This window comes from Delphinapterus leucas, chromosome 2 (assembly GCF_059928025.1).
Source record: "Delphinapterus leucas isolate spDelLeu-1000000601 "Yukka" chromosome 2, BTC_Dleu_Yukka2, whole genome shotgun sequence".
Lineage (NCBI taxonomy): Eukaryota > Metazoa > Chordata > Mammalia > Artiodactyla > Monodontidae > Delphinapterus > Delphinapterus leucas.
The window spans coordinates 39,279,112-39,802,867 of NC_143130.1; the positions used below are offsets into that span (position 1 = coordinate 39,279,112).

Sequence of the window (523,756 nt, forward strand, 5' to 3'; positions counted from 1 at the left end):
GTGAGATCGTCTCAGGGGAGAGGCAGGAGGCAGGAGAGCGAGCTGTAAGCAGGGAGAGTCCGAGTCAGCAGCTGGTTGGGAGGAGCCCAGCTGGGAAGGCTGGGACTGCGGAAACAGGCAGAAGTAGCAATCTTCAACCCAGGATGGGGAAGGGACCCCATTGTCTTCTAGGGAATGGTCTGTGGGGAGAAAACCTCAGTCAGAGGGGAAGGGAGAGTAGCTGCCCCCACCTCAGCCCAGCCCAGCCCATATCTTCCTGGACTCTAGGTCCATGGCCGAACCTTCCACAGCCCTGCCATGTCGGCATCCCCGAGTGAGTCTCTGCAGGGATAAGACAGGGCCTGCCCGGGACACACTGGTGGAAACAGATCAGACATACAGGACCTGAGGGGGACCCCACTTCTCTCCAGAACATTCTTCTTTCCAACCCATATCATAGCCTCTATTTTCTCACTGATCCAAGTCTCTGCCACTGTGGTCACAGGCCTCCTGGATCTTAATGTGTCCCATGAGAAGCACTGAGGGGCAACCATGGAGCTGTGGGATTCATGTGGGGCCCAGGACCTCAGAGCAGACTAGGAAGGGCTCTTAGGGCTCTGCTGGTGCACAGGGGGGTTCGGGGGAGGGGGCCAGAAATGGACAGAAGCACGGGGACTGGCACTGAGGCAGAATGTGCCCCCGGCGAGGGTCAGGTAGAGCATTAGTGAGGACCCAGGAGGTCCAAGTGTGGTCTGAGCTTGACCACAGGCCTTGACAGGTCAGAGGACAATGAACACAGCGAGGGGCTGAGAACAGGAGCCCAGTCCAGGATGGCTTCCAGGTGGTGCTCCGGCAAGTGGCTAAAACGAATGGCTTCAGTTTTTGGCCAGGTTGCTGTAGCTAGCTGGCTGCAATGACTGGGGAACAGATCCATCTAAGGATACTAAGGAAGCCACTACAAGGACCCCGAGCGGGGGGCATTAGCTGTGCCCGTGCCTGAACCCCCCAGCCTGTCAGCCCCAGGGCAAGCCCCTGGGCTAGTTCAGTACCTTCTGCTGGGCATCTTGAAGGTCACCTCTCAGCATAGCCTGCAGATCAAAGGGGTGGGTGTTGGGTATGTAACTCGCTGTGACAGGATTTTCCCCAGCCTTACTGGGCAAAGAAGGAAAAATAGGAAAGTGCTGGACCCTCCCCCTGCCCCCCCTCCACCGAGGCCTGGCTCCTGGACAGCCAGGATCCTCACCACCAATTTCTTCCCTGCCTCCTCAGCACATTCACGTCCCTCTCGGTCACTCTAATTCCTACCATGGCTCCACATGCTGGGGGTAGGGGTGGGGAAAGGCCTGCCTTAGGCCCCTCCTTCCTCATCAAGCATTTGAACAGCCAACAAGTGCTGGGCACTGTGGTGGCAAAGAAGCTATGGGCTGATGACCAGCCAGGACTGGGGTGTGAACCGTGGAGGGACTGCTCAGCCCAGTAGGTCCCGTCTTATTCCACCAGCCTGCAACTGGCTGCAGAGCCTGCTGGATTGGGAAAGCCCCAGCTCAGGGGTGGTGGGGCAGGAGAGCGGCTGAGGGAGGGTGTGCATGGACCTGGGTCCTCAAGGAGGTGAGCTGGGTCTTCCTTCTCTGATGGCCTGATCACTGTTGTCTCCCAGGGTCAAGAGAAAGATGGTGAACCAGTGCCTAAAAGGGTGAAGCCCAGGATGGGGTTTGGAGAACAGGGGGTAAAGTGGGGCACATCCAAAGGAAAAGCAGTGAGCACCTTCTTGGGTCTTCTACTTGATGGTGCTGCCTGATCCCGTCGTCTCCTACCCCACTGTCTCTCCCCCATCCCACTGACCTGTCCACTAAGAAAAAGCACTTAGGGCTGCACTGTTTGACCCTGACCGTGAGGAAGCCCGCCCGCATCCTGATTGCCATTACAGCTGAGGATGCTTTGGGGTCACCGAGGCTTGGAATAGTGCTGAGAAAGGCAAGCAATGCTGGGGATTACTTCTTATCTGAATGCCACTTGCACCCTGAACGTTACTTCTTATCTTGCTGCCAAGGACCCTCTAACTTTAGCCCCTTTTCAGATCTTCCACCCATGAGTCCACCTGAGTGGAGCTTCCCAGTGGTGCCTGGAGAATAAAGGTTGCCAACAGCTCAGAAAAATTCTTCTCTCTGGGATCTTCCCAGACACATATGTCCCTGTCTTTGGGACTGTTTTTTTTTAAAAAAAACTTTCAAGTGTACTATTCATACAGTAAATTGTGCAAATCACAAGCGTGCAATCTGATGAGTTTTCATAGCCTGAACAACAACAGCATCCAGGTCAAGAAACAGAGAGCAATAGCCCACCTCCCTCCCTCGTACCCCCTTCCCGTCTGGGGCCGTGTTGTATTTCACTCAAAGATTGATCACAGAGCTCTGAAATGGTTCCACAGCAGTCTGCAAATGGCAATGGGATCCCAGAAGGCCAACACAGACTTGTGTCTGGCAATGCCAACACGGTGGCATATGCTGCTCTCTGGGGCTACTGGGGATGTGTTACCAACAACCCCTGTGGCAGGGGCAGGGTGTGTGGAAATAAGTGGGGTTGTTTTCTTGTTTTGACTGAAGGAAAAATGTGAGGAAACAGCTCTGGGGAAGAAAGAACTCTTGAGGGCTTGGGCAAGGTGACCTTGATCGAAGTCTTGATGTGCCAGACCCCAGCATCTGCACCTGCAGAGGAAAGGCAGGAGGCTGGGAGAGGGTGAGGCTGGGAGAGGGTGAGGCTGGGTGAGGGTGAGGCTGGGAGAGGGTGAGGCTGGGAGAGGGTGAGGCTGGGTGAGGGTGAGGCTGGGAGAGGGTGAGGCTGGGAGAGGGTGAGGCTGGGTGAGGGTGAGGCTGGGTGAGGGTGAGGCGCGGTCCTTCTCACTCGGACCAAGGCAAGACTGAGACCCTGGGCTCCTGACTAGAGTGGCTGCATGCTCTCCAGTAAATCCCTAAACTTCAGCTTCGTCAGCTGCAAAACAAAGGGGGAGGGACACTCAGGCTCCCACGTCCCTCCTTGCGCTGAGACCCTAGGCATCCTGTAACCCCTTTACAAGCATTTCAGGACAACCGGCACTCACCTTCAACTGCGATCAGTGAGGTAGCCGACCTCCAATGATCACTGCTTCCTGGCATTCACACCCTGGTGTCATCCCCTCCTACATCTTATCAGGGCTGGTGTGTGTAAACAATAGGATACTGTAGACACGAGAGTATGTCATTTCTGAGATTAGCTTATGAAAGTCAATGCACCTCCATCTCAGTCTCTGTCTCTCTGGTCATTTGCTCTGGAGAAAGCCAGCAGCCCTCTGGAGAGGTCGGTGTGACAAGGAACTGAGTGAGCTCGAGGTGGAGCTAGGAGGCAGATCCAGGTGCAGGCAAAGCTTCAGATGACTGCGGTTCTGGCTGAGAGCTTGACTGCAACCTCAGGAGAAAGCCTGAGCCAGAACTGCCCAGCTAAGTCAGTCTTGGAGTCCTGACTCTCAGAAATTGTGTGAGAGAATAAATATTTGTCGTTTTAGCCTGCTTAGTTTTGGGGTAACTTAACAGCATAAATTAATACAATCCAGCCCTCGACCCATGTCCTAGGGTATTGAAAAAGTCCTCAGAGGGAGCCTGGGCCCCCAGCTCTGGCCTCCCACATTCAGTGTCAGTGGCGTGCTGGAGCTGGCTCATGCTGGCTCATGAGCGTCGACTGGTATCATACTGATGGTGTGAAATCAGCCACGGCAGAAGTATTTATGCCACAGAAATAGGTGACTACTGTAAATGACTCCTCTCTTGCAGCCAATTGTCAAACGTTTATCAGCACACCACTGCCCTTGTCTCCATCCCTGTATCTCTTTAAACAATTATGATATATTTCAAGTTTAAAGAATAAAATAACCTCTTGTGTACTGATCACCCATTTTAAGAACTAAAGCACTCATCAATTCAGCAGACACCCCCTGTATCCCTAGTTTCACAAGCTCTTCCCTCCCCACGTGAAGTAAATCACTATTCTGAATTTTATGTTTATCAAGGCCATGCATTTTTTGGTACTTTTACTACATACAGATGTGTTCCTAAACAATATATTGTCCTTTATGGTAGTAATGTACTGCATGTTTTAAAATTTTATATAAATGGCATTGTAGAGTATGTGTTCTCTGACATCCTACTTCTTTCACTCAATGTTGTTTATGAGTCATCCATGTTGATATGATTAGCTTTATTTCATTTACTTTTACTTATATACAGTATATTCCATTGTATGACTAGACCACAATTTATCAATCCACTCTCCTGTCGGTAGGCATTTAAGGTATTTTATTGGCTTGGCCAAAAAGTTCGTTCAGGTTTTTCCGTAAGGTATTACGGAAAAACCCGAAAGAACCTTTTGGCCAACACAATATTTTATTTTTGCAATTAAAAAAATTATTTTTTAATTTTTGCAATTCTGAATAACACATCTATCGGCATTTTAAACTCCTGCCTCTTTTAACACGTGCGAAAGTTTCTCTAACACATTTCCCTGGGAGTGGCATCCCTGGGTCATAGAGTATACATACCTGCAACTTAACAACATTGCCAAATTGCTCACCAGAGTAGCTGTACTTCAAGTCAAGAATGTTCACAGCACCTTCATTCATAATAGTCCAATTCACATTGCCAATCACTAGGAGAATGGGGAAACAAATATGGTATATCCATACAATGGAATACTACTTAGCAATAAAAAGGACTTAACTACTGCTACCTGCAGCAACATGGATGAATCTCACAGATGCTATGTTGAATGAAAGAACCCAAAAGTTTATATGAAGTCCTAAAACAGGCAGAACGAATCTGTGAGGAAAGCAGTTAGAATATTAGTTGTCTCAAGGAGAGGTGGATGAAGTGGGAAGAGGTATGATGGAACCCTTTGGGCTTCTGGAAGGATTCCATGCCTTGACGTGGGTGGTGGTTACCTGGGTATGTATGTAGGTAAAATACATCAAGCTGTATACCTAAGATTGTGCACTCTGTGTACTCTCTGTATGTGGGTTGTTACCCCTCAATTTAAAAAATGTAGAAAACAAAAGCCACAACCAAGGTGGCTGAACCAGTTTACACCCTCACTGGCAGTGAGCCTGCTACTAGGATAGTGAGACTTTTCATTTTGCCTATCTAGGAGGTGTGAAATGGTATCCTACTATGTTTCCCTGGTTATTGGTGAGCCATTCCCATCTTTTGCCCATTTTTCTATTCGCCTCATTGTAAAGTTCTTATATATTTTGGAAATGAGTCCTTTGTAGATCATGTATTGCAAATATACCTTCTACCAGTGTATGACTTGTCTTTTCAAGTTTTAAACATCTTTTGATAAACCAAAGGTTTAAATTCCAATGTGATCAAATTGATCAATTTTCCTTTATACTCTGTGCTTGTTGTTCCATATTTACAGAATTTGCCTGCACTATGAGGTAATAAAAATATTCTCCTAATACTGTTTTCTAAAAAAATTTCCAAGTAATGCTGTATACATTTGTATTTTTAACCCACTTAAAATTTACATTTGTGTACGATGAAAGGTGGCGCTGATCTACTTTCTTTTATCCCACTTAAATGAGCAGGAAAAAGAACAACATGGTTTCTTCTGCACAGAGCTTGGCAAAAGCCGAGTAGACACTGTGTGCTCACTTTACCTTGTGGTCTTGCGTTCCTAAATGAATCTTCCTTCTGATCTTTTCCAACCAGGAAAACTATTTTCTCCCTGCAGTCTCTTTTCTTCTTTTAGCTCTCTGCCTGCTGTGGAGGCACTGAACACCTGAGAATATAAAAGAATACAGGGTCCCCCCTAGTACATGCATTTAAAACTTAGTCCAGCCAATTACAGTTACACTTAAAACCTGTATTGTAAATCTGGGGCTTGACTGCAGAGATGGTGCCAGGCATAGCTGGGCTCAAAGGGTATTTGTTGACTGGGAGAATGGATAATGCTGCCTGTTTGTTCCTGCTACTTCTGCCAGTGACCAGCTGTGGGGACCTGACCAAGTCATTTAATGCCTCCACCTCTGCCCCTTTCCACACCCCTCCCTGTGGATCATGGACATCTTCTAGTCAGGGGTACTGTTCTTCCTGTATAACCTGCAAGTCTGGCCAAGTCAGGGCAGGGAGACAGGACTGACCAAACACATGACTATATGTGCACTCAGCCACCCCTTCCTTCACTGTCTGGTGAGGGCTGGGGTCAGTCAGAAAGAAGTGCACACATCAGGGTGCTGGACATTTTGTACTTAACTGGTTAAGGCTTCAGGCACTGAAGCCAGAAGACTGCCTGGGTTTGAGTCCTCACTCTTCCACTTCTAGCTGGGAATTCTTGAGCTAGTTACTTAACTTCTCTGAGCTTTAGTTTCCTTGTCTGCCAATGGGTTAACAGGTAAAACACTTAGAACTGTGCCAAGCACATAGTAAGTGCTCAGTGAAGATCAGCTATTACTATTACCTGCAACAGAAAGTTTAGGAAGAGGGATTTTATGCAGCAGAAATTTCTGTTCCACGTCACCTGAAAGATCACTTCATTTTCTTCTGGCTGGGAGTTTTAAAATATGAAAGAGCTCCCAGATACTGTTCCCTTGGGCACTATTCCAGGTTTCGGATTCTTATCTTCCTCAGCTTTGGGTCAGGGAAGAGACAGGGATGGAAAGGATGAGCTGCATGAGGCCCCTGGACATGCTGGGCTTGACTCTTTGAATTAATGACCAAATTTAAAATTAGGAAGATTTCACATTAAAAAACAAAACAAAACTGCATTTCCAGCTTGTCTTGAAAGATCTGGCTGGGCTGGGACATCATTCCTGCACGGTATCCAACAGATAACTGCCTTTTTAGATGTGCCTTGGGCCTTCTTGGTGCTGTCATCCACCCTCACTTGGCTCCTGGGCTGTAGGTATTTGGGTGTGGCACCCCCTGAGAGGACAAGCAAGATACACTACCTCTGATGAGCTGTCCTATGCTGTTTGTGGGCCAGGGTGAGACTTGTGGGCGGGCTGCTCCTAGAGAAGGAAGAGCCCCAGGTAGGGCCTGTAGTGGGAGGGTTCCAGGGAAGCTAAACCAGAAGGTGTGGTTTCCTGGGCAGCTGAAATGGGCCATCTTGAGGAGGGAGGGCAAATGGGTAGGGGGTGCCGGGGCCCCGTCTTGCTCTGCCCCTGCAGCCATCACCTTTCTGCCCATGACCTCAGCAACCCAAGGAAGCTCCTGAATGGGGATATTCTATGGATGGAGATTGGCCAACTCTCATTGTAACACTGGGTCCTTCTGTGGACTTCTACTCCAGCATCTGTTTTTTTATTTTTTTTTTTGCGGTACGCGGGCCTCTCACTGTTGTGGCCTCTCCTGTTGCGGAGCACAGGCTCTGGACGCGCAGGCTCAGCGGCCATGGCTCACGGGCCTAGCCGCTCCGCGGCATGTGGGATCTTCCCGGGCCGGGGCACGAACCCGTGTCCCTTGCATCGGCAGGCGGACTCTCAACCACTGTGCCACCAGGGAAGCCCTCCAGCATCTGTTCTTACCCTCACCTTCTCCCATTACTGTAATACTCCTGCAATCGTAGGCTAGACCTTGCCTTCCTCTCCTTCCATTGCCTCTGCACTCCCTCCCCTTAGCCATTAGATCCAGGCCAGCCTCACCAGCCTGCCAGGAAGGCAGCAGACTTGTCCTCTCAACTGCCAGGAAGAACCTTAAGCATAGTAAGTGCTTTATAAAATAGTACTATGATGATGAGGTAACACATGTACAACCCTTGGTAATGCTCAACAAACGCTGATTCCTTTCCTCCCCACCCCAATCCCTTGTTTCCCCCTTTTTTTCTGTCAAACCTCTACTAAGTCTCTAGTAACATCTCAAAATTTTGAGACCTGATATTGCCATTCCCCTGTTTACAATTCTTAATAGTTCCCTGCTATCTGCAAAATAAAGGCCTTTCACAAAGTGGGCCCAAGCTTCCCTCCTGCGGTATCAGCACGCATTATCCTCCATCCTGGGCAGATTGAGCCACTCTGTTCAGTCCTCCTTCTCAGTCTTTGCTTGATCTCCCTGCCTGGAACGCCACCTCCGCCTCTGTGCCTGACTGGGGCTTCCGGTCCGCTCCCGCCCCGGCTACCCCAGGACGCCTTTCCTGACAACAGCCCAACCCACGGTGGTCTCTCTCGCCCCGTGACCCCCGCTGTCTCTTGTCCCCTCTCCGAGAAGTTTCCTATTGCAGGCTGGAAAGAGCGTCGGAAGCGGTTTCGTCAGGTAACTGTGGTGCAGAGAGGACCCCTGGTGTCTTTGGAACTTTCCGGAATCCCCAGACGCCCGCGCACCCAACTCCCCACCCCAACCCCGTTCCAGCACACGGAGCAGCCAATCTAGAGTGAGTGTGCCTGCTGGAGCCTGGGAGTGAAGGCTCGGACATGGGCGCGTAGGGTGGGCTCTTGCCCTGGAGGGGTCCTTGGGATAAAAGGAGCGTGGACGCTGTAAAGACGGCTTTACTGACAAAGCACATGGCCGCCCCGTCGCAGGGGCTTGTGAATCGCGTCCTATTTCCTAAGGGTTAAACTGAGGCCCCAAAGAGGTAAATGACTTGACCAAGGTCACTAGGTGAGTGGCATGCCCCACTTGGGCCCCTGGCCGCGTGTGTGTGTGTGTGTGTGTGTAAGCCGTGGCCCGCAACGGCTGCAGCCGCCGGGCCCGCCTCCGTTCGGGAGCCTGGCTCCGGGTGGGCGGTGGAGCCCTCCGCCCGGCCTGCTGGAAGGGGCGGGGCCCCGGGCGGGGCCGACACAGGTGCTCCGCATACGGCCGGCGGGGGTGGGGGGGAAAGGGGCGGCTCCGCGGGGCTTTATAAGCGGCCCCGGGTGCACGGCTGTGCGCGGCTCGCTGCAAAAATAGTGCCCACGTGTCTGCACGTCCCTCGCCGCGCCGGCCAGACGCCTGCCGGCCGGTCCGTCCGTCCCGCTGGACCACGCCAGCCCCATGGCGTTCCCGCTGGTAAGAGCTGCTCGCCGCCCGCCCGGGCGGGGCTGGGCGGGGCCGCGGTCCGTGCCGCGGCAGCTAACGGTCCGCGCGCAACCTCGGCCGGTCCGCGCGCAACCTCAGCCGGTCCGCGGTACCCTCCTTTCCCGCCCCCACCCGTGCGCGCAAGTCCCGGGCGGGGCGCGGGTCACGTGCCCGCGAGCGTGGGGCCTCGTGGAGGGGGGTGTGGCGAACGGGGGGGGGGTAGGGAGCCTCCTCGTGACTCAGGGCCTTTGGGCTTAAAGGCGCCGCGGCCCTCTGGGGGCGGCCGGTGGGGCCTCCGAGCTGCGTTGCAGACGCCCGTTGGCCTCGAGTGTCTGTCCAGACGGGAGCAGACCGGACGGAAGGGCGCCCCCGCGCCCGGAACATTTCCTTCTCCCGCAGCCGTCGCACGTGAGAGTCTAAGGCACAGGCGCTCCTGGGAGCTCACGCGCCTCGCAGCGACCCCCGCGAATCTCGTTCGTACCCAGTGGGCAGCGGGGAAGGGCGGCCGGGGCGGGGCGGGGCTGCTGGCGGCGTAGACCCTTGCGCTGGGCCTCGGGTCAAGGGAGAGCGCCACGACGGCAGTGGGCGCGTCTCCTTTAAGGCGGAGGGATTAGGCCCCTCGTGCCGTCCGCGCGCGCTTCTTTGGCCCGTGAGGTCACGTGGCTTCACACGTTCGTTAGGCGCAGGAGCCGGAGTTCTGGGGTGGGGTTGGCTAGGTAGGGTCGGGCGCTGGAGGGTGGCCGGCACGTGCAAAGCGGCTTTGCGCTGGGGAGCCCCGCGGCACAGAGGTAGGTCCTGGGGGCATGGGCGGGGGTCCTGTAGGCCGCGGAGGTGCCCCAGGCGTGGAGCTGACCTAAGCCGCGCCAGCTTCGGTTTTCCCCACCCCGAGTTCTCTGACCGCGGAGAAGCGTGTGTGTGGCCTTGGCTTTGTCATTCTCTCAGCCCAAGACCAGACCAGGTTCCCAGACTCGGGTGGGTGTTGGCGCGGGCCCAGCGCTGGTCTCGGGTTTGGCGGAGCAGTGGCTAGGGGCACAGCCTGGTTGCTTCGCTTGGCCAGCACGCAGGTTAGAAAGGCCTGTGCCTGCACTGAGCCCCCGGGGCGGGGAGGGGGGGTACTCAGACCAAGAAAAGGTTACTCACCTTTGGTTGTCCCACTTGGCGTCATTCCCCGTTTTTTTCTTCGCGTGAGTGTTGTCTGCAGTCAAGTCGACCCTGACTTTCTTGCGTCATTCCCAGAGGACCCGGGCAGGCCAGGGTCCTTTTAAGTGGCCCAGCGCCGCCCACAGGACTGAGAAAGCCCGAGCGGATACTTGCGCTCTGGAGCACGTCCTCGCGTGCACGGGTTATTTTTTGGTGGCATTTTGCACAGTGCAAGCGGTCCTGCGCTATGATTGCGCTCGCGAAGCAAGTGGGAAGCACGGAGACTCCACGACAGCGCTCAGAGCCGGGGGTGCCGGCTGTGACCCCCTCCCCCACCCCACCCCGCAAGCCCGGCTCTGCTTAGCGCTGCATTTCGTTGGCAGCTGCCTCCTTTGGTCTCCCTGGCTACCGATCTGCTGCCTTGCTCTCTCGCTGGCACCTGAGTAAACTGCTGGGCGAGGGGCGAGGGGGTTCGCTGGTACCAACAGGTGTACCGCCTGCCTCTGGTCTACCCCTCAGGTGACGGTGCTGACATGTGCCAGCTGGAAGTGTGTGTCTCCTGAGAATAGTTTGCACCCTTAGGCTCAGGTTCTGTTTGAGCTTAGGGACACAGGCTGGGTTAAAAACAAAAATAAATCGCAACAGGCGGAAGGAAACCTTGGAAACTTCAGGCTGGTTGTGGTTTTCCTGGTTGGTTGATTGGTTTTTATCGTAGGTAGAAGGGAAGTGGCAGGAAGTTCTGCTTCTGGAGCTCCGTGGAGCTCAGCGCTGTCGGAGCCCCTCAGGAGAGTAGAGTTCAGGGCTGACCGCGGGCCTTGGAGCGTCCTCGTTGAGCTCGCTTTGAGCTGCACTGTATTCCCGGAGCCCGTTGCTGCAGAGTTTGGCTTTTGCCACAGTGATGTAATTTAAACTTGAGTGGTTTGGCAGTACGTGCTCGGTTTATAGAACTAGGATTAGGAAGTTGACTACCCTATAAAGTCAGTCTTTATAGTATAGAAATACTTGCCATCCCGCCTCCGGAGGGTTGTCTTATAAACATCCCGCTGGCCCAGGCTCCCCTGTGGGGAAAGGGAACTGTGCCGGCCTGTACAGCCGGCAGGAGGTTGGAGAGCGAATGCGCGTGTCGAGTGACCATGGAAACATGAGCAGTTTGGATTGAGCCTTAGGCACTTGGTGCAGGAATGTTTCTGTGGTCTTGTCTTTCTTTCCTGTGGTACCAGTACCAGTGTCTGTGAGTCAGTAAGTGGAGGAAGGTGATAAAAGTAGTGCGACTCCATGCTCAACACCCAACTTGTTAAGAGGTTAATGATAATAGCTGTGTTTGTAAGTTTTTTCAGGGGTGACCAAGCTATTTATTTTGTTTTTAATCCTTAAAGTGGGTTACAAACCCAAATCCCTATAGGGGCCTGAGGTAACATAAATGAGTAAATGGAAAGAAAGTAGAGTAGTGCCTGCTGAACTCCAGAATTTGCTTAAAGGAGAGCCAGTAGCTGGTTCTTGGCCATGCAGAAGTGTGGGCCCAGAGTTCATGGATCTTTGACTTCTTTCCTAGTTAAGCTGCCAATCTCTGTTTTTTTACAGGTAGCAATTAAAAAATTGAGAACACTGGATGGTTCAGAGTCTCTGAAGACTGGATTCAGCCTGAGGGCTAGTCTGGGGTCTTTGTCTTACAACGTCCCGTTTAGATTTCCTCCCTATTTTTCAGATGATGAAACAGGCTTAGAAATCAAGTCAGGAGGCTGTCAAGTGGTAAAACCAGTGTGTGAACCTAGGCCTTTCTGGTGCCATAGCTGAACCGGTGGTATTACGTGTATTTCCGTATGTCAGAGGGGTCAAGGGGTTATTGGTGGTGTGCATTGTATAGAAATGCAATGGTCTATGGGCTGGTCACATTCATAGGCAAAGTGAGCCTTAACTGCATTGGAGGGAATCTCTGGTTGCTGTGGAAGTCAGTGTGGGTCTTCTGAGCGTTAGCACAGCAGTGTTGATGTCAGGAGGAATGTGCTGTGTCTATCATTCCCTAATGTGTGTCAGAGCAGTTAGCTGATTCTGAGAGAGCCAGAGGTCTGGAGAAGTCAGGCTCCTCCCACTGTGGGGGTGACCCTCCCAAACCTCTACACAAAAGACTGTCCTCTTTCGGGACAGTTAAATTTCAGCAACATTTCCCTTCTGAGACTAGGCATATTTGAAATTATGGTTTTGTAAGACCTGTGAAAGTAGAATGGGGCTTATTAAATCTCACCTTTTTTCTCTTAGCTAAAATTTCCATAATTCTGTCTTTTAGATTTCCAGGCAGAGTTAATAAGGGTTTTAGCAGTATGTGGTAAAATCTGGGATAAGCTCCCAGGGCATAAAAGAGCCCCGCACCAGGACTAAGGAGCTGGGGTTTCATTCTGGGCAACACTTAGAATCTTAGTGTATAATCCACGCTAGCAGATGTAAAGAGATGTGTACCTTTATTTCTGTATCTTATTCCCAAAGGATTTAAAGCATAAGGAAGTGAAGAGCATATTCTGAGATGTTGTCAAAGGAATATTTCAGTGAGAATGCAGACTCACATACACACCAGAAAACTTTTTTTTACCTGTGGTCTGGGAGGTTTTTGGAAAGATGGAAACTTTAAAATGTTACTTGTCTCCAGCTGCTGCTTTAGCTACCTTTACAGGCCAGGGTCTCAGCTGCGAGTTCAGTGTTTGTGAATTTGGTGAAGGGGAATTGTGAGATGACTAAAGTAGCTCTCTGCTCGTATTTTAGTGTTTATATGCTAGGTAATATCTGTGCAAAGTTTTTCATTCATTGTTTTCAGCTAAATGTTCCCTATAATTGTTAGGTGTTTGTTTAAAGGGCAGATTAATTAGTGGGTAGTACTTCTGGCTTGAAGTTTGGGATAGAAATGCATACCAAACCTAGATATTAGTGTTTAGGCTGCTGTCTTCAGTAGCTAGTGGTGGAGGCCGTAAAAGAATCATGGGCTCAAATAGCAAATTGTTTTCTCTCATATGGAAGAGCTCTACTAATCCCATCCTGTTCTGCAAATCTGCTTTTCCTAGGCAGTATCTAAGCAGTACTGACTCTGGGGAGAACTTGCCAGAAAGCCTGGGGGTAGGGGATGAGGGATAGGAAGAGGGTTGGACTTAAGAGGTTGGAGTGGAGGAAGTTACATAAAGAATTTTTGCTTCTCTCTGTTGTTTGAGTTAAAACCAAGATGCATTGCTTGCACCCTTTGAGTACTTGGACACTGCTGACCCCGCCTCCTTTGCCCCACATACTGCAGCTTTGAAAATGCCCTTTTTCTTTCCTGCCATTGTTGGAGCCTGATTTTAGTTATACCTGTGTATGAGAGCTTGTCATCTTCTGGAAGCACACAGATTCCAGGTGTTGAAAGTTTTTATGTTCAAGATAGGACCCCCCAAAACAAGGCATTTTTCAGTTACAGTAAACTGGCTGAAAAGATTGAACTAAAAAATACATAATATGTATAATATTTCCTATTTTTCATAGGGAAATTACCTGACTTTGCATAAGAAGTCAGTATCCAAATTTGAGAGTGTTAAATTTACATTGTAGACAAAATTTTCAGAGTTCTGTTACTGGGATTTAAAAAGACTCCTGTTAGGAACTATTTTGTCTACTCAGTATATAATGTGTTTTTAAGTAACACAGGTGTGGGGGAAATATTCCTGATTAAATAGGGTTGAGCTTTGCTTTCAGCGGTGCAGAAGAACACTTAGGCATGGATAGCTTTTGAATTCTACTTCACTTTTCAATATTCCTGTATGGTTAGAGTACCCTTTTGATTTTTAAGGCATTTTGTGATGACTTTCCTTGAGGTAATTGGAGAATTCCCAGAGGGCAGGTCTAAAGATTGATTTGTGTGCTAAAAATGGGTCACAGTTGCGTGTAGCTGCTGATTCTGGGAGTAACTTGACTATAATAGTGTGACTGGTTTCTTTATTCTTGGCCAGCATAATATGCTGACAAACTACCATCCTGACAGGTTTAGCGCCGTGGCCTGAAGTTTTCTTTGATAAAGGTGTGGGAGTAGCTCTCCTCTTGTTGAAGGAAAGCATTTACCTTGAAGGGCAGGTTGGGTTTCTTTGTGTCTTTTGACAGAACACTTAATCTCTTACTACTTAACACCTGTGCTCTCTGCATTCTGGCTTTGTGCTCCTGGCTTCTGGCTCTGACACCATCTGTCTCCTGAGTCTGCCCTTTCTCCTGAGACTTTTTTAAGCTGTACGTTTGGAATTGTTTTGAAGCTCAGGAGGTGTTGGAGACCTGTCTGCCTCCCAGGTATAACTTGGAGTTGTGGATTATAGTGTCTCAGTATGTTCACGGATGAGGAGAATTAAGCTTAGCACGAAAAATGGTTATTTATACAGTGAGAGGATGATAGAGCCAAAACTGGAACCCAGGTCTCTTTATTTCCAGACTAGTGTTGTTTCTGGAATTCACGCACCTTGCTCTTTGTTATATTGATCTTTCATTGTCTTTCATTTTACTTAAAATTTCCACTTGGTTCATAAGACTCTGGTTTCCTAGTTTTTCTTCTTTTCTCTGGTCTTTTCTTGTCCTGGCACTCACAGGCTTCCTCCTCCTCCCCGTGGATGCCACATTCCTCGTGGCTCGTTCTGTTGGCTCATTTTTGTTCTCTTTTACAGAGGGCCTGTGTGTTCCTATAGCACCAGGTCAGGTTTTAGGTTGAGCTCTTTTTGCCCTGATTGTTCTCAAGAACCATAGGTCTGATTAGCTTACTGAATGAATGTGTCTATCTGAGGCATATTAAACCTAGAAGGTCTCAAAACTACCCATTTCTTCCTTTTCCTCATCTTCTGGGGCTAATCTAATTATATCCCTTCCACCCAATTACTAGTCAGTTTTTTTCTGACTAGGGTCTAGTGCCCTCTTGGGGGAAAGAACTGTGTTTGGGTGTTTTTTTGTTTTAATTTTTTTTTAACCCTGAAGGCCCCAGTACAGATGGATGCTAGGTAAATACGTACTTGTAGCTCTCGTTCGGAAACCTCCCCCCAGTTTCTGTAACGATAAAGCCTTGATGTTATCTAACTCTTGTCTCCCTTAACCCCTGTGTATCCTTTTATCCGTTCTCCATTCCCATTGCTACCACTAGTTCAGGTCTCCCTTGGATGAATATTTTCAGTCTGCTTTTCCTACCTTCCTCCTTAGTTATGCCTGCCTATTCAACACCTACCGCTTTGTGTGGGGCTGTGTCATAGTAATGTAATGGTCTTATTGTTCCCAGACACGTTCCTCAGACCCGCGGTCCTTGGGTCTTTTTTATTTTTGGCTGTGTTGGGTCTTTGTTGCTGCGCATGGGCTTTCTGTAGTTGTGGCAAGTGGGGGCTATTCTTCGTTGCGGTGTGCGGGCTTCTCATTGCGGTGGCTTCTCGTTGCGGAGCACGGGCTCTAGGTTCGTGGGCTCTAGAGCGCAGGCTCAGTAGTTGTGGTTCACGGGCTCAGTTACTCCGCGGCATGTGGGATCTTCCCGGACCAGGGCTCAACCCTTGTCCCCTGCATTGGCAGGCGGATTCTTAACCACTGCACCACCAGGGAAGTCCCCTGTGTCAGAGAATATTAAAGGCATGTACTCAAGGGTTGAGATTTAATAAAATTTTTACTGTTTACCCAAGGACATGGTAAATCTGGCTTTTTCTGGGAGTTCATACCATAAGGAATACAATAACTTTTGCTACAGTTTATTGGCATTGCCTTGATTTCTGCTAAGGTGCCAGATTTACCTACTTCTATTGCTTTTGTATCATCAGTGCAGATGTCAAGACAGTGAAAAAATAAACTGATATCTTAGAATTATGAAAATAGTTTTGACTTCATGGACCTCTGAAAGGGTGGGTACCCAGACCCTGCTTTGAGAACTACTGCCACAGCATAAGGTCAATTTCCTTAGTTAGTGTATAAAGTCTCTCATGGTCTGACTTCAGCTTAGTGGCCACGTTTGAGCCCTTACTGGTCTATTCCTTGAACTTTTAAAAAATTGGGTAGTAACATACATGCAGTAAAAGGCACTAGTGTTAGTGTATAGCTTGATCAATTTTTACATGTTTATATAGTTTTATGTATTTTTACTTATTTATGTTTATTATTTTTATATATCACAAATCAAGATGCAGAACATTTCCAACACTCTGTAAGGTTCCCTTGTGCCTTTTTTTTTTTTTTTTTTTTTTTTTTTTGCGGTACGCGGGCCTCTCACTGTTGTGGCCTCTCCCGTTGCAGAGCACAGGCTCCAGACGTGCAGGCCCAGCGGCCATGCCTCACGGGCCCAGCCGCTCTGCGGTATGTGGGATCTTCCCGGACCGGGGCACGAACCCGCGTCTGCTGCGTCGGCAGGCGGACTCTCAACCACTGCGCCACCAGGGAAGCCCTCCTTTGTGCCTTTTATCCCTTCCCCTCTCCACACACACACACACACACACACACACACACACACACACACACAGTTAAATACTGTTCTGATTTCTGTTGTCATCAGTTGGCTTTGCCTGTTTTTGAACTTCTTATAAATGAAATCATGTAGCATGTACTCTTGAGTTTGGCCTTTTTTCCCCCCCCACAATTTAGTTTCTGTGAGGTTTCTGTAAGTTGAAGTGTAGTACAGAAGTTTTGTTTTTGCTGTATAGTACTACATTAGAGATGTGAATAATTATCCATCTTACACGTTACAGATGTGAACAATTTAGACATACTTATATGCTTATGGGTGTGCAGAAAAGAGTTAACATAGCAGATCTCACTGCTGTCCTTTGGCTGGTGTCTGGGAACTTGGATTTTGAGTTGCCACCATTCCCAGAACTGGTAAGAATGATTTACTCTACATAAACTATATTAGGTATAGTAAATCATTGGCTTTAAGTATAGTAATATGGTTTAGGTATAGTAATATGCCTGTTTGGCAAAACCTTTTAACCTTTTTACCTACCTACTATCCTTTCTAATTTCTATGTATGTTTATTATTAGGCTTATGATATAGCATATAACTTACTTGTTTATGTGCTTGTGTTCCCATTAGACTAATTCCTTGGGAGCTGGGGCTGTCTTATTTATCCTTTCTCCCCAGAATAGCTCCTGGTGTATGGTGAGAATGTAATCAGTAAATATAATTGTAATCTTTGGGTCCCCAAGCATGAGGTCATATTGTTCATAGGTTCCTTGTTTTTTGTTCATGTGGAGTTGTCTCTGCTCCAAACTTAAAATCCCAAATCCTGAAATGACTTTGAGTGGCCAAGAGCTTTGACAGTGAAAAGAGATAGAATTGATGAGTGAATATTGGTTTTGTTCTTGTCTTAATAATTAAGAAAGGAGTCACTACAATTTATGGAGGTTGTGATGGAGGTGGTAAAAATACCTATGAAATGAATATAATATGGGTCTGCTTTTCCTGTGGTATCTGTATTGAGTGCCTGCAAATTTAGCAGATATTATGTTGGGTGCTACTTCGATAAAGGCCTTGAACGATCTTACAGTTTATCAAATGCAGAGCTAACTATGCATACAGCAAACAGTTTGACAGGTAAGTGTGACAAGAGCTACAGTTACAATGACCATGTGTTTTACGTATTCTTGAGCAGTTTTGGTATTAAATATTCCCTTAATGTTCTCATAAACCTGTCCTGGAAATTGTAGTATTTCTTTTTCCAGACTGAGTTTATAGAGCAAGAAGAATATTGGGCATTAAATGCATTCTGTAGAAACTGAAGAATAACCAGAAAAGTAAAGGGAGAGCCAGGAGAAAGTGGTTCCTGGATTAAATGAGTGGAGAGTAGCCAAGGATCAGATACCCAAAGATGTCAATCAAGTAAGATAGATTTGAAGTATCGGTTGGGTTTGGCAACTCAGGTCATTAATGTAGTTTCTTTTGGGGGGAGAAGGACTTGCTGGCAGGATATTATGGGTTGAGAGGAAGGATGAACAGGAGGTTCAGAAGTAAATATGGCATATTTTCTAAAAGATTGGTGGTAGAGCAAAAGGAAGAAGGCAGTGGCTTAGCAGAATGTTTTAAATCAAGGAAGATGTGTTTTTTTTTTAAGATGAGAGAGCCTTGAGCATACTTACTTATGGGAAGGAACCAGTGGAGAAGAGAGAGGGAAGTCAGATCATGAATGAAGAGGAGGTGGTATCTTGAGTCTTGTATCTGGTCTCTTTCTGCAGATAAGGACCTGCAGCCTTATCTCCTTTATTCCTGGTGAGCCTCCCTGCCCAGTCTTGTTCCTGCACTCCCTTTCCTTGAATTTACTGTGTTCTGTATCCACTCTGTGCTTGTTCTTTGTCTATTATGTTCTTCTTCAGACTTGCTTATTGAAATTCTGCTTTTTCGTTAATCCCTAGCTTAAAAGTCTGAATTGTTAAACCATCCTAGGTACCTTAAATATACTCATCTCTTCTGTAGTATTTTGTACTTACCTTGATCTCCACTTACCTAGCTGGTTGTCTTTCTCCCACTTAGCTCGTTCTCCCTAGGGCATGGATTATGTTTTACACATTTCAGTAATCTCAACATCTGACCTAGCATATTTTTAGTATTTGTGAAATATTAGACTATGTGACACTGTCATTTTGTTGGTAGAAAAGGTAGGATATTGACAACTTCATATGGATCAACCTAATAAATTTTTATTCCTTACATTCTTGCACAGAAGGCTTGAGGTGGAAGTTTAAGAATGGACAAGCAAGGACCAAGGAGAAAGAGAAGCATTTCTTAACAGCTGTAGAGTCATTGAAATTCAAACAGAAACTGGCTTTGAGTGACCAGGAGACTAAAGCAAACATGGAAACTTGGCTAGATTTACATTTTCCCATAATGTAAGGAAAACATCAATTCCTTAGGGGAAACTGTAACATTTCCTTATCTTGGTCTGAATGACATTTTTCTGAGTGGGTAGTCATACAAGTGCTGTTCAAAATTGTGGTAAACAGTATCCTCAAAATCCTGAGTGTACATGCTAAAGAGGTTTTATTCAGCTTTATTATTACTTACTAAAAAATTGAGACCAAATTGCCAAAGTACGTCTCAGAACCACTTTTTTTGGGATATCTAAGTATATTACTTTCTTTTGCTGTACAATAGGTAAAAAACCCCCAAAATGTTCAAGACCAGTGCTATTAACTAAAAATATCTGATTAATTAGAAAACTTTATTCTCAGAAAAATTTTTAGCCTGAACGGTTTTGCAAAGGGAGTCAGGGGATTCCAATCCATGGAACCCCAGGCTTAAAAGTCAATCAGGAGGAGTAGATAAACTGTGTCCCATTCAGACAGTCTTCCATAAATCTTTCAGGGGGCTTTTGAGGAATCAGGTAATAGTCTTGAAGTGGTCTGCAGTGTAGATATTTTGTTGTTGATTAAAGGCAAACTTAATGAAAACAAACCCAGAAGGTGGTAGAGTTGGCATTCATTTATGACAAATATCCACAAACCAGGATTTTGACCTAAAGGAATGGCCATTTCATCACCATGTTGATCCCGGGTTATACGGTATTTGAAGACAAGGCCAGGGTTTCCAAAATAGGGCAAATCTAGATTTGTTCTGGCATACAAATAGGTATAACATTTTAGGATCTTATTCCTGAACTAGCAAACATAGCTGCATGGTGTGGGTTCAGATTTTAAAGAATTATGAGTGGTAGCTTCAAACCATTAAGGCAAAAGACCCTCTAGTTATGCGCTGTAAGCTTCTCTGTGAACTTGATTAGGATAAGTTGAAAGTATACTTACGAGTAACAGTGATGGAGTTGGGAGACATTTGTCCCTAATAAGTTATTGAGCGTATCCAGGCACTTTAATTTCTCATTACCACAAAGTCTGCAAAGTAGGTGGGTACTCCATTTTCTACCTAAGGCAACCAAGGCTCAAAGAAGATACTTAAGTGGTAAACTTAGTATTTGTACTCCAAAGCATATAGACCTTCCTTCCAGTCTGCTCTCTTCTCCCATACCTAACACTGCACCATGCTGGACCACTTTTGATAATGCTGCTCTGTTCTCTGTGTTCTTCAGACCTTCGTCTTACCCTCACTTCCAGGCACATTCTCTTCCTCTGAGTCCCCTCGGCTCAGAGGACAGTGTATGTTTACAGCACATTGTAGCTTGTGTTGTGATTGTTCACGACATAATCAGGTCTTAGTTCCCTTTCTAGACTTCAAAAATTTTTTTTGACTGAGTCTCTGTCTAACCTGCCTACCCTTAGAAGGCTGCTGTAGATAGCAGGCAATTGGTTAATGGTTATTAGGCAGGGGATGAATGAAGCATGTAGCCTTAAGATCTGCAGGTTGATTATAAGTGCTTATTATCTTAGCCCTTGTGAAGTTGCTTTAATGAAGTTGAAAATCATCTTAGAAATCTACAGTTGTGAAAAGGGCCTTGTGTCAGTGGATTCAACCATTCTCGGTGGGACCTCTCTGGAGGGCTTGGGAAAACAACCTTGCAGGACTCTTTCAAGAGCTTGAAAATGATATGGAACTCAAGTTTGTCCCTTTAAGGCCATCCTGCAGAGTTTATAAAATTGTAAATGTTTCTGGTCATTCTTATGCTTATACCTGGATTTTAATAGGTTAAACAAAATAACACCAGGCTTTTTAAATTTTGTTTTGAAGTTATCACCTACAAGATCTTAGGTGCTAGTTTCCTTACTTGGTCTGTTTCCCGCCCCCCCCCCCCCAAGGTCTTAGTTCCCTTGGGGGGAACTAAGGAATGATGTAACTGATGAGTCAGGCTCCCCTTAGAAGATTCAGTCTGTCAGCCAGTATCTCATTGCTTAAATGTCAGGCATGGGATGTGGTGAGGGAGGGAGATTGAAAAGTGAAGAATGGTACCTAGATTTCTGTCTAGGGCACCTGGAGGATGGTGGTGTTATTTGCTGAGACAGAGAATACCAAAAGAATCACTTGGGTGGGGGTTCAGTTCATGTTTATGTATCTGGGAGTGCTTTTCTCATTCAGTAATGTCTTACCTGAGTTGTAAGTACTTTTAATGACCATGTGGAATTGTATAACTTATTTAAACAATTCCCTTTGGGTGGTATTTGTACCACTCTTGGTCCTGACCGTGTCTTTTCCTGTGATTATATCTTCAGATGTAAAATTGGTAGCTACCATATGCCAACACCATCCTAAGTGCTGTAAACATCTCATCAGAAGGTTGGTAGGTACTCTTCTCCCATTTCACAAATGGGGAAACTGTGGCACAGAGATTAATAACTGCCAATAAATGGCAGAACCAAACTTTTTAAACAACTGTATTGAGATATAATTTGCATAACCGTAAAGTTCACCTTTCAACTGTAAAGTAGGTGGTACTCCATTTTGTATCTAAGGCAACCAAGGCTCAAAGAAGATACTTAAGTGGTAAACTTAGTATTTGTACTCCAAAGCATATACACCATCTTTCCATACATATATTTACAGTTTTGTGACCATCACCGTAGTCTAATTTTAGAATATTTTCATAATCTCAAAAAGAAATTTTGTACCTATTAGACACAACCCTCTAACCTGCTCCCCACATCCCCAGTTGAAGGCAGCTAATCAACTTTATTTTTTTTTTTATAAACTTATTTTATTTTTGGCTGTGTTGGGTCTTTGTTGCTGCGTGCAGGCTTTCTCCAGTTGTGGCGAGTGGGGGCTACTCTTCGTTGCGGTGCACAGGCTTCTCATTGTGGTGGCTTCTCTTGCTGTGGAGCACGGGCTCTAGGTGCACAGGCTTCAGTAGTTGCAGCACGCAGGCTCAGTGGTTGTGGCTTGTGGGCTTTAGAGCGCAGCCTCAGTAGTTGTGGCACACGGGCTTAGTTGCTCCGCAGCACGTGGGATCTTCCTGGACCAGGACTGGAACCCGTGTCCCCTGCATTGGCAGGCGATTCTTAACCATTGCACCACCAGGGAAGTCCCAACTAATCTACTTTAGATTTGCATATTCTGGATGTTTCATGTAATTGGGCTCATATAATCTGTGGTCCTGTGTGACTGGCTTCTTTCACTTAATGTTTTTGAGGTTTACTTGTGTTGTAGTTTGTATCAGTACTTCATTCTTTTTTATTGCCAAATAATCTGTTGTGTAGATAAATTCAAGATTTGAACCAGGTGTGTCTGGCTCTTAAAGCTCATGTTGCTGCTACCATGCCATTCTACTTCCTATACATGTCCCATTATGTTAGAAGGTTCTTGAGGCAGCATCTTACATTTCAGTGTTTCTCCCTCTTATGTTTCTCTCAGGGTGCCTTGCTCAGAGTGAAGTATTTTAATATATAGGCAAGAAACCCAAGTCCTTGTTAACTTTAACTTGTGGTGTTGGATTAGAAGAAAGGAAGTGTGAAGTCTCTATTAAAAGGGAGAGTAGAGGGCTTCCCTGGTGGCGCAGTGGTTGAGAGTCCGCCTGCCGATGCATGCGACACGGGTTCGTGCCCCGGTCCGGGAAGATCCCACATGCTGCGGAGCGGCTGGGCCCATGAGCCATGGCCGCTGAGCCTGCGCGTCCAGAGCCTGTGCTCCGCAACGGGAGAGGCCACAACAGTGAGAGGCCCGCGTACCGCAAAAAAAAAAAAAAGAAAGAAAAAGGGAGAGTAGAAAATCTAAACATCTTTTTTCTGCGTCTAGGAGGAAGACGCAGGAAGGATAAAAGATTGCTGGGACAATCAGGAAGCACCTGCGCTCTCCACGTGTAGCAATGCCAACATCTTTCGAAGGATAAATGCCATATTGGATAATTCTCTGGATTTCAGTAGAGTCTGCACTACACCTGTAAATCGAGGAATCCATGATCATTTGCCAGGTGACTTAGATTTGAAAACTTGAATGTGCTAGGCATGTATACACAGCTGTTTCTAGGCAGCTTCCTGGTGACACCTATGAAGAATGACCTTGAATCTCTGACAGCACTTGCCCCTTTTGTAGTTTGCCTTGTGGATTGGGTCCCCTTTGGGGTGAAGACTTCCTTCAATTATAATACAGAAATCTTTTTTATGAATCACAAGAAGATTAGGTGAAAAACGATAGGTCAAAGTGACAGGGCTATTTATATATACAATTACAGTAGAGTCACATATGTTGAGATAGATTTTCTAATAGCTGCATTAGGAAAGTTCAAAAAAGTGTAATACTTGATCTAACCCAGCGTAGTCAAAATATCGTGTCAACATGTAATCAACATAGAAAACTTTTAATGAGATACTCTTTCGTTAGTACTAAGACTTCAAAATCCAGTGTATATTTTACATTTACAGCACAGCTCAATTTGAATTAGCTTCATTTCAAGCGCTCAGTAGCCACATGTGACTAGTGGCTACTGTATGGGATGGTGTAGCTCTTCAGTGTTTTAATTTCTTTCAAAATGAGTGCAAGTCAACAAGCACTTGATTTTTATGATATTTAGTATATTCCACTGAATAGTGGGGGAGAGGGGAGCATCTCCTGAAGATGATTCTTCACAAGGAGGCTTGGGTGTCCTAACAGTGTTTCATTATCTTTTTGTGGGAGTTGCAACATATTATAGGAATGTTGATGGAATATTTTTTGTTTGAATTATTTTAGATGAAAGTGAACGTGTTTTTAATTTTTTAAACGGACCTTGAAAATATTTGGTAAAACACAGATTCTCAGAACAAGGACTGGTAATTGCTGTTTTTTAGTTACAAATTCTTTGATTTATTTTTAACTTGACCTTGGAAATAATTCCCACAAAGATGTAGGAGCATGTGAACATAAAGTAGCTAAATGTTTAAGGGAGAAGTCCATTAGGAAGGAGATGGCCCCATGGAATATTATTTATTAAATTGTGCTGGAAGGGAAGTGAGAGAAGAGCATGGGGGCTGGGAAACACCGGTGGGTCTTGTCTCTTCTAACTTCCGAAAGAGTATACATGTAATGTTTTCTGTTATTTGGAGTCAGCTGTGAGCTAACCCTTATTCTTTAGCTTATGCTGAGTTAAAAATTCAGAGAAGCTGCTTGCTATGTAAGCGTTGTTTTTTCCTTTTCAGAAAGTTGCATGAATTATATTCCAATAAGAATGACACTCAACAGTGACTTAAATTTCACTGGGTTGCTTCAGACATGCTGGAACTTTTATGGTTTATAGCAAAGTATTTTTCAGCGAATGCTAGGTTGTTGACTTGTGTGAGGGGAAGGCTCCTGGTCAGTGAGACAGGAGCTTTGAGGAGTGTACGTTTGCAGTTGGCCAGGGCGCCCGGTGGCCTCGCTGGCAAGATGCCAGGCGCTGGTGAAAGTGTTACCATCCCACTCTGCCCAGGTCACTGACTGGCCAGACTACAAGGTACAGACTTCTTGGCCTCTTCAGGGTCTTCTCAGGGCACGGGTTCAAGAAGAGTACCTTGAAGAAATAGGGAAACCTGGCTTGTAAGGTTGCCCTTGGGCAGTGAGATAAAGTAGATAGTTTTTCCAGCTGTAGGGCAGAATGGTACCTCCCCAAATGCCTCACAGAGTCCTCCTGGGGGGCTCAATAAGGAAAGCAGTACTGCAGTTTGAAGGGACCTCAAGGGATTGTAGGAGAGGTTCTGGTCAAGGTGTTCTGGGCTGTCCTTTGCACATACCTAGCCCCCACGGTATGGTCAGCTCTCTCCTTGTCCCCACCTGAGATGTTGGTGCAGGGCTGTGGGCTCTTGGTCTTGAGTGGTGAGGCAGGGCTGCCTGGCCTAGAGCAGAGAGCAGCTTTCCCAGGTTTCCCCAGCAGGAAAACCCACCTTGTGGTTAATGAGCAAGTAAACTTGGGCATGTATTTTCCATGAGGAACTTCAACGTGAATTTGCAGCTTCTGGTCAGAAGTAATTCTGTTACCTAAGGAGATAATCAGAATGATAAAAACCTAAGAACAAGGGCTTCCCTTGTGGCGCAGTGGGTGAGAGTCTGCCTGCCGATGCAGGGGACGCGGGTTCGTGTCCCGGGCCGGGAGGATCCCGCATGCCGCGGAGCGGCTGGGCCTGTGAGCCATGGCCCCTCCCTGAGCCTGCGTGTTCGGAGCCTGTGCTCCGCAACGGGAGCGGCCACAACAGGGAGAGGCCTGCGTACTGCAACAAACAAACAAACAAAAAACAAACCTAAGAACAAGATTGGTTATCACAGTATTATAACTAGGGACAATTTGATGACAACAAAAGCTGAAGTAACCATGCAGTGGAATGCTCTGCAGTTATTGATATTGATGTTTGTAGAAGACTACTTAATGATATAGATAATCACAGTACCTGAAGTGAAAAAGCAAAGTGCAAAACAGTATGGTCTCAGGTATGTATATATGTATAGAAAAAGACTGGAATGACAAGACATAAATGTAGCAGTGAAGGTGTAATGGTTAATTTGTTTTCTGTGTGCTTTCCCCTACTGGTTCTTCTGTGACAAACATGGGTTTTTAAAAAATAAATAAATTAATTAATTTATATTTTTTGGTTGCATTGGGTCCTTGTTGCTGCACGTGGGCTTTCTCTCTAGTCGTGGCAAGCGGGGGCTACTCTTCATTGTGGTGCGTGGCCTTCTCATTGCGGTGGCTTCTGTTGTTGCGGAGCACAGGTTGTAGGTGCGTGGGCTTCAGTAGTTGTGGCTCATGGGCTTAGTTGCTCCACGGCATGTGGGATCTTCCCGGACCAGGGCTCAAATCCGTGTCCCCTGCATTGGCAGGCAGATTCTTAACCACTGTGCCACCAGGGCAGTCCCCAAACATGTTTTATAATAAAAACAACTTGTTAAAAATGGTGTATCTTGGCACAGTGTTTCACATTGCTGTTTGAATTTTGCATAGGCGAATTTAATTGCACACCTTGTTTCGTATAGGTATACCTAACTTTGCAATAGTTATGTACCATTTATTTTTTTCATTTGAGCAAATGTTTGCATTGTCATTTGCAAGGCTGTGTGTTAGCTGTGACAAAATTTCGTTACATATAGTATGCAGTGAGAGTAGTATCAGAACTACACGCTCAGTTGATAAGGTATTATTGGGAAAGTGCTGTGGCAGGGTCAAAGGAAGGAGAGACTGTACTGGTTAGGGAACTAGGAAACACTTTTGGATGAAGCAGCATTTGAAACATGCCTTGAAGAAGAGAAAGCCATTTCATTGTAACTGGATGTTGAGTAGATTTTTTTTTTTTTTTTTTACTGTCGCTTCAGAATTAGCATTGGGGTCCAAAGCTGAAATTGAAGAGGTGTTGTTAAATGACCTGTGGTACAATGACAGTCCCCAAGAGTTGGAGCCAGGTACACCTCACTGGCTTCACAGATACGAAGAGGTCACAGACCTGTCCCTACTACCACAAACATCATCTCAGCCTTTCCCTGGTCTGTGTAAGAAGACTGCTTAGGGAGGGCAGCATTTGAAGTGATTCCCTCCCCTCTTAGTGGAGCACAGTGGGGCGCAATGCTGCTTCTGCTGTCAAGCCAAGCGACTTTGGAAGTGTCTTCCAAGAGAAGCATTTGTATAGGTTGAGGGGGCTTCCAAGAAGGAAGGCAAGGTGGAGCCCGTTGTTAGGCAGCAGACTTGCTCTCTGTCCTTGACTGAGTAGAGATGAAAGAGAAATTGAGAGAAGATGTGGGGCAGGGAGGGAGGAGGGTGGAGGGTGGCTGGAGCTGTCTGATTCCCACCAGTTGACACACGGGGAAGTTGTGACTTTCTGTGGTTCAGGAGAAGTTGCAGAAGGCCTGAGCTTTTGGGCTAGCATCCCACCAAGATGGCCCTTGTTGTTTTGTATGGGGTGGTAGGAGTTGGGATGGGGCTGGAAGGGTAGGCTAGAGCCGGATCCCTTACACAAGCAACTCCTCATGAGAGGGGTGTCTGCTACCTAGAGGGCCCTTTCCCCACTCCCTGGTCCCTTAAACCATAATCTATCAATATTAAACTCTGAGGAAGGAGGGAAATGGGCTGTAAATGGACGTGATTAAAGCATAAATGAACTGAGTATTTATTTAGTGTCTGTAAAGTGTGAAAATTGGTAAGATGAGATTAAGGGACATCTTAACTACTGGATGGGCTGGAGGCAGTGACTGGAGGAAAAAGTTTCATGTTAACTCCCTGAGAAAAGGGAAAGATTAGTCAAAGTAGTTCACAGTAAGGTGTGGGACTGAAACACTGATTAAGATTTTTTTATTTAAGTGTAATACACATACAGAAAAGTACATATCATAAGTGAAGAGCTCACACCGTCTCCAACTGAACACAAGCATGTAACTGGCACCCAGATCTAGATGAACTGCTGACTTCCAATTTAGGACCAAAGAAGTGTATAATTGTACAGATGTATTGAATTTCTGACTGAGATGGTTTCCTTTTTTATTCTGGAGTATCATCAGTAAATTGTCTGAAAAGCTATTCTGAAATAAATTTTACTGTATTCAGGGACTTCCCTGGTGGCACAGTGGTTGGGAATCTGCTGCCGGTGCGGGGGACGCGGGTTCGAGCCCTGGTCCAGGAGGATCCCACATGCCGCAGCGCGACTGAGCCCGTGTGCCACAACTACTGAGCCTGAGCTCTAGAACCTGCGCGCCACAACTGCTGAAGCCCGCACGCCTGGAGCCTGCGCTCCGCAACGGGAGAGGCCGCTGTGGTGAGGGGCCCGCGCGCCGCAGCGAAGAGTGGCCCCCGCTTGCCGCAAGTAGGGAAAGCCTGTGTGCAGCGACAAAGACCCAATGCAGCCAAAAAACAAATAATAATAATTTTACTATATTCAGCCCCAGCTAACAGGCGACAGTTGAAACTACTCTGGGGAAGTCTTGTTTCCCACAAAATAAATTTTTTGTAGAGCCTTAATATATGGCTTTAGCAGTTAAAAATTTAACTTTTAATCCAAGTATAACATACATACAGAAAAGTATGTATGATACTTTTACTATGGTAAATATGCAAATTCAATGAATTTTCACATACCAAACACATCTTGTATATATCCAGTCATATATAGAGGCAATAGACCAGAAACCCCCAGAAACCCTGCAGTCTCTTAACTAGTGAAGGGTAAACCACCATGCTGACTTTTAGATGCATACATTAGTTCTGCCTGGTTTTGAACTTACATAAATAGAATCATAAATATGTACTCTTCAGCTGTGAAATTCATCCATATCACAGCCAGTAGTTGTGGATCATTTGTTCCCATTGCTATACTGTATTCTGTTGTATGAATATTCATTCTGGCTTATTCATTCTACTGTTAATAGACATTTGGGGCCATTATGAATAGTGCTGCTATGAGCATGTCTTTTGGTGAACTTATTTCTTTTGGGTGTACTCCTAGGAGAGTGTTGGCTTATAGGGTATGTGTGATTTCAGCATTAATAGATGCTGGCAGTTTTTCACAGCAAGTGCACCGGTTTACACTTGTGACAATGTCAGATGGTTTGGGTTAGTTCCACATCCTCACTAACAATTGGTATTGTCTTTTTCACTTTGGTCATTTTGGTGAGTATGTAATGGCATCTCTATTGCGGTTTTAATTTTCATTTCCCTGATGACTCATGAAGTTGAACACCTTTTCATATGTCTGTTGACCTTTGGATATCCTCTTTCCTGAAGTGCCTTTTCAGGTCTTACCCTAATATTTCTTTATGGTTACCTGCCTTTTTCCTGTTTACTTGTTGCTCTTTCCTGTTTACTGTTTATATATTCTGCATATGAGTTCTTTGATATATAGAATAAAAATGTTTTCTCCCAACCTGTAGCTTGTCTTTATACTTTTTTTTTTTTTTTTGCGGTATGCGGGCCTCTCACTGTTGTGGCCTCTCCCGTTGCAGAGCACAGGCTCCGAACGCACAGGCTCAGCGGCCATGGCTCACGGGCCCAGCCGCTCCGCGGCATGTGGGATCCTCCCGGACCAGGGCACGAACCCGTGTCCCCTGCATCGGCAGGCGGACTCTCAACCACTGTGCCACCAGGGAAGCCCTCTTTATGCTTTTAATTGGTATATTTTGAATAACATGATTTAAGTTTTAATGATGTCCAGTTTATCGACTTTTCAAATATGGTTAATGCTTTGTGCCCTGTTTAAGAAATGTTTCCCTATTCCAAAGTCATGAAGATATTTTGTGTCTCGTTTTAAAAACTTATTGTTTTACCTTTCACTCTTAGATTTCCAACCCATCTGGGATTAATTTTGTACATGGTGGAAGGTCAAGATTCATTTTTTTCTGTATAGATAGCCAGTTGACCCAGTACTATGTTGAAAAAAAAGAAATCCCTTTTCATTGCACTGCTGTCACCTTTCTCATAAATCAAGTATATATGTTGTATGTGCATATCGGTTTTCTTCCATTGAGCTGTTTATCTGTCCTTGTCTTAGTTACTACAACTTTATAGTAGATTTTGATATTTGGTAGTGAAGTCCTCTGGCTTTGTCCTTCATGATTCTTGGTTCCTCTTGGATTTTTGCATTTCCACATGGTCATAGATTTAGCTTGTCAGTATCACGTTGTTCCACCCCCCCCAACCCCCACTCCCAAACTCTGCTGGAATTTTGATTGAGATTTCATTGAATCTATGAATCAATTTGTAGAAAATTGGTATGTTGATGACAAATCTTTGAATTCATAAAGCTGGTGTATCCTTTCATTTATCAGGTCTTTAATTTTTCTCAATGTTTTATAGACATCTTGGACATCCTTTTTTAGGTTTATCTCTAGGTCTGGGTAGGTGTCTGTCTAATGCTACTGTAAATGATTTTTGTGTGTGTCGTTTTCTGTTTAGTTGCTGCTGCCTGATGGTCTTTTCTAATGTGGGCTCCAGAGCTGGATATACATACTGTTGAGTTTTGGAAATTTGAGTCCCCCTTACATGCAAATTTAAGTTTATGGTATTCTGTTTTCTAAATGTTCTGTAGTTTCAGTCTGCGAGTGTTTTTATTCACTTTTGTTGATCCATGTGGTTTTTGGAGGATATATGGAGAGATTTGGATTTAGGCAGCTGCCCATTTTCCAATAGGAACCAGGAAATCTGATCGTGCTGATCTTGTTTGAAAAAAATATGCATGTGCGTGTACACACATATCTTGGCAAAATGTACACCAAAATTTTTTATATTAAAATATTAATGATGTACACACCTTTTAGAATGTCTGAAATTAAGAAGACTGACCATGCCAAGAATGACATGAATGTGGAAGATCTGGAACTTTCATAAACTGCTGGGGGGAATGCAAAATGGTACAGCTGTTTGGAAAACAGTTTGGTAGATTCCTAAAAAGTTAAACACTTACCTACCATATGACCCAGCAGTTCTACTCATAGATTTTTTAAAGAAAATTTTGTTTTAGAATAGTTTTTGATTTATAGAAAAATTACAAAAGAAGTGCAAAGAGTTCTTGTATATATTCCCATCCAGTTTCCCCTGTTGTTAACATCTGACATTAGTATGGTGAATTTCTGTCACATTTGTCACAACTAATGAAACGGTATTGACACTGTAGTGCATATTTAATTTTGATTTTCTTATTTTTTGCCTAATGTCCTTTTTCTGTACCAAGATCCCATATTATATTTAGTCCCATGTCTGTTTAGGCTCTTCTAGACTGTGACAGTTTCTCACTTGCCTTGTTTATGATGACCTTGACAGTTTTAGGCAGTACTAGTCACACTCAACAGAAATGAAAGCATATATCCATAGACAGACTTGTACACAAACGTTCATAACCTTTTTATTTGTGATAGCCAACAAAGTGGACACAACCCCAATGTCCATCAGTTGGGAAATGGATAAACAAATGGTGGCATGTCCATACAAAAGAATATTATTTATCATTGTGTGCCACAGCATAGATGAATCTCAGGATAATTATACTCAGTGAAAGAAGCCTGACAAAAAAAGAGAATATACTTAAAATTCCATTTACATAGAATTCTAGAAAATACAAACTAGTCTGTAGTGACAGAAAGCAGATCCGTAGTTTGCTGGGGAAAGGGGCACAGGGACGGGGAAGGGGAGGGATTACAAAGGGGCATGAGGAAACTTGGGGATGATGGATATATTCATTATCTTGATTGTGGTGGTGGTTCCATGGAAGTAACATACTGAAACATCAAAATTTGCACTTTAAATATGTGCAGTTTATTAAGTCAATTATACCTCAGTAGAGCTGTCAACATTTTTAAAACAGCAGTTATCTCTGAATGGTGGGATTTAAATGTACTTGTTTTGCTTTTGTAAAGAATTTTTTTACTATTAAATATTTCAAAATAGAGAAACGAGTAGAAAATCAATTATCTCTGTGTATCTACCACCCATCTTTAACAAATGTTAAGATTTTGGCATGTTTGAAACTTTTTGATGCAACATGAAACATCAAATAAAACTTTGCGTTTGTTGTGTTTGTTTCCCCTAGTCTCCTTGAGGCCAGCGCCATCTTTTTAAAAAAATATTTATTTATTTATTTGGCTGAGTCGGGTCTTTAGTTGCAACATGTGGGATCTTTTGTTGCAGTGCAAGGGCTCTTTGTTGCGGTGTGCATGCTTCTCTCTAGTTGTGGCATGTAGGCTCCGGAGTGTGTGGGCTCAGTAGTTGCAGCATGCAGGCTCTCTAGTTGGGGCATGCGGGCTCTAGAGTTCACGGGCCTAGTTGCCCCGTGGCATGTGGGATCCTGGTTCCCCGAACAGGGATCCAACCCCCGTCCCCTGCTTTGGAAGACCGGTGCTTAACTGCTGGACCACCAGGGAAGTCCCCCTACTCTCTCTTCTAGAGATAACAACTCTCCTAAAGTTGGTGTATTTCCTTTATACTTTTACATATTTGTCCATAAACATTGCTTTGTGTGTTTTAATTTTTTATGTAAATAGAACATACATTCAGGAAAGTACACAAGTAAGTATACAATGGGGTGAATTATCACAAAGAAATACACCCATGTAACCGTAGCTCAAATTAAGAAACAGAATGTTACCAGCACCTAAGAAGACCCCTTATACCTCTTCCTAAATGTTGTGCTTTAAAGCAGCGGTCTCCAACCTTTTTGGCACCAGGGACCAGTTTTGTGGAAGACAGTTTTTCCTCGGATGGGGTCAGGGGAGGTGGTTCAGGCGGTAATGCGAGGGATGGGGAGCGGCAGCTCGCTCGCCTGCCTGCTGCTCATCTCCTGCTGTGTGGCCCGGTTCCTAACAGGCCGCAGACTGGTACTGGTCTGAGGCCTGGGGGTTGGGGACCCCTGCTTTAAAGGTTTACATAAATAGTATAACATATATTGTCTTTCTGGTATATGCTACCCTCCCCCAGTGTATCATTACATTTACACTGTGTCCATATCGATATTTAAGTCAAACCAGTGCATTTGAATTGCTGTGTATTAGTATTTTACATAAATATATACATTATTTACCTGATCCTCTGCTGGTAGATGTTTAGGTCTCTTCCAATTTTCTGCTGTTGTAAACAGTATTTTGGTGAACATCCTTGTTTATATCTCCTTGTGTGCATGTAACAAGAATTTCTTTAGCATATGTGCCTAGATGTGAATTGCAGTGTAATTAGGTATACTATCTTTAAACTTTTAAGTTGCTGACTTCTTTTTCAAAGTGAATTTATCAATTTACAATCCAGTCAGGATTTCATGAGAGCTTTTCTCCATATCTTTGCAGACCTTAAGTATTGTCACACTTCAAAATTTCAGTCAGTCAGGGTATAAAGCTAACTTAATTTTGTTTTTGTTCATATTATAAAATATTTTCTTCAGTTAAAAGAATACATGTAGCATATATGATCTGCTGTCAACCCAGAAAAGGTCTCTAGAACTGTGCCCCAGGGTTCTTTTCCTTTATACCGTCTGGTGCGTTTCTTGAGATTCTTTTATATATTAGTATATAATTAAAATCATTGAGTTAGGCGAAATCATGGAGGGAATGCTATTCTGGTACATAGAAGAATTGTTAAGCAGAATACTTAATTGAGTATTCTCTACCTAGAAAAAAAATCCTACCCTTTTTCAAGATTGGCTTGGTTATCACCTCTGAAAACTTTTTCACATTCTTCTGCCTAACGTGTTCCATTGTCTGTTTGATCTTGCTCCATCTAATAGAGCCATTCTTGGTTCTTCCAGATTGTTTGTTAACCCACTATATGGTGGTATAAATGTAAACACGTATTCTGAAGTGGGGAGGTTAAAGGATAGTTTTGAAAAAGCATATTAAATTTGCCCATTTCATAATAAACCTACACAAAGTAAAGTGTGGGCTCTGGATGCAGGTTACTTGAGAACAAATGGTGGCTGTGTTACTGATTTGCTCTAACCATAGAGATTAACTTTCTGTAACACAGGCATAGTAATAGTACCCATTTATAGGATTTTCGTGAAGCTTAAGATACATGTATCGAGTACCTAGAATAATGCCTATAACTGCACTTACTAAAATGGTGGCAGTGATTATGGTGGTGTGTGTATATGAAGAATGCAGTCATGAGAGCATTGCTGGGGTCATGTTTTTTTTTCTTTTTAATTAATTTATTATTTGTTTTTGGTCGCATTGGGTCTTTGTTGCTGTGCGCGGGCTTTCTCTAGTTGCGGCGAGTGGGGGCTACTCTTCGTTGTGGTGCACGGGCTTCTCATTGCGGTGGCTTCTCGTTGTGGAGCATGGGCTCTAGGTGCACGGACTTAAGTAGTTGCAGCACATGGGCTCAGTAGTTGTGGCTCACGGGCTCTAGAGTGCAGGTTCAGTAGTTGTGGTGCACGGGCTTAGTTGCTCCGCAGCATGTGAGATCTTCCCGGACCAGGGCATGAACCCGTGTCTCCTGCATTGGCAGGCAGGTTCTTAACCACTGTGCCACCAGGGAAGCCTTGGGGTCATGTATTTTTAAAAGTTGAACTACTGGGACTTCCCTGGTGGTCCAGCGGTTAAGACTCTGCGCTTCCACTGCAGGGGGTGTGGGTTCAATCCCTGGTTGGGGAACTAAGATCCCTGCCTGCTGTGTGGTGCGGCCAAAAATAAAAATTTCAAAGTCTGCTCCCACATTCAGTATTGATAACATCTAAGCGTTTTTTCTTTTTTATTGTGGCAAAATAAAATTTACCATCCTCACCATTGTTAAGTGTACAGTTCAGTGGTATTAGATACATTCACATGGTTGTGCAAAAGTCACCACCATCCATCTGCCTAACTCTCTTCATCTTGTAAAAAGGAAACTGCGTACGTATTAAGCAATAACTCCCCATTCTTCCCTCCCCCCAGTCCTTGGCAACCCCCATTATATTTTCTGTTTTTATGGTTTTGACTACCTCATGTGAGTGGAATCATACAGTGTTTGTTTTTTGTGACTTACTTCACTCAGGATAATGTCCTCAAGGTTTATCCATGTTCTAGCATTTAGCAGAATTACTTCCTTTTTCAGGCTGAATAATGTACTCCATTGTACATATGTACCACATTTTGCTTATTCATTCATTTATCGATGGATACTTGGGTTGCTTCCACATTTTATCTATTGTGAACAACGCTGCTGTGAATGAACATGGATGTACAAATATTTTTTTGAGATCCTGCTTTCAACTCTTTTGGGTATATACCAAGAGGTGTTATTGCTGGATCACATGGTAATTCTATTTTTAATTTTTTGAGGAATTGCCATGCTGTTTTCCACAGAGGCTATACTGTTTTACATCCCTACCAGTAGTGCACAAGGGTTGCAGTTTCTCCACACCCTCACCAACACTTGTTTGCTTTTTTTTTTAATGTGGCCATCCTAATGGGTATGAGGTGTTATCTTTTTGTTGTTGTGTTGTTGTTGTTGTTTTTTGCGGTACGCGGGCCTCTCACTGTTGTGGCCTCTCCCATTGCGGAGCACAGGCTCCGGACGCGCAGGCTCAACGGCCATGGCTCACGGGCCCAGCCGCTCTGCGGCACGTGGGATCTTCCCGGACGGGGGCACGAACCCGTGTCCCCTGCATCGGCAGGCAGACTCTCAGACACTGCGCCACCAGGGAAGCCCTTTGTCCACTTTTAAATTGGGTGGTTTGGTTTCTTGTTGAGTTTTAGGAGTTCTCTATATATTCTGGATATTAATTCCTTATTAGATGTATGATTTGCAAATATTTTCTCCAGTTCTGTGGGTTGACTTGTTACTCTGTGTCTCTTGATGTACAAAGTTTTTACATTTTCATGAAATCTGATGGTTTTTTCTTTTGTTATTTGTGCCTGTGGAGTCATATTCAAGAAATCATTGCTAAACCCAGTGTCATGAAGGTTTTGTCCTGTGTTTTCCTCCAAGAGTTTTATTGTTTTAGGTTTTATATTTTGGTCGTTGATCCACTTAGAGTAAAATGGTGTTGGGTGAGGGTCTAACTTCATTCTTTTGAGGGTGGATATCCAGTTCTCCAAGCACCATTTGTTGAAAAGACTGTACTTTCCCCCATTGAATAATCTTGGCATTCCTGTTAAAAATCATTTGACCATATATGCAAGGGTTTATTTCCTATTCCATTGGTTTATATGTCTGTCTTTATGCTAATACTATACTGTTTTGATTAGTGTAGCTTTGTAGTAAGTTTTAAAACCAGGAAACGTGAGTCCTTGTGTTTTGTTGTTCTTCGTCAAGATTGTTTTGGCTATTCGGGTCACTTGAGATTCCATATGAATTTTAGGATGGATTTTTCTGTTTCTGCAAAAGAATGTTATTGGGGTTTTGATAGGGATTGCACTGAATCTTTAGATCACTTTGGGTAGTATTGACAATTTAACGATATTGAGTCTTCCAGTTCATGAACATGGGATGTGTTTACATTTACTTATGTCATCTTTAATTTGTTACAGCAGTGTTTTGTAGTTTTCATTGTACAAGTCTTTTATCTTCTTGGCTAAGTTAATTCCTAAGTATTTTACTCTTTTTGAAGCTATTATAAATGGAATTGTTTTTGTAATTTCCTTTTCAGATTGTTTGTTATTTGTGTATATAATTGCAGCTGGTTTTTGTGTGTTGGCTTCTTATCTGTTGCTTTGCTGAATTCATTTATTAGTTCTAACAGTATTTTTGTGGAGTCGAGGATTTTCTGCATGTAAGAGTGTATTCTCCTCAGAGATAATTTTACTTCTTCCTTTCCAACTTGGATGCCATTTATTTATTTTTCTTGCCTAATTAATTGCTCTGGGTGGAACTTCCAGTACTATGTTGAAAGAAATGTGAAAGCAGGCATCTTTGCCTTGTTCCTGATCTTAGAGAAAAAGCTTTCAGTCTTTCACCATTGAATATGATGTTTTCTGTGGGTTTTACATATATGGCATTTATTATGTGGAGGTAATTTCCTTCTATTCCTATTTTGTTGAGTGATCATGAAAAAGTGTTGAATTTTGACAAATGCTTTTCTGCATCAGCTGAGTTGATCATGTGGTTTTTTTCCCTTCATTTTGTTGATGTGGTGTATTACACTGGCTTTTTGTTTTGTCTTTTTTGTGTGTGTGTTTTTATTTTTGTATGTTGAACCATCCTTGGCTCTCCAGGAACAAATCCAACTTGGTCATGGTGTATAATTCTTTTAGTGTGCTGTTGAATTCTGTTTGCTAGTATTTTGTTGGGGATTTTTACATCAGTGTTCATAAAGGGTATTGGTCTGTAGTTTTCTAGTAGTGTCTTTTTATGGTATCAGGATTATGCTGGTTTCATAGAATGAATTGGGAAGTGTTCCCTCCTCTTCAGATTTTTGGAAAAGTTTGAGAAGAGTTGGTATTAATTACTGTTTAAATGTTTGGTAGAATTCATCAGTGAAACCATCAGGTCCAGAAGTTTTCTTTGCTGGGAGAGTCTTGATTACTGATTCAATCTCCTTACTAGTAATACATAGATTCAGATTGTCTATTTGTTTGTGATTTAGTCTTTGTTAAGTTATGTTTCTAGGAGTTTGTCCGCTGCATCTAGGTTATCAAATTTTGGGGTATATAGTTGTTCACAGTACTCTTTTAATTCTTTTATTTCTGTGGAATAGATAGTAACGTCCCCACCTTCATTATTGATTTAGAAATTTGAGTCTTCTCTCCAGGTTTTCTTAGTCCGTCTAGATAAAGTTTCGTTTCTGTTGATCTTTTCAAAAAACCAACTTATGATTTTATTGACTTTTCTGTGTTGTTGTTCTGTTTTCTATGTTGTTTATTTCTGCTCTAATCTTTATTATTTTCTTCCTTCTCCTAGCTTTGGTTTAGTTCTTTTTTTTAGTTCCTTAAGTTGTAAAGTTAGGTTGTTAATTTGAGTTTTTTCTTGTTTTTAATATGATCTTTTATAGATATAAATTTCCTTCACTTTTGCTGCATCCCTTAAGTTTTTGTATGTTGTGTTTTTGTTCTCATTTGTCTCTAAATGTTTTCTAATTTCCGTTCTCATTTCTTCTTTGATCCATTGGTGGTTTAAAAGTGTGTTATTCAGTTTCCACAGTTTTGTGAATTTTTCAGTTTTACTTTCGTTATTATTTCTAACTCCATCCTGTTGTCAGAGAAGATACTTTGTATGATATCTTTTAAAATCTATTGAGACTTAATTTGTGGCCTAACATATGGAAAATGTCCCATATGCACTTGGGAATGTGTATTTGTTGTTGGGTAGAATGTTCCATATAGGTTTCTTAGATCTAGTTGGTTTATTTTGTTGCTGAGGTCTTGTATTTGCTTATTTAAATGTCTTCTGTCTGGTTGTTCTATTCATTATTGTGAGTGGGATATTTAAATCTCCAGCTATTAGTATAGAACCATCTATTTCTCCCTTCAATTCTTAGTTTTTGCTTCATATGTTTTGATGGTCTGTCATTAGGTGCATAAATGTTTATAAGTAGTATATATATAATCTAGCTATATTGAGTCTTTTATTAACATATAATGTCCTTTTTTGTCTGTTTTAACCTTTTTTGACTTAGTCTGTTTCATCTGACATTAGTATAGCCACCACTGCTCTCTTTTGGTTACTGTTTGCATGCAATATCTTTTTATGTCCTTTCACTTTCATTCTGTTTGTCTCTTTGGATCTTGAATCTCTTGTAGACAGGACATATATGGGTCATACGTTTTTATCCATTCTGCATATCTGTCTTTTGATTGGAGAGTTTAATCCAGTGGTCCCCAACCTTTTTGGCACCAGGGACTGGTTTTGTGGAAGACGATTTTTCCACGGACGGGGCGGGGATGGTTTCGGGATGATTCAAGTGCATTACATTTATTGTGAACTTTATTTCTATTATTATTACATTGTAACATATAATTAAATAATTGTATGACTCACCATAAAGCAGAATCAGTGGCTGTAAATACAGATGAAGCTTCGCTTGCTTGCCCCCCCGCTCACCTCCTGCTCTGTGGCCCAGTTCCTAACAGGCCATGGACTGGTACTGGTCTGTAGCCCGGGGGTTGGGGATCCCTGGTTTAATCCATTTACATCATTTAATTGCTGATAAGGAGAAGATTGACATTTGTCGTTGTGTTGTTTTTTTCCTATATGCCTTATAGCCTGAATCATGTAGAAAAAGGACACAGCTACACACCATGTTACAATCAAACTAGCTTTTATAATTGCCTGTGTATTTACCTCTATTGAGATCTTTTTTCCTCCATGCAGCTTCAGGTTCCTGTCCAGTGTCTTTTCATTTCACCTTTCAAGACTCCCTTGAGTATTTCTTGCAGGACAGGTTGGTGGTCCTGAGCTCCCTCAGCTTTTGTTTCTGGAGCTGTCTTGATTTTTCCTTCACTTTTGAAGGACAGTTATGCTGGATACAGGATTCTCAGTTAACAGTTTTTTTCTTTTAGCAGTTTGAATATATCAGCCCTCAGTTTTCTGGCATCAAAACCTTTCGATAAGAAATCTGTTGATAATCTTACTGAGGATCCTTGTAAGTGATGATTTGCTTCTCTCTGCTCCTTTCAAGGTTCTCTTTGTCTTTGTCTCTTAAAAATTTGATTATAATGCGTCTTTTTTTAATTTTTTGCGAAGCGCGGGCCTCTCACTGTCGTGGCCTCTCCCGTTGCGGAGCAGCAGGCTCTGGACGTGCAGGCTCAGTGGCCATGGCTCACGGGCACAGCCGCTCCGCGGCATGTGGGATCTTCCTGGACCAGGGCACGAACCCATGTCCCCTGCATCGGCAGGCGGACTCTCAACCACCGCGCCACCAGGGAAGCCCATATAATGCGTCTTGATGTGAGTCTCTGAGTTCACCTCACTTGGAGTATTTTGACCTTCAGTATTTAGATTCATTTAAATCAAATCTCAGAAGTTTCCAACCATTATTTCTATAAATATTCTCTCCACTTCCCTCCCCACCACCCCCCTCCTTCTCTTGGGCTTCCCATGATGCATTTGTTAGTCTACGTATGGTGTCCCACAGGTCCCTGAGGTTCTGTTCACATATCTTAAATCTTTTTTCTTTCTGATCCTCAGCCTTTATAATTTTCATTGTCCCATCTTCAGGATCACTAATTCTTCTGCCTGCTCAAATATTCTTTTGAATCCCTTTAGTGAAATTTTCATTTCAGTTACTGCATTTTTCAGCTTCAGAATTTCTTTTTTTGGCTGCACTGTGTAGCTTGTGAGATCTTAGTTCCCTGACCAGGGATTGAACCTGGGCCATTGGCAGTGAAAGGGTGGAGTCCTAACCACTGTACTGCCAGGGAATTCCCTAGGTTTTCTGTTTCTTTACTGACATTTCCATTGTTCCATTTCACACATTGTCGTCTTGACTTTACATCTTCCTTTAGTTCTTTGAGTATCTTTAAGACCATTGTTTTAAATTCTTTGTCTAGCATATCTGCCATTAGGTCTTTTTCAGGGACAATTTTATTGATTTTAACTTTTTTTTTTTTTTTTTTGTGGTATGCGGGCCTCTCACTGTTGTGGCCTCTCCCGTTGTGGAGCACAGGCTCCGGAAGCGCAGGCTCAGCGGCCATGGCTCACGGGCTTAGCCGCTCCGCGGCATGTGGGATCTTCCCAGACTGGGGCACAAACCCGTGTCCCCTGCATTGGCAGGCGGACTCTCAACCACTGCGCCACCAGGGAAGCCCTCTGTTTTTCCTTTGAATGGGCCATTCTATCTTATTTCTTTGTATGCCTTGTGATTTTTTCATTGAACACTGGATGTTTGAGTCTAATAATATGGTAGCTCTGGAAAATAATTCTCCTCCTTCCCTGTGGTTTGCTGTTTTTTTGTTAGGGTTTTGCTTTTTTGTATTTGATTATTGTAGGTTGCCTCTGTCGAGGATCAGCCTGAGATATAAACTGAGGTGTCTTCTCAGGTGTTTACTGAGCCCTTCCCTGGGCACAGGCAGTCACATTCTAATTTTCCCCATATATGCAGTTGTTTTAGAATGTCCTAGTCTTTAATATCTGGCTCCCATGAGGAGAAAAAGTGAAAAATAAAGGATGAAAGTGGGAGGAAAAGCCAGGGGAATGGCACCAATCCTTTAAATCTCTGGAAGCCACTTCAACTGGAGGGGGAGGGGCTTGCAAGAATTGGGTTGTGCAAAAACGAGGTGCAAGAATGGCTGCCCACCTCTGTCTGCACCTTTGTGATCAGAAGGAGCAGTCAGTGATCAGAGCACAGGTCCCCAGTATTTGGAGGACAAAGTACTTTTGCCCACCCTGACTCTCACAAACTACGTGCAAACTGCTACAGGAACATGTGGAGAGCTGGTGGCTGCAGGTGGGAGATAAATGGCTGTTACTATGCTGAGAGCTGAGCTGAAATTGACCGAAATTAACAGTAATTTACCTCCCCTCTTCCCCTGGAAGTTGCAATCCTTCAACAGACTCCAGAGTTCTGAAATAGTTATATCATACAGATTCTGTTAGTACAATACAGTTGTTGTCTAGCTGGGGAGACAGATTCCTGGTGCTCTTCCATCTTCCCAGAATCTTCCTAACATCTAGGATTTTAGTTGCAGTTTTGATGTGTGTGTGTATATGCATACCTCACATAGACTTTAGAACTTTCACTGGTTTCTTAGATTATCCTTTTTTGTTTGATTCATTTTTAGACTGGTTTGCTTGATTTTTCTAAATCAAGTGTAGCATATTTATCTAGGAAATTGCTGAAATCATTGTACACTAATAAATTATACAGTAAACACCCACATAACTACTGCCTACATTACTGGTACCCCCAAAGTTCCCCATGTTTTCCCTAATGATAACATCTCCTTTTCTCCAGATATAACCATTATCTTTCTGTGCTTTTCTTGATATATTTCATCGCCACGCATATATCCCTAAGAAGTATTTAAAATTTGAACTTTCTTCCATATTGTATGCTTTTATGGCTGGCTTGTTATGAGACTCATCCGTGTTGCATGCAGCTGTAGGTTGTTAACACTGATGGCTGTATACAGTGTCTTGAAATACCTAACAGTTTATCAGTTTTGATGTTCAACGTTTGGGTTGTTTCTAGTTTGGGGCTGTTAAACAGTGGTGTAGTGAATATTATTGTGCATGAATCCTGGCACACAAGTTCTCTAAGTTTGAGATTCTTCAAAGAGGTTGTACTATTTTACTTTCCCACCAGCAGGGTATGTTAGTGCCAGCTGCTTTATACCACAGTCAAGTACTGGAATTATAACTCTTTTTCTGTTCTTGTGGATGGAGTGGTGTATCGCATTATGGTTTAGATTTGTATCTTGCTAATGTCTACTGAGGTTTTTAGCATTTTCATGTTTTTGTTCGCCATCTCAAATACTGTTCTGCAGTGTAAGCAAGGTCCTTGATGCTGTTTTCAATTGGGTGAATCAGATTTGTAGGCATTATTTATTTATTCTGGAGCAGAGACCTTTGTTGGATATATGCATTGCTAATATTGACCACTTTTGGGGCTTTTCTTTCTTAGTCTTCTGATGTTGTCTTTTGATGAAGATAAATTCTTCATTTTAAGATTGTTCCAATTAATTGATTTTTTTAACAGAATTTTCATGCCATATTTCAGAAATCTTTGTCTTTTTTGAGAAAATGAGGATATTTCTTGTGTTGTCTTTGTGAAGCTTTCTTGATTTTTTTTTTTTGGATAATGTAAATGGAATTATTTAAAAATTTTTATGTCCTAATTGTTTGCTACTACATAGAAAATCTTTTTATATATTGCTTTCAGTGATTTTGCTAAATTTACTTATAAATACTAAGAGTTTACTTATAGATTCTTAGGGATTTTCTATATACACAAACATGTTGTCTGCAAATTTTGAATATTTTGTTCTTCTTTTCCAACCCTTCTACTTTTTCCCCCATTACTTATTTCACTGGCTTAGGTTATGCAGTAGAGTGTTGAATAGAAGTGATAATAACAAGCATCTGTGTCTTGTTTCTAGTCTTGGGGAAGGGTTTACAGGAATGGAAGTCTTCAGCATTACCAGTGTTATTAGCTGAAGTTTTTTAGATATTCTTTATTTGATTAAGGAAATTAATTTCTTTTTAGAGTTTGCTGAGAAGGTTTTCTTTAAATGATGATTGGGTGTTAAATGATTTCATGCTTTTCTGCATCTGTTCATTTGACTTCTCATTTATTCTAAAAAAATGTGGGGATAACATTCAGAAAAGAAGACCAAAGTAAAACCAACTTGGCATTCCTGGCATAAACCCAACTTGGTCATTAAATATTTTATTTAGCGTATTGCTGGAATTGATTTGCAAATGCTGTCTTTAGGAGTTTTGTATTGATGCATATAAGAGATTAGCTTGTAATTTTCCTTCCTTAAAATATACTTGGTGTCAAGGTTATACTAGCCTCTTGAAACAAATGGGGAAGTTCCTTTTTTTCCTTTCTTTGGAAGAATTTGTGTAAAATTTACAGTGCTCTTCCTTAAATTTTGGTAGTATTTACTGGGGAAGCAAACTGGGCCTGGAATATTTTTGTTTTGTGTTTTTGAGGGAATGGTTTAAATTATGGGTTCAATTTTCTTAATAGATATAAAATTATTTATAGTCTTTGTTTCTTTTAAGTTTTGGTAAGTTTAGTTTTTCTAGGAATTTATCCATTTCATTTCAGATTTCAGGTTCACTGGCACAAATTTATATATAATTGCCTCTTAACGTTTTAGAGTTACCAATATTTGTTTTTTGCTTTTACTTGTTGAGGCATAATTGACATATACAATGTTAGAGTCAGGTGTATAACATAATATTTGATATTTGTATACATTGTGAAATGATCACCACAGTAAGGCTAATTAACATGTCACCTACATAGTTACAGATTTTTTTCTTGTGATGACAACTTTTAAGATTTATTTTTTTTAGCAACTTTCAAATATGCAGTACAGTATTTTTTTTTTTTTTTTTTTTTTTTTGCAGTACACGGGCCTCTCTCTGTTGTGGCCTCTCCCGTTGCGGAGCACAGGCTCCGGACACGCAGGCCCAGCGGCCATGGCTCATGGGCCCAGCAGCTCTGTGGCATGCGGGATCCTTCTGGACCAGGGCACGAACCCACGTCCCCTGCATCGGCAGGCGGACTCTCAACCACTGCGCCACCAGGGAAGCCCAGTATATATATATATTTTTAACAATGAATTTTAAAAAATATTTATTTTATTTATCTTTGGCTGTGTTGGGTCTTCGTTGCTGCACATGGGCTTTCTCCAGTTGTGGAGAGCGGGGGCTACTCTTTGTTGTCATGCGCGGGCTTCTCATTGCAGTGGCCTCTCTTGCTGTGGAGCACCAGCTCCAGGTGCACCTCAGCAGTTGCAGCACGTGGGCTCAGTAGTTGTGGCTCACGGGCTCCAGAGCACAGTCTCAGTAGTTGTGGCGCACAGGCTTAGTTGCTCCGCACCATGTGGGATCTTCCCGGACCAGGACTCCAACCTGAGTCCCTTGCATTGGCAGGCGGATTCTCAACCACTGTATCACCAGGGAAGCCCGCAGTACAGTACTATTAACTGTAGTCACCATGCTGTACATTACATCCCTTTGACTTATTTATTTTATAACTGGAAGTTTATACCTTTTGAGTTTCTTCACTCACTCCCCACTTCCCCCCACCCCACCTCTGATGACCACCAATCTATCTCTGTATCTGCGAGCTTGGTGGTAACTTTTTTTTTTTCATTTTTAGATTCCACATGTAAGTGAGATCATATAGTATTTGTCTTTCTTTGACTTATCTCACTTAGCATAATGCCCTCCGTACATGCTGTCACAAATGGCAAGATTCACTTTTCTTTTACAGCTGAATAATATTCCTTGTATACACACACACCCCACATTTTATTTACCCATTCATCTGTCAGTGAACACACGTAGGTTGTTTACATTTCTTGGCTCTTGTAAATAATGCCGCTGTGAACATGGGGGTGCATATATCTTTTCAAGTTAGTGTTTTCGTTTTCTTCAGATAAATACCCAGAAGTAGAATTGCTGGATCATATGATAATTGTAGATTTAATTTGTTGAGGAACCTCCATACTGTTTCCTGTAGTGGCTACACCAATTTAAATTCTCACCAACAGTGCACAAGAGTTCCCTTTTCTCCACGTCCTCACCAACACTCATTACTTTTTGTCTTTTTGATAATAACCATTCTAACAAGTGTAAGGTGATAATCTCATTGTGGTGTTGATTTGCATATCCCTGATGATTAGTGGCATGTAGAGCATCTTTTTATATACTGCTTGGCCGTCTGTATATCTTCTTTGGAAGATGTGTATTCAGATCCTCTGCTTATTTTTTCATTTAATTATTATTATTTTTTTGCTATTGGGTTGTATAAATTTCTATATATTTTGAATATTAACCTCTTATCACATATGTGACTTGCAGATATTTTCTTCCATTCAGTAGATTGCTGTTTTTGTTGGTGGTAGAATTACTGATATGCTTGACATTGGTAATTTGTGCTTTTTTTTCTCTGTCAGGTTTATTAATTGTTTTAAAGATGAACTTTTGGCTTTGAATTTCTTACCCCACTCTCATACTTTTATATGGCATTAGTTTTTTTCTTTTTATCCTATTGCTTTCTTTGGGTTTTATTTACTGTTCTTTTTCTGACTTCCTGAAGTGGAGGTGCTTAGAGTATGACATTTTAGATAAAATTCATGTATAATATGTCCACCATTTTAAAATGCACAATTCAGTGGTTTTAGTGTGCTCACAAAATTCTGAAGCCATCACCACTACCTAGTTCCAGAACATTTTCATCACACCAGAAAGAAAACCCCTACCCATTAAACATCACTCCCATCTGCAGTTCCCCCATTGCCTAGCAACCACTAATTTACTTTTGGTCTCTGTGGATTTGCCTACCCTGTATATTTCATGTATGGAATGATGTAATATGTGGTCTTTCAACTTTGTGGCTTCTTTCACTTAGCATAGTATTTTCAAGATCCATCCATGTTGTACCGTGAATCAGTACATCATTCCTTTTTCTGGCTGAATAATATTCCATTATATGGACATGTTACATTTTCTTTATCCATTAAGATGATGGGTATTTGGGTTGTTTCTACTTTTGACTATTATGAATAACAAACACTGTTAAGAACATTCATATAGAAGTTTTTGTATGGAAATATGTTTTCAGTTTTCTTAGGTATATGCCTAGAGTGAGTTTGTGGATCATGTGTAGTATCTCAGTGTTTAACTTTTTGAGAAGCTGCCAAACTGTTTTCCAAAGCAGCTGCACCATTTTACATTCCCACCAGCAATGTATGAGGGTTTGAGTTTTTCCATATCCTCATCAGTACTTTTTATTATCTTTTTGATCTTTGTTGTGGTGCTCGGGCTTCTCACTGCAGTGGCTTCTCTTTGTTGCAGAGCACGGGCCCTAGAGTGCGTGGGCTTCAGTAGTTGTGGCTCATGGGCTCTAGAGCGCAGGCTCAGTAGTTATGGCACATGGGCTTAGTTGCTCCAAGGTATGTGGGATCTTCCCGGACCAGGGCTTGAACCCGTGTCACCTGCATTGGCAGGCGAATTCTTAACCACTGTGCCACCAGTGGAGTCCCCCATTGTTTTTTTGATTTCTCTAATGATGTTGAGCTTATTGGCTCTTTTATATTTTCTTTGGACAAATATCTCTTTAAATCCTTAGCTCATTTTATAATGAGGTGTTTTTATTTAACTGTTGAGCTATGAGTTCTTTATACATTCTAGATGTTAGACCCTGATGGGATGTATGATTTGCAAATATTTTCTTCATTCCGTGGGTTGTCTCTTTGCTTTCTTGATAGTGTCCTCCTTTGTAGCACAAAAGTTTTTAATTTTAACGAAGCTTTATTCATCTATTTTTGCCCCGCTTTAGTTGCTAGTATTTTTGGCGTCATATCTGAGACACCATTGCCTGATCCAGTGTTGCAAAGATTTATCCCTTTGTTTTCTTCTAAAAGTTTTCTAGTTATCACGCTTAGTTTTATGATCCATTTTTTGTTAATTTCTGTATATGGTGTAAGGTAGGCATCCAACTTCATTCTTTTGCATGTAGATACTCAGTTGTCCAAGAACTGTTTGTTGAAAAGAATATTCTTTCCCCATTGAATGATCTTGGCATCCTTGTAGAAAATCAGTTGACCATAAATACAAGGATTTATTTCTGAACTCGCAGTTCTATCCCATTGATAAAGCCAGTACCACACAGTCTTTATTACTGTAGCTTGGTGGTAAGTTTTGAAATTGGGAAATACGATTCTTCCAACACTGAGATGGTTTTGGGTATTCATGGTTACTTGCATTTCCATATGAATTTTAAGATCAGCTTGTTAATTTCTGTCGAAAAGGCAGTTGCGACTTTGATCTGTAGATCGATTTGGAGACTGTTGCTATTTTAATAGTAAGTCTTTCAACGCATAAACATGAGGTAGCTTTAAGTTTAATTTCTTTCAACAGTGTTTTATAGGTTTCAGTGTGTAAGTCTTGCACTCTGTAAGTCTTTTTATTCTTTTCGATGCTGTCGTAAATGAAATTTTTTTTCTTAATTTTCAGATTATTCATTGCTAGTGTATAGAAATAGAATTGATTTTTGTATATTGATGTTGTACCCTGCCACTTTGCTGAACTCATTTATTAGCTCTAATTGGTTTTTTTTGTAGGACCTTCTATATCCAAGATCATGTCTTCTGTGAGTAGAGTTTTACTTTTTCCTTTCCAATCTAGATGTCTTTTATTTGTTTTTCCTGCCTAATTGCCTTGACTAGAACCTTCAGTACAATTTTGAATAAAAATTACAAGAGTAGGCATTCTTGTCTTGTTCCAGTCATAGGGGAAAACTTTCAGTCTTTGACCATTAAATATAATGTTAGATATGGGGTTTTGGTAGAAGCACTTTATAAGGATGAGATTGTTCCCTTCTGTCCCTAGTTTATTGAATTTCTTAAATCAGGAAAGAATGTTCTGTTTTGTCAAATATAATACTTTTTATGGGTCGGTTGAGATGATTGTGTAATTTTTGTCCTGGTATGGTATATTTTACTGGTTGGTTAACATGTTGAATCAGCCTTGCATTCTTGGGAAAAGTCTCATTTGGTCATGGTGTATAATCCTTTTTATGTGCTACTACATTTGCTTTGTTAGTATTTTGTGAAGGATTTTTGTGTTTATATTCATAAGGGATATAGGTCTGAGTTTTCTGGTGATGTCTTTATCTACTTTTGGTATCAGGATATACTGACCTCATGACTGAGTTGTAAAGTGTTCGCTCTTCCCTTTTTTGGGGGGGAAGATTTTATGAAGAATTGGTGTAATTTCTTTTTAAGCCTTGAAGAATTCACCAGTAAGGCCATTTGGTCCTGGACTTTTCTTTGTGGGAAGCTGTTGTTCAGGCTCTTCGCTTATCATAGGTGTATTCAAATTGCCTGTTTCTTCTTGTGTCAGTTTTGGTAGTTTGTGTCTTTGTAGAAATTTATTTCACATCGGTTTTCTAATTTGACTTACAGTTATACAATTTTACAAGAGATAGTAATCTCTTTTAGTTTCTGTAGTCCCTTTTTATTTCTGTAAGGTTGGTAGTAATGTCCCCACTTTCATTTCTGATTTTAGTAATTTGAGTCTTTGATCTTTTTTCATGATCAGTCTAGCTTAAGGTCTGTCAGTTTTGCAGATGTTTCAAAGAACTAACTTTTGGTTTTGTTGATTTTTCTCTATATTTTTCTGGTCTTTATTTTATTTCTGCTTTAACCTTTGTTACTTCTTTTCTTCTGCTTGCTTTGTTTTGTTTCGTTGCTGTTTTTCTAGTTCCTTAAGGCATGTTGGGTTATTCAAGATCTTTTTTAATATAGGCACTTACAACTATAACTTTCCTTGCAAGTACTGCCTTCACTATATGCCATAAATTTTAGTATTTTGTTTTTTATTCAATTCATTCATTTTGCTTTTTCCCATGTGATTTCTTTCAGCCACTGATTGTTTAATTTCTGTATATTCATTAATTTTCCATTTTTCCTTCTGTTATAGATTTCTAACTGCATTGTGTTCAGAGAACATTCTTTGTGTGATTTGAGGCCTTTCAAATTTGTTGAGACTTGTTTTATGGAGTTACATATGATCTGTCTTGGAGAATATTCAGTATCAACTTAAAAATATGTATTCTGCTGTTGTTGGATGGAGTGTTTTATAGGTGTCTGTTCTAGTTGGTTTATAGTGTTCAAATCTTGTGTCCTTGGTGATCTTCTGTCTTCTTGTTCTGTTCATTGTTGAAATTGTGGTATTGATGTTTCCAACTATTATTGTTGAAATATCTATTTATCCTATCAATTCTGTCAGTTTTTACTTCATATATTTTGGTGCTTTGTTCTTAGATTCACCTGTGTTTATAATTGTTATATCTTCTTGATGGATTGCCCCTTTTATCATTAGAAAAAGTCCTTATTTGTCTTTAATAACAATTTTTGTCTTAAGGTTTATTTTGTCTGATATTAGTATAGCCCCTCCAGTGGTCTTTTGATTACTCTTTGCAGGATATATATATTTCCATCTTTTTACTTTTAACTTATTTGTGTCTTTGAGTCTAAAGTTTGTCTCTTCTGTACAACATATATTTAGATCATGGTTTTCTAAAATCCATTTAAAAAAATCTGACTTATTTATTTATTTTTGGCTGCGTGGGGTCTTCATTGCCGTGCGTGGGCTTTCTCTAGTTGTGGCGAGCGGGGGCTGCTCTTTGTTGCAGTGCGCGGGATTCTCATTGTGGTGGCTTCTTTTGTTGCGGAGCACGGGCTCTAGGTGCATGGGCTCCAATAGTTGTGGCATGTGGGCTCAGTAGTTGTGACTCGTGGGCTCTAGAACACAGGCTCAGCAGTTGTGGCGCACAGCCTTATTAGTTGCTCTGAGCCATGTGGGATCTTCCCGGACCAGGGATTGAACCCATGTTCCCTGCATCGGCAGGCGGATTCTTAACCACTGCGCCACTAGGGAAGTCCCTAAAAATCTGACTTCTTAATTGGACAGTTTAGTCTACCTACATTTAATGTAATTAATGGCAAGGTAGGATATACATCTATCATTTTGCTGTTTGTTTTCCATTTATCGTATGTTTTTTCTTTCTCTATTCCTCATTAACTCTTTTATGTAGATATTTTCTAGTGTACCATTTTAATTTCCTTGTCTTGTCTTTTAGAATATTTTTAGTTATTTTCTTAATGGCTGCCCTGGAGATTACAACTAGCATCTTAATTCATAACAGTCTCGTTCAGATTAATACCAATTTAATTTCAGTAGTACAGTTGACCCTGAATGTGGGTTTGAACTGCATGGAACCACTTATATGCAGATATTTTTCAGTAGTATATACTGCGGTATTACACAGTCTGTGGTTGGTTGAATTCTGTCAGTGTGGAGGAACCATGGATATGGAGGGCCGAGTATAAGTTATATAAGGTTAACCTCCGCATTGTTCAAGGGTCAACTGTATGTAAAAACTTTGCTCCAGTATTGCTACATTCCCTCTCTCTTTTGTGCTGTTAATGTCATATGAATTACATTACGTGCATTGTGTGCCCTTCAACACAGATTTATAATTACTGCTGTATTCATTTATCTTTTAATAAGATAGAAAAATTACGAACAGATACATTTATGCTGTCTTTAATATTTACCTGTGTAGTTGGCTTTTCTGGTGTCTTTGTTACTTTGTGTGGATTAAAGTAACTTTCTAGTTTACCTTTTCATTTTAACCTGAAGGACTACCTTTAGTATTTTTGTAGGGCAAGTTTGCTAGCAGCAAACTCTCTCAGGTTTTATTTGGGAATATCTTAATTTATTCATTTCCAAAGGAATGTTTTATTGGCCATAGAATTCTGGGTTGAGTTTGTTCTTTCGACACCGTGAATGTGTCATCTTACTGCCTTCTGGCCTCCATGGTTTCTGATGAGAAATCAGTTGTTAATCTTCCTGAGGATATATGATGGGTTGCTTTTCTTTTGCACATTTCAAGATTCTCCTTGTCTCTGGCTTTCAACAGTTTGAGTATGATGTGTCTCATTGTGGCTCTCCTTGAATTTATCCTACTTGAAGTTCATTTAATTTCTTGGATGTATAGATTGATGGTTTTCATCAAATTTGGGATATTTTCTGTCATTTTTTTCTTCACATATTCTTCTTTCCCCTGTTTTCTCTGTCCTCTCCTTTTGGGACTTCTAGATTGTATCCCAGAGGTATCCTAGATTGCTCATTTTTCTTCATTACTTTTTCTTTCTCTTTCTCAGACTGGATAATCTCAGTGGACTTATCTCCAGGTTCACTGATTCTGTCTTCTGCCTGTTTAAATCCTGAGACCCTGTAGTGAATTTTTCATTTCAGTTACTGTACTTTGCAGTGCCACAATTTCTAACTGGTTCTTTTTTATAATTTCTCTTTCTTCATTGATATTGTTTGGCATGTCTACCACGAAAAACAGAAGGCTACAAATCAGAGTTTACTTGGAGTCTTAGTAATTGCAATTCAGGAGACACAGATTTGGGTAAAACTGAAAGAGTGTTCAGGGAAGAGCAGCAGTCAGGGGATTATAATGGCAAAAGCCACAAGGGCTACAAGATTGTCAAAATAGTCTGGCAAGAGTTATGATTGGGGCTTCCCTGGTGGCGCAGTGGTTGAGAGTCCGCCTGCCGATAAAGGGGACACGGGTTCGTGCCCCGGTCCCGGAAGATCCCACATGCCGTGGAGTGGCTGGGCCCGTGAGCCATGGCCGCTGAGCCTGCGCGTCCAGAGCCTGTGCTCCGCGACGGGAGAGGCCACAGCAGTGAGAGGTCCGCGTACCGGAGGGGGAAAAAAAAAAAAAAGAGTTATGATTGGCTCTGATACAAGAAAGGAGATGGTTTGCCCTTAAGGGATAGGCTGTAATGAGTTATTTTAGGGTAAGCGTTCAGTAAGGATCTTGAGTTCTTGGAACACTGAGCAGATGTTCTGGATGCCCATGTTAAGACAATAAGTGGTCAAAAGGCCAGGTTCCATCCAGGCTGAGGCATGCATAAGTCACACTTCTCAGTGGCCTCCTGGCTCCATTTTAGAGAGCTCCCTTAGTAATACTGACTCGATTTTGATTTTCCTTTCACAGGTGAGACATTGTTCCTATGCATCCCTTTAGTCTTTTAGACATTTTTTCCTTTGGCTCCTCAAACGTAGTTAAAATAACTGATTGAAGTCTTGGTCTAGTACTTGAAATGCTTAATCTAAGGTCATTTCTTTTGATTGATTGATTGATTTTTTTCCCCCTGTGAATGGGTCATATTTTCTTGGTTTTTTTTTCCTTGCATATTTTGTAAATACTTTGTTGAAAAGGGGACACTAAATAGTTTAATATGACAAGTCTGGAAATCAGATTACCCCTTTTCCCCAGAGTTTGTTCTTTCTGTTTGTTGTTGTTTAGTGACTTTTCTCAACTAATTCTGTAAAGTTTTTCTTTTTACTTCTTAAAAAAATTTTTATTTCGGTATAGGTGCTTTAGAGTGTTGTGTTGGTTTCTACTGTACAGCAACGCGAATCAGTTATACATATACATATATCCCCTCTTTTTTGGATTTCCTTCCCATTTAAGTCACCACAGAGCATTGAGTAGAGTTCCCTGTGCCATACAGTAGACTCTCATTAGTTGTTTATTTTATAATATCATCAACAGTGTATAATCTCTCTTTGGTTATCTTAGTGGTCAGCTAACGATTGGACAGAGGTTTCCTTACATGCCTGGAACCAGTAAGTCTTCTGTCCTTTGCCAAGGGGTCCAGCATGCCTTCCATGCTGATCCATACAGCTTATTGAGCAGCCTTCACTTCCCTGCTTGTGCAGAGGCTCATGGTTAATCAGAAGTGAGAACTTAGGGCCTTCCAGTTTCACAGGGATATGTTGAACTTTTTAAAGCCCTCTGTGTGTATCTCATTCCTCAGCTTTTCCTTTTAAGCTTTTTTGGTAGTCTGTTGTTTGCCTAAACTGTTACTTACTACCTGAGGCACCAGATGTTTAATGCTTGCCTTTGATTGTTTAACAGACTTCCCCTAGAGAAAGGCTGTTCATACTGGGTGAGCTCCAAGGCAGGACAAAGACAGCCTAGAAAAATGGAAGCTTCCATGGAACCACTGCAAAAATCAAGTAATGACAGTCTTTGGGGATGGGACTTGACCTCCAACCCTGTTCTGCCCCTTCTGGTGGCTTCCAGGATGCTAATTTTCACTGTGATTGTGGGCTCTTGGTTTTTAAGGTTACTGCAGAGCTAGAGAGGAGATGGGAGTAGTGCAAGTTAAAAGGCCTGAAAGGGTACTGTTTTTAACCAGGATTCAGCTACTTTCTGATTTAAATATTCCTGATTACTGCAAGCCTTTGTTTAATTTTCAGAGTTCTGAAAAAGTTCAGTCTGACAGTTTTTGCTGGTGTTCTCACTTCTTTTATGGAGGAGAGAGGTCCTTGCTCTGCCATTCCACTGACATCATCCTGATCATTGATTTGTAATCTTTCGAATACATGCACCACAGGCTGTACGTTTCCTTCTAAGCATGGATTTAAGTGCATTCTGTGACCTGTGATGTGTTTTTACTTATCATTCAGTTAAAAATATTTTCTTAATTCCATTGGATGTCTTGTTGATCACTGAAGAAGTGTGTGGTTTAACTTCAAAACATTTGGGACTTTTTGTTGTCTTTTTATAAATAGAGTTTTACCTTAATTGTACTATATTCATAGAAAATCTTCCGTGTGGTTTTAGTCTTCAGAATTTGTTGAGACTTCTTTATGCCCTGCTTTGTTAAAGGTTGTATGTACGCTTGTGGAGAAAGTGTGTTGACCACATGTTCAATGCAGTGTTGTGTTTGTGTCAGTTAGGTCAGGTTTGTTAATTTTATGTTTGATCTTCCATATTCTTATTTGTGGTTATCTTATTCTATCAGTTACCAAGAGAAATGTGTTAAAATCACTAGCTTTTATTGTAGTCTTGACTATTTCTCATTTGAGGTTTGTTGATTATTTTTTCTGTTACAGATTTTTATAGACTGTTGAGTTTTAGAATTATCCCTCTAGTGGATTGGTCCCTTTATACTCATGAAATGCCCTTCTTTATCTCTTACGTTTTTGCCTTAACATTATTTTGTTTGACATTTGTTTAGTTACACCAGCTTTCTTTGGTTAGTTTTGGCATGGCGTATCTTTTCTCATATTTTTCAACCTATCAGTAACCTTCTGTTTTTAAGACACGACTTTGGAAAGCAGCATATAGTTGAAATTTTGATTTTTAACTAATTCTACCAATATGTGTCTTAATTGCAGTTTGGTTTTTTTTTTTAAAAAACACGTAGTTGAACTATTAATATACTTATAATATTAAGTATATCACCTTTATTGGGTCTTTGTCCTTCATGTTCTGTGTGGCCTTCTTTTGGATTAATCAAGTGTTCCTTATTCATACTTAGCCTTCCTGTGGTATGATTTTTTTTTTTTTACATCTTTATTGGAGTATAATTGCTTTACAGTGGTATGTTAGTTTCAGCTTCACAACAAAATGAATCAGTTATATATATATACATATGTTCCCATATCTCTTCCGGCTTGCGTCTCCCTCCCTCCCACCCTCCCTATCCCACCCCTCCAGGCGGTCACAAAGCACCGAGCTGATCTCCCTGTGCTATGCGGCTGCTTCCCATTAGCTATCTACCTTACGTTTGGTAGTGTATATATGTCCATGCCTCTCTCTCGCTTTGTCACAGTTTACCCTTCCCCCTCCCCATAGCCTCAAGTCCATTCTCTAGTAAGTCTGTGTCTTTATTCCTGTTTCACTCCTAGGTTTTTCATGACATTTTTTTTTCTTAAATTCCATATATATGTGTTAGCATACGGTATCTGTCTCTCTCTTTCTGACTTACTTCACTCTGTGTGACAGACTCTAGGTCTATCCACCTCATTACAAATAGCTCAATTTCGTTTCTTTTTATGGCTGAGTAATATTCCGTTGTATATATATGCCACATCTTCTTTATCCATTCGTCTGATGATGGACACTTAGGTTGTTTCCATCTCTGGGCTATTGTAAATACAGCTGCAATGAACATTTTGGTACATGACTCTTTTTGAATTATGGTTTTCTCAGGGTATATGCCCAGTAGTGGGATTGCTGGGTCATATGGTAGTTCTATTTGTAGTTTTTTAAGGAACCTCCATACTGTTCTCCACAGTGGCTGTATCAATTTACATTCCCACCAACAGTGTAAGAGGGTTCCCTTTTCTCCACACCCTCTCCAGCATTTATTGTTTCTAGATTTTTTGATGATGGCCATTCTGACTGGTGTGAGATGATATCTCATTGTAGTTTGATTTGCATTTCTCTAATGATTAGTGATGTTGAGCATTCTTTCATGTGTTTGTTGGCAGTCTGTATGTCTTCTTTGGAGAAATGTCTATTTAGGTCTTCTGCGCAGTTTTGGATTGGGTTGTTTTTTTTTTGTTATTAAGCTGCATGAGCTGCTTATAAATTTTGGAGATTAATCCTTTGTCGGTTGCTTCATTTGCAAATATTTTCTCCCATTCTGAGGGTTGTCTTTTGGTCTTGTTTATGGTTTCCTTTTCTGTGCAAAAGCTTTTAAGTTTGATTAGGTCTCATTTGTTTATTTTTGTTTTTATTTCCATTTCTCTAGGAGGTGGGTCAAAAAGGACCTTGCTGTGATTTATGTCATAGAGTGTCCTGGCTATGTTTTCCTCTAAGAGTTTGATAGTTTCTGGACTTACATTTAGGTCTTTAATCCATTTTGAGCTTATTTTTGTGTGTGGTGTTAGGGAGTGTTCTAATTTCATACTTTTACATGTAGCTTTCCAGTTTTCCCAGCACCACTTATTGAAGAGGCTGTCCTTTCTCCACTGTACATTCCTGCCTCCTTTATCAATGATAAGGTGACCATATGTGCGTGGGTTTATCTCTGGGCTTTCTATCCTGTTCCATTGATCTTTCTTTCTGTTTTTGTGCCAGTACCATACTGTCTTGATTACTGTAGCTTTGTAGTATAGTCTGAAGTCAGGGAGCCTGATTCCTCCAGCTCCGTTTTTCGTTCTCAAGATTGCTTTGGCTATTCGGGGTCTTTTGTGTTTCCATACAAATTGTGAAATTTTTTGTTCTAGTTCTGTGAAAAATGCCAGTGGTAGTTTGATAGGGATTGCATTGACTCTGTAGGTTGCTTTGGGTAGTAGAGTCATTTTCACAATGTTGATTCTTCCAATCCAAGAACATGGTATATCTCTCCATCTATTTGTATCATCTTTAATTTCTTTCATCAGTGTCTTATAATTTTCTGCATACAGGTCTTTTGCCTCCTTAGGTAGGTTTATTCCTAGGTATTTTATTCTTCTTGTTGCAATGGTAAATGGGAGTGTTTTCTTGATTTCACTTTCAGATTTTTCATACTTAGTGTATAGGAATGCCAGAGATTTCTGTGCATTAATTTTGTATCCTGCTACTTTACCAAATTCATTGATTAGCTCTAGTAGTTTTCTGGTAGCATCTTTAGGATTCTCTATGTATAGTATCATGTCATCTGCAAAGAGTGACAGCTTTACTTCTTCTTTTCCAATTTGGATTCCTTTTCTTCTCTGATTGCTGTGGCTAAAACTTCCAAAACTATGTTGAATAAGAGTGGTGACAGTGGGCAACCTTGTCTTGTTCCTGATCTTAGTGGAAATGCTTTCGGTTTTTCACCATTGAGGACGATGTTGGCTGTGGGTTTGTCATATATGGCCTTTATTACGTTGAGGAAAGTTCCCTCTATGCCGACTTTCTGCAGGGTTTTTATCATAAATGGGTGTTGAATTTTGTCAAAAGCTTTCTCTGCATCTATTGAGATGATCATATGGTTTTTCTCCTTCAGTTTGTTAATATGGTGTACAACGTTGATTGATTTGCGTATATTGAAGAATCCTTGCATTCCTGGAATAAACCCCACTTGATCATGGTGTATGAACCGTTTAATGTGCTGTTGGATTCTGTTTACTAGTATTTTGTTGAGGAGTTTTGCATCTATGTTCATCAGTGATATTGGCCTGTAGTTTTCTTTCTTTGTGACATCCTTGTCTGGTTTTGGTATCAGGGTGATGGTGGCCTCGTAGAATAAGTTGGGGAGTGTTCCTCCCTCTGCTATATTTTGGAAGAGTTTGAGAAGGATAGGTGATAGCTCTTCTCTAAATGTTTGATAGAATTCGCCTGTGAAGCCATCTGGTCCTGGGCTTCTGCTTGTTGGAAGATTTTTAATGACAGTTTCAATTTCACTGCTTGTGATTGGTGTGTTCATATTTTCTATTTCTTCCTGATTCAGTCTTGGCAGGTTGTGCATTTCTAAGAATTAGCCCGTTTCTTCCAGGTTGTCCATTTTATTGGCATAGAGTTGCTCGTAGTAATCTCTCATGATCTTTTGTATTTCTGCAGTGTCAGTTGTTACTTCTTTTTCATTTCTAATTCTGTTGATTTGAGTCTTCTCCCTTTTTTCTTGATGAGTCTGGCTAATGGTTTGTCAATTTTATTTATCCTTTCAAAGAACCAGGTTTTAGTTTTATTGATCTTTGCTATCGTTTCCTTCATTTCTTTTTCATTTATTTCTGATCTGATTTTTATGATTTGTTTCCTCCTGCTACCTTTGGGGTATTTTTGTTCTTCTTTCTCTAATTGCTTTAGGTGCAAGGTTAGGTTGTTTATTCGAGATGTTTCCTGTTTCTTAAGGTAGGATTGTATTGCTATAAACTTCCCTCTTAGAACTGCTTTTGCTGCATCCCATAGATTTTGAGTCCTCGTGTCTCCATTGTCATTTGTTTCTAGGTATTTTTTGATTTCCTCTTTGATTTCTTCAGTGATCACTTCGTTATTAAGTAGTGTATTGTTTAGCCTCCATGTGTTTGTATTTTTTACAGATCTTTTCCTGTAATTGATATCTAGTCTCATAGCATTGTGGTCGGAAAAGATACTTGATACAATTTCAATTTTCTTAAATTTACCAAGGTTTGATTTGTGACCCAAGATATGATCTATCCTGGAAAATGTTCCATGAGCACTTGAGAAAAATGTGTATTCTGTTGTTTTTGGATGGAATGTCCTATGAATATCAATTAAGTCCATCTTGTTTAATGTATCATTTAAAGCTTGTGTTTCCTTATTTATTTTCATTTTGGATTATCTGTCCATTGGTGAAAGTGGGGTGTTAAAGTCCCCTACTATGAATGTGTTACCGTCGATTTCCCCTTTTATGGCTGTTAGTATTTGCCTTATGTATTGAGGTGCTCCTATGTTGGGTGCATAAATATTTACAATTGTTATATCTTCTTCTTGGATCCATCCCTTGATCATTATGTAGTGTTCTTCTTTGTCTCTTCTAACAGTCTTTATTTTAAAGTCTATTTTGTCTGATATGAGAATTGCTACTCCAGCTTTCTTTTGGTTTCCATTTGCATGAAATACCTTTTTCCATCCCCTTACTTTCAGTCTGTATGTGTCTCTAGGTCTGAAGTGGGTCTCTTGTAGACAGCAAATATATGTGTCTTGTTTTTGTATCCATTCAGCCAATCTGTGTCTTTTGGTGGGAGCATTTAGTCCATTTACATTTAAGGTAATTATCGATATGTATGTTTCCATTTCCATTTTCTTAATTGTTTTGGGTTCGTTATTGTAGGTCTTTTCTTTTCGTGTTTCTTGCCTAGAGAAGTTCCTTTAGCAGTTTTTGTAGAGCTGGTTTGGTGGTGCTGAACTCTCTCAGCTTTTGCTTGTCTGTAAAGGTTTTAATTTCTCCATCAAATCTGAATGAGATCCTTGCTGGGTAGAGTAATCTTGGTTGCAGGTTTTTCTCCTTCATCACTTTCAATATGTCCTGCCACTCCCTTCTGGCTTGCAGAGTTTCTGCTGAAAGATCAGCTCTTAACCTTATGGGGATTCCCTTGTGTGTTATTTGTTGTTTTTCCCTTGCTGCTTTTAATATGCTTTCTTTGTATTTAATTTTTGACAGTTTGATTAATATGTGTCTTGGCGTATTTCTCCTTGGATTTATCCTGTATGGGACTCTCTGTGCTTCCTGGACTTGATAACCTATTTCCTTTACCATATTAGGGAAGTTTTCAACTATAATCTCTTCAAATATTTTCTCAGTCCCTTTCTTTTTCTCTTCTTCTTCTGGAACCCCTATAATTCGAATGTTGGTGCGTTTAATGTTGTCCCAGAGGTCTCTGAGACTGTCCTCAGTTCTTTTCATTCTTTTTTCTTTATTCTGCTCTGCATTAGTTATTTCCTCTATTTTATCTTCCAGGTCACTTAGCCGTTCTTCTGCCTCAGTTATTCTGCTATTGATCCCATCTAGAGTATTTTTCATTTCATTTATTGTGTTGTTCATCATTGTTTGTTTCACCTTTAGTTCTTCTAGGTCCTTGTTAAATGTTTCTTGCATTTTGTCTATTCTATTTCCAAGATTTTGGATCATCTTTACTATCATTATTCTGAATTCTTTTTCAGGTTGACTGCCTATTTCCTCTTCATTTGTTAGGTCTGGTGGGTTTTTATCTTACTCCTTCATCTGCTGTGTGTTTTTCTGTCTTCTCATTTTGCTTATCTTACTGTGTTTGGGGTCTCCTTTTTGCAGGCTGAAGGTTCGTAGTTCCTGTTGTTTTTAGTGTCTGTCCCCAGTGGCTAAGGTTGGTTCAGTGGGTTGTGTAGGCTTCCTGGTGGAGGGTACTAGTGCCTGTGTTCTGGTGGATGAGGCTGGATCTTGTCTTTCTGATGGGCAGGTCCACGTCTGGTGGTGTGTTTTGGGGTGTCTGTAGACTTATTATGATTTTGGGCAGCCTCTCTGCTAATGGGTGGGGTTGTGTTCCTGTCTTGCTAGTTGTTTGGCATAGGATGTCCAGCACTGTAGCTTGCTGGTCGTTGAGTGAAGCTGGGTGCTGGCGTTGAGATGGAGATCTCTGGGAGATTTTCGCCGTTTGCTATTATGTGCAGCTGGGAGGCCTCTTGTGGACCAGTGTCCTGAAGTTGGCTCTCCCACCTCAGAGGCACAGCACTAACTCCTGGCTGCAGCACCAAGAGCCTTTCATCCACACGGCTCCTTAATTTGGGATGATTCGTTGTCTATTCATGTATTCCACAGATGCAGGGTTCATCAAGTTGATTGTGGAGCTTTAATCCGCTGCTTCTGAGGCTGCTGGGAGAGATTTCCTTTTCTCTTTTTTGTTCTCACAGCTCCCAGGGGCTCAGCTTTGGATTTGGCCCCGCCTGTGCGCGTAGGTCGCCGGAGGGCGTCTGTTCTTTGCTCAGACAGGACGGGGTTAAAGGAGCCGCTGATTCGGTGGCTCTGGCTCACTCAGGCTGGGGGTAGGGAGGGTCACGGAGTGCGGGGCGGGCCTGCGGCGGCAGAGGCCGGCATGACGTTGCACCAGCCTGAGGCGCGACGTGCGTTCTCCCGGGGAAGTAGTCCCTGGATCCCGGGACCCTGGCAGTGGCGGGCTGCACAGGCTCCCCGGAAGGGGGGGTGTGGATAGTGACCTGTGTTCGCACGCAGTCTTCTTGGTGGCGGCGGCAGCGGCCTTAGCGTTTCATGTCTGTCTCTGGGGTCCGCACTTTTAGCCGCGGCTCGCGCCCGTCTCTGGAGCTCCTTTAAGCAGCGTTCTTAATCCCCTCTCCTCGCGCACCAGGAAATAAAGAGGGAAGAAAAAGTCTCTTGCCTCTTCGGCAGGTCCAGATTTTTCCCCGGACTCCCTCCCGGCTAGCCGTGGCGCACTAACCCCTTCAGGCTGTGTTCACGCCGCCAACCTCAGTCCTCTCCCGGCTTTCCGACTGAAGCCGGAGCCTCAGCTCCCAGCCCCGCCCGCCCCGGCGGGTTAACAGACAAGCCTCTCGGCTGGTGAGTGCCGCGTCGGCCCTGATCCTCTGTGCTGGAATCTCTCCGCTTTGCCCTCCGCATCCCTGTTGCTGTGCTCTCCTCCGCGGCTCCGAAGCTCCCCCACTCCGCCACCCGCAGATTCCGCCCGCGAAGGGGCTTCCTAGTGTGTGGACACTTTTCCTCCTTCACAGCTCCCCCCCCCGCTGGTGCAGGACCCGTCCCTATCCTTTTGTCTCTGTTTATTTTTTTCTTTTGCCCTACCCAGGTACGTGGGGGGTTTCTTGCCTTTTGGGAGGCCTGAGGTCTTCTGCCAGCGTTCAGTAGGTGTTCTGTAGGAGTTGTTCCATGTGTAGATGTATTTCTGGTGTATCTGTGGGGAGGAAGGTGATCTCCGCGTCTTACTCTTCCACCATCTTCCCGGAAGTCTCCCACAGGTAGGAGACAGCTAAATATGCAAGTATCTCAATGGCTTCTTAAGTGATGGGGAAGATGTGATGCATGAAGGACACCAACTCAAGTCTGACGGCTTAGTTCTGTGATCTTGGACCAGGCAGTTAACTTCTCTGTGCCTCAGATTTCCTTTCGTGCAGCACCTCCTCGCCGCAGAGCCCCAGTCAGGTGCGAGGGAAAGACTGTTGCTTTCATGCCGCGCACAGAAGAAGCCTGCGAGGCTGGCGCAGGACGCTCACGCATGACCCCTGTTGTATGATTAAACATTCTTTTATTGTGCTTTTTGTGGGTGCCCTAGGGATTACAGCACACATCTTTGACTTATTAGTATCTCACAAATTAGTGCTTTCATCACCTCTGGAAAATGTGAAGACCTTATAGAACTCCAGTTACCCTGTCCCCACAGTTTTTATGTTGTTGTTATTAGGCATTTTAATTGTGTGTGTGTGTATATATATATATATATATATATATATATATATATATATATATAGTGGTACGCGCGCCTCTCACTGTTGTGGCCTCTCCCGTTGCGGAGCACAGGCTCCGGACGCTCAGGCTCAGCAGCCATGGCTCACGGGCCTAGCCGCTCCGCGGCATGTGGGATCTTCCCGGACCAGGGCACGAACCCGTGTCCCCTGCATCGGCAGGCGGACTCTCAACCACTGCACCACCAGGGAAGCCCTGTATATATATATTTTAAATCCCAGAAGGAGTTATTTTATATAATCGTTATTTACTTAGTCTTGCTCACATATTTCCTATTTTCATTGTTCTTTTTTTCTGAATCTCTGTGCTTTCATGCGGGTTCATTCTCCTTCTGGCTGAGGAACATCTTTAGTGTGAGTGTACTGGTAATGAATTCTTTTTTATTTTCCCTGAAAATGTCTTTATTTCATCTTCCTTTCTTAGGCTATATTTGCTGGTTGTAGAATTCTGGCTTGGCATTTATCATTCAGTCTGTATTTGTTGTTTATCTTCAGGCTTTCAAGGTTTTGTTGACAAATCAATCTTTTTTTGAAATCTCTTGTCTTTGTCTCTTGTTCTGTTTGTTTTAATTTTCCCTGTGTTTTTTCTGCTATTTCACTCTTAGTCTACATGTGATACCTTTTTTTTTTTTTTTTTTTTTTGCTTATGAGTTCTTGGTCTTCTTTTATGGATTGGTATCTTCGGTGCTCAGTTTACAGCCATTATCTCTTCATATATTTCCTCTGTTTCATTTTGCTGTTTTCTTTTGCTATGACTCTAATTAAACATTTATTCTACTTTCATTTATTCTACTTTCTCATTCTCTCCTTCTCGCATCCTCTCTTTGGTATTTTCTTTTTTTTGTTGTTTCTCCCCTTCATTTTGAATATTTTGGTGCTATGTTCTAGTTCACTTCGTTTCCCAAACTGTGCCTCATTTGCTGCCAAACTCCACCTTTGAGATTTAAATTTCCAGTATCTTGGCAGAGGTTTTGGGCCTTGATTTCATTCTGGTTCATTTTTACCTTGAGGTATCTTGGGGATCTCAGCTCAATAGATACAGTGTCCTATTAGACTCCCTGCTGGGGCATGCTTTGAATCTTCTCTCCCTTTGCCTCTCCAGGCCTTAGAACCAAAACCCAACTTTGCTGAATGGGCAGATACATTCATAGGATCAGTGATTTTGGTGCTCTGGTAATTTGCTTTCTCTTCTGGATTTTGGCTTTTCTTTTTTCCCCAGAATTAGACTGGTTTTCCACTATCTTCTAAGATCTAAGATGTCTTTTTTATTAATTCAGGATTTTCTATTTTTAGGAAGAAGATTAATCTGAATAACCTTGTCATTACTGCAGATGAAACTGGAATGGTTTAAATTTTTTTTAACTCTTATTTTAATTGTCCTCTGGTACTAGTACCTATTGTGAACAGTTGCTATAAAGGGAAGTGAGATAGTACATGTAAAGAGCTTAGGAAGTGTCCAGTTGAATGGTAGTTTTGCAGTTTTCTTTCATTTTTCAACATATATTGTCCTCCTGCTTAATGTAATTCTGGGAAAACTGCTTTGTCTTTCCACCTTACTATTAAGTTTTCAGGCTCTATCTTTTCTATCAGTCAGACCACATATTGACTTTACTTACATAAGCACATTTTAACTTTCAGTGTCTCCAGTGGATCTTCTAGGATCTTTCTGGGAATACAATATTTATTTTAAAGTCTTGTTCTTGGCTTTATTTTCCTTTATTTCGTCAAGTATAGGTTTTATGTTAAGATTGCTGCCTCATTGAATCTGTTGGTTTTCTGAAAATATTTGGTCAGTACCGGTTGTAATTTGTATTTTACAATAGGTTTTGTATTTGAGATTGCCTGAAGGCGTGTTTGCATGCACTGTATAAGTTTACTCCAGCCTGCCCTCAGAATGGAAAGAATACTTCATAGGTGATATTGGGTACTTCTGTGAATTGATCTTAGCAGCTATTGATCATTACTACCTAGTTGCATTAATTTATTAGGGGTTGCCAAATAGCAGTTTTCTAATTCTCATGCCTTCATTTATTAGCTGGTATACTTTTACAGAAGTAAACTTACTTTCATCAGCTGTTTGGTTAACCTGAAAAATAGGACACTTAGAAAAGGCAGATAAACGCTTGATGATTATTCTCTATTTTCTTTCATAATATTGACCTGATTTTCCAGAGTTCTTCAAAGCTGACCAGTAAATTGTTTTTCAGTATCACTGTGGACTCATGGATTTAGTATGTTTGATGTGTCTTGATCCATTGCAGTCATCCTTTGTTGCGCAGATTATCTAGTCTTTGAACAGTTGAGCTTCTTCACGTCCAGTAGGATGGCTGTAAGAAAAAAAAAAAAAAAGATAATAACCGTTATTGAAAAACTAGTACTCTCATACATTGCTAATGTGAAACATTATAGCCGCTTTGGAAAACAGTTTGACAGTTACTCCAAAGGTTAAACACAGAGTTACTGTATGACCCAGAAATTTGTTCCTGGGAGTATACTTAAGAGAAATGAAAGCATGTGTCCATGCAAGACTTGTACATGAATGTTTACAATATTTTTCATAGTACCCAAAACATGGAGACAATTCAGGTGTCAGTTGATGAGTGGTATAACAAAATGTGGTATATCCATACAGTGGAATAGTTGGCAGTAAAAAGGAATGAAGACCTGATTCATACTAAAGCATGGATGAACCTTAAACAATATGCTAAAGTGAGAAAAGCTAGTTAAGAAGGATCACATATTATATCGTTCCACCTATATGAGTTGCCCAGAATAGGCAAATACAGAGATTAATGGGTTGCTTAGGGCTGGGAGAGGTAGGAGGGAATTGAAGTGACTGCTGAAAGGGTATGCGTTTCTTTGTGGGGTGATGGAATGATCTAAATTTAATTGTGATCATTGCACAACTCTGTGGAAATGTTAAAAACCATTGAATTGTATGCTTTTAATGGGTGAATATGTGATCAAGGAGAAAAGATATTTGTACTACATAACAGAGGATTAACTTTCTTAAATTAAGAGTATTCTTATGAATTTAATGAGACTGACAACCCTGTAAAAAGTTAAAACACACACGAAGAGACAGTTCTTTTAGTCAGCGTATAATAAACTGCTCTAGATGCTGTGAATACAGTTGTGAACAGACATGCTCCTATGAAAGAGGTGTGAACTATATGTAACTACAGAAGTATGGTGGGGAATAGGAACAAATAATATTTCAGGTTACGCTAAGTAATAGGAAAGAAACTAAACAAGGGGACGTGATAAGGAATGACTGGGGTAGGGGATTAGTGGTTACATAAATTATTTCTCCACACATTATTGAGGGAAGGCCTCTGTCTGAGGAGGTGACATTTAAGCTGAAGACCTGCACGATGAGCCAGCCATGTAGAGAAACTGGTTTAATACCAGGATAAAACTGTTACAAGCAGAGGGAACAGGAAGGCCTTGGAGTGGGTGGATGGGCCTGAATTTGGTATATTTAAGGGGCGGCAAGGCTTTTGAGGGTGTGGGAGGTGATAAAGCAGAGAGAAGCGTTAGGAGACTGCTGCAGTAGTCCAGGTGAAAAGTGTGTTTGGCTTGGACTAGTATGGTAATAATGGAGACAAGGTAAGTGGACAGACAGATTTAGTATGAATTTCAGAAGTAGGTTTAATAAGACTTGCCAATTGTGGGGGGTGAAGGAGAGCAGAATCAAATTTTGTCTGGCAAACTTAAGTGGATCCATTTTCTGAAATGGGAACTATTGGGGGAAATGGGAACAAATAACAAATGAAATAATGCTGAATTTTGTAAAAGTAAGTTAAGGAGATATGGTAGACCCTTGTCATTCAGTCTCAGAATCTTATCACAAATTTAAACAATGGGATTTTATTTTTTTACCTGTCAGATTCATAAAAAGTAAAGTTTGGCAAGGGTGTGGAGAAATAGTCCTTAGTAGTTGGAAAAAATTTTTTAGTTCATTTATTTTTTGGCTGTGTTGGGTCTTCGTTGCTGCACGCGGGCTTTCTCTAATTGCGGCAAGTGGGGGCTACTCTGTTTTGGTGCGTGGGCTTCTCATTGTGGTGGCTTCCCTTGTTGTGGAGCATGGGCTCTAGGCATGGGTTTCAGTAGTTGTGGTACACAGGCTCAGTAGTTGTGGCGCGTGGGCTTAGTTGCTCTGCGGCATTTGGGATCTTACAAGGCCAGGGCTCGAACCTGTGTCCCCTGCAATGGCAGGCAGATTCTTAACCACTGCACCACCAGGGAAGTCCCTGTAGTTGGAAATGTAAACTGGTATGACTCTTGGGGCAGTTTTGGCCAATGTCTTAAACCTATTGGATCATGAGGTATTTGCACTTATCAAGCGTGTTTGCCTGAGAAAGTCAAAAATAAATAGATGTTTATTGCCCTATTTTTATTTATTTACTTAGGTTTTTGAAGAACATGACCAAAGTCATATGATTTATTTGATTTGGAGTGGCAATAACATGATACCAAAATTTGATTTTTCCCAACAAATAGATTTGAGAAATTGGAGTACCATTATTATAAATTCTAATCCCACCTTTGATACATTGAAAATACTCCAGGTGATACCTCATTATGCAATTATTTTATGACTTATAATAATTAAATAACTTGCTTCTGTGAGCAAATGGGTTTTACCATACACCTAATCATATTACCAATTTAGTTAATGCAGAAGTCCTGCCCTTAGGGTCTAGTATTTTAAAAGACTGTAAATGGAATTTACAGTGTTTCAGGTAGACCAACATGGAAGTAACAAAAGAAACAATTTCCTATATCATCTTGGGTTATCTGCTAACCTCCTGAAGCATGAGATCTTATTACTCCTATAATTATTTTTTGCCCTATTATTTTAGAAGAAGAAATAACTACTGGGAACAACCTGAATGTTCATCAATAGAGAAATAGTTGAATATATTTATTATGTTCATAAAATGGACTACTTGTCACAAAAGAAGAAAGTTGATCTCTATGTACACATCTGGAAAGATATCCAAAATACATCATTTGAAAAAATTGTGAAATAGTATATTTGACTTTTGGTGTATATTTTTAAATTTTTATTTTTTATACTTCTTTTAGCATTTATTTTCCTTATTCTTTTAGCTGTATTGGGTCTTAGTTGCAGCACACAGTATCTTCGTTGAGGCGTGTGGGATCTTTCGTTATGACACACAGTCTCTGCGGCGCACAGGCTTTTCTCTAGCTGTGGCGTGCAGGTTTTCTCTCTAGTTGTGGTGCATGGGCTCCAGGGCCTGTGGGCTCTGTAGTTGTGGCACATGGGCTCCAGAGGGTATTGGCTCTGTAGTTTGTGACATGTGGGCTCTCTCGTTGAGGCACGTGAGCTCAGTAGTTGTGGCACTTGGGCTTAGTTGCCCCATGGCCTGTGGGATCTCAGTTTCCCGACCAGGAATCAAACCTGCGTCTCCTGCATTGGAAGGCAGGTTCTTTACCACTGGACCACCAGGGAAGTCCTGGGTTTTTTTTTTTGTTTCTTTGTTTTTTTTAAAGAAACTGTGCATTTACATGTTTGTGTGCATGAAAGAATCTTCAAAAGGCACCTTGGGGCTGGGGAATTTGAGGAAGGAGATGATTCTCACTTAAGAAAGGAAAATATGAAGTTGTGCATGCTATTATCAGTAACTTTTAATGTGGCAGTGAACTTCGCTGTAAGTCTTTGTATCTCATTCTCCTAATAGAATCCTAGAAGTACTAGACTACTAACATTTGTTCTGGATATAAACATAAAGAGATGAAGAGCGTCCCAAAAGTTTTACCAAATTCTTTTTTTTAAAGAAGACGGTTTGTTTTTATTTAAATGTTCTGTGTGTGGTTTTTGTTTTTTGGTTTTTTTTTTTACCATATTGTGAGTTCCTTTGTCAGAGAGCCATACCCAGATTTTAAATTCTTAAAACCATTTTCTGAATTCTTTTTTGTAATTTATATTTGCTATAGACAATAGCAAATAGACTATTTGCTATAGACAATTTGGAAAATTCAAGTACAGATATATCCTACTACCTATAGTCTACTTCAGTTGTTTAGATGCTGTTAGAGTGTCTTTCTACATATTTCTGGATATTTTCATGCAGTTGTGATCTCTTTCCCCAACACTTGAGCATTCTTCTTTATCATGTACTGAGATATGAATTTTAATGTATAAGTTCCTATACTCCATTATGAGAGAAATAGTTTTTCACCATTAATAGCTTTGTGACAGATATCTTTGTAGGTAGATATTTCTCTGCATTTATGAGTATTTAATTAGAGATTTTTAGCAGTAAAGTTACTAGGTTGAACAGTTAATATTTTTAACGTTTTTGATGATTTATGGAAATGCTCTCTTTCTATGATCCCTCTAGGAGGTTAGAATGCTTATCTTACCATATATGCAGAGAAGGAAATTATCAAAATGACTGAGCACCGTTGAATATTATACCTTTAATTTTCCTAGTTTGGTAACCAGAATTCTTATTTTAATTTCCATTTCTTTTCTTTTTTTTTTTTTTTTTTGTGCGGTACGCGGGCTTCTCACCGTTGTGGCCTCTCCCGTTGCGGAGCACAGGCTCCGGACGCGCAGGCTCAGCGGCCATGGCTCACGGGCCCAGGCGCTCCGCGACATGTGGGATCTTCCCAGACCAGGGCACGAACCCGTGTCCCCTGCATCAGCAGGCGGACTCTCAACCACTGCGCCACCAGGGAAGCCCATCCATTTCTTATAAAGTGGAATAAAATTTTTTTAGAAAAACACTACAAGTCCTGTATCTTTTTCCTTGTTGAATTTCCTGCTGACATTTTTTTTTTTTTTTTTTATGGCCGTGCCATGTGGCTTGCAGGGATTCAGGGATCGAACCCGCGCCCCTTGCAGGGGATGCAGGGAGTCTTAACCACTGCACTGCCAGGGAAGCCCCCAGACCTTTTTTTTTTTTTTTTTTTTCTTTCTGTTGGGGTGGAAACTCCACAGGCAATCTGAAAAATCAGACTACCTTAAAGACAGTTGTGATTCCTTCCTTTGTAGTGAAGTTAAAAGAAGATATGTAGCTTTTTAATTCATTGTTATATAATTTCTAATGAATAAAATCCCAGGGGGAAATGCTTTAAAATGGGTTTAGACTGGCAAATATTCCTTACAGGCAGCTTTAACTCTGAAATGTTAATGATGGCTAGGAATAGTAATAATCATCTTAAATTCACACCTGTGTAGTTCTGTATCTCTGTGTACAAAGGTGTGTGTACAGGGGAGAATCCAAATTTAGAATAGCTGTGAAACCAGTTTGAGCATATGTCCTTAGATTCTTTCCCCATAAACACAAAAGTACAAACTAACTTATAAGTGGTACTATTTATTCTTATGTGCATCAGTTTGGTTATTACTAGCAATCTGGCTATCCTAGACAAAATGTAACTTAATTAACTTTTTGTTCTGACCGAAACCCAGAGAGGGAGAGGTCAAATTTATTTAATGTGCCCGTTTTTTTTTTAAAGGGAGGTTACATTTTTTTTAAATTAATTAATTTATTTTTGGCTGTGTTGGGTCTTCGTTTCTGTGCGAGGGCTTTCTCTACTTGCGGCGAGCGGGCCTCTCGCTGTCGCGGCCTCTCCCGTTGCGGAGCACAGGCTCCAGACGCGCAGGCTCAGTAGCTGTGGCGCACGGGCTTAGTGGCTCCGCGGCGTGTGGGATCTTCCCAGACCAGGGCTCGAACCCGTGTCCCCTGCATTGGCAGGGGGACTCTCAACCACTGCGCCACCAGGGAATCCCAAAGGGAGGTAATATTTAAAACCAGAGACCTCTACAGACAGTGCCATAGTTTTAAAGTGCTTTAAGTCTTACCAAGTGCTTAGAAAAATGTAGTCATAATATTTTTAGAATATTCTTCTTCTTTTTTTTTTTTATTTTAATCCTTAACAGAGCACAATAATACCAGCTTGCTAATGTAGAGGAAAGGCCACTGGATAAGAACTCATCCTCAAAGAAAAGAGGGCAGAGGAAATGAAATTGATAGCTACTGGCTGTTTTTTTTTCTTCTGTTTGGAAGAAAATGCTTCAACTGTCTAATAATCAGATGTTGTAAATTAGATTAACAAGATATTTGAAAAGCATACTTAAGGAAATCTTAACCAACATTCCCCCATTAGGCCAGGAACCCCCTTAATACTTTAATATCATCATATCTCTTTCCTTCCTAGCTCTTCACTCACATTATAGTTTATCACTTGTATGATTATTTAGATTGTCTTTGCCACTAGATTGTCAGCCCATACAGGCAAGAGCTGTAGCTGGTTTTCCTTACTTATCATATTCCTGTTGCCTAGCTAGTGCCTGACACATGAGACTCTCATTTAATAGGTAAATGTTTTTTTTAACCTATTATTTTGGCAGAGCTTAAACGTTGGATATTATCAGTGTTGATAAAGGTGTTCACAAATGCATAGAAAATGGTATGAGAGGAATATATATTAAACTGTTAATTCAGAGGAGACTGTAAGATTGAGGATGGAGGAGTGCTGCAAGAATGTGAAAATGATCTTTTCCTTTTTACTTTGTGTGTTGTCTTGATTTTTACCTTTTTTATTCTTTTTTAACACATAAAGTGTATGTCTACACTGAGTGCTAGCTGTGTCATCTTGCTCACATTGCTTTACTTCTTTTGAGCCTTGGTATCAATACTTGTAAAATGGACGTAGTGCCTTCTCCATATGGTATTTTAAAATTTTAATAGTATATTTTATTATATTCATCAATTTATTATTTTTTTTTAGATTTCACGTAAAGGTGATATCACACGGTATTTATCTTTCTCTGTCGGACTTACTTCACTTGACACAATACCCTCCACGTCCATCTATGTTGTTGCAAGTGGCAAAATTTCATTCTTTTTTATGGCTGAGGAGTATTCCGTTGTTTATATCTACCCATCTTCTTTATCCATTCATCTGTTGATGGACACTTAGGTTGCTAATAAAAAAGAAACAGGCTCACAGATACAGAGAGCAAACTAGTGGTTACCAGCGCAGGGGGTGGGGGAGGGAAGGGACAAGGTAGGGGTAGGGAATTAAGAGGTACAGACTATTATGTATAAAATAATCTACAAGGATGTACAACATGGAATATAGCCATATTTTATAATAACTATAAATGGAATATAACCTTTAAAAATTGTAAATTACTGTTTGTATACCTATAACTTATATAATATTGTACATCAACTGTACTTCAATTGAAAAATATATTTTTTATTTAGTATAAAATATTTTAAAATGTGATTTATATAAAAAATTATTGAGGTATTTTATGATTTGATTTTTTATACTAAGTCTTCAAAATGCAGAAATTAAAAAATTTTGAGATTATAATGGATGTACAATATTGTATTAGTTTTAGGTGTACAACATAGTGATTGTATACATGTTTATTGTGAAATGATATACAGCTTATTTTCCTGATATGCGTTATATTTTATACTCACAGCTCATCTTGATTTGAACTATAAATTTTCATCTGAAGTAGTTGATATGTATTTAGGTGTCATAATGTTGAAAATGTAGATTCACGTATTCAGGTTGTTCTGAACCATACTTAAAAGTTTTCCAGTAACAGACTAGAATTACCAGATTTTTAATTTAAATTTCAATCAGTTAAAATTTAAAATTCATTTCCCACTTGTAACAGCTACTTTTTAAGTGCTCAGTGGCTTCCTGTTGCTAGTGGGTTCCGAATTGGACATGACAATTCCAGAGGAATATGCATTAGATTGACAGGACAGTGAGTGGTGTCCTTTTGTTCTCACTAGGGCTCTTCAATCCAGGTTTGCTCTTGTCCTTGGCTCTCTAAGAGAAATTCCCAGCTACCATATTTACTGTAGGGATGACTTCCATTGCGCCAATGTCCCGACAGACGTTGATCAGGAAGCAGAACCACAATGAGTGTTGTGGACTAAGGGATTTATTATAGGACTTAACTCATTACACAGTTGACGGAGGAGTGGGGTTTGGAAGATCAGGGAAGCTGCACTAACCAGCCTTCCTGAAGCACTGGCATAGGTGGACAGTTGGGGCCCACAGGGCCCTCCAGAAAGCCAGGCCCATCTAGCTGCTAGAGTCAGGCCTGAAGGGTTGCTGGTGGAGAGTCTGTAGAAGGCCGTTGCACCTGGTGGTGGGCCTGGGCTTGCTTTTGTCTTCAGGGCCTGTTGTAGGGTGGAGGAATTGGATGTGGAGTGGAGGAGAACAAGCAGAGCTGGAAACTGCCAGGGTCTCAGTGTCTGTTCCTCACTGTGTCAGCGCTGCCGACCTGATGTTCTTTTACTTTCTCAGCCAATTCCAGGCACAGTCACCTGTGGAGAGCGGGACAGAACAATACTTGGACTTGAGGAGTACAAGTGTGAAAGAGCTGCAGTGGAAAGTGGAGGGGGGTGTGTGTGTGTGCAACCTTAAGACTCCAATCCGTGAAAATAAATAAACCTTGTGCGATTGTTCTAGAGCCTTTCCACAGACTCTCCTCTTTTTCTCACTTTTTGAAGTAGGGAATGTGATGTTTAATTTCCGATATCCTTGGTCTGCATAGTACCATCCCCATCTGTTGCAATGTCGGGGCTTTGCCACAAAAAGCCTAAGGCTTGATTATGTCTTGATCACGAGTAAGATTACTCCCACTTTAGTGTGTGCATTCTCGTTTCTGAATGTAGATGTTTTACATCTTTTTGACTGAAAAAGAAATGAGTACAATTAATGGGGGAAGAGGGAAACGTCAAGGATTAAGGCTTCTGGAATCAATCCAAGAGAGGGTGTTTCTGCTGTGAGTTGAGGGGCTTAGACTAAGTAGACTCCAAAGTCTCTTCTATTTTTAATATTCTGTGGTTTATTTTACTTTAATTGAATTTTAATCCTAATTTTATATTGTCATTGAACTCCTAACGTCAAATTTAAAATCTCTCTACATGAACTTTTCTTTGTAGAAATTTTTAATTTTTCAAATTTATTTAGGGGATGTTAAGTCTGAGTTACCCTTCTTAATAACATGTATTGTTTTCTTATTATCATAATATGTTCATTTTAAAAATTTTGAAGAGAACAGATACGTTAGAAGGGAAAAAATCATAGGTAATCCCACTACCCAGATACAACTACTGTTAACATTTCAGTGTATCTCTCCAGTATTTTTCTTATATTTACTAAAGAGAACGCTTTCTGAACATACTATGTAGTAATTGGCCTCTTTCTCTTCTTTTATCTTTTTGTGTCACTAACTTCCCATGTCTTTTTCAACGTTACATGGCATTTTACTTTGTAAGACTGACGCATTATGGGATTTTTAACCTGAGTCTGTGGATAGAATTCGGGGAGTGGAGTATCTTGGGCAGGGAAAAACTTAGATATTTATTTTCACCAGCGTTTAACTGAAATGTAGCATTTCCTTCTAAATGTGGACAAAAAGTCGAAATAATATTAGCAGGACCTAATTCTTTGGCAATAATAATAACCATCAGGATGATTAGACATTTCTTGTCTGATTGCTTTATAGTCATTGCACATATCTTGAGGTGTTTACATTCATCACTACAAAATTATGATCACTATTTTACATATTTAACATTATTTTTAGAAGGTATCCATTCATAGGCTTTAGCACATTGCCAAATGGTTCATGGAACGAAGAGTTAAGAATTTCAAACTGTTGGAGATAGTTTGCTTAAATAGGTGTCTATTTTAAACACTAGTAGAAGTACCTGAAGTTAAACTTTTGCTTATATCTGTGATTATTTGGACATAGGATAAATCTCTAAAAGCAAATTTTTTTCATCAGATAAGTACTTTTAAAGCATTTAGTTAGATTGGCTTCCAGAAATGTTGCATTAGTTTACTCTCTTACTATACTATCTGAAAGCACCCAGTTCTTTCTAAATCATTAGCTTTTATATTCTCTAGATCTGTTATGATTGGCACTGTAATGGGTCTTCAGTTTGGTGTAATGTTCAAGGAACTTCTGCAGATCCCAAAATTTGAACCAGTATAGCATCAGGCATAGTAACATTTTGTTGTGTTTAGATTATGCTAGTTTTATTTACAACTTGGGGACGTCCACCACCTGGACAGCATGTTGTATTCCAGGACTCTGTACCAGAGTCTTCAAAACATTCTGCTTCAGGAACTCCCACACCAGAGCCATAGATGAAGTGGAGCTAGACTTAAATCTGCAGTTTTCGTTTTTGTTCTCCATGAGGAAGAAATTGTCACCTTCAAAAACTATGTATGTACATGGCAGTGGAATCTTGGAAACACCAGAATGTGAAATTGACATTTTACTGAATAAGTGGGTGTTTAGGGGAAGGATGATAAGAAGGGGGAGGAGCTAGTATTGAGAGTTGAACTCCTGGTAGGATGGGATAGGTTTAGAACAGAGCTCCATAGGGACCTAGCTGGAGAAAACGGAATCCATTAATAATTTACTGATAAAGCAAGTCTGATTTGGGGTAGTATGAGTGTAGACCTGGACCTGAGAAAGTGCCCTGGAGCAGGGGAGAGGCAGGAAAGCAGGTTGGTCCCTGGATTTGGATCCCACTTCTACCACTTAGTAGCTTTCTTGCTTTGGCCCTATCTGATCCTTGTTTGCTCACTAGTTTAAAAAAAAAAAAAAAAAAAGAAGAAGAAGAAGATGATTTAACCAGGTGGTCTTTTTAGCTCCTTTCTTGCTTTCCTTTCTTGCTGACTCTCTCATCTGGTGCTGGCATCAGGGGCTTTTGTCCAGAGATGCTCATCCTGCCTGTAGTAATTACTTGTTTGGTCAGTCCTTGCTGAAGGGCTTGAATTCCACAGAACACTCTTATTTGCGAATGATCAAACACCTAATTAGAATTAACTTTAGCAAAACGTGGGATGTGTTGGAAGGCTGTTGGTATATAGCTCACAGAACAGGAAGAAATTCTGTTGAGGTTGTATCTCTTTGCTGCCTCTCTTCCAGTGTGAGTTTCATTTTCTCCTTTTGCATAATTTTCTGTTATCTAAGGAAGGGGCTGTGTTCACATCCTCTGGCATCATGAAGTCAGGAAATGATTCTTTCTTTCCAATACCCAGTTAGAAAAATCTTAGGGAAGAAGTCTCAATTAGCTTGGCTTGAGTTATGCCCATACCAGGACTGGTCTCTGTTAGTCATAGGGATGAGTTATTATGACCCAGGTTGGGTCAGATGCCCATCTATGGACCGTCACTGTAATCAGTGATGCAGAATCCAGCAAGAAGATGGCATTTGCCATTAGGACCACTTGGATGGTATAGAAAGAAAAACAGTTCAACAAAAACCGGGGGTGTTGGAAATTTTTAAAAACATGATCTTGGGGTTTCGTGGACTAAGCAGCAGCAGTCTTCAAACATTTGTATCTATATCCAATTTTTAAAAAGCAATGTACCCCACAGTGAGATCCAGTTCACACGCATTAGGATGGTCATTGTCCCCCCCCCCCCCCGCAAAAAAAAAAAAGCCCAAACAAACCAGAAAATAACAAGTGTTGGCAAGGATGTAGAGAAATTGAAACACTTATGCTTTGCAGAATGCAAAATGATATATAGACGCTGTGGTAAATAATACAGTGGTTCCTAAAAAAAATATTAAACATAGAATTACTGTATGATCCAGCAGTTCCACTTCTAAGTATATATATGGTAAAAGAAGTGAACTCAGGACGGGAACACATATTTGTACACTGATACTCATAGCAGTACTATTCATTCACAGTAGCCAAAAGGTGGAAAGAAATGGCCCAAATGTCCATGGACAGATAAATGGATAAACAAAATGTGGTACATACATCCAGTGGAATATTATTCATCCTTAAAAAGGAAGGAAAATTTGATACATGCTACAGTATGGATAAACCTTGAAGATATTCTGCTAAGCGAAATACGCCAGACGCAATAGACAAATATTGCATGACTTCACTTCTTGGAGGTACCTGAAATAATGGAATTCAGAGGCAGAAAATGGCTACCAGGGACTGGGGAAAGAGTTAGTGAGGAGTTAGTATTTAATGGGTACAGAGTTTTAATTTGAGATGAAAAAGGTGTGGCAATGGTTAGTGGTAATAGGTGCACAAAAATGTGAATGTACTTAATGCCTCTAAATTGAACACTTTAAAATGGTTATAATGGTAAAATTTTATGTTAGATATATTTTACCACAATAAAAAAACATTTTAAAAAATACAGTGTACTCCTTGCACATTTAACTTGGTATCTAAAATTTCATCGAAAAATGTATCCAGTGGAATCAAAATTTGTAGAGATTTTTATCCCTATTATCTGTTTAAAAAACTGTAAATTAGCTCTTTAATTAAAGTTAAACCTCTTTAACTAATTAAAGTGGGAAATTTCTCATTATTCCTTTTCTCCTTTACTTGTATTTCTAGTCTACTTCTCCCACAGAACATTATACTAATGAAATGTTTTACAGTTTAGTCTTCTGTTGATCACGTGTTACACTTCTCTGCAACAAAAACTACATAAATTGAAAATTTAAATTATTTCCTGTGACTAAAAGGCTGTAAGTGTTTTGGATTGCTGTGGCCATTGATTGCTAGGACAATTGATTAAGACTTTATTGTTTATTGGAAATGCTTTTTAATGAGAGAAATGAGGCGTTTTTATAACTCATGTAATTTTGGATGACTCACTTATTGCCAGAATGACTCAGCATTTTCAACACCGAATACACTCCTCTTTTCTGTTTTTATAGATCTGTGCCCTACTGAGTAAACTTGTTCACATAAATAAGTAGATGGGAAATGAAGGTATTGTCATAGAGCAGTGTCATTCAGTTGTTTGAACTCCTTGACTTGTATGCAAAAAATCAGTCATCTATCATTATTTTTAGTCATTTACTTGCCAGCAGTTCCATTCACTCCTTCATATTTGTTGAAAAGAAGGAACTGGAAACCATCTAAGTTGTGAAAAGATTTGTTACCTGAGGCATCAGTCATTGAATTTCTCAGTTTTTGGCAGTATACCAAGAATGCTTATGGAGATTTCAGATGACTTATGTTTTTCTTTCACTTAGAGACCTGTTTAACTCATTACCTGAAGGATTGAGAAAATTAAAATGCTGTTAAGTTAAAAAATATGCCCTTACGAATACAGTGTTTTTAAATGCTTTTTTTTTGGCTGTGCCGTGTGGCTTGCGGGATCTTAGTTCCCCGACCAGGGATTGAACCCAGGCCCTCGGCAGTGAAAGTGTGGAGTCCTGACCACTGGACCGCCAGGGAATTCCCTTAAAATACTTTTTATCTTATCACTTGCTTTATGTTTTGTCAAAAACCTTGGGTCTGTAGATCTTAACTCGTTCTGTTTATGGAAAATGTCAACCATAAAATCTAATTTAATGAAGTTGGTAGTTGGTTTTTATCATCAAACCAATTACTGCTTTTAGTCAGAAAAAGTCTAACTTCATTTTCCCCCAACATTTTACTTTGAACATTTTCAAGCATACAGAAAACATGAATGAATTATAAAGTGAACACCCATAATACCCATCACCTAGACTCTGCAGTCAACATTTTGTCATATTTATTTCGCTCAGAGTAATTGAGATTCATCCATGTTGGTGTATGTATCAATAGTCTATTCTTTTTTATTGCTGAGTAATTTCTAGTATATGTATGTATACACCACATTTTATTCTTCTGTTAATGGTCACTTGGATTCATTCCAGGTTTGGGTGATTATGCATAAAGTTGCTATCACCATTGACGTACAGGTCTTTTTGTAGACATACACTTGCATTCCTCTTAGTTCAATACCTAGGAGTAGAATTTCTGGGTCATAGGATAGTATATGTGTAATTGTATAAGAAATTGGCAGAGCTTTTTCAAAAGTGATTGTACCATCATAAAATAATATATGGAAGTTCTGATCGGCAACACCAAATGTTGGCAAACTGTGGAGCAGTCTTTTTAATTTTAGCCATCTGGTGGGTATGTAGTAGTTTCTCATTGTGGTTTAATTTGCATTTCTTTGATGACTAATGATACTGAGCATTTTTTCTAGTGCTTACTGTCCAGTTCTGTATTTTTGTGTGAAATGCCTTTTGAAGATTTGTCTGCCCTTTTAAAAATTGTTTTTTTCTTTTACTTTTGAGTTGTTAATATTTCTTACACACTCCACATACTAGCCATTTGTCAGGTATGGTTGCAGATACTTTCTACCATTTTGTAGGTTACTTAATTATTTTCTTAATGGTGTCTTGACGAGCAGACGTTTTTAATTTTGATAAGTCCAGCGTATCAAAACTTTCTGTAATGATCGTTGCTCTCTGTGTCCTCTGTAAGAAACATTGCTATGCATCCCCCTGGCCCCCCCACCCCAGGTCAGAAAGATAGTCTGTATTTTCTTAGAGAAGCTTTAAAAAGTTAAAACTTTTACTTTTAGGTCTCTCTGATTAATATTAAATTAATGTTTGTAAATGGTGTGAGGTAGGGGGTCAAGGTTCATTTCCGCGCCCCCCCCCCCCCCCCCCCCCGCATATGGGTATTTGGCTGTTCCAGCACCATTTGTTAGAAATGTCCTCACTGAATTGCTTGAAGGCGTGTATATTACTGGGGTTGCATTGAGTATGTGGATCAATTTGGTGGGAAATGACTTTTTAATAATATTGAGGGCTTCCCTGGTGGCGCAGTGGTTGAGAGTCTGCCTGCCAATGCAGGGGACACAGGTTCGTGCCCCGGTCCGGGAAGATCCCACGTGCCATGCAGCGGCTGGGCCCGTGAGCCATGGCCGCTGAGCCTGCGCGTCCGGAGCCTGTGCTCCGCAACGGGAGAGGCCACAACAGTGAGAGGCCCACGTACCACCAAAAAAAAAAAAAAAAATTGAATTTTCCAGTATGTAAACATGGTATATGCCATTTTAAAATCTAAACATTGTTAATATTTATTTTCAGAAACGTTATAGAAATGGCTTTGAAATAAATTACAGAATTCATTTGAAGATCATTAATGTGGTTGAGACTAAAATGAGCCAATGATCATATTTTTATGGTGGGAGGTACAAAGTAAACCTAATATTCTCTCATACCTTAATCTGTAATGTGGTTAAAGTATAGCTGAAATTATAAGGAAGCTTTCTTTGAACATCCTAGGCATCGTGCATTCCCTCTCTTCTGAACTACTGTTACTAACACACAGGTTAACAGTACATGGTTCTCTTAGAGTGTGAACTTCCAGGGAGTTGTGATTGACTCAAGTTCAGCCTTTAAAGTTTGATGAATAGTGTGAGAGAAAGTTAGTAAGCCTGGAGATTGGCTTTGATCTGAGAGGCTACAGGGAGCCGTTGAAGGCACTTGTTTAGGAGAATGAACACCATGAAGAGGGGGTGTTGTGTAAGAATGGGATGAATTACCTGGAAGAGAGAGTCTGGAGTAGGAAGACCATTTTGAACTCTTAATGCTCAGAGTGTGCTCAGCAAACCAGTAGTGTAGGATATCACTTGGGAGTAGGTTAAGAATGCAGATTCTGGGACCTGACCCACACCCACTGAGTTAGAGTCAGTGTTGTAAAGATTCCCAAGTCATTCCTATGCCCATGAAAGTCTGAGAAGTACTGCTTTAGGGAAACGTTCAGTCCCCCTGGTGTGAGTGGTTAAGGGCCCCAGTGCACACAACAGTTGACATGATCGTGGCAGATGTCTGACTTCTTGCATGTTGGCTCTTTCTCTTTAGATTGTCAAAATGGATTTTTAGAATCATTTCTGTTTTCTTGAGTTGGTGGTGTGGGGGCAGGGGAATAGTCCTTCAAACAGTCTTTTTAGAAATACATTCTTAGAAATGCTACTTTATGGGCTTTTTAAAACTTCAGGAACCATATATCGTTGATTTAAGTAGCCTCAACAGACTGTAAGGTCAGTTATTTAAAAGAAATTTAATGGGGACAAGTGATTCAGTGTCCTTTGCTATTCCCAGGGACTGGAATTTGGGGATGAAGTTGAGATTTTGTAAAAGATTTCAAGTGTGGTTGCTGTACAAATTGTAAATAGTGCGCTTGTTGAACGTCTAAAGAGAAAGAAAGGAGAAGACAGCTTTCGTTGTACAGTTTGTGCAATAACTAAAGGACAATAAATCCACTAGCAGCCTGCTACCCTCACACATAAACTGTTTGTATTTTTCTGTATTCCTTTACCAGCATCATCTGTCAACATACAAGATTTTCACACAGTTACGTAATCATGATATAGATGCAACTTTGTAGTCTGCTTTATGTCATTTAACATGTTACCCTGCTCCCCGGCTCCTCCTCTTCCCTCCTTATCCAGCTGTTCTGCCGTCTTCTTCCTTCTCTTTCCTCTCATCCCTTACCTCCCTGGCTGGCCTCCCTAGCTTGGATCTCTGGTTCATCTTGGGCCCTCTACCACATTATTTCTTGTTTAAGAGTGTACAGAGATTTTTCACTGCATGCCTGAGCATCAGTTTGATATTCCAGACTCAGTTCTTCCTGGCTTGGCTAGCCCAAACACACGCTGCTTATTACCTTCTCCCCTATTACCTCCTCCGAACCAGATCCCTTTCTGCCGAGGATCCGCTCTTGATGCATCTGCTGTGTGAAGCCATCTCTGGTTTCCCAGGGGCCTCAACAGACTTCTTGCAGTCACCATCTACCTTTATACAGTGGAACCTGACTTAATGGTTTCATAAATGGGGGCTCACTGCTCTTTTCTTGTTTCACTTCCCTACTTGGCAGATGCTCAAGAATGGTAGCTGCAGAGAACCCTGAGCAGCTTTGTGCTAAGTTTTGTTGGCAGAGGAGCCATCAGAGGACAGACATGTTCTTATTGCTGAGGATGGAAATGATTCGAGTTGAGGCTATACTACTCTGAGCCCTAGAGCCAGAGCCCCTGGGTCACCTCTGCATTTTGAGTCTGCCAGGGGTTACTGTATTTTAGGCTGTGGCAGACTTTGGACTTTGGGTCAGTTTACTTGTTTCCATGAGCTGTCCAGTTGCTAAGAAGTTTGAGAGATTAACTATAAAGAAGATAACTGATATTTTCAAAGGGAGATGCTTTTAAATTTTTGAATCAAATTAAGAAACTTAAATCGGAAATGTTGTGTAGGTACTGATAGAGAAACTTGTAGGGCTAGGGCTAGGGTTGATGTAGAAAGCATTTAAGCTGAGACATTATTCAAATAGATAGCCTTAGAAGGAGAAGTCTCACTTCATCATGTCCTCGTTCCCAGTTTTTAGTATCTTCGGAGTGTCTAGTGTGTGCTTGGCTAAAGGTTATAAAGAATATCCTCCAATAAAAAGGGTCAAGTTCCTGTCCAGCATCAGGTGTGAGTTTGAGAAGCAAAGATGGGCTTTACTTAGTAAAATCAGGCTTTGTGTTTCAGACCTTTCAACTTACTGAATGTTATCCTGTGTTGACAGTTAACTTCTTAGACTTTCTGTCAATGTAGATTGAAGAGGTAGAACAGAACGGGCATGTTTGGAGAGCTGGGATCAGGAAGCCATTAGAAAAGAGGCTTTTTGGGGTAAAATGTCTTTGAACACAAATGGCCGCAGATAAGAGTGATCATGCCCACCCGTTCACCTAGGACTGTCTCTGTTCAAGCTTGCTGTCCTGGTATGATGATCAATATTTGCCCCCTTTCTCTCTCAAAAGTGCCTTCGTTTGGATGATAACTTACATGGTCACCTACTAAAAGCAACATAACTGATAAAATACTTTGTGCCAGACACTGTACCAAATGCTTTATGTAATCCTTGCAAAACACCTGAAAGGTGGCTGCTGTGGCCGCTTTACAGATGAAAAGATGCTCAGAAAGGTTTAGTAACTTGACCGAGATCACACGGTGGCAGACCTGGTGAGTAAAGCAAGCTCTATCAGACTTTCAAAGCGACTTAATTTTTCCCAGCCTGCCACACCAAGGGGTTAACAGGGTCTTCTATTAATTTGAGGAACTAGTGAAAGAATCCTACAATGGTAGTGCAAGCCTTTACCTAAAAGAAACAGTGGAATGGAGAATGTCTGGATAAAGATAAAAAGGTGATGCCTTAGTGGGAATGCTGGGATGAAAGGGAGAGAGTTACACTGTATTTAGATGTCCAGGCTCCTAGATGCTTATAGCCATTTGTTTCTAAATGGACTTAAACTGATGTGCTGCTCAGGCCTGGGGTCTTTCTGCTTGGGTTTGGAAGTTCATGGTAGTTGTATAGATCAGTGCTACTCAAACTTTTATGTGCATCTAATATCAACTGGGAGTCTTGTTAAAATGTAGATCAATTCCATGGGTCTCAAGTGGAGTCTGAGATTCTGTGTTTATAACAAGCACCTAGTGATGCTGATATTGCTGGTCTGCCACACTGTAGTTCGGGTAGCAAGAGTGCAGTTGATTAGATTCTCTCTGCCTGGGGCATGAGGGTGCCCATATCCACAAATGCCCTGATTTTAGATGGGGAAGGGAGGGCCGATTGCTTCTAGTTGTAGGTGCGCTCACATTGTGATGGAAGGGACTACGTAGATAGCTGGTGTAGGTGGGGAATAGGTACTTAAATATGGATTTTCTAAAGGAAGCATTGTGTTTTTATAATTAATACATACGGATTATTTTTAAAGTATATCCTTAGCTTAGGGGAAGGGTGGACAGAGAAGCAGGAGGGAGTGGTCTGGGGTGGGGGCAACACCAGCATGGGTGAGTTCTTGCTCAGCCTGTGCAGTGGTGAAGAAGGCTTTGATAGACACAGACAGGGAGCAAGCCAGAGTATCTACAGCCAGACAGGAATAATGTGGATGGATGACACAGCAGCAAAGCTCTTAAAAAAAAAAAAAAAAAAAAACCAAGGGGAGGAGTCCCTCCCACAGACTGGCCATTTTCCCCCTCTAGGCTATGCCTGAGTGCCTGTGGACAGAAGGGTATACTCAGGAGGCTCTGGCCAGCTGTTCCTGTGGATAACAGCATTATCCTCCACTCTGCCCACTTCGTAACCCTGTCCTGGGCGGTCCCAGGTGGGCATGCTTCCCGTATCTGGTTACTTCTTCTTGTAACATGGGAAAACAAGCAGGGTGGAGTGCTGCCTACCTGGTCTAGGTGCGAGCAGCCTGCTTGCTGAAGCTGGGACCTTCACTTTACCCTCCTTTCTGAGGAAGAAGCCTTGTGACCGGAGGGCATGTTGGAAAAGGACTGATGCAGGAGAGTATGTTGGCAGACAGGAAATGGCAGTTTCCAGAAGCTCTGGGCAGAGCTGGACTTGGTGCTGGAGCTGTGAGTGGTCACTGAAATAGGGCTTTGGTCCTGGGCAGCACCCCTGAGAGGGGGCCTGGGCAGCCAGAGGCATCAGTGATCCTTACAGCTGGCCAGTGTATCCTGAGTGCTTCTGGAAAAGCAAGAGAAACAGTACTGACAGAGCCAGGTGATGTGAACTCCTGCACATGGGGTTTCTGATAAGGCATAATCCTGCTTCTGAGACTGTTTCTCTTATTTTGGTCTGTCAGACACTGTTTTGGGAGTGTTTCCTCAGTCTGTACCTACACTTGCAGGAGGGAGGAGCTGGTCCTGCTGTATCTGCTCGTGATTGATGCCCATCCTTTTTGGGGTGAGGGAACTTGGGAACAGGGAGTATCCTAGTCAGGACAGATCTTACTCTGGCATGTGGGTTGCCCAGTGACTCCCCCTCCCCCTGCCGAAGCTGACCCCCTTTCTCTGATCAGCTGCTCCTGACAAGCCTGGAGCACCAAGTGTTGTTCCCCAGGGTCCGAGCGTACAGTGTTTTTCTGAAGGTTGTCCCATCCTCAGTGGTAAACACTGCTGTGTCAGGGTACTGCTCAGGGGCCACTTGGAGCACATAGATTTTTGCCAGCAGAATTGTGAAGCTTTGCATCGGGCTGCAAAACCAGGGCTTGAGCAAGCAGCTGGAGAGAGTCCAGGACTAGAGTGTTTTTGGGTTTGGGGGGTGGAGAGCAGAGGGAGGGAAAGGGAGGGGCAGGAGGGCAGAGCTACACAAGCAGGCAGTCTGCTGCTTTGGCTTTGCTGCCGGCAGAGAGGACTTCAGTTGTGCCTGAGGGCCGCTTGGCCACTATTGCTGTAGACCGGAGGGCGCTGCCTCGCAACCCTGACTTACCGGCACTGCACCCGGACTGTTCCAAGTGGCTGTTGTGCTGTCTTTTCCCTGGGAGGCAAGTCTCCTCCCTGTCGTCCCCTCCTGCTCCTCCCCCGTTCTGTGAGGGATGATGCCGCTCTCTGTTGCACGGCTCAGCCGGCTGATGTCACTGGCAGCGGGAAGCATCAGCAGCCTGATCACATGCTGGCCCAGTCTGTAATGCAGACGGGATAGGGGTGTGTATGTGGGGAGGGGGGCTGTATGGCAACTGCTCTTGCTCTAATACCCCCAAAAGTGCAGAGGCAGCGGCTGCAGCATCCAGCCAGCTTGGATGTCTGGTCCTTGAGCCTAAGGAAACTATTATTAATATTATTTATTGTTGATAATACTGGGGAAAACAGCCCTTAACTCTGGGGTTCTGCTGTCCTCCTGTCCAAAGCAGACTTCCAGGACTCTGAAGAAACAGTTACAAGCAGGATGCTTTTCCCCACCTCTGCGCAAGATTCTTCCCGTGGCCTCCCAGATGCAAATGACTTGTGCCTTGGCCTGCAGTCCCTCAGTCTCACAGGCTGGGACCGACCCTGGAGCACCCAGGACTCAGATTCTTCAGCCCAGAGCGGCACACACTCAGGTGAGTGCCAGAAAATGAGTTGGCTTGGGGGTGGTGGTGGTGGTGGTGTATGTGGGGTAGTGAGTGAAGATATCCACAGCAACAGTTGTTCTGTTCACCTTTGCATCTCCCCCCCTCCCCATACAACATGGAGCTGTTTTGCAAAAGATGGAAATGCTGGCTGTGAGTGTGGCAGGACAGATGGTTGCTTGTAAAAGCAGGCATGGCTTTTCCACTTACCCTGATAAATTCCCTGGAGTTGTTAGTCTGTACCTGAGGTGGCCCCGAGAAGGGTCCACAAGGTGACAGTCTTATGCAGAAAAGATCCAGCTAACCCCCTAGTGCCCAGGCCTGTCTTGGAGATGATGAAGCAAAACACTTTTAAGGTGGGGGAGGGGACTTAAGGGGCTGATTACTGGATGTCCAGATTCTGTTTCTCAGTGGCTTTTAAAACTAGGGAGCTATGTGTGAAGGATGGGTGGTCCCTGAATCATGGCAAGGGAGGAATTTTAACCGTAAGTGAGGCTGGGTAATGCTGGGATATTGGAATTGGCTTCACCTAAGGTTTAGAGCATTGATCCTGGAAAGGGGTAAGTGGGGTGGAGTAACTCTCAGCTGCGGAGGCTTTTTTTTTTTTTTTTTCTTTCTTTGTGTTAAGGGTGACCAAGTAGATGAAGGAAGAACCACTCCTCTTTAGGATCCCCTGTCATCTTGGAAGGATTCGATGGGGTCAAGTTGAAGGGGCTTCTTGGCAACCCCTTGAACTGCTTCTGCTCAGACCTTCCCATTGCCCGTTTATTTCCCTCCTGTGGTTCAAGGGGGAGGGTTGGCCAGATGCAAGGCTTGGAGTGTTCAGGAAGAAATGTGAACTTAAGAAATACTGTAACTATACATAAAAATCTATGTATTGCGCTTTATGTAAATTACACCTTAATAAAAGGAATATGGGCAGCAGGTACTTTAAAAAGATGGAAAGGGGGGGTGGGGGCGGCCATTTGCTGTTGGTGCTGACAGTGGGGTTCACAGAGCCTGCCATCCTTCCTTGCCTCCTATCTCCAGAAGCTGGCAGTCATGGCAGCAAGGTGCTGTCTTGTTGATTTCTCTGGCCTCCACCCTGTTTGGCGCAGGTCTTTTTTTAGAATGCTTTGCAGAGCCTGGGACTGTTGTGTCTGTTGGCATTTTAATGCCCGGTTTTTTGGTAAATCCCATCTGATTGGGGGTAGAGGGTGGATTTTTTTTATTTGGCTGCAGGTGGGGAAGAGCTTCACCTTAAGTAACTACCTCTGAGTTGAGGTAGAATTTCTTGAAGTACCAGCCTTTAGCTGACTCAGGTTTTTCCCTGGGCTGGGAAGTGTGGTGTCACTGTTTGGTATCCTGTGCCCGGAGATCTTGGCTTGGAGGTAGTGGTAGTTTCTTTTATGTGGTATTCCGAAGCCAGCCGGGGGGGGGGGGGGGGGGGGCTGTGAAGCTGACCTTGTCCCCACCCTCACTGCTGTATCTGAGCAAAAGACAGGGGAGCCCACCCAGGAGGCAGGCACGTGTCTGTGGTGATCAGTGTTTGACCAAGACAGTGTCTCTCACTGGTATCACGTTGGGTGTGGCCCTTCTTTGGCTCTGGTTTCTCTTAGCTGCAGGGGTCCTTCTGAAATGTATTATAACAAATAGAAATGCAGGAGGGGCCAACTTGGGGCTTGGAGAGGGCCTTGAAAGTCATTCTGAAATTAGGCTGTTAAAAAAAAAAAAAAAAAAAAAAGCTTGGGCCCAGCCATAATTCCCTCAGTTTCCCCACCACCTGAAAGGCCTGTGTGTAGTTATTTGTCTCTGAAGTGGGGATGGATTTACTTCTCCATGTTCTGTCTCAAGCACTTAGGTAATAAATACTACATGATTTTTTGGATCAGGGAGGGCCTGTAATCTGTGGCCCTGGCATTCATGGGAACCCAGAGAGTTGCCCCAGAGGTGTGACTTAGCCAAGGGCAGGGTTAGTGTGTGTATGTCTTCCTTTCCGAGGGTTGAGGACCCAGCCATCCCTGATCCCCCACGTTATCCTTGGGAGCTGTGGTGATGGCCATCTCTCTCCTTTCTCTGAGCTCTGGGCCTTCTTGGAAAGCCCACATGAGGGTGCCGCCTCCTGGAGTAGGACGCAGCCCTCCCACCAGCCAGCTGCACCCTTGCCAGCAATGCAGGAACATGCAGCCCACATTCCAGTGCCTACACTGCCTCCCCATCTGAAGACCAACTAGCTCAGTTTCTTCAGGGAGGGAGGAGGTATTTCAACAGCTCTGGACGGTCTGGGAGTCATCATTGCAGACAGCCTGGTAGCTTGCTGTCTCTGCATGGAGCACCTGGTGCAAGCTTCCTCCTTGGCCCTGCTGGGGGATATATTGCCCCATGTGGCTATGGGTTTACATCTGACCATTTTCCACAAAACTCTTTTAAGTTTTCAGCAGTGTGTAGGGGGCAAGGTTGGAGGTAGCAGGGCTCTTGCCTGAAAAATCTTGGCTAAATTCATTCAACAAATACTTGAGCACTGGCTGTGTGCCAGGCACTGAAGATACATCAACGAATAAAATTATTGCCTTTAAAAATCCCCTTAACTATCAAGGGGAAATAGATGAGAACGAATACCAAATGCAGCATGATAGTTGCTGTGCTTGGGGGCTTTCATTTTCTCCCTGAAGGATTTTTTTGGCATTGGGGCAACATTTCATTGGATTCTCAGCATGAGACTGGTACATGGAGACCTGTCTCCAGGGGCTAAGGTCCTTCTGCCACATGGATTTCATTGGCCTGGGAGGCCTGCAGGAAGACCCTGGGGTGTAATCTGTTTTCGAGAGTTGTGCCTGTAAGGCCAGCATTGGTTTGGGTGTGGTACTCTGTGAGGTCCCTCCCTTCTAGACTCTGCCTACCCCTAAGGCCTCATCTCACGCTGGGAAAGGAGGCCTTCCTTCCCATCAGGGCAAGATGAATGTTAGAGGTGACCCCAGTGACATGTGTCTGGGGCTACCTTTGTCTTACTTGCAGTGTCCTAAGTCTTGTAATGGAACAGGAGGGCTATGAAAGCTATCCTCAATGTCCTGGGATGGGGGAGAGAGTGACTAATCACCATTTATCGACTGCTTCCTATGTGAAGTATATCACATGATTTAATGCTTTCACAGTCCTGTGAAATGGGTACTATTATTGTTCCTATCTGAAAGATGAGGAAATAATGCTCACAGAGCTCGTGAAGTGCCAAAAGTGAAACAACGACCAGAATTCGAGCCTGGGTTTCTTTGATTCCAAGCCTCTTAGGCTTCCTATCACACCTGTGTTCCTGTGGGCAGAACCCTAACATGCTGAGCAAGAACACTTCCGGGACGGTATCTCTGTATATACAACTCCAGGGCTGTTCAGCCATGATGTTTTCCTTTGCCGAGGGTCCCTCAAGGCTAGGGCACGAGACAGTTCTGACTCCCTCTTCACCCTGAGTCTCAGCTCATCAGCTGTGCCCCCCCCCCCCCGATGCATTTGTGTTCCTGCCTTCCCCCGGTGACTCTTTTGCATGCAGCATTACTCAGCAGGAAGTGGGGTGACTGAGAGCCTACTTTAGGGGACCTGGAAACAAGGACTCCTAATGAAGGCCTTGTGCAGAAGCCCAGTGGGCAGACCAGACGCTCAGTCTAAGGATGCCAGAGGACATGTCCTGTTTCCTCCCACTCTCCTTAGAAGTCCCTTGGAGATTAACCTGTTCACCCTCTTTGATTTCTGCCCTAACCAGTGAAGAGTATGTTCCTTGTGCTTTGTCACTTACAGGCTCCCCATTGGTCTGCAGGCTGAATCAGCCTGGGATGAGAGGGGAGTCTTCAGCATTTTGCTTCTGCTGCTGCTCTACTTCCAAATAACCTTTCCGAGGCAACGTTCAAAGTAGGGTTGGGTTCCTTCTCTGTGGAACATGGACTTCTGGGCCCAAACAAGTTCTCCTGCAAATCTACCTCAGCTGTCCAAGTCTTCGCTGCTTATATTCCCAGTATGTAGCACAGAGCCTGGCTCCTGTCTTTTTAGTAAGTAGTTACTGAGTGAATGATGAGTGCTGAGTTAATTCCGGGTAAGTTTGAACTACAGAGTTCAGACAAAGTCTCTTTCTCTTCTGCTTCCTACTTGTGTTGATCATCTGGACGGACAGATGGTTCAGTGATCAGTATCTCTGAGCCCTCATAGCTTTTAGGGCATGATGATGCATTTGCAGAAAGTATTTTTCATACACCGGAGCATGAATTCTGTCATGGAGTCAGGTAGTCTACTGAGGAGAGTAGCTTTTAGTGCAGAGAGGAGGGAGGGCCTGAGGAGCAGTGTGACAACGTGGTACCTCCTAGGTGAGAAAGAAGTTGAGGTGGTTGGGTCCAGGGACCGAGTATTGCTGACCTTACATGGGACTTGAGCATGTCATTTCTTCAGGTTAATGAAACTTGTCCAGTTGATCAAGATCGGGGAGAAAGGCTATGTCGGGTACCACCTTGGACCTGTGGGATCCAGAGTTGGTGGAGGGAGTTCAGACTCGCAGGATCACCGCCTGAGTTGGGGTGTGTTGTAGAGTTGCAGGGTTGGGGTCATAGGCAGAGAGCATCGTTATACCTGCAATGAGTGCTCCTCTTATGCCTTTAGGTAGATTTTGAGCAGGCAACCCAGGACCAAGGGTTGGGATAGGGAAGAAGGGTTCCAGATGCAGCCTTGTGTCTCGGGCTGGAAATAATGGCTCCTGGTCTGGGTTTTTCCCGTGATTACTCCTGTTAGACAGACTGTGATGTCTCAGGCCTGGGCTCTCCCTGAGCTGAGCTCAAGCTCAGTGTCTTGCAGTGCAGGCATCCGGTGCCTGGCTCCTGCTGCCATTGCTGCTGCCGCCATCACTCTTGGGTGCCTTTGTACTCTTGGGGAAGGCTTCAGAAAATTCCAGCAGTGACTCAGCTGTAAAACCCACAGGAGCTGGCACAGAAGGGTGAAAGTGGAGAAAGTTAACAATCGGTCTAAAAATATTACTGCTGATTTGGTCTCTTGTACCCTCTGAGGCAGCATTAATGAGCTGGAACCCTCTGCCAGGTCCTCTTCTCCCCGTGACTTCCGTTAGAACTGTCTGTAGCTGATGCGGATTCCTGCCGGCCTGTGAGTGGGGATGGGTGCCTGTGCTCCAGGGAGAGCATACTGTTTTTCTTAGTCACTTTTGGAAGATAAGGATTTGCCGTACACTTGGCCACCAGGGCTGGAGGCACCTGGTAAAACCTCAGACTTCCTTTGATCCCTGAGTTGTAGAGGTCAAGATAGGAGCAGAGCAAAGAGGTCAGGGCCTTGGCCACCATTGAAAGGGACTATGGGACTTCTCTCCCACACTCTCCCCCCGCTTAGTCCGTCTAGGTTAATACTCGACATCTGACTTTGATGAAGTTCTGTGCCGCATGATGGGGAGTGTAGTTTGAGATAGGTCACTGGCCTACAGCATAAGGAACCTGTCACTTCCACTGGATTTTGGGTTATATGGCTTGAAGAGTGTGTCTTCCCAGGAGGTATACTTTATACTTCAAGTTAGGAAGAAGTGATTGCTCCTTCCCTCCTGATTCCCAGCTGGTGGGAATCAATGCTCCTTACTCAGCAGCCTTATATAGGGGAATACAGTCTCATGGGCTGAGCTGGGAGCAAGACAGGCTCTGTCTCTTGAAACGAGGTCCCACCCTCCCAAGAAGCCCACTGTCTCTGCTGCTTTCCTCCCTTTGATCTGTAGATACTCAAAGAACTACATAGCCAGGTCCTTTGTGAGGTTGGGCTATATAGAGGGACAGTCAGGTCACTGTAGGGCATCTGACCATGAGTGACAGTTTCCAGAACTTGGCTCCTTCTGTGGGTTGTTGAAGAAACTATCAAACCACCTAGAAAATCCTTGGCCTCTTGATACAGGTTTTCGTGTCTTCCCTGTATCTTCTAGTCAAACTCCTGTATTCTTGGCCTCTTCCAATTTAATATTTGCAGGAAACTGATGTGGAGGTGCTGATGTGACCCAGGTGTGTTAATTCTGGTACACTCTGATGTTTCATGTTTGTCTCACAGCACTGCCCCTTTCCAGTTCTCCTGTGTGGTTGGAATTAGTGTTCAGTGGATACTCTTCCCTGCTCCTTGTATTTGAATGTAGAAGTATATTTCAGTGGTTGTGAGGATCCCAGGGAGAGTGGCTCTCTTCAGCCTGTATCTATATATGTTTAGTTCTCTTTGAAGAAAGTATTTGAAACTAGTGGAAGGAATATTGTCACAAATTTGGTATGGGAAGTAACAGTACTTGCCTTTCAACCTTTGTTTTGGTGATGGGCTGGGCTGGGATGAACTAAGGTTTTTTCCCTCTAATTCTGAATTGCATCTCAGCCAGCACTGTGTCCTTAAATTGAATAACCTTGATAGAAGGGGAGTAGCCTCAGTGAGCATACTGGCTCCTAGGGATATGATACTCCCTTTCTTTCAGTACTATTCATATCCAGCAAGCGTTGATCACCTGCTTTCTGCCAGGTGTTGAGCTAATTACCGCTGGAGTTGGGTGGTAAGGATGGCCCTTGGTGTGCTTGGTTGAGAAGGCAGAACTTTGTACCTATGTGTGTCTGCAAATATCTATGCAAGTGTTTCTGATGCTTTAAAAAGCTTGTTTAAAAGAAGATGATTTCTCTTATAGGTAGAGACTCCAAAGGTACTCAGTTACCAGTTTTTCCCCTGGGATTCTAGTCCCTATTGGTTGTGCTTGAATTCTGTTTTCTGGTCGGATCAGTTGCCTTGAAAAAGGTGAAGAAAGTCAAATGGGCATTGACTGGTTTTCCTTCGGTCATAAAAAAATTTTTTTGTTTGGAAATTTCAAATTTACAGAAGTCACAAATACAAAATAAAAATTATACAAAGGTTACTTGTATTTCATTTATCCAGATTCTCCTGTTGTTGACATTTACCTCATTTGGTTTATCATTTGCAATTCTCTCTCTATATGTATATCTCTCTCTATAATTTCTTTCTGTACCATAAAGAATAATGTTCTAACGTACATTCATGTACAGCAAAAGCTATGAACTTCAGTCAACTTAAAATTGATATAATACTCTCATTAAACTGTTGTTCATATTCCAGTTTTCTCTGGTGACCCAATAGTGTCCTTAATAGCACTTTTCTCTCCTTTGTCTCTTAGCAGTTGTCTGCCTCAGGCAGTAGGCCCACGCTCTCTTTGTATTTGCTTGATATAAGCTTACAGAGTTCTTGTCTTGAATGTTTTTCACAATGTTCAGCTTCTTTCTGGCTGTCACTTTTCCTGAAATTATTATCACAGTCCATGCCAATTTTTTAAATATTAATTATTTGTTCCTGGTTAGGTCTCTTTCCCTCTCTCCTCTCCTCCAGCACCCCCTCCCCACGCCGGTGGGGGTCAGGGGGGTTGGGGGGCATGTTTCAGAGATCAGACTCTTTGGGAAATGTCCTACATAGCCACCTTGCGTTCTTTTTTCCTCCTGTGTATTAGTTGCCATCGTGCTGTAAGAGCTGTATTTGAATAACCTACAGTTTTTTAAGTCAAGGAAATAATTGCATACGAAAGGTTCTGGGGTGTGGTAAGGGGACTGATTAGAAGCTTGAAGTAGCAAGCCTCAGATTTTTCTAGATTAGTGCCTCTCAGACTTTAATGCGCACACAAATCTCCTGGGGATCTTGTTAAAATGCAGGTTCTGATTCAGTAGGTCTGGAGTGGGGCCCAAGATACATTTTTAGTGAGTTCCTGGAGCAGCAAGGTCCTAGAGAAGTTTTAAGACCTGGATGATTTAGATCCCAAGGTATTGACCTCTGGAACCCGAGATGGCTTGTCTGTAGTTGATGGTCTTACAGGAATTTGAGCAAAAGAGTGGTGTCAAGAACATGAAGACAAGAAGATGTAAAGTCCTGAGTATTTAAAAAAAAAAAAAAAGTAGGGAATGGTGTGTTACCAAGGATAAAGCAAGGAATCAGAAAGAATTGGGTCCCACTCTGTCATTAATTAGCTGACAAACTCACTACAAACACTTGCCCTTGAAGCCTTGGTTTCCTTTTGTTAAGATGGGGTAATAATACCCACTTCTTAGGATGCAGGGAAGATTATTTACCTAAAGTGCTTCTGACACAGTATCTGGCATATACTAGATGTGCAGCATGTGGAAGCTGCTATTAGTGAATGGTCGGAGCTTGACTGCACCTGTCCAGACTGGAGAACAGATGCTTGACCATGAACTCTGAGCACTTAAGGAAGTGGAGTTCATTAGTGGCCATTGTGGGTTGTCATGCCGTTTTCTTTTTAGACAGGCTTATTATCAGATTAGAGGAGTGTTACAGACATAATCGCTAGCTTTGACACAGGAATTTGACAAAGCCTCAGGATACCTTTGTGGGCATGTCAAAAAAAAAATTGTAGGTTAGTTGAGGTAGGTGGATTTGTGGGTGTTAGAACAGATGTATCAACACAGTCATGAATACAGGTTGTTGTAAATGAGAAAGGTGGTCTACACTGGCACCCATATTGCTTTTTGACTCTTTCAAATACACTATTTTAAAATCTTGGGTAAAGACGTAGTTACTGTGGCCCATATTTATCCTCCTTGATGCCCCCTGACACAAGTCCTTTGGGCCAGCCATCTCCTTGAGCGTTTTTCTGCATCCTGCTTAATGCTGTGTTTCCCTGACAACTCTTGGAGCTCTGCTGTGCCACCCTTCCTAGGATTAACAAACTGCCCTTTATCTTGTTTGTCTCTGGCGAACGCTCCTGCCAACTTCTGCCTCCGCTGAAGGTTTTTTCCTTCAGGATGTCACTTTCTCAAGTGGAGGCTGCATGTTCTCCCAGCCTTATCTACCTCAGGGTCATTCTTTTTGTTCTTCTTACCAATTCCCCAGTCCTTTCCCTTTTCTGAAGATCTCAATATGTGTTTTTTGTTTGTTTTAACCCCAGGCCCACTTGTCACTGTGGGTCCCTTTAACGTCCACATGAATGACCTATCCAGTATTTTAGCTTCCACGCAGTCCACCTCAACCACCTGTGGTCGCACACCCTGGACCGCACCGTCCTCAGGACTTCGGACTTCACTGTTCCCCTCTTCCTGTTTCTCCTGTCTGCCCCTCCCCTCCTCTGGTAGCTGTCAGCACATGGCCATTGCTGCTTCTCCATTTGCTTCCAGCATCTTGACTCTCTCCTGTCTTTCACCTGTAATGCATGACCCCTTCTTCATCTCTGTTGCTGGTACCATCAACCCTGTTGTCTCATTTCCTCCTTCACACCCTCTTTGGGAAAGACCCTCAGCCCTGTATGGGTGCAGTATCCACCCAGGTTCCCGACGCTGCTGGAGAGAGTCACCCAAGTCTGATTTAATACTCAGTCCCAGCCGGGCACTGGGTACCGGCACTGTCCTCCCCAGTGTCCCTGCTCAGCCTCCTTGGCTGTCCCCATGGCAGCTCCCCAGTATCTCCCACTTACCTTCAGGATAAAATCTAAACACCCTAATTTGGTTTTCGAAGCTCTCTATGATGTGATTGTTACCTCATCATTCACCGCCCTAACCTTGTTTCTGTAAAATGTGAAGAAAGATGAGGCCCTCCTAGGGCAATGGTACCACTTTTAAGACCAATACATGTGATATGTTAGTTTTCACAGTGCTTTTTTTTTTTTTGACACATCTTGCAGCACCAAGTAGGAGCCTGGAATAAATCTTCACATCTCCTGCCCTCTCAGGGCGTGAATTCCAGGGGCTTGGGCTCGGTGTTTCATTGAGGTAGGGGTTTGTCAGGAGTATTTGAGAAATTTGACAAAAGTATTTCTGATGGGTGTCAGAATCTAAGCGTTAAGGGACACTTAGTTTCAACATACCTGTGCATATTCAGTGCCTGTGCTTGGGAAACTGCTTTGAAAGTCCTAGTTTTAAAAGAATGTTTCCTTAAGAAAGGAAGTCATAAACTAAGTAATAAACTCCTTGCTGAAGATGGTAAAGCTCCCCCCTCCCCAGCACACATACATGTTAGACTGGCTAGATTTAAAAAACCAACCCTACTGAGTGTTGGCCAGCGTGTGGAGGGACTGAAATTCATCAATGCTGGTGGGAGGGTAAAATGGTACATCTACTTTGGAGAACAGTAGGACAGTTTCTTTAAAAATCAAGGCTAAATAAACACAATAAAATAAACACATCCACACTATTCCCTGCATTCAAAAAAAAAAAAAAAAAAAAAAGTTGATACACCTACCTTATTTTGAGCTGAGAGGGAAGTGGTTGGCCAACGGAGAGCAGGTTGGTCTGATCTTGCACATACCCTCTGTCATGAATACCCTGAAAGAACGCTTTCACTTTGATTCCATGCTTAGAGAGGTTTATTCCTGCCTCCGGAGGCTCACCACAGCCCCAGCCAGACATTCAGGCTGACTTTCAGGCTGACTTGGACCCTGAAAGAAAACCAGCTTTGGTGACCTGTGTCTCTCTCAGGTACTGGTGAGTAATTGTGAGGTAGAGCCAGTCACAGCCACCATTTATTGATATTGAGTACTTTCATATGTAAACGCATTATTTTGGTTTCACCTCACAGCCTTTTTGAGGGGGATGTTTTCCCCTTTCTCCAGATGAAAAAACAAAATCAGATTAATATGGCTTCTTTCTTACCTAGCTTTGGTGCCACCATAGCTCCATGGCCAAAGCCCTCTTCCACCCCCTCCTCATGGATAAAAGGGTGTTTTGCTTTGCTTTGGATTCCTTATTTCCCCAAGGCCAAGTGTGGGAAAATGCTGCTCTCCCTTGCTGTCCACTTTACCTCCCTTATCTTTCCTGGCCTCTGCTTCACTCTTTTCTGATGTTTAATATTTAAATATTGTGCGCTGGGTACTGCTGTGCTGAGCACTTTCCATCTGCTGTCTTAATTATTGAACCCTCCTGACAATGTTATGAAATGGTTGGTATTCCACCCAAGATGCCATGAGAAAATGGAGACTCAAGAGAGCTTCCCAGAGCACGCAGCCATATAAAGGTGCGTCAGACCCAGGGTTTCACCCCAAGATTGTCGTAAGCCAGAGCCGGCTTAACCACAGCATCACTCTGCTTCCATCCTAAATGTGTGAAGTCCAAGGGTGCATAGAAGAGAATCTGCATATGCTAGAATTTTGCATAAAGGAATCTCTTAGATGGTATGCTTATGCTCTACCAGACTTCTGGGGTGTGCCATGAAGTTCTGTATTTTAGCTGTGTAGTGTTAGAAAGGTGGGAGTTCCTCTAATAAACACAGTAAGGAAGGAGTATGGTTTGGGCTTCCTAATTGTGCTGAAGGCATCTCCTATGGCAACACGGGCATGTGTGTCCAGACATTAATAGCAGTTGTGACCAGGGTCCCCAGTGGTACAGGTTCCCAGATGCTGGCCCTGACCCGCAAGCCTGGGTGGCAGAGAGCAGGAGTTTTGCTGCTTCTGTTGCAGCAGGAACTTGGGTCTTCAGAATGCCATCCTGTCCCTTCTGCTCATGGACCCCGGGTGTCTGTCTGCTCGTTACACTCTTAACTGCGGCTCTGTCATGCTTTCGGTGGTCGTGGCTTGGTCCATCTTGCTGGGTGGCTGTGGGAGGGAAAGGCAAGGGCTCTTGGCTGGAAAGCAAACTAAGAGGTCATGAGACTTCCTTTTTATTTCCTCCCTTTTTTTTCTCCCTAGTATTGAGCATGCTCCACAATCCATTGGGCAGTGTCCTGGGGAAACCCCCCTTGAGCTTCCTGCCTCTGGACCCCCTTGGATCTGACTTGGTGGACAAGTTTCCAGCACCCTCCGTTAGAGGATCCCGCCTGGACACCCGGCCCATCCTGGACTCCCGTTCTAGCAGCCCCTCTGACTCAGACACCAGTGGCTTCAGCTCTGGATCAGATCATCTCTCAGATTTGATTGTATGTAACTTGCTGCAGAGTGGCTTGGGGAGAGCACGTGAGCTGGAGGTGGGATGCATGTCCACTAGAATGCAGGCTGCGAGGTGGCATGATGGGAGGTGTGGAGACATGTATAGAACTTTCCATCCTCGACAGAATAGAGGGTGCCTCGTATACCCATTATACGCACTGAGCAGTACATTCCAGGACCTGACCTGAGGACTCTACAGGTTACTCCAAGAGCCGTTGGGAAAGTTAGTTTCAAAAATAAATATGGGAGTCCTGGCAGTGTTCTGTTTCTTGACCTCCATTGGTGTTTTCTTAGCCTTTAAACAATATCATTTATGTACCTTTATGGATGATACCTCAAATATTTTAACCGATGATTTTAAGAATCACAAGTTAGTAATCAGTGGGGCTAGGGTTTTAATCCAGATCTGACTCCAGCTCTTTTTCAGAGGCCATGACGAATCCGTGAAATAATGTCTCAGAGTTAATCTTTGCGTCTCCTGCTCTGCATATACAGCCACGTGTGACATGTGTGGCATTCGTGCTAAAGGGAGTTGGAAAGTGGATTACGATAGATGAGGAATAGGGGATATTAGAAGTAAATATATAGGAATGGCAGGGAGAAATCATCCTAAAGTAAAATTCAATTTAAGGTGTCTTCTGAGCCTGCTTCTCTACTACCAAAGCCACTGAGCTGACTGTTCAGTGAATATAATGGCTATTTTCCTTCCCCCTTCTCTTCCGTATCCAAGACTGGGCCAACGCTGGTTGTTGCCACGTCCCATTCATAGCATGACCTCTTAGGGCCCACCTTGCCTCCCGCCAGTCTGTCCTAGGATATGAAAGCTGGCATTGGTGTCCCCACTACTCCCTGGTTTTATCTGTTCAGGATGTGTTTCCAGAAAGGTAACTACAAGCAGGGCTCCTTCGATTCTCTGGGCTGCAGTTTTTATTCCCCTATAAAATGGGATTCGACGGGATGCTTATATATATATATATATATATATATATATATATATATTTTTTTTTTTTATAATTCTTTTCATTACTTTATATGGGCCTCAGTCTTGGAAATTTGCCTCATAACCAGCTTTAATATTTTGGGATTTTGTTTAAAGGACTTTTCTCTGATTCCCACCCCAAAGGTTAATTGATGAAGGGGTATGAACAGACAAGTCACAGAAGAGGAAATAGAGGCAGTATTTGAACTTACAGGAAATATTCTATTGAGTGATTATTTTAGTTTATTTTTTGATAATGTGGTATCATTTCTACCCACTTAAATTAGTAGAATATAGAGCCTTGACACAAGCTTGTTGTTTTTAGAAACCTGTGTTCTCATACATTTCTAATAGAACACAGAACCTTCATAGAAAGCATTTTGGCATTCTACGTCTAGGAATCTGACCAGAGAACACACAAAATATGAAGAAGCTACATTTTATTTAAATGTTTTTTAAATAAAGTTTAAAGCTTTTATTTATAATCCTGAAAACTTGCAAAGTATCTAACTGTTTAACAGTAGGGGGAATAGGTCAGTGAAGTGTAGCTTGTTCCCTAAATAGAATATCATAAATTAATTAAAAATGGTTATGAAGACTGGCAATGTGGAGAAAAAGACTGAACTGGGGAGAAAAGAATTTGTTTAAATTATGGTATAAGGACAGCTAATCTTAAGAACGCATAGGAAGAAAGTCTAAACGAAAATATATCAAATATTGGTATTTTTCATAATTTCTATAGTGTGATTATTACTTTTGTAACAACTGTCCTTTAATTAAAAACCTACATCTTCCTTTTTTCTTCCCTAGTCAAGCCTCCGAATTTCTCCTCCCCTGCCCTTCCTGTCTCTGACGGGGGGTGGTCCCAGAGACCCTTTAAAGATGGGGGTTGGGTCCCGGCTGGACCAAGAGCAAGCTGCTCTGGCTGCAGTCACGCCCTCCCCAACCAGCGCATCAAAGAGATGGCCAGGAGCTTCTGTGTGGCCGTCCTGGGACCTCCTTGAAGCCCCCAAAGACCCCTTCAGCATAGAGAGAGAGGCCAGGCTACACAGGCAAGCTGCAGGTGAGTGTGGCTGTGGGCCTGCTGGGGGGGCCTGGGGCCTCGTTCTCGGGCAGTGAGTAAAAGTGACTGGGGAACTGTCCACAAGAGGACTTGACTGCATGGTGAAGTCGGCTTCTGCACAGAGTGGTCTATTCTGAGGAGTGAGTGCTAATGCGGACACACTCGGCAACTTTTTTGAGGCTGAGCAGAGAGGAACAATAGATAATCTGGCACACTGGGTTGTGCCTATTAGGGGTTGGATCCATCTCTGACTTTTGCTCTTCTGTGGAGATTGTGCACTGCTCTCGCGTTTGATTCTTTTCACAGGTGCATGTGTTCAAGAGAAACCCTGGAAATGGTGCCTAGAATTTTGTCTCCCTCCCCCTTTCTAATTCAAAGACATGTCACGCACAACCCACGCTGGAGCTTTCTTCCCCAGGGCTTTCTGATTGGTATACACAGGGATGCACTGGGGGGGGGGGGAGGGGGTGGTCCATTTGTCAACCTCCAAGGTAAGGGATGTCCCCAGGTGTACTGGTCTCTCAGGGACCCTTAGATTCTGTCGTTTAAGTTACCTTAAATCCATTATTAAATCTGTTCATCTTATACCAGTACTTGGAAGCAAATGAGCTGTATATGTCATTGTTTACTAGTGCTTCAGGGAGATGCTCACTGACCACTATTGTAAGGTTCTGGAATTGATTAAATGAATGTTCAGTTTCTCCATTCCCTTTGTTTCCATAGGTTTCAATACGTCTGTCTTTCTACTCACAGAGCTAGCTAGACCTGATCTCATTCTCCCTAGCAGTGCTCCTGCCCTATTTTAATGGTTTCGGCAATCTGTGTTTGTACTTTCTCTGTTGCCATTGTTTTCCTGTGAAATGACTTTACTGTGCTTTTGGATGAGGCCATTATATCGACTTCTGTTTTTGTTTGCAAAATATTGCTGATGGTGTCTAATTTCTTGCTGTAGCAACACTTTGGGCCTGTGCCTTTTAGAGAATGACCTTCCATGTTATTGTCCTGAATGAAAATGGTGGTTCATTTCATTAGCTGTCTGCTGCAGTGCTGGAGGAGGAGAGTAAAATAGGCGAGGACTAGCCAGTTCCCACTAAGGTCAGTCTCTGATCTGGAAGGGCACGGACTGAGTGGGGACAGGATTAAAGACTGATACGATAGAAGGCCCGGTGGTGTCTCTTTAGGTACCATAACGATAGCTTTGGAAATGACGGGGAATTACTCTGACATGGAACAGTTGTGACATTCTTACCTTGGGTTGCTGGTGCTGGTTTTTATTGGCAGTGTCCTAACTTCTGGGAGTGATGAGTTCAGGGAAACAGTATAACGTTCCTTATTTGAACATTTGGGGAGAAGGTCCATTTGGACCAGTAAGCATTTAGGATGTTGTATGAAAAATTGTCCTGTTTACTTTCAAGTACAGGCATACCTTGTTTTATTGAGCTTCACTTTATTGCACTTCACAAATACTGCATTTTAAAAAAAATTTTTATTTTATTTTGGAGCGTGGTTGATTTACAATGTTGTATTAAGTTTCAGGTGTACAGCAAAGTGATTCCATTATACATGCACATGTATCTATTCTTTTTCAAATTCTTTTCCCATTTAGGTTATTACAGAATATTGAGCAGAGTCCCCTGTGCTATACAGTAGGTCCTTGTTGGTTATCTGTTTTAAATATAGCAATGTGTACATGTCAATCCCAAACTCCCAATCTATCGATACTGCATTTTGGTTTTTTTATATACACATTGGAGGTTTGTGGCAACCCCGTGTTGTCAGATGATGGTTAGCGTTTTTTAGCCATAAAGTATTTTTAAATTAAGGTAGGTACATTGTTTTTTTAGACGTAATGCTATTGCACACTTAATAGACTACAGTATAGTGTAAATGTAAGTTTTATATGCACTGGAAAACCAGAAGATTTGTGTGACTAGCTTTATTGCAATATTCATTTTATTGTGGTGATTTGGAACAAAACCCTGCAGTATCTCTGAGGTGTGCCTATAATTACAAATTTAAATTAATTAGTATTGTAAGCAATGACTAGATAAAACTGCTTTCTGGTTATATGTTATATGTATGAAAATAGCTTGAGTTGTGATCATTTTTACCCTACACATCTGGTTTGCTATTCCTCTCAGTTTTAGTGGAGGCAGAACTAGTGAATTAGGGTTATCATACTGGGCTGACTGGTTTGGTGAGGTGTAAGTTTTCTTGCTTTTCAGAGTAGTCATGGATGTTCTCCCAGGCAGCCAGACTAGGACTGTGGCCTCTCTCCTCCTTCCTGGATAAAAGTTCACCACAGAGAAGGGCAGTGACTTTGTTAATTCTTTGACTCCTGTTTCTCTTTGTCTTCTGCCAAAGCTGTGAATGAAGCCACCTGTACCTGGAGTGGCCAGCTTCCTCCCCGGAACTACAAGAACCCCATCTACTCTTGCAAGGTGTTCCTAGGAGGTGTCCCTTGGGATATTACGGAAGGTGAGCTCTGAGACCTTCTGCTTCAAGTGTTGAAGGTGGGGCATGTCTTTCAGGAACAAGAAACTTGGACTTGAGGCCAAGAACTGAACCTCTGCCTGGGCACAGGGTATTACAGGAGCAACTGTGAATGGGAAAGGTGCACTTCATAGACTCCTACAGTGCTTCTGTGTCTGTTGCATACAGTTGTCACCTGAGACCAAAGGTCAATTCTCAGTTGTCTGTCAAGGAGGATGAGCCCAAGAGAATACCAGTGGCCCTGTGCCTTCCTCGGGAGGATGGTGTCTCAGTTTCTGTCATTCTTTTCATCTCTTTGCAGCTGGATTGGTTAACACCTTCCGTGTTTTTGGCTCTTTGAGTGTGGAGTGGCCTGGTAAGGATGGCAAGCACCCCCGGTGTCCTCCCAAAGGTAATATGCCTAAAGGTAATAAAGACATGGTAGGAGCTTTTTTTCCCTCCCTAGTATGTAATTGCACTGAGGGACGCTGGGGTGTCACAGCTGCATGATGATAACGAGGTTTGGGCACTCCACAGCACAGAACTTTCAGCTCTCGGCACTCCTTCTCAACCTCACACATCCTTCTGTTTCTTCTGAGCCAATGTTCCATCTGTCCAAACTCACACTGCAGTTGGAGCTCCCTGTGAAACGGCCTTGTGCACTTCCCTCCAAACCTGAACCCCAGCCGTTCCTGACCTCTCAAAATGAGGCGTTTGAAAAGCTTTCCTTTACTTGCCTTTCCTTCCCAGTTACGTTGTTGCCTGACCTAATTCTGAGCTCCCTTTGGAGTTAGCAGGAATGAGGACCAAGCATCTGATTTCTCACTGGTCTGAAATGAGATCCCTTCCCTGTAGAAAGGAGCAAGTGCTATTTTCACTCTGCCCCATCTTCACTGAAAGTGTTCCGATGAACTGAACCAGTGGTCTAACTAGGCTTTTAAAGGAATACCTCCATCCCCTGGCCCCAGACCTGTCATCGCTCCTGCCCCCAGGAAAGCCAGGCTTGCTGACCTGAACATGCTTTGTGTTGTGGGATAAAGATCTATGTGGTAACGATGGGATCCTCTGTCCTACGTTGCCAGTCCCTTCCCTTACTAGGGTGGGAGATGGTGTGCTTCTCCCTCCGTTGGCCTGGTTGTCCAGCATAGCAAATGCTTCCATTCAACAAGACTTTCAGGAGTAGGACAAAAACGTGTCTCACCCATAAGGCATCTTTCTCAGAAGAAACTCCCTGCCGCAAAACCAAGGCTGAGGAGTAGCCACCTGAGGGATGTTAATGCAGTTTCTCCTTCCATTGGATATAGGGTATGTATATCTGGTCTTCGAACTAGAGAAGTCTGTCCGGGCCTTGCTTCAGGCTTGCTCTCATGACCCGCTGAGCCCAGATGGCCTGAGTGAATATTACTTCAAGATGTCCAGCCGGAGGATGCGCTGCAAGGAGGTGAGTTGGCACAGCGTCCTTTCTGGATCGGGTGATTGGCATATGAGGCAGTGGATTTCATGGGGTGGGTGGATACACAGGCTGCAGACAAGTATCCCTACTGAGGCAAGAGGGCTGCTCTTCTTGCCCCACGTTGAATACAACAGAACACTCTCAGCTGCATTAACCCCCCACCCCGCACCTTTGGGCCATAATGGTATGTATGTGCTTCTGCCCATGGAAATCAAACTGTCTCCCAGATCTCCTTCTATTCTAGCCAGTGCTTCTGTCCCAAACCCCTTGTCTTAGAAATGAAATTGAAATTAGCAGCTTTCTCTGCTTGGACGTAACTGAAAATCTACAGTTGTTTCTCCCTAGTCCTGCTCTCAGGATGTGCCTTCTCACCTCCTAATCTGTGGTGGGTAGACCCCTCTTTAGCCCACATCTATCCATGGATGACTTCTTCACTGCCATTCAGGGCTTTATTACTATCTAGTTTCCTCCATCTGGTTCTCTCTCCTTAGGCCGTCTCTGGTATCAACCTCAGCATCGTGAGTCTCTAGCATAGAGCCATCCTGCCTGGGAGCCTCACTGCATATTCTTGGACCCTATCTCAGGCTTATTACTAAGTCAGTTTGGGTGGAGTTTTAAGAATCTCCACTTTAGGACTTCCCTGGTGGCGCAGTGGTTGAGAATCCGCCTGCCGATGCAGGGGGACGCATTGGGGTTCGTGCCCCGGTCCGGGAAGATCCCACATGCCGCGGAGTGGCTGGGCCCGTGAGCCATGGCTGCTGAGCCTGTGTGTCCGGAGCCTGTGCGTCCGGAGCCTGTGCTCCACAACGAGAGAGGCCACAACAGTGAGAGGCCCGCATACCGCAAAAAAAAAAAAAAAAAAAAAAAGAATCTCCACTTTAACCAAGTTCCCCAGTGGTGCTAGTGGGTGGTGTTTGAGAACCACTTGTCAAAGGAACTTTTGAACTCAGGAATCAGTGTTATTTTTTAAAATTTGGTTCCAGAGTACATTACTTTTGTGATATTGGATGAGATATTTAATATCATGAAACTTCATTTCCTCATCTATAAAATGGAAAATTGAAATGCCTCTTTTAGTAAAAAGCTTAGCAGTTGCCAGGGGTTATGAGGGTAGAGGGGATGAACAGGCGAAGCACAGAGGATTTTGAGGATGGTGAAGATACTCTCTGTGATACTGTAATGGTAGATACATGCCATTATACATTTGCCAAAAACCCATAGAGTTACAGTGGTAAAACAAACCCCAAGCGTGAACCCTAATGTAAACCATGGATTTTGGACAATACTGACGTGTCAGGGTAGGTTTCCTGATTGCAGCAGGTGTGCCAGTCCTGTGAGGGGTGTTGAGAGTGGGGGAGGCTGTTCGTGTATGGATGCGGGGGGGGGGGGGCGGTTATATAGGAACCCCACATTTTCAGCTCAGTTTTGCTGTGAACTGGAAGCTGCTCTAGAAAGTGAAGTCTACTAAAATCTGTAGGGTAATGGAGAAAATGCCTGTTTTATTGAGATAGTCACATTGGATTTAAAATAAATGATGCATGTGACAAAGCTGGCTCTTTGTTTTACGATGTTTCCTGGTGTTAGTTCACATTTTGTCCTCTGGCTGCGCACGGTGCCCCACAGTTTCCCTGCCTTCTTTCTTGCTGTGTGGAGCTCATGTAGTTATCACAACTTATGATGCTCTGGGACTTAACAACATGCTCCTTCTTCCCTATCCCCTGCTTTCACAGTGAGAGGCTGCCATTGCAGCACCACAGGCCCTCACCCTCCTCAGTGCCCTGCAGACACCTTCCTGCTCCTAGTCCCTTGTCACCGCATCGCACAGTGTTCGAATAGCTTCCTTTGATGCATGGGCTGTAGGCAGCTCTGGTTCTCATATCTCTCTGACCCTCTATTTCCTTTGTGTTTCCCCCTCCACACCAGAGTAGTAGGTATTTGATTCCCCCCTCTCTTCTTCCCCATGTCAGACAGGTTACTCACTTGTGTGGCTCTGCTCTTACCTTTAGACCAGACTCACCTCTCTAGTCTCATGTCCTACTTGAGCCCCACCTTCCTGTGGGGCCTTTCTTTGGCATGGCCTATAATTATAAATTCTTACTTTTAAGAAAGCTTGGAAAGCGTGGTGGCTGTTGGGATGTGAACCAAGATTGTGATACTTTCTCATGGTAATGGAGAAAGCAAGATGGGCTTTTGCATCTCCCAATGAAATTGGCTCCCCCTGGTAACTTCTCCCAGGCTCTCTCATCTCAAGCTTATCTAGGTCTAGAACCCATCAGACCTGATTCTTGTTTTCCCACCATGCCCAGGCAGTCTGAATTCTGCAGATTCTCCTGTTGAAGAATCTTCTTGATCTTGGCCTGTTCTTTGCCCAGTACCACCAGCCTTCTCCAGGTCTTCATCAGCTGTCCTGTGAACTACTGTTCTGCCTCCTTGCTGGTTTATGCCTCAGATCTCTTCCTGCTTTGAGACCTTTTTTTTTTTTTTTTTTTTTTTTTAAAAAAAAGATCTTCACAGATTAATCTTCCAAAAACACGTACTGATCATCTGTCAGCTCACTTCATTCTGGAGCCTTCTGTCTGCTATGCCAGATTTTGTTCTAGGCTCAGGATTTGGAAGCAGAGGACATGGTCAGTTCCTGCCCTAGTGTCACTCTGCTCTGCAGAACCTCAGTGTCCTCCTGTGTGTGACTTCTCACACTACCTCTCTCCAGTTACTCCCACTGCTCCTGTCACAAGCCCTCTAGTGAGTACATGGGGCCAGTAACCATCTCATACAGATACCTTCAGCATCCCCACCCTCTGTCCTTCAAGCTCCTATCCTGTCATTCTCTGTGAATCCTTCCTGTCCCAAGGACCCTAGACCATGCTGTCTGTTCATCAGTGTCCATGGTCCTTTGTTGGAACCACATGGTTGAAGGTTGTAACAGTGCTAGGTTCCTGGGTATGACAGTTTGGGACTACTTTGCTTACTCTTCAGAATGGGTAGACTACTACTCATCCATTTTTTTAAAAAACCATCTTGGACTCATGGACTCAGTAAAATTCAAGTTTAGTTGTGTTGGGGTGAGGGTGGCTTGCTGAGTACCTGTGTGCCTGGGACTGTATGGGGCTCAGCTTAGCATCTCCAGAGCATGTGCCTCTCCATACGAGAGCCTTTTTCTGGCTCCCTACCAGGACTGATATACCTTTGGGTGGTTTTTAGGTACAAGTGATCCCCTGGGTCTTGGCCGACAGCAACTTTGTTCAGAGCCCATCTCAGAGACTTGACCCCAGCAGGACGGTATTTGTTGGTGCTCTGCACGGGATGCTCAATGCCGAGGCCCTGGCAGCCATTCTGAACGACCTATTTGGTGGTGTGGTGTATGCTGGGATTGACACAGATAAGCACAAGTATCCCATTGGTAAGTGTCCCACTTCTGTGTGGGAAAGCTGGGTGGCCCCTGGGATGTAGACCAAGATTGTGATACTTCCCTATGGGAGTGGAGGGGGAGACCTGACTCAGACCTGCAGATCAGCATATACCAGCAGTATAGCATCTTTTTCTAGATAAGCCACCAGTACTGACCCCTCTGTACCCATCCCTCTCCCACCACTTCCCTTGAAGGGGAGAAAAATTGTTAGGAGGTGAAAATGAAACAGGAACTTTGGTTGGAAGCTCAGAGTTCACAGCCAAACCACTCTGAGACAGACAACAGGTAATATTTCATTAAAAGGCCAGGACTTTCCTGAACTTGCTTGGTTTCCTTTGTTAAGAGGCCTTGAAAAGCGGCCTTGTCTAGGGTCAGAGACCACGTGAGGCTGAAGGAAGACTCTGGGTGACTCAGCCAACAGAGTATGGTCATGGCCTATGCTGTCCTAGTGTAGGGGAGTCGGGGGGCCTAACCACTGGGTTTTGGTCAGCCCCACTGGGAAAGGAGGGCAGTTTCCCAGTCGTGGTAGAATAATCTTAGTGGTGGGGTTTGGAGGTGGAGCAGAGCCTCAGCTTCCTGATCAACACGTGGCTAATCCACCTTCCCACATGCTTCGTCTGCCCACCCACGCAGAATCTGGTCAGGAAGGAGCATCTTGTGCCTTTCAGTGCCGCACCGCAGATTGAGAACAGGGACTTCAGAGGCTGCAGGGGCAGAGGCGGCACTTGGCAGGATGAGGCTGCTTCCGGCTCCCCTGCTAGGCTCTGGAGTACCTCCAGGCCAGGAGGGCCTTGACTGCTGGGCCTGCCTTCAGAGAGGTGTTCTATCTGCATCTTGCTTTCCACTCTGAACCCTTGTAACCGTGCCTGTGCATCTGCTTACACGGAGGAGTCTCTTCCCTCCCCCTTGTGGTCAGCAAGTCCTCCCCCCATTCCTGAGGGGGCTGTGCCATCATGGTCTACAGCTACACCGTCTGATACAGTGCCACCAGCTAAATGTGACTCTTGAGTGCTTGAAGTGAGCCTAATGCCACATGTTGAGATGATAATATTTTGGATATATTGGGGTAAAGAAAATAAATTAAAATTAATTCCACTACATTTTTCTTCTTCATTCCACTACATTCATTAAATGCGGCTACTAGAAAACTTAAAATTACATAAGTAGCCCACATTATATTTCTATTGGACAGCACAGCACTGATCTAGGAACAGGGTTCCCTGAGCGTTGACAAGTGGCGTTTGGGAGAATTTGGCTGGAAGGTAAGTTTTCCTGTTTTTCCTAGGGTCTGGTCGCGTGACTTTCAATAACCAACGTAGTTACCTGAAAGCAGTCAGTGCTGCTTTTGTGGAGATCAAAACCACCAAGTTCACCAAGAAGGTGAGTGGGCTGGTCTGTACCCTCACTCTGGGCCATCCGAGAGGGGTTTGGGCCAGCCACTGCCCAGGGCAGGCCTGAGACGGAAGCTGTCCCTGTGCTGGATATGCTTTGGGGAATGAGCCAAGCTTCTGAGGACACACTTGAGGTGAGGTTTGGGTTTGGGAGGGGCTTGGTCTTGGTCGACTCGGGGGGATGGGAGCTTGGGACTGTTGAGCCTCCTCAACATGTGGGGTGCCTTCCTGTGCTGTGTTATTTGGCCAGCTTTGTAAGGCAGCCTGACTTCTATTCTCCAGCCTGACCTGCATTTTCTGATTGCTTACTTGTTGCTCGATGATAGAGTGCCATGGTCCGGTTTGCCGAGAAGACCAGGCAGTAGCGTGTGCGGTTGCGCACACTTTGTAGAGCCAGCCTGGCAGCTTCTGCAGTTTGGGCACCTGCCATCAAGGATCTCTGTGCTCTCTGCCTATAGTTCTCTCTGGGCCCCCCTTAAAACAGGAAACCCCCTGTATTCACGTGGATGGCCCATGACATGCCCTTCTCTTCTGGCCCATTTGGCCTCCTGGTGAGAAGCAGCCACTTCATTATCCTGTTTTGCTTTGTGCAGGTTCAGATTGACCCCTACTTAGAAGATTCTCTGTGTCATATCTGCAGTTCTCAGCCTGGTCCTTTTTTCTGTCGAGATCAGGTGAGTCCCCTGGGCACTTGAGATGTTTATAAAATCCCCGCCTTCAGTTAAAGATTGTCATGTCTCATTTGTCACGTGGAATGCTGGAGTCCTCAGGTGCCTCGCGGTTGTCTTAAGAGCATAGAAGAGGCAGCAGTAATGTTTGCTGATGATCAGACCAGAGACACACTTGACCCAAAACTGTTGGGAAAGCTCGTTGAGTCTTGATACTTTGGCCTTCTCCTTGCCTGGGATGTTGGTTTTCAGTGTGGCACTATTGGTAATGGTGACTTTTGAGGATGATAGGAACCTGCTGGGCGTGGCCAGCAGTACCTATGAGCCAGGCACTGTTGTTCTGAGTCTAAGGCCTTCTGGATTGATTTTCCCCTATGCATGGAAGCTTGCTTTTTTTACTTCTGAACCTCTGGACTGTTTTGATATTTGTACCTGGTTTGTACCCAGTTGTCAGAAGCAGGCAGAAAGCAGCATGGCAGTTTTTGTTGAGTGTTTCTGGGTGGTGGAGCACAGATCTGGATGTACTTGGGCAGGGCTTCTCATAGTCTAACGTATATACGCATCACCTAAGGATCTTGTGTAAATGCAGATTCTGATTCAGTAGGTTTGGAGTGTGGCCTGAGATGCCTTGTTTCTGACAAGTTTCCAAGTAGTGCCAGTGTTGCTGGCAACAAGACAAGTTTGGGACGTGTTCGAATACTAGCAGTGCATCCATACTTAGTTATTTTTGCAGTGGTGCTGTCACTCAGGTTTGGAGTCTCTGGGTAGACAGTAGTTAAACTGAGGCTGCAAAATGAGGATATGAAGTAAGTTTGGGTTGCTGGGTAAAGCCGGAGAATAAGTGTATCTCTGAGTAGCCTCTTCTAGCAGGCTTTTGTGTGTGTGTATCTTCCACAGATGATCCCCATTTTTAGATAATGGCTCAGAAGTTTAGTGGCTTGCCCGGGCTTACACAGCCAGCGGGAGTGTGGGCCTGGGACTGAGGTAGTGCCCAGTGACCTCTCCTCACTTAGTGTGACGAGGGAGCCGTGCTGCCCGGCATTAGGGTCTGGAGTCACTGTCTTTAAATGTTCTCCCATGTTAGCAGGCGTGTGCTACAGCTGCTCCATAGGAGGTGGGAAGGGCAGGGGACTGGAAGAGCAGCTGTGGTGCTAAGAGGAGATGAGGGAAGCTGGCACAGTCTCTACACAGTAGGAGCCCAGCATCCTGGATTAAGTCTGGGCACCCATAGAAACAGGCAGTGGGTTTGCCATGGTTTGGTCAGGCCTCTGTTGGGGATGAGAGGGATCCCCAGGACCATCTCTTCTAACCCCACAGAGGCCATCAGGAATCCCCCACTTGCTCTTGGGCAGAGCAGGCAGCTCATGCAGCTGCCCCCCTGGCTGGTGCTGACACAGGCCTGGCTTCTCTCTGTTTTTCTCCGCTCCACCCAGGTGTGCTTCAAGTACTTCTGCCGGAGCTGCTGGCACTGGCGGCACAGCATGGAGGGCCTGCGCCATCACAGCCCCCTGATGCGGAACCAGAAGAACCGAGATTCCAGCTAGAGGAGCTGGCCTTGCCCAGTGGCCTGTGGCGCCTGAGGCTGGCAGGTCAGGCAGTAGCCTGCACCACCCTGCTGCCACTGGCCACCGGGGAGCTGGCTTCCCGAGGACAAGGGAAAATCGTAGTCACCTTTGCACTTGCTGAATCTGTCTTTGTTTCTGCACTAATTAATGCACAATGAGTTTTGTCGGATTTTGTTTTCAGGGGGTGTACCAGGGCAAGGACCCTTAGGCTCACCCTCCAAGCGACTCTGTAGTTTTCCCAGATTTTAGTTTCTCATTTTGCCGATGAAAAAGCAAAAAAGAACTACGTGTCCGGAAGGTATTGACACGATGCCTACATCTAGGTTTATTTATTAAAAGCGCTTTTTTACATTCCTTGCAATACTGATGGTGATGATGTGCAGGTCTCATTGGTTTCATTCTTGCAGTTGCCATACAGTGCCTTTCCATTTATTTAACCCCCACCTGAACGGCATAAACTGAGTGTTCAGCTGGTGTTTTTTACTGTAAACAACAAGGAGACTTTGCTCTTCATTTAAACCAAAATCATATTTCATATTTTACGCTCGAGGGTTTTTACCGGTTCCTTTTTACACTCCTTAAAACAGTTTTTAAGTCGTTTGGAACAAGAGATTTTTTTTTCTTTCCTGGCAGCTTTTAACATTATAGCAAATTTGTGTCTGGGGACTGCTGGTCACTGTTTCTCACAGTTGCAAATCAAGGCATTTGCAACCAAGAAAAAAAAATTTTTTTGGATTTGAAACTGGACCGGATAAACGGTGTTTGAGTGGCTGCTGTATATAGTTTTAAATGGTTTATTGCACCTTCTTAAGTTGCACTTACTTGGGGGGGGAGGGTTGATAGAAGTTTTTAATCACAAAGTCACAGGACTTTTTTCTTTTGTAACTGAGCTAAAAAGGGCTGCTTTTTGGTGGGGGCAGATGAAGGCTCACAGGAGCCCTTTCTCTCAGAGGGGACAAGTACCCTTCCCTTATTTCTTTCATTTGAGAAATGTATGAAGCAACAGTTGCAGTTGACTGAAATGCTACTGGAATTTGAAAACTTGACTTTTTCTTTTCTTTTCTTTTTTTTTTTTTTTTTAAAAAAAAAAAAACGACTTGCCCCTCTTTGGGAAGCTGTGTGCCAAAGAACCAGTGTCATAACCCCCCCTCCTCCCTCCTGCTGAGCTGACGTTGCATTGTTGCATATCCCAGCTACTCTGTGGGTTTTGTGAAGCTGTGTGTGAAGTCTCTACCTCATTGTAGTATATGCAGGCAAGACTGCACTCTCCTACAGATGTGTGGAGTAAGCTGTGGTGTAGTTTTTTTGGCACATAATAAACACGTTGCAGCAGAGTTCTGGTTTTGTCTCTGTGTCTGAGCTGTGGGAAAAAGGGGGCAGTGGGACACCAAGATTCCAGAGTAAAAACCCACATTTCCTTGGATCTTCTGTGATGAGATTCCAGCCCAGGTTGATAGTGGGGCCATGTGGGGACTTGCCCCTGTAAGTCCTTCTTGGTCACTTCCGTGGTCAAATGCACCTCGGAGGTGCCTCTCTAGTAAGTGGGTACTTCTAGTCTAGGTATGTAAAAAGCCCTCACAAATAAACTTCTTGGGGCTCCTCTTTTCATAATCCTAGACTCAGCTTGGAGGAACTGGAGGCGCATAGCTCCCCAGAGGTCGGCACGAGCCACTTGTTCTCAGCTTCTCCTGTAAGCCTCAGAGCTGATTCTTCTTCTTGGGAGGCTTCCTATCTCTTGGAGTCAGCTGTGCTGACCCAGTTCTTTACTGAGTGGGAGTAAGTTTTTGCTGTTCTTCAGGACTGTCATCTGGACTCTTTCTCACAGGCGGGATGCCAGGATTTTTGAAAGGGTCTGCTGCTGATTGTTTCAGGTAGGTTGTTCCTGGGCCCAGCTGCTGGAGTGATCTTTGGAAGATTCCGTTTTAGTCTGCGGTGGAGGGAGCCCTGCACACTGAAGCATCCGTTCCGTGAGAGGTGCAAGAAGTCACTATCTTAGGGGGTGGGGAGTCCCTTCAGCCAAGAGTGAGAGGCCTCATCTTTCCCTTGAGGCCTGACTGGCAGCAGCATAGTTTGAAGTGTGCAGGTAAAGTAAACTGCATCTCTCTTGAAGGAGAGTCTGACTCTCCCTTTTGGTGTCCTGGTCTGTCCTGTCCTGTCCTATCCTATTCAGAGAGTCATCTCTTCTCCCCTTTGGTCCCTCTTTTGTCCAGGTGCTACTTTCAGGGCGCAAGGGCTTCCTGTCCTTCAGCCTTCCATTCTCAGTCAGTTCAGAGACTGACTGGACTGTCCAAGGTGACCAGGAGTTGAGTTGGGGGATGAAGCACAGCCTGGTGCCCCTTAACTCATCCAAACTGGGCAGCCCAGTCTTTCTTTAAGTCAGGCGGGGACTTGGAACCCACTTAAGCAAAGTTGGAGATAAGGAGCAGGGCACTCCCGAGGCTAATGAGGCCACCAGGGGTAGCCTGTGCTGGTGGCCTCAGAAGGACCTGGTTTGCGGATGGGTACAGCAGGAACAGCCTTGTGACGGTGGTGGTTGGAGAGAGTGCCTCAGCTGGGAGCGCTACAGGTGAACTGGGCCCTTCACTTAAACATTTGAGAACTTGCTTTGTGCTGGGCAGTGTTCAAGGCAAATACTGCCATGGAACTCATCCCTAGCTGAGAAAATTGAGACAAGTCACTGTGACGTGCTAAGAAATACTAGAGCAACTTTAAAAGGATAGCAATGCTAAAAAAATGATAAAAGGATAGCAGTGTTACTTTGTATAAATTGGAGGGAAAGTTCCTCTGATAAGGTGACGTTTGAGCAAAGACTCGGAAGAAGTGAGATAATTCTTTCCCAGTTGTACCTGTGTCTCCACCAGGCTAGACACGAGTCTGTGACCCATGGATTGGGTGGGGATCCTGTGCACGGCGCCATCCCCTACTTCCTCACTTTTCCGCGCTCCCGCCTTCCTGATGGCTCTTAAGCCTTCATCCCTCTCCGCATCATGTGTGGGAGAGATGCGCCGCCGCTCTTAAGTCTAGGGCACTTAATGGGCGACCTAACCACTGAAGAAGGGTCTAGAGAAACCTGCGTAAGACCACCCTAGTTGGGGCGGGGCGGGGCGGGGCGGGTCAGCCACTCGCTACGCCCACTGGATGGCGATTGGCCATACTTCCGTTCCATTCCGCCCCGCCCCTCTAGGGGTCGCTGTGCTGCGCTTACAGTCGGCTCAGCGCATTTCAGACTAGGCGGAAGCGGCTTTCTGGCCTGCGCTTTATAGGCCTCTCGTGCTTCCTGTTTCCTCTTTTACCAAGGACCCGCCGACATGGTAGGTGTTTTTGTTTCCAAGCTGGTACCCCCCCACAATCGTCCTCCATCCGCCGCTTTGCGCGGCCCCCAGCCCGCGAGGAGGGGCGCAGTACCCTGTGAGGCCGAAGCCTCCGTGGGCCGCTGGCTTCCGCGTTGACCCCGCGCTCCAGCACCGCCCGGCCGGCCTTCTCCCCATCCTGGGCTCAGACCCAACCCACGAACCCCGCTCCGGTCAGGGCGTGACGCCGTGCTGTTCCCCGGAGGGGGTTCCTGAGTCGCAAGTGACCCTGTGTTCTCCACTTGCAGGGCCGCGTTCGCACCAAAACCGTGAAGAAGGCGGCCCGGGTCATCATTGAGAAGTATTACACGCGCCTGGGTAACGACTTTCACACCAACAAGCGCGTGTGCGAGGAGATCGCCATCATTCCCAGCAAGAAGCTCCGCAACAAGATCGCAGGGTGAGTTCAGCCGGCGCTCGGCCTCCAGGGCCTGCTGGGAGACGGAGAGTCGTGGCCCCGCGGGTGGGTCGTGGGAGCTGGCTGTAGCACTAGTCTCCCGCTGCTCCGAGAAGAGCGCTGGAGGTGTACCTTTGCCGGGTTTCTTGGTGGGGTTGTCTTATGTTCGCGTTGTATTTGGCGGTTTGACTGGCGGTGGCGCTTGGACGAGGTTAGCCACAGTCGACCTCTGGAAGACTAACGTTAAGTAAGGGCGTACGTGATTTAATGCTAACTTATGTAAATTGGAATTCGAAGTAAAGAAAATGAAGGTTGGGAGGAGGAGTCGTGAAGGTTTGTTGGGAGTACTTGATAGCTTTGAAAGCGAATTTGAATAGAGAGGATGTGCGACACCAAAGGGACAGGCATGCCTAGGTAAGTGGAGCTGCGTGTGGAGGTTTTGTGTATGTAGGAGGTTCAGAGTCAGGGCCCCCAAGGTGAATCCTCTCCCTTCTCACTGCGGGAAGAGAACTAAAATACACATCCAGACGTTCTGGGTACCAGTGGGAGCCAATGTGTGTTCTTGGGCATTTGTTCTTTGTAGCTATGTCACACATCTTATGAAGCGGATTCAGAGAGGCCCAGTGAGAGGTATCTCCATCAAGCTGCAGGAGGAGGAGAGAGAGAGGAGAGATAATTACGTGCCTGAGGTAAACTTTCTGGGTCTTATTCTGGATCTCTTGTTCATCCTGAAAGATAAAGCAGGTTCCTGAGAACCGTTTCAGGTACTTGGTTTTCAAAGGGACCTCGGCTGAGTCTTCATATGCCCTTTGACCAGCTGTAGGTGCCTATAATTTACTTGCCTGTATGTTAGGTTCTGTTCTGCCCTGTTGGGATCACGTAAGTCCATTCTGTTTTATACATGAGAGCCTTTTAATGATGTTTGTTTGGTGACTTATGTCTTCTGGTTTGATTATTTGCCCTAGCATAGTATTTCTGCAGTATAAACCCAATCTTAAGGTTTTCTAAATACTGGATTCGTGGGATCCTACTGTATCCTCTCTATGCCACCCATCCCCGTCCCCCACCCCCTTTTTTTGTTCCTCATTTAAGAATCTTAAGAGAAAAGGCAGGGAAGGTGAGAGATAACTCATTGCTATTTGGGGCCTGTCTTGTTCCTTATAGGTCTCAGCCCTGGATCAGGAAATCATTGAAGTAGATCCTGACACTAAGGAAATGCTGAAGCTCTTGGTAAGTGTTTGCTCAATTCCTAAAGTAGGGCTTCCCTGGTCACCATCCATCAGTAGCTTTCTACTATGGGTAATACTTCTAGGTAACACTTAACTGAGTCTTTAAAATACATCAGGTAATCTCAATGTTTCTATATGGCGTTTCCCTTTTCCTCAGTATGTCCCATGAGGCAAATCCTGTTATTTACATTTTATAGATGATGAAATGGTAACTTCAAGGTTAGTAGGTGGCAGGGATGGGAATCCATCCACCCTTCTAACCACTAACCTAGACTGCCTCCAAAGTGGGTTTAGCTAGTTATTGAAGGTTCAGTTTGCTCTCCACACGAGGATAACTCCCAAATCCAGTGGCTGTTCTTCCAGGACTTCCAGAACACCCCTTCTCTCAGTTCCTTCTGTTCTCTTCTCGATTTTGTGGCTGGCTTCTCACATTTACCCCCTTGGTTCCATCCTTAGTTCTCTTTTCAGTCTGCCTGCTTACTTCTATATCTGTATGCTAATCACGCAAATGAGCTGTGGTCTCATTTCCAGTTGCTAACTGGGCACTACTTTGGGTAGTTCAGCTATCTTCAATACAACCTGATAAGGGTCTCTCCTGTGACGTACCTTAGTACTTTAGTAGTTTGGTGAAAGCATGAGCTTCAGAGTCCAGGAGGCAGTTGGTGATTTAGAGCAACTTTATTTTTCCTTTTTATGATCGTGAAACGTCTAAGATGTTCAGAAAGATAATGAATAGAGTGAACACCCATATACTACCACCTGGTCTCAGAAAAACATAACCAGTACAGCTAACGCCTGCTACAGATCATTTTGTCCTGAAATACTACTCTGGAATGCATCTTTTTAATTTCAACTGTAAAATTGGTTTTTGAGGATAAAATGAGGAATTAAATTCTGGTTATATGGTGGGCCCTTGGGTTCTTTTTTTTTTTTTAACATCTTTATTGGAGTATAATTGCTTTATAGTGGTGTGTTAGTTTCTGCTTTATAACAAAGTGAATCAGCTATACACATACTCTTGGGTTCTTTGCACTTAGATTGAGCCACCTTAAAGGCAGGCCCAGACCTTGTCCTACCACTGTTCTACCCAGGCCCTTCACAAATGTTGATTGCATAAGTAATGCCTCCTACCTGAGGGCTGGTCTTGGAAATGAAGTGGCACTGTATATGCCTTGGAGTAGTGATTCTCAAAGGGACAGATTTTGCACCCCACAGGGAACATTTGGTAATATCTGGACACATTTTTGGTTGTCACAACTGCGGAATACTAGCAGACATTAGTGGATAGAGTCCAGGAATGCTGTCAAACGTCTTAAAGTGCACAGGACAGCTCCTTCATGGCTGACTGTGGAGGATCCTTCAGATCGCAGTCGTAGACTCCCTACAGAGTTTATTGCTCTGGGGTGGGGAGGAGAAGGCCCTCTTGGTTTTCTGCAGGGTCCCACCAATCTGACCCCAAGGTTGTGGAGGCTGACAGAAGCATAGCCTAATGGTGGTGCCGGGGCTCTGGACACAGATCTCACCAGTACAGCCACACTAAGCCCCTTTTTATTGTTCCAGGACTTTGGCAGTCTGTCCAACCTGCAGGTCACTCAGCCTACAGTTGGGATGAATTTCAAAACACCACGTGGAGCCGTTTGAATCTTTCTGCTGTGCTGTAATATTTTCAATAAACCTCGGACAACAACCGTGCCTGTGTCATCTGTGGGGTTGGGTGCCGGTGGAGCTAAGGGCAGGAATTCTTTCTCAAGGGAGAAGTATCCTGAAGAAGAGCGGTCTGCAGTGTGACGCATCTGTAAGTGGCCTATGGGCAGCGCCCATACAGATTACGGATGTATTAGGAGGCCTGAGCTTGGACACCTGCATCACTTCTTTGGTTGCCAGCTCTACCCTTCTTGGTCCTCCCAGGCCCTGAGCACGCACTCTGGCTTCAGACAAAAGTCAGGAGATGCCTTTCCCTCCTCATCCTGTAGGCCCTGCTTCAGCCTCCTCTGAGTACATGCAGTTTGGGTTAATGAACCTGCCGGGTCTTGAAAGGGTAACGCTCCTCATGTGTGTGAGGGTTGGGCTTTCTGTGGGTGGGAGATAGGATGGGTGTGGAGGCCAGTACCTGGAGCATAGGAGATTGAATGAGTGTGAATGGATGTGTGGGGGAGGATCAGTGAAACACAAGGGGATGTGTCAGTTCAAGGGAGGCTGAGCTCACTGGGTGGATCCCAGGTGGGTGGATCTGAGCTTGGGGAGCTGCTGAGGCTGTGGGTCCAACTCTGTGTTGTGGAGAGTGCTGGGTTGGGCTGGTCCCTGCTGAGCAGTGGGAGGACAGCTTGCAGCACAGGCTCCTTTGCTTGACTGTCCTGGGCTGAGCTGGGCCTGTTTGTGTACATGGTGCTTGTCAAGATCTCTGCAAGGTAGTGGCAGGACCTAGGTCAGTCTGGCTCTCCATTGATCCTTGCACATCTGGTTCTGTGAGGCAGATACGTGCAACAAACATCCTAAAAATGTGTATTGTAGCAGTACAAAAAATTAACAATTTTGATACAATTTCAAACTTGAAAAGTTGCAAGAATATATAGCACAAAGAACTTTAAAATACTCTTACCCGACCTCAGCTCACATTTTGCCCCAATTGCTTTAATTCTGTCTCTATACACACTTTTTTTTCTGATCCATTAGGATCAAACAGTTAGAGATGGGGCCTTGTGTTCTAAATATTTTATTGTCAGTTTGCTAAGAACAAGCATAACTGCCGATCAATGATCATAATCGGGAAGCCTAACATTGATATCATACTGTTACCTAATCCATAGTCCATTGTAAAGTCTTGCCAATTTTTCCAATAATATCTTCCATAGTCTTCTTTCCTGGTTCAGAATCCAACCCAGAATTACTACATCTAGTTCTCGTGTCCTTCAGCCTTCTTTCCATGTCTGTCTTTGAAAAGTATTGGCTGATTTTGTAGAATGTCCTTCAATTTGGGTTTGATGTTGGCTCACAATTAGATTTAACTGAGCTTTTTTCTGTAGGGATACAGATGGTCCCTGACTTAAAATGGTTCGATTTAAGATTTTTTGACTTTAGGATGGTGTGAAAGTGATATTATTCAGTAGAAACTACTTCAAATACGGAATTTTGATCTTTTCCCAGGCTAGTGATACGTGGTCGGGCTCATGATTTCTGGGCGGTGGCAGTGAGCCACAGACCCTAGTCAGCTATGTGATCTCAAAGGTAAACCCAACAATACACAACTATCTTTTTGTACCCATACAAACATTGTTTCACTTTCAGTACAGCATTCAATACGTGAGATACCCAATACTTTATTATAAAATGGGCTTTGTGTTAGATGATTTTGCCTAACTGTAGGCTAATGTGTTAGAACATTAAAAGTAGCCTCAGCTAAGCTATGATGTTCAGTAGGTTGTGTATTAAATGCATTTGTGACTTAGGGTATTTTCAATCTACGATGGGTTTATTGCAACATAACCCCATCATAAGTCAAGGAAGATGTGTACCACAGAAGAGATACTGTGTACTTGATGCATCATATTGGGAGGCACAGAATACTTGGTGAGTTTGAGTGATGTTTACTTTGAGCACTTGGATTAAGGGGCATCTGTCAAGTTTCTCCACTGTAAGTTACGAGGAGGTATTTCGAGGCTAAATATCCTGTTCTTCTACTTTTCACTCACTAGTTAATAGCATCTATTAATATTTTAACTCCATTATTACCTTTATATTTATTAGTATTGTACAGTAAGGAAGAGCTTTCTCTTAAAACTTTTTCTTTCCATTTTTTGATGTGGAGTCGGGCATTCTCAGCAAATACTCTTGCCTTCTAAATACAGCTCCGTATAAAGAAGCCTTTCCTCTTGGTTTTTGGTGTCAATGATGAGGAAAGGGGTGGGCTTTCTGTATGGCGGGAGAAATTAGAGTTGGGTTAAAATTACCAATGGGTAAGAAAATTAACAAAATGCCAAACCAGCAACAAGGCCGTTTGCTGTGATGTTTGCCACACTCGCCTACTAGGAGGCAGTGTCATTGCTATTCCACATCTGCCTGGCTCCTCTACCTCTAGGCCCTGTGCTCTAGATAACTTAAGATGAGGGATGGGAAGGGTCGGGGGAGGAGGAGGGAGCCGACTTGGGCTGCACGAAGAAGCTGTTTATCCTCCATCAGTTTCGAGGAGCTTCTCTAGGCCTTAGTTCTTTCATCTGTAAAATAAGACCTGTGCTCATTAGAACTTCCTGTGGAGCTTGTTAAAAGCAGGTGGCCAGGCCCTGACCCTGATTTGGGCTGTGATTTGTGTGTTCAGGAGGTGGGTGGGGCCTGCGTGGGTGTTTTCACAGGTACTTGCTGGCAGTTCCAATCCCAGCTGGTTTGGAAACTGCCAGCCTAGCAACTAGCACTGGCTGGCCCGCGGTGCAGTCTCCCATGTTTGGGGTCAGATAATGCTTTTCGCATAAAATAGACGAGTCTTCTGCCTTCTGTGTCACAGACTCTGCTTCTTCAAGATTTGAAAGGCCCCAGGAAAGTTTTGGAGGTAATTATCTTCTTTTTTTTCTATATTGCCCTTAGTTGTGTTAAAGTATAACTTTCAACAAAGTGAAATGGCTCTCATACAGATGGATATAAAATGAACACATGTTAAGCATTTTTAAAAACTCAGAGAACTGAGATGTTACAGTCAGTTCAAAGGAGAAGTCAAGGACAAATTTGGAGTAAAAGAACGTTGAAATGAATTTATAAATGGACACGAGACTGACTTCTTCCACAGGAGGGAAGTCAGCTGAACCTCTACCCAACAGAATTTATTTATTTGCATTTGTCTATAGATAAGAATTATTTGTATTATCAGGTATCTACAACTTACAGAGTTGTAAAATAGTTCCAAGGCAGTGAAAGGTGCAGAGCCTCTCTATAGAATCCAAATCAAAACCCAGGTTGTTGCTCTTAACAGTTGAAGCACAAATTTTCCCCTCTATCTGTAAATTCATATTCTCTGTATTGCTTATGTTGTTAGTATTTTTAATTTTACTAGTATATAATTATAGTTTTCTCATAATTAGGAAAACTCCGTTATTATGTGTCATTTTAAATGTTATGTTTGTTTTCTTTTCTAAATTAAACTTGTCAGATGTTTATTTTATCCGTAGTTTCAAAGAACTAGCACTTGGAGGTGTAACTTTCTTTTTACTTTACTTTTACTTTCCTCATCAGATACTGGAAAAAAAACACGGATTCAATTGTGAGGAATGTGAGTAAAGCTCATTTTCTCTTTTTCAACTGCAGGGGTCAGCAAACTATGCGCAGCTGCCTGTTTATGAGTAAGCCATGAACTAAGAATGGTTTTTCACATTTCTAAATGCTTTAAAACAATAGCAACAGCAAGAGGAGAATACTGTGGCCTGTGGAAACTATACGAAATTCAAATCAGTGTCTACATACAGAGTTTCATTGGGGTGCAGCCACATTCATTTGTTTACAAATTGTAGATGGCTGTTTTCCTGATGCACTGGCTGAATTTAGTAGATGCCACAGAGACAGTACGAAGCAGTGTTACCACTTTGCAGTACAGACTGCAGTTATACATTTATAACTCAATAGTGTTATGAGGGCCATACCTATCACCATATCGTGACATTTAATTTTTTAAAAATTATTAGTGCATACTTAACGTTAAAGAAAAACGAGACACCCCGCCCCGTCTCGGAACGCGCAGGGCGACGGCGGCCGGGGTGGGGGTGCGCGTGTGTGCCCTGGGCCCGGGCCCCCCAGGAGCCATAATCCTGGAGGGACCCGCTCCCAGGAGTCATGTCCCTGCGCCCCGCCCCCCGGGAGACATAATCCCTGCGCCCCGGCCGGGCCCCTAGGAACCGTGTCTACAAAGTCCCGGGGGCCGGTGTGGCAGGTGCTGGGCTCACTCCGGGAGGCGGCAGGCGCCGCGAGCCCCTTCCCGCAGGGGCGCCTGTGCCGCGGACCGGCGGCCGGGGATGGCGGGGATCGCGGGGGACAGGAGCGCAGCGGACAGAGAGGCCTGGGCGCCGCCGGTTCATGTTGCTGTTTACGCTGCGGGCGCGCAGTGCCCCCTGCCTGCCCGCCAGCCCGCTGCTCCCCCGCCCGCTCCAACACGCCCTCAGTGCGCCTGCCGCTGCGCCCCCGAGCGCTAGACCGCGCGGCCGCCATGGGGAATGGGATGAACAAGATCCTGTCTGGCCTGTATATCGGCAACTTCAAAGATGCCAGAGAAAAACAAGGTGACACACATTCTGTCTCTGCACGACAGCGCCAGGCCAACATTGGAGGGGGTTAAATACCTGTGCATACCAGCAGCGGATTCACCATCTCAAAACCTGACAAGACATTTCAAAGAAAGTATTAAATTCATCCACGAGTGCCGCCTGCGAGGTGAGGGCTGCCTTGTTCACTGCCTGGCCGGCGTCTGCAGGAGCGTGACTCTGGTGGTTGCATGCATCATGACGGTCACCGACTTCGGCTGGGAAGATGCCCTGTGCACTGTGCGTGCAGGGAGGTCCTGTGCAAACCCCAACCTGGGCTTCCAGAGGCAGCTCCAGGAGTTTGAGGAGCACCAGGTCCATCACTTCCGCCAGTGGCTGAAGGAGGAGTACGGAGAGAGCCCTTTGCGGGATGCAGAAGAAGCCAGAGGCATTCTGGCCACCCCAGGGATTCTGAAGTACTGGGCCACTCTCAGAAGACTGTAATGTACCTGAAATATTGCAAAGCCAGAGTTTAGGTGCTGCCCAGAAGAATAGCAGACAGAGTTTAGGTGCTGCCCAGAAGAAAAGCAACCAGAGTTCATTTTTCAGTGTCCAGAAGTAATTTGTGAACTCGCCTGTTTTCATTTTAAACAATATATATGCAATTGTGTCATCAAAAAAAAGAAAAAGAGAAAACTGGGCTTTAAATGTTATGTTTTTAAGGTATGAGTAACCCATTCATTCGGTAGGCAAGGGAAGCTGTTTACCAATGGTGAGTTAATTTCTCTGGAAGAAACGTGTGCAGAGTAAGTAAACTTATTTAAAACTATTAGCCTTTGGGTGAGAATGGTTGCTTAAAGGGGTGAGAATGGTTGCTTAAAGGGGTGAGAATCGTTGCTTAAAGGGTTGAGAACATTGGGAGCAATATCAGCAGTCAATTCAAAACAAGGCAAATGATTTTGAATGGTTTTCCTTGGTTCTTGATGAGTCAAAGTGTTAACCAATACTGCTCAGCTGTTATGCAAGGGTCAATGCCAACCTTGAAGAGTCTAAAGAATTAGCCTCTAGAATAATCTGCATAGAACAACTACAGGTGAGAATAATTTTAAAGATGAGAAATCACTGATTCAGTATAACCTGAAGTGGGAATTGGCTGAGCTAATGTTACAGCTGATTTTGGTAGAAATACATGCAGAGCAGAAAAGGGCTTATTTGGACAGACCTCAAAACTTGCTGAAATGTAAAGTGTTTAAAACCTGTGTTATTCATTATGTTACTCATTAATACGTATTCTGTAGAAAATATCTAAATTTCAATTATTGAACCAGTACTGTTAGCAGTGAATTTTACTCACTCTCATAGAGTTAACCGTCATCAGTTCCATGAATTTTGGTAGTTGTATTTAACTGCGGTAAAGTTTTTTTTAACATATAATATTTGTTATTTTAACCAGTCATAATTGTATAATTAGAGGCAATAAATATGTTTACAGTGTTATGGTAACCATCATCACTGTGCCTAAAACTTTTTCCTCATCCCCAACAAAAACCGTGTACTCGGTAAACAATAACTCCCTATTCCCCATATCACATTTTGTTTATCCATTCATATTTTGGTAGACATTTTGGTTGCTTCTGCTTTTTGGTTGTTGTGCAGAATGCTGCTATGAACATGGGTGTACAAATATCTGTTTAAATCCCTGCTTTCAGTTATTTTGAGTATATCCAAGAACTGGAATTGCTAGTTCATGTGGTAAATCTATGTTTAATTTTTTAAGGAAATGCCGAACTATTTTCCACAGCAACTGCGCTATTTTACATTCCTACCAGCAGTGTACAAGTTTCTCCACATCCTTGCCAAAACTTGTTACTTTCTGGGGTTTTTCTTGGTTTTGATTTTGTTCTTTTGATAAGAGCCATCCTCGTGAGTGTGAAGTGGTATCTCATTGTAGTTTTGATTTGCATTTCCATAATTAGTGATATTGAGCATCTTTTTAGGTGTTTATTGGCCATATGTATATCTTCTATGAAGAAATGTCTGTTCAAGTTCTTTGTCAGTTTTTAAATTGGGTGTTACTGAGTTGTAGGAGTTCTTTGTATATTCTGGATATTAATTCTTTATCAGATATGATTTGCAAATATTTTCCCTCATTCTGTGGGTTGTCTTTTCTCTCTGTTGATAATGTCCTTTGATACACAAAAGTTTTAACTTTTGACGGAGTTCAATGTGTTATTTTTTCTTTTATTGCTTATGCTTTTGGTGTCATATCTAAGAATCCTTTGCCAAATCCACAGGCATGAAGAATTACTCCTATGTTTTCTTTCAAGAATTTTATGGTTTTAGCCCTTATATTTAATCCTTTGATACATTTTGTGTTAATTTTTATATATGGTATGAGGTAGGGGTCCAACTTCATTCTCTTGCATATGGAAGTCCTGTTGTCCCAGCATCATCTGTTAAAGAGACTATTCCTTTCCCGTTGATTGGACTTGAGACCCTTGTCAAAAATCAGTTAGCCATAAATGTATGGGTTTGTTTCTGAACTCTCAGTTCTATTCCATTGGTCTATAAGTCTGTCCTTCTGTCAGTCCACAGCGTTTTGATTACTGTAGCTTTGTAGTGAGCTACGAAGTGTGGGTCCTTCCACTTTTTTTAAGATTTTTTTTTTTTTTTTTTTTTTTTTTGTCTACCTGGGCTGTATAAGTTTGCTAATGCTGCCATACAGAATACCACAGACTTAAACAGAGATTTATTTTCTCACAGTTCTGGAGGCTAGAAGTCCAAGATCAAGATGTAAGCAGGTTTGATTTCTCCCGAGGCCTCTCTTCTTGCCTTGGAGCTGGCTGTCTTCTTGCTATGTCCTCACATGCTCTTCTCTATGCATGCACAGCCCTGGTCTCTCTGTATCCAAATTTCCTCATCTAATAAGGACACCGGTCAGATTAGACTAGGGCCCACCCTAACAGACTCACTGTAACATAATTACCTCTTTAAAGGCCCTGTCTGCAAATATAGTCACACTCTGAGGTACTGGAGGTTAAGGCTTCTGCATATGAATTTTGGGGAATACAGTTCAGCCTATTACATGGACTCCATGCACTGAATTTGAGAATCAGCTTTTCCATTTCTGCAAAAAAAGCCCACTGGAATTTTAATAGGAGTTGCTCTGAATTTTGTAGATGGCTTTGGGTAGTATTGACATCTCGACAGTATTAAGTCTTCCAGTCCATGAGCATGAGATGTCTTTCCACTTATTTAGATCTTCTTTAATTTCTTAGAGGAATATTTTGTAATTTTCAGGGAACAGGCCTTTCACTCCTTGCTTAAGTTTATTCCCAGGCATTTTATTCTTTTAGATTGTGCTATTGTGGTATAATAAGACATATATATTTGGTCTTTCTCCCCAGTTCTTGGCATAAAATCTTCTAAAACCCTTGGAATTTCCTGAGTGTTATTCATAATAAGCCCCTTTCAACCATACCTGAGTTTATGCTAATGAGGTGACTCTTGGTGGGCTGTAGATCACTTCAGGATGGGGGCTAGTTGCTAGAGGAACCAACCATGTGAATAGAGGACTGGAACTTTTTAGCCCCACCCCCTGACCTCTGTGGAGGGGAGGGGGCTGGAAATTGAGTTAATCACCAATAGCCAATGATTTAATCCATCACGTCTACATATTTGAACCTCCATAAAAACTCTTAAGTGATGGGGTTTGGAGAGCTTCCAGGTTGGTGAATGTGTGCTGGGAGGGTGGCACATCCCAAACTCCTTGGGGACAGAAAATCCTGTGCTGAGGATCCTTCCAGACCTCACCCTATGTACCTCTTGGTCTGGCTGTTCATTTGTATCCTTTATAATAAACCAGTAATAGTAAAGTTTTTCTCCAAGTTCTGTGAGCTGTTATAGCAAATTACTGAACCTGAGATGGGGCCATGGGAACCCCCAGTTTGTAGCCAAATCAGACAGAAGTATGGGTAACCTGGGGACTCAAAACTTGTGACTAGCCTCTGAAGTAGGGGGATTGAGATTTTAATCTGTGGGGTCTGTGCTAACTCTGGGTAGTGCGTGTCAGAAGTGAAATAAGTTGTAGGGCACCCAGTTGGTGTCTGCAGAGAACTGGCGAATTGCTTGGTGTGGAAAACCCACACATAGATATTATTGTAAATTGAATTGACTTCTCAGTTTTCTTTTCTAATTATTCATCATTGGTATACAGAAACAACTGATTTTTGCAATTTTGCTGAATTTGTTGATTCACTCTAGTAACTTCCTTGTACATCCCTTGGGATTTTCCATGTGTAGGATCATGTCACCTGCAGATGGTTTTACTTCTTCATTCCCAATTTGGATGCCTTTTATTTCTTTTCTTGTTTAATTGCTCTGCTAGAATTTCTAGTACAGTGTTAAACAGCAGTGGTGAAAGCAGGCATTCTTGTCTCATTCATGAAATTACAAGTAAAAAGCTTTCAGTCTCTCATCGTGAAGCATAATGTTAGCTGTGGTTTTTTTCATAAATGCCCTTTATCATGTTGAGGAATCTTCCCTCTATTCCTAGTTTTTCTGAGAGTTTTTATAGTGAAAGAGTGTTGGCTTTTGTAAATGCCTTTTCTGTATCAATTGAGATGACAGTATGTTGTTTTTTTCTTCTACTACTGTGATACATTATATTCATTTTTCTCTTATGTTGAACCCTTGCATTTCTATTATAAATTCCACTTTGTCATGGTATATAATCCTTTTAATGTGCTCAGTTTGGTTTGCTAGTATTTTGTTGAGGATCTTTGCATTGATATTCATAACGGATTGATTTGTAATTTTCTTTTTTGTGATGGTCTTAATATGGCTTTGGTATTAGGGAAATGCTGACCCCATAGAACGAGACGGAAAGTGTTCTCCTAGTTTATTTCTTTGAAAAGTTTGAGAAGGACTGGTGTTAACTGTTCTTTAAATTTTTGGTAGAATTTACCAGTGAATCCATGTGTTCCTCGACTTTTCTTTGCTGGGAAATTTTTGATTACTGATTCAATGTTTTTACTTGTTATAGGTCTAGTGAGATTTTCTGTTTCTTCAGTCGATTTAGGTAATTTGTGTGTTTCTAGGAATTTGTCCATTTCATCTAGGTTATCCAATTTTAGAACCCAAAGAAGGATTCCAGTTTTTGTTGTTGTTGTTTGTTATATTTATTTTTGGCTGCGTTGGGTCTTCGTTTCTGTGCAAGGGCTTTCTCCAGTTGCGGCGAGTGGGGGCCATTCTTCATCACGGTGCGCGGGCCTCTCACTGTCGCGGCCTCTCCTGTTGCGGAGCACAGGCTCCAGACGCGCAGGCTCAGTAGTTGTATCTCACGGGCTTAGTTGCTCTGCGGCATGTGGGATCTTCCCAGACCAGGGCTCGAACCCGTGTCCCCTGCATTGGCAGGCAGATTGTTAACCACTGCGCCACCAGGGAAGCCCTCCAGTTTTTTCTTCTGTTAAACCTTGGCTATTAGGAGCCAGGGAGTGAGAAAATGTGTATGTATGCGTGGATAGTTGAATATAAATACATAAAAATGTATTTTTATTTATAAAAGTGCAATTTGATTTAGGACTTCAACCTAACAAATTCAGCTAGCAAAGCAAGTTATTTTCCTTCTTAAAAGAAAATGAATTTTTTTTAATTTTTAAGATTGTTTTTAATTATTTGAACAGGCAGCACGTCACATGGTTCACAATTCAAAAGATAAAAATGAGCTTACAGTGAGCAATCTCCATCCAACTCATGTCCTCCAGCCTTCTAGTTCCCCCTTTGCACATGGAGCCCTGTTGTCCGTTTCTTTTGTGTCCTAGATATGTTACATGTGTATGTGATGGGTTTTAAAGTGTGTCCACACATTATTAAAGCCCCCTCCCTTCAAGAGGTGTAGGTTTCATCCCTCCTCTTGGTTATGGGCTGGACTTAGTGACTCCCTTATAACTAATAGAACATGACAGAAGTGATAGTGTGTAACATCCAAGACTAAGTCATCAGTATATTTTGTGACCTCCTCCTTGCTCTTTCTTGGATCAATTGCTCTGCGGCAAGCCAGCTGCCATGTTGCAAAGACACTGAGGAACTGAGGCCTCCCGGTAACAGCAATGTAAGAAACTCATCTTGGAAGTAGACAGACCCTCCAGCCCCAGTGAAGCTTTCAGGTGACTGCAGCCTGGATAACACCTTTTTTTTTCTTTTTAAAGAGTTCCCGGGTTTCTATTTTATTTTATTTTTTTTGGCCACGCCGTGCAGCTTGTAAGATCTTAGTTTCCCAACCAGGGATCAAACCCGTGCCCCCAGCAGTGGAAGCATGGGGTCCCAACCACTGGACCGCCAGGGAAGTCCCAACATCTTATTTTTAAAAATTGAGATATAATTCATATACCATATAATTTTCCCTTTTGAAGTATAAATATAGTGGTTTTTAGTATATTCACAAAATTGTGCAGCTCTCACTGCTGTATAACTTCAGAACATGTTCAGTACCTACAAAAGAAGCCTCATACCAATTCACTCCCCATTTCCCCACCCCCAGCCCATGGCAACCACTAATCTACTCTTAATTTCTATGGATTTGCCTGGAAGTTTCATATAAATGGAATTGTATAATATATGGCCTTTTGTGTCTGGCTTCCTTCACTTAGCATAATGTTTTCAAGGTTCATCCATGTTGTACTTCATTCCTTTGTATGGCTGGATAATATTCCAGTGTATGGATAGTACCACATTTTGTTTATATATTCATCAGTTTATGAACATTTGGGTTGTTTCCATTTTTTAGTTACTGTGAATACTGCTATGAAATGTATAAAAATTTTTGTGTGAACATGTGTTTTCATTTCACTTGAGTATATTACCTAGGAGTGCAATTGTTGGGGTCACATGGTAACTTGATGTTTAACTTTTTGAAAAATTGCAAAACTGTTTTCCAAAGTAGCTGCGCCATTTTACGTTCCAACCAGCAATGTATGGGGATTCCAGTTCCTCCACATTCTCACCAAAACTTGTTATTAACTGCCTTTTTTGATGACGCCATCCTAATATGTGTGAAGTGGTATCTTACTGTAGTTTTGTTTTGCATTTCTCTGGTGGTTAAGGATGTTGAGCATCTGCTCATGTGCTTATTGACCATTTGTATATATTCTTTGAAGAAATGTCTATTCAAATCCTTTGCTCATTTAAAAACTGGATTATTTATCTTTTATTGTTGAGTTGTAAGAATTCTTTATATATTCTGATTTCTACGACCCTATCAGATACATGATTTGCAAATACTTTCCCTCATTCTGTCGGTTGTTTTTTCACATTTCTGATAGTGTCCTGTGAAGCACAGAGTTCTAAGTTTTGATGAAATCCAATTTATCTGTTTTTTTTTCCTTTGGTTGCTTATGCTTTAAGTATCATATCTAAGAAAACATTGCCTAATCCAAGGTCACTATGATTTACACCTATGCTTTCATCTGAAAGTTTTGTAGTTTTAGCTCACATGTTTAGGGTTCTTGACCTGTTTTGTGTTAATTGTTGTATGTTGTGTGAGGTAGTGGGTCCAATTTCATTCTTTTGTGTGTAGATATACAGTTATCCCAGCCCCATTTGTTGAAGACTGTTCTTTTCCCCATTGAAAGGTCTTGGCACCCTTGTAGGAAATCAGTTAATCATAAATGTAAGGGTTTATTTCTGGACTCTGAATTCTATTCCATTAACTTCTGCCTATCCTTACGCCAGTATTACACAGTCTTGATTACTGTAGCTTTATAGAAAGTTTTAAAGTCAGGAACTGTGTGTATTCCAACTTCGTTATTCTTTTTCAAGATTGTTTTGGTTATTCAGGTCTTCAGTATTTCCATATGAATTTTTAGGATCAGCTTGTCAATTATTGCAAAAAAAAAAAAAAAAAGCAGTTGGGCCTTTAAAAGGGATTGCATTGAATCCATAAATCAATTTGTGGACTTTATTAGTTTCCTAGGGCTGCCATAGTAAAAACCACAAACTGGGTGGCTTAAAACAATAGAAATTTATTGTCTTATAGTTCTGGAGGTTAGAAGTCTGAAATCAAGGTGTCTTCAGCGCCATGCTTCCTCTGAAACCTATAGGTGAATCCTTTCTTGTCTTTTCCTGGCATCTTTTTATAAGGACACCAACCATATTGATTTAGGGGCACACCCTATTCCAGTATGACCTCATCTTAACTAATTACATTTACAAATGACCCTGTTACAAATAAGGTCACATCCTGAGGCACTAGGGTTAAGATGTGAACGTATCGTTTTGGGGAGGACACAGTTCAACCCTTAACAGGGACTACTGTGTGCCTAACAGTATTAAGTCTTCCAATGCATGAACATGGGATATTTTTCAACTTATTTATTTCAGTGATATTTTGTAGTTTTCAGTATACAAGCCTTGTACTTCTTTATTCCTAAGTAATTTTATTCTTTTTGATGCTATTATAAATGGAGTTTTCTTAATTTCATTTTTTAAAATTGAAGTATAGTTGATTTACAATATTGTGTTAGTTTCGGGCGTACAGCAAAGTGATTCGGTTGTACATATATATGTGTGTGTATATATATTCTTTTTTTCGATTCTTTCCCATTATAGTTTATTACAAGATATTGAATATAGTTCCTTAACTTCATTTTTTGATTCTATAGCAATAGACTTTACCTTTTTTCTTTTTTTCTTTTTGGCTGCACTAGGTCTTATTTGCAGCATGCGGGATCTTTTAGTTGCAGCATGTGAACTCTCAGTTGCCGCATGTGAGATATAGTTCCCTGACCAGGGATCGAACCTGGGCCCCCTGCATTGGGAGCACAGAGTCTTAGGCAGTGGACCACCAGGGAAGTCCCTACACTTGATTTTTATATTATTGAAATTGTATCTTGCAACCTTGCTACTGTTGGAGAGAAGGACATTTCCCCCCTACCCCTCTTGAGTTCTTCAGGCTGGTATAATAATTAAATTGACACAAAACAGATTAACAGGAGGAAAAAAAAAATAATTTGTACACGTGGAGGTCTCATAGAAATGGGACCCTCAAAGTGACCAAAGCAGGCTGTTTATATATCATTTTTAAACAAAGAAACAATTATTTGTGAAAATTTAAAAAAGGGTCTTGTGCTTGGGGTTGCAGAGTAATAAAGAAGTAGCAGAATTTGTTTATACAGCTTTCTTAGCCTTGAATTCTCTAGCTCTGATGATAAGGATGCTATCTATCTTCTTGGTATAGGGAGGATACTTACACATGGGAGATTCCCCCCCCGCCCCCCTTTCAGGGGGAAATAGGTCAGAGTATTTTTGACATCATTTTTTCCGCTAGCTGTTTCTTAAGTAATTTTAATTCAAAAAATCAATATGCCGTGTGACATACCTTGTGGTGGCCTGCTCTGAGCCCCAACCCTAGCTCTAATGGGTTTTTGTGTGTGTGTATTCCTTAGGATTTTCTATATACAAGATTATATTATCTGCAAATAGACATGATTTTTCCTTTCCAATCTGTAGGCCTTTTCTTTCTTTCTTTTTTCTTTTTTTGCCTATTTGTCCTAGTGAGTACCTCCAGTACATTGCCTCAGAACAGTGTTGAATAGAAGTAGTGAGAGCAGATATCTTTGATCTTAGGGAGAGAGTTTCCAGTATTTCACCATTAAGCATGATGTCAGCTGTGGGTTTTTTGTGATGCCCTTTATCAGGTTGAGGAAGTTCCCTTCTATTCCTAGTTTATTAGTGTTTTTATCATAAGAGAGAGTTGAATTTTGTCAAATGCTTTTTCTGTGCTTATTGAGACAACCATGTAGTTATTCTTTATTCTATCAATAAAATGTTTTACAATGATTTTCCTACATTGGACCAATCTTGCATTCCTGAGATAAATATCACTTTTTTGTATGTTGCTGCATTCAGTTTGCTGTTTTTTAGTAGAGGGTTTTTACATTTATATTCATAAATGATATTGGTTTATAGTTCTCTTGTGATATCTTTGTCTGGTTTCGGTATCAGGGTAATACCTCACAAAATGAGTTTGGAAGTGTTCCTTCCTCTTCTGTTTCTAGGAAGAATTTGAGAGGGATTGGTGTTAATTCTTTTTTAGGTGTTTGGTAGAATTCAGGGGTGAAGCCATCTGGTCCTGAGTTTTTCTTTGTGGGAAACTTTTTGATCACTCATTCTATCTCTGCTTATTGTAGGTCTATTCAACTTTTCTATTTTTTACTGAGTCAGTTTCATTAATTTGTGTCTTTCTAGGAATTTGTACATTTCACCTGGTTATCTAATGTGTTGTTATATAGTTATTCATAGTATTCTCTTATAAAACTTCTTATTTCTGTAAGGTTGGTAGCAGTGTTGACCACACACCCGCCCCCCGCATCTTTCATTCATGATTTTAACAGTTTACGTCTTTTCTCTTTTTTATTTGTCAGTCTAGCCTGAAGTTTTTCAATTTGTTCTTCTTTCAAAGGATCAACTTCTGGTCTTGTTGATTTTTCTCTATAGTTTTCCTATTTTTATTGCATTTACTTCTGCTATAATCTTTATTATTTCTTTCCTAATGTTTGCTTTGGTTAGTTTGCACTTCTTTTATTGGGTTGGCCAAAAAGTTCATCGGGGTTTTCCCATAACATCTGAATAAACTTTTTGGCCAACCCAAACACTAACGTATTAAGAACCTATTGATTTGAGTTGTCTTCTTTTTTATTGTATGATTTACAGCTGTAAATTTTTCTGTAAGCACTACTTTCACTCCATTCCATAAATTTTAGCCTCTTACGTTTTCATTTTCATTCATCTCAAAGTATTTTCTAATTTCTCTTGTGACTTATTCATTGATCTATTGGTGATTTAAGATTGTGTTAATTTCCACATATTTGTGAATTTCCAAATTTTCCTGTTACTGATTTCTAGTTTCATTCCATTTTGGTCAGAGAAAATACTTTGTATGAGTTCAGTTCTTTTAAACTTATTGAGACTTACATCATGGCCTATCATATGGCATATCCTGAAGAATGTTCCATGTATAATAGAGAGGAATGTGTATACTTCTGTTGTTGGATGCAGTGTTCTATAGATGCATTCTAAGTGGTTGCCTTATAGTGTTGTTCAAATCGTCTGTTTCCTTGTTGATCTTCTGTCTACTCATTTTATCCATAATTGAAAGTGGAGTATTGAAGACTCCAGCAATTATTGTTAAATTGTCTAATTCTCCCTTCAGTTCTGTCAGTTTTTGCTTCATGTATTTTGGTGTTCTGTTATTAGGTACATATGTTTATAATTGTTACATCTTCTTGAGAGATTGTCCCTTTTATCATGATAAAATGTCCTTCTTTGTCCCTAGTAACAATTTTTGTTTTAAAGTGTATTTTGTCTGATATTAGTATAGCCACTTCAGTTCTCTTTCAATTACTGTCTGAATGGTATATTGTCTTCTCTCCTTTTAGTTTCAACCTATTTGTGTCTGAATCTAGAGTGTGTCTCTTGTAGATAGCGTAAGGTTTGATTGTTTTTTAAAAATCCCTTATGACAATCTCCACCTTAATTGTAGTGTTTAATCCATTTATATTGAGTGTACTCAATGTAAAGGTGGAATTTATGCCTTCCTTTTGGCTATTTGTTTCCTGTATGTCTTAACGTCTTTTTTATTCCTCTGTTTCTCCATGACTGCCTTCTTTGTGTTAAGTACATATTCTCTAGTGCACCATTTTAATACCTTGTCATTTCTTTTATTATATAATATCTTTTGAGTTATTTTCTTAGTGGTTGTTCTGGATATCTTAATTTATAATAATCTATTCAACAGTTAAGATTAATTTTATTTCAGTAATATACAAAATTTGGCTCCTATACAGCTCTATTTCTCCCTTCCTTTGTGTTGTTATTATCATCCACATTAAATCTTTATATATTGGATGCCCATCCACATCTCACTGCCGTGTCATGTCACTGCCTTCTGGCTTCCACAGTTTATGATGAGAAATCAGCTGCTAATCTTATTGAGGATGTCTTGCACATGATATGTGCCATTTCTCTCTGGTGGCCTTTAAGATTCTCTCCTTGTCTCCAGCTTTCAATAGTTTGATTACAATGTGTCTTGGTATGGCTCTCTTTGAGTTTATCCTACTTGGAGTTCATGGAGCTTCTTGGGTCTGTAGGCAAATGTTTTTCATCAAATTTGGGAAATTTTCTGCCATTATTCCTTTAAATATTCTTTCTGGTCTTTCTTTTCTCCTTCTAGTATTCTCATTATGCATATGTTGGTACACTTGATGCTGTCCCAGAGGCTCTGAGGCTTTGTTCAGTTTTCTTTATTTTTTTTCTCCTTTCTACTCCTCAAGACTGGTAAGCCCAATTTACCTATCTTCAAGATCACTGATTCCTTCCTCCACCTGCTGAAATCTGCTGTTGAACACCTCTAGTGAATTTCTCATTTCAGTCATTATACTTCTCAACTCTAGAATTTCTATATGGTTCTTTATTTATAATTTCTATCTCTATTGATATTCTCTTTGGTAATACATTTTTTTAATACTTTCCTTTAGTTTTTCAGATGGTATTTCCTTTAGTTCTTTGAACATATTTTAAATAGCTGATTTAAAGTCTTTGGTCTGGGGAATTCCCGGGAAGTCCAGTGGTTAGGACTCCAGGCTTTCACTGCCGAGGGCCCAGGTTCAATCCCTGGTCGGGGAACTAAGATCCCTGCAAGCCATGTGGTGTGGCCAAAAAATAAATAAAGTCAGTCAGTCTTTGGTTTTCCTCAGGAACTGTTTCTTTTGATAGCTTCCCCTGCCCCATATGGATCACACTTTTTTTTTCTTTGCATGTCTTGTAACATTTTGTTGAAAACTGGACATTTAAATTGATATAATGTGGGAACTCTGGAAATCAGGTTCTTCCCTCATCCTCAAAGGTTTTTGTAGTTGCTGGGGTTGTTTGTTTAATGATTTTTCTGAACTATTTTTGTAAGGTCTGTATTCCTTTTTGTGTGTGGCCACTGAAGTCTCTGCCTAGTTAGATTAGTGGCCAGCTAATGATTGGTCAGAGATTTCCTTTAATATCTGGAACCAGTAAATCACCCAGTCATTGCCAAGGGGTTCTGTATGCTTGTTGTGGCATGCCTTCAACGCTTGGCCAGACACTTGACAACTCTGCCTTAGACTTCACTCCCTCCTTGTAAGGAGCCTCAATGTCGGCTAGAGGTGACAGCATTCTCAGTTCTCTTCTGAGCATGCACAGAATCCTACATATACCTTAACCTTATAGGTTCTGAGGAGTATGTCAGATTTTCACAGCCCTTATGGGCATCTCCTTCCCTAGATCTAACTTTTAAGCTTTTTGGGTAGCCTGTTGTTTGCCCCAATTGTTATCCACTGCCTACAGCAGCCATAAAATCAAACAATTGCATTGAAATGTTTTTACCAACACCTCCAGGGAAAAGATTTTCACATTGGGCAAGCTCCAAGTCTAATCAATAAAGACAGCCTTGCAAGTAGAGTCTTCCAGGGAGCCAACAGACAGGTCATATAATGACAATTCTATGGGAATGAAGCTTTTAAGTAGCTCCAACCCTGATTCACCTCTTCTGTTGTCTGCCAGGCTGCTATTTTTCACTTGTGACTGTTGATTTTCAAGGCTGTCATGGAGCTGGAGAGAGGGGGATGAAAATAGGACAAGTTAAATTGCCACAAAGCTCGCTGTTGTTATTGAGATTTAGATACTTTCCTTGATTAAAACTCCTCAGATTGCTGCAATCTTTTGGTTAACTTCCAGAGTTCTGAAAAATTTGTTCTGACAATTTTTGTCAGTTTTCTTATTGCCTTTATGGAGGTTATAATTTTTGAAGGTCCTTATTACTCCATTTTCACTGGTATCACTCACCAGCCAACATCTTGACTATAATCCCATGAGAGACACCTATTAAGCCACTCCCAAATTCCTGACCCACAGAAACTGAGATAATGAATGTTTGTTCTTTTAAGTTGCTAAGTGTTTGAGTAATTTATTATGTAGCAATGGATTATTAATACCATTAGCAAAAAAATACATATATTTCTCTTTTTAAATACATTTTAAAAAATAAATTTATTTATTTATTTTTGGCTGCCTTGGGTCTCTGTTGTTGCACGCGGCCTTTCTCTAGTTGCAGTGAGCAGGGGCTACTCTTTGTTATGGTGCGCGGGCTTCTCATTGCAGTGGCTTCTCTTGTTGCGGAGTATGGGCTCTGGGCACGTGGGCTTCAGTAGTTGTGGCACGCAGGCTCAGTAGTTGTGGTGCACAGGCTTAGTTGCTCTGCGGCATGTGGGATCTTCCTGGACCAGGGCTCGAACCCATGTCCCCTGCATTGGCAGGTGGATTCTTAACCACTGTGCCACCAGGGAAGTCCCCGTATTTCTTTTTATTTTTTTATTTAAAAAAATATTTATTTTTAAATTAATTATTTATTTTTGCTGCACCAAGTCTTAGTTGCAGCATGCGGGATCTTTAGTTGTGGCACGTGTGCAGGATCTAGTTCCCCCACCAGGGATCAAACCTGGGCCGCCTGCATTGGAAGCATGGAGTCTTACCCACTGGACCACTGGGGAAGTCCCTTAAATACATATTAGAGCACACTATACACAGCGCCCTACACTTTTTTCACTTAGTGAATACTGGTTTCTTTCCCATTCCTTTTTTTTTTTTTTTTTAAACATCTTTATTGGAGTATAATTGCTTTACATTGTTGTTAGTTTCTGCTGTATAACAAAGTGAATCAGCTATACGTATACATATATCCCCATATCCCCTCCCTCTTGCATCTCCCTCCCACCCTCCCTATTCCACTCCTCTAGGTGGTCACAAAGCACCGAGTTGATCTCCCTGTGCTATGCGGCTGCTTCCCACTAGCTATCTGTTTTACATTTGGTAGTGTATATACGTCCATGCCACTCTCTCACTTCGTCCCAGCCTACCCTTCCTCCTCCCTGTGTCCTCAAGTCCATTCTCTACGTCTGCATCTTTATTCCTGTCCTGCCCCTAGGTTCTTCAGAACCTGTTTTTTTTTTTTTTCTTTTTAGATTCCATATATATGTGTTAGCATACGGTATTTGTTTTTCTCTTTCTGACTTACTTCCCTCTGTATGACAGACTCTAGGTCCATCCACCTCACTACAAATAACTCAATTTCATTTTTTATGACTGAGTAATATCCCATTGTATATATGTGCCACATCTTCTTTATCCATTCATCTGTCGATGGACACTTGGGTTGCTTCCATGTCCTGACTATTGTAAATAGAGCTGCAGTGAACATTGCAGTACATGACTCTTTTTGAATTATGGTTTTCTCAGGGTATATGCCCAGTAGTGGGGTGGCTGGGTCGTATGGTAGTTCTATTTTTAGTTTTTTAAGGAACCTCCATACTGTTCTCCATAGTGGCTGTATCAAATCTACATTCCCACGAACAGTGCAAAAGGATTCCCTTTTCTCCACACTGTCTCTAGCATTTATTGTTTGTAGATTTTTTGATGATGGCCATTCTGACGGGTGTGAGGTGATACCTCACTGTAGTTTTGATTTGCATTTCTCTAATGATTAGTGATGTTGAGCATCCTCACATGTTTGTTGGCAATCTGTATATCTTCTTTGGAGAAATGTCTATTTCGGTCTTCGGCCCAGTTTTTGATTGGGTTGTTTTTTTGATATTGAGCTGCATGAGCTGCTTTGTATATTTTGGAGATTATCCCATTCCTTTTTTATGGCTCTTGGAGATTCCACTGTGCATGCATTTGACTAATGATTTATGATGGATATCTGTCTCCACTCACTTAACGATGTATTTTAAGATTATATCCAGTCTTCTGCTCTTTCAGATAATGCTGGGATGAATAGTCTTATTTATGCAAGATTTCTCTTGTGTGTCGAAAATTCCCATTTCTAATTTTGTATTTGCCCTCTAAAAATTGGGCTTTTACATTTTGTTTCCATAGAAATGAAAACCCAGAATGAATCTAGTGGAAACAAGATTCATGAACAGGAATGAACAGGATTCATTCATTCATAAGGACAGGCAATTATCTCACTGAACAGGTAGTCTAGAGTTTTGAGGGTTCCGGGAGTGGTTGATAAACACTGACCCAGGTTTCTTCCATCCTTCAGCACTGTCACTGTTGGAGGTGACTTCATCCTTGGACTGCAGTATGGCTGCAGCAGTCCCAAGTGTCACATCCAGACCCAACCCACCTAAAGAGAGAGGAGATGGTCTTTTCCTGTAGCTCTCTGGTGGGAGTGAGAACTTGATTCAGAATCATCCTTGTAGACTTCTCTTTGTGGCGTCTTGGGCAGAATAGGGTCACCTGTCCATTGCTGGAGCAGTCAGTGGTAGATAGAGGGTAATCATCTGGTGGGAGAGGTAACCCCAGTGTCGGTGAAGCAGAGATGGTGGACTTCCTGCAGGCAGTGAGTGTCAACATTAAACCTGAACTTGGAGCTTTGTTCTAAGGTCTTTTTAAAAAGTGTGTGTGTGTGTGTGTGTGTGTGTGTGTGTATTAATTAATTAATTAATTAATTAATTTTGGGGCTGTGCCAGGTCTTAGTTGTAGCATGCAGGATCTTCGTTGTGGCATTCAGGCTTCTTAGTTGCAGCATGTGAACTCTTAGTTGAGGCATGCATGCAGGATCTAGTTCCCCGACCAGAGATTGAACCTGGGCCCCTTGCAGTGGGAGCAGGGAGTCTTACCCACTGGACCACCAGGGAAAGTCCCCTGTTCTAAGGTCTTGATGTCATAGTACAAGTACAGCATTTAGTCAGAAGTACCAGAACTACCTTACAGAGTATCCCACGGGAGAAATTTTCTCAAATCTCTAAGAAAAGACTTCCAGAGTTTCCTGCTTATTGTGTTGTTATCAATTTTGAACTGATCTTGTTCTGTTGTTACTTTGGCTGCTAAGAAACTCCAAGCTAAATTTGCTGCTACGTGTAGCAATTATGAAACATTGTAGCATGTTTTATCCTCCCTTTAGCTTGTTTTAATCTTCATTTTTAATCTTGTGTGAAATTCTGGAAACTATACATTTTTGGAATGGAGCATACCAAAAAATATTATTTTTAATTTTCAATTTTTAAAAGTTAATCTTAAGGGAAACTTGAGTCTTTTTATAAAATCATTTCGAACATAAATCACTTCTTTCCTTCTGAAATCATTTTCTTTTTGAGAGTTCCACCCCGCCTACAGGCCATGGCCTTAAACCAGGTTTGTGGCCAAATTGCTAGGTACTTTGGGATAATTTGAGCTGAACAAGAGAGTGAGAAACCAGTGCCTCATGTGAGGCCAGTCTCTCTGTCTGGAAGGAAACTTATTTTTAATATCTGAAAATCCTCAGATAAGTTCTTAAACCATTATTTCTATTTTTATAGAAACACTGCCCAGTCCACCTTCCACATGTAATTTGCACTCGGGCCTCCTTTCTGTCTTAGTGACCAAAACCGCCCAGCTAAGCTGCCTTGATCCTCCCCACGCCGACTCTTGCATTGTTCTCCGTCTGCAGTGTTGTTTTTGGCCCCTAAGTTAACGCTATTGCTTCCCGATGGCCGAGTGTGTTTCCTCCTTTTCTAGATTAAATAGGATCTATTCCATGGGACAAGAATGGGGCCTTCCAGCTGGGGTTTGAGGCGCTGGTGAAGTGGGGGTGAGAGGAAGTGGGAAGGGTGGCTTTTGAAAACACCTTGTTGCAGGGTGCTTTTCATTTTGCACAGAGAGCATCTGTTAAACCACGCTTTTCAAAATCAGTGTGCTCGGGCCCGAGGGAGACAGACTGCTGAAATGCAGGCTCTGGGCAGCAGGTCTGTGGGCCCAGAGGGCTGCGTGTCCAGCCAGCGCCCACACTGCCGGTGCACTGCCCCCACTGTGAGAGGTGAGGGGCTGAGGGCTTTGTTTTCTTGCGCATAGGCCTTTGGGAAGGAGTGAAGACATTCTTGTTTCTCTCGTGATTCGAGACCGTGTCAGTGGAATGAAAGGGCGTGTAACTGTACACACGTGATGGTTCTTAACTTTCCGAAATTTCCTCTTTTTATAGCAGGATAAGACAAATTGTTCAAAGTTTATTCAGCTTCTTCCTGAGCTTGTTGTGAACTGATGGTTTTAATAATTCCTTTCCCCATTGTTTCTGATCCCAATCCTTGGGGAAAAGGTTTCCTTGTGACTCAGAAGCCAGTTCTTCCACATCAAATTATTTCTTTGAAGAACATGGGGGAGCAAAACTACTTCTTACTTTTCTTTGGCCTTTTTCTCTCCTTTATGGAAAGGCTCAGCTCAAACAAGGTGGGCACACAAACCTTCTCCCAGGTTAGTAACTTTTGCTTCACTGCTTGGCCCCTCTCTGCCCCCAAGGACATGCTAGCAGAGCCCACTCACCACTGTCCTTTCCAGCTGGGAGGCCACAGTCCTCTGTGAGGTTGCTCAGACAGGAGGTGAAAAATCTGGAACACTGTCATTGCTCTGCTCCTCTCCAGCCTTGGGAGGCCCTGGGGGTTCAGGCCTCATCTGTGGCTGCCCTGTGGACCCTGACAGCAGGGTTTACAGCTGTGCCCTTCAGCTGTTCCCTCCCCACCTTGCCCTTGACTACTTCAAGGCTTGTGTCATGTCCACAGAGCTAAACACGACACAGGCTTCACTACAGAGTCCAGGCCTCACTTCCAGCTGGCTCCTTCCTTGGGTGTCCACAGGCCATCAGAGCGGTTACGTCCAAGTCTGGACTGGCCGTCTCCCCTCTCGAGTCCTAGTTACGTGACTCACACCACCTTCTCCGTCATTCAGATTTCAAACCTTAGGGCCTTCTAACTGTAGAAATAATCACATGTATTAAGTTTGGGGAAACCTGGAAAAGCACAAGGCGGGCAATGAAGCCCCAGTAACCCCAGTCTCCAGAGGTAACAACCCTTGCAAACATGCCGGCGCATTTCCTTCTAGTCTTTTTTTTTTTTTTCCTAATCATATGTATCTTTCCCTCTTCCTCCAAAATGGGTCATTCCATATTCTTCAACGAGCTTTCACTTCATAACACCGCCTTGAGTTTGCCCCATTTCACTGAATAATTTTCTAAATCATTATTTTTTACTGGCTGCAAAGAACTCCAGTTTGGAATCATACCAAACTTTTCTTCTTAATAGTCACCTATTGCTGGGCATTTTGGTTGTTTCCAAACTTAGGAACAGCTGTAATGCACACCCATGAGATTTCTGCATGGTGCCCATGGTCGCTTGAGTTTGTGCCGTGTGCCAACTTCACCATCTCTCTCTGCCCACTGCTGGCCCTGGCCCAGGGGCAGACTGTCTTTTCTCTTAAACTCGGGTGAAATTAGCAGGGTTTCGTCGTTTTGTTTTGAAATAAACTCTGGATTTTTTTTAACATCTTTATTGGAGTATAATTGCTTTACAATGTTGTGTTAGTTTCTGCTGTATAACGAAGTGAATTAAACTCTGGATTTTATATCATGCCTTTTCCACTGTGAGATGATAGTTTCTTCACGGTTTTTTCTAATACTTCTATGTTTAATTTTCACTTCTAAAGCATTGGTGCATTAAGAATCAATTTCTCAGATAGCCACATAGTCATCCCAACACCATTTATTGAATAAATCCATCTTTCCTCCAGTGATGTGAAGCAGCACCTTTAATATTCTACTAAACTCCTGGGTGTGTTTGGTTATATTTCTGGCTCTATTCAGTTCCATTTACTCATTTGCAGGGGTCAGTGTCTCAGTGGTTTAATGATGGCAGCTTTATGATATGTTTGCATGTCTTGGGCTAGTCCTCTCTCTTTACTCTTCATTTTCAGAATTTTCCTTTCCTTCATACAATAGATGAACATTAGAATGACGGCTAGATTAAAAAGATTGTTTTAAAATTGGGAATCATTCTGAATTCACAGAATAATTTAGGGAGAAATTGACATTTTTACAAAATTGACCCGTGAAAATAGGGTTTGCGCCTTTTCATTTATTCAAACCTTTTGTATTCCTCAGGAGCACTGTTCAGAATTCACATATGGACATAGAATGAAGAGTCTTCCTCTAGGCTATGACTGCTAGTCACCAAAGGCAATCCATGTCACTTGTTTCTTGTGTGCACATCCAGAGATTTTAAGCTTATTTAGCATTTAAACAAATGCTAGCATATATGTGTATTCCGTGTTATGCTCTTTTTCCACGTATTAATATATGTTGGCAATCTCTTAATATCAGCACACGAAGAACCTTCTCATTTTTTTTTTTATTTGTTTATTTGTGGCTGCGTTGAGTCCTAGTTGCGGCACGCAGGATCTTCGTTGAGGTATGCAGGATCTTTTGTTGTGGCACAACTGCTTCTCTCTAGTTGTGCTTGTGGGTTTTCTCTAATTGTGGCACACAGGCTTCAGGGCATGTGGGCTCTGTAGTTTGTGGCATGCGGGCTCTCTAGTTGAAGTGCGTGAGCTCAGTAGCTGTGTTGTGCGGGCTTGGTCACCCCACGGCACGTGGGATCTTAGTTCCCTGACCAGGGATCGAACCCGCCTCCCTTGCATTGGAAGGCAGATTCTGGACCACCAGGGAAGTCCCCTTCTCATTGTTTTTCATACCTAAAAAGCATAGGGTTCTATTGTAGGGACATACTATCATTTATTTACGTAATTACTCTTCTTAAATGATAGACATGTTTCCAGTCTTTTACTATTACAAGCACGGCTGTCATAAATAAGTCTGTATACGTATCATTTCCCATGTGTGAGTATATCTTTGGAAGATATTTCTGGAAATGGATTTCTGGAAGTAGAGCTGCTGGGCCACAACACACATATATTTGTGATTTGGCTGGATTTGGCAACGTTGCCCTCCATGGAGGTTGTACTAATTTACACTCACCTGCCATGTATGAGCGCGCCTGTGTCCACACCTTTCTCAACACACTGTTATCAAGCTCTTTGTTCCTTACTAATCTTAAAAGTGAGAAATATCTCAAATTGGTTCTAATTTGCATTTCAATTACTATTAGATTTAGCATAAACGTTAAGAATCTTTTATACTTTTTTCTATGAACTTTCTGTTGTCATTTCTGTTCATATCATATCCTATTTCTTCCTACTATTTATGTTAAAAGTTTCCAAAAATCAGTATTGTAGGGCTTCCCTGGTGGCGCAGTGGTTGAGAGTCCGCTTGCCAATGCAGGGGAGGCGGGTTCATGCCCCGGTCCGGGAAGATCCCACGTGCTGCGGAGTGGCTGGGCCCGTGAGCCATGGCCGCTGGGCCTGCACGTCCGGAGCCTGTGCTCCGCAACGGGAGAGGCCCCAACAGTGAGAGGCCTGCGTACCACCAAAAAAAAAAAAAACAAAACCAGTATTGTAGAAGTAAGCTTTTTGTAAAATGAATTACAAACATTTCCCTTTTTTTTAAACAGAGGAGTATTTACTTATTTATTTTGGGCTGTGTTGGGTCTTTGTTTCTGTGCGAGGGCTTTCTCTAGTTGTGGCGAGCGGGGGCCACTCACTGTCGCGGCCTCTCCCGTTGCGGAGCACAGGCTCAGTAGTTGTGGCGCACGGGCTCAGCTGCTCTGCGGCATGTGGGATCCTCCTAGATCAGGGCTCGAACCCGTGTCCCCTGCATCAGCAGGCAGATTCTCAACCACTGCGCCACCAGGGAAGCCCCTCCCTGTTTCTTTTTTCTGTTTCTTTTTCTTTTTTTAAAGTTGGAAGATATTTAAATTTATTTTTACTTTCTCACATCACTAATCATGGGTATGAGTGGCTTGTATCTCCATCCGGAAAGCATAGCACTATCAAGTTACTATTATATCCAGTGGAGAACTCAGTCTTTGGCCACATCCCTGTTTCTTTTATTGTGGTTGGTATCTAGAATATGTTTATTTTATAATTGAGTTCATTATTGTTTTTTCATATGGTTTCCCTGTTTTGTATACTACTTAGACTTTGTCAAAGATAAAATATTCTCCTAGCCATCTTATCACCAGGCATGATCTCCGTATTAAAAAAAAGACTGAAATATTTCAACATTTAGAAAAGTATAGTGATATATTTTTTAAAAACTGATATACCCATCACCAGAATTACTGTTAATATTTTGCTGTGTCTGCTTTAGATTTTTTGCCTTTGAAACCAAAAGGTACAGATAGTTCCCTTTGAACGTCTCCCCAATACCAGTGCCTCCCCTGCCCCTGAGGTAACTGCCTTCGTGAAGTTGGAGTGTGTGTCCTCCTGGTCATGGTCAAGGGCCTTTATTTTGAGACCGGAGAACCCCCTCTGGCTAGTTGAAGTGGAAGGGATTTATCAGTGGAAGGGCTAAAGAAACAGACTCGTGACTTGAGTTTCCTGGAAAGTCTCCCTAAACCACACTTGAGGGCTGGGACGCCCAGGCAGCTGCTGCAGCCCCAGAGGCTCACTGCTTCTACTGCATTCAGAGCTGCTGGTGGAGAGAAAGTTCAAAACCCGATGCCTGTACGTGTGCTGTCCGCTGTTGACGCATTTCTAAATCAGAGCCTTGCATCTGACCGGGAAACCTAAATTAGATACAGAAACCTGGTGCAAGGGAGTGTGGAGGGAAATCTCGTGGTTTTCTAGTTTGTGTGTACACCAGGGGCTTAGTGTCGCACAAGCCAGTTCACAGTATTTGTAAACTCCTTGAACATTTTAATGCTCCTACTATTAATTTTTCCATGAACAATAGTGTATTGTTTTGGGTATTCAAAAAATGGATGCAAATGCTGTCATAATGCAACTTAGCCTTTTCATTCAATATTATTATTAAGCCTTTCCCAGTTGACATCTGTAGCTCTGCTTCATTCTTTTTAACTGCTGTGTATCGTATGTGTATTAGTTGTTACCCTGTAACAAATTACCGTAGTTTACTGGCATAAAATTAGCTGTTTACCCTCTCACGGTTTCTGTGGGTAGGAACCCAGGTGTGGCGGAGTTGGGTCCTCTGGCTCAGGGTCTCTCATAAGGTTGTGGTCAGTGTGTCTGCTGGAGCTGTGGCCTCATCTGAAGACCTCGCTGTGGCAGAATCTGCTTCTAACACACTCCTGTGGTTGCTGGCGTATGACTCCGTTCCATGGTGGCTGTGGGCTGGAGGCCGCCCTTGCTTCCTTGCCATGTATTAGGCCTCTCCGTGGGGCAGCTCGCAGCACAGCAGCTTGCTTCATCAGAGCAAGCAGCTAAGAACAGGAGTGTGTGCACAAGATGGCTATCACCATCTGTAATGGGCTGGATAGTGTCCCCCAAAATTCAGACATCCTGGAACCTCAGAATGTGACCCAGTTCTTGCTGTTATTTTTTCCCCCACCCAGTATATACCTGCCTAGTTTTGTCTGGATGTTTACCAGTGTCTGTTTACCACTGCTTTCTATACCCTACTTCTTCTTTCTGAACTCATGTTAAAGAAGTATATCTTCCAGCAGTTTTCTCCACAGTGTATCACTCCTTTGTCTTTTGGTTGTTGCACATGAGAAGTCTGATGGCAGTCTAAACACTAGTTCCTTTGTAAGCCATCTGTCCTCTCTCACAGCTTTTACTCTTGGAGCTCAATGCTCTGCAGTTTGTGTTGTTTATTCCTCCTACTTGGGATTTGATGTGCCCTGTAAATACACGGACTTGCATCTGTCAAGTCCTGAGGGACTCTCAGGCTTTCTCTGGATAGTGCTTCTCCCCATTTCTTCTCCCCTCTGGATCACCTAGTTTCGACACATTTTGAAGCATTTCATTCTACCCTCCATATTTTAACTTTGCTTTCACATTTTCCATTTTTAATCTCTGTGCTGCATGCTGAGTCATTTCCTTAAGTCTTCCAATTTACTAATTCTCTCTGTAGTTATGTCTGGTTTCCTGTTAAACCTGTACAGAAGTTTTCCTTTTTTTAAAAAAAAAAAACACATTTATTTATTTATTCATTTGGCTGTGCTGGTCTTAGGTGCGGCATGAGGGATCTTTTAGTTGTGGCATGCGGGACTTTAGTTGTGGCATGTGGCTCTTAGTTGCGATGTGCATGGGGGATCTAGCTCCCTGATCAGGGATGGAACCTGGGCCCCCTGCATTGGGAGAGTGGAGTCTTAGCCACTGGACCACCAGGGAAGTCCCTCCATTTGTTTTGATGACTGTATCCTTCATACCTAGAATGTCTCTTCAGTTCTTTTTCAAATCTTTTTTTCTTTCAAAACTACTTTGGTTTACCTTATGGTTTCTATTGCTTCTTGTACCTCTTCAAACATGTTAAGATACGTGAAGTCTCCTTCTGATTTTTCTGTCTCTACCTCATGATGGTTGAGTTCCTTGTGGGATCATTTCCTTTTCTTTCCTGGCACCTAGAGGAGCGGAGAGGGCTTTCTTCCCACATCAGTCCACAGTTACCAACTTAGGTCACATGTCTCCACACAGGAAAAAGGGGCCTTTGTTTCTTTAGACAAAGGGACCCATCCCTGAGAGCCCCTCCAGGGTGCATGATCTCTCTGAATGGGTACCAACTGGTGAATTAATTAAGGTATCTGAGAATTTGTCAACATATTCACCTGGCCCCTTGTGACCCTGAAAAAGTCATTTAACCATTCATCTTTTCTGTAAAATAAAGGTATCTTCTTTATTTACAGGGAGAAAAAAAAAAGTATTTTTAGTAGTATAAAACTTCACAGAAAAGGTGGCACATGTTGTCTTAAAAACAAATAGTTTAATTTCACTTTTATCTGGAACAAAACAAGTTTAAAAGGAAACAGCGAGCGCTTTGACATGTCATCATGTGTCATTTTTTATGGTACTACTTTTGTTCAAAATGTGAAGATACAGAACCTTTATAAATTTCAGGAAGCAAAATGCAGATGAAAACAGATTGGTTATAAAATGTCAATTCACTAAATACTGCATTTTCTCTGTTTTTATGGAGAATATTTCATAGAAACACTGTATAAAATAAGGCAGACTTTTGGAAATTCAATTATAAAATTTTAGGGAAAAAGTGTGAAGTCCTAGTTTCTTTCACTTTGGGGAGTCACCTGCAGAGCCCGTCAGACAACTAGAGCAGTTTCTGAGCTCTGGTTGCTGTACAGGAGCCCTTCTCGTTGAGTGCTTCTAGAATCAGACCCACCCACAAAACAGCTTTTCCCAATTAGCATCAATCAGGAAAGTTTAACATACACAAATATTTCTATAGTGCAGTAAAAATGTGTCATTTTATATTTTAAATTTGCATTATGAAAATAAGTGTACACAAAGTAATACATATTTAATGAATATGAATCATGTAAATTTGGTTATGGCATTTAAAGTTGCCTTTGGCTTTGAAGTATTTTTAAATTCATAGAAAATATTGAACTTCTAATAAAATAAATAAAACATTTTAATAATTGACATTAATAATCAACTTCAAAATTTCTTTGCATTTTCTGTTCAATTTTAAAAGAGAAGTCATTGCACCTTCTGTGATGTGAAAAAAGATCCGATTGCCATTAGCTGTTCTTACATAACAGAGAAACTGCAACAAGACACTCTCTGTCACTGGCAGGAAATCCATCACCGTCCTTCGCGGGGCCAGTCCCGAGCTCATGTTTTAACGGACGCGAAGGCAAACCACGGTTCTCACGTGACTCTCTGAAGCGCCCCCGCAGCAGGCCCAGGTGCCTTGAGTGCACTAAGTCTCACTTTACGGCAGTGGCATCAGACGGCGGCTCCAGAAGGTTGCCGACGTCCCTGTGTGCTCTTACAGGCTCTGCAGACCGGGGGACGAAAGGACCAAGGAAATCTGACAGCCCTCAGGAATCCCAAGTGACTGGAGGGACACAGCGTCAGGGCCCCAGGCAGTGCTGCCCACTATTCAGGAGGTGGGCGGAGGCTCCGCAGCTTCATTTCGTCCAGTCCCTTCCAGTATTTAAAATTGTTGTCAAGATGCTGCATTAGCTCAGGCAGGTCTACAAAGGCTAGAGAAAAAAGATGGCACTGTGATACCCTTTCACAGCCTCAGTAAATTTAGACTTGGAGGCTTTCTAAGGAGAGAGCATTTTACGGAAGAGGGGCAGACAGGAGTAGACAACTGCACAGTGCTCAGCAGACACAGCAAACCCAGCGGCCGGAATGAACTAAAGCCAAGTCCCGTGCTCAGTGCGAGCAGCTCCTCTGTAACCACCTGGTGAGCTGACAACTGGTAGGTGAAGCAGAAGGGGAGCTCATCTGCATACTCACCATTTTATCAGCACCTTTGGGGCCCAGGGTGCCAGGAGCCAGGCCCTAGGCCCTGACTGGCTCTCCTGGGTGTGTCTCCCTGCTCCTCCCCCCCCACCCTAATTTATACCACCATCTTCCACCTGCAGCACATGCCCTAGGGCATGAGTGGGGAGCAAGTCATTTTACATACGAAGAAAATGGGGCCAGGAGAGGCCATGAATCTGGACTCAAGGAGCTGCGGAGCCTGCAGTCTGGCCCCAAAGCTGCAGCTCTTTCCACCGTCTGAGTCGTCCTTCCCCCCACCTCCCAGCACCCTGAGATGGGGGTTTGTCTCCTGCCCATGGATCTGGACAGGGAGTATTAGTGGGGCCCCTTCCCTGAGAGTCCTTTACGTGACAGGCTCCTGCAGGCACCTGAGGTTAAAGAAGAGGGACGTGTACCCGTCAGAGACCAGCCTGCTCTCGGGTCGGCTACCACGTGAGGCGGGAGAAGCTGGGGGAGCAGATGGCAAAAGGGCTCCCACAGAACGACGTGGGGTTTGGAGTCAACATAAGTGTTTCTGAATCCTGGGCTCTCCACCACCGGCTGTGCAGCCCCAAGTTCAATCCTCTCATCTATGAAACCGGCACAACAACGTCTAGCCCCTGGGGCCAGGGGCAGCTGAGGAGGAAGAGTACAGACAGCACCCCGCCCTCACGGCCCTCGGTGTCAGCTCACTGCTTCTCCTCAGCCCTTCTTCAAAGTCTGAGCCCCCAAACATATTCTACAGTCAAAAACTACACTATGCACTACTTAATATGCAGTTCCCCGTTCCTGAGGGAAATATGCCCAAAGCGTTCTTACCGTCCCAAGCAGCAAACATGTCTGTGATGAAGTAGTCGATGAAAGAGATTTGGGATTTGGGGATGCTGCAGGTATTTCTGTCAAAAACTGGCATCACCACAGGCAAGTCCTGTCGCTTCTCTTCATCAGTCTGCAAAGCAGAAAACGCCAGAATTACGAGACTCCAGTATCTGGCTCCACTCCCCGTCAGCAGCAACCCCTCTGCCAAAAGCCTCTCCTGGCAGCCCAGAGTGCTCGTGGGGAGAAGCCGATCACAGCACCAGCCAACAACCCGGATCTGCCACTACATACCACGTCGTCCCCGATGGGGGCTGCTCTATGCCGGGGCACCAAGGACACCCCAACCCAACCCACATTTTCAACACCTGGAAACCTCTTGCTGAAGCTCCTGAGGTACGATTGCAAACGGTACCTGCGGTGCGTGAGCACACTAGTCAGCTCAGCCATCCTCCCACCCAGCAGGCGTTTCAAGGGCCTGACCCAGGGCGGCAATGGTGAGTGAGAAACAGCCCCCTTCACGGAGAAGGGACAAGTGGCTGCTGCTCATCTTGGGCCAAATTATTTCATTTGAAAAAGTTATGAACACGCTTGAGGTAAAAAAAGAGCTCTGGGATGAGTTTTTTATGTACTTTGATAGACGCTTCCAGAACATCTTCAGGATTCCAGAAAGATTTGTAAAAAACTGAAAATATAATTAAGATCCTGGGGGGAAAGGCAAGTATATCTTGAAAGATATAAAGGAGTTTCTTGTTCTTTTTATTCATAAGGTTGCTTTCATCAAAGGGTCCTGGAGAAAAGGATGAGGGGATGCCTGGAGGGTGACGATGAAGCAGGAGGTCTTCCTGGAACGAGGCGGGAATGAGGTGCGATTAGAATCACCGAGAGGTCCCTGCTGGAGCAGGCAACCAGGGCTGAGAGTTAAGCAGACGGTCACACGAGGGGCAGGATGAGGGGGACTGAGTGTAGGACAAGTAAGGCCGGGGCGGGCCTGGCTAGAAGGGCTGGAGCCATCCTCTGGCTCTGGAAGGCACAGCTGTCCTCAGGGGCACCTGGATCATTGTTCCTGATGGTCCGGGCAGGCTGCCCTGTTGGGCCAGGCATAGTGAGAAGATGACAGAGGGGTGGCGATCCTGGGACGAGATAAATTGTTGACCAGTCGGGGCCTGTGGAGAGCCGGTCAGTGAGAGCAAGGGCTGAGGACAGGAGGTACGTGGTGTGCTTGGCCATCTGCCAGAAGCCTGACTCTGGTGGCTGAACTCTGTGGGCCATCTGGGGCTGTGGGAGAGTGGAGGACATTTCTTGAGCAGCCAGCACTGGGACAAGAATTCAGGTTCAGCGGGACCAAAAGAAAACCTACTCTTGGGGCTGGGAGCCTGTCCGTCCAACTCTTACCCCTGGAACTGTTCTCACAGGGCAAACTGGGCCAGTCCCCCTTGTTGATCTTGACAACTGACCAGGAGCTGCCTCCCCTGTTCCGTTCCACTTCTGTTCTGCTGTCTCGGCTGAGGCCTGGCAATCACCAGCAGGGCCGCAGGGACTGGTTAGAAGTCACCTTGCCCTGCACAAAGGTGGATCCGAGGCCCGGGCGACTGGAAGAACTAGGCCTCACAGCTAATGGCAGGTGACTTTCCCTGGAAGTGACAATGACTCACTACAGCTCTCAACATGGAATCTCCACTTGGGGGCAGCAGGTAACCTTTGGGGGTTTTCCTAGGAGGGACTGTACCTAGCACTGTGCTGCAGAGATGTACTTACGCTAGGTGGGTGTTGAGGGTGCCGGGGACAGGGCTAAGAAAGAGGCCTGTGCTCCCTGTGTTCAGGTGGATGGTGCTAGACTATGGGTCAGGGCAGAAGCCAGCAGTAAGAGCCCCTGCCGCTCCAGGCCAGGGAGCCAAGTCGCACACGCTTGACTAGGATTGTACGGGCCAGGGAGCCCTGAGAGGCAGGGCAGAGACTATCTACACCAGTTGTCCGGCCAGGAGCACACTCCAGGAGGTGTGGAAGGTAGGGTGAGGGTGCTCTGGGAAGAGACTAAGCAGGGAATACTGACAAGTCTTGGCCTCTGCTGGCTGGTGAAGCCTCTGCTGTTAGGCCACAGGCTGGCAGCCCCGTCCCCCAGTGCTGTCGCAGAAAGTTGCAGGGTTAGCTCTACGTGAGTCTCTGCCCTGGTGTGTATGGGAAGGGGTGGAGGGTGCAGGAACAGCCTCAGGTTCACAGCCCACTGGCCTGTCTGGCTCAGAGAGCAGTACCACAGGGTGGGTGCTCTCCTGGCTCCCCCCCCCCCGCCCCGGTCGTGCTGGATAATGAACCAGCTCTCTTGGGAAAGCCATAGCAGAGGCTCACTGAGCTCAGCAGTTCATGGCTCCAGAGGCTTTTCTGTCAGTGCTGCACTCTAGGCCTTCCCTCCCCTCCACATGGAAGCAGCTGCCTTGTTGAAGGGCAATGAAAACGCTCATGCTTGTATTTCTTCTCTTTGGCCCAATGTGACAGGTACATGGAGCTTCTCAGGCCCTTATTTGCTTTTGAAGACCACTGTTTGCCAATGAAGTCCTCCGTGCCCATGCCCCACTCCTAGGCCACCAATGAGATCTCCATGCCTGGGAGACAGTCAAAGATTCTACAGTAACCAAGTGAACCTCCAATTAAGAAAAAGTCATTCAAAATGGTAGGAAGTGTCATGGTATTTTTACTCACCCTTGCCCCACTCCTCCCTAGCACAGTCTTGGTCCGGATGAGACAGCAGCCCAGCTCTCAACTGTTTAAATCGAACTGGAAGGAGTGTAGAGCTGACCTCATTTGCAACATTCCAACCTGTCTGGAGTTTGTCTAAAGGACTAGCCTCTATTTCACCTAATCCAGCTCTCAGGTGGAAAAGCAATGGTTACTGCCTAGGAAAGCTGCATGGAGATGACAGACACACAGATGCCTGGGGTAAGAGATTACAGGTGGAGACAAACAAATGCACCATTTAAGGCCCCAAGGAAAAGCCTCTTGGGGAAATTAAGATATTCAAAAGCAGCTGTATATAGAGGGGAAATGTCTCGGGCAAGACATGCTCAGAAAAGACCTGAAGAGACCGTAAGCTTTCACACTGGGCTAACCCCAAGACTCAGAGCATGCCCAGATAATTAGCGAAAGACTTTCCTGGCACAGAGCCAAAGTGCAAAGACTGGGAGAGGTGGCCGTTTTTTCAAATGTCCAATTTTCAACAACAAAAGAAATCACAAGCCCAAAGAAGCAGAAAAACATAACCCATTCAAAAGAAGAAATTAAATTGGCAGAAACCATCCCTAAAGAGGTACCCGCAATGATTTATTAAAGACTTCAAAACAACTATCTTAAATATGCACTAGTGCTAAAAGAAAACGTGGATTAAATGCTAAAGGAAATCAGGAAAATGATATATGAACAAAATGAGAGTATCAATAAAGAGACAGAAATTATAAAGAAGAGCCGAATAACAATTCTGGAGCTGAAAAACACAAAAAGTGAATTGAAAAATTCACTAGAGGGGTTCAACAGCAGATCTGAGCAGGCAGAAGAAAGAACCAATAAAAATTTGAAGATAGGACATTTGAAATTATCAAGTCAAGAGGAGAAAGAAAAAGAAATAAAAGTGACAAGACCCTAAGTAATTTACAGGACAACCTCAGACAAATACATGCATTATCAGAGTGTGGGAAAGAGAAAAGAAAAAAAAAAAAAAAAAAGGAGCAGAGATTATTTGAAGAAATAATAGCCCACTGGGCATATACCCAGAGAAAACCATAATTCAAAAAGACACATGCACCCAATGTTCACTGCAGCACTATTTACAATAGCCAGGTCATGGAAGCAACCTAAATGCCCATTGACAGACGAATGAATAAAGAATACATGTGGAACATGTATACAATGGAATATTACTCAGCCATAAAAAGGAACGAAACTGGGTCATTTGCAGAGACGTGGATGGACCTAGAGACTGCCATACAGAGTGAAGTAAGTCAGAAAGAGAAAAACAAATACCATATATTAACGCATATATGTGGAATCTAGAAAAATGGTAGATGAACCAGTCTGCAAGGCAGAAATAGAGACACAGATGTAGAGAACAAACGTATGGATACCAAGGGGGGAAAGCGGGGGCGTGGATAGTGTTGGTGGGATGAACTGGGAGATTGGTATTGACAATATATACACCAATATGTATAAAATAGATAACTAATGATCCTGCTTTATAAAAAAAAATAAATTCAAAAAAAACAGAAAGAAATAATAGCCGGTAACTGCTGTAACTTGAAGAAAAACACAAATCTACAAATCCAAGAAGGTAAACAACTCCAAGTAGGATAAACCCCAAAACAACCATATTGAAACACATTATAACCAAACTGTCAAAAGCCAAGACAAAGTGAGAATCTCGAAAGCAGCAAGAGGAAAGTGACTCATCACAAGAAGACAGTCTCAATAAGACGATCAGCTGATTTCTCAGCAGAAACCTTGGAGGCCAGTAGGCACTGGGATAATTACTTAAGGGGCTAAAAGAAAAAAACCTGTCAACCCAGAATTCTATATCTGGCAGAACTGTCCTTCAAAAATGAGGAAGAAATGAAGACATTCCCAGATAAACAAAAGCAGAGAAAATTTATTACCACTAGATCTAGCCTACAAGAAATGATAAAGGGGGTCTTTTCAGGTTGAAGTGAAAGGAAGCTAGATGGCAACTTAAAGTCATAAAGGTACAAAGATCTCCAGTAAAGGAAAATACATAAGCACATATGAAAAAGAGTATTATTCCAATTTTGGCTTGAAATTCCACTTTTTATTTTCTACAGGATTTAAAAGACAAGTGCATAAAAATTACAAATCTGTGTTAATAGGCACACAATATATAAACTGTGACATCAAGAACAAAGTGGGGGACTTCCTTGGTGCCGCAGTAGTTAAGAATCCACCTGCCAATGCAGGGGGCATGGGTTTGAGCCCTGGTCTGGGAAGATCCCACATGCTGCGGAGCAACTAAGCCTGTGCGCCACAACTACTGAGCCTGCACTCTAGAGCCCTTGAGCCACAACTACTGAACCCGTGTGCCACAACTACTGAAGCCCGCGCACCTAGAGCCCATGCTCTGCAACGAGAAGCCACCGCAATGAGAAGACCACGCATTGCAATGAAGAGTAGCCCCCCGCTCACCGCAACCAGAGAAAGCCTGTGCCCAGCGACGAAAACCCAATGCAGCCAAAAAATAAAGAAATGTATTAAAAAAAATAAATAAATAAAAAGAAGGTGGGGTGGAAAAACAGAGCTGTAGAGGAGGTTGTGTATACAACTGAAATATAGGCTGGTATCAACTTAAAATAAACTGCTAGAACTTCAGGATGTTATAATGTAATTTCTACGGTAACTGTAAAAAAAGTTACCCATAGAATATCTGCAAAGGAAATGAGAAGTGGATCAAACATGGTGCCACAAAAAGAATCAAACACAAAGGCGGTAATGGAAAAAATGAGGGACAAAAAAGCTATAAGACATGCATAAGACAAAGTGGCAAAAGTATGTCCTTCTCTGTCAGTAATTATTTTAAATGTAAATGGATTAAACTCCCCAATCTAAAGGCACAGCTGGCAGAATGGATAAAAACACATGGTCCAACTATATTTTGTCCACAAAAACTCACTTACATTAGATACCAGGACATAGGTTGAAAGTGAAAGGATGGAAAAAGATATTCCATGCAGATAACCAAAAGGAAGCTGAGGTGGCTTTGGTAATATCAGACAAAAAAGACTTTAAGTCAAAAATGGTTCTAAGAGACAAAGGACATTATTAATAAATGGGTCAATTCACCAAGAAGATTTAACAATTATAAGCACATATGGACCAAACAATTGGAGTTCCAAAATATATGAAGAAAACACTGACAATTGAAGGGAGAAACAGACACTTCTACAATAATAGCTGGAGACTTCAATAACACACTTTGAATAATGGATAGAACAGCCAGACCAATAAGGAATTAAGGACTTGAACAACAACTGTTAACCAACTGGACCCAATAGACATAGAGAACATTCACCCAAAAACAGAACATATTTTTCTCAAGTGCAGATGGAACATTCTCCAGGATAGAATATATGTATGTTAGGCCACAAAACAAGTCAATGAATTTTAAAAGATCAAAATCATACAAAGTACCTTTTCCAATAACAGTGGAATGAAACTGGAAATCAACAACAGAAAGTAAACTGAAAGTGCAAATTAAACAATACGCTCTCAACCAAAGGGTCAAAGAAGAAATCACAAGGGAAATTTTAAGATACCCAGAGACAAATAAAAATGAAAACACAACATATGGAAAGGTATGGAATGCAGTAAAAGCAGTGCTAAGAGGGAAATTTATAGCTGTAAATGCCTGTGTTAAAAAAGAAGAAAGCTCTTAAATCAACAACCTAACTTTAGACCTGAAGGAACTAGAAAAAGAACAAATTAAACCCAAAGCTAGCAAAAGGAAAGAACTGATAGACTAGAGCAGAGATAAGAAAAATGGAGAATAGAAAAACAAATAGAGAAAATCAACAAAACCAAAAGTTGGTTCCTTGAAAAGATCAACAAAATTGTAAAAACTTTAGCTAGATTGACTAAGAAAAAAGAAAGACTCCAATTACTGAAATCAGAAATGGAAGTAGGGACATTACTGTTGATTTTACAAAAATAAAAGGATTAGGGCTTCCCTGGTGGTGCAGTGGTTGAGAGTCCACCTGCCGATGCAGGGGACATGGGTTCATGCCCCGATCCGGGAAGATCCCACATGCTGCGGAGCGGCTAGGCCCGTGAGCCATGGCAGCTGAGCCTGCGCGTCCGGAGCCTGTGCTCTGCAACAGGAGAGGCCACAACAGTGAGAGGCCCGCGTACCGCAAAAAAAAATAAATAAATAAAATAAAAGGATTATAAGGAAGTGCCATGAGCAACTGTATGCCAACAAACTGGATAACTTAGATGATGTACAAATTCCTACCCACACAACCTACTAAGGCTGAATTATGAAGAAACAGAGAATCTGAATAGACCTATAATAGTCAGGATATTCAGTTAGTAATAAAAAACCTCCCAACAAAGAAAAGCTCAGGACCAGATGGCTTCACCTGTGAATTCTACCAAGCTCTTCAATACAATTAACACCAATCCTTCTCAAACACTTCCAAAAATTTGAAGAGAAGACTTCCTAACTCAAATCAATGAGGCCAGCATTTGCTCAGATACCAAAGCCTGACAAAGACACAAGAAAACTACAGACTGATATCCCTTATGAATACTGATACAAAAACCCTCAACAAAATACTAGCAAACAGAATTCAGTGGCATATTAAAGGATCATACACCATGACCAAGTGGGATTTTAGTCCTGCAATATAAGGATGATTCAGCATCTGAAATCAATTGATGTAATATACTACATTAAAAGAATGAAAGAAAAAAAACATGATCATCTAAAATGGTAATTCTGTTTTACCACAGTAAAACCAACAAAACCTCTGGTAAACTGCTTCCCAAAGCGACGATGATGTGACAAATCATCACTGTGTGATGAGCATTTTACACTGATGAGTAAATTTGTTGCTCCATATCTTCACAAACATTTTGTTGTCAGTCTTTGTAATTTTTAGCCATCCTAGTGGATGTGTAGTGGTGTTTCATTGTTGTTTTAATTTGCATTTCCCTGATTACTAATGATGTTCAGCACATTTTCATATATCTTTTTTTTTCTTCTTGTGGTACGCGGGCCTCCCACTGTTGTGGCCTCTCCCGTTGCGGAGCACAGGCTCCGGACACGCAGGCTCAGCGGCCATGGCTCACGGGCCCAGCCGCTCCACGGCATGTGGGATCTTCCCGGACCGAGGCACGAACCCGTGTCCCCTGCATCAGCAGGCGGACCCTCAACCACTGTGCCACCAGGGAAGCCCTTCATATATCTTTTGTGAAGCGTCTGTTAAAATATTTGGTATTTCTGGACTTCCTTGGTGGCACAGTGATTAAGAATCCACCTGCCAATGCAGGAGACACGGGTTCGAGCCCTGGTCCGGGAAGATCCCACATGCCGTGGAGCAGCTAAGCCCGTGCGCCACAACTACTGAGCCTGTGCTCTAGGGCCCACGAGCCACAACTACTGAGCCCACGTGCCACAACTAACTGAAGCCTGTGCGCCTAGAGCCCATGATTTGCAATGAGAAGCCCGCGTACCACAGTGAAGAGTAGCCCCCACTCGCCACAACTAGAGAAAGCCCATGTGCAGCAACAAAGACCCAACACAGCCATAAATAAATAAATAATCTTTTAAAAAATTGGTATTTTTAATTAGGTGGTTTGGCTTATTATTGAGTTCTTTATATATCCTGAATACAATCCTTTGTCAGATATGATCTGTGTATATTTTATTCCAGTGTGCCTTCCCTGTTCATTTTCTTAGCTGTGTTTAGATGAGAATAATTTCTGAATTTTGGTTCTCACCAAATTTTCTTTTTATGTTTGCTGTTTTCTGTACCTAAAAAACATCTATCCCATTCCAATTAATTGAGCATATTCTCCTATGTTCTCTCTAAAACTTTTGTATTTAGGTCTATGATCCATTGTGAACTGATATTTCTCCACAGAATGAGGTAGGAGTTGTGGTTCATTTTTTGTTGGATAGAGATACCCAAAATATTCCAGCACCACTTGCTGAAAAAAATTTTCCTTTCCCCACTGATGGTATAATTGTGGCCTATTTCTGGGATTTCTATTGTGTCCCATCAATGTATTTGTTATCTTTATGCCAGTATCACACCAGCTTGGTTATTGTAAGTTCTGAAGTCAAATAGTATAAATTGTCCAACTTTTTCAAGTTTGTGTTCTTTATTCATGGTCCTTCAACTTTCCATATAAATTTTAGAATCAGTTTGTCAACTTTTACCAAAAAAATCTGCTGGGATTCTGACTGGGACTGCATTGAATCTATACATTGATTTGGAAAGAACTGTATCTTAAGAACATTGAGTCTTCCAATCTGTGGACACGGTACACCTCTCCCTTTATTGAAGTGTTCTTTCTCAGCAATGTTTTGTGGTTTTCAGTGTAAAGAACTGGCCTTCTTTTGTTAAATTTATCCTAAGTCATTTTTGTTTTTTATTGCTGTTGTAAATGGGATTGGGTTTTTAGTTTCATTTTCCCATTGTTTGCATCTAGTACACCAAATAATACAACTGACTTTGTATAATGAGCTTGTATCCTATAACCTTGCTGAATAATTTCCACTTACTAATGCTAGTAATTGTTTTGTACACTCCTTAGAGTTTTCAACATTAAAGAGAATCATGTCATCTGCAAATAGAAACAAATTTATGTCTTACTTTCTGTTCTTTGTACATATTTCCCTTGCCTTGTTGCAATGGCTGGACTGCCAATAAAATGTTGGATAAAAGGAGTCCGAATGGGTACCCTTGCCTTGTTTCCAATCTTAAAGAAAATGTATTTAATACTTCCTTCTAAAGTTTATATGGAATGGTGAAGGACCCTGTATAAACAAAGCAAATTTGAAAAAGTTGAACAGTTTATACTATTTGCCTTCAGAAGTTAACAATAATCAAGTCAGTGTGGTATTGGCATAAAGATAACAAATACACTGATGGAACAGAATAGAATGGGTACCCTTCCCTTGTTTCCAATCTTAAGAAAAATGTATTTAATATTTCACCATTAAATATAATGATAGCTATTAAGTTTTTGAAGATACCCTTTTGAAAATAAGTTCTATTCCTTATTTGCTAAAATTTTTTACGATGAATGGATGCTGAGTTTTGTCAAATGCTTTTTCTCCATATACTGAAATAATCATACGGTTTTTCTCCTTTAATTAGTATGGTGAATTATAATAATTGATTTTTATGATATTAAACCAACCTTGCATCTTGGATAACTCTATTTAGTGATATATTAACCCTCTTTATATACTGTTCAATTAAGTACCTCTGCATCTGTGTTCATGAGGATTATGAACTGTAATTTTCTCCTGGTACTGTCTTTGTCAGTTTACATATCAGGATAATAATGGCTTCATAAAATGAGTTGAAAAGTGTTCTCACCTCTATTTTCTCATATAATTTGTAGGACTAGCACATTATTTCTTCCTTAAATGTTTGATAGACTTCTTCAATGAAACCATTTAGAGTTTTCTTTGTGAAAAAAATATTTAAATAGAACATTTTGACAAAGAATTTCTTTACTGTGGGGCTTCTAAGGTTATTGCTTAATCCTGTGTGTTTTGGTAAATTATAATTTTCAAGGAATTCATCCATTTCATTTGTCACATTTATTCTTGTCAATTTGACAAGAATCTGTTATTTCTTGTCACTGTCAAATGACGATACTTTCATTCCTGATACTGGTAATTTGCATTCCCTCTTTCCTCTTGATTATTCCAGCTAGGTATTCACCAATTTTGTTAATTCTGTCAAAGAATCAAACTTTTGGCTTTGTAATTTTTTATTTTTTAAACTATTAATTTAATTTTTATTTTATATTGGAATATAGTTGAATTTACAATGTTATGTTAGTTTCAGGTATATAGCAAAGTGATTCAGTTATACATATACACATATCCATTCTTTTTCAGATTCTTTTCCCATATAGGTTATTACAGAATACTGAGTAGAGTTCCCTGTATATACAGGTCCTTGTTGATTATCTATTTTATATATAGTAGTGTGTATCTGTTAATCTGAAACTCCTAATTTATCCCTCCCCACCATGTTTCCCCTTTGGTAACCGTAGGTTTCTTTTTGAAGTCTGTGAGTCTGTTTCTGCTTTGTAAATAAGTTCATTTTTATCATTTTTTTAGATTCCACATAGAAATGATATCATAATGGTATTTGTCTTTCTCTGTCTGAGTTACTTCACTTAGTATGATAACCTCTAGGTCCATCCATGTTGCTGCAAATGGCATTATTTCATTCTTTTATCGCTGAGTAATATTCCATTGTATACATGTGCCACATTTTCTTTATCCATTTATTCATCCATTCCTCAGTCGGTGGACGTTTAGATTGTTTCCATGTCTTGGCTATTGTAAATAGTACTGCAAGGAACACCGGGGTGCACGTATCTTTTCGGATTATGGTTTTCTTCAAATATATGCCCAGGAGTGGGATTTCTGGATCATATGGTAGTTCTAGCTTTAGCTTTTTAAGGAACCTCCATACTGTTCTCCATGGTGGCTGTAACAATGTACATTCCCACCAACAGTGCAGGAGGGTCCCCTTTTCTCCACACCCTCTCCAGCATTTATTGTTTGTAGACTTCTTTTTAAAATATAAATTTATTTTATTTATTTATTTTTGGCTGAGTTGGGTCTTCATTGCTGCGTGTGGGCTTCTTATTGCAGTGGCTTCTCGTTGCAGAGCATGGGCTCTAGGTACACGGGCTTCAGTAGTTGTGGCTCACAGGTTCTAGAGCACAGGCTCAGTAGCTGTGTGCACGGGCTAAGTTGCTCCACGGTATGTGGGATCTTCCTGGACCAGGGCTCAAACCCGTGTCCCCTGCATTGGCAGGCGGATTCCTAACCACTGCGCCACCAGGGAAGCCCGTGTTTGTAGACTTTTTGACGATGGCCATTCTGACTGGTGCAAGGTAGTACCGCACGGTAGTTCTGATTTTCATTTCTCTAACAACTAGTGATGATGAGCATCTTTTCATGTCCTCTTTGGCCATCTGTATGTCTTCTTTGGAGAAATGTCTATTTAGATCTGCCTATGCTTTGATTGGGTTGTTTGTTTTTTTGATATAGAGCTGCATGAGCTGTTTGTATATTTTGGAGATCAATCCCTTGTCAGTTGCTTCGTTTGCAAATATTTTCTCTGATTCTGTGGGTCGTCTTTTCGTTTTGTTTACGGATTCCTTTGCTGTGCAAAAAAAGCTTTTAAGTTTAATTAGATCCCATTTGCTTATTTTTGTTTTTATTTTCATTACTCTAGGAGGCGGGTCAAAAAAGATATTGCTGCAATTTATGTCAAAGAGCGTTCTGCATATGTTTTCCTCTAAGAGTTTTATAGTATCTGGTCTTACATTTAGGTCTTTAATCCATTTTGAGTTTATTTTTGTGTATGGGGTTGAAGAATGTTTTAATTTCATTCTTTTACATGTAGCTGTCCAGTTTTCACATGCTTTGATGACTGTAGGTTTGTAGTACAGTCTGATGTCAGGGAGCCTGATCCCTCCAGCTCCGTTTTTCCTTCTCAGGATTGCTTTGTCTGTTCAGGGTCTTTTGTGTTTCCATACAGATTTCAATATTTTTTGTTCTAGTTCTGTGAAAAATGCCACTGGTAATTTGATACAGATTACAGTGAATCTATATAGATTGCCTTGGGCAGTATAGTCATTTTGACAATATTGATTCTTCCAATCCAGGAACATGGTATATCTCTCCATCTGTTTGTGTCATCTTTGATTTCTTCCATCAGTGTCTTATAGTTTTCGGAGTACAGGTCTTTTACCCTCCCCCCTTAGGTAGGTTTATTCCTAGGTATTTTATTCTTTCTGTTGCAGTGGTGAATGGGATTGTTTCCTTAATTTCTCTTTCTGATCTTTTGTTGTTAGTGTATAGGAATGCAAGAGATTTCTGTGCGTTAATTTTGTATCCTGCCATTTTACCGAATTCATTGATGAGCTCTAGTAGTTTACTGGTAGCATCTTCAGGATTTTCTACGTATAGTAACATGTCATTTGCAAACAGTGACAGTTTTACTTCTTTTCCAATTTGGATTCTTTTCATTTCTTTTTCTTCTCTGATTTCTGTGGCTAGGACTGCCAAAACTACCTTGAATAAAAGTGGCAAGAGTGCCCATCGTTGTCTTGTTCCTGGTCTGAGAGGAAATGCTTTCAGCTTTTCACCATTCAGTATGGTGTTAGCTGTGGGTTTGTCATACATGGCCTTTATTATGTTGCAGTAGGTTCCCTCTATGCCCACTTTCTGGAGACTTATGTATCATAAATGGGTGTTGAATTTTCTCAGCAGCTTTTTTTGTTTGTTTTCGTTTTTTTTTTTTTTTTTTTTTTTTTTGCGGTACGTGGGCCTCTCACTGCTGTGGCCTCTCCCGTTGCGGAGCACAGGCTCCGGATGCGCAGGCTCAGAGGCCATGGCTCACGGGCCCAGCCACTCCGCGGCACATGGGGTCCTCCCAGACCGGGGCACGAACCCGTGTCCCCTGCATCGGCAGGCGGACTCCCAACCACTGCGCCACCAGGGAAGCCCTCTCAGCAGCTTTTACTGCCATCTATTGAGATGATCACATGGTTTTTATTCCTCAACTTGTTCATGTGGTGAATCACACTGATTGATTTGCAGATACTGAAGAATCCTTGCATCCCCAGGATAAAACCCACTTGATCATAGTGTATCATCCTTTTAATGCATTGTTGGATTCGATTTGCTAGTATTTTGTTGAGGATTTATGTTCAACAGTGATATTGGTAATTTCCTTTTTTTGTGGTATCGTTGTCTGGTGTCAGTATCAGGGTAAAGGTGGCCTCATAGAATGAGTCTGGGAGTGTTCCTTCCTCTGCAGTGTTTTGGAATAGTTTCAGAAGGATAGGTGTTAACTCTCATCTATATGTTTGATAGAATTCACCTGTGAAGCCATCTGGTCCTGGACTTTCGTTTGTTGGGAGTTTTTTAATCACAGTTTCAATTTCAGTACTTGTGATTGCTCTGTTCATATTTTCTATTTCTTCCTGGTTCTGTCTGGGAAGGTTGTACCTTTCTAAGAATTTGTCCGTTTCTTCTAGGTTGTCCAGTTTCGTGGCATATGATTGCCTGGAGTAGTCTCTTATGATCCTTTGTATTTCTGTGTTGTCAGTTGTAACTTCTTTTTCATTTCTAATTTTATCAATTTGAGCCCTCTCCCTTTTTTTCTTGATGAGTTTTATCAAGAAAAAGGTTTATCAATTTTGTTTATCTTTTCACAGAACCAGCTTTTAGTGTCATTGATTTTTTTCTGTTTTCTTCATTTCTGTTTCATTTATTTCTGCTCTGATCTTTGTGATTTCTTTCCCTCTACTAACTTTGGGTTTTGTTTGTTCTTCTTTCTCTAGTTGCTTTAGGTGTAAGCTTAGGTTGTTTACTTGAGATTTTTTTCTTGTTTCCTGAGGTAAGATTGTATACCTATAAAATTCCCTCTTAGAACTTCTTTAGCTACATCCCATAGGTTCTGGATTGTCATGCTTTCGTTTTCATTGGTCTCTAGGTATTTTTTGATTTCCTCTTTGATCTCATCAGTGATCCACTGGTTGTTTACTAACATATTGTTTGGCCTCCATGTGTTTGTGTTTTTTAGTTTTTATTTCTTGTAGTTGATTTCTAATCTTATAGCCTTGTGGTTGGAAAAGATGCTTGATATGATTTCAGTTTTCTTAAATTTACTGAGGCTTGCCCTATAGCCCAGCATGTGATCTATCCTGGAGAATTTCCATGTGCACTTGAGAAGAATGGGTATTCTGCTTTTGGATGGAATGCTCTGTAAATATCGATTAAGTCCATCTGCTCTAATGTGTCACTTAAGGCCTGTGTTTCCTTACTGATTTTCTGTCTGGATAATCTGTCCAGTGATGTAAGTGGGGTGTTAAAGTCCCTCACTATTATTGTGTTACTGTTGATTTCTCCTGTTATGGCTGTTAGCAATTTGCCTTATATCATAAAGTGCTCCTATGTTGGGTGCATATATATTTACAAGTATTATATCTTCTTCTTGGACTGATCCCTTGATCATTTTGTAGTGTCCTTCTTTGTCTCTTATAACAGTCTTTAAAGTCTATTTTGTCTGATATGAGTATTGCTACTCCAGCTTTCTTTTGATTTCCATTTGCATAGAATACCTTTTTCCATCTCCTCACTTTCAGTCTGTATGTGTCCCTAGATCTGAAGTGGGTCTCTTGTAGACAGCATATATAGGGGGTCTTGTTTTTATAATCATTCAGCCAGTCTATGTCTTTTGGTTGGAGCATTTAATCCATTTACATTTAAGGTAATTATCGATATGTATGTTAACTGTTTTAGATTTGTTTTCGTAGGTCTTTTTTCTTCCGTACCTCTTTTGTTCTCTTGTGATTTGATGGCCATCTTTAGTATTGTGTTTGGATTGCTTTTTCTTTTTTGTTTATCTGTTGTAGTTTTTTGGTTTGCGGTTACCATGACGTTTTGATATAGCCGTCTATATATATACAAGATTGTTTTAAGTTGCTGGTATCTTAGTTTCAAATGGATTTCCAATATCCTGTGTTTGTACTCTCCTCAAAACCTCTTTGCTGGTTTTGATATCATATTTGTGTGTGGATGATTCCCTACCTTTACTGTATGTTTGCCTTTACTGGTGAGCTCTCCCATTTGTAATTGTTTGTAGTTGTAAAGTTCCTTTAGCATTTGTTGTAAAGCTGGTTTGGTGGTACTGAATTCTCTTAGCTTTTGCTTGTCTGTAAAGCTTTTGATTTCTCCATCAAATCTGAATGAGAGCATTGCTGGGTAGAGTATTCTTGGTTGAAGGTTTTTCCCTTTCATCACTTTAAATATATCTTGCCCCTCTCTTCTGGCCTGCAGAATTTCTGCTGAAAAATTGGGGATTCCCTTGTATGCTATTTGTTGCTTTTCTCTGTCTTTAATTTTTGTCAATTTTATTAATATGTGTCTCAGTGCGTTCCTCCTTGGGTTTAACCTGTATGGGACTCTCTGCGTTTCCTGGACTTGAGTGTTTCCTTTCCTGTGTTAGGGAAGTTTTCGGTTATTATCTCTTCAAATATTTTCTCCGGCCCCTTCTCTCTCTCTTCTCCTTCTGGGACCCCTATAATGTGAATTTTGGTGCATTTAATGTTGTCCCAGAGGTCTCTGGGATTGTCTTCATTTCTTTTCATTGTTTCTTCTCTTTTCTGTTCCACAGCAGTGATTTCCACCAACCTGTTTTCCAGCTCCCTTATTTGTTCTAGTACTTCATTTATTCTGCTGTTGATTCCTTCTACTGTATTTTTCATTTCAGTTACTGTATTGTTCATCTCTGTTTGTTCTTTAAATCTTCTAGCTCTTTGTTAAAACACTTCTTGTATCTTCTCAGTCTGTGCCTCCATTCTTTTTCCATGATCTTGGATCATCTTTACTATTGTTATTCTGAGTTCTTTTTCAGGCAGACTGCCTATCTCCACTTCACTTAGTTGTTGTTCCAGGGTTTTATCTTGTTCCATTGTCTGGAACATATTTCTCTGCCATCTCATTTTGTCTAACTTTCTGTGTTTGTGGGCTCCGTTCCTTGGGCTGCAGGACTGTAGTTCTTCTTGCTTCTGGTGTGTGCCCCCTGGTGGGTGAGGTTGGTCCAGGGGCTTGTGCAGGTTTCTTCACGGGAGGGACTGGTGTCTGCCCACCTGTGGGTGGAGCTGGATCTTGTCCCTCTGATGGGCAGGGCCATGTCAAGGGGTGTGTCTAGAGGTGGCTGTGAGCTCAGGACAACTTCAGGCAGCCTGTCTGTTGACGGCTGGGGCTGTGTTCCCACCCTGTTGGTAGTTTGGCCTGAGGCATCCCAGCACTGGATCCTGCAGGCTGTTGGGTGGGGCCAGGTCTCAGTGCCAAAATGGCAACCTCCAGGAGAGCTCACCCCAAAGAATATCCTGTAGGGGCCTCCCTCTGCCGCCAGTGTCCTTGCCCTGGCAGTGGGCCACAGATGACCCCCATCTCCTCAGGAGACCCTCCAAGACCCACAGGTAGGTCTGGCCCAAGCTCATATGGAGTCACTGCTTTGCCCTGGGTTCCAGTGGATGTGAAACCTTGTGTGTGCCCTCCGAGAGTGGAGTCTGTTTCCCCCAGTCCTGTGGAGCTCCTGCACTCAAGCCCCACTGGCCTTCAAAGTCAAATGTTCTGGGGGCTCCTCCTCCTGATGCCAGACCCCCAGGCTGGGGAGGCCTGACGTGGGGTTTAGAACTCTCACTCCTGTTGGAGAGCCTCTATGATATATATTTTCCAGTTTGTGGGTCGCCCACCTGGTGGGTATGGGATTTGATTATATTGTGAAAGTGCCCCTCCTACCATCTCGTTGTGGCTTTTTGTCTTTGGATGTTGAATATCTTTTTTGGTAGGTTCCAGTCTTTTTTTGTTGATGGTTGTTAAGCAGTCAGTTGTGATTTTTGTGTTTTCGTAAGAGAAGATGCACTCAAGTCCTTTCTACTCCACCATCTTGTCTCCTGTAATTTTTTTCTACTGTCTGTTTTCTATTTCCTCATGTTTTGCTCTTATATTTATTATTTCTTTCTTACTTACTTTGGGTCTACTTTGTCTTCTTTTTCTAGTTTCTTAAAGAGAAATCTAAGTCATTAACTTTAGGGCTTTTTCTCTAATTATAAATGTCCCTTCTGATCACTGTTAGTTGCATCCCACAATTTAAATATATACTTTAACATTTAATTCTATATATTTTCTAATTTCCTTTATCTGACCTATGGATTATATAGGAATGTGTTGTCAATTTCTAAATATTCGGTGTTTACCTGGATACCTTACTGTTACTGATTTCTGATTTAATTCCACCACGGCTGGAGAACATATTCTGTATGATTTCAATTATTTTATCCTCTACAATGCAGTGTTATAATTTGTGCTTAAAATAGTTCTATGTATTTAGAGAAATTAAAAGGAGGAAAAAATCTTTTATAGTTACCCAGCTGTTTACCATTTTTTAAAGTGTTTTGTATTTTTATTTAGTTATAATTGACATACAACACTATATTAGTTTCAGGTGTACAACATAATGATTCAATATTTGCATATATTGCAAAATGATCACCATAATAAACCTAGTTAACATCTGTCACCATGTATAGTTACAGAATTTTCTTCTGGTAATAACAACTTTTAACATCTACTCTCTTAGCAACCTTCAAATATGCAGTACTGTATTAACTACAGTTGCCATGTTGTACATTATAACCCCATGACTTATTTACTTCATAACTAGGAGTTTGTACCCTTTTGACTCCCTTCACCAATTTTGCACCCCAACTCACTCATCTGGCAACCACCAATCTGTTCTCTGTAAGATTCCACATATAAGTAAGATCATATGGTATATGTCTTTTTCGCTTAGCATAAACCCCTTAAGGTCCATCCATGTTGTCAAAAATGGCAAGAGTTCATTCTCTTTTAACGGCTAAATACTGCGTGTGTGTGTGTGTGTGTGTGTGTGTGTGTATACACACACACATCTTCTTACCCACTGACCCATCAGTAGATGTTTAGGTTGTTTCCAACTTGGCTATTGTAAATAATGCTGCAATGAACATGGGGGTGTGTACAGCTTTTGGGGTTCGTGTTTTTGTTTTCTTTGGATAAATACCCAGAAGTAGAATCGCTGGATTATAGGGTAGTTCTATTTTTAATTTTTTGAGGAACCTCTGTACTGGCTGCACCAATTTACATTCCCACCGACAATGCATAAGGACTCTCTTTTCTCCACATCCTTGACAACACTTGTTATTTCTTATCTTTTTGATAATAGCCATTCTGACAGATACGAGGTGATATTTCATTGTGGTTTTGCTAGTTACCGTTTTTGGTGCTTTTCATTCCTTCCTAAAGATCCAAGTTTATATCTAGTATCATTTCCTTTCAGCCTTAAGAACTTCCTTTAGCATTTCTTACATTGCACATTTACTGGTGATGAATTCTGTTAGCTTTTCCTTGTCTCACAATGTGTTTCTTTTGCCTTCATTCTTGAAGGATATTTTCATTGGATACAGAATTCCAGGGTGACAGTTTTCTCCTAACAGCATTTTAAAGACGTTGTTCCACAGTGTCTTCTGGCCTTCATAGTTTCTGACATGAATTTATAAAAGATGAGAATCACTGTTCTCTTTATAAGTAATCTATCATCTTTCTCTGGGTGGTTTCAAAATTTCTTCTGTATCTTTGGCTTGTAGCTGCTTGACTGTGACGTGCCTGGGCATGGGTTAGGAGTTGTTGGGTTTCTTAAATCTGTACGTATGCATCTTTCACTAAATTTGGAAAAATTTTAGCCACTATATTTTCTAATTTTTTTTCTGCCTCACAAGAAATTTTTCCTACCCAGAGAGACTATGAAGGGCAGACAACAGTGTAATTAACATCTGTAAAGTACTATTAGGAGAAAACGTCAAATATCCAGTGAAAATATCTGGCAAGAATGAAGGCAAAATAAAATACATTTTCAGACAAGGGAAAACTAATAGAATTATAACCAGTAAGCCTGTAATACAGGCAATGTTCTTCAAGGACATAATTGCATTTAGAACTCTACTTCCTAGTTTTAAGTCCATTACTTCTTACGGTCTTTATGGTGTTTCTCTCTCTTTTACTTAAGGAATTAAGAAGCTGCATCTTACCTGAGAAAAATATTCTTCTGAGATACGTGCGGCCCACTCAATGCACTGCTCCAGGGGTCGGCAGGGATTGGACACGTCAGCACACTTAATCAGCATTCGTTTGATCAGACTGCGGTTGTCTGGAGTTCTGAGCATAGTGATTATGGCTTCTTGATTTTTATCAGTTTCCTAAAACGTGAGTGGAATTCAAAGCAATCAAAATGGGGCCCCAGGTGCCAAGCTGGTTTACTCCTGTGGTCCCACTGTGACCACACTAAGGCACTGCCCAGGATCTACAAGTTAGGATCTCACAAAACAGTGCTGAGGATACTCTGCGGATTGAGCTTGGCCCCTTACTCGACAAACGGGAAAACCAAGGCCTAGTGAGATTCCAGCAGGACCCAGAAGTAGAGGGTAGCGCTGGAGGTTGGCATGTCTGCCTTTCCTCTTCTTTTTGGCTCTTCCTCTCACTCTGTTTCTCACAGCTACCTTTTCTTTCTGTTCTATTATGTCTATCATGCTCCCTTGGTAAGCACTCAAAAGACTGGCTTTATCTTTTATTATATTCACTAAAAAACAGAGTGAACTGAAAAATAAAAGATTTCTCTGCCCTCATAACAAAGCATCTTATAGTCCACCAGGGGCTCTGCTTCTCACACGCCACTCTCCAGTCACCTAGCTCTGTGAGAGGTGTGATCTTGGGAACTAGCTGTCCATGTACCAAGGCTGTGTCAGATACAGTGATACGTCCTCAACACTGCCCTAACATTTTATGGTGTACAGAGGACTTAGTCATTCTCTTTTGGTCTGCGCTCACAAAAAGGTCCTGTGGTAGGCATGAAAATCAGTATTATTTACTATTACATTTTACAGATGAGAACCCTGGGACTCTGAGAGGTGAAGAAACTTATCCAAAGCTACCCAGCTGAGCCAGGATAAGAACCTAAGTTCTACCTTTAGTCCTGGATTCTGTCTATTCACAGTACCACATGCTATCTGATTCACAAGGAGCCCCTCTGGATATGGAATCTCAATCCAGGGTGTGAGGGACTCTCTGCTTACTGGCCCCCTGAAGCAAATTCAGATTGGAAGAGGGAGTACTGGGGCAAAGAACATGGTAAAAGGCATGAGCAAGCATCTCCTCATTCTGATCCTGTGCCCATCGGGCAACTTTCCAGAGGAGTCAGTCATGTGATTTCTGTGAGTAGTCACAGTAGTCTAAGAAGGCCTGATGATCCTATCTCAGTGGGGACAGATCTACCATCAAGATGGGTAGGAGGCATCCCGAGCCTAGGCTGCCTAGTCTCCTGGAGAGCGCCAGAGTGGACACTGGGAGTGTCCTCAGTAGTTCTCCTTGTTTCCCACTGCCAACCAGGTTTGTGCTGACCCTTCTCTCTTCAGGTGTGTGACTACACTGACTACAGTACTTGCCAGCTGGAAACTATTTTCTTTCATGATACTTTGTCCCTGCTCTGACCCGCTGGATACTGATTTCCAGTCTCTCAGAAGTAACTCCAAGTACCGACAAAAGAGATGAGAAACGTTGACTGTCAAGTGGAATGGAAGACTCAGCTAAGTCTAGGAACTTCCCAGAATAGATGGAGGAAACCCAAGTCTACGAGGTATGTGGTTTCTTTCTGTGGGAATGGGGTCAGCCAGGAGCAGTAGCCCAGGCAATAACCAGCCCTCTCCAGGATGGCAGGGCATGAGTCAGTGAGAGGCTGGTGTGGGTGCCTCTGCTCTGCAAGTCCTTGGGAAGGGAGTGAGGTCAAAGGCAGACTGACAAACTGGAGAACAGGGAAGGGTGAGGGGAGCAGAGTTCTCAACAGGTTTCCAATCAGGTGAAACAGGAACAAGGGTGAAGGGTAATAAGCTAGAAAGCCAGAGATAGTCAAAAGCCATGGCCTAACACATGAGTTGCAGAAGTAGAGTTAGAATTCAAGGAGCTGTCATCCTAGCCTGAGGATAAGTCATCCCTGTGCGTGGTGACAGGCGCTGGGGAGGAGGAATGTGGAAAAGGCTGTGAGCTGATGCCGAGATGTTCAGTGCACATGGGGTGGTAGGGCAGGCACGTGGGCCTCAAAGGAAGAGGGTTCATGAGAAGAGCATGTTCTCTAGGTGCTGCTCTCACCATGAATCTAGTATAACAGATACCATCTATTCAGTGCCTACCTTGTGCCATGCCCATCAGTCCTATGCCTTGAGACCTGTTATACCCATTCTACAGACAAGGAAGTGGTGAAGGAGAACTAGGATGAGAACTCAGACTGGGCTGCTTCCTCAGCCGTGGTCTCCTGCCTGGGGAAAGGGTTAATGTCCTCCTTGCCAGGAAGTTGTTCTGGGCTCCATGCCTCAAATCCAAAAATGAGGAGCAACGATAATATCACCCTTGTGGGCCAAATACAGAATCCTTCCCAACCCCACCCTCCTCTGACACAGACCAACAGAGGACAGCTGCTGCTACCACAGAATATGCACGGCAGGGCGTGGCTGGTGAGAGACCTCATGGGCTCCAACGGACCCCAAAATGCACAAGAAGAGGGGAAGGGGGCAACTGTTGAGAAAGGGCTCAGGAATGGCCCACCCATCTAAAGGTAGTTTATCTAAAACCTGACCCTCCCTTCAGAGTTTTCATATCTATTTTTGTATATCCTATTTTTTTTTCCTTCCAAGTTTTTGTACTTTCACTTTTTAACCAATGGAAATTAAATTCAGTGAGCCCAATGGTGGTAATGATAACACTCATGATATCCCAGGCCCATGCTTCCCCACAACACATAGGGATAAGGGCCCCAAACAGGCTCCCTCTGCAACCAGCTCGCTTACCCCATCTTCCTCTAATGCTGCCAAGGGCTTGTTGACGCTGTTGACAAATTTGTTGACGTGCTCAAAGTGCTTTGTCATTTCTGTGGCTAAGACCATGTCGATAATGCTCTGGCGCAGCATCCGGCAGTCATTCCTGTTTCAGACAACAAACGAGAGAGGCTGCTGCCGATTACTGATCCAGACCAGACAGATGTTCCTGAAAACAAGCTATTATCTAGGACACATGTCCACTGTGGCTAAAATTCTAATGCACTGGAAGTCAGTGGCAGGGCATACTTTAAAAAGAATGTGGAAGTTAAAGGTTTTACTGCCTAGATTGCTGTTAGCAAGGGGAACCTGAACAGAAGTTCAAATCAGAAGCTTATGGGTAAGACTATAGACACAATGTTCATGGTGTTGTCGTTCTGAAGTAAAAAGCACATAGTTCTTAAGATAAAAAAAGATGGAATGCAGCAGGGGTGACCAAAGCCAGCTCTCTGAATGAAGACAGCTCTCTGAATGAAGACGGAGGTCTGGGTTATGAAGAATGTACCCTACACAGAGGAACCTTGAGACCCAATAATTCTAGTGCCCAGAAACGTAGAGGGCAGACCTTCTGAAAGCTGAGAGAATCACAGGGCATACTTGATTACCTCTTCCTCCAGCCCTTGTTTTTATTTAATTGCTTTAAAATTTTTATTTTTTGAGGATGGAAATGATATAATTAAAAATTCAAAAGGTACATAAACTGCAATCTCCATTCAGCCCCAGCTGCCCTGCTCTTTTCCCTGGAGACAACCAAAGTTATCAGGGTCTTGTGAATTCTTCCAGAGGTAACTGATATATACACAGGCAACTATGAATAAAACCAACTTTAAGTCCACATATGAAATTCTAAAACATGGCAAAAGGGAGTTATTTTTTAAATCCCTTAAAAGTTTAAAAACCTTCCTTAAAAATCCAAATTGGTAAGTGTTCCTCATGACAGATCACTTCTTCCACCTAACAGTTATCAGGCCCCACGCTAGACACCTGAGGGCACAGCGAGGAAGAGAAGACATATGACACTGTGATCTTACAGCACTTAACAGTCAAACCAGAATCAGGCAGACGAAGGAACCTGGGACTGAATAATTAATGTGAGGGGTCAGGGAAGGCTTCCGCAAAGAAGTGACGTGTGAACAGAGACGACGACGAGACGTCTGCTGGGCAGAGTGGAGTCTTCCAGGCAGAGATGTAAGGTGACAGCTTCTCTGGGTCTCTCAAGGTGTCTGCCTTATACTTTGTCGTCTTGGAATGTCAAGACACAAAGGAACTGAACCTTGAAAACATCGTGCTAAGTGAAAGAAGCCAGACACAAAAGACACATATTGGGGATGCTTCCATTTATATGAAATGTGCAGAACTGGCAAATCTATGGAGAGGGAAAGGAGACCTAGAGCTGTGGGAGTTGAGGGGGGAATGGGGAGAGACTGCCAATGAGCTCGAGGTTCTTTTGCGGGGTGATGGAAATGTTCTAAATTTCGACTGTAGTGATGGTCACACAACGCTGAATAGAAGAAAAACCACTGTACACTTTAGACGGGTGAACTGTAGAGTACGTGAATTATATCTTAATAAAATTGCTTTTTAAAAAAAGAGAGAGGAAACATACTTTCCAACTCGTTGCTCTTACCTCTCCATGTTTTTAAAGATGTTGCACTTATCATCACCAGTGGTCAGCTGGAAGGCCAAGGCCGCGTGGTGTCTCTCGAGCACAGCAGTGTCGTTATACAGAATGGCCAGCTCACTCCCAGCATTGCACAGGAAGGAGTTGGTTCTCCCGGGGTGGTCCAGGTCATGGACAGTGGCTGCAATGAGGGCAGTGACCTCATCAAGTGGATCTAAAGTTTGCTGAAAACAAGAGATCATTTAAAAATTGGGGCAAGGCATTGAAAGCAAGGTAGCCTTCTGGGTAGTAGTTTTCTTTCTGCCCTATTACTTTAAGGTAAGGATATTTCTGAGAAGCATAATGTTGAGCAAACTCAGTTTTCCCATCTCCACTCAGACACAGTTTCATCTTTGCATGTTTATTAGGAAACATTATCTGATTCTCAGTCTCACACAAGTTAAGGACTTACCAAGACACAGGGTGTCCTCAACAGACAGGAGTCACCTCCTCAGAAAGTCTGTCTCTAGACCCATCACAAAAAAAGGCCTTTAGTCTGAGATATTGACTTAGACCAACATAAACTAGTATTAATAAAAGAGAGAAATAATTTTTTAAGTTATGCATCTCTTACATTAACTGGGGATTGGTCTATAGTTTTCTCCCCCCTTCTGCTGCTACCTTTGTCAGGTTGATTTCAGGGTTTTGTGACTCTGTAAAATGATCTGGACGTTTTCCATCTTTTTCAAGACTTTGAAACGGTTTATGTAACATGGAAAAATTCCTTAAAGGGCTAAAGAACTCACCTGTCCATCTGGGTCAGGAGCCAGGTTTTGAAGAAATTAGCTGATAGTTTAAAAACAACTCCCATGGTACTGACCTCTCTTGGTTTTCTACTTCCAGCATTAATTTGATTTAAAACTCTTAAGTACACAAGTGTATGGTACTTTCTTCTATTAATCTCCATTTCAAATGAGTGTATTTCTGTGTTTACTGTGTTTTTGATTAGTTTGGCTAGAACTTAATTCTCTTGGTGTTTCAAAGAATCATTCTGGATTACCACTTTGCTCTTCCCATTTTACAGGTTTTGATACATAGGCTTCTCATTTTGTTGTTTTCTACACTGTTATTTTTGGCTTTATTTCCTTGCTTATCCCTAAATTGTTTGAAATATTTTCTCATTGGTAGTGACTGACATTTTTTATTTAACTTTTAGTTATTAAATTCTAGTTTTTGTTGTGGTTAGAAAATACAGACTATGAAATTTTGAAGTTTATCAAGACAGTAGTTGTGTCCTAGTATAAGATCATTTTTGGAAATATTCTACAAACACTTGAAAACAAGGTGTATATCTAATAAATCAGTCTTGTAAAATTTATTTAAATTGAAATTCAACAGTTTTATCTTTAAATGGGTGAATTTTATGATGTGAATTATATCAGTAAATGCTATTAAAAATTAATAAGTTAGCTTTCTGAATATATATTTGTATGTTATCTATAGAGGAGTTCAAAATCAATAAATTGCAGCAAAAGTTAGGTTGTCTTTATATGCTGAACCATATTGACACAGACATCTCTCCTCTGCCATTTGTCTTCATGCTTTATAAAAACAGCCCTCTCTCTGGACTCTTATTATGCCTACAGTCTGTTGTTATTAAAACAACAACAACAACAACAAAACCCGAAAAACCAAACTAGAGGGAAAGAGAAAGAGCAAATGAGAGACCCAGCTCTGAGAAGATAGGATTTTCAGGGTGGGGAGTGACTCAACATGTCCACGTGCTGGAATCATCCCCACACGCTGCTCTCCTCCCTACAACTAACTAGTCTCAGGTACAGATGAGGTAGTGGGACCGGGATGCACTGGCCCTCACTCTGCTGACTGCCAGGGCTGGTCCTGGCCACCATGTGGCCTTCCTCAGTTGCCAGGACATCAGGCAGAGATGCCTCGCTGTCTTGCTGTCTCATTCCTCACGAGGCCCTGTTTCCTTAGGTACAAAACCAACAGTTTGATTCATCTGCTCTCAAGTATACAATACTTCTGAAAGTGAAATGGCCACGCACTAGAGCTCCCTGGACCCTCTGTGCCATTTTATGATGGATGCTGAAGGAAATAACACAAATACTTTGGCAAATCAGTGAAGGTCTAGTCGCTGCTTCGAAAATTTCCCCAATGAAATAACTGACAACATGAAAAGGCTCTCTAAGGAAGCTTGGTTTGGGAGTGGGCAGTGAGTAACATTCCCTGAATGGAACCTTTCTCCCGTGACGCCCTCCTTACTGGGGCCTACTCCCATCCCCCTATGGCCTCAAAGCTGGAGCTAAAGCTGCTACATGGCCCCCAGGCAGACCCTGGGCCAGTTGTGAATGGCCACCAGTAGGTGCCAGTGGCCACTGCACCTGATGCTAGGAGCCTCGCCCTTCCTCCCCTGCGCCGACGAGATGGAGCAGGACAGGCACTGGGCTACGAAAGGAGCCTGCCGTCCAAATGGAGTGGACGGTACAATCAGGAGGGTGCCCAGGAGGGTGTGGGGACACAGAGGAGGGTGCCCCAGGGAGGGCTTCCCAGAGGAATGAAGGCTGGTGTTGATTCCTGAAGGGCAGGGGGAGATGTGAGGGAAGCCGGCACCAGCAAAGGGAACGGCATGTCAAGGGCAGGAGCATTAGAATCTAAAGTGGTTCAGCACAGCCCAAACATGGCCTGTGTGTTGCGAGCGGTGCACACCATCTGTGGGGTTTAAAGCTTAAATCCTGTGGGAGATGGGAGGCTGCTCCTGGGACCCATATGGTCAGAGCGAGTTCCCTAGGAGGCCGGGTAGCCAGGAGTTCTTGTTTGGCACCATCTAGACGACAAATGACGGGGCCCTCACCGGGACGGTGGCAGGGGCGTTGCGAGGAGAAGACGATTCTGAGAACACTTAGGGGTTGTAGTCCGCAAGGTCAGATGACCTACCAGGTGCCGGGGGCTGGAGGAGAGGAGAGAACTGAAGATGACCCCAGGCTTCTGACATGGGTATCTGCCTGGATGATGGGACTCTGGGCCAGGCAGGTGACCCTGCGTGGGAGCAGTGCTGGGCAAAGATGATGAACTTGGTCTCAAACCCCACTGACTCTGAGGGATGCGGGGGGCCCTAAAGGGGCCATATCCAACCTTGCCTGCAGGGTCAGAGTAAGACCCCTCAGAAAAACAGCCTTCTCCTGTTCTTGCTGGCCTCCTCCCCGGAGAACGAACCCTGCTCCTTATTCTTCCAGGAATGGCTGGGGTCATGTCATGAATTCATTATCAACTCCCCAGAGCCACAGCGTGGCCTCCTGCCTGACTTCTCCTGTGGCCGCCCCTTTCCCGGGCCAGGCTGCACCCGTGCCGGGCCCTCCTGAGCAGTCACACTGCACAGCAGCCCGCCCCACTGCTCCTGCCTGTTAAGCGTGGAGCACAAACACAGCTCACCTTTATCCTCTCCTTGCAGAGAAAATAGGCAGTGGCGTGAAGCACATCGGCAGAATGTGTAGAATTGTGGTAGGGGTTAGAAGCATGATAATTGGCTTCGATAATTTGCAACCACGATCTCAGCGTTGTCTCAGAGCATTTTAAGACTTCACAGACTCCAAAGCGAGCAAATATTTTGAGACCAAGATAAATCAAAGGCCTACAGAGAAAAACATCCACAGTGTTAAAACAAAGCAAAGAAACAGGCAAAGTGTTGGATCTATTCAGATGCAACAAGCAAACCCGAGCCAGACTTCAGAGAGTGTGCAGGGCAGCAAAGTGGAGCCTGTGCAGGTGGCACGCGGGTGGTGCTCTGTTGCCCTCTCTCCTGGTAGCCAATGCCAACCTTTGGGTGGAGCCCAGCTCCAATTCTGGGAGCATTCACCTGGTGCTCCCCACTGGCTGGGGCGAGGTTTGTTCACCCTGCCCTTCCTGATGCAGACTCCTACTGACACTAGTAGAGTCTTCAAATCAACATGCTGCCAGGCTAAACCTGTTCCACCTTAAACCCTATCCTCTCCTTTGGACCTGCTGGACCTATGTCATTGGCCAGATGTCCTGTGTGGGAGAAAACAACAGTTCGTGATGACAGCCTATGAGCCAGAGGCTGTCACATGTCATGTGATGGTCTCGACAATCTGGAAGTGGGTGTTACAGTATGAGGAGGTTTCCCCAGAGAAGGTGACGCACTGGCCAGCAAATCAGGCCCTTCCTTGAGAAGTCACCTTCATCCAGCACCTGGCCTTTGCTTGGAAGATCAAGAAACTTGGCTCTGCTGAAGCAGTATCCAGAGACGGTCGGGCTCACAGGACTTGAACAGACCTGCCTTGTCCCAGGTTCACACGAATACAACGTACCAGTAATGTAAACCAGGTACCCAAAGCTCTGTTTGCCACGGGAATATTCTTTTCTACAGTCCTTGGCTGTGTGGAGTACCTGGACGCAGAATGTTTTAGAGGGTCGACTCACTGTGAGCATATGAGCCAAGGGTAGGGGCTGGCTTGGGGACCGTCACCCAGACTGGGATGAGACCTGACGAGTTATCCCACGGCCAGCAGAGCACCCCTCTCCTGCAGTGGCCTTCTGTCTTCCAGGGTCCGGACCTCACCCTCCTGAAGGTTAACGCCGGCTGACAGCAGGCCTGGACACCCTTTCCTGTGTGCCAAGCCAACCACACGCCTTTGGTTGGCTGTTCTTCTCCAGCAAGGTACAAAACTGAAGGTAAAATCCTAATCCCACCCTACTCTCGGTGACCACATTCAGATCAGGATGGCTGGAGTTTGGGGTGTCCCCATGCCTGTCACCAACACAGCAACCAAGATCTGGGGACAGCTCTTATCAATGTGTACGTTTGTGTATCTCTAATTTTTAGTTCTAGGCTCTGAGTGGGGCTCTTTGCTGCTATCTCAACATACCACTACCTACAGGAGAAATTAATAACCATATTTTACAGAAAAAGAAACCTCTGCTATTTGGAGAGGTTAAATCACTTGCTCAATTTCACGCTTGCTCTCTCTGCGGAAGTCACCGCCCGGCAGACTCCTCTTGGCTTCTCACTGATCCCCTCGTTGAGGCCTAGGCCCTGGTGACTCAGGGCACCTGCTGCCCTGCTGCGCTTTCCTGAGCCTCCTCCCTGACCAGGGACTGGCTCTGTGCAGAAACCATACTCCTGGGGTGGCTTTCTCCACACCGGCCCTTGGAATCAAGCGCTCTGTCTGCCGAGCTCCACGTGGACTCACCTTTTATGAGTGGCAGCCTCCAGTTCAAAAATATCAAAGTCCCAGGATTCCTCATTTTCCATGGCCTGAGTTATCTGTGATGGGATGTCGTGAAGGGAGGTGGGGGTGATCACACTGCTGGAAGCCTGTTGAAGGTCTGCAAAGTGATGTGATTCGGAGAACAAAATTAAGAGGCTTTACAGCATTAACTGTTCCATAGGGAGAACAGTTATGCTTCAGGGGACGGTTGCTCTGTTTCTCATTTTTGATGATACACCAAAAAACTTCTTACTGATAAAAAAAAAAATTATCTTAAAACTTTTACCTGAAAAAATTATTTTCATCACTTAAGCATGGCTATAATAGTAATAGTGGTCCAAAAAACTAAAAAGGAGAAACTTACTTTTTGTTGAAAGAACATACTCATTCCTGGATGGTCTTCGAAAAACGTCCTGATAAAAATCAAGGAAACAAGAGAAAGGGAAGTCACAGCTATTCTGTACTCCTTGAAAACCCCAGGACAGCGGGCCCCAGAGGACGCTGCGGGCAGCCCTCTCCATCAGTGCGTGCCGAGGCTTCCCTGTGGTCACCTCTGCAGCCAACCCCGAGCTCAGTCACTCACCCAGGGGCACACAGCCTGACGCTGCAAGGACCTGCTCAACTCAGGGGTAGGGGCATCACCAGGACGGCGAGCTCGGGAGACTCCCCAGAGCCCAGCGTCCTGCTGGCACTCAGGACCGGATGACGCCCCTCTGCCCTCAACCCTTTCCCCCCATTTCCTGCCACCCTCCTCAACGCTCGTGGACACCAGCCTTCCTCAGGAAAACTAGATTCTTCCCTGCTCTCTAAGCACCCTTGCTCCACCCCCGAGCCCCGGAGCGGCCCCTCTCCTCAGCCCTGCAGTGCTTTCTCCCCATGCTGCCTCTCTTCACCCCTCACCCCCGGGGCACTATCCCACCCCGCCCCTCATCCTTTCTCCCCACCCCCTCACCTACAGGCTGGAGGAGGCTCTGTCTCAAACAGACAAGACCACAACTAGACATCATCATCGCTGGGAACCCTCTACCCATCTGATTTTTGCTTAAAACCTTATTTTTATGAAATCAAGTGACTTTAGAAAGCAGGAATTAGGAGGGGGGATGAATTTTTACTTCTGAATTTTGTCACCAAGACAAAAAAGGTGACCGATGGCAATGGAATGATCTGTTTTCCACCAAGTTGTTCTTCCCCTGTAAGGCCTCTGTACTAGATGGGGTGGAGGAGGCATCTAGACCCCTCAAGAGCCCATGGTATAAAGCCTCCTTCTAATGAAATGGTTCCAAGGCCTTCTTTCCCATGAAGTCACCAAATCTGTATAGGATGCTCTAGAGGGAAACCACGCCCCATTCACTGGTGCCTTTTTTTTTTTTTTTTTTTTGGGTTGGGGGTGGTGCCATGCTGTGTGGCTTGTGGGAATCTTAGTTCCTGGACCAGGGATCGAACCCATGCCCTCTGCAACGGAAGCACGGAGTGCTAACCACTGGACCACCAGGGAAGTCCCCCTGGTGCCTCTTTAGACATATACAGTCATCCTGTTTTGTAATATGGTATGAAATATTTCATAAATTTTTCTTTTCTGCCTGTTTTCAAAATCTTAAAACTAGCTAGCTGTCTAGAATGTGCTCCTCCCTTCTCTGCTTCAAGCTGAGGTCCCCCTGGGCTGTAGGCAGCAGGTGGGTGAATGGCTCGGCCAGAGGGCAGCAATGGAGGGTTTAGGGCTTGACTGAGTCCCACACACAAAGAGCGCTGTGTAGGCCAGCACGTAAACAAATAACCTCTGAGAAAACAAATGACAACAGCAGGATCTAGCCAGCAGCCTGGTCAAATATACTTACAGACATTAAGCCCCCAACAAGGTCGATGGCATGAGGATCATCGTCCTTAGCATCGAATTGTGGGGAATATAATTCAGTGGTTCTTAGAATTTCCAGCACACGATCTAAGGCTTCTGTCACAGGCATGGGACTGCTTTCCTGGGCAGCACTGATGATATTGATTGCCTATAATACGGAAAGAAAAAGACCTGAGTTTCATAATCTTAAAGACAATGGGAAAGCAATCCAGAGAGTCAGGCTGGCAGTAGGGCTCAACGCTGACTTAAGGCTAGTTAAAGTGCTCATGTCACACATCTTCTCTCTTCAGACGAGGCAGCTCCATACAACTAGGAGAGCATCGTTATTGTTGTGGGTCCCTTGGTGGTTCTTCTTGCTGAAAACAATCAACCAGGAGAACAAGGGACTTCTATGCTCAATGGAGATGGACCACAAACTGTTTCACCTTGGTGATGGGCGCCTCGATCTTCATGGAATGTATCCGGGCCGTGGAGGAGCGTCGTCTCTGGCTGGAAACTGTGGAGAGATCACGTGATACAGAAATCAGGGTGTTCACAGCCTTGGGTACCTGTCTCCCTTCCCGCCCCAGGCCCCACCCAGCGTGCTCAGCTGCACAATGAAGGGGTAGGACCAGAACTACCTGGTCGCTGAGCTTCCTTCCCATCCTAACAAGCCTGGGATTCTGGCATCACCAACTCTGCTTCCTTCAGCTCTAGGCACTAGGATGCACGTGCGCCCACAGACTGAAGTTCTAAGGTCACAGGCCAGAGAGAAAACAGAGGAAACAATCTAGCAAGTCAGGGCCAAACAGTTAGCCTCTTTCTGTGTTTCTAACAATAAGGCTTTATAATTATTCAGCTTGCTGCTCTCCAGGAGTGAAAATGTTCTGAAAGACAATGCCACAGAGGCTCCTTGTTTCATATATGGCGGGAGCAATAAATACAACTCAATTAACTGAAATACATGAATTTCTGGTTCAATTTTTCAAGACATCCTTTGGTGCTTTCCACTGTTCTGCTCAATCTAGACGGGTTAGGTAAGTATCTTAAGTGAGGCAGGCAGCAAATCTTAGACTCTAAAGTTTGTCAATTTTTTTGTTGCTCCTGTCAAGATCCAGTTCCTTTGGGGTGGGGAGAAGCCTGGGCAGTGAACTGGCAGGAAAACATATTCACATAGTGTTCTGTGTCTCTCCCTGAAAGCCCCACTGTCAGGCCAAATGCTGTTTACCAAAGGTCTTAAAGGACCACAGACTGCTCCACAGCCTGATGCGTCAGCCTTATTTTACCAAACTGGGGCCCAAGGAGAAACAACCAAGATTAACCAACTCAGGGGCTCTCAAATGCTCTAAATTTCAGAGACCAACAAAACTCCTTAAATCTAATTTTGGTGATCAGCCCATGGTTGCCATCTTTCCATTTTACCCAACAAGTTCATTAAACCAAAAATAAAAACCACTATTCTATCACTATGTCATAAAAGACTTGTTCTCATTTAAAAATATAATGAAAGTGACATATAAAGACCAAACAATAGTGTGAATGCAATAAAGTAAGAAAAAGAAATAAAAGGTATAAAGATTGCCATGACGGTGTATGCAGAAAGTGAAAGAGTCTACAAACGCTACTCTTATAATCAATAAGCTAGTTTATCAAGGTTACTGGGTACAAGGTCAATACATAAAAAATTCAATTATATTTCTATATACTAGCAACAAACAATTGGAAACTGAAATAAATAAACACCATTATGACAGCATCATAAAAATCAATATTTAGGAATAAATCTAATGGAAAGATATGTAAGATTTATACACTGAAAATGCAAAACATTGCTGAGAAAAAATAAAAGGCAACCTAAATAAAGACAAAGAGCATGTTTACGTTTTGAAAGACTCAGTGTTACCGAGATTTCAATTTTCCCCAAATTGTTCTATAGATTTAAGACACTCCCGGATAAACTCCCAAGAAGCTGTTTGTGTGTAAACTAACAAGCTGATTCTAAATGTTATATGGAAATGCAAAGGACCTAGAATAGCCAAGATAATCTTGAAGAACTTTATACTACCAGATATCAATACTTACCATGTGACTGTAGTAATCGATCGTGTTATCAGTGCAAGCAAGGACTAACAGAACAATGAAATAGAGTCCAGAAACAGGCCATATATTTACAGTCAACTGGTTTACAATAATGATACTACTGCAAAAGATGGTTTTTCAACATGGTGATGGGCCAGCTGGGTTTCCCAGTAAGGGGGGGGGGGGATATTAATCTTTGATCTCTACCTTCACTAGATGTAAAAATTAATTTGAAATGGATCACAGACCCCAAGTGAAAGATAAAACAATAAAGCTTCTAGAAGAAAACATGGGGGAATATTCTTCATAACCTTGGGATAGAGAAAGATTTCTTAAACAGGACACAAAAAAGCACTAGCTATAACAGAAAACACTGATAAAATGAACTTTAAGATTCATTAAGAACCTCTGTTCATTAAAAGACCATTAAGAGAGTGAAAAAGCCATTCACAGACTAAGAACAGTATATTTGGAATACTTATATCCATATCTAGAACATAAAAAGAATTCCTACAAACCAACAAGAAAAAGATAAACAACCCAGTGATAAAAATGGGCAAAAGGGGCTTCCCTGGTGGCGCAGTGGTTGAGAGTCCGCCTGCCGATGCAGGGGACACGGGTTTGTGGCCCGGTCTGGGAAGATCCCACATGCCGCGGAGCGGCCGGGCCCGTGAGCCATGGCCGCTGAGCCTGCACGTCCGGAGCCTGTGCTCCGCAACGGGAGAGGCCACAACAGTGAGAGGCCCACATACCGCAAAAAAAAAAAAAAAAAGGGCAAAATATTTGAACATTCACGTCACAAAAGAGGATATCCAATGGCCAGTAAGCATATGAAAGGGCTGCTCAACCTCATTAGTCATCAGGAAAATTAAAGTTAAAACCACATCCAGTAGAATAGCTAGAGTTTAGAACACTGGTATAACCAAGTGTGGGAGGATGCAGAGAGATGGAACTCTCATAGGTTAGTGATGGTACATGGTACAACCCACACTGGAGAATTGTTTGCAGCTGCACAAAGGCCAGGCAATTCCACTCCTAGGTAGGAGATGAACACACATGTCCACACACAAAAAAAATACTTGCAGAAAAATATTCACAGCAGCCTTACTCTGAACAGCCCCAAAGTGGAACGGTGAACACAAAGGGCCATTAATAACAGAATGGATAAGCAAATTGTGGCACAGTCATACAGTGGAGTACTACCAAGCTATAAAGAAGAACGGCAGCACCTAGCAACAAGGATGAATCTCAAGAACACTAAAATGAGTGAAAGATGCCAGACACACAGACAGTGCATACTATACGACTCCATTTCCATGAAGCGCAAGAAGAGGCCAAATTAACTTATGGTGCAAGAAATCAGTGGATGCCTCTGTGTGGTGAAATATGTGCGCAAGTGCAGGCCTGCACGTGTGTATTTTCTGTATCTATTTTGGGCTGGGTGGTTACAGTCTGTACAGTTCAATGTACAGAACTGTCAAAACCTATTGAACTCAACACTTAATATGAATTGTATTATATGTAAATTATAAGTCAATTAAAAAGAACAGTGGTTAAAACCCACAAACATTAAAAGAAAAGTGTTTTAACTCTCAAAAATACAGAAATGGACAAAGTAATCCAAAGGATGAACAGAAGTCAGAGTGTGGCGGTAAAGAGAGTTTGGGGCACGAGTGACCTCGCCTCTGCTCTGCTGTGCCCGAGGGCCGTGACCATGAGGGCCACAGTGAGGACGGTGACAGCTGCTGCCACGACCCTGGCCAGGCACCACGCTCACTCATTTCATCCTTACGTGGTCCTCTGTGGACAGCATAATGATCCCCATATGATGATGAGGAAATGGAAGCACAAAGGTCTACCCCCAAGGTTGCACAGAAAGTAGATGAAGCTGGGACCTGAATCAAAGCAATGCTGAGGCCGAAGTCCATACTCTTCCCTGTAACACCACTTTGCTCCCTGCCCTTGCAGCAGGGGTGGGATCCGTTTCGTCTTTTCAGTGCAAGGGACACACGGCATATTTTCCGGTCCTCACGACCAACCCATGAGAGAAGTGAGGCACTGGATCTCCACTGTAACATCTGCAAAGTTTTCGCTGTTTATCTAGTAACAATCAGCTCCCTACTGCTTCCCAGTTCATCTCTGAGTCAAAGAAAGTACATAGCTAGCAGTAATATTTGCCTCCACACTATCTATAGATAATTTTCATTGCATTTTTAAAACTTCTAGATCACTCAGGCCACATATCTACATAACCGTTAAAAAATTATATATTCCACTTAGAACTTAAATACTATTTGCTTATGAAAAGTCTTTCACATCCCCAAATGCAGCTCACTTACGTCCCCACCAAAAGGTAAGCTTCCATGGCAAATTGCAACCCACAATGGAATATATCACTGAGAACTTCCAAATGCATTACTCATACAATTACAACAGATAAACTGACATCTGCTGTTACAGTTTAGAAAATCAACTAGAGGACTTCCCTGGTGGTGCAGTGGTTAAGAATCCGCCTGCCAATGCAGGGGACATGGGTTCGATCCCTGGTCTGGGAAGATCCCACATGCCGCAAAGCAACTAAGCCCGTGCGCCACAACTACTAAGCCTGCGCTCTACAGTCCTCGCGCCACAACTACTGAAGGCCCGGCGTGCCTAGAGCCCGTGCTCCACAACAAAAGAAGCCACTGCAATGAGAAGCCCGCACACCGCAACGAAGAGTAGCCCCCACTCGCTGCAACCAGAGAAAAGCCCATGCAGAGCAACGAAGACCCAACTCAGCCAAAAATAAATAAATAAATAAATAATTTTAAAAAAAAAAGAAAATCAACTAGAGAACAGACGGTAAAATGTATCTTTTTCTTTTTCTTTATTCCCTGACTCCATCAAAAGGGTCAGAATGGAACCCACTGGCAAAGGAGTTGGGGGTGAGGGAGAAATGGACACAGACTGCTAGAGGGTCCCCTTCCCTCTCCTGAGCTGGAGGGGGGCAGTGACCCAGACATCAGACTGGGGAGGGAGTGTCACACGTCTCCATGGGTTCAACACTCACAGGACCATGCTTTCTCCTCGTCTTTGTCACCTACCTTTGCTTGTTCGAGAGGCAGCAGTTCTGACATCTAGTGAGCTTTTCCTCCTGTCGTTATGTTTGCCTGACTGATGATCTGTGGAAACAATTAAATTATAAATTACCTCTGCAAAGGGATTTTAACAACACATTAGGAAACTTACCAATATAAAAGTTTTAAAAAACAAAATTTAAGCATTAGAATACCATTTAGGAAGCCACAAAAATCAACGGAGTGCACAGAGATGAAGGCTGTGAACAATTACGTTTTAAGGGAGGCTGACTTTCTCAAAATGTCCCACCTGGTACAGTCATAAAGTAGTGCTTTTCAGTTTCCAGATTATGTAATCGCAGAGTCCCACGATGCAAAAAGTAGCAGAAATGAACTCAAGAGAATTTCACCTATTATGTTTCTACGTAATCGAATAAAGTGGTGGGAAAATTTTGATCTCCATCCACCCTTGCCCCAAAGGAAAAAAAAAAAAATCTTTTTTTGTATTTCTTTCTACAATACAAGCTCTAAAATGTCCCCGGGAAGAATGTGCCTCTCTTTGGGAGGGCAGTACAGGAGCACTAGTCCGGGGTGTACTTCTCTGCCCCCTCTTCCCGTGGATGGCGCCACTGCATTTCGAGGCCCAAACGGGGCTTGTCTTTGACTCCTCTCTCCCTCACTCCACGCCAATCAATGACAAGGCAAAGCTGACCTTCCTTCTCGTGCCCTCCTCTGTGCACCTGCCGCGTGTCACACGTGGTGGCAAGCCTCTCCAACCCGTCCCCATTTCACAGACGAGGCAACTGGGAGCCGCTGTGCAGACGAGTGAGCACACAGCTGGCGCTCGAGCTCAGCTCTCCGCACCTGCAGCTTCTTCTGTCTTCTCTGCCTTCTCCCGGCTTCCTCATCTGGATTCCTGCTCACAAACAGGATCCAAAGGCAGGCCCTTGGTACTCCTCCCCACCATCCGGAACCTTCTCCACTTGCTATCTGCTACCTTCTCTTCCATGTGGGCACTGGCAGTGACCTTGTCAAGGTCACTGATGACCTCCCTGTTGCTATACCTGAAGGACACCGTTCAGTTCTTACCTGACTTGTGGTACTAGACACAACTGATCATGCTTCCTGGAGACTCCTGGTTTGCACAAGTCCAACGCTGGCTTTCCTTGCATCTCTTATTGTTCCTTCCTAGTTTCCATCATGATTCATTCTCTCTTCCTCAGCACCCCTGGTGTTCCCAAAGGTTCAGTCCTCTTAGCCCTCCCTCTCAGACAACGCCATCTCCTCAGGAGACCTCATCCTTTTCTACAGCTTTTCCTAATTCCTGTGTTGCTGTCTTAATCCCAGGCCTTTCTCCTGAGCTCCAGACTTACATCTTAACTGGCCACTCGTCACCTCCATCTGGACACCCTCAGGAATTTCACACGAGCTCACTACCCAAACGAACTCAGTATCTTCTCCTAAGTCACTGCTTATCCCAGGCTGCTGAACGGCATCTACCTTTTTGCTTAAGTTGGAGACAAGTCATCCATGACTCCTCCTTGTTCCTTGCCCTCAAGTGGTCAGATAAATCTATGGATTCGACCTCCTAAATACCTCTTCAATCTACCCCTGTTCTGTCCCTGTCCTGGCTCAGACACCTGTCATCCACCTCTGGATTATAATGACAGCCTCCCCTCACTGGTCCTACCGGCCCCAACTTTGCCCCCTTCGACCCCTTCTCCATAGGCAGCCAAGTGATCCTTCTGAAACAAAAATCTGATCAGATCACTCTCCCAATTAAAACATTTTAATGGTTCATCACTGTTTTTAGGATCAGATTTAAATTCCCCAGTGTGGCACCCAGAGTCCTGTGATATCTGGACCTCCTCTCTCCAGCCATCACGAACTATTTATGATGTGCTAGTTCACCTCCCAAACCTCTCTGCCTTGGTGCAAACTGCTTACCCCCGCCTAGGAACGCACCCCTCCCTTGACGCCTCCTTCACCTGGTTAACTCTCGATCCTCTTTGAAGATGCAGGTAAGATGCGGCTCAGGTATCATCACCTCTGGGAAATCCTGCCCTAATGCCTCACCCCCAACATTGCTGGTAACCACCTGCTTTACTGACTTGACTGACTTCCTCACCAGCTGTGAATGACACGAGGGCACTCAACAAACATTTACTGGGCACCTAACACGTGTCAGGCTCTAAGCCAGGCGCTAGGGGTGTGAAGATGAATATGGTAGGGTCCATGCCCTCAAAGGGGATAGTCCGGAGGGGAACAAACACGGGTGAACTAAGAGTGACAGGCGTGATGCTGGGGAGCAAAAGGAGCCCCAGGAGGAAGGGGCAGGTCTCCTCTGGGAGGGGGGCAGAGAGGAGATGAGCCATGTTTTGCAGCTGGAGGCCGGCAGAGGAGGAAGGCACTTCCTGGAGGAGGACGCTGCCTGCGCAGACGGGGCAGAGCTGGCTGGAGGGAAGCAAGGAGCAACGTGTCCCAAGGCCAGGGCTGTGGCAGGTGTGGAGGGAGGCGAAGCAGGCTTGAACTTCTAACTCAGCGTTTACGTGACTCCCCTAAGGCAAGACCAGACCTTCCTGTGACCGCCGTGTTCAGCCCGCTTCTCTTCCTCTGTCTGAGTCCCTGCAGAGCTCTGCAGCTGGTTCTTAAGGTACCTCCACCTGCTGGGCTGCTGCTCCTGCAGGGAGGGCCGAGGGGCTCACGGCAGGGTGACCTTGACCTCTCAACCAGCCCGCAGCCTGAAGGAGCCCGCGCACAGGTCTTCCTGCCTCGAGAGGGCTCCACGTCCACGACTGACCCGAGACCTGAGGCAGCCGCGCACCGCAGGAGGGACCGCTCAACAGGCCTCGGCCGCCGAGCCAGCTCGGGCTCAGCACCGCCCGCGACTTCACGTGTCTGCGCTCAGCTTCCTGTTCCAGAAAATTGCGATCCTACGCACTGCCCATCTTTTTAGGAGAGGAAGGTTAGCAGGGTTTCCTTGGCCTGCTGGGCAAATCCACGAGACCCTGGAGAAGCCGTGAGGAGCAGGAACCATCCCGCAGCCCCGCGAACGGGCAGCCTCCATCCCAACACCAACACCGTGGTTCCCCCGGGGGGAGGAAGCTGAGAACCAGGTTTCTTGCATGACTTGCCCCAAAGTCACTCTGCTGGGAACAGACTTTCAGAGAACTTTCTCAGACACTCTCAACCGTCCAAGCCTTTGCCCTGCACCGGGACACCCCCTCCCCCCCGCCTCGGGGTCTCACCGACCCCACACTGCCAAGCCTCCATCCGCTGCCCAACCGCGGGCTCCCTGCGGCGTCGCACACGGGGAGCTCCCTCCTCCTGCGCCCGAGAAAGCTCACTTTCTCCAGGTCCAGAGTAACACTCCTTTCAGGTCTGCCCAGCCCCCGCCCTGGCAGCGCACGAGGACACCTGTAAAATACGCTGAAGCCCTGCTCCGCACCACCCAACCCGGAACCTGGCACGTTGCTGGCAAGGCCCTTCCGGACCCCCTCCTCCTCCCCTGTGCTACCCATCCCCCTGCTAAGAAGCACAGAAAGCAGGCTTCGCCAAGTAGAGACAGTCACTTGGCCTGCCACGTGGTGCCCGTGCACTGTTTTGGATGAATTATGCCCTGGCCTGTTTTCTCTCCTCTACACGATGGCAATGCTGGTTTTCTCGTCCCTGGTCCCTCCTTCCATGTAATCTGTTACATACAGGCTCTAAAAGCTTAGAGCTCAGGCGTCATTATACTATTCCCTTGCTCAAAAATCCTCCAACTCCCACTGCCTACCGATGAAAATCCTGATTTCCCACCTAGCATCTAAGGATCCTTCACGATCCCAACTCCCTTCCACACTGACCTTTTTTACACCAGTCAGAATTTTAACCCTGCTCTTGCTCTTTCTAGAACACACTCTGTACTTTCCCTGTTCAGTAACGGTATGTATTTCTGGAATGCTTTTCCTCTCACACCCATCTTCTTACTCAAATCCACCTCTCCCTGTCTGGAACGTCCCCCTCCCTCTTCCTCTGCCTTTCTCACCCACTAATGATCACTTCTTATCACTTGCTATGTGTCCCTTCGTGTCAATACGTCTCTCCTCTTTTCAGATTAAAGCCTGAGTACTCTTGGGGCGCCCACAAGAACCGTTCCAGCATGTGCTTCAGAGCTTCTGGAGCTGGCCATCTGGATTTGAGTGCCAACTCTCCCACCTCCTAGATGGATATCCCTGGGCGAATTAGGTAACCTTTCAGTTTCCTTATCTGTTAAAAGGGAACTTCATCTATTAAGCGTCTACCCCTCTGGGTTATTGCAAGGCTTCAACTAAATAGACCGTAAGTTAAGCACTCAGCACAGTGCCTTGTACACAACAAACACTCAGAAAAACTTGTGGGAAACGTTCCTAGAATGAATGAGTGAACTGTGCCGGTGCTGCTGAAAGCACACCATCAACAGCTGAAGGTATGGAAGACAAAGTCTTCTCCTTGGAGGCTCTTACAGACCAGCTGGGCAACCAGAGCACTGCCTGGGCATGGCAGGGTGCTGTAAAGCGTCCACACAGGCTGGACGGAGAGCCTCTGGCATGGAGCCGGAGAGGACCTGCACCATCACAGGTAAGGGCCAGAGTAGGAAAGTGGCTTGCTGGAGCCATGATATACGCTGGAAGGAAACAGGTGATTCCGGGCCAGGGAAAAACATCTGCAGTCACGCAGACATGGGGTGAGCGGATGGTGTCCAAAGCACATCAAGTCCTCACGAGACGGATACGACGTGAGGCAGGTCTGATGGGGTCCACCTACCTCCCTGTAGGCTGGGTGAAAGCATCCCTGCCAAAGCACTGTAGTCTGAAACCAACACAGTTGCCTCTTCGAGCACAGATCATGCCAACAGACCACACTCCACTCAACACATCTTCACATAAGTTCATGCAATGGAGGTGACCAGTTCTCTCCCCACAGGCTGAGACCCACCCCAGGACACCTGTCAGATCGCCCACCTGTGCTCGGGTCCTCTGACTCATAAACCAGCCTGGGAGTCAGGGAGAGAAATGCTGCCACGGTGCTAGGAAAATACAGTCCCACCTACGCAACAGACAAGCTCGTCAGAGGCAGGGCCTGTTTTTATTTTTTTATTTTTTCAAAACCTCAGTGAACCCTAAGAATGAATATGGGGCACCATACCTGTATGAGTGTCAGACTGAACACATTCAGCTATTTTCGTAGCCTAAAAATGAATTTTAGAAGCCATTAGTTTTGAATGCCTAGTTATACAGTAAGGGAAATCTTGCTGGGTCCCTGGGGTCCCAAGGGCTCTCCTTACATACCTTATTGTTGCCATTGCACGCTCTGACAATGGACACATAGTGTCTAATTTTTCTGCAAGTAGAAAACAATGTATTATTCCTCTCCTGGCTCTCTATTCTGGTGGATATCTAGCTAATTTTTCATTATGAAAGGAGCATCTCTCTTTCACAATACATACAATGCTTGGAGGACAGCAGTTCTATTTGTGTGTGGCCAAGGCCACCAATAAACAAACAAGAGTCTACAAGCATCCTCTGGTGTCTCTGTAGAAGAGAAGTTGACTCTTCAGTAAAAACAACAAAATCCTTCTGAGTCATCACAACACACAATAAAAAATACCTAGGTTTTAAAAATGTACTACATGTTAACCAGCCCAAAGCCTCTAATTCCTTAACATGTCTTCACAGTTTCACAGCCCTTTCTATTGATGCTCTTCTTCAAGTTTCAGCAAACAATCTGCTCACAGTCATTCATGGAAACAGCCACAGGCCACACTGGGGCCGAATGTGCGAGTCTAGAACAAAGCAACCGGGGCTTATCTCAGAAGATGCTGACTCTCCTCACTTATTTTCAATTTTTCAGCTTTTCCCCTTGATAATCCAATCCCTACAGTTATCCCCCCCCGCCCCAATTTGGAAAGGCCATAAAAAGGCAGAGAATCAGAGCAGAGAGCCCACACAGAGCCGTCTCCCTGAGGCGATCGCCAGCCAGCAGCAGAGCCTGGTGACCAAGCACGTGAGCCACGCGATCAACGCAGAGGCCTGCAGCCCGGCTCCGCTGAGCGCTGGCGGCCGCACTCTGGGCCAGCCTCACCTCTCTAAGCCTCAGGCTCCTCGTCTGTCAAACAGAGACGGTCACAGTGCCGACATCACGGGGCTGTGGCCAGGACGAAATGAAGTGACACCTACCAGGCACTGAGAGCCTGCCCAGGGAGGGAAGGGCTCACGGACAGCGGCAGTTGTCACAACCATCATCGCTACACCTCCTCCTGGTCTTTTTGTCCTTCTTTCATGTTCACGACTGAGAGCGTACACTAGGTATGATTTTACATTTTGACTCTTGCATTTATCAAAAACATTTTCCCCTATAATTTAATTTTCTATGATCATCATTTCTAATGGTTGCGTATTTTATCGTTGGGTATTCTACAGTTCACGTTCATAATTTTCCACTGTTCGTATTATTTAAGATAGATTCTGAGACAAACCATATGACGTTTTCAGGCTCCTGATATACACTGCCTTCCAATCTGTGGTCACATCTGCTTCATATGCGTTTCCGTAAATGACAGTATTTAAAATACTTTTATCTAATTTGATCGTTCTGTGCAGAAATAACACATAGGCTATCAAATTAGATAAAAATCTTTTAAACACAGGGAGTCCACCAGTGAGTGTTCTTAGCACACAGCTCAGTAAAGTGGCATTCAGATTTAAATACTTTAGTCTCTTATGTGCTCACACAGCTTAAGACTGTCGGAGTATGGCGGCTCTGGGTCACCAGCTGGAGGGTCAGGCTGTGACCATGAGGAAGCCACCCTGGAAGGCCATCCTTTGATGGTACCTGACCTTGTTACAAGTCTTTCTTAAAAATTTCTGCATGCAGTTCTCAACTTACTTAAGTATTCAAAGCACATTTTGCAATAAGCCGAACATGGTATGTTGATTGAAGTTCTCGTTTTTTTTCCACTTACCCTCCCTGTCCGATGACAGGTAGTATCTTCACATTTTGTTGTACATTATCTCCGTTTTTCTCTTTGGCAGAGCAAATTCCTTGCCATTCCTATAAATGGAATGTAGGCATCATTATACATTGTGTTCAAAACATAAACCCAAGAGCATTTTCCACCTCAGGTTTCCACTCCTTTACCATGGCCACTAAAGCTATTAGGATAATAAAATCATCCCAACCCCAAAGGCAATTTTGGGTAATCCGACAATTCTTTCTTAACCTCCCAAGTCCATCTCCTCCCTAGACAGACAACAAAAGCCAGATCACCACAGTCTAAATGGCCATATGTTTTCAGTGGCTTTCTGCTGGCAAGAGAGGCCCTGGGCCCACGAATGAGGAACACTCTTCTCGTCCAGGTTCCTCCTCTCACAACTCCTACCTGCCGCAGTGGAGGGGGGAAGTGTGGCCTCTGCCCCTGCATTTGGGAGGGGGAGAGTCTCAGACTGGGGCAGAGAAGGGGCCACCCTCTGTGTTGTGTACCCTCTGCAGGTAGGGTGGGGATAATGAGGTAACAGCCAGGACTGGGCTCAGGCAGAATAACCAAGTGAGACCTTAAAAGCCAGAGCTGCCAGTTCAGAATGGAACTGCAATGGGAGAGCAGGTATGCCCAGGCTATGACCACAGTGAGCAAACAGGGGCTACAGGTGGCTCCCCTACTCTGAGGGTGGTGGAGAGAAGCGTGGGACGGAGCTGGGTTTTGCGACCACCTAAAACGTTCTGAATTTCTCCAAGAGTCACCAAGGTCCTTAAGCTAGAAAAATCCCTAAAACCCACTGTAGGACCTTGAACTCCCAGGGTGTTTCATACCCTTCTAGACCTTCCAGAGTCCCACAGGAGCTAAAGCTGACCCAGGTGGGAAGGGGAACACCATGGCAGCCTGGCTCAAGTCTCCTGTCCATACTCTTACACAAAGTCAATTCTGAAATCTATGCTTGGGGCGTGGTGACCTGCATGCAAATGCTAATGGTAAAATCTCATCTTCAGACTCCTCTAGGAAAGTGGATCCAAGAGAAACCAGGATACTGACAGAAGCAAAGGATGGTTAGTGGGGCTTCCTGACGTCCTTCTGAAAACAATGGGTGCCAAGAAAGGACTAAATTAAAAAACAGCCCAAGAGCCCAGCTAGGTGCTTACTTGCCCTGGAGCAGAAGGGAGGTGTGGGCCTTCCTCACTACAGTTCTGAGGGGAGAGTGGCCTGTGCCCGAATCGGGCAAGGACTAGACAGGGATCCCTGGGCAGGAATCTGGAGCCTGTCCTCCACGTCCACAGCCCCATGCAGCCACCAGAGAAGGCTTCAGCAGACAGGTCTAAGAGTTACTTCTGAAGCTCACTATCAAGAGAAATACGGGAAGCTGACTGAGGTGATATTTGCAAAACTCTGTGAACATACCAACCACCACTGAACTGTATACTTTAAATGGATGGAGTGGATGGCATGTGAATTATCTCTCAACAGAGCTGTTACATAAAAAGAGAGGGAAAATACGGGAGACCGATCCAGTCAATCAATCAGCACTTCAAAACACATATTCAGGATTTTCTCCTCCAATCCTTTCTGAACAGAGTGGGTGGCTGCCGGACCCCAAGTCAAGGTGTAAGAAGCCACGTCAGCCAGCGCTGGACGGTCCAGCTAATGGAGGACAACTTAGCCAATGACTTTGCTTAGATAACAGAGTTGCCTGTAAGTCTTCCAGTCAACAGTGGAAACAAAAAATATTCACTTAACACAGATCATACTTCTTATCAAAAATACATCAAAAATCGAAGTTTCAGTTCCTAAAAATAGTAAAGTCCTACCTAGAATGCTGTTATGAAGATTAAATCTGGTAACACACATAAACTCTTAGCCAAGTCCTGACACACGGCAAATGACCAGTACGTGGCCTGTCTGGTTTTGCACAGGTGTCTGTATGTCTCTCTCAGGCTGAGCTCCTCTCAGAACTACACTGAGGCGTGCACCTCCCTTCTACTCCGGGGCAAGCTCAGCACCGAGCTGGACTTCGCTGACTACTGAGACAGTTCCTTCTTGGTGTGTGCCCACCGGCTTAAGAATTAAGTCATCATCTTCCAGCTGTCCTATCCCGGGGGCTAGCACGGTGCTGGCAGGTGGTAAACAGTCAAAGAACACTTGGGGCTTTTGTTTACTAAATGGAAAAGTGAGGCCAAAGTCAGATCACAGAATCCTGGCACCCAGGATAAGGGACTTGAGCTCTACACAGAGGGAGTGACATGATCAAAGTGGTGATCTGGTGAGACAAATCTCCAGTAGCGTAGGGTGGACTGGCCAGAAGTGGAGGGTCCTGGGACAGGGAGGCCTAACTGCATTCAGCCACCGCAGTCTCAGGGTGTGGGAAGAGGGCCCTGAACACACGGTCAGGCCCAGGCAGTGGACCCTCAAAGGCAGGGGTTTAACAGACATCAAGCCCTGGTGATGGATCTGATGGAGGGGGCTAAAGGGTAGGGAGAAACCAAAACCATTCCAGGAATCAAAGTCCAGGCAACTGTGTGGACGGTCAACGAGCAGTAGACAGAAGAGGTGGAGGGGGATCGGGCTTTTTATTAATGGGGGATGAGAGAAAATCACCGTTTTACAAGGTGATAACAAAATGACAGCAGGATGTTGAAACAGATCTTGGAAAAGACACTGGGGCTAAAACTGGGAAGGTGGGAGATATCTACGCAGAGCAGGAAAGATGCTCAACAACAAAGGGAGCTTTCTGAGGAACCAGCAGGGGACAAAGAGCCCTGGTAAACCTGGGAGGAAAGAGATGGGGGAAAAGTGGGAGAAGAGGGGAGGCGGCGAGGGAGGAAGGCTCGCTCCTGGCTTCCCAGGAGCTGGGGAAGGTAAAAGGTGTGAAGAGCTAAAGGGCTCTGCGACTACACGTCATTATCAGAGGCAGCCAGCCGAGCAGCCAACGTTCCTCCAGCACCTGCAAGACAGTTTCTGAGGGGAAAAAAATGCAAAATTTCTAAAAGAGAAGAGGCAATATAAGGCTCAGGTATCTGAGAAGATAGGAGGCCAGGGGTTCTAGGGCCCTGACAGAGAAGATCTGGGGAAAAAGAAACAGGAGGAGAGCCAAGAAGGATACATAAAGGGAGGAAGGAAGCAGGAGTGTGGGACTGAAAATCAAGGTGCCTCATAGGATCAGTTTTACCTGAAAGGGGAGCCAGTGGCTGAGAACAGCAGGCAGAGGAGGTTTATAGAGTGGCGTTCGCAGTGTTCTCTGTTTGAACATCATCAGAATTTCTCCTCTGCCCCCAAGAATATCCAACTGGTTGGACACCTAGAATCTGACATTCCAAAGCCCCTCCCGGTCATCTGACCACTTCCAAAGGCTCCATCCTGGTTCCCAGCACACGTCTGAACTCTCTCCACTGACCATGGTACCATTGTTTGCCAAGGGCTGGCTGATTCTCAACAAGCCCTTCTTCTCCCGAGGGAGACTTGATTAGAAAGGCCATATATCTTTCTACTCAAAAGATTGCCCAGCTAAGTGGTCTGTCCTGCTGCGGTGTTGCCCGTGAACCAGCAGGGTACCAACAAAGGACAAACAGCAGCTTTTGCACTCTCCCCAAGAACTTGCAATCATGCAAAACAAATGCCCTGGTTCCTTTTCTTTTTTTTTTTTTTTTTTTAAACATCTTTATTGGAGTATAAATGCTTTACAAGGGTGTGTTAGTTTCTGCTGTATAACAAAGTGAATCAGCTATACATATACATATATCCCCACCTGGTTTCTTTTTGAAATAAAGCAGTACAGAGGTTGACAACGCGATAACCTTTCGTATTCTCTGCTCATAGCAAATACAGACTTTAGAGAACAGGTGTCCGGCTGTCGAGGCCCTTTGCACCTGGTGCCCAACGGCATACCTCAGGAGGCAACACGCTGCTCACAGGGATCTGGGTGAATCCCAGGGCCTACAGCTAATCCACTGGGTGCCCCCACCCCCTTCTCAACTTGCTCTCCTCACTGCAAGGGCAGCTGCCAGATCAAGGAGCATGAGAGCCACCATCTGTTTCACACCCTGCTGAACCTCACAGCAGAACTGCTGGCTGACCCAGTGGCAGCACTGGACCAAACCGCCAGGACTGGGGAGGCCATGGTAAAGCCCCTCAAAGGCTGCGGGGGTCTGGAATGGCTGCCGTTCTGGAGCTGCCTTCCGAGGACGCCCCTCTCAGCCCAGGCAGGGCACACTGGTGGGCCTGAACACCTAAGGGTCTGTCTCTTCATTCATCTCAGCCTTCATTTCTCTATCCAGAGGACCTGCCACTCTCTCTAGCAAGAAAATCATCATCCTGACAGAAAAGCTGAAGGCAAAATAGGATTCAAGCAGCGCCCATTTGTGTGATTCCCCTGAGAGTGCATTACCGGGCCCCGCCGCTGGCCTGTTCTTTCCCTGTTCTCACTGCAAAGCCATCTCGTGGGCTCAGAGCCGCGGGAAAGCAAAGGACACCAGCCCACTCACGGTGTCTTCGAGGGGCCCAAGCCAAGTGGGGGTATAAGCTTTGCATAGCCCTTCTGCCCCCTCTGGCAGACTGCCCTTGTGTGCTAAGGGATAGGCACGGGCCAAATGCCACAGAGAAAGGGCATCACTTCCACAGGGCCTCCAGATAGCCAGCAAGAGAGCAGGTCGCCAATTTTTCAAATGTTCTGAATAATCAGAGTCACAGTCCCAACTTCTAAAAGTTAAAAAGAGCCCAGCAGAAAAGCCTAAGAATGACTATGGAAAGCAGTAGCCTTTTCCTTCTCATCATATTTTAAAACGTAATATAACAGTGAGGTGCTGTCAGAAGCCACAGTTCAGAGAGAGAAATAACCTTTCAGGCTGAACCCGCCTTGCTCTGTCTACCCCTTCAGCACCAGGGTGCTGTAACTTCTCACATCACAATGCAATGATTACTTTTATCTGTCTGTTTTGCACCCTGGAATGAGTTCCCTAAGGGATTTTTGTTTTGCCCTTCTTTCTATACCAGAACCTAGCACACCTGGCATTCAAAAAATGCTGAATGAATGAATGAGGCTCAGAGAACTGATGGGCCCCAATGTGTTCTGAGAATGTGTTAACTCACTGGCAATCCTTTACCCAGACCATTTGCCAACAGCTACCACTTAGAAGATCAATTATTAGAAAGATCAACTTAACTCACTTATTACAAAAATGAAAACAATGATGTTAAGTGTCAAAGTTACTCTTATTGGCTGGTCAGGTTTTATATACTTTCTTGGCCTCAATTTCCTCATCTGCAAAATAGGCATAACAGAGATAACACTACCTACACTTCCCCAGGCTTCTGGGAAGAGTGAGACTGAGATCACCTGGCTCTAGCAGTGCTCAGTGAGCGCTAGGTCTCCCTCCTTCCCTCTTTGTTATGTGAGAGTAACAAGGGTAGTGACCTCTTACTTACCTTGCCTATCCTGATGCATGAATTTATAGTATCGAGCAAATCAGCCTTTTTTTCATTTACAGGCACTTCTGCTAAATCCTTCCCTATTAATTCACCTGACTCATAGCCCATTGTTGTTTCAAATGCTGGATTTGCATACTGGGGGGAGACAAAGGAAAAAACGTCATGTGAATTAAAAGAAATTTTGAAAAGAGGACAATCAAAGATGTTCAACGTAAACCATCATATTTTTCCCCCAGAAAGCCCAGGAGCCTGGTGCTCACTACGACGGTTCTAAAGCCACAAGAGCACAACCCCAGAAAAACCTTGGAGTCTAGAGAAGCCTCTGCTCCGATGACACCGGGCTGGGCTTGCTGCCTTGTTCTCCTGAGGCTGCAGGGAGGGCAGCAGGCCCACTCCACTTAAACACCAGCAGAGGAAAGAAGCTGCATGGAGACAGACCCAGGGCTGCTACAAAAGGGCTGTTGAGATTATGATACAGTGGAAGAAAGCACCAGACTGGGAGTCTGAAAACCCAGGGTCTACTCCCACAAGTCACTTAACCCCTCCAAGTCTCAGTCTGCACATCTGTTTAATGGGAATGAAACACTTATTTCGCCTCTCTCATATGATGCAAATGAATAATGAGTTTGGAAAGCAGGCTGTGAACTAGAAAGTGTTTACAAATGCAAGGCTTTATGGTTAAATTACAAATAGGGCTGTAAGACTAGAAGAAAATGTATGGGAAAGCTGTGCATGTGCTGACAGGAATAACAAATAATGACGATGATAAAACAATAATCATACTGTTTAAGGTTTGTTTTCCTTGCTAGGCACTGTAGTAAAAGCACTTCACACACAGTAACTCATTTAATCCTCAGAACATCCTTACAAAAGGTAAGTCGTTGTTAGCGTTAATATTATTCCCATTTGTACAAATGAGACAGCAAATTCAGACAGATTAAGTCACGTGCCCGAAGATGCCCAGCTAGGAAGGGGCCGAGGCTGATTGGAAGCCAGGCCTGACTGATACCAAGCCTGTGCCCTCAACCACCGGCCAATGTCGCCTGTCAGGGCACCATCCTAAATGCTAACATCATCAACTCTTTACCAAGAAAGTCACTAGTTCAATTAAAGTGAAGCACTGGAGTGCTCAGAACTAAAATCAAAGTGGGGCTCATTCTCAGACAAAAGGCACTCCTCTGGCACAACTCCCTCTTTTGCTGTTATATGAAAATACATGTTACCTGTCTGCTGTTATCTGAAAGCCATGTTATCTTCAGTCACTTAAATGAAGCCACCACTTTTCTAATAATGGATAATTTGTGAAGTAATTGCTAGTTTATTTTTGAAATTTTGAGTAGCTTCTAGTAAATTTCTATAGGTGTAAACTATCTTCAAAAACAGTAAGAAAGGTCAGAGCGTGCAGCCCTTATGGGCAGAGCCTCTCCTTGCTGCAACAGTCTCTCTCTACCCCACTCCGCTCCAGAAACAATCCTCTGGATAAAAGTCCCTCCTTGCTAAGTAAATAAATATGCAAAAAAGTGAGAAATAATAAATGCTAATTGCATTTACAGAATGTTTTCTAGCACATTAAGCAATTATTGGAACCTTTTTTTACCTCTAGGGAACTTATTTTAAATTATATATTTTATAGATTTTGTTCTGATAATCCTCTAAGGAAAAACTGGTCCCTTGAACTTCAAAGAGAGGGGGAAAAGAAAAAAAACATACTGAAGGGGTTCAATCTTAAAAATGCAAACAAACCAGAAATTCAGCAGGACAAGCTTCCAAAACAACAAACCTGTACAATGTGGTCTTCACTTGTAATTTCAATTGCTTCTTGACTTTTCTCTAATGCAGTGAACATTGAGTTACAAGCCCTTTATGGGTGGAAAAGAAAAAGGACTGCTTAATGTAAATATTATAAAATGTAATACAATCTTGGAATATTACATTAACTTACTTAAATGTGTTCTTTGATTATAAAGGTAACTAATGCTAACTCAAGAAAAAGTAGGGGGAAATACTAAAAAGCATAAGGAAGAAATAAGCGCTTCCTGCCACCTCAGTACTTGGGATCATGACTATGCACAATTTGGTGCCTTTCCTTCATTCTAAGGACAAGTGGACCCAGTGGAACACACCCCAGGGTCAGATCACAGCCCTTCGCTGGCTGTGGGACATGACTGAACCTCCCTGGGTCTCTGCCTTCTCACCATCTGAAGGGTCCTCGTGAGGACTCAATGAGAAAATGGAGTCAAGAAGCCCACACGAAGCCGGGTAGAAAGGAGGTGGCCCATCACCTGTAGCTATTGTCACTTTCAACAAATCCTTTGCACAAAACTGGGATCATCAGGATCATGAGCTTTGTTTTCTGCTTCCACTTAGCCTTACATTGCCAGCATTCTCCCTTGTCCTCAGTGTTTGAAAACATTTTTAAATTGCACAGGTAACTAAAGGTTTATTTTTTAAAAATTAGAAAATAATAATAAATGAGATACTACATCATACCCACTAGGATATCTACAATCAAAAATAGAGATAAAAACAAGTGTTGGTGAGGAACCCTCATACACTGCTGGTGGGAGTGTAAAATGGTGCAGCTAGCTGCTTTGGAAAACAGTCTGGCAGTTCCTCAGGCTGTTAAACATAGAGTTACCATATGGCCTAGCAATTTCACTCCTAGGTAGATACCCTACAGAAATGAAAACATACATCCACACAAAAACTTATAGCCCACAGGTGGAAACAACCCTCAAGTCCATCAACTGATGAATGGATGAATAAAATGTGGTATATCCGTACAATGGAATACTATGCAGATATAAAAAGAAATAAAGCCCTGATGCATGCCAAAATATGGATGAACCTTGAAAAACATTATGCTAAGTTAAAAGGACCACATATTGTATGATTCTATTTATATGAAACGTCCAGAAGAGGCAAATCTATGTATACAGAGAAATTAGATTAGTGGTTATCTAGGGCTGGGGGTAATGAAAATGTTCTAAAATTGTGGCAATGGTTGCACAATACATTAAAAGCCATTGAACTGTGCACTTTAAATAGGTGAATTGTATAGAATGTCAATTTTATCTCGATAAATCTGTTTAAAAATAAGTGAGATTAAATCATCTGAAATCCCAACACCTACGCATATCAACTGGTGTTCTAGGCAATGTCTTGTGTAAATGTACATGTAATACATATACTTATAAAAATAGGATCATACTCTACAGTTTTATCATTTGCTTGTACCACTGAACCATATACATTAATATCTTTCCATATCAATAATTAGTCCCTTATCATCACTCTTAATAACTATATAATATTCTATTGTAAAATTATACCATAATTTTAGTCAAACAAATTCCCCATGACTGGGGAATGCTTTCAGTTTTTTTCTTGTATATGCCTCAGAAGATGAAAAAGAGAAAGCAACTGTCTACTTGTTCATAAAGTGCAGAGATTACATTTATAAAACCAATAATTACAATGCTTTTACTTTATTCCTGGTATTACTAAACTGTCTAGCTAAATAAGACAAAACAGCTTTAGCCAATAAAAATTAGCTCTTCTTTCTTGGCATATAAAAATCAAGTGAATTACCTCAATAAACCTGTTATTTAAAAAAACAAGAACCAAAAAACAACGAGAAGTAAGTTCCCACCTCTGATATAACAAGCTTGGAGGAGATGGATCTGTGAGAAGCCCTACTGGGTTTTATCACTCTTTTTTAATTTTTGCAGATCTGGTAAATATAAAATGGTATATCATTTTCATTTCTTTGGTTACTAGTGAAGCTGAACATTTTTTTCATGTTTATTGGCCATTAATATCTCCTACAAACTGCTTGTTCACAACATGTCCTTTTAAATTTTTTCTACTGGGTGTTTCCATTTTTAACCTGATTCATCAAAGCTCTTTACGTATTCAGGATATTAACCTATCTGTCCTGTATGTTAAGAATGTATTTTTCCCAGTTTGTTATTTGTCTAAATTTTTAACATTATTTAAGGTATACTTACTGAGACAAGCTTAACATTTTTATGTTGTCTAATCTGATTCTCTTCCTTTATAAAATCTGGCTTTCACACCATGCTGAGTTTAAAAAGACTTCATTATCCACATATGCTCACTTACATTTTTAGTACTTATGTGGCCACACTTTTTAACATTATGCACACTGGAATTTATTTTGGGACTGGGTGTGAGATTGGGATATAACTTAATTTTCTTTCCAGTTAATAAGTTGTCACAATTCTATTCACTGAAAAATCCACCCTTTCCTGTGTGGATTTAAATTGCCATGTTGAACACATATACTTATGTTCCTAATTCTTAAACTCTTAAATACACGCACGTCTATTTCTAGACTTTACATTCTAGTTTACTGATCTAGCAGTAACACAAAGATGCTTGTTATAGCTTTTTAGTGCATTTTAATATCTCTCAGAACAAGTCTTTCTCTATTGCTCCCAATTCTCTAGCCCCACATTTACCCCTTCCCTTCATTATCAATATTTTCATATCTCCCTTCATAGTGGACATCTCCCTCTGGCTGTCAGCTGGCACACAGAGAACAAAGTAGAGCATGAGGAGAGACCATGAGTGCAGTTTTGAAAATGGGGGTTACAACCTAAAGGACTACCTTTGCCACGTGCTGCGTGCGAGATCTTGGATGTAAGTCAGTTAACCTCCCTGGGTCTCGGTTTTTGCATCGTGATTCGTGATTTGATGAAATAAGCTCTAACCACCTCCTGCTCCACAGTTCCGCTCTCCTCTCAGAGAGGGCAGCAGCCCAGCTCACTGTGGGAGTGCTGCAGCCAGGCTGCAGAAGACCCAGGAATGAGAAGGAGGCAGGCCCAAGGCCAACCATCCATCTCAAGTTTCCCTAAAAACTCTGGCAATAAAAAGGAGCTCTTTTGTAGACCTCACTAGCCCTGAAACATCTCTGCTCAGCAGCACTTCTTTGCTACCTCGCACTTCATTTCATTTTGTCTATGAAGTATTTTCTTCTCTGTATGTGATACCCTGGGCTGGTCCCTACCAACGTTAATACCCCAAATTCTAATCCCCTTACCTCTGCCTTGGGCACATACAAACAGAATGATTTCATTCTCTCTTTGATCCTGGTAAAGGAAATGTTAAAGAATAGTAGACCACCCAAGGAAGAGACCTAGGATGATACAGAGATACTGACATTTTTTTCACTTCTGTCAACCTCATATAATTTTACTAATTTTTCTGCTTTTCTCACTCTACAAAGAACTAGGTTTCCACTCATCAGTTTAAAAAAAAAAAACAAAAAACTGCTGAGCAAGAGCAAATTACAAAATGCTTATTGTAGAGAAGAAAACATGTCACCTACCAGGGATAATAATGTTAATGGGTTGGGTGTATGTATATATTAAAAGTAATTTTTTAATTAAAAAACAAAACAGATAATTCAGTAAACATACTTTCGCATCCTGCTTTTTCATTTGCTATTATTTTGGTGCCCCATCTTTTTCTTTCTTTTTCTGGCCACGCCATGTGGCTTCTGTTATCCTCCCCGACGAGGGATCAAACCCAGGGCCCCGGCAGTGACAGCATCAAGTTTTAACCACTGGACCGCCAGGGAAGTCCCCACTGGAGCCCCATCTTTACATGCTGAGTCTCCAATCACTAACATGACCACCTATTAGACATCCAGGCAGACTCCGAAAGCATTTTGTGAGGAGAGATGCCTTCCCACCACCCCATCCCATTTTAGCAGGAGGTCAGTTACAGCCAAAATATAGCCGCCCACAACCGAAGTCCTCACTTGCAACAATGCTCTGTGTGGTATAGTCGGCTTACCAGAAGCAGCAGAATTACCTGAGTTTCAGCTGTGGGCGCACCAATCCAAACTCCATCTGGAGCAGTTCATTGTAACAGGCCATGGCGCTGGGGTTTTCTACATACCTCTACAAACAGAAAGGGGATTTTGTGGATAAACAAATGTGCACCTTTAAATGATTAAATACATATATAAAAAATAATTCTTTCCAACAGGCTTCTCAACTTGGTACCTGAAATCTAAAAAATAATTTATCTTTCATGATGAACAGGAAATGAGAGATGAAAACTTATGGGTACCAAATTAGCTTTTAAAAAACAGTACTTGCACATATGTGAGAATATATTAAGAAACCACTGAGTTGTACACTTTAAGTGGCTGAATCGATCAACTATACCTCAATAAAGAGAAAAAAAGGCAGAAAGAAAGGAAGGGGGGAGGGAGAGAGGGAGGAAGGAAGGAAGGGAAAGAAGGGCAGAAAGGGCAAGGTATTTGCTGGAAAGAGAAAAAAATAATTTTTAAAATAAATTAATTAAAAAAACTATAGTATACTATAGTATAACCATTTAATGGAACAGCATGCAGCTATTACATGCACTTATATGGAATGATGTACAAGACACACTGTCAAGTAAAATGAGGAAATGGAAAATTGCATTATAATTATTTTACATTTTTATAAAAATATTATATCAAGTTTAAAATAAATAGCTGAATTACATGGTATATGAATAGTATCTCAATAAAGTAGTAAATAAATGGAATTAGAAAAAGATAGGCCTCCATTCCTGGGCATATATCCAGGGAAAACTATAATTCAAAAAGATACATGCACCCCAACGTTCATAGCAGTACTATTTACAATAGCCAAGACATGGAAGCAACCTCCTAATAGTCCATCGACAGAGGAATGCATAAAGAAGATGTGGTGTGTGTGTGTGTGTGTGTGTGTGTGTGTTTATATATGTACAGTATGTACGATGGAATATTACTCAGCCATAAAAAAGAATGAAATAATGCCATTTGCAGCAACATGAATGGATCTAGAGATTATCATACCAAGTGAAGTAAGTCAGACAGAGAAAGGCAAATATCATATGATATCACCTATATGTGGGAATCTAAAAAAAAAATACAAATGAACTTATTTACAAAACAGAAATAGACTGACAGACATAGAAAACACACTTATGGTTACCAAAGGGGAAAGGATGGGGAGAGGGATAAATTAGGAGTTTGGGATTAACAGATATACACCACTGTATGTAAAACAGGTAAACAACAAGGTCCTACTGTATATCACAGGAAACTATATTCAATATCTTGTAATAACCTTAATTGGAAAAGAATCTGAAAAAGTATAAATATGTATATATATATACATATGTATATTTGTATATATATATGACTGAATCACTTTGCTGTACACCTGAAACTAACACAATATTTAATTCCACTAAAAAAAAAGTTCAAGGAAAAAAAAGAGCACTTAAGAATGCTTTTCTTTCACTGCCTTGAAGTAAGAGGATTTTTGATGTCTACATGTTACTAGCAGAGCCTAGAATATACAGGAGGAGGAAATTTATTAACTAAAGTCCTATCTATATTAACTTTCAGAGTCTATTCACTTATTCAAGAGCAATATGTTGTCCTCTTTCGAGTTGTACAAGCTCATAGTAAGCAAAAATATGCTTGCACATCTCTTTGCAGCTGAGTTTCACAGAGGTAACTCGCACTGAGGCAACATTCTCCTACAGTCACTTCAAACAGCAGCTCAACTAAGCTGACAAAGGATTACCCTCCACGGCAGAGGTACTGGCAGAGCCATGGCTTTGCCCAGTCTCTCTTACTGCTGTGGACAGTAACTGTTTTGTATAATAACCTTTACATAATGGAAACATCTCAACAAAGCAAATTTACATGGGAATGGGAAGCCTGAGCACCACCAAATTATGTATATCATGAAGACATCTTACAGGTCGCTACGTTCTGTCACGTAGTTACATTCAGATGTAAAAAAATATTTGTGAACATTTACTCACCCCTATTTCTGTGAACAGCTCTTGCTTTCACCCGCTCAATACACGGATAATACTCTATCTGACCGAGGAGGAAGCTGAGGCTAAGAGGCAGGGCATCTGCAGGCCACTATCAACAAGCCAAAGCCGGACCAATCTAGGGGACAGGGTCCCTTGTGGAGCTCCTTCTACTGCCAGTGAAGGCAGAGATCCCTGTTTGAACAGTGCTCAGGGTCTTTTCTTTGTGTCAAGAAACCTAAAAATCCAGCCCTAAGTTCATGCCTTAAAAGCTGTATGATTCTCCATGAGGCCCTTAACCTTCCTGAGCCTGCTTCCTCACCTGCAAGACAAGACACCCTGCTCCACCACAGACCACCATGAGGAAGCACTCTAACTGTAAACTGTTGCACAAACATAAAGCACAGTGACTGCCGTCCCCTGGGAGGGAAGGCAAGGCCTGCTGGCCATGGGCATGATGGTTCCCGGGCCTGCAGGCCAAACACAGCCCTTCTTACCCACAGAAGTCTGAGAGAGGTGACATGCCTACCAGCTCCCCGCTGCTGAGAGGGGAGGAGAGTGCTGGCCCTGCCGCTCCCTCCTCAGTCAGCCATGACCCCTCAGGCACATCCAGGAACACTGCCCACCTGCAGAGGCGCCCACTGCGGACCAGGCAGGAATAGGGAGGAGAGATTTCCGGGTAGAGTGCTTGTGCCACTCCAGTAGACAAGGGGTGGGGGACTTGAGATGGACAGGTGTCTCCAGCTGTTCACGCACTTGCCTGGCTTCACCTGCTCTGCAGGCGACATCTTGGGACACGGAGCCATGTGTATTATGTGTCATGGCCTCCCATGCATGCAACCAGAGTTTTCACTGGGTGTGAATGTACATATCCAAACTTTTTTACCCCAAAGGTGGACATCATGGCTAAAAAACAAGCACATGTGACTACAAGTACAGCATCTTGCTCCTGCTATCTGCCCCTCCCCCTCACTACCTCTGCTTTGTTCTGTGTATCTAAATATCCTGTCTTTCCTGCCCTTCTCCACCTTTCATTCATGTCCCAAGGATTCCACAGGGCATGGAGGGTGGAGAAGGGCAGCAGGTCCAGGGATCTTCAGGCATCAGGCTGCTATTCCCTCTGCTTGAACAGCAGCTGGTCTCCCCTCCCCAACCCATCCCACAAGAGGGGCCGGGGCCACAAGTCCTGCAGACTCCTGAGACAACTCGGCCTTGCTTTCTCCAGAGCATACCACACCCACCTTGCTGGGCCCCACCCAGTGGTTCTCAACCCTTGGCTGCATATTAGAATTCCCTGCAATCTTAAAAAATAATACCAACGTGCAGGCTCCTCCCCACACCAACTGAAACAGGGTCTCCGGGGAAGCCTTTCAGGGGGTTCTAACGCACAACCAGTGTTGAGAGATACCAAACCCTAACCTTTGAGATTTTAGTCAGCAAAAGCTCAGCTGCCAAGTCCAACTGAGGAGGCAAGTAGGTCTCCATCCATCCATCCTGAACTCCTGAACTATGGCCAATCCACAGAATAGCTGACTGCCCCCTGAATCCCAGAGTTCTCACTGTGGTGATGGCTTTCAGGTCCAGGGCTGGGTTCAAGCATGGGCCCCACTGCCTCCCAGCCATGACACTCTGGAGAATCACCTTCCCTCCAGGTCTGGATGTTCTGCTCTGTCTCCGTGCCCTCTGTCACCTCACTATCCTTTTGTTACCTGAGGGTATAGGACTCTGCATGAGAAGCGTTAGCACGTGTAGTCTCTGAGGACTGGTCACCAACTTGGATTCGTCACTTATAAAGTGGTGAGGCTGCTGCTATCTCCATACTTCCTAAGTCACAGACCTCTAAAATGACTACTTTAAACCCTTTGTATTTTTTGCATGGGAGTGTTTTCGCAGAGACATGCACTTAACCGTGGTTCCCAGCAAACGCTTCGGGGGGACACTTTGATTAAGTTGTACGGGTGAGAGGGCAGGCAAAGTGTGTATGTCGGTTACTTTTGAATTTTCAAATTAGTTTCATGATAACTCAATTATACTAGGAAAATACAAAGTCCATGGTTAACTAGACTTTCTACCAGGACACGCTTCCCAGTCCACGAAGCTGTGCTGATGGACTTCCTTGTGCAGAATTTCAAACACACAATTTCCAACACTGCATCTACGACCTCGTACAAATAAAGAGCTTAATAACTGCTGGTGGCTGTAGGTAAGCAAACAACCCAAGGCAAGATGAATAATCTATCCCACAAGTTTCACTAGTTTCACTGCAAAGTGGAAGCATCGAAGGTCTTTGTTAAGAATAGCCAGTTCTGGGCTTCCCTGGTGGCGCAGTGGTTGAGGGTCCGCCTGCCGATGCAGGGGACACGGGTTTGTGTCCTGGTCTGGGAAGATCCCACATGCCACGGAGTGGCTGGGCCCGTGAGCCATGGCCGCTGAGCCTGCGCCTCTGGAGCCTGTGCTCCGCAACAGGAGAGGCCACAACAGTGAGAGGCCCGCGTACCGCAAAAAAAAAAAAAAAAAAAAAGAATAGCCAGTTCTGCAGCTTAAGAGTAATAATATAAAGATCTTCAAAGTTATCTGGGAAAGTTTTTTGCCTCTTGTGAATGCTTCCCTAAGCAGTTTAAGGAGGGATGACCTAACGATTCCTGGGAATAGGTGATCCACAACTTCTAACCTGGGATTCTTAAAGGAATGCTCACCTTCACTCTGGCTCGTACTAGCTCACATGGATTACTGGAGTTCAGGGAATGGGGACAGGCACTGATATGTGTGAATGTTGTGGGAGTGTCAAAAAGGGAGAACCAAAAAACTATGTAATAATAATAATCTAAAATTTTTATATAAAATTATGTGTGTATAAAACAAGGTCTTAAGTTCCACCTTATCTGATGTTAATATTGGAATTCCTGTGTTCCTTTTGTCTGCATTTATTTGCTACCTCTTTGTTTCTTTACTATTAAGTTCCTTTTATCACTGTCTTATAAACATCATATAATTGTACTTTTATAACCCAATCTAATGGCTTATCCTTTAATGGGAGAATTCAGCCCATTCCCATGCACTTGATTTTACTCTTATCTTAGTGTTTATGATTGCTTTCACACTGTTGTTTCCCCCTCCTTGGATCTGACAATTAGATCAAGTTGCTATAAATTCCATATGTTTTTTTTTGGCCGCGCTGAGCAGCTTGCGGGATCTTGGTTCCCTGACCAGGGATTGAACTCAGGCCCTCGGCAGTCCTAACCACTGGACCGCCAGGGAATTCCCGCAAATTCCATATTTTGTTAACTTGGAAGTTTACTTAAACTTCTCTATTAATGGTTACTTTCCTTTTCACCGATCTCAAAAGCAGACATAGATTTCTTTACTATTATTTGAAAACAAGATACCAATTACCTCCAGAACAAAGTATCTCCCACCAGCACATTTCCCATAAAGAAGCAAACTTCAGAATACTTTCACTGCCCACCCCCATTCCCTGTCTGCTAGGTGAGGTCACGAGAATCCTTTTACCTCTACTTCCTCCCCCCAAACCTTGAAGACACCTAGGGTTTGTTCAGATAGTCTAGAATTTAAATACTGAGCTATTATTGGATGTTATGTAATGATAATTACATATAAACATATATATTGCACACACATACCCGTACCTGTGTATGTACACACGCAGAGAAAGAAGGAGGGCTCGAGAAGGAGGGAGGAGCAGGGGAGCATGTGCGCAGGGCAGGCTCACCTCCCATCACTTCTCTCTACTGCTCTCTCCCTCATCTTAGAGTTTTTGTTCCAGTTCATTTGTTCTATGGTTGAAGTCCTTACTCAATTATTTTCCTCAGACAGGGCTACTGGGGAAATACATCTCTGAATTTTATGTATATCCCCCAAAAGGAATATCTCTTTTGCCCTAAAGGGCACGAACAATAACTTAGCTGGGTGTGTGACTCTCAGGTTACAGTCCTTTTCTCACCGTAATCTCTAATCAGATGAGACATTATTACTGTTTTATACAGTAAATATGTGTTTATAATGACCCCACATTCACATTTTCTTGTTCCTCATTCCTTGTTGCCTTTCAGGCCTCCCACTTGGGATTTACCTTGCTTCTGTTTGAAGTACCTCCTTACGAATTTCCTTGTGAGAATCTGCTACTTACAAACTGCCTCAATTTTCATATTTCTGAAAGTCTTTATTACACCTTCATTTTTGAAAGTATTTAGGCTTGGTATAACAATCTAGGTTGGCAGTTATTTTCTTTTATCACACTGAAAATATTATTCCACTGTTTTCTATCTTCCCTTTATTGCTGCTGAGAAGCTAGCTGTTAGTCTGTTATTCTTTTGAAGGTTAATCTTTTTTCTCTGCCTGATTTTAAGATCTTCTCTTTGTTTTTTCACTATGATGTGTCCTCCCTTTTTATTTACTCTACTTTGGAATTTTGGAATCTGTGGACTAAAGTCTTCCATCATTTCTGGAGAATTCTCTTCAAATACACTGCCCCATTCTCTCTCCCGTCCTTCTGGAACTCCAGTTATATATATGCTAAACCTGCTGCGGAGCGGCTGGGCCTGTGACCCATGGCCGCTGAGCCTGCGCATCTGGAGCCTGTGCTCCGCAATGGGAGAGGCCCGTGTACTGCAAAAAAAAAAAAAAAAAAAAAACTGCTTTATATATGCTAAACCGTACATTCTACCCTCCACATTTCTAAACCTCTCTATTTTCTATTTTTTTTTTATCTTTGTGCTACATGCTGGATAACTTCTTCTAACCTACTAAGTTTTCAAATTTTCAGTTACTATATGTACACTTCTCAAAATTCAATTACATTCTACCTAAAATGTGCTGTCACTTTTTATACTTTCTTATTCCTTGCAGATATTTCCAAGCTTGTCTTGTCTTTATTTCTTTACATATAATAGGCATAATTGTTTTACAATTCATATCTGATCATTCTAATTTCTGAGGACTGTGAGGGTCTGTTCCTGCTGTCTTTCTCCCCCCGCTACTTCTCACTTGCAATGCCTTGTCTCCTGGTGGACTGGTTAATGCTGAGTGCTGCCTGCTGCCCCTGACTGATTATTTGCAGAGATTCTCTGAGGCCAAAGAAGAAGGTGTCTTTCTCTGGGAGGATTTGTAATTTGCTTCTTCCGAATACCTGGGAGTGCTACCATCCAGAATCACCTTATTTATTATTTTTTTAATACATTTATTTATTTTATTTTATTTTTGGCTGCGTTGGGTCTTCATTGCTGCGTGTGGGTTTTTCTCTAGTTGCAGTGAGCGGGGCTACTCTTCATTGCGGTGCACAGGCTTCTCACTGCGGTGGCTTCTCTTGCTGCAGAGCACGGGCTCTAGGCATGCAGGCTTCAGTAGCTGTGGAGCGCGGGCTCAGTAGTTGTGGCTCACAGGCTCTAGACACAGGCTCGGTAGTTGTGGTGCACAGGCTTAGTTGCTCCGCAGCGTGTGGGATCTTCCCGGACCAGGGCTCGAACCCGTGTCCCCCGCATTGGCGGGCGGATTCGTAACCACTGTGCCACCAGGGAAGCCCCAGAATCACTTTAAACTAAGTTCAAGGCTTGAGGTTTCTGGACTACCTCATTGATAATATTAATTTGGGCTACAAATCTGCCCAACAATCAGCCTTACATAAGCTCTCTCCATCACGATTCCCAAGGCTCACTGCCAACCAGCTGACCAAAGCCTTCAGAAGCTTTTTGGCTTAAGAGAAACCAACAGACTGGAGCCAGTGGTGGAAAGAAAGGGAGCCATGTTGGGGAGGTCTTACTTCCAGAATCCTTGAACTGGCTTTAAAGTTGCAGGTACACATGTAAGCATTGTAACAACACATCCTATGGTATAATTTTTAACGAGTAAGCCATTAAAGGAGATTTTAATATGTTTAGATGACTTTAGCAGGCATAGTTTTGAGAGACTAAGAAAGCAAAGTGTTGTGGATTATGAGATTACCAGATTATAAAGTTAAACCAAACTGTAACACAGCATAAGCACAATTTTTTTTCTTCAAATTAATTCAAAACTATTGCTGGGCTCTAAACTGAGATAAAATACCTTCTCATGCTGAATTATACTTGTATAACAAAAAAGTGGGTACATACCCTTGTAAAGCCAGCCTCAATGAGGGACATTACAGATGACTCTTCTCTAACCGCCCTTCAAAAGAATATAGTAAATGGTTAGAGACAGTTTTTATCAATTACATCTCACATCTTTAACTACTCATTAATTTACATAATATTATAATTGTCACATAATGAGCCCTTTTAGATGAATTAGATTAACATACAAATCAAACGTATAAAGTTGAAAACAGTTTTGTTTTAGTTTCACACTAGGCTTTTTGGCAGTGTGTATTAATGCCTGAAATACAGAGATTACACTAACAGCCAGGACACAGGAGTGACTGTATATCTATTTGATACGTAAAAATTTTAACTTAAACTAAATTACTTCTGTTCTTTCCTTACCTCCAATTTTAAAATGAAATATAAGATTTCCCCCAATTATGTATAATTCAAATCTTCATAGATATTTGGAGTGTGAAGTCCCTAGGAAATACGCCTGGAAAACATTCATACTTTAGGAATGGAATTCTCTCGTGGTTTGCCTATTTCTAAAGTGAAAGGCAGTCCAAAATCACAAAACCTAGTATGAGAGTACAAACTCCAGCCATGAATTTAACTGCCAAAGTGAAAGAAAATAAGAAAGAGTAAAGGAAAAAAAGGCCCAACTGAAAAGGGTGAGGCCTGTCACGGCCCACAAGCTGTTATTTGGGCCTCTGTTAAAAGCAAACATTACACTGACACCTGAATTTCAACATCAAAAAAGAAGGAAAGAAGGAAGTATCTTACCTGCGTACTACACCAACAATAACTGTGTTTTCTGAGAGTTCTGATGATCTGACAGACCTTTAAAAAAATGTTTTAAAATAAATTTAAAGCAATTCTTTAAAAACTAAATATACCTAAACGATTTTGGTAGACCAATTAAAGTTGGGGGAGAGGGAGAAGGGAGAGCAAAAGATCCCTTCATACGCTGGAGTCACCTTCTTAGCTACTTGATCTTTCTCTCTTTGGAGGACAAACTCCTAATCAGTGGCCTATGGTAACCCTAACAATTATGGAGGGTGAAGATAGTGCAAATGATGTGCCTTCTACTTGTTCTGCTCTTTGTTAACCTAAGCTGTTTCAGGCGGAAAATTTTCCCTACCTGGGGCTTACGTGAAAGGGGTTACTCATTTCTTCCTACTAAAGGAAAATGCAAGTTTATGTATATTACCACTAGCTGATGGCGACAATCCCAGTGGGGGTGAAGAAGCCCAAGGGTCAGCTCTCCACTGTATTCTAAGCAGTGCAAAGAAGGGTTCCCAAGTAGAATGCAGGCAAAAACAGTAACAATAAATACTCAAAACTTGGAAATTCAAGATATTCTTATCAGTCAGAAAGAGGAGAATCAACACCTGACAGGAAAAATTAAGAATGGAAGACTGGCTGAGAAAAGTAGAAGACACTGCTCCACTTAAATGACCCAAGGAGTATGAGTCTGCCCGCAGGGACTGAATTTAACCTTCCGGAGAAGCAGCTTCCCAGAAAGTCACAGGGAATGAAAATCCAGCCAAAAGGTGAGAGAGGGCAGAGATAAATATGACAGACAGGAGCAGGAGGAAAAGTTGCTCCACTGAAGATATGCAATGGCTTTGACCCATCCTACCCTGGGGAAGAAAGCAGGCCTATCCAGAGAAGAAGAGCCAGGCCACAGGAAGAGGGAGGAACTCGGCCCCTGGCCTGGAAGGAAGAGGACTTACACCGGAGGGTGACTTCAGACGGAGGAGATGGAGAGGACTGGATCCAGACTGCCCCAGCCAAGTCAGAAGCGCGCTGGCCCCTGGACAATATGTCCGGGATGGGACAGAGAGTAGCCCAGACTTACTGCCTTACTTCAGTTCTGCTGGTTCAAGAATCACTTGTGTCACTTCTGAATCACTAAACACGGAAACTGATTTGAGTGACTATTTCTCAATTCTCCCAAGGATGGTTCATAACATAACCATTCCAGATGCATAAGAGAAAAGTCAATTCATCATATACAATGGATGCCTTGGTTTTGGCAAAATTTCTCTGTAAAGGGCCAGATAGTAAATATTTTAGGCTTTTTGGGCCATACAGACTCTGTCAGGACTACTCAATTCTGCCACTGTAGCACGAGAGCAGCCACAGACAATACATAAACGAATGGGCCTGACTGTGTTCCCCTTTGCCTATCCCTGCCTCAGGGCACTGAGGCTTAATTTTCTCATGGAGCTCAGGGTGAGAAAGGCTGAAGTCCAATGACAGATGCAGACTAGCTCTGGGGTTGGGAAGTTGCTCAGGGATGGAAAAGCAGCCCTAGGGACCAGCCAGTCTCTCTCATGGACCACGTAGCTCGTAACACTCTCTCTCTCGCTCTCTCTCTCTCTCCCTCTGTGTCAACACTTCTGCTTCTCCTAGGGTCCACTGTACTCCTCCAGCTTCTATTTGCCTACCATCTCCAGAGGGAGCCAACCTAAAGGGCACTGGCTACCTGGCTCTACCGGAAGAGCCCTCTTGACAGGTCGCTGAAGGGCTTGCTGACCAGGTGCCAGGCCCTGGTCCAAACATGGTCTCCCTGCCTAGAAAATAGCCAAGCTCACCCTCCTGGAGAAGGAGCCATGGGAAGGGCTGTTTCGGCTCGGGAGGGTGACTGGCATGGCAGACCCTCACACAACAGACGAGGCCAGGTCACTTTTCAAACCTGTTGGCTAATACTCACCCTAGCACTAATCATAAACAGGGAATGAAAGACGTGGACTCACAAATGGTATTTCCATGACTTCTTAGGACACTGTAGTTGTTCTTACATTTATACTTCTATCATATCACGAAGATTTAGAGGGAGAAAAGGCAATTTAAGTATGCAGCCAGCCATTTCAAACTAGCTCTCATCTTTTTACAAGAAAAACAGAGATCTGAGTGGTATAATAGCAAGTACGCAACCACGTAGATGGTCTCAGTTAAGTAGGTTTGGATACAGAGATGAGGGGCACTGGGCTAAGGACAAAGTAGAAGGAAAGACCATGTTTCCTGGAGACAAGCAGGTCCCTGCAAAGGAGGTCTAACATGGTATGAAAAGGCAGAGGTGTATTCTTAACTTTCTCTGGTCCATAAGAAGGAAGAACTGGCTAGAAAATAGAAATGTCAGGAACCCGGGTTGCAAAATAACACCCTTTACTTTAGAATTCATGAAAACTAAGAAAGAAACGACATGGTGTCATCAAAATATACACCCGGACATTCGGAAGGAAGATTTCAAGAAGTCAGAAAAAAAGATGGGGCGTGAGGGGCTTCCCTGGCGGTCTGGTGGCTAAGACTTTGCCTTCCAATGCAGGGGGTGTGGGTTCGATCCCTGGCCAGGGAGCTAAGATCCCACATGCCTCCTGGGCAAAAAATCAAAACATAAAACAGAAGCAATACTGTAACAAATTCAATAAAGACTTAAAAAAAAAAAACGGTCATCAAAAAAAAATCTTTAAAAAAGAGAAAAAATAGGAAGATGGGCCGTGAGTCTACAGCATGAAATTCTGAAAGGCTGCACAAGCATACTGGGAAGCTCTCAGAACCATGCTACCTGGAGAAACATTTGCATTTGATTTGGTTATGCACAACAGAAAACTCCAGAGAAAGGGTCTTAAACAAGACTTGTCTCCCACATGCAAGGTGTGCAGAGGTGAGCAGTCCAAGCTGCAATGGCACTCTGCAGCATCAGGAACCGGGCTCCTTTTGTCTTACGTTTCTCTATTATTGTCTGTACGTGGTTTCTTCCTCATGGTCCAAGACAGATGCTGAGCTCTAGCCATAACATCCACATTCCAGACAGCAGGAAGAAGGGCATGCATATTCCCTTCAAGGACACTTTTCAGAAGTTGCACATGACACTTCCATTGGCCAGCTGCAAGAAAAGCTAGGGAATGCAGTATATTTTCTAGGTGGTCGTATTCCCACCTAAACACTAGATATTCTGCTATTAAGAAAAGAGTAGAAATGGATATTGGGGGGCAACTACCAGTCTCCAGATACACTAGGAAACTACAAGTAATTCTGATGATGGTCTTGATACAAAACTGGAAAAAAGGCCACATGCTGAAGGCTTACTGTATGAACATAGCAAAGCTCTTCAATGACTTAAATTTTACAAAACCACAACTCCATTACTTGTACTATGCCACTGTTCCCTCTGCCACGTGGAATGAGTTTCACATTGAAAACAATGGAATTTACGATAGTAAAAAGGATGTTCAGACCAAGGTAAATCCAGAGATTGTTATGAAAGCACTCAGCACTCTGAGTTCAATCCTGCTTCTGCATTCAACAGACTTTTTTTTTTTAAACATCTTTACTGGAGTATAATTGCTTTACAATGTTGTGTTTCTGCTTTATAAAAAAGTGAATCAGCTATACATATACATATATCCCCATATCTCCTCCCTCTTGCGTCTCCCTCCCACCCTCCCTATCCCACCCTTCTAGGTGGCCACAAACCACCGAGCTGATCTCCCTGTGCGATGTGGCTGCTTCCCACTAGCTATCTATTTTACACTTGGTAGTGTATAGATGTCCATGCCACTCTCTCACTTCGTCCCAGCTTACCCTTCCCCCTCCTCGTGTCCTCAAGTCCATTCTCTACACCTGCGTCTTTATTCCTGTCCTGCCCCTAGGTTCATTGGAACCTTTTTTTTTTTTTTAGATTCCGTAAATATGTGTTAGCACATGGTATTTGTTTTTCTCTTTCTGACTTACTTCCCTCTGTATGACAGACTCTACGTCCATCCACCTCACTACAGATAATTCAATTTCGTTTCTTTTTATGGCTGAGTAATATTCCATTGTATATACGTGCCACATCTTCTTTATCCATTCATCTGTCGATGGACACTTAGGTTGCTTCCATGTCCTGGCGACTGTAAACAGAGCTGCAGTGAACATTGCAGTACATGACTCTTTTTGAATTATGGTTTTCTCAGGGTATATGCCCAGTAGTGGGATGGCTGGGTCGTATGGTAGTTCTATTTGTAGTATTTTAAGGAACCTCCATACTGTTCTCCATAGTGGTTGTATCAATCTACATTCCCACCAACAGTGCAAGAGGGTTCCCTTTTCTCCACACCCTCTCCAGCATTTATTGTTTGTAGATTTTTTGATGATGGCCATTCTGACTGGTGTGAGGTGATACCTCATTGTAATTTTGACTTGCATTTCTCTAATGATTAGTGATGTTGAGCATCCTTTCACGTCAACACAGACTTAATTCTGTTAACGTATGTTGGGTTTCTACACAGTGCTTTACTTCCTCCATCTCCCTTTATAAAAATCTTCCCTTTCATTACAGAGCCCTGCTCCTGTTGCACAGAGGACTAGCTCTTCATTTCTTCTGAGTACACTAAGCATATGTCTTCTAAAAGGTTCTTCAGTTTCTTATAGAAAACAATTTTCTTTGTCTTCAGGCTGTTCTTTCCCCCTCCATAATTTGGCAGCTTTTTGGTCCCCTTCTTTATCCTTGAATGGGAGCAACATCAACCCAGGCAGACTGTCTGCAGCAGAGATGGTCAGAGGAGTCTCCCTTGCACCCCCTTTTGCTGGGCCCTTGGGGTTAGCAGCCATCCTCCTCTGAGGTCTGGACCTGCAGATCAGGTCAACAGGTGCAAGTTCGTGCTCAGAGAGTGCTGCCAGCAGGCATGCATGGCTCTGCTGCACAGAGGGGACTCCTGGCCTGCTCTCTGCCATTCTCTGGCTAAACCTGACAACTGATGCAGTTTGCTGTTTTGAAACTGCAATATGTGAAGGAATGTTCCCAGGCTCCTTATGCCTCTGCCCCTTCTTACAACATGGTAGGAAAAACCACGTCTTTGTCCATCTCCCTCTGCTCCCTGTCTTGGGTTTCCTAGTGGATGTAGAAAGTAAATCACAGAAGTGATGGTGCTCGGCTCTGGTCGGTGCAACTCCAGCTTCCCAGGCTCAGCAGGACACAGTGGGAGTAAAGCAAAGCCTCTTCCCACTTCCTTCCTGCAGGGCCATTGGAATTTCAGCTTCAGAGGCTGAAGTATGCAGAGGACATTCCAGGAACAGGCTTCTTTATTGGTCCCCATAGCACAAGAGATACAGTGAGAATCCCTGTCCTTTTCTGTCTCCCAACTTCTGACATATCTGTCATCTCATCTTTGGTTCGTTCATTGCTGTGGTCAGTGTTTGTCTCTACAGGAAGTTGGGAGGAGGCCCTGACCTCAGCCTCACAGCTGGCTGACAGGCCTCCGCTCCTTCCATCTCCTTCTCCACTCTCCAGGCGGCAGCCACAGTGCTCTGGCAGTGCACTCCGGACACTCCCCTGTGTAGAATACGCAGACTACGCCAGGGTCTCAACTGCCTACAGGGCAGACTCCAAAGCCTTTGGCTCAGCACACAAGGCCCTCCAGATCAGGCTCGTCTGCTGCTCCAGCCTCACCCTGAGCCAGGGCCCGTACCTGCTGGATCCAGCAGCCACCTGACACCAGGCAGAGGAGCCCTGGACACCCTGCCTGGTCCTACACATGCTGCTTCCTCCACCCAGAATGTTTTCTCCACCGTCCTTCCTTTCAGAACTCCCGCTTATCCTTTGGGACTCAACTCAAACACCCCCTTGTGAAGCCCTCCTAGACACAGGCACCCGCAGCATACCTCCTCTGTGGGCATCTATGAGCTGTGCTGAAATCGCTCGCTTGCCCCCGCCAACAAAAGCATTTGTTCCTCAGAGGCAAGAACCATGTCTTATTCACCTGTGTAGCTCTGGTAACAAGCACAGTGTCCTGAACCAAGAAGACCTGCCAAGTAGGGTTCCCTCAACTGGTGAGTTTGAAAATATCGCAGACACAGAATATCTAACCTCTAGGAAGGCATCTGATAAGGAGTGTAAGGAGTTCCCACATGTCCCCAGTAGAGAGATACAGCTGAATGCTAATCGTTTAGACACATCGGCAAATGATGAAAAACCTTCACAGCGGGTGTTGATCAGGTATCCCAAAAGGAAGAATAAGGGACAGACGGGGCTCTGCCAGGGCTAAGGTCTCTTAGCGAGCAGTGTAAGTGGAGAGAGAGGGCGAGCAGGTTCAGGAGGGACGGCCTGGAAAGATTCCTTGAAGGAACAGTCCACAGTGGGCAGGCACCCTTAAAAGGGATGATCTTAAGGGAGATAAACCAGGTAAGGGCCAGAACTGAGATGAAACTGACTAGGAAAGTAAATCAGGGCCCACTCTTGCCTCTAGAAAACTCACTACAAATGGCACAAGGACTCCCCCCACCCCTTGTCCTCCAAATCCTCAGCCAACAAGACAAAAGTGACGTGGTAGAACACAGCTAGCAAGAAAGACTTCAGATTCTTGGCCAGGGCTGTGACACAGCTGTTAGGAAAGGAGCGTGACCAGGGGTGCCTTTGTAGAGGTCTGCTCTCTGGCTAACACAGGGGGGTGACGGCTCTGCTTACTCTACGCTCATCTACCCAAACCCGTGAGCTTTTCGGTTCGGGAGCCACGCCTACGAGAGATCTTGATTGGAAGAAGGTACTCAGAAGAGGCCTCCTTGATGGGGCTGGAATATGAAACCACACTCTGTGAGAAGCCGCTGACAGCAGTGAGGATGTGCTCCAACCAGAAAAGACCACTCCTGTCCTCAAATGTTGGAAATCTGGGGCCAAATATGGACAGAGCTGGACTCAACATGGAGGAGAACTTATGAAACTCAGAACTCTCCCTTGGGAAACCCTAACCCCCATCAGAGGCTGGATGGAGGGTGGTGGGGACTTGGTAGAAGACATGCACTCATGACAGTCTAAGCTTCTCTAAAACCGCACATTAAGCAACCCAGGTCACTTTCTTTGTTTTAAAACTGTGTAAGTTGTAAATTTATAAATTTGCTGAATGAGTTACTCTATTTGTTTAGAATATTCCCAAAATGTGTAACAACAGTACTTTCTCCTCCTTCAAAAAGTGGAGCATAATTGTATGTTATGTGTACCTTACCACAATAAAAAAAAGTAGACCATAACTACCACAACTTAGTTTTTCTTTTATAACACAGGATGGTCTAGCAGAGCCATCTTTATGAGTATGAATGTCATTGTCCAGCACATACCTGTGGCCAGGTTTGGACCTGGACAAGACTGTGAAGGAAGCCAAGTTGTCCTCAGCACCTCACCCCCCTTCACCTTTTCTGTTTGGGCTCTTTGGCTCTCCTTAGATATTTCTCCGGCCTAGCAGCAGTCTACCAAGACTAAAAGCACCACGTAACTAAGATATTTTCTTCCCTTCCTCTGAGTGCTATCCATCAAATGCCAGAGAGAGAAAGGATCTTGGAAACCAAGTGTTCCAAATTTACAGCTGAGAAAACACATCCTCAGAGAAGACAGAGAGTTACCCAAAGGCAGCTGGGCAAGGGAAGAGCCGAGCATAGGACCCAGGGTCAGAGCTCTCTCCACATCTCCACATCCCTCATGGGTGTGCTGTCAGATAACACGTCAAACAAGTCTGGGCTACAGTGACAATGGCTAACTGCCATCAACCAGACAGAAACAGGAAAGGAACACAGGCAGCATGGCAGGCAACACAGAGCAAGGCCCGAGGGAAGCTTTACTGGAGGTGGATCGCACCTGGGTAAAAGCCACCTCATCTGACTACCCGAAAGGTGAACTCTCAAGTACATGGAAATCACCATGTACCTGTAAACAACCTTCTGATAGGATGTCCTTTTCCTGTCAGCTCAGTTTTTAACCCCTGTTATATTTGGTTTTCAACCGTTTCTATCTCCTAAAAGTCAACATTTAAATGTCCTTAAAATTAATACATTATAAAATTTTACATTATATTGAAATTATGATTTGTCTTCCCCAACATAAAAGTTTTCTTTCAAATAAAATGGATATTTCACTTTCGCCTTGCTTCCATCAGCAGCAAATGACTTTCTTTAGAAAGTACTTTTCTTAGATTTATGTCTGCTGCCCAAATTCTCTCATGATATTGATATTCTGCAAGTATGAGAAACAAGGCACATACATCTAACATTAGAAGACAATTTTCAAAATTTTTATAACTTTAAAAACATCTAGAAAACTATAATAACTCTTGTTGCAGTACTATGCAGGTGACAGTTGTGGTTAATTACGTACAGGATTTCATCTTAACCCTTAACGGTTCACATTCAGATTTTCTTACTGTTTTAAGCAAAGCAAAACAAAACCAAAGAGATAGAGATCCCCCCTGGAAATAATATTCTAACGTCTTGCTTATTTTACTTGCATGGAAGGCAACTTAAAAGACACTGGATTTAACCTAATGTATTTGGGGCTGCGTTTACTGTCACAAATGAGGCCTGAGTCTCAGGCTTACCTGCACAGCACCTCCCCGTCCAGCTGTTGGGGATTTCTGTGGTCAATGATGATGATGTCATGATGTTTGTCCAGGAAACAGGCAAGGGCCGTCTGAGCCTCCTTGATAACTGTACACTTAAACCCTGCTTTTTCACATGCCCTACAGAATCCATTACACTGCTTATCTTCTTTGGGAAACACTAAAAGTACCTGAATCAAAAAAGCATGAACACTTTTAAAAAAAAAAAAAAAAGAAAGGTGTCGTTAGAATTGTCATTTCTTAACAAGCCACAGAAAACTCCCAAGTGTTTTCAAGGCAAGTACACAGATGTGAGCATAACGATCTGTTGAGTAAATCCTTTTCCTACATGTAACTCTGGGACGTTATCACTCAGCTCCCTGAAATGAGTGCTATTCTATCTGTTCTTAGTCTGGAAGTCAGTGCATGGATCATATGCTTATTTCTTTTGCTAATAAGCCCACTGGAAGAACTCAACAAAGACTTGATTAAGTACTTTATCTTAAAACTGAATCAATTAAAAAACACAAATATTTATTTTAGTTAACAGTAAGTTAACTAGGTAAGTCCTTAGATGGCAAACACCAATATTTCAGTCAAACTCCCAGAATACTTAATACTTTAAATGATACATTTAAGTATTCTGACTCAAGACTTTATGTAATTCCTCCAAGTTAAAAAAAAAATTACTTTGATCATAAGAGAGGAGACTTAAAGTAGACCAAAACGTTACAATTCAAAAACTGCCCGTGTGGTGATACAAGAATAGCGCCAGGTGCAAGAGACAGCTGGCTGTCCTGGCGCCTGGCCTGGATGGGTGAGGCCTGCGTCTGCTGCCCTTTCCCCTGCGCGGCCAAGCCGCCACGCCAAACCTGGGGCAGGAGCGCACTGCTCCATCCCTTCACACTCACACTGACTAACGGGGCAACTGTGGTACGTGGTACAGTCAAGGTGGGACAGCCTAAGGGAAAGAGACTGCAAAGCTGACAGAAACCCCATTCCCCAAGACTCAGTCCCTCTAAGCTTACCCAGGTGCACAAATACCACAAGTGCAAAGAGTTAAGAGAGCACATTTCTTCTGCGCTGCGCAGCATGTGGGATCTTAGTTCCCTGACCAGGGATCAAACCCAGGCCCCCTGCATTGGGAGCGTGGAGTCTTAACCACTGGACCACCAGGGAAGTCCCAAGAGCACATTTCTGCCAGTCCTTTTCACATTTTAAAAAATGTCACAGTGAGCATGCGTTTGTGTACAGGAAGCATCAAGTAACGCTGGAGCTAAATTTCAATTGGTTATTTTAATATTTTGGATTAGAAAATTTATGGATATTTTGTCTCTGCTAAAGCTGATTCAGTAACAGAGTAGACCATGCTTTTACTCTCTATATTGGAAAATTTCAAACCTACAAAAAGTCATGAATGACAATAAATGCTAGAACACCCTTCTTCTAGTTTCATCAATTGTTAACATTTTGCCACCTTTGCTTTCTCTCTCTCTCCACATACATACTACACACGTACACACACACACAATTATACACATTATTTTATTGCTGAGCCTTTTAAAGTAGGTTGCAGACATTTCATCTCTAAATGCCTCAATGTGTATTTCTAAGAAAAGTACATTCCCTGATATAACTGTAGTACTGCTATCAAGTTCAGGGAATTCAATATTGATCCAATATTTTATCTAAAACCGAAGATTATTTTCAATGTATAACTTTAGACCCTCTCCCTCCCCGTCTTTAAAGAAAATCAAGGTGAAAATTACAGCATGGTATATTATTACCTGGAGCTGATCTGGATGAAATCTCATGGGGCCAAATTGTATATCAGCTACTGCTACCTGCAAGAAAAAGATCTGCTTAAAAATGAAAAGAAAAAAAAAAAAAAGATAAGCTTGCTTAAATTTTTCTCTCATCAGTGCCACAGATGAAAATGAAATTTCTACTCTAGAGAAAAATTACGTAAATACTTATTAGACACAGGGATCTCAGTTATCTCCTTATAAACCCCAGGAAAGGTGGAGAGCAGAGAAGGACACATAAAATGAGTCTGATCCCGGCCTTTCTTTTCCTAGCTGTGTGTGACTCTAAGTGAATTACCCAACCTTCGGCCTCAATTCCTTATGTGTTACAGAGATCACGTGAGATTACAATATAAAGAGCCCCCAAAGATTAGACACCGAACGAACATTGGTTTCTTCCACATCTACTCCCATCTTTCCCCTGATGGACAATGAAATCTTACATCTAAAGTGGCACACACAAAAAAAGAAATCCAGCTATCAGAACCATGGGACCTCAAAGACTCCTTGTTGAGAAACGGTTAACACTTTCATTTTACAGACAAGCACGGTGCTTATCAATAAATGCTTATTGGGAAATTCCCTGGTGGTCCAGTGGTTAGGACTCTGTACTCTCACTGCTGGGGGGCCCGGGTTTGATCCCTGTTTGGGGAACTAAAATCCCACAAGCCTCGTGGTGCGGCCAAAAAAAAAAAAAAAAGCTTATCTATTTGAGAACTTAACACCAACACACAAAGATAAATACAGTATCATAACCAAACCCCAACAAGTAATAGAATCATAGCGCCAATGGAGGGCTCAGCATATACTGGGCACTGTGCTAAGGGCTGAACATACGTTATCTTGCTGAACCTTTGCAACATGCTGAGAGTTTACATTGGAAAGCTGAGGTTCCAAGTACTTTGTTTAAGGCCACACAGCAGCAAGTGGCATCTGGGATTCTACTGACCAGTCTGTTTAGCTTTATAAACTGTGCTGCAAACCCAGGGCCACTGGAAGGTTTGGGAAGTCTGTGCACTGCACAAAGGAGCACAAGGGAGGGAGAATGGAGAGCTAAAATCCAGCCCCAAGCCATGAACCCTGGCCTTGGGTTGCTACCCGGAGGAAGAGACACATTTTGCAATTTTTCCAGAAACACTGTATATATGTGTTGAGGGGATCCCTACCCTACTCCAGGCCTCTGGGTGACGGGTGTGATTTCATACCTAAAACACAGCAGCAGCAGAACTAGATCTATAAACCTTCCCACAAGATACTTCCTAACTGCCTGCCACCTCCCATCTCTCCCCTCAAGCAGGGATCTCTCCTACAGTAAACACATGCAACAAAACCTGCTTAGTGATGGAGGAAGTCCATGTATATTTTTAACTGCTAGAAGCTGATGTCTACTAATTATGGGACACTGGCTCAGTTTCTGGTTTGCTTTGTAGTAACTTCATCTCTCAGAAGGTGTAGAATGAGGGTCGCTACTACTCTAGGCCTGAGACTGAGGAGGAGGGCTTTGCAGTAGGGTGGAAGGGTGAGCACAGACATCCCACAGCACCATCTATCCTCCAGAGCTGGGCAGTCACTGGCCTCATCAAGAGGCACAGCTGGATGCCAAAGCCAGAATTTCTGACGGAATATGATCCAGGAGGTCCAAGAGAGTCTTAAAAGAGAGAGATGTGCTCTACGTAATCATACTCGCAATGACTTTTTTGTTGGTTTTTATGAACAAAGTTTAAAGAAATGAATGAATGAAAGAACAAGAAATGATACAGGCCTACTGCTTGGAGAAGACAGTGAAACTACTCAGGAAAAAGAAAGAGAAGGAACAAAATGACAGGAAAAAGAAGGGAAGTCATTTTGCTGATTTTCTACAGCGTTGGGGCACGGTGGAATTGCACAAAAGAAACCAGAAAACCCATCAACAGGAGGGCTGTGCCACTGCCTAGGATGAAGCGCTTGTTGGACAGCACTTGGGTCCTCTGTGTGAAACGGCGGCTGCAGCCTCTCACAGAGGATACTCATGAAATTTTCTATGAAGGATCAAGGAGACAAAAGATAAAGTCTGAACGGACAGAAAGAAAATATTTATAAATATTGTAAAAACATACTAGGTCACAAAGAAAACTTTAAAACATATTCCTCGTACAGCCTTTATTTCCAACCATAAGGCAATCAAACCAAAATTAAAAACAGAAGAAATACCCCCTCCTTGGAAATTTTTAAACTCATATAACTGCCGGACCAGAGAGGGAAATGCAAACTATGCCTACAGATTGCTTGGAAAATAATAAAAATGAGAATGTCATGTAATAAAACCTACAGGATACTAGTAAATTTTACTCAGAGGCAACATTCACAGTCTTAGATCTTTCTGTCATGAAACAAGAATTAATATACTAAGCTTTCAAATCACTAAATTTGAGAAAGTCAACAGTACAAACTTAAGGAAACCAGGAGGAGAAAAATAAGCTAAAGGCTATAATAATTAATAAAACTTTAAAATGTTAACGACTAGCTTGATTTTAAAAAACACATACTATATAGTGTCGGTCACAAGCTGAGGGACGAGATAAAAGAATGGACAGCTATATGCTAACACATATATATGCAATCTAAAAAAAAAAAGTGGTTCTGAAGAACCTAGGGGCAGGACAGGAATAAAGTCATAGATGTAGAGAATGGACTTGAGGAAACAGGGAGGGGGAAGGGTAAGCTGGGATGAAGTGAGAGAGTGGCACTGACATATATACCCTACCAAATGTAAAACAGATAGCTAGTGGGAAGCAGCTGCATAGCACAGGGAGATCAGCTCATGCTTTGTGACCACCTAGACGGGTGGGATAGGGAGAGTGGGAGGGAGACGCAAGAGGGAGGGGATATGGGGATATGTGTATACGTATAGCTGATTCACCTTGTTATACAGCAGCAACTAACACAACAACATAAAGCAATTATACTCCGATGACGATGTTAAATAAATTAATAAATAATAAATAAATAATAAATAAAAAGAATGGACAGCTAAGGGCAAAAGTCTCATTCTTTTTTTGATGGTACGCGGGCCTCTCACTGTTGTGGCCTCTCCCGTTGTGGAGCACAGGCTCCGGACGCGCAGGCTCAGTGGCCATGGCTCACGAGCCCAGACGCTCCGCGGCATGTGGGATCATCCCGGACTGGGGCACGAACCCGTGTCCCCTGCATTGGCAGGTGGACTCTCAACCACTGCGCCACCAGGGAAGCCCAAAAGTCTCATTCTTCCCGGGAAAACAATTCTGAGTACATGGTCTACACCCAAAGTGGGTGAAATAACTTTTACAAACAAAGGACAGAGTAACTTTATGATCTCAACTTGTAAAAATAACTCACCGCCCCATTAATTCTAAGAAATAAAAGAAGCTATAGATTAATTCTTTTAAAGAGCATGGATTCTACTTCAGTATAATTTTAGCAGTATCATTTTAAAACATTAATGTTTCAGCAATTCTATTTTACCATTGAATACTTTCTTTATTTACTTAACTAGATTGCATTTTAACCTTACATCCTGTCTACAGGGTATATCCGGCTCTCAGGACCTCTGTCAAGCAGTGTCCCAGCAGAGCCGGACAATTACTTACCACTGCCCCTCACCCCCACAAAATAACCACCACCAGGAAATCTGATGACATTACTCAGTGAGCAGACGTCAGCAGTGGGCCCTCAAAGAGTAAACAACTTCCCAACTGCTCTGGATAAGGGGATCGGAACTACTAGAATTCGTGCATTCATCCTTTCTTTGTGTATGAAAATCAGAATCAAACTGACCTAATGCTTCAGGCCATAGCCCTCTTATTATTTAGTTTTCACATTAATATTTAGAAGGGAACAGTCATTTTCAAATCAGTTTTAATAACAGCTTTCAGCTTCAAAAGCAACTGATATTTTTAGGTAATACAGGAACAATAATATATTCATGAACTGATATCAGTAATTATACAAGTTGTTGAATTTAGTCTTTTGGGTTTTTTAATATTTATATATTTATTAAGATTTATTGTTAAAAAAAGACTGTTAAATTGGGATATCAGATAATGATGTCTGTTTGTATTTATTATTTTAAAGTAATTTTTTGTTAACATGGCTGATGGAAATCTGAAATACATCATTATTAGACACCTTGATGAACCACCTATCAGTTTTCTTTTGTTTGCCTAACTGACCTAACTGCAGGGCAAAGTTACTATGTTACCAATCTTGATCACCAGTGAGGGTAGGAGAGGAAAGAGATATATAATTCCAACCTGTCTAAATATTCTACTCCCCTGACCCTCCCCTTACCCCTTGACTGCTTTTTTTTTTCCTGCAGCTTTAGTTACCATTTGCCCCACTACATATTTTATTATCTTCTTTTTAAAGGAGTGTCTCTCCCATGAGAATACAAGTTCTACAAAGACAGGGATTATCTGCTTTATTTATTGCTATATTTCCAATACCCAAAACAGTGCCTAGCATATGGCAGACATTCAAAAAATACTTCTTAATGAATGTTTGCTCAACAGCTAATCTTTTTTTATCTCTGTATTTAAATTTTTATTTTACTAAGTCTTTTGAAAATGTAATATATTTATTTTTTAACATCTTTATTGGAGTATAATTGCTTTACAATGAGCTAATCTTTTTGAACCATTTATCTAAAAATCATACTCATACCAGCTTATACATATACACATGTATATAATACAGCACTTCCAGTTTTCAGAGTATTTTCATATATATTTTATATTGTAAAGGAACAGAAAGGAAGGAAGCAATCTTAGGAAAAGCCTAAGCACTAGGAACCACAAATGAATCATGGGATCTTTTTCCTACATCCCTTTATTAGAAACAGAAAGTTATGCTGGGATCAATTTATATTAATTGTTTACAAACCTAGGAGCTATAGCAAAGACATAAATCAGATTTTGTCTTGAGCCATATTGTCCCTCCAGGCTTTCCCTGTACAGCCAGTGGCCATCTTGTCTCTCTCTGGGCAGAGTGGTAAATTGATCAAAGGGGCACAGCCTGGACAAGAGTCAGGAGACACCAGTTCTTAGGTGGGGAGTGTCAAAATTAACCCAGACATTTGTGGACCACCTACTTACTATGTTGTAAGCCAAGCACAGAGGTAGGTACTGAGAGTGCAAAGACCAAATGCCTACCCTGTCCTGAGTAGGAGAAGGGGAAAACGTAAATTATGACAACATGGTGCAGATTTAATATAGAAAGAAGGTGTCTAGTATGTGCTAAAGACTTTGCTTCCAATCACATTTAAATCCAATTTAGTCCTTACCCTATGAGTAAGGGAAGCTCATTAACTCCATTTTACTGATGACCAAACTGAAGCTCAGAGCCGTATTATTAAAGCGCTGGTAAGTGGCAATGGTGGGAACTGGGCCCAATTCACAGAAACTTAATTCCTGTGGTCTCTTTTTTTTTAAAATAATAAATTTATTTATTTATTTTTGGCTGCGTTGGGTCTTCGTTGCTGCGCGCAGGCTTTCTCTAGTTGCAGCGAGCGGGGGCTACTCTTCCTTGCGGTGCGTGGGCGTCTTACTGCAATGGCTTCTCTTGTTGCGGAGCACAGGCTCTAGGCGTGTGCTTCAGTAGTTGTGGCTCACGGGCTCCAGAGTGTAGGCTCAGTAGTTGTGGGACACGGACTTAAGTCGCTCCGTGGCATCTTCCCGAACCAGGGCGTGAACCTGTGTCCCCTGCATTGGCAGGTGGATTCTTTTTTTTTTTTGCAGTACGCGGGCCTCTCACTGTTGTGGCCTCTCCCGTTGTGGAGCACAGGCTCCGGACGCGCAGGCTCAGCGGCCATGGCTCACAGGCCCAGCCGCTCCGTGGCATGTGGGATCTTCCCGGACCGGGGCACGAACCCGTGTCCCCTGCATCGGCAGGCGGACTCTCAACCACTGCACCACGAGGGAAGCCCCCTGTGGTCTTTTCATGCTTCACTGGGAAAGGCCTAAAGTTACCTGACCCTAACCTGTATCTAGCTGAAATAAGACCAAGAACCTGGAAAGCAGCATCCATCCATTTGACAAATCTTTGTTGAACACTCACTATGTATCAGATGGTTTCCTAGGCACTGGGCATTCAACAGAGAACAAGACAGATAATATTGCTACACAGCAGGGAGGGGTTTGACGGAGAGTAACTGGGTTGCTGTTTTGAATCAGAGTCAAGGAAGGCCTCTCTGAGGGGGAACTGTGGAAGGCGAGATCTGAATGACGAGGAGTCAGCCACGCCAGGAGTGGAGGAGGGAGCACCAGGCAGAGCACAGGACCGAAGGTGGGAACAGGGTGGACATTTGAGGAAAGGAGAGGGAAGAGTGCTGAGATGAGCTCATGGCTAGGCAGGAGCTGTAAGGTGTGGAGCTTTCTAGGCCAGAACAAGAAAACTGGGTTTCGTTCTAAATTTCATGAAGAGCCACTAGAAAGTTTTATACAAGGGAATGATATGATCTGATTTTTATTTTTTTAAGATCCCTTTGGGGACTTCCCTGGCAGTGCAGTGGTTAAGACTCCACGCTCCCAATGCAGGGGGCCCGGGTTTGACCCCTGGTCGGGGAACTAAAATCCTGCATACTGTGCAGTGCAGCCAATAATAATAATAAAATAAATGAATGAATGATCCCTTTGGCTACCTGTGGAAAACAGTCAGTGAGAGAGTGAGAGTAGAGGCAAAGAGACAGTAAGGAAGCTTCTGTAGTAGTCCAAGTGAGAGACGATGGTAGCCTGGCCTAGCAGTTGCCACAGAGATGAGTAGATGAATCTGGGGGGTGTTTTGCAGGTGGAGTGATCAGGACTTGCTAATGGACAGAACACAACCAAATCCACCGATTCCAAGACCAGAATTCTGATATCTGACTTGAAGTTTTACGTCAGTGTTGTGTGGAAATTTGGGGTTCTGCAGGGCATCCTACTAGAAGCTGGTGTGGATCTGCTTGGTCCTTTCCAGATCCACCCACAAGATGGCACCAAGATCTACCCTGAGGCAAAGCTCCTTCCTAGCCGCTTCCCCTGGTCCTTCTCCCAGAGCAAGCAAAATACTCCATTATCCATCCTCAGTGTCCCAGTCTCTTTTTTCTCCCCTTACCTGGTCTTAATATGCCCTTCAGTCAATTTAAACAGCACATATTTACAAGAAGGCTTTTATATGTTACCTCAATTGGATGCCAAAATCAAGTCACATGCTAGGGTGAAACTGTTCAGGTCCTTTTTTCCCAAACCCATAGTGCTGGGCAAAAAATGGTGTCTGGATTAAATGAACTATTTAAAGAGCTTATCACGGGTCTTCCCAGGTGGTGCAGTGGTTGAGAGTCCACCTGCCAATGCAGGGGACACGGGTTTGTGCCCCGGTCCGGGAAGATCCCACATGCCGTGGAGCGCATGGGCCCGTGAGCCATGGCCGCTGAGCCTGCGCGTCCGGAGCCTGTGCTCCGCGACGGGAGAGGCCACAACAGTGAGAGGCCCGCGTAACGCAAACAAATAAATAAATAAATAAAATAAAGAGCTTATCACAATTCCTGACAGTGAGCAAATGCCCAATAAATTCTAAATATCTACAGAAAAGGTTTTCCAAGAAGTTTTTGCTATGAAACTATAATTTTACACACACAGAGGCATTTTTAAAACTATATTTTTCCAAAGAGCTGTTTCCTTCAGAGCACTTAGGTAATCTCTAATAAGAACCATTAACATCACAGTACCTTGAAATACTGTACAAAATAGGACCCACTTCTTAAATATTATGTTAATGTAGTTGATACAGGGGACAAATAAAGGTTTTCTAGAAACCCTGCAAGGAGACTGCCTCTGAAGGTGAAAACAGAATCAACCCAGAAAAATTGAGGATAGCCAACTGAAGGATTAACCCAACCCATGAGCCTCTCTTTCACTGTGTCAGTGAAATTTAAGAATCCTCAAATCCAACTGCAGAAATCTAGCTATAACATCATGGAGGCAAGGCCAGAATCTACTTCTTCCCCACCCCCTCCAAAAAGAGAAGACTGACTACTTGGATCTTCCCGTCAGAATGAGGAGGGTGTACAGGCAGCCCAGCAGAGGGAAGCCAGAGGTTGAGAACTCAGTGCTATTGATCCAGCTCCCTCCCAGAGAAAAACTGAATCCAGCAGGCATGGGTGATCTAGATATCAAAAGGAATACTCCTAACTTATAAATTAATAAATTAGCATCCTGCCTCTCTCCGGGACAAGTCTATTTCAGGCGTATTTACATTTATCAGTCATGTTTATCTCACACCCTGCACACTCAGACAGCAGTGAGCCTTATTCAGAAGGCTCCACAGCTGCTTGCCCGCCCACCTGACCTGACCGCAAGCCCCAGCCTAGATTTTACTGGGTTCGCTTAATGGACCTCAGTGCTGTCTGAAGGGGATTACACTGAGAATGACAACCCATGCAACACAGTGAATTATCCAGAATCATCCAAACTTCCCTTCACCAGTATTCCTGAGGTGGGACACATAGGGGTTTGAACTCTGACCCCTCTCCCCTGAAAAACTGTAACTTTAGGCAAGTTTCTTCACTTTGCTAAATCTCACCTGGAAATTAGTGACTGTGAAGATGAAATGAGTAACAGATATGCAGCTCTCTGCATGGTGCCTGGCATACAGTTAAGTGCTCCATAGCGAGTAGCCATTATCACTAGTGAAAGGGGATGCATGAGCATTCACGATGCCCCTGGTTTGGTTCTAGAGCAATGAAGAAATCCTTACTAGGTATGGAAGCTAAAAACGTAGGTTTTGACAGAAAGTGGGTTTCCAAACTCAGTTGTGGCATGCAGGCCCTAGAGTGCGCAGACTTCAGTAGTTGCAGTGCATGGGCTCAGCAGTTGTGGCTTGCAGGCTCTAGGGTGCAGGCTCAGTAGCTGTGGTGCACGGGCTTAGTTGCTCCGCGGCATGTGGGATCTTCCCGGACCAGGGCTCGAACCCGTGTCCCCTGCATTGGCAGGCGGATTCTTAACCACTGTGCCACCAGGGAAGTCCTAAGGTAAAATCTTGACCAGAAGTTGTCTGGTATTTATATTTCTGAGATGTATATCTACGTCCTCCAAACTAAATGTATTTTTAAGACTTTTTTCAGAGTAGTTTTAGGTTTACAACAAAATTAAGAGGGAGGTAGAAAGATTTCCATTATACCCCCTGCCCCCACACAGGCACAGGCTCTGCCATCATTAACATCACTCACCAGAACAATACATTTTTTAACCAAGGATGAACCTACACTGACACATCATAATCACCCCAAATCCATACTCTACCTTAGGGTTCACTCTTGTTATTGTACTTTCTATGGGTTTGGACAAATATACAGTGATGTGTATCCATTATAATATCCTATAGAGTATTTTCACTGCCCTAAAAATCCTCTGTACTCTACCTGTTCATCTCTCCCCACCCCCTACCACTGGCAACCATTTATCTTCTTATTGTCTCCATAGTTTTTTGCCTTTTCTAGACTACCATATAGTTGGAATCATACAAGTATGTAGCCTTTTCATATTGGCTTCTTTCACTTAGTAATACGGATTTAAGGTTCCTCCATGTCTTTTTTGTGGCTTGATAGCTCATTTCTTTTTAGTACTGAATAATATTCCACTGTCTGGATGTACCAAAATTTATCCATTCACCTACTGGAGGACATCTTGGTTGCTTCTAAGTTTTGACACTTATGAATAAAGCTGCTATAAACATCCTTATGCAGGTGTTTGTATAGATATGTTTTCAACTCCTTTGGGTAAATACCAAGGAGAGCAATTGCTAGATCGTATGATAAGAGTATGTTTAGTATTGTAAGAAACTGCCAATCTGTCTTCCAAAGTGGCTATGCCATTTTGCATTCCCCCTAGCACTGTTTGCACCCTCCAACCCCATTGCTCCACATCCTTGTCAGTATTTGGTGTTGTCAGTGTTCCAGATTTTGGCCATTTAAATAGGTGTAGAGTAGTATCTTACTGTTGTTTTAATCTGCATTTCCCTGATGACACATGATGTTGGGCATCTTTTCATATGCTTATTTGCCATCTGTATATCTTCTTCGGAGGTGGCTGTTAAGGTCTTTGGCCCCTTTTTTAATCAGATTGTTCATTTTCTAATTGTTGCATTTTTAAGAGTTCTTTATATATTTTGGACACCAGTCCCTTATCAGACATATCTTTTGCATATATTTTTCCCAGTCTGTGGCTTGTCTTCTAATTCTTTTGATATTGTCTTTCACAGAGCAGAAGTTTTTAATTTTAATGAAGTCCAGTGTATCAATTATTTCTTTCATGGATTACATCTTTGGTGTTGTATCTAAAAAAGCATCACTATAACCAAGGTCATCTAGGTCTTCTTCTATGTTATCTTCTAGGAGTTTTACAGTTTTACATTTTACTTTTAGGCCTATGATCCACCTTGAGTTAATTTTTGTGAAGGGTGTGACATCTGTATGTAAATTCATTATTTTGGATATGGCTGTCCAGTTGTTCCAGCACCATTTGTTGAAGTGACTATCTTTGTTCCATTGTATTGCCTTTGCTCCTTTGTCAAAGATCCGTTGGCTATATTTATGTGTGTCTATTTCTGGGCTTCCAACTTTGTTCTTTAATATTATATAGCTATTCCGGGTCTTTTGCCTCTCCATGTAAATGCTTTAATCAGTTTGTCAATATCCATAAAGTAACTTGCTGAGATTTTGACTGGGATTGCATTGAATCTATAGATCAAGTTGGGAAGAACTGACATCTTGACAGTATTGAGCCTCCCTACCCACAAACATGGAATATCTCTCCATTTACTTGGTTCATCTTTGATTTTCTTCAGAATTTTTTAGTTTTCCTCATATAGATCTTGCACATATTTTGTTAGATTTATACCTAAGTTTTTTTTGTTGTTTTTTGGGTGCTAATGTAAGTGGTATTGTGTTTTTATTTTCAAACTCTTATTGCTCATTGTTAGTATATAGGAAAGCAATTGACTTCTGTATATTAGTCGTGTATCCTGCAACCTTGCTATAATCACTTACTAGTTTCCGGAGTTCTTCTGTCTGTTGTTTTGGATTTTCTATACAGACAATCATGTCATCTGTGAACAATGACAGTTTTATGTCTTCCTTCCCAAGCTGTATACCTTTTATATCCTTTTCTTGACTTTTTGCATTAGCAAGGACTTTCAGTATGATGTTAAAAAGAAGTGGTGAGAGGGGACATCACTACCCTGTACCTGATCTTAACAGGAAAGCTTCAAGTTTCTCGCCATTTAAGTATGATATGAGCTGTAGGTTTTTTTGCAGGTATTCTTTATCAGGTTGAGGGAGTTCCCCTCTACTCCTAGTTCGCTGAGCAACTTTTATCATGAATGGGTTTTGGATTCTGTCAAATGTTTTCTCTATCTACTGATATGATCATGTGATTTTTCTTTTTTAGTCAGTTGATGCTGTGGATTAATTTTCTGATGTAGGAGCAGTCTTGTTTACCTGGGTCTGTTTATATCTTTTTTATTTGATTTGCTAATACTTTGTTGAAAAATTTTGCATCTATGTTCAGGAGAGATGTTGGTCTACAGTTTTTCTTTTCTTGTAACGTCTTTGTCTGGTTTTGGCATGAGGGAAATGCTGGCTTCATAGAATGAGTTAGAAAGTACTCCCTCTCCTTCTATCTTCTGAAAGGGATTGGAGAGAACTGGTATAATTTCTTCCTTAAATGTTTGGTAGAAATGATCATATGGTTTTTATTCCTCAGTCTGTTGATGTGGTGTAACACTGATTGATTTGCGAATACTGAAGAATCTTTGCATCCCTGGGATAAATTTCACTTGATCATGGTGTATGATCCTTTTAAAGTATTGTTGGATTCAGACTGCTAGTATTTTGTTGAGGATTTCTGCGTCTATGTTCATCAGTGATATTGGCCTATAATTTTCTTTTTTGTGGTATCTTTGTTTTTGGTATCAGGGTGATGGTGGCCTCACAGATGTGTTTGGGAGTATTCCTTCCTCTGCAATTTCTTGGAATAGTTTCAGAAGGAGAGGTGTTAACTCTTCTCTAAATGTTGATAGAATTCGCCTGTGAAGCCATTTGGTCCTGGACTTCTGTTTGTTGAGAGGTTTTGGTTTTTGTTTTTCTTTGGCTGTGCTGCTACACAGCTTGCGGGATCTTAGTTCCCCGACCAGGGACTGAATCCGGGCCCTCGGCAGTGAAACCGCAGTCTTAACCATTGGACCACCAGGGAATTCCCTTGTTGGGAGTATTTTAATCACAGTTTCGATGTCAGTACTTGTGATTGGTCAGTTCATATTTTCTATTTCTTCCTGGTTCAGTCTTGGAAGGTTGTACCTTTCTAAGAATCTGTCCATTTCTTCCAGGTTGTCCATTTTATTGGCATATAGTTGCTTGTAGTAGTCTCTAACGATCCTTTGTACTTCTGTGGTGTCCATTGTAACTTCTCCTTTTTCATTTCTTATTGCTTTGAGCCCTCTCCTTTTTTTTCTTGATGAGTCTGGCTAAAGGTTTATCAATTTTGTTTATCTTTTCAAAGAACCAGCTTTTAGTTCATTAATCTTTTCTATTGTTTTCTTCGTTTCTGTTTCATTTATTTCTGCTCTGATCTTTATGATACCTTTCCTTCTACTAGCTTTGGGTTTTGTTTCTTCTTCTCTCTCTAGTTGCTTTAGGTGTAAGGTTAGTTTGTTTATGTGTGATTTTTCTTGTTTCCTGAGATAAGATTGTACAGTATTGCTATAAACTTCCCTGTTAGTACTGCTTTTGCTGCAACCCGTCGGTTTTTGGATCATCGTGCTTATGTTTTCATTTGTCTCTAGGTATTTTTTGATTTCTTCAGTGATCCATTGGTTGTTTAGTAGCATACTGTTTAGCCTCCATGTGTTTGTGGTTTTTACAGCTTTTTTCTTGTAGTTGATTTCTAATCTCAAAGTGCTGTGGTCAGAAAAGATGGTTGATATGATTTCAATTTTAAGTTTCCTGAGGCTCGCTTTGTGGCCCAACACGCGATCAATCCTGGAGAATGTTCCATGTGCACTGGAGAAAAATGTGCATCCTGCTGCTTTTGGATGCAATGCTCTATAAATATCAATTAAGTCCATCTGGTCTAATGTGTAATTTAAGGCCTGTGTTTACTTATTTATTTTCTGTCTGGGTGATCTGTCCATTGATGAAAGTAGGGTGTTAAAGTACCCCACTATTATTGTGTTACTGTTGATTTCTCCTTTTATGACTGTTAATATTTGCCTTATATAGTGAGGTGCTCCTATGTTGGGTGCATATATATTTATAATTGTTGTATCTTCTTCTTGAATTGATCCCTTGATCATTATGTAGTATTCGTCTTTGGAAGAATCAATATTGTCAAAATGACTATACCACCCAAGGCAATCTACAGATTCAATGCAATCCCTATCAAATTACCAATGGCATTTTTCACAGGACTAGAACAAAAAAATCTTAAAATCTGTATGGAGACACAAATGATCCTGAATAGTCAAAGCAATCTTCAGAAAGAAAAACAGAGTTGGAGGAATCAGGCACCCGGACTTCAGACTATACTACAAAGCTACAGTCATCAAAATGGTATGGTACTGGCACAAAAACAGAAATACAGATCAGTGGAACAGGATAGAAAGCCCAGAAATAATCCCCCACACACCTACGGTCAATTAATCTACAACAAGGGAGGCAAGACTATACAATGAAGAAAAGACAGTCTCTTCAATAAATGGTGCTGGGAACACTGGACAGCTACACTTAAAAATAAATGAAATTAGAACATTCTTTAACACCATACACAAAAGTAAACTCAAAATGGATTAAAGACCTAAATTTAAGACCGGATACTATAAAACTCTTAGAGGAAAACATAGGCAGAACGCTCTTTGACAAAAATCGCAGCAATATCTTTTTCAATCCGTCTCCTAGGGTAATGGAAATAAAAACAAAATAAACAAATGGAACCTAATTAAACTCAAAGGTTTTTGCACAGCTAAGGAAACCATAAACAAAATGAAAAGACAATCCACAGAATGGGAGAAAATATTTGCAAACAATGTAACCTAGAAGGGATTAGTCTCCAAAATTTACAAACAGCTCATGCCATTTAATATCAAAAAGAACAAACAACCCAATCAAAAAATGGGCAGAAGACCTGAATAGACATTTCTCTAAAGAACACATAGAGATGGCCAAGAGGCACAAGAAAAGATGCTCAACATGGCTAATTATTAGAGAAATGCAAATCAAAACTACAATGAGAGAGCACCTCACACCAGTCAGAATGGCCATCATCAAAAAACCTACAAACAGGGCTTCCCTGGTGACGCAGCGGTTGAGAGTCCGCCTGCCGATGCAGGGGACACGGGTTCGTGCCCCGGTCTGGGAAGATCCCACATGCCGCGGAGCAGCTAGGCCCGTGAGCCACGGCCGCTGAGCCTGCGTGTCCGGAGCCTGTGCTCCACAACGGGAGAGGCCACAACAGTTGAGAGGCCCGCGTACCGCAAAAGAAAAAAAAAAATCTACAAACAATAAATGCTGGCGAGGGTGTGGAGAAAAGGGAACTCTCCTACACTGTTGGTGGGAATGTAAACTGGTATACCCACTATGGAGAACAGTTATCGAGGTACCTTAAAAAACTAAAGATAGAGCTACCATATGATCCCACAATCCCAATCCTAGGCATATATGCAGAGGAAACCACGGTTTGAAAGGATACATGCACCCCAATGTTCACTGCAGCGCTGTCTACTAGCCAAGACATGGAAGCAACCTAAATGTCCATTGACAGATGAATGGATAAGAAGATGTGGTACATGGACTTCTCTGGTGGCGCAGTGGTTAAGAATCCACCTGCCAATGCAGGGGACACAGGTTTGAGCACTGGTCCAGGAAGATCCCACATGCCGTGGAGCAACTAAGCCCGTGTGCCACAACTACGGAGCCTGCGCTCTAAAGCCCATAAGCCACAACTACTGAGCCTGTGTGCCACAACTACTGAAGCCCAAGCGCCTAGAGCCCGTGCTCCAAAACAAGAGAAGCCACTGCAATGAGAAGCCCGGCGCACCATAACGAAGAGTAGCCCCCTCTTGCTGTAACTAGAGAAAGCCCGCACGCAGCAACAAAGACCCAATGCAGGGCTTCCCTGGTGGTGCAGTGATTGAGAGTCCACCTGCCAATGCAGGGGACACGGGTTTGTGCCCCGGTCCCGGAAGATCCCACATGCCGTGGAGCGGCTGGGCCCGTGAGCCATGGCTGCTGAGCCTGCACGTCCAGAGCCTGTGCTCCGCAACGGGAGAGGCCACAACAGTGAGAGGCCCGCGTACCGCAAAAAAATAAATAAATAAAAATAAAAATTGAATGTTTAAAAAAAAAAGAGACCCAATGCAGCCAAAAATAAATTAATTAAAAAAAAAAGAAGATGTGGTACGTATATACAATGGACTATTACTCGGCCATTGGAAAGAATGAAATAATGGGACTCCCCTGGTGGCGCAGTGTATAAGACTCCATGCTCCCAATGCAGGGGGCCCAGGTTCGATCCTCCCTGGTGAGGGAACTAGATCCCATGTGCATGACACATCTAAGAGTTCGCATGTCACAACTAAGGAGCACGCATGCTGCAACTAAGGATGTGGCGAGCCGCAACTAAGGAGCCCACCTGCCACAACTGAGGAGCCTACATGCTGCAAGTAAGTAGCTGGTGAGCTGCGACTAAAGAGCCCACGAGCCGCAACTAAGGAGCCCAGCAGCCGCAACTAAGACCCAGTGCAGCCAAATAAATAAAAGAACGAAATAACGCCATTTGCAGCAACATGGATGGACCTGGAAATTATCATACTAAGTGAAGTAAGTCAGACAAAGACAAATGTCATATGATATTGCTTATGTGCAGAAACTATTTAAAAAACGAAACAAATGAGCTTATTTACAAAACACAGACAGACTCACAGACTTAGAGAACAAACTTATGGTTACCAGGAGGGAAGGGTGGAGAGAAGGGATAGACTGGGAGTTTGGCACTGACATGTACACCCTGCTATATTTAATATAGATAACCAACAAGGACCTATGGTATAGCACAGGGAACTGTGCTCAATATACTGAAATAACCTAAATTGGAAAAGAAGTTGAAAAAGAATAGATACATGTATATGTATAACTGAATCACTTTGCTGTATACCTGAAACTAACACAACATTGTTAATCAACTATACTCCAATAGAAAATACAAATTAAAAAAAAATGTTTGGTAGAATTCACCAATGAAACCATACAGGACTGGTGCTCTCTGCTGTGGCAGGTTATTAACCACTGACTCAATTTCTTCAATAGATATAGGTCTATTCAGATCTATTCCTTCTCACGTGAGTTTTGGCACATAGTGTCTTTGAAGGAATTTGTCCATTTCATCTATGTAATCAAATGTGTGGGCATAGAGCTGGTTCACAGTATTCTTTTACTAACCTTTCAGTTTCCGTGGGCTCTGCAGTGAAGTCTACTCCTTCATTTCTGATATTAATCATTTGTGTCTTCTCTCTTTTTTAGTTAGCCTTCTATAGAGGCTTATAGATTTTATTGATCTTTTCAGAGAACCAGCTTTTGGTTTCAAGGATTTTCTCTACTGATTTCCTGTTTTCAATTTCATTGATTTCTGCTCTAATTCTTATTATTTCTTTTCTTCTGCTTACTTTGGATTTAATTTGCTCTTCCTTCTCCCTAAGTTTTCTAAAGTGAAAACTTAGATTACTGATTTTAGATCTTTCCTCTTTTCCAATATATGTATTCAATGCCACAAATTTTTCTCTAAGCACTGCTTTTGCTGCATCCCACAAATCTTGATAAATTGTATCATTTTCATTTAGTTCAAAATATTTTAAAATTTCTCTTGAGATTTCTTGTTTGACCCATGTGTTATTTAGAAGTGTACTGTTTAATCTCCACATATTTTGGGATTTTCCAGTTACCTTTATGTTATTGATTTCCAGTTTAATTCCATTGTGGTCTGAGGACAGACATTGTATGACTTCTATTCTTTTCAATTTGTTAAGGTGTTGTGGCCCAGAATGTGGTCTATCTTAGTGACGGTTCCATATGAGCTTAAGAAAAATGTACATTCTGCTGTTGCTGGATAAAGTAGTCAATAGATGTCAATTTTATCCAGTTAACTGATGGTACTGTCGAGTTCAACTATGTCGTTCCATAGTTTTGCCTGCTGGATTTGTCCATTTCTGAAATGGGGTGCTGAAGTTTCCTACTGTGATAGAAGAATCCACTATCTCTCCTTGCAGTTCTATTGGTTTTTGCCTGATGCAGTTCGATGCTCTGTTGTTGGGTGCATATACATCAAGAATTGTTGTGACTTCTTAGGGAGTTGACCTCTTTGTCATATGTAGTACCCTTCTTTATCCCTGATAAACTTTCCTTACTTTGATGTCCGCCCTGTCTGAAATTAATGAAGCTAGTCTGCTTGCTTTTGATTAGTGTTAGCGTGGTACATCTTTCTCTATCCACTTTACTTTTAATGTATATGCGCTTTTATAAAGTGGATTTCTTGTAGATAACATTTTTTTCTGCTATTTACTGTGGGAATCTGGTCAAGCTCCTGCAGGTAAATCTCACAATGTTGTGGGGGCCACCATGCCATGGTTCCCCTGGAGATTTTAACTCTGAGTTACCTGCACTGAGCTGCCAGCAATTCACTAGTCACAGTTCAGGTTTTCCTACCTGGCACTGTTTGGTGTGGAGGTTTCTCTGCATGAGTCTCTGGTAAGCAGTGACTCCCTGTATTTGCCTAGCTATCCAATCTCGGGGGCAACAGTTTACCCTGTGTCTTCCCCTCTATTATGGATTTAAGAACAGTTGTTAACTTTTCAGTCTGTTCAGCTTTAATTGTTGTTAGGACAGAGTGTTGACTTCCAAGCTCCTTATGTACAGAACTGGAAACCAGAAGTCTAATACATTTTGAACAAAATTATGTGCAGAAAGTCTCAATTTACAATCCAAATACACTTGTTAGATCATAGTAGTCATAACTGTATAAGAGTGCTGGAAAGCAGGGAGTGTCAAAGGGAATGTCATCTCTGAAACTGGTGCAGAGAGGGCATCCCAGCACCATCCTCCCTGAGACCGCTCTCTGCTTCCTTTGACAGGTTATGGGGGGGAGGGGAAGGGGGCAGGCAAATTGACCTTATTAGCGCATTCAGAGCAACCACTTGTTAATAACTATTAGTGATTAAAAAGTGTTATTTTAAGCATTTTACATTCTAATATGCTAGACTGTTATTCATGTAGTGGTTTAGTAAGTTACAGTTATGCTTTAGGAAATAAGTTCAGGGTTTTGAGTTGACTTACAATGAATTGTAATTTTTCCCATTCAAAACAGTTAAGAAATGACTCCTAGTTGAAATTTTCACTTAAGAGTATGTGATGTTCAGGAACCAATTACTAAGGTTAAGCCAAAACTGCCTATGCATACCCTATGTCCCAGAAGTGAGAATTTTGGGTCTATTCACATAGATCTTTAAGGGGACATGAGCAAAGACGCCTGTCCAGGGTTATGCGTAGTGGCAGGGAATTGCAAGCAATATGGGTATGTCTAACTGGGGGACAGTAATATAGTAGATCTTTTCTTTCTTTTTTTTTTTTTTTTTTTTCTGGCCACACCGTGTGGCATGCAGGATCTTAACTCCCCAGCCAGGGATTGAACCCGTGCCCCCTACAGTGGAAGCTCAGAGTCCTAACCACTGGACCGCCAGGGAATTCCAATATGGTAGATCTTAAAAGCATATGCTAAGTGAAAAAAGTAAGAAAACAGAATGGGATCTGTAATACAATACCACTTACATAAATTAAAATACATAAGCACATTAACAGTACATACTTTATAAGAACACATAAAAACAAAATGACATACATTAAACACATTAGAATGGTGGGCACAGAGGGAGTGGAGAACCAGATATAAATAAACCAAACAACAAAAAAAGAGAGGAACCTTGGGAAGTAGGCAAGGATTTTTAAACACAAAAAGCAATAACCATAAAGGAAAAGATTGATAAGCTAGATTTTTAAATTAAGAATTTTGTTCATCAAAAGGCCCCAGTCAGGGACTCAAAAGGTAAGTCACAGAATGGGAGAACGTATTTGCAAAACATATAACCGACAGAGGACTCATACCCATAATATATGATGAATGCCTGAAGATCAGTGAGACAAAACTAGATAAACCCAACTGGAGAGAGCCTTGCACAGGCAGATGATGTTAACATGCTAAGAACTAAGAAGGAGAATTCAATCCTCTGCGTCAGAATTTCAATCAGGAAAAGAAAGTGAGCTCGTCAACAATTTTTAAGTCTTAACAATTTTACAAACATGCACGTAAGCAGGAAATCTGAACAGTTATTTTAAACTTTATATAAAGTTTAAAGTTATATATAAAACATATAAACAAATGTCATTGGCTAAAGTCTCTTCTATTTTAAGAGAGTTCTTGACAGAATGGAAAAAGAAGCACATGCATCTACAATTTGTGTATCTACCAGGGGAAATGAGTTATTTATGCAATTACTACACAGTAGAAAGCTTTGTTTCCATAGAGATTATGACACAACTGATTTAGGCCTTAAATTAGAATATTCCGATTTGAATTGAGAAATGATCCTTTTGTCTAAATGAATAGTGTATTCAGTGCGAATAAAAGCTCCACACATCTGCTGATATCATTTCCTCTTCACTTCAGTAATAATTAATAATGAGAATACATCCACACAAGTCCTAAAAAGGAATTCATACCCCTAAAGTTTCACAAGTGCCTGAAAACGTATAGGGAATGACGTTTTTACAGGATGTACAAAAATACATAAAGAACTAACACAAAACATTTCAAAATATCTTTCTGCTCATTTCATATCTATTACACTTAAACAGTCTCTTGTACTAATGGTGTGAACAGCAAGACAAAAAAGTCAGTTCTATCTTCCTTCTGTCATCACTACCTGAATTTAATAGATAAACTGTATACTGTCGGTGTTGGGAGGGGGTGAGGAATGCATTTAATCCAAAGCAGAAAAACATCAGAATGTTACGTTTCAAAAGGAGGGAAATATATGACCCATAAATAGAGTACAGTGTAAAATCCTTCAGGGGCTCCACATTGCCCTACATAAAGCCTGGATGCTCTGATATAGCATTCAAGGCTCCTGTAGTGCTTGAAGCCTAAGCTTCAGCTGCCCCAACCACTTAGAACTCCTTGAAAGCCCATGTCGCTTGCCTTGGCCATGTCACTCATTCAGTGTGGCACACTCCTGCTTTCTTCCTCTTCTCCTCTAATTCCTCCTCATCTTTCTAAACCCAATCATGGGGAAACCCTACCTATGCCTCTGGCCCCAACCCTTATCTGGACGAGCTGCCACACCTATGTGTTTCCAAGGCATCCTGGGTTTATCTTCATCACAGTGGGATTATATGCACTTGTCTCCCCACCTACCAGACTGGCTTCTGAGTTCTATTCACTTTCATAAAACTGGAACCTAGGAAAGTACAGTGCTCAGTAACTGCTGAATGAATTACTGAATTCTGAATTCAATTACTAAATAACTATAATCCCCAACATTTCCCCATGTTTTCATAATAAATGTTCCTAAAGGAAATACCTAAGGAAAAAAAGAAAAGAATAACTCCCAGCTGTTAGAGTAAAATCAAGATTGACTAGGTTTCCTGATAGGCTTATATTATATCATTCTGTTCTCTTTCCAATTTCACTGTGAGATCTTTCCAGCTGAATGGCTATTCTACCTCTCTCTCAAAGGTCTCCAAAGAAATGATCCAATCTTTAATTCTGTTACAGTTGAGTGTCTTCTCAATTAGCCAAATACTCAAGAGAAGTTCTGCTTGATTAGATTCTTGTCTTGTTGCTACTCTGGGTATTTTGGCTCCCCAGGTCAACTGCTGTTGTCAACATTTTGTTTAGATATCATAGAAAGTGCCTGACCTCCTTTTGAAAAATTGTTTGCCATTAAATTATAACATATAATAAGTGAAAAACAGCACTGGTTTTGAGCACACGTAATTGAATCTCAAAAGAAAGCATGATATACAAAAAACTGGAAGCAAGCCTTCTCTAGTTCATTCAAAGGCACAATTCTCATATAAAAATGTTAGGATGTGGGCTTCCCTGGTGGCGCAGTGGTTGAGAGTCCGCCTGCCGACGCAGGGGACACGGGTTCGTGCCCCGGCCCGGGAGGATTCCACATGCCACGGAGCGCATGGGCCCGTGAGCCACGGCCGCTGAGCCTGCGCGTCCGGAGCCTGTGCTCCGCAACGGGAGACGCCACAACAGTGAGAGGCCAGCGTACGGCAAAAAAAAAAAAAAGAAAAAAAAAAAGTTAGGATGTGACCATGTGATTTTGTAGAAAAATTTGTAAGACCAATAACAAATAACAGCAAAACTATTTTGGAGATTAATAATAAATTTTGAATGTATATCTATATATACTCAAAATATCTTTATGTATCAAGCTAAATGAAAATTTAATTTTATCATGCTGACTTAAAATTTTTCCAGTAAAAAGAGTTATTAGAGGGCTTCTCTGGTGGTACAGTGGTTAAGAATCTGCCTGCCAATGCAGGAGTCACAGGTTCGAGCCCTGGTCCAGGAAGAAACCACATGCTGCGGAGCAACTAAGCCCATGCGCCACAACTACTGAGCCTGCGTTCTAGAGCCCATGAGCCACAACTACTGAGCCCACGTGCCACAACTACTGAAGCCCACACACCTAGAGCCTATGCTCTGCAACAAGAGAGGCCACCGCAATGAGAAGCCTGTGCACCGCAAGGAAGAGTAGCCCCAGCTCACTGCAACTAGAGGAAAGCCACGTGCAGCAACGAAGACCCAAAGCAGCCAAAATAATTATTTTTAAGAGTTACTAGAAAAAGTATTAGATAACGTAACAAACATACATGGCAGTGATAAGGAATAAATCTAAAACATGAAGCTATATTCATGAATTACCCTCAGAAATGAAATTAGGGCAGATGACTTTTGTAAGTAGCTAGTTTCACCTATTATATGTTACTTTTTCCTAAATAGTTTTCAGTAAACAGGTAGCTGAGGACTTGAGGAAACACAGATTCCTAGCACTAGTAGGTGACTGAAAGAGAGTATCAGGAAGCCTTATAGGTTCCTGGAATATTCTACTTCTTGGTCTGGATGCTGGGTACATGTACAAGAATTCATCGAGTTGTACACTGATGAGTTATGCATTAACTGCATTAACTTTCAAAAAGAGTTTAGGTACTTTAAAAAGAAAACGATCAGTCCAGTAGCTTAACGGCACTTCAGTTTTCATCTGAAGAAGATTCTCTCTCCACCAGCAGGGCCAGTTGCGGGGCAGCACGCCTTTGGGGGAGCAGGTGCTGCTTCTCTCCCCCTCACTTCCTCCCCTACCTGCCAGCTGCTGTTTCTGAGGCAGGGAGCATAAGAAAGGACCAGGGAGAAGGTCTCATGCGACTGGTTCTATTAGACGATTTCTCATTCTAGGAGCCTGATGGATTTTTAAAGCTTTTCCTCTTATGGAGGGAGCATTTTTGTGGTTTCTCTGGAGTGTCCTGCTGTGTCCCTCCCACTGCAGTGCCTCTTCTGTTAGGGAACCATATTAGTGGAGTATGTGATTCGACTTCCTGATGACCAAGCTGATGACCTCCAATTTCCATTTATATTTACTGATATGACAGATAGTGGCCTTAGTTCTATCAATTATTTTTGTTATCCTTTGTAGAGACTGTTCATTTTCCTTTGTGTGTATATTTTGATATTTCAGATGGTTTATTTTCTAATCTATTGGTTACTTTTATTAATATCTGAAAGCCTTTATTTCTTTAGACATTATCTATTTAATCCCCCATGAGAAATGATAAAATTAAGATATTTTCTTCTCTTGCGCCATCCCTCCACTGTCCTATTTTAGTCCATCATACTACATCCTGTTTAACTTTGTACTCTTAAATATACCTAAACCTCCAGTAGTTTGTCTGTTAGCTTTAAACGATACCCTTTGAACCCTACCTATTAAAGATGAGGAAAGAATATTCTAAATTTACTACCATCTTCTTTCCTCTTCTCCTCTCAAATTCAGTTAGATAATTTCATATTGTCAGGTCATATAACCGTCACATTCTGTTCTATTGCACTAATCTCCAAATTTGTTTTAATCTACAGGTAAACAGACTTCATCAATGCTTTTAACGGTTCTTTTGCTGGAGTTTTTCCAGTTACCGCTTGGTGGACTGAAGTTTGTCTTTCACTAGATTCCTCAAGAAGAGTTCATGGGGATATTCTTTCTCAAGTTCTTATATTTAAAAACTTGGGTTTTTTTGTTGTTTGTTTTTTTGTGTTTTTTTTTTTTTTTGCGGTACGCGGGTCTCTCACTGTTGTGGTCTCTCCCATTGTGGAGCACAGGCTCCGGATGCACAGGATCAGCGGCCATGGCTCACGGGCCCAGCTGCTCCCTGGCGTGTGGGATCCTCCCAGACCAGGGCATGAACCCGTGTCCCCTGCATCGGCAGGTGGACTCTCAACCACTGCACCATCAGGGAAGCCCAAAACTTGTTTTTTAAAAAAATACAATTTCAATGAATATAAAATCCTTGGGTCAATCGTACTCTTCTTAAGGATTTTGTCAGTCTTCTCCCATGTTGATTGATGATAAGGAACAGCCAAATTTTCCCCTTTTATAAGTTAGTTGATCTTTTGGCCTGGCCATCCAAATAATTCTTTACATTTTAAGTCCAATAACTTTACTGGGATACACTGCAATGCTGACGGTTCTATGTTAATTTTTCCTGGGTATACAGTGCGTCCTTTCAAACTGTAGATTCAAGTTCTCCTTTCTGGAAACCTTTAAATTTTTATTTTGTCTATTATTTGTTTCCTTCTTCAGGGAATTTTTGTACTTTTCATTCGTATGTCTAAACTATTTCTGTTTTCACTTTGCTCACTCCTTTTCTGTTTTCTATACACTATCTTGGTTAACATTTTTTTTTTTTTTTTTTTTTGCGGTACGCAGGCCTCTCACTATTGTGGCCTCTCCCGTTGCGGAGCACAGGCTCCGGACACGCAGGCTCAGCGGCCATGGCTCACAGGCCCAGCCGCTCCGTGGCATGTGGGATCCTCCCGGACCGGGGCACGAACCCGTGTCCCCTGCATCGGCAGGCAGACTCTCAACCACTGCGCCACCAGGGAAGCCCTGTCTTGGTTAACTTTTAACTTGCCTTCATTTCTTTGATGGGTTTTATTTTTCCCTTCACTTTCTTTCTTGAACTTAGGTTTTTTTGCCTACTGACTTGCCATTTCTTCCCTGAGCTCCTGTACTTCCGATTTGTGCTCCAGCTCTTTACAGCAGTAAATTGACATTTTTAATTTGTGAAATATTTCATCATAATTTTCACTTGTTCTGTGCCAGTGTTTTTCTAGTGAGTGCTGGTCATCATCATCTTTCTGTTTTTTCATGTTTCTTCATCTTCTTTTAAGTAATTATGTTTGACTAGATCCTGAACTGGTCCATTTTTGATTACTCATTTTTGAAGGTGGTTTATTCTAGACCAGTTATTTGAAGAAGACTCACTTGGGAGAAGAGCCAGAGCCATGTTCAGGGGAACGGGAGTGTTCTTTCTTTTTCTGGCAGGATGGTGTACGTGGACACACAGAGTGGGGGAAGGTATTCCTGAGCTTCTCTCTCTCTCCAAAGAGACAAGCAGCTGTGAGAGCTGTTCACAGCACAGAGTCCTCTCCTTCCTGTCGCCACAGCTCAGCCTGCTCCCCACAAACGTTACTTGAGATAAGTCCTCCTTCAGTCCATGCTCCTCTGCATCTTGGTATCAAACTGGATCCGGTGAAGCTTCTGCCACCAGCCTGTGCACTCATTTCCACCATTTCAAACCAAACATTTTGGTTTTGAACCCCAGGGTGCATCCCTCACCTTAGAAAGTACTATTTGCTACTTGAGTTTTCTTTTCCTAAGTTCTGCAGCTGCAAGTGTCTTCTGTCTACTTCCTCTCATACTCCTGGTCCAATCTTTCAAAAACCCTTTCCACTTATTTTCTGGTTTGGGGTTTCAGACATCTCCTAATTTCTTCACAGACAGAGTTTTCATTTCTGGGTTTTTCTTCCCCCTCCTAGTTGCTTGGGGTAATTTTCCAGGGGAGGAAGAAGAAAGGCTTACTTCACAAACTGTCCCAGTAAGAATGCTTAATAAAAAATTAACTTTGTTCTGCTGAATGCTTCAAAAATCGCGTTTCTGATACTATTTTCTAATTACATATACTTCAAGTACCACATGCATGCTAATAAAAGTGGACCTCAAATACATGTGCAATGAAGCAAAGCTGATGTTCCAGATTACATTTTAATAGTCCCAAAGAAAATGGAAAACTGCAACTGCATGCTTGTGCAAAGCTGACAGAGGGAAAACGCAACACGGTGGTAGGGTCCAGTACCCCGGCTTCACAGTGCTAGCCGACCTTCCCTTTCCACCACGAGAACCAAAGGAACAAAGTTCACACTGACTTAACGTTCAGGGTCGCGCCAGAATATCCTGGGGCGGGGCGGGGGGGGGGTGTTCCTCTGTACCCGCTGTTTGGGAGGTAATGGATGCAACAGCCTGGGTCAAGTTCACAGAGGTCCCTCCTGCTCGACACGTCGGGTCGGATGTGTCCCAGGAACCGAAGCCGCGGCTCGGAAAGCGTTCTAAGCACAACTCTACTAGGCACGGTGCCCAAGATTAGGGTTGGTCCGCCTCCAGTCGCTGCTCTGGCAAGACGACCCGCTGGCGTCCGTCAAAGTCATCCAAAGCCGGGCGACAGGGCACCGCGGCCCGGGAGAGAGCCCCACCAGTCCCTGTGGGAAAGCTGCCGCAACGAAGGGCCCGAAATTCACCGCAGACCGCAGCCTCGGAGCCCCCGCCCCCCCGGCACCCCTTACCGTGTTGCCGATGCTGCTGCTGCCGCTGCCGCCGCTTGGCTCGGACTCCACGAGGCTGGAGCCACAGGACCGGGCCGAGGCGGCCGTCGTCTGGCCGGGTGGGAGGCGCGGCCCGCCGGGCTGCAATAGCGGCGCCGCGGGGTCCGGCGCGTCCTCGGCCTCGTTGCCGCCGTGGTAAACCACCCGGCTCTCGGAAGCGTGGATGCTCTGGGCACAGCCCATGCTGGCGGTGGCGTCGCCGACACGCTGGCGAGTAGCCGCGAAACGGTCAGTAAACGGCCGGCCCGGCGCCTCGCGGCTGCCGCGAGTGCCCTGTCATCGCCGCCTGGGCGGGCGGCGGCGAGCACGGGTCTCGCGCCAGGAAGTGCGGCCGCCCCTTTTATCACAGTGCGGGACCGGCAACTGCGGCGGTGGGGAGGGGGCGGTGGGGCGGGCAGCGCACCGCGGCCACCCCTCCGAACATGCCCTTCCTGAAGCGGGAGCCGCTGGCCTCCTCCCTCACATCGCCGCGCTCGCCTCTGCCGCGCCGCGCTTCCGGGGAATTTAGGGGGAGGAGATCTGAGCTCTCCCGACCCGAGAGCAGGCGAGTCCCCCGAGAGAGGTGAGCTCCCTGCTGCGCCCGCTCACGGCCCGGTCCCGCTCCGCGGCGCTTTAGCAGCCAACTCTCGAGGCTCAGGCACCCACACCACTCCGCCTACCGCCCCGCGAATAAATGGTCCTGGTCCCAGGGCTGGTGGCGGAGAAAGCTAGCCTAGATCTCTCGCCGTTGAGGGGTAGGGGCCGGAGGAAGCCGGTCGGGGCGGCAAGGCAGCGTCCGCCCGGGTAGGGAAGGAGAGACCTCGGCTCCAGTCGGATCTGAAGCCGTGCCATCGAGAAGCGCTGAAGCAGCGGCGCTCACCCGGGAGCAACGGGCGGAGCGGCTCCGGCTCCCTTTGCCGGGCCGGGTCTTCCCGGCAGCACGCCGCGCCCAGCCCCCAGCTGTGACCTCCTGCGGGTGCTGGCGTCAATGCAAAGCAGCTGGGGCGCCCGCCGCCTCCTCCCGGGCCCCTCCCGCCACTGAGCAGGCGCGGCCACGACGGAAGGGGCGCGCTACCCGGCTGCGGGGAGAAAGACTTGCCCAAGGCCACGCACAGCCACCCCGGGGGGTGGGCTCTGATCTCGGGCCTGCGGCCACCAAAACCCAGACCAATGGGTTCGAAAACCGGCTCCGGCTCCATAACTTAGCAGCTGCATGACTAATAGATAAGTAGAGATAACGGTCACTATCTCGGAGCCATTAAAAGAGGCCGGTGGAAGGACCTCTGTTTCGGGTGGTCCCAGGCAGGTGGGGTCCGGGCGTCATTGTCGGGGGCCGCAGTCCTTGTGCGTTCCCTCTGGCGCCAAGACCTGGAGCAGCATGCCCACCTACACAGGCGACCGGGAGGCTGTGATGCTGAGATGCTAAGAAGCTACATTTAGGGGCAAGCTGGGGACGCCGTCCTACTCTCCTCTTAACCAAAGGACGGGGCGCCCAAGGCCCCAAAGGCTCCTTGCTTGCGGGAGCAGAACCAGGCGTCCGCCGTGCCGGGCGAGGCCTGTGATGACGCGAGACACGTTGGCAGAACTACACCCCACACATATCGCCAGCGGCTCGCTGTGTGACTTTGAGCGAATCACTTAGCCTCTCTGTGCCTGGGTCTCCTCCCACGATCAGCTAGAGGGTGGCACTCCTGGGCGTCCATCAAGGACCCCGGAGCAGCCCACCTCGGACCCACCCTTTCTCCCGCCCTCCCTGCGGCTCCCGGTCAGCCGAGACCCCGGCGCGACGGGTCCCTTTCCTCTCCCGCCCTCCACACCTTTCCTAGCGCGGCCCTGACACGACCCTGAGGTGCCAGGGCTCCCGCCTCCAGCCCGGATACTGTAAAGACCCGGACGCGTGCTCCGGGCTGGAGTCCCTGCTGCAGCGCTGAGACTGCCAGACGGGCTCAGGAGGCGGGTTCCCTGCGGCGGCTCGGGCTTCAAGACAAGCCTGAGATCCACAGCCCTGGCGCCCCTCGAGCCGGGATATTCCGGGCCGGAGGTGTGCACCGGGCAGTTTCCCGAGGGCGGCAGAGCTCAAAGGCCGGGTAACCCGAGGGCAGTTTTGTGCTATTGGCACTCTTTACTAGCCGAGCGGGCCCAAACCACTGGCACCTGACTTACACTAGCAATAATCTTATGTGTGCCTCCCTGCCTTATAAAAGTACCAGCGGCTCAAAGAAGATGTCTTGAAAGACACAGAAAAAGAATTTTACCATCAATTGTAGTGTTTTCTGCCTCTGTTTTGCTGGGTTTTGAACGTAATTTTTCCAGGCAGAATTTGCAATCTTCTAAATAAAGAGTAATTGGTGAAGAAAACGCTTTGAACCGTGAGAGTGCTTGAAAGTCTATCTCACGCCCTCTGTCCTCCCCTCCCCGCCTCACTGAGAAGCCGGGCCTTGATGACTCCCGGCACTGACCTTGCCTCCTCCAGGGGCTTCAGGCTGCCCTCTGGGCTCCCCTTCGCAGGCAGGACCTCGGTGTCCTGGGCTCACCTTGGAAATCCTTGAGCCCTGCTCTAATTCGGGGTGGGGACCCTTATCCCCAGCCCCGCCTCGCTGGCCTCCTGTGCTGCCCTTTGCTGTCCTGAGCTGGACTCTTGCCCTCTCTGTTGCCAGAGACCTGTTGGATAGCAGCGTTAACTGATTTCCAGCTCTGCAATCTGGAGACTCTAGACTTAGAAAGCTAAGGCTAAGAACAAAGCAGGAGCAGACAGCAACGGTAGGAGTCCTCTGCCCACTTCTGGGGTCACAAGGAACAACCACCCACTCACTTTCATCCATACTCTGGAACTCAGCCTGGGACACTCCAGGAAGTCACAGTCTCTCCCCGCCACCCCCCATCTCAGCTTCAACTGCCTAACATCAGTTCCACCCCACCCCTCCTTCCCTGGCCATAATCTGCACCTTGAGGTCCCTGAACACTTCTCTACCCAGTTTCCCCAGACCTCAGCGACAGGGGACACAAAAGGGCTCACAATGACAGAACTAACCCAAACCTCACTGGCATGGGCCACCCACTGGCTCACCCAGGACTCCTGATCCCCTGTGAAGAATCCCAGCCCGTGGGGTATGTAGGGGGCTCACGAACAATCCCACTCCTGCTGCAGGAGAGGCACCCCCAGCCATGTGGGTACCCGGAAGTTCCATGGCACGCAGGAGAACATACTGCTCCACCACCCCCAATCCATTCCCCCAAGCAGAGGTGCTTGACGCCCATCAGGCTCAGAATTGTAGTTGAAGGTCAACTTCAGTTTGGTTTTTTCTTAAGATTTTTTTTTTTTAATGTGGACCATTTTTAAAGTCTTTATTGAATTTGTTACAATATTGCTTCTGTTTTGTGCTTTGGCTCCTTGGCCCGAGGCCAGTGGGATCCCAGCTCCCCAACCAGGGATCCAACTGGCACCCCACCCCACCCCACCCCCATAGCCCTGCACTGGAAGGCGAAGTCTCAACCACTGGATCGCCAGGGAAGTCCCCTCGAGCAGTTCTTACTCTGAGGTCTCAGGCATGAGGTCAGTGGGGCCGGGAAAGAAGTCACCCAAGGGACAGAGGCCAGCCTGGGCCCCCACCCACCCACTAGCACAGGCCATTCCCAGGAGACTCCTCAGTCCTCATGGCCGCTTCACCAGTTCATGAGAGACATGAAGGTGCAGGGTCCCACACAGCTTTATTCTATCTAGAACCAAAACCGACTCTGATTCCACACCTCTTACACCTAAGCTGACCCTTTTTACAACCAATGCTCCCTCCTGGCTTTATTTCCTCCTCCACCTAGGAGTCAGCCTTCAAAGACTGCTACTGGCACTCAGTTTTCTACTCCTCTCCTTGCCTTCCCCGTTGAACTGGACTTGAAGCAGCCACAAGTGGGAGAGATCCTGCACCCTGAGGTGTGAACCCCAACCCTGCCATACATCCTCTCTCCAAGCTGCTTTCCTCTACTGTAAATCTAGGATTAAGGATATCTACCTCTCAGGGATTAAATGGGCTAACTGACTTCAGGTGCCTAGAATAATTACTGAGCGCCTGCATCTTAGCTCGCCACCTTCTCCTGGGTCCTTTCCACACCACCTTCCTCCAGGCCTCCCCACAGACTGCCAGCAACTGCTTGAGGAAATGAAATGACCCCGAGGTTCACTACCCCTACAAATCTGTGGCATCAGACTTCACCAGGTTCATTTCTCTAGCTTTCAAAATTTTGTACAATGTAATTTTTTAATGTCTTTATTGGAGTATAATTGCTTTACAATGTTGGTTAGTTTTTGCTGTATAACAAAGTGAATCAGCTATATGTATACATATATCCCCACATCCCCTCCCTCTTGCGTCTCCCTCCCACCCTCCCTATCCCACCCCTCTAAGTGATCACAAAGCACCGAGCTGATCTCCCCATTCGATGCAGCTGCTTCCCACTAGCTATCTATTTTACATTCCGTAGTGTATATATGTCAATTCTATTCTCTCACTTCGTCCCAGCTTACCCTTTCCCCTCCCCGTGTCCTCAAGTCCATTCTCTACGTCTGCGTCTTTATTCCTGTCCTGCCCTAGGTTTCTACAATGTAATTTTTAAATTGTTTTAAAATTACACATTTTATAATTTACACATTAATACGTGCTAGAAAAATAGTAAAAAAAAAAAATCAAACTTAGCAGAAGTATATAAAGTGTGCAGAGGCAAAGGAGAGTCTCTCTTCCTTCCCCACTCCCTTCCTTCCGTAGAGGTAACTACTGTTAACAGTTTGGACCATATGCTTCCAGACCTGTTTCTATGTTAAATATTACATACACACACACACACACACACACACAGCTATTAGGATATCACAAACAGGGCTGCCGTGAACATCCTTGAATGTATCTTTTTCTGTAAGGTGGACTCCTAAAAGTTGAATTGCTTGGTGAAAAAGTTATGTACCCCTCAGCCCACCCCAGCTCCAGAAGGGATGAGGGGAAATGAAAACATAGAGCCTGGCTGAGCTGAGGGACTGAGAAGGGGGAGCTCTTTGGACATGCCCTCTGCTCCTGGATAAGGGGGATCCAGCCACCCCCAGATGCAAGGCCTCTGTTGATCATCCTCTCCAGGCCCCTGGCCTCCTTATCTTTATTTCTGTCTGTACTCCTGAGCCTTTAGTAAAGTGTTTGAATGTTCCAGCCTTTCTCAGATAAGGGAGGGACTGGATGATCCGCCCCTAGGCCAGAACTGTAAGGAGGGAGCAGCACTTCCTATAGGTGAGAACAGTAGAGAGAAGCCCCCAGATGCTGTCCTCTCACTCCAGAATTCAGACGTACACCTGCATTTCTCTCGTCTATTTGGCTCCAGACCTTGGTACTCGTGGTTCTCCTGGAGCTCAGGACTGACAACCTAATGTGGACCCCCTTCCTCAAAACGACCTTATTAGCTCCGGCCGTCTCAGACTCCTCCACTCCCAACAAGGAGCTCTGCCCCCAGTGCCAGCTCCCTGGCTCCATCCACATTTTCCCACCACACCAGGGGGTCATATCCTCTCCCACCTACTGGAGAAAGTCCCAAATTCCTAACATTGCTGTATTTGGTTGTAAAGGTCAGAGACCAGCTCCACTAGTTCAGCCAGGGTAGGTACTTACTGCTTCATTTCCCAAGAATACCGGAAGGGAAGAATACAGGGACCAGATGCCACTAGGACCGTCTCGCAGTCCGGACACCTCAGCTCTCTTCATGTCGCACTGGATCCCACAAATTCTGTGGCCGGTTCTGCCTTCCTCCTCTGAAAAGTGCACTGTCCGGGTGTGTGCAGGGGGAGACAAGCATGGGGCAGTGCGGGGGAGGAATTTGGTACCTTGGGGGAAAATCACAGGGTCTGCCCTGCAGGTCATGTTGTTATTTAATAACAACAGTCCATGCCTCCCTCTACCCTGGACCCAGTGCCTCAGCCCTGGCTCCGTCCCTGGCCTCACTCCACCTCCCGGGTAGGTGGGACTGGCCTCAGGCTTCCTCAGGAATGGCCTTCTCAAGAAGCAGGTCACAGGGGGTCAAGTGACAAGCCAAGGTCACACAGCTGGATGGGGCACAGCCAGGACCCATGAAGTCCTCCAGCTCTTGTTCTTTCCCTGGGGGCTCATCCCAACCCACCCAGCCTCCCAACCGCCCAGCCTGTGGCTCTCAGCCAAATTCCACCTGAAAAGAGCAGTTGGTTTCTGGGGGGCCAGGATCGCTGTTGACTGCCCCTCCTTCAGGGCAGGAGCAGGGGAGCAACACAGGGTCTCCTGGCCTGGAGGAGGAGAGCAGTGTGTCCAGACAGCCCTGAGATGGGACCTGTGACAGCGATGACACCGGCCAGCCTGTGTGACAAGCACTTCACGTGTGTGAGCTCACGTATTCCTCAAAACGGCCCCATGAAGTGGTTACTATTGCTCCTCCCACTCCCCTACCCCTGCCCCCATTTTACAGACGAAGACACTGAGGTTTTTTAGAACGAGAGCTGATGCAGGTCTTTAATAACCCAATACCCACCCTTTACAAAGGCTCTTAAAAACAGAAGATGCTTCTTTAATACAATGAAGCATATTTATTTCCAGCTAAGAGCTTTCAAGATATTTAATAGTGAAGCACTAGAACACTCCCCAGGGCTGGGACTCAGCGGGTCTACTCTAAAGAGTGCCCCAAGACCAAGAAGCACTTGACTAGAGCATAATTAATGGATTCAGAAATAAAACGAAAGGCAACAACCAGCGCTGCTATTAGCCAATGTTATCTAGATGGTCTGAGAAGTGCAATGAGACGTGGCTTAGAAATTAGAGCACAGATATTGGAACTGGAGATAAAATTGATCATTAATGGCAAGTAATGTAGCTTTATATTCAGGATACTCAGAAATCAATTCCAGAGTTATCAACAGGAAAGGTTTCCCTACAGTGACCAGATTAAAAGTAAAAAGTAGTACTCTAGACTATCAATGGCCCAATAGAAAATATAATGACAAAAATCACACTAAGTGCCGGGTTCTGGCTCGGCCCTTATGTGGAGCCCATGTTTCCCCAGACCTCACCTTGGTCACCATGGTGGTAATGACCCACATTTTGCTGGCTCTTTCCCCCTCTACTAAGGCAGGCCTCCAGCCTCCTGCAACGTTTCAGCCAGTTACTTCTGGGAGTGTCTGAGGGGGGTTCTGGGGTGAGGCAGTGAGATCACCCCCCACTCTCTCTTTTGCTGGCACCCCACACCATGTTAACAGCTGGGCCCTGGCACTGACTCCTGAGGCTGTGAAAGCTGAGGCCCTGGAGTCCTCAGGGTGCTGAAGCTCCTCTGGGCTCCAGGCACAAGTCGGGGAAAAGACACACTTACAGGGTCACCAGCCGTGTCTCAGGTTGCCCAAGGCTCTCCTCTCCAGGTTTTAACACTGAAAGTCCTGCACCCTGGGAAACCCTCAGTCCCAGGCAAACCAGGCCGACTGGTCACCCTACACCTTCATACACTCGCATGTGCGCACACACACTCGCGCACACACACAGTGTCTCACTTTGTCTCCTAGGCCCTGAAGGCATGCTGTTTGCGCCCTGTGTCTGGCAGAGTTTATATCTGGGCAAAGAGCCCTTCCAGCGTCAGTTCACAGATTTTCTACTGGGGACTCAGACTCACGCCCACCCCTGGGTAGAGCAGGGAGACCCCAGAGCCCTGCGGCTTCCCCGTTCTCCTCCCTCCCCTGACGCACATGCTCCTTCCCACCCCTTCCATCCACCTGCCACAGCTTTGGTTAAACCTGGAATTTGCACTACAAAGAAGCATCCCAGTCCAAATATCCCCAAAGCCCAGTGAGGTTGATGTTGTCATCTTTTCCCTATTAGAGAGAACATGGAGGCTCGGGGAGGTTAAGTAACTTGTCCTAGGTCACACAGAGAGCAGACGGCAGAACCTGGGTGCACACTGTGCCCTAACTGACGCCAAAGCCCAACCTGTCTCTACTTCCATGAAAATAAGTTTTGGCGATAGTAAGTTACACATGGGAAACTGAGGAGCCAAACATCACTGATGCTTGAGAAGCAGAAAGTGAAATATGATACACCCTAGAGCGACTGTGGGCTGCTTCATTCCCAGGATAAACGGGAGGCAAAATGCAAAGCAGCACACTGTTTACCAAAAGTATTTGGGGCTTTTTAAATGTCAGCCGCAATGATCATGAATCACTCCTCTTAAAGCTCTTAATCCAAAGTAACCCTCCTTTTTCCTCTGGCCTCTCTCCTGATTCATCAAGTTGCTTCTGATGGCCTGAATCACCCGCCCCGAGTTCTGGGTCTCAGGCCTCCCACGTCCCATGGGAAAACTGTCATTCTCTTCTCTCTGGAGGGGTGTCCTGTATAAGTGTGCCCAAGTCTGCATGCAGGGGAGAGAAGACTTTGGAGGGGAAAGACTCCAGCCTAAGAAGCAGTGCAGCTGGAAAAAGTCACAGTAGCAGGCTGGGCCTCATAACAACCGGGGTCCCAGATTCATCCCTTCACGTACAGACTCTGTTGAGCGTCTAGCATGTGTAGGCACTGGGCTGGATACTGACGATACAGTGATGGCCAAATAGCCCCTGCCTATCAATGTAGCTCACAATCTGGGGTGGAAGGCAGGCTCCTTCATTCAGCTCCATCAGAGTATAATTATAAGCTGATGAATGCCGTGACGTCCAAGGAGCTCTGACTGTGTAGCACAGCGGGAAATGACTTAACCTTGAACAGAGGAGAGTGAGCACCAGGATGTTTTCCCTGAGCTGAAATATGAATGGATAGCTGTTTTTCCTGCCCAGCACCCATTCATCCTTATAGCTACCTAATTTTCCTCTGGGAAACCACAGTCACGCCTAGTATCAACTCAAATTATTTGGGTGGAATGTTTAGTATGTACCACATCCCCAGCCACAGAAATTGATTTCGAGATAGGCACGTGATCCAATCCAGAGTTAATGTGTGCTGATGTTATTGCTTGAATCCCTGATCAAGCCATACCTGAAGTCAGAATTATGCTGGGACTTTTCGGCTTTAACAACTTCTGCTTTTGATTAAGCCCTTTGGGTCTAAATTTTGGTCTCTTGCAACTAAAAATGTCCTATCTGGGCTACAAAGTAATAACATTAAAAAGTATATAGGAAGGAACATTCCAGGCAGAGGTAAGAGAAAGCACAGAGTACAAAGGCCCTGAAGTGAGAGGCAGGAGCAGGGTAGGTTCAGGAACCAGCCCCTTCTAAGCTGTTGGCCACTTTTCTGAAGCTCCTTACGATCATTTCCTTTTGAGCCTTCACAAGAACTCTGAGATGAGTATTACCATTCCTATTTTATAGATGAGAAAACTAAAACTCACACAGGGGAGGTGACCTGCTCCAGGTCACAGAATAAGGACACCAACCCAGGCCTCTCTGACTCTGAGATCCATGCTGTTGACCTTCATCTCACGTGTTTCTGTCCCACATATGATCTAACAGGACAACCGTCCCTTCTTTTCCATCCCACTCCTCTGACCAGCTGGGTTCTAGTTGGGTTCAGCCCATGGAGGCACAGAAGAGGTTAGAATGCAGGAGGAAGGGAAAAGCCAGTCTGGCTCTGGCAGCATCACGGCAGTGGCTGCAGCTGGGTTGGTGGCAACAGTAGCTGGCGGTGTGCAGAGGGGCGGCACCTCTAGCAGCTCAGCGGCAAGGCGTGTGTCCTTCTGGGGCCTGGCAGCTTCCTGATCCCTTTGGAAACACCCTTGTCATGCTTCTGTGTCTCCAGCTCTTCCAACACCTTTTAGCCAATTCCTCTCATCAGCACTGCTTTGCCTGAGATATCTCGAGTGGTTTGTATTTTGCTGGCTGGCCATGGATTGATGTAATCATTGATGGGGTGACTGTTACGAACAGTCTCACTGGCAGAAGGTGTTACTGCCAGCTGCTGCCGGGGTAGTCCGCTGGGCTCAACAAACAGCGGATAAGGCAGGGATGGCAGGGATGGGGTCTGATCTTGCTCTGCCTGCCTTCAGGGCTTTTAACTACCGAGCCATAGCAACTTCTCATTAAGGCAGGGAAGCCTGTCTGCCTCCTACTGAGCCAGACTTTAAGGGCTTGAGTTAACTCTGGAGAATTATGTCCCAGGCTGCCCATGGACTTAAGGTGACTCTAGAGAGAAAAGTTTTCAGAGAGAATCAGATTTTTAGTTCCGGACTCGAGATCACCTAGGCCAGGACCAACAGGTTGTGATGAAACAGCCTGCCCAAGAGTCAGAACTGCATTCACCCCTGACTGCCACCAGCTCCTGTGTGACTTGACTTGAGAAAGTCCCCCTCCCCCTCCAGTCCCCACCTATGAAAGGAGGAGCTGAGCCATGGCAGACACGGTGTGTTTCCTCCCCAACACACCGTGAAGGGCCTGGGGAGCCGTTCTCCTTTCACCTGCTTCCCAGGCCCTTCCCAGCCCATGGGGTGATGCTTGATGGGTTCCAGCCAATCACAGTCACTCCTTTCCCCGTGTCAGGGATTGGTTTAGTCATGAGCTCGCGACACACCCCTGGTCAATGGGATGTAGGGGGTCTCTGGGGGATGGTGCGGAGAGGGGTTTCTGGGAAGGTTTTCCTCACTCTGAAAATAGAGACACGAGAGAGACATCTGACTACTTTCTGCCTACAGAATGGGTGGGCACGAAAGGGATGCCTGGTGCTGTTTCAGCAACCTGACCACCGTGAGGGAGAGCTGCCAACACCTGAGGGTGGCAGAGTGGAAAGATGGACAGAACCTGTGTCCTCGCTATCCTGAGTGTAATTCCATAACCGCCCAACATCTGAACTCCTTGTTAGGTGGTGTAAAACAGTTTCGTTGTGTAAGCTATTTTTAGTTGGGCCTTCTGTTATCTGCAGCCCAAAGCCTTCTACCTGACATATGAGGCCACCAGATGAACTTCCCTGTCCTTTTTAGATCTAACATTTCGTGATCCAGCTTCTCTTTTCAAAGAAGGAGGCAGGCTTGGCAAGAGGGGACTTGTCCAAGGCCACACCATGCGTGTGGTGGAGCCAGGACCCCAAGCTGCTGCATTCTCTCCCACCATATACCCCTTTACCCCTTTGCGTGAGCCCTTTACGCAGTGATGGACATCACTTCTTCTTTCTAAGAAATGCTTCATTTATCACTCACAACTTCTCTGAGTTGAAGGGGAGTATGGGGTTGGATAAAGATGACCCTAGAGGACTTCCCTGGTGGCGCAGTGGTTAAGAATCCGACTGCCAATGTAGGGGACACGGGTTCGAGCCCTGGTCCGGGAAGATCCCACATGCCGCGGAACAACTAAGCCCCTGTGCCACAACTACCGAAACCTGCGTGCCTAGAGCCCGTGCTCTGCAACAAGAGAAGCCACCGCAATAAGAAGCCCGCGTACCGCAACAAAGAGTTGCCCCCACTCGCTGCAACTACAGAAAGCCCACGCGCAGCAACGAAGACCCAGCGCAGCCAAAAATAAATACATAATACATAAATTTATTAAAACGAAAAAAGACGACCCTATATAATTTCCCACCCTGCAGCCTGTCCCTCTGCATGGGTGGGGTCTGACTCTTTCCCAGCACATAATTAGTAAGCTCGGCAGTGATGGTGCTGCCAGCGTCCATGGGCCACCCAACTACCGTGCTCCCAGCTGCAGCTGATCCAGAAGATCACAGAGGGTGAGCTCAAAGAGGCTCCTCTTCCTTCTGAAATGTGAAAACTTGCCAGTCCCACATGAAGGCTACAGAGAGCTCAGAGAATCCTGATTTCTGGCCTCCCTTTGGTAGGAGACCAGACTTGTGTAAATTTAGTGTTCTCCTGGCCCACGGTGGCAGCTTGTGAGATCCTCCTGGTTGCTGGCCACCCAAGGGATAGAACCTGGGCATCTCTGCCGGAATCAGCCCCATCCCAAAGGGAAGCAGGGAATCTCAGCCAGGAGAGGAAGGAGAAGGATTCCATCCCTCCACAGAGACTCAGCCACAGAGCTAGCTGGAGAATCAGGCAGAACCAAAGTCGTGTCACTGCAGCAAGGATTTTTCTTTAGTATTTTTACCTAACTATGACTATTTAGGCTGGTAAAAGCCAGGTTTTCTCTCCCCTCACAGTGCTTATTCTTAGACCCTGGACAACCAGGTCAGATTTGTGAGGTCTGGAGTGACAGTCACAGAGGATGCCTGCAGCCCAGGAGCCCACCTTTCCCTCTTCAAGGCTGATGGTCTAAACTTACTCTCTGGTATCAGTCAAGGACTTTAGTTTGCAAGTCACAGAATCCAACACTGGCTGTTTTAAGCAAAAAAACAAAGGACTTTTGGGGAAGGGCTATCAGGATGCTTTGGGCTGTAAGCAGCACAATAACAACAGGACTTCTTATGTCACATGACAAGAAGTCAGGCAACAGGTGCTCCAGGACTGGTTCAGCGGTTGTGCGGTCACGTGGTCCCAAACCCCAACAGAGCCTGACGAGCCCCACCTCCTGGTACTTGCACCCTTGTGTAGCCCCTGCCCTGTTAAATAGTGCTGTGAGGACTTTCCTGGTGGTCTGGAGGTTAAGACTCTGGGCTTCCACTACAGGGGGCACGGGTTCCGTCTCTGGTTGGTGAACTAGGATCCTGCATGCTGCACGGTGCGGCAAAAAAAAAAAAACAAAAAACTAAAAAATAGCACAGGCCTGTGTGGCCTGTAGGACACTGCAGAAATGACAGCATGTGACTTCAAGGCTGGCTACATGGTAAAAGTCACTGTGGTTTCCACCTCATTCTGTCCCTTGGATCACTTGCTCTGGAGGAAGCCAGCTGCCGTGGGGTGAAGACACTCAGGCAGCTGTAGGAGAGGCCCATGTAGAGAGGAACTGAGGCCTCTTACCAACAGCCTCGTGGGTGAGCCATCTTAGAAGTGGATCCTCCGGCCCCAATTAGGCCTTCAACGGTCTGCAGCCCCGACCAACAGTTTGACCACAACCTTGTGAGAGAACCGGACCGGAGCCACCGGCTTAGCCACAGCAAGCTAGGCCTTGGACTGAGTTTTTGCACATCACCCTCACCACGTGCATGCAGTAGGCATTATTATTTTCCTCATGCTGCAGAGCAGGAAACAGCACAACCAGGAGGTGGCTGAGATAGCATAAGAGAAAGCCCTCCCTTTAGGGGTCAGGCTGGGAGAGCTGCCCCATCTCCTGCTTAACTGTAGCGCTTCAGGGACCCCCTGTTCTAGGCCACGTGCCCTGGGTGTCTTGGACCCCAGTTATTCCTCCAGTATAGGGCTCTGCTAGTACCTCCCAAACTGCCTAGCTTTCTGGTGGGACCAGTGGGAAATCTTTACTCCCAGGTTCGCTGAATCCATGTCTGCATTTACCCCTGCCTTGTGCATCCCCGAGCTGACAGCTCACCCTCAGCTTTATCCACAAACCCAGACAGTTCCCGGGTTGCACAGGTGCTCCTGAAGGCAGTACGTCCAGGAACAGCGATGCTTTGTTAGAAACAAGGCCACCTGAGGCATGATGCAGCACCCCCAGGAGTAGATTCCATCCCAAGGTGGCCCTCAGGGAGGTCCCTGCAACAGCAAGTCCCATACAGGGCTGCTGCCAGCGACATTGTCTGGTGCCAGGTCTCTCCTGGGGGTTTAGGCTTATGCAACTCTTTCTAGGATTTAATATCCTTTTTCTTTTTGGTCTCTATGTTCGTTACTATGCCTGTGTCTGAATGAGTTTTGTGCAACTCCTATGTAATGGGTAAGAAGTAGCTAAACAGCCGGGAGCGGTAGGGTCGGAGCGGGACAGTGGGTCAGGCTGTCACCATTCATTGGAGAACCACTGGCTTTCAAGTTGCTTCTTAGGAAGGGAACAATTTTGTCAAAGGATAAACGCGCAGGAAGCCCTGAAGCCTTTGGCGAGAAGGGACTAGAAACCTGACCCCTCATCAGTCCCTCACTCCCAGGGGCAGCCCCCGAGGCAGCTCTGGGGAGAACAGTGAGGCTTTCAGGACTGCCCACCAAGCCCCCACCCCCTGCACAGCTGGCAGCGCAACAAACCAGCATCTGTCAAGGCTTTAGTCCTGTTTCCCTACCATTAGGATGAGGTGCAGCTTCATGTGCCAGAGAAGCCTAAGTAACAGCAGCCTATACAGCACAGACGTTGATTTTTCTCACTGGTCAACAAAGCCCAAAGGGAGTAATCAGAGATGCAGGCTCAGGTGATCCAGACTCAGGACCATCTGAGCGGCCGGAACTCACTGTGCAGGCACCGGTCTAGCAGCCCAGCCTTCTCGATCCCCAGCACGTGGCTGCGCCTCATGGTTCCAGGCCGCTTTCTCTCACGTTCACATGCTCGCCAGAAGGAGGTGACTGACTCCCCCGGTTTGCCCAGGACAGAGGGATGGCCCAGGACGTGGCACTTTCCGTGCTAAAACCAGGAGAGTCTCAGGCAAACCAGGACGAGTGGGTCACCCTAGACGAAGGGCATGGACCTTCCCTTCAGGACACTTTGTGGAAGTCATACAACATGTTTCTTCTATCTCACTGGCCAAAACTTAATCACGTGGCCCCGTTTAGCTGCACGGGAGGCCGGGAAATGGCGATTTTATTCTGGTGGCCATATATTCAGTTAAACACTTAATATAAGAAAAGAGGGGGAAACAGATATTGGGATCAACAAGCAGTCCCTGCTGGTGTCCCTCCTTCATCCCAACCCACCCTCTGAGCACGTCCTGCTGCTGCACCTCACGCAGATGCAGGCTTTCCCCTTGCCTCGGACTTTTATTTTTCTGCTTGGCTGCAGTTAAAATTTCCCTCCGGCAATGTGGCTCCCAGCTGCCCTGGGTATCGTCACCCCAGCCTGTGCTTAATCCAGGCCGGACACTGGACTGCTGGAGTCACAGCCTCCTGAGCCACCTCAACTAAACTGCCATCCAGGCCGGATGCTAGGCTTCCTTATTGAAGAGCTTCAAAGGCAAGGAAGTCTCAAGGTTCATGGGCAAGGCAAGAAGGGCAAAAACAGCCTTCCCTTTCCTCCCCTCCCCTCCCTTCTCTTTCTCTTCCTTCCCTTTCCCTTTCCATCCTCCTTATCAGACATCAGGTACTAAAGGTACCATGACAAATGAAACAGACACAGTTCCTGCATCCAAGAGATTACACAAGAGCCTATGGAACAGACAGTGAAACAATCCTGTATAACAGGTATGACAAGGACCAAGATAGAAAACCAGTGCTGTGCGGTGCCTAGAACAGATCCCCAATCCAGATTTGGGGGCTCGGAGGGTTTCCTAGAACAGAAGACCAAATTTGGTCCTGAGGGACAAGTAGGGGCTGAGTCCTGACGGATGAGTAGAATGAGCTAAGTGGGAGAAGGGAGTGTTCCAGTACATGAAGCAGCCTGTAGAAGAGCCACAAGGCAGGAGAGAATGTGGTCCCTTCAAGGGACTGGAAGCAGCTCAGGGAGGTTGGAACTAGGAGAAGGGAGGGGCTGTGCTGGGAAGTGGCTAGAGATGAAACGAGGGCGGTCATCAGGGGCTGGATCACAACCGTCCTCATGAGCCATGATGAGAAGTTGGCACTTTGCCTGAAAGGACCACCTGGGCCACCTGCCTCTTAACCACCCAGTTGCCCTTGTACTCTCAGCTGTCATCCAGGGCTTGTCCTGGGTCAATCCCATCATGAACTGGCCTGGTGGGCAGTGGCTGATAGTAGAAGACAAGAGTGTAGCTGGACCCCTAGGAAGGTATCCTGCCTGGTCAGGCCAGAGCTGAAGATGAGCCAGCCCTGCCCACCGCCACGCTGTGGGGTGACAGATGTCCCACCCTGTGCCCCATGCCTGCCATTGGGTGGTTTAGCCTCTCCCCTGCTCCCAGACCTGGGCCCTGCTTCCCCACCTCCCTCTGGTCAGGAAATGTTCTGACAGCCCATTCTAGCAGGACCTCAGCATGGAGGATTTGGGGGCCCCTCGCCCAGGGACATGCAATTGGTCGGCCTCCACTCCTGGGGGGAGGGTTGCAAGGAGCTTCCCGTCCGGTAGCCACTTGCTTGCTGGCGGGCATGGGAGCGAGCGGTGGGGTTAGGGACTGCCTGAGGGATTGCAAAGCTGCAGCGGTCTGGCATGCTTCTTTATTTTTTCTAATTCAATTTAAAGCTGACTCTAAGTCACTATCCCACTGAGCTGGTAAGAAATTCAATCTCAGGCATATCATTGAGCTTCCCTCCCCCGACTCCAATGTTTTGTCAAGGTGCCGGGGTCTTAAGACAGTACCAAAGCCTTGGGGTGACCCCTCTGGTCATACCAGTGGCTGCAGGACTGTCCCCTATCCCAGCCCTTGTACCCCCTCAGGCGTGGGGACTCAGCTGATCTGGGGTGCCCCTCGGGGTGTGGGAATTGCAGGCAAGAGGTGTGCACTCTGCCTCTAGCGGACCCTCCCTGAGTGTACCTGGCAGCCTTTCCCTCCAAGGCCTTGTCACCTCCCGCACACTGCCTGGAGTCAGGGCGTGGGGACTCTCCCTACCCTTCCCCGCCCTAATCACACTCTGCCCCTTTCCCGACTTGGGTGGAAATCTCTCTCTCTCCCTCCTTTTAGCTCTTAAAAGCCCACCCTTTCTTCCTCTTCTAGGATGTGTCACAGAATCTCCACCGACCCAAGGTTATTACCAAAGAGAGCCATCGACTTCCAGAAGCTTCTGTGCTCTGACCACCCAAAATACCCAAAGCAAGCAAATACCAAGAGACTGGCTCCCTGCTTGAAAGAGCCAGGGGAGGGAGGGATACAAAGTTAATATCTCAACAAATCATCTGGCCTCTTCTGCATGAGGAAGGGCACGTCTCTTACTGTCACAGGTACTGCTGTTGTCAATCTCACACACTTCCTGGCTCTGTCATCTGCCAGTCTTACCTGGTGACTTTCCCTGGTTGGAGCTTCCCTCACCCAACATCGTCCTGGGGTACTCGGACCCCCTTAGGCTGCTGCTGTATTAGTCAGCTTTCGTTACGTTATGCTGCAGTGACAGGCAAACTCACAGTCTTACTGGTTTACAACCATATAATGTTTAGCATACCATGCTTCCAACCTTGCAATGAAATAATGCAGTTTTTTTCATTTTCGATGTGATAAAAATCAACTCTGTTATGAAATTAAATGACTCCTAATGGACTGCAATCACAAAACGTCTGTAAATGTAACTTTGCAACTTGAATTATAAAAAAGAAACATCTATTTAAATGTGGAAGTATACCTAATCTGTCAGAGGATAAAGATTAAGGTAGCTGGATCATTATTGACTCTACTTTGTGTCACCCACTAAGTCAAAAATGCTAACTGAAAACATTTTTATTTTATTTGTTTAATTTAATATTTTATGTTATTTATTTATTTAGGCTGCGCCGGGTCTTAGTTGCAACATGCGGGATCTTTTTTTTTTTAGCTGCGGCATGCATGCGGCATCTAGTTCCCCAACCACGGATTCGGGCAGACAGTCAAGTGAGGGCGGAGGGTCACGGTCGGGTGGTAGGACCTCATCCTTGGGGCCTACAGTCAAAAAAGGGGGATGGCCAAATGCAAAGGAGGCCTCAGCTGTGGGGAAGCCCGGGCACTGGCAGGCAACTAGGATAGAATATAAGAGCAAGACCCATACCCGGCAGTGGAATTAAAGATGGCAGTGTGTCCGCAGCAACAAGGGCCAGTTACTAGAAATGAGACTGTCCCAGAGCGTGGAACTAGGATGACTTTAATTTCCTGCAACTAAATTGGTGGTGGGGGGTGGGGGGAGTTACACGGTGAGGAGGAAGGGTCTGTCTGGTGGGGCAAGACAAATCTAGCCAAGGTCCAAGGAGAAAGGCAGTGACAGGGAGCCAGGCAGACCATCACAAGTACCAGCCGACTGAGAACGGAATTCGGAAAATACACTGGAGCAGATGTAATTAACCTATATTTCACTGTCACAACACAGCAAATGTCACCTGGCTTCTGACACCTCTCTGTGCCACTAACTATGCAACAGAGAGACTGCTGGGAAAGCCCTGGAATAAAACTCTGCAAAGCCCACAGCTGCCCTCCTCCAGACCACTCTGTCAGAGGTACGCTGCTCCTGATGCCCCCACTGTCACTCCCAGACAGCCACCCCAGCTCTGACCCTCTGAGACTCAAATCACCCCGCGAGGCCGCAGGCTACTCACACTCACTAGGGGCCTTGGGACTCGACATCAGTCTTCTCCACCTCATGTCCTAGGCAAGGTCAAGGTTCACGTGGCGACGCCACCCCACGACAGTTCCTTCCGTTTAGTTCTGACTGACCCCCGGTCCGGTCCACCCAACCCCACTCAGGCACCACTGCATGGCCACACTCAGGACATCATCTGACAGAATGTCCACTAGCTTTCTCTGACCACAACTTCCCAGTTCATCAGTTCTCTCTCATACCTCTTTGCTTTATAATAGCAATAACCATTATTAATCAAAATAACTAAGAATAGGCAGTGTTTACTATTTGCTAGGCACTATTCAGAGCGCTTGACATGTATTGAGTCATTTAACCCTCACAGCACGCCTAGGGTCTAAGTGCTATTATTATCCTCATTTTACATGATTTGAAGTCTGAGGCACAGAGAGGTTCAATAATTTTCCCAAGGTCCCACAGCTATAAAGTGGCTATAAAGAGCTGGGATTTGAAAACAGGTGGTCTGGCACCGAAGTGTGCACTCGCTCTCTCTTTCATTTCTTTACCTTTTATTGAACACAGAGAAAAGTACATATATCACAAGTGTACAAACAGATGAATTTTCACAAACTGAACACCCCTGTATAACCAGCACCCAGATGGAGAAGCAACACTACCAGCACACTGGAAGCTCCTCGGGCCCCCCTTCCAGTGCCACCCTGTGCCCTCCGACAGCAGGATTTGTTTACCCGTCTTTGGGCCTCTGTGGCTGGCCTCTTCTGTCGTCCTCACTGCTCACCGCCAGCGCACGCTGCTGGGAGACTTAGTGGTACTGAGCAGTTCTACACAGCAGGCGCTATGCTGAGCTCGAGGCTTGTGTGCCTTTCACTGAGATTACCAGGCCTTAGCTCACCTGCTATCCTAAACTCCCAGACCTCTTCTTGGGTCAGCTACTTCTGTCAAACCCAAACTCACAGCCCTTACTCTTGCTCTCTTGTGTGCCTTGTCAATAGCTAGTGGACATTCTGAGAAATGCAAAACTCCAATTCCAGATCAGCCCAACTGTCCTGCTCATGCCCACATACACAAGAGTGGCAGAGCCCTGCTGGAGAGTAACCCGACCTTGCAGAATGGAATGTCAATGCATGACGCCCAAAGGCAGCTGGGTGCCACGTGCTGCCCAGGGCGCTTTCTCCACGCCCCCGACCACACCTTCTCCCCTCCTTAGAGAGGCTATTCCAAACGTTCCCCCTTCTCAGGCCAGCTTCCCTAACCCCATCCTCCCACTCCCAGCACAACTGCTTATCCCATTTCAGTAAGCAATCCTAGAAACATTTGCCATAAGCAAATTTAAAAGGCAAACTAGGAAAAAAAAAAAGTTATTAACCATAAGTGGCAAGTGGACTAATAATATTCGTAACTTTAAAAAAAAATTACATACAAATTGAAAAAACCCCTCTAGTTCTCCAATAGGAAATCGCCGAAGTAACAGACAATACACAAAAGAGAAATTACAAATCGCTGATAAACATTTGGAAAAAGACTGATCTTCACTTCTAATCAAATAAATGTAAATAAAATTGGCCAAGATTAAAAATTGATGTCACATTCTCCCAGACAGACTAAATTTTAATTCCTGAATCCAATTAGCAGGGTGCTGGGTCCACTTGCTCTGGCCTGACCTGGAGCTCACAAGTATCACGCCCTCAGCTTGCAACGAGGGACACTCACCAGCATATTTATTATGGGAACATTGTTGACAGCCTTGACCCTTAAAAAGGGAGAGTGATGTCTTCAGGCCTAGGCTCAGAAACTACACTTCTCCTGAGTCACTGGCTTCTGTTAAATCTCAGGAACTCTGGGACTGCTTTCCTATCTGCTGAGGCTGTAGACGCTCAGAGCCAAATGTGTGACCCAAGCCCCTGGCCACCATGCAAGTCTCTGCGGCATGCATTGCCACATACGACCTGACACCCGACTCAACTGATAAGTCTACCCCTGTGTGCCCCTGGCCCCAATTCCCTTTATCTGCTTCCTTTTTAATCCTACAGTAAGTATTCTTTACCTCAAACCTTTTTTGAATAAGCAAAGGAGGGCATTTCTAATGAAGAGGTCGTCAGCCCTCTGCTGTTCTCCATACTCTGAATGAGTCGGGTTGGACCTTCAGGTTCACATTTGTCACCACAGCAGTATGAGGTGTCTGTGCACTGAGCTAATGGCTTCTGGCTGTGCAAGTTAGTTTCTTGAACAACAATTCCTAAACACTTAACAGGTTATTTTCAACTGCCTTATTGAATATCATATAATTTTCTCAAAATGTTCTTTCAGGAACACCATGTGGCATTCTTTTTCAAGATGGAGGTGCTGTAAAATCAACAAATTTGATAAACTGTTCAAATTTCAAAAGGGCTTGGAACATTTCAACTCAAGAAATAAAGAAGGCCTATATAATACAGAGATAATACCCAGCTATATAAACCAAATGTCTTCTGCAATGTGTACATTTATTCCATATATTTTCTTGATGAAAAGGCAAACTTTAGAGAAGTTGCTGAAATAAAACATGGGAAAAGAAAGCATATGAACTATGCTCTGTTCACTTTGGTAGAAGACAAATAAAATGTCCAAATTGACCCTTCAATGAAACTGTCATTCAATCCAGAGAGAAATTATGTTTAAAGGTAGAAAAAAGAAGAATGTTAAAAAATAGTTATCTCAGCTGTAATTCCAGGGAACTCAGAAGTCAAACTAGGATAACATCCATTCGGACCCTGCTTGGGTTTTCAAGTATTTGGAGAAACACCACAGACGTGGTAGCAATGAGCCAAGCAGAACTTAGACATCCAGGCTCTATCCTTTCTCTCTCCCTGCTCCCCTTCCCTTTCTTAAGTTCTATCAGTCAGGATGCTTCTGGCTGCAAGTAAGGAAAATTAACCTCAAATTATTGTGTGATAAAGTGGATTTATCGACTCATGCAAACACGAAGTGCAGAGTGAAATCTTTCGAGCCTCAGGAGAGGTTCGGTAGGGACTCTGGCTCTGGGACTCTGCAATTCTCCGAGCTTGTTCTTACCCAGGAGCTGGCGTTGTCCTCACTGGGGGGGGGGGGGGGGGGGGGGGCGGGGGGACACCTATCCCTCAACCACTCCAGTCAAATTGAGACAGTTTATATCACATGCCTGCCTTTGAACCAGTGACTGGGACCAGAGGACTTCATGCCCTATCTGACTTAGGCCTGGGTTATGCATCTATTACTGAATAAATAACTGTGGCAATAAGGACATTAGGGACCACCCTGGCGCTGAACGTGGGCTCAATCCCACCCAAACTTCACAACTGGTATGCACAGGAGAGGGGAAAAGGAGAATTACAAAAGTTACCAAAGAGGAGTGGTAGAGACTGGCTGGCTGTTCAAAGACAGTTCCTCTCCTTCCTGGGCACAAACAGATACAGATGGATCACATTTCCCAGCCTCCAGGGCAGTCAGGTGTGGCCAAGTGGCCAATGGAACAGACATGGACTATTTCCAGATCTGGTCCCTAAAAACCTCTCACCCACAGTCCTTCATGCTCTTTCCCCTTCTGCAAGCTGTCCGTGCAGACGTGCACAATGATCTTGGGGAGCCATGTGTTGAAGATGGCAGAGCCACAAGATGGAAGGAGCCTTGGTCCCTGAATCGCCACTTAGAGAAGAGTCCTCCACTGATCAGGAACACCTATCTTAAACTTCACGTGACTGAGCAACTTCTTTCAAGTTGAGACTTTTGTATATTTGGGGGTTTGTTACAACAGTCAGCCTATCCTAACAGTTGAAGGAGTTAAGGTCCACAAGGTTGGATGACTTGCCCAAGATACAGTTAACTGACGAAACAAATACAAAAACACAGAATGCAGTGATCTTGCCACTGGAATGCGAAAACAGAATAGAAAAAGTAATAGTTATAAAACCACAGGATAAAAAGAGACGTAATGAGCAATACAGCATCACTAAGTATCTTTTAGGCAGAATGCACAAGTAAGGAAGCGGGTCAACTGGAAAGCCCTATCTATGTCAAAACTTGTAGAAATTTTCCCACAAGTTATCCATTCTTCTCTTAGCAAACAGAATTACTGGAAAGTTTCTCTGATAACTGAGAGTGCAAACTGCCTCAGAGTCAGAATTAGGAATAATAACTGTCATTACACATAAAAAGCAGTATTAATTCTCAAGCTGAAAAACATCTGTGGGGCTTGGGCTGAACCCCAGTGCAGGGGCAGCTACCATCTGTCTGACCAGCACCCTCCCTTCCTCTGAGAGCTGCTCCCCCATCCAACTACCTACTTCTGTGAAAGCTGTTGCTCATCATAGAAGCCACCAGGGGCCGCTGGGCAGGCAGGCATTCCAAGCCAGGCTGTCCTGGCTCTTCCCGGGGACTCTCAAATTGCAATCAAAGGAAGAGGCTCAGTCCCTCCCCATTAATGAAGCTGTGAAATATGAGGCCAGGAGCTATTGGTGGGCACTGTTTCTTGCTGAGCAGAAAGCAGCAGCCCAAGAAAATGAAGATGACACCACAGGAAAGGGAAAGATGGAGAAGGGTCCTGGTTTCATGTGGCCCAGAGGCGGGCACACCCCTGTCCTTCCCATGGTTTGGTTACGTAAGCCAGGCTATGGTGGCCCACAGATTTCACTTTGGGCCTCAGCTTGTTTAGATTAGGTTGACGTAACTTGCAATCAAAAGAATCCTGACCAATAGAATCAGGAAAATTGCCTCAAAAAACAGATAAACAAAAATATTCATAGTATCTCACAAATCTCCAAAAGTAAAATGAAAAGTACAGAAGTATCAATGTCGAGTATGGACTCAGAAATCAGTGTGCTGGGATTGAATCCAGGTGCTGCCAGTTTCTAGCCAGGAAACCTCGGGGAAATTGTTAAACCTCCCACTTGCCTCAGTTTTCTTACTCTTAAAGGTGAACCTTTAGGGTGACACCAAGCCCATTGGGTTTTCTTAAAGATTAAATTAGTTAATACACATAAAGTACTTAGAACAGTACCTGGTATGTAGTAAACATTCAATACATGATGGTTTTATTGTTACATTTGATCAATCTGAGTTGATTTTCAGGTTAGTGTCCTGTGTTTTCAGTAAGTCAAGGTGGAACCAGCCAGGTGAAAATAGGTGCTGACCAGAGAAAAAAGCATGTTTGTCCCACACAACCTGACCCTCAGCAGTGCACCATCAAATCCAGATGCTCTTTCATTTGTAATGAAGGGACTTCTTCAGGGGCCCACCAAGGAAAGACCAGTTCGGCAGTCTCAGACCCCTCCAGGAGGTGAGCAAGGATAAGCTGTATCAGCCACCAGCACGCTCCTCTGCTCCCTAGGACATCCATTCTCTCCCACCTCCTTCAACTCCCTGGGCCCTCAGGGCCACAGTGAAACAGGCAGGAGGGTAAATGCTGCCCCAGCGCAGCCTACAGGGACCTCTCCATCTTTTGCGCATGCGTGACCTCGACAGTTAGAACCCTTCGTCCCATCTTAGGCTTGTCTTTTTTTTTTTTTTTTTTTTTTAGTAATGGAATTTCACAAACACAAAAATTTGACGGCATTTTTTCCAGACACAAGATACTTCCTACAGAGCTCTACCTTCGCCAAAGTTCTGCTATTTCTGCTGATTAAGTTGGGGAGAAAGTCTCAGCAGAGCACTTTCGTGGAAACTGCACAGTCAAAAGCCCCGAGGTCTTTAAGTGCCTAGAAGTATAAGTAAGTATTTGAAGCATTCAGTCTGTAAAGGCATGGGATAAAGCTAGAGAAGGGGGCATAAGGTACATCAGGCTGGGCTCTGAGGTCATGGAAAGGAGTCTGAATCTGGCAGTGGGAAGCCACAGAGGGTTTGAAGCAGGGAATGGCATAATCAGGTCTGCATCTGATCACCCTGCACCTCCTCTGAACCTCTGCTTGCAGGGTAGCAGATGTCTCAGACGTCTGCAGGTGGGATCAGCTTATCTGGGAACCAGAGAAATAAGGTCTGAAGACATGTTTTTCAGAAGAATAGCTTAGGTAGGGTAGAAATTCCAGAAATTTTCCTCATGACGGAGAAATAAGAAGAAGGTAGATCATTTTAGCAACCTGGCTCTAGAGTAGTAGAGAAGGCTGAGAATACTGGGAGCGGGGCAAAGCCCTCATGCCACCGATTAGAAACCACTGACTCCAAAGCAACCTGGTGGGGAAGAGCCAGGGCCCAGAGAAAGTGTCACGCTCGCAGGGCTTTCTAGAGCCTGGCAATGGGACAGGCACGCTGCTCCGATTGGCCAGAGACTGCCCACTGGAAGAACAAGTTCAATTCCTACTAGCCCTGACCAGAGGCCCTCTCCAGCCAACCTATGTTATTTTACTCCAGCAAAAAACTGAGCACAGTAAGCAAACTTTTGTAGCAAAGCTAGCCTTATAAACAAGTGAACCCAAACCAGAACTGTGCCATTACCAGAGAGATTCATGTGGGATCTGAAGCTGTCCTAAGTTGCAGAAATATTCTTGGCCTCTCAAGACAAACATAGCTTTTGGCACTGAAAACTGTTTTTTGGTTTACAGGCCAGAAAACCGCTGGACCCCTGTTTATTTTTCCATTATCAGTATATTCAGCAGCACTGAAAGGATTTAACATAGCTTCCTTCTCTCCTGACCTACTGGTGAGAAAACACAATTCTGATCAATAAGCAAAGAGAAACCAGAAAAATCTGTCATGTTTATGGTGCGTGACAGGTATCTTCTCACACCTTCTCTCATACGCTCATTTTTTTTTTTTTTTTTTTTTTTGGCTGCGTTGGGTCTTGGTTGCTGTGCGCGGTCTTTCTCTAGTTGCAGCAAGTGGGGTCTGCTCTTTGTTGTGGTGTGCGGGCTTCTCACTGTGGTGGCTTCTCTTGTTGTGGAGTACAGGCTCTAGGCACGCAGGCTTCAGTAGTTGTGGCTCGCAGGCTTAGTTGCTCCGCGGCATGTGGGATCTTCCCAGTCTAGGGCTCGAACCCATGTCCCCTGCATTGGCAGGCAGATTTTTTTTTTTTTTTTTTTGCGGTACGCGGGCCTCTCGCTGTTGTGGCCTCTCCCGTTGTGGAGCACAGGCTCTGGATGCGCAGGCTTAGCGGCCATGGCTCACGGGCCCAGCCGCTCTGCGGCATGTAGGATCTTCCCAGACCGGGACACGAACCCGCGTCCCCTGCATCGGCAGGCGGACTCTCAACCACTGCGCCACCAGGGAAGCCCATGGCAGGCAGATTCTTAACCACTGCACCACCAGGGAAGTCCCCATACGCTCATTTTATATACAAGGAACTGTGGCTCACAGATGAGTTCCATGACTTGCCCCAGCTCACAGCTGAGTAAGTACCAAAGCCAAAATTCAAATCCAAGTCTGATGCTAATTCTCCTGCCCTCTTTGTATCACAGCAATGGTATATTCAGATTTCTGAACAAGCACTGGAGAATCAGGGGTCAGGGAGACAAATACAAATAGAGGCAAGCCTATTCCCTAACAAGTGTATCATCTAAAAGGGGAGGCTACGTCACTCATCTCACATTACCTGCAAATCCCTAGTGCAGTTCCTAGTGCACAGTAAGCTCTAAATAAATGTGGCTTGAATGAATGAAGGAAGATTTTGTTGTGATCCAATACTTTGTTGTCTAATAAAGAATCGGTGACTATCACGTAAACTTACCAAACCAGAGTTCTCTGTGTAGATGCAAAGTTGATGCGTGAATTCCTACAATGGGGGAGAAGTGAGACTAGAAGGCCTCTAAAACACTTTCTAACTCAGTCTCTGAAAACTAATCTCATTGTAGAGATGAGTGTCTAATAGAAGTACTGATTTTTGTCAGTATTGAAAACAAGTATATGTTGGCTCACACCGTCAACTATCAGTTACCCCCATAATGGTGTTCTGAACTTTTGATAATACTGCTGGACCGCAGTGCCAGGCCGACCTCATGCCTGCCTTCATCCCAGGCAAGGCTTTTTCGCAATAAAGCCTCACCTCACTTGGAATCTTTGGCTTTTCAGGACCCTAGAGTTACGACCCTTAACACTAGAATAACAAAAAGATATGGCATAAATGCTTCGGGAGGCAAAAGGAACAAGACTTCCTGCTTTTATCTAAAAATGTTAGGGGGGCTTCCCTGGTGGCGCTGTGGTTAGGAATCTGCCTGCCGATGCAGGGGACACGGGCTCGAGCCCTGGTCCAGGACGATCCCACATGCGGCGGAGCAGCTAAGCCCGTGCACCATAACTACTGAGCCTGTGTGCCACAACTACGGAAGCCCGCACACCTAGAGCCCGTGCTCCGCTACAAGAGAAGCCACCGCAATGAGGAGCCCACACACCGCAAAGAAGAGTAGCCCCCGCTCATCACAACTAGAGAAAGCTCACAGTCAGCAACGAAGACCCAACACCAGCAATAAATAAATAAATATTCATTTTTTGATTTATTCTTAAAAAATAAAAATGTTAGGGCAGTAAAGGAAGCCAGTCAAATATGTAGTGAATGACTACATAAATACTGCATAACTCCAACTCCAAATGTATGGGTTACAAACCTAGAAGAAAAAAATAGGTATCTGTATATGACTTTAAAATGAAAAAATAACCATTTTGCAATAATCAAGCAACTTCACTAATGATATCCAAATTCTGATACCCAAATGATACCAGAAATTTCAAGTGTTCAATTTCTTTATTGCTTCTGATACAATAAAACCGCTAGACAAGAGAATACTTTGCCCTTCCCTCCTCCATAAAGTGAGGAACTTGGCTATGGTAAAGTTAAAAGTCTCATTAAGGGGCTTCCCTGGTGGCGCAGTGGTTGAGAGTCTGCCTGCCGATGCAGGGGACACGGGTTCGTGCCCCGGTCTGGGAAGATCCCACATGCCGCGGAGCGGCTGGGCCCATGAGCCATGGCCGCTGAGCCTGAGCGTCCGGAGCCTGTGCTCCGCAACGGGAGAGGCCACAACGGTGAGAGGCCCGCATACCACAAAAAAAAAAAAAAAAAAAAAAAGTGTATATAATTAATATACTCAAAAAGATAACGAGTATGCTGTAACAAAACAAAACAAAAAAAACCATGAATAAGCAGTTATAAAAAGAGCACACCATAAATCTTGAACACAAAAACTGTCCAATTTAAAAACTCGAAGGGTGGCTCAGTGGTTAAGAACCCGCCTGCCAATGCAGGGGACACGGGTTCGAGCCCTAGTCCGGGAAGATCCCACATGCGGCGGAGCAACTAAGCCCATGCGCCACAACTACTGAGCCTGCACTCTAGAGCCCATGCTCCGCAACAAGAGAAGCCACTGCTCGCCTCAACTAGAGCAAAGCCCACATGCAGCAACAAAGGCTAAGTGCAGCCAAAAATAAAATAAATTTAAAAAACAAAAACTCAAAGGGCTAGATAGCTGAGTAGACCCTGAGGAATGAATCAATGAGCTAGGAGAGTGAGCTAAAGAACCCTCCCAGACTATAGCACAGAGATGGGAAGTAAAAGAAAACTGAAGAGATACAGAGGACAGATCAAAGATGTGCCTAAATCCAATCATTTGGAGGAATCTGCAGAAGGGAAGGGAGGAAATGGAAGGGGGGGACAACATTTGAAGAAATAACTATTAAATGTTTCCTAGAACTAAAAGAATAAAACCTTTTTAAAAAATAGTTTTTAATTACAGTTATTTAAAGTGATCTACATGGATGGAAGGAAACATACTACCATTTTATGAGTAGCTATCTCCTGATTATGCAATTTAAGGTCCTTTTCTTTTTCAAGTTTTCTAAAATGAACATTACTTTTGTAAGAGAAAAAGTAATAAAAGTTTACTTTTATAAAATAAATCCAGAACCAAGATACAAGAAAGGCTTTTAAAAATTCCCTAACCTCTCTTTTCTCTGACTTCTACCCTATGCTATTATAGTGAACCTGTTTCTGTAAGCAGTCACCACAAACTTGGGCAAGTCATTTGATCTCTTTAAATTTCTGCTTCTTTTAGGTCTTCAACAGGGAAAATAAAATCCCTCCTTCCTACCTCACAGGAGTTTGGTGAACATCAAATGAGATGATGTATAAAAATTGCACTCAGTATACTCTGATTTCTCTTCAGATCAAATAAATCTTTCGCCTTTTACTAAAGATTTCCATGGAGAGAAACAATTCTGAGACTCACAGACATTAGAAATCAAACTTACTGTTACCAAAGGGGAAGGGGGGAGGGATAAATTAGGAGTTCTGGATTAGCAGATACAAACTACTACATATAAAATAGATCAACAACTAGGTTCTACTGTATATCACAGGGAACTATATTCACTATCTTGTAATAAACTACAATGGAAAAGGATATGAAAAAGAATATATATGTGTGTGTGTATATATATATATATATATATATGTATATATATAATCAGTTTGCTGTATACCAGAAAACACAGCATTGTAAATCAACACAACATTGTAAATCAACTATACTTTGGTTAAAAAAAAAAAAAAATAGCGCCCAGTCAACTATACAGCACTGTAGAAATTGAGCAGGTTATCACAGTCCTTCTAAGCTGGTAAACCCCAACCTCTGAGTCACCCTCCACTTCCCTCATCCCTCACTCCCCAAATCCAATCCATTCCCTAGCCTGCCAGCTCTTCCTTCCTTCCTTTCCCAAACCACTGTACTACCTAGTTACACCTGGTCAGACCTTGTGCCTGAACCACCACGATAGCCCCCTGGGTGATGCCCTGCCTCTAACTTTTCCTTACCCCACCCAGTGCACTTTCCTCCTAAAGCTTAATCTTCATAAAATACATTCATCCTGTAACTACAATGCTGAAAATGAAAGTTCTCTGAAATTTACAGGATGGACTTCAAACTCCTTAACCTGGCTTTCAAGCCTTCCCTCCTATCCCTGGTCAACCTTCTCGCTGTTTGTGGAACAAGCCAGCAACCCCCCACCCCATACACACCCCCATTCTCTACCCATCCAGGTCCTCCCAGTCTTCTTAGCCCAGGCCAAACCCCTCCCCTCCCTTCCTCCCTCTGCACCTTCTGACCAATCGAGACCAAGCTCCTGCCAGTTCTCTGAACACCCACTCCATCCCTCAGGCGTCATCCTCACTTCCAGAGAGGACTCTTTCTGCCCTGAGGGCAGGGCCTCCTGCTTGGCTCCTGTATCTTCTGTACTAGGCACTCAAATTAACCTGCTAATCATTTTAGTCTGCAAAATAAACTTTCTCTGCCTAACTGAATTTTATTGTAATTATTTCTTTAGTTTCCTTTATAGTTTTAATATCTATAGGTACATCACATATATTCCTATATAACATACTATTTAGCTATTAAACTTTAAATAAAAAGAATTATACTTTATAAATTCTTCTATAAGTTCTTTCTTTCAACATTGTTTTTGAGACTGATCTATGTTCATATCTGTACCTATAAGCCATTCATTTTCTTTTCTTTTTTTTTTTTAAGCCATTCATTTTCAAAGCTGAAAAGCATTCCTTTGCATATCACAACTTATTCATCCATTATGTTGCTGAGAGATATTTGGGTTTTATCAGAAAGTTTGCTATTAAAAGCAATGCTCCTATGAACATTCTTATGCATGTTTCAATACACATATATGTCTCTAGGACTGAAACTGCAAGGTCATAGGGTCACATGTTTAACTCTACTTGGTAATGACAATGGTTTTCCAATCGGTTTTCCAACCGATTTATGCTTTTACTTACAGTGTTGAAGAATTCCTCAAAAATACTGTCAGGCTTTTAAACATTTGCCCATTTGGTGGGTGTAAAATGTTATTTCATTGTGGTTTTAATTTGCATTTCCCCAGTGAGGCTGACATCTTTTCACACATGTATTGGCCATTTGGTTTCCTCTTTGATAAGCTCCCTAAGTCTTTGTGTATTTTTCAACTGGGCTGTCCTTTTCTTATCTACTGTAAGAGTTCTATATTTATTCTGGATACCAATCCTTCACTGGTGTTATGTGTTGCAAATATCTTCTTCCAGTTTATGGTTTCCTTCCTTTTCACTCTCTTCTGATGAGAAGTTCTTTATTTTAACTTAGTTGAATTTATTAACCCTTTCCTTTATGGTAACTGCTTTGTGTAACTTGTTTAATAAGTCCTTCCCTACCCAGAGATCATGAAAATATTTATATTTCCTTTTAATAAAAGACAGTTAAAATAAAAACTTCAAAAAGGAAGTTATATAATCAATTAGCACATGAAAACATACTCAAAAGTATTAGCCATCAAGGAAATGAAAATCAAAACCACAAGGAGATACCACTACACACCCACCAGAATGGCTAAAATTAAAAGACTGATAACACCAAACGGTGGCAAGGACGTAGACCAACGGCATTTTTGTCATATACTGTTGGCAGGAGTGTGGAATTGTATAACCCTGGAGAAAGGTCAAGCAGTTTCTTAAAAAGCTAAATATAATAGCTATCTTATGACCCAGCAATTCTACTTCTTGGTAGTTACCCAAGAAAAATGAAAGCATATGCCCACATTATAATTTATACTAGAATATTCATAGCAGCTGTATTCTTAATAGCCAAAAATTAAGAGCGGCCCTACCATCCCTCAACAACAGAATGAATAAGTGAATTGTGATCTAGTCACACAACAGAATAATACTCAGCAAGAAAAAAGAGCAACATAGATGAATCTCAAAAATACTACGCTGAATGAAAAAAGCCTTACACAAAATAATACATTCTTTAAGATTCTATTTATATGACACCTAGAACAGGCAAAAATAATTTACAATGCGAAAAAAAAACTGTGGTTGTAGACAAAGAAGGACACTACATAATGATCAAGGGATCAATCCAAGAATAAGATATAACAATTGTAAATATTTATGCACCCAACATAGGAGCACCTCAATACATAAGGCAAATACTAACAGCCATAAAAGGGGAAATCGACAGTAACACATTCATAGTAGGGGACTTGAACACCCCACTTTCACCAATGGAAAGATCATCCAAAAAGAAAATAAATAAGGAAACAGAAGCTTTAAATGATACATTAAACAAGATAGACTTAATTGATATTCATAGGACATTCCATCCAAAAACAACAGAATACACATTTTTCTCAAGTGCTCATGGAACATTCTCCAGGATAGATCATATCTTGGGTCACAAATCAAGCCTTGGTAAATTTAAGAAAACTGATATTGTATCAAGTATCTTTTCCGACCACAATGCTATGAGACTAGATATCAATTACAGGAAAAGATCTGTAAAAAATACAAACACGTGGAGGCTAAACAATACACTACTTAATAATGAAGTGATCACTGAAGAAATCAAAGAGGAAATCAAAAAATACCTAGAAACAAATGACAATGGAGACACGACCACCCTAAACCTATAGGATGCAGCAAAAGGAGTTCTAAGAGGGAAGTTTATAGCAATACAACCCTACCTTAAGAAACAGGAAACATCTCGAACAAACAACCTAACCTTGCACCTAAAGCAATTAGAGAAAGAACAAAAAAACCCCAAAGGTAGTAGAAGGAAAGAAATCATAAAAATCAGATCAGAAATAAATGAAAAAGAAATGAAGGAAACGATAGCAAAGATCAATAAAACTAAAACCTGGTTCTTTAAGAAGATAAACAAAATTGATAAACCATTAGCCCAGACTCATCAAGAAAAAAGGGAGAAGACTCAAATCAACAGAATTAGAAATGAAAAAGAAGTAACAACTGACACTGCAGAAATACAAAAGATCATGAGAGATTACTACGAGCAACTCTATGCCAATAAAATGGACAACCTGGAAGAAACGGACAAATTCTTAGAAATGCACAACCTGCCAAGACTGAATCAGGAAGAAATAGAAAATATGAACACACCAATCACAAGCAGTGAAATTGAAACTGTCATTAAAAATCTTCCAACAAACAAAAGCCCAGGACCAGATGGCTTCACAGGCGAATTCTATCAAACATTTAGAGAAGAGTTAACACCTATCCTTCACAAACTCTTCCAAAATATAGCAGAGGGAGGAACACTCCCAAACTCATTCTACGAGGCCACCATCACTCTGATACCAAAACCAGACAAGGATGCCACAAAGAAAGAAACTACAGGCCAATATCACTGATGAATATAGATGCAAAAATCCTCAACAAAATACTAGCAAACAGAATCCAAAGGCACATTAAAAGGATCATACATCATGATCAAGTGGGGTTTATTCCAGAAATGCAAGGATTCTTCAATATATGCAAATCAATCAATGTGATACACCATATTAACAAACTGAAGGAGAAAAACCATATGATCATCTCAATAGATGCAGAGAAAGCTTTTGACAAAATTCAACACCCATTTATGATAAAAACCCTGCAGAAAGTAGGCATAGAGGGAACTTTCCTCAACATAATAAAGGCCATATATGACAAACCCACAGCCAACATCGTCCTCAATGGTGAAAAACTGAAACCATTTCCACTAAGATCAGGAATGAGACAAGGTTGCCCACTCTCATCACTCTTATTCAACATAGTTTTGGAAGTTTTAGCCACAGCAATCAAAGAAGAAAAGGAAATAAAAGGAATCCAAATCGGAAAATAAGTAGTAAAGCTGTCACTGTTTGCAGATGACATGATACTATACATAGAGAATCCTAAAGATGCTACCAGAAAACTACTAGAGCTAATCAATGAATTTGGTAAAGTAGCAGGATACAAAATTAATGCACAGAAATCTCTGGCATTCCTATACACTAATGATGAAAAATCTGAAAGTGAAATCAAGAAAACACTCCCATTTACCACTGCAACAAAAAGAATAAAATATCTAGGAATAAACCTACCTAAGGAGGCAAAAGACCTGTATGCAGAAAATTATAAGACACTGATGAAAGAAATTAAAGATGGTATAAATAGATGGAGAGAGATATACCATGTTCTTGGATTGGAAGAATCAACATTGCGAAAATGACTCTACTACCCAAAACAATCTACAAATTCAATGCAATCCCTATCAAACTACCACTGGCATTTTTCACATAACTAGAACAAAAAATTTCACAATTTGTATGGAAACACAAAAGACCCCGAATAGCCAAAGCAATCTTGAGAACGAAAAACAGAGATGGAGGAATCAGGCTCCCTGACTTCAGACTATACTACAAAGCTACAGTAATCAAGACAGTATGGTACTGGCACAAAAACAGAAAGATAGATCAATGGAACAGGATAGAAAGCCCAGAGATAAACCCACGCACATATGGTCACCTTATCTTTGATAAAGGAGGCAGGAATGTACAGTGGAGAAAGGACAGCCTCTTCAATAAGTGGTGCTGGGAAAACTGGAAAGCTACATGTAAAAGTATGAAATTAGAACACTCCCTAATGCCAATACACAAAAATAAGCTCAAAATGGATTAAAGACCTAAATGTAAGGCCAGAGACTATCAAACTCTTAGAGGAAAACATAGGCAGAACACTCTATGACATAAATCACAGCAAGATCCTTTTTGACCCACCTCCTAGAGAAATGGAAATAAAAACAAAAATAAACAAATGGGACCTAATGAAACTCCAAAGCTTTTGCACAGCAAAGAAACCATAAACAAGACCAAAAGACAACCCTTAGAATGGGAGAAAATATTTGCAAATAAAGCAACTGACAAAGGATTAATCTCCAAAATTTAGAAGCAGCTCATGCAGCTCAATAACAAAAAAACAAACAACCCAATCCAAAAATGGGCAGAAGACCTAAATAGACCTTTCTCCAAAGAAGACATACAGACTACCAACAAACACATGAAAGAATGCTCAACATCATTAATCATTAGAGAAATGCAAATCAAAACTACAATGAGATATCATCTCACACCAGTCAGAATGGCCATCATCAAAAAATCTAGAAACAATAAATGCTGGAGAGGGTGTGGAGGAAAGGGAACACTCTTGCACTGCTGGTGGGAACGTGAATTGGTACAGCCACTATGGAGAACAGTATGGAGGTTCCTTAAAAAACTACAAATAGAACTACCATATGACCCAGCAATCCCACTACTGGGCATATACCCTGAGAAAACCATAATTCAAAAAGAGTCATGTACCAAAGTGTTCATTGCAGCTCTGTTTACAATAGCCGGGAGATGGAAATAGAAACAACCTAAGTGTCCATCATCGGATGAATGGATAAAGAAGATGTGGCACATATATACAATGGAATATTACTCAGCCATAAAAAGAAACGAAATTGAGCTATTTGTAATGAGGTGGGTGAACCTAGAGTCTGTCATACAGAGTGAAGTAAGTCAGAAAGAGAAAGACAAATACCGTATGCTAACACATATATATGGAAGTTAAGAAAAAAAAAAATGTCATGAAGAACCTAGGGGTAAGACAGGCATAAAGACACAGACCTACTAGAGAATGGACTTGAGGATATGGGGAGGGGGAAGGGTAAGCTGTGACAAAGCGAGAGAGTGGCATGGACATATATACACTACCAAACGTAAAATAGATAGCTAGTGGGAAGCAGCCGCATAGCACAGGGAGATCAGCTCGGTGGTTTGTGACCACCTAGAAGGGTGGGATAGGGAGGGTGGGCGACACAAGACGGAAGACATATGGGAACATATGTATATGTATAACTGATTCACTTTGTTATAAAGCAGAAACTAACACACCATTGTAAAGCAATTATACTCCAATAAAGATGTTAAAAAAAACACAAACCTGTGGTTGTTAGTGGGTGGGGTTAGGAATGCAAGAGGAACACATAGAACTTTCTGGGGTGATGGTAATATTCTGTATCCTGACAGAGATTTGCATTACACGAGCATACACACTTGTACAAAAAAAAAAAAGGTAAATTTTTAATTCTAGGTGATATGCATACTGAAGTGTTCAGGAGTCACGTATACTGATATGTGGAACTTACTTGGAAATTACTCCAAAAGTAAAATGGATTTCTGAGTGGATAAAGGGATAGAGAGAAGTGGTAAAGCAAATAAAAGAAAGTGTTAACAGCAGAATCTAGGTGGTAGGTATACACACGGTAATTCTTTCAACTTTGCTGTATGTTTGAAAATTTTCACGATAAAATATTAGGGAAAAGACAAAAATATATTTTAAAAAGGAAGAGATGTGCTTTAAAAAATAAGCAGATAGGGACTTCCCTGGTGGTCCAGTGGTTAAGACTTTGCCTTCCAAAGCAAGTGGTGTGGGTTCGATCCCTGGTCGGGGAGCTAAGATCCCACATGCCTCGCGGTCCAAAAACCAAAACATAAAACAGAAGCAATGTTGCAATAAATTCAATAAAGACTTTAAAAATGGTCCACATCAAAAAACAAAAATCTTTAAAAAAATTTAGCAGAAAACAAAAAAAAGCATATATATTTGAGCAAAGTTTGCCTTTGAAAAAGGTAACTGAAAGAAAAAGATCAATCCTTACATGTACTGGTGCTTTGGAGTTTACAGAACACTTTCACACAGATTATTTTAAGTGATCCTCACCAAAACCCAGGTATTCTAGTCTCATTTTATGCTTGAGAAAACTTAGGATCAGAACTTGCCAAATATTACACAGCCGGTACCTCACAGTGCTGGACTTAAAAACAAACACCTCTGGCTCCTCCACCTCCGTTCTTTCAAATACACCTCACGAGGGACCTGCCGGCAACCGCAAACATTTGAAGACCACGTAGAAACTGCTGATGTGCCACCAGCCCTTTGCTTGTCCCATGAGCAGAGTGACAAGGCTGAAGCAGCTGTTGTACTTACACTAGCAGGACATGAAAGGGAGAGGCACGCAGACAGTAAATGAGCATGAACTCAACAGATTGAACGTGTGCTTCCAAGCCACACAGAATAAAAGAACTGGCAAGCCCCCCTTGCTGAGTTCTTTGAGGCCGTCCCCAAAGTCTGGGGAAATCTGTGATATCCTTCCTGTCTATATAGATGGGCAAACTGCATACGAGGCCTGTAGCTAAGAAACTGCAACACAAAACTTGTCAAAACAGCTCTCTGACAAGATATTCCACCACTCTTCTTACCAGAGCAGAACAAAAGTAGAAGAGAAGGACGAGACCCAGGAACACTGCTCAACCCTGACACAGCCAAAATGAGAGGCAAAAGCTTTACTAATCTCTCCACAGATGAATCACTGGCTTCAGGGTATTTTGGCTTTTTATTAAAACATTTAACAACACACTCCAATAATTTTGGTTAAATTTAAACAGGTGAGATAGACCCGTGGAATATGAATAAAAGCCCTTTCAGCCTTAGAGACTGGTGTATTTATCCAAACATTTACTTAGTGTGCCAAACACTTGGGGAACCGTAATGAAACTAGGACATAGTCCTTGCCCTCAAGTGGCCTATAATCCAGCCGGAGGCTCAAAAGAGAAAACCGAGCCCACAAGGGCTATAGGAGAAAGTCCCAAGAGCAGGGGAAAGAGAGTGCAAGTATAACCAGGGCCTCAAGAAAGATTTCAGCTGGGCCTAAGTCTGGGAGGATATGTATGTGCAGAACTGTGGGCAGAAGAAGGGGGCGAGGGGCTGCACTCCAGGCTGGCTCCTACGGAGGTCCTGGCTAAGGAAGGCTACCTGCAGCCTGAGCACGAGGGAGAGGAAAAAGTACCCCTGAGGGATGCCTGCCAACTCACTTTAGAGAGTGAAGAGGACAGATCAGAGGGCTTCACAAAATGCCTTACTTGAGGAATTAACTGGGATAGGGCTGAATATGGCTGCGACTTCCACAAACATGGGAACCTAAGGTAGGGCTGGAACCAACTGCCCCAGTAAGTCAAGACTTAACAAAATTTAATAACACAGATTCAGGATGCCTGATTAAAACCAGGTGGACCTGCGATGTCTGTTGCCTAGCAGAAGGCCACAGAATGGTAGATGTAATAGAGACAGGTGGTTCTCAGAGAAACAAGCCAGGAGATAAGCACCAGGAGCAATGGCTTTGAATCCCAGCTTAATGTATGGCCTTGGGTGAGTTTCTAACCTCTGGCGCCTTATCTGCAAAAGGGAAATGACACTAGCCACCTCACAGGGTTGAAATGAGATTATATCTGAAAGGCCTCCAGCACAGTGCCTACCACATAGGAGGCATCAAGGAAAGGGGGATATTACTCATATGAACAGTCTACTCTCTAAGAACTTCAGAGTCCAATGCCTCCTACCATCCCACTGTGTTGAGAAACCAGGCTGAAGCCACTGACTTTGGATACCACCAAGGGCTTACTCACGTCCTAAGCAACTTCTCCCCCTGTTCTTTGATTTCTTTTTATGTTAATTTTAAAAAATACTCTGCCCATTAAGGCATTTTAGGTTATTCTGAGATATCTGCCTCACCCTGCGGTCTCACATCACAAACCTTCCCTTACTGAAGAACTCAATCCAAACAGGCAAGCCGTCCAAGGGAAAACCAGTGTCATAAGCCACTTCACAGGGAACATTTGTGCCAGAAGGGACCACAGGTCCCATCCCAACACTCGCTTCAGCAAGGATAGGGTCAGGGCCAGCCCAGGGCAGGTCTGAGCCGATAAAGCTGTGACATTCATAACATCACTCTTAAGAACCAAACTTAGAGTTACGGTGGCAATGATATTAAGCACTAAAATTTAAAAAAAAAAAAATATATATATATATAATACAAAGCACTTTATGTATATAATAGGCATTCAAGAAAAATTTTTAAAGCAGTTATCTTTATAGCTAGGCCTGGCAAGATAATGAGATTCTATACACCAAAAGGCATAAGAACACAATGATGACAGAACTCACAGCCCATGAGCTCAAGATAAAATTATAGTCATTATTTCAGGAACAGAAAGTTGGGTCTCATTTTCTCAACCACACTTTCACAGGGAAACTTTCAGTAACTCCAGATAATCTACCAAGGGCCGGTGACCCCTAGTTGCAGGGGTGGGGGTCACTCAGGTCACACACAAAGAAAAATTCACTTTCTTTTAGGAAAATATAAAAATTTGATTAATCCATGCTGTATGTCAAGAGCAGGCAACAAATTTTATTCCATAGCTAGGAAACACCAAGAAACCACTAAACTTTGGTGGACTAGGGTGGGTAATTTCACCAGTTTTGTGGAGGATGGTGGGCTGACAGGGAAAAGGAGGGAGGAAGACTAGGAAGAAGGGGAAGGTGGTGAAAAATAAGAGAAAACTAGGTGGGGGAAAAAAATGACACAAGCAAATACTAGAGATAGACAAATGGAGAATCGGTCTGAGAGCTGAAGGCAGTAACCCCTGGTTAGAGGTTAGCGTGTGACCACGCCATCATCTGTCACCTGTTGTGTTCTGCCCACCCAGCTGCACTAATCCTTAAATCTCTATAGGGAAATCTACTGGGCTTACCAGGGTGGAAATATATTATTCCCTGAGCACAAATGCTCTGAAAGAGCAGTACCAGAGACTTCCAAAAACCAAATCTAAATTCTACAGCCTCCACTCCAGTTAAAACTGGTTTCTATTTCTCCTTTATATGGGCTGGCTGGATTTTTCACTTCTACAGTCTAGTCCACACAATTCTCCAATTCAACCAATGTTTGTGGAAGGCCTACTGTGTGGGGGGACACAGCAGGGAACAAAACAGACGTGACTGCCCCTCACAGAGCTGATCAGTGACACACGGTGGGGAGGGCATCCGTCTTTAGCAGTGCACTAGGTGTTCGCAAAAAGGGAGGGAGGGTGAGCGTAGGGTCTCCTCGGATACTCACATAAATCTTTCAAGGGCAACTCAAAGTCCTAGCTAAGGAAAGGGAAAACGGAGTAAATCTAAAGACTGACAAGAAAATATTAAATGTTACAGTTTAGAGGGCATCCTGATACAAAACTGTAAGTGTTCAAACTGAACACAGCATTCATTATCTGTAACCACATAGACTATAACTCCTGAAATGGATAAACAGCCAGAGTATTTTTAGTAATACGTAAATAAGTTCATAAAGATGACCCAGCCTAATGTGTTACAAGATCCTAAAGTACCTTTGGAATCATTAAGAAGCAGATTATGTTTATTGAGTTTTACTGTTAAGTACATTTCCTGTACTTTGAATATCGGTATCTCATGTTAGGAATCATGTCTTAACATGTGGCCTAAGACATACCTCAACAAATGGGCTCCATAATCAAACACGTTTGGGAAATGTTGCACACTCTAAACACCACTTGGAGATTCACAGTGCATTTTAGGAAATTAAGCTTTCTGACAAATCCTGTACGAAAGAAATCTGCCAAACTTAGTCTGAGCCAGTAATTCCCAAACTAATTTGACCACGGACACTTTATTCATTTAATACTTATTAACAGTCCACAAATTGCTTCATGGAACACATGTGGGATACGCTACAGGTGTAGGGGATGATTAATCCGAGAATGCAATTGATTATCAATCTCCCAAGCATTCTGATGAACTGGTGTTTACTATATGCTATAGAAATACAAAAACTTCCCCAGTGAATTTCTGACTGGAATTCACTCAACAATAAGCTAACTTAATATATTTTTAAGAAAAATATTTTTAATGAACTAAAATTGGATCTTGATGTGTTAATATAAAGGAATTCAAATTCATTATACAATAATTTGACTTTGCTAAACTGCTGAAAACTTATCTTCCCTAAACATGGGTTTTTAAATTTCCAAAGTATATTGAATATCTTAATTTCAAAAGATTCATTTCCTTAAAGAAAAAATACTGAACTAAAAAAATGCTGATATTTACCTCTGCCTATTACCTGATATGCCTAATTACAAATATCTGTAACTGAGATGTGGTATCAACATATATAGTTCATGAATAACAAGCATGGGACTATTATTTCTATGGTTGTGGGGTTATTTATAATTTGACTCCTCCTCCTGAAAAACCTAACCTTAAAGCCTACATTGGAGGTTTCATGGAATCCAATTCCAGGGACTGAAAAAGTTTCTTCAGTTAACAACAAAAATAAAACTCAACGAACACTTATTTAGCACCTACTATACGCATACCAGTGGATTAAGCACTGTAATGATGAATGTATTTTTCTGGACCCCAACTCAAGACAATGGTCTGACAATGGGCAGAATACTTGAGATTCTTAGAAACACAGGGGACCTCTAGGCAATGTGGACGGCAGAAGAGCAAGCTGCTACAATGGAAATGCTTACAAGACACCTGGGTGAATTCGGGACCCAGGACTCTTTCTTAAAAAGCTACGTTAGTGACTAAAAGTTTAATATTACTTAATGCAAGATAACCAATATCAGATTTGGGTCAAACACTTGAAAGCTGTTAAAGCTTCCATATTCAACTTCACCTGTGACGTCTTTTTTTTTTTTTAAGCCAGTTAGATAGCTTAACATACAAGCATTACAGTGACATTAAGAGCAGCTTAGGTTGATAGTTTAAAACTATCACAGGTTTCTACAAAGACTCTGTAGGAGAAGGAATCCAAATCTGATCATCAGAATGAATTTGAATTTTCAGATAGCGCAAGACGGGAAGAAATCACTTCATCTGTGTTATGCAACACTGAAAAAGACTTTTCACTTTTATAGAAAAGGCATGATGACTGCTAGTAATTTAAGACAGAAAATGAACCAATTTCTATCCCTCTAATTTGGGAGGTCTAGCAGTACTCAATAAGCAAGAAAATCAAGACAGTTTTGCAAATGACTCTTTTAAAACACAGCAGCAACCAGAGGGATGATCCTCAACAATCTGCAGCCATTCAAACAGGAATATTTTCCCCTAGTTTAATAACACATAAACAAACGCGTGAATTCCAGCTCTAACATTTCAAATCAGAGAACCCGAAACCTGCTGCAGTCTGCCTTCATGAACATTTTTTTTCCTTTTTTTAAAAAGGAAAAATACCTTCCCTTTAGAAAACCTTAACAAAGACTAAGCCCAGAAACTCTGACAAAACATAGCCAAGGCAATAGGCGCTGGAGAAGACATGCAATTTAAAAACACAGTCACAAACTGTCCCAGTAAGACCGCTTAATAAAAAATTAACTTTGTTCTGCTGAATGCTTCAAAAATCGCGTTTCTGATACTATTTTCTAATTACATATGCTTCAGGTACAACATGCATGCTAATGAAAGTGGACCTCAAATACATGTGCAATGAAGCAAAGCTGATGTTCCAAATTACATTTTAATAGTCCCAAAGAAAATGGAAAACTGCAACTGCATGCTTGTGCAAAGCTGACAGAGGGAAAACGCAACACGGTGGTAGGGTCCAGTACCCCGGCTTCACAGTGCTAGCCGACCTTCCCTTTCCACCACGAGAACCAAAGGAACAAAGTTCACACTGACTTAACGTTCAGGGTCGCGCCAGAATATCCTGGGCTGGTGGTGGTGGTGGGTGGGTGTTCCTCTGTACCCGCTGTTTGGGAGGTAATGGATTCAAGAGCCTGGGTCAAGTTCACAGAGGTCCCTCCTGCTCCACACGTCGGGTCGGATGTGTCCCAGGAACCGAAGCCGCGGCTCGGAAAGCGTTCTAAGCACAACTCTACTAGGCACGGTGCCCAGGACTAGGGTTGGTCCACCTCCAGTCGCTGCCCTGGCAAGACGGCCCGCTGGCGTCCGTCAAAGTCATCCAAAGCCGGGCGACAGGGCACCGCGGCCCGGGAGAGAGCCCCACCCGTCCCTGTGGGAAAGCTGCCGCGCCACGGAGCCCGAATTTCACCGCGAACCAAAGCCTCTAAGCCCCTGCCCGCCCGGCACCCCTTACCGTGCTGCCGTTGCTGCTGCCGCTGCCGCCGCTTGGCTCGGACTCCACGAGGCTGGAGCCACAGGACCGGGCCGAGGCGGCCGTCTGGCCGGGTGGGATGCCCGGCCCGCCGGGCTGCAACGGCGGCGCCGCGGGGCCCGGCGCGTCCTCGGCCTCGTTGCCGCCGTGGTACACCGCCCGGCTCTCGGAAGCGTGGATGCTCTGGGCACAGCCCATGCTGGAGGCGGCGTCGCTGACACGCTGGCGGGTAGCCGCGAAACGGTCAGTAAACGGCCGGCCCGGCGCCACGCGGCCGCCTGAGCGGGCGGTGGCGAGCGCCGGTCTCGCGCCAGGAAGTGCGGCCGCCCCTTTTATCGCGGTGCGGGAGCAGCAGCTGCGGCGGTGGGGAGGGGGCGGTGGGGCGGGCAGCGCACCGCGGCCGCCCCTCCGAACATTCCCTTCCTGAAGCGGGAGCCGTTAGCCTCCTCCCTCACATCGCAGCGCTCGCCTCTGCCGCGCCGCGCTTCCGGGGAATTTCGGGGGAGGAGATTTGAGCTCTCCCGACCCGAGAGCAGGCGAGTCCGCGCCGTGGGGCGGCACGACCCCCGAGGGAGGTGAGTTCCCTGCTGCGCCCGCTCACCGCCCCGTTCCCGCTCCGCGGCGTTTTAGCAGCCGACTCTCGAGGCTCGGGCACCCACGCCGCTCCGCCTGCCGCCCCGCGAATAAATAAATGCTCCTGGTCCCAGGGCTGGTGGCGGAGAAAGCTAGCCTCGATCTCTCGCCGTTGAGGGGTAGGGGCCGGAGGAAGCCGGTCGGGGCGGCGAGGCAGCGTCCGCCCGGGTAGGGAAGGAGAGACCTCGGCTCCAGTCGGATCTGAAGCCGTGCCGTCGAGAAGCGCTGAAGCGGCGGCGCTCACCCGGGAGCTGCGGGCGGAGCGGCTCCGGCTCCGTTAGCCGGGCCAGGTTTTCCCGGCAGCACGCCGCGCCCAGCCCCCAGCTGTAACCTCCAGCGGGCGCTGGCGTCAATGCAAAGCAGCTGGGGCGCCCGCCGCCTCCTCCCGGGCCCCTCCCGCCACTGAGCAGGCGCGGCCACGACGGAAGGGGCGCGCTACCCGGCTGCGGGGAGAAAGACTTGCCCAAGGCCACGCACAGCCACCCCGGAGGGTGGGCTCTGATCTCGGGCCTGCGGCCACCAAAATCCAGACCAATGGGTTCGAAAACCGGCTCCGGCTCCATAACTTAGCAGCTGCATGACTAATAGATAAGTAGAGATAACGGTCACTATCTCGGAGCCATTAAAAGAGGCCGGTGGAAGGACCTCTGTTTCGGGTGGTCCCAGGCAGGTGGGGTCCGGGCGTCATTGTCGGGGGCCGCAGTCCTTGTGCGTTCCCTCTGGCGCCAAGACCTGGAGCAGCATGCCCACCTACACAGGCGACCGGGAGGCTGTGATGCTGAGATGCTAAGAAGCTACATTTAGGGGCAAGCTGGGGACGCCGTCCTACTCTCCTCTTAACCAAAGGACGGGGCGCCCAAGGCCCCAAAGGCTCCTTGCTTGCGGGAGCAGAACCAGGCGTCCGCCGTGCCGGGCGAGGCCTGTGATGACGCGAGACACGTTGGCAGAACTACACCCCACACATATCGCCAGCGGCTCGCTGTGTGACTTTGAGCGAATCACTTAGCCTCTCTGTGCCTGGGTCTCCTCCCACGATCAGCTAGAGGGTGGCACTCCTGGGCGTCCATCAAGGACCCCGGAGCAGCCCACCTCGGACCCACCCTTTCTCCCGCCCTCCCTGCGGCTCCCGGTCAGCCGAGACCCCGGCGCGACGGGTCCCTTTCCTCTCCCGCCCTCCACACCTTTCCTAGCGCGGCCCTGACACGACCCTGAGGTGCCAGGGCTCCCGCCTCCAGCCCGGATACTGTAAAGACCCGGACGCGTGCTCCGGGCTGGAGTCCCTGCTGCAGCGCTGAGACTGCCAGACGGGCTCAGGAGGCGGGTTCCCTGCGGCGGCTCGGGCTTCAAGACAAGCCTGAGATCCACAGCCCTGGCGCCCCTCGAGCCGGGATATTCCGGGCCGGAGGTGTGCACCGGGCAGTTTCCCGAGGGCGGCAGAGCTCAAAGGCCGGGTAACCCGAGGGCAGTTTTGTGCTATTGGCACTCTTTACTAGCCGAGCGGGCCCAAACCACTGGCACCTGACTTACACTAGCAATAATCTTATGTGTGCCTCCCTGCCTTATAAAAGTACCAGCGGCTCAAAGAAGATGTCTTGAAAGACACAGAAAAAGAATTTTACCATCAATTGTAGTGTTTTCTGCCTCTGTTTTGCTGGGTTTTGAACGTAATTTTTCCAGGCAGAATTTGCAATCTTCTAAATAAAGAGTAATTGGTGAAGAAAACGCTTTGAACCGTGAGAGTGCTTGAAAGTCTATCTCACGCCCTCTGTCCTCCCCTCCCCGCCTCACTGAGAAGCCGGGCCTTGATGACTCCCGGCACTGACCTTGCCTCCTCCAGGGGCTTCAGGCTGCCCTCTGGGCTCCCCTTCGCAGGCAGGACCTCGGTGTCCTGGGCTCACCTTGGAAATCCTTGAGCCCTGCTCTAATTCGGGGTGGGGACCCTTATCCCCAGCCCCGCCTCACTGGCCTCCTGTGCTGCCCTTTGCTGTCCTGAGCTGGACTCTTGCCCTCTCTGTTGCCAGAGACCTGTTGGATAGCAGCGTTAACTGATTTCCAGCTCTGCAATCTGGAGACTCTAGACTTAGAAAGCTAAGGCTAAGAACAAAGCAGGAGCAGACAGCAACGGTAGGAGTCCTCTGCCCACTTCTGGGGTCACAAGGAACAACCACCCACTCACTTTCACCCATACTCTGGAACTCAGCCTGGGACACTCCAGGAAGTCACAGTCTCTCCCCGCCACCCCCCATCTCAGCTTCAACTGCCTAACATCAGTTCCACCCCACCCCTCCTTCCCTGGCCATAATCTGCACCTTGAGGTCCCTGAACACTTCTCTACCCAGTTTCCCCAGACCTCAGCGACAGGGGACACAAAAGGGCTCACAATGATAGAACTAACCCAAACCTCACTGGCATGGGCCACCCACTGGCTCACCCAGGACTCCTGATCCCCTGTGAAGAATCCCAGCCCGTGGGGTATGTAGGGGGCTCACGAACAATCCCACTCCTGCTGCAGGAGAGGCACCCCCAGCCATGTGGGTACCCGGAAGTTCCATGGCACGCAGGAGAACATACTGCTCCACCACCCCCAATCCATTCCCCCAAGCAGAGGTGCTTGACGCCCATCAGGCTCAGAATTGTAGTTGAAGGTCAACTTCAGTTTGGTTTTTTTCTTAAGATTTTTTTTTTTTAATGTGGACCATTTTTAAAGTCTTTATTGAATTTGTTACAATATTGCTTCTGTTTTGTGCTTTGGCTCCTTGGCCCGAGGCCAGTGGGATCCCAGCTCCCCAACCAGGGATCCAACTGGCACCCCACCCCACCCCACCCCCATAGCCCTGCACTGGAAGGCGAAGTCTCAACCACTGGATCGCCAGGGAAGTCCCCTCGAGCAGTTCTTACTCTGAGGTCTCAGGCATGAGGTCAGTGGGGCCGGGAAAGAAGTCACCCAAGGGACAGAGGCCAGCCTGGGCCCCCACCCACCCACTAGCACAGGCCATTCCCAGGAGACTCCTCAGTCCTCATGGCCGCTTCACCAGTTCATGAGAGACATGAAGATGCAGGGTCCCACACAGCTTTATTCTATCTAGAACCAAAACCGACTCTGATTCCACACCTCTTACACCTAAGCTGACCCTTTTTACAACCAATGCTCCCTCCTGGCTTTATTTCCTCCTCCACCTAGGAGTCAGCCTTCAAAGACTGCTACTGGCACTCAGTTTTCTACTCCTCTCCTTGCCTTCCCCGTTGAACTGGACTTGAAGCAGCCACAAGTGGGAGAGATCCTGCACCCTGAGGTGTGAACCCCAACCCTGCCATACATCCTCTCTCCAAGCTGCTTTCCTCTACTGTAAATCTAGGATTAAGGATATCTACCTCTCAGGGATTAAATGGGCTAACTGACTTCAGGTGCCTAGAATAATTACTGAGCGCCTGCATCTTAGCTCGCCACCTTCTCCTGGGTCCTTTCCACACCACCTTCCTCCAGGCCTCCCCACAGACTGCCAGCAACTGCTTGAGGAAATGAAATGACCCCGAGGTTCACTACCCCTACAAATCTGTGGCATCAGACTTCACCAGGTTCATTTCTCTAGCTTTCAAAATTTTGTACAATGTAATTTTTTAATGTCTTTATTGGAGTATAATTGCTTTACAATGTTGGTTAGTTTTTGCTGTATAACAAAGTGAATCAGCTATATGTATACATATATCCCCACATCCCCTCCCTCTTGCGTCTCCCTCCCACCCTCCCTATCCCACCCCTCTAAGTGATCACAAAGCACCGAGCTGATCTCCCCATTCGATGCAGCTGCTTCCCACTAGCTATCTATTTTACATTCCGTAGTGTATATATGTCAATTCTATTCTCTCACTTCGTCCCAGCTTACCCTTTCCCCTCCCCGTGTCCTCAAGTCCATTCTCTACGTCTGCGTCTTTATTCCTGTCCTGCCCTAGGTTTCTACAATGTAATTTTTAAATTGTTTTAAAATTACACATTTTATAATTTACACATTAATACGTGCTAGAAAAATAGTAAAAAAAAAAATCAAACTTAGCAGAAGTATATAAAGTGTGCAGAGGCAAAGGAGAGTCTCTCTTCCTTCCCCACTCCCTTCCTTCCGTAGAGGTAACTACTGTTAACAGTTTGGACCATATGCTTCCAGACCTGTTTCTATGTTAAATATTACACACACACACACACACACACACACACACACACAGCTATTAGGATATCACAAACAGGGCTGCCGTGAACATCCTTGAATGTATCTTTTTCTGTAAGGTGGACTCCTAAAAGTTGAATTGCTTGGTGAAAAAGTTATGTACCCCTCAGCCCACCCCAGCTCCAGAAGGGATGAGGGGAAATGAAAACATAGAGCCTGGCTGAGCTGAGGGACTGAGAAGGGGGAGCTCTTTGGACATGCCCTCTGCTCCTGGATAAGGGGGATCCAGCCACCCCCAGATGCAAGGCCTCTGTTGATCATCCTCTCCAGGCCCCTGGCCTCCTTATCTTTATTTCTGTCTGTACTCCTGAGCCTTTAGTAAAGTGTTTGAATGTTCCAGCCTTTCTCAGATAAGGGAGGGACTGGATGATCCGCCCCTAGGCCAGAACTGTAAGGAGGGAGCAGCACTTCCTATAGGTGAGAACAGTAGAGAGAAGCCCCCAGATGCTGTCCTCTCACTCCAGAATTCAGACGTACACCTGCATTTCTCTCGTCTATTTGGCTCCAGACCTTGGTACTCGTGGTTCTCCTGGAGCTCAGGACTGACAACCTAATGTGGACCCCCTTCCTCAAAACGACCTTATTAGCTCCGGCCGTCTCAGACTCCTCCACTCCCAACAAGGAGCTCTGCCCCCAGTGCCAGCTCCCTGGCTCCATCCACATTTTCCCACCACACCAGGGGGTCATATCCTCTCCCACCTACTGGAGAAAGTCCCAAATTCCTAACATTGCTGTATTTGGTTGTAAAGGCCAGAGACCAGCTCCACTAGTTCAGCCAGGGTAGGTACTTACTGCTTCATTTCCCAAGAATACCGGAAGGGAAGAATACAGGGACCAGATGCCACTAGGACCATCTCGCAGTCCGGACACCTCAGCTCTCTTCATGTTGCACTGGATCCCACAAATTCTGTGGCCGGTTCTGCCTTCCTCCTCTGAAAAGTGCACTGTCCGGGTGTGTGCAGGGGGAGACAAGCATGGGGCAGTGCGGGGGAGGAATTTGGTACCTTGGGGGAAAATCACAGGGTCTGCCCTGCAGGTCATGTTGTTATTTAATAACAACAGTCCATGCCTCCCTCTACCCTGGACCCAGTGCCTCAGCCCTGGCTCTGTCCCTGGCCTCACTCCACCTCCCAGGTAGGTGGGACTGGCCTCAGGCTTCCTCAGGAATGGCCTTCTCAAGAAGCAGGTCACAGGGGGTCAAGTGACAAGCCAAGGTCACACAGCTGGATGGGGCACAGCCAGGACCCACGAAGTCCTCCAGCTCTTGTTCTTTCCCTGGGGGCTCATCCCAACCCACCCAGCCTCCCAACTGCCCAGCCTGTGGCTCTCAGCCAAATTCCACCTGAAAAGAGCACTTGGTTTCTGGGGGGCCAGGATCGCTGTTGACTGCCCCTCCTTCAGGGCAGGAGCAGGGGAGCAACACAGGGTCTCCTGGCCTGGAGGAGGAGAGCAGTGTGTCCAGACAGCCCTGAGATGGGACCTGTGACAGCGATGACACCGGCCAGCCTGTGTGACAAGCACTTCACGTGTGTGAGCTCACGTATTCCTCAAAACGGCCCCATGAAGTGGTTACTATTGCTCCTCCCACTCCCCTACCCCTGCCCCCATTTTACAGACGAAGACACTGAGGTTTTTTAGAACGAGAGCTGATGCAGGTCTTTAATAACCCAATACCCACCCTTTACAAAGGCTCTTAAAAACAGAAGATGCTTCTTTAATACAATGAAGCATATTTATTTCCAGCTAAGAGCTTTCAAGATATTTAATAGTGAAGCACTAGAACACTCCCCAGGGCTGGGACTCAGCGGGTCTACTCTAAAGAGTGCCCCAAGACTAAGAAGCACTTGACTAGAGCATAATTAATGGATTCAGAAATAAAACAAAAGGCAACAACCAGCGCTGCTATTAGCCAATGTTATCTAGATGGTCTGAGAAGTGCAATGAGACGTGGCTTAGAAATTAGAGCACAGATATTGGAACTGGAGATAAAATTGATCATTAATGGCAAGTAATGTAGCTTTATATTCAGGATACTCAGAAATCAATTCCAGAGTTATCAACAGGAAAGGTTTCCCTACAGTGACCAGATTAAAAGTAAAAAGTAGTACTCTAGACTATCAATGGCCCAATAGAAAATATAATGACAAAAATCACACTAAGTGCCGGGTTCTGGCTCGGCCCTTATGTGGAGCCCATGTTTCCCCAGACCTCACCTTGGTCACCATGGTGGTAATGACCCACATTTTGCTGGCTCTTTCCCCCTCTACTAAGGCAGGCCTCCAGCCTCCTGCAACGTTTCAGCCAGTTACTTCTGGGAGTGTCTGAGGGGGGTTCTGGGGTGAGGCAGTGAGATCACCCCCCACTCTCTCTTTTGCTGGCACCCCACACCATGTTAACAGCTGGGCCCTGGCACTGACTCCTGAGGCTGTGAAAGCTGAGGCCCTGGAGTCCTCAGAGTGCTGAAGCTCCTCTGGGCTCCAGGCACAAGTCGGGGAAAAGACACACTTACAGGGTCACCAGCCGTGTCTCAGGTTGCCCAAGGCTCTCCTCTCCAGGTTTTAACACTGAAAGTCCTGCACCCTGGGAAACCCTCAGTTCCAGGCAAACCAGGCCGACTGGTCACCCTACACCTTCATACACTCGCATGTGCGCACACACACTCGCGCACACAGTGTCTCACTTTGTCTCCTAGGCCCTGAAGGCATGCTGTTTGCGCCCTGTGTCTGGCAGAGTTTATATCTGGGCAAAGAGCCCTTCCAGCGTCAGTTCACAGATTTTCTACTGGGGACTCAGACTCACGCCCACCCCTGGGTAGAGCAGGGAGACCCCAGAGCCCTGCGGCTTCCCCGTTCTCCTCCCTCCCCTGACGCACATGCTCCTTCCCACCCCTTCCATCCACCTGCCACAGCTTTGGTTAAACCTGGAATTTGCACTACAAAGAAGCATCCCAGTCCAAATATCCCCAAAGCCCTGTGAGGTTGATGTTGTTTGTCATCTTTTCGCTATTGGAGAGAACATGGAGGATCGGGGAGGTTAAGTAACTTGTCCTAGGTCACACAGAGAGCAGACGGCAGAACCTGGGTGCACACTGTGCCCTAACTGACGCCAAAGCCCAACCTGTCTATACTGTGCAAGCACTTCCATGAAAATAAGTTTTGGCGATAGTAAGTTACACATGAGAAACTGAGGAGCCAAACATCACTGATGCTTGAGAAGCAGAAAGTGAAATATGATACACCCCAGAGCGACTGTGGGCTGCTTCATTCCCAGGATAAACGGGAGGCAAAATGCAAAGCAGCACACTGTTTACCAAAAGTATTTGGGGCTTTTTAAAGGTCAGCCGCAACGATCATGAATCACTCCTCTTAAAGCTCTTAATCCAAAGTAACCCTCCTTTTTCCTCTGGCCTCTCTCCTGATTCATCAAGTTGCTTCTGATGGCCTGAATCACCCGCCCCGAGTTCTGGGTCTCAGGCCTCCCACGTCCCATGGGAAAACTGTCATTCTCTTCTCTCTGGAGGGGTGTCCTGTATAAGTGTGCCCAAGTCTGCTTGCAGGGGAGAGAAGACTTTGGAGGGGAAAGACTCCAGCCTAAGAAGCAGTGCAGCTGGAAAAAGTCACAGTAGCAGGCTGGGCCTCATAACAACCGGGGTCCCAGATTCATCCCTTCACGTACAGACTCTGTTGAGCGTCTAGCATGTGTAGGCACTGGGCTGGATACTGACGATACAGTGATGGCCAAATAGCCCCTGCCTATCAATGTAGCTCACAATCTGGGGTGGAAGGCAGGCTCCTTCATTCAGCTCCATCAGAGTATAATTATAAGCTGATGAATGCCGTGACGTCCAAGGAGCTCTGACTGTGTAGCACAGCGGGAAATGACTTAACCTTGAACAGAGGAGAGTGAGCACCAGGATGTTTTCCCTGAGCTGAAATATGAATGGATAGCTGTTTTTCCTGCCCAGCACCCATTCATCCTTATAGCTACCTAATTTTCCTCTGGGAAACCACAGTCACGCCTAGTATCAACTCAAATTATTTGGGTGGAATGTTTAGTATGTACCACATCCCCAGCCACAGAAATTGATTTCGAGATAGGCACGTGATCCAATCCAGAGTTAATGTGTGCTGATGTTATTGCTTGAATCCCTGATCAAGCCATACCTGAAGTCAGAATTATGCTGGGACTTTTCGGCTTTAACAACTTCTGCTTTTGATTAAGCCCTTTGGGTCTAAATTTTGGTCTCTTGCAACTAAAAATGTCCTATCTGGGCTACAAAGTAATAACATTAAAAAGTATATAGGAAGGAACATTCCAGGCAGAGGTAAGAGAAAGCACAGAGTACAAAGGCCCTGAAGTGAGAGGCAGGAGCAGGGTAGGTTCAGGAACCAGCCCCTTCTAAGCTGTTGGCCACTTTTCTGAAGCTCCTTACGATCATTTCCTTTTGAGCCTTCACAAGAACTCTGAGATGAGTATTACCATTCCTATTTTATAGATGAGGAAACTAAAACTCACACAGGGGAGGTGACCTGCTCCAGGTCACAGAATAAGGACACCAACCCAGGCCTCTCTGACTCTGAGATCCATGCTGTTGACCTTCATCTCACGTGTTTCTGTCCCACATATGATCTAACAGGACAACCGTCCCTTCTTTTCCATCCCACTCCTCTGACCAGCTGGGTTCTAGTTGGGTTCAGCCCATGGAGGCACAGAAGAGGTTAGAATGCAGGAGGAAGGGAAAAGCCAGTCTGGCTCTGGCAGCATCACGGCAGTGGCTGCAGCTGGGTTGGTGGCAACAGTAGCTGGCGGTGTGCAGAGGGGCGGCACCTCTAGCAGCTCAGCGGCAAGGCGTGTGTCCTTCTGGGGCCTGGCAGTTTCCTGATCCCTTTGGAAACACCCTTGTCATGCTTCTGTGTCTCCAGCTCTTCCAACACCTTTTAGCCAATTCCTCTCATCAGCACTGCTTTGCCTGAGATATCTCGAGTGGTTTGTATTTTGCTGGCTGGCCATGGATTGATGTAATCATTGATGGGGTGACTGTTACGAACAGTCTCACTGGCAGAAGGTGTTACTGCCAGCTGCTGCCGGGGTAGTCCGCTGGGCTCAACAAACAGCGGATAAGGCAGGGATGGCAGGGATGGGGTCTGATCTTGCTCTGCCTGCCTTCAGGGCTTTTAACTACCGAGCCATAGCAACTTCTCATTAAGGCAGGGAAGCCTGTCTGCCTCCTACTGAGCCAGACTTTAAGGGCTTGAGTTAACTCTGGAGAATTATGTCCCAGGCTGCCCATGGACTTAAGGTGACTCTAGAGAGAAAAGTTTTCAGAGAGAATCAGATTTTTAGTTCCAGACTCGAGATCACCTAGGCCAGGACCAACAGGTTGTGATGAAACAGCCTGCCCAAGAGTCAGAACTGCATTCACCCCTGACTGCCACCAGCTCCTGTGTGACTTGACTTGAGAAAGTCCCCCTCCCCCTCCAGTCCCCACCTATGAAAGGAGGAGCTGAGCCATGGCAGACACGGTGTGTTTCCTCCCCAACACACCGTGAAGGGCCTGGGGAGCCGTTCTCCTCTCACCTGCTTCCCAGGCCCTTCCCAGCCCATGGGGTGATGCTTGATGGGTTCCAGCCAATCGCAGTCACTCCTTTCCCCGTGTCAGGGATTGGTTTAGTCATGAGCTCGCGACACACCCCTGGTCAATGGGATGTAGGGGGTTTCTGGGGGATGGTGCGGAGAGGGGTTTCTGGGGAGGTTTTCCTCACTCTGAAAATAGAGACACGAGAGAGACATCTGACTACTTTCTGCCTACAGAAGGGATGCCTGGCGCTGTTTCAGGAACCTGAACACCGTGAGGGAGAGCTGCCAACACCTGAGGGTGGCAGAGTGGAAAGATGGACAGAACCTGTGTCCTCGCTATCCTGAGTGTAATTCCATAACCGCCCAACATCTGAACTCCTTGTTAGGTGGTGTAAAACAGTTTCGTTGTGTAAGCTATTTTTAGTTGGGCCTTCTGTTATCTGCAGCCCAAAGCCTTCTACCTGACATATGAGGCCACCAGATGAACTTCCCTGTCCTTTTTAGATCTAACATTTCGTGATCCAGCTTCTCTTTTCAAAGAAGGAGGCAGGCTTGGCAAGAGGGGACTTGTCCAAGGCCACACCATGCGTGTGGTGGAGCCAGGACCCCAAGCTGCTGCATTCTCTCCCGCCATTTAACCCTTTGCACGAGCCCTTCGCGCAGTGATGGACATCACTTCTTGTTTCAAAGAAATGCTTCATTGTGTCACTCATAACTTCTCTGAGTTGAAGGGGAGTATGGGACTGGATAAAGATGACCCTAGAGGACTTCCCTGGTGGCGCAGTGGTTAAGAATCCGACTGCCAACGCAGGGGACACGGGTTCGAGCCCTGGTCCGGGAAGATCCCACATGCCGCGGAGCAACTAAGCCCCTGTGCCACAACTACCGAAGCCTGCAGGCCTAGAGCCCGTGGTCTGCAACAAGAGAAGCCACCGCAATGAGAAGACCGTGCACTGCAACAAAGAGTTGCCCCCACTCGCTGCAACTACAGAAAGCCCGCGCGCAGCAACGAAGACCCAGCGCAGCCAAAAATAAATACATAATACATAAATTTGTTAAAACGAGAAAAGATGACCCTATATAATTTCCCACCCTGCAGCCTGTCCCTCTGCATGGGTGGGGTCTGACTCTTTCCCAGCACATAATTAGTAAGCTCGGCAGTGATGGTGCTGCCAGCGTCCATGGGCCACCCAACTACCGTGCTCCCAGCTGCAGCTGATCCAGAAGATCACAGAGGGTGAGCTCAAAGAGGCTCCTCTTCCTTCTGAAATGTGAAAACTTGCCAGTCCCACATGAAGGCTACAGAGAGCTCAGAGAATCCTGATTTCTGGCCTCCCTTTGGTAGGAGACCAGACTTGTGTAAATTTAGTGTTCTCCTGGCCCACGGTGGCAGCTTGTGAGATCCTCCTGGTTGCTGGCCACCCAAGGGATAGAACCTGGGCATCTCTGCCGGAATCAGCCCCATCCCAAAGGGAAGCAGGGAATCTCAGCCAGGAGAGGAAGGAGAAGGATTCCATCCCTCCACAGAGACTCAGCCACAGAGCTAGCTGGGGAATCAGGCAGAACCAAAGTCGTGTCATTGCAGCAAGGATTTTTCTTTAGTATTTTTACCTGACTATGACTATTTAGGCAGGGAAAAGCCAGGTTTTCCCTCCCCTCACAGTGCTTATTCTTAGACCCTGGACAACCAGGTGACAGCCACAGAGGATGCCTGCAGCCCAGGAGCCCACCTTTCCCTCTTCAAGGCTGATGGTCTAAACTTACTCTCTGGTATCAGTCAAGGACTTTAGTTTGTAAGTCACAGAATCCAACACTGGCTGTTTTAAGCAAAAAAAACAAAGGACTTTTGGGGAAGGGCTATCAGGATGCTTTGGGCTGTAAGCAGCACAATAACAATAGGACTTCTTATGTCACATGACAAGAAGTCAGGCAACAGGTGCTCCAGGACTGGTTCAGCGGTTGTGCGGTCACGTGGTCCCAACCCCCAACAGAGCCTGACGAGCCCCACCTCCTGGTACTTGCACCCTTGTGTAGCCCCTGCCCTGTTAAATAGTGCTGTGAGGACTTCCCTGGTGGTCTGGAGGTTAAGACTCTGGGCTTCCACTACAGGGGGCACGGGTTCCGTCTCTGGTTGGGGAACTAAGATCCTGCATGCTGCACGGTGCGGCAAAAAAAAAAACAAAAAACTAAAAAATAGCACAGGCCTGTGTGGCCTGTAGGACACTGCAGAAAAGACGGCATGTGACTTCAAGGCTGGCTACATGGTAAAAGTCACTGTGGTTTCCACCTCATTCTGTCCCTTGGATCACTTGCTCTGGAGGAAGCCAGCTGCCGTGGGGTGAAGACACTCAGGCAGCTGTAGGAGAGGCCCATGTAGAGAGGAACTGAGGCCTCTTACCAACAGCCTCGTGGGTGAGCCATCTTAGAAGTGGATCCTCCGGCCCCAATTAGGCCTTCAACGGTCTGCAGCCCCGACCAACAGTTTGACCACAACCTTGTGAGAGAACCGGACCGGAGCCACCGGCTTAGCCACAGCAAGCTAGGCCTTGGACTGAGTTTTTGCACATCACCCTCACCACGTGCATGCAGTAGGCATTATTATTTTCCTCATGCTGCAGAGCAGGAAACAGCACAACCAGGAGGTAGCTGAGATAGCATAAGAGAAAGCCCTCCCTTTAGGGGTCAGGCTGGGAGAGCTGCCCCATCTCCTGCTTAACTGTAGCGCTTCAGGGACCCCCTGTTCTAGGCCACGTGCCCTGGGTGTCTTGGACCCCAGTTATTCCTCCAGTATAGGGCTCTGCTAGTACCTCCCAAACTGCCTAGCTTTCTGGTGGGACCAGTGGGAAATCTTTCCTCCCAGGTTCGCTGAATCCATGTCTGCACTTACCCCTGCCTTGTGCATCCCCGAGCTGACAGCTCACCCTCAGCTTTATCCACAAACCCAGACAGTTCCCGGGTTGCACAGGTGCTCCTGAAGGCAGTACGTCCAGGAACAGCGATGCTTTGTTAGAAACAAGGCTACCTGAGGCATGATGCAGCACCCCCAGGAGTAGATTCCATCCCAAGGTGGCCCTCAGGGAGGTCCCTGCAACAGCAAGTCCCATACAGGGCTGCTGCCAGCGACATCGTCTGGTGCCAGGTCTCTCCTGGGGGTTTAGGCTTATGCAACTCTTTCTAGGATTTAATATCCTTTTTCTTTTTGGTCTCTATGTTCGTTACTATGCCTGTGTCTGAATGAGTTTTGTGCAACTCCTATGTAATGGGTAAGAAGTAGCTAAACAGCCGGGAGCGGTAGGGTCGGAGCGGGACAGTGGGTCAGGCTGTCACCATTCATTGGAGAACCAGTGGCTTTCAAGTTGCTTCTTAGGAAGGGAACAATTTTGTCAAAGGATAAACGCGCAGGAAGCCCTGAAGCCTTTGGCGAGAAGGGACTAGAAACCTGACCCCTCATCAGTCCCTCACTCCCAGGGGCAGCCCCCGAGGCAGCTCTGGGGAGAACAGTGAGGCTTTCAGGACTGCCCACCAAGCCCCCACCCCCTGCACAGCTGGCAGCGCAACAAACCAGCATCTGTCAAGGCTTTAGTCCTGTTTCCCTACCATTAGGATGAGGTGCAGCTTCATGTGCCAGAGAAGCCTAAGTAACAGCAGCCTATACAGCACAGACGTTGATTTTTCTCACTGGTCAACAAAGCCCAAAGGGAGTAATCAGAGATGCAGGCTCAGGTGATCCAGACTCAGGACCATCTGAGCGGCCGGAACTCACTGTGCAGGCACCGGTCTAGCAGCCCAGCCTTCTCGATCCCCAGCACGTGGCTGCGCCTCATGGTTCCAGGCCGCTTTCTCTCACGTTCACATGCTCGCCAGAAGGAGGTGACTGACTCCCCCGGTTTGCCCAGGACAGAGGGATGGCCCAGGACGTGGCACTTTCCGTGCTAAAACCAGGAGAGTCTCAGGCAAACCAGGACGAGTGGGTCACCCTAGACGAAGGGCATGGACCTTCCCTTCAGGACACTTTGTGGAAGTCATACAACATGTTTCTTCTATCTCACTGGCCAAAACTTAATCACGTGGCCCCGTTTAGCTGCACGGGAGGCCGGGAAATGGCGATTTTATTCTGGTGGCCATATATTCAGTTAAACACTTAATATAAGAAAAGAGGGGGAAACAGATATTGGGATCAACAAGCAGTCCCTGCTGGTGTCCCTCCTTCATCCCAACCCACCCTCTGAGCACGTCCTGCTGCTGCACCTCACGCAGATGCAGGCTTTCCCCTTGCCTCGGACTTTTATTTTTCTGCTTGGCTGCAGTTAAAATTTCCCTCCGGCAACGTGGCTCCCAGCTGCCCTGGGTATCGTCACCCCAGCCTGTGCTTAATCCAGGCCGGACACTGGACTGCTGGAGTCACAGCCTCCTGAGCCACCTCAACTAAACTGCCATCCAGGCCGGATGCTAGGCTTCCTTATTGAAGAGCTTCAAAGGCAAGGAAGTCTCAAGCTTCGTGGGCAAGGCAAGAAGGGCAAAAACAGCCTTCCCTTTCCTCCCCTCCCCTCCCTTCTCTTTCTCTTCCTTCCCTTTCCCTTTCCATCCTCCTTATCAGACATCAGGTACTAAAGGTACCATGACAAATGAAACAGACACAGTTCCTGCATCCAAGAGATTACACAAGAGCCTATGGAACAGACAGTGAAACAATCCTGTATAACAGGTATGACAAGGACCAAGATAGAAAACCAGTGCTGTGCGGTGCCTAGAACAGATCCCCAATCCAGATTTGGGGGCTCGGAGGGTTTCCTAGAACAGAAGACCAAATTTGGTCCTGAGGGACAAGTAGGGGCTGAGTCCTGACGGATGAGTAGAATGAGCTAAGTGGGAGAAGGGAGTGTTCCAGTACATGAAGCAGCCTGTAGAAGAGCCACAAGGCAGGAGAGAATGTGGTCCCTTCAAGGGACTGGAAGCAGCTCAGGGAGGTTGGAACTAGGAGAAGGGAGGGGCTGTGCTGGGAAGTGGCTAGAGATGAAACGAGGGCGGTCATCAGGGGCTGGATCACAACCGTCCTCATGAGCCATGATGAGAAGTTGGCACTTTGCCTGAAAGGACCACCTGGGCCACCTGCCTCTTAACCACCCAGTTGCCCTTGTACTCTCAGCTGTCATGCAGGGCTTGTCCTGGGTCAATCCCATCATGAACTGGCCTGGTGGGCAGTGGCTGATAGTAGAAGACAAGAGTGTAGCTGGACCCCTAGGAAGGTATCCTGCCTGGTCAGGCCAGAGCTGAAGATGAGCCAGCCCTGCCCACCGCCACGCTGTGGGGTGACAGATGTCCCACCCTGTGCCCCATGCCCGCCATTGGGTGGTTTAGCCTCTCCCCTGCTCCCAGACCTGGGCCCTGCTTCCCCACCTCCCTCTGGTCAGGAAATGTTCTGACAGCCCATTCTAGCAGGACCTCAGCATGGAGGATTTGGGGGCCCCTCGCCCAGGGACATGCAATTGGTCGGCCTCCACTCCTGGGGGGAGGGTTGCAAGGAGCTTCCCGTCCGGTAGCCACTTGCTTGCTGGCGGGCATGGGAGCGAGCGGTGGGGTTAGGGACTGCCTGAGGGATTGCAAAGCTGCAGCGGTCTGGCATGCTTCTTTATTTTTTCTAATTCAATTTAAAGCTGACTCTAAGTCACTATCCCACTGAGCTGGTAAGAAATTCAATCTCAGGCATATCATTGAGCTTCCCTCCCCCGACTCCAATGTTTTGTCAAGGTGCCGGGGTCTTAAGACAGTACCAAAGCCTTGGGGTGACCCCTCTGGTCATACCAGTGGCTGCAGGACTGTCCCCTATCCCAGCCCTTGTACCCCCTCAGGCGTGGGGACTCAGCTGATCTGGGGTGCCCCTCGGGGTGTGGGAATTGCAGGCAAGAGGTGTGCACTCTGCCTCTAGCGGACCCTCCCTGAGTGTACCTGGCAGCCTTTCCCTCCAAGGCCTTGTCACCTCCCGCACACTGCCTGGAGTCAGGGCGTGGGGACTCTCCCTACCCTTCCCTGCCCTAATCACACTCTGCCCCTTTCCCGACTTGGGTGGAAATCTCTCTCTCTCCCTCCTTTTAGCTCTTAAAAGCCCACCCTTTCTTCCTCTTCTAGGATGTGTCACAGAATCTCCACCGACCCAAGGTTATTACCAAAGAGAGCCATCGACTTCCAGAAGCTTCTGTGCTCTGACCACCCAAAATACCCAAAGCAAGCAAATACCAAGAGACTGGCTCCCTGCTTGAAAGAGCCAGGGGAGGGAGGGATACAAAGTTAATATCTCAACAAATCATCTGGCCTCTTCTGCATGAGGAAGGGCACGTCTCTTACTGTCACAGGTACTGCTGTTGTCAATCTCACACACTTCCTGGCTCTGTCATCTGCCAGTCTTACCTGGTGACTTTCCCTGGTTGGAGCTTCCCTCACCCAACATCGTCCTGGGGTACTCGGACCCCCTTAGGCTGCTGCTGTATTAGTCAGCTTTCGTTACGTTATGCTGCAGTGACAGGCAAACTCACAGTCTTACTGGTTTACAACCATATAATGTTTAGCATACCATGCTTCCAACCTTGCAATGAAATAATGCAGTTTTTTTCATTTTCGATGTGATAAAAATCAACTCTGTTATGAAATTAAATGACTCCTAATGGACTGCAATCACAAAACGTCTGTAAATGTAACTTTGCAACTTGAATTATAAAAAAGAAACATCTATTTAAATGTGGAAGTATACCTAATCTGTCAGAGGATAAAGATTAAGGTAGCTGGATCATTATTGACTCTGCTTTGTGTCACCCACTAAGTCAAAAATGCTAACTGAAAACATTTTTATTTTATTTGTTTAATTTAATATTTTATGTTATTTATTTATTTAGGCTGCGCCGGGTCTTAGTTGCAACATGCGGGATCTTTTTTTTTTAGCTGCGGCATGCATGCGGCATCTAGTTCCCTGACCATGGATCGAACCTGGGCCCCCTGCATTGGGAGCGCAGAGTCTTACCCAATGGACCACCAGGGAAGTCCCTGAATACATTTTTTTTTTTTTTTTTTTTGCGGTACGCGGGCCTCTCAGTGTTGCGGCCTCTCCCGTCGTGGAGCACAAGCTCCGGACATGCAGGCTCAGCGGCCATGGCCCACGGGCCCAGCCGCTCCGCGGCATGTGGGATCCTCCCGGACCGGGGCACGAACCTGCGTCCCCTGCATCGGCAGGCGGACTCTCAACCACTGTGCCACCAGGGAAGCCCGATGCAGACCATTTTTAAAGTCTTTATTGAATTTGTTACAATATTGCTTCTGTTTTATGTTTTGGTATTTTGGCCACGAGGCATGTGGAATCCTAGCTCCCTGAGCAGGGATCGAACCTGCATCCCCTGCATTGGAAGGTGAAGTCTTAACCACTGACCGCCAGGGAAGTCCCGAGGTTCTGTATTTTACAAGAGGGATTAAGTGAGAGTTTATAAGCTAAGTGGTGAGCACCACCTCCTCCCCCTTTGTGCCACTCCACTTCCAGAATTCTCTTTGCCCGATGGATACACCTCAGGCGGGACCCTGGAACATTCTTCTCTAGAGAAACACAGTGACCCTAGAAAAGTGATCTATAAGTAAGGACATTTCGAAGTTCCCCCAGTGAGATGTCTGATCCTGGCCCACTTACCCCACAGTGAGCCCCACCAGTTGATAAGCTTTATTGCTCACAGCCCCCAGTATCCAAACAACTCTTCAGGGTCTCATTGTTAAGTATGAATGAAAGGGAATTCTCTGGCGGTCCAATTGTTAGGACTCTGCACTTCCACTGCAGGGGGCATGGGTTCGATCCCTGGTCGGGGAACTAAGATCCCACAAGCCAAGTGGAGCAGCCAAAAAAAAAAAGAAAAAGAAAGAAAAAAAAGTATGAATGAAAAACAAAGGATCACCAGATATCTGAAGAAAGCATCTAATATGGAAGACAGAAGTAAAAATAAACAAAACAAGGGCTTCCCTGGTGGTGCAGGGGTTAAGAATCTGCCTGCCAATGCAGGGCACACAGGTTTGAGCCCTGGTCCGGGAAGATCCCACATGCCGTGGAGCAGCTCAGCCCGTGTGCCACAGCTACTGAGCCTGTGCTCTATAGCCTGCGAGCCACAACTACTGAGCCCACGTGCCATAACTACTGAAGCCTGTGTGCCTAGAGCCTGTGCTCCACAACAAGAGAAGCCACCACAGTGAGAAGCCTGAATGCTGCAATGAAGAATAGCCCCAGCTCACCGCAACTAGAGAAAGCCCAAGTGCGGCAACGAAGACCCAACACAGCCAAAAACAAATAAATAAATAATAAATAAATTAAAATAAATTTAAAAAACAAAACAAAAAGGAATGGAGGGCCCAGAGACAACACAGATGGACAGAGAAAAATGCCTTAGAATGATTAATATCCTCAGAGACGTAGGGAATGGTATTGTACCCATGAAACAGAAACAAGATGTTAAAAACAAAGAAAATCTAATCATAAGGAAGAAACATTTGAAAATTAAAATCATGGCAGCAGGAAAAAAGTTGAGAGAGAAGTTAGAAGATAAGTTTAAGGACAATTTCCAGAAAGCAAACAAAGTCACAAACAAAGAGACCACAGAAGAAAGGTAAGAAAAGTAGACGATAAATCCAGAGGGTCCAACAGTCAAATAATAGTTCCAGAAAAAAAGAATAGAGGAAGTGAAAGAAAATTATCAAGGAATGATAAAAAAAAACTTCCCAGAGGACTTCCCTGGTGGCACTGTGGTTAAGAATCCGCCTGCCAATGCAAGGGACATGGGCTCGATCCCTGGTCCAGGAAGATCCCACATGCCACGAAGCAACCAAGCCTGTGTGCCACAACTACTGAGCCTGTGCTCTAGAGCCCGCGAGCCACAACTACTGAAGCCCATGCACCTAGAGCCCGTGCTTGGCAACGAGAGAAGCCACCGCAATGAGAAGCCCGCGCACCGCAACGAAGAGTAGCCCCCGCTCACCTCAACTAGAGAAAACCCACAGCAACAAAGACCCAATGCAACCAAAAATAAATAAATAAATTTAAAAACAAAACAAAACTTCCCAGAGCTTAATGACACAAAATTGCAGATTGAAAGGCCCACCTTGAAAAGATATACATACCCCCAATGTTCATAGCATTATTTACAATTGCCAAGATATTGAAGTACCCATATCAATAAATGAATGGATAAGGAAGATGTGAGACCTAGTATTCCACTGTGTGTGACGCACACACAGTGGAATACTAGTCAGCCATAAACAAGAATAACATTTTGCCATTTGCCGCAAAATGGATGGAGTTGGAGGGCATGATGCTAAGTGAAATAAGTCAGACAAAGACAAATATTGTATGATGTCACTTATATGTGGAACCTAAAAAATACAACAAACTAGTGAATATGACAAAAAAGCAGACACAAATACAGAGAACAAACTAGTGGTTACCAGTGGAGAGAGGGAAGCGGGGAAGGGCAATATAGGGATAGGGGAATTAGAGGTATAAATTCTTAGGTATAAAATAAGCTACAAGGATATATTGTACAATACAGGGAATATAGCCAATATTTTATAATAATTATAAACGGAGTATAACCTTTAAAAATTGTGAATCACTATATTGTACACATGTAACTTATATAATATTATACCTCAGCTATACATCAATTAAAAAAAGGCCCACCTAATTCCCAGCACAATGAATGGAAAAAGATTCATTATGACATTAGAACACCAAGGATAAAGAAATGATTCTAAAAGCTTCCAGGAAGGAAAAAGCCATTCATATAGAGATGATCAAAAATCAGAACGAATGGCATCAGCTTTCTCAGCCTCAACACTGGGAGCCAGAATACAGTTGGATAAAGTCTTCAAAACTGTAAGAGAAAATTATTTCCAAACTTAAATTCCATTCCCTGCCAAACTAGTAACCTAGCGCGATGATAGAAGAGAGACATTTTCAGGTATGCAGTGCCTCAGAAAATGTTATCTCCTGTGTATGCATTCTCCACCAAAATGAGAAAGACAAGAAAATAGTTGATCCACACCGGAGGGAGGTGTAGGGAAGTCCCAGGTGACAGCTGTACAGCAGGCTGGAGTCAGTGGATGGAAGGCTCCAAAAGGAATATCTCCAGGAAAAAAGTGAATCAGGGACTTCCCTGGTGGCACAGTGGTTAAGAATCCACCTGCCAATGCAGGGGACATGGGCTCGAGCCCTGATCCGGGAAGATCCCAGATGCCGCAGAGTGACTAAGCCTGTGCGCCACAACTACTGAGCCTGTGCTCTAGAGCCCAAGAGCCACAACTACTGAGCCTGCATGCTGCAACTACTGAAGCCCACGAGCCTAGAGCCCGTGCTCCGCAACAAGAGAAGCCACCACAACGAGAAGCCTGCGCACCACAACGAAGAGTAGCTCCCGCTCACAGCAACCAGAGAAAGCCCACGTGCAGCAACAAAGACCCAACGCAGCCAAAAATAAAATCAATTAATTAATTTAAAATAAAAAGTGAATCAGATATAGTGTCTGATGTATTTGACCCTACAGAAACTAGGCCTTTGGCTTAAAAAAAAAAAAGTATTCTTTAAAAATTTAGGAAGAATGATAACTGCAAAGAAAACTCAGCAACAAAGAGGAGGCAAACATTGTATTATATGAACTTGAAAATGTACACATTATAACATTTCTGATACTGAGATGCATCCTGCAAACAATGGAGTGTCACAGTTTAGTTTCTTGGTGGTACATAAATAATGGTGCATCTTACAATATTAGATTAGGAGAATTATAGTGATATCTCCAGAAGGATAAAAAGATGTGCAAGGAAGGAAATGTAATTATAGTGGTTCATGAATGAACAAGACATATAGCCATAATGAGGTAAATAAGCACTAATGGAATACGGTCTTTACCAAAAATAGTGATATTACCATATTGGGAGGATGCAAGAAGGAGAAGTAGGGCATGAGTGGTATAAAATAGTCAATGATTCATCTTCCATAATGGGGAGTAAAAATACAGCATCTAAAATCAATACTTCAAAAAAAAAAAGAGCAATATGAGTACATTATTTAGAAATATGTAGGTAACTACCAGAAGAAGCAACTGAGAGTCTGAAGGAGGGATTCAGGGATGGGGAAAGTGGGGTAGGAAATTGCTGGAATTTCTTTTCTGTTGTTGTTGTTATAAACCTTATGGTACTGTTTGGCATTTTAAATCATGTATATGGAGTACTCTGGTTTGGATGGAATGAAAAGAGGAAATGAGGGAAGGAGGGAGTAAATCGGGAATTCTCCATGGATCCCAGCCTTGAATCAGGACGGCTGGGGACGATGCCCCTTTATGAAATCCGATTGATGGGAGGGGAAACAAAGGAATTTGAAGGGGCTCCCATTACGGGGAGATTGAACCCTCCTGTAGTGGGATGGTAGATCCTGCCAGGAGAATTTTGTTTTCAGGTCCTGCACTCCTTTAGAGGCGCTGACTTCCTCAAAAGAAGGAGGTGGCTCCCAGCAGCGGCTTCACCCAGGCCCTCCTGGGGTTCTGCTCTCTGCAGCCTTGGAGCCAGGGATCCAGGCTGGGGGGGGGTCATCACAGTCTGGCAGCACCGACCTGTTTTCTCACAGCGCCTTGGGCACCGGCCGGGAGGGAGAAGCAGATGCACCCACTCCACCTGGTGGAGGAAGGGAGATTGCAGCCCGGAGCCCAGGATTTTTGCAACAGTTTCCCTGCTGGGAAGAAACCACTACTTCGCTACTTGGCTGTTACAAACTAGTCCTCAATTTCATCTTCCTCTTAATTCAAACACTGTGACCAAACATCTTTGATTCCTACTCTGGAGCTGCTCCAGCTATCCACTGCTGTATAATAAACCCTCCCAAACCTAGTCACACCAAACAACCACTGTCTGTTATGCTCTAGGATTCAGTGAGTCAGGAATTTGGATGGGGTTCCACAGGGTTGGCTTGTCTCTCTGTTCCATGATGTCTGAGGCCTCAGCTGGGAAGATGCAAATAGCTGGGGGCTGGAACCACCTGGAGGCTCCTTCACTCATATCTAGCGTTTTCGGCTGGATGACTTGAAGGCTGGGCTCAGCTGGGATGGCTGGCTTAGTGCCCCCATGTGACCCCTCTTTGTGGGTTGGGCTTCCTCAAAGCATGGTAGTCTCAGAGTATTGAAACCTCTTACCTGGTAGATCAGGGTGCTAGGAGTGGATATCCCAGTGAACAAGGCCAAAGCTGCCTGTCCTTTTATGACCCAGTGCTATGGACTGAACATTTGTGTCCCTTCGAAGTTCGTTTGTTGAAATCCTGATCCCCAATGTGGTGGTATTTAGATGTGGGGCCTTTGGGAGGTAATTAGGTTTAGATGAGGTCATGAGAGTAGAATCCCATGATGGGTTTAGTGACCTTATAAGAAGACAGATGAGCGACCAGAGCATGCCCCCCGCCTCAGCCAAGGGATGACACTGTAAACAAGGAAGAGAGTTCCCACCATACACCAGATCTGCCAGCATCTTGATCTTGGACTTCCCAGCCTCCAGAACTGTGAAAAATAAATGTTTGTTGCTTAAGCCATCCAGTCTGTGGTATTTTGTTATAGCAGCCCAAGCTGACTGAGACACCCAGCCTCCGAAGTCCCCCAGAATTGTTTCCCCCAGACTCTATTGGTCAAAGTGGTCACAAGCCTGCCCAGATGAAAGGAGAGGGGACATAGAGTGGCCTCTGAAAGGGAATTTGCAGCCATCTTTGTAAGCCACCACAGAAGTCCAATACTATTAACCAGAACAGGAATAATTTAAAGTATTTTACACATATATCTGTTCATTGGGTAGATTAATGAGGAAGCCAAAGCATTATGATGGTTAAGAGTCTGGGATTAAAGTCAAACAACTGAGTTCAAAAACTGGCTCAGCCATTGAGCTGCAGGACACCACCTCACTCCTCTACACCTCAGTTCCCTCGTTGGCCAAATGGGGAGAGTAATACCTCCTTCAGAGGTTGTGTTCGTTTTTGTTTTCGAGGATTACACAGGATGGCATATGCAAATAACTTATGTCACAGTAAGCATTCAGAAAATGTTAGTCCCTTTTCTCCAGGTTATTTCAAAAGCTGAATTTCCATTATTTCTATTATCTCAAAGCTTTTAAAAGATGTGCTACCATTGCAAGTCTTTACAGATATATAGAAAAAATAGCTGCCTTTCCTCAGGGGACAACACCCCCATTCTTTGAGGGAATTGTCCAACCCCTTGTCTCCAACCATGCGGTCCAACAGGAGCTGCCATCTTCTGCCTCCTGGGTCACAGTGATAGATCGGGGAGTGGACCAAAGAGCCAGACTGGACCAATCATTACACCCCCACCTTCCAGGCCTCAGTGATTGCTCTGGAGGAGGGCATATGACCCCGGAGGATCGATCACACTCTTGAAGATTTGCCCTTTTTTTCCCAACTAGCTGTCAGGGAAGTGAGCTCCCATGTGAATCCATGATTTTCTGATGGCCAGGATCCCAGCCTTAGGGAGAAAGCCGGTTCAACAGCAGGAGGTCACTGTGTACACAGGAAGAAACAAATACAAAGAAAAGCAGGGACTGAGAGGTACAGAGAGAGGCCTGGACCCACCCCTGAGTCCCGTTGCCTGGAGCTGTCCCCCTGCAACTTCCTGGTTAGACAGCCCCTCATTTCCTTTTCTCCTAAACTATTTGATTTGTTTTCTGTCATTTACAACCAAAAGAATTCTGAGTAAAATACCACTCTGACTTATATAGTTTTTATTAAAAAGTTAAATTGTTCATAAACTCCAGTACTTTCGCTGCTATAGGGAAACAAATAAATGACTGTGACACACCTCCCAAGTGATAAAGCCCACCGGTGCCTTGAGAGCTGCTGGCTTGAGCTTCCTGCAATTCATTCCAGCTTAGACAGATGAAATTGATTCACTGAGTGATGAAACTTTTCAGTTGGAGGGCCACCTCCTTTCCCATAGGAGCCACCAGATTTTCTCACCTATAGGTTCTGTTCTCACCAGAACCCTGGTCCCTGCCTCCGGCATTTGGCCACACTCTGGCTCAGAGCAGCTGACATTGCAAAACCCAGCTTGCCCCAGGCCCCAACAAAGGAGATTAGAGGAGATTAGAGATATTTGCCCTCAGGGCACTGGGAAGAAAAGATCCCTTGAGAGCTGTGTGCTTTGATACAGTTTATTTCTCCTCTAATTGAGGAGTTGGCTTTGAAAAACAACAGTTCCGGTTAGAATATAAATAAGTGATGCCTCTAAAAGTAGAAAAGAATCTTATTGAGAAACTAACTTTCAGGAGATAAAAGCAATCTTTAGTTTACAAAGTGAGTTTCCCATCCCAACCCTAAATGACTTATCTTTTTTTCTTGGAAAGAAAAACAAAATTTTTGCTTGGGAAAACATGTGTCCTTTGTCAGTTGGAGCTGAATGGCAGAAGCAATCCGTGCGGTAGCTTCCCAAGCCTCATCAGACTCACATTGGTTTAAGCACATGCAGTCACTGGATGCAAAGCGTGTACCGACCTCTGGGAGAGCTGTAGCATTCTGGGTGCCGGTCGGGATCCGTCAGTTATTACCTATCTTACTTACAGATGAAAAATGAGTCCCATTTTGGGAATTCTCTGCTGGTCCAGTGGTTAGGAATCAGTGCTTTCACTGCCGGGCCAGGTTTAATCCCTCGTTGGGGAACTAAGATGCCCGCAAGCCACGAGGTGTGGCCAAGAAAAAAAAAAAAAAAAAAAAAGAGCCCCACCTTGAAAAGACAAGGAAGGTGACTGTTTGGAGAGAAGTCAGATGGCCGCACAAACTTGTATGAGAATTTAAAATCTCTTCCAAACAGTCCTTGTGAGTTTACCTCTTCCTTGTTCTTTTAAGCTCTATACACAACTTGCAACACTTGGCGGGCAGGAGGGGAGCTGCTTGAGGAGTGGGGAGGAATGCCCTTCTTCTAACTCCATCCTGCTGTTCTCCAAGAGGAGGGAACGCAGGTCTATTTGGTTTGAGTCTACCTTATGGATCAGGCCACGTTTACTAGTGGGCTAGGTCACTGTACAGTCACAGGTTCTGTACAGCTGATTGGCCTCTTTTCCACTGCCTGCTTCCCGAAGCCTGAGGCGCAGAGTCGGTATGACCCTACCACAACTCTTTCTTTCTTTCTTTCTTTCTTTCTTTCTTTCTTTCTTTCTTTCTTTCTTTCTTTCTTTCTCTTCCTTCCTTCCCTCCCTCCTTCCTTCCTTCTTTCTTTCTTTCTTTCTTTCTTTCTTCCTTCCATTCTTCCTTTCTTTCTTTCCTTTCTCTCTTTCTCTTTCTTTCTTTCTTCCTTCCTTCCTTCCTCCTTCCCTCCCTCCCTTCTTCCTTCCTTCCTTCCTTTCTCTCCTCTCTCTCTCTCTCTCTCTCTCTCTCTCTCTCTCGTGCTCTCCTGTCATGAAGCTGAATTGGAAAACTTTACAGTTTGGCCATGTAGCTCTCTCTCCATTTCCTCTCACATGTGTATCAGGACTCTCTCTTTCTTCTCTTCTCTCTTTCTTCTTTTAAGTCTTGGTGGCCAGTGAGTGTTATATTTCAGACTTGGACTTTATTGGTGGGAGTGGTCATTTTTCAGGCTCCAGTGGACTGCACCCACCCCACGCTGCCAGAGAACCAGCCAGGGTTGATGGCTGGTTCTCATTCGTTGTTTCCCATTTGTTCATCAGGAACCCCAAAGAGCAGCAAACCTGCTCTTTATACCTGCCTGTCTTGCTCTTCTTGTCCATTGGCAGGGTGTGTGTGACAGAGATCCCAAATAATATGTACAAGATAGATAGACATTCTTCTTCACTCACATAAAGTCTGCATTGTCACGGCAGCCTTGCTCTACAAAGACCTCTGGGGCTCAAGCTCCTTCTAACTGGTGAGTGCCCTGTCCCTAGAGTGTTGCCTTTGTCTCCATTGCCTAAGTGGGCTCACCTTCCCATCTGTGCTCCAACTGGCATGGAGCAAAATTATGAAATGTACCAGGGACATGGAGGATGAGTCCCTTCATCTAAGGCAGTGGTCAGCAAACTACAGACTGCACGTAGGCCATGTTTCTGAAAACCCAGTTTTATTGGAACATAGCCACTCTCATTTGTTTAATATTGTCTAATGACTGCTTTCAAACTACAAGGGCAGAGCTGAGTAGTTGCAAAAGATATAATATGGGCCAAAATATTTACTATCTGGCCCTTTAAGAAAAATTTTGCTGACCCCTTCTCTAAGGGCATGATCTGGAAGCTGCCTGCTGGACTTCTCACACTCCATTGATTAGACCTTAGTCACATGGCCACATCTAGCTGCAAGGAAGACTGAGAAATGTAGTCTTTAAGGTAGGCCATTGGCTCAGTTAGATATGTAGTTATTACTAAAGGGAAAAAGGGGAGAACGACTATTGGAGGACAACCAACCATCTTTCCTACGCTGGGTCATGTGTCCTTCGGTCAGATTTTGGTGCCTGTTATTTTGAAATTCTTGTAAGCCGGGTTCCTGATATTCACTTATAACCGTGCTGATTTCTTCTGTCATCTCTGCCTTCCCTTCCTCATTGGGATATTTTACTACAACAGAACTAGAGTTCCATTCTGACTTTCCACTCAAAGCCATCTTCTTGAATGCCTGTACTTTCAAGTGTGGAATAAGTGCCTGGCTATGTCAGCCCCTCCTTCACTTCCACTCACATAGTCCCTGTTGGCATGGTTACTCCCACTTCACCATTCCACATCTTCGTCAGAACTTGGTCCAAAGCAGCAATTTCCCTCCACGTCTGGAATGGAAATCACTTCCCAGGCAAGTTAGGAACTTGTTGTACCCTTGACTGTGGGTAAGTAGGAGTTATAATAGATGTCCCAATAGATGAGGTCCCATCCACACCATTCTTATCCTATCTCTGGTCCCCTTTGCGATCTAGGCCAAGACTTTCTTCCATTCTCTCCATCCATGACAACTCCTCCTGGTGTTTCACTCTCAACACGCAAGCCATCAGCTTTGAGGATTTCTGAAGCAGGCATGTAGCTTCTTAACACTCTTCCTTGCTAATAGGTCTGCCTCTTTTAAATACCTCCCCAAGGCTATATCTAGTCTTTAGTCCCAACACACCAACTTGGTTACACCCATATTTACCACCCTGTGCTCTGGCTTCAACCTTGGATTTGCTCGTGACTCATGAACTGTCTGTATATGAGTACAAAACAACTACAGATCAGATCTGGGGCAATTTTTGAAACTATTATATGCTATGTGAGTAACAACTAAAAGAACTCAGGGTTCCCAGCTCACAGAAAGGAAGACTGGATGGTTGCCATCTTCTAACAGTTGAAGGGGCTGTCTTGTGGAAGAGGAAGTAGAACATTTCCACAAGGCTTCTATAAAATTTGACTATTTTTTTAATGCTATTTTATTTTATTATTGTTTTGGTTTTGTTTGTTTTGTTTTTGGCCATACCACACGGCATTCAGGATCTTAATTTCCTGGCCAAGGATTGAACCCATGCCCCTTGCAGTGGAAGCACGGAGTCTTAACCACTGGACCGACAGGGAAGTCCCAAAGTTTGACTTTTTAAAACCAATGAGCGGGCTTCCCTGGTGGTACAGTGGTTAAGAATCCGCCTGCCAACGCAGGGGACACGGGTTTGAGCCCTGGTCCGGGAAGATCCCACATGCCGCGGAACAACTAAGCCCATGCATCACAACCACTGAGCCTGAGCTCTAGAGCCCACAAGCCACAACTACTGAGTCCACGTGCCACAACTACTGAGCCCACGTGCCACAACTACTGAAGCCCGCGTGCCTAGAGCCTGTGCTCTGCAACAAGAGAAGCCACGACAATGAGAGGTCCGCGCACCACAACGAAGAGTAGCCCCTACTCGCCGCAACTGGAGAAAGCCCGCACACAGCAACGAAGACCCAACACAGCCAAAAATAAAAACAAATAAATAAATTTATATAAATAAATAAAACCAATGAGCAAGTACTACTTTGGTTAAAAAAAAAAAAAAAAAAGACACACACACGAGATTGGACTTGTTCTGAGTATCCCAGAATGGCAAAACTGGGATCAAAAGCGAACCCTTTTTGATGCAAAATCAAAAAGAACCTTCTAAGAAGTGGAGCTGTCCAGTATGAAATGGGTTGCACAGAGAGGTAATGAGATTCTCGTTTGGATGGTATTCAAGTAAATGATGATGACCACTTGATTCCAAGCAGAATGGGGAGTTTGACAATGTGGCTCTCCTAGGCAGCATCCTCTTGCTTGCAGAGTAAAAGGAACCTTCTCACATTAGCTCAGGTTAGAGGGGATTCTGGAAAGAATTCAGCTCTCATTGAATCAGAGGAAAAGTTGAGCAACTAGGCTGTAGGAAGGGTGGGAATGAGATCAGCTCCAAGCCAGGCCCACTGTGGTAACTCAGCTTTCAGCTCTGTTTCTTTTTCTTTCTTTTTTCTTTTTTTTTTTCAGTTTGAACTCTTTCCCAAGAATCTGAAAGACCATTGGCAAGACTGTAGCTTTGCTTCTCCTGAGTCAGGTATTCAGTACTTGTTCAATCAACGATAGTCATGGGCGTGGAGTCTTGTGATTCAAACATAAAAGCATGATGACAGAGATCATCCATGCAGTGGGTATAAAAATTCTCAGAAAAGTTGGGAGGGGCAAACACCCTCATAATGATATATAGGGTCCTGTCCAAACTCAGGGCTCACTAATTCTGAGTCGAAAGTAATTTCAAGCAGATGGTGTTCTTCATGGGGTTGTAAAGAGGCCAGGACTAATTCATATTCAGCTGAAGGCACATTGTTGAAATAAAGTGAGGGGTCGGGAGAGATGAGATCAGCGCCGTGGGAAGAATTGGTGGAAAGGGAGTAAATGTGGCTCATTGATCAACTCACAGACTTGGTGGGCTGCCTACCGGGACGTGCATTGTCTAGGACAGAGCTACATACAGGCTGACTTACAAGTTACAGAGCACTTGTGTCAAGGCAGGGTTTTTTCCCCATGTACTTTTAAAAATATACTTGTAACTTTTAGAATAGTTTTAGATTTACAGAAGGGCTGCATAAATAATACAGAGCTCTTATAAATCCCTCACCCATTTACCATGGTATATTGTCACAGCTAATGGACTGCTATTAATATGTTTTTAACTACACTCCATACTATGTTTGGATTTCATTAGTTTTTCCCTAATGCCATTTTTCCATTCCAGGATCACATCCAAGATACCTGTATTCGTTTCTTAGGGCTTCTGGAACAAATTACCACAAATTTGGTAGCTTAAAACAACAGAAATATATTCTCTCCAGAGTTCTGGAGGCCAGAAGTCCTAAGTGTGTAGGCCACACTCCCTCTAAGGGCTCCAAGGGAGAAGCCTTCCTGCCTCTTCCAGCTTCTGGTGTCCCCAGGTGCTCCTTGGCTTGTTACCATGGGGTGGGCTATATCTTGGAGCTGATAATGCTGATCTCTGCCTCCATCTTTATATGGCCTTATTTGTGCATCTCCGTGCCTGTGTGCCTCAAATTTCCCTCTCCTTTCTCTTATAGAGACACCCAGTCATTGAATTTAGGGCTCACACTAAATCCAGGATAATCTCATCTTGAGATCCTTAACCTAATTACATCTGTAAAACCCTATTGGCAGCTAAGGTTACATTCACAGGTACTGGGGGTTCGCACTTGGACATAGCTTTTTTTTTTTTTTAACATCTTTATTGGAGTATAATTGCTTTACAATGGTGTGTTAGTTTCTGCTTTATAACAAAGTGAATCAGCTATACATATACATATATCCCCATATCTCCTCCCTCTTGCATCTCCCTCCCACCCTCCCTATCCCACGCCTCTAGGTGGTCACAAAGCACTGAGCTGATCTCCCTGTGCTATACGACTGCTTCCCACTAGCTATCTATTTTACATTTGGTATTATATATAAGTACATGCCACTCTCTCACTTCGTCCCAGCTTACCCTTCCCCCTCCCCGTGTCCTCAAGTCCATTCTCTATGGACATAGCTTTGGGGGGGACAAAATTCAACCCACTACGATACACATTTTTTTAAATTTATTTTATTTATTTTTGGCTGCGTTGGGTCTTCATTGCTGCGTGCGGGCTTTCCCTAGTTGTGGCGAGCGGGGGCTACTCTTCGTTGGGGTGTGCGGGCTTCTCATTGCAGTGGCTTCTTTTGTTGCGGAGCATGGGCTCTAGAGTGCAGGCTCAGTAGTTGTGGCGCATGGGCTTAGTTGCTTCGCGGCATGTGGGATCTTCCTGGACCAGGGCTCGAACCCGTGTTCCCTGCATTGGCAGGCGGATTCTTAACCACTGCGCCACCAGGGAAGCCCTGCAATACACGTTCAGTCATCATGTCTCCTTAGGCTTCTTGGGGTTGTGACAGTTTCTCAAACCTTCCTTGCTTCTAATGACCCTGCCGGTTTTGAGGATTATTGAGGATCAATATTTTGTAGACTGTGTCTCAATTTGTTTTCCTGATATTTTTCTCATGGTTAGACTGGGGTTATGGGCTTCAGGGAGGAGGACCACAGAGGTGAAGTCCCCTTCTCAATACAACATATCAAGGGTATGTGTTATCAACTGGACTTACCACTGATGAGGTTAACCATGACCACCTGGCTAAGGAAGTGTTTACCAGACTTCTCTACAGCAAAGTTCCTTTCTTGTTCCCCCATTTCCATACTGTACTCTTTGGAAGAAAGTTACTAAGCATAGCACACACTTACGAGATGGGGAGTTATGCTTCACTCCTTGAGTGGGGAGCATTTGCATAAATTATTTGGAATTCTGCTATTGTCCTTGCAATTTTGCATGCATTCTCTCATATGAAAGGCAGGTTTCATAGATTCCAACCAGAGTTCCACGGCCTTTTCCCAATTCCCCTTAGAGAATCTGAAATGCAGGACAAATCATCTGAAGAAACAATTCTCTGAAGAGTTTTCATTAACAGAAAATGCTATAGGACAGAGCTATTCACAGCATGGACTGGTGTGGTCCACATCTGCTTCTAGATCTATAATAATGTAAATATCGATATTGAAAGTGACATTCAGAAACTGCGTAGCAATTTGACAGAGTAATCTTATGTGTGTTGAATGTAACAATAAAGATGCCTTTATTATTATTTTCCCAGTAATTCACTTGTTTTGTCCTTTATACAAGTATTGGTCCAGGACGAACTGGGGGGGAAATGGTCTTCAGCACAGAGTGGACCCCACTGGGTGTGGCCTAACACAGTCTCTGATGTTCTGGGCTGCTCCCTTCTCCACACCCGCTCTGCATGTACCCCTCACTCCCAGACGTCAGAGTGAAGCCCGGACCCACCAATGGGCTCCTGTCTGGGCCTCTTCCCACTGAGCTTATGACAGTGACCTTCCCTACAGGGCATACTGTTCTTACCTCCCCCCGTCCCCCCGGCAGGACAGCCCTTCTGTGGTGCCCCCAGGGGCAGCATCTCTGGCTGCTCTGAGCCTGTCTGTGGTCAGCTCCGTGGGCAGCCACAGCCAGCCCTGCCTGGGAAAGAGCCAGCCCTGCTCTCACCATGCTCTGGGCATCCAGCCCTTTCCATGAGTGAAGCCCTTTCAATTCCTTTTGCTCATGGTCAGGCACATGCAGGGGGCAGCAGAGGGCAGCAGGAGGGGGACAGGAGTCTCCAATCCAGAAAGGACTTCCAATGTAGACTTTTACTAATCTCTCCAAATGAGGTCATTCATATAGTCATGTGACTGAAAGGAGTCCATGACCAGGCCATCCCGCCAGGGCTTAATTTAAAATGATAAATACAGATGGCCGACAGGCACATGAAAAGATGCTCAACATCACTAATTATTAGAGGAATGTAAATCAAAACTACAATGAAGTACCACCACACACCGGTCAGAATGGCCATCATTAAAAAGTCTACAAACAGGCTTCCCTGGGGGCGCAGTGTTTAAGAATCTGCCTGCCAATGCAGGGGACACGGGTTTGAGCCCTGGTCTGGGAAGATCCCACATGCCGCGGAGCAACTAAGCCCATGCGCCACAACTACTGAGACTGTACTCTAGAGCCTGCGAGCCACAACTACTGAGCCCGCGTGCCACAACTACTGAAGCCCGTACACCTAGAGCCTGTGCTCCACAACAAGAGAAGCCACCGCAATGAGAAGCCCATGCACCGCAATGAAGAGTAGCCACCGCTCGCCACAACTAGAGAAAGCCCGCATGCAGCAGCGAAGACCCAACACAGCCAAAAATAAAAATAAAATAAAATAAAATAAATAAATTAATTTTTTTAAAAAAAGTCTACAAACAGCAAATTCTGGAGAGGGTGTGGAGAAAAGGGAACCTTCTTACACTGTTGGTGGGGATGTAAATTGGTGGAACCACTATGGAGAACAGTATGGAGGTTCCTCAAAAAAACTAAAAATAGAGCTACCATATGATCCTGCAATTCTACTCCTGGGCATAAACCCAGACAAAACTATAATTCGAAAAGATACATGTACCCCTATGTTCACTGCAGCACTATTTACAATAGCCACACATGGAAACAACCTAAATGTCCATCAACAGATGAATGGATAAAGAAGAGGTGGCATATATATACAATGGAATACTATTCAGCCATAAAATATAAAGAAATAATGCCATTCGCAGCAACATGGATGGACCTAGAGATTATCATAGTGAGTGAAGTCAGAAAGAGTAAAACAAAAAGTACGTCACAAATACCATGATATCACCTATATGTGGAATCTAAAATATGACACAAATGAACTTATTTATGAAACAGAAACAGACTCACAGACATAGAAAACAAGGGAGAGGAGGAGTAGGGGAGGGATGGATTGGGAGTTTGGGATTAGCAGATGCAAACTATTATATATATATGTAGAGCTGAATCACTATGCTGTACACCAGAAACTAACACAACATTGTAAATCAACTATACTTCGATAAAATAAATTTTTAAAAAATGATGAATATATCTTTTATGTTGATCGTTATTACACTAAATATAGAAGAACACAGAATCTACGTATTTCAAGAAAACTAATTTATGTAAAAACACGCAGTCACATTCAAATATTTGATATATCCCTGGTGGTCTAGTGACTAGGATTTGGCACTTTCAAATGTGAAATAAAAATATTCAAATATGAATAAAAATGGCTTTTTAAATTGTTGAACTGGGCTTTAGTTGAAAAAAAAATCTTTTCAATATCTAGTGGATAACCTGATACTACAGTGTATTCTGTGTTAATATATACGACAGTTTAAATGGCAATTTGTATAATCCTATTCTGGCATTATTTTCACTTTCTAATCTACTAAGAGCCTCAAAAAATCCATTGGCCAGGCCACATATGGGTGCCCCACAAGCCCTGGGGGACACGGGTTTGTGCCCCATTCCAGGAGGATCCCACATGCCGCGGAGCGGCTGGGCCCGTGAGCCATGGCCGCTGAGCCTGCACGTCTGGAGCCTGTGCTCTGCAACGGGAGAGGCCACAACAGTGAGAGGCCCACGTACCACAAAAAAAAAAAGAAACACCAAGAGAGCTGCTTTCTCTCTTTGCCATATAAAAGGACACAGCGAGAGGGTGGCCTTCTGTAAGCCAGGAAGAGAGACCTCACCAGAAACCGACCATGCTGGCACCCTAATCTTGGACTTCCAGCCTCCAAAACTGTGACAAAATAAATTTCTGTTGTTTAAGCTGCCCAGTCTGTGGTACTTTGTTATGGTGGCCCAAGCCAAGTAATAAAGTAGGTACTCAATATATATCCCTTGACTGAATAAATAAACAATACATAAACCCGGAGTGGACAAACCACTTACACAGGATTCATTCTTTGCAAGGATCCCTCTTTGCTCCAACCCCCTTTGATTTCTAGTCTTTGACAAAAACCTTAGACCTTCACAGGCCAGCGAGACAAAATCAATGGCAGTTTGGGTTCTTTGGGTCTGTTTCTTAGCACAGGAGTGGCAAATAGTGTGCCACCTAGAAAAGGCACCTAGAATTACTTGGAGGTGGGCTCATCCAGCACTGAGCTGATATGGATTCTGAAGCCCCTTCTGGATTCAGTGCAAGGAGTCCTGTGATTGATTAGCAATGCCTGTCACGGCTGTGGGTGGGGTGAGTGGAGGCATCTGGGCCAATCCTGACTCAGAAGCTGCAAGGCAAGAGCCTAGCCATGGGGTATGGGAGTCAGGCCAAGACTCTGCTGTGCAGAGCTAAGGGCAAGGACTCGGGCCCTGAGGAAGGGACCCAGGGCTAGCCTGTGGGGGTCACAAGGAGCAAGACCAGTGCCCAGTAGAGCCCAAATCCTTGACTGAGCAGGGTAACTGCTGACCAGGCTCCATATTCCCTCTGCCTCAGGCCCCAGCTGGGAAGCATTATCCAACAGAGGTGGGTGAGGGAACAGGGGCCCTGTGGCCTCAGGGACAGGTGCACTGCAGTTCACCGCAGCCAAAGCTGCTGGGGAAATGAGGATAGAGGTGGGAGGAGCATATAGGGCAGGATGTGCTGGGTGACAGGAACTCCAGAAACAAAGGCTTACAGGCAGGGAAAACACATCAGATGCCTGACCTACTGGAGCAGAGGGATTGGGCTGGGGAGAAAAGGCAAGCAGAGGGGGTCAGAGCAAGTCACACAACCGAGCTCCTTGAACGTTAGCAGCCTAGCAGAGAGATGAAACACCACAGCTTGTGGAACTGGATGGCGGGGATTCTGCCTCTTCCTCTTCCCAGCTGTGCCACTTTAGGCAAGTTACTTAACCTCTCTGGGACTCTGGTTCCTCAACTGGGGATAATAATAGTATCTGACTCACAGGGTTGTTGTAGAGACTGAGTTACAAAGTATGAAGCACTGAGAACAGTGCACTGACACACAGTGCTCTGTTACATTTGCAAGTGTTACAGTTATGTAGAGTAAAGCAGTCTGAACATTAACCAATATTTCCCCAGTTGTTTTCCATGGAATCCTCAACTAAGAGATGCTTGTATCAACAAGATTCTTATAGCCAACTTTGAAAAATGTCTCCTATTATACCCACGTCAAACGGATGAGTCCACAGTAAACAAACAAACAATAAACCCCTAACTTTCTTTAGCTTAGTGTTTCCCAAACGCAGTGGATCATGGAAACTTCTGCATACCTTGTGGGACAGTGTTCCACAGGACACCAGTGTGGGACGTGCTACGGAGGAAGGCCGTGGGGAGTCTCTGGACGTAGAGGAAGGGGTCTCCAGGAGAAGCTGCCTGGCAGGGGCTAAACCACAGCAAGATTCCAGCGCCTAGAGAGAAGGGGGAAGGAATCAGCTGAAATGCCAGGGCTGAGGGCCCTGGAGCAGAAGGGAAGGGTAAATGGGGGAGACCCAGGGCAGAGGGTATAGGGAAGAGCAGGGAGCTGTTTGGATATAGAGAGGAGAGAAGAGGCAGAGGTGACCCTGAGAATTCACACTTGGGGAGGTAGGAAATGGGAGAGCAGAAAGGTGGGGACGAGTGGGGGGGCAACCCTCATTTACTTACGTACTCACTCTGCCCACTCACCTTGTCACCCTTCCCAGTTTATGACTGAGGTGGGTCTAAGCCCTGCGGCTTCCCCAAGGGGGTGTGCCTGGAGAGAGAGAGATGGGGACAGCTGCTTCCTGGGGAAGAAGAGACTCCAGAAGGCATAGAGATGTTCTGTCCCCGCTATGCACAGATCGTGTGATTATAAAATCAACAGCAGTTGTCCAGGGCCTCTAGGGTGAACTCCGTGTCCGTGCTGAAAAGAAGCAAAGGCTGCAGTCTGAGCTCTAGGCCTGGCTCTGCTAGCCACTAAAGGCTGTGCAACTTTGGGGAAGTTGCTCCATGTCTCTGGTCCAAACTTCATCTCTAAGTTTGGTCCTCAAGCCCCACTTCCTCCTCCCTTGGTCACATCAGCCACAGCCATGACATTTCTATCCCTTGCCCTGGTGCCAAAGGCCTCCGCCGGGAAATCGGGCCTCCTGCACCCCATCACTGTCAGGGTCCCTCCGCCCCACGGCCCAGGTTCTCACCTCTGGAAGGCCTGGCGGCAGCACTGGTACACCTCAAAACTGCTGCTGCTGAGGGTCGTGTTCAGGAAGGACACACAGTCGACCTCAGCCCCCCGGGCATGTACAGGATCCCTGTGCAGGGAAAGCAGCTGGTGGGCAGGGCCCAGCCCCTCACTACCCTCCAACCTCACCCAAGGACTTCCAGAGAGGCCAGAGCCCCAGTGCCTGGCCCTGGACCAGGGCCAGCTGGAGAATCAGGGCTCTGAGCCCTGAGCCCACCAGGCCTGCACTCACCTGCCACGCAGGCATTCACCAGAGACACACAGGCCCCCGTGCAGAGCACCCGGAGCATGATCTGGGAGAAGTTGCTCTTCTGCTGGGGGGCCATGGAGGCTGCAAGGGGACAGGAGTGCTCAGGGCCAGGACTCAGCATGCCCCTCTGCCTGTATCTGTGCCTCCGGCTGCATCTGCTGGCACCCCTTTCTCTTCTGGGTGGCCAGAGGGACAGACGCTGTCCTCCTGATGCTTTTGAGTTTGGGAGTCCTCCTTGGCCTGAGTCGGGCCCCTAGGTAGCACTCCACGGCCCCCCCACATGCCATCAGTGGCAACTGTAGGAAGAGAACGTGAGTTTGGAGTCAGGCAGACCTGGGATTAAACACAGGTTCAGCCACTTATTAGCTGAGTGACCTGGGCCATCATTCACTTTTGCAAGACTCAGCAAAACGGGGTGGTTACACCACCAGGCAGGGAACTGCAGGGGGTGGAAATGTTTTTTGTAAAGAGCTGAGAGCTGTGCAGAGCCTTCTCCCCTAGGCCCCTCCAGGCCTGCCTGTCCCTTGTGGGTACGGGAGCTAAAGCCTCGGAGGGCAGGTCACCACCACACCTCCCGACCCTCCCCAGAGCCCTGAGCCAGGCTTGGCCTACAAGGCCAAGGTGCTAACCTCCTGGGCTACCCCAGCAGCAGAGAAATCATGAAATGCCAGGGCTGGGAGGAAGCTCCACGGCCGCCTTGTTCAGGCTCTGCCTTAGACTAATGGGAGAACTGAGACCTACAGATCCCCAAGAAATATCTCAGAGCCAGGACTAGTGTCCATCCCCGACTCTCCAGGATACCGAGAGGCCCCTATAGGACTCACTCAGGCCTCCCAGCATGATCCCAATGGTGCTGAAGTTGGCAAATCCACAGAGGGCAAACGTCGTATTTCTGCTCTGACCTGAGAAGACAGAAGATGAGCGGGGAGGGGCTTTCCTCAGATGGGACGGGAGTTTGCTCAAACCACCCCGTACCCTGGCCTTAATTTCACCCACTGCCTATGTGCCTTTGACCTTTGAAGCACTCGGTGCCGCCCTTTCCCAGCCATGCACACCTACCTCTAAGTCAACTCAAGCTGCACAACCTCACAAACACAGCCCCCTCCTCATCTGCCCTTGAATCTCCTTAATTACCAGCCTTTCTGGGTATGATTCAGGCTAGCCCAGTCCTCTCACTTTGGCCCTACTAAGCTCTGTACCCAGGAGCAGTGGGCGAACGGCCCTTCCCGACATGCTGCAGCCCCGCACCTTTGTTTACGGAGAATGTGCTCAGGCTGAGGTCCTTTGAGGTGCTGTCATGCCCAAAGAGCAGGATGGTGGCCCAGTGAAGAGAGGGAGGGATTCAGAGCCCAGTCGGCTTGGGTTCCAGGCTTGCCATGGCCTATTTCAGGTTGAGCAAGTCGATAGCCTCCTAAGTTTTAGTTTCTCCATCAGGAATGTGGGAGTAATAGTAGCTGCCTGGAAAGACTGTCATAAAGATCATCTAATGTACAGGAAGTACCAGGCACAGGGGAGGGATTTAAGCAAGGTAATTCTCCTTCCCTTTTGCTCTGAACGGTTGTGTAATTTCTTAGAAGTGTTAAGAGCCAAAATGGAACAATTTGGAAAAAAAGATTGGCTTAGACCCATACCTCACACCATATAAAAAATTAATTCTAAATCACTGAAGCAGATTAATGTTTTAAGCATCAAATAATAGAAAAAATATAGAATAATTATTATTGTTACAAAATAATATTATTACTCTCATTTTGGAGAGGAGCAAACTGAGGCTCACAGAAGTGACTGAGGAAGTTCACACAGCAAAAATGCAGCTGTGTCAGAATTTGAACTCAGTTTTGTCTGACTCCAAAGCTCATGATTTTAACTACTTCACCATATTGTTTCAGGAATTTAACCCTTGCCAGATTTTTGGAATGGAGATAACTTTCTAAATTTAGATATTACAGAAGAAATGCAAAGATTTGGTGTAAATTTTGTGTTTAAAAAAGTCCCTGAATACAGAATGAAGGGGAGAAAAAAAGACGAGGAAAAATATATGTAGAAAATGTAACAGAAAAGGGTTAATATCTTTGTAACACACAGAGTTTATACAAATTGATGAAAAAAAAATTAAGGTACCTGCATTCTGCTTACTCACCTACAATCACCCTCCCAAGCCGCTCAAGTAATCTTAAAATGTCAAAAGTCAAATCTTCAGTAACTTCCTACTGCTCCTCGGCCTGTGTCACTCTTTTTTACAATTACCACCTGTTCTAACCTCACTGCTCTCCTCTCAGTTCTCCAAACAAGTGATTTTCAACCTCAAGGCCTTTGCATGTGCCTCTTTCTTTGCCTGGAATGCTCTTCCCAATTTCTCCTGGCCCCTCCTCCTCCCTGCAAGTCTTGGCCTAATAACCACATCTCAGAGAGGCCTTTTCTGACCAGCCCAGTCAAGGAAGACCCCCTCCCTGTTTCCTCTTATTGTTTCCATCAGAGAACTTACCACAAATTGTGGTTTTAAGATTTTTTATTCCTTTGCTTTCTTGCGTTTTGCTCGTGTCTTTCACTAGGTGTAAGTTCCATGTCGCCAGGGACCATGTCTGTCGAATTCCCCTTTTTATCCCTGGTACCCAGCAGAGGGCCTGGCACTTCAGAGGTCTCAACAAATACTTGCTGAAGGAATGAAGTTCATTTAAAAAGATCCCGAAGGCACATACCACCCACTATCTCTAGAGAAGGGAGTGATACTGGAGCTGAAAATGAGGAGTGAGGGGAAACCTGGGCTTTTTACTCCATACAAACTTTTTTTTTTTTAAACTAAAGAGTACATTCCTTTACAGTTAAAAAAATAATTTAAAAGGCAAGAAAAAAATTTTTTATTAAAAGTTCCTAGTAACCCAGTAACAAATGAAAACAATGAACCATTATTTGTCCCTTAACGTATCAAAACTTTTTTTTAAGAGGCTACTCAGCCCTGTTCAGTGTGTGGTAAAATCAATGCTCACAGGCACAGCTGGGGTGGTTTCAGTTGTTACAACCCCTTGGGAAAGATACTGGCAGCAACCGCACGAGGATCCGTGCCATGTGATTCAGTCATCCCACATCTGGGAAAGCTCCTGAGGATGCTCGGAGAGGAGGGAGAAGTCCTGTGCAAAAAGCTATTCATTTCAGCGTTGTGTATAGTAGCCAAATAATGGAATTATATATTATATTGTTATATTTATTATAATATAATTAATTATAATTATATTATATATTATAATAGCTGTAATTTTGGGATGATAAGATGATGGGTAATTTTGTCATTCTCAATCATGTTACATACAGCTGTTATTATTTTAGAGAGTTTCATTTTAGAAAGCTTTTATAGTTTTTTTCTTTTTTTTAATGTCTTAACAGGGACTTCCCTGGTGGTCCAGTGGCTAAGACTCCGCACTCCCAATGCAGGGGGCCCAGTTTGATCCCTGGTCCGGGAACTAGATCCCACATGCCTCAACTAAGACTTTGCATGCTAATTCGCATGCCGCAACTAAAAGATCCCACATGCTGCAACTAAAGAAAAAGATTCCGCGTGCTGCAACTAAATAAATAAATAGATAGATAGATAAACAAATAAGTCTTAACAGAAGAAACCAACCCCTGAACTGAATCCAATATATTGAAGATGAATGTGGTGGTGAGGTCTCCCCGTTTTACTCTCTTAGCTCATTAGATGCTCCCATCCATTCCTTCGGGGTAGGTGTGGCAGGTTCTACACTTGTTTTCCAACAGAAGAGGCAAGGTGCAGCAGCTGGCCCAGGGCCGCACAGGATGGTGGCCTGTCTACAGCTGGAGCTCAGATACCTCCAACGGGGCTCTTTCTCAACCTCAGCCTCCTAAGAGGCCTTGAGAAAGATGGCCTCTGAAGCTGTCTTGTTGCCCAGGGCAATGGGATGTGGGAGGTTGAGCAGCCCCTCAGTGTGTCTCAGCCGGGCCCACAGGGGAGCCGCTGCATCACGCCCTGCCCCAGGGAGGGGACAGGGACACTCACAGAGATCCACTGCTTCCTGGAACCGGCCCACTCCTCGGCGCCCGTCGTTCAGAAACAGCTTCATTCCCAGCAGCTCAACCACCACCGGGCAGCCCTCCCAGGCCACTCCCATCAAGAAGGCCACTGACCACAGGATGTAGGAGCAGATGAGCCTAGGCATGAGGCAAGAGGAGTGGCTGGGACTGGGGTTGGCCTGGGATCTGTGGGTGTCCACCCACCATCACCCACCGACCAGGACCACCACCTCCACAGGCTGCGTGGGTGGCCGGAACTGTACCTGGAAGCTGAGCCCCTGGACGTCCATCACGTCTCCCAGCCAGGAGAGGGCAGCATTGATGAAGTCCAGCACAGCCAGGAAAGCAATCAGGTTGGCTGCGATGTTGGTCACGACCCTCACGGACATGGCAGCCCCACTGCTAGCTGCTTCTAAGAGGTTTTGAGCATCTCTGTTGATGGGATCAAGAGCCATCATTATTGGCCTATCTCCACAAACAGCAGGGCTCCCCACCCTACAGCTCAAAGAGGAACCTTGGACAGAGCATTTCAGAGCCAGTGGTCCTTGTTTTCCCTCTGAGGCCAGAGAGAGAAAGAGGCTGGCCCAAGCACTAGGATAAGACCCAGACTCCTAGCACAGATGCTGTCCGAGACAGAAACCACTAGCCACGTGTGACTTTTGAGCACTTGAAAGGAGGCTGATCTGAATTGAAATGTGTTGCAAATATACACACCAGATTTCAGAGATTGAGTCCAAAAAAAAAGAAAGAATATGAAATACCTTATTAATAATTTTTATATTGATTACTTGTTAAAATGACAATACTTAGGATATATTTAGTTAAATAAAACATTTTATTAAAATCACCTGCTTCGGTTTTACTTTTTAAAAGATGACTACTAGAAGATTTTAATTATAGATGTCTCATATTTCTCTAGGGCAGTTCTGCTCTAGACCTTCAGGAAGTTGTGCAGTTGGGGATGCCCGTTGTATCCACAAGCACATTTGTCAAAAGTCGTGTCTTTCAACATTTTTTAAGAATTAAATGTTACACAAAGGTTGCTAAGACTATGATAAAGAGATGTTAGGAGGTGAGAGAAATCAAGGACAGTGCTCAACACGTCAATGCGATTGACACTGGGGATCAGACCTCAAGGCATGTAGAGAAAGTGGTGTGGAACCTTTTAACGACGCTCCTCAACACACACACACACACACACACACACCAGGCACATCCCCAAGAACCAGGTCACTTGCCCATGCCTTGACTAGTCCATGTTTCCTGCTGGTCAGAGACTGGAAAATAAGAAGCAAGAACTGGAGTCTATATCTTCACAAGTGAAGCTGCGACCAGGGCAGTGAGAGAGAGAGGAAGTGGGCTGCGTTTGGTGAAAGACAGAGATGGGCAGAGAAAATAGGACCTGCTGCTGCCCCCACCTCTGCTCCTGTCTCTGCCCCTCCCCCCCCACTCCCCTCTCTGCAGACCCTCCTGCTGTGCTCACCTGTAGGTCAGTTTCACTCCTTCCTCACCCCTGAACTTGGACTCCTCCACCTCCGTGTAGAGGGCTAAGGCACAAGGGGCAGCCTTCACAGAGGCAGCAATTAAGGAGGCAGCATCGATCTGCAAGAGTGAGAATGAGGGTTATAAAGAGATGTCAGGAAATGTGGAGGTCAAGAAGTGTGGCCCAGGGCAGCAGGGGGACATGGTACTCTACCCTGCTGGTATATCACCATCATCGGTACTGCTGTCACTGTCACTGATAATAGTAATACATTTTACGTGTAGAGGGTTACAGGCTGTATGCACAGAACCTTCTATTCCCACACCTCCTCCAGGACTCCAGGAAGTTAGGCAGGGCAAGTACTGTTATCTCACTTGACAGACAAGGAAACTGAGGCCCCAAAGGGTTAAATATGACTTGCCCAAAATAAAGGAAGGGAAGGAATTAGACCTGTTGTGTCTTTCGGCTCCAAGTTCAAGGTTCTTCCTCCCTTTCTAGGCTGTCTCTCTTTGACCACTGATCTGAGGGCTGGTTCATCATTGGCTGAGGGGTTTGTGATGGTTTCAGACAAAGCTCACAGAACCTGAGAGTTGGAATGGATCCAAGATGTGACCTAACTTGACCTCATAGTAAAGGAAAGCCTTCCCTCTAGAGGATCCTTCCTGTCACTTACTGTGGCAGGGAACTCACCACCTCAAGGCAGCCCATCACCTCTACTCCTGTGGTCAGAGAGCTGTTTCTAAGGAAATCTGCCCCTACAACATACAACACCCACCCTTTGACCCTGGGTCGGTCTCCTGGAGCCACGCTATAGAAGCCCTCACAGCAAGATGATGGAGCTGCCAGACCCCCGGGATTCTCCCTTCCTGAATTTTCATCCTCACTGTGGTCCCAAACCCTCTGCTTCCCTGTTCTCTTCACAGAGATGGAACACTTTTTCACCACTGTGTTATTTACCAAATGGGAGAATTAGAACCAACCCAAACATCTGACAATGGGGGGATGGCTATGCATTGTCAAGCTGCCATCAAAAACAATGGTTACCAAGGCTTCACAATACTGTGGAGAAATGCCTGCATACTTGCATATAGAGCATACCCACAACGATAGGGAAAAAAACAAACTCCACAACTATGCATAAAAAGAAGATCAGAAAGAAATACACTGAAATGTCAACCAGCTGTCTGTCCCTGGCTAGCGGGGCCAGAGTGATTTTCTTTTCTTTCAGCTTTTCTGTATATCTCTAAATGTCCACATGATATATACTGTCTTTATAAGCAGAAAAGTAAAATAGACTTCTTCTTAAAGTTTGTAATAGATCAACTGCAGTTTTAAAATTTTAAATAAAAAGGAACAAAAGGAGGGGAGGTAAGTTTAAGCTACATGTTCAGGCGAATAAAGCAGACGGCCAAAGAAGCCCATGGAAGTACCAGGAACTACTGATGAGGAACCAGGCCTCAGAGACCCTCTGAGGCTCTGAAAGCCTTGTAATATCCTCCTCCTTCTTCTTTTAAAGCCCCTTTGTTTCCTTTCAGCGGTAAGCAGAAACCACTTAAGATGTGTACCAGCTCCAGCACCCACCTCCCACGCGCCCCCATCACAGCCACTGGGTGTGCAGGCCTTGCTCCTCATGGAAATAGCCAGCCTCAGGCAGGTGTCCTCTCTGGACTTTCCAGGCCAAGCTTTGGGACTTTGCTGGCCTCCTCCTCAGCCGCCCAGCTCCAGCGGGCACAATACCACATCTGGAATCTTGGGATTTTCCCCTCCACCAGCCAGGACCCTCCCCTCTCCTCCAGCTTGGAGGCCACATCTGGTTTGTCAACTCGAGTCTCAGTGGGGAGTACACCTTGCACATTCATGGACACTGTCCTTTGAATGGGCCAGTCGTGGCCACTGCCTCAAATGCCCCAGGCAGTCATTTCCTGCTCATCTTGGAAAGGGCTGAGTCCTGCACTGGCAGGGCTCCCGGGGGCACTGGGTCAGCCCACACACGGCCTCTCTGCTGCCAGTTATGCCTCAGGGCCATGACATTCCCCAGCGCTGCCTCCAGACACCAGGTCAGGAATGCCTTCTGTCCCAGCATGACAGGGCCCACTCCTGCCCAAGGCCCTCCTTCCTCTACCTAAAGGTGTCCTATGTGAAGAGGGATAGAGGGTAGGAGCCATCCATCTGAACTTTCAAAAAGGTCTTTACTGAGAAAAGAAATAAATCCAGACACTCCAAAGCATAAAATGGGCCAGTTTTAGAAGGCTGGACTTCTGACCCTAATATGTCAGAGAAAGAACAACCACTTTTTCAACACCATGTCAGGTGTTTTTTTGTTTTTAAGATTTTTTTTGATGTGGACCGTTTTTAAAGTCTTTATTGAATTTGTTACAATATTGCTTCTGTTTTATGTTTTGGATTTTTGGCTGTGAGGCATGTGGGATCTTAGCTCCCAGACCAGGGATCGAACTCTCACCCCCTGCATTGGGAGGCAAAGTCCTAACAACTGGACCACCAGGGAAGTCCCTTGCCAGGTGTTTTCTGTTTATTATGGCATTTAATTCTTAGACTGCTGTGAGGTGGGCAGTAATTCCACCCATTTTACAGGTGTAGAAACTAAGCATGTGGTTGACTCTTACTTGGCCCTGCTTGGGCCTCCCAGACCCTGTCCCAGGGGCTCCCACTCTTGCACAATTGATTGAGAAACATCAGTGGCCATCCCCTCAACCCATCCTGTGTTCACGGCCCAAGGCACACATCTGGATCTCTACTCACAATGATCCCGAGCCAAAGGGGTGGGTAGGGAGACCAGTTTCTGGGGTTTTAGCAGAGAGAGCTCGTGCCTACCTTAGAGTTTTTGGGAAACACACTGAAAAGGGACATGTATGTGGAGGTCACAGTGAAAGGATTCAGTCAAGTAACACTTGGGACCTCAGACCAGGGAGAAGGTCTAGACCAGTGTCATCTGATACAAATATAGCACAACCGTGATTTAAGTTTTCTAGGAGCCAATTAAAAAAGTAAAAAGAAACAGATGAAATTAATTTCATTAATGTATTTAATTTAACCTAATATACCTAACATATTATTTTCTACCCTTGTAATCAATGTAAAACTTATCAATAAAATATATTAATTGATTTTTCCATACTAAGTTTCACAGCAGATCTCATTTCAGACCGACCACATTTCAAGGGCTTAATAGCCACTTAATAGCTAGTGGCTGCTGTGTTGGACAGCACAGGTCTAGAAATATCCAAATTTTAGCAATAGGAGGGGTGCAGGGAAGAGCCAGCCAGAAGCTGAGCATCAAAGAGAAAGGAGGAGAGAGAAAGGGGGGATTCTCTTTGGAATTCAGGGTCTAAGGGCAGAGCCCAAGATACAGTGAGGAACTGCCTGGAAGAGGGCATGAAAGGAGAGAGGGGAGAGGGTGGGAAGGGCTGTGGGAGGAACCTCGGGGGCTGCTGTAGTGGCGGCCAAGAGCCAGGCGGGGGCAGAAGAGAGCTTCTCTGTGACCAGCCTGGAGGCTGATCCAGACGCCGAGGGAAGGAAGGTGGACTAGGTGCCTTTCACCAGGCCAGCTATGGTGGTAGCCTGGGGCTTCCGAACCAGAGGCTGTGGATGGAGACCCGCGACCACTAGGCTGATCCTGGTGTCCTCTGCACATTCTGTAGAGCTAAAGGGAAGTGGGTACCAGGCCCCTTCAGTGGGAAGGCCCGCCTGCCTGGGGCTGGGCCTGGACTCTGGCCTGGGACAGGGAAGGAAAGGAGGCTGAGCTGTAAGGCGATTGTGGAAAAGGGAGAGAGTTCTTCCAGTACTTTAGTCTTAAGTAATGGCAACGACGCTTATGCGATAGAAAGAATACCATTCTTTTAACTGGCTTGTGGGACCCAAAGCAAGGTTAAGACATTTAAAGGCTCTAAGTCCCAAAGATAGCAGGGCAACCCCTCCCCCAATACACCACCATGAAAAAAGTTTCAGGAGCAAAGTTTCAAGTTTTCATTTTTGAAATATCAAATTCCTTCCAAAATCAATTGGTGGTGAGGTATGGGGGAGGGGTGTGGCATGCATCAGCTCTGATGGGCCCTTCCTAGGCCTTGGTGAGGAAAGGTGCAAACCAGATGACCTCTAAAATTCTAGGTGGAGGGTGCTGGGCGGAGAAGACAAAGCCTCAGAGTGCAAGGCGCCTTCTTGAAAAGTCACGAGGCAGCAGCCATCCTGCCCAGACAGCTCTGTGGGTATGCGGAGCTGAGCCTCCTGGTGTGGCCCAGGTGTCCTGAGGGAAGGAGGGACTGAGGGGCAGGTTAGCTCATCCCCTTGGCCATCCTCAAACACAGAGATGAGAAAGACAGGTGGAATTTGAGACCAATACTGGTCATTCTTTCATCCCCCGACCCATTCACACACAGCATCAGGAGAGCCTGGGCCCTGGGAGAGGCAGGCTGCCCTTCTCCAAACCAGCGCACAGAGGCCCACCTCACCCTAGCGGCTGTGACCGTGCATTGCACGGATGAACTTACCCAGCTCATTCTCTTACTGCTCTACATTTATGTTTCTTAGGTTGTTAGCTATTACAAATAATGTTGGAATTTTGCATCTTTTGACCACTTGTGAAAATATTTCTGTATCATAATATTCCCAACTAGATCAAAGAGGAGTATTTTTAAATTGACTGATAGGTGTTTTCCAAAAAGGTTAGAGCAAATTGCACTCGCATAAAGAGTATGTGGGGCTTCCCTGGTGGTACAGTGGTTAAGAATCTGCCTGCCAATGCAGGGGACACGGGTTCGAGGCCTGGTCCGGGAAGATCCCACATGCCGCGGAACTAAGCCCGTGCGCCACAGCTACTGAGCCTGCGCTCTAGAGCCCACAAGCCACAACTACTGATCCCGAGTGCCACAACTACTGAAGCCCGCGTGCCTAGAGCCCGTGCTCTGCAACAAGAGAAGCCACTGTAATGAGAAGCCCACGCACTGCAATGAAGAGTAGCCCCCGCTCGCCGCAACCGGAGAAAAGCCTGCGCACAGTAACAAAGACCCAACGCAGCCAAAAAAAAAAAAAAAAAGAGTATATGAATGCCCCTCAGCCTTGCCGTTTAGAGGCATGTAAAATTTTGCATATCCTTGAGAAGAAACATAAGTTATTATTGTTTTAATTTATCAGTGAGCTTGAATATCTGTTTATCATTTATGAACTTTTCTTTCTTGATCAATCATTAAACTTTTTAAAAATTGTGATTTTTTACCTTTCAGAGGTTTTTCATTTTTATTAGTTAGCTCTGTCAACTTTTTCCTTTACACTTTCGGATTTCATGTCATGCTCAGCATTTTATAAGAAAAAGGCAAGTTGCAGAAAACTGTGAATAGAATTACCTCACCTTTAGTAAAAAAAAAAAAAGCAAGTATATGTATATTCAGTTATATGTACTTAAATGACTTTTTACACAGAAATATCTGGAATGACATATTTTAAGTCAGTGGTTCCCAAATTGAGCGAGTATAAGAATCACCTGGAAGGCTTGTTACAATACAGGACACTGGGCCCCATCCCCAGCATTCCTGATTCAGCAGGTCTACAGGGGGGGCCCAAGAATTTGTATTCCTAACAAGTTCCCAGGTGAAGGTGTCGCTGCTGGCCCACTGAGGACACTTTGAGCACTGCTGTTCTCATCTAGTAAGAGCAGTTATCCATGGGAAGTGGGAGTGAAGTGTTTTGGTTTTTTTACTTTATTCACTTCTGTAAGAAGCAAGAATTTCTTCGATATTTAAGGGGAAAAAAATAAGAACTTGAAAGACTTGCATGTGAAAACACAAACAAGTACAGTGTTTTACACAAATGTAATGCATTATTACCAGGCACTTTGTAGGGGACACATTGAAGATTCATCTCTGCTTGCCATGCACTAGTGTTGTGATTGGTTTAAGGGCCTGATTCATACCACTGGAATTTGATTTAGAAATGTACTGTGCTCAGAAAGCTACACAAGTAATCATTGAGGAGTAGAGGAAGGGCTTGTGCCCAGAGAGGGTGTAAAGGAGAGGAGGTGGGAGGACGGGGTACAGGAAGAGTAGGACAAAGCTCCAGGGGTGGCCTAGGTTGGGGACTGTGTGTCTGAGTTTTGGAGTCAGACAGGTCTGGGCTCAAATCCTGGCTTTGGGCATCTCACTTACTCTCTGAGTCTCAATTTCCTCATCCTTGAAATGTGGATATTAAAACACTTAGCGCTTTGCCTCAGTAAGCAGAATACTGGAAACCTTTGCTCCCACTGGCCACGTGAGAAGCCCAAATGGTCCAGCCCACCTGGCCTGCCTTACTCAGGTGAAGCTTCTCCTCCCACCATCACAGCAGCCCTGGTTTAGGACGCAGCCCATAAGAGAAGACCCCAGGTCGCTCTGGCCAGGAGCTGTGTGGGGCTCCCACAAAGGTGGGTTTCAGGTTCTTGGTTTTCAGCAAGCAGAAGGAGGGCTCTACATACCCCAAAGGAGATGTAGGCGTCCAGCAGGCTGCCGGCAATGGTGGCGTAGCCTCTGGTCATGACAACGTGGATTTCAGAGAGTGTCATGTCTGCCAAGTAGGGCCGGATCAGTAGAGGAGCCTCAGTCTGCAAACGGGAAAGATGTCAAACAAGCAGCGCTGGTCAGGCTAGCACGGGCACTTGGGGCGTACCCCCTCCACCTGGGAGTGAGCAGGTCACAGTGAGGGCTGGGGACCCCAGGGGAAGAGACAGCAGGGTGGGGTGAGGACCAGAGTCTGTACTTGGCTGAGCCTCTCTGAACCTCAGCATCAGCCCAGCTCTGTGGAAGGACCCCCAGCCCTTCCTTTGGGCCTGATAACGCTCCCCTGTGTCAAGTGCCTCCCACGTCCAGGCACCCAGCTAAGCCCCTCACACTCATCACTTACAACCTTCTAGGAAAGAAGTGGTCGTCTCCACGTTCCAGGAGAGCAGAAGGTCAGAGAGGTTCAAAGAATTACCTCTGTTCGTGCAAAGGACCAGAAGCAGATGTAACTCCAAGCCTGAACGTTTAGTGAAGCCATGGGAGTTGCCAGAAAGAAAGGAACTGGGGCATTCGATGGCGTGTTTAGTTCAGGGCACGTGGGGAAGCCTGGAGCCATTTGTTTATTCATTCAATAAATAATTATAGTACATACTATGTTCTAGACTGTGCTATGGAATAGGGATAGAGATGGGGGAGGTGGAGGGCAGATGGACAAGGCAGGGTAAGCAGTGGATCTCAGCAGGCAGAGGCATGATCTGACTTGGGTTTTTAAAGGGTCACTCCAGGGGCTTCCCTGTCTGTCCAGTGGTTAAGACTCTGCGCTTCCAATGCAGGGGCGCAGGTTCGATCCCTAGCTGGGGAATTAAGATCTCACATGCTGGGCTTCTCTGGTGGTGCAGTGGTTAAGAATCCGCCTGCCAGTGCAGGGGACACGGGTTCGAGCCCTGGTCCGGGAAGATCCCACGTGCCACGGAGCAACTAAGCCCATGTGCCACAACTACGGAGCCTGTGCTCTCGAGCCCATGAGCCACAACTACTGAACCCCCGTGCCACAACTACTGAAGCCCACATGCCTAGAGCCCATGCTCCGCAGCAAGAGAAGCTACCACAATGAGAAGCTCACGCACCACACCAAAGAGTAGACCCTGCTCGCTGCAACTAGAGAAAGCTGCACACAGCAATGAAGACCCAAAGTAGCCAAAAATAAATAAATTAAAAAAAAAAAAAAAGATCCCACATGCCACACGGCCAAAAAATAAATAAATAAATAAATAAATAAATAAATAAATAAATAAAGGGCTACTCCAGCCTGTGTGTGAAGGATGGGTAGGGGCAGCAATGGTGGCAGGGAGAACAGAGAGGAGGTGATTGTCGTGTCCAGGTGAGAGACAAGTGTGGCTCATAGCAAAAAAAAGAAAAAGGGCAGCAGGGCAGGTCTGTGATGTGATGTGGGGCAGAGCTGGCAGGACTTGCTGATGGACTGGGTGCAGCTGGGAGCAAGGGAAGCAAAGGAAGGAAGGATGACTCCTCGATTTTTGTCTAACAACCTCATTGAAGACGTTGCCATTTACTGAGAAGGGAAACTCTTGGAGATGTGCATGTGTGTTGAGGGAGGGAATCAAGGGTTCTGCTTGTTTGGACTTGCCTAGTAAATTATCTAAGGATATCCAAGTGGAGGGTCAAGGGGGCAGTTGGATATATATCAGACTGGAGTTTAGGGGAGAGGAGGTATTTAAGCCATGGGGCTGGGGCAATCCCCTGGGGACAGACTGTGGCCAGAGAAGGGAATAGGGCCCAGGCCTGCCAACACTGAGCTTGAAATGATACCACTAATCCTTGAAGGCTCCCCGTCCCCGCAAAACTTAATTCGCCTTTGGAGCTCTTCCGGTTATCGTGTCATATTCACCTAAGATTTGTCTTTTCTCAGCAAAAACCATTGATTACATTTGCAGCATTTTATATAAAATAAATGCTGATACTGAAATATCTTTTTCTGTTTTGCCTCATTTTGAACAACTAAGGGATTTTGGACTATTTATCTCAGAGCACACCTGTCTTAATTGGCTTAAAAAAAAAAAAAAACCTTTGAAATCTACACACTTGCATCATAGCAAAAAAGATGCAAATATTCTCCAAAGTTTCCTAAACTGCCCAGTGAAATATGGCATACTTTGGCAAGTATTTTTTTTTGTGACTTACATGTTGGGCAGGTGGGCCAGGATTCTGGAACAGTCACCAGAGTCTTACCCCTAGGAGGGTCTGGCCTTCTGAAAGGGACTCAGGACTGATAGTCCCTTCAGAGTCACACTTATATTGGAAAATACATTTTCAGAAAGAGGGAGGGGAAAAAAAGACAAACTGATGTTGTGGAAGGAACCCTGTCCAGGAAGAAGAAGACTTGGATTCTAAGTCCTGGCTTATGTTGTGGGATCTTGGCAAGGCATTCCCAGCCCCGAGCCTCAGTTTCTGCATGTATAAAAGGAGAACACTGGACTCCATCTGTAGGACTTATGAGTCTCTAAGCTGATGAAGACAGCCTAGGCCTAGAGTGGTAGGAGGTGCCAGGGAGATACTATCCTCCTTGGCATGACCCAGGCAAGGAGTATATCCCCAAATGGAGCATCCCTAGGGCAGCAGCCTTTGGTGACCCTGGGAGAAGGTTTGATTGGCTCTTCTGCTGACTGAATCAGAGCTCTAGGGACCCAGGCCACCCACCCTCCTTGAGGGAAGGAGGCTGCAATACTGACCTGGCTCACAAAGATGTTTCAAGCCACACTCAGGGTCTTCGTGGCCATGGGGCCCATGGTGGCCTGCATCAGCCAGGAGATCTAGAAGGAAGCAGGGTGCTCTTTGTGGATTGGTATCAGCAAGCCCCAGGGACAGAGAGAGTCAGGGGTGGAAGTACCTTAAAAGTCTTCCTTCCAACTCCCAATCCAGGTAGAACTCCCTTACCTACGTTTCCCCAAAGGTCCATTCATCTTCTCCTTCCTCACCTCCATTGATGGGGGCTTATCATCCATGAAAAAAGGATTCCCTGGTCAAATATATTTGAGAATTGCTGTACACACACACCTTGGAGATGACCAATACTTACCAGTTTATTAAAGGCTCTGAGAAGTCCTGCACAAAACTTGTTTAAATTTGTAGCCTGGTGTCTAGCTTAGCTTCATAAAATTATTTGACCAAGGGACTTCCTTAGCGGTCCAGTGGTTAAGACTCTGCGCTTCTACTGTAGGGGGCGCGGATTTGATACCTGGTTGGGCCATATGGCACGGCCAAAATTAAAATAAATTAAATAATTTGACCATGGGATCCCTTTACCTAGTAGCATTTATTAACTTGCTGTGAAACTAGAGTTTTGTGAAAGGCTTTGGGAAACACTGTATTAAAAAGTTCTTTCTTTTAATCAACATGAAATCTGCTTCCATGGAATTTCTCTCCATTGCAGGTACCTCTCAGGCTGCCTTTTCCCTAACCTTCTATAAGTATTTAGAATCCTACCCGTAACCTTCTTCACCCTGGCCTTCTCTTTTTCGGCCCTTCATCCCTACTTCCTTCAGCCATTCTATGGAATGTATGGTCTCAGGCCCTTTCAAACTGAACCCACTGATAGTTCAGTTTGTCATAGCCCCTTGGTTGAACACATTCTCCAGATTTGGGGATAACTGTCTCCCTTACGCCATGCACTGTGCACTCTTAACATAACCACAGGCTGCACTTCTGGAAGCTGCCTGATGATACTGGTTTATTCTGAGCTCAATCAGCTAAAAACCTCAGAATCTCTTGTCCAGTGCTGTCTGTCTCCTGCATCCTGGTTTTATGCAGCAGATTTTATGAACATAAGCACAGGATTTGACATTTATATCAGCTAAGTCTGGCCCACGTGACCCACTGCTCTCAAGATCGTTTTGGTATAAATTATTTTTTCCCCTAACACTTCTCCTCAATGCAGCTCCAGTTCTGTAAACTTCCCTCCCCCAAAGACCCCACTGGATTTTGGTGCCATTTCTCCTTAGTAGCATGACAAGAGACTCTGTGAAAAGTTGTTTGGTTGGTTGTAGACTCTGAGAGAAGGCTGGGGAGCAGGGGATGCTGGAAGGTCCAGGCCCTCAGAGCAGGGGATTTGGGGAGGGTGTGGGCTTGGGAGCAAGGCATTCTGGGAGATTGTGGTTCCTGTCAGCCTGTGATTCTGGGAGGGCCCGGGCTGGGACCTTGAGAACTCACCTTCAGGATCACCCACTGCATGAGGCTCACATAGTAGAGAACGGACATGGCACAGATGAAGAAAACAATGATGGGCAAAACCTGCCAGCAAAGAGCACAGACCCTGGGGTTAGAGGCAGAGAGGTGGCAGGGTACCACGCAGGGCCTCAGAGGCCCCAGACAGCCACTTCATCCAAGGGCCTGCCACTCAGAGACCCAACGGGGTCAGGGTAGAAGCTCTGAATTCAGTGCATGAAATTGCATATGGGGCCTCTCTGGAGGCAGCTGTCTGATCTGTTCCCCTCTAAACATTGACCATCCACCCAGGCATCCCTTGGGCTGTGGTAGAGAAGCAGGACTTGAGTCCACCACTTTTTATCACCTGCTTCTTTGTCTGTAAAATGGGGAGGAAGTGACTACCCCTCAGGTTGTTGTGAGGGTTTTGGGAGTTGGCTCAGGGCCCAGCACCTTCCTAGCACAGGGTCTTTCCTCCACCCTGAGCTCAATTGGCCCATGACGCTGGCCTTAACCTCCCTCCTGTGCTTCGGGCCTGAATCAGAGGCCCTCATCTTTCTAGTGTTCTACTTCCACTCAGTGCCAGTGAGCTCCGAATGACACTCACTGTGGACCAGCCATCTGCATTTCCTCCTGTCACCCTCTTTCCTATTACCAGGCTTATGACTGCCTTTCACTTACTCCAAGCCCCTTCAATTTCTCCTTCAAAGCTTCCTCATGTCCATTTCCTTCTCCCCAGGGCCTCCCCCTCCCTGCCCCGCACTTCCTTGTTACAGCCTGACTTAGAATAACAAGGATTGGCAACAACTTAAATGTCCCTCAGTGGAGGACTAGTTTGATAACCTATGGTGTGGCTGTGCAGTGGTGCACTCAAAGTCAGGAAACAAGAGTGAGGAACTCACTATGACTAGTTTGGGGATGATTTTCAAGATAGATTGTTAAATGAAAAAAGAGGGCTTCCCTGGTGGCACAGTGGTTGAGAATCCGCCTGTCACTGCAGGGGACACGGGTTTGAGCTCTGGTCCAGGAAAATCCCACATGCTGCGGAGCAATTAAGCCCATGTGCCACAACTACTGAGCCTGCACTCTAGAGCCCACGTGCCACAACTACTGAAACCCACACGCCTAGAGCCCGTGCTCCGCAACAAGAGAAGCCACCATAATGAGAAGCCCGCACACTGCAATGAAAAGTAGCCCCTGCTCGCCACAACTAGAGAAAGCCCGCGTGCAGCAACAAAGACCCAGCTCAGCCAAATAAATAAATTAATTTAAAAAATTTTTAAATAAATGAAAAAAGAGAAGGTGTAGAACAGGGTGCATGGTGTGCTACTTTATGAGTAAAAAAGGTGCGGGTGGCATTGCAGGTGCTCTTGTGTGGGCACAGATATCCTTAGACAGATATGCAAATGACCAGGAATGGCAGCTGCCTTGGGGAAGGAACTGGATGACTTGGGGATCAGGGGTGGGAGGGAGATTTACTTTTTACCAAATCCCCTTTTGTACAGTTGGAATGTGCTATCTGTTCCAAATAGCTTTAAAATAATAAGTTATGCAGAATTAGTAATAACATGGGAGCATTCTTATGCTAGAATGTTAAGTGGGGAAGATGGAATATTAAAAGCACAGAAGGAAGGCTGGGAGGCATACACCCAAATAGTCAAGGTAGCTGCTTCTGTGTGCTGGGACTGTGGAAACTTTGTTTTCTTCTTTCTCCATTTCTAATTTCTCACCTGCTCCTATAATTTTCTATAAGAGGTGGACACTTCTCAAGGGAGGGGAGCACGGGCACAGGAGAGCTTTGGGGGCACCTCAGCAGCGCAGTTTTGGACTTGCTGGGTTTGAGATGCCTGTGGGTTTGAGTGGACTGTGGACTGGGAAGGTGGGCAGAAGGGCCGGCAGCTCTGAGGAGAGATCTGGGCCAGGGCTCGGTTGAGGGCAGATTGAAGCCACGGGGCAGATGCAGTTCACTGAGGAAATTGCCCTGGAAGAGAAGAGCAGTGGCTGAGGACAGGGCCCTGGGGTCAGCATCCCTGAAGGGTGAGAGAAGGAGGAGGAGCGCGTGGTGGAGACAAAGAAGAAACCGAGTGGTTGAAGGACTTCCAGGAAGGGGTGCGATGGAAATTGAGGGCAGCTTTTCTAGAAGGGATGGTCCATCAGCTGTGCCAGATGCATCAGAGAACTCAGTAAGGACTGAGATGGATGCTTGGCACCTAGCGATTCAGGGCTCCCTGGTGACCTAGGTGAGAGCAGTGTCAGGAGGGATGGGCACAGAGGCCGGGTATCAGCGAACCAAGGAGGGAGTGGGACATGAGGAAGTATAGAGACAACAGGAGAAGCTTAGCTGTGCTGGAAGGAAGAGGGGCTGCCGAGAGGGGTGAGGGGTGGAGGAAGAGTTGTTTTCATTGTGCAGAAGGAGAGTGTAGAGCAATCAAGTTCAAGCTCTGGTTCAAAATGAATCGGGACTACAGAGTGGTCCCTGATGAGAACAGAGACTCTGCCTAGGCAGCTCCCCTGGAGAAGAGAAACAAGCCCTGCTGAGGTTGTTTTCCCTTTCCCGTCCCAGATGAATGCCGTGCGTTCTGTCTGGATCTGCTCCACTTGACATCCCTGTCACCAGCTTCACTGCATGGGAGTGTCACCTGACAGGGAATGCAGGCACTGGGTGGAGCGACCCTCTTCCTGCCCTGTGACTCCCCAGGGCCGCCTGGTGCTGGACACACCCCCCAACACGAGGGTGGTAACAGCATCCTGCTCTCCCTGGGAGAAGAATGCAGAGAGGATCACGTACTGTCTAGACTGCCTGTTCAATTTATCACGCGAGGGACCACTCGGCAGCCTGGCAGGTTAGCACAGATGGCTCAGACCAGCAAGGAGAGGGCCTGGGGCAGCGGAACCCGACTGCAGAATTGGGACTTTCTCCTGGCAGCAACCAAGAGATATTTTCTAGCTGGGAGATGGGGATCTTTGGTGGAAGAGAAGCTGGGACATTTAATACTAAATAAGGGCCCTGAGGCCAATATGATCTGACAGTCCAGGAAATACCCTTGGGCCCTGTAGCATGTGAGATGGCGGAAGACAGGGCAGGCAGCTGGCTGTGGGAAGAGGGAGGAAAGTGCCATTAATTCCTACCGCTCGTGCACTGTGCAGTCCTGCTAGGAGCCAGGTACGCAACATGTGGTGACTCACGGATCCTCAAAGCAACTGAGGTCGGTGTAAATCCACTTCACAGTGGGGACACTGAGGCTGTGAGATGTTGGTTACCTGCCCAAGGTTACACACCTGCAAAGAGACAACCACTAAGCAGGTTGCCAAGGACCTACCATGACCCTGAGGAGGTTTGCCCTAGTGCCAGTCCTGGAACCTCATTTCTTTGTCTTTAGGAGAGGCATCCCCTCCCAGGCAGAGCCTCAGCCCGGGGTGTAGCAGCCTCGAGTAAGTCCTGACTACCACTTTGTGGAAACTCAGAGCAGGCCGGTCCTGCTAGTACCAGCACTCACCCTTACTCAAGGGAAAAGGAAAGTATAGCGCCTCTAAGCCAGTGGTTCCCAAAGGGTGGTCCCTGACCAGCAGCATCACCTGAGAATTTGTCAGAAATGCACATTCTGAGCCCCACCCCCAGGGTTTCAGATTCAGTAGATCTGGGGTGCACCTGAGAGTTTGTCCTTTCCCGATGCTGGTATGTGGACACCACACTCTAAGAACCACTGCTGTAGAGTCTAGACCAGACTCTCCAAGCAGACGCCATCTTCTTCCCAGGAAACAGGCTCTGAAGGCAGGGCTAAACCCACTCAGGGCCTGGTCCTGCCGCTTCCTCTCTATGGAGGGAGTTGAGCCAGGGCTGCTGACGCCCTCCTAAGGCTGTCCCAACAGCTCCCAAACCCCCAGCCCCCAAGGCCTAAGCCCTGTCACTAGCCCCAGGCCACAGTAAACAAAAATACCCAAAGCTGGAAAATTCCTCGGAGGACACTGCTGCAATGTCCACCGACCTTGCAGAAGGAGGAAGGGACTTACTCCAAGGCCACATAAACTGCGCATGTCTCCTGATTTCCTGCTTATGCCATTCCCTTCACCCAGAATGACCTCACCAGTCTGCCCCCATGCCTATCTATCTCTGCCTGTCAAAGTCTCCTTCAGAGGCCTCTGCAGATGCCACATTCTCACAAGATCTCTCCAGTTCCATCATCCCATCCCCCTCCTTTCAGCACCCACCCCGCCTCCACTTCCCTTCCATTCCCTCCTCTGGAAATCACGCTCACTACAGTTACCAGTGACCCCTTAATGACTAAATCCAATGGCACCTGTCAGTTCTTATCTTACTTGATGTGTTTTTTTTCTGGCCAAATTTGGTGCTGATGACCACTGGGGACTGCAGAGGCTGCATCAGGCAGACACCCCGAAACCCTTGGGAGATGAAAACACTTTCTGCCTAGGGGTTCCTCGGGGAGAACATTTCATCAGCACTGCTGAGCTTCGTGAGTGGGTGCGTGTTCCAGAGGCTGGAGTGATAGTGAAGGAACGAGTGAGCGAGTGAGCATGTGCTCCCAGGTCGGCCAGACCCAGGAAGGTGCGGGAGTGTGGGGGGGGAGGCGATCGTGTGGGTGGAAAGTTACTAGAAGGGAGATGGAGCCAAGGTGGAATGACTAATCGAGACCATACAGCCAGGAGGTGGCTGCCACGTCGACCGTGCCAGAGGACATTGAGGGCTGAAAGAGTCCCAGGGAGATTCAGCTTCCTGGAGGAGCAATGAGCTGGACCGTGGCCCAGCAGGAAGCAGCTTGGATTCTGAAAATCTGAGTGAGCTCAGAGATTTCCCCAGGCTGACATGGGCCAAAGACCTTGGACTAGGGCCACATGATTCATGGAAAGGACGGAAAGAAAACTCTTGAGTCTTCCATTCGACTCAGCACTAACAAAGTTACCCCCAGCTTGAGGATAAGCCCCAAGCTCGGCAAGTGTGTGTGTGTGTGTGTGTGTGTGTGTGTGTGAGAGAGAGAGAGAGAGAGAGAGAGAGAGAGAGAGAGAGAGAGGCAGGGGCGCAGGGTGTGAATGAAACTTTGTCATTAGTAAATCTTGTTGAGAAAGGGAGTTCTGTGGCCATGGAGCATTTGTCTTAAGTCCTCCCTCATTCCTGCATGCCTCTGCTAAGGAGGCCACTGGCTAATAATACACTGGCCAGGAATTTGTGCAGAGGAGGACAGGGCCTCCCCGGGGCCAGGGAATAGTTGGCGTTTGACTAGGAAATGCTAAGCCTGGTTAATGATAAACTCACCTCTCCTGTTTTTATTCTCTTGACTGAACATCCAATCTCAAAGTCTTTAGCAGCTATTAACTGGTTTTAAATTTATCATTGCTGTTATTAGGGATGCTTTTTGTATTTGGAAGGGATACCTGATGTCACTGACTTCTACTTAGAGTATGAGGAAGAAAACATCGCTTAATTGAAGTCCAACAACCTGGTTCTAGCCCTGCCTCTACCTTAACTCACTGCACAGTTATGCCAAGGTCACTGCTCCTCTCTGGGGCATGGTTTGACCATCTGTAATATAAACAGGAGGCCCAAAGATCAATGAGCTCCCTCCTAGCCCAACGGTCTATGAATCCATGGTTCTGAAGGGTGATTCGGGGAGAGATGCAAGTAGCAGGTGTGTACATATTCTTCTAGAAAGGGAGGAGAGACACACAGCTAACACTGGCGAGGGGATGGACAGAGCAGCAAGCCAGGTGATACTTTCTTTGCTGAACTGGGAGAGAAGTTGAGTGGTGGCTCTGGTGGATGGCAGCTGCTTGGATGCCCCTTCCCTCACTTCTTTTGGTAAAAAATTTGACTTTCCTTTAGGAAACCACCCCTCCTCTACTCTCAGCCCAGAGGCTCCAGGTTTGGCCCATCAAAGTGAGGTATCTTCCCTGGCTACAGTTCAAGGATGGCATATACCCCAAGCCAGGCTAAAAAGAGCCTACTCTTGGATTTCCTGCTGGAGCTAGTGGAAAACAGCCTCTCTCTCTCTGCTAGGGTTGCTAAGTTGGTTGGATGTAAGCCTGGTACCTCTTTATCACAACCTCAAGAGAGCCTGTCCAATACTGAGACTAAGACTAAAGCCAACTCTAAGAACACAGAACCAGGATATAAGCAAGGCAAATCCCAGGTGATGCTGCATACCTGGATCCAGCAGGACCTGAAGCCTCTGGATTTCTCAGTTATCAGAATTAATCTTTCTGTTTGTTTGTTTTCTGTTTAATCTTTTGGTTTAAATCAATTTGAGCTGTGTTTCTGTCGTTTACAACCAATGAACTCAGGAGCTAAGCACTCCAATCAGGAAGTATAGCCTAGACTCCCAAATGCGGCCCCACGTTACAGCTGGGAGGGACTCCAGATCAAAGGGTCCATGCCATTGCTGTTTCTCCCAGGCAGGTATGCTATCTGCCACGTGTGCTCTGCTCCTATACTAGACCACAGATGCTCACCTAGAATAGAAGGGCACCCTGAAAACAGAGCTAATCCAGGTCCTACAGGGAGCTGTCTGCCTTGTTTTCTATAATGGGGGGTTAATAGTACCTGCCTGTCCTAGGCAATAATCCTTCAAATGGTGAGTTTCAGAGGATGGCTTCCACTCAGTCAGAGCAACTGACTCCCTGGCTTTGGGTGGGAACATGAGACTCCGGTCACTCCAACTTCAGTATCCCCTGCCCTGGCCTTAGTGATTGGGTCAAGAATGGTCACATGACCCAAGGCAGACCAATCCAAAACCCACCCTGGGATTTTTTAACTTGAGCAGGCAGAGAAGAATTTCCCCCGTGCTGGGTGACATGCATGTAAGAATGAGTATCTGGTGTTGCTGGGGGCCAGGAGAAGATCTGGTATGAAAGAATGAAGCTAACACCCTGGGATGAGCAGAGATTCAAGGCTGAGGGCCATGAGCCTGGCAGCTCTGGGGCCCTGGTTCCAGCTGGCACCAGTTCTACCTTACCTTCCAGTTTGTGAGCCAAGAAACAGTCCTCCCTCTCTCCTCCCTTTAAAGCAAGTTTCAAATGGGTTTCTGTCCCTTTCAACCAAATGAACCAAAGATATACTGTTTTCTTCTAAACCAAGGGAAAAACAAAGATCCAAGGTCTGAGACCCCTTCGTTACCACTGTCTACCAAGGAAAGGGCTCTGATATCAAGGCACAGAAGTGAATGAGCAAGAGCATCGGGCTTATTCCAATCTTGATTCCAATCCTCTCCAGCTTTATGAGCTTTTTGCACAAGCAACAACCACTCTGAGCCTCGGTATCCTCACCTGAAAAAAGGGGATAATGATGTTCTTTTCCCCATAGGGTTGTAAAGGTGACGTGAGTGCCTGGCATAGAGTCCTTGCTCCATAACTAGTAGCTGTTACTATGACTTCCTTCTCCCTAAGCTTTTCTTCACTGTTCCACCGGAATCTCAGGTCAGAGGGGGACAAAATTGTTTCTAGGGGCCCTGGATCTTGCTGCAAAGCCTGTGTGTAGCTTTTGGCTCTAGAAGGTTGGGAAGCTCTGGCCTCTGCTGGGGAGGTTTGGAGAAAGAAGAGCTCAGCCCTGGTTTGGGGCCAAAGGACAAGCTGCTCAGGACCACACAGTCATGGGAACGGTGGCCCAGCCAGGGGGAGGCTGGCTGTGTGGGAGCCCAACCCACAGCCAGGGCCTCAAAGAGCCAGACGTTCCCAGCAGGCAGAGAGACTTCCCACTTGCACAGAAGAACCATCATTTATCCATCTCATTCATTCAGCAAAAGGCAGTGTACCAGGCACTGGGCAGGGCTTTGCAGGGCTCAGGGTCAGTTAACCGACACCAGAATGAGTAAGACCCAGGCTTTGTCCTCAAACAGCTAAAAGTAACAGCTGCAATGTGTGGAGCTAAGTGATGAGCTTCATAGAGCGGGTCTCTCAGCCGCACATCCCCACTTCGTTCCCCACGGTGACCTCTCTTCTGGACTGTGGCAGTCTGGTGGTCCCTGAGTCATCACCTGGGTGTGAGGCAGCCTCCCCACTGGTCCCTTCTTCCAAGCATCCTGGCTACAACCCTTCCTACCTACTATTGAAATCACAACTGTCCCAAAGCTCCAATCAAGTCCCTCCCTGCTCAAAAGTCTTCAATAGCTCCTCATTTCCTGGGGACCAAATCCAGGTGCCTCAGCCAGGCATTTAAGACTCTTCAAGAGACAGCCCCACCACACTTGTAGGTTATCCTCCAATCCATCCTTTCCTTCAAATAGCTTACATACCCGTCGAACTGAACTACGCCCTGTACCTTAGACAGCCCAGAACTTTCTCACCTCCACGCCTTTGCCCAGCCATTTCTTCTTCCTGACTATCTCTGTGCCTCCAATTTTTTCCTGTCCTAAGGCTCCAATTCAAATGCCACTTCCTTAAGGGGGCATCCTCACTGTCCTTATTTTTTAAAATGTCTCCCTAAATGGACTCCCCAGACACTTTCCTTTGTGCCAGTTACACTGGAACCTGGCTGCCTGGGGAGGTCGAATCACAGAGTGTTGTAGTTTGCCTTGTAAAGTGTGAGAAGCCACCGCCGCTGTTTCTCTGTCTGGTGGACATAAGAAGTCACCCTGGAGCAGGACTTCACTGCTTTTCCCTGAAACCTTGGTGGCCCCTACTTGGAAATGCAAATGTAAAGGGAGCAGCCCTTCCCCGCCTCTGCCCTACAAGAATGGTGTTAGGGAACCTTTGGAGGGGCTGACAGAGGCCTACACAGAAGTGATCCTCTCCCTACACTGAAGTGATCTCAGAAAAACATGACGGACAAATTTGTCCTGAGAGGACAGGAACCTGGTCCCTCCCCATTTCCTCCTAGGGCTGACATTATTGGAACCCCTTGGATGGAGTGGATGTTTCCCAGAGAGTTGCTGGCGCAAACAGAGACCAAAGCTCCCGGAGGACCTCACCATGATTCAGGGTTGGGGGTGGGCTGGAGGTGTCTGGACTCGTGAACTGGCTTGACACCCAGAAGTCCATGCCAAACCCATGGCTTGGGCTGGAAGCCTCTGGGCCCCAACACCCCCAAGCAGGGTGGGGAGGCTCTGGGAACGATGGCTGAGTAATGGCGAAAAGCAGAAATCTCTGGAACCTACGCGTGGGATCCTGCACGGCAGCCCCATGGTTACTGTGGTCCAGGACGTGCTGGAGTGGGCAGCGCCAACTCCCATCTGTGCTGCTATGGTAACAGGGCAGAAACTGGGGCGAGCTACTGGGTAAGTGGGGCCCACGTCTCCGTCTCTCTCTACCTGGCATTTGGAAGTAGAACTTAAGCCTGGAGCAGCCGCAGGGTCCTGAGACAATGTGGATGTGAGGCAGGCAGAGGAGCTACCCTCGAGATCTTACTAAAGGAGGCACTTGGGTGCTTGGGCGGTCAGTTGGGGAAAGAAGAAATATAACCACAGTTCCACCCCGGAACAGTGAAGCAGTCACACCATCGCATACTCGGCACAGCCTGCCTTGTTTTAAATTACAGTTAGGGCTCTACCAGTACACAATAAAGTCTTTCAGTCTTTATCTCAATTTCCCCTATAAGATTTTGCACTGCAGAAGGCACACAATACATTTTTGTTGGAAGGAGGGAAGGAAAGAGGGAAAGAAGGAGGGAGGGACTGTAGGTCTAGGAGAGTCCAGAGGAGCGACTTAGAGCTTGCAGCTGGACTAATAAGGGCAGGCTTCCTGGCAGAGGTAACCTGTGAGGGGCCTTGAAGGAGGAGTACCCTGAGAGGATCTCTGGAGCGTAAGCGTTCCTGGAAACTGTCCTTTACAGTTCTAGGTCCCTGCAGCATGTCAGGGGCTAAGGTTATAGCAGGTGCTATCCCCATGTCCTCACCCTCTTTTCTTGTCCTCAGCCTCCCAGCAATTCTATGATTTGGGGATTCATTTTTTTTTTGGAAAAGAATACAGATATATCTTACTTTTGCAAGTTTTACAAAATATACTGAAAACATACCCCCAGGTGAGTGCATTGCTGGGGCCCCTCTCAGGACCCCGAGGCTTAAGCCTCATTAGCTTCCAGTAGCAGGGCTCTGCCTGCAGGAGCCCTCCCCCTCCGCCTGGGCTGGAGGGGGAGGGCAGAGGCTGTTAAAGGCTTTACAAGAGTCAAGCTGACCTGAAATGCAAAGGCATCCTTGACCAGAGCCTCCCCAGACAAGAAGCTGGACCTGTAGCTCAGGAAGATCTGAAAGGAGAAAACAAAACATGGAGGCTGCAGGACTAGTCCGCCCAGGTCGTGGGCTTTACAGGGGCCAGGGCACCATGTGTGTCATTAAAGCCACACTCATGGGCGCCTGCTCCTTCCAAGCACGTCCTCCAGAAGAGACACATTTTCAATAAATTGTAAAGAAATACTCAGAGATGAGAGTTGTTAGGACAAGAACGATAAAGAAGAGACAAAGGAGGAAGCAAACAGTGAGCTGCCTGGAGAAGGCTGTCAAAGGTGGTGCCCGCTTTGTCTGCTCACTCCCCTCCCCACTGATGTCACCATCCCGGGCTCCTGGCCTTGGTGTTGCAATCTGGCTATGCTTCTACAAGAGACCTGTATTTAGGACCAGAACAAGCACTGTGACTGCAGGGCCAAGTCACTTCAGTTGTCCAGGCCTCAGTGCTCTCATCTATAAAATGAGGGGTGTGCCCAGAGCAGCCACTGTCTTTTCCTGCACGACACCCATGCAGATACCCTTGGCGTGCCCCTCCTTCTCCCTGTAGAGAGCACATGGAAATTTGAGATGGTGAGAGAGGGGTGAGTATAGGATCAACCTTGTGTCCTTGATAATTTATATTTAAAAAAGTAAATCATGGGACTTCCCTGGTGGTCCAGTGGGTAAGATTCCACGCTCCCAATGCAGGGGACCCGGGTTCGATCCCTGGTCAGGAAACTAGATCCCACATGCACTAAGAGTCTGCATGCCGCAACTAAGAGTCTGCATGCTGCAACTAAGAAGTCTGCATGCCATAACTAAAGATGCTGCATGCTGCAGCTAAGACCCTGCACAACCTAAATAAATAAATAAAAGATAAATAAATATGAAACATACTTATAAAGAAAAAAGTAAACCATAATTGCCCAATGATGTGAAGTAACTTAATGACACTCAAAAATGGTTAAAATGAAAACAAAAAGGTTAAAATGGTAAATTTTCTGTTATGTGCACTCATCACAATAAAAAAATGGAATTAAAAAAGTATAACTTCAACAAAATGATTTTTTTTTTTTTTTTTGGCGGTACGCGGGGCTCTCACTGCTGTGGCCTCTCCCGTTGTGGAGCACAGGCTCCGGACGCGCAGGCTCAGCCACTCCACGGCATGTGGGATCTTCCCGGACCGGGTCACGAACCTGCATCCCCTGCATCGACAGGCGGACTCTCAACCACTGCGCCACCAGGGAAGCCCAAAATGAATATTATTTTTAAACACACATATACACATACAAAGTAAATCATTTGCAATTTTTAAAGCACTTTTGACTATCATAAGTTCCTTTTGTTATGACCACTGAGGGCCACATGCCCTGTGGGCTTTCCCACAAGGAACCTACCTGTTTTGAGATTCTCTTCCACATCAGACCCAGCCTCTGAAAGGACTGCTCTGTCTGGGCAGGTGGCACCAGGCCTGAGAGAAGTAGCAGCTGCAATGCTCAGCCCCCAGCTGCCCAGCTGGTCTGGGGCCCCATACACACCCACCATCCTGGTCACGGTCCCTCTCTATGTCCTCACAGCCCACCTCCCTCCAGCAGAGAGGCTTCTCCTCCATTCCCTGGAAACCCAACATGCCCTGGGCAACCGCACCCCATGTACACACCTGGATCTGGTCGCCCAGCCACTGAAATGCAATAAATCCTGGTTCTGTTCTGATGACGAAGAGTCCAAGTGCAAACTGTAGTACAAGACCCCAGGACACAGCCTGCCAGGACACCTGCCACCCAATAGAAAGGTCCTGGTGAGTTCAGCTCCTCGGGAGATCCACAGGGAACAGTTGGGTGAGGGCAGAGGGCACAGCACTGCTGAGGGGCTATGGGAGATTTGGCCAGTCTGTAGGATGAGGGCTGGACCCAGCCAGAGCTCTGGGCCAGTTGCCAATGGTTACATTCCCCATGAAGTTCAGAATAGGCCACACTTGGCAGCAATGCGCCTGGGAAGTGGGCAGGGGTAGAGCAAGATCTAACCAAGGACCAGCCTGGAGTGTGTCATGGCACTTGGTCCTGGGTCATCACGGGGTAGGTGGAGCTGGAGTTGTGGCATCAGTGTCCGGCTTCCATGTAACTTTTGCCTGTCTGGATCCTCCCCCATCCCTCCTATATAGTCAGGGCTCCCAGCCACTCTGACCCCACTCTCTCTCCCTCAGTGCACTCTCCCCACCCCCACAGAAGGGAGCTGGACTCCTAAGGGCTGCTGCTACCTCTCAGCATTTAATGACTCCTTAGCAGTGATCCCTACACCCAGGTGTGCATCAGGATCTCTGGGAGGCTTGGCTGGAGTCTGGGGGAAGGTGTTAACCGCACTGTGAAATGGTGGCGGGGGGGACCTGATATCAGAGAGAGAAGGGGCTGCAGCCCAGTCTGGACCTGACGGCTAAGCACTGCGCGGTGATGCTTGGAGAAGGCAAAGAGGAGGCTGATGAACATGCAGATTCCTCCGGACACCAGCTGCTCAGGCCGCTGAGAGGTGTCCAGAACCAGCCATAGGATCAGGGCCAGGAAAGCAGCAAGGGCTAGAAAGGGATCCCTGCAGGAGAGGGGCAGAAAGTCATCACTGTCAGCATCTCCTCACCCCCACACAACGGCACCCAGGGCCCCAGAGAAAGGGTACTCAGGGCTGGTGAGGGGAGAGAGAGAACGCTGTGTAACCTCAGACAGGCCACACAGCCTCTCTGAGTCTAGTTTCCTCATTGGGTAAACAAAGCCAAAGACACCCCATTTCTCAAGGTTGCTGAGAGGACTAAATCAGAGGATGTGTGTACTCAGCTTAGCATGGTGCCAAGCACATGGCTCCATCAAGAGGCAGGAATTCTCAAAGCTGCAATGATGCTCAGCTCAGCCCAGCCTCTGACCTTGCCAGGGTGAGGTGGGGCCTGTGTGGGCTAGAACTCAGCACCATGGACCATGGGCTCTGCTCCCCCAAAGCCCAGAAGCAGTAGTGTCAGTCTGGAATGCAGAGTTGAGCACCTGAGACCTAGGGCTGGATGCAACTTTTACAGCAACACCTCCCTCCCTGGGGCTGGGATTTGCTTGTCCAGGAGGCAGCCTGAAATGTTCAAGAGCCCAGGTCTGGGTACTGGGTGTTCAAGGTCTAGCCCCGACCCAGTCTTCAACTCACTGGGTACTATAACCACAGATAAGGTTCACTGAGCACCTATTATGTGCCAGGAACTATGCTGGGTGCTGAGAGACTTCCAGTAACTGTCCTCATCTTAGAGATGAAGAAACAGAGGCCCAGGAAGTTAAATGACTTGCCCACAGCTGCCCATCTAGAAAGTAGCAAAGCTGAGATCGTAGCCCAGGCACTCTGGCAGCAAATCTATTCCCTTAACTAGTTCTGTACACGGTCACCAGCCGGTAAGAGGAGGACCCAGGACCTGAAATCCATCAGGCTAACCACAGAGTTGACTGTTTGTTTTTGGTGTGTTTCCCAAACTCCTATCATCCCAGTTCCATTGGCACGATTTCTGCCCTGTCTCTGTGCCACCTGTACTATTTTCCTTGAAGTTAACTCATTTTATAAAAACTGAAATGCATGTTTGGGGTTTTATTTCTTTTTGGAAGGGGGTTGTTTTTAATAGCTTTATTAGAGATATGATTTTTTTAACTGTTTATTTTATATTGGCATATAGCCAATTAACAATGTTGTGATAGATTCAGGTGCACAGCAGAGCGACTCAGCCATACATATACATGTATCCTTTCTCCCCCAGACTCCCCTTCCATCCAGGCTGCCACATAACATTGAGCAGAGTTCCCTGTGCTCTGCAGTAGGTCCTTGTTGGTTATCCTTTTTAAATATAGCAGTGTGTACATGTCGATCCCAAACTCCCTAACTATCCCTTCCCTCCACCCTTCCCCGCCTGGTATTAGAGGTATGATTGACATAATAAATAGAACATGTTGAAAGTGTATAATTTGATAGTTTCGACATATGTATACACCATGAAACCATCAGCACTATCACAGTGAGCGTATTATATCCATCACCCTCAAAAGCTTCTTCATACTCGTTTGTAATTCCTTCCCTCATCCGCAGGCAGCAAATGATCTGTTTTCTGTCACTAGATGAGTTTTCAATTTCTAGGATTTCATAGGAATGGAATCATACAGTACATACTTTTTTTGTCTGACTTCTTTCACTTAGCGTAATTATTTTATTTTGAGATTCATCCACGTTTTTGCATGCATTCATTTCTTTGTATTGCTGAGTAGTATTCCATTGTGTGGATATACCACAGTTGGCTTATACATTCACCTGTTGATGAACATTTAGGTTGTTTCCAGTTTGGGGCTATTGCAGATAAAGCTGCTATGAACATTCGTGTGCAAGTCTTTATGTGGACGTACACTTTCTTTTCTCTTGGGTAAATACTATAAGTGGAATGGGTGACTCATATGGTAGATCTAACTTTTTAGGAGACTGCCAAACTGTTTTCCAAAGTCATTGTACATTTTTCCATTCCCACCAGCAGTATGTAAACGTTCCAGTTCCTCCACATCTTTGCCAACATGGTTGGTATGGTTAATCATTTGAATTCCAGTCATTCTAGCAGACATATAGCAGTATCTCTTTGTGGTTTTAATTTGCATTTCCCTAATGACTAATGATGTTGAGCATTTTTCCATGTGTTTATTTGCCACTTATATATCTTCTTTAACTAAACATCTGTTAAAATATTGAGCCCACCCTTAAACCGGGTTTTCTTATTATTGAGTTTTGAGAGTTCTTAATACATTCTGGATGCAAGTCCTTTGTCAGGTATATGACTTTCAAAGCTTTTCTCCTAATCATAGCTTATGTTTTTATTCTCTTAACCAAGTCTTTTTGAAGAGCAAAAGTCCTATATTCTGACGAAGTTTAATTTATCATTTAAAAAATGGATTGTGATTTTGGTTCTGTATCTAAAAAGTTTACTTAACTCAAGGTCACAAAGATTTTCTCCTACGTTTTCTTATAGTAGTTTTATAATTTCAGTCTTTACATTTAAGTTTATGATCTATTTTCAGTTAATTTTTTAATATAATTTGAGGCATGGATCAAAGTTCCTTTGTTTCTCTCTCCTCCTCCTATTCTTCTCCTCCTTCTTATTCTACATATGGATATCCTATTGTTCTAGAAGAATTTGTTGAGATGATTATTATTTCTTCACTGAATTGTCTTAGCACCCCTGTCAAAAACCAATTGGTTATATATATGTAGGTCTATTTCTGTACTCTCTATTCTATTCCATTGATCTATTTGTCTGTCTTGATGCCAATACCACATTGTCTTGATTACTGTAGCTTTATAAGTCTTAAAGACAGGTAGTGTAAATTCATCAACTTTGTTCATCTTTTTCAAAGTCGTCTTGGTTATTCTAGGTTCTTCGCATTTCCATATGAATTCTAGAATCATGTTTTGATTCCTATCCCAAAAGCCTGCTACAATTTTGATTGAATACTCTTAGAATCTATAGATTAATTTGAGGAGAATTGATATATTAAAAATATTGACTCTTTCAATCCATGAACTTGGTATTTTGCTCCATTTATTTGTCTTTAATTTCTCTCAGCAATGTTTTGTAGTTTTCCATGAACAGGTTTGCAGGTCTTTTGTCAGATTTATCCTTAAGTATTACATATGTTTTATGCTATTCTAAATAACATTTATAATTTTAATTTATGATTGTTTGTTGTTAGTATATAGAAATACTTTTGTTTTTTGTATGTTGAGCTTGTATCCTTCAAACTTGCTAAACTCACTTATTAGTTATACTAGTTTTTTTGTAGATTCCATAGGATTTTCTATGTAGACAATCCTGTTGTCTGTGAATAAAGACAGCTTTACTTCTTCCTTTCTAATCTACGTGCCTTTTATTTCTTTTTCCTACCCGACTGCACAAGCTAGAACCTCCAGTACAATGCTGAATAAAAGTGGTGAGAATGGACATTCCTACCTTGTTCTTGATTTCAGTGGGTAAGCACTCAGTCTTTCCCAATTAAGTATGAGGTTAGCTGTAGATTTTTGGTAGCTGGTCTTTATCAGATTGGGGACGTTCCCTTCTATTCCTAGCTTGCTCAGAATTTTTATCAGAAACGGGGGTGGAATTTTGTCAAATGCTTTCTCTGATTATGATGTGCTTTGGTGTGGTTTTCTTCATGTTTCTTGTGCTGTAGGTTTGTAGAGTTTCTTGGATGTCTGGGTTTATAATTTTCATCAGATTTGGAATTTCTTGGATATAATTTCTTCAAGTATTTTTTCTTCCCTCCTTCTCCTTTGGAGATTTCAATTACTTGTCTGTTTGCCTACTTAATGTGCCATGGTTAACTGATGCTCTGTTTGACTCTTTCAAGTTTTTAAAAAATTTGTTAGGTAGAGCCTAGGCAGGGTTTATTCTGTGGTTAATTTTCCCCTATTACTGACCCAAGATCTTTCTTAGTACTCTAAACAATATCTGGTGAATCATGAGCTTTTCCACTCTGACTTTTGAGAGCAAACACTATTCCTGACCCTGTGTGATCTCTGGGCACTGTTCTCTAATCCTTTTCAGTGGTTCTTTTCTAGGCCTTGCATAGTTTCCTCATACGCATTCACTGATCAGAACTCAGTTGAATACTGGAGGAGAGCCCTCTGCAGATCCCGGGAGCAGATCTCTCCCCTCTGGTACACTGCATTGTGAACTCTAGCCACCTTGGCTTTCCTGAAGTCCAAGCTCTGTCTTTTCAACTCAGGAAATCTACTGGCCCCACCTTAATGCCCCTTTCCTGCACTGTGGCCTGGAAACCCCCTCAATGCAGTAAGTTGGGGCGCTCATAGAGCTCATTTCATTTGTTTCCTATTTCTCAAGGATCACTGTCCATTGTTGCCTGATGCCCAGTTTCTTAAGAGCCATATACTATTTGTTCTGGTTTTTTAGTTGCTTCAAGCGAGAGGATAAACCTGGTCTCTGTTACTCCATCTTGACCTGATTTTGGAAGCCGAAATCAAATGCATGTATTTTAAAAACAGTTTATTGAGACAAAATTCACATACTATACAATTTTCCCATTTAAAGAGTATGGTTCAGGGCTTCCCTGGTGGCGCAGTGGTTAAGAATCTGCCTGCCAATGCAGGGGACACGGGTTTGAGCCCTGGTCCAGGAAGATCCCACAGGCCGCGGAGCAACTAAGCCTGTGTGCCACAGCTACTGAGCCTGCGCTCTAGAGCCCACGAGCCACAACTACTGAAGCCCGCGTGCCACAACTACTGAAGCCCATGCACCTAGAGCCCATGCTCTGCAACAAGAGAAGCCACCGCAATGAGAAGCCTGAACACCGCAACGAAGAGTAGCCCCTGCTCGCTGCAACTAGAGAGAAAGCCTGAGTGCAGCAACAAAGACCCAACGCAGCCAAAAATGAAAATTAATTAATTAATTAAAAAAAAGAGTATGGTTCAATGGTTTTTAGTATATTTACAGGGTTGTACAACCGTCACTGCAATCAACTTTAGAACATTTTCATCAGTCCAAAGAGAAACCCCACACCTCTACTCATCACCCCCATCTTCCCATCCCCCTCCAGCCCTAGTCAGTCACTAATCGGCACTTCCCTGGCGGTGCAGTGGTTAAGGCTCCGAGCTCCCAATGTGGGGGACCCGGGTTCAATCCCCGGTCAGGGAACTAGATCCCACATGCATGAGCAACTAAGAGTTCATATGCCACAACTAAGGAGCCCATGAGCCGCAACTAAGGAGCACACCTCCCGCAACTAAGACCCGGCACAACCAAATAAATAAATAAATATTTTTAAAGAATCACTACTCTACTCTCTGTCTCTATAGATTTTCCTATTCTGGACATTTCACATAAATGGAATCCTACAGTATATGGTTCTTTGTGACTGGTGTCTTTTACTTAGCATAATGTTTTCAAGCTTTGTCATTATTGTAGCATTTATCAGTACTACCTTCTTTTTATGGCCAAATAATATTCCATTATATGTATAGACACAATTTATTCAGCCATTTAATGGTTGATGGGCATTTGGGTTGTTTCCACTTTGGCTATTATGAATAATGATGCTATGAACACTTGCATATAAGTTTTTGGATATATGTTTTCATTTCTCTTAGGTATATACCTAAGAGTGGAAATACTGGGTATGGTAACTCCATGTATAATATTTTGAGGAACTGACATTGTTTTCTATTGTAGCTGCATCATCTTACATTTCTTGTAGGAGTGTTATGAGGGTTTCAAATTTTTTCGCATCTTTGCCAACTCTTGCTATCATTTATCTTTTTTGTTATAGCCATCCTGGTAGATGGGAAGTGGTATCTTGCTGTGATTTTTTTTTTTTTGGTATATAATTTGCAAATATTTTCTCCCATTCTGTGGGTTGTCTTTTCACTTTGTTGATGGTGTCCTCTGAATCAAAAAATTTTAGTTTTTATACAGTCTAGTTTATCTGCATGTATTTTTCTTTTTTTCCTTGGCCATGCCACGCAGCTTGTGGGATCTCAGTTCCCCAACTGGGGACTGAACGTGGGGCCATGGTGGTGAAAGTGCCAAATCCTAACCACTAGACCACCAGGGAACTCCCTACCTGCATATATTTTTTTAAAGGAAACTTTATAACAATACCTCAAATGGAAAACCAGTATCAGTGATTTGCCATAAACAGAAGATGACTGTAAAAATAAATCCTTTTATAAATCTATTTAATAAAGAGAAGGCAAATGTAAAAACAAATCTATGTATAAATAAAACTAAAACTTTGTTTATAGGCTGGCTCAAAGCATTTTGCTGTGGTATGGGGGTCTTACTTTGGGAAACACCATTATGCCCTGCACCTGCCTGGCTTAGTTATTGATTATCTTTGGGCACCAGTTTCATCATCAACAAAAAAGAGTACCTTTTTTAAGCCATAGAAACATTTTTTTCCAGCTAAATTTTTTTTTTGCAAACCTGTTTATAAAACAAATAGAATAGAGCTGTCTGGTTGAAATGGAGACTGGGAGGCAGGGTGTCTGATGTTCCCCTCTCCAATCTCCCTCACCTGCCCTGTGGTACCTCCAAGATTTCCAGAGCTCTAAGGAACCCAGTTTAAAAACCAGGGGATCCCAAACTGTTGTTCAGGAACATGGCCGGCTACATCAGAATCCCCTGGTGGCTAACTAAAAGCATTAACTAAAGGCAAAAGGATTTCAATAGGAATAGATACATGTATATGTTTAACTGAATCACTTTGCTGTACACCTGAAACTATCATAGCATTGTTAATCAACTATACTCCAATATAAAATAAAAAGTTAAAAAGAATATTGATTCCTGGACCTCAATTCAGACTGCTGAATCAGACTCCAGGGGTGGTCCCCTGCAGCTGTATGTCTCACGCATGCTCCAGGTGATCTGATAGGAGGCACTGATATGGGCCCTCCTGCTTGAATGGGCTGGGATATCTGAATTTAGGAAACTGTTGATTCCTGTCCTCAGGTATCATAGTCACCTGTTTTAACTGGAGCAGAGAATCAGGTGGGAACTGGCAAAATGCCACAAAGATGGCACAAAGATGCCTCTGAAGCCACCCAGCAACACCTGCTCCGGGGCTCCCAGGAGGCAGGCAAGTAACATGTGCTCCCCATGGCCCAGGAGCCCTCTGGTGCGACAAGGACAAAGGACCTCCCCACCCAGCCCTGGCTGTGACCCCGCAGCTGACTCAGAGGCCCTCTGCCAATGTGCCTGCCCACGCCCATACTCCCCTGGGGCCTCACTTACCTCTTAAACCAGAGGTTCAGGCCGGGATGCCCCAGAGGCTTGACACACCTCAGCAGCTTTGGCCCCAGCAGCCTCTTCAGCAGGCTGTGGGCCAGGAAGACGAGGTCCACACAGGTGAGGACAAACAATGCCAGGGCCCTCTAGAAATCCAGGAGGCACGCCATCAGCAGGAAGGCAGCAAATGCTGGGAGTAGGTGGAGGATGAAACAGAGATGGGGTCATCCATAATGACACTGGCGTCTGCAGGACCCCGCAGCCCTATCCTCCAGCTCCACCTTACTCCAGCCAGAGCTCTCTGAGCCTTAGTTTCTTCATCTGGAAATGAGCACCATTGCCTCTATTTTGTCAGAGGGTCATTATGAAGTTAATTGACAGAATGTGTGTAAAAGGGCTTTGCAAACTATAAAGTGCTGACCAAAGTACTGAGGGAGATGTTTAAGGAGGAGGCAAGACAGCATGAATCTCTGAGCATCAACGGAGCGCCTGCTATGTTCCAGAGCCACATTAGGTTTCGAGGAGGACAGAGGTGGATAAGTCAGTGGCTCCAGGAAGGCATTCACTTGTGTGTCAGGATCCCGTTCTGAATATACATCAGTGACCATTTTTCTTCCTGGAATTTACTTTTCCCCCTTTGCCCTTCTCCCCATCTGAGCAGCTAGGCCAGTCTGTGCTATACCTCAAGAGAGGAATATCATAGCAGATAGCAGAGGGGAACTATCTCTCCCTGGCTTATGAATTTCAAGAGCCAGAGCCCTTGAAGAACGGAAAGGACTTATAACCTTTCCATTGGATAAAAAATGTGGGATGGAACATTTTGAGTAAGTGTAATCCCTCCCCCTCCCCCTCTGCTGCCAAACTAGTTAGAGGATACCCGTGGGTCCCAGAGAAGAGGACTCTGAGCCAGGGGAGGTGGCAAAAGCCCAGGCATATTTGTGGCATTGCAAGCAAAGGCGTCCTGCCCCAGGGAGGCAGCAAAATGTCACGGAGAGGAATACGCATGGAATGCATGGGCAGGCAGAAGGCTTCTAAGGTTCCGCACACCTCAGCAGGCACCGAAGCAGAGGAAATGATCTCTATGAGTGGCTCAGACAGAAAGGAGACCAGAACAGGCCCACAATGGAGATGGGGGTGTCTCCACGGCTACTTGCAGCGGCAGAGAACCCAGGACCAGTTGGGGAAGTGGACAGGTTAGCAGGCCCTTGAGAACTGATTGTGGATAATCACCCCCAGGGACTCCTGAGGAAAGAGGTGAGGGCATATTCCAAACTGACAGACGTTCAGTTCCTATCCCTCACTTGGAACAATGAAATTGAAATAGAAACTTTATTTTCCATAAGTCAAGTTATGAAAAATAAAGTTACTTTTCTCTGACGCAGAAGTTTGTGGGCTGGGACACCTGTATGGGGGTTAGTTAGAAGCACACAGGTGAGGCTCTGCAGGGCAGCACCAGGGATGCAGGCATAGGGCTGTGGGAAGTCAAAGGAGGGGGAGCTGGTGGGAGACAGGCACCAAGGTCAGCACGATTTATAGCACTGCCAGAATTACTCCTCACACCCATTTCACGGGTCGGTACTGTGGTGATCCCCATTTAGAGATGAGAAGTGAAGTGACTCACACAGGGAGGAAATTGGACTGGAATTCCAACCTGGGTCTGTCTGTGGCCAGCAGGAACTGGCACGTCGTGTAGGAGAGAGGGCTGTGTGGACAAGTCCTCCAGGAAGGACACGGGAGAGACATGTATTAGGAAGTATTTTCATCCTTCTAGGATCCATTCACCTCTCCGGTGATAGGATTTTCTGTTCCTTTTGGGCACCCCTCCCTACTCTTAACCCATGTGGTCCCGCGGTGTCTGACCCACTTCAGGGGTGGGAGACCACAGCATCCCCTGGGCCCAGGGATGGGCACATGACCTGAGCTAGGCCCATCAAAGGCCTCCAGGGACTTGGCTGGAAATATGGGCAAGAGGTACACTCTTCTGAGACTGGGGACGCTGAGGCCCTCCCTGTCAGTCAGCCTCCAGTGTTATCTTTGCATCCATGGAGAAAGCCCACCTAAGGCGAGGAAGCCATTGCTATGGCTCAGACTAAGTGCTGAGAGCATGAGCTTCATTTCTCTACCACACCTACTTCAGGAAGTACGCGAAGAGCCTTGCCACAGAAGACGTGATACAATAAAGATATCAAAGAGCTGGAGGGAATCAAAATCCCAAAAGTAAGGGAGGATTTAATGATTGAGACTGAGTTCCTGACAGCCAAGACAGAAGTGGAAATAGGATATGGTAGGTCATTTCCATTATCTGCTAGAAGGAATTCAATCATTTCTTCAAGAGAAACAAATCTGAGTCTGAGTGAAGGTGGACACAAGGGGAACCAAGATGGCCCTGCTCAGCTCCTGCCAAAGGAAGACTTCGCGGTGACCGACATCTCGAGGAGGAAGCTGCCAGGGCCATGAACCAGCCCCATCGCAGCAGGGCATCCTGCTTTTGATTTCATCATGAAGACTGGGGCCCCTGCTGTCATGCCTCCATGTCCTCTCCCCTGTGTAGTCCCCATGAAGGCCTCTGCATCCACACCCACCTCCCCTGTCGATCTCCCACCTGCCAAGCCAAATCGAGCCTCCAGCTGTGAGGACCCGCAACTCCGCCTGGGCCCTGGACCCCTCCTTCCCCGTGCCCAGGGGACCTTGCTCCACCAGTCATCTCCACCTCCTCACTCTTCCCCTTCTTTCTGCAAACTCCCTGCCTCAGTTCATAAACACAGTCAAAGTGTCTCCCTTCACAAACACACCCCCTTCCTTGACACTGCCACAGCCTTCCTTTAATATTCCCGCCCAGTTCTCATTAAAAAATTTCTCACAAGAGCTGTCTAGACTTACCGTCTACACTGCCTCTCCTCCTGTTCTCCATCCAGCTTTTGCAAGTCCACCCTAAGTCACCATGACTTCCTTGTCCCTAAATCCCACGGACACTGCTCCATCCTTGGCCCGCTGGTCCCCTTATCGCAGAGATGCTGGTGATCTTCCCCTCCTTCTTGAAACCCTTTGCTCCCTGGGCTCCTGCACCGACTCTGCTCCTGGTGTCCTGCTGCTGCCCCCACCTGCACGCCTTCTCAGGCTGTCTCAGGACTCCTCTTCCTCTCTAACTCCTTCCGTGTGGCTGGTCCCCAGGTTTCCATCCGTGAACCACCTCTCAATTCGTTCTCCAAGCACCCCTGGGAAACCTTTTCTCCTCCTGGAGGGCTTAGCAGCGGTTACCTCCAACACACTGTCCAAAACAACTCGCCATCCCCCTCCCTGTTGAGATCCCCTCCTCCACCCCTGTTCCCTGGCTCTGGCGGGCAGCATCACCCAGCCCCGTGGTCCAAGCAGAACCCTGAGGCATCCTGGATTCCAGGGCCTCCTTCATCCTGCACAGGTGATCAGCTCCCAAGTCTGGCTGGTGTGGCTTCTCGAAGATTTCTCAGATCCACCCCCTTCCATCCTCCAGCACTTCATCTTCTCCCATATGGAACGCGGTCCTGAACATCTCCTTCTCCCGTCTTTCCCGCCTGCCTCTTCTGGGTTTCCACAATGTGAATCCAAACTTGACACTTCCTGGTTTAAATCCTTCAATGGTTCTCTCTGGCCTTGGAGGTAAAATCCAAGTTTCTCCAACTCCCTCCCAATACCTGGCCCCTTCTCATCCCTCCAGCCTCATCCTCTGGCACTCCCGGTCTAGAACTTTACCCTCCAGCCACACTTGAATGTTTATCAGCTGCCTGCCCACATACTGCAGGTTTTCACCTTTGCTTGTGTGTTCCTCTGCCTTCTCACTCCTATTGTCCTTCCCCTTTTACCTGGTTAACTCCTGTTCAATCTGTGAGACTGGAATGTTACCTCCTCCTGGAAGTCCTCCCTGATCACCCCCACATCCTTCCTTGGTGCTCCCAGATGGCTCTCGGCATCATGTGGAAATATTTGTTCCCCTCTCACTTACTGATCAGAGAGTACCTTGGGAACAAGATCTGGTCTGGTTCAATTCTCATTCCCCAGCTTCTGGAACAAGAGCTGGCCCTGAGTTGGTGCTCAACAAACCTTTGTTGAGTTATTGGGTAAGTGAATGACGCTGCCCTGAGACATGGATGGCTGGGGTGGAGGTGGCTGAAACCTGGGTGGTGGGAGCCATGGGGCTAAGCAGGAGTGACTGTCTCCCTGGTGGGGCTGGGCCCCAAGCTCACCAGTACACAGCAGGCCTGTGCAGATCCATCGAAGCAGCTGTGCATGCTCCCTGCAGAAGCATCACCCTCAGGGCTGGCTGCAGGCTCCTCCTGGGGAGAAGACCAGCAGGGTCTATGAGTGGCGCCCCCAGACTCCCACCCCTGTGGGGATTCTCAACACCTCCAGGTAGAAGCCACTCAGGTATGTCCCCAGTAAAATGGCAACATGGGGCGAGCCAGGCACTGGCCTTGACATCCCACAGGGTTACAGGGCAACCCTAGCCCAGAGCAAACTAAGGAATGGCTCAGGCCGTCCACTCCTTCCGGCCTCTGTCTGTACCAGCTGTGTCTCAGCCTGGAGGAGCACCACTACCCCAGTGATAATCCTGCCTCCAGGGTTTGGGAAGGAACCAACTGAGACAATAAGGAAGAACCTTACCAACATACAGAAATGCACAAACCACGATGGCTGCCTCCCCTCCCCTGTCCCATTTCCAACTGTCTGAGGAGCAAAGTGGGGAGGTGCCCAGCTCTGCATTTACTCCTGTGGGACATTATCCTCTGAGTCAACAGCACCTCCCAGAGAGAGGAAGTGTGAACAGTCCACTGGCAGCCATCACACAGCCCCACTGCCTTCCGGACCCGGTGCAAATGCCAATTCTTGTCTGGTCACTTGGTCACTTGTCTGTCCCCGGAGGAAAGGCTGGTACCTAAATACCTCTGAGGTCTCCCTGGCTGAGCATGTAGGAGATGCTCACTCACACTCATTCAGCCACCAGTCACTTTTTAAAGGAAACTCTCTCTCCTCTCTCTGTCCCCACTGCCCACCTCCTAAGTGAGGCATTTTTCCTCAATCTTGTCCCAAGGCAGACAGATGGAATCCGCAACCCCACCCAGCTGAATGCTTGAGACCGAGCAGGACCCTATGGACCTTCTGGGCACAGAAGCCTATGTCCCCTGTTTCTTGTTTGTAGGGAACAGACTCCAGCCTCCATGACCTTCCCTGAGTCCCAAAGGGCAGATTCAAACAGTTGTTAATCAGGGAAGGGAAGGGATGCAGAGACAAGGGAGTAACAGTCAAGAAACAATAGTGCAACCTTGGGGCAGAGTCCTGGGTCCCCTTCAAGGGAAACACATAACAATATCTTTGAGCTCTTTACAGAACTAAAACCCAACAGATGGGAAATGTCAGCATTCTTCATTCCAGAAAAGACCACCTGAGCCCAGATTAAAGGAACCAGAGAAGCTCATCAAGAAGATTACCTGAAACAAAATTAAAGGGGGGCAGGCCCTGCACACACCCTAGTCTTGTCAGCCACCCCACCCTTGAACCATTGCTATAAAACTCCTCACCAAATGCTCCTGGGTGGGGACACACAGTTTTCGAGGGTGGGAGCCGGCTGTGTCTCCCTTTGCCTGGCAAAGCAATAAAGCTATGCTTTTCTACTTCACCCAAAACTCTGTCTCCGAGATTCGATTTGGCACTGGTGCGCAGAAGCCAAGTTTTTGGCAACACGCTCTCATCAGCTCAGGATCCGGCCAGTCAGGACCACCCCCTCCCCAGTAGACCTGGGTGTCAGGAGGCCAAGCTCTAGGTTCTATTTGCTGCCTGTGTGACCTGGGTCCATCTCTCTCCCTCTCTGGGCTTCAGCCTCCCCATGTGAAAGGAGGGGCCTGGCCCAGTCTAGGGGTTTTCAAACTAAGCTTCAAGGTTCCCTGAGGTGCCCCAGAGACCGAATGGGGTAGAAGGCAGATGGGGAGTAAAGAGGAGACCAGGCTGGTTCAGGGCCCCAATCCAACTTCAACCAGAGCGCCCCTCAGTATAAATTGGGGTCCCCCATGGGATTTTCATTCTGGCCGCTTCCAAGCAGATTGGGAACCTCTGGCCCGGCTCACCTCTGAGGCCGAGGTCAGCAGGACTCATCTGTTGGCTAAAACACGTTTACTCCTTTCTTCAGCAAAGGTCCAGCAAGCCCCTTCCCTGTCAGGAGGCCAGGTTCCCCACAGGGGCCTCCTCCCCAGGCCAGCCCACATCCTTCCTGGAGACGACTTACCACCCTGAGGAGGGTTCCGGGCCAGCCTTGCTCCCGCTGTCCCTGACTTCTGCAGGGCTTGAGTCCCTGTGCCAGGGTCCCGGCCTTCCTCCTAAAGCCACCAGAGATGGACCGGAGTGTGCCTCCCGCCTCACGCGAGAATTACAGCTGGGGGCCTGGAGTGCAGAGAGACCCAGGCTGCCACCAGTGTGCCCACGGTCGCCTCGGGAGTGGGCTGGGGACCTATCCTTTAATTTCTTTTTTTTTTTCTGGCTGTGCGGCGAGGCATGTGGGATCCTAGTTCCCCAACCAAGGATCGAACCCGCGCCCCCCTCACTGCCCCCGCCACAGTGGAAGCACAGAGTCTTAACCACCGGATGGCCAGGGAAGTGCCTTCCTCCTTATCATTTAGGTCACAGCTGAAATGTCACTTCCTGGGTGAGCCCTTCCCTGACCTTTCTGACGAGGGCAGGCTCTACTGGCACGTGACAGGTGTGCCCAGATGTTTAATGAGTGATTAAGGGGGCTGCTCTGTTTGGAGGAGGTCAACACACTGCAGGGGTCCTAAGCGTTCCAGCAAAGAGGTGAGGAGGAGGTGGGGGCGGGAGGAAGATGATGAACAAAGGCCCCTCCCGCCAGGAGGGGCCAAACCAGCATCGGGGAGGGGACAGGCCAGGCTTTCCAACAGCTCAGCCCCCATGTTCTCCAAACCACCAGCCGCTGATGTGAGAGAGCTGGCCTCTCTTAGGCTCCGTGTGTCGTCCTCCGTGCGCCAGACCTTGCAGCTGAAAGACAAAGTCAGGGCCCAAAGCTGAAAGGGGAGGCCAGGCAGGACCCAGATGAGAGGCTGGGCGAAGGGCAGAGGATGGAAGGGAGGAGGCGGGGAGCAGGGAGCAGTGGCCTGGCATAGCCTCTCCCGTCCCAGAGCTCAACCCTCATTGTGCCAGGGGCCCCAGTGACCGAGGAAGGCCCCCGCTCCCTGCACTCCTGAACCTGTGAGAGGCAAGTCCTTGTAAATCTGGGAGGTCAGGCAGAAACAGGGCAAGGTCTGCCCACTTCAAAGAGTAGGAAAGGAGGGAATTATGTATAGCATGTGTATGTATCTGAAAGGCATTTTTCTGAAGACAGGTCTTAGCTTTCATCATTCACCGCAACAGGTTAAAACCATTGCCATTAAGTGATATTTTCATTGTATTACAGTCTCCCATCTCTGAAAGATGGAGAGACGATATCCTGAAGACAACATTCCAGTCCCTGGATCCAACTATACCTGAAACCAGTACTACCCCTGGACTTTTCAATTACAGGAGCCAATATAGTCCTTTTTGTTTTTCTTTCTTTCTTTCTTTCTTTTTTCTTTGCTGAAGCTCAGTTCATAGGCCTAAACTCATCTGTAAATAGGAGCCCTAACGAAGACTCCATCTCTCTTCACTCCTGTCCCCTCTCTTTTTCTTCCCCTTGGGTAGCACCCTACCTTGCCCAAGCGCCAGACTGGCTAAGCTCACATACCCAGGAGCACACATGCAAGGGCGCACATGAGCAGGCCCATGTAGGGAATTACACACAAAGGCAGAGCCTGGGAAAGCCCAGCCACCCATGCACACACGCAAACACAGACACACAGCTGCACGGAGAGGGGCAGGCTCTTCTTCCTACTCACATATTTGTGGTCAACAAGTCCCTCTCAGGGAGATGGAAGCGCGTGTTTCCACGGGGACGGGCTGGATCCAACCTGCTTGCGCTTTGGCCTGTCTTCTCATCTCAGTGGAAATTCCTGGGCAGAGTCCAGAGTTGGAGTTGGCTGGGCCTCCCACCTGGCTTTGTCCAGCACGGTCTCCAGAGCCCAGGGCCACAGCTGGGGCAGGGACCCTGGCCTCTCTCAGGGAAAAGAGGAAACGGGGCAAGTGGGCCTCACTCTAGGCCTGGCCTGCGGAGCTCCTGCCTCATAACTGAATCTGCCTTCCTCCTCAATGACGCCTTCCTCTCCACTCTTTCCTGCTCCCAAACAGGCCCACCTCTTCCAGGAAGCTCAGCTTTATTACTCTCACTCTCCCCATATCCCCTCCTGGGGCCTCCTTTTCCACCTGCCATCAGTGCTACTCAGTTTTTTGGATCATGTGTTTTATCGTTCGTTTTGCATCTTACACAGTCTCCCTTTCCTCACTGGATCAGTAATTATAACAGCAACCTATTTTCCTGAGCTTGAAGATAAGGAAAGCAGTGTAGCTCCATAAATAGTAAAAGTGTTTCAGGTCTAAGTGGTCTTGAAAACAAAACAAAATCACAGCTTGCCCTTTGGTTCCATGGCTTTTTAACTGACACCTAAGCAACAGTGTGCAAAGTCAATGGACAAAGCCTTTAACATTTCAGTCCTCAAACTAAACATTAAACTTATCTGACAGGATTGACAACATCTTCTTAATAATTAATCATACACACTCAGGACAAAATCCTTTATGATGCATAAACACTTCCTGGTAACACAGAGGCGGAGTTACAAGCACATGCTGGTTGTTTTGGAAGTTTGGGAACCATGATGGATGAAGGGTGGGGGGTACCCCTTCTCTTTAAAAACATTTTTTTTGTCATTCTGATTACCAAAGTATTACACATACATCAGCAAACATTTAAACATTATAGAAATATACAAAACACAGGAAGTTAAAAAATCCCTCTAATCTGAGCCTTCCAGATATGACCACCACTGAGCTTGTGGAATTTTTCTCCAGACATTTTTCATAAGTGAATACTCTTTTAGGTTATTCATTTTACAAAAGAGGCTTATACTATACCAGCTTTTTTGCAATTTGCTCTTTTGGGTGGAGATCCACACTGTGCCCCACTCACTCTGTTGGAGGCTTGTGTGCTGCCTTGATTATAAACTAAATGTTTGTGGCATCATCTGGTTCATCCTGAGCAGAACACCTGCCACCATGGGCAGCCTCCACAGGGATGGGCTTGCAGCTGCCCTGGCAGGGGGCCTCATCAAGCCCCAGTGAAGGGACGACGGGACTGTACTTGCTTCTCTGCCTCTGCCCACTTCTAATTTCTTCCTCCCCTCTTTCCCCCCTTTCCTGCTCCCTCTCCCCTCCCCTTCCCCCCCTCCATCCTCTCCTCTCTCCTCCCCCTCCTCTCTTGGTGCCCAGAGAAGAGCCAGGAGGCACAACACATCCAGGAGGAGCCAAACTTTTTCCAAAACATTCCCTACGCTGCACCTTAGAGCCTTGACATCTTCGTGTGCCCTGATCTCTCAAACAAGGATTTAATAGGCTGTGTGTCTTGAAATGAACCCGGAGCTTAGAGCCCAAAGGTCTAGATTCAGTCCTGGCTCTGAAAGTTAACTGGTTTCCTCATCTGTAAAACGCTAGGTAACAGTACCTACCTCATAAATAAATATTGATGGGGATTAAATGAGCAAATGCAGGTGAGGTGTTTGGCAGAGAGGCTGGCACCATCAGGCTGGCCGGTGTCATTGCTGTCACAGGTCCCATCTCAAGACTGTCTGGACACACTGCTCTCCTCCTCCAGGCCAGGAGACCCTGTGTTGCTTCCCTGCTCCTGCCCTGAAGGAGGGGCAGTCAACAGCGATCCTGGCCCCCAGAAACCAAGTGCTCTTTTCAAGTGGAATTTGGCTGAGAGCCACAGGCTGGGTGGTTGGGAGGCTGGGTGGGTTGGGATGAGCCCCCAGGGAAAGAACAAGAGCTGGAGGACTTCATGGGTCCTGGCTGTGCCCCATCTAGCTGTGTGACCTTGGCATGTCACTTGACTCCCTGTGGCCTGTTTCCTGAGGAGATGATCTCACTGGGGTGGTACAGTGGGGCCTGGAACTGAGCCAGGGCTGGGGTGCTAGGTCCAGAGCAGGGCGAGGCAAGGAATATATATATATATCTAATGACACAGACTTGTCACAGTTGCAGCATTTGAACTTGTTGTATAAAAAGGAAATCTGTAAATCTATAACTTGGCAACATTTTACAACGCTGTATATTAAAGATGGCTTTCTCAAGAAATCCAGAACCACGCACCCCTATGGTCAAACACTTGTGACATTTGTGCCTCTGCTTTTAAAGGTGCTGTGATGGACAGCTGGCATGCCGGGGTTCGAGAAGAGTGGATGGCTTGAAGTGCTTGCCTTTACCTGTGCAAAATCAAGTGGCTGCCTCTGTTCCTATTTTACTGTAGATTTGATAGTGTCTGTTCCTGTTCCAGTCTCCAGGGAGCTTCTCTGTAGACTAACACCACCACCCACCAAGTGGTGGAGATGCTAGTGTCTGGGTAGTCGTGGTTTTCTGTTGGACATTTGAATGTGATAAACAACCCAGCATCACTGGGGAAATACTACATGTGGAATGTGCACGTTTCCAGGGGGCGAACATTGTCAGTCAAGAGGTTTGCAATGATTTCCTTCCTGCCAAAAATAAATGTGAAACTGCAAACAAACAAAAAGGCCCGCGCGTTGCTATATATATATATGTATAGCAATGTGTGTGTGTGCGTGTGTGTGTGTGTGTGTGTGTGTGTGTATCGTTCCTCCCTTCCAATCAAAACAAAACAGAAGCACTTAGAAGGATTTATAATGAGGAGGCTGCTCCACCTCTCCCATCCCTGTCCCACTCCTCAGAGGCAACCCCTTACCTGTTTCTGGCTTCAGTTCTCTGGGGCCACTCCTGTTTCAGGGGAATTCTTGGTCTGAGTGGTAGAGAGTCCCTTCTCCTTGCCATACTCTGATACAATGAAGAGGATATTTTTAAAAGGGGTGAGTGAAACATTCAGAACTGTAAGAGGCAGACCTCGTTAGAAGGGACGTTCAACAGTCCCCTTATTTTCTTCTCACAGTTTTGCCTGCTCTCACCTCTTGGCTCTTCACAGATAAGGCCTTTTTCATCACACCTATTCATGTGTCCAAGCAGTGACTAAAAAGAGAGGCTCCTCCCTGGTCAAGTTCCGTGAGCATGAGCTTGTCATTCCTCTTTCCTAAACCTGCTTCTCTCTCTCTTACACCTGGGTGGTTAGCAGAAAGGACATTCAATACAATGGTTCCTTTCTCATTTGGGGCATTGAAAGATGGGATTCCTATAGTCCTAGAAGAAATATGCTAAACTAGAAAGAGTGTACAAATTCTGATGACACGGAGCAAAATACAAAAACTGAAGAAAGGGGACTTCTCTGGTGGCGCAGTGGTTAAAGAATCCGCCTGCCAATGCAGGGAACACGGGTTTGAGTCCTGGTCTGGGAAGATCCCACATGCCGCGGAGCAGCTAAGCCCGTGCGCCACAGCTACTGAGCCTGCGCTCTAGAGCCCGCGAGCCACAACTACTGAGCCTGCATGCCTAGAGCCCATGCTCCGCAACAAGAGAAGCCACTGCAATGAGAAGCCCGTGCACCGAAACGAAGAGTAGCCCCGGCTCGCCGCAACTAGAGAAAGCCCGCGCGCAGCAACAAAGACCCAACACAGCCAAAAATGAATAAAATTAAAAAAAAAAAAAAAACTGAGGAAATATCTTAGATGTGTATGCCCTCTGCTTGTAACTCTTACACACTTTCCGTAAGAAGGGACCCTCACGAGACTGAGAGCACAGTGCTCTTCTAGCACCTATACAGCAAGTCCAGGTGTTCACAGAGGAAGGAAATACTCCAAACACCCAAAAGGCCAAACTCCCCCGCCCCAGCTTACTTGCCGTGACTATCCCAGCGTCTCCTGCTAGAGTCCACCCCTTGACCCTTTCTATTCATTGGGAACAGATGGGCACAAACGGCCATTGTCCAGTACAAGACGAAAGAATGGGTCTGGGGGTTCATCTCTCTCAGCAACAGTGAAGGGCTGGTAAAGTAAGACGCCTGGTCCCATGCCCATGAGGGCCCATGGCCACCAGGCAGGGGGATTTTCCCCAAACAGCTAAGAGATCACTCTTTCCAAATATTTAACTGGCTGCTACACTGTGAAGTGTATTTCCCTTGTCTCTGTTTTCGTTTTACCTTCTATCCCTCCTGCCTTTCCATCTCATATTAGCTTTTTATATAATGAGAGGTTGAGATGCTTCCTTTTTCAGTTTGAAGCAGGTTAAGATGTTCCACAAAGGTAGGTCTTAATTCACGTCATCCTGTGAATGACGTGATTCAAGGATGATATCCGTGGCTTTTGTGGGTTTTATACCAAAGGCTATATCCTCCTCTGGGAGGCACAGTATTTCCTGCCAGCCATTGGCAGGGGCTGTGCGAGCTGTTAATTTGGATCTCCATTGCCTTGTTGGCCCAGAGCCTGACACGGAGTCACAGTTGACAAGCTGGTTAATTATATAGGCAAAGATAGTTCCTTGATTGTTCCATTTTTTCCCTCTGTCAGGGCAGTGGTCTGATGTGGCACCCACTTAGAGCAAAGCCAGCTATTTTTATAAAAGTTTCCGTGAGGAGGGCTGTAGGCCTCCTGGGAGGAGCCGCTCAAATGAATCTACCACAGACCAGTAGTGTCATAGGGGAGGTGCTGACAAATGGGCATCACAAGTTAAATACAACGGTCAGGAAGAACAAAAATGAATGCCTCTGAGGGTCACATCTAGACACTGAGACTCTCCAGGTGCAGCTTGCTTCCCTCCACCCAGGTGGGCTTCCACCAGTAACATCGTGCCACAGGACGCAAGGCACGGTCTCCTCTCTGACTGGCACCAACTCTCCTTCTTGCATGGGCCTGCCAAGCCTATATCATGCCTCGCTGTGCGACACTGCTTTCCATGCCACTATGCCTTAGGAGCAAGGTTCCCTCTTCCAAAGACTGTGTCCCAGTCCCTTCACTTCTATGCCTGTTGGGGTTCGTGGAGAGCCTGACCCAGCCCAGGGGCTAATCACTGACCAGCCTGTGGGTCAGGAGGCAGTACTGATTGTTTCCCACGGGACGAGAGCTGGAAAGACGTTTTTCAGGGGTGGGGTGGAGATGTTGTTAGCCACCCCACCTTGAAGGAAGGGAGAAACACCAGGGTCTCCCAGCTTGGCAGGCAGGATAGATTCTGGGCCCACACTTAGACCTAATGGCTGTGAATTGTATTCTCTAGTCAAGACTCCACGAAACCAGGGATACTGTGTCTCTGAGCAACTTCCTGAGTAAGACCCAGCACAAATTCCACAGGGGTTGATTTAATGGGCACTCAGCCACATAATCTGAATAATTTGACTCCAACTGCTCCAAGAATATACATTTTGCCCTGTGAGAAAACAAGAGCCCTAATGAAATTTCTCTGCCAGTGACACAGTCTACACAGTAGGACACCTGATGCATCTTAAGCAGATTCCTTGGCCTGAGATGGGGATTCTCGTTCGAGTTATTTACTCCGTACGTCATGCATGAGGGTCCTTCATCTTCATGCGTGATGCATCCCCTGAGGCTGAGTAGACGGTAGCCGCTATCTCTCGCTGCCCTTTGGAAATAATAGGAAAGAGCCATCTCTGAACCACATCAGTTCTGAGGTCTGAGGACAGTGCCTCATGGATTCCAGGACCTCTGGGTGTCAGTAGGGGGTGCCTCTATTAGAAAAAGGAACAACAGGCACAAAATGGAGTCACTTGTTCCCAGGAGAGCAAACCAAGACTCTACTACAGTTTCAGCCACTCCCAGGACTGCAACCTTTAACCAATCAATCTGGAATTACCTGATGAGCTCATCTCACCTGCATGATAGACTTCCCCTTTTCCCCCAAGGGAAGGTGACCTTGCCTGAAATAATCCTTTCTTTCCTTTATGACTTTATGGTCCCACCCTCCTTCTGCCTTTAAAAACCTTCCACTTTGTACACCTCCTCAGAGCTCCTTTCTATTGATACTTGCCAGATGCGATGCTGCCCAATTCGTGAATAAGGCCAATTAGATCTTTACTCAGCTGAATTTTCTTAACACTCCTACCTAGAGCTAGCTCCAATCACTCACGTGCATCTCAGTTCCAAGGACTTAAGCAACAAGCCCAAGCTCACATGGCTAGTAGAGGTGGATTTGAACTGAGGTCTGTCTGTTCTCAGCTCAAACAACCTTCTGATAATTTGGCTTCCCTTGAAGTTCTCCTTTCAGAAGAAGGGAAGAATTCCCTTGTCAGGTAAAGTGTCCAGTCTTCTGGATGGTTACATGTCTCATAAAAAATTAGCAAGGTGGGTTTTTAGTGTGAAAATTCCATTTCCTTGTACGTTTAATGAATGAAACAGGCTCCCTGAGTGTGATCAGCTCAGGGGTACTGACAACATCAAGGTACAAAACTGAGACCCAGACCCCGTCCCACACAACACTGTTGGTCTGCCAGTAGCCAGAATCCACAGTCAACATAACCCAGGGGATAAGAGGCAGAATCAAATCATGAAAAAGAAGAGTTACTCCCAGAAGAAACTGTATGAGCTAGCTAACATACATTGCCAAAAAATATAGGGGAAATTTATGGAAACTTTTTAAGGCTGTTTGACCAAGATAGTGGAACAGAATTTTGATTCAGGTTTTGTTTATTGATATGTTCTCACTCACCAGAGATTCTATAGAAGCTCATACAGCCAGATACAGTTCTTACCATTTGTGCAGGGGGAGGGGGGCTATAGATGAGGGTGGATAATACAAATCTGGACTAAATACTGACCCATGCTAAATTATAACAAAAGACCAAAATTCCAAGAAAGGCAGGAACTCACAGATTTCAGGGAACAAGAATGCTTTATTGGGTCCCTGACATGCATCCAGCCCATCTGCCCTCTGGCCTCTGACATGACCCAGAAGATGGCCTCACTCCCTGCCATGAGAAATGGGCGAGGCTCTGCTGGCTTTCCTCTCTAGGCCTGGAATTCTGGTTGGAAGAGCTCCTATGAAATGAACTTCCTGATCTCAGCAGCAGAGATAGGCAGAAGGAACGCAGTAGAGGAGGCATCATAATGGACATGGGTATGGAAACCAAACCTCTAGCTGTGGTTAATTAATCATTGGGCCCCAGGAATGAAAAAGACCAGACAGTGCCTAAGATATCAGCTAGTTACTACTGTAACCAAAGGTTTCTGGTTGGGCAAAAAGGTCTGTCTCAGCTGCCAAGGTAGAGTCAAAATCTCCCACTTAATTTCCAGACTTTCAAGGGAGAGGAAGTCAAATATCTTTGAAGAAAAACCTTATTTTAACACTTAGCTGCATATTGTTAACCTTCCTTGCAGCCTTCCCCAAAGGGATCTGTGTTCACTTATCTGGGAACGGAAAGGAAAGGAAAGGAAAGTACTCAGATTTGGGGAGAGGGGTTTTGTAGGACACTGGCTCCAAGCCAAGTCCAATTTCTGGGTACAGTAGAAGAGCATGTGGTCTCCCAATCCATAGAGATGTTTAATAGACTAAATTTTGCGCCATAGTAGACCCAGTGGAATCTCAAAGCCAATGAAAGGTTATTTTGAGTGTACAGTTGAAATGGATATATTCTGAAACACACATAACCCCCACAATGGCTCTGATATAGAATGACTATAACAGGATAGGAGAAGCACAAGCCATCAGAATTCCCGCTCCCGATCGAAATGGTAAATCAAAAGTGATTCTGTATTTGTGAGGGAATTGTAGAAATTAGTGTTACTATCAGATTTAAGAGTGAAGTCATAGTGATTCCTACCACAGCTCAGCCTGGCCAGGAGGTCTTTGGATTGTTGTAAACTTTAAAACGTGTTAACTCCAATTGCAGGTGCTGTTCCAGAAATGGTCTTCTTGCTAAAGCAAATTCATCCAGCTCTTGGCATTTGGTATGAACCCTTTGATCTAGTGAATTCATTTTTTTCCTTGATTTTGATGAGCAAAGAACATCAGAAGCAATTCGTCTTCAGCTGGCAGGGCAGCAGTACTCCACTGCTGTCGTGCTGAATGATATATATTATCTTAGCTGTTCAGCTCTGTGCCACAGACTGCCTCACAGGGACCTTGACCTCAGCAATGCAATGTTCCAGCACGCTGATGGCATCATGCTGATAGGGTCTGGAGATCAACAGTTTCCCTAGATGCTTTGGTAAGACATATATATGTGAGTCAGAGGTGGGAGATAAAGCATGTGAAAATGCAAATGTCTGTTCCTTTAATAAAGTTCCTGGGGATCAAGGGGGTCTGTTGAGGTCAGAATAGTTCCTCCATTAATGTAGGACAAATTCCTACATTTTGAATTCCTTACCACTAAAACCCAATTCCAGGTAAAATTGTCAGTTTGGGGCATCTTGCTCCAACCCGTTTACTGACTGACCCAGAAGACTGCCAGCTTTGGGCAGGGCGCAGAGCAAGTGAAGGCTCTCCAGCAGGAAAAGCCCTTAGCACATATGATTCTGCCACGAGGCCACATGACCTGGCAGAGCCAGTGGTGCTTGAGGGGTCTGTCTGTGGCATATTGGGGAGCCACATGGAGATTGTGACAAGTCTTGATTTAAAAAATATGGAAGGATGGGGTGAGATAGGGAGGGTGGGAGGGAGGGAGACGCAAGAGGGAAGAGATATGGGGACATATGTATATGTATAACTGATTCACTTTGTTATACAGCAGAAACTAACACAACAATGTAAAGTAATTATACTGTAATAAAGATGTTAAAAAATTAAAAAAAATAAAAAATATGGCAGGAGAACCCAGAGTTTGGAATCAAGTGATACGCTGGCCAACAAGTAACTATTATCCTTTTGACACACAGCCCTCTGACTTGCCACTGGGCCCTGGGGAGTCTAACTGCTTGGCTACAGCCTACCAGGTGGCCATGCTGGCCCTTATGAACAGGGGTTGTCGGATCCACCCAGCCAAAATCAGGCATGGCCACCATCATTAGGTGAATGCTCCAGGACAGGGTTCTGGAGGCACAGGCAAGCTGTGTGTGGGCATCACTCACTCTCCCATAATGCCTCCTCCTGCCCTACGGCTGAGCTCGCCTCAGTCTACACTTCTGCTATGGCTTTAACAGGGCAGGAACTTATCTTGACCATTAGGGGCCATTCTTCTGGATTTGGATTTGCTTTCCTTACCCATCATGCCTCTCCCATCAAAATCCATGGAATTGGGCTTCCCTGGTGGCGCAGTGGTTGAGAGTCCGCCTGCCGATGCAGGGGAAACGGGTTCGTGCTCCGGTCCGGGAAGATCCCACATGCCGCGGAGCAGCTGGGCCCGTGAGCCATGGCCACTGAGCCTGCGCGTCGGGAGCCCGTGCTCCGTAATGGGAGAGGCCACAACAGTGAGTGGCCCGCGTACCGCAAAAAAAAAAAAAAAAATCCATGGAATTATCAACTGTTGTAAACAGCATTTCGGTATCCCCACATATTGCATTCAACCAGGGAATACACTTTATAGCAAAGTAATGGGTTGATGCCTATGGCCTTTGCTCATCTTGTCAGGATCCCCACAGTCTAGAAGCAGTTAGCTTGATAATATGGTGAAATGGTTTGTTGAAAACTCAGCTAAGGCACCAGCTGAAAACAATACCTTGCAAGGTTGGGTAAGGCCTGCAAGATGTAGCATAAGCTCCAAACCGGCAACCAATTCATGGTGCTATTTCTCCTACAGGCCAGGAAGCAGGGTGAAGAGGGGCATGTTATCACTACATCTCAATGCGTTTCTCATATCTGAGGTTTAGGACCAGACTGGTGTAGAGGTTTTAGTTCCCAAGAAAACATATCTTCAAAACCTCATAGTAATGATTCAAGTGAATTAGAAGCCTAGGCACCTGGCCATCTCAGGTTGCTTGTACCTCTGAGCCACACATAGCTAGGATAGGAGTATATCTAGGATACGAGTAAATATAGTGACACGTAGGAGTAGCCAGGATGATTAACTCTATCAAGGGAAAATATGATTGCGGCTACTTAAAAGGGGGCAGGGTACAGATGGACGTGGGGGTTTCCTAAAGTGCTTCCTGGTACTGCCATGTCCAGTGGCTAATGCCTGCCACACAGGCAGGACCGCTTAGGAACTCGACTTTGGAACTGAAGATTTGGGTCACTCCAAAGGGCAAAAAAATCCCTAGTCACAAATACTAGTTCTCATGACCAGTTATAGAAATGGACCGTAGCCTTTACTCATACTTCCCTTCTTGTTGGGTTATATAATTTCCACAGGTTGCAGAATTTCAAAAGGAGATTGTGATAAAAGAGGGAAGAGTATCATTAGTGACACTGGACTTTGGAGAATGGTAGCCCTGGTCATTACCCCTGGACTTAGTCATTGACTATTACCTTGAATGGTCTCCCCAAGCAGAGAGCGATTTGCTTTTGGTTGTATGTAAGAGAGTTGTAGTGCATCAGATGGGAAGAAAGGTGTGTGTGTGTGTGTGTCTGTGTGTGTCTGTGTGTGTCAGGGTATCTTCTGTGGTTGCCTGCCAAGCCCTTTCTACCCTTCCACCCTCCACCATTCTTCTGGTAAGAATCCCCATCCTTTGGAAAACTACCTCTCTCCCAGTCCACGATGCCCGGAGCTCCAGGACAGGAATTTGAACCTTGAGTGGAGGGAGATCCACTGGAGCCAACGGCAGCAGCTCCTGGGAGGCAAGCTCTGGAGCTACCCTGGCTCCTGCCCTTCTAAAGGCCAACTGTTCAGCTATTCTTTTGGTTCTGTGAACTACCCCCAACACCCTTCCCATGAAGGTCCAAGTCCATTTCTGTTGCTCAAAACCCAAGAAACCTAATGGAAAGCACCTCTTTTGAGACCACCTCATGCATCTTTGCCTCCCAGCAGTGGTCAGCTCGGGGTCTGGCATAAAGTAAGTCTGCTCAGTATGTCTGCCGAATGAATGGATGAATGAATAAACAAATCAACAATATTCCAGCTCTCAGTTCACCGAGGCAATCTGGATATGCAGGCTGGGAGAGTTGGGAGCAAGAGGAAAAAGTGGGCAGAGTCACCTGAGCACAAGAGGAGGTAGAGAAGTCAGAAATGTCAAATGGAGGGGGTTAAAGGTCAGGCAAGGAAAGGCCTGGGTGATGGGGTGGGGCTGAGAATGAGAAGCCTCTGCAGCTTGGGAGGCAGGAAACAGTCAGTGAGTAGCTGAGAGGCAGGAGCTGGTCTTCCCCCGGGCTGGTCTTGCCCCAGTGGAGGCAGCCAAAGACACTGGGCGTTTCCCCAGAGCCCCAGCTCTGCTCTTCCTTCCTGGGATCCTTCCTTTGCATTCCTCTTCCAAATGAATGAGCAATTCCAAAGGCCTAAGCGCCCTCGTAAGGGGCACAAGCCATCATTCCATTAGTACAAGAAGCACAGACTGTCTAGCTGTGGCCACAGAAGGCTGAGGCTGAATGCCAATCTAGGATCCAAAACATGGATTCATTTTTCCAGTGGGTCCTGGGACTGCAGGACGCCTTCAGAGAACCGCCTGGGGAGACGGGACCCTGACCCCATATACCTACAACCACACCAGATAAGGGCGAGCAAGATACACAGTTGCTGCCTTTATTGCATTCCAAGGGGAGCAGGCTAGCTCCAGACCCACCCCATCCCAGGCCTCAAGGAAGGGTTCTCAGGAAGGGCCCAGGGTGCTGGGCCGAGCACAGCAATTCCTTGGGAGCCTATGTTGAGGCCCAGAGCTGGAGTCCCAGGGTCAAGAGCTAATGGTTAGGGGCAGGGGGTCCTAATTCCCAGGCACAGAGACACTCCTCCACCCTGCACATGGGTGGACTGCATTCTTCCTACAGCTCCCAGGTGCACGCCCTCTGGAGAAGAGTCCCAGCCCTCTATCCCTGGTCAAGAGGGGATGTGAAATTCACTGTGGCCCCACCTCCTTTCAGTATGGAGCACAAGGTCCCACAAAGTCAACACCTTCCGTCTGGCCACAGCTGCTGATGCAATCCTCATGCCAGCTCTCACCTCACGGGCAGAGGGCCTGGGAGAAGTAGGGGAGGAGTGTCCTGGGGTGGGCTGAGAGGCCAGAGGGTCTGCTCTTCACCTAGGTATGGTGGGTAGGGTGGGGGTCAGGCTAGGGAAGCCCTCGGGTAGGGGAACAAACAGAACTCAGTGAAAGGCAGGCAGCAGGCTGCAATTGGGCTCAAAGCCAGGGATGGGGGATGGGGTGCAAGGGAGCATGGTAGGCAGGTGACTGAGTGCCTGAGTGATGGAGGAAGGAAGAGCATGAACACACATCACCAAAGACACAAGGATATGACAGTCTCTGGAAGGGCCCTGAGCCCCATTCGGGCTCAGGGACAGGTTAGTTGCAAGATAAGCTGGGGTGAATGAGGCAAAATGACTCGAAGGAAAAGACACCCTGAGAGTCACCAGGCCAGACACCGCAGAGGAAGTCTGGAGCCCTGAGGATAGGGAGGGATCAGGGCCAAGTGAAGGGAAAAGGGTAGGTGCTGGCCTGCGTGCCCCCAGAGTGCAACATTCACGGCAGGGCCTGGGGCAAGGGGTTGGTTGCAGAACTCATGCAGAGGACTCAGGGAGCCTCCAGCAGTGGCCAGTGTAAACTTCAAGGAGGGCTAGGCTGCAGGCCCCGGGAGGTAGGGCCTGGGAGCCGCGGGGACGATGGCACCAGGAGAGGCCACCGGGCTGGGTGTCAGGTACCAGGCATCTGATGAGGAGAGGCTGCGGGCAGAGGCCCCGAGTGGTGCCGCCTCAGTGCACCTGCTCCGGTTAGTCCTGTACTGGGAACGTCTCCATCGGTTCCAGCTGCTTCCTTGTTGGTCTGCTGCTGGGTGGAGGCCCCCAGCCTCCTGTGGGGGCTACCGCATGCCCTGGGCCTTGGAGCCTCCATCTTGGATGGGAGGCTGTCCGAGTAACTGGGTGGCGACTGCCTCTGAGGCCTGAGGGGTGGCCTTGGAGCTTGGGGCACTCTTCTGGGGACTGGGAGGGCCTTTCCTCTGGGGCTGAGGACTCAGCTGGGGGCCCCTCCTGCCGGCAGATGGACTCTTGGAGCCTTTGGCCTTGGCTTGGGGGTGGGCAGCCTCAGGGCCCTTGAGAGGTTTTAGCCCCAGCATCTCACAGAAGGTGTTGCACTGGTGGGAAGAGGCAAACTGGTCCAGCAGGGCAGGGAAACAGCTCTCCTTGAGGCCTTGGTATCTGCAGCCAAATAGTAAGAGCTGAGTAGGAGTCCCACCCAGAGAGAGAGTCCTTGGGGGGCAGACTGTGGGGTGGCCACAACCAGGGTGTGGTGCCCAAGGTCCATCCTACCTTACCTCGGGGTGCTGGGGAGTCCACCTGAGGCCACCTCAGATGGCAGCCTCCGAAACCTCAACTCTAAACTGAGGTCTCATTACACCCTGGCCCATGGAATTCATCGGGTGGGACGTCACTCAGTGTGAGGACGATCTGCCTTATTAACATAAATAAGAGCAGACTCCAGCTCACCACTCTACTCACAGGGCCCTGCTTATCTGCACCCTGATGAGCTTTCACAAGTGAGAAGGAAGGGGAGCAGGTACACTGAGAGCCCAGGATGTAGGTGGTCCTGTGCATGGGCGTCAAGAGCTACCGGACCAGATCTGGGGTCAGGGGCACAGCAGGTGGGGATCAGTGGCCCCTGAGACATTACTACATGGCCATGGGTGCAAGTGGGACTCTCTGGTCACAGGTCTAGCACCTCAGGGTTGGAGAACCAGAAGAACTTTGACATTTTCCACCCTGAGCAGACTCTCAGAGGGCATTCTGTCCCCAAGGAGCACTCACCCTCGCAGTTTGGTAGCAATCTGCACATCAGTCATTTTCCAGTTAACCCCTGAAAAGAGAGAGAGTGGGGAGTTGATGGCATCCTGGACTGGTTCTAGGGTCCCCATGTCTCCAAGATGGATATCACTTTAGATGGGAACTTGCCAGATTGCGGGGCACATCTTCAGGTACCCTCTCATTGGGCATCACCCTGGCCTGTCTCATGGGTAGTGTGGGTATCTCTGTATTATTAGTAGTAATAATATTCCCATTTTCACAGGTGAGGAGATAGGCTCAAAGTTAAGTGACTGCAGCAAAGTCACATTTATTCATTCATTTAATAATTGAACACTGTCTGTGTGCAATGACCACTGTGAATCAAAGTTCAGTCTTTCTTACTCCTAGATCCAAAAGTCTTCCAGCTGTGCAATCCTGCCTCTACTGGATGAGATTAGGTCACAAACTGAGCTGGCCTCTGGCTTTGAGCTAAAACTTTCTCCTTCCTCATAACAGATTAGCCCATCTGGACAAGAGGGAGAAAGGTGGAAATGCGAAGGTATTTCAGGGCTGGGCCAGCAGAAACGTTAACACTGGATAAGACTGGCTTCCACCTACTCATAAAGTGCAGCAAGCAAGCACTCCAAGAAGCCCAGATGGGCTCCTAGGTTAAGACAGCCTTGAAGAACAGATCCAGGCAAGTGGTGACAAAGGAGACATTTCCCACCCCGTCCAGGCCACCCCAGCATCTTAGCATTCATGCGTCAGGCCTGTGACTCTCCTTCCCTGTTCGTACACTGTCCGGTTGCCTTCCTCCAGGAATCTACCTCTCACTAACAGGCCTGAGTACCCGTGGATGATAGAGTGGCACAAATGTGGGCTTGAGAACCAGGCACACCTGGATTTACATTTCAGCTCTGTCACTTTGGAGCTGTGTGTGCTTGGCCAGTCACTTACTATCTCTAATCCTCAACAGTAAAAGTAGGGATAATGCTGCCCATCTTGCAGGGGAATTGAGAAGATCACAGTATGTGTAGGACTATAACTTAGTGTCTGAAACACAGTAGTTATGCAATAAATATTAATTTCTTTGTTATTTCTCTTTCAGCATTTATCACATTCCATTTTGCATTATAATAATGATGATCCCTTACACTTGCACAGAATTTTGGTTTGCAGAGGGCTTTCATAAATACGGTCTCATTTAATATTCTTAACAAGTCTGAGAGATAGGCAGGGAAGATATGATTATTCCTAGAGAGGGAAAGGAAACAGAAGCTCAGAGAGATTAAATGACCTAACCTGTCTGAGCTTGCTTTCTTCTCTGTAAAACAGAGACCCAGCTAGAAAATGATGAGACCTAGGCTTGAATTTCTTTGACTCTCAAGTCTTTCTACTATATTATGTTATCATCTCATTGTAGAAATTGGTATACTTATCATAGCTTCTTGAGGACAATGGCTATTCCTAATTCACCTTTTTATCTTCCCAATATTTAGTAATGTTGGAAGGAAGGAAGGAAGGAAGGAAAGAAAAATTTATGAGTTAACAAATAGAGTGAATGATAATGGTTTAATGTGTTACTAGCCCCCCTCCCTTCAATATATAGAGTTGTATATACAATATTTATTGTATTAATATTTATTCTTTAACCCCAATGCAAAGCACATTTAAGCCAGTTTTCTATCTCTGGCCCTTGGTTTTCTCACTTATTTACATCAGGGATAAAATGTAATAGTGTGTGATATTTGCAGCATTCCAGTCCTCTCACTGTAGAGAGGGTTTTTTCTTTTCCTCTCCCCTGCCCTGTCTGGTTACAGAGAGTAGGCCTGGAGAGGAGTGGTCAAAGAAGGAAGGAGAATTCATGCTTGCTGGCCTTCCTTTGTTGGGGAGAATCTGAGTAATGGGAGAAATAGAAATAAACTAAAAAGAAGCAAGAGAGACTAAGTTTGTTTACATAATAAAAAGCTACCAAAGACAGAGCGGGGAGCAGGGAAGGAGGAGACTGCAAAGCTATGTGTGCGGGGATGGAAGAGAGAGTTTAGGAAGTTAGAGAGTAAGAAAGTTCACAGCAGAGCTGCAGGGAAGAAGGAAAGGTAGATTTTGAAAACGCGGTTGTGGGGTTTGAATTAGATCCCATGTAACAGTCTTTGAAGTAAATTCTTTTTTAATTTTAAGTGAAGCCTGGAGTGTACTCCTTTAAATACAGCTGCGGTTATAGACTAGGCTCCATGAAGCCCTGATATATATTAGCGCTGCATACAAAGTGGTTCCTGTCCAACGCACTTTACAAGGTTACTGTGAAAGCAAAGGAGAATATGTGCAAAAGTGCGCTGCACACTAGTAAATGAGAACTGTGACCCTGCCCCTCCGCATGCTCTCCTGCACATGTACATGCACACCTCACACCCTCATACCTGCCAAATCTGTGACAAGGAAGCTGCCATTTGTCCACAGATACAGCCAGTGCTGGAAGGTCTGGCATTTCTGCACGGCCTCAGAGCTGCTAGATGCTGCTGGAGCCGCAGCAAAGCCCCATTCCCGGGAACAGTAAGACTCCATGGGCTTGCCCAGGTCCTCCTCCAGGGTAGCATATGGGATATTGTTTGCAGGCCGGTAGATCAGATACAGTGGGATGATCCTAAACATAGTGTCACCCTGCAGTGAGCAGGAAGTACGGCCCCAGAGAGCTCCTCCCTCCACCTCAATTCTACACTCTTGGATCCAAAAGGAAGGCCCTTCCAAGAACAGAACTCTCAGCTCTGAGCCTGAAGGACAGCAAGGAAGGGGGGTTCCACCCTGAGTTCAGGAAAGGAAATGGTGGCCTCCTCCATTCTCTGAGGTCAGTGGGATTAGAACTGAACCCTGCTATAGCCCCAGGAGGCCTCTGTGCTTGAGTGAGGGACTAAGGCCTGTGAGTGCCAAACAGAAAGGAATACCTCTGAGAGGATTCAACCAGACTGAGCTCAATGCCAGCTAGACCCTCATACTCAAGAGCTGAGGTTCCAAGTCTCAAAATGAAAACAGTTTCCATGTGTAGCTGACTCCTACAAAAACCCACACTGACCCTGCCCACCTACCACATTAGAATCCTGACCAGTTTGCCTGGAAGCTTTAGCCCACCCCATCACCTTCAGAGAGGCCCAGAACCTGCTGTGCCCAAACCCTGCAATCAGCAAAAACTGGGCAAAGGAGTGGGGAATTAGGGTGGGTGGGAGGAGACTGAAGACCAGAGCAGAAGCTTTTCTAAAGTGGGCAGTGAATCTTGAGGTCTTTATTTCTAGATTTTGTGGAACCACTGAGCTGACCATGGGGTTAGCTGGGGGCCCATTTACACGTGACCATGACTCAGGAGGCCCCCAGGAGTCTGTGAAATCATGGTTCTCTGCAGAAGCTCAAGTCAACAGGTCTGCACACTGCACGGCCCCCTCCCTGTGCACTTACTCAGGCACGTCCCCGAAGCCAGGTGCAGCCCGGGCTTCAGCCGCAAAGATTTTGCAGTACTCTCGACTCATGTTCTGGATCTTGCACCCCTGTGGATTGAAGAGAAGCAACTCTGATCAGCAAGGAAGCATCCCAGTTCTCTATCTGCCTGGCTCTTAGTGGGAAGGCCATCTGCTAGAGGCTGCAGGGAGGATTCCAGCCCTGGGGGAGGTGGGGTTCATTCCTACCCTCCTCCCTACTCTGCACCTCATTTTTCTCATTTGTAAAACAAGAGGCTTTGGACTTGTTTTCAAAGTGGTTTCCAAAGTGTGCTTCCTGGAGCCCTAGTGATAGATGGCAATGCCCCAGGGGCCCCACTGCAGGAGAGCAAGGTACCAACCCCGCCCACAGTCACTCCCCTTTTAAGTCCCAAATAAGGCTTCTGTGAAAGATATCTTTGAGGGCAGTGAAGAAAGTTTTCTGCTGAAAAATACCGTTTGAAAACTATGGCCCCAAAGATGTAGCCTGGACTACATCTCAGGCTCTCGTCCAGGTAAAGCTGAGACTAAGGTGGCTTCCTCCTCCATACTGGGCTTCCCAGTAGGACCCAGGCTGGGAAGGGGAGGGATGAGAGAGTGGAAGGATGGGGCAAGGGGATGGGACAGTACCTGGATGGTGACGTCATAGTTTCTGCCCAGGAGAGAAGTCTCACTGCTGGGCCCAAACACAAGCAGGCTGGACACCTTGATGATGCACGTGAGGCCTGACTCGAAGATGGGTTCCAGCCCGTAGATGACCTTGGCCTGGGAGGCCTTCCGAAGGCCACACCTGTGTCCACCACCTTGTAGCTCCTCGCTCACCAGGCGCCCAAAGAGCTTGTCCCCCCAGCAGCCAGTGTCAGCCAGACCCTTAGCAAACACCATGGGGGTCATCTCAATCTCTTCTCCAACTGAAGGGGAACAGGAGAAATGTGGAAAACTTGAAGCTCCCCCCCGACTGCTGTGGGACCCGTAGCACCCCACCACTCTGTCCATGACTTCTCTTTGGGTGTGCACTTGTGGGAGGCGCCCTATGAACTATGACCTCCTGAGGGCAAACACTGTATCTGGTAAAACCGCCGTCATTCAACAGTGCTCACGTGTGCAGAGTAAGGGCTCAGCCAGTGTCTGTGGAAAGCAGGGGTTTTCTGAGGAAGCAGCAATCAATACAGAATATCAGAATTACTTTGTTTTAGAATTCAGTGTTTTGATCAAATGAATAAATGACTCCATGTCAACCGACATGTTTGACTGAAACAAAAAGTTTGTGAGACAAATCCAGTAGCAGTGAGCACTCCTAGTGCTCAAATTGGGATCACTAAATACCATTTTCCACTAAAAGGAACCAGAACTCCCTAAAGAAATGGTTGATTCCAGGTCTAGGGCAGGAAGTGTCCTAGACTGACCTGAAACATCTCTGGACCAGAAAGCAGGTAAGGTATCATAAACAATTGGCAACTTGTCAAAAGGACACAAGAGCCAACCTGAAGAGGCTTCTACTGGCAAAAAATGAGACAATCTTACCAACAACAACAGCAAAATAATTGCAAAGTATTGAACATTCAAATGTGTTAAAAATCCATACTTTCATAATTATAAGTAAAAAAAACCCTTCCCTCTGGAAAAAAAACCCCTCATTCGTGACCTTTGGAGGATGTTAGGGCACCAACTCATTATTCTGAAATCTAGTAAGAGCAAGGAGGAAAAGAAAGTATTTTTTCCTTCATTTTCTGTTGGACCTATATGTATCAGGATTACCAAATAACCATTTCTTCTTTTCCAAAAAATTTCAGCTAATGAATAAAGAAGAAATGACAGAATTAAAATACTCCACGTTGCAAACCTTAATGAAATAAGGGACTTAGGTGATAATCAGTGACTGCTAAAACCCCTAGATGATGACAGGGGTTATATCAGATACAGTTTTTTAAAGTTTAAAAGGGATAGATCAGGCAGAAAACACCTGAATGAACCCAGTGATCATTCTTAACATTACTAAAACAATCAGACATCACATGCCTCCAGATAGGATGCAAAGGAAATACACAGCACACCTGTGAAATGTTCACACACAAACACACACACACACACACACACACGCACACGCACACGCAAAATTTGCACCTGAATTGGAGGAAGCATCTGAAGCTAATTACCAGTTTAGAGGAAGCACATCAGTGAAGCAACATGTTAAATGGTGATATAATCAATAAAATCCAAAATGTAAGAAATTCTTCGACAAATAAATGGCAAGGAGGGAAAACAAATGAGGGAGGAGGAACTATTATACATTTGATAGATTTAAGAGGTTATGTTAGCCAAAAGCACTGAGTGGTTCCTAATTAAAATAAACCAACACTTATGAGAAAGTTGGGAAAATGTGACTGGATATTTGATGACAATTAAGTATTATTACTAAGTTTTTAGGCTTTTTTAGTTTTTAGGTGAGGTTATATTTGATATTGATTAAATCTGATTTGATAACTGAACAAAAGGCACTAGTTGAATGAATGAGTAAATAAGTGAACGAAGGAAAGAATTAAGGTATTAGTTGGCAAATGAAGCTCTAGAAACCTTTCCATCACCAGCCGCCTTCACGGTCTTAATCCTCAGTGTGTCTTTTGCAGGAGCAATACATCTCTTCCCCTAATATTTGAGCCTTTAAAATGCTTATCAAACTTTGGGGTGCACCACAATCACCAGGGCATCTACTGACATGCAGTTGTGTTAGGTCCTACCCCAGAGATTGTGATTAAGAGCACCTGCAGTAGGGCTCAACCAACTGCATTTTCAGCAAGCTCCCTGTGTGAATCTAAGGCAGGAGTCCACAGACCACTGCGAGAAACTCCGGGGAGGGAGCCGGCAGGGGGACAAATGGGCAGTCCTGCTCTTGATCAAGGGCTCTGACATGGGCAAAGGGCACAGGCTGAATGAACTCCTTGTAGGACGTCCCCTTAGCCACCTCCTCCCCCCTCATCTTCTGAAACAGCTGTCCTCCCCCATCCTCCTCCACAAACCATATCCTAAACTAGGAGGCAAAGGGTGGCTGTATGTGGAGGTAAACATGGCATTTAGAACAGATTCCAAGTCTTTAAAGAAGCCCCTGTAGATAGCAGGGTAGGGACACAGGCCCACCCATTCCTCCCCCTGAGGGGCACCTACCTTGACTTTCTTCTCTGGAGATGAATCCTGACAGCACTGTGTGGAGAAAGAGAAGAGAAAGCCGCTATCCTCAGGCAGGTCTGCCCAGAGACAGCTCCACCTCTGCAAAGACGACTGTTCCCCGCCCCACCCCCAGTGGGGGCCAGGCAGAGACCCCGGGGAGGGGGGGGGCAGAGCTCACACTCACCCTCGGGGCTGAGGCAGAAGTCAGTGGAGGCCGAGCCGTGCTCGTTGCGGATGGTGCATCGATACACGCCACAGTCTACGGGGGACGCCTGCACGATGGCCAGGGCCGCTGGCCCCTCATCCCCTGCACTGCAGAGAGGAGACCCTCTCCGTGAGGCCATCACCATGGCACAGCCCAGGGCCACCCTGTGGTCCTGAGGCTTCGCAGATCCCGCTCTCAGAGAATGCTGTGAGCCCTGTCTCTGAGAGCTCTGGGAAGAGCTGGGCCTGCATCACACAGGTCAGGACTGCACTAGCTGTGTGACTTTGGGCAAGTGACTTAATACCTCTGAGCCTCAATGTCCTCCCCTTCACTATGGGAATACTAGAATCTCCCTCATAGGGTTCTTGTGAGGATTAAATGAGGAGGTAGATCCAAAGTGCTGGGACAATCTCCCCCACAGTATTGTTGCTATAATTTATTAGGGAGCCAGGTCAGGTGGAGGTGGTACCCAGCTGGCTTACCTCCTGCCCACCTCGCCCACTGGGCGCTGATCCTTGGCCCATGTCAAGACTGAGTCACTAAGAATGTTGAAAAACTGGCACCAGAGCTTCAGGCTGCCCGAGGCATCAGGAAACTGCTCCACCCGAATCTTCCGGATCACCTGTGGGGCTGGAAGCAGGGGCACAGTTGAGAGGAACAAGCCACTTCCCCTCCATCGTGTGCCCTCTCTGGCCCTACCCCTGCTTCCCTGGGTGTCCTTGGTGGCACAGGCTGAGAGAAAACAGGATTCAAGCCTCCACACAGCCCCCATTTGAGTCCCACCTGTATCTCTGAGGCTTTTGCCCTGACTTCAAAGCACACATCTTAGCTAGAAAGAACATAGTATGGCACCTCCGCTCCAGGCCAGGGAGAGCCTCACAGCTGAGGCCGCAGACAGCAGTCAAGAGAGGAACTTCAGTTTGCAGCCTAGGCTCCTAAACCTAAGACCCTGCGTTCGAATCCTGTCCATACCACTCTGTACTCGCGGGACAGGTCTGCAAAAAGGCGGTTACGGTGGTGATGATGATGGTAGAGCTAGGATACTATTGAAGCCAGGCCCTGTGCTGAATACTTGATTTATTCTATCCCATGTAACCCTCACAATGTTACAAAGTTGGTACTATTTCCAACTCCAAGCAGCCTTTCCGATTCCAAAGCCTGCGGGATTATTACGTAAGAATACCCTTTACAGAGGTACGCTAAACCTCTAGCAGGCAGGGTTACCCCAGCAGGGCCCTGCTCCGGGCAGCCCGCTCCTGGGAAGCCGTACCTGTTGCTCACCTTTTAGCAGGTCTTTGGCTCTCCTTGGCTTGGCTGGAGTGCCCTGCTTGCCTTCCTCCAGGGCCAGCTCTGCTTCCAGGTTGCTGGCTCTGGGGCTGGAGCCCAGGGCCCCTGCTGCCGGCTCCTCCTCTGCCCGCGGCACCTCCAGCAGGTCTGCCTTTCTGCCCTGAGTAGGGGAACGTTTCTCCCGCCCTGGACTCCCCAGGGGCCCCGGTGCAAGGCCCTTCCGGGGCCCCCGGGGGGAACCCGAGGGGCTCTCCCTTTCTTCGGGCTTGGTTGGCTCCCCATCTCCTGCTGCTCTGACCTTAGGGAGAAACCTCTTCCTCCGGGCCCCCAGAGCCAGTTCCTCGGGCGTAGCTGCGGGGAGATCTGTCAGAGCTTCCCCTGGGATCTCCTCCTCTCGGAAGGGTTCCTGGGCTCTGCTCTCTGCTGACAGCAGTCCCTGCCCAGGGGCTGCCTGTCCACCCACGCCCCCCAGCGGCCCACCCATGCCGCTCTCCTGGGAGGTCGGCAGGAGGCCAGGCCCCTCAAGGGAAACCTCTCCCTCACCTTCACTGGATCCTCCTGAGGCCACCCCGGGGCCTTCCTCCTCACCTACCACGATGGCAGGGACAGAGAGGGGGCTGGGGCCAGGGCACCGGGCAGCAGCCAGGGCCTGACAGCCAACCTGCACCTCGCGGTCCAGGAGGCCAGTGAGGCGGCGGGAGGTACAGGGGCTCAGCAGCAGAGTCTGCGCGCTCTGCACCAGACGGTTGTTCTCCACACGCTCCAGGATGCGCCGTGACGTCCGGGGACTCAGACCGGCCACTTCCACGGTGGGGGCCAGAGAGGGTGAGGGTGCCTGATCCCCAGCAGCAGCTTCCTCCTGGGCCCCTGGGCCCCTGCCACTCGTCTCTGAGCTGGATAGCTTCAGCAGCAGGAGCAAGTAGCTCTTCAGGGAGTCTATGAGGCCAGGGTCACAAGTCTGGGGGCCTGAAGTCCTCCCTTCCATACCGGACACCTTGGCGCAGGCCCCCTCAGCGTCTGCTGCCCTGGTTCCTGGCGGGTGACTCTGGCTGGGGGTGCCCAGCCCCAGGTGCAGTGGGGGGGCAGAACTCAGCGAGGCCTTGTCCCCAGAGGGTAGGAAGGCAGCTGTGCTCATGTGCTGAGAAGCCGGGGTGCTGGGCAGCCGCTGCTGTGAGTTGTCCGTCAGGCCAGCCCCAGGAAGAGAGGGCAGAGTGGGCACCTGGGGGCTCAGGCCCGCTGAAGGACAGCCACCCAGATCCACAGGCAGCAATTCTCCCTGCTGTTCCTGCTTGGGGCCCTGGGACAGGCCCTCCTCGGCCTTGTCCTTAACTGGACCCGACTGCTCCGGCCCTCGATATCTCTCTCCTCCCACCTGCTCCAAACTGCCCTCAGGAGGCAGCTGTGCCCCGCGTGTGAGGCCCCCCGCCAGGGCACCTGGCACAGTTTCCTCACGGCTCCCGGAGGCCGTTCCTGCTGCCTCGTCAGGTCTGAGCATAAACTCAGGTTTGTCTGGGACGGAGAACTCTTCTGGGGTCTGTTCAAAGCATTCAATAATCTGAGGGGACCTAGGATCCTCTGAAGGTGGGCGTTTGGGGGCCCTGGACTGTGGGCTGATACCGGTCATGGACGCCTTCTCTGACCAACATTTCACAGCTGTGGGAATGCTCCCCTCTGACCATGTCCCCTTGTCTTCCTGCACCCTTCTGTCTGCCTGTGTCCTCTCATCTGCCTGGGTCCCCACCTTTCCTTGTGCCATCACGTCCTCCTGGGAATTCCTGCCTGACTCTGACCTCTCACTTTCTTGTGTCACAACATCCACCTGTGTCTTCCTATCTGCCTGTGTCCTCTGGGTGGTTTGTGTTCCATCTCCCTGCGTCCTCCCATCCACCTGCATCTTCCTATCCATCTCTGTATTCTTCTTGCCTCCAGTGTTCTGATCAGCAGATGCTCTCCTGTCCTCCTGGGTTTCTGTGTCCATGGGCTCAATGATGTCCTGACTTCTGGAGGTGCTGCAACCAGCAGAGACCGTATCAGAGCTGCTGCTGGCCAATGTGGTAGGAGCCATGGTTGCCTGGGACTCCTGGACCTGAGAACACATGGACAGAAGCAAGAACTTAACTGCACATGCCTTAGGATCTCTTTCCAATCCAACATCCCAGCCTCCTCTGACCTCATCCAGAACTGCCATGATGAGAATCCTGCCACCCGGTTTCTCAGGCCTGCTGGGGGTGACAGAGTCCCAAGCCCACCCACCCAATCCCTGATCCCAGAGTCTACACCAGGGAATATTCAGAATCCAGGTCTAGCTCTGGCCCTCCCCAACTCTCCCCGAAGAAATTTTGCCTCTCCTGACAGCCCCTGATCACGTGCTACCCCACCCCTCAACCCTGCCATTCGGAGGAGAGTGTCCTCTCCCCAGGGCCTCCGAGCAGTCAATCTGTCCCTCTCTTGTGGCACTAACTGTCCTGGATAGAATTATGAGTGAAGTGGGAGAGTGCCAGGGGGTCTCCTTGATAGCATCAGGGACAGCATCATCATTAATGCTGAGTGAGTGGCAATTACAAAATGCCATCCAGAGAGGGTTAAAGTCATTACGAATGACACCTATGCCAGGAGATCCGTGAAACATTATAACGTTACCCTTCTGAACACCCGCTATTTGCAAAACACCATGCTAGGCCCCTATTTATCACATATGTATTACCTCGCTCCTCACAACAATACCAAATAGTTGCAAGAATCATCTCTATTTTAGAGATAAGAACACTGATGGTCAAAGAAGGAATATGGTTTGTCCATTATCAGATAGTAAGCGGTAGAGTTTAGTTTAGAAGCCAGGTGTGTCTAGCTTCAAATCTCATGCTCTTTGTTGTTACACTATATGGTCACACATTTAAATATAATTAAAGGACCTTCTATCTAAACATCCTGGCATAAAACAGTAAGTTGCCTCTTTTCATGTTGGATATAATCAAAACCAACTAAGTAAACAAGAAAAATCAAAGCAAATTCCATTGTTAGTGGAAATGGAGGCTAATAAAACCTACAGTCTCAAAAAAAAAAAAAAAAATGGGAAGGATTGCCAAAAGCAGATAGGTGAAACTCTGGGAGGTTGCAAGAGCTGTAGGATCATGGAGGACTGGGTGGAAACAAGCAGAAGACATACAAGGGAAACGTCCAACAGTCAGGAAAAGAACAGTGGAGCAGCCTACCGGAGGCAGTTCTCAAAAAACATGAGCAAAAATACATGAAAATTGCTAAGAAAATAGATTTTGAACATACGAGAACTTAAGGAATAGTGTTCCGTGGCCCTGGAGGAAACTACTGGAGAACAAACTTTGGTCAACCAAAAGATGACTGGGGAAACCACAGCAGAAGAATTGATGGTGAACGCTGAACATATATTTAACCATAGAACCAAGACTAAAACCAAAAAAGTTTAGAGTGGCAGATCAGAATGTCAGTGTTTATGCCCTGACAATGCAGAAATGATACAACTACCACAGAAGGGGAAGGGGGAAGAAGATGACAGGTGGAGTTAAATGTCTTAATTGTATCACTTATACAAGCCAGGAATCAAAGGCATGACTCAAAGCTGAAAACCCAGGTAACAGAAATACAGCATATTCAATTATACAAAGACAGTCACTTAGAAATAAAACTTTGGGATAATAGGAGATAGAAAATGAAAGGGAAAAAAGGTAGGGAGGAAGTGGAAGCACGATCACTGCTCATCATAAAAAAGTAAAACACACTGACTAAACAGATAAAATTATGGATGATATTACATAAAATTTAAGTTATAAATTACTACGTACAAATATTTCTAAGTATCAGAAGAACCACACACAAAACCAAAGCAAACGGAACGTATGAGACCTTAATATGTATTTAATTAAATTATATTTAAATTAAGTATAGAATTTAAAGTTACTTTACTGCGTATGGAATTCTGAATGAATGGTATGAATACGAAAAATATAGAAGAGTCTGGTGAATAACAGGAGCCATCAAATATAAGTCTCACTGACCGAAGAATGTTAGTAAAAACGCTCCTCCAACTTCTCTGAGAACCAGTAAGACACGAACAAAAACACCTTGGAGCTGGGCTTCCCTGGTGGTGCAGTGGTTAAGAATCCACCTGCCAATGCACGGGACATGGGTTCAAGCCCTGGTCCAGGAAGACCCCACATGCCACGGAGCAACTAAGCCCATGCACCACAACTACTGAGCCTGCGCTCTAGAACCTGCGAGCCACAACTACTGAGCCCGTGTGCCACAACTACTGAAGCCCGTGTGCCTAGAGCCCCTGCTCTGCAACAAGAGAAGTCACCGCAATGAGAAGCCCGTGCTCACCGCAATTAGAGAAAAGCCCGCGCACAACAACAAAAACCCAATGCAGCCAAAAATAAAATTTAAAAAATAATTAAAAAAAAAAAAAAAACCTTGGAGCCAACAAACAGCACTTAGGAATGTATTAGAACCTTTTTTTAACTTCTGATATTCTAGGATTAAGAAATATATTTTTAATATTTATTTATTTATTTGGCTGCACTGGGTCTTAGTTGCGGCATGCGGGATCTAGTTCCCTGACCAGGGATTGAACCTGGGCCCCCTGCATTGGGAGCGCAGAATCTTAACCACTGTACCACCAAGGAAGTCCCAGGATTAGAAAATATTAATATGGACATGAGATCTATACATTTACAAAGAAAATGCTGACTTTACATACAAGGCTCACGTGAACAGAACTTTTGATTAAAGCTGTCTTCACTCCCCCTCACCCGCAGACTGATCAGTCCCTGAGCCCTACTGAACCTGCTTCTTCAGTATCTCAATATCCATTCCCTCCTCTCTGTCTCCACTGCCAACACCCTAATCTAAGCTGCCAACAATTCTATCTTGCCTGGACTATAGTAAAGCCTCCTAATTGGTATCCGTGACTCTAGTCTTTGCCTCTGCCAAATATGCAGCCCAAGTGATATTTCTAAAATATAAATCTGGGCACTTCTCTGGTGGTGCAGTGGTTAAGAATCCGCCTGCCAATGCAGGGGACATGGGTTCGAGCCCTGGTCCGGGAAGATCCCACATGCCACGGAGCAACTAAGCCCGTGCACCACAACTACTGAGCCTGCGTGCCACAACTACTGAAGCCTGCGTGCCTAGAGCCCCAGCTCCACAAGAGAAGCCACCGCAATGAGAAGCCCATGCACCACAACAAAGAGTAATGCCCGCTCGCTGCAACTAGAGAAAGTCTGCATGCAGCAACAAAGACCCAACGCAGCCAAAAATAAATAAATTAAAAATAATAATACAAAAATAAAAAATAAATCTGATTGTGACACTCCCCTCCTTAAAAGCCTCTCAGTAGCTTATCATCACTTACAGGCTAAAGCCTAAAAGCCCTAGCCTAAAAGAGCAAAAAGTTTAAGAATACTCCCTGCCCGGCAGGGTATGGGGAAACAGGCATCAGCACAGCCTCTATGGATAGTAATTTGGCATTATCTAGTAAAACTAAAAATACTTATACTCTTTGACCCAACAGTTCCACTCCTAGGAATTTACCCTATAGATATACTTTCATGTGCAAATTGACATATATACAAGGATACTCGTTGCATCATGGTTTATAATAGCAAAAGACTAGAAAATGTCTAAATTACATCAATACAGGATTGATCCAATGAATTATGGTACATCCACACCTCAAATAAATAAAATAAATACCCAAATAAAAAAGCAAGGTATAGGACAGAAAGTATCATATGCCACCTTTATGTGGAAAATACAGAGACACATATTTGTAAATGTACAGAAGATAGCTCTGGAAGGATGCCCAAGATACCAGTTATGGCAACTTATTTCAGGAAGAGGGATGGGGTGGTGGCGGTAGGGAAAGGGTGAAGATCTAATATTCTCTAAATACTTTTTATACTTTTTGGATTTTATACCATGTGCCTATGACACATATTTAACAAAATCCAATTAAGAATGAAAATGCATAAGTAAATAGGCCCTTGTGTGATCAGTGAGGGCTGTCCTTCAGCAGAGAACCCAGGTCTGTCTCTCCAGCCTCATCTCTTGGGTCCCTCCATCCAACAACACTAGCGTACCATGCTGATTACTGTGCTATTTTATAACCACTTCGTTTTTCTCTGCTGGACATTCTCAGCCTTCTCATTGCTCACCTGAAGAACTCCTCCTTCTTTTCCCTGAAGACCTCATTCAAGTTTCTTCTCGTTTTAGAAGACTTCTGAGTTCCCTTCTCCACCCCCCAAAACGTACGTGGCTTCTTATCCTATGTACCCATGGCAAATGTACCTAATTCTATTATTATACCCTCATTCTCTGTGGCAGTTATGCACGTGTCACCTGCTAATCTGTGAACTCTTCCCTTTCAAAGAGGGCTCAGCACAGGCCCAGGGTTAGACTTGGTGTGCAATAACTATAAAGACTGACCTCTCTAAACACTATGTGGGATGGGGGTGTGTGTCTGCATCTGGAACTGTATGGAGAAGTGAGGAGGAATGTCATGTATTTCTTAAAAATAAAAAACTGTGTGAGCTGGGGTGAACCTATCTGGTTCTCTGTGGGCTTTTTCATTACAAAGAACATTAGCAGTTTTAATTTTCCATCCTGTCTTTCTGTCTTCTCTGTAAAATTTTTGAGATTAAGGAACCAGTCTGAATCACCTTTGCATCCTTCACAGACCGAGGCACATAGGAGGTTCACAGGAATGACCCACTGAATGGCAAGTACTATGGCTTGTAACCCTCTAAGAGGAGAGAGTGCTGGTTTGGAGAAGCAGGATACAAAGCCAGGGGCTTAACAGGGATGGAGCAGGGCATTGTCAAGGACCTGGAATCTACTTCCTTGATGAAACCCAGACCCAGGGCTCATACTGAGGCTTCATCATCTTTAAATGTTTGGTATAATTTTCCAGTGAAACCATGTGGCCCTAAAGATTTTGGGGAGGAGATTTAAAATTACAAATTCAATTTCCTTAACAGTCATAGTGTTATTCAAATTATCTTGTTTAATTTTTACATGAGTTTTTTTTTTTTTTAAGAATTGTTCTATTTCATCTAAGTTGTTGAATTTGTGAGTGCATTTTTTCCCATAATAGTCCTTTATTATCCTTTTAATGCTTGCAGGGTCACTAGTGATATCTCCTTTCATTCTTTTTTTTAAAGAGCTTTATTGAGGTATAATTGACAAAACAGTATACATTTAAGGTGTACAACTTGTGTTTTGATATATCTATATACTGTGAAATGATCACCACAATCAAGCTCCTCTTTCATTCTGAATACAGGTAATTTGTGTCTTCTCTTATTTTTTTTTTTTCTTTGTGAGTCTTGCTAGAGGTTTATCAATATTATTGATCTTTTCAAATAACAAGATTTTGGTTTAATTTTTTTCCATAGTTTTTCTGTTTTCAATTTCATTTTTTACTCTTTTCTTATTTTCCCCTTCCTTCTGCTTGCTTTGGGTTAGTTTTGTTCTTCCTTTTCTAGTTTATCAATATGAGAGCTTAGAGTATTGATTTCAGACCTTCTTTTCTAATATAAATATTTAATGCTATAAATTTTCCTCAAGACACTGATTTAGCAGCATCTAAAATTTTGATATGTTGTACTTTCACTTTCATTCAGTTCAAAATATTTCCCAATTGACCTTAAGATCTTCCTCTCTGACACATAAAAGTGTGATATTTAATTTAAAAGTGTTTGGAGACTTTCCTATTATCCTCTGTCACTGATTTCTAGTTTAATTTCATTTTTGTCAGAGAACATACTTTGTATTATTTCAAATATTTTATATTTGTTAAGGTTTGTTTATGATCCAGGATATGATCTATTCTAGTGAATGTTTTATATGCCCTTGAAATGAATGAGTATTCTGTTGTTGTTATGTGGAGTATGCTGTGTGTCTATTAGATCCAGTTAGTTGATAAAGCTATTCAGTTCTTTTCTATTCTTACTGATTTTCTGTTTACTAGTTCAATTGGTTATTGAGAGGCATGTTAAAGTCTCCAACTATAATTGTTGATTTGTTTATTTCTCCTTTCAGTTCTGCCAGTTTTTCTTCATGTATTTTGAAGCTCTGTTGTTAGGGGCAAACTCATTTTCATTTTCTTGAATTGATTCTTTTATTATTATGTACTTCACTATTTTTCCCTGGTAATTTTCTTTGCTCTGAAGTCTGCTTTGCCTGATATTAATATGGCCAGTCCAGTTTTCAGCTGATTAGTGTTTGCATTGTATATATTTTCTATTATTTTACTTTTAACCTACCTATATCATTGGAATTGAAGTCAATTTCTTTTAAAAAGTATAGAGTTGGGAATTTTTTTTTTGATCCAGTCTCACAATCTCTGTCTTTTACTTCATGTGTTTAGACTACTTATATTTAATATAATTATTTATACGTTTGAATTTACATCAATTATTTTATTATTTATTTTCTATTTGTTCCCTCTGTTATTTCTTCCTGTTTCCCCTTTCCAGTTTTCTTGTAGATTATTTGAAAATTTTTAGTATTCCACTTTAATTTACATATTGTGATGTTTACTATATTTCTTTGTATTTTAATTATTGTTCTAGGGCTTGCAATACATACACTTAACTTCCCACAGTCTACTTAGAGTCAACATCTTACCACTGCAAGTGAAATGTAGTAATCTTACCACCACATAGGTCCCTTTACCCTCTCCCTCTTTATATGTTACATTTACATACATTAAAAACTTTAGCAGACAATGTTATAATCTGTACTTTTTACCTTCAAACATTTTTTAAAGAATTCAAGAAGACCGCACACCACAACGAAGAGTAGCCCCTGCTCGCCGCAACTAGAGAAAGCCTGCGCACGGCAACGAAGACCCAACGCAGCCAAATAAATAAATAAATAATTTTAAAAAAAGAATTCAAGAAGAGAAGAATAATCTACTATGTTTACCCAGGTATTTACAAGATTCCTTGTATCATTTCCCTTTGTCTGAAAAATTTACTTTAGCAATTCTTTTAGAACAGGTCTGCTAGTACTGTATTCTCTTAGTTTCCCTTTATCTTGGAATGTCTTTATTTCACCTTCAATACTAAAAGATATGTTTGCTGAATGTAGAATTATAGATTGAAAAGCATTTTCTTTCAGCAGTTAAAAAATATTATTTCACTTCCTTTTTAACCTCCATTGTTTCTGATGAGAAATCTGCAGTCATTCAAGTTATTGTTCCCCTATAAATAGTGCGTCTTTTTTTCTCTGACTACTTTCAAGATTTTATTGCTGTTGTTGTCTTCAGTTCTCAGCAATTTGACTATGCTGTTCCCTGGCATGGAATTCTGTGGGTGTTTCTTATTTGGGGTTTGCTGAACTTCTTGATCTGTAAGTTTGTGGGGTTTTTTTTGCCAAATTTGGGAAGTTTTCAGCCATTATTTCTTCATATATTTTCTCTGCACCATACTCTCTTCTCTCCTTCTGGGTATCCAATGACATGAATGTTAGACATTTTGATATTGCACCACAGATCCTTGAAGCTCTGTTCATGTCTTTTTCTCTCTGTTATTCAGATTGAATACTTTTGATTGACCTATCTTCAAAGTGCACTGACTTTTTCCCTATTGTCCTCATTCTTCTGTTGTGCCCAACAAGCAAGTCTTTTTTATTTCAGTTATTTTATTTTTCAGTTCTAAAATGAACAATTTGTTCTTTATATCTTGTATTTCTTTGCCAAGACTTTCTATCTTTCCACTTATTTCCAGAGTGTTCAACCTTACTTTTTGTCACTGCTTTTAAGTCAGATAATTCCAACATATCTGCCATCTTGACACTGGCATTCTTTAACTGCCTTTTCCCATGCAAGTTGAGATTTTCCTGATCTTCTCATATGCCAAATAATACTTACTATATCCGGTACATTTTGAATATTATGAGATTCTGGTTTCTTATATAAATCCTATAGAGAACGTTAATATTTTTGTCTTAGCAGACACTCTACTTGGTTGTGTTCAGGCTGCAAGTTCCATTCAACATTCTGAGGTTGTAGTTTCAGTGTCAGTTCCATTTTCAAAGTCTTTGCAGTGCTATTCAGATCTGTCCTGTGTGTGTGCCACCCAGTGGCCAGTCTGGGACTTGGATGATGGCCTCTTAGTTCTTTTTGATACAATGTTCAGAACCAGATCCATGCATGAACAGCGTGAGAATAAACCCAGGAATTTATAAACAGCTTATGAAGTCACTTTCCCAAACTTCTTCCTGTGTATGATCTACCCTTTACTTTCTGGGTCCCTAGGATTCCCTTTTCCAGTCCTCCCTCAAAGTTTTAGACCCCTGTGGCCTCTGCTACTGTCACTACCAGGAGATTCCTCTCCTATTCCTCAAGCCTGTTCAAAAGGGCTTCTCCTAAAGCTCTCTCTGTTCATCCTGATGCTTACTTCTGAGTTTCTGATTGCATTAAGACCAGGCCAGGTAATACTAGATTTTTTTTAAGGGTAAATACTGCTGAATCAGTGGTACTTAATTCTGGTCTTATTCCTCAGTCTGTCTGCTACTATTTGCTTATCAAAGTCATCAAGTAGGGTTTCCCTGGTGGTGCAGTGGTTAAAAATCCGCCTGCCAATTCAGGGGACATGGGTTCGAGCCCTGGAAGAGCCCACATGCCGCGGAGGAACTAAGCCCCTGGGCCACAACTACTGAACCTGTGCTCTAGAGCCCGTGCGCCACAACTACTGAGGCTGCGCTCTGGAGCCAGCAAGCCACAACTACCGAAGCCCGCGTGCCTAGAGCCCGTGCTCTGCAACAAGAGAAGCCACCGCAATGAGAAGCCCACACACTGCAACGAAGAGTAGACCCCGCTCACCACAAGGAGACCCGCACAGCAACAAAGACCCAACGCAGCCAACAATAAATACATAAAATAAATATATTTTTTAAAAAAAGTCATCAAGTAGCTGCACCATGCATTTGGCCCAAGTTTTTAGTTGCATTCAGTGGGAGATAGAGGGTGGATGGTATTTACTCCATCTTATCCAGAACTGGAACTACCATAACCACGATAACTAATTTAACATTCGTTACTGTATTCTCTAGTTCTGGATTTCTAGTTGGTTCATTTTAAAGTCTTTGCCACTTTTTATAGTTTCTAGTTCTCTGCTGAAATCTTCAATCTTGCCTTTTTATCTTCTTGAATATAGAATGTATAGTTTTAGTTTTAATAGTTCATGTCTGATAATTCCAAAAGTTGGAATATATTGTCTGCTGTTTTTGCTAGCTCTTTTTCATGTTTCTTTTTTTTTTTTTTTTTTTTTGCCATAATACGCAGCTTGCAGGATCTTAGTTCTCCAACCAGGGATTGACCCAGGGCCACAGCCGTGAAAGTGCTGAGTCCTAACCACTGGGCTGCTGGGCAAGTCCCCTTTTTCACGTTTTCCTCTCTTTGTGTGCCTGGTTATCTTCATTTAGGTGCTGAACATTATATTTGAAACATTTTTCAAAAATAATTTGTGGCTTTAGATGATGTTATCATCCTCCAGATGCTTGGGAGCAAGGTATCTTGAACCACCTTAATCTGATTTCAAGGACTGAGATATTTCTTGGTCACCCAGGTAACTCAGAGTTAAGCCTCAACCCCCGTGAGGGTAATTTGCTTCTGGTTCCCTTAATCCTATGGTACAAACCTTCAGGGTTCCCAACCCAAAGACAAGGGGGTTTATCAGGGCTACCACTCTTGAGACCATGGGCTCCAATTCTGGTCTCCCAAGTCCCTTGAGGCTGTCTACAACACTGCTGAGTCTCTCATTCTCCCCTTCTGGAGTGGCAAACAACCCCAGGACAAAAGCTATGCCAAAGGCTGAGCTCACCATTCTGGATTTCCATCTCCTCCCAGATCCTGGGCAAGTGATTCTTCACTTTGTTAGCTCTCCAGTGCCTTCAAGCAGACATTTTAATATTTTGCTCAGCTTTATTAGTTGCCCTCAGTAGGAAAGTTGGTTGGAATTATCTAACCCAGCATTACTGGAAGCTGATACTCAAAAAATGTTAGTTCTCTCCCCTTTCTGTCTCACTCCCAAGACTGGGAGTGAGGATAGGCAGGGGACTTCCTTGGCGGTCCAGTGGTTGAGACTCTGTGCTTCCAATGCAGGGGGCATGGATGTGATCCCTGGCCAGGGAAGTAAGATCCCATGTGCTGTGCGGTATGGTAAAAAAAAAAGAAAAAATTTTAAAAGAAATTTTTTTTTTTTAATTTAAGAAAGATTAGGACAGGCAGGTGTGCATTCCTACCTACCACTTACCCTTGCTTCATGCTATTTGTCCTTCCCAGAATGTCTTTCTTCCTCTCTTTAACCTATCTAATTTCTTCTTATCTGGGGATATTATGGGCATTCTTTTTTTTTTTTTTTTTTGCGGTACGCGGGCCTCTCACTGTTGTGGCCTCTCCCGTTGCGGAGCACAGGCTCTGTACGCGCAGGCCCAGCGGCCATGGCTCACGGGCCCAGCCGCTCCGCGGCATGTGGGATCTTCCCAGACCAGGGCACGAACCTGCGTCCCCCGCATCGGCAGGCGGACTCTCAACCACTGCACCACCAGGGAAGCCCGATGGAAATGTTTTAAAACCGGATTGTGGTAATGGCTGTACAACTGTGAATTGTGTACATTGGTCTGTACATTTTAAATAGGTGACTATTATTGGTGTATAAATTATACCTCGATCAAGCTGTTTAAAAATATAAACCTAACAAATTTTACTAAAAGGCCATTCAAAATTCAAATCTGACTAGTCTTCCATGAAAGGATGTAATATGCTTTTGATCTTGTTAAAAATAATTCATCACCTTTTGAAAATGTAGTTTTTTAAAACGGTGAATATAAGGATACAAGGTAAAAAACAATGTTATCTGGGAGTTTGGAAAAATTCAAACAATGATTCTAAAGTTTTCCTAGAGCAATAAACAAGAGAGAATAGCTGAAACATGTTTAAAAGAAGTATAAGAGGGTTGCTCTGCCAGAAATGAAAGCTACAACGATTAAAATGAGATCATCCTGTTGTAAGAATCAACGAACAGATTAATGGATTATGATCGATGTATATATGGGAACTAAAATAGGCTTTAGTGGGTATAAAATTAGTGTATAAAGAAAGAATCACAAACTAATAGGAAAAGGTTGATTTTGGGGGAATACTTATTAACCAAAAATTGAGCTAGAGACTGATACTATGCTATACACACAAATCAATTCCAGATTAATTTAAAAGTCAAATGAAGGAATTCAAACAAAAATTTAAAAAATACAGATATATACTTAACTAACCTTGGAATAAGGAAGAAAAGCATAAACACTATTGAAGAAATGGTTAAAATATGCATATTGTGGCATCTTACATAACCACTAAAAATGAAGTTTTTCAGATAATTTTCAGGAACCATGAAAAACTGCTCATGAAATAATGAGAAATAACGAAAGGGGAATATAAAACTGAATCAGAATAACAATGTAAATCAAATTTTTAAATAACAAAATACATATACATAAAGATTGGTAGATATATCAAGATGTCTTTGGATGGTAGAATTATAGGTGAGTTTTTACTTTTTCCTTTCAGCTTTTAGAATTTTCCCCCATATTTTTTACTATGGTCATGTGTTTCTTTCATAGTCAAAAAATAAGCTTTTTTAAAAAAGATTTGGTAGAATGAGAATATGAAAAACCAATCAAATTCAGCTACTAAAAAGCAACAGCTTCAAAAATACATATAGCTGTTAAATGCATTTTTCACATGTATGATACATTTCACAATTTTTTTCAGTACTAAAAAAAAAAAAAAAAAGCCACAAAAGCTCTTTGCAGAAACAGCAGAACCTCTACAGACAGCCTCTCCTGTGCCTGCAGTGCCCCAGCCCATTCGTCCCACCTGCGAGAGGCCAGGAGGGCCTTGTCAGGAGGATGCAGCCATTCTGGCTGTGGTATTCCCCACCGCTGTGGGCAGAGAAGCCAGATTCACTCACAGACTTGGCCGCCAGCCTGATCTCTTCCCAAATGTGCTCCCTAGGGGCCCATGAGGGCCATCCCTACCATATGCCCTGCTGTCCGCATGTGGAGCGGCCCCATCTGGGCTCCTAGGAACTCACCACTGCAGCTGCTGAAATCTCCTGAGACCAGGCATGAGAGGCTGAGAGTCATGAACAGATTCAGAGAGTCTGGTTTGAGGTTCACCCCACTCCAAAGACCTCTGGACTACCGTCCCCACAGACTAACCTCAGTACCCTCAGCACACACTGAAAGAAAACCACCTCCCCTGGCCACCCTTGAAACTGGTCTCTCCCTCCTGCCCCCATGAAAGCTCTGTGTGGGAAAGGCAGCCCCTCCAGGAAGCATCCTTTTCCCACTGCCCTCCAGGAGGTACTGCAGCAGCCTGTCCCTCTTGTTTCCCTTCACTGTTCCAAGAAGCCGTCTGTCTTCTGCCTTGACCCCTGTGAAACACTGCTTTCAGCTGCTCCTCCTGTCTCCTGGGACCCATGCTCCTGCTTCCTCTGCCCCAAGAAACAATTTCATCTTAGTTCCCGCCAAGACGCTGTCTCCACTTGGGGTTGCCAGATTTAGCAAAGAGAAATACAGGACACCCAGTTAAATCTGAATTTCAGACAGACAACCAATCATTTCTTAGTATAAGTATATCCCATCTATTTTATCCAACCCACCCCCAGTCTTGATACACTTTTTCCTTCTGCCCCACTGTAAAAACACTCCTTCTCTCTACACTCCTGTGAAATACCGCCTGCCCTCTGCCCCTGAAACATGAAACACTGACCAAACGGGATAAATTGTTTTCCTTCTGTTAATCCTCTCAATCCCGCTCCCCTCTTCCCTCTTCCCCTGCCCCCTACCCCCATCAAACTCCTCAGTGCTGCCACCTGGATGCCGCTTAGCTTAGCCGTCTCCACACAAAACCTCTGTCCTCTCTGTTGGCTACCTGATCCCCAGAAGAATGTCAGCACTCCTGTTCTCAGGGAAAACAGTTTTTCTCTACCTCCCACCACAGTAATGTCTCAGACCTACTGCCGTTTATTTCGTTCTTAGCATGCACCAAGCCCTGGGCCAAGCACCCTGATTCTCACAGCAGCCCTATGAAGTAGGCACTGTTTTTATTAAGGTTTTATGACTTGCCCAAGATCGCACAATGTTAAGGATAGTCAGATTTACACATAGGTATACCTGACTCCGAAATCTTAGATAAAACCCCAGATCAAGTCAGAATTTTCTGGACAGTGCATATTTTTTCAACCTTCCACTAAGCACCCAGGTCAAGACCCACTGCACACTACAGACCGCTCCTCAGTCTCCCCATTCTCTTTCCTCCCCAAAGAACATTCTCTTCCTCCGCCCCCCTCTGCGACATAGTCCCCTTGGCAGTGAACTTCCATGTTGTCAGAGCAGATGGTCACAGTCAGGCTGTGCTGCCCACACGCCTGGCATCTGGGGACTGCCTGGGGCGAGGCCCAGGCCTGTGGCCCCCTGCTCCTGGCCAGCACTCCACCTCACCCCACCCTCTTCTATAAATATCCCACTGCTCACTGGCTGCCGAGCTGTTGCAGCAACAGTTTCCATGAGGTCATCTTTCCTGAGCAGCCTCCAGGCACCCAACACCCACACTTACCTTTCCTGGAGTCCTGTGGCCTGCTTGCCCCTGCAAGGGTCTGTCCTGGGTGCTCTGTCTCCGCCGGGCGGGGGGTGTGGGCACTTGGGCAGAGGCCTGAGGCGGGGCCTTCCCTGAGCTCTGAGCCCCAGGTTCTGGATCTTGACTTGGGGAAGAATCAGGCTTGCAGCTGGTGGTGGGCTCCCCTTTGGGCTTCGGAGGAGCAAATCTCTTCCTGTTGAAGGGCCTAGTCTGCTGTGGGGCTGAGGGCGTGGGCTGGCCAGGGACAGCAGGTTCCCTCTCACCTCTGGCTTTGCTGGATACCTTCCCTGAGGGCAGCTCTCCAGGTGTCCTGCCACTGGGGGCCTGGGCCCCCTCCTCCCCCTGAGGCCTGTCTGCCTGGGTGCTCTCCAGATACATGTCCTTCAGGGAGAAATACACTTCCTGGTCTGGGCCTAGGACAGGGGCATTCTGGGCCTGGTCTTGAGTACCCACAGCAGAGGCTAGCTTCCTGGTGCCATCTGTTTCAGAGGATCCAGGCCCCTGTGCGGCCCTGCCCCTGGGCTGGGTCTGAACCTGCTCCATGTCCATGGGCCCCTGTGTCCCACAGGGGTCAGGCTTGTCTGAACTGGGGACACAGTTTTCAGAGGAATGGTGGCTTCGAGCTGCCCTCTCTACCTCTGGCTTCTGCACACCTTGCTTAGGTTCCTCATCTTTCTTTTTCTTCTTGGCCCCAGACTCCTTTTTGGGGGCTCTCTGAGGCCCCAGCTCCATGGCTTTACAGATGTATGTCAACAGGCCATGCTCCCCAGCTTCCCCGTTCTCAGGGGCAGCCTCCCCGTTGGTGGTCACCTCTCCAGAAGCAAAACTGTTGATCAGGCCCAAACCTGGGTGCTGACCAGGCTCCGTCTCTCCCTCCTGCCAAGCCACCGGTGTCCCGTTCTCAACCTCCCGGGTCGGGGCCGAGGGGACTGGCACCTCGGCCCCACTCAGCCGCCGCTTCCGCTGGAAGCGGTCGGGGCTGAGCTTGCGCAGGGTGTCGGCCTCTTCCACAGCCTCCTTCCCGTGCTTCCAGCTCTTCTCAATCTCACGCATCTTTGCCGCAGCCTTGCGCTTCAGCTTGGCGAACCAGCGCTGGTGGATCTTGTATTCGGTCATGGTGCCCACCTCCAAGACCCCCGAGCAGGACACAATTCCCTTGGCATTCTGGGCAGAGGCCTGGTAGATGGCAGCATCTTCTTCTCGACACCTAGAGGCAGGAGCATGAGATGGGAGGTGAGAGCCCACAATCCTCGCAGCCAGAGCCTCGCAGAGTTGAGCGCCCCGCCCCACCCCCTGCCAGCCCTGCCCCGAGTGCCACGCCCCACCTCCGACAGCACCACCTCCAAAATTCCCCACTACAGCTGAGGAAACTGAGGCTGGCAAGAGGGTGGGAGCTGGCCAAGGTCATGCTGTTCCAGGACAGATTAGACTTGGGGCCCAGGAGAGCTCCCTTCAGAAGCAGGTGACCCACACAGCCCCTTGTGAAGTAAGGATGACACAGGAGCTTTTTTGGGAAGCTGGCCTCATGGAAAATGTTGCTATGGGTCAGGACCCCCTCTGGTTACACTCAGCTCTCTGGCTGTCAGAGATACTCCCGCCCTGGCCTTAGGAGATCCCAGACACTGGCAGGCAGACACGCTTCAGCAGGTGGCTCAGCTTAGCCGCAGAACCCCGCCTCCACCCCCAGATCCTGTCTGGGCGTCTTCATCCAGCTGACTCCATTTCTAAGGGCAGACGTGGGCCATAGGACCTTCAGGAGGGCAGAGAGAGCAGAACAGGCCCCTCTCCCTCACCTGTAGAGCTGCAGTGTGTGGCGGTTGCCCTGATGAGTGATCTCGTATTTTGGCAAGCCACAGTAGCGGTCCAGCTCTGTGTCATCCTTGTACCAGGTCACCTCTGGCTCTGGGTATCCTAAGAGGGAAGCAGGAGATTGGGTTGCAGGGAGACCAGTTCAAAAGTAGTGGGAGGAGAGAACAGGATGCCATGGCTTCCCCAGACCACCTGAAGAGACTGGACTGGCCCACCTGCCCCCGGGGCTTGTAGGAAGAAGAGGGCTATCATATGGCTCAGCTTATTTTTAGAAGCTAGGCCCTGTCAAAGCCTAAAACTGTTCCCCTTCAGCAGCTGGAAGGCAAATATAGAGGAGAAACTGCCTAGCTTCTGGTAAGAAGGGAAGCAAGGAGTTTCCAGAAAGCTTTGGCTGGTAGTAATAAGCTTCCTTTCTTCAGTGGCCTGTTCTACATCCTCAACAGTAGTAACAGCTCTGTCCTCGGAGGTCTCTCACCAATACCCAATATCAACACCACTGCCAAGAGCCCTCCTTCTTTCATTCCAGGTTCCTGAGCTGTTAGTAGTATTTGATGACACAGCTAAAACATCCATCCAACCATCCAACCATCCACCCACCCATCCACACCTACCTTCCCATCCATTCACTACTGTGAAACTGACTGAGGTATTTTCCCAGCCCCTCCTCTCTGGATTTCCAGCCCTACTCACAAAGAGCTTCCAACTGTAAAAGTCACATGTCCCTTCCTCCCTGGACACTTGGCTGATTTGTCCAGTAATGGACACATAATCAGTTAATCTAATCCAATTCTTTGACCTAGTATTTGGGAATTGGAACCTAGAGACGGTCTACCCTAGTGTCTTGAAATAACTTGGAAGGGGTACAGCCATGTTCTGCCACATGGACTGAGAAGCAGACAAAGCTGGTCGACGGTGAGATGGAAAATGAAGTTGATGTTCAGGATAGAATAAGAAAAAGGAGAGAGAGACTTCTCTGGTGGTCCAGTGGTTAGGAATCCACCTTCCAACGCAGGGGATGTGGGTTCGATCCCTGTTCAGGGAACTAAGATCCCACATGCCGCGGGGCAACTGAGCCTGCACACCACAACTAGAGAGAAGCCTGCACGCCACAACGAAGACCCAGTGCAGCCAAAATTAAAAATAGAAGACAGAGAGAGTCCCAATATCCTTCCAAATACTGGCTCCATTCCTTGCCTGGGCACAGCTACATTCCTACTTGTCAATTCCATAAGAAGCCCATCTAAGCCTTACCAAAAAATTCTACTTCATTTCTTAAGCTGACTCCAATTAATTTGCAATGTTTATTAGAAATTAAAGACTCCTAACATATATTCCCTTAGGTGTGTGCTGACTGCCAAGCAAGGGTTATGAAGATATAGGAGCTTGACAGACAGCTCTCTGCTCTCAGGGAACCGACTGTACTATAGAAAAGATAAGACAGGTCTCCGCACAAGGGAGGGATGCACCTGTATCTGGGTACACATTCTCTGTCTTCCCTACTGTCTATGGATAAACTACCCCCATGCCTATCTAAAGACACCCTCACTGCATCTCATCTCCTCTTGCCTCATCAAGGACATCTCTCCAACAATCATTCCTCCTCTCCTGCATCATCAAGCTTTTCCTCTCTTTATCATTCCCATCAGCATACAAGCCTCTGTACTGTCTCCCTTCTTTTAAAAGAACTTTCTTTGACCCCATGTCCCCCATTAGCTCCTGCCCCCATCTCTCTATTCTCTCCTTTATAGAGAAATTCTTTGAAAGAGTTGTCTGTATTCACTGTCTTCACTCCGTCTCCTCCAATCAGGCTTTTGTACCCACCGCTGCACCAGAATTGCTCTTGGCAAGGTCACCCATGAGTCACACATCGCCAAATCCACTAGCATTTCTTAAGCTTCGTCTACCCGATCTATCAGCATTGATCGTCCCTTCTTGAAACCTTTTCCTGGCTTGCTCCTGGATGCCACTCCTTCTGAGTGCCTTTCCTACTCCACTGGCCACTTTTCCTAATCTCTTTCTTCCACCGCTCCCCCACCATCACCACCTAAGACTATTAAGTGTTAGATAGGCCAGGGCTCAGGCCTCAGAACCATTTTCCATTCTCTAGCCATAAAACCTAGGGGATCTACTCCTGTCCTTCAGCCTTTAAATAGCTATATCTTCCTGACTCCCAAATTTGTATCTCTAGCCCAGACCGTCCCTGAACTCCTGGTTCTTACTTCTGACTGCGTACCTGACATCTCCACTTGGAGGTCTAATAGGGATCAAACTTAACAAGTCCCAAACCAAGCTCCTTATTCCCCTCTCCAAGCCAAGTCCCACATATATCAGTAAACGGCAAATTCATCCTTCTAATTTGGCTCAGGCCAGAAACCTGGAGGCAATCCTTATTCTTTTCCTCACATCCACTCCATCAGACGATTCTACGGGCCCTTCCTGCAGACAGTATCCAGGATCTGATCACTTCTTGCCATTCCCCGCCGCCAACCTGCTCCATCACCATCATCTGACACCTCAGTTTCTGCAACAACCTCCTTGCTGATCTCGCTACTTCCAGCCTGGCCTCTCTTCAGCCCATCCTCAGCACAGCCAGAGCGAACCTTTTAAAATGAAGTAAATAAAGTCAAGTGATAGCACCCCTCTGCTCAAAACACCCTAGTAGCTCCCATGTCATTAAGGCCCTCATGACGCGGGCCGCGCTAGCGCACCGGCCGCAGCTCCTCCCGTTCTCTGCCTTGCCTGCGGTACCCCTGCCACACGGCCCTGCTGGCTGGCCTCTAAAAGCAGGTGAGAATCACATCTGGATTCCTCCCGCCTCTGTTCACACATTCCCTCCTTGGAGAGGCCTTCCCTACCAGCCCGTGTGAAACAGCGACTCTGTCTCCCTGGAAACTCTTAGCCCTCTTACTGTGTTTCTTTTTCTTCATAGAATGCATTGCTGCCTGACATATTATACCCTGATGAGGTTGTTGGTTTACATCCATCTTCTCCAACTCCCTGGGGAAAGAACAGCTCCATGACTCATCCGTGTTATTCGTGCTATGTCCCCAGTTCCTAGAATAGTGCCTGGTATGGAATCAACACTCGTTAAATATTTATAGGTGAATGAATGAAGCAATGCACTAACGGCTCAGGGTACAGAGAAGGGAACAAGCACCTCCGGCTGGAGAATCAGGAAAGGCTTTATGGCATGAGCAGCATTTGAAATGGCTGTGACAGTGGGTAGAGTTTCAGAAAACGTGGGTTCAGTGCCCGTACTTCCCCCCTTCATAGCACTAATCACAATACTGTAACTGACTATCCCCTTGTCTGTCTCCCCTCCTAGACTTATGTCCCATGTGAGTCAGCATCATCTCTCCTTCACTTCTGTATCCCTGCCACCTAAGACGGCACCTGGCACAGAGTAGCTACTTAATAAAAAAAAAATCTGCTGGATGAGTGAGTAAATGAGGAAGGGAATAAGTGAACAAACAAGAGGTGAGTGGGAAGGGCATGCCTGACAAAGGAACCACAACAGTAGAGTGTGGGGTGGAAAGCAGAGGACACATTGGGGAACTGTGCACAGGAGTAGGGAGCAAGGGAGGTGAGGCTGCAGCTGGGTCAGCTAGGAACAAACTCTGGGCAGCCCTGACTGTAAAGCGAGCCCCATGTTTCCACAGTGAGCTAAAGCCCCTGGTTACATCACCGTGCATGTCCTCACCATCCCATGGGGTGATCTCATCCCTACAAGGGCCCGGCTCAGAGCCTCCCTGCCCCATGATCTGCCCAGTCAGGCCTCAGCCTCCAGGGCATCCGAGTCCAATCAGGCTGTAGCGAGAGGGCAGGGATGGGGCAAGAAGGGAACGCTGAATGGAGCCCACAGCCACAAGGCTGGGGCTTCAGCCCCCATGCCACCTTTTGGTGCCTCTTCACTAGGTGGGGGCCAACCTGACAGCTTAGGGCTCCACGGCAACAATGGATTCTGGAAACAGCTTTATTTGGGGAGAAAACATTTCTTTGTCCCCTGGGTAATAGAACTGTATTCTGAAACACACAAAAGCAAGGGAAGTCCTTCACTCCCAGCTGCACACACACACGTGTGCCCGTATGTGTGCCCACAGGCTGGCATGCACGCACGCACACACACACACACACACACACTTGGCCCTGACCAGGAGAGCCCACAGCAGTACTGAAACCTGAGGCCTTCCCTCTTCCCCTTCCTACACTGACACCTCTGCTCCACAGCCAGCATGCCTGAGTCCAGAACTCAGCTCGGAGACTTACAGCCTCATCCTAACCATTCCCATTTTGGAGAAGCTCAGATTCAGGAGAAGAATAATGATGAATGTAAATTTAGAGGTTTCAAAGAGCTTTCAAATATAAAATTTCATTTGGTCTTCATAACAAACCTGTGAAAACAATTGTGAACATTTACTGAAGACTTACTATATGCCAGATACTGACCTGTACATTTTTTATGTATTATCTCATCTAATCCTCTCATAAATCCTATGAGGAATGTACTGTTATTAATCCTCAATTTAAGGAAGAGGAAATTAAAGCTCCTGCCCAAAGTCATCCAGCTGGTACACAGAAGAGCCAAAATTCAAATCCCTCTCTTCTATAAAACAGGTAAGGCAGGTGTTTGAATCCCTTTTACACAATCCCTTCCTTTTACACAAAAGGAAGATGAGACTCAAAGAAATCAAGTAACTTACTCAGGGTCACACAGCTGGCACATGACAAAGCCCTTGGTGTCCTTTTCCTTATTCCACTGCTCTTTCCACTGGGGACTCTGGGACCAATATGTAAGTTTCTGCCCCCAGCAGTCATTATCTTAGACTTATTTCTCTAAAAGGAGTTTCTTCAAGAACTTGGTTCTGTCTAAAGGCTAAGTCCCTCTGCCCAGTTGTCCTGACACACACACACACACACACACACACACACACACACACACACACATACACAGGCTAACATAGAATCTACAACAGAGTTGAGGAGAGTGGGGGAAAGGGGTCACTATGCTGGACAGAGATGGGCAGCCTCAAGGAAGACAGTTGCACTCTGGCCAGAGGGGCCCCTGGGGGAGACAGGAGCCAGAAGGTCCAAACAAGGCCTGCTATCCCCCATATGCCCACTCTGAGAGGGGAGAACCCCAGGGTCATATACCACTTCTCCAAGTCCCGAAGGGCTTCCCTCAGAGCTCAGCCAGCAGGGGCACTGACACAGACTCCTCTTCCTCACCTGGACTAGGTCCTGACCCACCACGAAAGCATCACCTACTCCTGGCAGGGCCCTGCTTAGACTGACTCATCACAACCTCATTCAAGGAGTGCTACCAGCAGGGTGGGAGGAAGTGAGGTCACTCCATCTCCATGGGACGAGCCAGGATCACCACACCAGTCTCATACAAAGGCCAGTCTGAGCCATACATCCATCCACCATCCTCCATTCCAGATGGGGGCGGAGGGGAGACCCAGTTTCTAGCCCTGTTTCCTTTGTTCTCTGATCTTTCTGCATAATGCTTTCCCCTCCCCCTGGCCCCTCTCTTACAGTCTACCTTTTCTCCTTGCTAATTGGGAAAGGCTTACTTACAGTGTACTACGGTGATCACAGAGAATTCTTTCTTAATCTGCTACAAAAGACTCAGGTAACCTGAGATTTTTTTTATATACATGGGGATGAGGAGGGGGGAGGAGGGAACTAGGTATGACAGTGGACTAAGGTGTGGATGTTAGAGATAGCTAGAGCCCTAGAAATCTTACAGCCTTACTCAGCAGAGTCGTAGATCTCATCATGGCAGGTGCTCCTGAGCAGAAGACCATGGGCCTGGCTGGTCATCATGAGACATGGGTATTATGGCAATTGAGGGGATAAAAGTTTGTTCCTTTGAGTTGGGCTTGAGACGGGGAAAAGCTTACTCCCATGATGACCTTGGGGGCATCCAGTAAAATACTCCAAGACTCTGTAAGTCAGACTCATGTCGGCTTCAGCATGTTGCTCTCAGAGTCCATGGCTACAAAGGACAGAATGGAAGAAGGAAAGGAGGGAGGCCCCCACAGCAGCTACTGTTGTCAAGGCACTGAAGCTGCAGCTGCAATGAACAGGCAATGTGGAAAGTGGAAAAGACACTGATTTTGTTGTCCACACAGTCAGGGTCACTGTGGTCATACTGGCAAATATGTACTGAGCGCCTTCTTCGTGCCTGCTCCAGAGGCACGATGTGTCAGGTGTGTGCTCTATCTCCCAGATCTCACGGTCTCACTGGGGAGAGAGATGTATGGACCAAGAAGCTGTACTGTGAAGGACAGAGCAAGAGCTCTCTGTGGAAATGCTGGAGATGACCTCCTGGAGGATGAGCTGTTTGAGCTGGGCCTTGAAAGATGATAAGGAACTTGCCAGGCTTCTAGGTAAAAAGGCAGCATGAGCACACCATCTATTTTCATTCTCTCTCCCAAACCCACTAAGCTACACTAATGAGATTTTTTTATTTAAAAAAAAATTGTGTGTGTGTGTGTGTGTGTGTGTGTGTAGTAATATATATAGCCACTAAAAAAGGGGAGAATAAGGGCAAGGAGAGCAACAGGAAAAACAACATTTTGAAAGCTGGAAAGCAGATGGACAAGTAGAAACTGACTTAGCAGACCCAAGACAGCTTAACCCAATGAGAAACTGAGAACTACCCTTTGAACACCAGGAAATCCTCAAAGGGCATAGGAACTGGCAACCAGATATCTCTGGAACTGGGGATAAAGGGAAAGAAGGAAAGGTAAAAAGAGGTGTGGAAAACAGTCAGATCTCTGGATCCCCTCACCCACTCCATAACACTGTGTAACTAACTGTTCCTTCCCCCCATGTCCAAAGATGCAGTTTAGTAACTGGAAAGGTAAAACTTTGCCCTGAGGGTAAGCCAGCTCGGTGGAGGGCATGAATATTCTATAGAAAAACGAATCTATAAAATAAATATTTGGGCTTCCCTGGTGGCGCAGTGGTTAAGAATCCGCCTGCCAATGCAGGGGGCACGGGTTCGAGCCCTGGTCCGGGAAGATCCCACATGCCACGGAGCAACTAACCCCGTGAGCCACAACTACTGAGCCTGCACTCTAGAGCCCACAGCCACAAGTACTGAAGCCCACGCGCCTAGAGCCCGAGCTCTGCAACGAAGAGTAGCCCCCGCTCGACGCAACTAGAGAAAGCCGCGCACAGCAACAAAGACCCAATGCAGCCAAAAATAAATAATAAATAAATTTATTTTAAATAAATAAATAAATGCTTTATGCTGAGAGCCCACCCAATCCTCTCATCTGCATAGCTTCCAGAAAACTCAGGCAAGACACTAGAAGAATACTCGCTAGGGAATCTGGCTAGTCCAAGAGGAAGGAACTAAAGAAACTCACTTTGTCAGTTCCCAACTCTAGTGGTGGACAGGTCACCCTAGAGTGAAGACCCAAGGTTTCAGGCCCCTCCTACTTGCTCAGAACTTCCAATTAGCTTTTTAGTCTCCTGCTCTTACTCATTATCTGACAACCAAAGATTCCTAGATATCTGAGGAAAGCCTATAAGCAGGAGATTCAGGACCAAAACAATTAAAGAGAAAAAAAGCAAACTGGAAGAAACACAAACCATGCAGGAAACGTTTAGAAAACTATCATTACCAGTCTCAGAGAGTTAAAAGAAAATACTACATTCATGAAAAGAACAGGATGTTCTAGAAAAGGATTAAAAAAGAGCTCTTATAAATAAAAAACCCAATAGAAAAGTTGAAATATAACACTGAGGAAATCTCAGAAAGAACAAAAAGACAAATAGATGAAAGGGAAGAAAAGATAAGAAAATAAGAGAATGAGTCCAGGGGAGCAGATATGCACATAACAGGAGTTCCAGAAAGAAACAACAGATAAAACAGGGGGAAGAAATCAACATCAAAATAATCTCAGATTTCTCAGAACTAAAGGCCATCAGTTTCCAGACTGAAAGCATCCAAGCATGCCCCTGGATGAAGACACCCGTAACAAGATACATCATTATGAAATATCAAAACACTCTTCAAAGCTTCCAGAGAGAAAACTGGTCTCATGCACAGAATCAGGAATCAAACTGTCTTCCTGCTCTGAACAGAAACACTGGAAGCAGGCAGTGTAGTAATGTTTTCAAAATTCTGAAGGAAAATTATTTTCAACTTAGAATTCTATACCTAGCCAAACTCTCCATCAAGGGTAAAGCAGGCAAAAAAGACATTTTCAGACAAAAGTTGTCTAACATTTACTTACCATGTACTCCTCCTAGGAAGCTACCAAAACAAGGATGTAAATCAAGAAAGAGACAAATGCGGAACACAAATAAACAAGAAATCCATTACAGGAGGGGTAAAGGAAATCTACAGGATGATGAAGGGAGATCCTAGGATGACAACTGTGTACCAGCCACAGAGAACAACTAAGTCATACTGGAGCAGAATGACTCAAAGGAGAGATAGGTTGAGAGCTTGTCATCATAATGCCTCCTGCTATTGTACCATCTTTGGGACCTGATGAAGCCACTGGAGGATGCAGCTCAATAAAGCCAGAGAGTAAGCCAAGAAAAAGGAAGACATGAGATCCAGGAAACTGAATCAAACCCAGAAGAAAGGCAAAGGAAAGACCCAGTATAACAGCTGTGTATTAAGCCTAAAAGGCCACCAGTTCACATAGAAGAATAGGGATGTCTCTAAGGAAAGTAACTGACAGGGTACCGATGGCATTGATCTTGTGGAAAGTTATTTTAAAAGGCTATTAGAGGGACTTGCCTGGTGTCGCAGTGGTTAAGAATCCACCTGCCAATGCAGGAGACACAGGTTCGAGCCCTGGTCTGGGAAGATCCCACATGCCACGGAGCAACTAAACCCGTGTGCCACAACTACTGAGCCCGCGTGCCACAACTACTGAAGCCCGCCTGCCCAGAGCCCATGCTCCACAACAAGAGAAGCCACCGCAATGAGAAGCCCGCACACCGCAACCAAGAGTATCCCCGGCTCACCACAACTAGAAAAAGCCCGTGTGCAGCAATGAAGACCCAATAAATAAATAAAGGAGATAAGTGAGGGGAAGCAGAGAAGCAGAGTAACATAGCAGATGCAGGCATAAGCAAGCAGCATGAGATGCTTCAGAGAGCAAAAGCAGCTTCTCTTCACCAGGTTTGTGGGCTTTGGCAAGTCACCTAACCTATTCTAGTTTCCTCCTTTGTAAAATCTGACTAATAATAGCACTGACTTCACAGGGTTTTGTAAGAATTTGACAACAATGGAAACAGATAAACGTTGCAAAAGGTGTTATGCTGTACAAAGTTAAGGGATGCAGGCGCATCTCTGCATCCCTCGGAAGTGTTCTCAGCTTTTAGCACAGAGGGTTCTGGGCAAGGTGAAAACTGCCCAGGGGAACCCAGTCCCAGAGAAGATGTTTAGCTGGTTGGGGCAGACAGGTTCCCCAGAATCAGGACATGTCATAGCTGGAAACCACCAACGCCCTTGATTTACTGAAAATAATGGGCTCTTGGAGGGAATCTTGACCTGGTGGCTACAGACCTGGGAGAGATAGGCACCCATTGGTGAGTCCTGCAGGCCCTGAAGCAGGTCGGGTTAGTGCAATGGAGCCACTGCTGGGAGGTTTGGGGGAGGGATACAATGCCCAGGGCCAGCTTCCCAGTACCCTCACCCCTTTATCCCCCCCTTCCAAGGAGTATGTCTCTGCTTCCTATTCTGCCAAACTGTTGCTTCAAATTCCACCACGGAGTTCAGTGAAATGCACACATGACAGTTTTCACTTCTAACACTTATACGGTACTTACTGTATGCCAGGTATTATTCCAAATGCTTTGCATGTATTCATACTATTATCGTCCCCACTTTGCAGGTGCGGTGCTCGGCATCACATAATTGGAAAGGGGACAAGCCAGCATTCCAAGCCAGGCAGTCTGTCTCCAGGGTCTGTGGTCAGAATCACTCTACATTATTGTCTCTCAGGCTTGAGACTCCCAAGTTTCAAACTACTCAACTGTAAAATGGGGATATTTGAGGAGTAGCCTTGAAAACCTCTTTCGACTGGAGAGCTTCTTTCCTTGGAATAAGATTCAGCAGTCGTGTATGTATGCCTGAGGGTGAGGAACCTTTACAGAAGACAGGTTTTGAAGAAGAGCAGGGTGTATATGTGGCTCCAGAATGGGAGGAGAAAGGGACCCCAGCCCACACAGGGAGATGAAACTGGAGAGAAAGCTAAGAAGACAAATGTCAACTTGCACAGTTTTGTGCACACAGCCAACCCCTCTCCGTGCCTGTCCCCACAGCCCCCTTAGACCCCGACTTGTGCAGCAGCCCTGGCATGGATCATACAGATGGCCTCATTACCTGTGACGATGCAGGTGAATCTAACGTCGCTGTCCTCGGACACAGCCCGGGACTTGAGCGTGGTCTCAAATAGCGGCTGGGTCTCCTCTGTTAGCTGAGCAATGACGGAGCAGAAGGTGCTCCTAGGAAAGGCAAAGAACTATTCAGAGCAGCCTTTCTCCCACCTCCACCGCATTATGCCACACCCTGGTGCCCAAGGTAGCTTAAATCTTACCATGTCCATCCGTCATCTCGTGGCCATGGCTCCAGCACCTGGGCAAGTCTTTCCTCCAGAAAGCCTAGGCCTCTTGGCCAGGCTGGGAGCAGGGAAGTTACCAAGGGGCTGAATGGGATCCTGACCCAGACCCATTACAGTAGGCAGCATCTGACCATGGACCAGACTCCTGAGCATGCCAGACCACCAGTCCTGGCATCCCCATTCCATCATTATTGTGGAGTCTTGCTTCACACTCCACCTTTCAGGGAAGCTCGTGCATGGGGGATACACACACATGGATAGGCCCAGCCTCAGAGATGGAGACCCCAGCACAGCAGAGCCTCCATTCATGCCACAGAGGGAAAAGCCAGCCAACCCCATGTATACATAGGTCCTAGGAGCTCAGGGGCCTCTCCTAAAGCTTAGGCTTAGAAGAAAAGCCCCTGCATTTGTGAGCATAGACCCATAGTAGACAAAGAATAAGCTGGTCAATGCCAGGGGTCTAGATCCAAGGGTGGCCTCTAGCTCCTAGGAGAATCAGAAAAGAAAGACTCAAATGAATTCTCATCCTAAAGAGGGCTATGGACTTCCAGTGGAAAGCCAGTCATGGCTCCCTTGCTCCCCCCTTAGATCCACATGCTCAAGTGAATACACAGCTGGCAGCTCCAGGACCAACCAGCAAGACCGCCAAATCACAAAGCAGATCCACCACTGCAAAAGCCAGGGCTTTCAGTTCCCTCGTGATAGCCCATCTTCCAGAACTCAGGGGCATTTGTGCGCTCACTGAGTCCAGCACAGACTCACCAGCACCGCTCAGCACTTTACAGTCCTCTCCTGCCTGCACACACGAGCAAACCACCATGCCAAACCCTTCCATGGGCCAGCAGAGACACAATGCATCCCTAGGCGTGACGTGTAACCACATAGCCAGGTTGTGTGGGGCACAAGCCGTGCCCAGCCCTCCTCCCCCTCCCAACTCACACGCCCTCTTGTGAGCAGCAGGGAGGACTCCAAGGGGTAATGTGGAAGGGAGCAGGAGAAACTGCTGTGGGGGAAGACAAATCACTCAGAGCTGCCTTTCTCTGAGCCTCAGAGGAACGGGTAGTCGCCTGTGGGCAGTGTGTGTCTGCCTGTAATCTCTCCACCAGGGGCAGGTAAGAGTCTGTGGGAACACAAGCAAATAGAAGCTAAACCCTACTTTGTGGGGAGGGCTCCACATTCAATTTATCATTTCTGTGGTTATCATTCTGGACTTGAGTTTGAGGAGAAAGGTCACATCCCAGGAAGAGTATCTGGGATCAAGTAAGACTTCTGGACTGAGGGGGTCCAGCCATGGTTTCTGTACAGGAATGCAGACGCCTGGGCCTTTGAGCAGTTGACAGGAGTCCTCCCCCACAAAGACTACCCAGAAAGGGGATCCCAACTTCTCACGTGCCTGAAGGTTTGAGTTGGGACTGCAGTTAAGGCTGCCATAACACTCCCTGCCACGCTCTCACCTGGAACCTAAGTAACTTATTAGATGGTTGTAAGAACTGTCTTCTTACAACTTACTGTCCTTTCCTTTCCCTTTTAATCCATTCAAAATAGAGGGTCCTTCAGGATCTAGACTATCAACTCCCTGACACTCGGGAATTACATCTGAAAACGTTTCTTGCTGCTCTCATACTAGCAGCAATTTCTGACTTTGGGGAATACCAAATCCCAACCAACAGTTTCTAAAGGAAAGTGCCATGCCAAAAGTAATCAGACTTCTATGATTTTGCAACCAATTCAAAACATACCTAATTATGTTCTCCCTACATAATCTGAATCCTACCCTACTCATGAACATGAGCCTGGATCTCATATTCAGCTTAGGCTCTTAGGGATGAAGCTGCTTGGGCAAATCTAAGAAAATAAGCTACTGGGTAAGTGAGAAAACAGGAAAATTATGCTTCAAGAAAATTTGCAGTGCTCACACTAGATATTCAACAACAGGTAGCTACGCTATTTCATTACTTTTTTTGAATAAGAAAGAATGCTTATCTTCTCAAACTTTCCAGACTAGGTCCTAACTATATTATTAACTATATTAACTGCTGAAAAGTATAGCTAGAAGAATGCCCTCTAGGAGAGTGGATCTGGGGTACATTTGGGGGGACAGGGAGAGTCACTGCATATACTATCATATTCTACTGAATGTCACCCACTTTCTGTTCCCATTTTCCAAACCACTCAGACATGGGATGGACTCTGAGTCTGCTGCTTCCTGCCCCCTGGAAAGCCAGGAAGTCCATGCATCTGAAAATGTTCTGGTCCCACCCTGACACCTCCAGGTCCTTCCAATTCTGTGACTTCATAAGGATATCACAGCCTAATCCTGTGTCTCTATAGAACACCAGAATCACCACTGGTTTTCAACATGTTCAAAGGAACCTAACCCTGCCCTTAGGTTTGGTTATTTACCTTGCTTTAAGTAGACTTCCAAGACCCTCTCTCTTTTAGCACTTACCACACTCTGCTTTGAATTAGTTGTGATACCCTCTCTTCTACCCCTTCAGACAGTGAGCCACCCAGAACAAAGTTCTCTCAGTATTCTTGCCTATCACAGGAAACGTACATGGTAGGCACTAATTATTAGCTATTCAGAAACCAGTTGGCTATGCAGAAATCTTTCTCTGTGTAAAGAAACTGTAGCCAACTCTCCCCAAATCTGCCAGAGTCGGGGATGAGGCCTAAGCGGTGGGAAGTAGCCAGGAAATGTTCCCATTTTGATCATAATTGTCAGTTCTGCCAGGGGTGGAGAGCTGTCCCCAGCTAAGGAGGCAAGAGGACAGTCATTCAACGGGCAAACCCGGCCCGTGGGCCTGCTCAGGCCCCGATCTGTCTCTGAAGCACATTCAGAGAACAAGTTAATGTAGGAATACACTAACATGGTATTCCCTGACCTTACAGGGTTCACAGTCTGCAGAGGTGGAGAGGAGCCAAAGAAGAGGGAAACTGGGAGAAAGAGATGACAGAAGGAGAACTTATGGGACTGAGAAAAAAAATTTTTTTCAAGGAAGTATCCATGGTTAGAAGATAAACAATAAGGTGTCAAACCTAGATATGTGGTTACAAAAACCATGAAAGCCTAGGATGGGGGAGAAATGGGGCACATGACTGGTGGTTCTCTGTTCTGGTCCCATGGTGCCTCTCCCAGGGGCACAGAGATACAGCTGCAGGCATCTCAGGGACCCTGGCCTATTTCTGGGTCCCAGCACCCCTTTCGGATGGTGCATGCAGGCATCAACTCTGGCCCCTGTGAGACCCATGCTCACGTGAGTGCCCTCTCACACCCTCCCCAACCACCCTCCACCTTACCCTCACCCCATGCAGCCTGGTTAGTGCAAAAGCAGTCACCCAGAGGCCCCTCAATGCCCACACCCAAGAAAAAAAGCAGTCAGAGAAATGTAATGCAATGGTGCGTTTACCTTCCAGAGCTGGGGTGAGACAACCAGTTGCTTGATAAGCTAAGCAAAAACAGCAAATGGAATCATTAGGCCAAAAAAGCAAGGAGAGGAGGAGGAGAAATCAACAACAGTCGGCAAAGTATTAATCGGCCACCATCTGGGGCCCAGGGGCTTTTCTATTAAAAGGGACCAGCTGTCTTAGTTGGCCAGCTCCAGTTAGCAAGTGGCCTCACCACCCGACACAATGTATCTGAAACCAAGAGCTCGTTAAATGCAACAGAGTCCAGGGAAATGGTTAGGCAGGAAGGAGGCCCCCAGGGGCTGAGCTTTGAGAAAGGTGTGTCCCAGGTCCTTGAATCACTTGTAGCTTCCTGGCACGTTTCCCCACTCCACAGCACGTCCAGCTTGGGGGCAGCTCCTGCTTCAACCCTCGGCCTTTATGGGGAGAAGAGCCCCCCGTTCCTGGAAATCCCCTCACAGGCTGGGAAGGAGACAGGTGGCTTGGAGAACACCCATTAACATGTTAAAGTACGGTTAAACAGACCACGCAAGGCAAACCAGCTGGGAGTGTGAAGAACAGGAGAAGAACAAAGCAGTTAATTCAACAGGAGCCAGGAGGCACCCAGTTCGGTCAGACCAGCCCAAGGCCCTTTACACTTAGAGGCCCTGATCATCCCTCCTGCCCTGGGGCAGCTGAAAGCGGACACCAGCTAGGGGCTGTGTAGGCCACTGGGGGGTGAGGACTCACACAGAGCTGCCCCTTAGTGGAGATCCAGCCCACTTGACATGAGTCAACTTTTGCTTCTGCCTCCAGTTTTCCTAACACAAATATCTCCAGTGGAGTCTAGGGCCACGATCTCCCACTGCTCTCTGGGAGATCTCAGGGGCCACCCAACCATACTCACTCCCTTCAGTCTGTCCCCACCATAAGAATAGCTCTCCCTTCGTTATCAGCAGTCCAGTCTGCTCAATGGAACTCTGTCTGCATCTCTGACCACTGACAGCCTGTATCTTTATAAACAAAAAAAACCAAACTCATCCTCTACCCCAAAACATGGCTTCCACTCCAGGGCTCCTGGGTTTGTGGATACTACCAGCACTCTCCTGAAGCTGTAAATCCGCCATCTTGGACTCCTCCTTCTCTCTCCCGAGTCCAGTTAGTCCATAATTCTAGGCCCTTCTTTCTCCTTTTCTATTCCTGCTGCTGTGTTCTGATCTAGACCCTCGTGCCTCCATATTGGATGAGCACACAATCCCCTTCTTCACCCGTCATCACACCACCTCTCTGGAAAAAAAAAAAGCTACAATCCCCCCACTGTGTATTATATTGAGTCTCAACTCCTTGACTGGGCACTTAAGGCCCTCCCTCACCTACTCGCACCCCATCACACACGGTTCTCTACTTCCCAATACTCAGGTTCCACTGTAACCAGACCTGTCCCCTAACTGGCATGGACAGGTCCATTCCTGGCCTCTGAGACTTCACTTTTGTCCTCTCTGCTCAGAAAGCCCTCCCTCTTTCCTTCTGCTCATCTAAATCCTGCCTACCCAGCCTTCAAACCTAGCTCTTGTAGCTTCTGTAGCTCTTGGCACAGTGCTAGGCATACTGTGGGTCTTCAACCTCTGTTTTATGGAAGAAAGAGCGAGAAAGAGGGAGGAGGAGGGAGGGAGAGAAGGGAAGTATTTCTTTCAGTCTGGAAGGGTCCTGCCCCCCAGAGGGAGCTGCTGCTCCAGAATGCAGCTGCCTTTGCTCACAGCTTCAAAAACCCTCTGGAGGCCAAGAGGGCACACCTCCCATGGTTTCAAGGCACTAGCCAACTCCATCCTTTCCTGACCATGAACTTCCTTTGCCTTTCTCCTCAGAGTGGAGAGATTTCTCCTTTGTTGGGTCTGGATTTCTTCCCTAGGATGGAGAGGGAGAGAATCAGCTCTCTAATTCAGACAGAAAATGATAGGTTTCACCTGCAAGTGGGCAAGGGTCTGAACTGTGATAGTGACCCCTCCCTGGCTCTCTCTAGGGCTGGTTGTGACGCTCTGCTCCCTGGCTCCATCATCCTGCTTTCTCTAGGCCTCACCCTTACATAATTAGCCATGTCAGGAGGAGTCCTGGGCTGTGGAGGCACCTTGTCTTCAGAAGGTGCCTGTGTGCTGCTGACTGGGCCAGAGGTAGGTTCAGGGCTCTCACCCAGGAAGGGAACTCCCCACTTACTGACTGTGAGTGGGTCAGAATTAGAGGCATCAAATGGTGGGGTAGAAAGGCTAAAAGAGTTCTTAATGATACCTTCATTTTATAGAATGGAAATTCAGGGCCCAGGAAGGAAAGGTCTCTTCATAAAGGAGAAAAGTAGGCCTGGGGGGAGAGGGGGCGGCAGCGTGGGGGACCAGGACTGGCCCTGGAAGCTGGGGCCTCCCATTCTTCCTGGCTTTCATATATTCTGGGACATAAAAGGCCCTCAGAAAGTCCTGGCCTGTTGCCTCAGTTTCCCTGAAAGCCCTAGACAACCTGCCTGACCCAAGCAGAACAGAAGAGGTGTCACAAAGCTATAGCAAATATCATGGGCTCTGCTGCTCCTCCGAGCCCACTTGGACCAGAGTGTCCAAGAAATGAGTGGTCAGAGATTTCTGGAACTTCTAAGTGTCCCTCGGAAGCAAGTTAGTAATAACTGCAACCACCCGACTGTGGTTCCTTAACCTACTCTAGCTTACCCATGCCCCACCTTCCTATAGGGGTGAGGTCCTAGAGGCTGGATGCCCTAGGAGGGAGGGCCTACAGTTTGGGGGGATTACTTGCATGTTGAACCTCTGACCCCAGGGGTACTGGAAATATCCTTGAGCTGACTATGGACTGGAAATCCCTCCAGGGTTGGAGGAAGGAAAGGTACGCACAGGAAGACAGGTTCTAGACCTGGGCCAAGGCTTCTGGTGGCCTGGCTCACAGCCCAGCTGTCCATCAGCTCCCAGGGGCAGCCTACCCTCCCAAGGTCCCATGAGAATGATGACTCACAAGCTCTGTGATAGCTGTGTATCAAGGTAGACCCGAAAACACTGAAGTCAAGAGTGAGTGGGACGGAACCTGCCTCTTGATCAGAATTCCTGGATAGTCAGGGCTCATCTAGGCTGGAGCCAGGCAAAGTCCTGGACTAGCCAGGACTGGCAAAGTCCTCAAGGGACCCTCTTTCTCCTCCATCTCTTGGGCCCTCTTCCCACACCCACAGGCAGTCAGGTTGCTCTGAGAGACAGAAGACTATATGGTTGCCTGCTCTAACACAGGAATCAGGCCTTGATAGACAGCTGTGAACTGCCTCCGCCCCAAGTACCCAACACAGCCCCATTCACTTTCACAGTCTCCCCTCTTTGGCCAGAGGTTTTTCCAGAGGTAAGAGAAACCTAGCCTTCTTTGTCTCTCAGGACTGGGGGCGGGGCGGGGGTCTGTGGCCAGGTGGCAGAGGCAAAACCACAGCCCACAGTCCTGGGCTAGAAAACCCTCTCTCCCACTGCCCCAGCCCTGCCCCTCCAAACACTTGATGAAAAGAGTCTCCATTTAAGAACATTCTCACTTAGGTCCAAAGGGACTGAAGCCAGACATTTCTAATCCACTTGCAGTTCTCAGGCTGACACACTGCTTTGCACTCATCACATGTGCAATTGTATCTACCATACAACTTCTCAGGCGGCAGCTGGAGAGTGGACATGGGTCCACTCTCCAGCCTTTTTCCTAACAGCCCAGATCCCCTGCCCTCCCAGTTCTGCCTGGTTTTCAAGCCACCCCAATGCTGTCTCTGAGAAGGGCCCTGCTTCCCGCTTCTCCTTGTTCCACTGGTATTGACAAAGGCCAGACACAGGAGGCAAAGCCCAGACAAATCACTGTGACAAGTATGAGACAAGCGTGAGGCTCCTGGAAGGCAGTCAGCTTCACCATGGACTGGAGTAAATATACAAATGTCATTCCAGTTTTTCCATAGAGCCAGTGGCTAGGAGGAAGGGGCATTCTTTCTGGCAGCCAGGGACCTTGTTGAGTCTGACTCAATCACTAACACCAGCCCTCAGCCCTGTCCCAGACATGTGACACTATTTGACGAGTTTTATGCAGAAACCGGTTCCGGTTACATTTGAACTTTTCCAACTCCAAGGTCAACAGAACTCAGCCAATCCACGAGGAAGTGCCTGGGACTTTTCCTGAATGTCCTTGATGCCTGTTTTTGTGCTGTTTCAAGAACAGAGGACAAGAAGTCTCCAGACAGCTTCTCAGAGGACTGGCTGCTTTCTGTGTGACCTACGGTAAGACAAGTTCTGGGGCTGTGACACAACCACTAACCCAATAGCCAACCATCACAATTCCCTTTGGAATAGACTCCAGAGTTGGAGGGAAACGAAGCTGTCCAGAGGGGACAGGAAGTGTCCGTCTCCATGGTAATGAATGTGTTCCTGTGTGTCTGGGTGCCTTTGAGTGCCAAAATGCCCCTCTATTGTCTGCAAGTCTTTACACGGGTGGGGAGCCTAGCTCCCAAAACAAAGCATCCACACCTCTTTAATTCTTGGAAGAGAAGTAAAGGGCTCATCATTTCGGTCCCTTCCCTTGGCATCCCAGTCCCCCAGACTGGGCAGGGAAACTGGCTTCCTCAGAGCCACAAGCTCTGAATCTTCAGGCCGGGCCGACCAGCACCTCGAGCAACCCCTTCACCTCACCAGCTCCCACCGAGATCCCAGGGAAGACCAAAGTCCTGGGCCCAGGGGAAGACCCTTCTCTAAAGAGTTTATTTTTTCCGCTGAATCCGGAGCGAAGCAGCCCCCTTCAGGGCAGTGCCCCTAGCGCCCCCCACCTCCCCCTCTCCCCTGCCCACCCCCGAGAATGTTCTCCCCCTCCCTTCCAGCCGGCAGGAATGTCAGCCTCTCTGGCTTTCCTTATCGCGAGCTGTGGAATCCGAGGCCCGGGAGTAGCTGAGCGAGGGGCGAGAGTGAGGTAGGGGAGATAAGGAGAGCGTTCAGGCCCCTGTGAAATCACCCCAAAGGAGGGCCTTCCTCGTCCCCAGAGCCTCGCATTGCCGGAGGCTAGAGGCCCACGGGCCATGAGAGGTCAGGGGAGCCGTGAGGGGCCGTGAGGGCCGGTCCGGCCTGACCATGTCCCCAGGCCTCGGGCCGGCGCTCCAGGGGCCCATCCGAAGGCCTCCGCCCTCCCCACACGCCGCCCCGGCCCGGCCAGGCCCCCAGGGCGCGACTCACCTCGTCTCGGGCCGCACGCTGAGCAGGTAGCTGCGGCTGGCGGGGCTGGGGATCCACATGGGCCCGTCGTCCTCGCCGTCGCCCCCCGCCCCGGACCGTCCGCCCGAGCCCCAGCCGCGGCCGGGGGCCCTCCGTGACCCCATGCTGCTGCCGGCCTGCGCCCGCCGCCAGCCCCTGCCCTTTCTCCAGGCCCCCGCCCGCCAGGACCGCGCCGCCGGCCGCCGCTCCCGCCCGCGGCAGACGCGCGCCCCTATTTATAGCCGCGGGCCAGGCCGTCGTCACCTGCTGCTGTCCCTCCCCCGGCCCGGCCAGCGCGGCCTCCGAGGCGCCGGGGGGCGCCGGGCCGCGGGGGCCTCGCCAGCCCCGCCAGGCCGTGCCCGAGGGTCCGTCGATTCCTTCCCTCAGCCCACCGCCCGACGTGTGTGGAGCGCCCCCTCCGCGCCTGCAGCCGCCCTGGCGTCGGGGCCAGCCGCCCGGGGAGGCCTCCCGGAGCTAGAGGGGAAAGGGGGGTGCAGTTCTTGAAAGGAGACCAAGTATATGCCCTTCACCGGGTCCCTAGGACCCAGGCTTCCTGCCAACCTTCCTTTCCTGCTCGCGCCCCCGTTTCGCAGGTGTGGAAGCTCGGGCTCTTCGGCCTTTGCCAAGGGGAAGGTGCAGAAGTACCCAAGGAGCTGCGTGGGGTGTGCGACCCAAAGCCCTGGAAGGCCAAAGAAGCGGGGGGCGGGGGGCGCGGGGGGGCGGAAAAGCTGCTCGGAACCTGGGGGGCTGGATCCAGTGGGAGACCAGGGAGCCAGGGACCCACCCCTCTTGCTGGCAGCAGCCCTGACTGACCCTGGCCTTGCCAGTGGCTGTTGATCCAGCACTTAGACAAACCCAAACCCACATACCTGCATAAGTGACCTCAGTTCCGGAGGAGGCCAGTACTCCTCAGAATGTTCCTCTCCATTATCTAGTAGATTAGGGGTTCAGTAAACACCTCTAGAATAATTGAACCTCCTTCTCCACCCTGTTCAGTCTCGATTTCCCAGCACCCGAGGGGGAGATGGGCTGAGTCCTAATGCCCAGAAAAACAATCATTCAACAATTTCTGAGAGCAAAATTCTAATCACTGTGTAAACCCGGTTGTAAATATTGGGAATGACCACAGTCTGTTTACCCATTCTTTCGTCTCCTACATCCTTGAGAGCATCCAGAAAGTACCTGGAGCTGGATGGTTATAATTATTAGAAAGTTGGAGGGCTTCCCTGGTGGTGCAGTGGTTAAGAATCTGCCTGCCAATGCAGGGGACATGGGTTCGAGCCCTGGTCTGGGAAGATCCCACATGCCGCGGAGCAACTAAGCCCATGCGCCACAACTACAGAGCCTGCGCCCTAGAGCCTATGAGCCACAAATACTGATCCCGAGTGCCACAACTACTGAAGCTCACGCACCTAGAGCCCGTGCTCCACAACAAGAGAAGCCACCGCAATGAGAAGCCTGTGTACTACAACAAAGAGTAGCCCCTGCTCGCTGCAGCTAGAGAAAGCCCGCGCGCAGCAACAAAGACCCAATGCAGCCAGAAAGAAAGAAAGTTGGAGCAAAGGAGTACAACCCCTCTGTTCTAGAAGCTACACTCACATCCCCACTCCTTTTGGAAATGGCTCTTCCTTCACTTTCACTGTGTGGTTCCAATGGCAACTGCCTTGATCCTACATGTTCCCTTCCCCCCACTCCCCACACCCTCCCTTCTGACTCAAGCCAGTCTATTCATGGTACCCATCTCCCTGACTACAGAAGCAAGCATCAGACCCAAGCTGTGTCAATCAAGGTTCTTCACCAATATGTCTTCACCTGGAATTGGGAAAGAAAACCTGTCCCTCTGTGGTGGAAAGCTGTGAGCTGCAAGGTCCCAGCTTTTAGCAGCCATGTTTCTTGCTGTGTGGAGGAGGCCAGTCTGCAGTGAGGAAGAAGGAAGCTGACACAGAGAGAAGCAAAGGCAAGGGGTACAGCGTCCTGATGGCTTTCAGGTGCCTTGTTGCAAGTGTTCCTGTGATCCACCTTTGTCCATGGCCTTCCTGCAGTTTGGCAGTTCAACCATTTCCTGGAATCCATACCCAAAAAGTTCTCCCTTTGCTCAAGCTGATTCAAGTTAGGCTTCTATTAGTGGAATCTAAGAGTCCTAACCAATACTAAAGCCTCGTCTTCTAATGAGCCCGAATTTGCCAAATTTGACCACATGCCCCCATTCATCCTTGTTCTTGGCTCTCCGGAGGTGGGCATATTAAAATCTCTTCTGTTGTCTACAGGACAGTCCTGCACATATCTGAAAGCCTGCTTGGAGTTTTGGTTCATTTGTTTAAGTGATTACCCATGTATCAGGCTAGAGCACATGTGCTAGAGGCAAGGGTCACAGGATCTGTGCCTTCAAGAATCTTATGGTCTCATAGGGGAGACAGGAATATAAGCAAAATACAATGCAAGGTGAAATGTACAATTATAAAGCCATGCATAGGGGAGCATAAAGTATAGAAGAAAGAGTGGTTAGTTCTGTCTGGGAATTTGGTTAGGACAGTTTACAAGGAAGAAACTAAAGCGGAAGAAGGGTTTTGATAATTGCGTAGGCAATTATCACAAATAGACTCACAAATAGACTCTTGTGGGTGGGGGCAGGTGGACAGAATATTCCAGATGAGGGAATAGTATGCACAAAGATATGGAGGTGTGAAGCAGCTTGGCATTCATGTCACTCAAGTGTAAAGGATTTGAGCAAACAGAGAGAGAAGTGAATTAGGCAGAGGCCAGATCCTGAAGGCCTTGCCTAGTACAATGAAGAACCTAGAATTCCCTTTCAGGCCATTTCTCATGACAGTGGATATGGTGCTGCTAGCTACGCCAGTGACTCTCCAATTTATCAATTTCCTTTTGAAAATGTTACACACATACCCCACAGAGGTCAAACCAGAGCAGCCCATGATTGAATTAGCACCTCTCTGGGCCTGGGCTCCACACAATTAGCAACAACTTTTCTTTTTCTCCTTTGGCTGCCTTGGGTCTTCCTTGCTTCCTGCGGGCTTTCTCTAGTTGCGGCGAGCGAGGGCTACTTTTCGTTGCGGTGCACCGCCTTCTCATTACGGTGGCTTCTCTTGTTGTGGAGCACAGGCTCTAGGTGCGCGAGCTTCGGTAGTTGTGGCACGTGGGCTCAGTAGTTGCGGCTTGTGGGCTCAGTAGTTGCAGCTCACGGGCTCTAGGGCGCAGACTCAGTAGTTGTGATGCACGGGCTTAGTTGCTCCGCAGCATGTGGGATCTTCCCGGACCAGGGATCTATCCTGTGTCTCCTGCATTGGTAGGTGGATTCTAATCCACTGCGCCACCAGGGAAGTCCCAGCAACAACTTTTTTGGCAGCCAAATTATTTCACTGATCCCGAGCCTGTAAAGTTTCAACATGAACCACTGTTCCTCTAAGTCTTTCCCACTCCTGCTTATAAAGTCTTTTTTTATCGTAAGTGCAAACTTTCACCTTTCTTTTAAAGTTAAATCTCATGTTCTTCATCACACGTTCCCTTTCCTTCTTAACTGGCTCTTTTTGAATTCTGCTCCTGTCATCCATTGTATAATCTGTCCTTCCCAGCTTCTTGCTATATGCCAATTTAACAAGCAGACTTTCATGATGATACGGGCACAGCTGAGTAAGGAGTGTCAAGGCATTCAAGGATGGAGAGATGGAAAAGCCACAGTCTCTTTCCTGGATTTACTGCCTAGCAGGAGAGAGAGGATATGTAAAGTGTTGTTTAACAAGAAGTAGGCTAGAAATCCAGAGACTCAGGTTGTAATCCTGCTCTTCCACTGAGTGGCTGTGTGACCTTGGGCAAGTGGCTCACCATCCCTGAGCTTTATCTTTCTCCTTTGTTAACAGGAGTGAGGTCATGATCCTTTATAATACTGAAGGTCATAGCTGTTGATTCAGCAAGTATTTATTAAGTCTCACTGCTGACTACTACACGCCAGGCATTATGGCAGTACTGAGGGTGAAGAAATGAATGTTACAGTCTCTACCCTTGAGAACCTCTCAAGCCTGAAAGAAAGACAGAAAATTAAAACAGAATCGCCATCAATCCTCTAATAGAGGTTTGCACATGAGAGCACAGAGGAGCGCGTGCTGTGGTTCTGTGTTTGGAAATAACCATAATACAAGGCAGGCAGTGTTTGCTATTAAATAGGAGTAGTGATGAAGTGTTGTAGGAACTTGCTACTGGTGCCAGGATCCCCTCTCCCCATTGTTTTGAACTTCCTGGGGCCCCAGAGTAAACTGGGTGCCCGTGGTAAGAAAATCTTGGGCTACTGTTAATTAACATCCTTAGCTCAGTGTAACAAGGGAAGCTACTCTCAGACTACGACAGGGTCTCCCAGGACATTCTGACTCAACTACATTAGCTCCTCTCATCAAGGTCTGGATGAGTTTGAACATGACTTTTATTTTGAATTAGTCCCATCCCTGCCCTTCCTACTCAGCTCTCTCTCTTCTAATACTAACAAAATTCCAAGGGAACAATCCACCTTCCTTTGAAGCACTGGCCAAGGGCATACGTTACCTCATATTTATTAGCTATCAGGACACCATTCCACATTTCTCATCAACTTCTACCTGAACTTATTGAATTCAGGCCACCTCACACTGAGTGCCACCGTGTAGCAGGCTCTGGTCCCCTGCCTCTCTAATAACTCAGCCAACAACCTGGCAGCAGGTCCATTGACTTCATCCTCTCAGAGACCTTCACCCCCCCTCCCTTTAGCAACCCAATCAAATGTCCACCACTTGAACCTCATCAGAGGAATTTCTCCACCTCTAAAATGCCATCCTGTTATCCTTCCATGTACCAAGTCTGCCTTCGGCTTTAGGGCAACTCCAGTCTCCAACTCCCCCATAACTTCTCAGCTCATGAGTTCCTTCCTGACTTCTTTATGATGCCCATCCCATCCCCATCTACACACAGACACAGTGTAGAGTGGACAGTAACTTCAACTACAACTATGCTTTCCTCAGGGATCTCATTTCACTTGCCCCTTGACCTTCTCCTAAGTTTGCCTTGCTGGTTCATAACCTGGAGTCTGGCTGTGGGCTTCTTGCTCTGAGGCTGGCCAACATTTCTGGTTTCCAACCAGAGTCCGATCTCAGGCAGCTTGGCAATCCTTTTGCGTTTCCCCAATCTGACCTTTTCCTTTCCCTATAGCAACTGTTCCAAACAGGATTCCAACCTCCCCTCGCCTTCCTCGCTTGCAGTGGTCAACTATTCCTTCAAAGTACAGGGACAAGTGAGACCATTGGTGAGAACTTCCACTTTGAAGGAGGACAGGCTAGCTGTATCATTCCTGAGTTGCACTAACCTCTGCTTCAAAATGTACAGTGTTCCTTCCAAGGCGCTCAAACTTCTCCTCTATCAGCTCTTCCTGTCCTCCCCTGCCCAGCCTCCTTCCTCACAACCTGTGAGGATGATCACATGTTTGTTTTCCCTGGAATATTTACCTTATCTTTCACTTCCCTTTACTACCTTTACTTCTCAAAAGAGATCAAAGGAAACCAGTCACGTTTTCAAGCAGTAATGGGTTACCAGAATTGGGTGATAAAGTGCAAACTTTGGCCTCCTGAACAAAGCAGAAGCGTCCCCACGACCAGAGCTGAAGCAGACGTCAGAGCCAGGCCTGCCCAACAAGAGTGGCCAGATGCCAGTGCCTGAGTGTCACCATGGAGCTCCTAGGGGTCAGAAGAGGTCCCTGGCCGGGGGTAGGAAGAAGTCTGAGTGGAAGCACATGTGGCCCCAGCTGCGAGGAGGGGAGGAAATGGGGGCAGGGACCACTCAGGGTTGGCAGGAAGAGAACTTGGCCTCTACCTCTAGCCTTGTCCTGCCACTGTGAAGCCTCAGCACTCTCTAGGACACTTCTGTTGGGGGGGTCCCCCCAGCCTGTGTATGGACATCTCCGGGGATTAGAAGTATGCTACTCTTCCATGTGGCCCATTTTACTTTTAGGAGGATCTTCCTTTTATGGAGTCTCATTCTGTTCTGCCTTCTGAGGCCACACAGAGGAAATCTAGACTCCTTTTTGATATAATAGCCCTGCAAAGGTATAAAAAAAGTGATCGTGAAACATCTCTTTTCTTGATGAAACCTCAAGTTCCTTCAAGAGCGCCTTGAGTGAAACGGCACTGAGGGTCCCGCACCAAGCTGGATGGTCCCCTCTGAACGTGTCCACTTTGCCAATGTCCACCTTAAGCTACTGTGCCATGAATGTCACACTTCACAGGTGAGCTCTTCGAGGGAAAGTACAACTGTCATCAACCTCACTCTGGTCAGTAGACTTTCAACATCTTATTTTGCTTTTCTGGCACCTGTGTGGACTCAGGCTGAAGCACCCTTTTCCACAAGCTTTGGCACAGGAATTGAGGTCAGAGGTCAGTGACACCTTCCTTATGGAGCATCATCAGCTTCCACACCAGTTATCAAAGCTCCCCAGGCCTATGGCCCATCTCGGTGCAAGTCATCAGTAGCATAGTAAGTTAATCAAACACAGGGCCGTCCCCCCAGTTTGCTCTATTTTTCCTTCTCTTGATTCCACTCGTTTTAAAGGTCTCAGCCCTGAGCTCAACAAAGCCCTAGATTTCTGCTGGCCCTGCCCTCCTGTAGGAAACTTCTGCCCTTCTGCTGCAAGCTGCCCTTCCTGCCAGCCAATCTGCAGTGCTCTAGACTGCTTGTCTGACCTCCCTCCGAGAGCTCCCACAGCTCCCAGCTCAAGGCAGCTGAGTCCCTAATCCTGGAGGGTGGAGACTCTAGGTCCTGCTGCTCTGGGATGAGCTGGCCACTCTGGCACTCCAGGGATTGGAGCTGTGGCCACAGCCATGCTGGGGTAAGTGGACACCAATTAAAGGATTACTGGCAACAAGAAACGACTCCTGATTCTGGTTTGATTGGACAGGGAATTTGGGACTCAAGTGTAGAGCTGCCCCAGCCAGGTGCCCTCCCCAGTCCACCTATTCTGATTCAACATCCGATTAGAGGGGCCAGGAATTTCTGCCTCAAATGTAGGTCCCTTCCAGAATAAAGTTACCATTACATGAGAGGGTGACTCTGTGGTCAGGGGGCAGCAGTTAGGTGGTCAGGCCCAGGACACAAACTCCACATTCTTAGAAAGACACCATCCCAGCCCAGTCCTCTCCGGGTCTTCTTGCAGAGTGAACTGGTCCTTTTCCTTCCTTTCAAGTCTTTTTTTTAAGGGTCCTTCTGTATCTCAGCCGGCCCTCCTTTTCCACAACAGCTATATCTTCTCATTCTTTAAAACATGCCAATACCTCCTGGCAGTAGTTGCTGCAATTACTCGTCAACCCAAGGGATGCCACTGACAAACCAAGCCACTGCCTCCATTTTTGCTAGCACCTGCCACACTTCCTTCTAATCAGCTACTCCTACTTTCTAACCCCACCACCACCATCATCACCCATCCTAAAACGCAAGTGTTATTTCCAGGTTCTAAACCCTCTGTCTGTTCTAACTCTCCTGCCTGCTCCTTCACAACTTTCTGTGCCTTTCCTTACCATCACCTCTCCACTCCCCTCACCTCATGTTCTCCTTTTCCCCATTTAAAAATCGTATTCAAAACCCTCCTCAGATCCAGCCGAGGGTAGAAATGCAACACTTCCTTCTCAGGCGAAGAGCTTCTTAGAAAGCGGAACTCACCTTCCTCCTCAGATACCAAAAATATGCAACCTTGTCTATATGCACAATGGGTCTTAGGGCAAAATTACAAGCAACTTGGTCTAAGGACTAGAAAACCCTGGAGGAAAATAGGAATTGTATACAGTGTGCCCTGGGCTATAACTGAAAAGGGAGGCCTGGAAACAGTGGAGATCCTAGTTTAAAATATCAAAGAGCAGCTAAATTACTCACTTCAAGCATCAAAGATATAATCAACTTTCTCCGTTTTCACAGAAAATAGAGGCAAAGACTATGGGATTAAGTTTTACAAGTAATATCTAGTAGACTTTAGTCTATTTATATCTATCTATCTATAAATACCATGCCCATCCATGAAATGAGATGGTGCTACTGACCCACTGTCACATGAGCACTCACTACGGTGGAGGCTTTTCCAATTTTAGAATTGACTTAAATGGCTTTATCGTATCCTTTTGACACATTTTCCATACAATCAATTACACATTTGTTGAGTTTTCAGTATTCATGCACTAAAAACTCAATTTCAATTTGCAAATAATAGTAAATATTATAAAAAATAAGAGCATGTTAAAAGATCAATACGTGACACAATGAACTAGTTCAAGTCATCTGGACCTAGGTCTCTAATGAATAGATACCTGGGAAATAGAAGAATCTGAAGATGCTTTGGAATTACAAAATAAACAGTTCAAACTTGGAAAGGCTTGACAAAAGCCAAAAGAAATAGTTACTCATAAAAGAACTAGAATTCTAATTGAAAAAGCAGAAATCTGATGCAAATTTAAATATAAATAAATGCAAATAAAAGTGATATTGCCTCGGGGGAGGGGGCTAGTGGGGGGGGGTCTTCCATTTTTGTATATATCTAGGCCAAAAGTCAATACATAAATAAAACAATTAAACAAAGGAAGAAATTCAATAAGAGATCTTGCCTTTAGGAAAGTCCCCTCTATTTTTACATAAATATATACAGGATCAAGAAAATAAAATCTAGCCAGGCTCAACTCTAGATCCCCAGGAATTTAAAACTCCCGCCCCCCCCCCACCCCCAATTTGACAGATGCAAGAACTGAGGCCAAGAGAGATCAAATGACTTAGTTACAGAATCCAGACTGGAACCTAGGACTCTTGATTTCTAGTCACTGGATTTCCTCATTCTATTACACTGCCAGTGAGTTCATTCTCAAGGCTATGTAGAAACAGGGAAAATGTCCAGACATAATGTTAAGTAGAAAAAAGTAGGATACAAAATCAGAGGCAGTGCAGTGCTAGTCACACCTGAGTAATCTCAGATCTGCCCCTTACTAGTTCCATGACCTTAGGGTCAACCACTCTGAACCTCCAAAAGAATAATAGTAGTATTGATATTTATCTCATAGGATTGTTATGAGACTAAACAGGAGAAGGAATGTGAGAATAATGTCTGTCATATAGAAATGTTTGATGTTAACCACTGTTATTACCATAATTATACCATAAACTCAGCTGTGAACAGAACAAGGACTGGAAAATGATATGCAAAAATGAAAACAACTGCAAAGATGGGATGATAAATATGCATGTTTTTTATTTCTCTAATAATGCTATATCATTTTCCAATAAGAAAACGGTGTTGTTTTTTTTTTTTTCAGCCGTACCGCGCGGCTTGCAGGATCTTTGTTCCCCAACCAGGGATCAAACCCAGACCCCTGTAGTGGAAGCATGGAGCCCTAACCACTGGACGACCAGAGAATTCCCCAAGAAAAAAGCATTTTAAATAGAGACCTAAAACAAAAAAACAAACCCATACTGGGACTTGAGTCTTAGTCTGCTCTTTCCTCCAGAGGGACTGAAGGCTCCCAGTTTCTAAGACTGCTGTGGCAACTGTTGGTGGAAAAGGTCAGGCTTTGGACAACAGCCTGAATCCCCTGGAAAAGACAGGGAGAAATGTTCCAGAATCCAGAAGATTCTGTCTCAGATCAGACCCTGAGAGAACTTTGTAGCTACCGGTTAAATCAGATTCTTTCAGTCACGCATACATGCATTAATTCAGTCATTCAAACATTCTTTGAACCACTAGTGTGTACAAGGAACTGTACTATGAGCTTTTAATGAATTAGAATGACCCACTGGATGAATTTAGAACAATCTCCATTATATAAGTGAAAAAAAAAGCAAGCTTCAGAACACTGTGTATAGAATGCTACCATTTGTATTAAAAATAGATATATAAATATACATATTTAAAAACTTGTAAATGCATAGAATTGCTCAGGAAGGATACATAAGATATAGAAACAGTGATTAATTCTGAAGAGGGGGATGTGGAACTGAAGGCTGACCTCCATTGGGAAGCTTACTTTTCATTGTATTCTCTTTTTGCGTTGTTTGGGCGTCTTACCATGTATGTGTATTAATTTTTTCCAAAAATGAAAAAAAAAATTAAAAACAAGTAAAAGTAAGTGTGCCCAGAACTGAATACACAGTGATGACCAGGGCAGGCAGAGGGGTTTTTCTGCAGTCTCGGGGAAGGCAAAGTGTGTTGAACTTGCTGAACCACAGCTGTTTTCAAAAGCCAGACTGTTTACATAAGTTAAGGGAAGAGCTCTTTCTACACCAATTAGCTTATAGTAATTCGGCATATCATTTTACAGAGATAAAGGAGTTGGAAAATAAATACTAGTCATTTGTCAAGCCTTAGAGTGTATTAAATTGTAGTTTCTACAAGGGTGGGGATCTTATCTGTATAACTTGATCAGTAGAGCATTCACTCCAGCAGATAAGTGCTTGTTACAGCAAGCATTTTCTGATAACAAATGATAGCACAACTATTTTAAAACATCTTTAAAAGAAAAGATCAGAAGATATTGGACCCTGAGGGAACCATGTTCCCTGTGAGGGTTGGGCCACTTTTTCTGGAATAGCCTCACCAAAATAATGATCTTCAAATGGCAAGATAAATCCCAATGAGAATGAAAGGTCACAGAGACACTGCATGTGCTTCGGAACACCACAAGCAAATGTGGTGCACAGGGCCCTCCTTGGGGTGAAAAGGCACAGACTGACTCCAAAGAGAACCTGGTGCTCAGTGGGGCACCCCAACTGCAGGGGAGGTAGGAAAGCAGTTGTCTGGATGGCTGCAAACTGTTGATAAGCTGGCAGCCAGCCAAAGTAGCCGGGTCACTAAGGCAACACAGCAGCTGACATCATGGACTTTAGAACCAGATGGGCTTGACTTACAAGGTCACCCAGCGACTTATTTAACCTCTCTGAGCCTCGGTTTTCTTCTGTGTAAAATGGAGGCTAACTGTGAGATCACTGTGAGGACAAAGTGAGAATCACTGCAAAGTGTTTTTAGAAAGATGCTGGGCCCACAAGCAGGACTTAAAGTGCTGTCAATCATCACTCTTGCTAAACAGTGGAGAGATGTCCCAGACCAATCATAACTGACCATCAGCATCAAGTCTGAATAGCCTGGCAAGGTACACTCCACTCTGACATTGATAGTGTTTCATAGTCAATAATCCCTGACATTGATAGTGTTTCATAAACTAGAAAATGCTTCCATACTTATCACCTCACAAAAGCCTGTGAATCGAGTTGGATGGGATATACTAGGTCTATCTTGAAGGGGAGGGGCTGGTGAAGAGGTTTGTTAAGAGCTGGTTGAGGGCAGAACCCAGGCTGTGACCCAGGTTTCTTGGTGAGTGGCTCGACATTCTTTCCACTCCATACCATTCCCAGGAAGGAGATAGATCTGAGGTCAGGACAGGTCAAACCCGTGATTTCACCACCTCCTCTCCCCCAGCTCCAGCTACACTGTCTCTGAAAGTGGTTCAGCCATCCATTTCAAACGCTTCTATCAGCCTCCTCTATAATCTGTTCCTGTGAATGGCCCCGGGTGCAGGGTAGGCACCCTGCAACTGGAATTAGGAAGGGGTGACAGCTGAGTTGGGGCCAGCTCTGGCTCTGCATGCAGCCGGAATCAGGCCCGGTTTGCCCTCGCTGCCTGCTTGGGAAGCAGGGACATGGTGGCCTTGCCAGGTATGGCAATCATTAAAAAGCACTGTTTCTCTGAAACTGAAACAAGCGCTAACCTTTCCCAATGCCATTAGCGTCTCCACTAAAAATCTGGCATTTGACAGAGGAAGAAATTTTTTTTTCAATTGTGAAAAGGTCAGGCATATTTACCTGACTTAATAATTTATCATTGATATTCAATGTCTTCCTTGAAGGATCGCCTCTAAGAATGCAGTCAGCACCCACTTCCCTTTGCTGCACTAGATCCTGCCGGGCCCAGCCCCACATCCCACCCATGCAGGGCTGCGGCAGCTACTCAGAGCAGAGGTCAGAGGACACCTCCGCACAGCCGGCTCCTTGTGCTAGGTCAGGTCCTAACTCTGCCATCAGAGAAAAGACAGCCCAGCCTCCCATGTCTAATCCCAATTCTGCCACACCCGAGTTCCCTGTGGCAGGGGTGATATCAAGGCCTCTTGAACAGTGCAAGAAAAGTACAGAATTCCTCCCTTCTGTCCCTCTCCCTCCTCCCACCAGTAAAGGGTTCTCTTAGTTTGAAAAACTGTTTGTAGGAAAGATGGAGGCGCCCAGGAAAATTTCAATAGGCCCTAAAAACCAAGGCTGCTAGCTCAGGGGAGAACTTGGAGGTGACTCTTGCCCAGCATAAGACCCTCCCCTCACCCCTTCAGAAGTACTGAGCTCCTGGTTTCCACACCACAGCTCCAAAATCTAGAGAGGACCGTCCTTGGGCAGCAGGAAACACTGTTCTCCCTCAGAGATGGGACAATGAGGGAAGTCTTAGGTGGAGTAGGGTAGGGCCAGGCTCACTGGAAGAGGAATACAAGAGCCTACCTGCATGGTAAGAAGATTTTTTTATTTGAAATATAGTCTGAGCAACACGGGTGCAGCCGAGAGGAGGAGGGGCTGGCCTGCCTGGGGCAGCAGCCTCTCTAATGGCACAGGAGCAAGAGTACAAATATCCCAGTGTCTCTGTGCCCCAAACCCCACTCGTCAGGAAAGGCAGAACAGCAGCAGAACAAGGACGCACAGCTCCTTCTGAAGGGGGTCTGCCTCTCGGTGCCTGCCTGACTTGGCTGCGTTTCCTGCTCTCCCGGGTTCCAGACAGAGGTGTGCTGCAGAAGTTTCTCCCCCCACACAGACAGGATGGGCCAGTGTGACAATTAATTCTCCAGGACTCTTTTTTGGGGAACGAATCAGAGAAGACAGAAAGGAACAGCATGGTGACCAAGGGCCCTCTGCAAGCCAGGCTGGGCGAGCTCTCTGAGAGGGACTGCGCCAGCACCCTCATCCCCCTTCTCAGGCTCCAGTGGCAAGAAAGAGAGCTGCTGTCAGGAGGCCCCTGGCTGAAGGCAACGAGCGGGGAGCCTCCCAGAAGAGCACAGCTGCTGAGGGGTTTCTAGCTGAGGTGACAGCATCGGGGATGGGCCACTTAAGCAGCCTGGGGCTGGAAGGACGCCGACAAAAGTTGGGGTACCAGGAAGCAGCACAAAGCCATAAATAACAGAAGCAAATTCAGAGCTGTGAGGGTCCTGGATGACCCCGCCATCTCCTGGGGCTGGGGGACACCCAGCCCCCAGCAGCTCAGGGCAGACACTGCTCCAGGGCCCAGCCAGCCACACTCACACCGGGGTGGAGCCTTCTCTTTCCCACTGTCCATGTGGCAGGCGGAGGACAACACGGCACCACCCGACTGCACACTGCAAAGCTTCCAGTCACACCTGTGGGGACGGTGTGTGGCTGTCCCGGTCCTGAGAGGCCTGTGGTTGACTCTGAGCATCTTGGGCACCATCCTCGTCAGGGGCCAGGCCCAGTGACCTCCTGGCCTCTGAGTCACCCAACAGAGGCTCCTCGGCACACTCTTCCAGTCCGTTCTCCCTGGTCTCCACGGACACCTCCTCCCCAGAGCCCTCCTCTGGCTCTGCCGCCTCTGCCTCTTCCTCCTCCTGGTCTCTCACCTTGTGGACGATGAAGAGGTGGCGGCTGAGGGAGCTGGCAGAGGTGTAGCACAAGCCACAGAGGAGACACTGGGCTGTGGAGCTGTCCTTCTGGTGCTGAGGTATGTGGCTCTGAAACTCGAGCCCTGAGTCTGTGGCAAAGCTACATTTCGCACACTGGAAAAGGGACTTGTGCCTTTTGGTGGAAGAGACAGTCGCGCCGTTGCTGGTGTCTGGAGCATCCCCTGCTCTGCTGACTGGTCTTTTCAGATGGTTCACCTGAAAGGGGAAACGATGTGAGCCCGAGACATGAGCCCCCCAAACATGATAAACGCAGCCCAAGGACTCACAGAATCACCACCCAGGCCAGGCTCACCACAGCCCTAAATTCTGGTTTAGGTTTGGTTTGTTTCTTATGTTTGTTTGTTTAATGTAACACATACATGTGGCACAACATTCCAAAGATATGGGAAGGGTATAGAAAAGATTAAGTCCCTCCTGCCCGGCTCCCCAGCCCTGCTCTCCAGAGAACACCGTATTACCTGGGTTCTGTGGCTCCTCCAAAAGATATTCTATCTGTACACAGAAATAAAACTACTGCCTTTTATGAAATGATAGCATTACACGCACACTCTTCTTCACCCTGCTTTTTTCACTTAAAAACATATATTGACACATTTCTTTATGCCCAAGGCCAAAGATATCTGACAGATAAATCTTAGAAGCAGAATTGCTAGATCAGAGGATGTATGCATTTGGCAGAGAAGGGAGGGTATGCATTTTAATCATAGACAGATGTTGCCAAAATGTCAACTGACACCCTTCCTGCTGTGTGTGAAAGGGCCTTTGCAGACCAGGGCCCTTCTCTGAATAGCCATTAAAGAAACTCCTCAAAATCCAGGCAGTTTCCCAGACATGCCTGCCCCTCTGAGCAGCAGCCCCTCGCCGTGGAGTGGGAAGACCCTACTGCGAGGAGGCTGCTCCAGAAGTTGACCAGAAATGGACTAGGGCATGAAATAGGGATGAGGCCAGAGGACGAAGGTCCAGGAGAGCAGGAGTCTAGGTCTGGCTCCTCTGTAACTGGGGGTGGGGGTGGGGAGGTGACTCAGCCAAGCATGGCCACCCTCACCTAACAGTGAGCCCTGCCTACCCCTGCCTCCTAGGACTGCAGAGGGGCAGAAGCAGGAGGGTATGTGTGAAAGTACTCCGATGGCCACAGAATGCAGCATACACCCAAGGAAGGGGGTCGCAGTGACAGGGAAACATAAAGAAAAAACGGTCAACGGGCTGCCTTGTGGGTCTTTGTTCCTGTCCTTTCTTTGTGTGCAGTCCCCAGGCAGGTCACACAAGACTAGAGAGTGACTGGCATTGAGGGACGCTGTCACTGCTGGCTGCTCCACGGCCACAAGGACAAATGGGCTCCCTGTAGCCTTCCTAGTGCCCCTCCAGCTCCAGCCGCACTGGGCAAGCTGCTCCAGTTGGCAGGGGTCCCACACTCACCTGAGGGGAATGTCCGCCCGAAGGTCTGACTTTGGACGTCTGGCTCAAATCAGGGTTTCTGATACCATGCATAAGGCTGATGTGGCTCTCCAGGAGGGAGGGCCGAGGAAAGCTGGGGCTGTCCTCTGTGCAATACCTGCAAAAGTACAGCCGAAAGAGGTCATGTAAGATGACAGGCTCCGGGGCCCAGGGGGGCCAGGCAGGTCTGGCAGGCAGGCAGAGGCAAAACTGCTTCTGGCTCCAGCGGGGAGAGAGTTTGGAGCAGGCAGAGCGGCCCTCAGGCTGGCTGGGTGGTGCTGGGTACTCCCCAGAGAAATCTAGCCAGCAAGCCAGCCAAGGTGGCAGACAACAACAGCAAATCAGAGTATCTGTACTGGCCCTGAGCTATGACTGCACTCTCCACTCTCTGGTATCAGGGTCCAGAGACCCAAGTGCTGGGCTAGTGGTCAGCCTGAAAGAGTGGCCTGTCCTGTCCTAAAGCTCGGACAGACGGTGCTGAAGGCTCACAGCCGACCGGGGCACATGCTCACATTGCCACCACTCCTCTCAAACCTCAGGGCCCTCCACTGCTGACTGGCAGGCCAGCCTGGGGTTAGGGAGTTGGGAAGGGGGAGGGCTCCAGAGCCACCAGGCTCTAGCAGCTTATTTCTGGAATGCCCTCATTTCTGACCTAGCCACAGCATATTCCCGTTAGAAACCTGCTTATCTCTTGCCTTTGAGCCCTAATCTCACAGCAGAGAAAAGCCCCAGTGGTACTATGGACAGTCTTGATAAATTCAGGCCTCCGGGCTCCCGCCCCCAGGGACTCACCCACAAGTGTAGACTTTCTTTACTGTGTCGTGGTTGTTGCGGATGTGTTTGCGCAGGCTGTTGGGGGTATGGAAGGACTGTTCACACTGCCGACATGGGTACCGCTTCAACGTCTATGGGAGATGACAGGATGCAAAGCATCAGAACCGTAAGACAGTTCTGGGTGCATTTTTCTTCTCAGATGATGAAGGCAGAAAGGAGGATGCCCCAAGACCTCAAGATCTGTAGTACCCACCATGCCCAAAGCACCAGGAAGTTGTCCACATAAGGGGGCTATGACCCCACAGGACAGAAGTCCAGAGAATCTGGGGCTGCACTGCGCCCGTGTGGCTACACTTACCCGACCATGGCTCTTTTTCATGTGGGACACATAGCTCTCCCGATCAGGAACCCACTCCTGGCACTCCTGGCAGGTCCAGCCAGTGTTCCTCAGCCGGGGCCTGGCCTCACCCCTGCGATGGGCTTCTGGCCTGCCCCAGCGGCTAGAGGGCAGGGAGCTGCCCCGAGCAGCCACATTAGTGGCTGGGGGTTCAGTGGGAACTCGAGAGCCAGGGCGGCTTGAAGATGTGTCTGCTGAAGACTGGAGGCTTGACAGCTCGTCCACGTTTCGGGGAACACCGTGGGTGCTCTGGGGATGGGGAGAGCGATTACTGACTGGGCAAGGGGAAAGATGCACAGAGTCAGACCCCCGGCCTGAGGCATGTGCCCTTCTCCCCAGCCTCCTTCCCCAACGCGTCCCACCTTGACATGTTGCATCAACTCTGGCTTCTGCAGGAACAAGAGCGGGCACTCAGGGCACTTGAAGACGCCCACCTGCGCCTTACTGGCATTCTGGTAAAAATGCTGCTGAATGTGCCTCTTCTTGTTGAAGACCATTTCACAGGAGCACTTATAAATGAGCCTGACGAGACAAGCCCCAGCGTGTGAGGTACCCAAGGCTGCGCTGGCAGAACCACAAGGCCCCTCCACCCCATCTCTGATCTCTCTGAACCAGGGTCAGGTTTGGGGAAGCAATACTCTGAGCCAACGTTGATACTCAGCAGACTCAGGATGTCTTTAGAGGACTCCAGGCATCTCTGCCACTAGCCCAGGCTTCCCAGTCCATCCCAACACCTCCCCACAGAGCACCCAATCTATCAGCTCTGCTCCACAGGCCTGCTGGCCCTGGAGCTGCACTCACTGGGAGGGTCTGTGGGGCTGGGTGGGATGCTGGGTGGCGCTGTGGTCCGCGGTGCTACTGGCAGTCTTGAAGGCCATGGGGCAGAATGCACATTTGTGGAAAACCTGGCAGTGTCGCTCCTGGATGTGGCTTTTCAGCAAGGCCAAGGTCAAGTGGACTACCCCACAGTGGATGCACCTGGATAACAGATGTTGGGGGGTGCGGGGGGAGTAGGCATGTCAGACCGAGAAGTAGTGTTGGAAAAGGAGGAATGGAAGACAGGAACAGGGCCATCTCAGGGACCCTCCCTCTCCTCCTCCCTCATGCACTCAGTCTTCTATCCTCCACATGTACACCTCGAGAGCCTGCTTGCTGCCGCCTGGCACAATGCAGTCACCCAGGGTCCCCCAAGCCCAACACCCAACCTGGTAGAAAAGGGGGAAGACAGCCTCCCCTCCCCTCACTGGCCAGAAAATATTCTTCTGCAAACCAAAAACTTGAACACAGCCAAGAGAATCTGGTGGGGGTGGAGAGGGTAGAGAATGGTTCAAAAATGACATCAACAGTATCCATTTAAGTGTGATAACAACTGAAGGAGTCCAAGAGGAATTTCAGAAGGAGACTGCAGAAAGCCTGTGTCTTCCGCAAGCTGGAGCCAAACAGGCAGGGATGTTCACTGAATAAAATGTACAACTACGGAATGCTACACTCGCCATAACAACCACATTAAAATAAACAGCCCTCAAAGCCCAAGAAGAAATGCTCTAGAGCAGCACTCTCTGATGGAACTTGCTGTGATGATGGACATGTTCTATATTGCACTGTCCATGTGACTATTTAAATTTAAATTAATAAAATAAAATGGCCAGTTGCACTGGCTACACTTCAAGTGCTCAGTAGTTACATGTGCCTGATACTATTTTGGGTTTTCTTTTTTTTTTATAAATGTATTTTTTGTTTGTTTATTTATTTTTGGCTGCGTTGGGTCTTCGTTGCTATGCACGGGCTTTCTCTAGTTGCGGTGAGTGGGGGCTGCTCTTCGTCACGGTGTGTGGGCTTCTCATTGCAGTGGCTTCTCCTGTTGCAGAGCACGGGCTCTAGGCGCGCGGGCTCAGTAGTTGTGGCGCATGGGCTCAGTAGTTGTGGCGCACGGGCTTAGTTGCTCTGTGGCATGTGGGATCTTCCCAGACCAAGGATCAAACCCGTGTCCCCTGAATTGGGGGGCGGATTCTTAACCACTGCACCACCAGGCAAGTCCCCCTGATACCATTTTGGACCGTGCAGCTCATAAGTGTTCTAGTGTCTCCTTGGCGGGACTATGGATAACATTTTTTTTTTTCCCTACCAATTCAAATTTTCTGAGTTTTGTTTAGTGCATATATTATTTTTGTAAAGTATCAACTGTCTTAAACCGTTTTTCTGAAATTGAGGTCTGCTGTACTCTTCTTTCAACTTCAGAATATCTCTCTATAAATACTGTGTTTCCTTCCTTCAGTATCAGAAAATGATGTGACCTTCCTCCAGGCTAACCTGCATCTATTCAGGTTCCTAGACCCTCTCATGTGTTCAGTCTTTCTTCATGCCTATAAACACACACAGGTCTCCCCTACATGAGAAAACACCTTCCCTGCTCCCAGCTATTCCTCTTGAGATAACTATTATTTTCCGTTAGTTGCAATACTGCTTGCTCCTATAACCTTGACATCCCAGTAGGCTAAATAGAGGCTAGTAGGGAGGCTGTTGCTTTACTGAAAGGACATCCCTTCACTTAAGAATTCTTTGACTCCCAATATTAGCCTGCATTTCAATACATTAGCCCATTTTTGCAATCCACATAACTCATCACAGAATCCTGACCAGTCCTTTTTGTTTTTCTTCCTTTTGTGTGTGTTGGGGAGTGGGGGTGGGGGACAGAATCACCTTTTGCAAACTTAATTAGCAATGAGGAGAAGTGCACAGAACTCAAAGCCTGTTCGCAACTGAGGTCTATGAGCATTCGTTACTAAATGTGTACGTGTGTTACAGCAGCTATACAAACTACTTACACTTAAATTATATTTTCTTTTCTCTCCTGCTAAACAAAATAGTGACCAACTCCTAGCACACAGAAGTACATCCATACCACAAGTAATTATGAGGAGAAAAAAAATCCACATATTTCCAAATTCATCCAAAGTGGCAAATACACCTGACATGTAAGGAATCTCCTAAGTGGTTTTATTTGTGCAGCTTGACCAAACTCCTACAGGAGCAATGTAAATGCGACGGAAAATCCATTCTATTTACCCAGCAGACATTCCTGGAAGAAACCTCATGGAAAGTAAGAATATAAAGGGGTAAAAGAACATGTGCCAAGTAGCCTCAGTGAAGGACTGAATCAAGCAGGGTTTACAAACTGATGAAAAACTCTGCAGAAGAGAAATCCAACCCTATGACACAGCTCTTTACCAACTGTTTAAGAGAAAAAGAGAAAACAGACAATTATAGAACCATATGCTGTCAAACACATAAAGTTTTAGAAAAGATAAAGAGCAGTAAAATATTTAGCTTTGCCAATAACCACAAATAATAAGAAAATAACACATTATTAAACAGTCTAAACTTGCTCCCTTATGACACTGGTCACAAATTTTCAAGAAAGAGCAGAATAATTTATAGAATTCTAAAAATATAATATTGTAAAACTCTGTAGTAGAGCTCAGTGAAATGGAACATAGGTACCTTCTGAGAATTTCCTAAAAAATATTAATACCCAGGGCTTCCCTGGTGGCGCAGTGGTTGGGAGTCCGCCTGTCGATGCAGGGGATGCGGGTTCGTGTCCCAGTCCGGGAGGATCCCACATGCCGCAGAGCGGCTGGGCCCGTGAGCCATGGCCACTGAGCCTGCGCGTCTGGAGCCTGTGCTCCGCGGCGGGAGAGGCCACAACAGTGAGAGGCCCGCGTACCAAAAAAAAAAAAAAAAAAAAAAAAAATTAATACCCAGAGAATGGGAGAAAATATTAGCAAGTCATACATCTGACAAGGGACTTGTAACCAGAATATATAAAGAACTCTTACAACTCAACAACATAAAGACAAATAACACAATTTTTAAATGGGCAAAGGATCTGAATAGATATTTCTCCAAAGAAAATATACAAATGGCCAATAAATTTATGAAGATATGCTCAACATAATTATCCATCAGAGAAATACAAATCAAAATCATGAGATACAACTTTATACCCACAACAACGGCTATAAGCAAATGTCAGACAATAACAAATATGTGAAGAAATCAAAACTCTCATACACTGCTGATAGGAATATAAATGTGGTATAGCCACTTTGGAAAACAATCTGGTAGTTCCTTATTTTACTGCTAGGTATATATCCAAAAGAACTGAAAACATGTGTTACATAATAACTTGTACATGAATGTTCATTAGCAGCATTATTCATAATAGCCAACAGGTAGAAACAAAAAAGGAATGAAATACTAATATATGTTACAACATGGATGAATCTTGAAAACATTAGGCTAAGACCACATATTATATGATTCCATTTACATGAAACGTCCGAAGAAGACACATCTATGAGACAGAAAGTAGTTGCTTAGGGTTGGGGGGATGGGAGGATTGCAAATATAGGGTTTCTTTTTGGGTGAGGAAAATATTCTAAAATTGATTGTGGTGACTGATTGTACAACTCTGTGAATATAGTAAAAACCACCAAATAGGACACTTTAAATGGGTGAATAGGATGGTACGTGAATTACATCTGAATAAAGCTGTTACCAGAAAAACACATTAATAGTTGAAGATCTTAAGTATAATGAATACTGTATTAGTGTGTATATCTTCTGAGTTCAACCACAGATCACTGAAAATTTTAATGTCAATATCTTCAGTAATACCTCTAGCTGAATCATAATACTTTTTTGTCTGACATTTCTTACAAAGGCTTGATAAACTAAATTCCTTTTGAGACATTAGGTTTCTTTCTACTCTTACAGAAGAAAGTAAAATATTTAATTAAAAGACAAAAAATGCTATTAATCCATCTGTGTTATTGAAAATTTCTTGGATTCAAGATTCAAATACAAAAATTAAAGTGTTGATTGCATTGCTATTGGATTCGATTTGATCTTGAAACAAGCAGCATACACTTAAGTCAAAGTTAGAAAGGTATTTTCAAACTTTATGAAAACTGCAAAAAACACAGGTTCAGGTGTTTGGTTTTAAAATGTAGCCTGGGATGCTGCCCAGCAATGCTCTTCTGCAACACGGAGGCAAGGGCTTTGTATAACCCCATCTCTGGATTATTTTCTTCCCATACACTTTAGCTTCTCCATTCTCCATAACATGTAAAAGAAATCAGTCTACATTTGGACATGCTTATACCAAGAGAGAAACCTGGAAGATCACTAACCACTCCCCATCCCTCACCCCAGTATACAAGCTATCATCAAGCCCTAATGTTTCTACTTCCTAATCTCTCTCAAATTTACCTTCTCTCCATCCCCACAGCCATGCCTTAGCTGAATCCCTCGGTCTCTCATCTGGATTGCCACACAACCAGTCTCTAATCTCTCCCCTCTAATATACATGTCAGCTTTCCAGAATGATCTTTCTAAAACACAGATCCAGTTGGATCACTCCCCTGCTGCAAATCTTTCTGTAGTTCATCACTGTCCACTGGATAAAGTCCAAACGTCTGCCAAGGAATACAAGGTCTTGCACGGCCTGGCCTCTACCAACTCCCTAGTCTCATTTCTCACCCTTCCTCCGGTTCATCCTGACCTACATCTATTGAAATGCTCATCATTCCTGTAAGTCCTTTTATGTGTGCTGGTATCCCTTGCCTATGCTCTTGCCAGATATGCTCTTCCCCTTTCTTCTACCTAGAATCTCCTAGTATCTCCTCTATGAAGCTTTCCTGACCATTCCTCAACTATGGGACTTACCACTTTGAATCGTAATTACTTGTGTGCATGTCTGTAACCTATCAGACTGAAGCCCCTTGAGGGCAGGAGCTGGGTCTTAATCATCTTTGTATCTTGAGTGTCTGGCACAATGCTAAAGACAACAGTAAGTACTCAAGAAATGTTTATTAAATGAACTAAATCAATAAAAAAATTTAATACCAAAGAGAAGAAAACCTTAATAAAGCTGGGCAAAATTATATTTCTGAAGTAAAAATAATCAAGTAAAGCATGAGAAGATGTAGAAACTCCTGAGCAACCAGTAAACCAGTAAAGGAGACCTGATTGCGTCAATGTAAAATGATGGATCAATGAGTTTTGGAGAGAGTGTTCTCCCTCGTTTTGATCTTTTTCCTGAAAATGACTTCTTGCTTATATTTGTTCAACACAATGGAGAAGATTCAGTTTAATTAAAATAGAGTTTTCTCAGTTTTACCATGAAGCTGATGATTTTTTCCATTCTTAGGTTTTGCTTCTCACAAACTGACAAAAACTAATCAACACAAAGATACTACAGTCCTTTGAGTTTGGCATCTTGCCATTTGTTAACAAAAATTGAGAACATTTGAAAGTACTGACAGTTGTAAATTTATTACTGAAATAGTACTTTAAAATTAATATGCCAAACACGATAACTTTGTGAACAAATTTATATACTTTTAAAAAACAAACTGACAAAGTGAATGCTTATATATATTCTAATCTCCCCCAAATCTTCCCATTTAAAGCTTTTTTTTTTTTTTTTAATTTATTTATTTTTTTATCTTTTGGCTGTGCCGCGCATGGCATGTGGGATCTTAGTTCTCCAAACAGGGATCGAACCCACGTGCCCTACAGTGGAAACGCAGAGTCTTAACCACTGAACAGCCAGGGAAGTCCCAAAGCTTTTTTTTTTTTTTTTTTTTTAATGTTTAACTTTTTAACTCCTTATTCTTCTTCCCCTTGCTATTCTGGTCCCCTACAAGATTAAAAATGTCTGTCCACATACCAATCAACATTTTTCTCTTATTAGGCTGCAGCTCAGGCCTCTTAAGATCAAAACTCATTTTTTTTCGCCTTGCCTCGTGGCTTGCAGGATCTCAATTTCCCAACCAGGGATTGAACCCAGGCCACAGCAGTTAAAGCACCAAATCCTAACCACTAGATCACCAGGGAACTCCCAAAAGTCAAGTCTTAAATGAGTTCTGGTCCAGAAAAATAACCAGCCAGTGGGCAAGCCCAGGACAGTGAGTCAGGTAGCACCCACCTGTAGCCCACCTTGCGGGCATAGTGCAGGCAATTCTCCTTTACATGCGTCTGGAAGTAGGCAGAGCGACAGAGGGCTCCACACTCCGGACAACAGTAGGGGGACTTGTGGGCGTGGATCCGCTGGTGGGCACAGAAACTGCACTGGTTGGGCAGCAGCATCTGGCACACCTGGCAAGTCTAGGAAAGAACAGCAAGAAAGCAGTTCACACAGGAGCCACAGGCCTGTAGCTCTCCAATCAGAGCTGTCTGGCTTTCCTAGGACATGGGTCAGAATGACCTCCTCCCCCAACCATTCTCTCTTCCAGCTCTCCTAGGACACTAGTGAAATCCCCAGACCTCATGAAGTGTTGACACTGACACCCAAGCTAGCTTTGCCTCTCACCTTATTAATCAAAAACAGACCTGACCGTATTTTCCCAAAGATTAGTCCTACATGTAGGACTGTGAGTACTTCTCTCCTCTGGCTTAGCAGAGGACCACGTTTTCCTTTTCAGAGGCCCAAGGCACTTCTTGAATTCTAAGACCTCATTACACTGCCAGACTCACCAGGGCCTCTACCCTAGCTCAGCAGGTTCCTACACAACAGCTTTAGTCAGCTGACTCAGGGACTTCCAAAGTAGACCTGAGCCTACCTGGTTAATGCTCAGAAGCCCCAGTGCAGACTAACTGAGCTTCCATAACCTCAGCCCACTCTGGGGGGTGCCCTGAGCCACAATTGACCACATACACCCACAGGAAAGCACAGGATAGGTAGCAGCTCCTTTGTTCTCAGTCCCAGGAGAGAACCAGAGGCTAACAAGTCCTACAGGCAGACTCATTGAAGCTCTCTAATGGGGATAGCCCAGAGGGGGAAAGCAAGAGACTAAGCTGGTGCCTGCATCTGAAGAGGCCCTTCTTAGGAAAAAAGGGACAACTGTACTACTCACTAAGGGGGCCACTGACCTGGGGTCAGAGGAGTGTTTGGAGGGATAAGTTGTTAGGGAGGTCAGGAAAAGATCTCTGCTTTAAGCAGCAATATCCAGAATATAGGGCCTCTACAGGACAAACAATCCAGCGTTTTCAACAAAAAAAATTTCAATGGAAAAAAAAGATTAAGGGAAGAGGAATTTACAGATTAAAAGAGACTTAAAAGACATTTTCAGTGTATACAACTGCAATGTATAGCCCTTATTTGGATCCTGATTCAAGCAAGCCAAGTGTAAAAAGAAATGAGACAATCAGATATTTTAACCCTAACTTAATGATGACAACACTGAGACATCTGCCATTTGATATTAAGATTTGATAATAAGGAATTATTATTAATTTTGAGATGCGATGATATTATGTCTATGTTTTGGTATTTTTTGAGGATAAAACTTTATCTTTTAGATATATATACTGAAATAGATACTATAATGCTGGAATTTGTTTAAAAACAATCCACTGGGGGAGAGGTGAGTAAGAACATAGATGAAACAAGATGGGCCACTGAGCTGGTAACTGTTAAAAGAAGGTTCATTATACCATTCTTTCCACTTTTATATATGTTTGGGACATTCCATAATAAAAGGTTTTGTTGTTGTTTTTTCACTATTGCTCTAGGTGCAAAACAGTAAACAAGTATGCTATTTTTTGTGTAAAAATGGAGGAAATAATCACTCTCACACATACACACACGCATTTGTTCATATTTGCAAAAAAGGAGCAATGGAGCAGTAAACCAAAAGTCAATAAAAAATGGTTACCTATGGGGACGGAGAGAGAGAACAGGGTGAAACGGACAGGAATGGAAGCAAGACTTTTCTGCATATACCTTGTTATGTAATTTTGGAATCACATAAATGTTTTACATAATTTCAAATACATATACAAAATTAAACTAAATAAACAAAAGCATTCCCTAAAAACTGAAAAACAGAAACAACCTAACTCTGTATCAAGTAGGTGACATAACCATGTAGAGAAAAAAATTATCCCCAGTGACTTTTAAAACACGGTATTTTGACTTATACATTCTTAATATGATATATTCTAAGGACAAAAAGAACTGCAAATACACCCTCAACTTTATGCAGTTGTCCTAACATTAGAAATAATATTGATTTTGATATTTTAAAATTGGTGTGTATGGGGGGGTGTGTGTGTTATGTGTGTAGTAAGAAAATCTTAGGAACCAAGATTTTCAGTATAAAATCAGTTACATAAAAAGGATAATCTTGGGCTTCCGTGGTGGCGCAGTGGTTGAGAGTCCACCTGCTGATGCAGGGGACGCAGGTTCGCGCCCCGGTCCGGGAAGATCCCACATGCCGCGGAATGGCTGGGCCCGTGAGCCATGGCCGCTGGGCCTGCGCGTCCGGAGCCTGTGCTCCACAACGGGAGAGGCCACAACAGTGAGAGGCCCGCATACCGCAAAAAAAAAAAAAAAAAAAAAAGGATAATCTTACATTTTAATACCTGCATAAACTCATGATCTTCCTTTCCTCTTTTTAAAAATATATTTTTTAGCTCTGACCACTGAAAAGGCCTAGGAACAGATATATCCAGCAGAATAAGCATCTCTGGTGCCCAGAATGTGGCCTCTAAATATCATTTCTCACACACATGCACACAAAAAAAACCCTGGCTTCTTGGAAGAACAACTGACTCTAGGTTTAGTACAAGAAATGTGCCCAGGACATCTTGTTGGGGCTCAAAGTAAGAAAGCTTCTCAAGGTTTAATGAGTTCATATCAAAAGGACACAGGAGCCAGCTTGAAGGGGCTCCCACGGATCAAAGATGGGACAATTGAGCATCAAAAAGAATGACTCACAGGACTTCTCTGGTCACACAGTGGTTAAGAATCTGCCTGCCTGCTGAGGAATGCCTTATCTCCTAACTAGTTTGGGACATGAGCCAAGTTAAAATCAATAAGTGCTATAAACCACTTTATGTTGTTCCTCTCAGACTTCACGACCAGGGTGATAGATGGTCTGTGTTTGGAATGTATACACAGCTTGTGTAGAAAGGCTTGAATCAGCTTACAGCTTAAACCAACCCAAACAAGCCAAGTGGAGACTGAGTCCAGGTATGGACTCAGGAAGAGTGGACACCGTCATGCTTTGAGGGTCACAGATCACTATCTACAACTTGGCTGTGAACTCGTGGCAAACATTCCTGGCAGCAAATGCAAAAACAATAAATGTTGTGTACAACAATGAAAAAAAAAGAAGAATCTGACTGCCAATGCAGGGGACACGGGTTTGATCCCTGGTCCAGGAAGTTCCCACATGCCACAGAGCAACTAAGCCCGTGCGCCACAACTACTAAGCCTGCGCTCTAGAGCCCATAGGCCACAACTACTGAGCCCACACACTACAACTACTGAAACCTGTGCACCTAGAGCCCACGCGCCACAACAAGAGAAGCCACCATACTGAGAAGCATGCGCACCACAACGAAGAGTAGCCCCCACATGCCACAACTGGAGAAAGCCCACGCGCGGCAACGAATACACAATGCAGCCAAAAATAAATAAATTTATAAAAAAATAAAATAAATACTCATGAGATATTTTTTTAAAAAAAGAATGACTCACAAATCAAAAACATACAACAGATTCACAAAAAAACAAAAAGAAGAGGACACAAGCATAACACAAAAGAAAACCATCAAACCACAATAGGAAAAACAGAAAAAGGAACAAAGAAGAAATACAAAATCAACTGGAAAACAGGTTTAAAATGGCAATAAATACATATCTGTCAGTAATTACCTTAAATGTCAATGGACTAAATGATCCAATCAAAAGACACAAAGTGACAGACTGTTGATTAAAAAACAAACAAAAACAAAAACAAGAGCCTATAATATGCTGCCTACAAGAGACCCACTTTAGGGTGAAGGACATACAAAGATTGAAAGTAAGGGGATGGAAAAGATATTTCATTTAAAAGGAAATGATAAGAAAGCAGGGGTAGCAATACTCATATCAGACAAAATAGACTTTAAAACAAAAGCCAAAATGAGAGATAAAGAAGGACACTATATAATTATAAAAGAGGATATTACACTCGTTAACATATATGCAGCCAATACAGGAGCACCCAAATGTATAAAACAAATACTAACAGACATAAAGAGAGAAACTGATGGGAATACAATAATAGTAGGAGACTTTAACATCCCACTCACATCAGCGGACAGATCTTCCAGACAAAAAAAACAATAAAGCAACAGAGATCCTAAACAACATACAATAGAACAGGTAGACCAACTGATATTTTCAGAACATTACGTTCAAAAAACACACAATACACATTCTTTTCAAGTGCCCATGGAACATTCTCTAGGACTGACCACATACTAGGATGCAAAACAAGCCTCAACAAATTTTAGAGGACAGAAATTATTTCAAGCATCTTTTCTGACCATAAGGGCATGAAACAAGAAATCAACCACAGAAAGAGAAATGAGAAAAAAATGATTACATGGAGACTAAACAACATGCTACTAAAAAACCAATGGGTCAATGATGAAATCAAAGAGGAAAATTTAAAATACCCTGAGACAAATGACAATGAAAACACAACCATACAAAATCTATGGGATGCAGCAAAAGCAGCTCTTAGAGGGAAGTTCATAGTGATACAGGCCTTCCTCAAAAAGCAAGAATAAACTCAAACAAACAACCTAACCTACCACCTAAAAGAATTAAAAAAAGAAGAACAAGGGCTTCCCTGGTGACACAGTGGTTGAGAGTCTGCCTGTTGATGCAACGGACGCAGGTTCGTGCCCTGGTCCACGAAGATCCCACATGCTGCAGAGCAGCTGGGCCCGTGAGCCATGGCCGCTGAGCCTGCGCGTCTGGAGCCTGTGCTCCGCAACAGGAGAGGCCACGACAGTGAGAGGCCTGCGTACCGCAAAAAAAAAAAAAAAAGAACAAAAAACCTGAAGTCAGCAGACGGAAGAAATAATAAAGTTCAGAGAGGAAATAAATAAAATAGAGATTAAAAAAAAATACAGGAAAAACCCAATAAAACCGAGAGCTGGTTCTTTGAAAGGGTAAACAAAATTGACAAATTTCTGGCCCAGGTCGCCAAGAAGAAATGAGAGAGGACCCAAATAAACAAAGTAAAAAGTAAAAGAGGAGAAATAACAATTGATACTGCAGAAATACAAAAATCCATAAAAGAATACTATGAACAACTATACGCCAACAAACTGGACAACATAGAAGAAATGAACAAGTTTCTAAAAACATACAGCTCACCAAAACTGAATCAAGAAGAAATAGATAGGGACTTCCCCGGTGGTCCAGTGGTTAAGACTCCGTGCTTCCACTGCAGGGGGCATGGGTTTGATCCCTGGTTGGGGAACTAAGATCCCACAAGCCATGGGGCACAGCCAAAAACTAAAAATAAATAAAAATGTTTTCAAAAAAGGTAAAATTGGGACTTGCCTGGTGGCACGGTGGTTAGGAATCCACGGGCCAATGCAGGGGACACATTCCCTGGTCCGGGAAGATCCCACATGCCATGGAGCAACTAAGCCTGTGCGACACAACTACTGAGCCTGCACTCTAGAGCGCATGAGCCACAACTACTGAGCCTGTGTGCCACAACTACTGAAGCCCGCACGCCAAGAGCCCACGCTCCTCAACAAGAGAAGCCACTACAATGAGAAGCCCTCACACTGCAATTAAGAATAGCCCCCACTCACCCCAACTAGAGGAAAGCCCACGTGCAGCAACAAAGACCCAAAACAGCCAAAAATAAATAAATAAATAAAATAAATTTAGTTTTTTAAAAAAAGGTAAAATTGGGCTTCCCTGGTGGCGCACGGGTTGGGAGTCCGCCTGCTGGTGCAGGGGACGCGGGTTCGTGCCCTGGTCCGGGAGGATCCCACATGCCGCAGAGCGGCTGGGCCCATGGGCCATGGCCGCTGGGCCTGCGCGTCCGGAGCCTGTGCTCCGCAGCGGGAGAGGCCACAGCAGTGAGAGGCCCGCGTACCACAAAAAAAAAAAGAAAAGGTAAAATTATCATTATATGCAGATGACATGATACTATATAGAGAAAACCCTAAACACTCCACACAAAAACTACTAGAACTGGGCTTCCCTGGTGGCACAGTGGTTGAGAGTCCGCCTGCTGATGCAGGGGACACGGGTTCGTGCCCCAGTCTGGGAATATCCCACATGCTGCAGAGCGGCTGGGCCCGTGAGCCATGGCCGCTGGGCCTCTGCGTCTGGAGCCTGTGCTCCGCAACGGGAGAGGCCACAGCAGTGAGAGGCCCGCATACCGCAAAAAAAAACACCAAAAAACAAAAAACTACTAGAACTGATAAACAAATTCAGCACGGTAGCAGGGTACAAGATTAACATATAGAAATCTATTCCACTTCTTTACACTAACAATGAAATATCAGAAAGGGAAAGTAAAAAAAAAAAAGCAAAACCCTTTCACAATCGCATCAAAAAAAAAAAAAACGATGAGGCAAAAGCAGTTCTAAGAGGGAAGTTTATAGCAATACAATCCTACCTTAAGAAACAAGAAACAAAACAAAACAAAACAAAAGAAACAAGAAACATCTGAAATAAACAACCTAACCTTACACCTAAAGCAATTAGAGAAAGAAGAACAAAAAAAACCCCCAAAGTTAGCAGAAGGAAAGAAATCACAAAGATCAGATCAGAAATAAATGAAAAAGAAATGAAGGAAACGACAGCAAAGATCAATAAAACTAAAAGGTTCTTTGAGGAGATAAACAAAATTGATAAACCATCAGCCAGACTTACCAAGAAAAAAAGGGAGAAGACTCAAATCAATAGAATTAGAAATGAAAAAGGAGAAGTAACAACTGACACTGCAGAAATACAAAGGATCATGAGAGATTACTACAAGCAACTCTATACCAATAAAATGGACAACCTGGAAGAAATGGACAAATTCTTAGAAATGCACAACCTTTGGAGACTGAACCAGGAAGAAATAGAAAATATGAACAGACCAATCACAAGCACTGAAATTGAAACTGTGATTTAAAATCTTCCAACAAATAAAAGCCCAGGACCAGATGGCTTCACAGGTGAATTCTACCAAACATTTAGAGAAGAGCTAACATTTACCCTTCTCAAACTCTTCCAAAATCACCATCACTCTGAGACCAAAACCAGACAAAGATGTCACAAAGAAAGAAAACTACAGGCCAATATCACTGATGAATATAGATGCAAAAATCCTCAACAAAATACTAGCAAACAGAATCCAACAGCACATTAAAAGGGTCATACACTATGATCAAGTGGGGTTTATCCCAGGAATGCAAGGATTCTTCAATATACGCAAATCAATCAACGTGATACACCACATTAACAAATTGAAGGAGGAAAACCGTATGATCATCTCAATAGATGCAGAGAAAGCTTTCGACAGAATTCAACATCCATTTATGATAAAAACCCTCCAGACAGCAGGCATAGTGGGAACTTTCCTCAACATAATAAAGGCCATATATAACAAACCCACAGCCAACATCGTCCTCAATGGTGAAAAACTGAAAGCATTTCCACTAAGATCAGGAACAAGACAAGGTTGCCCACTCTCATCACTATTATTCAACATAGTTTTGGAAGTTTTAGCCACAGCAATCAGATAAGGAAAAGAAATAAAAGGAATGCAAATTTGAAAAGAAGAAGTAAAGCTGTCACTGTTTCCAGATGACATGATACTATATATAGAGAATCCTAAAGATGCTACCAGAAAACTACTAGAGCTAATCAATGAGTTTGGTAAAGTAGCAGGATACAAAATTAATGCACAGAAATCTCTGGCATTCCTATACACTAATGATAAAAAATCTGAAAATGAAATCAAGAAAACACTCCCATTTACCACTGCAACAAAAAGAATAAATTATCTAGGAATAAACCTACCTAAGGAGACAAAAGACCTGTATGCAGAAAATTATAAGACACTGATGAAAGAAATTAAAGATGATACAGATAGATGGAGAGATATACCACGTTCTTGGATTGGAAGAATCAACATTGTGAAAATGACTCTACTACCCAAAGCAATCTACAGATTCAATGCAATCCCTATCAAACTACCACTGGCATTTTTCACAGAACTAGAACAAACAATTTCACAATTTGTATGGAAACACAAAAGACCCTGAATAGCCAAAGCAATTGAGAAAGAGAAACGGAGCTGGAGAAATCAGGCTCCCTGACTTCAGACTATACTACAAAGCAACAGTAATCAAGACAGTATGGGGCTTCCCTGGTGGCACAGTGGTTGAGAGTCCACCTGCCGATGCAGGGGACATGGGTTCATGCCCCGGTCCGGGAAGATCCCACATGCCGCGGAGCGGCTGGGCCCGTGAGCCATGGCCGCTGAGCTTGTGCGTCCGGAGCCTGTGCTGCACAACGGGAGAGGCCACAACAGTGAGAGGCCCGCGTACAGCAACAACAACAAAAAAAAAGAAAAGACAGTATGGTACTGGCACAAAAACAGAAATATAGATCAATGGAAGAGGATAGAAAGCCCAGAGATAAACCCACGCACATATGGTCACCTTATCTCTGATAAAGGAGGCAAGAATATACAGTGGAGAAAAGACAGCCTCTTCAATAAGTGGTGCTGGGAAAACTGGACAGCCCCATGTAAAAGAATGAAATTAGAACACTCCGTAACACCATACACAAAAATAAACTCAAAATGGATTAAAGACCTAAATGTAAGGCCAGAAACTATCAAACTCTTAGAGGAAAACATAGGCAGAACACTCTATGACATAAATCACAGCAAGATCCTTTTTGACCCACCTCCTAGAGAAATGGAAATAAAAACAAAAATAAACAAATGGGACCTAATGAAACTTAAAAGCTTTTGCACAGCAAAGGAAACCATAAACAAGACGAAAAGACAACCCTAAGAATGGGAGAAAGTATTTGCAAATGAAGCAACTGACAAAGGATTAATCTCCAAAACATACAAGCAACTCATGCAGCTCAATATCAAAAAAACAAACAACCCAATCCAAAAATGGGCAGAGACCTAATTAGACATTTCTCCAAAGAAGATATACAGATTGCCAACAAACACATGAAAGAATGCTCAACATCTTTAATCATTAGAGAAATGCAAACCAAAACTACAATGAGATATCATCTCACCAGTGAGAATGGCCATCATCAAAAAATCTAGAAACAATAAATCCTGGGGAGGGTGTGGAGAAAAGAGAACCCTCTTGCACTGTTGGTGGGAATGTAAATTGATACAGCCACTATGGAGAACAGTATGGAGGTTCCTTAAAAAACTAAAAATAGAACTACCATACGACCCAGCCATCCCACTACTGGGCATACACCCCGAGAAAACCATACTTCAAAAAGAGTCATGTACCACAATGTTCATTGCAGCTCTATTTACAATAGCCAGGACATGGAAGCAACCTAAGTGTCCATCAACAGATGAATGCATAAAGAAGATGTAGCAAATATATACAATGGAATATTACTCAGCCATAAAACGGAATGAAACTGAGTTATTTGCAGTGAGGTGGATGGACCTAGAGACTGTCATACAGAGTGAAGTAAGTCAGAAAGAGAAAAACAAACACCATATGCTAACACATATATATGGAATCTAAAAAAAAAAAGAAAAAGAAAAAGAAAATGGTCAGAAGAACGTAGGGGCAAGATGGGAATACAGATGCAGACCTACTAGAGAATGGACTTGAGGATACGGGGAGGGGGAAGGGTAAGCTGGGACAAAGTGAGAGAGTGGCATGGACATATATACACTACCAAATGTAAAATAGATAGCTAGTGGGAAGCAGCCGCATAGCACAGGGAGATCAGCTCGGTGCTTTGTGACCACCTAGAGGCGTGGGATAGGGAGGGTGCGAGGGAGGGAGACGCAAGAGGGAAGAGATATGGGGACATATGTATATGTATAACTGATTCACTTTTTTATAAAGCAGAAACTAACACACCATTGTAAAGCAATTATACTCCAATAAAGATGTTAAAATCACATTAAAAAAAAAAAACAGGGGGCTTCCCTGGTGGAGCAGTGGTTAAGAATCTGCCTGCCAATGCAGAGGACACGGGTTCGAGCCCTGGTCCGGGAAGATCCCACATGCCACGGAGCAGCTAAGCCCGTGCGCCACAACTACTGAGCCTGTGCTCTAGAGCCTGCGAGCCACAACTACTGAAGCCTGAACGCCTAGAGCCTGTGCTCCACAACAAGAAGCCCGCGCACCATAACGACGAGTAGCCCCCACTTGCTGCAACTAGAGGAAGCCCACGCGCAGCAACAAAGACCCAACTCGGCCAAATAAATTAATTAATTTATTAATTTAAAAAAAAAAAAAAAACAACTTAAGAATAAACCTGACCAAGGAGGTGAAAGACTTATGTGATGAGAACTATAAAACACTGATAAAGGAAACCGAAGATGTTTCAAAGATATGGAAAGATATCCCATGCTCTTGGATTGGAGGAATTAATATTGTTAAAACGGCCACGCTACCCAAAGCAATCTACAGATTTAATGCGATCCCTATCAAATTACCCAGGACATTTTCCACAGAAATAGCAAATAATTCTAAAATTTATATGGAACCATTAAGGCCTCAGAATTGCCAAAACAATCCTGAGGAAAAAGAGCAAAGCAGAAGGCATAACCCTCACAGACTTCAGACAATATTACAAAGCTACGGTAATCAAAACACCATGGTACTGACACAAAAACAGAACAGAATAGAGAGCCCAGAAATAAACCCACAAACCTACAGTCAATTAATCTTTGACAAAGGAGACAAGACTATACAATGGAGCAAAGACAGTCCCTTCAAGCAAGTGGTGCTGTGAAAGCTGGAGAGCCACATGTAAATCAATGAAATTAGAACACACCCTCACACCATACACACAAATAAACTCAAAATGGCTTCAAGGCTTAAATATAAGACATGACACCTTAAAACTCCTAGAAGAGAATGTAGGCAAAACATTCTCTGACATAAATTGTACCCATGTTTTCTTAGGTCAGTCTCCCAAGGCAATAGAAATAAAAGCAAAAATAAACAAATGGAACCTAGTCAAACTTATAAGCTTTTGCACAGCAAAGGAAACCATAAACACAACAAAAAGACAACCTACAGACTGGGAGAAAATATTTGCAAACAATGCAACCAACAAGGGCTCAGTTTCCAAAATATACAAATAGCTCATACAACTCAATAACAAAAAAACAAACAAACCAATCAAAAAACGGGCAGAAGACCTAAACAGACATTTCTCCAAAGAAGACATACAGACGGCCAGTAGGCACATGAAAAGATGCTCAACATCGCTAATTATTAGAAAAATGCAAATCAAAACTACAAAGAGGTACCACCTCACACAAGTCAGAATGGTCATCATTAAAAAGTCTACAAATAGCAAGTGGTAGAGAGGGTGTGGAGAAAAGGGAACCCTCCTATACTGTTGGTGGAAATGTAAATTGGTGCAGCCACTATGAAAAACAGTATGGAGGTTCTTCAAAAAACTAAAAATAGAGTTGCCATATCATCCAGCAATTCGCACTCCTGGGCATATACCCAGACTAAACTATAATTCGAAAAGATACATTCACCCCTATGTTCAGAGCAGCACTGTTTACAATGGCCAAGACATGGAAGCAACCTAAATGTCTCTGGACAGATGAATGGATAAAGAAGACGTGGTATGTATGTATGCACACACGTACACACACACACACACACACACACACACACAATGGAATACTACTCAACCACAAAAAAGAATGAAATAATGCCATTTGCAGCAACATGGATGCGTCTGGAGATTATCATACTAAGTGAATTAAGTCAGAAAGAGAAAGACAACTACTATATGATATCACTTATATGTGGAATCCAAAATATGACACAAATGAACTTATTATGAAACAGAAACAGACTCACAGACATAGAGAACAGACTTGTGGTTGCCAAGGGGCTGAGGGGATTAAGGAGAGATGGATTGAGAGTTTAGGATTAGCAGATGCAAACTATTACATATAAAATGGATAAACAACAAGGTCCTACTGTGTAGCACATGGAACTATATTCAATATCCTGTAATAAAACCTTAATGGAAAAGAAAAAAAAAGAATGACTGAACACATAAACATACTGAATATATAGAAACCAATAAGTTCATTATAACACTACCACTAAAAATAATAGAGGAAGTCACCTCATACCGATTAGGGTGGCTACTATGAAAAAACAGAAAATAACAAATGCTGGTGAGGATGTGGAGAAATTGGAACCCATGTGCACTATTGGTGGGAATGTAAAATGGTACAGCCACTGTAGAAAACAGTATGGGGGCTCCCCGAAAAATTAAAAATAGAATTACCACATGATCCAGCAATTCCACTTCTGGATATCTACCCAAAAGAACTGATGTTGTACAACACAAGGAATATAGCCAATATTTTACGATAACTATAAATTTTGGAGTATAACCTTCAAAAATTGTGAATCACTGTATTGTACACCTCTAACTAACATAATATTGTACAGCAACTATAATAAAATAAAATAAAATAAAATACTTGATCACACAAAAAAAGAATTGAAAGTAAGGTCCTGAAAAGATATCTGTACACCATGTTGATAGCAGCATTATTCATAACACAACTGGAGGCAACTCAAGTGTCCATCAGTGAATGAATGGATAAACAAAATGTGGTATACACAACAACAGAATATTATTCAGCCTTAAAAAGAAAGGAAATTCTGTCAAATGCTAAAACATGTGTGAACCTTGAAGATATTATACTAAGTGAAATGAGCCAGTCAAAAAGAGACAAACACTGTATGATTCCATTTATGTGAGCTACCTAGAATAGTCAAATTCATAGAAACAGAAAGTAGAATGGTGGTTGCCAGGGGGAAAGGGGAGGGGAGAATAGGGAGTTGTTATTTAATAGGTTTAGAGTTTCAGTTCTGCAAGATGAAAAGAGTTCTGGAAACTGATTGCACAACAATGTGAATGTACTTAACGCTACTAAATTGTACACTTAAAAAATGGTTAAGATGGTAAACTTTATGTTACGTGTATTTTACCACAATTTTTAAAAATAATAGAGGAGGGACTCTCAAAACACCATTTAAGATTGTTGGGGCATCAATTCACTACTGTGAAAACTGTTAACTGAGGGAAACAAATTTATCCACTTTTCCAACATAAACTGTATTTCAGGGTAACCTAATAGCCCTCAAGGAAGAGGAAAAGATTTTATACAGAATTCCAGCTAATAAATGAGAAAGAAATAATAAAATTTAAAACAACCTCCTGCAACTCCTAATAAAATTACTGACTCAAGCAGCAATTATTAACGGCTGCTAAAATCATTAGGTAAAAAGATAGGAAACTTTATAAGGAAGGGATCTGAACATCGCCAACCTAAACTCACTGATCAAGTTTAGCATCATTAAAACGGACACAATCAAGCACATTGTGCCTCCTTGAAGTAATGAATTATGAAGAACACAGATTTCCCATTCCTCAAGACGAATCTAATCAAGTCTTCATTGCTAACTTCTAGTCTACAGATAAAATATGGGGTTTAGAACAAATTAACCGTATGAGGAAGCAATCAAACTCAAAATTATCCTGAAAAATTCTCAGGAAGCAATCAGTGAAACCCAGAATTGTCCTGGAAAGTTCTCAGGACACACGAACCAGTTTCTTCAACAAAACAATGATGTGAAAAATAAGGGGGGGCGGGGGGCCCTTGTTGGGTGGAATAGGAAAAGGTACTGCTCTAGATTGAGAAATTTCAAAGATATAACAAACAAACACAACACTTAGTCCACATTTGGATTCTGATTCAAAACAAGCTCAACTGTAAAAAGACAATTTTGACATGAATGGAAAATTTGAATATGAATTGTATTAGACAATGTTAAGGAACTGTTATTAATTTTGTTAGGTGTGATAATGACATAGTTAAACAAAAGCTTAAGAACAAGAAGAAATAATATCTTTGTGCTGACATCTGCCCAACAAGGTGGCTTGGAATGTAAGGGGAAGGACCCCTCCAGCCACTGCAGAGGGAGGCATAAGTGGTTCAGACTCCCAGGAAGAAGTCAAAGGCCCAAACATGCTGTCCTACAGTCCCTCCAGCAGAGTGGAGCCCTACACCACCCACTGGTCCACTGCCTGCCCCTCATATGGCCTAAAGCTTGGGTACCATCTTGGGAAACCCAAAGCCAACAGCCATCAAGGTTAGATTTTGATCCCAGAACTCAAGCCTTCCCCTTTCCCTGAGACTCTGAGGCCACATTTATTGGCAGGAGATTTTGTGAGAGAACAGAGCTGGACTGAGAAGCCTCACAGCAACCCCTCCCTTTCCCTCTGGGGGGCCCTCTTGTCCAGCTCCCACTGAAGGAGAATGACACAGAGAAGATGCAGGATGAGAAGGGTGCCAGCCTGGGATCCTACACCCAGACTTTAGCCTGCTCAGATTTTAAAAGGCGAGTGAAGAAAAGTGTGGGGGAAAAACCACAGGCACAGGTATCAGACCTTCACTGGCAAAGGTTCTGATCAGATGACCCAGAAGAAGTGATCCTGTCCAAGTCAACCATGCTGGTACAGCAGGAATACCTGAAGCCCCAGAGGAAAGGGCCTTGGGGACCCACACTCCACCTGACTCATTAGAAAGAAAATGCAAACTGAAACAGAGAAGGTGAAGATGAGAGGCAACAGGGACTTACGGCACCCTGCTGGCCCCTTTCAGGGGCTGCCTACTGAATTCTACCTCCTGTCTCTAGCCCAACACTCCCAAGGCTGGTCTCACTCCCAACAACTCGCTGTTCCTCAAACCACTTTGCACCTTCCCATACCTTTGCCCTGTACCTGGAACACCCCTTGCCCCTCCCCCTCCTCCAAACTCATCCCTGCAGGTCCAGCTCAAATGTCATGTCCACGTGGCACCCTCCCTATGCCTGGAACCACGAGGAATCAGTCCCTCTGAGGAACTCTATGCAACTATGTTACAAGCCTGTTTTCAGCCCTTAGCCTGCCGCACACTCTAGCAGTTCGGGTGGGGAGCCCTGCCCTTGCTGAGCCATCGTGAGCTCCTGGAAGAATGGTGCGACTTCCCCCTACGGGCAACCCTGCTCTTGACACAGAGCCTCTGTGCACACGGGGGACACTCGATAAACAAGGGCAGAGCTCATCAAGACACCAACAGGTGCGTGGGTCACTGTGAACTGAAGTAAAAAGAGCTGGTCTGCTTTCCTTCCAGGTCTCTGTGGCTCTGGCTTAGGGAGGCTTGGTGAGGGTCTGGGCTTGGCTAAGTTGTTAAGGGAGCCACCTGGAGAGGGAAGAGAAGAGGCTTCTGGAGGCCTGCTTCTTCAGAGTACCTTGCTAATACAGACAACAACCGACACACAAGGTACCAAAGGGTGTTTTCAGCATGGAATGCCTTAAGTCACACACACACACACACACACACACACACACTCACACACTCATCAAGTTCTCATCAAGCATAACCAAGAATCGGAACAAGAGATAAGGGCAGCTGCTTTCTTAGTAGTGAGAACAGAGATGAAGGGAAGAGGCCCCAAAGCCTTTGACTCAGGGCCCACATGTCAGTCTACTCTCCTTCCACATCAACCCTGCTACTGGCCCTATGACGGCTTCTCCAAAAGGATTCTGCAAAAACAGCTACGTCCACCGTAGGGCACAACAACTTGGTAAAGACAAGGTTCTTAGAAGTACAGACAGAGGCGCAGGGCAGTGATGCATCTATGCACTTGGCAGAGGCCCCCAAGTTCTTTGGGCACGTGCAAGGACTGTGTTGACAGCTGCCAGAGACCAGGGGACCATCCAGCAGAGCCCTAGCCCCGGCCCAACAATGGACCCTGAGAGCCCACTGGAGTGGGAGCGGAGTGTCCATAAATACACTCGTTAAATCTTCAGGGTCTCCCCTCAGTTGTGGGCAGGATGCTTTTCCCAATAAACACCAAGCACTAAATATCCAGGTGGGTCGCTAACCAGCAAGCCAGATTCCTCTTCTAGGACTCTTAAGATGCCACACTGCCCCACATCAGTGAGCTTCTCTCTCCATGCCCAGTCATGGAACCGTGCGAACCAGGGGCCTGACAACTATCACAGAGAGGGTATGCTTACCAGTCCCTCGGTTTCCTCCGTCATCCTCTGGAAATGTGCAGCCATAGCCATGTAGTCTCGCATCTGCTTGTGACATTCGAGACACTTGATACTGTGCCGGATGAGCCTCACAGGGTCTGGGTAGAGCGGCAAAGCTGGAAGTGGGGGGCTGGCACTGCTTGAAGTGAGGCCATGTTTGGGGGAGGAGGGGTGAGCCGGGGTTGCTGGTGCCATGGAGTTCGCGGGGGCCGACACGAACATTTGGTCCGCAGAGATGGGCTTCACAAGCAGCTGAGAGCACTGCATGACGAGACCCTTGCTCTTGTGGTCACGGGCATGCCGGAGCAGGCTGCACTTGTTGAAGAAGAGCAGCGTCTGGGAGCACAGTGTGCACAGCACCTCGATGTGGACACTCCGCCGGCCGTAGTGCTGGCTCAGGCTCTTCTCTAAGGCAAACGCATCCCCACACTCCAGGCAGCAGTACCCACTGGCCGGCACGTGGATCCTGCTGTCCGCAGGCGGGCTGAGATTTGGCGCATAGAGGGGCACGGGGTTGGAGCTGTGGAGGACCTTGTTGAAGACCTCCACAACCAGTGGGGCGGCCTTTTTCACCTGGTGGACCAGGGGCACCGACATCTGCGTGAGCTGTGGCTGGCTCCGCCTCTGTGCTGAGGACTTGGCCGTCACGGACGCGGCCACACTGTGGGGGACCAGATTCAGGTTGGCCAGGTGCACGGCTTTGGGCAGGAGGTTGGCAGGGGCCAGGGTGGATGCCTGCAGTGCTGTGCTCTGCTGCTGCTTCTTGCCCATCTGTGAGCTCGAGGCAGCCCCCTTTGGGCCCCGGGACCCAGAGCTGCAGCAGGAAGTTGAAGATTCACTGGCTTTTGTCATGCTCTCATCCCCCTTCCTGTCACCCTGAGGGCTCCCTGAATTTGTGCCCACCTCAAGAAAGTGCTCCGCCCCAGACAGGGCAGTGACCTCATCCTCTTGCACCTCGCTCGGGGCCTCAGCAATGGCGCTTCCTAGAGGTGACCCAGCAGGGGACTTACTGAGATCGTCAGGGTCTGGCAGGATCCTTGTGACAGTCCGTTTGATTTCCCCTGATGATGTCTTAATGGTTTTGATTCTGACTTTGGGAATTGCTGGTGGGGAGCTGGCAGCCACAGAAGGGGAGCCTTTGCTGCTGCTGTCACTGCAGATGCTCCGAGGGCTGTCTGATGGCTTGATACTTTTTCTAGTGGCCTCCAGAGGGCTCCGGGGACTCTTTGGTGACTTGGGCATTTTGGGGCTGCCTTTGGAGCCCTCTTTTGTGGGCCCTGAGGGATCCTTTGTGTGGGTAGGCTGATCCTCCTTGGTGACACTGGCCACTCGTTTAGCCTGCAGGGCCACCAAGGCTGCAACACAAGAGGACAGCTTGGAATGAGCTGGCTTAAGACGCTGCCTAGGGGGCACTGACGAGCAGGTACCTAGCTCCGAGGCAAGCCCCTTAGGCTCTCCGATACTGTGGCCGGGGTGGCTGTTGAACTCCAAAGCTTCCCCAAAGAATCGACTGGTATCCAGCTCCTTGTGAGGTTCCACTGCCTTCTGCCCACCTTGCTCGTGCTCCTGCTGACTCCCCAGGGACGGGGGTTCTGGCTTGGGCTCTTTCTTACAAAAGTGATCAAACATATGCAGCTCTGGGACTGGAAACTTAGTCAGAGCCTCCAGGACCGGGCCCCCCACAGACTCACACCCAGGAGGGGGTGGGAAATAACTGTCAGAGTGCTTGGGCTTTATCCCAAACCCATTATCTTTGATGGCATCCTCGGGTTCGGGGCTGGAGATTGGACTGAACTGGTTAAAAGTTGGTAAGGGCTCTGACTTGGAAGGTTCCAGCTTGCCGGGGAAACTCCTGGTACTATCTCCATTCATGAAAGTGGAATCAAACTTCCCACAGTTGTGGCCTAGGTTGTGGGGATCTGGAGGCAGGTCCGAGCCCCGGAATCCATTGTGTAGGAGGCTGGGAGCGACGTGGTCTTTCTCCGCTTCAAATGACTCCTGGCGGCTGGTGTTCTTGACGATGACACTCACGGCTGGCACATCTGAGGCTGATCCTGAGTGAGACAAGGACACATTCTCATCCATACACATGCCTGGAGGTTTGAGGGGACTCTCATTCTCCTCACTGGGGGTCTGGATGGCCTCCTTGGCATCAAGGCTGGTGGGGTCTGGGATGTCAAAGGCAGCCAGAAGGTCATCAAAATCTGGAGTTTTCATATCCCCCATGGCTGGATGCTGGCAAGGGCTGTAACAGAAACAGAGAACAGAATCAGTGATCACCAGGATCCCACTGGGCTCTGTCCAGCATCATCTTCATCACAAACCCATCTCGCTAACACGCATGCAGCCAGCACGCACATGCACAAATCCCCACGCTATGGGAAGTCACACACCTGAGTTTTACCCCAACAGGTTTCCAAAATGCTGGGGACATTGGGGGAGGAGTGGAAAGAAAAGTTAGTATGTAGTGACAAGCCTGCCTGGCAGGCTCTACACATTAATACCTTGAAATTCCTGGTTGGTTGCAGAGCCAAAAAGAGGGTACACTCACACCACACTCTCTCAATTTCTCAGAGAATATCATCACTTGATGATCATAAGCATTAGCAAAAAACCAATCACTCAGCCCTTAAAAAAAAAAGCATGGCTTAGCACCTCCGTTCTTTAGAAAACTTCTGATTCATATGAGACTTGGCTATAACTTCTGCTAATTTACTCTTAGTAATTAATCATTAACTTTGTATAACTTGGTTTTTTGCTGCATGAATCCAAGCAAATCCAAAATGATTTACCACTGCCAGGATTAAACAAGCTCTAGCAGATTATGTCATCCCCTAGGTATTTTTTTCTCTAGTCAGTGTCTGCTTGATTCCTTAATTTTCACCCCAAATCTGTTATTGGTTGGTGAATGGATCACTAAACCTGAGGGACAGGGTGACTCTCAAAGAAACACACAGTTATCAAACTGGCCAGAGAATAGTTTTAGAGAAGCCCTAAATTTTATTTTAACTTAATACACAAAGGAAAGAAAATCCACCTGTTTCCTTCATGATCTGTAGAAGCAGAGCTACAAAAACTACTGCAAAGGAGGAAACCCAAGGCGCTATGAAAGAGGCCTTCCCTTAGGAAGTTACTAAAATACTCACACTTAGATAAGACATGAAGCTGCCTGGCTCAAACCTGCTGGAAAGAGGAAGAAAAAAACCCACTGTCTCCCTTGTTCAGCCCATAAATCCTGCATCTGCTTCAGCATCCCAGAGCCTTATTTGCGTAAGTATTTCCTACACCATGTTTGTACTGAAAGCCTTTGTGGATGCAGATTGACACAACTCTTTTAGAAAGCAATACAGTAGCTGCACAGAACCAGATCAGGGGCAAATCCTTGGGTCCAGGAACCCCACGGCCAGAAATTTATCCTAAGAACAAAAATTCCCAAAAGCTATATGCAAAAGTATACAGCATTATTAAAACAACACAAAAAGGAGACACCCACATACACACAAAGAATCTAAATGTCCAAGGACAGGGAATGGTTAAGTAACTGATAGACTATTATGTAGTTATTAAAAATCCCAATTATGAAATCTATGTAGCAACATGAAAAATTACTTACAGTGTTAAGATTAAAATAAAAAACACATATAAAAATGTTGTCAAACTATGACAATGTAAAACTAAGTATCCATTTGAGCCAAGAGTAAAAGAGAAAAGTAATTTATGCAGGGTGGTGGGATCACTGGTGTGTTAATTTTTCACAACTTTTGTGTGTGTGTGCTGGTAGACTGCCTTTATAATTTTAAAAAGGGAAAATAAAGAAAAGAACAAAAATTAGAACCACAGGGGAACAGCTGGCAGAGATATAGCTATTGCCATCCCATGGGATCAACAGGCTTGCAGGTTTGGTTTCTTGTCCCACCCCACCAAGCCCCAACAAAACACATCTGCCTTCTTAAGAGTTCTCACGGAAAATGAAACAGACCGCCCCATTGGGAAGATATCTAATTATGGTAGATACTAATAAAGTGAAATACCAGTTAACTAAATATGAGTGGGCAGAATATCTCGCTGAAATGAGATGTAAAGTTTCTGGACAACAAATGATGGTTTGGTGGAATAAAACTGTTGGAGCCCATAAGCGAGAGGAATATACTGGATATCAGTGGAAGCAATCAGCATCCCAATACCAAGTGAACTACTTTGCAGGCTGATCCCAACTATAAGGAAACACCTATGTGGTATTTGCTTTATAAGCTTATCTCCAACTTCCCCCCACCCCCCTTCAGTCTAGGAAAAAAAGATTGAGGGAGAAGGGTGGAATAGATTAGTCTTCTTAAGGGGCTGGGAAAAGCCTGTGGGGGAGGAGGGGTAGTAGCTGGCAGTGTGTGCAAGGATTATCGAGAAGCCTACTACTGTTTAACTCCAAGTCACAGAGGCTTGAAGCAGAGAGATACAACATGAAAGTAATGATGTTCTCCACACAGAGAAATCTCAGGGATTGGCCAAGAATGGTCAGAGGTCAGAGCAAAAGGTATCTTTTGCTAGGAAAATCAGAGCTAATAAATGGTGTGGCAGCTCAACATCAGCAGCAGGAAAAACTTTTATAACCTTTGAATTTTAAATACCAAGGCTGATACTTTTAAAAGCCAAAGATCAAATCCTGTTTTCTATTTAGCCCTAGTAAGGACAACCAAAATCAGCAGCAATCGATAACTGTTAAAAGACTTACAGTGGGGGACTTTCCTGGTGGTCCAGTGGTTAAGATTCCGCGCTCCCAATGCAGGGGGCCCGGGTTCGATCCCTGATCAGGGAACTAGATCCTGCACGCTGCAACTAAGACCTGGTGCAGCCAAATAAATAAATAAATAAATATTTTTTTAAAAAAAGACTCACAGTGTGCCCAAGTGTCTGTATTTCTTTAAACTCTGCTCTAAAGTAAGTATCGCATTGTTTATAAGTAGAAAGTAGAAATTAATCAAAATGTACCCTGTTATAAAAGCAAAGGAGAGGGACTTCCTTGGTGGCGCAGTGATTAAGAATCCGCCTGCCAACGAAGTGAGAGAGTGGCACTGACCTATATACACTAGCAAATGTCAAATAGATAGCTAGCGGGAAGCAACCACATAGCACAGTGAGACCAGCTCGATGCTTTCTGACCACCTAGAGGGGTGGGATAGGGAGGGTGGGAGGGAGATGCAAGAGGGAGGGGATATAGGGATATATGTATACGTACAGCTGATTCACTTTGTTACACAGCAGAAACTAACACAACAATGTCAAGTAATTACACTCCAATAAAGATGTTTAAAAAAGAATCCGCCTGCCAATGCAGGGGACACAGGTTCGATCCCTGGTCCGGGAAAATCCCACACGCCACGGCGCAACTAAGCCCGTGCGCCACAACTACTGAAGCCCGTGCACCTAGAGCCCATGCTCAGCAATAATAGAAGCCACCACAATAAGAAGCCCAAGCACCAAAGGGCAGCCCCTGCTCACCGCAACTAGAGAAAGCCAGCGCGCAGCAAAGAAAACCCAACGCAGCCAAAAAAAAAAAAAAAAACCAAAGTAGAAAAAAAAAAGCAAAGGAGAAACTGCAAAGAAAAAGACTACCAATAAAAAGTTCTATTCATCAAAAACCTACCAACACATAGTTAAAAAGCAAACAACCAAAAGGAATATTTGCAACGTATAATAATTACTATCATTAATATCTTTATTAATATGTAAAAGGTCCTTAAAAAGTAGTTAGTAAAAGATAATCAACATATTAGAAAAATAAGCAAAAGTGATGAGCAGGCACTTAAAAAAAGAACAACCACAAATGGACAATTCATGCATAACAAAAGTTGCAACCTCACAAAAAATAGAGAAACACAAATTGAAATAATGAGAAGCATTTTTGGCTTATTAAATTGACCAAAGTTTTCAAAAACTAATAATCCCCAGTGTTGGCAGAGATGTAGCAAAATAAGCATTTTGAAAGTAACAGAAATTGATACAACCTGTCTAAAGAGCAATTTAGCAATACATACATAAGGCTCAATAATTCCACTTCCAGTTATTTATCCTAAGGAAATAGAGATGCATGTGACAAAAATAATCATTACAGAATTATTTATAACAAAATTATTTTATAACAAAAAATGAGACACAACCTAAAGTCCCAACAATAGGAAGTTGGTTCAATAAATTATGGTCTATTTACACAATTAAATACTAGGCATCATTATAGATCAATATTTAAGACTATGAGAAATGCTCCTAAAATGAAGAAAAAAGATACTGAAGTGTACACACAGTACAATCTCTATTTAAAACAAAAAAAATTTTTTCCAATACATAGTTCTTATGAAAAAGCCTAGAGGAATACTCTAAAATGTCAAAAATATCTCAACAGATAATGAAATTATTTTCTTTCCTTTTTATCTACATTTTCAAATTATTTATTCAAACGATTTATTTCCAATTTTATTGCTTAAGTAATTTTATTAAATTATATTTTTAACCTATGAAAAGAAGAAATTAGGCAGGCCAAAAAAATTTGAGGCATTTGAGGCTTCCTTGGTGGCGCAGTGGTTAAGAACCCACCTGCCAATGCAGGGGACACGGGTTCAAGCCCTGGTCCGGGAAGATCCCACATGCCGCGGAGCACCTAAGCCCCATGCGCCACAACTACCAAGCCTGTGCTCTAGAGCCCTCGTGCCTAGAGCCTGAGCTCCACAACAAGAGAAGCCACTGCAACGAGAAGCCCACGCACTGCAATGAAGAGTAGCCCCCACCCACGCAACTAGAGAAAGCCCGCATGCAGCAACAAAGACCCAACGCAGCCAAAGGTAAATAAATAAAATAAAATAAGTAAATTTATATAAAAAAAAAAATTTGGGGAGCTTCTTACAGAGGACTCTAAAAATCATCACTATAAAACTCTTTAAGCACATCTGGCATGACTCAGCAAGGGACTGCCAGCTAGAAAAATCGGTGAAGTAACTTCATTAAAATGAAAGGTGTAGTCAAAATAAAAAGCTTCAGCATTACACCAGTGTCTGCAACTTGTTGCAAGCAGCTGAAGTTGGAAAGAGCAAACCACAGACGGCTGCCTGCCTACCTTGCCTGGGGGCAGTCCTCAGGACCCAGAGGTGATGGCCCCTGCCCCATGTCCACAAATTACAGCCTAGGAACCATGGCTCACCCTGCAGAGCACTCAGCAGGGTTTACCCTGAAGCATCTGAACAAGCTAGATCCACACATGGTGAGCTCACCCAGTGATCTAGAATGGCCTAGTCAACAGACAAGGCAGGCTCCCCGGTTCTCTGAGCCCTAGGCCAAGAGCAAATTTCACTCAAAGGTGAGAAGGTGGAACCATGCTACGATACATACAACCCCCTTGGGGGTGAACTGGCAGACTGACGCTGTATCCTCTCAGGGTAAGTTTCTATTCAGGGAAGATCTGGAAACTAAAAAAAATGTTAAAGTGAATATAAATACCCAGTATTTATTACAGGGTCTACTAGCTGCCCAGGAAATCTTGCCAAACAGTTAAATAAACATATCAACTAGGTGAGAGGGAGGGAAGAACACCTTAATTTTAAAACGGCCTCATCAGGCCTAATTAACCTATTCGAATTCTTTGAGGGGATAAAAACAATATGATTATGGAAGAACTAGTAGGCAGAATTTCTAATGCCAAAATTCCACCAAAAAAACAACAAACTGAATTCCATGTTGCATGTATGTTTGTCTTTATGTGATTGTCACTTATGGGAAACCATGAACGACCGTGTTTTTCAACCCATTGACCAGTTCTGGACTGGAGCTCAATGCTTTCATAAATTGCCTAGAATGATAGTTCCCAACCCACTGGGGACCCAACTTCATATCCACAAATGTGTTCCCAATGACCAGCCATTAAAAACACCACTACTGAATGAGAGTCCATGAAAAAATTAATTTGAAAAGGAGATCTCAATGCTTTGGGAACCAATAATCTAGCAGAAAAACATTAGGCTGTAAGATTCATGAGGGAAAAGACTTATCTGTCTCATTCACCACTACATTCTCCATTAGGCAGTCAATAAATATTTGTTGAAGCAATAAAATGAAACCTTCAAGACTGCAAATGGCCTAAAAGCTGTTCCAGAAATGAAAATGCGAAATTAAAAGACAAGTTCTAAGGAGGCTGTATGAATAGGCGAAATTATGGCAAAGTAGCATTAGTGAAAGCAAATGTGAAGGAACGTTTAGGGAAAAGCAATTCCAATTATACTAGAATGTACATGGTTATGGTTAGAATAATGGGTTCTAAGCTAAACTGTTCAATAAAGAAGCATCAGCTTAGACTGTTCCCTTAAGACACCATGTTGCATGTTTCATCACAAAAGGCCCAGAAAACACTGGGCATTATCAGAAAGGACACTGGAAACAAAATAAAACTTGTGATCCTGCCCTTATTCACAACCACTCAGTGTCCACAGAGAGATGTGCGGAGCAGTTTTGGCTCCCCACACTTGAAGAAAGATGTACCAGGGCTTCCCTGGTGGCGCAGTGGTTGAGAATCTGACTGCTAATGCAGGGGACACGGGTTCGAGCCCTGGTCTGGGGGGATCACACATGCCGCGGAGCAACTAGGCCCGTGAGCCACAACTACTGAGCCTGCGCGTCTGGAGCCTGTGCTCTGCAACAAGAGAGGCCGTGATAGTGAGAGGCCCGTGCACCGTGATGAAGAGTGGCCCCTGCTTGGCACAACTAGAGAAAGCCCTCGCACAGAAACGAAGACCCAACACAGCAAAAATAAATTAATTAATTAATAAACTCCTACCCCCAACATCTTCTTAAAAAAAAAAAAAAAAGAGAGAAAGATGTACGAGAGTTGGAAAAGGTCCTGAGAAATGAGACTGAGCTTTCTAATAAGAGCCTAAAAATTAGAACTCTATTTTATTCTAGAGAGATGAAGATTTAGGGGAAAGGGGGAACATAATTGAAGTATAGGTTTGTTCATCAAGCCTCAAACACTAGCGAGCAGAGGGCAGCATTTTTGAAGTTTGAAGTAAATAAAAGATATAGACCAAAACCAACAACAACAACTTAATCCATTAGTCAGAAAATATACTGATATTGTTAAAGGTAAAATATATAAATGTAGTAACATCCACACTTATTCAAATCTAGAATTTTTTTTTTAAAAGGCTCTGAGAAACTAAAAACAAGGAATTGTCACTAAATCCATGAGCTTTCTTTCCCTCAGCATTGAAGCCTTTGAATTTCAAATAACGTTAAACTTGGTCACCTGTTTTTCTTTTTTTTTTTTTTTTTTTTTTTGCGGTACGCGGGCCTCTTCCTGGACCGGGGCACAAACCCATGTCCCCTGCATCGGCAGGCGGACTCTCAACCACTGCGCCACCAGGGAAGCCCCACCTGTTTTTCTTAATAATATTAAGTTCAGCAATAACAGAACATCAAGGGGGCAGAGACACTCCAAATTTAAGAAAAGTCTGATCTCTATTCAGTATATTCTGTCTAATGAAACAAGGAAACAAATAACATCACAGATTTATACGATGAAAATGAAAGACCACATGATTTACGGAACACTGGGCTGTGAAACAACAAAATTGTTTCCTTTTATTTGCCACCTTGTTGGATGAGGACTAGAAGGAAGGATGAGTATGTATGTTTTACAACCTGTAGGTGAACTCTTTACCCTACTGCCCCACATGACTGAATATGGCGTAGATATTGACATAAACTGTGTTCAATTATTGTTATAACAGTTAAGAGTTTAAAAATGGATAAATAGGGGCTTCCCTCGTGGCGCAGTGGTTAAGAATCTGCCTGCCAATGCAGGGGACGCGGGTTCGAGCCCTGGCCCAGGAAGATCCCACATGCCGCGGAGCAACTAAGCCCACGCGCCACAACTACTGAGCCCGCGCTCTAGAGCCCGCGAGCCACAACTACTGAGCCCGTGTACCACAATTACTGAAGCCCGCACACGTAGGGCCTGTGCTCCACAACAAGAGAAGCCACCGCCATGAGAAGCCCGTGCACCACAACGAAGAGTAGCCCCCACTCGCCACAACCAGAGAAAAGCCCACGTGCAGCAACAAAGACCCAATGCAGCCAAAAATAAAATAAATTTATAAAAATAAATAAATAAATAAAAATGGATAAATAAAATTTCCCCCAGCTTTCTATTTCAGAAGGAACATCCCAGGGGATAATAAAGCAAAAAATAACTCAAACTGTATGAGACACAGAGAGAGAGAGAGAGAGAGAGAGAGAGAGAGATTATTTAGCAGACCCTAAGAAAGTACTTGAGTTTGTTCCCAGGTGGGAGAACTTCTGTACCAGGAATGGAAACTGGGCAAGGGAAAAGAGAGAATGAGCAAGCAAGCACAAGAGCAAGCTGCTACTCCCATGACTTGCAGGAACTTCAATCTGGACTCTGGCTGGAACACTGATCAGAAAGAGACACTGCTTCTATGGGTGGTAGAGAAGGGAGCTCAGTGAAACTTTAGCTGGATCAAAGGGAACAGAAAAAAAGAGTTCCATGTTCCTGGACCCAGAATGAAGCCCCAGACTGGGAATAGTAGAGCTAAAAGAATAAGAAATTGTGAACCACAGAGAACTAGCTTTCACCCCTATGCTGTCACCAATTACCTATGTAAGGATCTTAGGCAGGCCTTGGTTTAATATGTAAAATTAAACTAACTTGAAGGGTCTCTGAGACCTTGAACAGGCTAGGCTACAACAGCTGGGCAAATTAATCTAGAACTATTGGATTTCTACATAAAACTTAAGTCCTAAAGTAGACAAGCAGACTCTCTGCCACATATATACTACCGCCCTCCTGAATACACATCTGAGGCCTTCTTATAGGTCTAAGTGATCCCAAGTCACAGACATTCTGAGTCAATCAGTGGTCAATGCTTCATTTCATGAGGCACCTGGCATTCTAATCATTAGCAAAGAACAGCCCAAAGAGATTCTCAGCAGTATACAAGAAAACAGGTGCCCCAACAGACCCAGGCAAAACAACAAAGCGTTTCACGTGTCTTTTCCTCTATCTGGTCTTAGTCCTGCCAATGCATATTTTGCCAGAATGGTTGCTGTAAAACACTTATCTGATCACAGAGACGTCCCAGTTCAAAATCCCCATCACCTTCAGTAAGTAAACTCTTCTTCCAGCGTGCAGAAGCCATTCCCATCTGTTCTGTGTCCACCTCTCCAGCCACTTCCCAGGGTACATTTCAGTCACTGGTGTCAGAGCTTGAGCTGTTCCTCCTGAGTGGCCCCAAACATAAATCTGCCCGAGAACTCCTCCTCATCCCCAAGCTCCTGTTCCAGGGCCCCTCCTCCTGGATGCCTTCTCTGAGTCCTCTGCCCTTCCCTTCCTCCCTTCCTCTATGGCAGCACTTCCCACAGTAGGCTGGGATCCTAAGTTTTCTCATCAGTCTGTGAGTCTCCCGAAAATTGGGGTCATATCCTTTACCTCTATGTCCAGGGCCTAACACACCTGGTTCCCAATGTTATGGGGGCTGTCACTGCTCCCACCCCTCCCAGAACCTTTCCTTGAAGCCTCTCCAAACCCTGGCTGATACACCTGTCCCTGCCTGCCCTGCCCAAGATGTCCATCACCCAGAGGCAGCTTCTCTTCTCCCTGTCTAAGCCCTTCCACCCCAACCAAAAATTCCATTTCCCAAGAACAGAATTGCAGTGCAAGCATTCTAACAAGACTCACAGGATGTTAGAGCTGAAGTGGACCTCAGAAATGACCTGGTCCAGTGGCTTCCAAATGCCCGTCTGCAGACTGCTGCTGGACTGACTGCAAAAGAATAACATGGGGAGTGACTTTAAAACACAGAATCCCAGGCTCCACTGTGGAAATTCTGATTCAGTAGGCCTGGGATGGATCCTTGCATTTTTTTAAAAAGCTTCCCAGTTGATTCCAGGGCACTGGTCTAGTCCAACCTCTTCATTTTATACATGAAGAACTGAGGCTCAGAAAGGGGAAGTTCATCCATCAAATAATTACCAAATGCCAAGACTTATGCCAGGCACTGAGGACACAAAGGGAAGGCCCAGACCCTGTTTTTGAGTGCCCTCCCCTCCACAACCCACTGAAAACACCTCTCAACCACATACCTGTGAGTGCCACCAAAGGCTCATCAAGGGGACACAGGCTTCCTACAAGCAAGGAAGGGAAAGGGACTTTCTCTGACTGCCCTTGTCAGAAGTCATCTCATCCTCCCTTGTGCTCCCTTTTGTTTTACTTATTTCTCCTCATAATTTTCTACCTTTAATGTAGTACCTTTAAACTACCTTTAATGTAGCTTACCAGTAAAATGTTCTCTCTTCTGCTATTTCATAAGCCCCTCGACAGGCACTCACTGAACCATTAATTAATTGGTATCCCTCGATTCTAGACTTGGATTTCTACTTGGATAGGCATCTCAAATCTAATATGTCCAAAATCTAACTCTTGGATTTCCTCCTACATTCTTTCTCATTTCAGTAAATGACAACTCAGTCCTTCCAGTTGCTTGGGCCAAACCTTGGCATCTTTGAGTCCTCTCTTTCCCTCATACCCTTCATCCAATCCATAAGCAAATCCCGTCAACTCTACTTCCAAAATGTAACCAAATCCAACCATTTCTCACCACCTCCAACCATCTTCTTTTCTCTCCTGGATTCCCACAAAAGCCTGATGACTGGTCTCCTTGTCTCTCCTCTGCCTCTACTACTCACTCGCAACACAGCAGCCAGAGTGCTGCTTTTAAATCATCCACCAGATCATGTTCCTCCTCTCCTTAAAACCCTTCAACACCGTCCCACCTCACGCAGAGTGAAATCCAGTCTTCACCCCAGCCTACATGGCCAGGACGATCTAACTGCCCTCTGTCTCCTACACCTCTCTGTTACCAGTCTGCTCCAGACTCCTTACTGCTCCTCAACCAAGCAGGGCATACTCCTGCTCAGAGCCTCTACACTTACTATTCCCTCTGCTTGGAATGTTCTTCCCCTCAGATCTCTGTGGGCCCACTCCTCACTTCCTTCAGGTCTTTATTCAAACACCACTTTCTCAGGAGCCTTCTATGACCATTGTGCATAAGATACCAATCCCCACCCTCACCATCAATCTCTGTCCCTTTAGTCTGCTTTGTTTTTCTTCACAGCCCTTATAGCATCTGACACATTATATAATTGCTCATTTATTTATTTTCTGTGTGTAAGCTCCACTATGTTTACTAGACAGTAATCCACCATTAGAAAGGGGGAATGATGTGACAGGCTCATCTGTCCAGAACGAAGATTGTTCAAGGATAGTCACAGATTCCTAAGCAAGTTTATTACCAGTCAAGCAGCTGGCAAATTTGCTACACTGTTTGTATTTAGCTTTTGAAAACTTTTTATAAATAGAGAGACCTTGGGTGGTGATGGGGCCTTGCCAGTGGGAAAGGGTCTATCTGAAGTCACACTTGTCTATGAACCCTGGGCCCCCGCAGGACTAAGTTAAATATTATATTTTATTGGTGTTAAGTGCCTACTGGCCATTGTCCCCACAATAGGGTCATCTGTCTTGAGGACTGGATCAGTGTGACGCCAGTGGAGGGGGAAGGCTAGCTCTGAGGACCGCAGGGAAGAGGAGAACACAAGGTGGTCTTGAGTCTTAAGACAAGAGGATACAACTCTGTGAACACACCAAAAACCACTGAATTACGCACTTTAAATGGGTAAACTGTATGGCACGTGAATTATATCTCAATAAAGCTGTTAGATTTTTAGAAAAGATAAAAAGGAAGAAAAGAGGATAGAACTGAAAGGAATTGGGATTATAAAAGACTGTACAATTGACTGGGATGATACAAGTGGAAACTAGGTATAGGCAACAAAGTTTAAGCAGAGCTAAGAACTGAGATAAAAACTGATACTTTGTAACCAGTACCCCCTTTTCCTTTCATTACTTGAAACAGATCTCAGCACTAAGGGACACTGCACTTTGTTAAAAGGGAACAAGACCCTGAGACAGAAAAAAGAGAGACAGGACTCCTCTTGTTCACACACCATCCTTGAGGAGTTTCCCCCCACTGAACTTTGTAAAAGCATCATCTCTTGGTAGTAGGGATCCCCAAATTTAGGTAGGAAGCCAGTAGCCTCAGGCCTGCTGGGAACCAAGCCTCCACTCCCCGAATAAAAGGGCCCCAGAAAAGAAAAAGTGGCCATTCCGCAGATCACTCCTTCCCCAGCTCTGGTACCCCTGTGTTTGGTGGCTCTGGGTGTGCCACCAATCTCATCTACCACAGGCAAACCACAGTCCCAAATATCCCGAAATTAAAAGGTTGGGGTGGGGGGGCAAATGTACTATTAGTATTGGGGTGTCTCTTCAGTTCCCTTAGGTCACTAAGGAGTTTAGGAGCTGGTGAGTCAAGGGCCTGGTAAAGGATGCCTCTCTCAGGTACTCTACTCTCACTCCCCTTTTCTTTTTCTCACACCTCCACACCTCCACACCTCCACACACACACACACACACACACACACATATACTCTTCTCCTTCCTGTTCCTCTCTCTCCCCCTACTCCTTCCTCCATGCCCCTCTCCATTCCTCCGTCCCTTTCTCTCTTCCCCCTTCTTGTCTCCCTCACAGATGTTCTTCTTTATCCCCTTCTTCCTCTCTCTTCTCTCCTTCCCCTCTCAAAAGAGATCCGGGTGGGCTCTTTCACCATGACTGCTCAGACCCAAGTGCAGCCAGCCTCCTGCAGGAAAGCAGGGCGCCAGCCACGGCATCTTTTCACCAACAACCCAGCATGGCAACGGACCCAACATCCAGGTATCTGCGATGTGTGCCCACTGCATATGTCCCTGGTGATCCAAGGGAATGACAGAAAATAATGTGTTCAAAGGACATCCCTATGTGCCCTTCCACCATCAGAAAAAATGGAATATTAAAAGTCCTTATCTTTTTAAGATATTATCTGTGAAATGTTCACAGATAAAATGATGTGATATCTGGGATCTGCCTCAAAATAACACAGGGCAGGAGGAAGAGAGCAGGGAGGGCATGTATAAATGAGACAAGATTGGCCATGAAATGGTAACTGTTGGATCTGCATGAGGAGTACATGGGAGTTTATCATATTATTTTCTCTACATATGCACATTCCAGCACACTAGGAACCAGACTCTTGGATAGTGGACTCTATGGGTGCAACTAGCTAACCACCAAGATCACACCCATTAGGATGGCTATTATCAAACATAACAGAAATAGCAAGTGTTGGTGAGAATGTGGTGGAGAAACTGGAATCCTTGTGAATCGCTGGTGGGAATGTACTGTAGCCACTATGGAAAACAGCATGGCGGTTCCTAAGAAAAATTACACATAGTGGATATAACGCTTCCACTTCTAGGTATATACCCAAAAGAATTGAAAGGGGTCTCAAAGAGGTATTTGTACATCTATGTTCATAGCAACATTATTCACAATATCCAAAAGGTGAAAACAACCCAAGTATTCATCAATGGATGAACGGGTAAACAAAATGTGACATAAATATAAAAGGGAATATTATTCAGCCTTTAAAAAAGGAATGAAGTTCTGATACATGCTAAAACATAGATGAACCTTAAAGGCATTATGCTAAATGAAATAAGCCATACACAAAAAGGACAAATATCGTCTGATTCCACTGATATGAAGTACCTAGAGCAGTCAATTTCATAGAGACAAAAAGTAGAACAGTGGTTACCAGGGGATAAAGGGGAGAGAGGAAAAGGGGTTGTTATATAATGGGTGAAGAGTTTCAGTTTGGGATGATGAAAAGGTTCTAGAGATGGACGGTGGTGATGGTTATGTGAATGTCCTTAATGCCACTGAACAGTACATTTGAAAATAGTTAAAATGGTGTAAATCAACTATACTTCAATAAAAATAATAACAAAAACACTAATAAAAAATTCTTGGATACCCTTAAAGTATGGTTAAAATGGTCAATTTTCTTATGTATGCTTTACCACAATTTTTAAAAATAATGATAACTACCAAGGAACATTGAAAAAAGAAAAAACCACTTGTGTCCAAACTCTCAGCTCTTCAAGGCCAGCTCAGGTCAGCCTAGACATCATGCCTCAGTGAGGTTCTCAAAACAAGGGTGTGGTGAGTACTGCTGGGAGTGTACAGCTGTGGAGAAAGGAATAACTTCTACCTATAGGCACATGGTCTAGTTTCCAAACACCACCTAAGGAAAGAAGAAAAATAAGATGTTTTTTAATAGGTCTGAAGGCAAATGTAATTAAAGTAAGTTAATAATAATAACAATAAAGTGTAGGTCAGACCCTGAGAAGAATCTCCAAACCTAATTCAAAGCGGGCCTCAAATGTAGTCAAAGATAGTACTATCCCCAGTCCCAGATCTTCTCCCTTTCGCCTAGCATAGTGTGCTGGTTCAGAGCCCAGACTTTACGTGGGTTCAAATCCCAGTTCTACTACTTGCTAGCCATGTGACCTTGGCCAGGTTCCTTCACCTCTGTGTCTCAGTTTCCCCGTAAGTAAAATGGGGGTTATAGGGGTTAAATGAGTTAATATTTGTAAAGCTCTTACAACACTGCCTTAAACATAGCAAATACACATGTTTGTTAAGTATTCTGCCACCAACCTCAGTGGCCAGCAAGCTTTACCTCATAATTTTTCAGAGTGCCCCTGCAGACCACTGAATCCCTAGACGTCAGGCTGATTGGATGCATGCACAGGGGACAGAGACAGGGCAAGTGAAGGTCGTTTACCCCTCCTCACAGCTCATCCTCCAGTGCTCAGGAGGGCTGAAGAAGCAGAGGATCAAGGAGTGAGCAAGGGAACCAAGGGGCAGGTAGGCTGGGGGAAAGTCACAGGTGGGGGAGAGGCAGGGAAGGGACAAGCACCAAGCAGGGGATGAGAATAAGAGAAGACATGGGGAAAGCTGGCAGACCCTTTTTTTTTTTTTTTAATCTAAGTGGTCCTCAATTGTAACTGGACATCAGAATCACCTTGGGAACTTTGGAAACTACTAATGCTTGGCCACAACCTCCCAAGATTCCAATTTTATAGGCCCGTGTGGAGAAACTAGTTAACAGTCCATCAGGTGCATGTACCCACAAATGACAGAATAAAGAGTCTCTTTTCTAATTCCGCTCACTCTCACTGTAATTCTGCGTTCCCTCGCTTGACTTCATTTGTCTTAACTTTGACAGACCAGCATTTATTTGGATTCTAAATAGAGATATAGACAATATTAATGGAAAAACTTACAAGGGAATGGAAGGAAACTCATTATTCCAATTCTATAGAAGGGAAATACAGAAAACTTTTTTTCCTTTTCTTATTTGGATCTTCACATTTCAAAACATAAACTAACAAGCAGACACTGTGCTGTCCATATGAGGATAAAGTCAGAAACCAGGGGATGGGGTAGGGAGTGTCTCAGATCTGATGTCCAAAATAAGTTAGTTCTGAGGTGCTCCAATGAGTGTGCCTGATTATTTATTCCAGGGTAACCTCAGTTCCTGCAGACACTGGATTCTTTAGGGTTATTCAGACCATCTCTGGTGCCCAATAACACAGTTTGGCTGCAGAGAGGGGCTGGCAAACCTGAGAATCAGGCTCCATTGGCCCAGGCTGGCTGCTTCTCTCAGGCCACCCTACCACATACACACACGTGGATTTATAGGAACTTTACAGTTTATATAACACTATTGCCACTTCACAGGGAACTCGCCAGAACCAAGACTAATACTGAGGCTCCTGCTTGCCTCCAACAACCAGACTGCCCTTCCACTCAGGAATTCTGAACCAGGAGGTCTGACTTCACATTTCAGTTTCCCAACATCATTTCAGTTTCCCAACATCCTCATCTTCCCAAGGTGCTACTGTATATGGCACACATTTTCCTTCAACTGGTATTGAGACATTCACTACAGCCCTTGCCACAATTATGACACACCTTAGGGCGTTGTAAGACTGAGATTAGAAAACAATGTACTAGAACACTGTTCTAGATTAGAGGTTCTTCCAACACCAGAAAGATTAAAAGCCCAAGAGATTCTAGGAAACCGTTAAATTTAAGCTGCTAACTCTACAAGCAAGGAAATGAAGGCCCAGAGAGGTGAGGTAATCAAATGAGATAAAGTACATAAACTGAAGAGTTTTTATTACTGTGAAAGATTCCTGTTATTCCTGGCAACATGACTGGCCCTGCCTTAGCTTCCCAGAGGGCCTGAAGTCTCCTACTCACAGTTACCCATTCAAATCTCTCCATCAAACACCCAGTATAAGGCTTATTAACCTGCAGACTAGTGATTCTAGCCCTGGAAGCACATTAGAAACACCTGGGGAGCAGTGCTAATACCTAACCCCACCTCAGGCCAATTAAATCAGAATCTTTAGGGGTGGGGCTGAGCATTTTTTAGAAAACAACCTAGAGGACTGATGTTGTCTGGGGCTGGGAACCACGGTCTTTAGACCAAAGTATAGTCCAGGGACCACTGGCCTCAAAAATCACCCCCAAATCTTGTTAATGATGCAGACTTCTAAGTCCACCTGCAGACTGACTCAATAGAAATAAAGTGGGTCTCGGGACTTCCCTGGTGGCGCAGTGGTTAAGAATCCGCCTGCCAATGCAGGGGACACGGATTTGAGCCCTGGGTCCGGGAAAAGCCCGTATGCCGCAGAGCAACTAAGCCCGAAAGCCACAACTACTGAGCCCTCGTGCCACAACTACTGAAGCCCGCGTGCCTAGAGGCCGTGCTCTGCAACAATAGAAGCCACGGCAATGAGAAGCACACGTGCCGCAACGAAGAGTAGCCCCTGCTCGCCGCAACTAGAGAAAGCTCATGCGCAGCAACGAAGACCCAACGCAGCAAAAATAAATAAACTTAATAAATTTTTAAAAAAAGAAGAAAGAAAGTGGGTCTCAGGAATCTGAAGCTGTGACAGTCACCCAGTGGTTAGAGAGTAACAGCACTGGCACTGAGTGAGTCTCAGAAGTCACACCTGTTCTCCAGCTGACGCTGGAGTCCTGGATGGCCCCAGTAGCTGGCCTGGGAAAGGTTCCCAGATAATTCAGACTCTGGTGCCCACTCTAAGCTAAGAGCCCCTGCAGAAGCCCCACTGCTTCAATCACCAGCAGCTGTGGCGAACCTTTCAAAAAGAGAGCTGGAGTCCATCGTGGTTCTACACAGCCACCTGGGGCTTCCCATCTCACTCAGAGCTTCGGTTCAGGCCCCCACTAGGATTTACAAGCCCAGTGGGACCACCCTGGCCTCCTCTCCTATACCTTCCTCCTCCTCACTCCAGTTTTTCTCTCCACCCTGACTGCTCTTCCCTCAGATAAATGCATGGCTCCCTCTCTTACTCCTTCAGAACTCTGTTCAAACGTCCATTATCAGTGAGGCTTCCTTACTTAAAGCAGAAAATCTGCCTCCCCACCAAACCTCTCTATCTTCCATCCCAGCTTTGCTGTTTTTCTCTGTAATACTTTTCACCATCTCTCATACTTTATGTTTTACTTGTTCATTATCTATAAGACCTCCCACACTGGATTACAAGCTCCATGAAAGTAAGATGTTTGTTTATTTTGTTCCCAGTGCCTATAGTGCCTGGCACAGAGCAGGCACTGAAATATTTATTCTAGGAATTAATGCATCAGGAACACCAATCTCAAAACATAACTTGTACCAAAAGATCATAAAGAAGCTGATTATACCAAAATCACTTCTCCACTGATCTCATCTTGGCAGAAGCCTTTTTAAAAACAGGCTAGAGGCCTAATGAAACAGAAACCATTTAGAAGTAAGTACTTCCCGTCAATTAATCCAATCCAAATGGGTTTGTGAGTCAAAGACAATTTGTTCCGAGGAATAGATAAAACTATGGAGACAGAAAATGGAGCTGAAAGAAGGTAATCGAACAAACGGATTTCAGATACTGGCCTGGTATATGTGTAGGTTCAGAAGAAAACCTGAGAGCGCTTACAGCTACTCTCGGACAGCAAAGTTTCCAGCGGACCAGAAAGGACAGGCTCCCATCCAGGGTTACAGTCGGTGAGATGCAGGCCCAGTGCAGGATATGACGGCCCGTTTCCCACCAGATCCATCAACCTAATGAACCTGGAGAGGACCCTTCCTCTTTCCCTTGTGCCTGCTTTCCCCACCTGCTTCCAAAACTCATTTGAAACCATGGACAGTACTTTAAGCTCTACCAAGTCGGGAGCACTAGAAGCTTTTATCAAGGCCACACCGCAGCTGGGGAGAATTCTGCCATTATTAAGTCTCACAGATGTCATCTGTTCTGCTCCATGTCTCCATCCTTGTCCTTGTTACCGCTTTCCTCGTCACCTCTGGTCTCTTCCCACAGTCATCCTATGTGTCTAAGACCAATCTTCCCCATCACCATTTTCACGGGTCATTCACTCTGCTCAAAAACTTACAATAATTTCCTATAGCCAATCACATCAGCTCCAACCCTCGGGCCAGACTTTTGAGAACCTCTGTCCTCTAGGCCTAGACTTGAAATTTCAGGAGCTGCTTCTTCACCCGCCTCAAAGCACCAAATCACTGCCGTCACCTTCAACAGCACCAGTAAGAGATGAGACCCTAGAGCCTGGAACAGACTGGACCACATCTCCAACCTCCATTCCTGCCCAAAGCATCCTCACTCTCCACACCATCCATACCCATCCCCCCACAACAGCTTCTAGCCACACTGTCCTTTCCCACTCGACTTCCACAACACACACACACACACTACACACATACATGCATGCTCATTCATTCAACTGATAATATGAGTTGAGCACCTCCTAGGTGCCAGGCCTTATCCTAGTCACTATGGATACCACAGTGAATAGAACAGACTGAGTCCCTCCCCATGCAGTGCTGACATTCCACTAGGAGACAAATGGACACAAACAAGCAAATTCATGATATGTCAGGTAGTCATATAGCCTTTCTCAATAGGAGTTCAGTAGGAAATCATAAAATGGAACTACATTCTCAATTCTGAATCAAGTGAGAGTGCAAGCCCCGTGAATACAGGGGAGAAGTTTTACACAGAGGGAAGAGCAAGTAGAAAAGCCCTGAAACAGGGAAATGCTTCATGCATTCAAGGAACCCAAACCAGAGCAGAGGCAGTCACAGGAGATGGGGGTGGGAAGCAAATAATGGAGGGCCACTGTGAGGACTGACTTTCACTCTTAGATTGAAGGCTATAGGAGGACCTGGGGTAAAGGAGCGACATGCTCTGACTTTCACTGTAAAAGGATTACTCCTCTCTGCTGTCTATCATCAGGTAGTAAAATTATGAGGGACTTATTTTCTTCTTGAATGTTCCAAAATTTTCTAAACTGAATATATATTTTTCTTTTTTCTTTTTTTTTTTTTTTAAGGCTGCAGCACACGGCTTATGGGATTTTAGGTCCCCGACCAGGGATCGAACCTGGGCCCCGGCAGTGGAAGCTTCGAGTCCTAACCACTGGACTGCCAGGGAATGCCCCAATTTTTTTTTAATTTTTATTGGAATATAGTTGATTTACAATGTTGCATTAGTTTCAGGTGTACAGCAAAGTGAATGAGTTATACATATACGTATATCCATTCTTCTGTACATTCTTTTCCCATATAGGCCACTACAGAGTACTGAGTAGAGTTCTCTGTGCTATACAGTAGGTCCTTATTAGTTATCTATTTTATATATAATAGTGTGTATATGTCAATCTCAGTCTCCCAGTTTATCCCTCCTCCCCCACTCCCTTACCCCTGGTAGCCATACCATATTTTTTAAATGAAGGAAAAACAATCTTCCTAATCCTTTAAGACTGAGCCCAAATTCCACCTCCACTCAAAGCCCCCTGTACCAGTGCTAGGCCATGCTGTACCCTAGACCCTGGCCATCAGGACCACTGGGGTGGCCCCAGTGTTAGCAGTACCGGCCTACAGCAACTAATTTTCATGAAAGTTTCTTCTGCTCCCCTCACTTCTCTCCTGTCATGCAGGAACATGTCCCTTCGGACACTCTTGCCCCAAGTGCCTGCCTGGGTCCCACTCTTTCTCTCCATTAACTTAATTAATTCCTGGTAATTACAGTTTAGTGATGAACTGCTAAAAGACTGACCTCTCAAGGGGTGTAAATTTTTTTTTATTCTTTATACAGTTTTTTTAATTCTTTATACAGTTTTTGAAAATAAATTTTATTGACTGATTGATTGATTGTTGCACTGGGTCTTCGTTGCTGCGCGCGGGCTTTCTCTAGTTGAGGCAAGCAGGGGCCTGCTCTTCGTTGCGGTGCGCAGGCTTCTCATTGCGGTGGCTTCTCTTGTTGCAGAGCACAGGCTCTAGGCACACGGCCTTCAGTAGTTGTGGCACTCGGGATCAGTATTTGTGGCTCGTGGGCTCTAGAGCGCAGGCTCAGTAGTTGTGGTGCACAGACTTAGTTGCTCCACAGGATGTGGGATCTTCCCGGGCCAGGGCTCGAACCCGTGTCCCCTGCATTGGCAGGTGGATTCTTAACCACTGCGCCACCAAGGAAGTTCCAGGTGTAAATATTTTAAATGGGGACACTAAGTGGAAATGTAAACGTCTTAAGACTCAGAGGAATGCAGCTATAATGTTGGAACGACAGGCACTGGGGTGCCTAGTTTGTGGGTAGGTGGCTACCTTCTCCTAAAGGGTACAGGTGCTTAGAAAAGCAATGTCAAAGGGAGACAAGTGAAGTAATGAAAGATGAGATTATGTCATTGCCACCACCTCTCTCCTCCCAAATGGCCATTCAATCCGTTTTGGGTACCAGAGAATGTTCCCCAGAGGTAACCCCAGCCATCTCAGAGGGGTGACTTGTGTGAAAGTAACTACCACCATCAGAAAGAAAAGCCCCCTTAAGACACTTCTGGCCTGGAAGCAAATTGTTCTCCAATTGCTTTCAGTGGGGGAACTCCTTGAGGGCAAAGTTCATCTCACATGATTCTTTTATGCTCCACAGAGCATCCAGCTCTGTGTTGGGCCCAGGGTGGGCCTTTCATAAACAACTGTAGATAATTGATCATTGATGGCCCAGTTGTAAAAAGGCTCCAAAGGACTTTTTTTTCAAAGGATTTTAAATACACATAAGCATTCTAACTAAGAACAACAGTAGTATTAATCACACACCTAATATTTTTAAGGGCCTGAAGGTTTATAGCCTTAATGAAGTCTCAGACAGTGAAGCAGTTTTTACAACCTCAGCCAGTTCAGTTCAGGTCTGGAGAGTCTGTCTAACAAGGCAAAGGGAGAGAGCAGCCCTTGTCCACACACACCCGAGCCTCGGCTGGGCCAAGTCCCAGAAGAATCTGAACAGCTGCTTGCTGCCCACCCCTGGACTCCCTTCTCCTCCAAAAATGCCAAAGCTCTGCCTCAGAGGTGTTTTCGGGCCCTGGAATAGCCTTGAGAGGCTTGCAGTTACAATGGTCACCTTGAAGGTCACCTACCTTCAAGACCTCTCTCTCAGATCTCACTCTGCCCTTGGCTTGCTAAAGAACAACTTTAACTTCAGAACTGAATTGGCAGACAGGAGTAGAATGCCGTGAACTGCAGCAAACCAGGGGAATAAAAGTGGAGCCAGAATCCACTCCACTGGCTCACATTCAGCTCCAGCTTGCTAAGGGCAGTGTGGGTAAACATTCCTATGCCCAATGACTGGATGGATATAAGGATGAAGTAGCTCCCTGCCTCACTCCCAGGATGGGCTGAACCTCCAGTAGGAGGGAAATTCCAGGAATGTATGTGAGGTTCATACATAGGAACCCCTCTCTTTACCATCCCCCATGTCAATGTGTAGGAGACTAAGAGCGCTGTGGTCCATGGGAGAGGACCCAGGGCCATGCCCAAAAGAAGTGACTTCTTTAGAAGCATGCCCCCAAAAAACACCCAACAAATGAAGCTAGAAGCCAATTCATTCTGCTCATCAGCTCCTCCCAGATGGGTGCAGCTGTGGCTCCCTGAATTCAGGAACTATCCTGATCAAAGTTTCTAGCCTAAGTCACCTGCTAGGGAGAGCTGTCTTTACTGCACATCTACCAAAGGCAAGCCTCCTTGCCTACCAAGGAGGGATAGCCAGTTCCAACATCATACCTCTTCTAGAGGGACATTATGTCTGGGCAGTTTGAGTTTTTGCTTTAGGGCATTCAATGTTTGTCTCTAAAATTAAAAACAGATTTACCCATTGTTTTTGTAATGATGACATATAAGCTTATAGAAAATTCAAATGACAGGCAAAAATATAAAGAAAAAAGTAAAAACCACTCTAATCCCACCACTCAGAGGTAAGATCTGACATAAACTCTGTTCTGCAGAAGAAGTGAACCTATTCTGAGTTAAACCTAGGGTGTTGCTCTTGCTTTTCTGGAAAAGTCTATGGATTTAGTTTTCAGAAGACCCTTAATGCCACCCCTGAACTACTCGAAAAAATTTCAGGGGTCTCCAATATTTCTGGAGCTCACAAATGGACATTAACAAAGTCATAAAGACTCCCTGCCCCACACACATACTGACTTGAGGCCAGGAGTTCATCTGTTCAGCAGACATACCCCTTTTTTTCACTCAACATAGCATAAGTCTTTCTACAATCAATCACATAAACAGACATCATCATACTTTTTATCTCCTGGAGCATGTAAATGAGAGGAAGGGGGACACCATTACCTCTGGATACAATACCTTTAGAATCTGAAATGGAGTATGTGGGTAAATGTGACTTTACCCAAAGTCACACAGCAAACAGAGGACACCTATTCTCTGCTGATGGATTTGAGGAATGACTCTGTGGTGACACCAAACTCAAAAGGCGTTCATTAACTTTTCTTTCAGTCATAAAAAGGATCCAATGTGCCATTTCAACACATACATAAACACTTCCCACTGTCAAATAAAAATGAATGGTTGGTTGAAGTAGCACTTTTATCCCTAAAAACATTTCCCCAAATTAATAAGCTAGTGTATATCCCATCCTACACTCCTAAAGCATGAAGGGGGAGAACAATGGACCAGATGCCCACAAATGGAAATATACACAGACTGTGGGTACATGCAACTACTCCACCTCACAGGCATCAACACTAGGAACTCTCTCCTATTCAGGATGCTCCTATTTTTGTAGGAAAAGAAAAAGTTAAAACAAACGTATATAAAGACAGCGCTGGAGATAAACATCTAATAAAAACACTAAATATTAAAACAGTAGCTCTAGGGTATAAGATTTATCAGTTTTATTTCATTTGTATACCTATCTGAATTGCCTACATTTTCTACATGAATGCTCTTTAGAGTTTTAAAAGAAAAATAATTAATCCATAATCTAGGTTGGTCTATTTGGATTTTATTTTTTGCTGTAGAAAAATAGATTCAAAACTCTAGAGGGTCCACAACTCTTCTCAGTTTTGTGGAAGCAGAAGGAAGTGTTAAGACGAAGCTCAAACCTCATGAAGATTGCAATCCAACAGGAAAGCTCACCATGACCACGCTGAATAGAGGGCAAGAATTATTACCTTCTTTTCTGTCTCCAATGTGTAGGGAAGATGAAAATCCTAAATCAATCTCTCCTTCAAGTGCAACCAAAAGAAACCATCCCTGCCCCACCTCTTCCAAGAGTTCACAGACCTCTACTCTCCGAACAATTTCCAGTGCATCTGTCCACAACCACCCCTTGGCCACAAAATTACCCACACCACTTGGTATCTGCATACCTTTTCCAATACTTTATCTCTAAAAAAGTTATTCCTCCTTTTCCTTAAGTCTCACAAACACAGGATCCCACCCAAACAGTACAGAATCATTCATTCTATCAATTAAATAATCATTGTTAACTATACTGTATAGAGCTTGAGGAAAGATTATGTTAACAAAAAGGGTTAGTTTTCATGGAGCCTGAGAAAAACAAACGGGAATTGAGGAGCAAGAGTTTGTTAGTCTGTCCCAGCCCTGGCCAGAAGTCAGGGAGTGGGGGTGGGGAGGGCCATGGCCAGAGGAGAGAAACATCTGTCATTCTGCAGTTTCATTTCTCAAGGCTAGTTAATACCCTGAGTTTATGCATCAGTCTCTTCCAAGTTTGGTTAATCAGCCTCCCTGGATCCAATCAGCTCTGCGTGCCCTACAAACTGAATTTCAGGTTTATGAAACTGAGAACAAGATCCTGAAGCACAGAGATCCCACCAAACTAAAGTCACCTCCCAGGATGACATCTGTCTCCACTCTCTAACAGCAACACCCATCACGTGATATGTATTTGATGCACCCAATAGTCTCTGATATGTCCCTGTGACTTACAGAATTAAATCCAAACTTGGCCTGCCTTTCACAAGCCCAAATCAGCTTCCCAGCCTCATCCCTGGACAAGCCAAGTCTCTCATGGCTCCATGCTTTCACACATGACTCTCTCTTCATAGGCTGCCCTTTGCCCAGTCTTGCTTGCCTGCAAAACTTCTGTTCTTCCTCTAAAGCCCAGTTCAGAAGTCACCTCGCCCTAAAGCCTTCCCTACTTCCCCAGGCATTTAGTTCTTACTGCCCCCAACTGTAGTTCTCTAACTACAAAGGCTTTAGAGAATTTGTTAAATACATTGTAGCTCATTCTTTTAATTATCTGACCTCCCCTGGATACCCTGAGCTTCTTGAGGCAAGGAACTCACATTGTATCCATAAGCCCTAGCACAGTGTCAAGACTGAAATAAGAGATCAACCTTGAAGGACTGATCACATGGAACATTGGCATTAAGTTATTTAGAGGGAAAGAGTCTCACAATATTCAAGAATTAAATTGTCTATATACTTAATCTCATCCAAAATGACAATAGGGCACGGAGGCAGTATGGGTGTTTTAAAATTTTAAGTAATAACAGCAGCTAACATTTGTACTAAGTTAATTTGATCAGCACAACAACCCTAGGAGGTAGATACATTTTTCTGCATTTAAGCTGAGAAAAGCTTGAGGCTTTTCCAAACAGGAAACTGAGGCACGAGAGGGTTTAAATAACTCAAAATCATTCAGTTAGTAAGTGGCAAAAGCAAGACACAAACTCAGTAGTCTGGCTCCAGAGCCAGTGCGCTCTGGAATCAGGAAGATCTAGGTTTTAATACAGATTATGTTACAAATATGGCTTTGGATAAGTCATCTAACTCCTCCGAGCTTGTATATGTAAAGGGGGCAGGACAACCCCTTTCTCTTAGAGTGCAGGGAGGATTAAGTTAAATATGATAATGTTTGCAAAAGTCTCTAAAATGGATTCTCCCACCTAACAGGCATTGCATAAATGTTCATTTATTTTCCTTTCCCTTCATAAAAGCTGGGCAAAATAGTCTCTCTGAGGAAAAGGATCCTCCCCCAGACTGCGTGAGGCTTTTCGAAGCAGATCAAGTAGTGTGGCCACTCAACACAGAAAGCCTTGCCTTACCTGTTTATCTCTGTCCATACCAGAGTCCTTTCAAAATGTAAATATCATAATGTCACTCACTTAAAACCTTTCAAAGGTTCCTAATTACACCGGGGATACAATCCAAACTAAGGAGGGAAGGCATTCAGTCCCCAAGGTCCCCAGTGATCTGACACACCTCGCTATAAACTTATCTCCCCTCTCCTTTTCCCCCTCCAGCCATACAGGCCTCTTTCACTTCCTCCAACTTGCCAAGCTCTCTGCTGCTCCACACATGGTTAACTCTTCACCCTCCTTCAGGTCTCAGCCTAAATGTCACTTCCTCAAGGGAAGCCTTCCCTGAGCCCCCAACCCAAATCAAGGCCCATATCTCTTACCACTCTCTTCACCTTTCTTTCCTTGTATTCATCACAGTCTGAAATGATTAGTTTACCACTTCCTTCAAAGTTTTATTCAAAAGACACCTTCTCAGAAGGCCTTTCCAGACCACTCAAATATAAATTCAGTCCCTACCCAATAACTCATATCCTCCTTCCCTATCTTCTTTTTCTCATTAGCACTTATTAACAGACTATATTTTTATTATATATTTTATTGTCTGGCCCCTTAGAATGAAAGCTCCACAAGGGCAGTTATTTTTGCTTGCTTTCTTCACAACATCTAACAATGGCTGGCACATATTGGTTGACAAATATCTGTTGTTGAATGAAATTTCAAGATTATTTATTATCGGGCCTTCTCACTGGTCTATGAGCTCAAGCTAAAACACGTCTTTCTGGTTTCCCACTGTACTCCCAACACCTAGTCCAGTGCCTAGCACATAATAAGTGCTCAGTAAAATTTTACTAAATGAATCAAAGCCATGACCAGTGGAAAAATTGGAAAATGGTCAAAATATGTGTTAGCACCTTGCTTCCTCTTCTCTTTCACTGTATAATATACCTGTGAGTTTGAGGAAACAGACCCCTGAAATCCCACCAAGCACCTGCCAGGCATCTATCTGTCCACATCCTGTATCCTCAGCCACACTGTACACACCAACAGAGGCACTGTACAGGCCCTCCAGAACACAGAGCTGAAGGCAAGTGAGCCAACCCTAAGCCAAATACCATCTTACCCCAAGTCCCATTCTCTGACTGCCAGTCCTATTCTAGGCTAGTCCTGGGTGCCAGACATGCTGCCCTGGGTGGGCCCGTGGATTTATTCCAATCTAGGATTTTTAATGCCACCTCTGGCCTACTCAAAAAAGAAAACAAAAAGTTAAAAATCCCTGAGCAGCTCGAATAATCCTGGGGTTCTCAGAAGCAGACATACCTAAGGTCGTACGGACCCCTCCCCCTCACATGCGCTGATCCAAGGCCAGGAGGCCATCTGTCCAGCAGACGCTCCCCGTCCTCCCTCGGGTCACATTGAGCCTTTCCCCTCCGGGTTGGCAGGAAGAGCCCCTGTAGAAAGACAATCTCCACCCTGATCAACAGGCCTGGTCACCCCCTGGGCCCCCAACTCTGGAGCAGGAATACCCGTCTGCTCCCGAAAAAACCTCCCCCAGGGTCAGAACTTGGGCGGAGGTGGGGGGAAGGACTGAGGGGCGCCAAATAAGGTCGATCCCCCAAGTGTCTGTCCCGTGACGACACCAGCTCTTCGGCGACCGGGACAGTCCAGCTGACAGGGCGCCCCAGCGGGGGAAAGCGGCACCGTTATCCATGCCTGGGCGGGGGGCCGCGGGCCGACGCCGAGGGCGGCCGCCCGTCCCGCGCCGGGAGGACAGCAGCGTGCCCGCCCGGCGGGGTAGCGGTGGCTCGGGGTGGCGGAAGGGGCAGGCTGCCCGTCCGCCGGGGGCGGGGTGGGGTGGCGGCCGGGGCCCGCCAGGCGGCGGTCAGGGGAAGTGGCTGCCGCCTCAGGCGGCGAGCAGGGTCCGCCTGGCTGCAGGGCCGGGCCGCGGTGCGGGCGCGGGATCGGCCTCGGCCCTGGCTCCGCTCAGCCCCCAGCTCGGGCTGGAGCGGCCTCGGCGGCGGCCCCGGCCCACAAGCCCCGCCCGGCCCGGCCCGCGGGGGGCGCTTACCTGGCGGCGGCGGCGGCTGCAGGCCCCAGGCTCGGCCGCGCGCGTCCCCAGCGCCGGCTGCGGGAGCCACAACATGGCGACGGCGGTGGCGGGCGGGGCTGCGGCTCCAGGGGCGGAGCGGGGGCGGGAGCCGGCCTGGCGGCGGGACCTGGCTGGGGCCGCGGGCGGGGGTTGGGTGGGGGGGGGCAAGCGGAAGGCGGCTCGGACCTGGGCACCCGCCCAGGGCGGTGCGGCTGAGGGGCTGACCCGGACTGGGCCCGGCTTCTCGCCTCTCGCCTACCGTCTACCGCCTCCCGCCCCAGGCGGGCTGCGCGGCACCGACCCGGCGGTGGCGACAGCGACGGGCTGGGCGGGGCGGGGGCGGTGCCGGGCAGAGCTGGACCCTAGACCTCGCAGACCCAGGCCCTGCCCCCGCCCTCGCCTGACCCGTCTGCCCCGCCGAGCGCCCGGCGCGATTCCGGCCCGGCGGCCGCTCCCTGCGACCTGGGCCTCTCGTTCTCTGACCGGCCTCCAGGGCAGGGGCCTTCGGTCAGGGCCGAGGTCCCCACTAGAGGGCCACGATCTGCCTACGCGGCTGTCTCGCCCCAGCGGACAGCGAGCGCCTCTGGAGCCGGCACGGCGTCCTCTTCCCTCAGATCTGGCACCTAGTGGGGCCTAGTAGGCTGTTAAGTGAAAGGTAGCAGAGGTGGCGTGGGCCTGGCACTTAGTAGGTGCGCCCTAAATGTTCGGTCATCGCTGGATCTAGGGACTTGCAAGCAGGCCTGGAGGTGCGGGGCGCTCTGACATGTTGTCTCTGGGGTGACCGTGAGACCCGCGGCGAACAGAGTTGGAGGCCTGGCAACGGGTGCCTCCCAGGGGTAGACTGCAACATCTCTGAGTTACAGGGGAAGCTATGACTGCGAGGTGAGAACTTGGAGAGACGGGCAGATGGCCAGGGCAGGACCTTCCAAGAACCTAGAGTACCTGGAAACTGGTGGCGTTAAGGTGGCAACTAGGTTGAGGGTGTGAGAGCACGGAGATGAGGCCCTGGTGTCTGGCAGTGAGCACCCACTGCTAACCACGGAGAAATGCCCTCTGAAGAACCGGGAAAGAGACGCCAATTTGCTCGAGGGGTGCAACTGATTTTCAGCCAGGGCCTGCCGTGGGCCAGGCTCTAAGCTGAGTTGACCACTTGGGTAGGGGGTGTGTGGTAGTGAAGCAATGAAGGCAGTAAAGGGTGATGATTCCAGAAGTTTGGCAGGGAGAGGGGGAAAAGAGTAAGCCTATAGCTCCAGGGGTAGTAAGAGTAAAAGAGAGAGGTGATTTTTATTTTTATTTTGTTTTTATTTTTTTTGCGGTACGCGGGCCTCTCATTGCTGTGGCCTCTCCCGTTGCGGAGCACAGGCTCCGGATGCGCAGGCTCAGCGGCCATGGCTCACGGGCCCAGCCGCTCCGCGGCGTGTGGGATCCTCCCGGACCGGGGCACGAACCCATGTCTCCTGAATTGGCAGGCGGACTCTCAACCACTGCGCCACCAGGGAGGCCCTATTTTTATTTTTTCCTATTTGAGGACGAGCTCTCAAAGGAGCTGAGAGGGGAGAATAAAAGATAAGGGATAGGATAATTAATGATGCGTGATCTCAGAAAAGAAAAAGGAAATAGGGCTGGAGAAGGGGGAGGAAGAAATCAGAGAAGAGGCACACCTCTTCCTGCTAGATTTAAAGGATACACAAAGATAGAAATATTTTGAGGTGGGGAGGCATGCATACTCAGCCCTGCATGTTTCCATGGGCCAGCTGCCTGGATGACCCCCAAAGTCAACCATAATTCTGCTGCGGGGTCACTGCCCTTTACAATTTAAGTGCAATTGGCTCAAACCCCTATTCCACTTAGAGTGGGAAATGCAGCATACCTGCCAACATTTCCAAAGATTCACGGGAGAACTTAACATTTCTTCAAATTATCACTGGCCCCAATTTCTTATTTCCAAAATTATACTCCATTGTGCTCTTTTAGGAAATTTGTCACTATTCCCTGGATACTACCCCATGTATATTCCCCCCAAATACGGTACCATGCTTGTGAAAACAAGCAAAATGCCCAGTGTTATATAATTGTTAAATTATAGTTTATTTGTAACCATTAAAAATCATGTTGAACACAACATTGTAAAATCAACTATACTCCGATATAAAATTTAAAAAATCATGTTGAAGAAAAAGATTAATGACATGGTGTATACTTGTAATTAAAAAGCACATCATAGGGGCTTCCCTGGTGGCGCAGTGGTTGAGAGTCCGCCTGCCGATGCAGGGGACACGGGTTCGTGCCCCGGTCCGGGAGGATCCCACATACCGCGGAGCGGCTGGGCCCGTGAGCCATGGCTGCTGAGCCTGCGCGTCCGGAGCCTGTGCTCCGCAACGGGAGAGGCCACGGCAGTGAGACGCCTGCGTACCGCAAAAAAAAAAAAAAAAAAGCACATCGTAAGATGATGGGATACCGAGACTTCCCTGGTGGTCCAGTGGGTAAGACTCTGTGTTCCCAATGCAGGGGGCACGGGTTCAATCTCTGGTCAGGGAACTAGATCCCACATGCATGCCACAACTAGGAGTCCACATGCCGCAGCCAAAACTAACTAAATAAATAAATACTTTTTTAAAAGATATGATACCAGCTTGTAATATATAAATATACATAAATGTGTATCACACAAAGACTTTTTTTACATTTATTTGCATTGGGTTTATTGGATAACACCATATTGAATATCTTTCATCCCAGAATCTGCTTATTTTTTTAAATTGAAATATAGTTGCTGTACAATATTATACAAGTTACAAGTGTACAATATAGTGATTCACAATTTTTAAAGGTTATACTCCATTTATAATTATTATAAAATATTGGCTATATTCCCCATACTGTGCAATATATCCTTGTCACTTATTTTATACCTAATAGTTTGTACCTATTATTCCCCTACCCCAATATTGCCCCTTCCCTTCAAATTTTTTAAAATGCAAGGTGGAGAGCAGGGTAGAATATAATTCCATTTTTTATAAAAATTATATATATAATTAATATTTACACACATATATATTTGCTTATCCAAGCATAGCACATATCTGATGGACACAAATGAGATTGGGTAGGGAAACTAGATGGCTGGGGGACAGGAGCATGAGGGATACCTTTTATCACCGTATGCCCTTTTGTGCCCTTTGAATTTTATACTATGTGCTTTACCAATAAAGAACAAATAAATGCAATTTAATTTTTTTTTAACGCATATACTTTTTTAGTAGTGTTCTGGATCGCCAGGTATAAACAGGAAAATAAAGCAGGGCTCTGGACAGCAGACCTAGCTATTTCTTCTTTTTTTTTTTTTTTTTAATTATTTATTTATTTATTTTTGGCTGCGTTGGGTCTTTGTTGCTGCGCGCAGGCTGTCTCTAGTTGTGGCGAGCAGGGGCTACTCTTTGTTGTGGTGCGCGGGCTTCTCTTTGCAGTGGCTTCTCTTTGTTGCGGAGCACAGGCCCTAGAGCGCGCGGGCTTCAGCAGTTGTGGCACGTGGGCTCAGTAGTTGTGGTTCACAGGCTCTAGAGCACAGGCTCAGTAGTTGTGGCACACGGGCTTAGTTGCTCCGCGGCATGTGGGATCTTCCCAGACCGGGGCTTGAATCCGTGTCCCGTGCATTGGCAGGTGGATTCTTAACCACTGTGCCACCAGGGAAGTCCCAGACCTAGCTATTTCCAAAGTCCCCTCCTGTGCCCAGAGGCTGCATGGTGTCCATCAAAGAGCATCACAGAGGGAATCAGGAGACTTGGCTTCAAGTCCAGCCTCTGTTACCAACTCTCTGTGCTGCCCTGGACCGGTCACCTCATCTCTCTGATCATCCCTTTCCTCTTCGGTAAAATGGAGGCAATAGTACTTTTGAGCTACGTAATATAAAATAATATCACACATAGATTTTTAAATGGTATTTTTATTTTCTTCTGTGACTTCTTATTTTCTTATTTTTACAGTAGTACATTAATATTTACCTTGAAATCAGGAAAAATGATATTTTAAAGTGTATTTTTATGAAAGGTATTTTTAAAGATATTTATGGAATTCAGAAGAAAGATATTAGGAATCAGGAAAGGAAATTGGAAATGGATATTTGAAGGATGGATGGGACTTTGACAAGCAGAGATGAGCTAGTTGAGGAGGCTGCCCTTTGCAGAAGGAACAGTACAATGATACAGAATGAGAAGTTCAGCAAACACCAAGAGGTCAGTTTGGTTGGAGCACAGATTCATGTGGAAGAAATTGAGGTGAATCAGTCTGGACAAGTAGGGCAATAGTCCTGAATGCCAAGTTGAACCCTTTGTAATTTGACAGCTGGGAGAACCCTGGAGCTTGAACTGTGCAGGTGATAAATTTTAAAATAAATGTTCCTGTATCCTCTTCCTTAATGAGATTCTAGATCTTAACCCTTCTACCCTAATGATATCTGGGCATCTGATTGACTCAGAGTGAAGCGGTAGGGGCAAAAGTTTTTGCATTCCCTTTTCACAGAGTGAGAACTGGCCCTTGCTTCTCTGGTTATTCGTTACTACAATTTTTATTCACAAGGCAGAAGTTTCAGAGAACAAATTAGCAAAGAGTGAAAATGAAAGGAAGAAGAAATGTGCATTTTAAACCAATGCTTGCAAAAACTTTTTTGTTTTTTTACAACTTTCTATGAGGTCAGCTTTTTCTTAGATTCCATATATAAGTGAAATCACACAGTATTTGTCTTTCTCTGATTTATTTCACTTAGCATAATGTCCTCAAGATCCATCCATGTTTTCAAAAATGGCATGATTTCCTTCTTTTCTATGGCTGAATAATATTCTTTGCGCTCTTTCTGACTCTGAACCTCCATAAGAAATATATTCCACATCTCAACGCAGAATATATACACATGTGCACACAGACACACACACCTCTGAAACAAAACATTTCATGAAATATTACCATTGTATGCAATACACTCTGATATTTTCAACTTTATTATTTTTATTTCTTCTTAAATACTGGTCATTGATCTTATGACCCATTATAGGGCTCCAAAATGCCTTAAAGGACATTGAAAAAAGGCTAGACTATTATTCCTTATGTTTGCAGTTCTCATTTAAATATCCATACAGGCAGTGACCTTAAGTTTGCCATGTTTACATGTCCCAGAAAGCCTCAGGACAGGCAAGACTCTCTCAGGATGCGGTGGGGGAGAGAATAGAAGGATTGGCAGGAGCCATGTTTGAGTTTCTCTTCCCTTCTCAGTAAATATTTCCTGATTTCAATATTTCTCAGGAGGCATAAATGTTTTCTCCTTTGTCTAGCTTGAGATACAGACTGAACTTCAAACAAGATTAGACTACTGCCTGCAGACTACCAGAGACAACTATTTATTTGAATGAACAGAATCATGGACTAAAATAAAAGGGAAATAATATGTCTGGATTGTGGCAACACATAGAAGCCATCTGATCCAACGCTGTTGGAGTACTACAGGGACAGTAAATTTTATCCCTTACTTAGAAGTTTGGAACCAGTGAAAAGCTGAAAATATCAACTTTATTACCAATAAAGCTGAGCTGAAGAATGTTCTGGTTGATGACCAATAGTCTTTTTACTATTCTTTGAATTAAAATATTCTCCCCCAAAACTCCAACCTACAACTTGCAGAGGTCTAGCAACTTTAACCATGTATGATTAGAGAAGACTGCCCTCTCTATAAGGGCAAGCAGATCCAAATTCACCAATTAGGTAGGTCACCTGGAAGAACCAGGACAAGTTCTCCTACCTGACTTCCTATGGGGGGAAAAAAAAAAAAAGAATGGGGAGTAAGGATTTATCCCTGCCCAAACAAATTGGATCTAGCCCAGTAGTTGGTCAGTTAATTGGAAAAGTATATTAAAGCAGTGAATTATAAAAAGTGACAAATACAAACCTTAATATTTCATTTTCATTTCAAACCTATAAGGAATACCCACTTGCGAATCTTTTGATGTGAGGTCAAAACTTTTATGTGAGCAACAGTGGCGATTAGAATTCTTGAGTTGTCTTTCTTACACAATTCATATCCATGATATATTTTCTATGCTTTCCAATTCGTTTTTTTAAAGTTGACTGAGGGGGACTTCCCTGGCGGTCCAACGGTTAAGACTCCACACTGCCACTGCAGGGGCCACAGGTTTGATCCCTGGTCCAAGAACTAAGATCCCACATGCCCCACAGCATGGCCAAAAATTAAAAATTAAAAAAATAAAGTTGACTGAGGACTTAGAGCTTCTTGCAAAGCAATATAACTAGAGACTCCCTCTTAAAAAAAAAAAATTCCTTCTTAATTCTCTCACTCACGTCTGGTTTGACAGTAATTTTCAACTGGTCTCTATCTAATATTTCCAAAACATTCAACTGACACTTCATAGAAACAACTCTTTCTTTTTCATGCTTATGTGTCATCAGTTTATGTAATTTTAATTAAATTAATTATACTCTGGCAAACAGCTGTCATAAGCAATTTTGGGATCAAACACAACAGATTCTTATTAGGCATCTAACAAAACTGGTAGGAAGAAGTATGTAGATATTCCAGAGATGGACTCACTAATCCAAAGCATTTAGCAGGCTTGGGCATTAGTCAATATGTTTATTTGGAGGGAATGGAAAGTGTTGATTCCAGAGAGTTCATTAAAACAAAACCGGTTAATGCTCATATACTAGTATAACCAACTCTGGGTGCATATATCTTAACATTCTTCTTCCATTATGTATACACTTTATAAATGTTTACTGATACTCAGGATAGTGCCAGGCACTATTCTAGGCCCTGAAGAAGCACAGCTCACTGAAAAGGAAGAAAGTGGTATGTAAACAGGATGAAGAGGCAGGATGGAGAAGGAGGAATGTTAAGGAGCAAATCCCTTTACCTTCTCTCTACTCCATCCCTTCAAAATCACTGTCCCTCCATTCCCACTTAGCTAAAAAATGGCTTTAAATATCTTAGGATTGGCATGGCTATCACAGAAATCCCCATGGTAATACCACAATACCACCTACTACATTAACAGTATATATGTATATATATATATATATATATACATATATATATGTATATATATACATATATATACGATACATATATATATATATATATATATATATACACACCTTATGTACTTTCCAGTGCTAATGAGATGATGCAATTGGTCCATTCAGAGAAAGCTGTGGCAATGGGAATTGGTATAATTCTCTTAAAAAGCAATTTGACAGTACTTGCAAAGAGCCTTAATAGAGATGTGACTCTCTTTTGACTCATCAGTACCACTCCTAGAAACTTTTCCTTAAGAAAAAGTCCTTCCTCCTTTTCACAAAGATGACACCAAAGGCAAAGAAGGAAGCCCCTGCCTCTCCCAAAGCCGAAGCCAAAGCAAAGGCTTTGAAGACCAAGAAAGCAGAGTTGAAATGTGTCCACGGCCAGAAAAAAAAAAAAAAACATTCACCTGTCACCCAGCTTGCCACAGCCCAAAGCACTGAGGCTCAGGAGGCAGCCCAAATATCCTGCAAAGAGCACCCCTAGGATAAACAAGCTTGACCACTATGCCATCATCAAGTTCCCCCTCACCGCCAAGTCAGCCATGAAGAAGACAGAAGACAGCACACTTGTGGTCCTTGTGGATGGCAAGGCCAATAAGCATCAAATTAAACAGGCTATGAAGAAGCTCTATGACATTGACATGGCCAAGGTGGACAACTTGACCAGGTCTGATGGAAAAAAGAAGGCATATGTTCGCCTGGCTCCTGACTATGATGCTTTGGATGTTGCCAACAAAATTGGGATCACCTAAACTGAGTCCAGCTGGCTAATTCTAAATATAAAAGTTTTCACACAAAAAAAAAGAAGAAGAAGAAGAGAGAAAGAAAGAAAGAGGGCTTCCCTGGTGGCGCAGTGGTTGAGAGTCCGCCTGCCGATGCAGGGAACACGGGTTCGTGCCCCGCTCCGGGAAGATCCCACATGCCGCGGAGTGGCTGGGCCCGTGAGCCATGGCCGCTGAGCCTGCGCGTCCAGAGCCTGTGCTCCGCAATGGGAGAGGCCACAACAGTGAGAGGCCCGTGTACTGCAAAAAAAAAAAGGAAAAAAGAAAGAAAGAAAGAGAGAGAGAGAGAAAGAAAGAAAGAAAGTTCTATCCAAAAGAGAATGACCACATGCCTAATATTTACTACAACCTTATTTGTGATAGTGAAAGTTTGAAACATATGAATAGGTAACTTACGGCATGCAACATTGTATAACTTACCACTGAGTATGTAACAGAAAACATTTGATTACATATTAAATGAAAAAAGATATAATTTGCTCAACTATACTGAGAACCACTGAATTATATACTTTTAAAGGGTGAACTTTTGGGAATTCCCTGGTGGTCCGGTGGTTAGGACTCTGTGCTTTCACTGCCAGGGCCTGAGTTCAATCCCTGGTCGGATCCCCGTGTGGCCAAAGAGATATAAAAAAATAAAAGGGTGAACTTTGTGAATCATATCAATTTCTTTTAAAAAGATAAAATTCTCCATTTTTACTTTTGTGTCAGCCAAGATCAGCAGAAAACAGATGCTCAATGTGTGTAACTGAAGAAAGTTAATGAAGGGACAGTGTATAAAGATGCTGGCAGGGTTGAGGGAAACCAGCAAGGGATAATGAAATACCCCAGGGATAATGAAATACCCCAGGGCTAATGCTGAGAAGCCATTATCAACCATAGGCCTGAAGGGGCAAAGAGATGGAACCAGTGCTCAGAGCAACAGCTGAAGGAGAGGGAGAGCCAGTAGGAACTTTGAGGAATACAGCTCTCTCTCTCTCTCTCTCTCTCTCTCTCTCTCTCTTCCTGTGGTACCTCCCACTGGCTGAACCCAAGAGGAAGTCTAAGGGCAAGTGACCCCAGATGACACTGCCCTTCAAGGTCAGCCTCTAGAGAAGGATGGAGAGGAGTGGATCTGGAAGCAGATTATCTAGCAGGTATGTGATCATATAGCAATGTGAGAACCATCTAAACATATGGCCGAGGGCTTCCCTGGTGGCGCAGTGGTTGAGAGTCCGCCTGCCGATGCAGGGGACGTGGGTTCGTGCCCCGGTCCGGGAAGATCCCACATGCCACGGAGCGGCTGGGCCCGTGAGCCATGGCCGCTGAGCCTGCGCGTCCGGAGCCTGTGCTCCGCAACGGGAGAGGCCACAACAGTGAGAGGCCCACGTACCAAAAAACAAAAAAACAAAAAAACCCAGCACATATGGCCGAGGACCTTAAGGGAACCTGGAAAATCAGGGTTTGTAGGGATAAAAAGTGGAGGAAGTTAGAGGACGGGTAGGATGGGTAGAGGGGGCAGGAAAGATTTAACTCAGGCTGAGACAAGGATGAGAGCCAGACGCGGGAATGATTTATTGTTTGGTCAAATACTGAGCTAGAGTCTGAACTCTGGAAGAGATTAATAGGAGATACAGAGCTAAATCAGAGTGTAGCATTAGAAATTCTTCCCCTATTGGCTATTACCCTGTATGTCTCCTTCCCAGCTAAACTTCATGCCTTCAACAAGTAATTGTTCAGTACCTATTATGTGCCAGGAACTGTTAGGCCCTGGGGATTGAGGAAGGAACAAAATTAACTTAAAATCCTCACTCTCCTGGAGTTTACATCCTGGTAGGGGGAAAGAGACAACAGATAAGTAAATATAAGTCAAGGGTGATAGGTGCTATAAAGAAAAGCACAGGAGAGAATGGAAATAAAATTCTGCCCATTCTACCTCTTAAAAAAAGCCCATACATGCCTACACACAGCAGAGCTCCTGAGTAAATCAGGACTTTGATATCTCTCACCCGGCCTAAGATCAGACTATCCTAACTGATCTTCCTGCCTGCAGCACACTCCAACCAGTCCTCCACTCTGCTATAAGGATCTTTCTGAAACAAATCTTGTCAGTACCCTGCTTTAAAAAGTACCCTCCAGGAACTTCCCTAGTGGTCCAGTGGTTAAGAATCGCCTTCCAAGGCAGGGGACACAGGTTCGATCCCTGGTCGGGGAACTAAGATCCCACATGCTGCAGTGCAACTAAGCCCAAGCCCACGCACCTCAGCTGTAGAGCCCACGCACTCTGGAGCCTGTGTGCCACAACTAGAGAGAAGCCTGGGCTCCACAACTAGAGAGAGAAGCCTGCACTCTGCAACTAAGATCCGACAAAAAATAAAATAAATTAAATTAAAATAAAGAATGTTAATGTTAAAAAATTAGGGCTTCCCTGGTGGCACAGTGGTTGAGAGTCTGCCTGCCGATACAGGGGACATGGGTTCGTGCCCCAGTCTGGGAAGATCCCACATGCCGCGGAGCGGCTAGGCCCGTGAGCCATGGCCACTGAGCCTGCACGTCCGGAGCCTGTGCTCCGCAACGGGAGAAGCCACAACAGTGAGAGGCCTGCGTACCGCCAAAAAAGAAAAAAAAAAAAATTGTTTATACTGAGCCTGCACTCTAGATCCAGCTAGCCACAACTACTGAGGCTGCGTGCCACAACTACTGAAGCCCGTGCGCCTAGAGCCTGTGCTCTGCAACAAGAGAAGCCACCACAGTAAGAAGCCCATGCACTGCAACAAAGAGTAGCCCCTGCTCGCTGCAACTAGAGAAAGCCAGCACGCAGCAACAAAGACCCAATGCAGCCAAAAATAAATAAATAAATTTATTTTTAAAAAGATTGTTTAAATAATCAGTAAAAAGTACCCTCCAATGCTCTTATTTGCTTACCATGTGGAATAAGGCCTAACCTCCTTATCATGGACCTTATCTTCTGGATCCATCACTTGCATGTACCTCTTTCATTCTCCTCTTCTATCAACTGTAATTGTCTGAAGTCTATTGAATGCTGCACTGTCTCTCATTTCTGTACCATTGTCCATACTGCTCTTTCCGTTTGGAACCTTCCCACCTCCTCCCAAGGTTGGCAATCTTCTTATTCTTTTAAGCCCATTAACTGCCACCTTTTTGGTCAAGCTTCCCTGACCTTCCCTGGTGTGAGGGAGTATCTTCCAGTTCCCACCTTTGTGTTATCAGTACATCTTACTGATGTAAGAACCATATAATTCTAGTTCTTGGAGCTCAGGTGTACATGATGGGGTTAAATATGTTCCATGGGTCAGGGACCCTATATTCTTTTGTTCATGTGTGACCATCTTTTGTTACTTATTCAACCTAAAAACTAGAATTGACGACTTACATATATTCCCCCATCCAGTGCTTAATCTTTTTTTCTTTCAGTTTTATTGAGATATAACTGATATAGAGCACTGTGTAAGTTTAGACGTACAGCATAATGATTTGAATTTCATACATTATGAAGTGATTACCACAATAAGATTAGTGAACATCTATCATCTCTTATAGATACATAATAAAAGAAAAAGAAAAAAATTGTTTTCCTTGTGATGAAAATTCTTTGGATTACTCTCTTAACAACTTTCATATATAACATACAGCAGTGTTCATTATATTACTCATGTTGTACATTACATCCCTAGTACTTATAACTGGAAGTTTGTGCCTTTTGACCACCTTCATCCAATTCCCCTTCCCCTCCCCATCCCCTCCCCATACCCTTGCCTCTGGTAACCATAAATCTGACCTCTTTTTCTTAGAGTTTGTTTGCTTGTTTCTTTGGGGGGTTTTTGAAGTATAACTGACCTACAGCACTACATTAGTTCTTGGTGTTCAACACAGTGATTTGATATTTTTATACATTACAGAATGATCACCACCCCATTGCTTAATCTTGTGTTTATCATTTTCTTGCTCTTAAAAATATTTTTATGTAAAAAATAAACATTTTAGGGCTTCCCTGGTGGCACAGTGGTTAAGAATCCGCCTGCCATTGCAGGGGACAAGGGTTCGAGCCCTGGTCCAGGAAGATCCCACGTGCCACAGAGCAACTAAGCCCACAACTACTGAGCCTGCGAGCCACAACTACTGAGCCCGCGTGCCACAACTACTGAAGCCCACGCACCTAGAGCCCGTGCTCTGCATCAAGAGAAGCCACCGCAATGAGAAGCCTGTGCACCGCAACGAAGAGTAGCCTCCACTTGCCACAACCAGAGGAAGCCCGCACACAGCAACGAAGACCCAACGCAGCCAAAAATAAAAAAAAAAAAAATTAAAAAAATAAAAAAAACAAAAAACATTTTATTAAAAATAATATATATATATTTTTTCTGCACCATGCGGCTTGCAGGATCTTAGTTCCCCAACCAGGGATTGGAGCCATGCCCTCAGCAGTGATAGCTGTGGAGTCTTAACCACTGGACCACCAGGGAATTCCAAAAAAATTATTTTTAAAAATTGTCCTAGCTTTATAAAAATTTAAAGTTAAAAAGTCTTGCTTCTTTAGGGAACCCTCCTACACTGTTGGTGGGAATGTAAATTGGTACAGCCTCTATGGAGAACAGTATGTAGCTTCCTTAAAAATCTAAAAATAGAGCTACCATATGATCCAGCAATCCCACTCCTGGGCATATATCTGGAGAAAACCATAATTCGAAAATATACATGTACCCTAATATTCATTGCAGTGCTATTTACAATAGCCAGGACATGGAAGCAACCTAAATGTCCATCGACAGAGGAATGGATAAGGATGATGTGGTACATATAAACAATGGAATATTACTCAGTCATTAAAAAGAATGAAATAATGCCATTTGCAGCGACGTGGATGGACCTAGAGATTGTCATACTGAGTGACATAAGTCAGACAGAGAAAGACAAATATCATATGATATTGCTTGTGTGTGGATTCTAAAAAAAATGGTACAAATGAACCTATTTACAAAAGAGAAATAGAGTCATAGATGTAGAAAACAAACTTATGGTTGCCAAGGGGTAAAGGGGGGGAGGCAGGAGGGATAAAATGGGAGATTGGGATTGACATATGTACAACACTATATATAAAATATATAACTAATAAGAACCTACTGTATAGCACAGGGAACTATATAATGACCTACATGGGAATAGAACCTAAAAAAGAGTGGAGGGACTTCCCTGGTGGCGCAGTGGTTAAGAATCCACCTGCCAGTACAGGGGACGTGGGATCAATCCCTGGTCAGGGAAGATCCCACATGCTGCGGAGCAACAAAGCCCATGCGCCACAACTACTGAGCCTGCGCTCTAGAGGCCATGAGCCACAACTTCTGAGCCCACTTGCTGCAACTGCTGAAGCCCGTGTGCCTAAAGCCCGTGCTCTGCAACAAGAGAAGCCACCACAATGAGAAGCCTGCACACTGCAACAAGGAGTAGCCCCGGCTCACCGCAACTAGAGAAAACCCGTGTGCAGCAACAAAGATCCAACGCAGCCAAAGATAAATAAATTTTTTTCAAATTTGTATATGTCTATGTATTTACATACATACATAAGTATGTATTTGTGTGTGTGTGAACATGCATACATATTTCCAAAACATATATTATTAATTTTAGCTGTTTTGTTTATTAAAGTAGTATCATTCCCTACATAATAACCTGGGAACATTTTTTTTAAATTTAACTACAGTTGATTTACAATATTGTGTTAGTTTCAGCTGTATAGCTTCAGATTCTTTTCCATTATAGGTTATTACAAGATATTGAATATAGTTCCCTGTGCTATACAGTAAATCCTTGTTCTTTATGTATTGATATTTTATACATAGTGGTGTGTCCTGGGACTTCTTTTTCACCTTTCATGTTTTATTGCTAAGATCCATCTCAGGTTTGTTGCCTGGAGCTGAGTTTATTTATGGTTGCTGCTGTCGACTATTTCAACTTGTAAATATGCTAATATTAATTTGTTGCTGGCAGCAAAGGCTCTTGGTGCCCTGTATTCTTCCCTTTGGCCCACAACTGGTTTTAGCCAAATATGTGGTAGCCAGTTTTGTGGGGCCTCCCATTTACTTACAATGCCCACCGCAAGTGCTAGGCCGTGGGCCTCTCCAATTTCTGCTTTAAGGCCTTCTCAAAAGCCACAAGAGCCTTCTCAGCCCACTCCCAAACACAGACTGAAAGTAAAGAGCATTAACCCTCAACCAATGGGGGGTGTGAGCCAAGGGATAAATGCCCCAAGCTCCCTTTCTTCAGATGGACAATTCTGGGAGGCATTTTTTTTTTATACGGGATTTTAAAAAATATTTATTTATTTATTTGACTGTGCTGGGTCTCAGTTGCAGCACACGGGATCTTTGTTGCTGTGTGTGGGATCTTAGTTGCAGCATGTGGGCTCTTAGTTGTTGCATGAGGGCTTTTAGTTGTGACACACAGTATCTTCAGTTGCGGCACACAGGATCTTTAGTTGTGGCATGTGAATTCTTAGTTGCGGCATGTGAGCTCTTAGTTGCAGCATGTGGGATCTAGTTCCCTGACCAGGGATCGAACCCAGGCCCCCTGCATTAGGAGCACAGAGTCTTAGCCACTGGACCACCAGGGAAGTCCCTGGGAGGCATTTTGTATATTTCTCAGAGGTCTCCATGGAATCACACTCCTTATGTTGGTGTTTCCTGCTACTTTGCCTCAATCTCACCCTCTTATTCACCCCTGCTGCCTGAGGTCACTTCTCAAATGAACAACTTGCACCCAAGTCCTCGTCCCAGTCTCTGCTTTTGAGGACTTCAAACTAATACAACCAGTTTCCTGATAATGAGCATTTGGATTGTTGCAGGCTTTTGCTATTGCAAAAGTGCTACTAAGAATATTCGTATAAAACCCACTGGTGCACAAGTGCAAGAATTTCTCTTGCGTATTTATACAGGAGTAGACTTGTTGGGTCAAAGACTAAGTGAACTTTCAGCTTTACAAGATAATTCCAAACTGCTAACCAAAGTGGTTTTTACCAATTTACGGTTTCAACAACATTGTATACAAGATCTTATTGATCCAAATCCTCTTCAACACTTGGTTTTGTCAGATTTCTTAATTTTCACCTCTCAAATAGATACCGAATAGAATCTCATTGTGGTCTCAATTTGTACTTCTTGATGATTAATGAGGTTGAACATGTATTCATATATTTATTGACCACAAATATTTCATCTTTGGGGAAATGTCTCTTCAAAGCTTTTGCCCATTTTTCCATTGCTTGACTGTCTTTTCCTCATTAATTTTATGAATTCTTTTACAGTTATGGTTATTCTCCTTTGAAACTCAGAAGCTCAAAATCAAATCAACCATAATCTTCACTGAATATTACCTTTTTCCTGGTTACAAAATTAATGCATGCTTGTTGTAAAAGAAACATGTAAAGAGTACAGACATGTTTAACTTAGAAAGTCTTCCTGCTGTCAGCTCCAGCCTGCCTCCAAGTAGGAATAATTCCCATGAATTGTTTGCCATCCCATATTTTGAGGATTTTGTTGTCACATCTCTCTCCCAGATTAGACTGGTAATTTCCCAAGGGTAAGGACTGTGTTGTATTCATCTTTGTATCTTCAGGCCCAGGCACAGTGCCTGGTTTAGACCTGGAACGCAATACATTATTGTTGAATGAATTGCTGAAAGTTGGGTTAGAACAGAAATTTTGAAGTTACAAGAAGACTTCAGTTTGGAACAGAGGATTCAAGTAAAAGTGGGAGATAGCACTGGTAAAATGTGTTAGGGTTTGATTACCAAAAGTCTTGGCCGTTAGGCCAAAGTGTTTGATTTTTATCTTGGAGGCAGTCATCCAGGGAGGCATTCAAGACTTTTCAGGTGGAGGGAGGTTATTTGTTCTTATGTTTTTACCAGTAACAGAATTAGAACAAAACATTGACAATCCAGTCGTCTAATGGCAATGTACAGGATGTAAAGCGGAGGAGGTTGGGGAAAATGAAACTGAAGACAGAAAAATGAATGAATGAAGAAGTTATTAACTTCTGGGGGGACATAGGCACCCATGAAAACCATGAGAACTATGTTTCTGTCAGAAAAATAGGCATAAACCCAAGCCCATGCACTTTTTAAGAACCCTTTGCTCTTGGGTTTGTTAGTCTAAGAGTGAGAGAATAAGAACCTGAACTATGGGGCCAGGATGTGTTCATTCACTCAGACATGTTTATCCATCACCTGCCACATGCAAGGCACTGGGCCGAGTGCTGAGAACAGTTTGAGGCGTGGGGTATGGTATGGCATGGTGGCCAAGAGCATAGATTCTGAGCCCAACGGTCTGATTGCAAACCCCTGCCAGAGGCTTGGGACCTTGGCTAATTTACTGAAGTCATCTACACCCCACAGGTGTTTTACAGAGACAGTACTATCACCACCCTCGTGATTAAGGGGATCTTACATCTGTATAAAGCACCTAGAATTCACAACATGCAGGGAGCCCTCAGCAGAGTTGTAAGGCAGAAACCAGAGTGGAGAGCAAGAGGAGGAAGCAGAGGGCATGGGCTGATGTCAAGAACTTTTGTTAAAATAGAAGAGAGAGAAGACTAGAAGGGGAAGTGAGGCCAAGGAAGGTTTTTTTGTTTGTTTGTGTTGTTTTTTAAGATGAAAAGATATCCTAAATGCTCCCAGGGAGGGTGTAGTAGAGAGGGAGAGGCTAAAGACACATCACTGATGATCTGTTCCTTCCCGCTAAGGGTACCCAGATGTCGGGAGGGGAGGGCTTTCTGGCAAAGGTGAAAGGCCCGGCTTTAGCTAGGAAGCCACTTCCGCTGGCGAGCTGGAGGAGTGGCGCTGAGCGTTGCCTGGCTGCAGGTGCCGGCTCAGAAGTAACCACAGGCAAGCGAGAAGGAATGTCACCAGTGGGGGAGGGGCGAGGAGCGGCGGCTGGTGGGAGGTCTGAGGAGAGAGAAGAAAAAATTGTGCCATACCATTTAAAAATGGGATGGTCAGAAACCAGAGGAAGCAGACTAGACCGCCAGGAGCTGGTAAATTTGTAAGGGTACTGATCTGCCTGGTTGGGTAACTTCCGGTGGTCCTGGGAACTCCAGGAGGAGGGAAGCATCTAAAGAAGGGGTGGTGAGTGCCAAATGTCACGGTGGTGAAGTTGGGGAGAATGGGGACGGATAGGGGACCGCTGGATTTGCCAGCTGACTGGTCATTACTGAAGTAGGGTCTGGAGGGTCACTGTAGTGTCAAAGCAGATGACACATGGCAGAGAAGAAAGGAGAGAAAAAACGGCAGGGCAGTAAAGCACATGCACTCCAAGAATACTGACTGTGAAATGAAAGGGCAAAGTAAGACATTAACCAAAGAAAGTGACTAAGTCAGTGAGGTGTATTTTTCTTTCTAAAGGTCGGGAAAGCTTTGTATACATAATTATTTTATTTATGTATATATTTATTTATTTATTCACCGCGCCGCCCAGCTTGCAGGAATCTTATTTCCCCAACCAGGGACTGAACCCGAGCCCCCTGCAGTGGAAGCATGGAGTCCTAGCCACTGGACCGCGGGGGAATTCCCTAATTATTATTATTTTTTAATAAGGCAAAGGCAGCAATTGTACTAGGGCTCCCCAAAGTCAGCAGGGGTATGATACAAGCATAACATGGTAATAAACAGCTCCTCTGAGCCAGATGTTTTCCATAAGACGACGTTATCACCAATTTATAGAGGAAGAAACTGAGGCTTAGAAAGTGAAGTCACTTGCCCCAAATCACACTGCTAGTATGGGGCAGAGTCAGGATGTGAACCCAGGTCTTATGGCTCTAAAGCACCAATGCTTGTCTACTCGTATACCACAGATAAGCAGAAAAGCTGGCACTACTCAGGAGGAGGGACTGAGGGAAGGAATAAAGAGTGGGAGAGATGTGTGTACTAATGATTTGTGTTTATTTAGAATTACTCTCCTTCCCACTCACATATGTAAATTTATGGACTGTTGAAGTTGGCGTTATTCAGAAAGCCTTGCTTTACGTAGGAGAAAATTCAAGCCAGAGAACTGAGGTGACCTTTCTGTAGTAAGAGGATTTGTTGGCATGGTCTAAAAAGTTACAGCTGAAGACTCAGGACAATTGCGTGGTCAATTGATTCACCCAACCCTCTACCCAAATGGTTGCTTCATTGGAGCATCAATCTCCTAGTTCAAGGGGATGGAGGTGAAAACAGTTTGCACATATTGACAAATTGTTTATTACGATTATCAACCTGAGACCTTTTGTGGTATATTCTCATCTATGAATGTTTTCTGAGAGGTGACTTCAAAATATCTGCCTAAAGAACAGATATCATTTCTTTTTGCTAAACTCCCACGTGCAATGAACACAGAGTAAACCAAAACCAAACCATAGTCCAAAGGGAACTGTGTAGTGTTATGGTCAGGTCACAGGCTCTGGCCAGGGATAGAAACAGAGCTTTGGTGAGCAAACTGGGCAACTAGGACCTAAGGTCAGGACACAGGGGGCAGACCCTGTTGCCACACCAAAGTCCCAGCCCCAGAGGTCACAACAAAGGCAGGGGAGAAAATGCTAGGGTTCATGGGCATTTAGTAGACCAGGAAAGGACTGAAAAAGCAGATCTGAGCAGAAAAGAGGTAGCCATCTGACCCAACTTGCAAATTAACCTCTACATGCCCACAAATGCAATTTTAAATTATCTAATAGCCATATTAAAAAGAGTGAAAAGAAATAGGTGAAATTAAATTTAATGTATTTTATTTAACTCAATATATCAAAAGTATTATCATTACAACTTCTAACCAATATTGCCAATAGTTTACATTTCTTTCTTCATCCTACATCTTCCAGATCTAGGATGTATTTTATACTTGCAACACACATCTCAATTCAGACTGGCCCCATTTCAAGTGCTCAGTGAACCATGTATCAAGCAGCCCAAGCTTAAAGAAAATTGAGTTATTTTGTCTAAATATTTTTCTCCTCTTTCTTTTTTTCTTTCTTTCTTTCAAAACATGTTGAATTGGGTAGGACTGAATTATGAGGAAGTGGATGAAAACTCTCATATTCTAAGAGTCTCCAGTTTGAAATTTTAAATGTTTCAGGTACAGCACTCCCAGTCGATTTTCTTTCTATCCCTGAGAAATGGCTTTTTTTATTTGTTTGTTTGTTTTTAGATCCACGGTGCACAGAATCGCTTGGGAAGCTAAAAAGGCAGGGAATGTGATGCAGATGCCTGCTACCAAATGTTCATTCCTTCTGTTCACTTGTTCGTTTATTTTTTTCCTCTTAACAACAGTTACTAAACACCAACCATGGGTCAGTTGCACCTAGGGCTAGTTTTACAGGCATATTCCCTGGCTTGTGAAACCTACAATTTAGCAGAAAATCCAGGCAAATAAGTAAAATAAAATGTAGTAAGTGTTGTGATAGGGGAGATATGAGGGAGGGGCTGAGCGGCTACTTAGGAGAATAATTTAACCCATCTTGGAGAGATAAGAGAAGGCCTTTGGAGTGGAGGAGGGAATGAAGATTGCCTAAAGAGTGGCTAAGAAAAGGGAGAAGGGAGGGCTAAAAAATGCTCGAGGCAGAAAGAGCAGAGGTAGGGAAGGCCCAGAAGCTTTTTGTGTAACTGAAAAAAGCTTGGTGCGATTGGGGCCCCCAGGGTGAGAGGTAAGGCTGGTATCATGCATTTTTCTCTGGTCAGCCTATTTAACAGTGGGAGCTGGAAGGCAGGATGTTGACAAATCTGGAATAGGCAGGCCCAGCACAGGAAGTACTCCACCCCAAAAGTATTCCTTCACCAGTTCAGTTCAACTTTACTAGTTACAGACTCAAGTGGGTTAACTAGCTCTTCTTTATAAAAGCAAGAACTTCTCCTACAGTGATTATTCTCTTTTCAGATTATGTCAGGCCTTGATACTGTATTTCTGATTCAGAAAATTGAACATGATTGAAGTTCCATGTACCAAAGGACAAATAAAAGTACGTATAAAATTCAGGAGGGGAACTAATGAAGCAGTGTTAATCCTGCCCAGGGGAGGTCTGAGCAGGCTTCACACAGCAGATGACACTTAATAGCCATTATTTACTAAGTATCAGGTACCGTTCTAGTGGTTTACATTCTTAGCTCACTTTATCTTCATAAAAACTTGAGATACCACAATCCCTGCTTACAGATAAAGAAATTGAGGTACAAAGAAGTAAAATAACTTGTCTAGAGTCACACAGTTTGTAGAGGGTAAAGCAGTTTGGTCCAGAACTCTTCATTAACCCCTCTGTCACATCCTGGGGCTGCAGGTGTTTGCATATGCCTGGATTGTGTGGTGAAGCATTGACAAAGAATCAGAGGTCAGACTGATGAGAGAGGCAGTGACTAAACCATGCAGAGTTTCAGCACGAGCACCTTGAAGACAGGCTCAGAATAGCCTTTAGGTTAATGTTTTTTACTATTTCAGTGCATGTATAAATGATTGCTAGTGATCATATCTTTGAATGTAGTTACATTAAGAGAACATTATATTCAAATCCAAATTTACACAAACCACATTTCGAGTGGTGATTCATTATTGCCTCAACAGATTCCCACAGGATCCCTAAGCTATCAAGAAGAGCCAACCCCTGTCATTAGCTGTAAGATGCAAAAGCTCAAAAAAAGCTCATCATTGACAGAGGAGGTATAAGCCCCAGTTAGGGGGAGAGGCTACAGTTGCCCCCACTCTTGGCCCTTCACCCACAGGACCTCCACATTCACAACACGGCTCTTTCCTCTCTAAGAACTAAAAAACAAACAGCAAGGCCCCTTTCTCTTTTTAGCCAAAGTAGAATGGGCAAACAGGAAACTGGTGCCCTCCACCCCCCGGCCCCTTGTACACACATACCAACCCGGAAAGCCGGTGCTTCTTTCTCCCAGCTGCCCTTGCAGCTGTCCAGGACTTTTTAAAGAGAGCGCTCCAAAAATCTTCCAGGGAAACTTGAGTGACTCTAGTAATCTCTCTGCACAGAAGGCACCTTTGATTTCGGGGAATGATATTTCTTCCTGACGCCCCATGTTATACAGAGCTACTGCATCTTTTATTTATTTATTTATGGCTGCATTGGGTCTTTGTTGCTATGCGTGGTCTTTCTCTAGTTACAGTGAGCGGGGGCTACTCTTCATTGCAGTGTGCAGGCTTCTCATTGCAGTGGCTTCTCTTGTTGCGGAGCACAGGCTCTAGGCACACGGGCTTCAGTAGTTGTGGCACGCAGGCTCAGTAGCTGTGGCACACGGGCTTAGTTGCTCCGTGGCCTGTGGGACCTTCGGCTCGAACCCGTGCCCCCTGCATTAGGCAGGCGGATTCTTAACCACTGCGCCACCAGGGAAGTCCCAAACTACAGCATCTTTTAAAACCATGGTCTCTGATGACCATAGCCACTGGGTTGGTGGGCAGAAAGTCTCATCTCGAGCCCCTGACCTGACCTTGGGGAGGCTGTGTGGATGGGTCCTCCCAGCAAACCCAGATAGATCCTTTTGGGAGGTGGCACCAGGGAAGAGCTAGGCTTCCAGTGTGGTGTGTGCACTGGCCTTCCCTGATATGCCTGGGCCACTTCCTTTCCTGTCAGGGTCATAAAGAGTCCTTCTCCTTCCACCCACCACTTCCTTCATTGGGAAGGTCAAGGAGAAACTGGTGAGATCATAGTTTTTTTGAATAGGGTTTTCAAAAATAGAGTCAACTTTGCTTCTGCTGTAGACACCCTTGATTTGTATAGAAGTGACTAACTGGGGCTCAGTTATATAATGACAGGCCTGAGGATTTGGACATCAGTTTGAACCCACTTCCTATTTTTAATAATTATTATCATTCATTGTCCACTTACCATTTGTCATTCATTGTGCTAACAGCTTTACTAACATGTACTATCTTGTTTAACCTTCAAATGATGAAAATGATTTTTATTCCCATTTTACACATCAAAAAACTGAGGATAAAAAGAATTAACTGACTGGCTCAAGATCACACAGCTAGTGAGTGGTTGATCTGTAATTCAAAGTCAACTGGGCCTGACACACTCTGTAAGATGCTTCCTTCAGGCAGGCCTATATATTGATATAAAGGAAAATACTAGGCATGCCATTGTGATTGATGGGGTCCAAAAGACTCATGTGTTTGGAAAGACTGGCAGTCCAGCGAGCAGAGAAAATAGCATGTTAGAGTCCCACATTTGGAAAAGTTAATTCCTTAGTCTTTACATCTTTATCTAGTGTGGGATCACTTGTCCTAAATATCTGAATTATTTTCATAAGAGATCCTGTTTCCACCCCAGCACTGCAGGGAAACCTCCTTAAGCCTTTCCAGATCCACCCAGTTTATATGAATCTCTCCAGGTCCTATTCCTTCCTAACGAATTCTTTTCAGCCCAATTATTTCTTACTCAGCCTATCTTTTCTTCAAAACTGTAAGCTCCAAGGAGCGAAGCCTGGTTGTTAGCCATCTCCCCATACCTAACCCCATTTCTAATCTGTGCTTATGCTTCCTCTATTACAGTGCAAAGATGGCCCAGTTGTGGCCCAGCTTCCCCCAGGAATCTCCTTTGACTAAGGCATGCCTGAAAGATTCTTTTCTTCTCTAAGTTTCAACAGCGTGTATAGACTAGCAGTTATACCTTAACTAGTTTTCTTTCATAAAGATACCTTTTTTTTTTTTCCTGCTGCAAATGATACTGAAAGCTCTTCAAGAACTAGGGCTATATCTTCTGCTTTTTACTTTGATAAATCCATTTTCAGCCTAGAGCACACACTGTGGGCCACTCTCCCTGTGGATCTGAGTGAGGATAATCCTATCCTTAGAATCATTCTTGTGTCTGGGGGTGGGCGGAAGGATAGACTGGAAGTTTGGGATTGACATGTACACACAGTTATATTTAAAATGGATAACCAACAAGGACTTAGTATATAGCACAGGGAACTCTGCTCAATATTATGTAGCAACCTAAATGGGAAAAGAATTTGAAAAAGAATAGATACATGTATATGTATGACTGAATCACTTTGCCGTACACCTGAAACTATCACAACATTGTTAATCAACTGTACTCCAATATAAAATTAACAGTTAAAAAAAAGAAGAATTATTCTTGATCCATCTGTCTCTGGAATGTCTGGGCCTCCTCGGCTTTAAGACCTTCATTCATTCATTTGACAACTTTTTTTATGTGTTCGTTTCACGTAAGTTTTCGGGAGTAAAAGATAAGTAATAAGGCTCTTGCCCCCAGGAAACTCAGAGTCTGGTGAGAGCAACAGGTACACGATACACAATACACAAATGATGGTAAGTATGCAGGTAGGAGAAGTGCAGTGAAGGCTTCCCAGAGAAGGTGATACATGAGCTGAATTTGAAAGACAAGGAAGAATAAAAAGCACTGGGGTGAGATGGAGGTCTTTTCAGGCAGAGGAAGCAACTTACACAAAAGTGAGAGTATGCAGCGTTCAGGGAACTACACGCTCTTAAATGCCAGAGGAATGAGACCAGTCAGAGAGGTAGGCAGGGGCCAGATCACAAAGTGCCTTTTGGAGCATGCTAAGGAATTTGGCCTTATCCCACAAGTCAGGAGGATCGACTGCAAGATTTTATGTAAGGAGGTAACATCATCAAATTAATGGTTTGGATAAATCACTCTGGCTGCAGTATAGAGAGTAGACTGGAGTGAGGCAATACATGGAGCAAGACTGCAGCTGGAAGACCGATTAGGAGTTCAATGCAATAATCAGGATAAGTGACAGTAGCATGAACCAAACTAGTGACAGTGGGAATAGAAAAAGTGGTCGGATAAGAGAGATATTAAGAAAGTAGAATAATAAGAGTTGGTAACTAATTGGATTTGGGAGTTGAGGGAGAGGGAAGAATCAAGAATCACAATCCAATTTCTTTTTTTTTTTTTAAACGAAAACTGTGATCTTTTTTATTTTTTAAAAAATATTTATTTATTTGGCTGTGCCACGTCTTACTTGCGGCACCCAGGATCTTCGTTACCAGGTGAGGGATCTTCGTTACCGGGTGAGGGATCTTCATTGGCATGCGGGATGTTTTAGTTGTGGCATGTGGGATCTTTAGCTGCGGCATGCAAACTCTTAGGTGAGGCATGTGAGATCTAGCTCCCTGACCAGGGATCGAACACAGGCCCCCTGCATTGGGAGTGCGGAGTCTTGGCCACTGGACCACCAGGGAAGTCCCACTATCCAATTTCTTGTTTCTGTGATTGGGTGGTGCCTCTGTAGAGATTTGGAACATAAAAGGAAGAACCTTATCCCTCAAGTCAGGAGGATCTACTGAAAGATTTTTATGGAGAATAGCTGTTTTATGGAGAATAGTGAGGATGGAGACATTTGGACATAGTGAATTTGAGGTGTCTGCTGGACATCCAAGTGGAGCTGTCTAGAGGCAGTTGATATAATGGCCTGACCTCCAGGAGGAGATCAGAGCTGTAGATATTGGAGAGTTGAATGCATAGAGAAGATAGTTGAAGTCATGAGAACAGATAAGATCACTCAGAGGCAGTGTTTGGGTGAGAAGATGGTGCGGGATTTCACTATTTAAGGAGCGAGCTATGGGACTTCCCTGGCGGTCCAGTGGTTAAGACTCCACGCTCCCAATGCAGGGGGCCCGGATTCAATCCCTGGTCAGGGAACTAAGATCCCGCACGCTGCATGGTACAGCCAAAAAAAAAGGAGTGAGCGAAAGAGTCCATGGTGGAGGCTGAGAATGACAAGCCCGAGAGATAGGAGGCAAGTTGGAAAAGGGGACCTAATGGACCTCGAGGTTTCAATCAGTTATTTTATGACTTTTAGCTGCAGGATGGGGCCAAGAATGAGCTTTCAGTGAATTGAAGAAAGATGTAAATGATGGTTAAATGGATATGTATATTTGTTGAAATTAGTCAAGCTGTATGCATATTATTTATGCATTTTATTGTATGTAAATTGTACCTCAATAAAGCACTCAGCATAAACATTTTGAAAGAAAATTTGAATGTGATCAAATATGCTGGGAGAAGAGCATACTGAGGGAAAGAAATTAAGGGAGAGAAAGGATGATTAAGGGGAAAAGGTCCTGAGGAGGTGGAAGAGAGAAGCTTTGAGCAGGTGGAAGGATTAGCTTTAGACAAGGGATTAGCTTTAGAAAGAGGCCTTCCTCTTTCACTGATAAGAGGAAGAAATGAGGAAGAAGGAATGTTTATGGAAGCGGATAAGTTGGATAGGATGTAAGGTAGTAAGTTGGGTCTCTCTTTAATACTTTCTTTTCCCATGAAACTGGACTCCAAATGTGGTGGTTTTAGAAATATGCCTACAAATTCTTTGATACTCCTCCCTTCAAAAGGTGGAACTTAATCTCCTCCTTCTGAGTCTGTACCAGACTCATTTCTCATGAATAGGCTATGAAAGAAATGATGATATGTCATTTCAGAAATTAGGCTATAAAAAAAGACTGCAACTTTTGTCTTGAGAGGGTAACCAACCATCCTGATTTACCTGGAACTGAGGGATTTTCTGGGATGCAGAAATTTCAATGCAAAAACCCAGACAGTTATGGGAAAATCAGGATGAGTTGGTTACCCTAGGCTTGATCCTGTTCTTTTCTCTCTTGGATCATTCACTCTGATAGAAGTTAGCTGCCATGTTATAAGCTGCCAAAAGAGAGGTCCACATAAAACTGAGGGAGACCTATGAGCAACAGCCAAGTAGGAACTGAGGCTTCAGTCCAACAGCCCAGGAATAACCAAGACCTACCAACAACTACATGAGTGAGCTTGGAAGCAGATCCTCCCTCAGTTAAGCCTTTAGATGAGACTGCAGCCCCTCTGCACAGCTTGACTATAACTTTATGAGAGACCTTGAATCTTAACCACCAGGGAGCTCCAAATTTCTGACGCACAAAAACTGTGAGATAATGTTTCTTGTACGTATAATTTCTTATACAGAAATAGATAACTAATCATCAGATCAACGAAAATGAGGGGAAAGTGGTGTGATAGGTTTCCAGGACCTAGCATGGTTGGACGACTTCTCCAGCAGCCCTAGACAACTCCAGACCATGTGTTTGTCTACTCCATATGCCACTGATATTATGCAATGTCCAACAGTATCATTTTTTTCAACAGTATCTTTTGATAAAGGGATTTTTCCAAAATCTTATTTAGCTTTCTTACTGAGCTATTAATCATTAACACTATGACTGACTTTAAAATCTTTTTGGCCGGAATGTGACCTGTCACTGTTTTGGCTACAAAAAGTGTAACTTTAAAGGATAGCCATATATATATATATATATATATTTTTTTTTTTTTTTTTTTTTTTGCGGTATGCGGGCCTCTCACTGTTGTGGCCTCTCCCATTGAGGAGCACAGGCTCCGGACACGCAGGCTCAGTGGCCATGGCTCATGGGCCCAGCCGCTCCGCGGCATGTGGGATCTTCCCGGACCGGGACACGAACCCGCGTCCCCTGCATCGGCAGGTGGACTCTCAACCACTGCGCCACCAGGGAAGCCCAATAGCTTTATATTTTTGATCCCTTCTCTTATCTTTGGGAAGAAATCTTATCAAAGTTACATTAGGAAGCATTATTTTGTGGGTTTTTCTTCCTCTAGAAAAAAAAATATTTTTGATTATCAGATTGGCCACTGTGCTTTTAAAAAATGGCACTAAAACTTCATTGACTTTATGACACTATTTGACCAAGTTTCATAATCTATATAATGAAACATACGTAGTGTACTAGGAACCAAGGGCAAGTAGACTACCAGTTTATTTATTTATTTAAAAAAAATTTTTGTTGACGTATAGTTGATTTACAATGCTGTGTTAGTTTCAGGTGTACAGCAAGGTGAATCAGTTATACATATAT

At 45.1% G+C, this 523,756-nt stretch overlaps 6 protein-coding genes, 1 non-coding gene and 3 pseudogenes across 32 annotated transcripts; 5 read left to right on the top strand and 5 right to left on the bottom strand.

Annotated features, from left to right (window-relative positions):
* Positions 1-9,231: 9,231 nt before the first annotated feature.
* Positions 9,232-110,179, top strand: CPEB1 (cytoplasmic polyadenylation element binding protein 1). 5 transcript variants are annotated; one of them, XM_089906729.1, is made up of 12 exons: positions 9,232-9,466; positions 22,754-22,928; positions 83,749-83,940; positions 95,609-95,835; positions 97,635-97,887; positions 100,252-100,365; positions 100,682-100,771; positions 101,664-101,800; positions 105,014-105,212; positions 106,507-106,601; positions 107,206-107,286; positions 108,714-110,179. In XM_089906729.1, exons 3-12 carry the CDS (start codon positions 83,787-83,789, stop codon positions 108,822-108,824), a joined length of 1,461 nt encoding a protein of 486 aa, XP_089762855.1. In that variant the 5' UTR covers positions 9,232-9,466; positions 22,754-22,928; positions 83,749-83,786; the 3' UTR covers positions 108,825-110,179. The 5 variants fall into 5 exon arrangements, with proteins under 5 accessions (XP_089762855.1, XP_022410231.1, XP_089762856.1 ...); XM_022554523.3 differs by having other exon boundaries at positions 83,752-83,940; XM_089906730.1 differs by having other exon boundaries at positions 9,253-9,401.
* A 1,804-nt stretch (positions 110,180-111,983) lies between these two features.
* RPS17 (ribosomal protein S17) lies at positions 111,984-115,509 on the top strand. The gene is given in 7 exon segments (XM_022554556.3): positions 111,984-112,046; positions 112,048-112,118; positions 112,120-112,156; positions 112,444-112,595; positions 113,176-113,281; positions 113,757-113,822; positions 115,382-115,509. Coding segments are annotated over 7 exon segments (576 nt in total). The 3' UTR covers positions 115,463-115,509.
* A 107-nt stretch (positions 115,510-115,616) lies between these two features.
* On the top strand, positions 115,617-147,166 carry LOC149749995 (dual specificity protein phosphatase 22 pseudogene; annotated as a pseudogene).
* Positions 144,684-290,284, bottom strand: PDE8A (phosphodiesterase 8A). Of its 2 annotated transcripts, none has more exons than XM_030763986.2 (22): positions 288,459-290,284; positions 220,562-220,618; positions 218,775-218,965; positions 210,205-210,261; positions 209,452-209,506; positions 201,347-201,435; positions 197,286-197,364; positions 195,503-195,640; positions 190,058-190,146; positions 188,385-188,436; positions 188,242-188,284; positions 183,100-183,177; positions 178,384-178,454; positions 177,942-178,106; positions 176,471-176,519; positions 176,089-176,224; positions 174,311-174,509; positions 170,888-171,105; positions 169,234-169,366; positions 166,429-166,596; positions 147,034-147,163; positions 144,684-145,946 (listed from the first exon to the last, which is right to left on the bottom strand). In XM_030763986.2, the coding sequence occupies exons 1-22, from the start codon at positions 288,672-288,674 to the stop codon at positions 145,840-145,842; spliced, it is 2,520 nt and encodes an 839-aa protein (XP_030619846.2). In that variant the 5' UTR covers positions 288,675-290,284; the 3' UTR covers positions 144,684-145,839. The 2 variants fall into 2 exon arrangements, with proteins under 2 accessions (XP_030619846.2, XP_089762852.1); XM_089906726.1 differs by lacking the exon at positions 288,459-290,284 and adding an exon at positions 246,568-246,893.
* LOC115803948 (U5 spliceosomal RNA) lies at positions 274,807-274,897 on the top strand (annotated as a pseudogene).
* Positions 290,285-324,473: 34,189 nt separating the features above from the next.
* On the bottom strand, positions 324,474-369,176 carry SLC28A1 (solute carrier family 28 member 1). Its single transcript, XM_089906224.1, is given in 22 exon segments — positions 324,474-324,689; positions 324,964-325,057; positions 325,060-325,074; positions 325,237-325,335; positions 326,079-326,156; positions 329,263-329,309; positions 329,311-329,418; positions 329,539-329,712; positions 330,764-330,882; positions 337,224-337,349; positions 339,993-340,073; positions 341,470-341,550; positions 351,581-351,649; positions 353,269-353,382; positions 354,047-354,191; positions 361,402-361,585; positions 365,616-365,674; positions 365,676-365,705; positions 367,649-367,713; positions 367,716-367,739; positions 368,301-368,554; positions 369,137-369,176. Coding segments are annotated over 22 exon segments (2,079 nt in total). The 3' UTR covers positions 324,474-324,616.
* An 8,892-nt stretch (positions 369,177-378,068) lies between these two features.
* ALPK3 (alpha kinase 3) lies at positions 378,069-428,229 on the bottom strand. The gene is made up of 14 exons (XM_089906752.1): positions 428,017-428,229; positions 422,818-422,856; positions 419,170-419,291; positions 408,794-408,911; positions 406,980-408,207; positions 391,319-393,410; positions 390,520-390,667; positions 390,017-390,144; positions 389,830-389,865; positions 387,298-387,578; positions 386,651-386,739; positions 385,624-385,847; positions 383,231-383,279; positions 378,069-382,624 (listed from the first exon to the last, which is right to left on the bottom strand). Exons 1-14 carry the CDS (start codon positions 428,157-428,159, stop codon positions 382,288-382,290), a joined length of 5,034 nt encoding a protein of 1,677 aa, XP_089762878.1. The 5' UTR covers positions 428,160-428,229; the 3' UTR covers positions 378,069-382,287.
* A 9,554-nt stretch (positions 428,230-437,783) lies between these two features.
* On the bottom strand, positions 437,784-497,489 carry ZNF592 (zinc finger protein 592). 21 transcript variants are annotated; one of them, XM_089906739.1, is made up of 14 exons: positions 483,562-484,189; positions 479,666-479,707; positions 479,262-479,345; positions 478,683-478,804; positions 472,257-472,367; positions 470,677-470,710; positions 467,513-469,775; positions 451,352-451,530; positions 445,162-445,338; positions 444,723-444,882; positions 444,322-444,609; positions 443,982-444,094; positions 443,172-443,307; positions 437,784-441,950 (listed from the first exon to the last, which is right to left on the bottom strand). In XM_089906739.1, exons 7-14 carry the CDS (start codon positions 469,754-469,756, stop codon positions 441,450-441,452), a joined length of 3,798 nt encoding a protein of 1,265 aa, XP_089762865.1. In that variant the 5' UTR covers positions 469,757-469,775; positions 470,677-470,710; positions 472,257-472,367; positions 478,683-478,804; positions 479,262-479,345; positions 479,666-479,707; positions 483,562-484,189; the 3' UTR covers positions 437,784-441,449. The 21 variants fall into 21 exon arrangements, 20 of the variants coding, with proteins under 20 accessions (XP_089762865.1, XP_089762864.1, XP_089762863.1 ...); XM_089906738.1 differs by having other exon boundaries at positions 470,677-470,713; XM_089906737.1 differs by lacking the exon at positions 470,677-470,710.
* A 6,798-nt stretch (positions 497,490-504,287) lies between these two features.
* Positions 504,288-504,902, top strand: LOC111169682 (large ribosomal subunit protein uL23 pseudogene; annotated as a pseudogene).
* A 6,520-nt stretch (positions 504,903-511,422) lies between these two features.
* On the bottom strand, positions 511,423-511,495 carry TRNAR-CCU (transfer RNA arginine (anticodon CCU)). Its single transcript has one exon. It is a non-coding gene; the product is annotated as a tRNA-Arg (tRNA).
* Between the last annotated feature and the right edge of the window lie 12,261 nt (positions 511,496-523,756).

Coding starts and splice junctions, on each gene's coding strand:
- PDE8A (XM_089906726.1), bottom strand. CDS start 246,789: ATGGGCTGTGCCCAGAGCATCCACGCTTCCGAGAGCCGGGTGGTTTAC. Junction 188,437..190,057: donor CCTGTCATCGGACAGGGAGG/GTAAGTGGAAAA, acceptor TTCTACTTGCAG/AAAAATTAGACACTATGTGT. Junction 174,510..176,088: donor GAGGCTGCCACTCATAAAAG/GTGAGTCCACGT, acceptor TTTTCTCTGTAG/GCCTTTGATTTATCTTGGTC.
- ALPK3 (XM_089906752.1), bottom strand. CDS start 428,159: ATGGGGTCACGGAGGGCCCCCGGCCGCGGCTGGGGCTCGGGCGGACGG. Junction 419,292..422,817: donor TCTCACCCCAGCTCTGGAAG/GTAAACGCACCA, acceptor TGCCTTTCCTAG/GAGCACCTTCTGCTCCGTCA. Junction 382,625..383,230: donor ATTGCTACCAAACTGCGAGG/GTGAGTGCTCCT, acceptor ATTTGGCTGCAG/ATACCAAGGCCTCAAGGAGA.
- CPEB1 (XM_089906729.1), top strand. CDS start 83,787: ATGCTTTTCCCCACCTCTGCGCAAGATTCTTCCCGTGGCCTCCCAGAT. Junction 100,772..101,663: donor CCCCCGGTGTCCTCCCAAAG/GTAATATGCCTA, acceptor CATTGGATATAG/GGTATGTATATCTGGTCTTC. Junction 107,287..108,713: donor CTTTTTTCTGTCGAGATCAG/GTGAGTCCCCTG, acceptor CGCTCCACCCAG/GTGTGCTTCAAGTACTTCTG.
- ZNF592 (XM_022563960.3), bottom strand. CDS start 479,362: ATGTTATTCTTTTGCAGTCAGTCCAGCAGCAGTCTGCAGACGGGCATT. Junction 469,776..479,261: donor CACTTCAGCTCTAACATCCT/GTGAGTCTTGTT, acceptor TTTCTGTTACAG/CCCTTGCCAGCATCCAGCCA. Junction 444,883..445,161: donor CAGCCCCACAGACCCTCCCA/GTGAGTGCAGCT, acceptor TTGTCTCGTCAG/GCTCATTTATAAGTGCTCCT.